At 40.3% G+C, this 487587-nt stretch overlaps 3 protein-coding genes across 12 annotated transcripts; 1 reads left to right on the top strand and 2 right to left on the bottom strand.

Moving 5' to 3' along the window:
- Nucleotides 1-4966: 4966 nt before the first annotated feature.
- Nucleotides 4967-155949, top strand: jak1 (Janus kinase 1). Of its 5 annotated transcripts, none has more exons than XM_073063190.1 (25): nucleotides 4967-5072; nucleotides 5525-5674; nucleotides 69953-70144; nucleotides 72220-72343; nucleotides 91701-91857; nucleotides 94945-95108; nucleotides 99015-99369; nucleotides 106566-106754; nucleotides 108052-108209; nucleotides 111051-111174; nucleotides 114083-114299; nucleotides 124866-124984; nucleotides 126198-126350; nucleotides 127461-127548; nucleotides 129727-129860; nucleotides 135641-135776; nucleotides 138116-138267; nucleotides 139500-139653; nucleotides 140262-140356; nucleotides 141760-141952; nucleotides 146162-146286; nucleotides 149512-149684; nucleotides 151851-151968; nucleotides 152066-152176; nucleotides 155005-155949. In XM_073063190.1, exons 3-25 carry the CDS (start codon nucleotides 69979-69981, stop codon nucleotides 155110-155112), a joined length of 3513 nt encoding a protein of 1170 aa, XP_072919291.1. In that variant the 5' UTR covers nucleotides 4967-5072; nucleotides 5525-5674; nucleotides 69953-69978; the 3' UTR covers nucleotides 155113-155949. The 5 variants fall into 5 exon arrangements, with proteins under 5 accessions (XP_072919291.1, XP_072919290.1, XP_072919292.1 ...); XM_073063189.1 differs by having other exon boundaries at nucleotides 4971-5381; XM_073063191.1 differs by lacking the exons at nucleotides 4967-5072; nucleotides 5525-5674 and adding an exon at nucleotides 27959-27973.
- Nucleotides 155950-169426: 13477 nt separating this feature from the next.
- On the bottom strand, nucleotides 169427-299588 carry raver2 (ribonucleoprotein, PTB-binding 2). Of its 6 annotated transcripts, XM_073063196.1 has the most exons (17): nucleotides 299397-299588; nucleotides 267528-267594; nucleotides 257496-257965; nucleotides 249406-249594; nucleotides 248551-248674; nucleotides 246729-246814; nucleotides 242166-242264; nucleotides 209136-209244; nucleotides 207797-208071; nucleotides 203660-203774; nucleotides 203052-203218; nucleotides 200746-200835; nucleotides 198060-198119; nucleotides 180461-180577; nucleotides 175666-175758; nucleotides 170992-171055; nucleotides 170734-170844 (listed from the first exon to the last, which is right to left on the bottom strand). In XM_073063196.1, the coding sequence occupies exons 1-16, from the start codon at nucleotides 299577-299579 to the stop codon at nucleotides 171011-171013; spliced, it is 2289 nt and encodes a 762-aa protein (XP_072919297.1). In that variant the 5' UTR covers nucleotides 299580-299588; the 3' UTR covers nucleotides 170734-170844; nucleotides 170992-171010. The 6 variants fall into 6 exon arrangements, with proteins under 6 accessions (XP_072919296.1, XP_072919295.1, XP_072919294.1 ...); XM_073063195.1 differs by lacking the exon at nucleotides 170992-171055 and having other exon boundaries at nucleotides 169427-170844; nucleotides 248551-248593; XM_073063194.1 differs by lacking the exon at nucleotides 170992-171055 and having other exon boundaries at nucleotides 169427-170844; nucleotides 248551-248626.
- An 8659-nt stretch (nucleotides 299589-308247) lies between these two features.
- cachd1 (cache domain containing 1) lies at nucleotides 308248-487198 on the bottom strand. Its single transcript, XM_073063198.1, has 28 exons — nucleotides 486957-487198; nucleotides 486088-486372; nucleotides 399229-399291; nucleotides 376455-376603; nucleotides 366505-366611; nucleotides 362941-363067; nucleotides 361111-361255; nucleotides 360043-360259; nucleotides 355354-355503; nucleotides 352051-352284; nucleotides 350951-351100; nucleotides 350469-350592; nucleotides 347066-347183; nucleotides 343718-343886; nucleotides 340436-340578; nucleotides 338744-338925; nucleotides 337261-337371; nucleotides 336870-336992; nucleotides 336428-336527; nucleotides 335143-335259; nucleotides 332178-332338; nucleotides 329594-329680; nucleotides 324669-324785; nucleotides 323312-323463; nucleotides 319722-319883; nucleotides 318531-318608; nucleotides 313534-313635; nucleotides 308248-311283 (listed from the first exon to the last, which is right to left on the bottom strand). The coding sequence occupies exons 2-28, from the start codon at nucleotides 486361-486363 to the stop codon at nucleotides 311042-311044; spliced, it is 3906 nt and encodes a 1301-aa protein (XP_072919299.1). The 5' UTR covers nucleotides 486364-486372; nucleotides 486957-487198; the 3' UTR covers nucleotides 308248-311041.
- Between the last annotated feature and the right edge of the window lie 389 nt (nucleotides 487199-487587).

Consider the following 487587-nt stretch of genomic DNA (forward strand, 5'->3'; position numbering starts at 1 on the left):
CAAGCTGCTCGAGCTGCTGATCTATCCCAGGTCACCAGATAAAGCTTCGAGCCAATGTTTTCATTCAGACCAGAGATTTCATTTAGATGACCAGCATGTAGCTTCTCCAACACCTTTGCTCTCAGCTGTGATGGTGCAACAACTCCCAATCCCTACATAAGGTAAGGGCAAGTTCACCTCAGCACTAGTAAAAATGGGCGGACAGGAATTTCTGCTGCACATTCCAGCCACTTTGGGTGACCATGCAGACCTGAGACAGTGTGGAGTCTTTTTCTCGTTTCCTTTAGAACAACTCTGCCACAACAGGGAGACTTTGGATTTGCATTCAGGAGAATACTTCAAGAGACGTGTCCTCTTTTGTAAATTTTTCATGTGTTTCCTTTTTCAAGAGTAAACGGGACAATCCATCAGCATTTCCATGATTAGTTGCCCTCTTGAATTCAATCTGGTAATTGTGTCCTCCAAGAGACAGAGCCATCTCTGCATTTGTGCTGCTGTTAAAGGAACACACTTCTATGGATTGAAAATGGACACTACATGCTTACACACTAAACCAAATTCAAGGCCTCTCTGTCAATGTGTGCACATTTTCTCTCCATAAGGGAACGTGATGCAAAGGCTACGTGGTATTCACTTCCATCACTCATAACGTGTACCATAAGGCAAGGAGTTACAGGCAAGCTTCACTGGACACTGTGGATCATAATAGTGACACCAGACACTGACCTCACACAATCTTCTAATCTCTCTCACACTGTTTTGAGATTATAGAGATGCTCTTTGTCACCCTCATCAGTGACAAAGATGTCATCCAGGTAAAACTGAGTATCTGGGCAGCTTTGCAGCACATAGTCCATAGCTTTCTGCCAGAGTACAGGTGCAAATGCTACTCCAAAAATAAGCCTAGTATAATGAGAAAGCCCTTCATGAGTGTTTATGGTGTGAAAGACTTTGGACTCTCCTTCCATCTCCATCTGTATATAGGCTTCTGCTAAGTGCATTTTGCTGAAATGTTTCCCTCCTAAAAGGTTTTCAAAGGTATTTTCTATAGCTGGTGTTGAAGTATATCAGCTCCTGTCTGAATGGTGACTTTGATCCACTTCAATTCACCTATTGAAGCAACAGGTCTACAGCAGATGCTCTCTCATTGGCTCTTCACACAACCCTGGAACATCTGGACAGCAAAGTTGCATACATCAGGATGCTCTTTATTGATTACAGCTTGGCAATTAATGCCATCATCCCCTCAAAACTAATCAGTGAACTCCAAGACCTAGACATCAATACCCCCTTGTGCAATTGGATCCTGGATTTCTTCACTTGTTGACCCCAGTAGTTTGGTTAGGCAAAAACATCTCCTCCACAAAACTCCATCAGCACAGGAGTACCACAGGAATGTGTACTTAGCCCCCTGCTCTACTCGTTTTACACCTATGACTGTGTGGCTAAGTACAGCTCCAACACCATATACAAGTTTGCTGATGACACCACTGTTGTGGGCTGTATCAAAGAGAGTGAAAAATCAGCATGCAGGAAAATGTTTGAAGACTTGGCTGAGAGGTGTCCTAACAACAACATGTCACTCGATGTCAATGAGACCAAGGAACTGATTGTAGTCTTCGGGAGAGACAAACAGGATGTCCATGAGCCAGTAATCATCAGAGGATCAGAGGTGGAGAGGTTCAGTAACTTTAAATTTCTGAGTGTCGCTATCTCAATTGGTGTCCTGGACCCACTATATAAATATTATTGTGAAGAAAGCACAACCGCGCCTGTAATTCCACAGGAGTCTGTGAAGGTTCAGCACTTCATCAAAAACAGCATCCATCATCAAAGATCCTCACCACCCAGGCCTTGCTCTTTCTCACTGCTGCCATGAGGTAGAAAGTACAAGTGCCTCAAGACTCGCACCACCAGGTTCAAGAACAGTTACTGCCCCTCAGTCACCAGGCTCTTGATAAAAAGGGGATAGCTACACTCATTTAAGGACTGTTATATTGTTTGTTTCATGTTTGTTATTTATTGATTTTTTTTATTATCTGCATTTGCAGAGTTTGTTTACAGTTAACAGTTCCTGATGTTTACATTTTACAGTTACTGGTCTATAGATTTGCTAAGTATGCCCACAGAAAAAGAATCTCAGGGTTGTATATGGTGACATGTATGTACGCTGATAATAAATTGTACTTTGACTTATCCTGGGGAGAGGGTGTTGATCTACTGGGTTGATGGTTACTTCTTGGCTACTGGGACCACTGATGTCGCCCATGATCTCCATTCAAAAATTCCTTCAGCCTCCATGCGATCTAGCTCACTGGTTACTTTATCATGGATTGTATAAGGAACCAGACTGGCTTTGTAAACCCGGCATTTTCATTTAATCCTTGATATGTTTCAGCTTTCCAATTCCATCATTGAACACTGCTGTGGCACCATCCAGTACCTTTCTTAATTTGCTTTCAGTTGACTCCATTGCAGGGGATGTGGCATGCAAATAGTGGATGGATCGCAAATGAAATTGTGATTGTCTCAGCCAGTTACGGCCCCACAATGCCTGCCTTCCTGTTTTTACAACATACACTATAAGCCAATGTGGCTTATTGGTTGTTGTATTTCACTGTTACGAGTGTCTATTTCTCCAGTATAAATACTTAGTTGGATATCTGCAGACTTCAGTCCAGTATCTTTGAAATGCCGTTCAAACTTATTTTGTGGAATGTCAGAACCAGCTGAGCCAGTGTCCAATTCTATTTTAATTAATTTGCCATTCACTTTTCGTGTAAGCCACATTGCTTGTCTTTTGTCAGTTTTCACATTGTAAATCTCAAAGCTACCTAGTCCTGTATCACTCTCATCAGTATATGCAGATCAGTGCTCTTTTTGAATCTGAAATTTGACATTTTATCTTTTTCTCTTCCCTGTACAGTCCATTTATTTTTGTCTGCCCGACATGCCCTTTGTATTTGACCCACATTATTACATTTTCTGCAAGTTTTTCCTTTAAGCCTGCGTTGGTCTGATGAATGTGAGCCCCTGCCGCAACAGTAACACAACTTGTTTGGCCAGGCGAGTTTCGGTTTAGACATAATAATTTTGTTCACGTTCACTTTCATTCCTGAATGCAACTCAATTGCATCACTGTCTGCTGTTTCTATTGATGCAGTCATTTCAACTGCCCTTTTAAATGCAAGTTGTATTTTAGTTAGGAGTCATTTTTGAATGCTTTCTTACAAGATTCCACAAACTAAACCATCTCTCAGTGCATCTTTAAGCCCAACATTGAACTGACAAATCTCTGACAATCTCTTCAGTTCAGCCACAAATGGATGCTCCTTTCTTTTGACTTCACTTATATAACCTAAAGCGTTCTGTAGTCAACAATAGTTTTGGTTTTAAATGTTCCTGCATTACATTCACAATATCAGCAAAGCTCATTTCAGCTGGTTTGGTTGGAATCATTAATCTTCTAAGCAAAACCCATGAATTTTGTCCATTTTTTGCCTTTTTAAAAACTCTAATATCTCTCTCCCATTGTAAAGAAATATGTGCTGCACTTTTTAAAACTTGAATGTCTCTCTCCCTTTTCCAAAGAAAAATATGCCGTACATTTTTTAGCTCGAACATCTCACTGCACTTCAACAAATTGGTAGTCATCTCAGGTTCATTTTTAAACCTACTCATCACCATTGTTATGTTTTGTAGTTTCAGAAATTAATTGAAAGAAAAACACTGGAGCCTGGGAAGACATGCCTACTTTGTTTTACTCCAGTGAAGCATTCACATGTCATGTGGTGGTGTAATAACATATGCCATTCACATACTTCTTACATATACCCTGTAATGAATAATGTAAATAATGCTTAGTCAAACAATATATTTAGAATATTACTCAGAAGTTACTGAAATATTAAATACACTACAAGTACTTTAATTTTTGAGGTCAAATATTACAGATACAAGACTAACTCATAATCGACATTCCAGCATCAGTGTAGATTTAGGAGAGTCTCATTTAATCAAATGTGTGTCTTATGTGCTACTTAAAGAACAGCAGTTTGGAAAGTTCTTAAATAACACAATTAGTATTCCATGTCTTTGGAATTAAGGATTAATACAGCAAGAGTGGGGGGGGGGGATAATTCTCCAAAGTATTTTGAAATTACTAGTTTTACATTACTCTGGTGTATTTACTCATAGCTTCAATCCTTATCTTCTTTTTGCCCATTCTTTTGAAACTCCAAAAGAGAATAGGATTATTCTCCAATGTAGAATTTTAAGACAATGACTACGCTGCAGTACCTTACTCAAATGGGAGCTCACCTAATCAGTCTAGGTATCAGTCAAGTTTGCTCTTACCGTCTGGTTAACATGTCACAATTTGAAGCAGATGACCCTATTATTGTGACATTAGCACACTCTGTTGGGTTTGATGCCATTCACACTGAATCGATTAAAAGACAATTTTTCAGAAAACAAAATTTAATCGTAATTTAATAGCTTCAAGTTCAATTCGTGTTATGAATTGAAAATCTAGCTTTTTATCAGTTGTCTTTCCATTCGAGGGAAGCCACGAACCACGATTAAGAGAAATACTTTAGTGGTTAAATAGAAAATCCGTGGTGGGCTTAGCTCCTAAAGGAGTACAGTCTGATTCAACCCTTGTCCTTTACCATGTAGCAAGGTATCAAATTGCACACATCATCGAGACTCTTCCCTTCCAGTGAGCAAATATATTGTTTGTGCAAAGTGAAAGCTGGCAGTTTGGGGTGCCAACTAACTGGACGCGAAAAAAAAACAAGTCACAAAACAAATTATTTATTCCAAACAGCAAAAGAAATCTTACAAGCAGACAAAATTTAAAAGATTGCATTCTACTTTATTTCGCACTCCGGGGAGCCGGAGTGGGACCCGGAAGTTTTTTATATATCACATGGCTATGCGATTTAATAAAAACACAAAAATGGCGGCAGTCACATTGCGAGAGTGTATTTGCTGCGTCATAAAATAATATGCATGTAAACAAAGAGAGGAGAACGAGGAGAAGGAGGGAAAACGGGGAGAGAGTGTGAGGGGTAACTGAGCAAGTAGCGTCAGCGATGCGGGGACGGTCGAGCTCCCTCCTGGGCACTAAGGACGAGGCGAGCTTGCTGGGGTCTCGGGGGCGCTCTGTGGCTCAGAAGTCTCCTACTGCAATTGTAGCTGCGTTGGCTGGATTTGTTTACATTTTTTAATATATTTAACAGATATGCCTGTGTAGAATTAAAATGCAGTATAGTACAGATTGTTATTGTTGATAGCCGGGGCTTAAAATTGACAAAAAAAACTCAAAATTTAAGCGTGTATTTTTTTTTAAACTGGTGGAATTGCAGTTAATTCTAAACGTGAGTTCCTTCCGAATTTCCTATGGCTTTTATTTGTAAGAGCGATTTGATTATATTCGGAAAACTGTACTGCTTTCTTCGGTTTCCGGTGGTTGGAGAGTTTTTAATTTATCTTTTTCAGATTTGTATGTTTATTTTTTAAGATTTCTGCTGGCTCGTAAGATTGGAAACAACGTCCAAATCTAACTTGTTTACATCGAGGGTCGTGCATGGAGAGGAAGGGCGGAGCAGCGAATTCCTAATTCCTAGATCTCTGGGAAAATCAGCTCCTCCTCTTCACCCTCTTAAACAAGGTAGGCAATGCGACTGACTGTAATTGAAGAGTAACCCCCTTTGAGGCACTTGTATCATCAGCACCAAAATTAAATGGAAGGACTTTTTGGTGTTTTGAATTTAATTTGTGAATGTTAGCTTTTATCTTACTTGTTCAGAATTGAGAAGGTGCTGACAAGACCTTTGTTTGCTAATCATTCAGAATTGGTATCAAGAATGTTGTGGGTTACCACAGCTTTGAGCCACTGCAGACCATGTGTTCAGTGTATAGAATTATAAAGCTTTCAAGGAATTACAAAGCATACAAGGAAACCATATGGCCAACCTTATCCATGCTCTTCAGAAGTGAACATTAAATTAATCCCATTTAATTCCAGTACTTGATAATAACTCTGCACGTTACAGCTCTTCACCAGCTCATTCAGATTTTGAGGGCACTGCTACCAATTGGTCCTTCTAATTTGTAATGACCAGTGTACTCAAAATTCTTGTGCTGTGCAATTTTTTTGCCCGGTGACAAAACAGGTGCACACTGAATTTTTAAATGGAAGTAAACCTGAAGCTGTTCTAAGGACAATAAGCCATTCTGCTTTAAATAAATACTCTGCTGGGCAGAAGTTTGATTCTGTTTTGAATAAAAAGTGACCATCCTAGTTCCTTGTCAGGCTGATGTCTAATGTGGTGGCATTCTTTGGATGATACCTGTCTCAGGTTTGGAAGGTGTTGCCGATTTAACAGATGGTGTGCCAGTGGTGCAGAAGAAGAATTTTTAAGTCTAATTTATGATGTTAGTCAAGTAGGCAGCTTAATTTTCAATAGTATTTTCCCTTTTCAGTGTTGGATTTGACCAGACAAGTGAAGTGCTCCACTGCAGTCCTGACCAATACACTCAGGATCTCAGCAGGCCAGGCAGTACCTGAGGGGGGAAATTCAACAGGCTGAGATGTTTAATCAGGATGCTGCCTGGCCTGCTTAGTTTCTCTAGCATTTTTGTGTCGGTCAAGATTTATAGCACCTTCAGAATCTCTTCTGACACTGCGGTCCTGATTTGATGGTGGAGAATCTTTGAAGAATCAAGAAGACATTCACTGCCGTGAAGCAACAAAGCCTCCTTTTGTTGCCACTGAACTTATTTTGCCTGTCTAGTTAAATATTTGGTTTGGTGATCGTTAATAATCCGATAACAAATGTTGGACATAGGTTTGTGCTCCAGTTTCCTCTCCCTTTTACACATGGCATTATCAAACACAAATTGACCCCAAACCACAGAAAGGATAGTGGGAAAGATACAGTTTTAAGAAACATGTTTACAGAGAAGAAGAGGAAAGTTTTAGAACTCTGAATGTCAATGTTAGTTCGCATGCTAGATGAAGGTTTCTGTAATAGTTAAACTGAGCCAGGGATGAGGTAAGTGGGTCTTGATGAATCAGAAAATATGATAGGACCAGTAAAAGGCCAATGTGGTACAGAGACTTGTTCAACTTTAATCAGTAATATTTGAACAAATTGTAACTGACCTCAACAATTCTTATTCAAAATACATATTCTTGTGATTTTTTTTCTAATTAGCAGCACAAGAAGTATTTATATGACAAAGATAGAACATTTAAATATTCTAAGAATCAGGTCATTGCCAAAAAACCTTCATATACTGTTTATTCATAATTGCCATCAAGAATGTGGTAGTGAATTACCATGTTAAATTGCCACAGTCATTATGTTGAAGGGGTGACAGTGTATTTCCAAGTAAGGAAATGTGTCTTGGAGGGAGCTTGGAAGTGTCAGTATTCCAGTGTTCCTGCTTGGTGGTGGTAGGTGTGGATTTGAGAGGTGATGCATAAGCAAGTAACTGCAGTCTGTGTTTTGCATCCAGGATGCCACAGTGATGGAGGTGGTGCTGTTTGAGAATGATAGGTTGTAGGAGGCTTTGAGTTGATGATGTTGAGGTACTTGAGTATTGTTGGCACTGCAGAAATCCAAGTGGAGACTCTTGCATCACATCACTGACTCATGCCTTGGATATGGCAGCAGGGCTTTAAGGTGTCGGGAGGTGATTCACTTGATGCAGCCTGCTTACAGTAGCTCCTGGCTTGTTCTTGTAGCCACAATACTCACGAGGCTGGTGTAGTTTAGTTTCTGGTCTGTGGTGTCTCTGAGGCTGTTGATGATGAAGGCCTCGCCACAGTAATGCCCTGCAATGTCAAGTTGGAGTATCAGATTACTTGCCATTTATTAGGCCATGCCTGAATATCGTCTAGGTGCCGCTGCATGCAGGTATGGTTTGCTTTATTTAGGGAAATAAAAAGTGTTTTCACCATTTACAATGCTTAAATTGGAAGGATGCTGCAATGTTTGCCACTTGCCTGAATGACACCACCTCCCGATTCACCTGTAGAGATAAGAGCAGCCAGCAAAAGGAACAAGGTGCCCTGATCCCTGAACCTGGAAGTGTGTCCTCATTCCCACTTTGTTGCTGGCTGTCAGTCATGTGGCCCTGATCCAGAAGCATCATGGGACTGAAATGATTCATGATATAATTGGTATTCAGTAACATTTATTGGCCTGTGAAAGAAGGATCTTTATTAGTTCCTGGTCCTCCATTCTTCATTTTAAATTCTCATCCACACGTTTTAGACCAATGTAGCCAAGGCCTCTGAGTAAATGGGAGTAGTGATTAATGGCTATCAGAAACAGAACTTCAAAGGAACTGATGCTTAAAATGACGGGGAAATGGGAGGCCAGGCACTGCGTTATTTAACAAAATTAAAAACCTTGATAACAGGTCAAGGGCTACAAGTTTAGCAAAGAAATAAGTAGTACAGTTTTAAATATCAGACCTGTTTGTGATGTTTTCTATGATTAAATGTCTACCAATACATTGGTTCTGTTTGCACATGACCACTTGGACAAGATACAAGAGACTAGTCAGCACTCATGGAAGTGGAAGTCATCTTGAGTCTGCATCTTTCAGACAGGAAGGGGGAGTAAGGAGTGGGTGCCGGACAATTTGTAGAATGGCTTTAATTTGTTGTGATATATCATTTCTTGTTACTTTCTTAACCATGGTTTATCTGTATCTTTGTTATGCTCTTCTATTTCATAAGCATTGTACTGCATCAATAAGTGTAGGGGCTTTCTCATATTGTTAAACTTAGATTCAATCTCTGCTTTTGCTTGGAAGCCCATGAATGAAAATGACCATTTTTGTAGCGAGGTGTTAACATAAGTTGTTGACAGTTTAATGCTAACTCCAGCAATAGTTTCAAGTAATAAAGTTTATATTTTCTCTTGCCCCCCCCCAATTTGTTTATGTTCAGTCTTTCAACAATGAGGCAGAAGATTTGTTGTAGAGATGCTGTCAAAATTTGCATCTTTATTTAGTGATACTGTGGTCTTGTCAAAATATGGAAGTGATAAAGTGAAATTATACTTTTATAGGCCTCTGAATCAAAGTTTAGCCTCACCTGAACTACAGCTTTCATATTTATCCACTTTCCATAACATCCTTTTCAACTTTGATAGTTTCCTGCACGTTCGCTTCTGCCCTTCTTCAATTCAGCTTAGAATTGGTGCTTGCACTTTTCAATTTCGTTATTGGCTTATTTTAGGATTATTTTTCACTTAATGACTTTAATAAAATTCAGTATTTTTAATTTCTAAAAAAAAGGCAAAACTTCAACATAGTTTTTATGATAAATTGCAAATGAATCATCAATAACAAAAAAAAGTCCACACTTTGAAAGCTGCTTGTAATTCTACTAATTTGAGATTTTCCCTCCTAGCCTACCCATTATATTGCTATGGAGTGTATTCTACTTCATTTGGTTGTTAGTCTGTGCACATTAACCTTTTGAAAGCCATGTTATAAAATTAAAATGGATTACTGAGATTATAACAGTTTTATCACTGTCAAGAAGTTGTTTTGTGGATTTTAACAGAACAGAAATGGAAAAACTAATTGAAATGAAGACTGAAAAGCACTTTCATATATAAACTGGTAAGTATTTGAACCTTTCACTGGTGCAAGTATCATGAATAGGTTGGAGAATTCAAATCTAGAGGGGGCATAGATGGATTCCGGTGGTTCCATTGGGAGATTTTTTATTAAGCATGGTTATGTAGAACTCACACTGCAAAAATGACTGGGCAAAATGGCTTAGATTCTTAAAACTAGACAAGTGCACACCAAAGGTGGGGGTGGGGGAAATAGATAACTGAAAGGCTACAATGTGGCAAGCAAATTGGAAGTAAAGATCAGCTTTAGTTTGTCCAGATGATCCTGCATTGCACACTTTATGTAATCTTTTGAAGTGGCTGTGTATCTGTTCACATTCTGAGCTTTCTGGTGCAGAGTTCTACAGCAGTAGCACTGTGGGTATTGGGTGCCTGGCAGTAAATTAAAGTGGCATAATAGTCCTGAGTCTGTATACCCTTAGTAACGTAGTGAGTGCTTTTTAGTATGGTGTCATCAGAGATTTAGGTGCAGGATTCCCTCAGCTCTAAATGTTAAACAGAAAGGGTTATTATTATCCAATTAATACAATAAATTTGATTTTAGCGGATCTCTATCTGTAAGCAATATTTGATGAAAAGACAAAAATACCATTGAGAATTTGCTCAAGAATTTTTTTTTGTCTGTTTTACCATGATTTCATGGTAAAACATTACTCACTACTGTGATCTCCCTGGGCTGAGTTGAGGTCAGAATTTGGGAGATTGAATGTTGTTGAGTGCAGGGTCTGGATCATGCAGGACTATTGACTGCACTCCTCCCACCCCCTCCTCTTTCCTTCTTCTTTACATAGAATTACCATAAGCTTTCTGACAAGGGTCCCAAGTGAGTACTTTTGACCTGTGGCTGAGAGCTTTGTCAGGTCTTCAGCTGCTGGAGCAAGGATCGTAGCCATGGCCAAATGCAGAAAGAATCCTGTCTGATCGTTTTTTTCCCTTCCCACCCCAGTTCTGGACCTGAAGTCATTGTTTAAATATCCAGTTATGTAAGACTGGTAAAAATGCCATTCTTCAGAAAGAAACACTTGCACTTACTTTGCATTTTTCTCCCAAGCAGGTTTATAATTGAATAACTTTCTGAAATGCAATCACTTGTAGGTAACACAGTAACAACTTCCGGGCTGCAAGCTTTCCCAAAAAAGCAGTGTGCTAATGACAGATGATATATTTTTATGATGTTTTGGGGGGGGATAATAATTGGGCAGAGGCAGGGAATGACACTGCTGCTCTTATTAGAGATAGTGAAATGAGATTTTTGCAAGAGATCAGAAGAATATTGGTTTAACATTACACCGTAAAAACAACAGCTTTGACAATGTGCTGTACCTCACCACTGCCAAGTTAAGTGAGCCAAGGATTTGTGCAAAAAGAAAAATAAATTGTGAAGATGTTTCCAGCAATCTGGCTGATCTGTATTCCAGATTTTTGTTCAAGTTTGTTTACAGCAGAGCCAAGTTTGCATTTGGTCTTTAAAGCAGTTGGTTCAAAGCATAGAGCTTGAGTAACAAATCTGTATAAATACCATAACTGAGTGCTATGATGTTACGCACATTCGTGCTTTAGCAATTTGTAGGTTCTATTTTCTATCTTATTTCCAATGTCAATGGAGATGCCAAATTTTAATGTTTTTAAATGCGAACAAAATTATATAACATTATTTAAACCGCTTTTTTGTTTTCTAGTTATGAATCTTACTGAGGACACCTTGTGGTTCTTTAGAATTATTGAAGTAACAAAATTATAGATAAAACACTTGATTAACTTTATCCAAAGGGTGATAGCAATGATTGATAGCAAGTTGTTGCTTATTAAAATGTTGCAATACAGCACTTTATAAACATTTTGCTCTTTTAGTTCCTGCTGATATATTCTTTCCAAGCGTCAACTGCTTTCAAAATCTGCTGAATATCATTTTTAAACAATGTATAAGACTACTGGATCCAGTTGCATCCAGACAATATTTTAATTCCCTTACCAATTTGGTTACATCAGCACATTCTGATATTGCTCCAATACAGGTGTCCCCCACTTTACAAATGTTCGCTTTACGCCACTTTGCTTTTACAAAAGACCTGCATTAGTAACCTGTTTTTGCATTACAAAGAGGATTTTCACTATTACGAACATTTTTCCCATATAAATTAATGGTTTTTCACTTTACGCCATTTCGGCTTAAGAAAGGTTTCATAGGAACGCTCTACCTTTGTAAAGGGGAGAAGGCACCTGTTTTTGACTCTTTTCGCATATGAATGAGTAATGATATGCATCCTCACTGAGGGTCACCATTCACTAGCCTGTACCACCCCGAGAAAGGTCATATTAAAAATATCTAATAATCTGACTTCCATCACCCTCGGGAAAAGAATTCCATAGAAGAGTGGAGACATTTTGTCCGCAGTTTGAAATGATGAGATCCATATTTTACAGCTGTGTGCCCTTCTTCGTGACTCCTAGTAGTGAAAATATCTCAGCATTTCCCCTGTCAAGTCTCCTTAGGATCCTGCATATTTGGCTAACTTTACTTCCCATTCTACTAAGCACCTGGGAGTACAGATCCAACCTGCGTGGCCTCTCTTGAGAAGACGACCCCCTCATCCAATGAATTTATCTGGTGGACCTCCTTTGTGCAGCCTGCAATGTTATTACATACATTAGACCGAACTCTGGATATTATTCCAGATGTGACCTCAGCAGTACTGTGTACAACTGTAACAAAAGCTCCTTATTCTTAAACCTTAACCTCCTTCACAATAAAGGAAAAAAATCTATTTTCTTTTTTAAACTACTTAAATGTTTCTATCTGCTAACATTTTGTGATTAATGTACTGCACCACCTAGATCCTTCTGAATTCCACCCATTTTCAGTCTCTCCCCAGTTAGATATTAATCCATCTTTAATAGTTCCTAATACCATGACCTCACCTTCGATTCTATTTGCCAGGTTTTCTCGTGATCACTTAACCTATTAATATTTTATTACAGGATCACCATGTCTTCCACACGACATTTGTAACATCAACAAACTTGGAAATAGTAATTTTTTCCCTCATCTGGGACATTAATATAAATAGTAAATAATTGAAGGCCAGGAACCCATACTTGGGATACTCCATTAATTACAAGCCTCCAACCTGAAAACTGGCAGCAGGAAACTTTTGCCCATCAGATTTGCACTGACCGTCAACCACCCACTTAAAGCAATCCTATGTTAATCAGATTCTTATTCTTCCCATGTTCTCATAAACATGTCTATTGAAAACTGGCTGTCATATAGAAAACAATCTATGATAAAACATTTTCTTCAATACCTTGGATTTTAGTTCATTCACCAGCCTCAGATGTGGCATCTTGTCAGACACCTTTTAGAAAACTAAATACACTCTATCTACCAACAAGAGAAAATCTGTAGATGCTGGAAATCTGAGCAACACACACAAAATGCTAGAGGAACTCAGCAGGCCAGGCAGCTTACCAATAACTATTGTGAAGAGTGAATTGTCATTTGCCATCTTGTAGTATTCGGTCTGAGTTTTCTTAACGTAGAATTTCTGTCGCATCTTCAGGTTTTTCTTCATTAGTGGCGTTGCATCCACTTCTGTTTTGTTCTGATATATTTTCCATGAATCTTAAAAGATTTAATACAGTGTTTCCTTCGATAATATCTACAGCTAACTACTATGTATTTTCCTCTAAATATTTTATATTCCCCAGCTCATCCTGCCTGCAAATTGGAGACTAACCTTTTGAGTATTGCCTTGAATTACAGAACAAAAGAACAGATGAATTGGAAGCAAGACTAATGCTAAAGATTCGTGCTGAGCCTCTTTTAAATCTGCATGCTTTAGTATCAGACCTGCCATGTATATCCCTAAATTAGAAAGTTATCTCTTCAAGCTGCAATTCAAAATATTAGAGCATGCAATCTAGATCTGCTCTCCACTGCAGTACTATAAAGTTCAAAGGAACATACATTTGACAGGGCAAGGCTTGGAAAGTATACACTTCATTTGTCATTTTATTTCACATTCTTTGTTGCTTCCAAGTTGCTAACTTTACTTGGAACTTAAACTGTATTAGATTAAACCTACTGCAAAGTTGAAGTCAACACTTGAGTAATTTGGTCAGCTCTGCTGGTCTCTAAGTGACAACAGGAATGTGATCAATTTCATCAGTAGAATCATACTCACATATGGCGGTGCATGCTTTGGCGTAATAGTAATTCCTAGGTTATATTTTTAAAATTAATTCTGAACCTCTATCTAAACTCCTGTTGTCTTTGCAAGACTTGAGTCTTTTTCTTATGTCACTGGTTTTGACATGAACTACAACTTGCAGCTGAGGCGTTATTTCACAATTATTTCTGAAGGGGCTCATAGCATAAATTTGCTAAACAATGCATATGAGTGGCTTCTTGGCTTGTAACTTCACTAATAAATATCCTACCTACATTCTTACACTACCAAATGCGGCTGTGGTTTTCTTTATTATTTCCAGTTCCTGGCTGTATCATTGTTGTCCAAAAAGTGCTACAAATCTAACAGCTTCGGGGTCTGTGGTAGTTCTGGTTCTCTTTCATCATGAAGTCTCCTCTCTTGTAAATACTGTGTGGTACATGATCAGTCGCTTGCTTTGCATGGTTTCATTATCGTTGGTCTTGCAATGGGACAAGAATCTGTTCCAGTGTCAATTTTCAGTTCTCTTTTTTTCTTCCTCAATGTTTGAACTTGTCTAGGCCATCTGGAAGTGCTGGTGATTTTATAGATGGAGCTTTCTAATCAAGAATGTTGATTTCTGCTTAGATGGCCAGCTGTTGTTGTTCAACCCCATATCTTTGCACTTGGGCATTTCTTTCCACTTCTAGCTTTGGGCTATGTTCCTAGAAATGGTAGGTGACCTCAATTCCCTTAGAGTGTGACCTTACAGTGCTGGTCACTGAGTGTGCCATCAGAGGAGGCATATTTTTGGCAAATTTTGCCTATGCTGACAATCACATGCGCATGCCCCAGCAAAGGTCACTGTGCTGGCCCTCAATCTTGCAAACAGTAAAGCCCAATCGTTAATTACCCTGAATATTCAGAGCTTTTCCAAGAGCTGCTTTCATTTGTAGGCTACTGAAGTAACTTCTGTTTTTCTAAATATAAACTAGATCCTTTCTAAAGGGAAGAATTGGTATGAAGTAATTCTGTTTGACAGCAGAAGGCATCCAGTGTAATCCATAGGAGAAAATATTTGCTATTTTTAGTATGTTTCTAAGTTTTAAATATTTTCTCCAGCTTGAGTGTCTGGCTTCCATTTGTGCTACAACAGTAACTCAACAAAGTTTGGTGGCTTTGATGTCTGCCTGAAGACTAAGCACAGCTATCAAAATATGATGAAATTCAGACATCTCAGGCAGTGGCTCAGAGCAGTTGATGCAGCACCTTCGAGAGGGAATGGAGAAACTTAAAAACTGCTTCAGTATTTTTAAATTGGGAAAATGTGATTTAAATTAAAAGCCAATCAAATTTCAAAACCGCCAAGACATTCACTGATTGTAGCACTTCATTTTGATCAGCTTCTTTATGTAGGTCACAGTGTCGTGTTTATAAACATCCAGATTCACACTATCCAATTTGCATACCACATGCTGTAGTCTGATGTGGTATAGTGTGCCTTTGTCGGTTGGTTGAGTAAGGTATGGTAATGACTTAACACGTATTTGTTGCTGAAAGTGAAACCGTCCAAACCAATAGGAAGTGTTTTTTTTGTATTGGCTGCAATAAAAATAATCCTGAAGTATTCTTTCTTTATTTTCAATAGCCCTGGTGTTAGGCAAGTGAATGCAGAATTCATTTCATTTCAAGTATAGTCCTGGGGTAATCAGAATAAATTTCTAGTAGATTATCTGCAGCTTCTCTTTTCCTTGGCTGTCATATGTATCTTATTTCAAGTTAATACAGGGACGATGTCTCTATAAATAATTGCCCTGCCCTGGTATATAGATGAGTAAGATGATTTGGGAGGACTGCCTTCAGAGTGTTAATGCTCATTCCATTTGGTATCTGATACAATTCCAGGATCAGGCTATTTACTTCACATCCATCTCAATTCTAGTGCTTCTTGTGAGTCTCCTCCCACCATTCTATATCTACCTCAGTAAAAATGTCATCCTGCTCCTTTTGTTTTGCTCTGTGTTTATCTAACTTCCTCTTAAATGCATGATTGCTCTTATTCACCTAAACCATTTTTATATGACACATGGCTGCATGTTCTGGTAATACTTTGGGTAAATAAATGTCTTCTAAATTTTCTGTGCATGACCGTGTACTTACCTTCTCTGCAAGTAGAAACTACATCTCCATTTATTCTCTATCAAGCTTTTCAGAATGTTGAAGATGTAATTGTTAAGTTGCCTCGCTCTGCTGTATCTGGAAATGTATATAACTTATCAGTTCTGATGATCTCCTGATTGTTTTTGCACCTTTCATAGACCATTGCTATCTACTCGTATATGAACCCTCTACAGTATTCCAGGTCTAACCAAGTTCAAATAAAGTAATTAACACAAATATCCATTTGGAGATGGGCAGAGTGCTTTGATTTATTAATCCACATTGGTATTTCCAGTGACGTACTTTTGGACTCCATATCCATCACCAAATTTACCCTTTTTAGTAATAGAACTAAGCACATTTATGGTGCAGTGTAAGACCATGCACCTGGCAGAAACAGAATTCAAAGGCTAGGTATTCTGTGGAGAATGACTTGCTTCCTATCTACTCAAAGCCCTTGCACCATCTGCAAGAGGTATGGCAGGCTTGTGCACATGTTTGGATGAGTTCAGCTCCAGTAGCCTTTAGTGATAAACTGGTCTGTCTGGTATCCCATCTACAATACTCAAACTCATAACCTACCACTAGGTCCAACAACATACATGAAGGTGTGCCACCACCTGCAGACCCCCCTCCAAATGGTACACTAAAATAGCTTTGAAATATATTGTTACCTCTTCATCATTGCTGAGACAAAATCTTGGAGCTCACCGCCCTCATCAAAGAGCTGCAGCAGTTCAAGGTAGTGGTCAGCATCATCTTCTGTAAGGCAATTAGAGATTTATGTTGATGGTTTGCTAATGACACTCACCAAACAATATATGTGGAGTAAAGAACTGATGCAAAGAGATGGGAACAGACTTGGTCTTCCAGATGTGTTCTCGAATGGGCAAAGCACTAAATGGATTGTGAGTTGGCCCTGCCACGTTTGGGCTCAGTTTTTCTTGATTATTATTGATTGATTCCTCCGTATAAGAAAAAGTATATGAATACTGCGAGCTCAAGAGTAGGTTTACTAGTTACATAGACTTCAGTCCATGAGCCTTGCTAAACAAATATGGAAAAGTTGGCCGAATACAAGGAGCTGGAACGGATTTTGGCAATGAACATCCTGAACTAAGTTTAATTCAACATGCAAAAGTGTTGAGTTGCCTGTTGGAGAAAGCAGTCGCTTGAACTGTAAAATGTATAAATCTTCCTAACTTAACTTCACACTATAATTAGATAAGGGTTTACTATGAAACACTTGAATATGGCAATGTATCTTTGGTTTTTCAGCTCAAAACCTTGACGACACCTGAATGCTGACGGGGTGACTCTCTGGCTGCCCTGGCTCAGTTATCACTGTGCTGATGCTGTCTGTTCTCAAGGTACAGTACTGTGATAACTGAAGGATGGCAGCCACCTGGACATCAGAGCCCTTGCAGAGATATGAGAAGGAACATGTATTGGATTTGTGAAATACCCACCCCACAACCTGCTGGTAGGTTACTTCCTTTTCAGTTCCATTTTGGAATTGAATAGAGGAAAAAAATCCTGGAAATTGATTTGCTGAATGCTTCGCAGTCACAGGTGGGACTGACAGAGTGACCTGGTTAAATTGTTCATTGTGGTAAAATATTCAAAAACTGATTTTGTGACAAATATGAACGTGATTAAAAATCAAAGTAAAGAGCAGATCTCTATCACTACACAATGTATGCAGCTCTATTACAGAAGTTCTTGTGTTTTGGGGAACTTTACAAAATATTTTGTCCTATTACAATTTGTATTATCCATTTATTTCACATAATTTTAGATGTGTGGTATTCTGCTAAAGGGAGCATTTTAACAGCTTGAAATTGTCTCGAATTTTACTGGTGTGTTTTTTTTTTAATTCAGTATTGACAAAAGGATAAATTTCCATAAAACATAGAAGCAGAATTAGGTTATTTGGCCCATCGAGCCTGCTGATGGCTGATATTTAAAATCCCTGTCAGCTCCATTCTCCTGCCTTTTCCCCGTAACATTTGCTGCTCAGTCTAATCAAGAACCTATTAACCACCTATACCCAATGACTTGGCCTCTACAGTTGTCTGTGGCAATGAATTCCACAGATTCACCACTCTCTGGCTAAATAAATTCCTTCTCATCTTTGTTCTAAAAGGGTATCCTTGTATTCTGAGGCTGTGCCCTAGACACCCTCCACCCTGGGGTCCACCAGAGGGTTCATGTCCACTTTATCTAGGCCTTTCAATTTGAAGTAGGTTTCAATGAGATGCTCCGTCATTCTTCTAAATCCAGCACTTCTTATGCATTAACCCTATTATTTTGCAGGCTGGTTTTTGTGACTCTCCACTGGACCTTCTCCAAAGCTAGCAAATCCTTTCCTATATAAGGGGCACAAAACTGCTCTTAATACTCCAGGTGTAGTTTGACCAGTGCCTTCTGAAGTCTAGTCATTACACCCTTGCTTTTATATTCTAGTGCTTTTGAAATGAATGCTAACATTACATTTACCATCCTTACCACTGACTCAATCTGCAAGTTAACCTTTAGGGAATTTTGCAAGAGGACTCTCAAGTTATCTGATATCTGAAGTTGCTCCCAGTTTATTCCTTCTACGAATGTACTTAACCATTCACTTCCCTGCACTGTATTCCATCTGCTGCCACTTTGTCCACTTTCCCAACCTGTCCAAGCACTTCGCAGACTCAACATTACCTACCCCTCCAACTATTTTAGTATCGTCCGCAAACTTGTCCACAAACCGATTAATTCCATTAGTTTCACTTTAAGTTTTTGTTCTGATTTCGTTCTTACATAAGAAGTGTCTGGTTGAAATTGTGCGTGGAAATTGACGTGCCCAACTTGGAAGTGTCAACATTGTGCAAGGCAGTAGCAGTGTTGCAACCGGTAGAGCAGCTGCCACAGATTTGTGACAGCCCAACTCAATCCAAGCTCAGTGAATAACCAGGATTGTTATGGACAGCTTTAAAAAGAGGACAAGAAACAACTAAAATAAAATAATTTCATTGACCTTTCAACAGTGCAGAGACATGCTATGGAGCTCACAGGTGCACTGTCAGTCAACGAAACTGACACAGAGCTGACTGCGGTGAAATCCCTGTAGCTCTGGATTGGTGAGTTGCAATGTGTTCAAGGAATTTTGGCATCAGAGGGAGGTTGGAGATGAATGGAGTTTGCAGATACAATGGGGTCTTTTAAGAGCCTCTTAGGTACATAGAGCTTAGAAAAATAGAGGGCTATGTGCTAGGGAAATTTAAGCAGGTTCTAGAATAGGTTACATGATCGGCACAACTTTATGTGTCGAAGGGCCTGTAATGTGCTGTAGATTTCTATGTTCTATGAATGGTAGCAAGAGTGAAGGTGAAGGGACAAGTATGGAGCTTACATGTTCTCACACTTGACTAAGTGAGTTTGCCTTTCGATACTCCGTTCCTTCCCACATCCCAAAAACATGCTGGTTGTTAGGTTAATTAGCTTTGTTGATGGATATATGAGAAGAGGTTACAGGAGAATAAGTGGGATAACAGTATTACTGGGATTGTTGTGCTCCGGCATAAGCTCAATGGGCTGAATGGTCATAAGAAAATGTGACATATTTAAATGTTTTGCATGGTTAGGCAGCAATTATAGAATAGTTTGTACAGTTCTGGTTGTCACCGTGCAGGAAAGGTGTAATAGTAATAGAGTTTGTGCAGAAAATAGGCACCAGGATATTTCTTGGAATGGAGGGCTCTAGTTAGGTGGAGTAATTGGATAGGCTGAGCTTATTCTCAGTGGAATATATGAGGCTGATAATGATCTTGAAGATTTATAAAATGGTAGGCTTAGATAGGTAGATAGTTAGAATTTTGTCCCAGCGAGAGGAATGTAGAAATACAGGGTACAAGTTTAAGATGGGAGGAATTAATGTTCATCTGTGAGGCAAGCTTTTCCCCACAGGTAGAGAGTAGTGAATATCAGGAACAGGCTTCAAGGTAATGGAGGCAAATACAATGTTTAAAAAGTAGTTGGACATGCACTTGCAAGGTAAAGATAGGATATGGATCTAATGCAGCCAGATGTGATTAGCATAGAGTCAAAGTGGATGAGGTGGACCTATTCCTGTGCTATACATTCCTGATAATATGGAAAAAGTAGTACATGGTTCCTTTGTTGCCCTTTATTCATACCCATGGAAAATAAAGTGCTTGCAGCTATTTTTAAACTTTGTTCCCCAGTGTGTTGATGAAAGTGGATGTGAGTACAATGTTTATGAGGAATTTAGACAACCACATGAAGAGGCAAGGAATTGTGGGATATGGATGATGAGCAGGCTGTTTAACTTGACATCATAGCTGCCACGGAGACTGTGCCACAAAGAGCCTGTTTCTGTGCCAGACTGTTCTCATCTCTAAACTATTTGCTCTTTTTTAAAAAAAATTCAGTTCTTTACACATTAAAATTACTAATGGGCACGCAGATGCAAAAATCTTCATGGTGTTTAAAAACAGGTAGACCTGCTTTTGTGGAAATCTTGGCAATAGGGAATTGGCACAAGAAAGATTTACATACAGTAGATCAACATTGATCACATTGAGTAGCTCAGCAATTTTGAACTATTTGCCGCTGCCTCCCAGTTTCCTGCACTCCTTTTGCTCCTGATGAAATGGAAAATAGCTGCAAGATATTTGATTCATATTCCGTGTTCATTATTGGAGAATGTGCATGACTTCTGTTCAGGCCCTTTTTGAAATTGAGCATATTTATGTTGATTTTTGTGGACATATCTGGCAGTAGTCCACTGCCCTTGTATTACTTGTTAAGCTCCTGTGGCATTGGAAAGAGGAGCTAATGTTGGTAATAGTTTTCAATCGGAGCATGTTTGAAGAAGGAAAATTCAGATATATTAACTTCCAATGCGCTGAAAGTTTTCTGTTATACATATCATTGAGCCAGTGAAGTAAAACAGTGAAACTATCATGCTGAAGATATTATTGCAAATTATCACACTTCTGAAGTTTTTAAAAAAATATTTTAGTGGAAGCAGAGGCTTCAACATCCCATTACAGGATTCATTATTTAAAAATAGTGATTTCTTGTTGAGTAATATGTATTGTGAATATTTCTTTCAAAACATTTTGGGAGTGAATAAATGAATTAATAACTGTATTTAACCTTTAAAACAGTTGAAAAAGCCTTTTCATTTTTGCCTGCAGTAGAATTTTTTTTGGAAGTAAAATGATCACTAAACCACATTAGTTTCAGATTCAGTTCAAAGGAATAATATAAAGGGAAAGATGAAAATGTATCCTATCATAATTTTTTCTAAGTGTGAAGGTGTGGCACAGCTGTACTCTCATAGACATCATGATGAGAAATAGCCAGTTACAAATTTTCTAATAAAATTTCCAACTATTTAAAGAGTACAGGTTTTTACAACAAGCACATCCTTTTGATTTAACATGGAAAGAAAGCAAAACTGACTCTGAAACACAAAATTAAGTTCCTCTCGATTTGGAACTTGTGATTTCTGAGGCTTCCCCAATTGTCTTCAGATCTGAGATGTTTGGGAGAAGTTCTATATTAGGCTGTCTGTCCTGGGAGATGTTGAGTAATGGGATTATATTGACCATTGACTGGTTTTGAGTGCTAGTATAGAAGAAGAGTTCAATATTTGAATGTAAGACCCTCCCACAGCTGCTCCATGTCTGATGAAACTTTGAACTTACTCTGCTAACTGACTTGTCAGAGTTGTCTGAGTAACCATAGTGCAAGATGAGAAATGTTGACGGTGTTTCTAAACAATTTTTAAGCTTTCTCTGGCATTTCTGCCAACACTACTTTAAGAAACTGGGGAACCTCTTCAGAAGTTTGTAAATGAAAATCAATGGAGCATATTGTTCATTTTGCTTCTGCTTTTAATGATAGAGTATGGTTTGGGTTAGTGATAGTCTATTGTTTATCTTTGCAAACAATATTTTATACTGATGCTTGGAAAAAGCTGTATCTTGACTTGCCTACTGCTGGAATTCAGGATCTCAAGAGGTCAGCTTCACCCTCCATTCATCACAGAATTTCTGCAGTAACAGATTTTCTCAAAGATATTCTTGCCTCCACATTTGATACGCTAATACCCATTTAAAAACCATTACTTTCTGTCAACCTAGCTGCTCCCTAGTTAAACCTTCCTGACTGGGAGACCTCAGTCAGTCCAGATCAGGAGCAGCATCTCCAACACCATCACACTGAGCATGGGGCCCCCCCAGGGCTGCTTGCTCAGTCCACTGCTGTTCACTCTACTGACCTATGACTATGCTGCAACACACAGCTCGAACCATATATCAAGTTCACAGATGACACGACTGTGGTGGGTCTCATCAGCAAGAACGACGAGTCAGCTTACAGAGAGGAGGTGCAGCGGCTAACGGACTGGTGCAGAGCCAACAACCTGTCTCTGAATGTGAACAAAAGAGATGGTTGTTGACTTTAGGAGGGCATGGTACGACCCTCCGCTGAACATCGATGGCTCCTCGGTAGAGATAGTTAGGAGCACCAGATTTCTTGGGGTTCACTTGGCGGAGAATCTCACCTGGTCCCTCAACACCAGCTCCATAGCAAAGAAAGCCCAGCAGCATCTCTACTTTCTGCGCAGGCTGAGGAAAGTCCATCTCCCACCCCCCCATCCTCATCACATTCTACAGGGGTTGTATTGAGAGCATCCTGAGCAGCTGCATCACTGCCTGGTTTGGAAATTGCACCATATCGGATAGCAAGACCCTGCAGCGGATAGTGAGGTCAGGTGAGAAGATCATCGGGGTCTCTCTTCCCGCCATTACAGACATTTACACTACACGCTGCATCCGCAAAGCAAACAGCATTATGAAGGACCCCATGTACCCCTCATACAATCTCTTCTCCCTCCTGCCATCTGGGAAAAGGCACCGAAGCATTCGGGCTCTCACAACCAGACTATAACAGTTTCTTCCCCCAAGCCATCAGACTCCTCAATACCCAGAGCCTGGACTGACACTAACTTACTGCCCTCTACTGTGCCTATTGTCTTGTTTATTATTTATTGTAATGCCCGCACTGATTTTGTGCACTTTATGCAGTCCTGAGTAGGTCTGTAGTCTAGTGTTTTTCTGTGTTGTTTTTACGAGGTTCAGTGTAGTTTTTGTACAGTTTCATGCAGCACCATGGTCCTGACAAATGTCGTCTCGTCATTTCATTTTTACTGTGTACTGTACCAGCAGTTATGGTTGAAATGACATAAAAAGTGACTTGACTTGACTTCGTTTGTATTCCTTCATGTTCGAAAGGCAGAGACTTAATGCAGGTAACAACTGATCAAGTAATACACTGAGGCCTCCCTGAATGACTTTTATTGGTCTTAGGTCCAGCTTTTGAGAGTATTTTTATTATTCCACACATAAAACTTAACTTTGTTAAAAAATTTACTCTATTTTCTCCATTGAAGTTTCATTAATTTGTTGATCAATGAGATTGAAATTCTTCCTCTGCTACTTCAATCAGGCAATCGTTTCAAACCATGAATATTCCTGACCACCCAGTACCCAAACTTTCATGTTGTATTTGTTCATCTTTATCTGCACAAATTTGCTCTCCATACTTGTCCACAGGATGTCCCCGCCACTAAATTCAAAAACAAAAACTTCACTGTCCCAAGTCATACCCAGCCATACCTGCTTTCTCAAATATGTTTTAATGGTACAATTTACAAGAAAAAAATGACCTGTTGCTTCTTGATTAAAAGCATTTATTTAAATATAAAAACAGAAAATGCTGGAAATATAGAAGCGGGACCCTGTGGAAAGAGAACAGTAATCTTTCCGGTACAGGATGCTGTTGAAATTGATTTTTTTTTTAAAAAATTGGCCAGGCCATCCGCAGTTACCTAACTCTTCTTACCCAAATACGAACACCCAACTTCATTGTTCATATTGTCCTATCACCTTCATACTTGCTAATATCACCCCTCCCAAAAACAGAATTACAAGAAAAATCACTCTGTTCTGGCTGAATTTACAAAGTTTGGGGATATTTCTGGTTTTTTTTGAAGGGCCAATGTAAAGTTGAGGGAATTGTTTTTTCTTTATTACTGTCTGACTTGTTTCATGGTTCACTTCACTTCTTGGTTGACTATTAACTGAGTTTATTGGGCTTTGAAACATAAGAACTCAACCCTAGACCTCACACTCTGATAATATTTACAGGGAAGTTTACCATACTATTCCATCTGCCACCACTCAGGCCACGGTGGCAAACCTTTGCCACTACCTTGTGGTAGACCTGCTTTAAATTTGGAGAGCATGGCAGAAAATTTAATGGATTAATAGTGTAGCCCAGGATCTTTTTATCTTGCTTTACATAATGTGATTGTACTGTATTTGAGATGCATATAAATCCTAGCAAGTTGTATTTCTAGATAAATATTAGGCTCTAATATTATACCATTGAATGCACATTATAGTAGTCCACTCTATGTCCAGTCCTGTCTGTCTTATCTAAATTTTGAATGCATTCGACTTTTGACATTTCTGTACAATTTGTAAATTCCAGTCACATTCCCACGTTCTGCAAATTTGGCTTGTCAGTATTTCCCAGATCCAGAGTTACAAATTCATATCGAAATCAAAAGTTTTGGTTGGCATTGACTTTCTCATGAACTGTTGTACTGACATTCCACTTGCTCTTGCAGGTGGATGTGGTGAGGGAGCCGGGTGTGGAGAGATCACATGACACAATCTTGATAAGGAGCTGGAGAATTTAGTTGGTGCATTTCCTAAGCTCATGAAAGGCACAAAGTAATACAAGTCTGTTATCTTATGTTTTTTTTAAAAAGAAATAATCGGAAAGCCTGAATGGGATTGGGCATGACTTGCAGGACACAAAAGTTCATTTATTTCTGAGTTCAATTGGAGGAACAGCCACAAGGATAATTTTATGTTATTTTTGGATATTATACCATGCACGTTATCCTCAGATACATTTCAATAATATGTTGGTTCAAATAACAAGATAATTTGATGGACACAGATTAAGTGGTTTGAGTTAATTTTTTTAAATTAATTTGGCAAAAGCATTTGAACATTCTGCGGTAAATATTGCAAACTTGTAAGATGTGCTTTACTCTGTGCAAGTTCTACCTGCAGTAATTTTTTTCCAACTCGTCATCAAAGGAAATTATACTCCAAGTGACAACAGAGCACAATGGAGACAGTTCTGGGTCTCAGCAAGCAAAGAAGAATCTGCCCTCCTTCCCCTCTTCACCCCAAGTCACTTGTGTATGTGAATTGTGTGGGAGGTAAAATTAAAAAAACTCACTTTTCTGATACTACTTTCTATCATTCAAGGACCCCTTCAGAGCTAACTGTTTAACTGACATTTTTAATTGATAACTGCCCATTGAGCAACAATGAATGTCCTCCATCACTGGCAGTGCTTAGGGATTCCATCATCATGCCATTAGCTTCCTATTTGTTTAATTGATAGCTAACTAAATGTACAATTTTAAAAGACACATTACATATTTCAATTAAATGGTTTCTGAAGTGATAATGATCATCTCCCAACTATTCCATCTAATTAGGTTGTTATAAATTCCTTTATTTGCAATTTGTTACATTTAATATTCAACTAAGTTAAATTGCAATGGCAATGCACCATTTTTTTAAAAATTGGATGTTTTAGCATTTTAATTTTAATGAAAAGTTCTTAAATATCTAATTAATATTTATTGATAGGTTCAAAATGTGCAAGCATAGGTGAGCAAGAGTACTTGATAAGCAAAAAGCTCTAGATTTTGGGAAATCCTGAAATAAAAACACCGGAAGTATTAAGTTGGATGGGCAGTGTCAGAGAAAAGAGAAACATTTAATCCTCTGTGTTCTGATGAGTCCCCAAATGGAAACGCTAAACCCTTCTTCTCCAGATGCTGCTCAGTTTTGACAATATTTTTTTTCTGTTTTAATTACTTCATTGACAGGTATGTCATTAACATTTTTGTTTAAATAAAAATTAAATGACACACTTGCCAAAATAAAATTGGATAAAAATTGAGGAACTTTTCACTTCACAGTACTTAACCAAAATATGCTTTTGCAATTTTGTGTTAGTAATGTTTCATGAAATCAGGGTTTTGCAATTTGATACCTGTCAATACTTGTGAAACTGAACTCTTAAAAGATTTTTTTCTTCTGAGTAGCAATTTTTCCAAGTGTCATTCATTTAACCTTCTCACTTATTAAGACTACAAATTTTCAGATTAAGTTTCTTTGAATTCAAGGTATTGTAGTTAGTGTGGTGTATTAGATTCCCAAGTGTTTGGGATTGAGGATGACATGTTATTTCAGTTCTACATACTCTAAGGGTTGGGGCAGGAGGTGCAGATAGTTTGAGGAGCATTGTGCTTCTGCCATTTACTTTGAGTTTTTAAGTACTCTCCTCAGATGGACATAAGGAGTGCAGTTGACCTCTTGGTTGGACCAAGCTCTGAAAAGATTATCTGTTGTTGGGCATTTGAAAATACATATATATAGAGATTGATTCCTAAAGTGGGTGGCTTGCCTATGAGGCAAATTTAGATACGATACGTGAGTTCATAAGAAAGGCAATTTGACAATTTAGAAACTTGAGAGATGGATGTGGAGAGAATATTTCCTCTTGTGGGAGAATCTAGAGATAGAGGGCACAGTTTAAAAATAAAGGATGGCCCATTTACTCTAAAGGTTAGGTGATTTTTTTTCCTGAACACAATAATCCTTCGAGACTCTCAATGTGTGGCAAAGTGAATTTTTAGACCATTTTGAAGATAAAGTTAGATAGTTATTTAATGAAGGGGTGAAATTTGCTGGTAAAATGATGGGAGAATGGGTGATATCAGCCGTGATTTTAAAAGGTTGACCAGAATGAGGGGGACGTGGGCCACTCCTAAGGCTTGAATTGGACCTAGTGTAAAGTACCTCGCACCTGGAAATTTTGGGTGGGTGGCTTACTGGTCAGTGAATGTGGGAGGATTTTGCGAGGACAGTTGGCGTCTCTACTGCTTTGAATTGGCTGCTGCAGGAGGCCACGTCGCTGAGAAAAGGCAGGGGTCACCGCTGGCTGGTGCATCTTACGGTTTGTGCTGAGTTTTGAAATCTTGATCATCGCTTACTTAATTATTCACACACGCCCTCTCGTTCATTTATGACCATTATTTAAATATTACCGAGACGGGCAGTTAACAGTCGAAACTATTCTTCACGGCTATCATACGAATCATTACGATAATATCGCACTTGTAATAACTACTGTCCACGTTGATGAATCGTTTCCGGCAGAATGGAAAATCTATTTTTTCAGTCGAACAAAAACTGCTGTTTTTATTTCTGTGTGTGTGTGGGGGGGGGGGGAGGGGGTCGTGAGTGTGGGCGGAGAATGGAGGGAGATCACAAGAACTTACACTCTTACGATTTTGCTTTGGGAATTGCGCTGTTTAAAACAATAAATGTACCTTTGTGTTCACTATTTGTTGTTACTATCCTGAACTCCGACTTCGTAATTTCAAGCAGTTCCCCTCTCAGAGGGGAGAGGGATTTCAGGGACCCGGTAGCGTACAGCCAACAGCGGAATGTCCCTCGCTGTTGATGAATTGTAGGTACAATCGTGTGATCAGACATTAATAACCAAGTTTGACCACGGAATCTACGCAGCAAACCTGAGTATGAGTGAATTAGCTTCTTTGAGTTAACCGCGAAGCGGTCAAATTCCTGGAATGTTTCTGCTGGTAGCAAAGTAGCAAGTACTGTTTCTGGGAATACATTTATTGAAGGCGTTAATCACGTAATACATGCATTCTTCTGGCAATGTCTGTACTCTCAAGAGCGTAGATCTTAGCATAGACAAAAATAAAAAGATCCAATCAAGTGGATGATTCTGCACATCGTGTTTTGCATCGTTGTCAGCAGGAAATGATATCTGCAATTTTAAGATTTGTGGATGTGCACGGTAAGTGAGCCGTGAACTTGCTTCATAAACACGCTTCGGCAGATGCTGGCCTGCCTCCTTGCACGTGGAATCATTGTTAATTGATCTGAAGTCCCGGCGTATGAAATCGATATTCCATGGTATGTAATGTAAATTACTAGGCCAGTTATAAATTAATCCAGTGACAGACGCTTCCAACTCTGCTTGTTGGTGAGCTGAGTAATACTTTTCGTAGTCGCTTTTAAAAGTAACATTTAAATTTCTCAAAGATACGGGGATCAATCACTTACTATAGGTGGAGTTAGGAAGAAGCGGTGGTCATATTTTCGCATCAGACCACAGTTTAAAATCTTAAGAATTTCACTATTTTACATAGTGGCAGGTATGGGAAATTAAGTGGGCAGTTTCGTATCGTTTCAGAGATCGTCTATAGCGTTCGCATACTGAAAGCTTATATAGAAAGTTGTATTTGGGCTTCTGAATCACGAGATTATATAATCATTCTTTCTAGGACAGTGCACTTGAGATTTTAAAATGTGAAAACTACGTAATACTACATTACAATGTAGGGACTTTAAGGAGTTAAATTTCTAGAATGAACTGTATTTTGATGCTGGGGCTTGAAAACCTCTGCAGTCGGTAAACCCTGACGGTAGAATTCGCTGTTCGTAGTGAGTATTGCAATGGCGAGAAATGACCGTCCTATTGTAATACGTGTAGCACTGTGTATGTGTGTGTATATATATATCTATAGATCATCTGATTTCCCGTAAAGTTAATCTGGTTAAACGCATCGCGCCTCCGCTCTCTCTGAGTCAGGGATATTAATTTAAAGTGAAAACACTTAAGGAAGGAATATATTTCAAGTCCATTCAAGTTTTTGCCTGGCGTGATGCTAATCTAGTTCTTTTAGAGTTAAAAATGTACTGATTTGATTATCAATTCTCCCCAGACGCCCATTCCTCCATGCGCACACAAAAACAAATGTTAATGGGAAATGTGCCAATCAGCATGGAGCTCAATCGGCGATTATCCTCAACCCACGTACGCTTTCTGGTTACTGCGTTTACGCAACCGTTTCTTTTCAATGCGGAAGTTCCACCGCTCGGCTCTGATAAATATATTTTTTTAATTTCTCCGCAGGAGCATATCCTCAGTCGCGCTTCCCCATATAGTAAACTCAGAATAGATGACCCAAATCGAGGAGCTCAATTGTAGGTAAACATAGAGCAGAAATAATGCAAATCACTTAAAAATAAAAACAATTACTTTATATTTAAACAATTCTGTTTCATCATATTTTATTAAACTTATCCTTGCAATTACAGTAATTACTTAGTATTACATATAAAAAGGGCTTCAGTTACCAGTTCTTTTGTATTAAACTTTAATACCGTTGCAGAGAAATGTTTAAACAAGGAAAATTAGTTCTGACACACAATCGTGCATGCCTCTGTAGAGAAATAAGAGCTGAAATCTTATCAGAGCTGAGGGGAGGAACTTTCACATTGAAAAGAAATGTTTCTGTAAGCGCAAATATCTGAAAGTGTATGTGGCAGAGAAAATTAAGGAAAATCCAAAGAAATTTTATAACGGGAAAAGAGTATGAAGTGGAAGAAAGGGGCCCCTCAGAGACCTCATGGGACATCTTTATGTGGGGGGGAGGGGCAAGGTCCTTATTGAAAATATCTTTCCTGCTGTTACCATGGAGAAATACATGAAGACTTCAAAACTAGGATGTAAGTATTCTGCATTGTAGTAGAGGAAGAGGCTGGGTGTCTTAAAAACTAGGACGGTAGATGTATCTCCAGGGTTTGACCAGGTGTATATGTATAAAATCACAGCGAGGGGTTAGAAGAGACCCTGCAGGAGACCTGGCTGAAGTCCATATAAACCTTGTGGACAAGCCTGCCCTGATCAATTTCCTTTGTCACTTCACCAAATAAAAAAATTCAGTTCATGAGAAATATTTTTTTTAATTTAATGTTTGTTTTAATAATACAAAATCAACCAGTGAGTGGCTTTCTAACATGCTGTATCACTGCATGGTACATAAACTGCACTGTGGTCAAACTGCCCAACACATCAGTGGCACCATTCTACCCACCATCAATGACAAATGTACAGAAAGGAGTCAGAAAAAAGACCAGAAATATCATGAAGGATCCCACCCACCCTGCCCCTGGACTACTTGTCCCATTCCCATTAGGGAGGAGGCTACATAGCATCCACGCCAGGACCACCAGACTCAAAAACAGTTACTTTCCCCAAGCAGTGAGGCTGATCAACACCTCCATCCACTGACCCACTGTCCACACCTGCCACCACCACTACTTTATTAGTTCCTGTAAGTCACCTTTTGTACATGCGCTCCTGTACCTAGCATCAGTTTATGTACATACAATCAATCTATGAATACAGTGATGCTAGTTTGTGAATCCTTTTGAATTTTCTCTATCTCTGCATAAATATGACCTGAAAGGTAATCAGACCTTCACATGTCAAACTAGATAATGAGAACCCAATTAAATAAATAACAAAAATAATTATTCATTATGCTTGTTCATTTATTTATTAAGAAAAATGATTCACTATTACATGCATTTTTGGGGAAAACTTCATCTAAACCTTTCTGGATCCTGCACATTGGCTTGGAGGAATTTTAGGCCATTCCTACTTACAAAACTGCTTCAACTCTGAGATGTTGGTGGGCTTCCTTGCACAAACTGCTTGCTTCAGGTCCTACCACAACATAGGATTAAGGTCAGGATTTTGACCTGGCCATTCCAAAAGGAAATGTTCTTCTTTTTAAACCTTTCTTTTGTTGATTTACTCGTGTCTTTTGGATCTTTGTCTTGTTGCATTATCCAACTTTCATTAAGCTTCAGGTGGCGGACTGCTACCCTGACCTTCTCCTATTAAATATCTTGATATTCATTCTATCCTTAATGATTGCAAATTGTTGAGACCCTGAGTCAGCAAAGCAGCCCCAAACCATTATGCTCCTTCCACCATGCTTCACAGTTGGGATGATGGTTTGCTGTTGGTGTGCAGTTCCCTTTTTCCTCCTTAAATAGCAATGTCCATTTCTGCCAAGAAGTTAAACTTCTGTCTCATCTTTCCAGAGAATATTGTCCCAGAAGCGTTGTAGAACATCCAACTGGCCTTTGCAAACTTGAGATGTGCAGCAATTTTTTTTTTTTGGAGAGCAGTGGTTTCCTCCATGGTGACCTTCCATGAGTATCATTCTAGTTCAGTGTTTTTCTTATAGTGGTCACATGAACAGAGACTTTAGCAAGTTCTAGATATTTCTGCAGGTCTTTAGCTGTTGTCCTTAGGTTCTTTTTCACCTCCTTCGTCGCTGCATATTGTGCTCTCCATGTGATCTTTTGCAGGATGCCTATTCCTAGGGAGAGTAGCAACAATACTCAGTTTCCTCCATTTGTAGACATTTTCTCTTGCTGTGGACTAATGAACACACAGGTCTTCAGAAATGCATTTTCCAGCTTCATGCATCTCTACAATTCTTCTTCTGAGGTCCTCTGAAAGTTGTTTTGATTGAGGCATGATGCGCATAAACAGATCTTTCTTGTGAAGAGCAGGCTCTGTCAGTTGCCTGACTTTGTGTGCCTTTTTTTATAGGGCAGGGCACCTCTACAACCCACACCTCCAATTCCATCTCGTTGATTGGAACACAATTCCAAATAGCTTTTGTAGATGGCATTACCCCAAAAGTTAACGTGCTTTTTCCAACAACTACATGTAACATTGAAACATTTTTCCAATAAATAAATAAATAGATAGATAAAAAGAACCCAATTAAATAAATAACACAAACATCATTATAACATGTATGCTGCTTATAATGTTTTTTGCGTTATTTATGTAATTGGGTTCTCTTCATCTAGTTTTAGGACGCATGAAAATCTGATCACATTTTAGGTCATATTTGTGCAGAAATAGAGAAAATTGTACAGGGTTCCCAAGCTTTCTGGCACCACTGTATAAGCTATCATGTTTCTTTTATTATTAGGTTCTTTTATCTTATTCTGGCTTTTTTGTGCTGCATTGGATCAGGAGTAACAATTATTTTGTACTCCTTTACACGTGTGTACTGGAAATGACATTTTACAATCTTGAATCTTGTGAAGGTTGTTTGTAGATGATCGGTCTCCAGAGAAGAATACAGAGAGATCATAAAAGGGGAGAGAGGTGTCGGAAATGGGCTCAATTAACTTCAAGGCAGAGTGGAAGTTTGAGACAAGCGTGATGAAATTGAGAAGCTCAGTCTAGGTGCAGGAACAGAACCAATACAGTTGTCAATGTAGCAGAGAAAGAATTGTAGAGTGTTCCCAGTGTGGGGGTCAGGGAAGATACAGTGGACAATAAAGAAGGTTATTAAAAATTACAGGGGCATCTTGATCATCTAAGTAAGGAGGCTGAGGAATGGTAAATGGAGTTTAAATTGGTTAAGTGCAAGGTGTTGCATTTTCGAAAGTCACAGCCAGGTATGACTTTCACGGAGAATGACAGAATCCTGAGGAGTGTTATAGAACATAGGGGACCTTGGAGCTCACTGTAAGTGGAGTCACAGGTAGACAGGGTGGGAAAGAAAGCTTTTGGCAAGCTGATCTTCATAAATCAGGGCATAGAGTATGAAAGTAGGGAGGTTGTGTTGAGGCCACACAGTTTTAATTCCCTGCTGTAAAAAGGATTTTATTAAACTGGAAAGAGTGTAGAAGAGATTTACAGGGATGCTGCCAGGATTCGAGGGAGAGAGTTACATGAGTTGTTGGACAGGCTAGACTTTATTCCTTAGAGTTTAGGAGACTGAGAGGTGATCTTATTGAGACATATAAGATCATGGGGGGCATGGATAAGTGAATGCACTCAGTCTTTCTCCCAGAGCTGGGGTAGCAAAAGCAAGAGGAAATAGATTTGAAGGTAACTTGAGAGGCAACATATTACACAATGAGCTTCCAGAGGAAGTGGTTGAGCTAGGAACAACTTTTAAAAGACAGTTGCATTGGCACATTGATTGGAAAGGTGTAGGTTATGGGCTAAACACTGGCATATGGGATTAGCTTGCATGGGGCATTTTGGTGGTGGAAGGGCCTGGTTCTGGGCTGTATAAGTCTATTGCAATCTTAAAAACTCTAATGATTACTCTATACTGAAATAAAAGTGACTTCCCTCAGGCAGATAATCTGATCAATCATTCTAGTTAGCTCCCACCCCATCTATTACCTCAGTCACTACAATGCACCGTAAACTTTTTAAAAAACAAGTCCTGGTGAAGGGTCTCAGCCTAAAATGTTGAATCAGAATCAGGTTTATTATCACCAGCATGTGTCATGAAATTTGTTAACTGAGCAGCAGCAGTTCAATGCAGTACATAATATAGAAGAGAAAAAATAAACAAGTGCATCAATTACAGTATACATACATTGAATAGATTAAAAACATGCAAAAATCAGAAATACTGTATATTTTAAAAGGTGAAGTAGTGTCCAAGGGTTCAATGTCCATTTAGGAATCGGATGGCAGAGGGGAAGAAGCTGTTCCTGAATCGCTGAGTGTGTGCCTTCAGGCTTCTGTACCTCCTACCTGATGGTAACAGTGGGAAAGGGCATGCCCATGTCCTTAATAATGGATGCTGCCTTTCTGAGACACCGCTCCCTGAAGATGTCCTGGGTACTTTGTAGGCTAGTACCCAAGGTGGAGCTGACGAGATTTACAGCCCTCTGCAGCTTTTTTCGGTCCTGAGCAGTAGCCCCTCCATACCAGACAGTGATGCAGCCTGTCAGAATGCTCTGCACAGTACAACTATAGAAGATTTTCATTGTATTTATTGACGTACCAAATCTCTTCAAACTCTTAATGAAGTAATAGTCGCTGTCTTGTCTTCTTTATAACTACATCAATATGTTGGGACCAGGTTAAGTCCTCAGAGATCTTGACACCCAGGAACTTGAAACTGCTCACTCTGCTTTTCCTGCTGAGTTCCTCCAGCATTTTGTGTGTGTTGTTTGCAAATATTTTTAACCACATTTTATAATGCTATTTACATTGTAAATGCATGCTGGTATTTTTGTACTTATACACATTTTATTCTAAATCTGTACTTTAACCTCATACTCTATAAACAAGTTAAATTCTTTATTCTTTATCATTGTTGAATGTTGCGTGTCGCATTAACACACCTCTGCAAATTCCCAATACATGTAAATTTGCACACAGTGGTCACTTTATGTACACACATGTACACTTGCTTGTTAATGCAAATATCTAACCAATCACATGGTAGTAACTCAATGCATGTTCTAGAGGTTTGGGTGTTGTTCAGACCAAACTTCAGAATGGGGAAGAAATGTGATCCAAGTAATTTTGATGGTGGAATGATTGTTATTGCTATGCTTTGAGTAACTTCTGATCACATGCAACAGTTTACAGAGAATGGTGCAACAAACAAAACAAAAACATCCCGGTGAGTGGCAGCTCTGCAGGCCAAAAAAAACCTCATTAATGAGAGAAGTCAGAGGAGAACAGCCAGGCTGGTTCAAATTGACAAGAAGGCGACAGTAACTCAAATAACTGTTACAACAGTGGTGTGCAGAAGATCCTGTCTGAACTCACAACATGAGTAACCTTGAAGTGGATGGGCTATAGCAGCAGAAGACCATGAACATTTACTCCATGGCTATGTTATTAGGTACAGGAGCCTCGGAGTGTATATGGCGAATGAAGTTGATTCTTGACGCACGAGACTGCAGATGCTGGAATCTGGAGGGATAAACAAACTTTGAATGAGGAACTTAGCAGGTGGAATAGTATTCTGGGGAGAAAGAAACTGTCAATGTTTCAGGTTGAAATCCTGAATCAGGACTGAAAGAGCAGAAGGGAAATAGCCAGTAAAGAAAGATGGGCAGGACAGAGGCTAGTAGGTGTTTGATGGAAGGGTGGGGGAACCAGTTGGGGAAGGGGGAAGAATAGAATTGGGAGACTTCATACATGGACCCAGGAGGTGCATGGAAAGGGTGAAGGTAGGGGCAGTTTTTGGAAAAGCAGGAACGTAAAGGCTATCAGTGCTGGAATCTGATAAGCAGGGAAGGTGATCATTAGGGGAGAATCCAGGATCTGATGTGAGGGGATGGGCAAGGGGAGAACCAGTGGGTGAAATATATGGGTAGTAGGTGGATGGAACCACCTGGGGGACAGAAATTGTATTGGGCAGGGGGCATGTGGAGGGTATGGAAAAGGCAAAAAATAGTAGGACCAGAGGAGAAGTGGAGGGAAAGAGAGTGGAACTGGAGGTGAGAGTTACTTGAAATTGGAAAATTAAATTTCCATACAATTAGACTAAAGTGGCCTCTTGAAATGACCTTTTTCCCCTTCCCATTTCCACACCAACCTATCCATTCTCAGCCTTCTCCATGGGCAGGGCGAAATCCAACACAAACCAGAGGAACAACACCTCATATTTCACCTGGGTAGTCTGCAACCAGCAGAATGAATACTGAGTTTTCAAACTTTGGGTAACTTTCTGGGCTGCATAGCTCTATAACCATCTTAAAGCTCTAAAGATGACTGCCATCTTAAACGTTTCTTCCCCCAATCAGTTAATCTAATCAATCATTCTAGTTAGCCCCCCTCACCCCTCTCTATCTATTACCTCAGTCATTGTAGTGGCTTGTAAGCACTTCAAATCATTTTTATAATACTGTTTACATTGCTGGGATTTATGCACATTTTATTCCATATCTGTACTTTAACCCTCCCACTACTCTCTCTCCCTCCAAACTTGCTCCCATTTTCCCCTTTTTCCACACACCCACACCTTCCCATTACCTATTTTTGACCACTTCACCCTCCCACTTCCATCCACTTATTAACTTCATATTTCACCCATTGGCTCTCTCACACTCCCTCATCTGGTCCTTACCCTACACCGTTCATGTCCGCACCCCCAGTAGTTCCCTTACAGATTCCAGCACCGGTGGCCTTGGTGTTTATCACCTTCCGGCAGCTGTCTCCACTTTCCCTGCCCCCTCTGGCTCCATCCGTCAACACCCCCAATCACTTCTGACCATTGCCTCACCTCTCCCCCTCTCCTCTTTGTACAGGCTGTTTCCTCTCTCCATTCTCATCCCTGATGCAGGGTGTTGATCCAAAATGGCAACAACTCCTTAGCCTCCGCAGATTTTGCTCAGCCCACTGAATTCCCGTCGTAAATTGAGAAATGGCTTGAAACAGAATAGGGTATATGAGTCACTCACCAATACATATGCTCCAGACTATTGCTGATTAATGCCAAGACAAGTTTCCATATAAAATCACTGGCCTTGAACATGTTATCAAATTATAGCAGATGGAACACATTTTTAAAAATTTAGTAAGTCTTAAATAGGTAATTTTCTTTGTATCATGTGCAGTTAAGTTTTCCTCTTCTGCAAAGTCTATTTCTCAATTTCTTGTTTTAATTACGGCTTGCTGGGAAAGTACAGAACAAGAGTTATTTGTAAAGAAACTGAAGCTAGTAATGACCTTGATGAAACCCGCCTGTTTTGTTGCAAGCTAGTACGCTAGTGTTTCATTTACCTTATTATTGTGCATCATATCAACACGCAATAGCTCTATTTGAGCACGTGTAAATGTTTTAGAAGATTAAGAAGAGGGCTCGGTGCTACTGATTTAGATGAGGATGAAGCAGTGACCTAAAAAAAAGTGTTGTGAGGTTTGGCGTCCAATTTATTTAGTCACTGCGGAGTTCCCCTGCTCTCCCCTAATTCCCTGTATTTCCTCGTGCGCCACCGAGTCACACTGAGCGAAAAAACGTGAACTTAATGTGTGTCGTTTCAGAAATACTGTACTACGAATTCATAAATAAGTATAACCGGCTATAGATACAGCTGGAGCAAACACAAACTGCAAACAGGGTCCCACCAATTCCAAAATGATTCTTGCTCTTTAGACGATCGTGTTCTCGGAGTTTCCGTTTATTTTTTCTTTGTCATCGTGTGGGTAGACTTTGAATTATAAACACTAAAAAAAATTACGCTCGCGCATTTCGTAATTAAGTTATTTAGAAGACTACAACACCCAGGAAGCTTGTTAAACCCGAGGCCTTTGATCGGAGGAGTTGCTCACCCATGTGACCGTCGGAGCTCCCGGGGATAGGCTCCGCCCACTGTCAATCAACGTGATTCCGGTTGCCTACCGAGTGCGGCGCGTTGTAAGTCTTTTTCGTGTCAGGAAGTTTAAACAGCTAAAATATTAAATATATACTGTATCGTAAACCAGAAATAACAACTGAACGGTTTGGAAGGCCTTCGTAGCATTCTTCTGTCCGAGGAACAAAAATTGGAGGTTTTATTTTATGTTTCCCGAGGAGAATTTTCAGATAAAGACGAAGAGGCTCTAACAAGGAAGTGGTGAGTAATACAGTACGAACGAATCGAATTCAGTGGCATTTGTAAAATAGGTTGATATCTGTTAATAAATGAGAACGTTCATATGATCGCTGTTTAGGGTGTTTCTTCAGAGACAAACGTACAATATCGAGTACTGTACTGTAAATTTCAAAATACGGTCGGCGGCGATTTTAATTATAAGTGCAGATTGTTACGATCCCTGTGATAAAAGAGCAATGTCAATTATTTGACATCAGTGGAATTTCCCCTTTCCCTGAACCAGAAGTTTGGCTCCGTCAATATGGATGGGGGAACCTTTATTGGAATTAACCATACCCAGCTTAGGCAAGTGACATATTTTAAACCAGTTACTCATATTTGAATGGGTCGGCTTTGGGCGGGGGGGGGGGGGGGTAAGGAGTTAGATATGGATTTGTCGTGCTTCCCAGAATATAGGGATCACAGTAGATACGTAAACACGAGAAGTTTTGCAGATGCTGGAAATCCAAAGCAACGCATTCAGAATGCTGGAGGAACTCAGTAGGTCAGGCAACATCTATGGAAATGAACAAAAGGTCGACGTTTAGGGCCGAGACTTTCATCAGGACGGAAAGGTGCCAGAATGGAAAGTGCCTCCCCCGGGGGGAGGCGAAGGGGGATTAGCTAGAAGACGATAGGTGAAGCGGGGTGGGTAGGAAGGGTAAAGAGCTGGAGAGGAGAGTGGACCAAAGCAGAAAGGGAAGGAGGAACGGGCCCAGGGGAAGGGGTAAGAAGCTACAGTGAGGAATGGGAGGGGGAGGGATTTTTTTTACCGGAAGGAGAAATCGATATTCATGCCATCAGGTTCGAGGCGACCCAGACGGAATAGAAGGGGTTGCCTCTCCACCTTGAGGGTAACCTCATCTTGGCACAAGAGGAAGCCATGGACCGACATGTCGGAATGGGAATCGGAATTAAAATGCTTTAAAGTTCCCATGTTGGTACGTGGAGCAGATGCCCCCCAGTTTCTGTCGGGTCGGCCTGCTTCGGGAGCACCGGACACTATAGACAACCGCAGCGCATTCGCGGAAGAAGCGTTGCCACACCTGGAAGAACGGTTCGGGGCCCTTAGGGGAGATGAGGGAGGATTGACTGGGCATGTGTAGTACTTTGGCCATTGGATTTCCAACACCTGCAGAACTTGTCGTGTTTACGATGTAGATAGAGGTGCGAAAGGTCGCGTAAATCTTGCTCAATGAGAGAGAAGTTATTAAGATTGAAATAAAGGAAACAACGGGGGGAATAGGGACATCCAGACTTTTGGGGGTGTATCTGAATGTTTTTGTATTTCAAAAAATAACCAATGTTAGAAACAAATCATGACCTAAGATCCTAATTATCCATTCCAGGAAAAATAAAAAGAAATTAACAATTTCACAGAAATTTGCAGAATTGCAACACCGCCAGAGAAGGAATATTTTTGGTAATTCCTCAATAGCAAGTTCTGACCCCTCCCCCCCACCCCCACCCCCACCCCCACCCCCATGAAGATAGAAAGATTTTCTCAGGTATAATTTTTTTCGATAAATTCTGGTCAAAATTGCATCCTTTCCGAGGAATGCAGGATGTGTATACGTCTGATTTCTCTTGATATCTTTGTTAACCAACGCAGATCTGGTGAGCGAATTCTTGTCCCCGTGGTAAGATGGTCTCTGTCAGACAGGCGTGATTGGCAGCCATACACAGACAGACATGCTATGTACCCTCCTGTTCTTCAGTATCCCCTTCCTCTTTCAGTGACCTCTTGTCAGACCCTACACTCAGACCTTTCTTCTTCATTTGCCAGCCTCTCTCTGTACCCTTCACTTTAGCCTGTGCTCTGATAAACTGGGGAGTAAATTTACAGCTGTTACTGATTTCCCTGATGCGCAGGCTCTCCTAGACTGTCCTGGCACTGCCATTAGACTTCCCATGTAGCAAAGAGTCAGCCCGTTAACCTGTTGCACGTCATCATAAGTGTTGCCTCTTGTTTTGTAGTATACCAATATGCTGTTCTGAGTTGCAATTAAACTCCATTACATAACCTCAGGAGAGTTCAATAAAGGAATTCTAGGGCTGCACCCAGATGAAAAAGTTAGCTCACAGGTAGGTGAGAGACGAAAATGAGTTTTGCGTACTGGGTCAGCCACAAATTTGGCAGCTGGTGATAACTGGCTGTTTGGAGCACCCATCTGCAACAGTTAAGTGGGGCTCAGTTTTTGCCACATCTGTGGTCTGACAAACACTACAAAAAAGATGCTCTAAAGATTGTCAAGTTGATATGAAGCCAGAAGTGGAGTGGCCCTCCGTATTCCTACAGCAGCCCTCCTGGTGAGATCGAGCACCATGAGCTGGGTGGCCATTCATCCCATCGCTTCGTTACTTACCATGTTATAACAGCATTGTGCCCACCTCATGATTTTAAATAAAACAGAACTACTGTTCATGATCTGTAAGAGACTACATTATTTTTAGTTTGAAACTTATTAGAGAATGGCGATCTTTTGGGTATTATTGACAGTTTAAATATTTTTGGATTGTTGATGGGAGAACTTGTATTATCAAATCATTTAAATAAGGTTTGAATTGTTTTAAAGTGTATCACCTGTGTTTATTGTAAATCCTTGATTTTTTTTGAAGAAGAAGATTGTTAAAACAACATTTTAAAATGTTAAAACAACATTTTAAGATGTGCAAAGAGATCTTTGGGGTCTTTCCACCTGAATGCAGTTATGATATTGTTGTCCTGCTTGTCAGTTTGTGGAAAAGGTGGTGTAGAGAATATGAATTATAAAAATAGGTCCTTTGGCACAATGGATCCATGTTGGATTTATGCTCCATTCAAATGCCTGGCTGTCTTTGCTCATTGTTAACCCCTCGTCCCTTCTCCCTCCAATGTTCAGCTTGTATGACCACAATTGAATCTATATTAATTTTAATTGTTTTCTATTCTCAATGCACTGTGGCTGAAAAAATTACTTTTGAATTCTTTATTCCATTTCTATCTTTTATTCTTACTACCTGTTTATAAATGGTCTCAAGACTTGATCTTTTCAACAGTTTTCATAATTGTAAAGTCATCTCTTTGGCCACTTTCTATCTGGTTTGAAAAGAGATGCAATGTGTTAACAGGTATATAAGCTCACATTGTAGGTAGAAGCCTTAATGTATTTTCTCCCTTTTCCTGATCATTTCTGTAATTTGGAAACCAAGGATTATTAGTGCATTGTTGTCTGAGGGGTTCAGGTCACTGAGTTCCATGTATTGAGTTTGGGTAAAAAATTGGATAATCAGCCCAGTCCCAACATCATAGAAAATGGGCAGAACAAGGAATATCTAGAAATAATTCTTCATTTCCCAAAATTTTCACTAGCCTAATTAGGAATAGTTTGGCCTGTCCCCAGAACCAGTAGATAATCTTTGTAAGGATAGTTCTAGATGCATGTCTATTTTCCAGAAATCTATGCTACATTAACAAGAGAAAGATGTGATTGGGCCAGAGTGAGTACAGAGGAGAATTATAAAGATGTTGCCTGGAAAATTAGAACATTTCAGAATTTTAGCTCTGAAGACAGATTGGACAGGCTTGGCTGGAATGGTAGTGTGGTTTCAAGATGAAAAGGCTGAGGAGAGTCTTATTGGATGTACATAAAATTATGCTGGTCTTGTATTTAGCTATTACTAAGGATCTGTTTCTGTTATAGAGGCATTGTGTTTTTGTCTTTTGCTGATTGTTGTCAACTCAGAAATCCGGGGTGTACATTTAAGTTATGGATAGATATGTTAGAGGAGAGATGAGGAAAATAATTTTCCTGTTCCTGTGCTATGTATTCTGTGTACCACCAACACCCAGAGGGGACAGGGTTCTGTAACTTACTGCGTGTAATGGTTGTAAAGTCAGAAGCCATTACCATATTTAAAAACACCTGAACATGCACTCAAAGAACCTGGACCTTTTTGACCTCGATCAAGTACTGGAAGCTGGCATTAGGCTGAGTAGCTAATTTTTAACCAGCACAGAGGGAAGTCTTACCGAAGGTAAATTTTTCGGTGAAGATAAATATTTAAATGAGACGAAGGACCTGCGGGACAAGTTTGTCATGCAGAATGTGTTGGGTTTGTGATCAAGCTTCCAGATGAAGTGGTAAAAGTGGGTGCAACTGCAGTATTTAAAAGACATTTGGACAAGTACATCGATAGAAAAGGCTTAGAGCAAGGGTTCCCAACCTTTATTATGCCATTAACTGATGGGTCCGTAGACCCCAAGTTGGGAGCCGCTGGTTAAGAAGGATATAGGTCAAGCACAGGCAAGTGGAACTAGCCTAGGTAGGCATCTTCATTGGCATGGATGATTTGGACCAAAGGGTGAGTCTCTGTCCAGTATAACTGTGTGACTGTATGAGTCAAATAAAGTTCAAAGTAAATTTATTATCAAGATGCGTATATGTCATCAAATATTACTGAGATTAATTTTCTTGCGGGCATTTACCGTAGATCCAAGGAAACACAATAGAATCGATGTAAGATTACACACAAAGATGGAGAAACATCCAGTGTGCAAAAGAAGGTGAACTGTGCAAATATAAAAAGAATGATGATAATAATACATAAATAATATAAAATTAAGAACAAGTTTTGAGCCAGCAGCCTGCAAACCATCACTGTATCAAGAGCACCATCTTGAATTTTCAAAATAGACTCCCATATTATAAATTTATAATTGTTCTTTTCGAGAGTTATCAGCATTTTCATCCTTGGCTTTATTGCAAAAGGCCATCTGACTCAGGCCATGATTTGTCATTTTTTTGTGCGATTTTATTGAAGTTCCGTTGTGACGTTGATCAGATGAAACTTGTGGGGAATTATGTAGCTTGAGTGTGTCATCCTAACATTAGTAATGTTTTAATGATTGAGTTCCTGGCCAATGCTCAATAAACACCTCTAAAATTAATTATGCAATTAACATGTTGGTTGCCTGCTGCAATGCCTTTTTACAACATTGACTGTTCTTCACTTTCAAATCACTTTGGGATGTTCTGAGATGGAGAGGAATTGTCATGTGCAAGGGTGTGGTGAAAAGCTTGTCTCGCATACTAATTGTATAGATCAATTGATTACACAGAGCATTAAGGTAAAACAAAGCAACGCAATAACAATGCGGAATAAATGTAACATCTGTAAGTGAAAGTGCAGTGAAAGAAAACAACAAGGTGCAAGATTGTACTGAGATCGGTTATGAGACGTAACCATGACATTCTTTTTGAAAGTGAGTTTATCACAAAGTCTGTCTTCCATCTTAGTTCAACTGTTACATGCTATTCAATTCAGTTGTTCCTCAACCATGTTATTGATAATTAACAGCTAGCTAATCAATTGGATCTAAATTATTGAATCTGTCACTTTTTCTCAAACAAAACAGACAATGAAACTTTTATTTCAAGATTTATTGAGTAGTCATGTTAATCTCTGTAACAGAAACAAATCCACAAGTTGGAACATTTGATTGAAAGGGTTTACTGGTAAATGTGCTTCACTAAACAGTGAAATAGATCAAATTGAACTGTTCAAGTTGGGAAGGCTTAAACTAATCAGAAATGAGAAAATCTGCAGATGCTGAAAATCCGAGCAACACACACAAAATGCTGGAGGAACTCAGCAGGCCAGGAGCAACTACGTGAAAAACTTCCAACTGGATCCCACCACGAAACACACATCTCCCCTCCCCCACATCCTGCTTTCCGCAGGGGTTGCTGTCCCTCCCCACTGATCTCCCTCCTGGCACTAACCCTTCCAGGCAGCACAAGTGCTACACCTGCCTCTACACCTCCTCCCTCACTACCATTCAGGGCCCCAAACAGTCCTTCCAGGTGAGGCAACACTTCCCCTGTGAGCCTTTTGGGGTCATTTACTGTGCTCGGTGCTCCTGGTGTGACCTTTTGTGTATCTGAAACTGGAGAGTTTAACATCGGTAGCTGAGCGAAGGGCGCTGAGTAGGCTACGGTCAAATATGGATAACTCTGAACATCCTCTACATAGCATCATCCAGAGACAGAGAAGCAGTTTCAGCGACAGGTTACTATCGATGCAATGCTCCTCAGACAGGATGAAGAGGTCAATACTCCCCAATGCCATTAGGCTTTACAATTCTACCGCCAGGACTTAAGAACTTTTTAAAGCTATTATTAATGCTTTTTGAGATGGTGATTTAGATGCATATCATATTTTTTTTTACTGAGTTAAGTATTGTATGTAATTAGTTTTGCTACAACAAGTGTATGGGACATTGGAAAAAAGTTGAATTTCCCCATGGGGATGAATAAAGTATCTATCTATCTATCAGTGAGATCTGTCGTCGATTGGGAGACCGCTTCGCCGAGCATCTACGCTCCATCTGCCAGAACAAGCAGGATTTCCCGGTGGCCACCCATTTTAATCCACTTCCCATTCCCATTCCGATATGTCCATCCATGGCCTCCTCCACTGTTGGGATAAGGCCGCACTTGGGTTGGAGGAACAACATCTTGTATTCCGTTTGGGTAGCCTCCAATCTAATCGATGGAATGAACATAGAATTCTCAAACTTCCAGTAATGCCCCCCCCCCCAGCCCCTTCACCATTTCCCATCCCCTTGTCCCTCTCTCATGCTATCTGCTTACCCACCCATTGCCTCCCTCTGGTGCTCCTCCCCCTCCCTTTTTTTCTTCCATGGCCTTCTGTCTTTTTCACCAATCAACTTCCTAGCTGTTTGCTTCATCCCTCCCCCTCCGAGTTTCACCTATCGCCTGGCATTTCTCTCTCCCCTCCCCCCACCTTTCAAATCTGCTCAGCTTTTTTTTTCCCTCCAGTCCCGCTGAAGGGTTTCAGCCCGAAACATAGACTGTACTTTTTTCCATAGATGCTGCTTCACCTGCTGAGTTCCTCCAGCATTTTGTGTGTTGCTATGTTTCAAACTAACTTAGCAGGGGGACAGGATCCAGAGTGATAGGTGCAGTGTGTAGTGAGTGTGAGGATGGGTAGGCAAATGAATGGGCAAAACTACAGTAGGTGGGATGAGGTGGTGTAACATGGGGAAAAATCGAAAAGGAATGAATATAGCACTAAAGGTGTTATTTACATAAATGCTGCTTACTGAATAACTACGCTACAAGATAATAAACCTTAAGATTGGCAGGAATGATGTGGGCATCACTGAGATGTGCCTGAAAGAAGATCACAGTTGGGAGCTCAATTCCCAAAGAATGTACCTTTGTATTGAAAGGACAGGCAGGTAGGCAGAGGGCCTGGGGAAGCTCTGTTGGTAGAAAATGAAATCAAATCCTCAGGCAGAGGTGACACAGGATTGGAAGAATCCTTGTGGGTAGAATTAAGAAACTGTAAGATAGAAGGATAAATGCAAGAAATTCTTCAGATGCTGGAAACCCAAAGCAACACAAACAAAATGCTAGAGGAACTCAGCGGGTCAGACAGCATCCTTGGAAATGAGTAAACAGTCAACATTATTCATTTCCGTAGAAGCTGCCTGACCTCTTGAGTTGCTCAGGAATTTTAAGGGTAAAAGAACCCTGATAGGAGTTATATATAGGGCCCCAAATAGTGGCCAGGATGTGTGTTATAAATTTCAATGTGAAATAGAAAAGGCACAATAAAGGCAATGTTATGACATTCATGGGGAATTTCAATATGCCTTTAGATTGGGAAAATCAGGTTGGTGCTGGATTCTAAGACAGATGGCATTTTAGTGCAGCTCGTGTTTGAATCCACTAGGGGAAAGGCAATTCTGCATTGTGTAATGAACCAGATTTTATTAAGGAGCTTAAGGTGAAGGAACTATTAGGATGAAGTCAGATGTATCAGTTTTACAATGGAGTAAAAAGAATTACAGAGTCATGAGAGAGCAAGTGGCCAAAGATGATTGGAACAGGACACTAGCAGGGATGACAGCAGAACAGCAATGGCTGGAGTTCTGTGGGCAATTTGGAAGGCACAGCTTAGATACATCCACATCCCAAAGTATTTTAAAAGGAGAATGAGACAACTGTGGCTGACAAGGGACGTCAAAGACAGCATAAAAGCTAAAGAGGGGGCATAAAATATTGCAAAAATTAAATAGAAGTTAGATGATTGAGAAGCTTTTAAAAACCGACAGAAGGCAAAGAAAATAAAGAGAAAAGTTCAAATATGACGGTAAGCTACCCAATTATATCAAATAGAATATATATTTTTGAGATATATAAAGAATAAAAGAGAGGCAGAGTAGATATTGGACTGCTAGAAAATAAACACTGGAGAGGTAGTAACTGGGGACAAAGAAATGGCAAATAAACTTAAGCATTTTGCATCAGTCTTCACTGTGGAAGACAATAACAGTAGACCAGAAATTTGAATGTGTCAGGGGGCAGAAGTGAATGCTGTTGCTATTAATGAGGAGAAGGTCCTTGAGAAGTTGAAAGGTGTGAAGGTAAGTAGATCAGTTGGACCAGATGGACTGCAACCCAGAGTTCTGAAAGAGGTAACTGAAGAGATTGTGGAGGTATTATAAATTATCTTTTGTGGATCACTAGGTTCTGGAATGGTTCTGGAAGACTGAAATATTGCAAATGTCACCCTGCTCCTTAAGAAGGGAGAGAGGCAGAAGAAAGAAGATTATAGCCCTGTTAGCCTGATTTCAGTGGTTGGGAAGATGTTGGAATCCATTACTAAGGATGATGTTTCGGGATACTTGAAGGCACATGATAAAGTAGGCCAAAGTCAACATGGTTTCCTTAATGGAAAATCTTGCCTGACAAATCTATTGGAATTCTTTGAGGAAACAGCAGGCAGGATAGTGTTGGATTTTGTTTACTTGGATTTTCAGAAGGCCATTGACAAAGTGCTACACATTAGATTGCTTAAAATGATAAAAGACCATGGTATAACAGGAAAGATACTAGCATTGATAGAAAATTGGTTAACTGACAGGAAGCAAAGAGTGGAAACAAATATGGCCTTTTCTGGTTGGCTGCCAGTGGCTAGTGGTGTTCTGCAGGGATTGCTGTTGGCAGCTTCTTTTCATGTTACATTTCAATGATTTGGACGACTGATTTGATGGCTTTTGTGGCCAGATTTACAGATGACACAAAGATAGATGGAGAGGCAGGTAGTACTGTGGAAGCAGGATATCTGAAGAAGGACTTGAACATATTGGGAAAGTAGTAGATGGAATATAGTGTAGGGAAGTATAGGGCCATGCACTTTGGTAGAAGGATAAAGGTGTAGACTATTGTCTAAGTGGGGAGACAATTCAGAAATCAGAGGTGCAAAAGGACTTGGGAGTCCTTGTGCAGGATTCCCTAAACGTGTTAAGGAAGGCAAGTGCAATGTTAGCATTCATTTTGAGAGGACTGTAATGTAAGAGCGAGGACTTGATGCTGAGCCTTTATGAGGCTGTGAAGTCTTATCAATCTTATTGGTCAGTCTGCAGCTGGAACATTGTAAGCAGTATTGGGCCCTTTATCTAAGAAAAGATGTACTAGTGTTGTAGAAGGTCCAGACAAGGTTCACAAGAATGTTTCTGGAAATTAAAGGGGTAATGTATGAGGAATGTTTGATAGCTTTGGGCCTCTGCTCACTGGAATTTAGAAGAATGAGGAGGATTTTCATTGAAACCTATCAAATACTGAAAGGCCTAGATAGAGTGGATGTGCAGAGGATGTTTCCTATAGTAGGGGAGTCTAGGACCAGAGGGTACAGCCTCAGAATAGAGGAGTGTCTTTTTAGAACAGAGATGAAGAGGAATTTATTTCGCCAGAGGGTAGTGAGTTTGTGGATAGCTGTGGAGGCCAAGTCAAGGAGTATATTTAAACCAGAGTTTGACAGATTCTTCGTTTGTTAGGGTGTCAAAGGTTATGGGGAAGGCAGCAAATGGGGTTGAGATAGACAATAAATCAGCCATGATAGAAAAGTGGAGCAGGCTCTTTTAGTGGCATTATGGTTTTGTGGTTTAGGTGACATCATGATAAGAGGGTTTAAAACTTGTAAGGTTGTATAGAGAAGAGACAAAGTGGAATAAGGAGTCACATAAAATTTGAGGACATCATAAAATCATTGCTGTGATAGTTGACTAAAGACTGAGGTAGTCAAATACTTCAGTGCATAGCTACAGGATAAATAGATACTTTAGTGATCCCAAAGGAACTTAGTATCACAGTAGCATTACAGGTGCACTGATATAAATATAAGAAGAGAAGTAGAAAGAATAAAAAAACTTAAGTTACCACAGTCTTAACAGCAGGGAGTCATCACTTCCCCATCTATAATTTGACTCATTATAGAGATTAATGGCTGAGGGTAGGAATGATCTCATATAGCACAGTTTGGAGTAGCATGGTTGTCTTATGATGATGTAATATTCCTCTATTTAACAGAATAATTTTCCAGATATTTATCATTTAATGTGTTGGTTCTAATCAGCTAACAGAAAAATGTTGTATTCCAAGAAGAGGTCAATTGCATCTTCCCGCTAGCGAGCTTTATTTAGTTATCTACTTCAGACAAACATACTGAATATAAATACTTGGGGATCCACAAAATATGATGATTAGTTTAATGTTAATAAGTTGAGAAATGTTCTGTTCTTGCAGACGTATATGAAACCATTTAAATACCACGTGGAGGCTACGTATATCTAAAATTGCAAAAGCCAAAGGAGCCTTCTGCAGGCATGCTATAAACATCAGGCACATAATAAAGATTAGTCCTGGAAAAATTATCAGGATAAAATACTTAGTCAAAATAATTGAATAGAATCAGAGCAACACACACACACTAAATCAGGGATGGCCAACCTATAGTGCATGCGCCAAAAGTGGCGCATTGGATGATTAGAAGTGGCGCACTGCACCCCAGTGATAATAATAAAAAAGTAAGCCTACTCATGCAAACAGTATTAACCAAAAACCGATTTGTAGAAAACAAAAACTATAACAGGAATTCAGGTAGCTTTGAGCTAAAAGTGGGTTTTACTGAGAATAAATCTAAAACTTGGCAATTATTTTTAGCGATTTTATTACATCGTGCACGTCTTTTGGCAAATGTTGTCTTCTTTCACATTAATCTGTTTTCAATTAAAAAAAATGTTCAATGAGTCAAACTAAGAAAGAAGGACTTTTGTTCTGAAGTCGTTCCATAACTGTTCAATACGCGTTTGATACTTGTTTGATCCTGAGGCGCCAGGCGTCTGCACCAGCAATGTGTCACAGGTTTTTGCCAGTCAGTTTACAATTGACACTCGTGTGCTATGGAGTTGTGTTTTGTTCGTCCTTTGTGAAGATTTGCAGTTTTGTACTTTTTTGAAAATTAAGCCTTGGTTTTGCATTCAGTTACCCATCACAGTGCAAAAGAAAAGCAGAAAGTGATAGTAAGTGTGAATTCAATGAACAGTGGGGAAATGAGTTCTGATTTATAGCGGATCCGTCAGGAAAACCATTGTGCATTATTTGTGAAAACACTTTTCTCACATAATAGAAAACATGATCTTAATAGACCCTATTAAACAACATCAGACTGAAATAGAAGGAAAATTGAAGCTAGTGCTTGGGTCTGAGTTAAGGAAAGAATATGTGATTAAGGAAAAGGAAGAAATCAAAAGAAGACAAAATATATTTGTTAAAAGTCTCATTAAGTAATGTTTATCTTGTTTTTATATTAAATCAATATATCTATATGCCTAAATATGCCTATATTAACATTTTTACAAGAAGTGAATGGAGGTACAAGAGTTGTATGGCACATCTGAACTCGTGCGTGAAAAATTGACGCATGGAATGTAAAAGGTTGGCCACCCCTGCACTAAATAATCAAATAGAATCAGAGCAACTCACACAAAATGCTGGAGAAACTCAGCAGGCCAGGCAGCATCTATGGAAACATGTACAGTCGATGTTTCAGGCCGAAATCGTTTGGCAGGACTGAAGAGAAAAAGCTGAGGAGTGGGAGGGGAGAGAGAAATGCCAGGCAATAGATGAAACTTGGAGGGGAAGGGATGAAGCAAAGAGCTAGGAAGTTGATTGGTGAAAGGGACAGAGGCCATGGAAGAAAAGAAAAAAGGAGGGGGAACACCAGAGGGAGGCGAATCAGAATAGAATCAGAATCAGGTTTAATATTAGTGACCTATGTCATGGCATTTGGTGTTTTGTGACAGCAGTACAGGGGGATATGTTTAAAAAAAAATAGTAAAACTACTTACACATGACTACACAGCCAAATACCTGAGTTGTCATATTGTCAAGTTCACCAATGACGCGACAGTAGTGGGGCTCGCCAACAATGATGAGGCAGTCTGCAGACTAGAGGTGGAAGAGCTCGAGCCTGGTGCCAGGCAAATAACCTCTTCCTTAATGACAACAAGACAAAAGAGCTGGTTATCGACTTCAGGAGAACCCACACCACTCACGCCCCTCTTTACATCAGTGGTACAGCAATGAAAACTGTGAGCAGTTTCAAACTCACATCTCGCACAACCTCTCCTGGTCCTAGAGTACGTTCTACACAATCGGGAAAGATCACCAGCGCCTCCATTCTGAAGAGAGCTGGGCTATGCACATCTATACTTGCATTATTCTACAGATGCGCAGTAGAGAGCACCTGAGCATGCTGCATCATTCACCATGGGGGACAGGAAGGCTGTACAACAGGTAGTCAAAACTGCTCAATGCATCACCAGCACCAGCCAATCCACTGTCAAGAGCACGTATGCGGAATGCCAGAAATTGACCATTAAAATCATGAAGGATCCCACCCATGCTGCTCATGGACAGTTTGTCCTACTCCCATCAGGGAGGAGACTAGTAGCATCCAACCAGGACCACCAGCCTCAAAAACAGTTACTTTCCCCAAGTAATAAGGCTGATCAACACCTTCATCCACCCCACTGCAACCTCTTTCCCCCCCCCCCCACCATGAAAAACTATGGCCATCATGATTGGAAAGAAGGTTTCTCAGGGTGACCTTAGTTTTGAGTACAAACAAAGGTTGATCTGGAATATAACAAACATATATGTAAGAAGGGCATCTAATTCAATTTTGATAAATTTTGGGATATGACATCAGGAAAATTTATGTTTATCATGACCAGTATGTGAAATGCAGAATAAGTAAACATTGGAATCTGTGTAGCTGGGGTTTTGTTGGGTTTTAGGATCCCTCTGTCTGGATGAATCAAGGTGGGTTAAATTGATTTTTTTTTGCCCATTATTATCTTGGATACCTTTGTCAATGTATTGCCTGTTTGGTTCTTTTCAGTTGTAGATGGAGTTGAAAGCATTGGAAATTAGATCAGTGGTAGATTGCTTGGGTTCTGGCCTAGCATTTGCAGTATATTTTTATGTTCATTTACAAAGGTATTTAGAGAATGTGGGTGTTGCTGGCAAAGCTAACAAGCATTACCCATCCTTAATTACCATTGAGGACATCAAGATGAGTCATTGGTCTGAACTGGTAGAATACTTCTACAGAAGGAAATTCTGTATCAGTGTTGATTGAAAGGAACTTCCAATTGATTATGTTCCCCATGTGTTTGTTGCTCTTGTTTTGTGATGAGAAGGATGCCTTTGGCATGGGCTAGGCTATAGCTAACTGTAGTGCAGAGCCTTCTGAAGGGTGGAACTCCATTGCCAAAAATAACTATCTCTTTTGCCTCAGGACTCCTTGTTGAATATTGAGTCCCATGACTTTCTGGGCTCTATCCTAGGATTGGATGCCTGTTCCATAAAGCAAACATTTGAATTTGTCTTTTAATGTTCAGTTCTTTTACACCATTTTTATATTTACTTTTATTTGATATCATTCTACAAATCTGATATTCACAGAACTCATCTTCATTGAAGATTTGGAAAAGTGAGTGTAGGTTCGTTGTGTGACATGGCATGTTTTATAGCTGAACAGTAGTTTGCTTTCACCCACCATATGCAAACAAAATGAGTTAAAGAGCGAAAACAATTGACATTTGAACCTTTAAACCTTTTCAGCTATTTGGTAAGATCTTGCTGATTTTCCACCTCAAGTGGTATTTTCCTGCCCCATCCCCATATCCTTCAAATAATCAGAAAAATATGCATTATTGTTTTGAATATTTCTGCCTCCATAGCCACCATGGTAGAACATTCCAAAGATTTGTTCTGCTCAAGTAGAGCAGAACATTTCTCCCCTGGATTCTTTAACTGGAGAATCAATGTCCATCCTCTCAAGCCCTGTAAGAATATTTTAAGTTTTCAAGTATTCAAGTATTTTAATTATTCAGTGAACTCTCCCCATGGCAACTATAGCCTCTTTTTTTTAAGGTAGGTCAAAATTATGCATTGTACTCCAGGTATAATCTCAACATAATTACAGCAAGAATTGTAACTAGAATTCATTTCATCTGCACCAAAGCTGAATGCTCAATTTAGAGGCTTACATCTAGTTGTTGGAATAGTCAAGCCTAAAGATAGTAAAATGTAGATGAGATATCAACGAGAGATGAGCTGAATTGGGAGCAGATGTATGGAGGTGGAAGTAAACAGGCTTAATGGTAGGGTGAATATGTGAGCATCTTGGTGTGAAATAAGACAGCAAATTCCAAACTATCTGGTTTTGGATAATTCCCAAGGGAAATTAGTGAGTAAGGAGTCAAGTTTGTTGAAATAACCAAAATGGAAGTTTTTTGTACTCACCAGTGTTTAGTGGAAGGTTTTGAACTCCCCAGGAGATTCCTGGACAAACAATATCGACAGTGGTGTGCAGGGGTCAAGAAGTAAGGCAGAGGTGAAATCTGGTACTTCTGTGTTTAGATAATGTTTATGTGGAGGAATTGTAACAAATCCTTGAGAGACACTGGATAAAATTCTACTTGGGTGAGCAGAGGAGCCATTGTGGTTGATTTCTGGGTAGGAATGTATAGATAAGAAAGGAGCCAGGCAAGCGTAGTGCCATTCAGCTGGATGATGATGGAGAGGTTTTGAAGTGAGGTTGCATAGTCACTATGCCAAAGCAATATGACAGGATATGAAGAACAGATTTCTTCTTCCATGGTCTTCTTGGTTGTCATTAGCTCTTTCTGCATGATGGCAGGGGTTCAGACAAATAGTTCTGTCTTGGACGGGCATAAAAGTGGGAGGCTGTTACAATTTCAAGGTCTTCTGACAGGAAAGGGAAACTGGAAAGAGAACAGTTTGTTCTGATAGATTTGAAATTTGATTTTTTTTCCACTGTAGGAGAAAGGTGATGACAGTATACTTAAATGATAGTATTTCAGCATAAACTCTCAGCACTCTTAGCTAATATGGAGATAAAAGTGAGCACTTGAGTGGTTATCTGTTTTATGGAAACGAGGTCACAAGAACAGGAAGAGAGTTTGGAGAGCTTATTCAGCTTGATAAGGCATGTAGGGACATAGGAAGGAAGCTGTTAAAATTGAAATGAGGAGCTTTCAGGGGTGAACAACGGAAGTTCACCCTAGCAGGCAAAGAGAAGGAAAAGACATGGCAGAGTTAGTTGATTAGATGGTCTCCAAGTTATTGAAAATAAGCTCACAGCATTTTGTATTCAAGATGTTTGGGGTTTATGCAGGTGGTTTGCAGTAGAGAAGGATATGGTTATATCAGCAGCATGGATGTGTCTGTAGTTATGAGTGGTTTTAGCTGGTGGTAAATTACTAAACCCATTACTTGGCATATCCGTTCATGTCTTGGCATAAGTGTACACTGACAGAGTAAACAAGTGTAATGGTTTTGTTTGGAATTGGGGAAAGTAGGTGAAGGCAAGAGTGTGGTTAAATTAAAGGTAAGTGCAAAATACAACGATAATGTCTGGTAAATTAAAATTCTGCAAGTGAACTGGTTGAGAATATTTCAGTTTACAGATACCAAGGAAAGGATGTCATTGATGGTGAGATAATGAGTTTGGAGAGCAAATGTTCAGATGTGACACTTCTCCGATTGAAGTATTGGACATAGTGAAATTATATGTTAAAGCTAAAGAGATGGCTGTAAAATTGGGTTGGGAAGTTTTATGTGATGGTTAAGATTGTGAGTATATTGAACTCTGAAGGCAATGATGAAATACAAACCATCTCAGTAGTCATGTAGAGCAGTTTTTGAAATTGCAGTAATTAGATGCTAGCATTAAGTAATCTAAATCTGCTGTGTTAATGTAATCAAGTATAATGCTTCTATGAATGAAGGTGTGTACTGGCAATAGTTCAAACAAAATGCTATTTTAATCTCAAAAGGCTAGGCCCTGCATGGTTGTAATGTTTATTGGGCATAAATCTTGACGTGTTGGGAACGGACAGATCGAGCTGCAAAAATGCTAAGAAAGCTTTGATAGTTGTCTAAGTGTGGCCCCTGGCATGGCCAAGTGATAGCATGGTCAAAGTATTGTAACTGTTTCTGATCATCAGAAATTTGTGAAAAATCTGAAGCTATTAAGAAATCCATTTTTAGAAACAAAAACCAAACACAATTAATTGAAACATTAAAATATTGAAATAACTCTCATAATTATTAAAAAATGTAAATTAAGCAAAACTTGGTCCATACTCTCTGTTCAAATAAAGGAGATATCATTTAGGTGCCAGGTCCAACCAGGTTTACTTTATCTGAGTGTGTTCCACATAGTACAGGCTGGAGATTTATTTGGAACATTGTACTTTGCTGCTGAACTTCATCAGGAATCCAGGAACAGTAAGGAAAGTTGTGGTAAGCCACTGTGGGCAAGTTCAGTACTTTTCTGTTTATGCATACTTGAACAGGAATTCCAAACCTGATGTATCTTTTGGTCAGTAGTAGTTCAGGTTGGTGATGTTTATTTAGTATTACAGATTGGGTACCCTTTATCCAAAATTCCAAACTCTGAAAACATGGGAAATCTGAATGTTTTTTGAATGCTGACATGACATCACAAATAGAAAATTCCACAACGTGTTGGAAAGGTTCCTAGGTGATGTGTAGGTTTCTGCATGTCACAGGCAGTTCTGAGAAGTATGTTTCGTACAGAAGTAAATGAAGAATAGAAAAACACTGCATAGAGTGAAAAATTAAGATCTTGATTGTGTATTGAAAGAGTGAGTTCTTCAGCATCTGAGTGAAGATATGCCCCTTAACGGCGTGACGATCATCAAACAAGTAAAGATCTATCATGACAAACTGAAGGTAATTGTGAATATTCAGGCTGATTGCAGAAATTTAAGAAAAGGCAGAGCATTACATTTTTAAAGATTTGTGGTGATAAAAGAGTCTACTGATCAAGAAGCAGTGGAGAAATTCATTAAGGAGCTTGTCAAGATTATCACTGATGACATATCTAAAATGTTCAACGGCTACATCAGTTCATATGTGTGATGGAACAAATATAAGACTAAGACTGCTTACCAGTAACACATAAACTGTCAGAAATAATGGCAATCCCAAACTATCTCATTAGATATTCCAAAATCCAAATCTGGAACACTTTTTGCCCTAAGCATTTCGGATAAGGGGTGTTCAACCTGTATAACCATCAGTAATGTAAATGTGTTTTTTATAAATCTGTTGTTGAGTTATGGTTTAAGGCAGAGGTTCTAAACCAGGGTTCTGCGAGAGATTGTGATTTTAAAAAATACTGTTTTTGAACTTTGTGCAATGGTGCAGTTTGCAGTGGTGGCAGTAGCTAAGCAACTCGTTAGCATTCTCGTTAGAGGTCGCTCAGCCCAGTGCTGCAGTGCTCAGGAGCCACTGATGATCGGTGAGCGTTACTTTCAAGAAAATGGTAGACCAGATTTTGCTGAGAGCTTTGAAGATGAAGAATGGCTGCAGAAACTCGCCTACTTAGACATTTTCCATCATATGAGCCAGTTGAACAAGTCTCTACAAGACCCTGGAGAAAACGTTTTGACTTCAAGTGACCAGATTCTTATATTTAAAAGGAAACTGAATCATTGAAAAAATCATGTTGGGAAATCTTGAAATGTTTCCATTGCTGCTTGGGCTTGAGAGTGAGGAAGGATATCAGAAATCTCAAGTCTTATTGAAAGCCACCTGGGAGAACTGCAGAACTAAATTGAACAGTATTTTTTCTCGCTTTCATTAACAAGCGTATGACTGGGTAAGGGACCCTTTGAATCTTCTGCTCAGCCTGAGAACTTGACTTTGAGAGAAGAGGAAGAACTTTGAGTTGCAGTCTGATTGTGCACTCAAGATGAAATTTACTAACCTGCCCTGGGCAACTTCTGGATTTCTGTGAAAGAAGAGTATCCTGCCATTCATAGGAAAGTAATGAACATTTCTTATTTAATAAGCATCAAGAACAAGGATAGAAATCATCTCATTTCAGTTGAAGCTGAAATCCATGTGTGTTTATCTCAAGTTCAACCCAGAATTGAGTATTTGTGCAGCAGGTTTCACATGCTAGGCCTACCTATATTTGAGCCTGATCATGTCACTTAGTAAAAAAAATGTTTTTCCAAAGCTTTATATAAAATTGTGTCTTAAGCTATATTCATCTTCCTTATGGTCTTCAGTAACTTTAGTATTCAACATTGTCAATAAATTTTCATGCTGTAAGTAGCATGAATTAACATCCATTTACAACTTTTATTTAAATTAAATCTACTGAGCCTACCTTTTTTTAAAAAAAAACTAAATTCCATTTTGGCTTAAGCCAGATATCTAACAGAAATTCATTATGTTTGCCTTGTGAGTTTTTAAATTTTATGAAAAGGTATGAAAGAGATTTATTTCAAGAAAGGTAAGTTAGGCTTAACTACTACCGTAGTTTTTTCCAAGAAAGGCTAGCTAAAAATTCATTCTCTACTCAGAAGAGCATTGACGACTATTTTTGGATTACTACATCTACAGTTTACCGATCATGCTAACATGCCCCTGAGCTGTAAATATAATAATTTTTATGCAGGGGTTCCCCGAGACCTGAAAATTATTTCAAGGGTTCCTCCAGGGCAAAAAGATTGAGAAAAGCTGGTTTAAGGGTTTAAAGGTTAATAAATGTATTTCGGACTTTTAAAAAAACAGCGGTAGATAAACAGATTAATATCATGGCCTCAGTCTCCTATACATATTAGCATTTCTCTTTTGATGAGTTGCCCAGGTCTGATGAAATTGTTCATCATAAATTAGATAATAAGGGCACAGACCCTTCAGAGACTCCCAGCTACTCATGAGTTTAGTGTGCTTTGAGTCTAGTAAACATTCAGACTTGCTATATCTAAAACTTTGTTACATGCAGATTTATGAAGGTTATTTTTTTAGAAATCCAAATCTACATAAAGTCTTCATAAAGCAAATAGTCTCAATTCTATAACCAAACAATTTTTTTTATAAACAAAATAGATATCAGGAACATATTCAATTGGGAAATAAAATTTATTTGCATTTTTGAGGAAATATGTAATAACAATTTGAGGCATAATTTTTTCCCCAAAATTTCTCTTCAAGAGCTTAATTGATGTGAATTCACATTAGGAAAAAAAGAGCAGCCCAGTGCCCAATGACTAATCTAGAGTTTTGGCACATCAGGAAATTGCTAGGAATTAAAGTATCAGAAATTAAATACTATTCCTGAGGCTTATTGGACTTTATTGAAACAGTGTAAGAGTACAAAACATAGGTACATTAGAGCAGTGGTAGGAGAGAGAATTGAAACTTCAAATCATTCTTGTAGATGGAATGGGTGAGATCTTCAAAGTGCTCACTTAACCTGCATTTGATTTGCCCATTTATTACACATGGTGACCCTGCTATGTAGTGCACTTAACTAGTAGTACAAAAGAGTATCTGTTCTGGCTGACAGAAACAATGTAAATTTAAATGGAAATTTTTGCAAAACAAGAATCTGACAGCCGGACAGATTGCATACCTAATATATACAGACTGCTATTTAATAGGTGGAGTTGCATAGCAAAACAGAAATAGATCAACAATGTATTTCAACTACTCAAATCAGTTCTGTAAATAAGAGTGGATTAAGAATTTACAAATCAGGTTTGTGTTACTTAATCAGAACCAAAGTGGCATTGATAGGGAGCAATAGTGATCCTAGAACATGGAACAGTACAGCATGGGAACAGGCCATTCGGCCAACAGTGTTGTGTCAAGCTAATTAAATTAGTAGTTAAATGTCTAACTAAACAAATCTCTTCTGCCTACACAATATTCTCCAAATCTTCACTTTCATTGTAACGTACAAGATGACTGTTGATTTTTGTAATTCCTAACCAGTTGAAATAGTGAAATCGCAACCAATCTTCATTAACAAAGGTCATATTAAGTTCAATTCTTCTTCGATATATGCCAATCACTGTTTAATTCAATTTAAAATTGTTCACCGTTATTAATGAAGGAGAGACCATCCAAAATATTTCCTAACATAGACAATTACTGCGATAGGTGTAAAACTGAAGTAGCCACTTTGTCACATATGTTCTGGTCATGTTCTTCATTAAAATCATTTTGGAAATCTTTATTTTCTACAATTTCTAAACCTAATACATTGACTTTTTTTTGGAATAGTTCCGCATCGTATTCAGGGTATTTCATCTTCAGACCAACATGTAATTGCATTTGTTACATCGTTGGCAAGAAGGGCTATTTTATTAAATGGAAAGATAACTCTATCCCTACATTAATTCAATGGTTTTCTCAAGTAATGTTATGTCTTAATTTAGAAAAAATTAGAAGTAGAACTTTCGATCCTCGATTTGATTTTTAGAAAAGATGGGGCTCTTTTGCCAAATATTATCATTTAATTTGAATTATTTTACATGGTTTCTTTCCAATTTTATTTTATATGAACATGAATTGGCAGTTGATAATTCTTCTATATATATATATATAAAATGGTAAGACATATTGCTCCGGGAGTTGATGCCTAATGAGTTTTTTTTCTTTTTTTTTTCTTTTTCCTTCTCTTGTAGTTAGTGGGGTTTCTTTTTTTTAGTTGGGGTTCTCTTTTTTTCCTTTATAAAAATATTTTTTTCATTATCATATATTTTTTGCTAGGTTTTTTTTCAGCTTTATTAATTGTATATATATCAACTTGTTGAAGTTTTGTATCATTTTATAGGTGTAGAAGATTATGTATTAATAAAAAGATTCCAAAAATGAAATGAAGTAGTGAAATCGTTCCATTTTCATTCCTGGTCATTTCTGGCATTTCCAAGCCTGAATGCTTGAAACTGCAGTGATCAAAACAGTTCTAAATAGTGTTGCTGTTGTTTCTCACCAACTATCAGTGACAAAATAAATCACTGCTTTTTGAACACAAACACACTATTATGCGTGATGAACAGACCTGATGGTCAGTGGGGTGCAGAGTTAACCATTCCCAACCCCCCTCCTGAGAACTATGAACTATTGCTGTTGCTATGCTGCTCATGAGAGAGAGAGAGATGAAACACAGGCAAGAACATCTGCTACAGATAAGAGGGGGAGAGAGACTGTTGATTTACTGTATTTTGACTCTTCCTGGATTATTTACCTTCTACTACAAGGACTTTACTTTGCTCGTTAACATTCCTCAGGAGACAGCAGGAGTGGCCTGATTTGATTGACACAGTCATTCAGAGTTGATGGATAGCTGAGACCCCGTTAGTAGGGATAAAAGACAGGTCTGGAGAGACACCCTTCAGACACACCAGTGGACACTGACTGAGTGTTGTGAACCTACAGAAAGGTGGGGGGCTTTGGAGACCGAACCAGGAGATCGGTCAATAAAGCTCACAGTGTTACAGCAGGGCCGGTGGGGACTTGTGTGTGTGTCCACTCATGCCAGAGTGACGAGTCCACCACAGAAGAACGGTCTAGCTGAAGAACAGAGGGGTCATAACTGAATGACCACAACGATACGATGGATTAAGAAAGCAACAGAAGGCTTGCCTGCTGTAGCTGTTACATCTCGCTCGCTCTCTCTCTCTCCCAAAGATTTCAACACAACAACCATAACTACTTCAGCATTTATGAACTGAACTCTACACTTTCCTATGACAATTCATTTACCCCTAGACATCGATAGAGCTTGTTTATTATTGCTTATTATTATTCCTACACTTTTAGGTTTATTACTGCTAACGTGTTGTATGTATATTTGCATTATTGGTATTGTTTTGCTTATTTTACTAATAAACACCTTTAGTTTTGGTACCACCAGACTCCAACGGATTCTTCTTTCTCTGCTGGTCTGACACCCAGTTACGGGGTACGTAACAACACGTACCAACGCTATTTTTAAAACTGTTTGCTTTAAGCACAGTGTAGTATCTAATTTGTATGCAATTGATGTTAGTTAGAAACTGTTCAGCAACAGACTCCTGTCCCAATTAAGTGGCATGGTGTCCCAAGTAAACTAAGGGAGTCCTGGTTATTTTCTTGTTTTAGTTTATATTCTTCAAAAGTTGTCCAAACGTAGTAGGTAAGTAACTGGAATCCACTGTGCTCTGCAAGTCGATTTGAGTTATTTCATTGGGAAAAGTTCAATCTGTTTTTCTTTCCACAGATCCACCCTGACCTCATGAGTATTTTCAGCAGTCTGTATTTATGTGAAATTAATATTTCCTAGCCAGATAGGGGATTTGACAATAATGATTGCACTGTGATATTTTAAAAACTCACACTGTTTTGAGCAAATCCACCCTAAATGTTTTAGCCATTCTCTGTGTGGAATTAGTGGTGTCTTTTTGGGTGTTTGTCTGTCTTTGCCTATGTATAGTTTCTCATAAATTCTATTGTATTTATTTTCCTGTAAATATCTGCAAGAAAATGAATCTTGAGATAGTATATGATAACATATCATGTATGTACTTCTGTTCTGCCAGTTACATCATGTACTTTGTTTTGTCAGGTTACCTCTGTGAGTTCTTGCTGGACTGTTAGTGAGGATGTTTTGAGAACCCTTTGTCTCCTGTTTGATAGGGACATCTGTAATTGTGCATTTACCAATGTAGTTGGTAGAGCCAAAGTCTCCAGAGCTTTTGGCTTCAATTTTGTTGTTAGCTAAAGATAATGATTTCCAGATATAAGCCTCTAGTGCTAGTAGCCAACAAGTTGAAAGATCTGCTTAGATAGTCACCAATACTATTTAAATAGCTTTCCATGTACTGTGCATCATCTATAGGATACCCTTACTGGGAATTTGTTAAATTTTTGTGGGTATTTCCCATTATGTAATTCAACATTACAACAGTTAATAGTTCTTTGAAAATAGAGTGAGGAAGGAAAGGGAGCATCTGGTGGTCAAGTCTCGTCCATTTTCTCTGCTGAGGGAGTTTTCTGCCGCCTTCCTGCTAGCTTTGTTTATTTCACCTCGGGCCAATATCAGGCAGGCATTGGAGGAGCTGAAGACCATGATCAGGAGTCACAAAACAGCACAACTTTCCCTATCATTTCGGGGGATTCAACCTGGCCAGTTTAAAGAAGCTATTAACCAGAGGAGCCAACAGACTTGACCACAGTTACACCCCATTAAAAATGCTTACTGTGTCCTCTCACGCCTGCACTGGAAAATTCCTGACATCCTGACGAAGGGTCTCGGCCCGAAACGTCGACAGTGCTTCTCCCTATAGATGCTGCCTGGCCTGCTGTGTTATACCAGCATTTTGTGTGTGTTGCTTGAATTTCCAGCATCTGCAGATTTCCTCGTTTGCCGTTGGAAAATTCGATCATCTAGTTGTATTCAACTTCTTGTGTACAAGCATAGACTGAGGACCATAGTACCAGTGATGAGGACCAGAACAGTATGGTCAAGGGAGGCAGAGGAGTGCTTACACGATTGCTTTGAATCAATGGATTAATCTTTGAAGCTGAATGCATACGCCACAGTTGTCACTGTGTGGATGGGTGCGTGCCTTCAAGAGGATATTGGAGATGAACAAACCAAAAGCCGTGGATGGGCCAGGAGATCTGAAATCCTTTTTGAGGACTAGATCTGCAGTATTCCAGACGGTGTGGAAGGCCCTATTCCACACTGAATCTCTAAATAGATAGAAAGATAAATAAATAAATAAATCGGTGGCATTCAAAACTGGTGATCCAGAACTATAAGAGAAATCCAGGTATGCCCTAGGGAAGGCTACTTTAAGAGCAAGAAAACAATGAGGATAGAGATGGAATCAGATGCACATCAGCTCTGACGGGGTTTGCGGGCCATTACTTCCTCAAGGCAAATCTAACATCATGAAAGACAGTGATGCTTCACTCCCAGATCAGCTCAACACATTTTATATATGCTTTGAAAGGGAGAATGTAACTACACTGGTGTGAATCCCTGCAGCATCTGGTGACCCTGTGATCGAAGCCAGCATCAGAGCATCTTTCAAGAGGGTGAACCTTTACAAAGCATTAGGTCCTGATGATGTACCTGGTAGGGCTTTGAAATGTGACAACCAGCTGGACAAGTTCAGCTTCAGTTTCTCACTGCTGCAGTTGGAGGTTCCCACCTGCTTCAAAAGTACTTCATCACAGTAGATATGAGTGCATCGACAAAATCTTCAAAAGGCTATATACATACTCCATGCTTTCTCTCTCTGACTCTATGAGAGTGGAGATGTTAAGTGCTTCCCAAACCTGCCAGACTCTCATCCTGACAGCGGTGGAATTTCATTTGGGAAGTGGCTACAGAATGGCCTTCCTGTTGCCAGTAAACATGACAGCATAGAGAGATGAGGTAATCAAAGTTCAAAGTAAGTATATTATCTATCAAAGTGTGTGTATGTCACCATAATCAACCCTGAGATAACTTTTCCTCTGGGCTTACTCAGAACCATAATTGAATTGAGTCAAAGACTGCACCAAACTGGGTGGAGAAATAGCCAATGTGCAAAAGATTGACTAACTGTGCAATTATAAAAGAACATAAATAAATAAGCAATAACATATCGAGAACATGAGATGAAGAGTCCTTGAAAGTGCAAACAGTTCAGTGATAGAGCAAGTGAAGTTGGGTGAATTTATCCCCACTCATTCAAGAGCCTGATGGTTGAGGGATTATAATTGTTCCTGAACCTGGTGGTGTGAGTCCTGTGGTTCCTGTACCACCTTCCCGATGGCAGCAGTGAGAAGAGAGCATGTCCTGGGTGGTGGGGTTCCCTGATGATGGATGCTGATCTCCTGCGGCAGCGCTCTGTGCAGATGTGCTCAATAGTGGGGAGGGCTTTAGCAGTGACGGACTGTGTCGTATCCACTACATTTATAGGATTTTCCATTCACAGGCATTGGTGTTTCTATACCAGGCTGTAATCCAGCCTGTCAATATTCTCTCCATCACACATCCATAGAAGTTTGTCTACGTTTTAGATCTCATGCCGAATCTTCTCAAACTTCTAAGGAGGTAGAGGTGCTGCTGTGCTTTCTTCATAATCTCACTTGCATACTGGCCTAGAACAGAACACATCTGCTGAAACAATAACACCACAGAGTGAAGGTTGCTGACCTCTCCACCCTTCATTCCCCCGATGAGGACTGGCTCATGGGCCTCTGGTCTCCTCCTCCTGAAGTCAATAATCAGCTCCTTAGTCATCTTGCTGACATTGAGTGAGTATTCTTGGGCATCACTCAGCCAGATTTTCAGTCTCCCTCCGATATGCTGATTTGTCACCGCCTTTAATTCAACCAACAGCAGTGATGTCATCAGCAAATTTTAAAATGGCATTGGAGCTGTACTTAGCCACAGTTGTAAGAATAAAGCGCAGTAGAGTGGGGGCTAAGCACTCAGTGCTGATGGAGATTGAGGAGGAGATCCTGCTGCCAATCTGACTGGGCTCTGGAAGTGAGAAATTCAGGATCCAATTGCAAAAGGAGGTATTGAGGCCAAGGTTTTGAAGCTTATTGATTCGTTTTGTGGGGATGTTAGTATTGAATGCTGAGCTGTAATCGACAAAGAACATCTTTGCAGTCCAGATGTTCCAGAGTTGAGTGAAGAGTCAATGAAATGGTATCAGCTGTGGACCCATTGTGCCAGTAGGCAAATTGGAGCAGATCTAAGTTGCTTCTCAGGCAGGAGTTTTATATTTCATCACCATCCCCTCAAAATATTACATCACAGTGGATGTAAGTGCTACTGGACAATAGTCATTGAGGCAGGTTACCACGTTCTCCTGAGACACTGGCATGATTAAAACCTGCTTTAAGCAGGTGGATACCTTAGATTGCCAAAGCAAGAGGTTAAAGATGTTGGTAAAAACTCCTGCCAGTTGATCAGCACAGGTCTTTAGTACTCAGCCAGGTATCCTGTCTGGGTTGGATGCTTTCCGTGGGTTCACCCTCCTGAAGGATGCTCTCACGTCAGCAATCACAGGGTCACTGGGGGCTGTGGGAGCTTGTGAAAGTTTTTTTTATGTTTTGATGGTCAAAGCATGCATAGAAGGCATTGAACTCATCTGGAAGTGAAGCCCTGCCACAGATGTCGAGCATCATTCATTGGTTCAAGTTTATTCTGGAATTGCCACTTTGCCTGTGAGATGACTTTCAGCAGAAAGTCTGGATCTCTTGTATATTACTTGGTCACCAGAGCTGAATGCCTCTGAACTGGCCCTCAGCAGATTGCAGATCTCATGGTTCATCCAGGGCTTTTGGTTGGGGAAGACTGAATGATTTTGTGGGGCCATGCTCATCTACAACTGGTTTTATAAAGGCTGTGATAACAGTATTCATTCAGATACATTGATTTGTCCTTGAACACAGACTGGTCTACTGACTTGAAGCAATCCCGTAGCCGCTCCTCTATCTGCTACAGCCACCTTTCTTGTCCTTTTCAGGATCCTTGCACTTCAGCCTCTGCCTGTATGCAGGTAGGAGCTCAGCCAGGTGATCAGATTTCCTAAAAATAGTCTGAGCATGGTATGGTAGCCATTCCTTATCATAGTATAGCAGTGGTCAAAAGTGTTATGACCTCTGTTGCTCCATGTTATATGCTGACAGAGATTTCTTCAAAAAAGCCTGACTGAAGTCCCCAACTATGATCTGAAATGTGTCAGGGTGGACTGTTTCTTGTTTGGTGACCTCAGCATACGGTATCTTAGGTGCCTGATTATAGTCGGCTGACGGTACATAAACTGTGGTCAGGATGACGGAGGAGAACTCTTGGTAAGAAGAACGGTCGGCACTTGATGGTTAGGTGTTCCAGGTCAGTGAGAGGGCTGGGGGTGGGAGGAATAGGTATGACAAGAGCACCACAGAGAGTTTATCATGAAACCTTTTGTCTTTTCCAAATCAGCAGTTCAGTTCATCGAGGTGCCTTCGGATCTGATTGCCAAACCTGGTGTATGCTGAGTAAACCTTGTCTCGGTAAAACACAGGACACGATTACTCATTCCCCTCTGATACAGCAACCTTGCCCTTGGGTCTTCAATTCCTCAATCTTGTTCTCTAGCGACTACATCATTTGCTAACAAGTTGGTGCATAGAGAGTGTCTCATTCCTCTGTGTTTCAGCCTGGCTTGGGTTCCCCCAGCCTCGCTTCTGGCCTTGACAATGAACCTTCGTATGCCTAAGGGTACCGTAACTGCATGCCTGAGAGTTAACTTTGAGTCCTTCAGAAGATTTTGAAATCTGTAATTAACATTGTCAGTTCAAAAGTACATTGTTTAAAGGGAAATAACACCTGCAGATTGCAGTGAGAGTACGGTAATTCACAAGAAGTATATTGACAATCCCGGTCGAGGAGGGAAATCCCTGGGCAAAGGAGGCCTGGGGTTTACTTGTGGTAACAGGTGGAACATTCCTGACTCTTGTGGATGTCATGGGCAGTGCAAGCTATCTCGACTTACTCTTTCACGTTTAACCCTGCAGTTACGATTGACATTCCTGCATTGTCACCACTCACCACCGACACTTGGATTGCAGTTATATTCTAACCTGCAGGGTTGAAGTAAGGTTTCACTGCATCACTATTCATGCCTTGCTTGCCTGTTAAAATGGTGGTTTCTTTGCCCACATAATGCATATTCCAGCGAAACAACAGAATTTACTAGTCACCTGCTCATAGCACTTGTGTCTGCTATTTCTGGTACTGTCACCCTCTGTAATTTGGGTTGCCTGCTGATTGGTGAAGCCCAGCACAGCACAAGGCCTTCTGATTGGAACTGACAGGTAATGCCCCCAGTAGAGCCAAGTACCTCCTCTGCCAGTCTTGCTGACATTACTTCCTACAAAGCGAAACCCAATAGCAGGAATGGCAGCGATGATTCACTACCAGATGAACTCAATGCTTTCCATGCCCGCTTTGAAAGGGAGAACATAACTACAGCTGTGAAGATACCGGATGACCCTGTGATCTCTGTCTCAGAGGCCGATGTTAGGCTGTCATTAAAGAGAGTGAACCCTCATGAAGTGGAAGGTCCCGATGGAGTACCTAGTAAGGCTCTGAAAACCTGTGCCAACCAACTGGCAGGGGTATTCAAGGACATTTTCAACCTCTCACTGCTATGGGCAGAAGTTCCCACTTGCTTCAAAAAGGCAACAATTATACCAGCGCCTAAGAAGAATAATGTGGGCTGCCTTAATGACTATTGCCTGGTAGCACTCACTTCTGCAGTGACGAAATGGTTTGAGAGGTTGGTCATGATTAGACTGAACTCCTGCTTCAGCAAGGATGTGGACCCATTGCAATTAGCCTGTTGCCACAATAGGCCAATGGCAGATGCAATCTCAATGGCTTTCACGTGACTTTAGACCACCCGGACAACACAAACACCTACATCAGGATGCTGTTCATCGACTATAGCTCAGCATTTAATACCATCATTCCCACAATCCTGATTGAGAAGTTGCAGAACCTGGGCTTCTGTACCTCTCTCTACAATTGGATCCTCGACTTTCTAACCAGAAGACCACAATCTGTGAAGATTGATGATAACATCTCCTCGCTGACGTTCAACACTGGTGCACCTCAGGGGTGTGTGCTTAGCCCACTGCTCTACTCCCTATATGCACATGACTGTGTGGCTAGGTGTAGCTCAAGTACCACCTATAAATTTGCTGATGATCCAACTATTGTTGGTAGGATCGCAGGTGGTGATGAGAGGGAGTACAGGAGTGAGATATGCCAACTGGTGGAGTGGTGTCACAGCAACAACCTGGCACTCAACATCAGTAAAACGAAAAAGCTGATTGTGGACTTCAGGAAGGGTAAGATGAAGGAACACATACCAATCCTCATAGAGGGATCAGAAGTGGAGAGAGTGAGCAGTTTCAAGTTCCTGGGTGTCAAGATCTCTGAGGGCCTAACCTGGTCCCAACATATTGATGCTGTTATAAAGAAGGCAAGACAACAACTATATTTAGGAGTTTGAAGAGATTTGGTATGTCAACAGATACACTCAAACCTCTATAGATGTACCGTGGAGAGCATTCTGACAGGCTGCATCACTCTCTGGTATGGGGGTGGGGTGGGGGAGGGGCTACTGCACAGGACTGAAAGAAGCTGCAGAGGGTTGTAAATTTAGTCAGCTCCATCTTTGGTACTAGCTACAAAGTACCCAGGAAATCTTCAGGGAGCAGTGTCTCAGAAAAGCAGCGTCCATTATTAAGGACCTCCAGCACCCAGAGCATGCCCTTTTCTCACTGTTACCATCAGGTAGGAGGTACAGAAGCCTGAAGGCACACACTCAGTGATTCAGGAACAGCTTCTTTCCCTCTGCCATCCGATTCCTAAATGGACATTGAACCCTTGGACACTACCTCACTTTTTAAAAATATATTATTTCTGGTTTTTGCATGATTTTTAATGTATCCAATATACATATACAGTAATTGATTTACTTATTATCATTTTATTCTTTCTTCTATATTTTGCATTGAACTGCTGCTGCTAAGTTAACAAATTTCATGACACATGCCGGTGATAATAAATCTGATCCTGATTTTACTAGCTGTCAATGCTGTTGTTGAGACTGAATGTCTGTGGCAAATTAAAGTTATTAAAATCTCTATGAATTCATAACATAAAAAGTGAATGCTGGGTGACATACGTACTTGACTCACCTGAGTTAAGACAAAACAAAATTGAATTTTGTGTTTCTGCATTCTTTCCTGAACTGTTTTCTTCCTACTAATATTAATGGCTCCACTAAACTTGCACGGAATCAGGCTTGCTGGCCCGATTTCCCAGTAGGAGTGCTTGGAAATGTGACAAGATTTGCTGGATTCCGTTCTGGCAAATAGGACTCTGGTCCTATTTGACTAATCTGGACCAGCTGCACACATTGGAAAGAAAGTAGCAAAATGAATCAGTTTACAATTCTGATCTTTGACCTTGCAGAGGCTGAAAGGAATGATAGTCCAGTAGGGAACATGTCCAGTCTTGAGAGTTTAGCGATATTGGATTAAAGGAAAAAGCTTATAACCTCACCAAAAAGAGCATAATCTGCAGATCAGCAGAGAAGGATAAAGTCACTGAGAAACTAAAGTAAGGTATAGTCCAATCAAAGCCAGCAAAAAGCATAGAAGTAGGTTGTAAAAGCTTCTGAAGTGTTAATAGGGAAGATTAACTAATGTTAATATAGGTCGTTTACAGAGTGAAGTGGTAAAAATTATATTGCCGAATAGGGAAATGGCAGCTAAATCGTATGTTCATTTGTTACGTGCTGTGCCGTGTTGTTTGATGTAGCTGAACGTGGTCTTTCTATAACCATGATGGCTCCTCGCAGGTTTTTCTACAGAAGTGGTTTGCCATTGCTGCCTTCTGGGCAGTGCCTTTGCAAGACAGGTGACCCCAGCCATTATCAATTCTCTTCAGAGATTGTCTGCCTGGTGTCAGTGATTGAATATCCAGGACTTGTGATATGCCCATATGACCATCCAGCACCTGCTCCTATGGCAGAAGAATCAAACGTTTCTTTTGTCTGCCTTTACGTAAGATGACATGCAAAATCTTCTGGAAATAGTGGAGAAGGGCAGGTCTAAAGTGAATGAGAAGCTGTTGCGAGTTATCATTAGTAAAAAATATGAATTGAATGTATTAACGGGATTGAAATATGATAAATTCCCATGATCTGGAAGCCTGTGTCTTTTTTTGTAAAAGGTGGCAATGGGATAAGTAGATATTCTTGATGTCATGTCTGAAAACTGTGTTGATTCCAGAGAATTCTGTTGGATCGAAACAGAGTAAATATAAACCCTCTATTCAAGAAAAGAGAGAGAGATTAAACAAGGCTAGAATCTTGTAAGAAAGTAGCACGAGAGTAGTTAGGACAAAGTAATTGGTCTGGGCAGAGTCAACGTGGATTGAAGAATAGAAGTTGCATAAACTATTGCACCACTGAAAGCACTAAAGTAACTCAGCAGAGATCCTACAGAGCTTTGTGTTGCTTCAGATTCCAGCATCTGCAGTTTCTTGTATCACTATTGTACAGACTGCAGGTGGATAGAGGACCGGTTGTGGGCTGTAAGTTATTAGTGTAGCCTCGCTTTCAGGTTTCTGGTGGTGGTGGGGGGAGGGGGCATGTTTGCAGTTACTCTTCAAATATTTTGGTCAAATAAACCGGTCTGTCTGGTGTTTTGCAATCCCTGATGTGACCTTCGCTCCATCTGTAAAAAGCAGTATTTCCTGGTGGCCAACCATTTTAATTCCAATCCCCATTCCCATTTCAATATGTTGTTCCATTGCCTCCTGTACTGCCATGATAAGCCAACTCTCCAGTTAGAGTAGCAAACCTTGTATTTCATCTGGTTAGCCTCCAACCTGATGGCATGAACACCGGTTTTTTCCAGCTTCAAATAATTTTTCCCCATCCCCCTTCTCTTCTCCAATTCCCCATTCTGTGCCCTCCCTGCCTTCTCTTGTCCTTACTTGACTATCACCTTCCCCAGGTGTCTGTTCTCCCTCCCTTTCTCCCATAATGCACTCTCCTCTCCTATCTGATTCTTTCTTCTCTGGCCCTTTACCTTTTCCACCTATCATCTCCCAGCTTCTCCACCCTTGTGGCTTCACCTATCACCTTCTAACTTGTACTCCTTCCCCTCCCCCCCCTCACTTTTTATTCTGGCTTCTTCCCCCTTTCCTTTTCAGTCCCAATGTAGGGTCTTGGCCCAAAATGTTGACTGTTTGCTCATTTCCTTAGATGCTGAGTTTCTCCAGGATTTTGTGTGTGCTGCTCTGGATTGCCAGCATCTGCATCTGTAGAATCCTTTGTGCTTATGATTCATAATACAACCAGCTAGCAATAATATTTTGGTATTTTGATTGCTGCAATTCAGTGGTCCTTTGTGTTTCGCGTTCTGGAGGTATGGCAATATTATCCAGGTGATATATTCATCTAGAGCTTTTGTCTTCTAAACCATCCAACATTAAGTAAACTAAAATGAGAATTAACTGCAAGAAATTAATCTGACTTGCTGGGTTGAAAGCCCACACTTGAGTGGATAGTCGGTTTTTACACTTTGCCTGATATGCTCTGCCCAGACTTTAGCAGACGATGAAATTGACCAGTGCCTTTGCAATAAATACAGAATTTCATCATTTAACATTGCTGCCTTAGATTGCAAAATTAATGCACTAAACCAAACACATCTTAGTTTCAGTTGCAATTTCGCTTTGTGTTTTTAAACAAAATAACATTTTTGTATTTGTTTTAAAGGATCTAAATGAAAATAGGCCTATGTGATGGACTTCTGCTTGAAAAAAAGCAAATCGTACATCTTGCAGATGCAGCCGGTAGTTCCCCATAAAGGCATGGAAGTGTTCAGATATGTAAATAATTCAACAATCAAAGTTCAAGAGGGCGAGCATACTGCTGAGGATTTGTGCATTGAAGCTGCCAAGAAATGCGGTAAGAAAAAAAAGACGCTTTCTTCCAAGAATACATGAACATAAGAAAGGAAGTGGTTTCTTGCTTCATTCCCTCAGTCATGTTGTTTTATGGATCATCAAATCCCAATCCAATGCTGATGTAATCTCCTAAGATAATTCTGAAGAGATAACATTGGAAATCAAACTAGTCCTGTCGATGTCTCTACCACTGATTTATCTAAATTTAGATACTTTTTTGCTCATTTGGAAAAGGAATAGCCACATCAGCAATTCTTGTTATTGGCTGCTTACCTTTAAATAGAAATAGACAATGTTAGCAGTGCTTTCTTCTTTTTGTTTGAACATTTATTGGTACTGTTTAGGTGATCGTGTGACATTAGTTGATTCCTCGATATTTCCAAGATGTTATTCTGTTTAATGTTGGCAGTCCCTTTCCTACTGATGCAGGTAACTTTGAAATTTGTTGCCTGCCCACTTTTCTATTGTTTCCACTTGTAGCTACATACACAAACTGTTTTTAATTTTGATATCTGAGTGCAAGCTAAACATGAACATAATAGGTGTAAGAGAAATCCAAATAAATCTGAAAATTCAAGCTCATTTAGATTGTGGGCATACTGGCAAATTGATGTCAGAGTGTGGTGAATCTGCAGAATTCTTTGCCAGAGACAGTTGTGGAGCCCAAATCTTTATGTATATTTAAGGCAGCGGTTAATAGATGTTTGTTTGGTCATGGCATGAAGGGATAGCGAGAGAAGGCAGGAGATTGGGGCCGAGAGGAAAAGTGCATCAGCCATGAAGAAATGGTGGAGCAGACTCTGGGCCAAACGTCCTAATTCTACTCCTCTATCTTATGATCTTCTGATATCAAACTGCCCTTAATAAGATGGTGATATGTGTTGCAGTAAACTCCAAGGTATTGAACCAATTACAGAAACAGAATGCAGAAATATGCCTACTCAAGATGGTGCACGCCTTGGAGTTAGTTGTGTTCTCACATATTTTCTGCCTTTGTCTTTCTTGGCCATGAAAATTGTGGGTGTGAGAAATGTTGCCAAAAGCCTAGATAAGGGGCAAAAAAAAAAATCGATCTTGTTTTGGGTGGTTGATGGAGTCGGGCATGGCAGACTGAAAGATCTTTATTAATATCTCTATTTTTCATTTGAAAATGTTATATTATTATTTGATTGTTGCAGTCAATATTGCATTGTTTGCTGTTCCGCAAATCTAAGATCGAAATAGAATAATCATAATGGGTGGATGCTGCAACTATTTGGTTTCGCTTGAACAAATGGACCCAAACTTGGCAGTTCCTTCAAAACCCACTTTATTGTTAATACAGAGAAGAAAATAGAGAGTTGCAAGAAATGCTTTATATTGTACACTACTTACACCACTAATAGGTAGGGCTAACTTAAGCAACCCCTAGTCATCTACACCGCCAAATATACTTAGCAACATCTGCGTGGTCCCTGAAGCAGGCGATCGACCGTGGACTGGCTAGGGTGTGTCCTCGGCACCGGTTCAGCTGCTCAGCCCGAAGGTGGGACCCAGGTGAGTGCTCTGCCCAAGAAGGGACTTGCCCATCTTTATAGCGCTATCACTACCTCCCAGTCCAGCTGGAAGGGGCCAGGCATCCAATTCGATGCTTACACGACCCCAATTTAGCTATTCCAAGTCCCATTCACGTATTAAGCCAACGCACAACCTCCACACCTGCAAGTCCCACAACTGGGTGACCTTCGACAGTCAGCCTCTGCCTCCCCAGGGACAATGCATCCTATTAAGCTTACAATTAAAAAAAAATTTTTAAAGACAAGGTAATTGATGTCTTTTACGCAGATCAATACTTTTTAGCTTGTTTTTGTGTATTGTCATCCGGTATACCAGGGTCATATATTGTCCTCCTTTTATTTAGTATCAAGGATCAATCTGCCCAACAACATAATAGGCCCACAAATGTCTAATTGTTAACCATTTCTTTACCATCTCCATTTTCACCCACTCACTCTACCCATACACTATACACTTACCTATACGTTTGCCAGATTTCATTTTGTGCTTTAGGTAACATTTTGAATGTTTCTTTTTCAGGTATTTCTCCATTATGCCAGAATCTCTTTGCGTTGTATGATCCAAGTAAAAGATTATGGTTTCCTCCAAATCACATGTTCAAAGTTGATGACCGCACAGCCCTATTGTTGCATTATCGGATGAGGTAGGAATTCATTATTTTTTTGGAAATGATGCTTTTACACATGCTAAATGCTTTAGAATACATATTTCATTAAATTTCCATGGGAGTGCTTTTTTTTCCTTCTCCTAACTGCTGCTGTTTTCTGAAACATTTTATTGGCTACTTCACGTGTGCGGGCTTTATTTATTTCTCATTATCGGGGCGTTGCCGTCAAGGCCAGCATTCATTCCACATTGCACTTGAGAAGTTGGTAGGATTTAGGTCAAGCGCCAACGAAGGAATGGTACTTTTTCAAACTGAGAAGGTGAAAGGCATGAGGGGGAATCTGAGCAGTAACTGCAGTGCATTTCGTAGCTGGTACGTACTGCAGCCACTGTGTGCTGAGGTAGAGAGAATGAAAGTTCAGGGTAGTCGATGGGCTACCAGTTGGGCGGGTTTCTTTGTCTTGGATAGTGTCAAGCTTCTTGAGTTGTGTTGTAGCTCTATTTGTCCAGGCAACTGAAATGTTTCCATCATAGACTTGATGGATGCTGGTTCACAGGGGGTGATTTATTTGCTGCAGAGTACCCAGCTTTTGACTTTTTCTTGTGGTCACAATTTCTTTATGGTTAATGTTGTTGAGTTTTCAGTCATTGGTGATGCCAGATCATAGGAGAACCAATAATTGTAATGCCTTTCAATGTCAATGGTAAATGGTGAGAACATAACATAAGAACATAAGAGATAGGAGCAGGAGTAGGCCAATCGGCCCCTCAAGCCTGCTCCGCCATTCAACAAGATCATGGCTGATCCAATCTTAACTCTAGTTTTCACCGAATCCCACAAGGCAACAGTGCCAACCAACAGGGCACCATGTCGCCCATTTTATTTTATTATTCATCCCGCCCAAACCCATGTGATCACCCGGGGGAAAAAAGACAGATTTGCCAATTGAGGAGAAAAAATCTGGAAAATTCCTCTCCGACCCATCCAGGCTATCGAAAACTGGTCCAGGAGATCACATGGCTGATCTAAACCTAGCCTCATGTCCACTTACCTGCTCGCTCACCGTATCCCCTAATGCCATTTTTATCCAGGAAAATGTCTATCTCCGTTTTGAATTTATTGAGTGTAGTAGCTTCCACAGCTCTCTGGGGCAGTAAATTCCACAACCCCACTACCCTCTGAGTGAAGAAATTTCTCCGCATCTCAGTCCTGGAACGGCATCCCCTTATTTTAAGATTATGCCCCCTAGTCCTAGTTTCACCCATCATTGGGAACATTCTCCCCGCATCCACCCGATCAAGCCCCTTCACATTCTTATATGTTTCAATAAGATTGCCTCTCATTCTTCGGAACTGCAATGAGTAGAGTCCTAATCTACTCAACCTCTCATCATACAACCCATCCCCGGAATTAACCTAGTGAACCTTCTCTGCACTGCCTCGAGAGCCAGTATGTCCTTTCTTAAATATGGACACCAGAACTGCACGCAGTACTCCAGGTGTGGTCTCACCAATACCCGGTACAACTGCAGTAAGACCTCCCTGTTCTTATACTTCATCCCCCTAGCAATAAAAGCCAGCATTCCATTGGCCTTCTTGACCACCTGCTGCACTTGCATACTAACTTTTTGTGTTTCCTGCACCAGGACCCCCAGATCCCTTTGCACAGAAGCACTTTCCAGTTTCTCTCCATTTAGATAATAACTTGCTCTATTATTTTTCCTGCCAAAGTGCAAGACCTCACACTTGTCAGTATTATATTTCATCTGCCAAATGTCTGCCCAATCACTCAGCCTATCTATGTCCCCCTGCAGGGTTTCAATGTCCTCCGCACTCATTACACTCCCTCCCATCTTTGTGTCATCAGCAAACTTCGATACGTTGCACTTAGTCCCTTTCTCCAAATCATTAGTATAGATTGTAAAGAGTTGCGGTCCCAACACCGACCCCTGCGGTACACCACTAGTCACCAACTGCCAGTTTGAGAATAAACCATTTATCCCAACTCTCTGTTTTCTGTTAGAAAGCCAATCCTCCACCCATGCCAGAATATTATCCCCAATCCCATGATTTTTTACTTTAAGTAATAATCTTTGGTGTGGCACCTTGTCAAATGCCTTTTGGAAGTCCAAATACACCACATCCACTGGTTCCCCTTTATCTACCCTATATGTTATGTCCTCAAAGAACTCCAACAAATTTGTCAAACATGACTTCCCTTTTGTAAAGCCATGCTGACTTTGTCCTATTAAGCTATGTTTATCCAAATGCCCTGTTACTGTTTCCTTAATTATCGATTCCAACATTTTGCCAACCACAGATGTTAGGCTAACTGGCCTATAAATCCCAGCCTTCTGTCTATTGCCCTTTTTAAATAAAGGAGTTACATTAGCATTTTTCCAATCTGCCGGGACCATTGCCGAGTCCAGCGAGTTTTGAAAAATTAAGACCCTAGGATGCAAGCCATCCGGTCCAGGGGATTTATCCACCTTCAGTCCCATTAATTTATCAAGTACCATTTCCTTGGTGATTTGAATCGTAATTAGCTTCTCTCCCCCTAGAGCCCCCTGTTTATCCAGTGTTGGGATATTTTGAGTGTCCTCTACTGTAAAAACTGATACAAAATATTTGTTCAGCGTTTCCGCCATCTCCATGTCCCCTACCATTAATTTCCCGGTCTCATCTTCTAGGGGACCAACATTTACTTTAGCCACCCTTTTTCTTTTTATGTAACTATAAAAACTCTTACTATCTGCTTTTATGTTTTTCGCCAATTTACTTTCATAATCTATCTTCCCCTTCTTAATCAATCTTTTTGTTATTTGCTGCTGATCTTTAAAAGCTTCTCGATCTTCAATCTTCCCACTAGATTTAGCTACCTTATATAACTTTCTTTTTGTGAGACTCTCTTTGTTGAGAGGGATAAAGCCTGGTATTTTTGTGGCATGAACAATACTTCCCACTTATCAGCTCTGTTGTCTCAGTCTTGCTCCATGTGGACCTGATCTACTTCATTTGCTGAGGAGTTGTAACTGGACTTTAAAATTGTGCAACCATTAGGGCACACTTCCAGTTCAGATCTTGTAATAAACAGAAGGTCATTGATCAAAGAACACAAGATGGTTGGGTCATGGACACTGCCCTGAGGAACTCCCACAGTTGAAATACTGGGCTGGGATACTTTCAATAATCTGCACCATCTTCACTTTTGTAAAACATAACTCTGATCACTGGAGTTGTAAAGTCAGTGGGCGTTCAGATGACAACACTCTTATTCAGGAGGAAATTATGGACTTTGTGTGTTAGGAACAAGGGCATGGGCCCTTTGGCACAACCAGTTGAAGCCTATAAGATGCCCATCTAAGCTAGTCCCATTTTCCTGCCTTTGACCCATATCCCTCCAACCTTTTTCTATCCATGTTAAGTGTTTAAGTGCCTTTTAAATGTTGTTGATGTACCTGGCACAATTACTTCCTCTGGCAGCTCATTTCACGCACAGAAGAAAGTCCCTATAATTTCCTCCCGAGTAAGAGTGTTGTCATCTGAATGCCCACTGAATTCAGCTATACCAGCAGGTTTTTGTGTCACACTCAGTAAGGTACTGCCTTGGACAGTGATGCTCGTGAGGTCAGACTGGTCCTTTATGTGGATAGGCATCGCATTCCAAGGAAAAATAGGCTGGAAATCAGAAGTGAGATGGCACTTTTCCTCTTTCTTTCACAATCCAAGAAGGAAAAGCTTGAATTCTGGCTAAACTGAATTTGACATGGAAACCTGGTGGTCAGAATGCAGAGTAATATATTTGGAGTCCAGGGTGACCAAAAGAGGAAACTCAGAAATCCAAGTCATATAAATAATAAGCAGCTGTAGAAATGATTAAGGAGAATTGAAAACAATAGCACACATGGCCATTAAAGTTGCACAAAGTTAATCCTGCCTTGTGCTCTCCATGCCAATTGAATGTCTATTTATCTCTTGTTCATGGAGAGATACCTGAACAGTAATGGAGCATTTTAGAGGAGATGCACCAATTTTTGCTAAGATGCCACGATTTCTTTTTGGTTAGCCTCTGTAGTTAGTCACAATTTGTCTCTCTCTCTCGTATATTAGATAACCTACTGTTATTTAATGGTCTGAACAGTGAGTGAATTAAATGAATTGTATAAAGAGCATAGGAAGAGTACTTGATTGCTTTAGGTTGCAATTAACATTGTAGTGACATTCAAAGTGTAGGTGAGCATGTTCTGATAGCGTTCAGCGATGTTTGCGATATTTGCTGGGAGAGTGTGGAAAGAAGAGAAACCAGTTATAAATATGTGGGCATTCAACCCCATAACACCTGCTTTCCCCCAAAAGTCAACAAATTTAAATTCCTGCAACTATCCCTGCTTAAATTACAGTTCCCTGGTGTAAGCTACACGCTTGTAGAACTGAGTTAGTTCTGGATATTTCCTCATCGTTTTGAATGTTTGAGGGATCAGTGTCTGAAGGAGTGCTTTGGGATAAAAGTTGGTATCAGGAATAACTCTTGAATATTTGGTGCAAAGGTGCCTGTGAATTGGATATTAACAAGCAGTAGCACAGCCAAAGTCACTTTGCGTCAGCAAATCTGAGCAATCCATTCCAACAACTGAGAGCACATTTTCACATTTTCACCAATCATTTTTGGTGCTTTTTCTCATCCCTGTAGACTAATCTATGCTTGGCAGAGCTCCAGTGGGATAGGCCTATCATGCACTTGGTGTTGCCAGCTTCACTGTTTACGTAGTCTGGAGAAGCAAGTCCAGGCCACTGCCTATGTCCTTTGTCCTCTGCCTCTTGATGTTAACCATTACAGACCCGTATTTCTGTTGTTTGCACTGTTCTTATGTAATACAGTGCAGCACAAGAACAGGCCCTTTGGCCCACAATGTCTGTGCTGTGTGTGTAAAACAAAAAAATCCCTATCTGTACATCTAATGTTTTTTATACTTCTAGCAGATTGCCTTTCAGCCTCCAAAACATGAGAGAGAATGCAAGTTTATTACTAATGGTAGAAACTACCATTTCAAGCATTTAATTTACTGGTTCATCTGTAATTTCAGCACACCAACTGAAACTTCAGTGTTTTCTGTGTGTCTGTGCCACATCCCGTCTGCTAGCTCAACAGAGCAAATGAAACTCTTTTGTTGGCAATCCAGACAAATCCTGGTGAACTACTTCTCCACCATCTCCAAAGCCTCCTCATCCTTCATGGTGGCAATCAGACTCCACACAACACTCCAAATGTGGCCCAATCAAAGTTTTATAGAGCTGCAACGTGACTGCCCTACTTTTCTGCTTAGTATCCTGACTGATAAAGACAAGTATGCCATTTGCTTTCTTTCCTACCCTGTCTACTTGTGTTGCCTACATGGAACCTGCTATTTATTGCATACTTTCCTCTTGCATTTAACCTCCCAAAGTGTAACACTCTCACTTGTTTGGATTAAGTTCCATGTGCTGTTTATCTACCCGTGTTTCCAAGTCATCTATGTCCTGTTGTATCCTCTGAAAGCATTTCACACTTCCCCCAACTTTGCCGACTTTCTTTTCATTTTCAAATTTACAAAGCTGCCCATCTCTATTTTCATTCATTGGTCATACGCCTCCAGTCACATTAGCATTCCTTCACCACTACTCTTATGTTCTGTAGACAAACCAATTTTGAATCTAATCTACCAAATCTCTGTGGATCCCATTTGTCTTAATCTTCTGGATCAGCCTACCAGGGGGTCTTGTTGAGTGTGTTACTATAGACAATATCCACTGTCCTACCATCATCAGTTATCAGTTTTTGCATGCAAATTCCCTGCTGTGTTTCTGCAGCTAAACTATTTCATGCATCTTGTGCAACGACCGGTGTTTGTTTTGTGAACAAAGTATAGCAATGTGTTCTCTGATCTTTTTTGTACTTTGCAGTTCCATTCTATTTGCTTTAACTAAACGTAGTTTAATCATAATTTAAAGTCATGCCTTTTCCCTTGATCCATCAAGAGTGCTGAAGGTCTGATAAGAGTTCCTGGGATAATCACCGACTTGCTTTAGGGTGCAAAGTGGTTCTTTAAATATAGTTGAAAAATTAAGATTACTTATGGTGGAAATTTCCATTTCAAACATTTCAATTTTAATTTCACTTATCTATAACAGCTCAGGATACCAACTAAAGCTTTAATGAGTTGTGTCCTTCTGTGCTATGTCCCACTGCTCGCTGTACAGCAGCATATTACATTTTTTTTTGTCGGCAACCATTGCTTTCACCTGAGCTCATTGATAAGTAGCAATCTTTGGGAACAAGCCTGTGACATACAAGGCCTGTTTTGTGGTCTAGCTGAACAATTGGTTTGAAAGATTCAGTGGTTTTCCATTGTCTGCTGCCTTTGCAAAGCAGCAGCTTGATTCATTTATGCACTTTCCAAAATGTAGCATCTGTTCCAACAATAAATGCATTGATAGTGAGTCGAACTTTCAGTAAGAAGTCAAACAAAGTGGCTAAATGCAGTGTTTATGCATTGTTAACCTGAGTTGCAGAAAAATTAGTCTGGAGTAATATAAACACCAGCATGGCCTTCTTTTCTACCTCATGCTATGGAAGTATTGTTTCAGATCTTTATCACTTTTTTAAGGATTCTCTCAGGAGGGTGGGAAAATCATGTAGCACTGTTTGAAAGAAGACTACTGACATTTTCCATGGTGCCTTGGCTATTATTAATCCCCACATTTACTTGGTTGTTTTCTTCCTCTTCTTCTTGGCTCTGTTTCCCAATCATCATCATCATGTCCACTGGGACTGTGGATGAAAGGAAACTAGACTGTGATTTGAGGTGCAGCTCTTCAACCACAGAGAGGAGTGTGCTGAGAAGAACCTTGGCGATAACTTGCACTCTGGCAGAGAGCAGGGAGATACCCCTACACTGGAACACTGTCGGAGTTGTGTCCTGTCTTGAGGACGCTGTTCCTCAGGTCTTCTGGAATAACCTCATATTTAATCAGGCTGTGAATTTGTGACTGAAGCTCTTCATTTCTAGTTGCTTTGGTGTTGCTACTGATAGAAAGTTGCTGCATTTGTTGTGTTTTTGTGAAATTGTTGTGTTTCCTTTACATAATAGTAACTGCTGCAAAAGTATTCCACTGACCATGCGGCTCTATGCCACCAAAGACTCTTGCAGAGTTTTCTGAAGGTATGGTAGGGAGCATTCTGACTGATTTTTATCATAGCCTGGTGTGGAGACTCGAATGCAAGAGGGTACAGAGGGTTTTAGACTCAACCATTTCCATCAAAGGCACAACTCAACCATCATCGAGGAATTTTGAAGAGACAGTGTCTCAAGGAGGCAGCATCCATCACTAATCACCCTTGCCGTCCAGGGCATGTCTTCTGTTACTATGATCAGGGAGGAGGTACAGGAGCCTGAAGACTCTCACTCAGTGAATCAGAAATGGTTTCTTCTCCTCCTCCATCAATTTTCTGAATGGCCCATGGACATCACCTCTTTTTTTCACTTTGTATTTTGTAATTTTATATCTTTGCACTGTATTGGTGTGACAGAGCAACAATTTTCAGATTGTATATGTCAATGATAATAAATCTAATTCTGGTTGCTTTCCTGATGTGAAGCCAGATGACTGCATTTTATATCCATGATGGCATGAACTAAATTCTCAAGGAAGACGTTTTGCACAAAATCCACAGATGACATAAATTTAAGTGTGATTAGTATTTCAGATTTCTGCCAGTTATTCTGCATTTGGCAATAAGAAGGAACTTGAAAGTGAAAAAAAGGGGAATTTTACACTCAGTAACTTCTGCTCTAGAAAACTTTGGCAAATTTAAGTTTTGCGCAAACGGCTTGGTTTTGGTCAGTGTTTGGTTGGTTTGTTGGTCTGCACCACGGCTGGGAAAAATAATTGGCATTTGTCAGAAAAGCTAACTGAGGGAGAATCAACATTAGTAGCTCTTAAGAATTTGTAACGTTACCACCTATAGTTTAGGACATTTGAAGACCCCTTAAAGCTCCCAAATGTACTTGGTTACAGTTGAACATGTTTGAGAGGTGGAGCACAAATGACATTACATTGGAGAAGGTGCACGCACCAAAGCAGGGGAAAAAGCAACTGTGTATGTATCTATTAGGTGATACAGCATGGAGTAGGCCCTTCTGGCTCTTCAAGCCGGGCTGCCCTAGCAACCCCTGCTTAACCCTAACCTAATCACGGGATAATTTACAATTAACCTGCGGTATTTGGACTGTGGGAGGAAACAGTAGCACCCGGGGAAAACCCATGCATTCCACCGGGAGGACGTACAGACTCCATACAGAATGGCACCAGAATTGAAATCTGAACTCCGGAACATCCCAAGCTAACTGCTGTGCTATCATGACGCCCTACTGTGGTATAGCAGAAAGATCCAAAGGAAAGCATTAAGAATGTGCCCCTAATAGTTCCATTTTGTGTTCCAGCCAGCTCTCTTTCTCTTAACATGTCATGACTGATTTGCATCTTTACTTCTCTTTCACAATGTAATGAAATCATTCATGTAGTACAGAATACACAAATACAGGAAGTTCTGCAGATGTTGGTAATCTAGTGCAAAACACACAAAATGCTGGAGGAACTTAGCACGACTGGAGAGGAATAAGTAGTCAATGTTTTGGGCAGAGACCCTTTATCAGGCCTGTGAAGGAAGGGGGAAGAAGCCAGAATAAGAGGGTGGCGGAGTGGAAGGAGTACAAACTGGCAGATTATAGATGAAACCTGGTGAGGTGGTAGGTGGGTGGGTGGAGAAAGTGGGAAGTAAGAAGCTGGGAGGAGATGGGTGAAGAGATAAGGGGCTGATAAAGGAGGAATCTTATTGGAGGGGACAGTGGACCATGAGAGAAAGGGAAGGGGCAGGGCACCAGATGGGGGTGATTGGCAGTTGAGGTGAAGGGCTAAGAGGGGAGCCTGAATGGGAAATGGGAAAAGAAAGAAAGGATTGGGGGAGAACTTACCAGGTGTTAGAGAAATCGATGTTTGTGCTGTCAGGTTCGAGGCCAGACAGAATTTGACTTGCCATTCCCATTCTAACATGTTGGTCCATGACCACCTCTATAGTCACGAAGAGGTCACTGGCAGGTTGGAGGCGCAACACCTCATGTTCCATCTGGGTAGCCCTGAACCTAATGTCATAAACAGTGATTTCTCTAACTTCCAGTAATTTCTCACCCCTCCCTCTTGTCCATTTTGCCATTCCCCTTTCTGGCTCCCTTCTTGCATCTTTTCTTCACCTGCCTATCACGTGCCTCTGGAGCCTCTTCTCCTTCCTTTTCTCCCATGGTTCACTAGTCTCACCTATCAGATTGCTTCTTCTTCAGCCTTTTACCTCTTCCACCTATCATCTTCCAACTTCTTACTCCACCCTTCCTCTCCCACCCAACACCCCCCCCTCACCTGGTTTCACCTATCACCAGCCAACTTGTATTCCTTCCCCTTCCTCCACCTTCTTATTCTCACTTTTGCCCCTTCCTTTAAAGGGTCTTGGTCCAAAACTTCGACAGATATTCCTCTCCACAGGTGCTGCCTGACTTTCTGTGTTTCTCCAGCACTCATGTCTGTTGCAGCAGAGTACACAAACCTCTCCCCAACTTTTTCTCCACAACATTGATGACTGTATTAACCCAGAGATTTCCCTGTGGCAACAAGCTCCTTTGAAGAAATTTCCAAGTTGGGGAGAGTTGTGCAGATAATAAGAGAGGGAAAACAGCAACATCTACACTTGCAGCAAGTGGTGACAACAGACTATTTCGTCTGGATGGTCAGTTAATGCATTGAATAGGTGCTGCCGGCCTTGGTCTCGCAGGCAGCTTCTCTTCACTGGGCTACGAGATTGTGAGATTACAGCCTGGTCCCTGGCACAGGAGTGGGACAGGGGTTTGCATGAAGATCCCAGTACAGCACCTCTGTGAGTAATGTTTCTTTGTGTGTTGCAGAATTCTTTACTGATCTCGTTCCTGAGAACCAGTGTGGTTCCAGATTAAATTCTCCTATAGATGCTATGACTGTACAACTAATCTGAGCTTTCAGTAGTTGTTTTCAGTTGCAGAGACCTCCATGCTGCCAGATTGTGGGCGACTTCTTCTGATAATAGAGCTCTTGGCTACAAATGAATTGTTGTACTGCCTATCCCCATGGGGGTATGGCACAAATTGAGTATGAAGGAGAATGCCTGGTATGTGATAAACTGCAGGGAGGAAAACCATGGCTGCCCAGTATGTTCAGAGAGGAGTTCTCATACTTGAGATTTTCAATGGATTTTTTTAGCATGAGATCTTAAACGGATTTTTTGTATCAGTATTAACTTGGGAACGGATACAGTCTATGGGAGTGAGGCAAAACAGCAGCAAGGCCACAAACTGTATACAGATTACAGAGGAGGAGGTGTTTGCTGTCTAAAGGCAAATTAGAATGGATAAATCCACAAGGCCAGGCAAAGTGCCCCCTCAGACCTTGTGGGAGGCTAATGCAGAAATTATAGAGGCCCTAGCAGAGGTATTGAAAATGTCCTTAGTCACAGACAGGTGCTGGAGGATAGATAATGTTGTTCTGTTGTACAAGAAAGGCTCTTAATAATAAACTGGAAAATTACAGGCAGATGAGTCTGTCAGTAGTGGGTCAATTATTGGTAGGTGTTCTAAGGGATAGGATATATAAGTACAGTAGATTCTGGTTGATTGGGATACATCAGGACCAGTACATTTTGATCCAGTTAGCCAAAATTTAATGGAAATAGTTAAAAAGATATGAAAAGGGGAAACCGCTGTTTAACGAAGAAACAATTTATTAGAACATTACCAATATTGCTATTGCACCATAAAACTATTATTTCGTAACAGTTAATGACATGTAGTGTATGCTATAATATTCTTTTTGACTGTAAACAAACAAAATCAGTGGAGACACCCCTGTGCAGACACTTTAGATGAATGTATCTTCCAAATCTTCATTTTCATTGTAACATTGAAGATGATCGTCAATCTCTTCAAATTTTTCAGTTCCTAACTTGTAAAGTGAAATTGTTTCATTCTCACTCGTGACTATTTTTGGCTTTTCCAAGCCTGAATGTTTGATGCTGCCCTGAGCCAAACAGTTCTGAATTCTTACTGCTTATTATTCGCCAACCTACAGTGACAAAATCACGGCTTTTTGAACACAAAGGGGGATAGTTTAGTTTCTGCTAGGTGAGTGCATGTGACTGACACTAGTGAGAAACCGTTCGGCAACTTTTAGTCTCCTATTCCAATTGAGTGGCATAGTGTCCCAAATATGCTAAGGTAATCCTGATTATTCTCTGAATTAGTTTTTGTTCTTCAAGAGTTACACCAAATAAGCAGCTGTCCTGATTAACTGATGATCCAGTTAACCAGAATCTACTAGAATTGACAGGGTGTGATTAGTGATAGTCAACACGGCTTTGAGGATGACAGGTCTTATCTAACCAATCTTTCAAGTTTTACAAGGAAGTTACCAGGAAAGTTGATGAAGGCAAGGCAGTGGATGTTGTCTACATGAACTTTAGCAATTCCCTTACAAAGTCTCACTGGGAGGCTGATCAGGAAAGTTCAGTTGCTTAGCTTTCAGAATGAGGTTGTAACTTGGATTCGACATTGGCATAGTGGATGAAGCCAAAGACTATATCATCTACATCAATGACTATGACAATATGGAAAACTAGATTAGCAAATTTGTGGATGACACCAAGATTCGGGGTGTAGTAGACAGCGAGGGGAAGGCTTTCAAAGCTCGCTTTGCGATCTGGATCAGCTGGAAAAATTGGGTAGAAAAATGGCAAATGGAATTTAATGCAGTCGAGTGAGGGATGTTGCACTTTGAGAGGGTTTACACTGTAGAGTACTGTGGAATGCAGTAGAACAGAAGGATTTAGGATTAATTTCTTGAAAGTAGCATTTCAAATAGGCTTGTAAAGAGAGCTTTTGGCAGATTGGCCTTCATAAATCAAAGTATTGTGTACTGGAATTGGGATGTTACGTTGAAGTTGTATAAGACATTGCTGAGGCCTAATTTGAGTATTGTGTGCAGTTCTGGTCTACTAGGTACAGGAAAAATGTATCAATAAGATTGAAAAGAGTCCAGAGAAATTTTACAGGGATGTTGCCAGGATGCGTAGACCTCAGTTATAGGAAAAGTTGAATAAGTTGGATCTTTATTCCCTAGAGTGTAAGAGAATGAGAGGAGATTTGTTAGATCGATACAAAATTATGAGGGGTATAGCTAGTGTAAGTGCAAGCAGGCTTCTTCCACTGAGGATGGGTGAGATGAGAACTGGAGGACTTAGATTAAGATCATAAGATGTAGGAGCAGAATAAGGCCATTTGGCCCATCGTGTGTGCCATTCTGATTTATTATTCCTTTTGACACCATTCTCCCGCCTTATCCCCGTAACCTTTGATGTCCTGACCAATCAAAAACCTGTCAATATCCACTTTAAATATATTCAATGCCTTGGCCTCCACAACCATCCCTGGAAATGAATTCTACAGATTCACTACCTTCTGTTGAAAGAAATTCCTCCTCATCTGTGTTCTAAATGGATGTTGCTCTATCCTGAGGCTGTACCCTCTGGTGCTAGACTCACTTGAGGAAACATTCTCCACATCCACTCTACCTAGGCTTTTCAATATTTGAAAGATTTCAATGACATCCACCCCTCCCCGCCATTCTTCTAAACTCCAGCGAGTACAGGCCAAGAGACACCAAACATGTTTCATATGTGAACTCTTTCTTTCCCAGACTCATTCTTGTGAACCTCCTCTGGACCCTCTCCAATGGCAGCTCACCGGGTGCCATGGTAGCGTAGCAGTTAGCACAATGCCATTACAGGTCAGGGCACTGGAATTCAGAGTTCAATCCCAGTGTCCTCTATGAGGAATCTTTTTTTGCCTTCCCTGTGGAATGCATGGGTTTTCTCTAGGTGCTCCGATTTCCTCCCACAGATCAAAGAATTACTGGGTAGGTTAATTGTTCATTGTTAATTGTTCCATGGTTCGATAAGGGTTAAATCAAAGTTGTCAGGGGTTGCTGGGTGGTGCCCCTTGAAGAGTCGGTTTCACACTTTATTTCTAAATAAAATAAACTCTCAATACTCTGTGTTTGACTAATGCTTATAAAGCTTCACATTACAGCCTTGTTCTTTAATCCTTGTCCTCTTGAAGTGAATGCAAACATTGTATTTACTCTCCTTATCACCGGCTAAACCTGCAAGTTAAACTTTAAGGAATCGAACACAATGACTCCCAAGTCCCTTGGCAGCTCCTATTTTTTTTTTAATTTTTGAATTTCTTCCCTATTTAGAAAATACTCCATGTCCTTATTCCTTCTACCAAAGTGAATTAACAGACACTTCCCTGCACTATATTGCATCTGCCATTTCTTTGCTTATTTTTCCAGTTCTTCATCTTTGGGATTTATCTGTGCTACACCTTCCAAATTGCCTGCACAAACTCCAGCCATTGTTGTTCTGCCATCATCCCTCTTAGTGTCCCCTTCCAATCAACTTTGGCCAGCTCCTCTCTCATGCCTCTGTAATTCCCTTTACTCCAGCATAGTACTGATTCATCTGACGTTATTCTCATCCCCTCAAACTGCAAAGTTAATTTTTATTATATTATGACTAGTGCTTCCTAAGGGTTCCTTTACCATAACCTCCCTAATCAAATCTGATTCATTACACAACAGCCAATCCAGAATAGCTGATCCCCTGGTGGGCTCAACCATGAGCTGCTACTCTTATTATTAAAAAAAAATTAAAAATTCTATCCCATAGGCATCCTACAAGTTCTATTTATTGGGATCCAGCACTAACCTGATTTTCCCAATCTACTTGCATATTAAAATTCCCCATGACTATCGGAACATTGCCATTTTTACGTCTTTTCTATCTCCTGTTGTAATTTGCGCCCTGCATACTAGCTTTTGTTCAGAGAGCTGTGCGTAACTCCCATCAGGGTCTTTTTACTCCTGCAGTTTCTTAACTCTACCTTCATTGATTCTACATCTTCTAATCCTGTATCACCTCTTCCTAAAGATTTGATTTCATTTTGTTTTTACCAACACAGCCACCCCATCCCCTCTAATTGCCTGTCTGTCCTTTCCATACAATGTGTATCCTTGGATGTTAAGCTCCCAACCATGATCTTTTAGCCAGAACTCAGTGATGCCCACAAAGTTATACTTGCTAATCTCTAACTGTGCTACAAGATCATCTATCTTAGTCTGTATACTCTGTGCATTCAAATACAGCACCTTCAGTTCTGTCGTCTTCACCTTTCTGAGTTTGGCTCCTTGTTACACTTTAACTCACCCCACTGACTGCAATTTTGCCCTATCATCTGTCTGTCCTCCTTCAGTCTCTCCACACACTGCATCTAATTGTGTACCGCCTGCCCCCTCCCCAGTCTCAGCCCCATCGCTCGCTCCCATTCCCCTGCCAGATTAGATTAAGGGTAGACGTTGTAAAGGGAACCAAAGGGGGATCTTCTTCACTCAGAGGGCGAAGAAAAAGCTGAGTGTAGAAAAAGCTGTCGGTGGAAGTGTTGCATATAAGTTTGATTTCAGCAGTTGAGAGAGGATTTGCTAAGTACCTGGATGGAAGGGGTGTGGAGAGCTATGGGAGTGGGCAGAATAACAGTTCAGCATGGGCTAGCTTGGCGGGGGGTGGGGGGCTGTTTTTATATTGTTTCACATTATGACAATGACAGTGAGGAACAATGTGAGAGATTTCTGCATTGCAAGATAGATACTCTTGTGGGTTTTTGATAGCCTCAACTATCAAGCCCAAACGGGGGAAGGAGTGTATTACCAGTAGATGTCCAATTGACCCAGCAATCTATTTCTTTGTGTTGGGCTGTTTCTAGATGGAGTTGGATATGTTCCCACTGTTGCATTAAGTAAGTCCCCAACGTTCTTTTGAGAAAAAGGTAATTGCATTTGCTTCTCCGTTGCCATTGTTGAGTAGGTGGAGCAAGCACATGGCTACTGACCCCAGGAAATTCTTCCTTTGCTGAACCCGCAACAAACCTGCAAGTAATTGACGATTCCTCAGAGTAGAGTAAGTGCTGGGCCACTGCCGGTTGTTCATATCTGGATTCCTATGCATGGCTACATGCTGGTTTTACTTGCAAATATATAGTCCGTTTCCACAAATATCAAATCTGGATTGCATGCTGATTAATAACAGCCCTGAGTCTGGGGAGAATGTGCATGATCTACACTGATCAGCATGTGCAAACTGCAGGAGAAACTCATCAAATCAGGTAGCATCAGTGGAGAGGAGTTTAGGGCCGAGAATCTTCATTCTTCTCCACTTGTGGCGCTTATCCTTGCAAGCGTGACAAGTGCTACACATGCCTCTACACCTCGTCCTTCACCACCATTCAGGGCTCCAAGCAGTTCTTCCAGGTGAGGCAACATTTCACCTACAGGTTTGTCAGGTCATCTTTTGAAGGTGCTCCCAATGTGGTCTGCTCGACATCAAAAAGACCCAGCAGAGTTTGGGGTCCATTTTGTTGAGTCCCTTTGCTTCATCTGCTGCAGAAGGTAGAATCTCTCACTGGTTACCCAGTTCAATTTGACTTCCCATTCCTGTTCTAATATGTCCATCATGGCCTCCTTTGTTGCCACTTTCAGACCATACTCATGTTGGAGGAGCAACATCTCATTTTCTATTTGTGGCCTCTAACCTGGTAGAGAAATCAATGTTTATACTAACTTCTGTTTCTTCTTTCTTTTTCCTTTCCCCATTCTAGTTCTCTTCTCACCCATTCTCTTCTCCTCAGCTGGCCATCTCCTTCCACTATTGCCTCACCCCCTTCCCTAAGAAGCGCGTCCCAGCTTCTTACTTCATCCCATCCTCCCCACTCACCCATCATGCCCTTCACCTGGTTACACCTATTACCTGCCAACTTGTAGTTTTTCCAGCCCACCCCTTCTTATACTGGTCTCTGCCCCCTCCCTTTCCAGACCTCGTGAAGGCTCTTGGCCTGAAACATCAACTGTTTACTGCTCTGCATAGACGCAGCTTGACTTGATGAGTTCTTCCAGCATTGAGCATGTTGCTCAAGATTTCCAGCATCTGCAGTATCTCTTTTGTTTATGATCTATGTTGAGCAAGCAGTTCCATCTTTTCTGTATGTGCAGGGCGAGTTATCATCTACAGATTAAATGCATATCAGTTGCTGATATTTATGCATTAAAAGAAAAATATATCACTTATTTCTAGATTTTGACATTTGGACCCATTAATTAATTTTTCAAACAACTTTAGAGCTAGAAATCTCTGAAAATATGGTAATGGTAAATCTCTTGCTTTAGCTTAAATTATAGTAATTAAATCTAGAGGTCTTTAACTGTGGTCTAGGTTCTGAGCTGCTTGGTGTTATATTGCTGTTCCTTTAGATTTATTGTGGCACTGTCATCAAGAATCTCTTGTTTACTCTCTAGTTTAAATGTTACGAAGATTGAATACTAGGTAAGTTAAAACTGCTGTTTACAGGCCATCTCAGAGTGTATTTTCATTATTTTTTAAAAAAAACTTTTGTTCACTGTTTTTGACAGCAGAACTTGAACATTTAATATGATAATAAAGAGTCAGCAGACCTTATGGGCCAAAGGACCTGTAATGTGCTGTACTGATCTGTGTTCTAAGGCATTAAAAGCCCATTTTGAAATCACCCAGACGCTGAACAAGGAACATTATTGCCTTCAGTGGATTTGAGTATGTGCCTTGAGTTTGATGTCAGCCTGCACTGCCTTTTGCAATTCAGCCACATGCTGAAATATTGGAAAATGTCTTAAATACCAAGGAACTCTAATATTCCATCTCAGAGCTCAGAAAAAATAAGAGGGGCGCTCTGTAGAAAGTTGCTTATATATTCAGTGGCTTCTTTATTCAGTGCACATTTACAGGCTGTTAATGCAAATATCTAGTCAACCAGTCATGTGTAGGCAACACAATGCATAAAAGCATGCAGGCATGGTCAAGCGGTTCAGTTGTTGTTCAAACCAAACAACAGAATGGGGAAGAAATGTGATCTAAGTGACTTTGACTGTGAAATGATTTTTGATGCCAGGCATGATGATTGGAGTATCTCACAGACTGCTGATCTCCTGGGATTTTTCACACAACGGTCTCAGAGAGTTCACAGAGAATCATGTGAAAAAACCAAAAAAAATCCAGCACTTTTTCTGTGGGTAAAAACACCTTGTTAATGAGAGAGATCAGAGTAGAATAGCCAGATTGATTCAAGCTGACAGTACCTCAAATAGCCATGTGTTACAACAGTGGTGTGCAGAAAAGCATCTGTAAATGCACAAAACATCAAACCTTGAAGTGGATAGGCTGCAGCAGCAGAAATCCACCCCTGTACCTAATGAAGTGGCCACTGCATATATATTGGTTTTGGTGTGTGTGAAAGAAATGCTATTAGAAAGTAGCTAAGTATGTGCTGTCGTGTAAATTCCTGAAAATGGGTAACTGCTTTCTGTGTTTCTGGCCAAAGATGCTGTGTTGTGGTTGTTGAAGCCTAATAAGACAAAAATGGCTATTCTGAACAAAGTTATAGTTGCCACTTGCCTCCCACAGCAGGTAACTTTAAAAAATAGAAGGATTCACCCCAGTGATGCATCAGCTGATGCTGCTCTTTGGCGGAATCTTCATTTAGCATTGTAAAGAAAAGTAAAATGGTTAACTGTTTGAATATGTTAAGCACAGGGCAAAGAAAAAGTTTTATAATTTATGAAATGCCATTGATTTAGAATAAACGGGTTGTGATATTCACCTGAAATTTATGAGTACCATGCACACATACTTTACATATTTTAAGCTTTACATATTGCTGTGTATCTAATTTAAAGCAGTGAATGTTTTCAACATTCTATTCCATATTTATCATATACTACTTATGCATGCAAGCAGCCTTCTCCTAGACCTTCACCAATTTTGTTTTAATGTAGTAGAGGGAAGAGACATGAGGTGAGCATATCAGAGGTTTTTGCCTTTTTCGTTGACTCAGAATCGTAGCTCAAGTGCGATGAAGCTGGTAGGAAAGGTGATGGGCTCGGGGCTACACAACCTGGTGGTGTTGTGGCTCATTTTCCAGGTATCAAAGTGATTCATGCACTGATGTACTTAACAGTTCATTGCTTTGATGGTCTGTTTACTCTAATAGGGTTGAAAGCTATTGCAACACAACAACAGGCTTATTTTACAGTGAAAAATGTAAATCTAAGATGTCTGAATCAATAGCTGCAAAGAGAAAATGCAAGTTATGCTATTTCAGAAAAACTTTTTTTTATCAACGTGGAAGGGTTTGTGTTTTAAAAAAAACTGCTTTAACTTTTTATAGATTTTGGCTTTAATATTTAACACTTGACATTTGTTTTATCCTTGTTTTGCTGCACCTTTCTGTTAATCTGGTTGATCTGCCATTTCTATATACAGGTATATGCAGTGTACAGTGGATTTTTAAATCCAGAATGTAAACAACAATTTGACACAGACCTTTGTGGCTATGTCTTCTTATCAGGAAAACCCAGGTTTTATATGGTCGTTGCTCTGTCAGCTTGGGCAAATTTCACATCAAGTGAAGCTGAATTTTCCCTCTGTGTTTGATTACATTTAATAGAGTTCATTAGATTTTTGAGATCCTTTTGGTAAGTGTGCTAACCGTTGGGGCAGTGTTCATTGAGATAAGGATAACAGTAAGTTAGATGCTCATTTTTAATTGAATTATTTGTTCCTGGTCTGGTTGGTTGTGCAAACTACTTTAGCTGTACATCTTTTCCAGCTTCCTAATTATTATCTGTATGCTGTAAAGTGCATGTAACCAGCTCTTGCATGTCTTATAATTAGAGCTTTCCAACATCCCATATGTCCTGATAACTTGTATAAGCTGAAAATCATTGGCTAACACACTTAACCACAATGATTCAGTTGTTCATGGTATTTTGAACAGTCATTGACTCAGTATTTCCTTACCAAGTCTTGTGTAAGCAATGTACTTTAGATTTCCTGATGCCTCAGTTAGAAAAGTTAGTATAAGCTGAAGATTGTTGATTTACACCTGTTGATACTTCAATGTGAAAAAAATAATGATGAAGGCAATGCTGGACTTCAGTTGAGGTTTTTCCATTGATGCAATAAACAAGGCAGATCACTGGTGGGAACTTGGAAAATACAATGGGTATAAAACAGGCCATGGTGCAATTTGCTGCACATCAAAATCTCTGTTATTCCTCTGTGTGTGTCCATAGCATCCATTCTGTGAGTTATTATTGTACGTTGATTGATTTCCAGAACCAAGCATGTCATATTTCTTCAGGTTCTTCTTTGGCAACTGGCATGGATCCAATGAAAATGAACAACCTGTCTGGAGACATACTCCTGCTCGAAAGCAGAAGAATAATAGTGACCCCCAAAATATGGAAAATGGAACTCCTCTCTTGGATGCAAATTCCTTGGAATATCTATTTGCTCAGGTATGAGTTTTGTTTAATGATCTTGAATTTGAGGATGACCAAAACCAGGAAGTTCCTAATCTATAAAGACCATATTTTAATTTGTTGTTGAATCAAATACTTCAACAATCCTTGTAAACATTAATAATTCCTCATACGGTTGAACATAGATCATTACACAATACCCTGAATTGTGCATGCGCATTTAAGTGGCTACCAGTCTGACTTATTCATCTGTGCACTGTGGGTACTTGCACTCAGTGGCCATTTTATTCAGTCCCTTCTGTACCTACTGAAGTGGCCACAGAGTGTATGTTCGTGGTCATCTGTTGCTGTAGCCCATCCATTTCGAGGTTCAACGCATTGTGCATTCAGAGATGCTCTTCTGCAAACCACTGTTGTACAGTTCTTTGAGTCACCTTCCTGTCAGGTTGAGACGGTCTGCCTGTTTTCCTTTGCCATTTCTCATTAACAAGGAGTTTTTGCTCACGGAACTGCCACTCACTGGATGTGTCCAGTTTTTTTTTGTAACATCCTCAGTATACTCTAGAAACTGTTGTGTGTTTATATATAAAAAAAAATCTCAGTAGATCAGCAGTTTCTGAGATACTCAAACCACCCTGCCTGAACAGCAGCAATCACGACATGGTAAAAGTCACTTAGATCATATGCATTCCAAATTCTAAGGTTTGGTCTGAACAATGACACAACCTCTTGACTACGCCTGCATGCTTTTATGCATTGAGTTGCTGCCACATGATTGGCTAATTAGATATTTATATTTACAAGGAGGTGTACAGGTGAACCTAACAAAGTGGCCACTAAGTGTATTTGCAGTTATCTTCATGATTCATTGAAAGAATCATTAATTGTCCAAGCCATTGATTATTCATGATCTTTTCCACTAGCTCAAACAAGATTCCAGTTCAAGACTGGTATTGCCCCTTATTCTCATTTTGCATTCCATAGATTCACTTTACAATTCCCTAGTCTGCTCTTCTACCTTTGACTCCTGCTCCATTATCTTACGGTATTTTCCCTTGCATTTGCATGAAGGAGGTGCAGAATCTGTCCTGTTATAATTTCTCTTACTAACATATAGGGACGCAAATGTCTCTAATTCCTCAGGCATTTCTCCGTCAATCCTTACCAATTTTTATCATGGAAAGCATTCTGTCTGAATGGATAATATCTGCACGTGACTGCAAGAAACTGCAAATATTTGTGGCCAGGGTTCAGCACATCACAGCAACCAGCCTCCCAATGCAAACTCCGTCTATTTTTCTTGTTGCCCTCAGTAATGCAGCCAGTATCATCTAAGAACCCATCTACCATGGACATCTCTCTTTCCCCATCTCCCAATGGGCAGAAGATAGAAAAACCTGAAAGCCCACACCACCAGGCACAAGGACAGCTTCTATTCGAATACTATCAGTTTCTTGAAAGGACCTCTTGTATGATTAGATGGACTCTTGGCCTCACAATCAACCTTGTTATGATCTTGCTCTTTAGCGTTTACCTGCACTGCACTCTTTTGGTAGCTTTTACATTTTATTCTGCATTGTTATTGTTTTACCGTATTCTAACTCAAAGCACCGTATAATTGTTTTATCTTTACAAAGAGTGTGCAAGATAAACTTTCCACTGCATCTTGGTATGTGAGAATAATACATCAATATCAATGCATTCTTCCAAGTGAAGCAACTTCTATTCTAGACTACTACATTTAGATCACAAGTCACAATCTTGTGACTTCCTCTAAAATGGGGAAAACAAATGCATATTGGGTGATCACTTTGCAGAGCACTTGCTCTCTGTCTGTAGGAATGAACCATTTATGACTGCCATCTTTTTCTCTTTTCCTTTCTCTGTACAGAATATTGTCTGGCCTGTCGAATGTGTCCGCCTTAGTTTCACCGCACAGCTGCCTAGACTATTTTATGCTGCGTTTTTCTCAGGTCTGACAAAGAGTCCCTCATCTGGATCACCAACTGATTCACTTTGCACAGATGCTCCCTGATCTGATTAGCTTTTCCAACACTTCTTTTCAACCTTACCCCCCCCCCCCCCCATGCATAAGTCTAGCCTGCTGGGTGAGTTCTCCCACCTGAGCAACTCATTACACAGACCTAAAAACTAGAAACTTGGTGAACCAAGAACTGTCCCTATTAAGTCATTTTGATTCATCTTAACACTGGCACTTCCTTTATTCTACATATTTCTGCCTCACCTTCCCTCATACAGAAAACTAGTTTGCATCCCTCACTTTCCCAGTTTCAGTAAAGGCAGCATATCTGAAGTATTGGATGAATCAAGATTAGATTTATGTTCACAGACAGTACTGTACACATGTATATAACCAGGGTGCCCAAGACTTTTACATAGTACTGTAGTGATTTTATGTAAAACACTTTACTGCTGCTACTAAAAAAAGTATAAATTTCATGACATAAGTGAATGATGATAAACCTAATTTTGCTCCGGGTCTCTATTGTGAACTGAGAATGGGAGGAGAGTTAGAAACACCAGAGAGACATTCTGTAATGATCAATAAACCAATTGTGTGGAGTCAAATGACCCTGCCTGATGTCTCAGGGCTGGCTGTGTCTACACTCGCACCACCCTCTCCCACCCTGGCACTCCTTCTCTGCCACCTGTCCCACACCCCTCCTGTGGCATTCCACCACATACTGTGCAAAGACATAAAAATCTATAAATTGTAAAAATAAGTGAAGTGCAAAAAGAAAGGAATAACAAGATGGCGTTCATGGGCATTCAGAAATCTGATTGCATACATGAAGGAGCTTTTCCTAAATCAATTAATAAGTCATTCAGCTCCTGTACTTCATCCTGATGGTGGTAACGAGAAGAGGGCATGCTCCAGATGGTGCGAGTCCAAAGGTGTCAGATTCCAGGGCATGTTTCTGATGGTGAGGTTCCTGAGTTTTTCTAGCATTTTCTGTCTTTGCTTCAGATATTCAGCTTCTGTAGTCATTTTCTAATTTGAGTTCTTTCAGAGAGTGATGGTCCTCTGGGCAAAAGGTAGTTATGAAAATCATGCCAAAGTGCAATATTTGTTTGAAGCTTATAACTGTTGTTTTGCTTTAGGGGCAGTATGATTTGATTAAAGGCTTGGCACCTGTTCGAGATCCCAACTGTGACACTGAATTTCATGAGATAGAGAATGAGTGTCTGGGAATGGCTGTACTGGCTATGACTCATCAGGCCCTTAACCGCAAAATCCCATTGCACGAGATCTCCAAGGAAATGAGGTGAGATTGTGATTACATAGAAGTAGAGCAAATGGCAATGCTATTTTGGAATGTAATTTCTTATGTAATATAGTCTCTTAGAGAATTATTCTCAGAATGAAGAAAGTAGGTAGATATTAAAAATGGGAAATGGTCATGAGATTCAGTAACTGTCTTCTTGCAGTTGACTGCAGTCACCTCAATCTATTTTTGCTGTAAATCCTTCAGTCTTTCTCCTGCTGGAAATGTACAGTATTTAATTGTTTTTGAATCCATTCTTATAATGATCTGATCTAACCCTTGTTCTTTCCTCAACTCTTTGAGCGATTTTATCTGACTGCCAATTTTGTTACTGGAATTCGTGCAATGCTTTTACACATTTCCTGTCCACAAAACCTTATTTTCCTGTTGACAGGTTGCCTCACACTATGTAGGTTTTCTCTGTTGAATACTGGTCAGCTGACTGATGGGGGAGAACTCCTAAAAACTGAACAGCATTGACTTCACAGTATGTTCATTGGCCACCACGGTTACAGAAGGTGTCCAACAAAGCAATTAATTGCAATGGTTTTGGTCTTTCTACATACCTCAAGGATCCAGGTCTCTGTTTTCTGATTGCAACCACAAAGGAAGACTAAAAGGCTTCGCAATATAGTGGCTGTGAGCAACTTACGAACTAACACGTTGATTTTTTAAAAAATTTCTACTTATGAAGGATGCAACATTTAAGTTTTTAGGGAGTTAACCCCTTATTTCTATATTATCATACATTGCATTGTACTACTGCTGCTATGTTAAATTCCATGACACATGCCGGTGATAATAAACCTGATTCTGATTCCAAAATTAACTTACTAACAAGTGAATTACTATTGTCATATCCACTTGTCTTAACTCGCATGAATGACCTTTGATTTTAAGGACAGATAGCTGTTTTTGCGCAGAGAGAAATTGAAGAATAGATTGGGAATATTTCATTTACTGATTGCTGCCTCCCTAATGTTCAGTTATTCACAACTGAAATGCTTCAGAGGTAAAAAAATTGTGTAGATCAGAGTTTTCAAATAAAGTTACTGTGTCACTTTCTATTAATTATATCTATTAAATAGATGATTTAGCTTAAATGACATTTCCTTAATCTCCAGTACCTCTGAGTTAATAACGCAGAAGCCCGCTAAGGGGAATGATTTACACAGTGAAGGCTCCCAGACTCAAAAACAAAACAACTCTGCAGATAGATTGATACGATGAAAGGTTGTGTGCTTTATTTAGGGCACATGAGAAACTGCCAACTGTAGTGGGGTACGCAATGGACAGTGCTTCTGTCCAGGGTTATTCATGCATGTCCAGCTTTTTACTGAACTGTGTTTGAACACATATCAGATGTACAATGGAGAAGAATAAAGTCTATATAATGGATAGCTAGTCTGCTGCGACAGTTTCCTGCCCGATGCAGGCTAAAGCTGATTTTTTTTTTTGTGGTAGATTTCATTTCAGTCTGCATCCCATTACCCCTGTATCACCTGCTATAGTCTGAATTGTTTCATCATCAGTTCAATTTTTAAAAATTTTAAGCCTATTGTGTTCACAAGTGAAGATGGGAAAATAGATCTGTCAGTCAGCACCATCCACAGTGTGGTTTTGGGTATAGCTGCTAAAGGGCACGGACAAAGAAGTGCTTTCCAAGTAGGCATCAGCTAGAGAAAACTTTCTTCAATCAGAGCTTTTATCATGGAGCTCTACGAAAAATCTCATCTTGAATCTCAGCCTGGATGATTTTGAAAGCTCTTCTACCATACAAATTCAGTACAATTATTAGTCAGATGTATTTTCATTTTCAATCTCTTTGTGTTACTTTTAAGATTGTCTTCGTATTTTTTTTCTTCTTCATTACGGTGAGGTAGTTCCTTTCGCTCACTTGAAGGAGGCATGTATGATACTGTCTTCACAACAAAATACCTAATCAACCTCCCAGATATGTTGGTGAACCAAGAGTGCAGTGAGTGGGAGGAACAGATGGAAAAGTATTAGAGTAGAAATAATACCTGGGAAATTAATAGAGCTATAAGCTGACAAATACCTAGAGCCTGATAATCTACATCCCAAGTAGTCAATGCACAGATGGTCATCCTTAAATTCTTTAGACTCTGAAGTGGTTCTGGAGGGTGACGTACAAAACCCCAGTCCTTAAAAGAAAAAGAAGGGGAACAAATCACTAATGACAGAGGTACTGAAATGCAGGAGTCATTATAGAGAAGTTAATAACAGAGCACTTTAATGGGATTAGAATGTGTCAACATGTTAGGATGACAGGAAAATCATATTAAACCAATTTATTGAAGTTTATTTTGAGAAGATAACAAGTAGAATGGATAAGCAAGTGGATATGGTGTATTTGGACTTCCAATAGACTTTTGATAAGGCCTCATAGAGGTTGGTGTGCAGAGTTAAAGTACCTGATATTGAAGGTAATATATTATCAAGGATTGAGAAATGATTAATATACAAGAAATAGATAGTAGGAATAATCATTGCTTTTTCTAGGTGGCAGGCAGTGACTGGGACCCTGCTATTCACAACATATGCCATTGATTTGGCTGAGGAAAATACATGTAACGTTTCCAAGTTTGGAAATGACATAAAATTGGGTTGAGTGGAATGTCAGTAGAGGTGAGCGGAAAGGGGTTCCATTGTGACTTTGACAAGTTGGGTGACTGGGAAAATGATAAATAAAACATGGATAAATATGAGATTAAACAGAAAGGCAGATGAGCTGAATGAAGATGGATTGGAAAAGGGGAAGATGAAATGTGTTCTTGTACACCAGTAACTGAAAGCAAGCATTCAGATGTAGCAAGGAATAGGGAGACCTATGACATGGTTCATTGCAAAGCATTTGCATACAGGAGCAAGGCCTTGCTCTTTGGTCACACTTCAACTGAGGATTTGTGTACTGGTGCATGAAGATAGATTAGGTTGGTAGGACCATGATTCATGAAGATAGGTTAGTAGGACCATGATGCATGAAGATAGATTAAGTTGGTTGGACTATGATGCATGAAGATAGATTAGGTTGGTAGGACAATGATGAATGAAGATTAGGTTGGTTGGACCATGATGCATGAAGATAGATTAGGTTGGTAGGACCATGATGGTTTCCCCTGGATGCTTTGGTTTCTCTCACATTCCAAAAATAAGTGGTTGGTAGGTGGCTTGGTAACAGTAAAATTGTCCCAAGTGCTTGTGAGTAGTAGAATCTAGGAGGAGTTGTTGGGAAAATAGAGAAAATAAATAGGATCAACTTCAAAGGGTCCCTGATTACAGTCTAGACCTGTTCTACCCTTTATGACTCTAGATGTGTTCCCTGATGCTTGAGTGGTCGAAGAATTTGGAGGGAAGGCATGAATAGAGTATGAAAGTGGATAATGAACCATGATCATCATGATCATGTTGAAAGTGGGCTTGAACTGAATGGCTTCTCCAGCCACCATTTGCTCCAAAACTGGGGAGCGTAGACTGCCAGTACAAATCTGATAATGGGTTTTTCTTTTTGCTGCAATATTCAACAAGTGTGCAGGAACAAAGCAGTACAGAGGGGAGTGAGCAATAGGTAGCATTCCCAGGTGGAGATGGTTGCTGAGGTTGACAGTATCATAGAGTTCTTCCAACACTACCACTATAAAAGCATTCCAATGCTTCTGGGATGGATTTCTATAGGGTTTGGGGCACTGTTATTATACCTCATGGGATGATGAATTAATTTGGACAAGAAGTACACTTTATAGGACAATTATCAGACGAGTTCCTTAAATCCAATTTAAAATAAAAGGAAGTTGCCAAGCTAATTGAATTTTTTCCTTTGCAGAAACATGATTCAAGTACAAGGTAGCATGCTATTGTGAAGTGACACTGTCTTGTTTCTTTCAGTTACCAGAATTACATTCCTGAGACACTGAATTTAAGTATCAAACAGCGAAACATCCTGACCAGGTGTCGAATCAATAATGTCTTCAAAAATTTCCTGAAAGAGTTCAACAATAAGACAGTATGTGATAGCAACGTATCTCCTCATGACCTCAAAGTCAAGTACCTAGCAACCCTGGAATCCCTGACTAAGAATTTTGGAGCAGAAATATTTAAGCCAACAAGTCTATTGATCTCAGCAGAAAATGAACGCTTGATGACCAGCTATGAGCCTATTGAGAAGGAACAGAAGGAGAAAGAACATGAAGTGATGATCACAGGAAGTATGGGAATTATGTGGAGACGCATACTGAAAGAGGTACTGTGAGTCATAATTTCTCATTTCCTCCCAGTACATTGTTTCCTGTATGAGAGCTGTTGTGGCAGCTTAGGAGCTTATGTACTGGTAAAATATTCAGTTTTAAAAGCCCAACTGTCTGATGCCCACACTAGTCAATATCTGCCGAGTGTTAGGAAGTAGTAATGAGAATGGGTTACTCCTTCACTCTTCTGTAGTTGTGAAGAATTTTATTTTAATTCAGCCACTCCAATTTTAATTGTTGTGACTAAATCTGAGACTTTAAAAAAAAATCTGTACTACCACTTCATTTCATGTGTTAGTTTATTTCTATTTGCGCTATAATTACAGCTAGAGGGCCATTGGGGCTTGTGAGTGATGTACATGAGACAATATTGAGTGCAGAACAATTTGAGTTTTAGTGTCCAGTTCCAAGACCATTTATCGGTTGATAATGTTTTTCTTCAGTCTTACTGCACAACACTGAACAGGCCACACCTATGTGACATTTTGCTCATTCCCCTACACTAGGCCCTTATTTTTCTGCACCTTGCTGTTTAGATGCCCACCCAAAAATCTCTGAAATTTAGTAATTGTGTTTATTTCACCGCCTCCACAGTATAATATCAACCATTTTTGTGGAAAACAGCCCCCACCCCACGAATCCCCTTCAAAATTCCTTTCCCTTACCTTGAATTTATGCCACCTTGTTCTTGATATTCTAAGCATTGGATAAATATCCTGACTCTTTGCTCTATCCTATACCTCTTGTGAGTTTTGTATACGTCTTTCAGGTCACACCTCAACATCCTTTGCTCCAGGGAAACCAAGACTAGCCTTTCTAAGGTCTCACCACAACTCTAGTCCTTCAATTCAGGCTGCATCTTAATGAATTGCCTCTCTATCAATTCTAGCACAATCACATCCCTCCTAAGATGTAGCAACTAGAACTGCTCGCTATGCTCCAAGAGGGGTCTAACCAGTATCATGTAAAATTTAAAATTTTATATTCTGTGTCCCACGCTATGAAGGTAAACATGCCAAATGGGCACCTTTGCCATCCTTCCATCTGTATTTCCACCCTCAGTGAACTATAGACTTGAGGTCCAAGGTCCACTAGAGTATTATGCTCAGTTCGGGTTGCCTCATTAGAGGAAGAATGTAGAAGCTTTAGAGAGGGTGCAGAGGAAATTTACCAGGATGCTGCCTGAATTAGAGAGCATGTCATATGGGCTGAGTGAGCTAGGGTTTTTCTTTTTAGAGTGATGGAGGATGAAAGTTGGCTTGAGTAATGCACGTAAGATAATAAGAGGCATTGCTAGAATTGGTGCCTTTTTCCAAGGAAGGAAATAGCTAATACAAGGAGGCAAAATTTTAGAGTGATTGGATTATGTCAGAAACGAGAGAAAATCTGCAGATGCTGAAAATCCAAATAACACACAAAACGCTGGAGGAACTCAGCAGGCAGAAATGCCCAAAATGTCAACTATATGTTTTTCCATAGATGGTGCCTGGCCTGCTATGGAAAAATATATACAGTTGATGTTTCGGGCATCTCAGCCTGCTGAGTTCCTCCAGCATTGTGTGTGGGACTATGTCAGAGGTAGTTTTATTTTAAACACAGAGTGGGGTGGGTGCATGCATTGTGCTACCAGGGATGGTGGTAGAGGCAGATACCTGAAGGACGCTTAAGAGATTCGTGAGCACGTGACTATGCAGGAGGGAAGGGTTAGATTGATTTTATTAAAAGGTCAGCACAGCACCGTAGGCCAAAGGGATTCAGTTCAGTGTTCGATGTCTCTCTGTTCATCAACATTCCTTGTTGTTGACTGCAAATGCCCTGCCTCAATTTGACTTCCTAAAATGCATCATTTCCCACTTGCCAGGTTTAAATTCCAACTGCAAGTGCTAGCTCCAACTGTTCTTAATAGATTTGCTTTTCCCATTTGTCCTCTACCAGATGTTTTGAGGTCTGCAAGATTTAAATTTAACAGTGTCATTATTTATCAATACTAGACAATCTGTTGCAGTATTAAGCATATGGGGGATAAAAACTTACTCATAAATAAAGGGCTCCTCTTACCCATTAAGAGTAAACAGATGAAGAAATAAAATGCACTCTTTATTTCAAAAGTAACTACATGCCTACATGAGCTTGCTGTAATTAAAGAAATGTAACAATCATACATGGGTCTCCTGGGTACTGTCACTTTAAGGACTTTGTTTCCCAGGGTCAGGTAGGGTTTGGGCTTTGAGAATAGAAGGATGAATAAATGAGCCATGTAATCTTCCTGGTGTGGAAGTTTGGATGAATATAGCCTGTAAATCTAATTCAAAGTTCAAAGTAAATTTATTATCAAAGTACATGTTTGTGACCATATGCAACACGGAGATTTATTTTCCGGTGGGCATTCACAGTAATTACAGAAAACACAATAGAATCAATGAAAGACAGTTCCCAACAGGATGGTCAAATGACCAATGTGCAAAGAGCAACAAACTGTGCAAAGACAAAAAGAAATAACACAAACTATCAAAAATACATAATAAAAGACCCAACAAATTCAAGATGCTAAGTGTAGAAAATGCCAAAGAAAAACCAGAAGCAATCCAACACCTTACAGGATCCTGTAGCAGCTTAACACATCTGATTACTTACACAGGCACAATGAAGTTGCAAACATTGTTCATCAAAATCTTACTTTAAAATACAAACTCATAAATGAAATCACACCTTGCTGTAAATATAAGCCTGATCCAGTTTTAGAATCAGAATACCACAAATTATGACTGATCAGTTACTACAGAGAATGAAATCCATAATAACTGTCTGGATATAATAATATGGGATAAACAAGAAAGAACAAGTTATTTAATAGATATAACCATTCCCAGCACACATAACATGCAGAAGTCAATAAATACACCATAAGAATGCTGAATTAAATGAGGAAATTGAAAGACCTTGGAACATGAACCAGGTGTACATTGTCCTGAGAGTATTACCCACATCTGGTATCATCTCAAAGGCACTACACATAGCATTAACCAATGAAGGCATTAAACGAGCAGTAATATATATGTGAATCTTCAGAAAGCCACAATACTACACACCATTAGAATAGTCCGAAAGTTCTTAGCAATTGAGAAATGAGCGTTTTTGGCTATGTCCTTACCTCAGGTTTACCAACTTGAGCTGAGATGATAATAATAATAATAAAGCTGGAGGTGGAGAGTCCTTGAAAGTGAGTCCATAGGTTGTGGGAACAGTTCAATGATGGGACAAGTGAAGTTGAATGAAATTATCCCCTTTGGTTCAAGAATCTGATGTTTGAGGGGTAATAACTGTTCCAGAACCTGGAGCTGAGGCTCCTGTACCACCTTCCTGCTGGCAGCAGGGGGAAGAGAACACGGCAGGATCGTGGGGGGCTTTGATAATCAATCATGCTTTCCTACCACTGTTTTCTGTGTCGATATGTTCAATGGTGGGAGGGCTTTAAGCATGATGGACTGGGCCATATCCACTACTTTTTGTTGGCTTCTTCTGTTCAAGGGCATTGGTGTTTCTACACCCAGCCATGGTGCTCCTCACCACTCATCTATAGAAGTTTGTCAGAGCTTTACATGCCATGCCGAATCTCCGCAGACTCCTGAGGATATAGGGACTCTGCCATGCTTTCTTCATAATTGCACTTACTTGCTGGGTCCAAGAATTTAAAGTTGCTAACCCTCTCCACCTCTGATTCCTGTGAGGACTGGGTTGTAGACCTCTGGTTTCCAGCTCCTGAAGTCTATAATCAGTTCCTTGGTCTTGCTGATGTTGAGTGAGATGTTGTGGTTACGACACCACTCAGCCAGAATTTCAATCTCCCTTCTATATGCTGAGTCGTCACCACCTTTGATTTGGCCAACGGCAATGGTGTTGTCAACAAACTTAAATATGGCGGTATAAATTGATCATGGAAGAGGAAAAAGTAATTAGAATGAAATTTGTTGGTCAAGTCATATTTTTATTTGGGTTTAAGTTGAGTTTGTCCAAAACATCGTCATCTCTGTGTTGCAGTTTTCATCCATTTCCACTGCTTTGGCTCAAATTTACTTCCAATTAAGCCATACTACATTTCTTACCCCAATTCCAAATGCCTTATGGTCATGCCTCTCCCTGTCTCAGTAATCTGCAGCCTTACCAAGTTTCTGCAGTGTTTTAGTTCTGTCCTCTTGTCTTTGAATCTTATTTCCTCGCCATTAGTAGATGCCAAGGCCTGGGTTCCAGTCTTTTTATCTGCCTCAAATTTATTTTGCCTTCTAAGATGCATTATAAAACCCAACTCTGTCATTTGCCTAGTAGCCATAATGTGGGTTTTTATGTTAGTTTTTGTTCAATAATATTCATGTAGGATGCCTTGGTATATTTTTGCTGGAGTGTAATTGGGAGAAAAATTCAAATTGGAGGAAGGTTTTGAGCTGTACTATTAAATGCAGTGTTCAGCACGAAACAGAAGATGACAAGTGGCTTTTGAAAGATATATTTGTTTTAATGTAGATATCAGACCCTAAAATGTCATTGAATTTTATTCTAAGAACATATATATCTGTCCGTTTTCCTGTCTGTTGCTGCACGAAATACTCTTTGAACTTCACATCACTCACTACCAGTTGCTGTTCAATCAAATAGTGTTAAGAGTTGTCATTGAAATCCCTATTCCTAACTCCTCTATCTCCAATCTACCAGGAAATAACACTTTTATTTCAGTTATTTGATGGTCTTTCTCTCTCTCAAGTTCGGGGAATTCAGATCAGAACCATTGATCTCCAGATTCTCAGACTATTTCCATTTATTTTGTTATCTTTAAATGTACCCATTTTTGAAGATATTTAAAATAATCCTTGATGAATGCTTTGCGATCTAGAAAGATGGGTGGCCGGCAGGATGTATGATAATGTAGTATTTTTCACTCAGGTTTTCAATGAAGTTTGAAAGGGTTTCAATGTAATTTCAATGCAAAGGAAAACAGTTTAGTTGGAAAGCTGACTAGTAATGCATACAGTAATTGCATACGTGTTACTGTTAAAGACTAGTTTTACCCTTACAGTCTTTTACACAAAAGTGTAAACTTCCAGTGCAACCACAGTGGGAGAATCTAGCTCACGGGAACTTTATTATTTGTATAAAGCTACTAGGTTTTTAGTGTTGTTTGCAAACTACTATTATGAGGAAGTAGCAGCCTTTTTTTTTGTTGAAACCACTTCCTCTCAACTCGGTGAAGTGTTTTGAATACGTGTTTTCTGTTTGTGTGTATGTGTGTGTGAGAGAAGGAGGAAGAAAGAAAAATGCCACGTAAATAAAAATATTTGAGTGCATATTTGTATGTCTCCTAGATTATAAGTTATAGTGGACAAATTTGGATGAACTGACCCTCCAAGGACATCAGATCTCTGGTTTTATCCTGATACATGATGTGTGTTAGTGTTTGGGTTGGGCAATAGACTTGTGTTCTTTTCGTCTTTAAGCCAATAGAGCATAAAAGTGGGCTGAGTGTATATTGAGTGTCTAGTCCACTAGACATGCTAGCTTGAGACCTGTGCTCCTGCATAAGTATCTGAGAAAGCTAACAGAATTTGACTGAAAGCCTCAAAGTATTCGAAACAATCCTCCACAGGTCACTCCTGACACAGCCCCACAGCGTGTAAGCAAGCAGTTACAGGTTTTGTAATCTGAAGTGTATCCCGCTCCAATATGAAGTAAATAAGAAAGCACAAAGCCCAAGGGGAAATAGATTCACTGTAATCAGTGGCACATGCTCCCCCTTGATACCTTTTTACCTTTACCATCAAGCATGACTCATTTTTTTGTGCTTTCAGCTTCTACAATTGACTTAAAATGTGAGTCATTGAATTTACAGAAGGCTGTCCAAAGGGCAGAACCATGGTTAATCCCTCCAATCTAGTTAGTTTATTCAGAAGGAAACTCCATCTCTCCATAAATACATTAGAGAGCCAGGTGCACTCCATCCTCTCATTTCATTTACAGTCATTACAACCACCAGTGGTGCTGGTATCTCCATTCACATGGAAGTTAACTTGGGCCCAGACCACTGGGATTGTCGGGATGGTGTTTGCATGTTCTTCTTGTGACTCTGTGGCTTCCTTGCTGTGTGCTCTCTTATTTTCTCTCATATCTGAGACAGGCCGGTCAGCAGGTTAATTGGTTACTGTTGATCACCACAAGTGTAGTAGACGGCATGAGAGTTAGCTGATAGGTAGATAAGAGAGACTTGGTCATAGGGAAATAAGTGCACGAATGGGATTGCTCTGTGAGCTGACATAAGCTTGATAGGCTTCTATATCATGAAAAAATATGAGAAATATAAATAGATTTCATCCTGCTTCTTTCTTCCTCCCATTCCTCCCCACAGCACTGGTTCTAGTTCCTACATATGCATAAAATTAAAAATATTTAAGAACACAAACTTAGATGTTACTGAATTAGTTAAAATGATAAAGATCCTGTTGCGTATTAGTTGAGGATGATTATCAAAGTTCAAAGTGGATTAACATGCCCAATGCAGAGACAGACAGCAAAACAATTTTAATTTTGAACATTATAGCTAAAATTGTATATAACAAATTAATCAAATAAGGCAATATACATTGTTCTACTCGCAGCCATACAATTTAATCAGAAATTCAAAGTAGTAGTAAAGAGCAAACAATATAAAGCCTACAAAGGAATAAAAGGTATCAGAAACTGTGAAGTGTTCACGTATGTTTATTCTGAAAGTGCAAGGCTTAAGGAAATTCTGTTTGAGCATGCAAGTTACTTAAAGGATTGGATATATCAATCCTGAAAATAATGTGTCAGATCCCACAGACTTTTAAATTGGGAGGCGGCTTCAAATATAAAAGTAAACTGGTCAGGGATTTGAAATTTAAGTATTTTATGCAGGGAATTATGAATGTATTGAATCGATTAACTGAGGGATCAGTGGATACAGATCATGTGAGAGAAAATGGAAAATTTGGAAACAGTTGAGAGGCCTAATTGAGGGATTTCCAGTTTTGAGACTGAACGAACTGCAGCATTCTTTAAGCTGTACAGTACAATTTGTCTTTACCACAGTGTGCCAATGTTGCATTTCTGGGAATCTTCTCCTTAATTATCAGCTGATAGTCAACATTTTGGGCCTTAACTTCCTCCATTTTTTCCTTTATTAAAGTCTGTAATGAATATGAAAGAGAAAAATAAATTGAAGAAGAACAAGAAAACAAACAAAAGCAGTAAGAGTATTGCAAGTAAAGGTGTTCAGGGCGAGAACTGGATTCAGTTTGCCGACTTCTACGAGATCACACACATCATCATAAAGGACTCCATAGTCATGGTCAACAAACAAGAGAACAAAAAGATGGTAAGTTATTTAATGATCCCAGTTTTTCACTTTGTCTCATTGACTTATTGGGTTCCAATTTGTTGATTTCAGAACCACATTCTAGTCTTTCTTTCAACAACATTCAGGCTTGTAAGTTTTCTTGAAAGATCACTGAATAGTGATCTAGAGCAAGCAAAATTCATATAGGCTATTAAGGTGCAAAGACAGTTGAATGATCTTGAAATACAAATACAAATCAGTAAGATCCAATAAGGTGGCAGAAGAAGCTGGCGTAACTCGCTGACCTACTTTGTTGCCACATTCTTGTGTTTTTGTCTATCAAGTTCTTTTACAATTACATTTTTCAAAGTGGCAGACTTTACATATGATCAGAGTATAGGCATCTCACTGTGTGCATTGCATTAATATTGAGGCCATTTCTTATGAGGATATGAATTTGGAACTCTGGGATATTTTAATGATAATAGAATGGTATTGGGTGTTAATAAGTAATCTGTGAAATGTTTTTAGGGCCAAGTGCTCTAAGTTTAAATTCAAGAGAGGATGAGTTGTAATAATTTCCTGTTCATTCGATGATGCTCTGCATTGGGCTTTGAAATATTTTCACTAATTTTATTGACTATTGACCAGTCCTGAACCAGTTACATCAAGGTCTTGCTAACTTCTCAGCGAGGTCTTTCTGACATTCTGAAACATGTCCATTGGCACCTGATTCCACAGATTTACTCATAACACTTCACCACAGGGTTCTTCCCCTCATTCTGTCGTCAATCGCATACATCGTACTGAATTCATAGCAAGGCACAGGTTCCTTCCTGCACAGGGAAGGGAGACAAATTTGACCACAGACATAATCTGAGCTGAGGATCAAAGACAATTCCTTTGATCTTTACAACCTTTTAAAAGATTGCCCACTACATCAAGTTAAGGTTGGCAGTCCAATCTGATGATGTAAAATTAATTTATTCCCAAGCGGAACTTTGTATATTGTCCATTGCAAGGGTCTTCTCCAACTGGCTGTGAAGTGTTATGTATATCATTTAATCCAGCTTCAGTGCATTGCCAAACACTTGCAAATGGTAGAAACTGAGTCTGATGCAAGGGACAGAAAAATAGATTAGTTTTTCCTCCCTGCCTGCACATATTGATAATGAGACACTATTTGTTTTAAATTTGGCTAGCCCATTAGGCAGTGTGGACACAGCATAGTCAAAAATTACTGCCAAAGGTGCTGCAATTAAATCCTTGAATTATCGGTAACATTAAGTTCTTTGAAAATTGTTTCCATCATGTCTTTAATATTTTTGTGTTTTAGGAGCTTGAGCTGTCTTGCTATGAAGAAGCACTGTGCATGGTTTCTTTGATTGACGGTTACTTCCGTTTGACGGTAGATGCCCATCACTATCTGTGCACAGACGTGGCTCCGCCCCAAGTCGTGCACAACATTAAACATGGCTGCCATGGGCCGATACGGTAAATTGAAAATGATGTATTCAATAAATAATTTTTTTTATGGAAGCGTAGAATGATTCTACCTAAAGCTCAGAATGTAAGTGCCAGAAGAAATATCATGCTGTTAAATCTGTGCTCACCAAGGTACTGAAATCAGCAACAATGTTCTCCAGTCTCTCCGCAGAGGCAGCTTCCTTCTCTTTCTAGCTTCACTGGATCAAAATAAAATTTACTGAACACTTACTGAGTCTTTAAAACAATTCAATGGTTTTTAAAACCAATATTGATAGTACCTACTCACTTCCAAAATCCCCATTCTTTCTAATTGTAATGGAGAACTAATCCATAGTACAGAATATTACATGAATTCCTCAGTTTTAGAATAGTTATCAGATCAGGAGCAGTTGGATTTCACCAGATGAAATTTGGTAGCGATGTTCAACCAAAAATGGGCTGGCCTCCAAGGCTTAAATAAATTGACTGTATTTAGAAGTCATGAATAATTTTCTCACTGCTACTTGTTACTTTTGCTCACCGTATATTTAAAATGTTACGTGTGGCAAGTGAATGAGAATAAATTGTGTCTACATAGCATTTTTCACTTTAAAAAAAGTCACTAGATTCCCACAGGTAGACATGTGGAACATCAGAAAGTGGGAAATGAAGGTTTCAGCATATTGAGAGGGATATAGTTTTAAAGTGTTGGTGAAGTTTGCATGTAGTTAAATGCGCAGTTAATAAAAGATCAGTTAAATTGCTGCAATTCACTCCATAAGACATAGGAGCAGAATTAGGCCATTTGGCTCATTGAGTCTGCTCCATCATTTCGTCATGGCTGATCCATTTCCCTCTCAGCCCCAATCTTCTGCCTTCGCCCCATAACCCCTCATGCCCTGACTAATCAAGAATCTATCAACCTCTGCCTTAAACATACCCAATGACTTGGCATCCACAGTCATCTTTTGTCAACCAATTCCACAGATTCACCACTGTGGCTAAAGAAATTCCTCCTCATCTCTATTCTGAAATGGGCACCCTTCTATTGTGAAGTTGTGTCCTCTGGTCCTATACCACACACCATTGGAAACACCCTCTCCACATCCACTATTGAGGCTTTTCAAAATTCTTTAGGTTTCAATGGGATACCCCCTCATTCTTCTTAATTCCAGTGAATTCTGGCCCAGAACTATCACACATGCTTCATATGACAAGCTATTCAATCCTGGAATCATTTTTGTGAACCTCCTTTGAACCTTCCCCAGTTTTAGCACATTCTTTCTAAGATAAGGGGCCTAAAACTGCTCACAATACTCCAAGTGAGGCCTCACCAGTGCTCTAGAAAGTCTCAAAATTACATCCTTGCTTTTATTTTCTAGTCCTCCTGAGATGAATGCTAACATTGCATTTGCCTTCCTTCACACTGACTCAATGTACAAATTAACCTTTAGAGAATCCTGCACAAGGACTCCCAAGTCACTCTGCACCTCAGCTTTTTTAATATCCTCTCCATTAAAAAATAGTCTAGACTTTTATTTCTTCTACCACAGTGCATAACCATACACTTCCCAACATTGTGTATTCCACTTTTTTGCCCATTCTCATAATCTGTCTAAGTCCTTATGCAGCCTCTCTGGTTCTTCAACACAACCTGCCCTTCCATCTATCTTCATATTGTCCACAAACTTGGCCACAAAGCCATCAATTCCATCATCCAAATCATTGACGTATAACATAAAAAGATTACAGACCCCTGCGGAACACCGGCAGCTAACCAGAAAAGGCTCCCTTTATTGCTAGTCTTTGCCTCCTGCCTGTCACCCAATCCTCTAGTCATGCTAGTACCTTGCCTCTAATGCCGTGAGCTCTTGTTAAACAGTTTCATGTTTGGCACCTTGTCAAAGGCCTTCTTAAAATCCAAGTACACAACATCCACCAATTCTCCTTTGTCTATCTTGATTGTTATTTCTTCAAAGAATTCCGGCAGATTTGTCAGACGAGATTTTCTCTTAAAGTAACCATGCTGACTTCAGCCTTTTTTTTAAAAATCATGTGCCTTCAAGTACCCCGAAACCACATCCTTAACAATCGACTCCAACATCTTCCCAACCACTGAGGTCAGACTAACTGGCCTATAATTTACCTTTCTTCTGCCTCTTTCCCTTCTTGAAGAGTGGAGTGACATTTGCAATTTTCCAGTCCTCCGGAACCATGGCAGAATCCAGTGATTCTTGAAAAGATCATTACTAATGCCTCCACAATTTCTTCAGCCACCTCTTTCAGAGCCCTTGGGTGTAGACCATTTGTTCCAGGTGACTTATCTACCTTCAGACCTTTCAGTTTCCCAAGCACCTTCTCCCTGATCATGCCAACTTCACTCACTTCTGCCCCTGACACTCTTGAACTTCTGGATATTATTTGGAGGTCTATATGTTACTCCCGCTGGGGTCTTTTTACCCTTGCAGTTTCTTGGCTCTACCCACAGTGATTCTACACCTTCCAATCCTGTGTCACCTCTTTCTAAGGATTTGATTTCACTTATTACCAACACAGCCATGCCATCCCCCTGCCTATCTGCCTGTCCTTTTTGTACAATGTATATCCTGGATTTTAAGTTCCCAGCTGTAATCTTCTTTCAGCCAAGATTCTGCCAATTTCTGATGTTTCCTTACTATTTAAAGGAAACACCATTTAAAAAGATCATGCTTTATTCCTAACCTTTGACATGAAACATTTGCTAGTCTTAAAACTTCATGGAGTTCAGTTTAAAGTCTTTTGCTTTCTGAAGAACTTTATTGACTTTTCTCATAACTGGAATAAACATGTTTCAAAATAGTGTCCTTTTGTCTGCTTCCTTCTTGTCAGTACTGAATATGCTATAAACAAGCTGAAGCAGGAAGGCAATGAGGATGGAATGTACGTGTTGCGATGGAGTTGCACAGATTTCAATCACATCCTTATGACGGTAGCATGCAGTGGACCCTTGGAGGTAACTATGGTGAATGCTTTTGAGCAATACATTTCTTTTGTTTCTTTAAACTTCATATTGCAAATGATATCCAAGGTGAACAATTTTTGTAGAAAACTTCAGCTGTCATCGTTGGAGGGAAAAGAAAACTTGATATGTTTTTTGAGGAAAAGAATTAAGTATTCAAAACCCACATAGACATGTTTTGTATTTTACTGGGATCAAGCACTGTTCTTAAAAGAAGGCAATCAGATCTTCAAGTCTCTGCAATCTCTTCTGCTCACTGTCCTATAAAACCAGCAGATTTTCAGAAGGATAAGCAGCTGACTAGTTTTATTTCAGATCAGCTATCATCTACTAGTTGAGGCCATAGATACTACTCATTCCTTGATTTAGAAGTTCACTTTCATTTAATTGTAAATGAGTGGTTCTGTTGCTGGGAAATCACTTCTTCAAATGAGTTTGTGCAGTGGTAATATTCCATGTGGAATATTTCAATTAATATTCCAAGTAATGTCCCAGTATTCTATAGAAAGCTATTTCACAGTGACACAAGACAGCAGCCAATTTCCATTTTTAGATGTTTATTTCTGAAGTTGTAAAATTTTGTCACTTAATTGACAGAGTTGGAATACTGCATACCCCTTTATGTTTGCCAGTAAGGTAAGTTTATCCACACATGGGTTGGTGGTTATATGGAACAAGTTGCTAGGGGAGATGATGGAAGCAAGTATAGTTACAAGATTGAAAAGGGTTGGTTGAGTATGAAGTTTGTAGAGGGATACAGACTTAATGCCAGCAGGTGGGATTAGTATTGGTAAGCCTTGGAGTTGGCATGGATCAGGTGGGCAGAAAAGCTCACTTCTGTGCTGCACGATTTATGATTCTGTGACCTATTGCACTGCAAACAGAAATACTGGGACTGGAAGCAGTTGGCCAGGCATGTAGGATGTTAAGCCAATTGATACTGTTTTACCATCAAAATCCAAGATGGTCTGAAACACTAAAGAAGTGTTGTCAACGAGAAAACAAAAAATACAAACTGAAACATTTCAAGCACTTACTGGGGGGGGGGGGGTACGTGCAGAAAAATACAAAAAAAGAAAGAAATTGCAGCAGTCTTGGTATTGTTTTTAAAAGTGGTTTTGAAATAGAAAATAACCACTGGGTTTAGTTTAGTTGAGGAAACATTTATTTTGAGGATTACTGTCTTTAAAATGTTGAATATCTGAACTGTGTTTGGGAACATTGTGCAATCTCAAAAATAGATTTGGTGCCAGTATAATTGCATTAATTATCCCAAAATCTTTGTGCATGAGATCAACCAGTACCGTCAATCCATTGTTGTTTTTGCCTAAATTGTAACTGCTTGGACTTCTTTTAGATGTACTTTGCAGAGTGTGGATTCTGCTCATTTGTCCGGGTAAAATAAATGAGAGCCCAGCACCTAAACCACAGGGCCTACGGTTTCAGCAGAAGTTTAACATCTAAGCTGTTGTGATCAATTTGTTCTGGAGTATATGAGTGTTACAGACAGTGACATTGCAGTGAAATTTGTTCCTGGAAATATAAAATCTTTGGAAATTGAGAATTTGAGTACTAGTGAAAGGGATATTTTTAGCCAAGACTAATTGCATCTAAACATTATTAAAATTAGCTGGCAAAAGCACAACTGTTTAGCCTGATTAAATTTTAAACTGGACTCAGTTATCTGTATTTCAAAGGTTGTGTCAGTTTTCCCACAGAGCTCCACAGGGAGGAAGGAGATAATGAAAGAAAAAAATAGGTCTGCTTATTATTTTAAATGATGAAAGTTTGCAGCATGCTATTGTGCAAAGGGACTTGGGAGTGCTTGTGCATGAATTGCAAAATGTTGGTTTGCAGCTGGAAAAGGTTACCAAGAAGTCAAATAGAATGTTGTACTTCATTGCTAGAGGGATTAAATTAAAGAGCGGGGAAGTTATGCTGTAACTATAAAGGGCATTGGTGAGGCTGGATCTGGGTTACTGTATGCAGTTCTGGTCTCCCTGAAGAAAGGCATACTGACTTTGGTTGTGGTTCAGAGGATGTTAGCGAGTTTGATTCCAGAGATGAGGTGGCTAACCTATGAGGAAAGATTGAGTTGCCTGGGATGAAACTTGTTGGAATCTAAAAAAATAGAGATAGTTATGCTGGAGGCAGGAAAATTATTTCCACTGTTAAGTGAGACCAAAACTAGGGAAATAACCTCACGATTCAGAAGAATAGATTTTTGATGGAGTCAAGGAGAAACTACTTTTCTCAGAGAGTAGTGAATCTGTGAAATTCTTTGTCTAGGGAAGCACTGGAGGCTAGCTCTTTAAATATGTTTAAGTCACAGTTTAGATAGATTTTTGCATAGTAGAAGAATTAAGGAATGTGGAGAAAAGGCAGGTAGATAAAACTGAATCCGTAGCCAGATCAGTCAGCCACGATCTTATTGAATTTAGAGCAAGCTCGATGGACAAGATGACCTACTTCCTGCTCCTATTTCTGACATTCCTTGTAAAGCTTTACTTGAATTGAGTGCATTTAAGAGTACTGATGGTACACATTTGTAATGCAGGGTCATAAAAAGCCTTTGCCCAGCTTCACCGTGGCAACGCCAAAACAGTTGTAGGCCTTGCGTTGGTAAGTGGAGTTGGAAATTGGGCACTGTTGGATTTGCGCCTCATCTTTCTACAGTCAGTAATACTATTACAGGATATATGCTGCTTCCTCTAAGATGTCTCACCTGATTGCTTTAAAGTCAATAGCCACTCCACTAGAGCTAAAATTAAGTTTAAGCACATTTGCATTGTAGATCTCATCTACTTATAAAGGAAACGATGGCCTCCACTTTTTGCAAGGACTTGAAAGCCAGTGGCAAACTTTGCCGTAAATTTCTGACATTGTCATTTGTTTTCCCCAGCGCATTGACTTTTGTGATCGAAGCAGTGGTTCGAGAGTGCTAAAGCAGTACAAGAATTTTCAGATTGAGGTGAACAAGTCATCTGGATACAAACTACATGGCTCTGACAGTTATTTCCCAAACCTCAGGGACCTCATGAATCATCTCAAAGGACAAATTCTTAAAACCGAGGATATCAGCTTCCAACTGAAAACCTGCTGCCCACCAAAACCTCGAGGTAAGGACAATGAGAGCAGCTGCATTTTTAAAGTGAAAGGCTTGGGGCCTGTGTGCAGAGACCCATCAAAGTTGCATTGAGTAGCAGAGAAATTGAAGGATCTCTGGTGAGTTTTCTGGTGACGAGATTTGCAAAGCCTTTATTATCTTGGAGTAACAAGAGACCAAGGACTAAGCCAAGTTCTGAACTGGAACATGTGAAGAATCTATTGGCTAGAAATTCATCCTCAATCAGAAATGCCATGTCAATCTACATTAGTAGCTACAGTTTGAAAGTGGGGCAGGAGAAGCAATTGTATTGTTTCCCTGGAGTATGTTATCAGAAGTGGCAGTGCTAATGATACAGGAGGTACTAATGAAACCACTGAATTCAATGCCCTCCTTTCATTCCACTTTCTGCCTATCCCACAATCCCTTCTGTTGTACAGGATGAAGATGGTATAAGCACTTGTTTGTTTTTAACCAACCCCATCCCACCTTTCCCTGATAATTTTATATATCCTTTCTCCTTCACTGTTGTTTGACAAGAGTAAAGGTCAGCAAGAGAGAATGGTGAAGGTATACTTGGTGCTGCTTGGTTTTGCACCTGATTAGACACAAGATATGCATGTGGAGAGATATTAAGTCCAAGTGGTCAATATCAATAGCAGAGGATGTGGGTAATTCGGGTGCCAACTTGCTAGAAGGGGGAGATCTTGGAGAGGTACAAATCTTGATAAGTTTGCTTTCAGAAGTAGGTTTACAGGGTAGATTTCTTGGAAGAGTTCAGTCTGTTGGAAGGCCTGCCTAGAAACATTAATGAGCATGGAGGAGTCTGACTCCTACTTAAAGGGTTCTCTTAAGAGCGTGGAGCTCACCCTTTCTGGCATTGAAGGAACAACCAGGTTCCTCCACAACCCTGTGGACCGAGTATGATGCATTGCTGACAGCTGCCATCTCTGCTTCTACAGCATCAGCCACACCCACCCCATGTCTGGATGCAGCAATGGAAGCTGAGATTGAAGCCAGGTAGTCAGCTCGCTGCTAAGCAGACTCACATCATTATAATGTGGATAGTGGATGGATCTGCAGGATATCACAGTGGCCCAAGTGTCTCCTCCAACAGATGACTTGGTTGTTCACTTTCTTTTCCCCTGTAGTGGCGAAGGTTCCATTGAGTACAGGCCTGCTTTCTCCCCCAAGATGAGGGCATTTGTACTTCAGTCTTTGTACGCCCAGCAGTGTCCATGCTATTGCCTGGGCCCCATCCCCACGTTCACACTGAGAGGATGTAACCTGGAGCTAGAGGTTCCAAGTCCAGGAGCTAGTCAACAGCCAGCTGCAGTCTTCCCATTGAAAGCGTGTTTGACCAACTATGCTGTAGTCAATGAGGGTACTGCATGGGAAGATCAGGACTCTCTAGCGCATGGCCCAAGCTGGCACTAGAATGCACACTGTGATTTTTTTTTTCATATCATTTGCCACAATTTCCCTCTTATTCCAATATTTATTTTGTGTTAGCTATTATATTTGTTTTATGATCAAATAGTTTATTTTACCAGTGATGGGGAAGGTTAAGAGTGTGAGACTACAACTGAATGGAGAAGTAGGACTAAGGTTGCTAACGCTGTGTTTGACTGCTTTGGCTGTGGGCTCCCTTTCCCTGATCTTCGTGTGAGATGGATGGTGATGCTGGCTGCCTGCTCATGATGCTGGGATTGTGTTGCAAGGCATGAGACTGGTTTTTCTGTTGTTTTAGCAGGTCACAGATGTGTGTTTTCATGTGCTGTGGAAACATAGTGCACACGTGAGTTCAAACTGGAGCCATGAGTCATGTTGATCCAGTGAATTCTCCCTGTTGCATAAAAAAGAAACTCCCTTTGGTTTGGCATTAGGAATACAGATAGCATAGTGAATTAACAAAGAATGAAGACAGCTAAACTGCTGCAAGAATACTGTGAATTGACCTATATAGTCATTAAGTGGTGCAACATGAAATGGGACCTCAGTATGAAATGGGGCCTGTGGTCCACTGGGTTTGCACTGATCGCCAAACACCCATTGACACTGAGCTCAGTTTTGTTTCCCTTGTATTCCCATCAACTGCCCCAGATTCTACCACACTAGGGGCAATTTACAGTTGCCAATAAACCTACTGAATCATGAATCTTTGGGATGTGGGAGGACTCAGAAGAAAAGCCAGGCAGTCACAAGGAGAATGTCTACATAGCCAGCACCTGAGGTCAATGTTAAACCCAAGTCACTAGAGCAGCTCTACCAGCTCTAGGGACTGGAATCCTTGCTAAGTTGAAAAGTAGCTTTTGAACTCAGTGGGTTTAGTTGGTGACACGTTGCTCATGGGGAAACCTGTTGACATTGCCAGCCCTTATCTTCATTCCAAATGAAATCAATTCACTCTGAATGACAAGCTATAGTGACTGATGGTTAACTACAGTATATGATTTTGCCAGTAGGTCCAGCTCAAAACTGGCAGCACCACGTATGTCAACTCCACAGCCATGGGATGTGGTCCTTGCCTTTGGTCTGAGTTTGGGACCAGAGAAATCATAAACTTTATTTGTAGCTTCTGTCAGTTAGAAATTCTTTCAGTGCAGCCTGTCTGAGGGTTATTGCTTCATGTAGAAACCTCTTGAGAGTTGGTGTTTGATGATTAGGCTGGTGAGAGAACATCATACTGCTTAATATGTGTCCTAGTGTGGGAGCTTCTGGAGTTGACAGCAGCGGAGGTTGAAATTGAACCCAGGTCACTAGAGTTGTGAGGCAGCAGCTCTCCCAGCTACACCACTGTGCCACCTCCAAGGAGTGCTAAGCTGAAATGTAGTAAACTTGGCATTTAGTTGGTAGCACACTGGGGAAGCCTGTCATGGAATTGTTGACCTGCTGAATGGAAGTGTGGTGAATGATATGATCTGCATATCTTTATTAGGGGTTAAATGAACTTGCTAATACCTGTACAGTACCAGGAAAGCAGAAGACATAGTTTCTGTCTTAAATGTACCTTGTGCATCATATATGTCATATTGAAACACAAAGGATGCATGCACTACCCAAAATAATTGGTATCTCGGTTCTCAAAAGGCTTATAGCTACAGCGATGGGTATGTTTGAAGTCATGTACTTGGATGTGCATAATGTGTGCAATAGAATACAACACAGATTTTACTTGTTTATAAAAACATAAAGTGAATCAGAAATGTTATTCATGAGTTGCACTTTACTTACGGAAAGCGTATAGCAGGCACCATGGAATTATCCACTTATCAAAGGCAATATATTATTCATTAAATGCAAGAAACTTTACATGACTTGTGAATAAAAATTGGCTTATGATGGTAATTGACCGGGTTAAATTCCCCTAATTAATTAACCTAATTAATTTAATATATGTTTTGCTCATTAGTCGATGCAGATCTGTTTTCTTTACATGTTTATTGCAGAAGGAAGTTTCTTATCAAAACATCTTGTTCTGACTGACCTTTAGATGTGGCGGGTGTGATTTTCTGCAGACCATATTACGCTTAACGTTGTTTGAGAATCCTTATTTATATGTTGGAAGTGTGTTCGGAGAGCTAGTTTAAAGAAATACTTTTTACACTTTATGCCAGAAACTACAGACGTTTTTGACATGGAACTTTACAAACATTTTATTGAAATCACTGTTGCTCCATCATCCCATTCTGCATTTTTATTTTAAAGATTTGAGACAAAATCCAGTGCAGGAAGGACAGAGTTAATGTGGTCTTACTTTGTTTATCAAGTTTCTGTTTCCTGACTGACTGAAGGGACCTGTTGACTGGCTGGAATTCACTTAAAGATATACATGTCTTTGCAATGTTTTTTAAGTGCTAAATTCCAAGCAGACTTGATGTTAAAACTGTGAATTTGTCTAGATTTCATTTACCTGTAAGTTTCTGTGCATTTAGACCTTTCCCATTTAGACATCCCTTAGCAGCCATTCTTTCTGCTAGCTTTCACAGAGTGGTCTGCCACATGAAAACTATCACTCAATGTAAAGTTGCTAAAATGATTTGTCAATAAATAATTTGTAGCACACATATAGACACTTTGGCTGATAGGCTACAAAGCCACCATCTATACACCTTTCCTCCTTTGAACCCACACTTACAAGCCTACGCACTGCTAAAACCTACTCGTACTATGCAGTCCCACATGTACACCCACGCAGTTCCCTTAACAAGCCCACACATCGTACATTTTGAACTTTACAGCTATTAACAAAATTAAAAAGAAATGTAAAACACAAGCAAGGGGAAGTTATTGACTCACTGACCAGAGATAGTGCTGCTATGGTCAGAAGAGCAATGCCTATTACAAAGTTGCTTTAAATTGAAATGGCTACAACTGATTTTTTTAAAGTTCAATTTATTTTTCATAAGCAAAGAATGCAATTCTCTTTGTGCTTTGTCTATTTAACACCTGGAACTTGCTCTGACATTTAGTGAGAATGTGATTGATTTATTCCTCAAGTTCAAAGTAAATTTATTAACGAAGTATATGTGTCATTTTCTGCAACCCAGAGATTCATTTTCTTGAGGGTGTACTCAATAAATCCATAATAGAATAATAAAATTAATATAATCAATGAAAGACTACACCAACTTAGGTGTTCAACTGGTATGAAAAAGACAACAAATTATGCAAATACAAAAAGAAAGAAATAATAAGTAAATAAGCAATAAATATTGAGAACGTGAGATGAAAAGTCCTTGAAAGTGAGTCCATTGGTTGAGGGAACATTTCAATGACGGGTCAAGTGAAGTTGAGTGAGGTTACCTCTTTGGTTCAAGAGCCTAATGGTTGAGGGGTAAGAACTGTTCCTGAACCTGGTCATGTGAGTCTTAAGAGTCTGGTACCTTCTTCTGACAGCAGAAACGAGAAGAGAGTGTATCCTGGGTGGTGGGGTCCCTGATGATGGATGCTGCTTTCCTGCGATAATGCTTCATGTAGATGTGCTCAGTGGTGGGAAAGCTTTATGGGTGATGTGCCAAATCCACTACTTTTTGTATAATTTTCCTTTCAAGGACATTGGTGTTTCCATACTATGACAGGATGTGATGCAGCCAATCTATATGCTCTCCACTCCACATCTATAGACGTTTGTCAAAGTTTTAGCTATCATGCTGAATCTTCGCAAACTCCTAAGGAAGTAGAGAGACTGCCATACTACCTTTGTAATTACACGTGTCCTGGGCCAGAACACGTCCTTCAAAATAATAACAACCAAGGAATTTAAAGTTGCTGATCCTCTCCACCTCTGGTCCTTCGATGAGGACTGGCTCATGGACTTCTAGTTCCCTCTTCATGAAGTCGGTAATCAGCTGTGATATTACTGAATAATGATTCAGACAAGAACCTGTTGAACTCAGACTTGAAAAGTTTTATAAACATAGAATTGACCTAGTGTCCAAATTTCCACCACTCTGTGCTTTTTAAAAAATATTTGCTGATTTAACTCCTGAATGGCTTAGTCCCAGTTGTAAGATTACTTTCCATGAATGCAGATTCCTTCACCAACAAAACGAGTTTCTAAGTATCAACCCAATCAACTTCTGTAAACACTGTAATAGTTGACTGGGTTAATATATATCCTATAGACTTCTAGTCTTGACAATTTTATGCAACCTGCTCTTACACTTAATGCTGTAAATGCCAGTATTTCTGGATGAATTTGCACTGCATCCTTCCAAGATCAGAATATCTTTGAGCGAAAGCCATGGCCAAATGGAGCTCCAACTCCATTTGGAATAGAACAATCTATATAATGGATTCACCACAAGTTTTCTTTAAGGCTTACTTGATAAAGGAACAACTACCACTTTGCCTTTTTCCAATTACTTACGGTGCCTCTGATTTAATATTTAAGACCATAAGATATAGGAGCAGAAGAAGGCCATTTGGCCCAGTGTGTCTGCTCTGCCATTCAATCATGGGCTGAGTAAAGTGTGTGACTAACCAAATAACCTTTTGTTTCTCTGAGGTTCCTGACAGAAAATATTCCATCTTCGTGGAATCCAAAAAGGAAAGCCATCCGCTGCTCCACAGCAAGCTGGCGGCTTTGTAGACTGTTTTTCCCCCCCCCCTTGTAACTTCCTGCTTCCTCCACAGAATGTATGGTGCCTCCAAACTCATTGCGATTTGCAAATGTATAACACGAGTCACTGACTTCAGCAGATTTGACCTACCTTCCACTTTGCAGTGATGTTTACAATTGTCTGCTCCAGATGATGAATGCTGTGTTCCTTCCCTTCTCTTATTTTTAGATTCTTGAGTACCTTTTGTATTTTTTTCCTCAAACAGTGAGACTGAAAATGCATAGTTTACAAGTTAACTATTTCCTTATTATTCATTGAATCGGGGGTTCCCAACTTTTTTTTATGCCATGGGCTAATATCATTGTAAGTGGGATCTCTTGCATTAAATCATCAATTGAATCTATCATTAGTCATCTAAATTCCCAGATTCTCATTTATTTCAGATCACCATTAACTCCGTGCTCTGTTTCTCATGTTTACAGCATTATTTTTCATGTTTTTCTCATCTCTATTTTCTCTATTTACTTCTTCTCTCAACAGGATATTTGCATTAACAAGCCTCTGTTACATACAACCGTCACTCCTCATATACACACAACTAACAGCAATCTGTTATCCATTTGCTCTTGGTCTTCGTCCTGTTGCAGGTATTCTCTTTACTCTCCTCGCCTCTCTACAACTGAAAATTATGCTGCAACATTAAATCTGTCTCTCTTTCTCTCTTTACAGGTGCTTTTCTGCACACTATTTATAACATTTTTAGTTTCTATTACTTTCATCATTTGTGGTAGTCCCAGAGAATATGTGAATTGAATTCTCAGTGTAACCATATTTTATTCCATGGTTCCCTGATCTCTGAATTCACTCACTCAAAGTTACATTCACTCACACGTGATGCACCTGATGAAATTTCACAATAGTTAAAGTAGTGGACAGGATCTGATCTATCTGCACATTTTATAAAATTCCTCACGAGACTGTTCACTAATCTTTACAATTCATGGAGTTGTAGATAAATATTGACCTATTTGCCTGTGCATCCAGAGACAAAGTTGAGAACTTGAGGAAGATATGATTAGTGAGGTCCATAATTGCTAGGGTTAGAAGGGCACACAATCCTGTTTGTTAGTGGCGTAATAATCAGCGGCATTCCAAGCCACTTGGACAAAAACTAAATACCGCTTTGGATCTATTGGGAGGAGGGGTGAGCTACCAGGGACATCCAGAAGTCATAGGTAGGCTAACAGGAGGTCCTGAAGAGAGAATATAGGGAGTCAGGTAGAAAGCTGAAAAGCAGGACCTCGAGGCTAGTATTCTTTGGATTGCTGCCTGTGCCACACACCAGTGAAGGTAAGAATTGGACGATTTGGTAGATGAATGCATGATTAAAGAATCAGTGCAGGGGCAGAGTTTCAGATTTCTAGGTCATTGGGATCTTTTCTGTGGAAGGAATGACCTGTACAAAAGGAGCATGTTACACCTAAACCCGAAAAGGACCAATATCCTTGAAGGCAGGTTTACTAGAACTGTTGGGGAGGATTTAAGTTAATTTGGCAAGGGGATGGGAACCAGAGTGATGAGGCAGTAGGTATCCAACTAAATGCAGTTTGTAATGAGACTGTGAGGAAGGGCAGGCAGATAATAGAGTAAGGTTGCAGTCAGTGGGAAGAGTTAAAAGGTAATGGGGACAAAATCAAATGTGGTGTTGAATACAGGACCAAAGGTGCTATATTTGAATGCACGCAGTAGACAGAATAAGGTAGGTGATCTTACAGAACAGTTAAGATATTGGCAGATATGATATTGTGGATATCACAGAGACATGGCTGAAAGGAGATCATGGTTGGGTGTTTTAACATCCAAGAATGCCCAATGAATCGAAAGGACAGCCAGGCAGGTAGGTAGAGGAGGTAGGGGAGCTCTGATGGTAAAAATTGAAATCAAATTCTTAGAAAGAGGTGACATGTAGAATCCTTGTGGGTAGAGTTAAGAGTGCAAAGGTAATAAGACTCTGATGGGAGTTGTATACAGACCTCCGAACAGTAGACAGGATGTGGACTGCAAATTATAAAAGGAGTAAGAAAAGGCTTGCCAAGAGGGCAGTGCTGCAATAGTTATAGGGATTTCAGTATACAGGTAGATTGGGATAATTAGGTTGGTGCTGGATCCCAAGAGGGAGAATTTGTAGAATGCCTATAGGATGGCTTTTTAGAGCAGCTTTTGGTTGAGCTCACTAGGGGAATGGTAATTCTCAATTGGGTGTTGGGTAATGAACCAGATTTGATTAAGGGGCTTAAGATAAAGAAACACTTAGGAGACAGTGATCATAATATGATAGAAGTCACCCTGCAGTTTGAGAGGGAGAAGCAAAAATCAGATGTATCGGTATTAAAAGAGTAAAGGGAATTGCAGACGAATGACAGAGGAGCTGGCCAAAGTTGATTGAAAGAGGGTACCAGCAAGAATGACAGCAGATAAAATCCAACAGAAGACAACTAAAAAAGCCATAAGGAAAGAAAAAATGAGACATGAAGGTACGCTAGTCAGTAATATAAAAAAGGATACAATATGTTGTACAAGAGAAATGAGAGTGGATGTCTGTCCACTGGAAAATGATGCTGGAGAGGGGAACAAAGAAATGGCAGACCGATTTGGATTTTGAGAAGGACTTTGATAAGCTCCCGCACATGAGGCTGCCTAACAAGGTAGAAGCCTATGATGTTACAGGAAAGATACTAACTAGCCTGGATAGAAAATTGGCTGACTGGCAGGAGACAAAGAGTGTGAATGAAAGGAGCTTTTTCTAGTTGGCTGCCAATGACTTGTGGTGTTCTGCAAGGGTTGGTGTTGGGACCAGTTCTTTTCATGATATATGTCAATGATTTGGATGATGGAATTGATGGCTTTGTGACCAGGTTTGCGGATGACACAAAGATGAGTGGAGGGGCAGGTAGTGTTGAGAAAGCAGGGTATCTGCAGAAGGACTTAAAGTTGGGGAATGGGCAAAGAAGTGGCAGGTGGAATACAGCGTAGGGAAGTGCATGATCATGCAATTGATCATGGTAGAAGGAATAAAGGTGTGGACTATTTACTAAATAGCTAGAACATTTCAAGAAGGTGCAAAAGGACTTGGGAGTCCTTGTACAGGATGTCCACAGGTTGATTTGCAGGTTGAGTCAGTGGTAAGAAAGGAAAATGCAGTGTTAGCATTCATTTTGATAGACGAGAATACAAAAGCAAGAATGTAATGCTGAGGATTTATAAGGCATTGGTAAAACTGTATCTGAAGTATTGTGAATAGCTTTGAGCCCTGTATCTGAAAAAAATGATGTGCTGGCATCAGGGAAGGTCCATGTTGCTGGAAGGTTTACAAAAATGATCCCAAGAATGAAAGGGTTAACATAGTGCTTGATGGCTTTGGGCCTGTATTCGCTTCAGTTTAGAAGAATGATCTCTCTGAAACCTATGGAATATTGAAAGGCCTACAATGGGGGAGTCTAGAACCTGAGTACACAGCATCAGAACAGGGACATTCATTTAGAACAGTGGTGAGGAAAATTTCTTTAGTCAGAGGGTGGTGAATCTATGGAATTCATTGCCACAGACAGCGGGCACGCCATCATCGGCTATATTTAAGGTGGAGGTTCATAGGTTCTTGATTATTCAGGGCGTCAAGGTTATGGGGAGAAGGCAGGAGAATGTGGTTGAGAGGGACAATAAATTGGCCATGATGGAATAGACTTGATGGGCCAAATGGCCTAATTCTGCTTCTTTGTCTTTTGGTCTTAAATTTAAATTTAGAGCAAATAAAACTGGTAGCTGGGATTTCAAAATGGGCAATTTTGATGTCCTCCATTGTAGTTGTAACAAGAAGATAGAGACTTTTAAGCATGTAAACCCTAATACCAATTAATAGACTGGATTTTTTTGAATATAGAAGAGAAGGGCAATACTTACTTACACATTCATTGTAATGTTATAGGTAGCTATAAAAATGATTCAAAAGGTTCGTGAGTTGCTGCCCTTTATCCCAAGTCTTGGATTGTAAGGGTAACAGTTATGACATGGCTTGCTGGCACCTGTTTAAACTACACCTGGAATACAGTGAGCAGAGCAGTTCCGGACTATTAATGTTTTTTTTCATTCCCTTGGCCTGTCCCCACTTCCACCACTGGAATAGAGTGCATAGACTTATAATTCACAATCCAGAATGAAAGTTTCATAATGATCATAAAATGGTATGAAACTGGGTAGAATCTGAAACACAGCAAAAGTATAGAATGTCTGTTGAAATGCACAGATTTACAAGAATACAGGAGTAAAGTGGACATTCAACTTCTATAAGTTAGGCATTGTTTAATGATCCAATGTATATAATTTTTTTAAAACACAAAGCAGCCGTTCAAGAAGAAGACTAACTTGCACAGAGTTCAGAATGAAAATTTTCCCAGTGAAGCTGGGCTGACGGCACAGAGACAGCTAGAAGTAAAATTTATTTCTTATTTATGCTACAGAAATCTCTAATCTGTTGGTGATGACAAAAAGCTGGTCCCAGATTTCACAGCTGACTGCAAACACCTACAACTTAAGTCAATTGAGCTTCCATCGAATTCGCAAGGAGGAGATCTGTGAGGTAGGTCTTTCAATACTGTTCCATTATTACAAACCTGTGCAGGAGTTTCAGTAAGCCTAAAACAAATCACCAATCTTTATTTGTGTGCCTTGTTTGTAAAGTAGGCAATTTTAATATTGAAGATCAGTAGAAGTGACGATTCTCAACAAGATTTTGTATGGAATTATCTTCTGGTGTTGGCGTACCAGTGGTATCAGAGGCAGTGCCAGGTGACTGCTTTTAACAACTTCCAAGGAAGTGCAAATCAATAGTGATGTGATTGTTGGAGTTTACAAATGCAGAGATAGAAAGGCATATAATTACATTTGTTAATGGAATAAAATGTCAATGTGATAGTAACATTTAATTACAAAGTGATATTAGTAGATTGAGCAAATGGATAATGATAGTGAATCAATTTCGATGAATGCAATTATGAAATTGGGTCTAAAATTAGATCAGTGCTCTCAAACTGTGAAAAGCTAGAACCAGTAGAGATCAAAAGAGACAAAGCTGGGTGGGGAGGGGAAGGAGGGAGGTTCCAATCCATGTATTCAGTATAACGTTGTGAACAAGTATATAAAAAATAATAATCAAAAGTAATTGGATTGCTGAACTTTATCAAGGAGTACAAAGAGAAAGAATTTAAGCAGCTGTACAGGCCCCTGGACTTCAGTGAATGTGTTTTTTCTAGGTTGCCTTTTCCCAGCATTGCAGCATAGTGCATCTACTCATAATGTTAGTGCTTTATACCATCTACTCAGGTAGTATAAAACACTAACTCAACCAAGATCAACCTATAGAGCAGCGGTTCCCAACCTTTCTTTTTATGCCATGGACCCCTACCTTTAACTGAGGGATCCATGGACCCCAGGTGTGTAAACCAGGCAGTGAAATTGGAACCAACGTGGTTTCACAGAGCTTTGACTTCCTGACCAACTAGGGAATTTGGTGTTGCAGTGTAGCACAAATTAGAAATTCAGCACAAGGGGAATTTAGTGAACCTCCGTTTGGTGTGTGGTGCCTCAGCACACCATTCTGCTCCTTTGTTTACCACCCCAACACAACTGCTGACCTCAATCAGTCGTTCTACTTCCTAATTTGTTTCCACTTCCTACTTTAATGTTGTTGTCTCACAGCAATAACAGTTTCTTTGTTGAGTTCCTTTTTGTGTGTGTTTGTGTGGTTTGACACCAGATCTGATGCAGGACCTTTAATTGATTTTACCCAATAGAATGAACACCTTGGAAGAGGAACCAGAACAAACATTTATGCTGGAACACTGAATTACAAAGATGATGATGATGAGATTGCAAGTCTCTATCATACAAAAGACATACGAGTAGTCCTCAAAATCCTTGATCCCAGTCACAGGGACATCTCACTGGTAAGCTGTAACTGTCCTGCACAGCAGTAACTTTGTTTGAAATCAATAATAATTTTTTGGAACTAGGTTTATTTGTTAGGTTTGGGCAAGGCTGAATACTGCCCATCCTGTTTTTTAATTCCAACATACAGTAGTTTTGACTTGATCCTATCTCTTGACTGACTAAAAAGACACTGGTATGCTTTCAAATGTAGTTTGTATTTTTTTAAAGAATGGAAATCAAGAGAAAATAAAATATTTTATTTATTGTTATACCAAAGACTGAGCCGCCTTTCAATCTGAACAGAGTTTCAAATCACATCCTTGCTTATTAGAAAAGCAGTCTATACTCACCTCTATGTTGCCCCTCTTCCTCTCCATGCCAAAATATCTGCACAGAATTCAGGATGTTATCTTTGGAGTCAAGTTTTGCAAAGCTGTGATTCACCTGGTTCCAACTCATCCAATCTCATGTCAGAGTGATATCCTGTGCCAAGCTTCATTTGTTTAAATCTTTTCCATGCTCTCTACATCATTGCCAATTTCCCATGCAACAACCAGACAGATGGGGCTTGTCACCATGGTTAGCATCTCATCCAGGAGAAGGACAACTCTGATCTCAAACCTTTGCTGCCTTGCGTCTATGCCTACTCCTGGGGAAGGCTTTGGGAGTAAACCTAGAGGAAAAATCCGGGGCTGTAAGCCCTAGGGTATTCCTATGTGGAGTTCAATGTTGACTGGCATTTCCTGCAATGCCACTGGTGCCAAAGTGTATCAGTCTCTACTGTTCCTTTGGATTCACCAGCTGCGTGGAGGGGGTGGAGGAAACCTGCTACATGGGTAACATCCATGGTCAACCCTAACTACTGGACCCCATAATGGCCCAAGGCTTCATGTCCGAATCCACAGCCTCATTTCTTTAGGCTTTTCACTTCCTTCAGCTCCAGAACATGTGAAGTTTCAGCTTGAAGCAGTACTTGAGATCCTTGCAGAAAATCAGTATTCCCTGAAGTACTGAAACTTTTAGGATACTTTGGTATTAATCCAAAAGTCTTGTATTTTATGGGTTAATGTATTAATTGATAGTCTTGTATTTTTCTATCAATAATGCAAATGTTATTCCCTTTGCAGGCTTTTTTTGAAACAGCTAGCATGATGAGGCAGGTTTCTCATAAGCACATTGTACTCTTACATGGAGTTTGTGTTCGAGATCTTGAGAGTAAGTAACATTTTATTTACTAACTTCCCAGGTGACATTGTATCCTATCAGCTTTGAAATAACATTTGAATTTACTCTGGACCAGTTGATGGTAGGGGTCCACGGCATAAAAAAGGTTTGGAATTCCTGTTCTAAACTGATAAAAGTGACCTGCATCTATCTGTCTATCTATTTATTGAATTGTTTTTAATCTTGTGGGATAACATGGCCCACTGACAGACTAACAACTGGTGAGTTGTGCCAACAATTTTGCATTCTAGAATTTGATGAATTCTTGGCAAGTAATTAACTGTCCTGTGTTAGTCTACTTTAAAAAAAACCCCTTGTATTTGTATACATAATGTAATGCACACAATTTAAAAAATAAATGCATATTTTAATTTGTTAATGGTCAACAAAATGTGGTACATTACATGTTTGGAACACACATTGAGCATCAGTTGGGCTGTGGAGTAAACAGATTCCGATGTTAAAGGTTTACAGCAGTTCTTGTTATCCTGCCCTCTCCTTGTTCATTCTGGTTACAATGACCAGTTTGTGAATTCTGTAAATGTCAAAAAGGATTGTGCAAAACAGCTGCAGTTCCTTTATCCCAAGGAATGAGGGGATAGGAAATGGAGTGCTGAATCAGAGTTTTAAGATTGACAGCTGCTGCAATAGTTAGTTATGCATCATTATTACATGTTATCAATGATCATCCATTTTTGTGATAAGTCCCATGTATAAAACTATCTATGGATCTTTGTCATGAAAAAGTTGAAAATTCTTTTATTTAGGGCTAACCCCGGGGCTTCACGGTGACTAATAGCGTACTTTATTTGGAGGTGAATACGCCTTTTAAAAATCAAAGCATCATTATAACATAGAAGAAAGGCAGTTAAGTGTGTGCCTACTTTTGCTGAAGTAATTCCATCAGCCCCATTCCCACAGACTCTTCCCATAGAGTAGCAGATTGGTCTCTCTCTTGAGTGTTTAAAGACATAGATTGATTCTGGATAGGGTGAATTCCAGATAGTAAGTGCTGAGCAGAGAAGTCTTTTTGCATTTCTCTTTTTCAACTTTTGCCCAAAGTTTGAAGTCTGTGCCCCTGAGGGAATAATGAATCTGAAATACAGAAGGAATTAAATCTTTCTTTTGGTGGTTAATTTTAAAACAATGCACAGCCAGTCAATGGAGTCATTGCTCCTGTATAGCAACAAACTTGTGAGTTGTCTTTTTCCTATTAAAACTGTCCAGCTATTTATGTTATTTAAAATTGACACAAAAGATTTATTGTTAGAGTCATTAAATTATGACATTAAGCAATACTTAAGTTGTCTATTACATCTTTACATAGATTAAGTTTTTAGTCTGCAACCAGTATTTTATATTCCAGTGACCAACTCTGTTAATGTACTCTAACATGAGTACAATTTTATTAAGAATGGACACAATGGAGGGGCACCTGTACATCTAAAGTTTGCCCATCTTCAATCACAGTCCAGTGGTCTCAGAATCTAACAAGTAGCTGTTCCATGTGATCAGTAGACTTGGCCACTGTAAGAAGAGAAACCTTAATTTCAGTATTTCATAATCACTGCTTCTCGGAACATGCTGCATCAAACTGATCTAATCAGAAATGATGATCTGCACAGACTGTTTTGTTTCTGTTGCTAGATTACTTGACTGTTTTTAGAATTTCTCCCATAGAGCATATGTGGGGTTTTTCAACAAGAAACCTTGATCATCTGTAATATCTCTTAAAGCTTCCACTAAACTAACTACAGAATGTGTTGCTGATCCTTAAGGAGAAGAAAGTTGGCATCTCTAGAAGGCCCATAAGTTAAAGCTGTATTGTTTAGTTCATGACGTTCAGAATAAGACCTTTACATCATCGTTGTCATCTCCCTTTGTAATTATAGAAACTGTGCCTGAATAACAATTGCCATTGCCTTTCATACTGTTATTGATGAAGAGCTTAATGGTGACATATTGTGCAGAATTTGTCTGCTCTGAAGCTTCTTCAAATTAGTGGTATAAGAAACAAATGAGGGATTAATATGTGCACATACACCTTTCTGTAAAACAATTCAAAGCAAGTTCAATTTCCTTTTAAAATTCTTATATTTCTGATCAAAAAGGAGACCAATTCTGATCAATAATGATGAAGGTTCAAAATGCCATCTATATTTTTTCTAGATATCATGGTTGAAGAATTGGTTGAATTTGGACCACTTGATTTGTTTATGCATAGAGAGCGTGAACAACTTTCAAATTTCACACCTTGGAAATTTCTGGTTGCTAAACAGTTGGCAAGTGCATTGAGCTATCTGGTAAGAATGCTATATTAAACATACTAAAATGTATATGCACGTGCATAATGTAACTTATAATAAAGAAAAAGTGCAGTCTAAATAAATCTGAGACTGGAGAATGATGCTAATAACATGATAAAAACAAATATCAGATTGACCTTAGTATTAGTGAATGTAAGTTCCTGCATTTTTAATTAAAATATTTTGGAGAAAGCTGAGTATTACAGAGGAAAGAGATATATGGGGTTTCATATTTTCAATGGTTCATTTGGTTTAAAAAAACATTGCAAAACTTGATGACAACAATTAGATAGTGAAGAAGATCATCAAAGGATACAGTTAATTATAGATCAATGCAGATACAGGCAGATGAGGTTTAGTCTGGGCAAGTATGAGGTATTGCCCTTTGGAAGCTGAGCTGGAAGGAGAAAGTATACAGTAAAAGGCAGGACTCTGAGGAACATTGATGCATAGAGGAATCCTGATGTCCAAGTCCTCAGCTCCCTGAAAGTGGATATCTGCAAGTAGATGTGGTGGTAAAGAATGCATGTGGCATGCTTATCTTTATTGATTAAGCATTGAGTATGAGTCTGGAAGTCATGTTTCAAAAGTATAAAACTTTGGTTAAGCTGTTTTTAGAGTATTGTGTGCAGTTCTAGTCATCGCATTACAGGAGGCTTTAGAGAGGGTGCAGAAGAGCTCCACCAGGATGTTTCCTGGATTGGGGAGGATTTGCTATAAGGAGAGGTTAGACAAACTTGCGTTGTTTTCTCTGGGACATCAGAAACTGAGAGGAGACTTGACAGTGATTTATAAAATTATGAGTGGCACAGACAAGATAGATGGTCTTTTTGCAAGGGTGGAAATGTGAATTGTAAAGGACATGGCTTTATGGTGAGAAGGAGAAAGCTGAAAGGAGATGAATGGGATAAAGGATTTTACAGAGTTGTAGGAACTCACTGCCAAGAGTGGTGGTGGAAGTGAGTACAATAGTGGCATTTAGAACATTTATTTGGACACTTGAATGTTCATGGAATGGAGAGAGATTACTCCATGCAGACAGATAAGTTTAGTTCAATTTGGTATTTCAGGCTAAAGGGCTTGTTCCTGTGTTGTACTACTCTATGGTCTGTGTTCTAGATTAATTGATTTCATGTCAGGAAGTTCAAAATATGCAAAGTGATTATGATTGATTTATCTATATAAAATCTTAGGAGGATTGCCATAGACACACACTATGCAGTTTTAGCCTACATATCAATAAATGCTGAGGCAATATTATTGTTAAGAATATATAAAATATTTAAGAGTTCAAGGTAGAAACAGTTGGTGGTGATTCATAACTCAATGGAATAATGTTTCTCTGTAACCGGTTCAAGAGAATAAGCAAGAAAAACCTTTCTACATGGCTGTGACAATAGCAGATAAGATTTCCATTTAAATAGTTGGCAGGGGTTGGCTGTTGATGACAGGGAATTTAGAAAGATAAAGAAAAAACAATTATTATGGAAGCAAGATTATTATAGTTCTTACATGTTTTGAGGGGACAGATGTGAAGTTAATGTTTTTCCTGGATGGTGTAACTAGAACCAAGGGTTACTCAATATAAGGAGTTAGACATTCAGAACAGAGAAGGAATTTCTTAACCCAAAAAGTGATGAACTGTAGGAATTTTCTACCAAGGAGGATTGTGCAGGCTTGTTGAGTGTCTTTGGTATAGATGTTGGCAGATTTATAGATAATATGGGAGTTTATAATACTGGAGGTAAAAAAAAAGGGCTGAAATAAAGCAACAACCATGATTGTATTGGATGTACTGAGCCTAAGTGCTACCAATATGTTGAGAAAGGACTGTTTTTAGAAGCACAAGGCTGAACCTCTATTTGGAATTGGAGTAAGCAAAAATTGAAGGTGCTTCATCTGAATGCATGCAGCTTTGGTCAAAGCTAAGTCAACTAAAGGCATGGAACAAAATAAGAAAGTACGATCTCAGTAACATGTTGCAAAATAGGAGTTGTATATAAACCTCTGGACTGGCCAGTGGTGTAGTGGCATCAGCTCTGGACTTTTGAGATGCATGGTCCTGAATTCAAATCCAACTGGGTCCCAATCTGGGCAGCAGCTGTACTTCTGCAGAAGAATGGCCTGGCAATCTACTTCCTTATCTTGCAATGAAAATCCTATGGACAACTACACTATCCATAGGGTCACCATGAATCAACGACTTGATGACAGTCAACAACAACAATAGAAATCTCCAAACTACAATGGTAAAGTGTGGCACCTTCTGAAAATCCAAATTCTTGTAGTTAAATCCAGGAAATTGGAGCTATAAGTAACAACAAATACACAATAGTGATAGGGGACCGTATAGACCGAACAAGCTAAATTGGAAAAGTTTGGAGTGCAACAGAGATGGTTTTAGAATAACAAATGTGACCCTAGTTTTTTTAAATTACAGAAAGAGGATAAATGGAGAACTGTAGACACGCTACCCTGTCATCAGCACTAGGGGAAATACTGAATTATTGAGAAAGTAGCAATTTAGAAAGTTAATATGATTGGGCAGTTGTGTAGAAGTATGTAAAGAGAATCATATTTTGAGGTTGTAAATTACAGAAATATAAAAGAGCAAACTACTAGATTTTGTGCATTTGGATATTTGGAAGGTCTTCAATAAAGTGCCACACAAGAGTAGTAAACAAAATAAGTGGAAATTTTTTCTGGCGTGAAGTCAAAACAGGTTTACAGAGAATTAGTTTTTTTTTTTGGATTAGTGACGAGCAGGGATCAATGGTACATTGAATTGACTTTATTACTTACATCCTCGATATACATGAGGAGTAAAAATATTTATATTACGTCTCCATTCAAATGTGCAATCATAGTAATTTAAATATTATATACAACAGGATAATCAATATAACATAGAAATACAGTTGAATCAGCATGAATTAAACAGTTTGGTGGCCTGGTAGAAGAAGCTGTCCCAGAGCCTTTTGGTCTTGGCTTATATGCTGCGGTACCATTTCCCGGATGGTAGCAGCTGGAACAGTTTATGGTTGGGGTGATTCGGCTCTTTAGTGATCCTTTGGGCCTTTTTTACACAACTGTATTTGTAAATGTCCTGAGTAGTGGGAAGTTCACATCTGCACCACACTCAGCAGAGTCCTGCGATTGAGGAAAGTACAGTTCCCATACCAGGCAGTGATACAGCCAGTCAGGATGCTCTCAATTGTGCCCCTTTAGAAGGTTCTTAGAATTTGGGGGAACCATACTAAACATTTTCAATCGTCTGAAGTGAAAGAGGTGCTGTTGTGCCTTTTTCACCACACAGCCGGTATGTACAGACCATGTGAGATCTTTGATGACGTTTATGCTGAAGAATTTAAAGCTGTTCACCCTCTCAACCTCAGATCCATTGATGTCTCCATTCCTCCTGTAGTCCACAACCAGCTCCTTTATTTTTGCGACGTTGAGGGAGCGGTTGTTTTCTCGGCGACTACAAGCTGTTCACTACGTACTTCAATGGTGTGAATCAGGAATCAATAGCTAGCTATGCAAGTTTGCTCGTGATGCAAAACTGGGTGACAGTGTTGCCTGTGAGGATAATGCAGAAAAGCTTCAGAGCAATATTTACTGGGAATATGAAAGGGCAAGGACAAGGGTGATGGAATATATAATATGGAAAAGTATAGGGTCATCCACTTTGCTAGTGAAAAATCATGTGGCATTTTAAAATTCAGTGGTGTTGAATAGCAAGCACAAAAATATAGAAGGCAAGCATTGCATTGGCTTTTTCTGCAAGGATTTGTGTACAAGAGTAGAAGTATCTTGCTTCGACTTGTTATGAAACCAGTAACTGGTTTCACTTACCAGCAAAGATAGATATGTCAGTTGAAGTCCAATGGTACTATTTTCAAAAGTTTAATTAATAAAGGGGCACAAAAATTAAGGTTAATACAAACATTCAGATAACATGCGTCAATACTCAATCTAAAATGCAGGTACATTAATAATCACTCAGAAATAAGCTCTTTCGTTGTCTAGGGTATAATACTGAGTCCAATTGGAAATATAAAGAGTCACTCTGAAGTCTGCAGGCTTTTCCCTTTTTGGTTTCACGTGTTGGAGAGAGAGAGAGATAAACGGAAAAACTTGCCCAAAACATCCATGGAATCAGGGGAGCGATCTTCCCCGTTGTTAGTTAAAAGCGATCTTCCGTTGGTTCTAGCCACAAACCCCGCATTCGGAATTTAACGCACGTGGCTTACTTCAAAATGGCTTCCCGTTCCCACGGGAAGCGGTATCGTGCTTCTTGGTGTCTCCTTGGTGCGTCTGAGGGTCGTCCTCTTTCAGACCCTTCTTTATACTGCCTCACGGGATCTCAGGTGTCAATCAGGTTGCAGGTGATGCAATCTCTCTCAACCAGCCCACTTTGCCCGAGGGCTTTACAATGTCCCTGCGAGTTGGCACGTCTGCAGTTCCCAGGTGTCTCCTGAGAACAATGCCACAGTCGCCAGCTTTTGTCCCAGTGGAATGCGGTATCCAGCACGTCGCTGTCTTTCCATTTCCTGTGTCCATTCAGCCTGTCTCTCTCTCTCTCTTGCTCTCTCTCTCGGGTCATTGACCCCCCCTTTCACTAGGGCTCTTGCAATTCTCACAAAGGAGGGGGCTGGTATCATAACAGACTACACAGGGTCATGATGCAACCTGAAATATTGTGTACAGGTCTCCAAAACTGAGCACAGTATACTGGTGATGGATTGTGGTGAAGATTCACCAGATTGGTTAGGGATGTCAGTTTGGTTGGATGAGGAAAAATCAAGCAGGTTGGGGTGCTCTCTTATCCAGATGAATGAAATGTGATGCCACTGAAACTTGGGGGTTGATGCAAAGTTGTTGCTTCTCATGTCTGGGGTGTCTAGAACTGGAGATATTAAAATAAGAGCTGGTCCTTTTAAGATGGAAATGCAGAGGAATTTATTTGCACAGAGAATAGAGAATCTTCAGAATACTCTTTCCAAGAGGGATGTTTAATAGTAGGGTGTATATAAGACAGAAATTGATAGATTTTTGGATATCAATGGATATGAGATAAGTACAGGAAACTAGTACCGAGGTAAAAGATCAGCCATGATCATACTGAGTGGCTGGCTTGTGTACAACTGGTGTTGTTTTGTAGTCATGTTCTAATGCATTTTGAAGTTAAAAGTTGAAACGCATACCATTTAACCTTATTAATATATAGTTTAATGACAAAAGGGAGTAAGTGGAAAAGTAGTTGGAACTTTGACTACTTAGTGTGAAGGAACCTTAACTACTGATTAATGAGATGATTTTGTATTGTAATTTCAATCTTGTGCTTGCTGATTATTACTTCTCACAATCTATTCTGTTGTGTTAAAATTGTTGATTGAAGATGTTTTCTGAGTAGTTATATACATGTTCACAACACTGAATTTAATTTGAATGATAGAATGAAATGTAACAGTGAGCTACATGTACTTGTGCTTGGTGGGGCAAAGTGCTTTGTATAATTGTGTATGCATATCTGTACTGGGGCCAGCAAGGTGAGTGGATGAATAACTTGCACCACTGCTGATGTTTTAAAGCAGATTTGGTGATTAATTGGATGAAGTGAAGTAATATGGCGTGATTTAGTCTTAAAGCGCTGGGCTACCTTTTTCTGCTTTCATGATCTTTTGCACGATTTCCATTGGATGGAGAAAAATTGACATGCATTTAATCATCTCTGAGATCAAGTATGGATCTAACATGAATAATTTCATTAATAGGAGGATAAGAATTTAGTGCATGGAAATGTATGCACAAAAAATATTTTGCTGGCAAGAAAAGGGATTGAAAATGATGGAGGTCCATTCATCAAACTGAGTGACCCAGGAGTTCCTCTGTCGGCACTGTCCAGAGAAGGTAACCATTACCAGTATTTTAGAGGCTCTGAATTTTAGGGGAAATGCTGTTTTGATGCAGAAGTATAGAGTTTATTTTTAGCCTAACTTATCAGAGGAAAACAAGCTCTTTGTCATCTTACAACAAATAATATAACTGTATTTACCTATGGGATAAAGATAGATATTTTATTGATCCCAAAGTAAATTACAGTGTCATAGTAGCATTACAAGTGCACAGATATACAAATATTAGAAGTAAGAAGGAATAAAAAATAAGTTGCCTCAAACAATCTAACAGGAGGCAGGGGTCATCACTTCCCTGGCTATAGGTTGATTTATTATAGAGCCTTATGGCTCAGGGTAAGAATCACCTCATATAGTGCTCTTTGGAGCAGTGCAGTTATCTTGGCTTATTACTAAAAGTCTCCCTCTGTTCAGCCAAGGTGGCATGCAGAGGGTGAGAAACAGTGCAGAATTGCCAAGATTTTCCAGAGGGCCCTTTGTTCTACCACCGCCTCCTGTGTGTCCAATTTGACTCCTATAACAGAGGCAGACTTTCTAATCAGTTTATTGAGCCTGTTGACATCAATGGTAATTGTTACTGGTAACAACAAAGTGGTAGAACATGTGAAGGAGAGGCCTGCCTGCATACTCCAAAGGACCTCAGTCTCCTCAGAACGTAGAGGAGACTCTGGCCCTTCTTGTACACAGCCTCTGTTTTGGTGCTCCACTCGTCTGTCATCCAAGTGCACCACCCCTCTCCCTCCAATACTTGTAGGTACTCAGCACATCCATGTCCTCACCATCAGTAGTAACAGGGAGCCGTGCAGGCTTAGTCTTCCTAAAGTCCATCAGTAACTGGGAGCTCCCCTCCAGCGATAAGGGCTGTGTGGTATTGAAGGCACTTGCGAAATCAAAAAACATGATCCTCACAATGTTGCCCTGCTTATCCAGATGGGAGTAGGCTCTATTCAGCAGGTAGATGACAGCATTGTTGACTCCAATGTGCTCCCGGTAGACAAACTTCAGGGGATTGAGGGCTGATCTGACCATGGGTCAGAGGTGAGCCAGGGCCAGCCTCTTTGGTGTCTTTGGTGTAAAGTCAGGGCCACTGGATGGTAATCATTCAAGACTTTTGGTTGGCCCTTCTTGGGTACTGGGACCACACACACGATGTTTTTCACACAGTCGGGACCCTTTCCACCCTGAGACTCAGGTTGAAAATGTGGAGAACTCCACACCAATGCTCAGGACACTCCTTCAGGACCTTGGGGTTCACACCAATGCTTTGCTGTGACTGAGTTTCCCCAGAGCCCTTCTCACCTGCTCAGTAGTGAAGGTGAGTTCATGATGATTGGGGAGCTGGGGGAGGTGAGGATCAGGATGATAACATTTGGTATGTGAGAATATGCTTTGAATTGAAATGAGGTGGGAGAAACAAAAGTTTAGGTGGAATCCAAGGTGTGGCAGAGTTCCAAGATGATAAACAGATGCTGATAGTAGCAGATTGGCAGGAAGACACTAATAGGTATGGAAATTGCTGGCATGGCATGAAGGCAGAATGGAAATGGCAGCTTTGGGCAGACTTTCAGGTTAATTGGTTTTAGTTAGATAGAAAGGATAAATCCCATAATTTTACAGGTAATGGAAAGCACTGATACTTTCCCAGACCTGGCCACGTAATCAAACATATGCATCATTACAGCAGACAAAACGATTACTCGTATCATATTTGCTATGAAATTTTTCATGATAATTTAGTTTAGAATAGCTTAGAACCACCCTTGCTGCTGCAGTGACACATCATCTAATACTATATGTTCTAAACTGGGACATGGATTAAATTCTCTGTCTTGTTGGGAAAAGCTCTATATACAGAGCCAGTTGTTACATATTAATAATTAACCTCTTGGCTTGTGTCAATGGCTGAACTCTTCCAAACAACAATGGGCTTATTGCACTGAACCTCAATGTCCCAACACTGAGGAACACAGAGATTCTGTTCATGATCATCAGCTGTTGCTATTGATTTACAGATTGTGGAAGAGAAAAGCAACTGGTGTGAAGACAAATTTCAATGCACCTGAATAGCCAGGCAGCACTTTTTGACTGGCCTTGCACATTCAAACGGCCACTTTCGGATCCTAAAGGAGACAGAGGAGTTATAGATGACCTAGAATCAGTGTGTCAGGGCAGCAAGAAATCCAAGTTTGTGTTGAATAGGTGGATTTAATTATTTATTTAGAATCCAATAAGTTTCACTGTAAATGTAAAGTCAAACATTTAAGTTTTAATCATGATCATAAAAGATTTCTGTGTAGCATACTCCACTTATTAACTTGTTTCTTACTATTGTAGAACGTATTGAACGCATTCCATGGATTGCACCGGAATGTGTAGAAAATGCCAAAAACTTGAGCATTGCAATAGATAAGTGGAGTTTTGGTACCACCCTGTGGGCCATCTGCTATAATGGAGAGGTGCCTCTGAAAGACCGCAGCTTGGCAGAGGTATTTTAATTGTGAACAACTTTCTTTGTTTTACTATTTCCAAAGTATGTCCATACCTTTTATCTTCCTTGTGTCATGGATTTTTACTGCTGTTTGAGTCAACATTTTCTATTATATATTTCTTTGAATGCTAGCAATTTAAAAAAAGAACACAATCGAACAGGAATGTAAATTTATCATCTTGCCTAAGGATGTCTGGCAGGGTCCAATTCTTTTAAAGTGATAATCACTAAATTCTTGGTTGGCAGCTGAAATTTCTCTGTCCAATATGAGGATTTAACTCAATTAAGAAACAGGATTTTTTGTATTGATCAATTTGTTTGTTTTTGTTCTGTTTAACGCTTTTGTTAAAGTTTCTACTTGTGAGGGAATATTGTTTGTATTAAAAAAAACTGAAGCAGAATTGGAATGATGTCCTTAATCTTTATTCCTGACAAAGAATTTTAATATGAACTATTTGGTAAAGCTTTCATAATTTAGTTTTCACCTTTTCCTCCCAAATAATTCTGGAGATATTTGAACAGAAACTTAAAAGATAACAAGTACACATCTATGGTTTTATTTTAGCCATGTTTTCATACTGGGAACTGAATTTGAATTGTATTGGCTATTTATGCTCTGGGCATTGTTTCCCAGGAGGTATTAATACCAGAGGGATCTTTTCCTAATGAATAACATTTGGTGCCCAATTGTAGGTATGGTATCATCAGAATGGTTATATTATTCATCTTGTAATCCTCAGGTTGAGCTAATTTACTAAACAGACATTTGTGTAAATTGCACCAGGCAGCTGAGGGGTTTACTGTACATCCAATTAATTATATCTGGGATTAAATATCCATTAGTAACAATGACAATGAAGCCTTCAGATTATGTAAAATCTAATTTCTTCTGGTAAATATTTTCACCAAATAAATCTACTGACCTTTCTTAGTCTGACTTATGTGACACAAGATTCACAGCAGATTGGCCTTGTAGTGTCATTATGCAGTGGCAAATTTTTACAGTATAGTCAACATTCTTTTTGTTTTATCTACAAGGTTGTCATCTGTTGTCCTTCCTCCAACATTAGACTATAGGCTCTAGTCTTCTAAATGTCAAGACTAAGATCACTGAACATTTTCATTTAATGTATATCCTTCCCTTAACAGCAGTTGCATCCAACACTTCAATAATTTATCTACAGTTTGTAATCTGCATATTATAAAATGCTTTGTTTTTTTGTGACACAGAAAGAAAGATTCTATGAAGCTCGGTGTAATCTAACAACTTCGTCCTCCTGTAAGGAACTGGTTGAACTAATGCAACAGTGCATGACCTACAACCCACCCGAGCGACCATTCTTTCGGGCCATTATGAGAGAGATCAATAAACTGCAAGAGCAAAGTAAGTTAACTAAGATGTCAGGAAGATTTTTTTTTAGTTACTTTGTCAGCATCTTATCAAAGTCAGTAGTTCACATTATACAGCCAGAGACTTTTGCAGGCCCGTTTTCCTTTATCTTAAGCCGATTATCATATTAATACCCAGTACTCTTGCACCTCCAATGGTGACCAATCATGTTTTCATAAAGTTGACAGAGTTGTAATTAGAGTAGTGCTTGCTGCTGTTTTAATATGACAATAAAGGAGAAAAAGATTTTATTACATTCTAGACCAAAATGCTCTTCAATGCAAGTGAAAAGGCGTTACGAAAACAACATTAAGAATAGTAGATTTGCATAGATTTTCCCTTGTCGCCATGATGTAGAGTTGCTCACCTGTGACTGAATTGGCATGGAGACATGAATAATTACTGAATCAATTAGGAAATGGAATTACTGACATACATGCACATCACATTATGGCAAGGTTGTATGTGTGATATGGCAAAGAACTGATTAATGATTATTTGCATTGTCTTTTTTTAAAAAATCAAGTAACCACTTAACAGACATGATAAAGGTTGTCTTTTTTACATTTGCTTCAAAAGTCTTTTTTAATGCTTTTTACCAGATCCAAATATAATTCCAGAAGATAAACCCAGGGCAGAAATTGACCCAACCCACTTTGAGAAAAGGTTCCTCCGAAGGATACGGGATCTTGGTGAAGTATGGAACTGGTTTTATTTGAATTTGATTTGCCACATTATAATTAGATATGTTAAGTTATTGAAAAACATGAATAAAGGTTGAAAGGTCCAGATGGAAATAAACAAGTTTGAATAAGGTAGAAACAATGTAACAACAGGAAGTTCTTGAAACACTGAGACTATGCAGTAAACTTTAAACAGCTCCAAATTTGAGGCATAAGACCCACTGTAATCATGAAGTATATCTTGATCAATTAAGATTTGCTCAGGTTTATTTAACAAATTATGGATGATGAGAATATAAAATGCCATACATGAAGAAAAATGCAAGGTTTAGAAACACAAACTGACACTTTAAATCAGCAGGCTTTATTTTTTCCCCAAAAATAGTACTCTACTGCCCAGCTATGCCAATGCTGTACTCCGCCCATAGCCTTGGGTGCCAGGACCACTAAAGGTTTCCAGTATTTTCTCTTTTAATGCCTTTTAAAAATTAATTTACCTCAACTAGAAGTCTTGATTTGCAGGCAGGGTTCAGTTTTGATCCTTAATTTGCAAATTGGAATCCAATGATTGTTTTAACAAGTTAAAAATTGATAAGATAGTTCACATTCATAAATCATTGGAAGATTCATGTTCCAGTCACTGTTTGGTGAACTGAAAAAAAAATTCTCATTTATGTTGTATTCTAGCCTCCTTTATAGGTGAAAGACCAAGAATATTATTTTAATTCACTTTAATAAATTAATACAACTGACAATGACAATGGGGCATCTGGGATGAAACATAACTAATAAAGTGTATAAACTTGTGATTAAGCTAGCAGTTAATTGAAAGGACTAAATGATCTGTTGTGCTTTTCATGTAATATTCTGTCAAGAACTGGAGCTTTGCTGACTGTAGTTATTAGGTCTGGGGTGGGTCTGATAACAAAAGTTGCAGGTCCTTGCTATCAGATCAGATTCAACCAGTTTTTCAAAAAAAAAAATCAAATTGTAGTCTTTTTGTCTTATTACAATGGTGTGTACAGCAGTCCCAGATGCATGTGCTGATGAGCTGGAAGAGAACATAACCGTAGACTGCCAAAGTCTTTGTCATCAGTTTGGCAGCACAGTCCATTGAAAGCTATTGAATTGTTGGAGTCCCTAACCTTAGTATGAAAAATCTTGGCTCTATGTTATGATTATTTTGATGTCTGATCCAAATGAAGCAGAAGTTCTCAAGCTGAGTTAATCTTTTGTCTGGGTAGATCATCATCAGGAACAGAGCCGAGCAGACTGGTACAGATTTGATCTCTGACTTAAGCAGCAATTTATCTTTTGATGAACCTCTATGATCAACTTAGAGTAAGCTATTCTGCAAAATAGTGACTGTGTCAATCCCATTTGAAATTAAGTAACTACAATTTTTTTAATTCATAAGGGCCACTTTGGGAAGGTTGAGCTCTGTCGTTATGATCCAGAGGCTGATAATACTGGAGAACTTGTTGCTGTCAAATCAATGAAACCAGAAAGCAGTGAAGAACACAAAGCAGATCTGAAACGAGAAGTTGAAATTCTAAAGACTCTCTATCATGAAAATATCGTTAAGTATAAAGGAATATGCACAGAAGAAGGTAATGCTGTATTAACTTTCTTACATGTTTCTGAATTGTGATATTTCTGTCAGCTTCAACTTCTGTTACCTTGAATGCTCATTTGGTAGATGTAGTGTAATGTTATGGTTATTAATACTATGTACCAGGGAGTTTTAGTCACAGGGAAATTTAGTCACAGATTTAGTCAATTATCCAATTAGGGCATTAGTAGTTCAAGTGCTTGGCTAAATACTTAAATGTTGTGAAAATAGCTATCTCCATCTTGATTTTGGGCAGTGTATTTCAGATTTCAACAATCTTCTAGATTAAAAAGATTTCCCCTCAGATCCCATCTAAATCTGCTAATCCTTACCCTAAACTTAGACACTCTAGTTTTAGACGTAGTTACTATAGGGAAAATTTTGTATTATCTATGCCCCTCATTTTTTATGAATGTCTCTATCAGGTGTCTCCTCAGGCTTCTTTGTTCTAAGGAAAACAACCCAGTCCATTCTTACAACTGAAGCACTCCATCCCAGGCAACCTTGTGTTGAATCTCCTGTGCACCCTCTCCACTGTAATGTCATCCATCCTTTTGTGTATTCAGTATTACATTAATGGCCAAATCAATGTTTTATCATAGCCTCTTACTCTTACATATAGTTCTTTGACTAATGAAGGTAAATATCCAATATATTCTTCACCAGCTCATCTATCTCTGCTGCTATTTTCCAGTATCCTTGTATCCATCTATAAATCATATCCCCTATATCCATTATCACTAATATAGGTACACTAAACAGAATGGACACTTGTGGTACAAAATTAGTCAGAGGCTTCCAATCACAAAATCTTCCACCGTCACTCTCTTCCTTCTATTACAAAACTAATTTTGGATCCAGTTTGTAAATTTGCCCTAGAGCAAATGGGCTGTTAAGTTAGGACCACTTTCCTCATGTGCAAACTTGAGCTTTAGTGAACTGATGTAGACTAGATCAATCGCATTGTCCTCATCAATACCTTTTGTTTCTACTTCAAAAATGTTCCATCAGCTTGGTTAAACAAAATTGCACGCTATCAAACCTATAGTGAATATTCTTGCTTAATCTCACTGATGCTGCTTTCTTTTGCCGTGGGACAGGGGTTTCCATTCTTTTTTATGCCATGGAGCCTCACCATTAACAGAGGGGTCTGTGAATTCTTGGTTAGGAACCCCTGCTTTAGAGGCAATATGTCAATGTGAGCTGTTAGCATTGGGGTCAAAACATCAGCTATAGTTTCTGGGTGACTCTCTGGAAATGTTTTGGTGAGTGAAGAATTGAGCTTAGTTGCAAAGGTGCTCATAGACATACAAATACTCTTGGTTCCGGTATGAGTGAAACTCCATTGAATATCTCAGTAACAGTCATATTTTATAGCTTTGATAGCTCATTTTACAATGACACAGAAGACCATTTGATCTATTGAATACATGCTTCCTGGACTGCAGTCGAATTCTCCCCTCATTTCCCTGAAAAATTGCAAACTAATCACCCAGGCATATGCCCATCAAATCTTTTGTTCTTTTTGTCTTGTATCAATGGATAAATTATAATTGCCTATAAGAGGAAATAGGAATATGTGGAAGAAACCCACTGGGTCACAGATAGAACATGCAAACTCCACACATAGAGGACCCAAGGATTAAAACTCAATGCCCAGCGCTCCAAGGCAGTAGTGTTAGCATGCTGGCAAGACAGCAGTTATCAGTTGCCTGGGCTCAGAATCAAAATTAGATTTATTATTGTTGACGTATGTTGTGAAACTTGTTTTTGTCGCAGCGGTACAGTGCAAGAAATAGTGGAAGCTGCAATAAAAAAATAAATAGTGCAAATGGGAATGGTAAGGGGTATTCATGGGCTGGTGGACTGTTCAGAAATATGACTGTGGAGGGGAAGAAGCTGTTTCTGAAACATTAAGTGTGTCTTTACACTTCTGTACTACCTCCCTAATGGTAGTAATGGGAAGACAGCATGTCTTGAATGGTGAAGGTCCTTAACAATAGATGCCACCTTCTTGAGGTGATGCCTTTTGAAGATGTCCCTCCTTAATACCCCAAATTTTGCTCCCACACAAGTACTACTTCATTAGGCCTGGTTTCACTTACATTGCAAAAGTTAATGTTTCTAATTTTAAAAAAACATCTTTTGAAGGAAAATTAATAATAGGAAGTAGAGGATCAAGGTAGAAGGTTGTTTTATGATCGGATTGCTCTGACCAGTGGTGTACAACAGTTATCAGTGCAAGAATTTTGTGTTACTTACATAAATAGTGTGGATACAAATGCAAGATTAGTAAGTTTGCAGACAACATGAAAATGAATGATGCTGATAGTCGTAAATAACAGGGTGGTGTTGATCATTTTGGTAAAATGAACAGAGCAATGGCAGATGGAAATTAATTCTTATGCGCAAGGTAAGGGTGGGGCATTGACAATGAATGGTAGGATCCCAAGGCATTGCAAAATGGCCAGAGCTCAGTGTACTAGTCCAAAGATCCCTGAAGGTGGCAGTACAGGTATATAAGGTAATGTAGGCATGGAACGCTACATATAACAGTTCTGAGAAACTGCATTACTATAGATAGATGTGTGGATGTGGTGGGCTGAAGGGCTTGTTTGGAATTGTATGACTAAGAATCTTTAAAGCAAAACAATTTTAATACTGTAAATTGACAACAATTAAATTACACCATTATTTTTAAACACTGCAAAACAGACATTGTGTCAATTGTCTGTTTGCTCTATTCCAAAAGAAAACAAGATTGGTGGGCCTAATAAAACAATGCAGACTGGTTGTGAAACATTGGTATCAGTAAAAGACTAATTTTAACTTTCAACTGTGGACAAGTTACTGCAATAAAATGGCTGCATTTTATGATTTGTTCACACTAATTTCATATTTTTACACCATTTTACAATGATTGTTTAAATACAACCATTTTAAATTGTCATGTACTATTCTTGTATACAAAAATCACTGATTCTGATATTTTTACACACTGCTGGTGTAGCAGTAATTCAGTTCAAAGGAGACATCAATGGCACCCAGTCATATTTTAACCAGGCCTGAATAAATATATTGCAATCCAGCTGCGATGTAAATCCACATTGTTAAAACTGTGTTCTAGAGTAACCAAACAGTATCCTCTTTCAGACCAAGAGGTCAAGATTGGATCTTGTGGTATAACAAAGAACATGAGTAACAGCAAGGATAGACATGCCTACTCTTGTCCACCATCAAATTATGGCTGATCCCTCTAAGTAACTTAAGTTACATTTTTTTAAAGATTTAAAATAAAGCCTTGCCTGGTCTAAATTTTCCCCTTCCAGAACAGGAACAAAGTAAATAATTAGCTCAGTTAACACAAATGCAGACCAAAACAAGATTTAAGGTTTCTGATTAATTGCTTCTTCCAATTCTGATGCCAGGCCATCAACCAGAAGCAAAGATTCTTTCTTCACAAATCCTGCATGACTGCTCACGGCAGCTTGTCCAGTTGTTGCTGACTCTTTGGTGCAGGCAGCTTATATCTGTCCCTTGCCCAACTGGCAGAATGCTATTACAACCCTGGCCTCATACTTGGATCTCTAAGTGACCAATTATCAACTGCTCAAACTCAATTGGCATTATAAATTGCCACATAATTATTCCCTAATGTAGCCATAATTTTTTATTGGATTTCTCTTTCTTATTGGCTGATAAATTCAAACCCGACTTGGAGGATGTAAATATAAATCTTGTTCTTGCAGACCAGGAAGATCTTTCATTTTATGACTTGTTCATGCCAATTTAGTTGGTATTAATTCTGTGAATGTATAATATGCAAGGTATTTAACACAGATGTATTGTCACAGTCAGCTTGATACTGTTAAAGTTCTCTTGAGCTAAATATTGGAAGTCAAGGAACTGTATGTTTTTAAAACTTTTAAAAATAAAAGAAATTTATTTCTAACACAAGATTTGTTAAATATCCGTTTCAGACGGAAATCTTGCATTGTGGCGGCGAAAAGTTATGCTTGAATAATATTGGTTGTAAAATCCTTTTTCCTTTGATCTGCTTTGATGGAATAAGGAAGAAAAATAATCAAATGGAGGCTGAATCACTGGAGGAGACTTCAGGAGAAACAGATTAAATAGGCTAAACTGGCTCACTTTTGCTTTCTTGCATGCATCTGCAATTTCAAACTAAATTGTTATTGGTTTTCAGGTGGAAAGGGGATGAAGCTGATCATGGAATATCTTCCTTCTGGAAGCCTTAAAGAATATCTTCCGCGACATAAATTGAAAGTGACCTTAAAAACTCAAATTAAATATGCATTGCAGATATGTAAAGTAAGTAAATATCATGAAGTGGGTGTCAGTAATTATTTTGGCTTTCTAGTTGGTCAGATAGTTGACTATTCCTGGCCCAAACAATAATTTCCCATTAGTATCTCTGGATTATTCCCAGTACCACATGCTTGTCATGGCAGGAATAGGATGATAGTACTAATGAATGAGTGGCTGAGGAACTGGTGCAGGGAACAGGGATTCAGATTTCTGGATCATTAGGACCTCTTCTGGGTAAGGTTTGACCTGTACACAAGGACAGGTTACACCTGAACCAGAGGAGAACCAAAATCTTTGTGGTCAAGTTTGTTAGAGCTGTTGGGGAAGGTTTAAACTAACTTGGCAGGAGGATAAGAACTAGTGATAGGCTGAAGATGGGGCTACTGGTAAACAAGCTCCCAAACAGCAGACAAGACGTAGGATATAAATTTCAATGAGAAACAGAAAAGTCATGTAATGAGGGTAATGTTACGACAGTCATGGGGGATTTCAATATACAGGTAGACTGGGAAAATCAGTTTGGTGCTGGATCCCAGCAGTAGGAATTTGTAGAATGCCTACAAGATGGCCTTTTAGGGCCACCAGTGAAAAGGCAATTCTGGATTGGGTGTTGTGTATTGAACTATATTTAATTAGGGAACTTAAGGTAAAGGAACCCTTAGGAGGCAGTGATCTTAATATGATAGAATTCACCCTGCAGTTTGCAAGGGAAAAGATGAAGTCAGATGTATCAGTATTACAGTGAAGGTAACTACTTAGCCATGAGAGAGGACACAAGCAAAATGACAGTATAACAGCAATGGCTGTAACTTCTGGGTGCAAACTGGAAGGTATAGGGTTAGATACATCCCAAAGATGAATAGTATTCTAAAAGGAGAATGAGACAACTGTGGCTGACAAGGGAAGTCACAGACCACATAAAAGCAAAAGCGGCCATACAATATTGCAGAATTAGAGGCAAATTAGAGGATTGAGAAGCTTTTAAAAACCAACGGAAGGCAACAAAAAAAAGAAAAAAGTTAAAACATGAAGGTAAGCTACCCCCAATAATATCAAAGATAATATATATTATTCAGATAGATAAACAGTAAGAGAGGCAAGAGTGGATATTGGACCACTGGAAAGAAACACTGGAGAGGTAGTATCTGGGAACAAAGAAATGGCAGATGAACTTAAGTATTTTGCATAAATCTTTATTGTGGACAAAATAGCAGTTTGCCAGAAATTCAAGAGCTTCAGGGGGCAGAAGTGAATGTAGTTGCTATTCCTAAGAAGAAGGTGCTTGGGAAGTTGAAAGGTGTGAAGGTAAATAAATCATTTGGGACCAGCTGGACTCCATCCCAGCAGTCTGAAAGAGGTAGCTGAAGAGATTGTGTAGGTATTAGTAATGATCTTTCAAGAATCATTAGATTCTGGAATGGTTCTGTTGGGCTGAAGAATTATAAATGTCACTGCTTTCTTCAAGAAGGGAGGAAAGCAGAAGAAAGGAAATTATAGGCCTATTAGCCTGACTTCAGTGGTTGGGAAGACATTGGAGTCCATTATTAAGGATGAGGGTTTTGGGGTACCTGCAGGCACTTGATAAAGTAGGCCAAAATTAGCATGGCTTCCTTGAGGGGAAATCTTGCCTGACAAATCTGTTGGAATTCTTTGAGGAAATAACAGGCAGGATAGACAAAGGAGAGTCAGTGAATGTTGCTTATTTGGATTTTAAGAAGGCCATTGTCAAGGTGCTGCACATGAGGCTGCTTAACAAGCTAAGAGCCCATGCTATTACAGGAAAGATACTAGTACAGGTAGAAGATTGGCTGACTGGCAGGAGGCAAAGAGTTGGAATAAAAGGAGCCTGTTCTGGTTGGTTGCTGGTAACTAGCGGTGTTCCACATTGGTTGGTATTGGGACCACTTCTTTTCACGTTATATATCAATGATTGGATGACAGAACGGATAGCTTTGCAGCCAAGTTTGTGGATGATACAAAGGTAGGGGTACGGGCACGTCATGCTGCTGAGAAGCAGAGAGTCTGCAGAAGGAGATGGACAGGTTGGGAGAAAGGGGAAAAATGGCAGTTGGAATATAGGTGTAGGGTCATGCACCTTGGTAGAAAGAATAAAGATGTGGACTATTTTCTAAATGGGGAGAAAATTTTAAAAACAGAGGTGCAAAGTGTCTTGGGATTCCTTGTGCAGGATTCCCTAAAAGTTAACTTGCAGGCTGAGATGAAAGTACGGAACAAAAATGTAATGTTAGCATTCATTTTGAGAGGACTTGAATATAAGAACAAGGACAGGATGCTGAGGCTTTATAAGTGATTGGACAAACTGCACTTAAGAGTATTCTAAGCAGCTTTGGGTCCCTTTTCTATGAAAAGTTATACTGACATTGGAGAGGGTCCAGAGGAAGTTCATGAGAATAATTCTGGAAACAAAAAGGGTTAACATATGAGGAGCGTTTGATGGCTCTGGGTCTGTACTGACTGGAGTTTTTGAAGAATGAGGTAGGATCTCATTGAAACCTATTGAATATTTTAAAGGCCTAGATAAAATGCACGTGGAGAGGATGTTTCCTATAGTGGGTGAGTCTGGGACCAGAGGGCACAGCATCAGAATAGAGGGATATTAATTTAGAATGGAGAAGAGGAGGAATTTCCTTAGCTAGAGGGTGGTAATTATGTGGAATTCAATGCCATGTATGGCTGTGGAGGTTTTTAGTTTCTTGATTAGTCAGGGCGTCAAAGATTATGGGAGAAGGTAGGTTGAGAGTGATAATAAATCAGCAGACTTGATGGGCCTAGTAGTCTAATTTTGCTCCTATGTCTTGTGGTTTAATCTTTGAGGGTATTAGTGACTACCTACCCATCACTGCTTGAGAAATTGAGGCACAAGGTAACTTTTTTAGAAACTGATTTATTTTGACTGTGGGGGAGAAAGTGCATCGGATGTCATGCATATCTAAATGCAGTCTGTGAATAGTGAGGATGGGACTCGTGTGGATTTGGTGGATGGTAGACTAAGAAAAAGATGAATCCAAAGGTTTTTTTCCCTTTATGGGAACAATTTGAAATACATTAGATTGCTCCCAGTATGTCATTACAGCCTGATGTGTCACTCAAGGTGAAAACACTGAAGACAAGGGGAAACATACAAACTTTATATTTTTTTAAAAAGTGGCTATATTTGCTCAAATGTCAACAAAACAATATTTAAAACTCACCAAAATGTGATTTCAGGGAATGGAATACTTGGGATCTCTGCAGTATGTTCATAGAGATTTGGCCGCAAGAAATGTTCTTGTGGAAAATGAAAACAGAGTAAAAATTGGAGACTTTGGACTAACAAAAGCCATCCAGACCAACAAGGAGTATTACAAAGTGCATGATGATTTGGATAGTCCCGTGTTTTGGTAAGATTCTGAAGTCTATATCTTTCACATCAGGATTGGATTTTGTTACAAAATCTTGATGTTTTGATAGGAAAGTATCAGAGACAGAATAAACAATATTAAACTTCATATAAAATATCCTTCTGTACCATAATGCTTGGTAATATAAGAAGATTTAAAAAAAGAGACTGGAGTAAGCCATTTTTCATTCCTTGACCTTGCTTTGCCATTCCATTATTTTTTTTTGTTAAAACTTCAGCACTACTTCAATGCAGTAATCTATATCCCTTGATAATCTAAAAATCTATCCATCTTGAATATACTTAACCACCAAATTTCCACAGCTTTCCTCATCAGAAAACTCCAAAGTTCTGCATGAAGATTTTTTTCATATTTGTCCAGAATAGCTGACCCCTTACTTTGGAACTTTGATACTTGGTTCTAGACAGCTTAGCTAGAGGAAACAGGAACTCCATAACTAGCTTTTAAGCTACAGAAGAATTTTTGTTTCAGTGAGATTGCCTCTTCCTCTTACAAACATAAGAGAACACACAACCAGTTTGTTTAATTTCTTTTTGTATAACAAACTCAGCATTTGCCAGGAATCAAACTAGAGAAATGCATCTTTAGATAGGGGAAAATCAGTATTCTGGATGCTGTTATCCCAGTTGAATCTCTGTTGTTTTACACAGTCCTCTTGTAGTGTGCACTTGCCTATCTTGTTTGCTGGAACAGTAATGGCCAGGGAATAATACCTAGGTCCTTCTAAACACCAACAGTTTTTAAATCTCTCACTTTTTTATTTCTCTTTCTTTCACTGAAGTGGATACTCTTGTTTTCTGTGCTATTTTAAATGCCTATTGACTTAAGCTGTCAAAAATCTACTGAAACCCCCTGTGCATTACCTTTATAACCCACACTGTCACCTAGCTTGGTTATCAGCAGAAAATTAGATATATTCCACTTGATCCCCTCAATCAAATCTCTGGAATAGACTTTGATCAACTAGTGCCCCTGTGAGGGCATCATTCCATTTTCCCACTGAAGGACATGCAGGTAACTCCACATCCTTTTTTTTTAAAAAATAGTACTTTTTTCATATTTTTAATTGCTTTGGTACTAAGTGATACTGCTGAATGTGAGAGGTGGCCATCTTTACTGCTGGATATTTCATATGTTTATGGCACAAGGCCTTACAGCCCCTGGCAAGTCCATGGTAGCTCCCAACAAAGCAATCTCACAAACCAATAACCGATGCAAATTATTTTCACACGTTTGCCCATCCCCTACACTAAGTGATGATGTGTTAAATTAGCCTACCTGAATTGGGAGGAAACCAGAGCAACTGGTCATGCCGACAACGTGCAAATCTGCTGCACCAGGTGAAGGCACATCATGTAAGGCCATTGGTGTATGAGTACTAACAATTAAATTACTGTTGAATCTATTGTTACTGAGACACCATTTATCACCCCTTCTCCAGTCATTTCTTAATAAAAAGCAAGTTATTTTCAACATTGTTCAGCTTTCCCATGGTTTACCATACATTTTGTGTGGTCTGCAGTAGTATGCATACAAGACAAAAAAAAATTCTTACCATATAACTCAAGGTTGTTGCAGCATGAAGCTTTAATTAAGGAAAACTGTGCAGCCACAATGTGTCAAATTGGGCACACATATGAAATAAATAGGAGTTTAGCACAGTTCTCTAATGCAAGAGATGCAGCTCAAGTAGGATTCTTCGCATCTTCATCAACTCTGCTGCTAGTCTAGTCTCATTATACATCATTGAAGATATCCTAAAAACAGAGAAGACTATAAGGAATTACTGTCTGGTGCCATTTGGCATATCAATAACTTTCATTTAGGAAGTAGAAATTTTTGCAAATGTTCAAATAAATTGTAGCATTTGGAAGAAAAGAGTGGATAGTTATATATTGGGATATTGGGGAAAAAGGAAGACAGCAGTGTCCTAACACAATTTCCCTCAAAATACTGAGTACTAAACAGGGTGGGTGGGAAAATATTCTGTTTAATGGTTATGTGTATCTCTACTTTGAGCAATAAAGAATTCCAATTTAAAATGGTCTCTCCAGTATTCAATTTAAAAATGAAAGCAAGTTTATGAAGAGTTTTAGTCTCACTTGTAACATTACTAATTCATCGCAAATGAATTTGTTTCTCCAGGTATGCACCAGAATGTCTGATACATTGCAAATTCTACATTGCTTCAGATGTGTGGTCTTTCGGTGTCACTTTGTATGAATTAATGACATTTTGTGAGTCTGAACACAGTCCAATGAATGTAAGTTGTTGTGTCTTTCCCAGCATTTCTAATTGGACCTGTATTAACCTTCGTTATTACAGTATCTAAAATTGCACAATTTTTGATCATTTCTCAGACATTCCTGAAATTGATTGGTCCTACTCAAGGTCAGATGACTGTCACAAGGCTTGTGCGTGTACTCGAAGAAGGCAAGCGCTTGCCCTGTCCAACACATTGCCCCGAGGAGGTATAATACACAATTATTGTATATATTATCACTAATCTGATCAACAGCACAATTCAACTTATGGTCATGAATTTAATCAAAAATAACTTTAAAACTATTCAGTTTGAATGTTCTTAGAATTGTCCTTAAAGGATTCACCAAAGCTTAACAAGCAGATACTTGGGAAGGCAAGTATGTAGTCTTTCATTGCAAAAGGAATTAAGTAAAAGACCAGAAGTGCCTTGGTCTAATTATAAGGCCACAGCAGATTATTAGCTTTTTCACCTCTGGATGTTAAAAGGGATCAAGGAAAGTAGCACTGAAACATAATAGCAGCTCTGATCTTTCTTAATGGCATTAGGGGGAGAATGGCCTCCTTTAAATACATGTCACGTTCAAAATTGAACATGAATAGCATTGCTACCCTTGGATTGGGCAGTGAAAAGGGGAAAGATTGGGATAGAGGTATATTTCCAGTGGTAGAAATAGAACATAAAACACTTCAAAATTGAATCTGCTCAACCATTTATCCAGATGTTGTCTGAACTACTTCAGTACTATTTTTCTGAACTGTAATCATAACCACCTTGTGCAGAAAACTACTGATCTATTTTAATTAACTGGACCTCCACAGTGGAGAACTCCAAAGAAATTCTTAGAATGAAGAAATTTATCTTGGTCTTAAATAGGTATGAGTCGTCTGGCTTATTATCGCTGACATATGTTATGGAATTTGTTTTGAGACAGCAGTACAATTCAAGACATAAAAACTACTTCAAGTTACATAATAAATATCATTCTATACACTAACGAATCTTTCATTTCCTGTAACAATTTTGTAGGTAATCTCTTTGAGATTATTCTGAGTTTTAAGTGCCTAGTCCACTCAATTGGGAAAACTTGTTATCCTTTGAATCAGCCTTGGGAATTTCCATTGTAATTGTATGGCAAATACCGTGGATTCCAGTTACACATCAGTACCTGTATATTTTGGCCCAATTAAATGGCTGCTCCAATTAGCCAAAGTTCATGGAAATAGTTAAGAAGATATAAAAAAGACAAACTACCATTTAACTGAGTAACAAATTGTTAAATGAAATACAGAACAAATTAGAGCACTATCAATAGTATAAAGCTGTATTTGTTCCTAATAATTATCGATGGAGACATAACTGCCTATTATTTTGTTTGACTGTAAATAAACAAAATCAGTGCAGACACCTAGTGTCATTAAAGGACTGCCTTCAAACAATGCTTTTGATGATTGCATCCTCCAAATCTTCATGTAACATTCAAGATTATTGTTGATGCATTCAAATTCTTTTTGGGTCTCTAACTTGTTAAATAAGTTAAATTGTTTCACTTACGGTCCCGGCTGTTTCTGGCATCTCCAAGCCTGAATACTTGAAACCTCAAGGATGAGAATAGTTCTGAATTGTCTTGCAGCTTATTTCTTGCCATCTATCAGTGACGAAAATTGCTGCTTTTTGAACACAAGCAAATACAACTGATGCTATTTAAAAACCAATTCACTGTAAGCATGGTGTAGTCTAATGGCTATGTAAGTACATGTATCAGACATTAGTTAGAAACTGTTCGGCAACAGTCTCCTGTCCCATTAAAGCAGCATAGTGTCCCAAATAAACGAAGGTAATCCTGGCTATTTTTTACTTAGCTTTTGTTGTTTAAGATTTGTCCCAGATAAGTAGTTGTCCTGATTAACCAATGGCCCAATTATCCAGAATCCACTTTATATCATATCTTTAGGAAAGGAGAGTAAATGTGTTCAGAATGTATTGAGACATCATGTTTTGGCCAATAAGAATTCATCCTTGCATTTTCTAGAATAGCAACTCTCCTCCCTTCCCCCAGTAACACTGGAGTTTTCAGTACTTGAAATGCAGTCTGTCCTGTTTAAGTATCTGTTAAAATCTTTAACCCTCATGTTCAAATCTTATTGCAATTAAAGATTGTAGAATATTTATTTCTAAATTCGTTCTACACCTTCATGTTAGCTTTCAGTGATGTGGAAGTCTCCTCTTCTAAAATGTAATCACTTAAGAAAAAAATACCAGTTTTGTATTTTGTGCAAGGTGTTCTAAGCTCACATTTTTCTAGATAATGTTTTTGTCCTATTATCATCCACTTAGTTGTTGATACCTCAAAGCCTCTTATCATATTTCTCACAATCCTACCTCTCTCAAAATTATATCAGAATTGAGAACAGGGTATGAAAACTCAATTGCTTGTCCAAGACTGAGTAGAAAAGGCAGTGTTCGTGCCAGTTTGGTATTTTGAGCAGTGACCAGTCAGCTTTTGGGATTGCTTGGCAAGAACAAATTAAAATAAGGCAGGGGCAAGTGAAGCAGCCATTCTTGGAGTGTTCAGAGAAGGCAAATAAGCTGTAGGTTGAATATTTTTTTGTTCCCCACAGTTTATCATTTTTCCTCCTTTATAATTTCTCAGTTAGAACAGTAGAGATGGCAGCCAGGATAGCGGAATGCTCCTCTTAGGGGATGTGGGAAGACAGGTCCTGCTAGTGTCCAATGATTACAAGAAGTTTGGTAAGGGTATGGAGGGCTGTGGTGCTAGTGCAGTTTAATGTTCAGCATGGGCTGAAGAGCCTATTTCTGTGCTCTACTTTTCTATGACTAAGTAATATCAAAATTCATTAAATGGGGACATTAAATGTGATATCAGATAAATACAATGACTGACTGCTTCATCTGTACTGCACAAAATGCAAGACATGATTATGCATTACTGCAGCATTGACTTTAAGAAAGGTCAAATTTCTCATAGCTCTGGGGAAAAAAAACTTAATTTATTGTTATTGTACTTATTTGTAGGTTTATTCTCATATGAAGAAGTGCTGGGAACACAGTCCAAGTAACAGAACCACATTTGAAAACCTTGTGAATGTATTTGAGTCTTTGCTTCAACGAATGTCAAATTAAGAGGACTGATTGTATTTTTTAACTGGGTAATGCAACTGTTATGTATGTTTAAACGATCTACGATAATCCAATGTAAATAATGCACTGCTATATTGTGTTTAAATGAGAACTTCAAAATTTTTAATGTCATTTACTATTAATTTGCTAAAACTTCAGGTTTTTCTTGAACCATGCAATTGAAATGTCTATATTTCCCTTGCAAAGATGACAGTTTGAATTTTGTAAATATTATTTGAGAGGATTGGGTAATTTTCTGAAAAAGAGGCCATTATCCTTTGTTTGCTGATGCACACAGCAGCACACACAAACTGCTGGAGGAACTCAAAGTTGGGCATTATCTATGGAAGGAAATAAACAAATGTTTTGAGCTGATGCCCTTCATCAGCAAGGGTGAACTGTTCATCCTGAACCAAAATGTCGACTGTTTATATTCCTCCATCGCTGCTGCCTGATTTGCTGAGTTCCTCCAGCATTTTGTGTGTTGCTCAAGATTTCCAGTATCTGCAGAATCTCTTGTGCCTACAATTTGTACACAATTTTAGTAGAGATGGTGGGAAAAGAACTCTAGTGAAGACCATCTTTCATTTAGAAAATAACAGCCCTTAATCATGTTTGGTGGATGTTTTGATGTGCCCTTTGTATTCAGTGTTGGCTCAGAATCAGATTTAATATCACAGGTATATGTCATGAAATTTGCTTCACAAAAAAATATCAATAACACATGGTTATTGTGAGCACTTGATGTATGCCCTTCAGTATAGCAATGGAAAACTCTTTTGCATTAATGTTTCTATGTTTTATATTTTGTAATATATCAATAAATATATTTCAACTTCACCCTGTTGCAGACTTAGAAACTTATGATAGAACAATTCATTTCAAACCAAGTGGAAAATATGAATGACAACATTACATCTTGTTCAGGTGATTACTTATTCACCTTTAGCCATAAGTCATTTGTATTCAAGAGTATCACAACTTCTTGAAAATGATGTGCTTATTTTCTTTTCAAAAAGGCAATTTAACAACAAAGGTCTTGTGCATTAAACTACTTTTAATTCGTTAAGTAAGCTGACATTCATCTTCAATATTATGATTGGGGTACAAAACACAATATGTAAATTTCTTTGTTTAAATAAAATCCAAAAACTGTTAAGTGCTAAACTATATATAAAGTTGATCCAAACATTTTTGGATATGACACATTGAAACTTAAGAACAAAATGATATTCCCTATTGTTTCTATCATCTCTTGCAAGTAGTTCTGTGCATACATCAAATATGAAAGCACACAGCAGAAGTGGTCACCAGATGTCTTTTCTGCGGGGAAGGAACACACTGAACAAACTGAGAATCTATCAATGCCACTCAATTTTTAAATACCTTAATTCCTGAACTTCACTGCATTTTAACACTATTGCTATAGCCACAGGTTTCATTGTGGTTTAACAGCTTTATGTTCTCTTTGATCCCTCCCAAGAATTACACTTTGCACTGGAGAGGAATTTACAAACAAAGCTAGATGTAAGGAAGGTGTATTTTAAATAGCAGCTGGTTTAAAAGCATTGCAGTCTTGCATTGAAACTAAGTTTATAAAATCTAAAGGAAATCCACAATCAATATGCAAGATTACTTCAATTACTAAAAGACAATCAGTAAAGGACCTGTATGCAAATAGTTAATAAAACAAATTAGAGCCTCTTCCTTGATTTGTTATTGCAGTAAATTAATCAAAACTTGAGTTCATAATCACATATGGGGGTCTAATTCAATTTAATTGCCATTTGTGCCAACAGTCTGCCCATCATTTCAGGAGCCAGGTAGAGCCAATACCAATTTTACTTCACTAACAGTAATTGTATTCAACAGATAATGTCATGAATTTATTAAGTGTCCAGATTAAGCACAAGGTTACAGCTACTGTGATCAATACCACTGAAAATGCATTGTATTTGTGTAAATGCAGCAGCAGAAGTGAAAATCCTGGGTCACAAGAATCAAGGTATCCAGGAACACAAACTGGAGAATACAAGTCTCATAGAAAACAAGTTTCAGTGCAGCAGATAAGACTACTGCATTTCAGTGTTTGTCGAGTGAGGCAGTTTTTAGATCAAACAGCAACTTCTAGAATAAGTTTTAATTAAAAGTAAAGTTCTAAAAGCTACAGTAAGTTACCTTGCAATTCTACAGAATGCATTAGAAGACCCATCTTGTAAAGGACTAGGCTATACAAATTCACTGATAACTTTAGTATGGAAATATAGTCTTTATCTCTGTTTAGAATTTGATTTCAACAGTATGGCTGATCCCTAACTGATCACTGATATAACTAAAGGAAGTTGTCAATAAAAACAGACTATCAACCACAGAAAATTTGGAAAATATAAAGGTATAGTACTCCAAATAACCTCGTAAAGTCCCCTCATTAGAACGAGAGAGCTGTTCTGCAAACCAGCCATTAAGACTTGTATTTTTTTTTCACACATTGTCAAGACCCCTCAATCAAGACCACCCAGTTCCACCAATGCCAAAAAGGTGGTGACAGACATTGAAGTCAAGTAATGTTGCCTCTGGGGTTTTGTACATTGGCTTTGGATTCATGTTTCATGGCATCACGTCAAACATGGGTAAATTAAGTTTGATTACGTCCTCTGATAAAGCAGTATTAGTGAAGATAATAACATAGAATATAGCTTGAGGAATGAAAAATTTGATAGCATGCAAGGCTTGGTCAAATATCAAAATAGACAGCAGCTTGCATGGACTCGGAATCATATAGGGAATGCCAATAGGAAGGGGTAAAATGCCTATTCAACATGAAAAAGGATCTTGTGCTTTCCTGGTGTATATAATGAATAACTCTTCCTGGGCTTCCAACAAGGGAAAAGGTATGGATGATGCCTGGGCATGACTAATCTGGTGGTATTTATATCCCCCATAGTCCGTCCCTCCTGATTGGATGAGGACTAACCAATCACATTTCCGCTCTCCCACCTCTTACAACTGAATTCCAGTTCTTAATTAGAGACCTTAATTGCTAAAATTCTTTAGCTCTAGTTTTATTTCAATGGCTTCCTTTACCAGACAATCCCAAAAGCCACTGGCGCGGCAGTTGTTTTGTGCAGAAGTCAATTCTATGGCCACTGTGAATGCAATGTTCTGCTACCGCCAATTTCTCCAGGTAATCCAAACAGATACACTTCCTGTGTTCCTTGATGACAGTTTCCACCATGCGTCATGTCTGGCCAATATACAAAACTACTATGCCACAACAATGGCTTCTGGGATTGCCTAGTGAAGGGAGCCATTGAAATAAAACTAGCAAAAAGTAATTTTAACAAAGACGAGGGTTTCGCTCTAAGAAAGAACTGGAATTCTATTGTAAACAAGGTGAAAGAGTGGAAATCTGATTGGATGAGGACTAATCATTCAGGAGGGATAGACCTCAAGGGTATAAATACCACTGGACTATCCCAGGTATTATCTCTGATGAGATAGCAGTTTGTCATTGAAATGTTGATTATAATCGATACTTGTACCCGGCTGGAAGCCTGAGAAGAGTTTATTCACCTATTCAACATCATCCACACTAAACTACTACACATTGTGTATGACCATGTTACTCAGATTGACCACCACACAGTCCCTATGGAGATAAGAATCCCAGCTTCCTGCCGAGGACACCCATCTAGTTCTTTGAAAGAAACAATATGGACATCAACATGGCACTAAAAGCTTTCACTCACTCTGCTAATTGCCAACAAATTAGGAAATTGACCCTTAAGTGCAGAAATAGGAGTGCAATCAATCATTTAAGGCTACATAGAAAACCTACAGCACAATACAGGCCCTTCAGCCCTCAAAGCTGTGCCAAACACATCCCTACCTTAGAACTACCTAGGGTTTACCCTTAACCCTCTATTTTTCTAAGCTCCATGTAGCCATCCAGGAGTCTCTTAAAAGACCCTATTGTATCCGCCTCCACCACTGCCGCCGGCAGCCCATTCCACACACTCACCACACTCTGCGTAAAAAAAACTTACCCTGGTCATCTCCTCTGTACCTACTTCCAAGCACCTTAAAACTGTGCCCTCTCATGCTAGCTATTTCAGCCCTAGGAAAAAACCTCTGACTATCCACACAATCAATGCCTCTCATTATCTTATACACCTCTATCAAGCCACCTCTCATCCTGTTGCTCCAAGGAGAAAAGGCAGAGTTCACTCAACTTATTCTCATAAAGCATACTCCCCAATCCAGGCAACATCCTTGTAAATCTCCTCTGCACCCTTTCTATGACTTACACATCCTTCCTATAGTGAGGCAACCAGAAATGAGCACAGTACTCCAAGTGGGGTCTGACCAGGGTCCTATATAGCTGCAACATTACCTCTTGGCTCCTAAACTCAATCCCATAATTGATGAAGGCCAATGCACCGAATGCCTTCTTAACCACAGAGTCAATCTGAGTAGCAGCTTTGAGTGTCCTATGGATTCGGACCCTAAGATCCCTCTGATCCTCCACACTGTCAAGAGTCTTACCATTAATGCTATATTCTGCCATTATTTTTGACCTACCAAAATGAACCACCTCACACTTACCTGGGTTGAACTCCATCAGCCACTTCTCAGCCTAGTTTTGCATCCTATCAATGTCTCGTTGTAACTTCTGACAGCCCTCCACACTATCCACAACACCCCCAACCTTTGTGCCATCAGCAAATTTACTAACCTACCCCTCCACATCCTCATCCAGGTCATTTATAAAAATCACAAAGAGTAAGGGTCCCAGAACAGATCCCTGAGGCACACCACTGGCCACCAACTTCCATTCAGAATATGACCCGTCTACAACCACTCTTTGCCTCATATGGGCAAGCCAGTTCTGAATCCACAAAGCAATGTCTCCTTGGATCTCATGCCTCCTTAGTTTCTCAATAAGTCTTACATGGGGTACCTTATCAAATGCCTTACTAAAATCCATATACACTACATCTACGGCTCTACCTTCATCAATGTGTTTAGTCACTACCTCTAAAAATTCAATCAGTCTCGTAAGCCACGACCTGCCTTTGACAAAGCCATGCTGACTATTCCTAATCATATTATGTCTCTCCAAATGTTCATAAATCCTGCCTCTCATGATCTACTCTATCAACTTACCAACCACTGAAGTAAGACTCCCTGGCCTATAATTTCCTGGGCTATTCCTACTCTCTTTCTTGAATAAGGGAACAACATCTGCAACCCTCCAATCCTCCAGAACCTCTCCCGTCCTCATTGATGATGCAAAGATCATTGCCAGAGGCTCAGTAATCTCCTCCCTCATTTCTCACAAGAGCCTGGGGTACATCCCATCCTGTCCCGGTGACTTATTCAACTTGATGCTTTCCAAAAGCTCCAGAATATCCTCTTTCTTAATATCTATCTATCTATCTATCTATCTACTGGGAGCAGCATGATTTTAATAAAGTTTTGCCAGCCTACAGAAAAGGATCAGAGCAAAACCCTTCACTTCCAGTTGTGATTGGCAGTGGACGTTTAGTCAGCTAACAGGAAGAGGAAGTTTAGTGAACATCTCCAGCCTTGATTATGGTGGAGCACTTAGCAAGCGATGGGTGAATGATCATTCTGGACTTCAGCTAATGTGCAAACATCAGAAAAGCAAGTTTTCAGTTAATTTAATTCCCTCCGCTTGATTACAAGGAATAACCATTGGAGACTGTGGATAGCCAAGGCCTGTAGCATTCTATATGTTGTGCTGAAGACTAGTACTCCAGAATCAATAGTACCTTTCGTCAAACTGATCCAATTAAGCTTCAAATCACTAGACACCCAACAAAGTAAAAAAACTCCAGTTCAGTGAAATACCATCTCTTTGATAGTTTTTCCAATCATAACAAAATATAAAATAAAATCTTGGACATGGTAACCAATGTTAACTGGCAGTGGAACAAAACATGTTGTAAATTCTAGGGAAATGGCATCAAAGTCAGCAGGCGAAAATGCCCATGTTTGTGAATACTGCGCACAGATTCTGCACATTAAGTTCTCTCAATAGTACACTGCCACGGAAGAAGGCTGCTTTTCCAGCCCTGCCACAGGTATTGTCATTTTAAAGGTGACTGCACTATTTCTTGAAGTGTTGCTCCATCTAACGTGGGAATTTAAGGCAGTTAAGGCACCAGATGCATTGTGTACTCTAAGGAATATGAAAATTTTGAAAGATGTTCCAAAATAAAAAAAGTACTCTCAACTCAACAAGATGTTCTGATCCTGACATTTGAATTTCTTGTTTAAAGGTATTTTGACAAGCTGTATAACCTTTAAAGTGTTATACCGCAAAAAGATTTCAAAAGGAACTAAAAGTTGGTCAAAAGTTGTATAGAAGTTTTCAAACAATTATCAAAAATTGGAAATGCCAAATGCTTAAACTCTAGCCTTTCGTAGCTTCATTCCATGTCAAATGCTTGTTGTAATGACATTTTCCCCCATAATCCATCACTGCACTATTTCCATGTTATTCTTCAATCCAAAAGCAAGCCCATAAATACAAATGAATTATTATATGTTGTACCAAGAGTTAGATGTTCAATTCAAAAAGCCCCCAGAGTTGCAGAAAGCAACAAGAAGCTATGTAAAGTACAAATTTAAGAAAAAGATGAGCAAAAGCATTCAACAGGAACTCAACTGCTGTGAGATTGAGTCTAATTAATGTTAAGTTTTCTAAATAGTATGTTATTTCACACATTTTATGAATAATGAAGTTAACTAATGCAGACATATACTGTTTATACATATACACAGGCAAAATAACAAACATCATTTAACCCTTTGAAAATAAATTAATAAGACTATAAGACATAGGAGCAAAATCAGGCAATCTGGCCCATCAAGTCTGCTCTGCCATTCAATCATGGCTGATTCTATAGTTTTTTCTCTTCCTCAACCCCAATTCCCAGCCTTCTCCCCGTAACCTTTGATGCCATGTCCAATCAGGAACCTATCAATCTCTGCCTTAAATACACCCAAAGACCTGGTCTCCACAGCTGCATGTGGCAACAAATTCTACAAATTCACCACCCTTTAGCTAAAGAAATTTCTCTGCAGCTGTTTTGAAAGGGTGCCCCTCTATCCTGAGGCTGGGCCCTCTTGTCCAAGTCTCTCCCACCATGGAAAACATCCTTTCCACATCTACTCTGTCTAGGCCTTTCAACATTCAAAAAGTTTCAATGAGATCCCCGCTCTTCCTTCTGAGTTCCAGCGAGTACAGACCCAGAGCCATCAAACGTCCCTGTACAATAAACCTTTCATTCTTGAAATCATCCTTGTGAACCTCCTCTGGACCCTCTCCAATGCCAGCACATCTTTTCTAAGATGAGGGGTCTAAAACTCTTCACAATACTCAAGGTGAGGCCTCACCAGTGCCTTATAAAGCCTCAGCATCACATCCTTGCTCTTGTATTCCAGACCTCTTGAAATGAACGCTAACATGGTATTTACCTTCCTCACCACCGACTCGACTTGCAAATTCACCTTCAGGGTGTTCTGCTCAAGGACTCCCAAGTCCCTTTGCATCTCAGATATTTGGATTTTCTCACCATTTAGAAAATAGTCTGCACAATTTTTTCTACTACTAAAGTGCACGACCATGCATTTTCCAACATTGTATTTCATTTGCCACTTTCTTGCCCATTCTCTTAATCTAAGTCCTTCTGCATCCTACCTGTTTACTCAACACTACCTGCCCCCTACCAATCTTCGTATCAACTGCAAACTTAGCATAAAGTAATCCCAACACCAACCCCTGTGGAACACCACTAGTCACTGGCAGCCAACTGGGAAAGGACCCTTTTATTCCCACTTACTGCCTCCTACCATACACCCAATGCTCTAACCATGTTAGTAACTTTCCTGTAATACCTTGGGCTCTTTACTTGATAAGCAGCCTCATGTGCAGCACTTTGTCAAAGGCCTTCTGAAAAGTCCAAACTTACAAGATCCACTGCATCCCCTATATCCATCCTACTTGTAATCTCCTCAAAGAATTCCCACAGGTTCATCAGGCAGGATTTTCTCTGAAGGAAACCATGCTGACCTTGTATTATCTTGTCCTGTGTCACCAAGTACTCCATCACCTCATCCTTGGTAATTGACTAACATCTTCCCAACCACGGAATTCACTTTAAAACTGAACATTTGCATAAGCTTAAGATGGAGATTGCAACTTATACTCAATTTGCACTAAAGACACAATCAAAATGTTGGGCCAATGAGAAACGCAATACAAGCCAGTCAACCTAATGCCATTAAGTTATGTGATCAAAAATCTCAGAACATATCCAGAGTTGGCATCCCTAGCCTTAAAATGGACATCGGCCAAATTCCAGGGCCTGGAGAGAAACATAGATATCAAGACAGCATTTCAATAGTTGTGGCATCAAGGAAGCCAAGTAAAACTCAAACCAGAGGAGAACCTCTTCCAAGGGTGTCCTATGAGGACACCAAATAATGGTAGGTTCAAACATATTCAGCTGTTGTAATTAAATGTCTCTCCACTGTAAAATCAGCAGTTGGGGCTTTAACTGATTACTTCTCTAGAGGTCTAGTCAATTTACAATTATTCAGTAGTTTGTTTCTGCTTTTAGGAAGTCATGGGTGACAGGTATATTATGTAGGACTAGATGTTAATATCCCTTATTTGCACTCCTGAGACATGCTGCATAGACTCTGCAGGGTAGCCAAGTGAGTGGTGGCATCTTCTGGGTATCAAGTGGGCACCTTCTTTCCTCAGTGTTTTGCTGATAGGCCCATGACACCTCCAGTGGGTTCAGCAGTGAATCCTGACGTCCTGGGCTCACCCCCTAGATGCCATTCACTCACTGGGGGACCCAGATGGAATTGTTTCTCTTCATCCAGAGCCACTGACTACCCTTTTCAGCAGCTCTGGAGAGGTCTTTGACTGCTTGTCGGTGTGTCTTCCCTCACACTCCCAACTCCCAGAGTAGCCTTGATGATGATGTGGCTACAAATCCTCTGCAGTCTACTTTGACCGGTTGCACCCTTGCTTTCCAGCCACGTTGCTGCACATCAGCTGCAAGCTCAGCATACCTCAGCTTCTTGCACTCATGGGCCTCTTCCACTGCATCCTCCCAGGGCAATGTAAGCTCGACGATGTAAACGAGATGGAGAGAGGCCAACCATAGCACAATGTCTGGTATGAGGTTGGTTTCCGCGATTTCAGTTGGGAAGCAGAGCCTCTGGCCTAAGTCTACCACCATCTTCCAATCATGTGCCCCGCCTAGCCACCCAGTGTCTGGTCTTGATGTGGCGAGTCTGGCTTGACCCTCACCTTCTGGACAAATGCTGTGGGATGAAGGGGCAGGGAGAGCGTTGATGCTCGTCCGCCGACTTTCCAGTACTGCTGCAAGACACCGTAGCACCAGGTTGTGCTGACAGGTGTATCGGCCTTGAGTGAGGCTGGTCTTGCAGCCCACCAGAATGTGCTTTAGTGTTGCTGAAGTCGGGCAGAGGGAGCACATGGGGTCCTCTCCATACCATTCGCAGAGATTCATGGGAGACGTCAAGACATCGTACGCAGCCCTGATGGTGAAGCTTGCTCTGTCTCCATCTCCCACAGCTCTCTCCAGGAGATCTTTCTTTTCTCCACTCCCTCCATCTCATCCATTGCCCTTGTCTTGTCTGAGCAATGGCTTTTGCGCATCTTGCCGCCTCCTCCTGCCGACGTATCTCCTGCGTCATGAGCCTGCATTTCTGAGATGAAGCAGCCTTGTTCCAGACTGGTGTACTGTCCCCAAGACCAAGACCACTTCTCCCTTGCTGCACTCGGCTCATAATGTCCCTCTACTTGAGTGCCGCCTTTGCTTGCTCGGTTGCTTCTGATGGAGTCCATTTCCTCCCAGTATCCAGGATGAGGGCAGTTTGTGCTGCAAATGGATCACTCGCCTCTGTTAACATCATCTCCAGTCTTACTTTGGTGCACTTGTACTCCTCTGAAAGAATGGAAATGGGTAGCTCTAGGACTCCTTCGCCATAGAGCCCTATGCTGCTGAGGCACCTGAGACCAAGCCACTTCCTTATGGATGAGCTGATCAGTTTCTCCAGCTTTTCATCTTAAAATGAATGCTAATGTTGCATTTTCCTTCCTCACCACAGACTCAACCTGCAAAATAACCTTTAGAGAACCCTGTACAAGGACTCCCATGTCTCCTTGTGCCTCAGTTTTTTTGTATTTTCTCTCCATTTAGAAAATAGTCACCCCGTTCATTTATTCTACCAAAGTGCATGACCAGACATTTCCCAACACTATTCCATCTACAACGTCCCTGCCCATTCTCCTAATCCGAGTCCTTCTGGAGCTTTCTCTACTTCCTCAAAGCAACCTGCCCCTACAACTATCTTCATATTGTCTGCAAACTTTGCAACAAAGTCATCAATTCCATCATCCAAATCACTGTCACATAACATTAAAAAAAATTGCTCCCAACACAGAACCCTGTAGAACACTGGCAGTCAACCAGAAAAGGCTCCTTTTATTCCCACTCTTTGTTTCCTGGCAATCAGCCACTACTTTATCCATGCTAGAATCTTTCCTGTAATACCATGGGCTTGTAGCTTGATAAGCAGCCTCATGTATGGTATCTTGTCAAAGACCTTCTGAAAATCCAAGTACACAACATCAACCGACTCTCCTTTATTTATCGTGCTTGTTACTTCTTCAAAGAATTCCAACAGATTTGTCAGGCAAGATTTTCCCTTGAGGAATTCATGCAGACTACAGCCTTTTTTAATCGTGTCTCCAAGTATCCCGAGACCTCATCCTTAATAACTGACTCCAACATCTTCCCAACCACTGAGGTCGGATTAACTGGCCTGCACTTTCCTTTCTTTTATCTCCTTCCTTTCCTGAAGAGTGGAGTAATATTTGCAATTTTCCAGTCTTCCAGAACCATTCCCGAATCTAATGACTCTGGAAAAATCAACACTAATGCCTCCACAATCTCTTTAGCCACCTCCTTCAGAATCCTGGGGTGTACACCAACTGGTCCAGATGACTTATCTATCTTCAGATCTTTTAGTTTCCCAAGAACCTTCTCTCTAGTAATGGTAACTTCACACACTTCATGACCCCTGACACCTGGAACTTCCACCATACTGCTGGCATCTTCCATATTGAAGTGATGTGAACTAATTATTCAGTTTATCCACCATTTCCTTGTGCCCCATTACTACCTCTTCAGCATAATTTTCCAGCAGTCCAATATCCACTCTCGCCTTTTACACTTTATGCATCAGAAGAAACTTTTGGTATCCTCTTTAATATTATTGGCTTGCTTACTTTTGTATTCTATTATTACCTTCTTAATGATTTTTTTTTTAAGTTGTCTTCTGTTAGTTTTTAAAAGCTTCCCAATCCTCTAACTTCCCACTATTTTTTGCTGTTATATGCTTTGGCATCTTGGGTGGCTTTGACTTCTGTTAACCACTGTTGCATCATCTTGCCTTTAGAATTCTCCTTCCTATTTGGGATCCCTTGCCTTCCTAGTTGCTTCCAAAAAATTCCAGCCATTGCTGCTCTGCCATCATTCTTGCCAGTGTTATTTTCTAATCAGTTCTGGCCAACTGCTTTCACATGTCTCTGTAACTCCCTTTATTCCACTGTAATATTGGGACATCTGACTTTATCAAGCTATTGTTTGGATGACTCTGTGCATTGGTTGTATATGCTTAGGTTGTAAATGCACCTGAATTTCCACCAACTTGACCTGGCAAAATCAAAGCCATTCTGCTGGTTCCCATAAATACAACCATTAACACAATGGCATTCTAACATTTACTCACTATGCCTGACATCATACCGTCAAGTCTAGATACATCTATGTCTACATCATCACTTGCCTCCATCCTTCCAAGACCCTAGAAGAGCCTAAACTATACTGAAATATGCCTTTTGATTTTGTGTTTTTCTTTTTCATTCTGTACGTTCAGTCTTTTTCTCTGTTACCTTTTACGTGGGGGAAGGGGGTTTGATGTTTTTTCTTTGGACGAGTTGGTTCCATGATTCTTCTTTGTTTTGTTACTGTCTTTGAGGAAAGCAAATTTCAGAGTTGTATACTGCATACATACTTTGATAATAAATGTACTTTGTACATTCAGTTCATTTTATACCAATTGCAAAGTAACATTGAAGAAAATGGCACCATGGTAGAACATCAGCCATAAAGTTAATGAGTGGCCAAGCTGGCACATAGGACCACTGCCAACTCTTACTCCTATTTCTTAGGTTCTTGTCTTAGCCCTCCAAGCTTGACATGAGCCTTCCATCACAATTCATCTTATCCAAAATCTGATCTTTAAGCTCATCCTTCAGGTAAACAGAGACTTTGATAAATCTGCCCTAACTTCATTTTTATATGTATTTCAATGTCATTCTCAGCAACCAGTTTTCCAATGTCACTGTTTCACCAAATTCCTCCATTCTTTTCTTCTGATTCACCCACCCTGACAAATTCTCCTTATACCTTCCATCTTGTAATTCAATTTTCCATCAGCAAAATCCACTACTTTTAAATTGCATCTGTACTTGTATCCTCTCCTGCTGCCTGCTTGATTTTGATGGGTTGCCTGTACTGATGTCCTGAAAATTAGTCATTGCCTCCAAGACAAGCTTATAATCAACAACTAAGAGATGGTAAGTGGCTTACAGGAAAAAGCAAAAAAAAGTAGCTAATTGGAATATTTCTTATCCATCTCATTTATGGCCATTTCTTTTGGTGCTAAGACCTGGTGAAAGCTGCACAAAGCTGACATACAGCTGGAAAAATTAGACTGAAAACATTTAGAAATCTACACAAATATTAATTTGGTAGTTGAACAGAAATCCAGTAAAAGCAATACCAGAAGGTGCAATGGTACAAGCTATTTATTTGCATATATGGAGATACGGACAAATTAAAGAGTAATCTACCATATGGTAAATATCAAAATATCAAATACTATATGGAAAGTATCAACCCGAATGTCACATTATTTACTATCTGCAAGATAAATAGAGATTTCCTCAAAAGATTTACTTTTTATGACACTGATTATTCTCACCATTATAGTTGGTTGTTTGTCATATCCAACAATGACAGGAGGCTTCTGTGGGAGAGTTTTAAAGGAGAAAAGCCATTGCACTTGGACAATTCCGCTCTCTTGAACTTGTTCATTATAAAGGTATTTAAACAGCAAATAGATAGTAAACTATTTAGATGGTACAGAATAACCTTCTGGAGTACTTCAGAAGCTATCACTTCTGGATTATCATTGCCTATTTGATTAACTCGTGGATCATATATTCACCATTGAACAAAGAGGATTTGCAGGACGGACTTGTAGGACTCCAAAACACAAGATAGAACTAGATAACATTAACTTCTGCTTCAATCATGACTAGGAACTTCTGATAGTTAAATTCAGCTTCAAAAAGGGTGGATAATGGGCAGGTTGAACTTATTATCTGAATCTCCTTTCTTTAGAACACTGCTGCATCACTTACACCTTGTTAGCCTTGTTGACACTGCACTTTCTGTTCCAAAATAGCTGCTTCTGCACAATCACCTTCATCAAGGGTAACCACATCAGAAACAACAAACATGGCATGGATTGTCAGTTTCCTGCTTCCAGCTAACAGTATTACAAATAAAGTCACCACATTCAAGATCTATATTAGTAACCAATCATTAAATTTCAAATGGTTTAAAAACAGAGGAACAACCATCTGCACTGAATCAAGCATTGCACATGTGCAAAGGTTTTAAACAATTTTTGAAGTATCAACTAGAGTCAAAGTTGATTCCATATAATCCAAGTTGACTTATAAAAAGGAGTGAATCGGTTTTCTCCAGGGTGTCCTTCACTATTACCCTTATGTGGGTCAAGTGTTATTCTAGCTTCACTGAATACCTTAAGTGCTTTGTAAAAGCATTATCACAAAATACAGAAACTACCACTAATTTATCTATATTACTATTCAAATCAACTTAAGTGGCTATTATTATTTTGGGCATCTATAGACAACTTATAGAATAAGTAAGTATTGAACCCACTGCTACTTGCTCCAATAATCTCTTTATCTCATTCTGTCCTCATACAGTTTAATATTTGTGAAGGGAATGCTTCCTGGGAACATTTGGTGACAGGACTTCATCCATGAAACTTATTAATAAATTAATTGGCATACAGTACTTGAATTTTCCAACTCTCCCAACTAACTATTCTGACACAACAGCAGTGAGCAAAACAAAAAGGCTTTCTGACCTGTATTAAACAGACAATTTTATTTCCAGAACAAATTGTATTTGACATAGCCACTTCAGGTTTTCCCCCAAATGCCCTTTTGGTAAAATTTGAGCTAGATCATGAAGGTTTCAGGTAGTACAAACAATATTACAGTATCACAATATTAAGATAATGCCTTGGAACAGCCAAGACGAATGTTTTTTTTAAAACTCTTAAATTCACCTAATAAAACAAAAAAGGACAAAGAAAAATGGGGGGGGGGGGTGGGAGGAGTGGTGGGAAATCAAGATTTGCTTTGCTCTTCAAAAACAGGCAAAAGATGTTTAAGGTTCAACTGCAGTGAAATTACTCCCATATTTTTCCTAGGCAAACACTGCAAACCCATAGTTCCCAAACAATTCCATTCCACTAACCAGTATGCAACACACTAATAAATTGAAAATTCTCAAAATAATTATTCAATCAAGAAAACATGGACCCAGCAGAAACATTCAAATCAACAGGGGGAAAAAACCCATCTCTTTGAGGGAATGAGGAAATTTTAAAAAAATAGCTGAAAATGCTTAAGTATTAAAATCTTACACAAAAATGAACATTTTTGCTTTGGTTTGTGGAGACAGTGTGTACTGCATAGTGTAAATCTAAAGACAAAACTATATCAAATAAACAAGACCATGCAGTCAGAGAGCAAGTGGGTCATTCATGGTTAAAACTTATTTCCATGTACATTTTAAATGTATGGCATAAACTTGTGATCTAATTATTTTTTTAAATAGTGTACTTCAATAACTAAATAAAAATGTACATGATGTGAAGTGATTGGAGGGTTAAAATAAATTGAAGTGGGAAAAGGATTTACATTTATCTTTTCATAGTCCATTTCACTTCCCCAAACACCATCATACAGTGAAACATTCAAATATTATGAACTGCTCCAAATTCAACTAAATATGCTAAAGTTGGTTCGACTCTGCAAAATCTTCCAATTTGAAACTAGATTGTACAGCTAGATTCAAACAATTATGCCTGAACAGCTTGCATCAAGCGTGAACCTAAATGCATGTTAATCTTGCTCAACCTGCTTCAGGGGTGCAGTGCAGAGAAGGTCAAAAGTATTTTTTTAAAAATTCAATTTCAACAAATAAAATTTAAAGAACTTTCATTAAAACTTAATTTAAAATCCATTTTTTCTAAACAAAAATGAACTGACATTGGACAGTTTCACATTTCAAACAATGTCCCAGTATTAAGTAAAAGAAAGAACAGCTAAGTAATTGCGTATCAAAATATTCTCTTTTTCTTGTGATAGGAATCAGCATAATGACCACCCAGGCCTTGCGAGTGTTGGCCAACGTAGCTGCCATCAGGGCTCACTTCTGGGGAAGGTAGGAGGTAGGTAGATGCACGTTTCTGGCCAGTCACTGGAGACTTAAAGAGAAACAAGAGCTCAATCTCAAATTCAGGCAAAAATATGCGTCAAAAGTATGTTTGATAGCCACACTATTTTTTTCATGGAAAATCAGAATATCAGATAAAGATACTCCAGCAAATGAACCATACGTAACAAAAACCTACCATATGTAACAAAAACCTATCAGCTTTGACCTTTGATCACTGTTATGACCAATGATGGTGTCAGCTGTGGAGAAAGATTAAAGGAAGAAAGAGTGTTTAAAGGTGAAGCTGAGCAAACAAACTGTTTCCATTTCTAATCATTATATAATAACCTCTAATGAAATGGACATATCAAAACTCATTGAAGTAGTCTGAAATCACATCACCTTATCAAGGGTCTAACTATATTTCAAAACTCAAAGCACCAGTGTTTGGTAGATATCCATTGTTCCTCAGGACTCCCTCAAATGTCTGCAGTGAGATGCTGATGATGTTCTATAGGTCAGTTGTTGAGAGCGCCCTCTTCTTTGTGGTGGCGTGTTGGGGAGGAAGCATTAAGAAGAAGGACGCCTCACGTCTTAATAAGCTGATAAGGAAGGCGGGCTCTGTCGTGGGCAAAGTACTGGAGAGTTTAACATCGGTAGCTGAGCGAAGGGCGCTGAGTAGGCTACGGTCAATTATGGAAAACCCTGAACATCCTCTACATAGCACCATCCAGAGACAGAGAAGCAGTTTCAGCGACAGGTTACTGTCGATGCAATGCTCCTCAGACAGGATGAAGAGGTCAATACTCCCCAATGCCATTAGGCTTTACAATTCAACTGCCAGGACTTAAGAACTTTTTTTTTAAAGCTATTATTAATGCTTTTTGAGTTAGTGATTTAGATGCATATCATATTATTACTGAGTTAAGTATTGTATGTAATGAGTTTTTGCTACAACAAGTGTATGGGACATTGGAAAAAATGTTGAATTTCCCCATGGGGATGAATAAAGTATCTATCTATCTATCTATCTATCTACAAAGACCTTCATTGGAAAACTGGCTCATTCTAAAGTAAAGGCTTCATTGCAGTCTTTCAATCAAAACAACGGCTCCAAGATTTCTGCAGTGTCTATTGAATTCTCGCAAATTTCCATACTCTTAAATTGGGAACTGTACTGTTGAAGCTGCATCAGTTCAATCTGGTGGAAGTGTAGGGAGCTGTCTAAAATGAGAGCAAATGAACTACTGGATGAAAAGGTAATACCTGAAATTGAATATTTTGAGTGTTTTAAATAACTACACAATGATGTGGAGGGGGAGGGGGTTGGGAGTTGCATGCAGTATATGAGATTTCTTTTAACTTCCACAAACACCAAAATTTGTAACAGTTTTAATTTCTATCTAGTCCAGAGCTCAGACAATAGCTGAACTCAGGGCTAAAGATGTGGACACAGACTTCATTGCCCAGTACTTTTTATATATGAACATGCAATGCTTAAGCTGAACCACTTTTACTTCATCGTAAACAGAACAAATTTGTATACAATAATAAAGATGTCTGGTCAAGAAAGCGTCAAGGTGCAAGGTCCATTGAGGTTATGGCTTATATGTGCTTGTTTTTTAAAAATTCATAGGGATATTCATTTTTAAAGCTACAGCATGGAAAAGGCCTTTCCAGCCCTTTGAACAGCACTGCCCAGCAACTCCCATCAATCCTGATTGAACTCAACCTAATTATGAGACAATTTACAATGATCAATTAACCTACCTGGTACATTTTCAGGACATTGTGGGGTGTTAGGGGGTCAAGTTAGGATTTAGGGACAGGGATGAGGGGGTGTTAGAGATTAGGGGTAGTAAATGGTGGTAGGAGTCCGGGTCGGAAGTTGAAGACAAACAACCTCCGGGGGTCAGGCAGCAGGCGCTGAGGATGAAGACCTGGTCAAGGACTGTAGCTGGCAGGCCCTGAGGATGAGGCTGCTAAACACCAGGTCAGTGAGTCCTGGAGTCAGAGGTCTGTGCAAGACTAGAAGTCCAAAGTCTCCTGCTCAGCAGATCTTGGGGTTGATACTGGAGGCCAACGTCAGCAAATTTGGAGATCAAAGCCTGAAGGATGAAGCCCCTGTCAGCATATCTGGAAGTCATAAGTCTTATGTCTGCAAGTCTGGGTCATGGACTGAAGGCTGGAGATCCAATTTTCTGCTAGTCTAAGCGTCCAAGGCCAAGGACTGCAGGTTGGAGGCAGCATCAGTACCTGAGATTTGTGGATGGTTAGGAAAGGAGCTTGTTGTGCTGATGCTTTGTTGTGTTATTCTGCTAAATATTTTGGGCATACTATATTGGTGTCAGAATGTGTGGCAACACTTACAGGCTGCCCTCAACACATCCCTCGGTTGTGTTGGCTATTAATGCAAATGACACATTTGCACTTCAGTTCATCCCAATGCAAACAACTGAGCCTCTGCTAGTTTCTCACAAACTGCCAGTTATTTTGCTCCTTGTCACACTAACATTTTCAACTATTAACATTTTTCCCTACCGGTCCCTCACAATCAATTAAACTCTATTCTTTATGTCCTGCTTGGAATGCTGTACTAATTCTGGTCAGGGAGTTGAATTGAATTGTATTGACTTTATTACTTACATGCTTCATGTACACGAAAAGTAAAAATCTTTACATATGTCTCCATTCAAATGTGCAATTATAGTAATTTATAATGAATATTATGTACAACAGGATAGTCAGTATAACATAGTAATACAGTTGCATCAGCATGAATTAAGCAGTCTGATGGCCAGGTGGAAGAAGCTGTTCCGGAGCCTGTTGGTCCTGGCTTTTATGCTGTGGTACCATTTCCTGGATAGTAGCAGCTGGAACAGTTTGTGATTGGGGTGACTCGGGTCTCCAATGGTCCTTTGGGCCCTTTTTACACATCTGTCTTTGTAAATGTACTGAATAGTGGGAAGTTCACATCTACAGATGCGCTGGGCTGTCCATACCACTCTCTCCAGAGTCCTGCGATAGAGGGAAGTACAGTTCCCATACCAGGCAGTGATGCAGCCAGTCAGGATGCTCTCAATCGTGCCCCTATAGAAAATTCTTAGAATTTGGGGGGCCGTACCAAACTTCTTCAACTGTCTGAGGTGAAAGAGACATTGTTGTGCCTTTTTCACCACACAATCAGTATGTACAGACCATGTGAGATCCTCAGTGATGTTTATGCCAAGGAACCTAAAGTTCACACTGTCAACCCCAGATCCACTGATATCTACATCAATGTCTCCATTCCTCCTGTAGTCCACAACCAGCTCCTTTGTTTTTGTGACATTGAGGGAGAAGTTGTTTTTCTTGACACCGTGTCGGGATGATGACTTCCTCATTGTAGGCTGCCTCATTATTATCTGAGATTAGGCCAATCAGTGTAGTGTCATCAGCAAACTTAATTAGCAAATTGGAGCTGTGGATGGTGGCACAGTCATGGGTATACAGAGAGTAAAGGAGGGGGCTTATTACACAGCCGTGAAGGGCACCTGTATTGAGGTTCAGAGGGGTAGAGGTGAGGGCGTCCACTCTTACCACCTGCTGGCAACCAGTGCTGCATTGTTGATTACATATTTGCTCTTTTAGAAGCTTTAATTTTAGGAGTCAGTGTGATGACAAAGCAGCAAATGTGCAATTATAGTAATTTATAATGAATATTATGTACAACAGGATAGTCAGTATAAGATAGAAATACAGTTGTGTCAGCATGAATTAAGCAGTCTGATGGCCTGGCAGAAGAAGCTGTCCCAGAGCCTCATAGCTCTGGGGATCCGTGTTTGATCCTGACCTCAGATGCTATTTGTGTGGAGTTTGCTCTTTCTCTCCAACTCTTCATGACTGTGTGGTTTCTGCCAAATGCTTGTTTCCTGTGACCTACCAAGTACTTCTAGGTCACTAATTTGCTGCGAGTAGTATAGTTAAGTAGGAAGATAAACCAAATCTTCTGGATTATCCACGACTGATTGAAAAACATGACAAAGATGACCTTCTTAAATTCTGAGACAGATAAGCAAGCACCTATCTGAGATCTTCACCACCTTATGTATATGCAATCTATGTGTAAAGTTACATTTTGCTGTCTACTTGCATCTAGTTATTATCTAGATACCATGTGTAAATAAGAATAGGCTTTGATTCTCCTGGTTTGATAGCTTGCCCAAGACAAAAATCACAGAAAAATACTATAAATCATCTTTAACACTGTAAAATATTACTGAACATTTTTCTAAATAATGATCAATAAATATAGTTAAGTACCTACAGAACATAATTCAATATACAAAAACCTTCAGAAGAAAATGGCAAAGGGAAAACAAAGAAAATATTCTTGGACATCAAAATAGCTAATTAGATTCTATCTTTAATATCACTTCTCTTCAAAAGGAAAACAGTCATATTTGTATTTATAAAATGATTTTGTTTAACAGAAAAACTTATTATAAATGTTGAAATATAGTTAGGCTACTATCATGCAGAAATCCAGGCAGCTAAATTGTACATTGCAAGTTCACACCACAGCATTGTGATAAAAACCACATCATCCGTTTTATTGATGTTGACGGAGTGATGACTTTAACAATTCTTTAACATACATTATTTTGACAAAATAAAATACAATACAGAAAGAGGGCAGATGTTTCATTTGAATGATCAAGTTATTGCTGGCATTGTGTTAGTTAAGCACTATTACTATACAAATCCACTGAATCCTGAACAGAAAGTATAACTTAATTCTCCCTATGGTATTTAATGCACTTAAACAAGCAATAAAATAATCTATATTTAAATTCTTAGACCAGTCAACTAAAATGGATTTGACTGTTACCTTGATATTATTCATTATGTTTCCCAAAGGCACTGGACCCAGGATTCCATCCCCTGGGGTAAGTGATTGCTGTGCTGAAGATGGAGGATCCTGCTAAGGAGGGAAAAATACTATCAGATGTTTCTATATAAAAGTCAGGGGACAAGGTTTAAAAAGGAGTCATCCAACTCTGTTTCTTATTCTATCTTCCACCTCCATCCTTTCCAGTCCTGGGGAAATGTCTCAGCCCAAAACATCAACTGTTTATTCTTCTCCATAGATGCTACCCGAGTTCCTTTAGCAATTTATTTTCCCCATACTTTTGCATCCAATTTTTATTGTAATAAAACAAGAACATTGTTAGCTTTCTTAATAACTTAATCTACCTGCATTAGTTTATTTTTGCAAAACATGCACTAATCCCAAAACCTCTCTGCAATCTCTCATTTAAAAATACCTTTCTATATTTCCCATCCCCCTCCACCTCCATCATATTTCATTTGATGGACCACCATCCACTCACTTAACCCATCTTTCTCTTTGTGACATCTTTATAATTTTGCTGTCCTTTGTCTTATCAAAGAATTTATCAACTGTATCACTGCACCTTGAGTTCCTTCAAATCATTTAAGAAAATAGAATAAGTTGAAGCCCCAGTATTGATCCCTGTGGCATATCATTCAATAAATTTTGCCAACCCAAAAAAAGACAAAACTCCAAACCCAGTCTCTTTTTCTATTAGTGATCCAATTTTCTATTCATGCCTATGTTACCTCACAAATCATATCATTTAATCTTCCAACAATCAAAGTTTGAAATAACACCTTACCAAAAACCTAAAAATACATGAAGCACAAAGGAGCTTCAATAACTTAGTCATACACAATTTCCTTTCAAAAAAAGCTTGCTGCATTTACCCAAGTAATGGCTTGACACAGTATCTTTGAATAATCACTTTGAACATCTTCCCTTCACCCACTCATCCAGCGAATTTTGGCAAGTTTAAAATAGTATCAACTTTTAATATCAACTTTAGAGATCTTTGGATGAATCTATCATAATCCAGGGAATTATTGGGCAAATGTTTTAAGAAATCAGAAGGTATCATTTCCCTATTTAATGTAATTTTTGTTTTCTACTTTTTCCACAATTTACTATTAGTTTCCTGATGTTACTTATAAATAATTGTGAAAAGGATCCAATCACTTATTTTATTGTTTCTTTTGTCTCCTTGATTTGTATCATTCCCCTGATGCATTTTCTAAAATTAACTTTTAAAAGTTATATAGAAGCACTTTTTAGATATTACTTGATAGCTGTGTCTTGTACAAACAAGAGAAAATCTGCAGATGCTGGAAATCAAGCAACACACACAAAATGCTGGAGGAACTCAGCAAGCCAGGCAGCATCCATGGAAAACAGTACAGTCAACATTTTGGGTCGAGACCTTTTGGCGGGACTGGAGAAAAAAGCTGAAGAGCAGATTTAAAAGGTGGGGGGAAAGGAGAGAGAAACACAAGATGACAGATGAAACCTGAAGCGGGAGGGGTGAAGTAAAGAGCTGGGAAGTTGATTGGTGAAAAAGATAGAGGGCTGGAGAAGTGGAGGTGGGGGAAATCTGACAGAAGAGGACAGAGGCCCTGCGGCCATGGAATAAAGAAAAGTGGGGGAGGAGCACAAGAGGGAGGCAATGGGCAAACAGGAGATAAGGAGATGGATGAGGAATGGCAAAGGGGAGGGGTCATTACCAGAAGTTTGTTCATGCCATCAGGTTGGAGGCTACCCAGACAGAATAAAAGGTGCTGTTTCTCCAGCCTTAGGGTGGCCTCATCACAACAGTAGAGGAGGACATAGATAGAAAGCACCTGTGCTTTCTAAAAGTGGGATCTCCCAGTGGCCACTTATTTTAATTCCACTTCCCATTCCGATATGTCTATCCATGACCTCCCTTTTCTCTCCAGTCCTGTCGAAGGGTCTCAGCCCGAAACGTCAACTGTACCCTTTTCCACAGATGCTGCCTGATCTGCTGAGTTCCTTCAGCATTTTGTGTGTGTAGCTTTGTCTTATACTCCAGTTTTTCCCCTTCATCTTTTTGTCACTCTTGTTTTTCCAAATATAATCTTCAGAATTCACTGCGCAATTATAGGGTTTTTCCTATGTTTGACACTACTGTTAACATTTCTCAGCTAACCACTTGGTGAGTTTCCCACTTAAAACTTTTCTCTTGTTGAAGTGTATAGTATTCCATCTATTCTGATGGATAGCCACCAATGCATTTCTATAAAAGATTATTTTAACTTAATTTGAAAGTTCTCTTTAGCAAGTAATGCTTGTAGGCACTTGTATAGAAGAATGAGCAAGTGCACTTTTTTTAATATTATACAATGCTGATCACTGCAGGCCTTTTGAGATGTATAACAATGGTTATTATCATGAAACAAAGATCTTAGTTGACTTTATACCTTCTAAGGCCAGAGACACCATGGTTTGCTGCCCAGCAAATATTAGTTACTTTACAGTCAGATGATCAAATCTAGTCTAACTGAATCAGTTCAGCAGAGGAAAGGTATTTGACTAAAGACCAAGATGAAAGCCAAAATGACCTTTCTTTAAAAAAGGTTCAACTCTGCAACAACAGGACTGACCAACATCTCTAAGGTTTTGTTCTTGCTCTTTAGAAGTAAAAGACTAATAGCATTGGAAGTATCAGTGGTGAAAACAAAAAAGCTTCCATAAATGAAACAAGATCAAGAAAACTTTTCTTTAACGGTGGGATAAATAAAATCCCCCACATTGATATTTGCAGATTTGAACCAGAATTCAACTTTGTGGAAAAAGAGAAATCCTACAATGTTAACATACTGTATGTCTACTATATGACAGTATGCATTGTTTACAAAGCACAACTCCACCCCCCTGCAAAAAAATGTGTAAAGGCAATCAAATTGACTATTTTACAAAAGTTATAAACAAATTAAATTTCCTAATTAATTCCAGACAAAAAATCTACTTTATGAAAGACCAGATAAAATTCAGTACCTCAGGTTCAATCTCCTCTTTCCAGTGGAAATGAGTAAAGCAGAAAGATATAACTGACAGTGAATCGATAAGCTACCAAGTGAACCTGTTTTTATACATAGACCAGTTCTTTGCAGTTTTGCAAGATCCAATGTGACCATAAAGGCCAATACAAGACCTGCAGACTCTGGCACAGCTACTGTGAGAATTAGTATGCACTTTGCACTATTTACACACTGAGGCTCTGTGTATTCCCTATGAATGCTACATCTCCACTCTGAGTGGTCAAGGAGCAGAAATGACATGCAGATTAAATCATATTCACCATCAACCACTGTGAGAAGCCAATTAAAGTAGCCTCTGAAAATGAATTAACTGGCAGATAGCAGAAAGGTTCCTCTGTTACCATCACAATTAGATTTAGCATTCTCAAATGTGACCAAAGTTATAGCTCTGGAGTTACTAGACACATTCTCCTCCTCCCAGATATAGGTGAAGTGGTGAACTCTAAATTAACCGACTCTGCCAAACTTTAGAACTTAGACACAGACACTTAGAACATAGACAGCTTGCTCAAGGTCTCTTATTTTACCATTGGACATAAGGACTCTGTCTTGGTGAGGTGATGCCGAGGATTAACCAAACAGTTCGCTGTAGGACGGAATCAAGAATGCTCATGTAAACATCACAGTTTGAGTCTTTCAAACTGTTGCTCACAGCAGGAAGTGACTATCTCTGCCTGTAATAGTTCATGATTAGGGTTAATAAAATAATTTTCAATAAATGAATTGAAAGTACTTTTAGATAAGAACACATTCACAATTTGCAAACAGAATTAGCCACAAAGCAAGGAGATGCAGGGATTTAATTTAAAATAACATCTGTATAATGCTCAAATCAAATCCTCTGAGTAATTTCCCATAATGCAAGACTCCAACTTATGCATTTAACATCCCAGCTCTTCTCTGTATCAAATCAGTTTTGTTTATTTACTGACTCACAAACAAAACATCATTTTTGCATTACATTCCCTGGTTTGTACTCGGCAATCAGAATTCATTTTGTGGATTGCTATTTTACTCTTACTGTGCACATTAGGAGACTACATTAATGAACATAGAGATATAACCTATATATATTATCTATATTAGTTCACATAATGTGAATCTTACTGGGATTTGTTTCCCCTATTTTCATTCTCATTTGCCCATGAAGTGCGATAGCTATAAGCAAACTTTTTGTAATACTGCAGCTCAAAGTTGCCAAGACACTGGTGCACTGTCATAAAAAATTTTGACCAAGTAACGATGAAGGTAGTGAAATATTTTCAAATGAAAATGGTGAATATTTTAATGAGGGACTTGTGCTGTTCCCCATGTGCTTTCCCACACCTACCTATCAGGTGTTCAAAATTGTGGGTTTGTGTGGTACTGGCAAAACAGTTCTGACGTGAGCAAGCATCGCATTTTCCTTTCGTAATAGTGTGGGTTTTTAAGTTGTCTCAAGAGTATAGGGAATTTGTTGCAATCTTTTGTGTATGCATTTTCAAAATCATTACTAATCTTTATTTGCTCCCTCTTCAGATTTTGTGCTTCTCATCTGCCAATCCTGATTAACATTGCCCAAATTTGATTAAAAGGAATTCAATTTCCAAATAAATAAACTTATACAGCTATGTGGAATTACTGTATTTTTTTTCTAATCAGGAAATGAACTTTTAAATGGGAAAATCTGAACACTTACAACATCAAAAGACATCTGAACCAATGTTAAATTCTGGTTTATTCCTTCATCTTACCATATAAATTTTGCTTGTACGTACACCTCTAGGAAAGTTGGACTGTCTCTCAGCGTAATATGAAGGCATCACTTGTACAGCCATGCCATAATCCACATCGGCATTTGTAGATAAATGCTGAAAGGAAAAGTAATTGTCAATTCTTGAGATGAGCCTCTTTTTTAAAAAAAGGCAAAGGCATCACTTACATTGTGAAAGAGCTTAAGCAAAACTTTCTACCTTCTCTCACTGTACTACAGGAAATTGCTATGAAAAAACCTTGCAACAGCTTTCATGAGTTGGATAATTACTTAGTACACTCAACTGCCACTTTATTAGTTACACCTGCTCATTAATGCAAATATCTAATCAGCCATGATTAAGAGGCTCAGTTGTTGTTCAGACAAAACATCCAGAATGGGGAAGAAATGTGATCTAAGTAACTTTAACCATGGAATGACTGTTGCTGCCATACGGGATGGTTTGATTATCTCAGAAACTGCTGATCTCTTGGGATTTTCACCAACAACAGTCTCTAAATTTACAGTGAATTGTGTGGGTGACAATGCCTTGCTCATGAGAAGTCTGAGGAGAATGGGCAGACTGGTTCAAGCTGACAGGAAGGTGATAGTGACACATATAGTCATGCTTTAAACAATGGTTGCAAAGTGCAACAAGTTGAACCTTGAAGTAGATGAGCTACAGCAACTGAAGACTGCACCAGATTCTACTCCTGTACCTAATAAAGTAGCCACTGAGTGTATATTAAGTCTGTCCAACAATCTCAGTTTCTTAGTACACTTAACACTGAAGCTCACTCTTACCAGGCTTTCTGAATAAAGTTTACGCTCTGTAAAAGACAGTTGCATTTCTACAATCTGCCGTCTGCTGAAAAAAAATCACTTCATTTCACATACACAGCAAACAGCAGTGACTAAAACAGAAATATGCCAGATGTACAAAGACGTATGTCAAAGGAGTGGGCTACTCAATTCCCCTACCAATTTACTAAATAGCTGATTTGAGTGCAACTTCATTTTTTTAATCATTGCCTTCTGCTGGTAACCATTCACTCATCTGTTTATCAGGAAACCAACTCTGTCTTAACATTCAAATACACTGCTTCTGCCAACCTTCAGAAAATGATTTTATGTACTCATGACCTTCAGAGATAAAGATACCCCAGAAAAAAAACATATTTGATGCACCATCAATAACTCTCCGAGACGTGAGGCGAGATATAGGCTTTTATTGGCTGGAAGAAAGAACAAGCAGCATTTGACCACCACACTACATCCTGGAGACTGAGGCCGGGCTCAGTCTCCAATCGCCTTTATACCAGGGTCCGTGGGAGGAGCCATAGGAGCAGATATATGTAGTTCACCACAATATTTTCCCCATTTGCTCTACCTGGACTAAACTTTTTAGATTTTAATGATGATTTTGAATTTCAGAGCTCTGCAATCCCTCACCATTTAGATTTTATACTGCCAGACCTTTCCTGCCAATTATTTTCCACATCTATTTCATTAGCCAGATATCTGCCCACTCATTTAACTCATTTACATACCTTAGCTTTCTCTTCCTCATTAACATTGAAGGTAGGGCTGTCCATCGTTACTCCTATGACCAATTATTTAATTTCCACAACTACATACAAATTGTGCATTAGGACTGAAATTTTGACCTGTTTATCATTAAGACCACTTAACTCTGTCTTATTGAAAGCAGCTTTCACTGGCTAGCATGCACTGTGTCTTGTACATGACCAATTTGGGACATTGTTTTACAATGTTTAAATGCAGCTCCTGAATAATGGCTACAGCAAAAGGCCAAAGCACTGGAGAATTTTGCTCCAGAATCGAGCTGCACCTTTAGATGCATTTTCTAGTACAAATAGAGTACTGGCATATATTCAATTTGTTCAGCTTTTTTTTTGTTTAGGATACAGAACAAATGGAATTTGGCCAGATATTGTTTTACAGGCTGCTCTCAAATCTTGAAAATAATGAAAATAATGAAAGGTGCCTTGAGTATTAACAAGCACGAATTAGCAATTGTCTGCTATAGAGGTACAACTCTAGCCCTCATTACTGATCTTCAGATCAAAGCTGGAAAACAAAAACAAATCCCTGAGGGGAGTGGTGATAATTACTGTGCCTGAAATAAAAGCAGCGATAAGGAGCTGCTTTTATTTGGTGTAAATTTGGTCACAGGAAGATTCAAAACATTTCCATTAGCTGTAGTTTAACCTATCAGAAAGGAGAATAGCCATATCCTCTAGCAACCAATCAGCTTAGCTCTAGAATATTGCCCTCTAAGCAAAAGGACATTATAGCTGGTGGATTCAATGGTGAAATTCTAGAACAAGTTACCACTAGAAAGGGGGATTTCTTAGATGGTTTAAAGGCAGATAACACCTTTGGAGGCTGATGCAATGTATCCCAGGCTTCAACAGGAGATGAATGAGGACAGTGCGACAGCTCTGACGGTTTTGAATTCTTCACTGGTCACAAGTGAGTTGTCAGAGAAGACAGGGACAGCAAATGTGAATTTTTATTCAAGAAAGCAGCTGGAAAAAATAATTAGAAGTATGTGCAGTTCTGGCTGCCACACCTTAGGAAGGATATAAATGTACTCTCTAGAGACAATGTGGAGTGATATTTACCAGGATGTTGACTGGAATGAGTGTTTCAATCATGGATGAAAGAAGCCATGCTTATTTCTTTTGGAATGGAAAAAAGGATACAGTTATCTGACTAAGGGATACAATTTCAAATATGAAATTACAAAAGAGAAAATATGACTGAGATACAAGCATGATTAGATATTGGATCATGCAAAGTGTCTGTCCACGGCAAAGGTACATAAAATCAGAGGAAACAGGTTTAAGGGATTGGAGACTGGAAGAGGATCTGAAGTAGTACTTTTTTCTATCCACAGTGTCACTGATTCTATAAAGCATTACGCAAGTGGTGCTGATGGAAACAGGTACTTCTACAAAATTTTAGCAATAAATTTACATGAATTGGTAAGGCGTAGAACACTACAGATCAAGTGCTAGAAAGTGGGTCTAGCAACAGGTGAGGTCCCAGAGGACTTAAGAGTTGTCAGTGCTGTTCCCTTGTTCAAGAAGGGAAGTATGGATAAGCAGGCATTTGATGAGGTCCTTCATGGATCAGACATAATTAAGTGAAAAGATGGGCAAGTGTTATATCGCAATTAACTCACCACATAATTCCACAAATACTTACACTACCTATGAAGCACAGAAATGTGACAGAATACTCTCCATTAGACAAGCTGAGTACCATTTCAACATTCAAATAGCTCAACTCCATTCTGCAAAAATCAGCCCAATTGTTTGGATTGCCACCAACATACTGGAAATTACAGTTGATCAGAAACTCAGCTGGACGAGCCACATAAACACTATGGCTTTGAGAACAGATCAAAATTCAGAATACTTTGGTAAGTAACCTGCCTCCCAAACCTTTCCACCATTTACGTGCATGTCAAGAACGTGAGGCAACATTCCCCAGCTTATTGGATGAATGCAGCTCAAATAACACTCAAGTTACTCAACACAATCTGAAACAACCAGCCCCTCTTGTTGGACCTTATTTACTCTAAGCAGTTACTCACTACATTACTCTGACAGGACCTCCCAAAGCCACAATTATAATAGAGGAGGACAAAACCAGTATGCACTTGGAAACAAAACCAATACTTACACATTCTCCTTCACATCATCCCAACTAAGACATGTACATCTAGATTTACAATATAAATATATAATTCCTCCACTGCAAGTCCATATCCTGTGAACATCAAATAAAGCGAACAGTGCCAGATCAGAAGTGATCAACCAACATTCAGTCGCTCACATCTGTTCAGGTACAGACATTCTGAACGCACACTGCTCCACACTGTAGACACCCTGCTCCAGGCCAAGTGGTTTTCAATACAGCACATGGACCAGAAAGCTGCATAAGGACAGCGTATGTGGCGCCTGCTTCACGATAAACTCATTGCAGTGTTCGTATATAGTGGTCTTGTCTTCCTCTTGTTCTCCCAACCTGGAACATCTAATGACTAAATGCCAACTCTTCTACTTACTGAGAGAGCTCTCCGCCATGATCCTGACTGCTGTTTACATACCGCCTAAGGCAGATGTCAAGCAAGCACCATGATTTACAAACAAGAAACTGCCTACCCTGACGCCTTTCTCAGCTTTGACAGGGACTTCAATAAGGCCAGCCTGAAGAAATCTCTGCCCAACTATCATCAGCGCAACACCTGCAGCACCAGAGGACCCAACACAAATGCCCACTGGTACACTGACATCAAGAATGCCTACCAAATTTCAACCATCATCCACATTTTGAACATTCTGACCATCTGGCCATCCTTCTATCCACATATAGGTTGAGACTCAAGAGCAATGCACCAGACACAAGTACAACAAAGAGGTGGTGTTCATGACTGACGATCCTGAAAAGTAGCAAAGATCCTGGTATGACTTTCAGAAAACCATCTCAGGTGCAAAGTGGTAAATCCAGACTAAACTTGAATCACAGAGGAGTGTGAAACAGCTATGGCAGAGCTTGAATGCCATCATCTCCTACAAAGCAAAACCAGGCACAATACAGTGGCTATAAAAAGTATTTAACCTCCTTAGAAGCTTTCATATTATATTGTTTTACAACATTGAATCACAGGGGATCTAACTTGGCTTTTGTTTTACCTTTAATGTTCTTAAGCCATTCTTGAGTAGCTTTGGCTTTATGCTTGGGGTCGTTGTCTTGCTGGGAAAACAAATCTCCCAAGTCACAGTTCTCTTACAAACTGCATCAGGTTTTCCTCCAGGATTTTCCTGTATTTTGCTGCATTCATTTTACCCTCTATCTTCACAAACCTACCATGGCCTGCTGCAGTGAAGCATCCCCACAGCATGATGCAATCACCACCACCATGCTTCAAGGTAGAGATGGTTGTTTTTGATGATGTGCGATGTTTGGCTTATCCCAAACATAGTGTTTAGTCTGGCCAAAAAGCTCAATTTTGCTTTCATCGGACCATTGAACCTTCTTCCAGCTGACTTCAGAGAGACTTTTGCCACATGTCTTCTGGTAAACTCCAGCCGAGATTTCATGTGAGTTCCCCCCCCCCCCCCCCACCCCCCAACAGTGGCTTTCTCTTTGCCACTCTCGCATAAAGCTGCAACTGGTGAAGCACCAGGGCAACAGTTGTTGTATGCACAGTCTCTCCCATCTCAGCCACTGGAGCTTGTAACTCCTCCAGAGCTGTTATAGTTCTCTTGATGGACTCCCCCACTCATCCCTTCTTGCACAGTCAATTTTTGAGCACATCTGTTCTAGGCAGATTTACAGCTGTGTCATATTCTTTCCATTTCTTAATGATTAACTTAAATGTAATCCATGAGATGTTCAGTGACTTGGAAATTTTCTTGTATCCATCTCCTGACTTGTGCTTTTCAATAACCTTTTCATAGAGTTGCTTGGAGTGTTCTTTTGTCTTCATGGTGCAGTTTTGATCAGGATACTGACTCACCAACAGTTGGACCTTCCAGATACAGGTATATTTTTACTACAGTCAATTGAAACATCTTGACTGCACACAGGTCTCCAAAAACAGACCTCAATTTAACTAATTATGTGACATCTAAAACCAATTAGCTGCACCAGTGATGATTTGGTGTGTCATATTAAAGGTGGTGAATACTGATACAATCAATTATTTTGTGTTTTATACAGGCAGTCCCCAGGTTACGAACAAGTTCCGTTCCTGAGTCCGTCTTTAAGTCGGATTTGTACGCAAGTCGGAACAAGTACAAACGTACATCCGGTATTATTTAGAGTCAGTTAGTCAAACGTTTGTCTTAGTATATAGTATATATTTTACCTTTCTATGCATATAAAACACTTCAAAAACAGATGTATTCCAATAATTAAACCATTGCATTGCTTAGTAATAATTGTAGCTTTCATTGGGGCAGGGCCTTTCACATGCTCCATTATTCTCACTTTATCCTTTATCCTTCAAAATTGTTCCAATTGTTGACCAACAGTAGCCTAGTGCTTTTCCAATGACGTTTCACCTCTTTCCAAACACTTTATTATTCCATCCTGATCACTTTCCGTCAATGGAACAGAAACACTGCGTGTGGCGGGTCCCGGGCTTTGCCAACTCCCGAGCCCTGCCAAGTTCTAAGGACCACTGCACTGAACTCCCCGGGTCTTAAAGTCCACCGCACTGAGACAGGTTAAATGAGACAAGTGGGGGCTGTGCTGGGTTTGGGCATTTCATCCTCCACAATATTCCACATGGGAATTTAAACTGGAGGTGGCAGCGTTTTTTTTACGAGGTTGAGTTGTGAGCTCGACATCAACCCAGCACGGATGGAGAGCGCGCTCGGAGGTGATCTGTCACTGGATCGAACTTGGTAACCTCCGTTCCTGAGCCCAGAGCTGATCTCACTGCGCCACCAGCCGACCGGAAAGGGGGGGGGGGGGGGGGGCGGGATCAGGGAGAATCTTGCTAAGAAAAACTTATGCCAAATACAAAGTTACATACTCAACACAGTGTCAATGGCAACAACTTAAAATGTTGGACAGCGTCGCGTTTCAACTTAAAATGGCGGACAGTGTCGTGATCCGACTTAAAATGGCAGATGGCATTCTCTTTCCTCAGTTCGTAAATATGAGTTGTTCGTAAGTCAGATGTTCGTAACTCGGGGACTACCTGTATTTGTAATTAATTTAGATCACTTTATAGAGATGTTTTCACTTTGACATAATTTTTTTTGTTGATCAGTGTCATAAAAAGCCAAATTAAATCCACTGTGATTCAATGCTGTAAAACAATAAAACATGAACATTTCCAAGGGGGCTAAATTCTTTTTATAGTCACTGTACAGGAGTATACGTAATAAAGGACATCACCAATTACAGGACAACATCACCTGACTGTGCAGGTGATCCCTCCCTCCCAGATGTACTGAATAACTTCTACGCCCGGTTTGAGGTGGAAAATGACGTGGCGGTGAGGAAATCCACCCCTCCTACAAATGATCAGGTGCTGTGTCTCACCGTGGCCAAATTGAGAAGAACCCTGTGCAGGGTCAACCCATGGAAGGCTGCTGGACCAGACAACATTCCTGATAGAGTGCTCAAAGGATGTGCAGACCAGCTAGCAGATGTTCTCACTGACATCTTCAACATCTCCCTGAGCAGCGCCACCATTCCAACGTGCTTCAAGGCCGCCACCATCGTCCCCATGCTGAAGAAGTCTTCAGTGTCCCGCCTAAATGACTACCGTCCCGTTGCACTTACATCCATCATCATGAAGTGTTTTGAGAGGCTCGTCATGAGGCATATCAAGACCCTGTTGACCCCCTCAGACCCCCTGCAGTTTGCATACCGTCCCAACCGCTCAACAGATGATGCCATTGCCACCACCCTCCACCTGGCCCTAACCCACCTGGACAAAAAAGACACATACATTCCGATGCTGTTCATAGACTTCAGTTCAGCATTCAACACAATCATCCCTCAGAAACTGATTGGAAAGCTGAGCCTACTGGGCCTGAACACCTTCCTCTGCAACTGGATCCTAGACTTCCTGACTGGGAGACCTCAGTCAGTCCTGATCATGAACAGCATCTCCAACACCATCACACTGAGCACAGGGGCTCCCCAGGGCTGCGTGTTCAGTCCACTGCTGTTCACTCTGCTGACCCACGACTGTGCTGCAACACACAGCTCGGACCACATCATCAAGTTTGCTGATGACACGATCGTGGTGGGTCTCATCAGCAAGAACGACGAGTCAGCTTACAGAGAGGAGGTGCAGTGGCTAATGGATTGCTTCAGAGCCAACAACCTGTCTCTTAATGTGAACAAAATCAAAGAGATGGTTGTTGACTTCAGGAGGGCACGGAGCGACCACTCCCCGCTGAACATCGACGGTTGCTCGATAAGAGATTGTTAAGAACACCAAATTTCTTGGTGTTCACCTGGCGGAGACTCTGACCTGGTCTCTCAACACTAGCTCCATAGCAAAGAAATCCCAGCAGCATCTCTACTTTCTGCGAAGGCTGAGGAAAGTCCATCTCCCACCCCCCACCCCCCCATCCTCATCACAGTCTATAGGGGTTGTATTGAGATCATCCTGAACAGCTGCATCACTGCCTGGTTCAGAAATTGCACCATCTCAGATCGCAAGACCCTGCAGCGGATAGTGAGGTCAGCTGAGAAGTTCATTGGGGTCTCTCTTCCCGCTATCATGGACATTTACACTACACGCTGCATCCGCAAAGGAAACAGCATTATGAAGGACCCCATGCACCCCTCATACAATCTCTTCTCCCTCCTACCGTCTGAGAAAAGGCTCCGAAGCATTTGGGCTCTCATGACCAGGTTATGTAACAGTTTCTTCCCCCAAGCTATCAGACTCCTCAATACCCGAAGCCTGGAGTGACACCTTGCCCTATTGTCCTGTTTATTATTTATTGTAATGCCTGCACTATTTTTGTGCACTTTACGCAGTCCTGTGTGGATCTGTAGACTAGTGTTGCTTTCTCCGTGTTGTTTTTTTACATAGTTCAGTCTAGTTTTTGTACTGTGTCATGTAACACCATGGTCCTGAAAAACATTGTCTCATTTTTACTATGTACTGTACCAGCAGTTATGGTCGAAATGACAATAAAAGTGACTTGACTTGAAAGGGGCCACAGGAATAGAACTTGGTAAAGTCTCCTGCTGCTGTAGCCCACCCACTTCAAAGTTTACTTTTGTTGTGCATTCAGAAATACTCTTTTGCACACCATTGTTGTAATGCGTGGTTAGCTGTCAGCTCGAACCAGTCTGCCTCTGACCTCTCTCATTAACAAAGCAATTTTGCCCACAGAATTGTGTCATGACCTCAGCCCCCTCCTTTGTGAGAATCGCAAGAGAGAGAGAGCCTTACGGGTTGGAATGTGGGCTGGCCGCTCAGCAAGACAAAAGCCTTGGACATAGCCATTGTCTTGGGAGACACCTTTGTGGAATAAGGAACTGGCCTACGTGCAGACCCTCAGGGCAATGTGAGATGGGTGATGGGGGAAGGATTGCCTCGCCCCCCACCCTGATGGACATCTACAACCCTGCCAGTCCAGATAAAAGGTGGGCTGCCGAGGCGGGGCCTCAGACACACCAAGGAGACACACGAAGAAGACACAATAGTGCTTCCCGTCGGGACGGGAAGCCATTCTGAAGGAAGCCACGTGCGTTAGATTCCGGATCGGGAGTCTGTGGCTGGACCCAAAAGGAAAAACAGCTTTAACTAACAGCAGGGATTTGCTTCGCAAGGACGACGGGCAAGTTTCCTTTTCTCTCTCTCCAACATGTGAAACACCAGCGGTTCCCGAAACGGGGAAGCCTGCAGACTTTGAGTGACTCTTATACCCAATTGGACTCAGTATCCCCTAGACAACGATAGAGCTCATTTTTGATTGATTATTACTACACCTGTGCTTTAGATTGAGTTTTGATGATGTATATGATCTGAATGTTTTGTATTAACCATACGTTTGTGCCCCTTTATAAATAAAAACGTTTGAAAATAGTAGCACCAGGCTTCAGCGGACCTCTCTATCTTTGCTGGTAAGTCACCCGGTTACTGGGGAACGTAACAATTGCCACTCACTGGATGTTTTCTGTTTTGCATACAATTCTCTGTAAACTCTAGAGTCTGTTGTGTGTAAAAATTCCCGGAGATCAGCAATTTCAGATGTCCTCAAACCACCCCATCTGGCAGCAACAATCATTCCATGATCAGTCACTTAGATTACATTTCTTCCCCATTCTGATGTTTGGTCTGGACAACTGAACCTCTTGAGTTGTTGCATGATTGGCTGATTAGATATTTGCATTAACGAGCAGGTGTATCTAATAAAGTGGCCACAGACTGTATGCACACTGATAATAAACGTTACTTTGATCTCAACTTTTTTTAGACTTTGACACCTTACTTTGAGAAATGTTCAGAAAAGATCATCCCTGAATCTACCCTGTCAAGCCCCATAATAATTTTGTGTTTCAATGAGCACATCTCTCATCTTAAATTGAGTCTGCTTGGTTTCTCATCATCAGGTAATCTATTTCTTACTCAGAATCAATTTAGTGAATGTCAATGGCAATTAGTCTACCATAAATCTATCTTATTTATTTATTTGCTTAAATTACATCCAATTATAGCAATACTCAAACAATGCAAACTCCTTAATGACCAATAAAATGGTATTGAGCTTAACATGAATCACTCAGCACTACAGATGGAGCTTTACATTCTGCCTGTCCTATTTCCGAAGAATTAGACACTGCAAACATCCCCTGGGTCATACAATGGTATCTTCAAGTCAAGTCAAGTCAACTTTTATTGTCATTTCGACCATAACTGCTGGTACAGTGCATAGTAAGAATGAGACAACATTTTTCAGGACCATGGTGTTACATGACACAGTACAAAAAACTAGGCTGAACTACATAATAATAAAAAACAGAGAAAGCTACACTAGACTACAGACCTACACTGGACTACATAAAGTGCACAAAAACAGTGCAGGCATTACAATAAATAATAAACAGGACAGTAGGGCAAGGTGTTAGTCCAGGCTTCGGGTATTGAGGAGTCTGACTGAGGAGCTTGGGGGAAGAAACTGTTACATAGTCTGGCTGTGAGAGCCCAAATGCTTCGGAGCCTTTTCCCAGATGGCAGGAAGGAGAAGAGATTGTATGAGGGGTGCATGGGGTCCTTCATAATGCTGTTTGCTTTGCGGATGCAGCGTGTAGTGTAAATGTCCGTGATGGCAGGAAGAGAGACCCCGATGATCTTCTCAGCTGACCTCACTATCCGCTGCAGGGTCTTGCGATCCGAGATGGTGCAATTTCCGAACCAGGCAGTGATGCAGCTGCTCAGGATGCTCTCAATATAACCCCTGTAGAATGTGATGAGGATGGGGGGGTGGGAATTGGACTTTCCTCAGCCTTCGCAAAAAGCAGAGACGCTGCTGGGCCTTCTTTGCTATGGAGCTGGTGTTGAGGGACCAGGTGAGATTCTCCTCAGGTGAACACCAAGAAATTTGGTGCTGTTTACGATCTCTACCAAGGAGCCATCGATGTTCAGCGAGGAGTGGTCGCTCCGTGCTCTCCTGAAGTCAACAACCATCTCTTGTTTTATGATGCACCATCAATAACTCACGCTGAGACTTAGGAAGTGAGATATCGGCTTTTATTGACTGAAGAACAACACTACATCCTGGGAAAATGAGGGAGAGCAGCAGACCACAGTCGCCTTTATACAGGGGTCTGTGGGAGGAGCCACAGGAGCAGTCAGCAGGGTCTGTGGGAGGAGCCACAGGAGCAGTCAGACAGGTATATCTAGTTCACCACATTCACCCCCCCTTTGTTTAAAAAAAAAATCCCCAAGTATATTTACAGGTTAAGTCTATCAGGTGGTCGAATCGTTCGCTGCGATCTACGTAGCTCCGGCTGCAATTGCACAGGAGCCGGAGGTGGTGATGCACAGGTGCCGGAGGTGGTGATGGCACAGGTGCCGGAGGTGGTGTTAGCACTGGAGGCGGAGAGTGGGTTGGTTCTGTCCCAACAGGAGGTGTCAGGGATCCCTCGCGTGTGAGCGAGGTCCCTGGAATAGACACGTACGAGATGCCCGGTACATGAGCGTCGTGAGGAGTCTGGGTGTGGCACGGTGCGTGCGGTGTCACCTCGGGTACAGGGTGCATAGTTACTGTGGAATGCTCGGGGTAGTGGTCTGCTGCTCCGGCGGGCGCCAGGTCGCGGACAGAGACCGTGTCCTCCCGCCCATCAGGCAAGACCACGTAGGCATACTGGGGACTAGCATGCAGGAGGTGAACCCTCTCGACCAGCGGTGAGTACTTATTACTCCTCGCATGTTTACGTAGCAGCACTGGCCCCGGGGACGTCAGCCAAACTGGTAGGGTGGTCCCAGTGACAGACTTCCTGGGAAAAGAGAATAGGCGTTCGTGAGGGGTGGCATTAGTGGACGTACACAACAGGGAGCGGATAGAGTGGAGTGCCTCAGGGAGGACCTCCTGCCATCGGGAGACCGGCAACCCTTTTGACTTAAGGGCTAAAAGTGTGGCCTTCCACACTGTGGCATTCTCCCTCTCCACCTGGCCATTCCCCCGGGGATTATAACTCGTGGTGCGACTAGTAGCAATGCCCCTAGCTAGCAGGAACCGGCGCAACTCGTCACTCATAAAGGAGGACCCTCTATCACTGTGGACATAGCAGGGATATCCGAACAGAGTGAAGAGCTGGTGCAGGGCTTTTATGACCGACGTGGTAGTAGTGTCGGGGCAGGGAACGGCAAAGGGGAATCGCGAGTACTCATCAATAATACTGAGAAAATAGACATTGCGGTCGGTGGAGGGAAGGGGGCCCTTAAAGTCAACACTCAGTCGCTCAAAAGGGCGGGTGGCCTTGACAAGCTGCGCAGTGTCAGGACGGTAGAAGTGCGGTTTGCACTCAGCGCAGATCTGGCAGTCCCTGGTCATCGTCCTGATGTCCTCCAGGGAATACGGCAGGTTCCGGGCTTTAATGAAATGGTAGAATCGGGTGACCCCCGGGTGGCAAAGTTGGGCATGAAGGGCATACAGCTGGTCGAGCTGGGCACTAGCACACGTTCCCCGGGATAGGGCATCAGAGGGTTCATTGAGCCTGCCAGGCCGGTACAGGATATCATAATTGTAGGTAGAGAGTTCTATTCTCCATCGCAAAATTTTATCATTTTTGATTTTGCCCCGCTGTTGGTTGCTGAACATGAACGCAACCGAGCGCTGGTCGGTCAGCAAGGTGAACCTTTTGCCGGCGAGATAGTGCCTCCAGTGCCTAATAGCTTCCACTATGGCCTGGGCTTCTTTCTCCACCGCGGAGTGCCGAAGTTCAGAGCCTTGAAGGGTACGAGAAAAAAACGCCACTGGTCTGCCTTCCTGATTGAGGGTAGCAGCCAGCGCGACGTCAGAGGCGTCACTCTCTACTTGGAAGGGAATGGTCTCGTCTACCGCATGCATCGTTGCTTTGGCAATGTCCCCTTTAATGCAGCTGAAGGCCGCGCGGGCCTCGGCAGAGAGGGGAAAAGTGGTAGACCGGACCGGGGGCGGGCCTTGTCTGCGTAATGGGGAACCCATTGGGCGTAATAGGAAAAAAAACCCAGGCACCGCCGGAGGGCCTTGAGAGTGGTGGGAAGAGGAAGTTCTAACAGGGGGCGCATATGGTCGGGGTCAGGGCCAATGACCCCGTTCTCCACGACATACCCAAGGATAGCGAGTCGTGTGGTTCTGAACAAACACTTGTCCTTGTTATAAGTGAGGTTCAAAGCATCGGCTACTTGGAAAAATCGTTGGAGGTTGGCGTCATGATCCGACCAGTCGCGACCACAAATGGTGATGTTATCTAGATAGGGAAATGTGGCCTTCAGTTTGTACTGGTCCACCATCCGGTCCATCTCCCTCTGGAAGACTGAGACTCCATTTGTGACACCAAATGGGACGCGCAGAAAGTGATAGAGCCTGCCACCCGCCTCGAAGGCGGTGTAGGGGCGGTCCTCTGGGCGGATGGGGAGCTGGTGATAAGCGGATTTCAGATCAATTGTCGAGTACACCTTGTACTGAGCTATCTGGTTGACCATATCCGCGATGCGGGGTAGGGGGTACGCGTCAAGCTGCGTGAATCTATTGATGGTCTGGCTGTAGTCCACAACCATCCTATTTTTCTGCCCAGCCCGAACAACGACCACCTGGGACCGCCATGGGCTTGTGCTCGGCTCAATGATCCCCTCCCCGAGCAGCCGCTGCACCTCTGAATGAATAAAGGCCCTGTCCCCCGCACTGTACCTCCTACTTTTAGTTGCCACCGGTTTACAGTCGGGGGTCAGGTTGGTGAACAGCGATGGGGGAGGGATCTTGAGGGTGGAGAGGCTGCAAGTAGTGTCAGCAGCACAAGGTGTGGGTCGGTGTGTATGTGCGTGTGGTAACGGAGTATATGGCGAAGTCCCACCAAACTGAGGATTCCTGACAGTGAGTGGTGGGAGGGGCCCGTCATATGCCATAGTCACACTTTTGAGATGGCTCTGGAAGTCCAGCCCCAACAGCACAGGTGCGCACAGTCGAGGCATGACCAGGAACGCAAAGTTCCGATATTCTGTGCCCTGCACCACCAATGTCGCTACACAACCCACCCGGATGTCTGTGGAATGCGACCCAGAAGCCAAGGTGATCCTGTGACGTACCGGCCGTGTCACGAGTCCACAGCGTTTCACTGTGGCCGGGTCAATAAAACTCTCAGTGCTGCCCGTGTCAAACAGGCAGCTAGTCCTGTGCCCCTCCACCAGGATATCCATCATCGACCTTGCGAGCTGGTGCGGAGCGCTTTGGTCGAGGGTCACGGAAGCCAGCGTTGAACGGGGCGAGTCGGGGGCGGGGCCTGGTGACGCTGGCAAAGATGGCCGCTCACATCCGGGCATGCAAGATGGTGAGTCGGGGGCGGGGGCCTGGTGACGCCAGCAAAGATGGCCGCTCACATCCGGGCATGCAAGATGGCGGCTCCCAGGTCGCACACGGGTAGGTAGGGGCGGGGCCTGGTGACGCCGGCAAAGATGGTTGTCCACATCCGGTCATGCAAAATGGCGGCCCCCAGGTCTCAGACGCAGCGCTGCTCGACCCCGGGCGTGGTTTAGATTTACAGACCTTGGCGAAATGGCCCTTCTTCCCGCAGCTGGAACAAGTTGCTTCGCGAGCCGGACAACTGTTTCTGGCATGTTTCTGAAGCCCACAAAAGTAACAGTGTTTTATACTCGGCGAATTCGAGGAGTTCGTGATACCGCGACTGGCAGCGGCGTTGGCGAATTCGCTCGGAACCGGGGAATCGCGCGGCTGGACCGCTTCGGCGTACAGCTGCGCAGCCTCTAACGTATCAGCCGTCTCTATCGTGGAGCGTAAGGTAAGATCAGCTTTTTCCAGCAGCCGCTGGCATAAATACACTGACCGGACTCCAGTCACAAAAGCGTCTCGGACCAAGAGTTCCGTATGCTGTTCCGCTGTGAGCGCTTGGCAGTCACAAGTCCGCACGAGTGCCTGTAGAGCTCGGAGAAATTCAGCAGTCGACTCCGTAGGCCACTGTTTTCGTGTTGCCAAGCGGTGCCGTGCATAAACAGCGTTTACCGGCCGCAGGTACTGTCTTTTGAGGGCGGCAAGCGCCCCCTCGTAGCTGGAGAGGTCCCTGATGAATGGATAAACTTTCGGGGCGACCCTCGAGAGGAGAAGTCTGTGCCGAACAGCCAAGTCGGTGGCACGAACCTCCTCCAAGTACGATTGGAAGCACACAAGCCAGTGTTCAAAGACAAGAGCTGCTTCAGGGTCTCGGGGGTCCAAATCTAGGCGTTCTGGGCGTAAAGCGGTTTCCATGTTGAAATTTCAGTCAATAAAATTGATGCACCATCAATAACTCACGCTGAGACTTAGGAAGTGAGATATCGGCTTTTATTGACTGAAGAACAACACTACATCCTGGGAAAATGAGGGAGAGCAGCAGACCACAGTCGCCTTTATACAGGGGTCTGTGGGAGGAGCCACAGGAGCAGTCAGCAGGGTCTGTGGGAGGAGCCACAGGAGCAGTCAGACAGGTATATCTAGTTCACCACATTTTATTCACATTAAGAGACAGGTTGTTGGCTCTGCACCAGTCTGTTAGCCGCTGCACCTCCTCAATGTAAGCTGACTCATCGTTCTTGCTGATGAGACCCACCACGGTCGCGTCATCGACGAACTTGATGATATGGTCCGAGCTGTGTGTTGCAGCACAGTCGTGGGTCAGCAGAGTGAACAGCAGTGGACTGAGCACGCAACCCTGGGGAGCCCCCGTGCTCAGTGTGATGGTGTTATAGAGATGCTGCTCCCGATCCAGACTGACTGAGGTCTCCCAGTCAGGAAGTCTAGGATCCAGTTGCAGAGGGAGGTGTTCAGGCCCAGTAGGCTCAGCTTTCCAATTTTACCAAGTAATTTACAACATTTCAATGGTCACAAATTATTATAACATTAAGTAATTCTGAACCATCATTCATTTGTATATGCAGTGCCAAGCACCCCATCTTTCAGAAATTAATTTGTTATAAACAGCTGCCAATCTAAAAGCAGCACAAGTGAACTGCACTACATACAAAATATAATAAAAGGCTTTTTAAATATATAGCAACTCACACCCAATCCTGGAGGAACTCAGCAGGCTAGGCAGCATCTATGGAAAAGAGTAAATTGTTCATGTTTCAGACTGAGACCCTTCATCAGGACTGGAAAGAAAGAAAAGTCAGAGTAAGAAGATGGGGGGGGGGGGGGGGGGAAGAAGTACAAGGTGGCCGGTGATAAGTGAAACTGGGAGCGGGGAGGGTGAATCAAAGAGCTGGGAAGTTGATTGGTGAAAGATTTAAAGGGCTTAAGGGGTAGGAGCACCAGAGGAGTTGATGGGCAGGTAAGGAGATAAGATGAGAGGGGGAAATAGGAATGGGGAATGGTGAAGGGGGCAAGGCATTACTGGAAGTTGAAGGAAACTATGTTCACGCCATCAGGTTGGAGGCTACCTGGATGCAGTATTATGTGTTGCTCCTCCAACCTGAATGTGGCCTCATTGTGGCAGTACAGGAGGCCATGGACTGACAGCTCAGAATGTCAGGAATAATGAATAATGAACAAAAAGGAATAATGTTTACTCATTTCCATAGATCCTGCCTGGCCTGCTGAGATCCTCCAGCATTTTGTGTGTGTTCCTCTAGACTTCCAGCATCTGCAGATTTTCTCTTGAAATATATACATTGATTTATATTCTGTGCACTTGCATGAGCATTCTAATTACAACCCAATTAAGCCAATCAGGAGTCGAACTGCTTCTGAGACTACAGTAACCACATACCTGATCAATAACAACAAAAATTCCCCAAACATTAAAATTTAGTGGAAATGCTGGTTTGCATAATAATCGGATAACACACTCAATATTCCCTAATCCTACAGATGAAAAAGACAGAGATACATCATTTGATTTTTAGATATTTAACAAAAGAGTATATAGTAGGCCTTCATTTTTAAAAACCATGAAAATTCACTTGGAAAATGCACAAAGATAAAAACTAAATATCTTCAGCTTTAAAAACACCTCTCTGGAGAATAAATAAAACATGGTTGAGCTAAGCTGACTTGGAGTTTCAAAATGTGATTAATATGCACAACGTAAAATACCCAGCTGAAAAGAGGAATTGATCAAGTGACAGGGACGTTGTACCAAGCTTGGGTAATGAAAATTGAAAAACAGGAATGGGAGCAATTATCTTTGTATTTAGAATCTGTTCATATTTTTGATTGCTTGAATTAGACATTAGGAAGTTATTCAAGGGAACTCTGAGTAATATTTCACTAATAACATATACCAAATTATATATGAAATATAAGCAATTGGTAAGCTTCTGACAAAAGTAGAAACAGAGCAATACACAGTGATAGATTATAGTTGCTGCATATTCAGTTTCTTACCTGGTTATGGAATGTTTCAAGAGGAGCAAATGATGTCTTAACAAAAGTTGGTGCTGGTATCTATACAGCAAAAATATAATATCTTAAAAAAATTAAGGCAAAACTTATCCAGTGAAGAAATAATAAGTTATGATAAGACAAAAATGAATGGGAGTCTCTTTTCAATGGGAAGAGGCTAAAGGATAAAAGGTGAAAATTTAAATCAAAATAAAAGCTCCTAACCCTTGAACTCAGTGCCTCGACTAATAAACAAAAACATGCCAAATGCCATCTTTACCCCCCCTATCAACTTGTGCAACCACTTTCAGGGAGCTATGGAATTGCACCATAGTTCCTCTTTTAAGGATAAAGTTACGTTCAATAGGTGAACATAAGCCACAAGCAGCACATTTCATTATCATGAAGGATTTATAACTAATTTTCTAATTAATATAGAGGTTATTGATCAAAGAAATTTTGGGGCAATACAAATTGGCTATGCACAACTTATGAAAATGCTAAAGTGCCAATGTGTGAAGATCAGAGAATATAATCTTTTGCTACAGTGGACCCTTCCATCCCAGTCAAACACATTACTGACAGGCTCCATTTCAGCTCACACATGAATAGATCACATCTTATGAACGATTGAGTTTTTCAAGGAAATGACAAAGGTGAATAATGAAGGTAGAGCAGTGGATGTTGTTTAGATGGACTTTTGTAAGGCAGGCTGATCCAGAAAATTAAGATGCTCAAGATCTATTGTGACTTGGCATTTGGATTCAAAATTGCCTTGCCCATAAAAGATAGTTGTTGATGAGTTGCATTCTGGCTGGAGATCCATGACTTAATGTGTTCCACTGGAATCCATACTGAGGTCCCTGTGATTAACATAACTTGAATAAACATGTGATTGAATGGATTGTGGATAACATAAAAATTGCCAAAGGATTCAAGCTGGAGATAAACTCAGTTGTAGAAGTGACAGACTGAGTTTAATCCAAGCAAGTGTGAAGTATTGTACTTTGGTAGATCAAATATAAAGGAAGAGTACACAATCAATGGCAATATCTTTAACAGAGGGATTCTGTGGTGCAGTTCCATAGCTCCCTGAAAGTGGTTGCACAAGTTGATAGGGTGGTAAAGATGGCATATTGCATGCTGGTCTTTATTAGTCAAGGCATTGAGTTCAAGGATCAGTAAGTTATGTTGCAGCATTATTAAACTCTAGCTCAGCTGCATCTGGAGTATTGCATTCAATGCTTGTCATCCTATTACAGGAAGGTCAAAAAGACTTCGGAGAAAGTGCAGAAAGTCTTACTAGAATGCTGCCTGGACTACAGGATAGGTGGTACAAGGAGAGGTTGGACAAACCAGGACTATGTTCTCTGGAGTAGTATAGGGCAAGGGAAGACCTGATAGTTTATAAGATTATAAGAGGCATAAAGAGACAGCTGGTATTTTATCCCCCTGGGTGGAAATGTCTAATACTAAATGGCATGCATTTAACATTAGAGGGACAAAGTTCAAGGGATATGTGTGGGAGATGCATGGGGTAAGTTTTTCTTTATTACAGTGGTGTTTGCAGTGCACTCCCAGTAGTTGTGGTGGAGGTAGATATGATAGAAGCGTTTATGAGGTTCTTATGAGTCACATGAATATGTAAAAAATTGAGGAGTAAGGATCTTACGCAGGCTGAAGAAATTAGATTAATTACGCATCATTACTACAATTATTCAGGACATTTATTTATTTATTGAGATACAGCACAGAATAGGCCCTCTAGCCACATCACCCACCCTGATTTAATCAGAGCCTAATCATGGGTCAATTTACAATGATCAATTAACCTACCAACTGGTACCTCTTTGGATGGTGGGAGGAAACCGGAGCACCCGGAGGAAACCCAAGCAGTCACAAGGATAACTTATAAACTCCTTACAGGCAGCAGTGGGAATTGAACCCAGGTCATCTGTACTGTAAAACATTGTGCTAACCATTACACTACCATGCTGCACACCTCACACATGTACGGTGGGCTGAAGAGCCCATTCCTATGCTGTACTGTGCTCTAATTTAGTACTCATAGATAAATTCGAGCGTCAGCCTACATTTTTGTGATTAAGTCCTCGAAGTGGGAATTGAACTGATCACCTTTTAGTACAAAGACAAGAGCCCAGCTGGGATAAAGAGAAATCACAATGATTTGATTACACCACTTTGAAAAGGTGATGATATTTGTTTTATGGAAGAGATTGAGTAAGAAACTATTTCACTTTTCTCAGTAGTAATTCCAAAGGATGATTCTTTCTAAATCATTAGTTACATTTTAGACATTGCACATTCCCAGAACCCTTCGGATAAATTGCCCCTAAGAGCACAAAATGTCAAAGCAACAATTCAGTTTCTATTATAAATCATGTAAGTTTTTTAATTAGGCAACTGATTCAGTGTTTGGATGGCTTCTATGTGAAATTATCATTGATTTTAAAGGCTTCCAGCATAGCACCTACCACTGCCACACCCTCTGCCAAGCAAAAGCACACAGACACCATGGCACAATTTAAGAGTGTTCTTAAATAATGACAAAGCACATTGGAGCAATGGAGCAACAGTGAAGAGTTGAATCTAAGCCAATTAATTTCTGACCTGAACTGAAACATCACAGCAAAATTGCTGAATGGAATCCAATTGAAATTATACTTGCCTCACATTGTTCTTTTCCACACTCTGGAATAAATGCCTCAGGAGAGTTGTGAGATGTTACAGAATTCTGGTGCCACTGTTGCATGGTCTCCTATAAACATATAAACAGGTTCACTATTTCCAGACTGAAAAGAAATAGTGGCATTGAATTCATCTTTCATAATGTAACAAAGTTCCATCATCAAAAGCAATTGTTCATAGACAACCAAGTGAAAGATGTAGTTAAAACACCAAAGTAGCAAAGCATTTGATAAGAAACCAGCCAGAATTCATTTAATTCATTCCAAAGGACACCGCAAAGTAGAATGTTCTGCATTGTGAATCAAAGAGTAAATTCAAGTATTGTGGAATTCAGAAGGATTGGGGAGGGTGGGCGGGGAGGGGAATCACTTTAAAACTTGCCAAATACTGAAAGGCCTGGTTACAGTAGACATGGAGAGGATGTTCCCATTAGTAAGAGGGACTAGGATCTGAGGGCATAACCTTAGAATAACAAGACAACCCTTTAAAACTGAGACAAGTAGGAATTTCATCAGCCAAAGAATGGTGTATCTGTGGAATTTGTTACCAGAGGGCTGAGGAAGCAGTCACTGAGTGCATTTAAGGCAGAGGTGGATAGGTTCTTGACTGGTAAAAGGATTAAGGATTACAGGGAGAAGGTGACTGCATGGGGTTGAGAGAAGAAAGAAAATAGCCATGATTGAATGGCAAAATTGATGGGCCAAACAGCCTTATTTGCTCCTATATCTTATGGTTTTGTTTGGATGATGATTTATACTTCAATAAAGCCTGCATCATATTGACCACCATTTAAATATATTTTGACAATGTGAAGGGCAGCAATGTGAACCATAAAAGATGAATGAACTGTTGAACATTAACAGAATTGATAGAGTTGAAAGTATAATTACTAGCAAATTTCTACAGATATACCGAGAGCACTCTGACTGCTTGCATTAGCGTCTGGTATGGAGGGGGCCACTGCACAGGATCAGAAAATGCTGCAGAGTGTTGTAACATAGCTAGCTCCATCAGAAGCACTAGCCTCCCCACCATCGAGGACATCTGCAATAGGTGATGCCTCAAGGTGACATTCATCATTAAGGACACTCACTATCCAGGACATACCCTCTTTTCATTGCTATCATCAGGAAGAACAGGAGCCTAAAAATGCACTCTTCCTCTTAGGAACAGCTTCTTCCCCTCTGCCATCAGACTTCTAAATGGACACTATCTCACTTTCTCGATTACTTTTTTTAATATTTCACAGTGTAACTTATAGTATTTTTGATGTATTGCACAGTACTACTGCCAAAAATCAACAAATTTGATGACATACTGTATATCAGTGACAATAAACCTGATTCTGATATATTTTTTCACAGAACTTCTAGATTTTTCAATGTTCACCATATTCAACAGTGGAACTATAATGGAAAATGGAACATATTGGAATGCAAGAAGAAAACAGTTTATATATAAAGCTTTTCTTTAATGAAACATGTCATTTGGACAACTTTCAGCTAATTTCTCTGTGGCACAAATATTCAGTGGCCACTTTATTAGGTATAGGAGTGGAACCTTGTATGGTCTTCATCTGCTGTTTCCCATCCACTTCAAGGTTCAACATGTTATTTATGGTTAGAGATGCTCTTCTGCATACCACAGTTGTAATGGGTAGTTATTTGAGTTTCTGTTGCCTTCCTGTCTGAACCAGTCTACCCATTCTTCTAAGTTCTCTCATTATCAAGACATTTTCGCCTACAAACTGCTGCTCGTTAGATTTTTTTTATTTTTCCAACACTATTCTCTCTGTAAGCATTAATGAAAGTTGTGTGTGTAAATCCCAGGAGAATAGCAGTTTCTGAGATATTCAAACCACTTAGATCACACTTCTTCCCCATTCTGATGTTTGGTCCAAGCATGTCTGCATGCTTTTATGCAGTCAGTTGCTGCCACATGACTGGCTGTTTGATATTTGCATTACCAAAGTGTACCCAATGAAGTGGCCATTTAGTGTATATAAACCTCTTACATGAAGAACTCAGGAGCTCACTATTTCAAGACAGCCACTATATGTGCTGCAATAATTTTGTATCTACAATTCCCAGATAAGATGGACATATTTCGACATGCTCTGTTCAGCACTTTTTAAAAGTTGTGTATCCAAATCACTTGTTTAAAATGTAGGAGAAAAAAAGCTGTTCAGACTAATGATTTCTGTCCTTGGAACAAAAGGAAAACTGCAGTTAAATTAAAAAACAACTTTGACAATCAACTAATACAGATGGGCATCTGTGACACTACCTGTGTATAATCCCCATAGTTGGGTGCATACGTAGCATAACAGTCAAATGTGCACTGTGAAGCAGATGTCTGGAACTTTTTGGCTGCTCTAGAAATGGTTGGATTCAATATGGTTTCCAGAACTGCATCATGCTGTTGTACAGGAGTGTGCTTATTAGCATTTCCAACTGAAAGGATTTAAAATAAAAATGGTTTCAAATTGGTACAAAAATTTAAACCAACAACAACAGCAAAATACTACAAATAAAACATGGGATTATACAGAAAATGTTGGAAATACTAAGGTCAGCATAACCTTAATAGTGAAATGTTTACTTATCTAAAGTTTTAAATTGCTTCTATCTTCACTGAAGCTACCTGATATGAATACGTCCATTGTTTTGTTTAATCAGACTGGCTGTTCGGGGGAAGAGAAGGCAGCAAGTTCTGATGGTTGTGAAGAAAATCCCCTTGTTGTCGTCACATAAATTCTAGCCTGTTTCCTCCTTCATCACAGCACCCCATACCTCCACACCAACACCTCCACATCTTTCCATAGACCCCACTCTACAAACACACATCCCAATTAATTCCCATTAACAGAATGTACACCTCCTCAGATTACTCACCATGAAAATTCGGACTTGGCAGCATATTGCAAAAGTTAAGATAGGGATTGTTTGGTATTTTTAGATCATTTGGTGGGACTCCTAGCAATAACGATTGGTTGCTCACTGCAGCATTCTGCACAGAAACAAGACTTTGAATTAACAAGTTTATTTTCTTCTACTAATCAGCCATTATGGAATGCTGAACTGTTTTAAAAAATCAACTATTTTCTTGATTCACATAGAATGATATTAGGTTGAACCGTGCAGGCTGCAGCCAGTGATTTTGAAAGATATTGCACATATGTACATCCTGGGTCTGAAGTACAGAGTTGGCTTATAAAGAGAATCCCTATTCACTTAAAAAACATCCATAAATGGAAGCCAAGTATTAAAAACAGATGACATTTAAAACAGGAAAACATTTTATTATTTTTAATTATTTGCATTTTAATATTTAAATTCTAAGTATGTTTAGCATTTCTTCAAATAAAATGTCAGAACCATTAAAAAACACATTGTTACGAGTCTTTAGGCTCAAAAGAAATGAGATTTTATTTCCCAGCTCCTATTAAAGTCATCAAATCTTTCTGATGTGAAGTCTCAGTCTGAAACTAGCCACGGCTCAGTTATCAATTAGGGCTTGCCAGGTCTCATCAATAACTTCATAGGGCTCATTTCATTGGATAACATGATTCACTGAGGCCCACATCTCTATCCAGGGCTGACATGGTGTAGAGGAGCTATTGAGTGAACTAAGCATAATTCAACTGAGCTGATTTAAAGATTAATAGAATACATTTAGAGTGATTGGAAGATAAAATTGAAATCTGATGATCAAAAACAAATATCAGGTTTCTTACAATTAAAGCCAAACTCCTCACTTCCTCTTCACATCTCATATCTGGGTACCAGCTTCAACTGGAGATAGTTTCTGCAATACCATAAATACCGTAAATTCCGGTGCGTAAGCCAAGAATTTGGCCCTAAATTTTGGTCCTAAAATTAGGGGGTCGGCTTATACACAGGGTGCCAACTTCAGAAAAACGAACACATGGGAGACAGGTCGTATTTATTGGCTGTTTTTGAGTCAAATTCGTTCCACTGTCGTCACATGAATTCTTTGAATGATTTGTTTAAACTCACATCTAGTGGCTGGAGCACGGAGATCAAGCCACCGGGAATGACTGCAATGTCTGTATTTTCAGCTTTCAGTGCTGCTTTTGTCTCACCTGACAAGAGCGCTTTGAACACGTCCCAGACAAGTAGTGATTTTTCTTTCCCGAAACCTTTGGGACGTTGACGCCACACCTCTTTAACCCACTTCAAGCAACTGGCTTCGTCCATCCAGCAGCGTTCTTGAACATAAACAACACCCCACGGGGATTTTCTGAGCAATCTTTGTTTTTTGTCTCAACATGATCATGTCTATTCATAAATCGGGTGCACCAACTTCACATTGCTTTGAAATTATCGCTGACCTCACAGTGTTTTTCGTCCCATTTCAACGCTTGAACTCGAATCATTTCTCTGGTAACAATGTATCCTGACGATCGCTGGTGATTCACCCACTCTAAAACTTCCAGTTCTGGCCACTGGCATGTTTTCCCACAGTTTGCACATTTTGTCTTTGGCATTTCCCTCAGTGTGTTCTCTGCCTTTCTCTACTCTCTCTCTCTCTCTCTCTCTCTCACTCTCTCGTTTACACTAAACTTCTTAACAGCTGCAGAATTATTCGTTCCTTTAACAAAATCAACAACCTTCAGCCTGAAGCCAGCATCATATCACATTTGTTTTAAACTTTTGTACATGGCAGTCGCAAGCTCAATACTGAGTAGATGTACTGATCCCGCCACCACATGTTATATTTTAACGAGATTACGATGGACACTAAATGGTTTCATGGGGGTTACAATTCTGAGGATTTTTTACCATTGGGAGACCTAATCCAAGATTTCCCTCCCTGATTTACTTATTAAAAATTTGCTTATAACGCTCTACAATGTGTAGGCCCGTTTTCTTAGCAGGTACTGGTTCACAAAATTTCCCGGTTCCGGATCTGGCAAAGCTGAGTACCGGCATGTGAAATCTTGTGATCTTTTCTGGTTAAATCAAAAACCTCTACAAAAAGGGTCGGCTTATACAAAGGTAACATGAAAAGGCACTTTTTTAACCTTGAAAATGGGGGTCGGCTTATACTCCGGAATATACGGTACTTACATTTTGATCAAATGACAATGCTTGTGACCTAAAAACATATCAAGCAGCTTCTATTATTAGCTCATAACTCTCTGCTATTCCAGCAAACATTAAGTGGTTTGTGTCCTAAACAGCTGCCATTAAGAAAATTATATTTTTTACAAAATAAGATGCATGGTTAGAAAAAATACATACGTTATTAAAGCTTTGATTCAATTAGGTTACAATGTTGGCCAAGCTGACATTTATCATCTCAACTTTTAGAGTTGGAAGTTCAAAATAAATTTATTGTCCAAGTACGTCAATGTCACCATATACAACCGAGATTTGTTTACTTGCGGGCATGCTCGGTAAATCCAAGAAACATAATACAATCAAAGAAAGACCGCATCCAACAGGTCCGATAAACAATCAATGTGCAAAGGACAACTGACTGCAAATACAAAAGAAAAAATAATAAAAAATTAATAAATATCGAGAACATGAGATGAAGAGTCCTTGAAAGTGGGTCCATAGGTTATAGGGACAGTTCAGTGATGGGGTGAGTGAAGCTGAATGAAGTTATCCCCACTTGTTCAAGGCCTGATGGTTGAGGGTTAATATCTGTTCCTGAACCTGCTGGTGAGGATCCTGAGAATCCTGTACCTCTTCTGGATGGCAACAGCAAAAAGAGCATGGTCTGAGTGACAGAGGTCCTCGATGATGGATGCTGCTTTCCTGTGACAATACTTCGAGTAGATGTGCTCAATAGTAGGGAGGGTTTTACCCATGATGCACTGGGCCATATCCACTACTTTTGTAGGATTCTCTATTCAAGGGCATCGGTGATTCCATACCAGGCCATGATGCAACCAGTTAAAGTTCCCTACACATCTATAGAAGTTTGTCAAAGTTTTAGATGTCATGCTGAATCTTCACAAACTTCTAAAGTAGAGGTGCTGCCATCCTGTCTTTGTGACTGCACTTATGTGTTGGGCCCAGGACAAATCCGCTGATATGATTACACTAAGGAATTTAAAGTTGCAGATCCCCTCCACCTCTGACCTCATGATGAGGACTGGCTCAAGGACCTCTAGTTTCCTTCTCCTGAAGTCAATAATCAGCTCCTTGGTCTTGCTGACATTGAGTGTTAGGCTGTTGTTGTGGCTCCACTCAGCCAGATTTTCAGTCTCCCTCCTATATGCTGATTCTTCACCACCTTTGATTTGCCAGCGACAGTGGTGTCATCAGCAAACTTAGGCATAGATCTGAAATTGCTAAAACCATTAAGAATAGTAGACTCCATTTCCTGAAAACTATTTATTGGACATTAATAGGTATAGAGTTTCATCATCTTGTTATCACAACAAACAAATGTTGCTGATGTTTTAATGTCTTAATACAATACTCATTGTACTGTATTTAGCAAGAGATTTTTAAAACCAGTACTATTAGGTTTCAGGTTTACCAAATGTCACGTTATCTACACTTGTTATATCCATGAACTATTGTCCAAAGTTTGAGCTTAGTTTTAAACAATCTCTCTCCACACTGATAACCGAGTCAAGATTATCAGTTATTGGACAGAAGAAATAAGTTTATATTTATTTGATTAATTATTGCTGAGTTACTTCAGATACAAGGTTATTTCCAAGGACATCAAATGACACAATAACAGATGATATCCTAATTGCAAATGACACAAATAAAAATATTCAATTGATTTTCAGTGTTTGAGACAGTACTTTTCTACATGGCATGCTTTCATTATACTTAAATTGCAGGTATTCAAATAAAACTAGTATTAATTTAAGATCCAGCTTTTGCACAATGGTACAGCAGATTTTTCATCGCACATTACAGAAACATTATCAGACAGCATTACTGCAAGAACTACAACTTTTAAGTCAAGTTTTCCATACTTCTAATTGCTAAGAGATGGGAAGTAGAAAGGATGAAAAAGCACAGCAAAATGCTTACCCAGAAGTTCCCATTCATTGGTGTACTTGGTTGAGTTTGCTCCTTTTGGTGGCTGGCCAAAAAGTCACCTGGAACAGAATTGGGAATGCCTTGAAGATGAGCCTGTCTAATAGGAGCAGAAAGTGGTGGTGGCCCCATGACCAGATTTGACTTGATTTTCTGCTCAGTCACATTTTGCCCCAAGGACCTCTCACTGGACCAAAATGGTGAAGTCCCCACTGCTGGCTGTGCAGCTGCTTTAGCAAGTTCAGCGCAAAATGCAGGAACTGGAATACCTGTGATGAAACAACATCTGTTGATTCCAGAATAATTGAATTACTGTCAAAATGTGTTCAAAGCAATCGTGAGCATTTTAAATTCAAACTTTGTTTTGAAATATGAATACATTTCTTTTAGTGTGAGAAACAATACAAATAAATCCAATATATTTCACCCTCTAGCTCCTTCACTTTATTATATATACATACTAATCAAAACCCAAGTAGATGGCGAATGTGAGGAATATCCCATTCATACACAAAGATGGTTAAAGTTGAGCCAAAAGATAGTCCTATGTAATGTAATGAGCTTTCTTTTTATTGTATCTTCTATTTACAAATATAGATTTATAATACTGACACAATCTGATTATTTGTTGGTTCCTTGATAACAGTCCAAGAAGAAATTCACCACAGCCTTCACCAGTCCAGTTTCTCAAAGCAGCTTTTCAATTCCAAGCACAGTCATGGTAAAAGTGTCATCTTGTAGATAGAGAAAAGGTCCAGTGGACATTCTTGAGCGTTAAGTAAATGTGATTCCCACAAGTCAAGATTCCTACTGACCTGTAGGAATCATGGCGAATGATCACTCAAAATGGACGAGGAGCAAGCAGGATGGCATTTGAGCTTACCCCATTCACTGGGAAAATACAGAAATCCAGTATGAATAATGGAAGGATGGCTCCATTTCCTCATCTACCCATTCCCTGCCCCAACTACAGCAGATTCTCCAAGTTCTACAATGGCCTTGTCAAATGATTTCAAGATGACAGTAGAGATCGGTGCTCAAGTCCAATGAGTTCAAAACCTGTATCAGTGATATGCATCAGAATAGCATGTAATAAATATCCATTATTATTGATGAGGAAACTAGAGGGCAGTAATAATTATGAAATTATAAGAACTTCAAAGGAATTTTGTTACTCCATTCTGAGGAACTCACAAGACACAATAGTTCCTCAATGTTTATAATACGTTAGTTCCAAATCTTTAATATTCATTTCATTCATGAATTGACTCAGAATTTGAATTAAATAATTGCATTATTTATAGGTAATGCAACTCAAAAGATTTCCATTTACCTTTTGATGATTCAGCCAAAACCCCTTTCCCAGGATTTGATGTAAATTTTGATCCAAGCTCCATAGCTCCCTGAAGTAACAAGGGAGGATCTCCAAGTAAACTGGACTTCTGGAAATAAAAAGTCAAGGAAAAAGCGATTAACGTTTTATTTAAAGAACATTTTCACTTAAAGAAGTACTTATACTTTATTGTCACCAAGCAATTGATACTAGAGCGTACAATCATCAAAGCAATATTTGATTCTGTGCTTCGCACTCCCTGAAGTAGAAATCGCTCTGAGCATGTTAGAAATCAACATGTTCCTGATGTACTTACTCACTGCCTTGGAGTAATTTTCTTGTGGCCATCCTTCATGCAGGATTTATGGGCTGGTCCACAATACAGTGTAAGATCAGAAGGAACAATTTTGTTTCCCAAAATCCACTTTTGAAACATGCAAAACTATCAGAAATACAAACTCTGATTATTTTGGGGTGTTTTCCTTAGATAAATCTGACGGATACCATGGGGATTAATGCTGAGATCTAATAAATCCCAAACCTATATTAACGATTTGGAAAAGCAGACCTTGTAGTATATCCATAATTATTGAAAGTTATAGAGCAGCAAGAACTGAGGGAGTATCTACAAGTTTTACTCTTTCTGAGACATTGCTTGTATTACACATGCAAGTGCCGTTAGGGGGTATTGACACACCAAATGGATAGTGAGGAGATAAAGATGGAAAATGATATGGAAAAATGTTACACCAGTATGGTACATGAAATACATTTTTTTAAAATGGCAAGAGTGAAAAGAGCTACTTTAAAAGGGTCCTGTGTGCTCACATATGATGCAATTAGGAAGGTAAGCTGCATGATGACCTTCATTGCCAGACAATTTGAACAGAAGAGTAAAACTACAATACAGGGTCTGAATTAGACTGCAACTTGAGCTCAAATCTCATCTCTCCATTTAAGGATATATTTGCAATAGAGGGAATAACACAAAGCTTCCTATGATGAGGTGTGGGAGGAGGATCGGGATAAATTGTCCAGTGAAGATAGATAACTTTACCATCTACTTTCTAGACTGAAGAACAAGAGGTGATATCAATAAATCATGCAAAATTCTCATTGGGTATTAGAGGTAGATGTAGGGATAAAGTTTTTCTTACATGGGGTGTCCAGAATGGAGAAATGCAATGAGAAAAAAAATTACCCAGTGAACAGTGAATGTTTAGATTTCGCAATGCAAAACAACTGTGGTGACTCATCCCAGTGCATATTAAAGGCAGATCAACTTTCTTGGATACTTAAGGATATGGAGTTTGTACATGAAAGTAGAGCAGATAGAAGATCATCCTTTTTTTTTAAAATCAAATGCTGAAGCAGCGATAAACATCTAATTTCTGCTCTTGGCTTATTTTAAATCATTGCATCAGCTCTACCACCAATTAGCTGGTGAGTAATCAAATGTGGATGAAAAATAAAATGCTTATTAGAGGAGTATTAAGAGAGCTAGCCAATTGCCCCCATCATGATTTTCACAAAATCAACCACTTTAGTTATCCAGAAGACAAACTGCCTCAAATGTCCTACAGACTCAAAAGTTCTAAAAAGTAACTGTTCACTTCGGCATGTCTAATTATTATGTTAAATTCATCTTTTTATATATTTTACATATTACCTTTGGAAGTACATATCAATCTTCAACTAAACCCACCTTTAGTCCTATACTAGGATTCAAAGGTATCAATCCTATACAATATCCAAAACAACGAACCAGGCAGAATGTGAGTCTTACTAACTAAACACATTTTTGAATTGATTATTTTCAAGGAGCAAAATTAAGAAACAAAAGCCCAGTTAATTTGGGATAATAGTCTTTAATGTAATCCAAACTATCACATCAGAAATATTGGTGTAGTAGAGCAATTTAAGTACACAAGATTTCTCATTAAAGTATCGCATGGATGGCTGAAAAGAGTTCAGAATCAAGTAGTTTGTGGGAATACAGAGCTTAACAACTTACCATCATCACCCTTTGCCCTTTTAACTTTCAGCTTCTGGAAATTTAAACTGATCCAACCAATTAACTTAAAATGTGAAAACTCCTCTACAGTGGTCTTACTATGATGGCCCAATGTTTCTGTTACTTCTCAAAATCCCTTAAAAAACTGGAAGTAAGTTCTCAGAATCTTCAGCCCGAACCTACTCTTCCACTGGTACTCTCCTTTCACAGGATTTTATATTGGATTCACCCAGCCCCTGAAGATATTCCTTCCCCTTCATTTTACAGGAATGTTTCTTAAGGTGGAATAGGAAAATTATTCCAGGTACAATGAAATAATACCCAATTCAAAACGCTTTCCAGATTAAATAGCATTCATATAGGATGAGGGAGTAGGAAAAGGTGAATCAGAGCAAGGAATGAGCAAAGCTGATGCAACATAGTTAAGAGAAAGTAGCATCAACTTGGGACCAAGGAGCTTCAACAAAAGGGCTAGCACGAAGACTGGTTTAGAGTCATAGAACCCTACAGCACAGGAACAGGCTATTTAGTCCATCTAGCCTGTTCTGAACCATTAATCTGCCAAGTCTTATTGACCTGCACCTAGACAATAGCCCTCCATGTACCTCCCATTCATGTACCTATCCAAATTAAAATCAAACCCAAAACTACTACTTGCACTGGAAGTTCATTCCATACTCTCACCATCTAGTGAAGACGTTCCCCCTCATGGTCCCCTTCAATATTCCACCTTTCACCTTTAACACATGGCCTCCAGTTATACTCACCCAATCTCAATGGAAAAAGCCTGCTTGCATTTACCCAATCTATACTCCTCAATTTTGTATACCTCTATCAAATCTCCCCACAATCTTCTATATTCTAAAGAATAAAGACCTAACTTATGCAACATTTCCCTATTACTCAGGTCCTCAAGCTCCAGCAACATTCTTATAAATCTTCTCTGCACTCTCAGTATTTCTTATATCTTTCCTGTGGGTAGGTAACCAAAACTGCACCCAATACTCCAAATTAGTCCTCTCAAACACCTTTTACATTTTCAACATAATATCCCAACTCAATACATTGATTTATGAAGGCCAACGTGCCAACAGTTTTCTTTAAGACCCTATCAACCTGTGACTTCACTTTCAAGGAATTTTGGATCTGTATTCCCAGATTGCTCTGTTCTATACTCCTCAGTACCTTACCGCTCACCAAGTAAGACCTATCCTGGTTGGTCCTCCCAAGTGCAACACCTCATAATGGTAAATTCCATCTATCATTTCTCAGCCCATTTTTCTAGAGGATCCAGATCCTGCTGCAAGCTTTAAATAGTCTTCCTCATTGTCTGCCACACCCCCAATCTTGATGCCATCTGCAAATATGCTGATCCAGTTTACATTATCATCCAGATCATTGATATAGATAACAAACAACAGCAATCCCTGCAGCACACCACTATTCATAGGCCTCCAGTCAGAGAAGCAACCACCCACTACCACTCCTTGACTTCTCCTGCAAAACCTATGTCTAATCTACTACCTCACCTTTAATGCCAAGTAACTAAACTTTTTTTACTAACTTCCCATGGGGGACCTTGTCAAAGGCCTTGCTAAAGTCCATGTAGACAACATCTACTGCCTTACCTTCATCAATTTATCTGGAAACCTCTTCAAAAAAGTCTAAGATTGATTAGGCATGACCTCCTAGGCACACAGCCATGTTGACTATCCTTAATCAGTCACTGTCTATCCAAATACTTATATATCCAGTTCATTAGAATACTTTCCTAATAACTTCCCCATTACTGATGTCTGGTCCACCAACCTATAATTTCCTGGCTTATTGGGGCACCATAGTAGCATAGCAGTTAGCACAAAGCTACTACACCTTGGGCTGTCAGGAGTTTAAAGTTCAATGCTGCCATCCTCCAAAAGGTTTGTGCTTTCTTCCCATGTGCGTGAGTTTCCTCTGGGTGCTCTAGTTTCTTCTCACAGCCCAAAGATGTACCAGTTAACAGGTTAACTGGTCATTGTGATTAGGCTAGCATTAAATAGGTGGGTTGCTGGACAACGCTGCCCACTGGGCCAAAAGGCCTGATCTGCACTGTAACTCTGAATAAAATAAATAAAAGTAAATTCTTAGGGCCTTGCTTAAACAACTGAACAACATTCCCACAGGGCTGAGGGTACACCTTGTTAGGTGGATTTTGCTCTGACAACTTATCCACCCTGATTTTCCTCAAGACAGGAAACAACTTCTTTTCTGGAACATCTGGACAGCAAAGACACATATGCCAGGATGCTCTTTATTACTACAGTTCAGCATACAAAACCATCAATCCCTGAAAACTAATCAATGAACTTCAAGATCCTAGCCTCAATACCCCCTTCTGTAAATGGATCCTGAATTTCCTGACTTGTAGACCCCAGTCAATTCAGAATGGTAACGACATCTCTTCCATGATCTCCATCAGCACAAGTGCACCACAAGGTTCTGTGCTTAGCGCCCTGCTCTACTCACTTTACACAAAATCTGGGTGAGTGGTTTCATAACAACTTCCCACTCAATGGCAGCAAGACCAAGAAACTGATTATAGATTACAGAGTGAAACCAGAGGTCCATGAGTCAGTCCTCATCAGAAGACCAGAGGTGGAGAGGCTCAGCAACTGTAAATTCCTCAGTGATATTATTTCAGAGGACCCATCCTGGGCACAGCACACAAGTGCAATTACGAAGAAAGCACAGCAGAGCCTCTACTTCCTTAGGAGTTTGCAGATATTTGGCATGACATCTAAAACTTTGACAAACTTCTATAGATGTGCAGTTGAGAGTATATTGACTGGCTGCATCACAGTCTGGTACAGAAACACCAATGCCTTTGAATGGAAAATTCTACAAAATTAGTGGATACGGCTCAGTCCATCACAGGAAAAGCACTCCCAACCATTGAGCAAATCATGGACCCCATAACCCAGGCATGCTCTCTTCTTGCTTCTGCCATCAGGAAGAAGGTACAAGAACCTCAGGACTCACACCACCAGGTTCAGGAACAATTGCTACCTTTCATCCTTCAGGCTCTTGAACAAAGAGGATGATTTCACTCAACTTCACTTGCCCTAACACTGAAATATTCCCACAACCAATGCACTCACTTTCAAGGAATCTTCATCTCATGTTTTTGATATTTAATGCTTATATATTTATATTATTGTTTCTTCATTTTGCATTTGCACAGTTTGTTATCTTCTGCACTCTGGTTGAACGCTCTGGTTGGACAGCCTTTCCCTGATACTGTTATAGTTACTATTCTATTGATTTGTTGAGTATGCCCATAAGAAAATGAATCTCAGGGTTGTATATGGTGACATACATGTACTTTGATGATAAAATTTACTTCAAACTTTGAACTCTAATTTGTATACGGTCCATGGCCTCATTTATTCCTATCTCCCGATACTTGCTATGCAACTTGTTTTTATTAACCAGGACCTCAATATTGCTCAAAACCAAGATTCCCAATACCTGTTACCCTTGCCTTTTATTCTGCCAGGAACATACAAACACTGTTATCTCAAAATATCACTTTAGAAGGATTCCCACTTACCAAGTACACCTTTGCCAGAAAACAGCCTGCCCCAATCTACACTTGCCATATCCTTTTTGATACCATCAAAATTGGCCTTTCTCCAACACAGAATCTCAACTAACAGACCAGATCAGACCTATCTTTTTGCATATTTACTTTGAAACTAATAGCATTGTGATCACTAGATGTAAAGTGCAAATGTCTCTCCTGCCCTATCTCATTCTCTAATAGGAGATCTAGTATTGCACTCTCTCTAGTTGGGATTTCTATGTACTGATTAAGGAAACTTTCCTGAACACATTTTACAAACTCTTCCCCATTTATCCCTTTTACAGTATGGGAGGGTCAGTGAATATGTGGAAAGTTAAAATCACCAATCACAACCTTATGTCTCTTGAAAACAGTCTCCAATCCCTCTAAATATTTGCTCCTCTAAATCCCACAGATTTATGAGTGGTCACTAATATAATCCAATTGACATCGTCATAGCTTTCTTATTCCCCATTTCTACTCATAAAACCTCATTAGACAAGTTCTCCACTGTCTTGACTGAGTACTACCATGACATTTTCCATGACTAGTAATGTCAATCTTCCCCCTTTAATCCCTCCTGCTCTATCAAGTCTAAAGCAATGAAACCCCGAAGCATTAAGCTGCCAGTCCTGCCCCCCCGCAAGTCTCACTAATGGCTATAATGTCACCATTGCATGTGTTAACCTGTGCCCAAAGCTTATTGGCCTTTCCTACAATTCTCCTTGCATTGAAATATGCCCTCCATGCTCAATCTTCCGATTCTTAACTTTGTATGTAGGCTTAACAACATCTTTCTCCACAATTGCCCCTCTATCCACTCTGGTGCTCTGATTCCCATTTGCCTGCAACTCTAGTTTAAACTCCACCACCCCATGTCCCCGTGTAGCACAAGCAAACATTCCTGGAAAGATATTAGCCCTCTCCAGTTCACTTGCAAACTGTCCCTTCTGTACAGTTCCACCTTCTCTGGAAGACGGTTCAATGTAATTGGTACTTAAGTGGATCATGAGTTCTGGCTGCTCACCCTCCAATTTAAGAATGCTGTGGACTCAATCCATGATGTCCTTGACCCTGGCATCCAGGAGGGAACATACCACCCGGGACTCTTGTTCTCGTCCACAGAACCTCCTTTCTATTCCCCTAACCAAAGAATCCCCGATCACTACAGCTCACCTCTTCTCCCGTCTTCCATTCTGAGCCAGAGTCAGACTCAGTGCCAGAAACCTGACCATTGTGGCTTTCCTTTGCCAGGTCATCCCCAGTACAGTATCCAAAGTGGTATACCGGTTGCTGAGGGGTACAGCCACAGGGGTATTCTGCACTGACTGCCTATCCACTTTACCCCTCTTGAAGGTCACCCAGTTACCTGTGTCCTGCACCTTGGGTGTAACTAGTTCCCTATATGTCCTGTCAATCAACAGCATCTCTAACCTGATCTATTAGAAGTTGCAGCTGGATGCATTTCTTGCAGGTATAGTTGTCAGGGACACTGAAGGTCTCCTTGCCTTTACACATACCACAAGAAGAGCATTCCATTCTCCTGTCCAGCACCCCCAAAGCTCTAACGGTTTAATAGGAAAGAAAGAATAAGTAACAAAAAAAAATCTATGACCTATGCCTCTCTTTGCTGAAGCCTCAATAATCCAAAGCCTCAACTCCCCATCCAGTATTGGCCCTTTCACACAATGGCTGCTCCACTTAAACCTAACTTTTTAATTGGATCTTGCCAAGTACCTAATTATGCACAATCCAATGTGTCTTTGGGAACTGTGGTACACAAAGTGACTACCTCCACAGGCTTGGTTAAACTCCCTCTCCCTCTTATGCAATCCAATGTCTCCTCAGGAACTGTGGCACACAAAATGTACCAACTGCCCCTGCTTAATTTTTTTTAGGATGGACCCAGAAGTTTTCTTCATGATGCACCCAGAACTTTTCTTAAATTTTTTGAACATGTCCATTGTGTTTCTTGATGTGCAGCACACCATTTACGACTCAGAGTGGATGAGAGGTGACCTGATAGAGGTGTATAAGATGATGAGAGGCATTGATCATGACAGAGGCTTTTTCCCAGGGCTGATATGGCTTGCATGAGAGGGCACAGTTTTAAGGTGCTTGGAAGTAGGTACAGAGGAAATGTCAGGGGTAAGTTTTATTTTTACACAGAGAGTGGTGAGTACGTGGAATGGGCTGCTGGCGACAGTGGTAGAGGCAGATATGATAGGGTCTTTTAAGAGACTCCTGGACAGGTACATGAAGCTCAGAAAAATAGAGGGCCATGGGTAACGCTAGGTAATTTCTAAAGTAAGGACATGTTCGACACAGTTTTGTGGGCCGAAGGGCCTGTATTGTGCTGTAGGTTTTCTATGTTTCTAGTTATGGCAAATTCTTGTAATAACTTCCCTGCAGCAGTCAGTACACTTCTGTGATTGTTTCTTCTTTTCATATTCATAGCATCAAATCTCTCTACATGTTTTCCTTATCAGACATGAAGGGAAGGTTGTCATGAACTTGCACCAAGAATAATTCTGGCGTGTCATTGCATATAGCAGGAATTTGGTTCATTCAAGAAGTTTTGTTTTTCTACTTGGGCTGGGTTCATACCGGCTTCATAACAGATCAAGTTCAAACATATTACTTTCATATGTGCACATTTAGAAGCCATACATACAAGATAGACCTTAACAGTTACATCTGGAAGCCTGAGGTCCTTCAGTTAGAACAATGTCCACAAAGCAACTACCCTCCATTCATTCATATCCATCTAGAGATTCTGTTTAATACTAATCACTTCCTATTTCCAGGAGCCACCTGCCAGTTAAAGTCTTTTGTTAGGTGGAGAAGAATGTGTTCAAGGACCAAGGCCTCAAACAACACCAATTTTAGTGGCTGCACATTAGTAGTGACCCCTGCTTTCTTTTATAATTGAAAAACACAAATGGACATGTTATGAAAATGTACACAAGACCTTGGAGTACCACAGTGCTCCTGCACTCCTCCAAATCTGTCTGCAGAATGAGTAAACCAATGTCAACACTCATGCTCAGCCTGCTTTGATGCGCAAACCACATCTGTAATCCAACATCAGATTTCAAAAGCAACCATTCTGTTCCAAATACTATCACAGCCATCAATTTTCAAGGTACAACAGAATGATGTTCACAAAACTTAGAACTAACAGCCTCATCAACTCTTGGATCATTTGCCCAATATTGCTCAAAGTAGTGAAGAAGCATCCAGTGTAGCGCAGAATACTTTGAGGTTCCCTTTTGTGAGGTCCCAGAACAAGCAAGAGAACTGCACAAGAACCCAATCAACCTATGCACTAGCCCACTTAGCTGCACCTTTCTGTTGAATGGTAAAGTCTGCAGGACCTACAGAGGATTCAATTACCTCAAAAGGCAGATAACTATCATAAAAATAAATTATGCTCAATCCTGAGGGACTATTTAGGAAGACCTAATATTTTTTATAGCTACATTTAAGTTACTAATAAATACTAGTTTCTTCATGACTGCTTCTGACAAAGGGTCTAAATTTCCAAGTGACAAATATTGGAGGTGCCCTATATCTCTTAATATCTTGTTTGTGCTGAGCATGAAGCCATTAAACTAATCCCTTCTGTCTGCACATGACCCATATCCCTCCATATTCATATGCTTATCTAAGAGTTTCTTTAATGCTACTAAGACAACTATTTCTGCTACTATCCAAGTACTAACACCTCTCCAGGGGAAAGAAAATTGCCCTATGTATCTCCTTTAAACTATGCCTCTCTCACCTAAAATCCATACCCTCCAGTATTCAACATTTCTATCCTGGGAAAGAGATTCTGTGATCCTATTTATGCTTCTCATAATTTTATAAACTCCAATCTGGTCTTCCCTTAGCCTCAGACTCTCCTGAGATAATAACCACCACCATTCAGGACCCCAGACCTGCCCTTACACTTCGTCCCTCACCACCATTCAGGGCCCCAGACAGTCCTTCCAGGTGAGGCAAGACTTCACCTGTGAGTCGGTTGGTGTAGTATACGCATCCGGTGCTCCTGGTGTGGCCTTTTATATATTGGTGAGACCCGACGGAGACTAGGAGACCGTTTCGCTGAACACCTACGCTCTGTCCGCCAGAGAAAGCAGGATCTCCCAGTGGCCACACATTTTAATTCCATGTCCCATTCACATTCTGTTATGTCTATCCATGGCCTCCTCTACTGTCAAGATGAAGCCACACTCAGGTTGGAGGAACAACACCTTATATACCGGCTGGGTAGCCTCCAACCTGATGGCATGAACATTGACTTCTCTAATTTCCATTAATGCCCCTCCCCTTCTTACCCCATCCGATATATTTAGTTTTTATTTCTCTCTCTCTGCCCATCACTCTGCCTGTTCTCCATCTCTCTCTGGCACTCCCCTCCCCCTTTCTTTCTCCATAGGCCTCCCGTCCCATGATCCTTTTCCTTCTCTAGCTCAGTATCCCTTTTGCCAATCACCTGTCTGGCTCTCAGCTTCACCCCACCCCCTCCGGTCTTCTCCTATCATTTCGCATTTTCCCCCTCCTCCTCCTACTTTCAAATCTCTTACTATCTTTTCTTTCAGTTAGTCCTGACGAAGGGTCTCGACCCGAAACGTCGACAGCACTTCTCCCTATAGATGCTGCCTGGCCTGCTGTGTTCCACCAGCATTTTGTGTGTGTTACCTGAGATAATAACGCAAGTTTGTCCAACCTCTATTACTAATAATAATAATGATAATGGTTGTCTGTCGGGGTCTGAGGAAGACTACAGTGTGCAGGAAGGCAGCGTTTTTTTTACGAGGCTGAGTTGCAAGCTTGGCATCAACCTGGCAAAGATGGAGAGCACGCTCACTGGATCGAACCTCGGGAACCTCCGTTCTCGAGCCCGGCACTGATCTCACTGTGCCACTAGCCGACCAGTTGCACAATGTAACCAGTGCATGAAAGATATTAAAGTGGAAAGCCTTGCACAGAGACGACCCCACTCTCTCGGCCTCAGAAGTCAGGATCCAGTGGCATGAAGAATCGTTACATCTGGCAACTTCCTTGGCTGCATTGGATGGCCACGTCTTTTTAAGTGCTCTGCCATGCCCTATGCACTCCACAATGCGCTGCTGCAACGCCTTCTCAGCTGTTGAACCCCCGGGGTTTCCGCCGCCTGATCCACCGAATCTTCGCATGCTGGGATGAGCAAATTCCTATCTCACCAAGGGTTTCAGACCCGTTGGCTACCCTCACCTGGTTTAGCCTCTCTGTCGAAGCTGTTGCCCGGGCTGTGGCCGCTGTCGCATGCAAACAGCTATGAGGAGCCATAGGTGAGAGCTGGGTGTTAGTGGGGACCAATAGATGATGAGCCACTCCAAGGAGTGCAACAAGCCCCCTATCTTGAGGTGCTACCCATCCCATGCACCCCAATAACTAATACCCTTGTAACAACCTGGGAAAGGTTTTGTGGCTAATGCTAATGTAATGGTTTCTCTGTAGCAGGAGTGTTTTGGTTATGACTAGAAACAATGGGGACTTCGGAATATGCGACGTCCAGTGAGGGGAGTGTTTTTCTTTCTTGTGTGTCCGAGAGCGAGGCAGTCGTGGGCTTTTGTTTGGCGGAAGAGGGAGAAAGAAGATGCCAGAATGGAGAGGTTGTAGACTGCAGGATTGAGTGGATGTGGAATGGAGGCGGGAGTTGACAACACCCAGGGGAAATTGATGGAGAATGAAGTGACAGGAAAATCGTGAGCTCCAATGTGAGCATTAGACTGTTTCATTAAAATGGGCCCTTTTCTTTTTGTTTTCTTTACTAACTCTCTAGTCAATTAAGAATTATATAGCTAAATAGTGTAATTGCATATGGTGTACTATTTGTTATTTCTCAGTACTGATTTGTAACAGGGGAAAATATCATGCAGCATCTGCAAAACAAGATTTCACAGTTTCAGCAGGCCGGAGAGTGTCTTCCCCTAGACTAACGCCACCGACTGAACCTGAGGGTTACATCCTTTAATCCAATTAGCATCCTGATCAAACTCTCTGAAACTTCCCCTAAAAACTCCACATCCTTCCAGTAATGTGGTGACCAGAATGCGTGCAATATTCCAAGTGTGGCCTAACCAACGTTAACTACAATTGCATCAAGAATTCCCGACTCTTACACTCTTTGCTCTGAGCAATGAAAGCATACATCTTCTTTACCACTATCTATTAACACTGTCACTTTCAGCAAGCTATGGACATGGGCACCAAAACCCTTTTGTATACCAATACCATTAACGGTCCTGCTATTGACTGATATACATCTCACCTCCCAAAGTGCAATGTTTCACACCTGTCTGGATTAAACGATCAAAAATTCTCCATCAATATCTGCAACTATTCTATACCCCACTGTATCCTTTGATGAGCATCTTCACTGTCCACAACTCCACCAATTTTTGTGTCATCTGCAAGGTTATTTACCAACCCATCAACATCTGCAGCCAAGTCAGTATCAGCCTTGATTCCTGCAGAGCATCACTGGTCACAAGCCTCCATCTAGAATAACACTTTTAACTACCCTATCCGCTGTGGATGTCAATTCCAAATCCAAACTACTAACTTACATGGATTCATGGATTCCATGTATCTTAACCTTTTCAATCAATCTACCCTGGGGGACCTAGCCAAAGTCCACATAGATAACATCCACTGCCTTACCCTCAATCACTGCATCTTTTGAGGAGGCAACCAAAGAATGCCAAGCTGACTGTCCCTAGTTAGCCCATGTTCTTTCCAATGTGGGTAAATCCTATCCCTAAGAATCCTCTGTCTTCAATACCTTTAATGTGAGGCTCACAGACCTACAATCTCCTAGATTATCCCCATTTCCCTCCTTAAACAAAAGAACAACATTTGCTATTCCATGGAACCTCAGGACCTCATCCAGCTAATGATCCCTTTATCTCCATTCTCTGCTTTCAAAGCTAGAAAGTATACAAAGATCTTCAAAGGCCCAGCAATCTCCTCTCTTGCCTCTCTCAATGATTTATCCACCTTAATGCTCTTGAAAAGACACAACACTATCTTCTTCTTGATCTCAAAATTCTCCAGCATATTAAAAAACTGAACACTAGTCTCACCATAATCCATGCCCTCCTTCTGAATGAATACCAATGCAAAACATCATCACTTCACTGATATCCTTCAACTCCAAGCATAAATTCCTTCCTTGGTCTCTGAAATGTCCTGCCCGCTCCCTGGTTATTCTCTAGCTTTTAAATCTACATTAAAAAATGCCTTGGGACTGTATTTACTATGACATGCTAAGGACAGTTTACATCCCCATTAGGCACTCCTAATTCCTTGTGTTATCTGTATTCCTCAAAGACACTCACCCTTACATTTACTTCCTTTCTCTTTCTGACTAAGTTTACAACTTCTCTCATCATCCAAGCTTCTCTTGCATTTCATATTTGGACAAGTTAAGCTCTTTTTGCCATTTCTTTGCCCATATCTACAAATGATCTATATTCCACTGTATCCTTTGGCAATATTTCACACTAACACTTGATTACATTTCAGCTAACCTACTTACCATTAGCATTCCTTCCTGGCTCCTGTGTAAGCTGGCATTGTAATTGGTACTTTCTCCTTAACTGTTCCAACCTCTCCAATAAAAGAAAAAGAGGCCACCAGCACCTGTCTGTCCTTGGCCATAACTTAAGGAGCCTCATTCGAATGCAACAATATTCAAACATCTTCAGGGATTTTGTCTCACTGTGACTAGATTCCAGGAAAAGTAAGAGAGGAATAACTAAACCAACAGAATCACAACTATTTTTTTGATTAGTTTTTGTTCTTCAAGCATTATCCCAAAGCCCTGGAAATCCAGAGACTGACAGACTCCAGTGACACAAGAGGCTTCTTTAGTACCACTATGGCAGTCTATGGTCCAAGTTACTTCGAATTAAACCCCTGCGCTCAAAGGATGGGAAGAACTTGCTTAAGGATTGAAAGGATATCAATGATCGATGTAAAGAGTACTTTCAAGAACTTAACTGCGACAGTACTGCTGAACCAAAGTTTAATAACTGAATCCTCCAGAGACTAGTGAGAGGACATGGGGGGATCCTCCCAGGATCAAAGAGGTCCATGATACCATCAGGAGGCTGAAAAACAACACCACAAATCCTGTCGGAATCCCAGCAGACATGTATCTTGGACATAGAAACATAGAAAACCTGCAGCACAATATAGGCCCTTTGGCCCACAATGCTGTGCCAAACACGTACTTACTTTAGAAATTACCTAAGGTTACCCATAGCCCACAATTTTTCTAAGCTCCATGTACCTATCTGGGAGTCTCTTAAAAGACCCTATTGTATCTGCCTCCATTACCGGCAACCCATTCCACACATTCACCAAGCTCTGCGTAAAAAACTTACCAGACACCTCCTCTGTACCTATTTCCAAGCATTAAAACTGTGCCCTCTCATGTTAGCCATTTCAGCCCTGGGAAAAAGCATCTGACTATCTACAAGATCAATGCCACTCATCATCGTATACACTTCTATCAGGTAACCTCTCATCCTCCACCACTCCAAGGAGAAAAGGCCGAGTTCATTCAACCTATTCTCATCAGGCATGCTCCCCAATCCAGGCAGCATCCTTGTAAATCTCCTCTGCACCCTTTCTATGGTTTCCACATCCTCCCTGTAGTGAGAGGACCAGAACTGAGCACAGTACTCTAAGTAGGGTCTGACCATGGTCCTATATAGCTGCAACATTACCTCTCGGTTCTTAAATGCAATTCCACGAGTGATGAAGGCCAATACACCATACGCCTTCTTAACCACAGAGTCAACCTGCACAGCAGATTTAATGGACTCGGACCCCAAGATCCCTCTGACCTTCCACACTACCATTAATACTATATTCTGCCATCATATTTGACCTATCAAAATGAACCTCTTCACACTTATCTGGGTTGAAATCCATCTGCCACTTCTTAGCCCAGTTTTGCATCCTATCGATGTCCCATTGTAACTGCTGTAACAATCATAAATCCTGCCTCTCAGGATTTTTTCCATCAATTCACCAACCACTGAAGTAAGTCTCACTTGTCTATAATTTCCTGGGCTATTTCTACTTTCTTTCTTGAATAAGGGAGCAACATCTACAACCCTCCAATATTCTGGAACCTCTCCCATCCCCATTGATGATGCAAAGATCATTGCCAGAGGCTCAGCAATCTCCTCCCTCGCCTCCCACTGTAGCCTGGGGTACATCTCGTCCAGTCCTGAAGACTTATCCAACTTTATGCTTTCCAAAAGCTCCAGTGCATTCCCTTTCTTAATGTCTATATGCTCAAGCTTTTCAATCCGCTGTAAATCATCCATACAGTCGCCAAGATCTTTTTCCATAGTGAACACTGAAGAAAGTATTCATTAAGTACCTCTGCTATCTCCTCTGATTCCATACACATTTTTTCACTGTCACACTTGATTGGTCCTATTTTCTCATGTCATATCCTCATGCTCTTCACATACTTGTTGAATGCTTTGGGGTTTTCTTTAATCTTGCCTGCTAAGGCATTCTCATGGCCCCTTCTGGCTCTCCTAATTGCATTCTTAAGCTCCTTCCTGCTAGTCTTATAATTTCCCAATACCAGATCAAGTACAGCCTCTCCTCTTGTAGGCTTATCTGTATTGTGTCAGGAAACCTTCCTTAACACACCTAACAAACTCCACCCCATCTGAACCCTTCGCTCTAGGGAGATGCCAATCAATATTTGAGAAATTAAAATCTCCCACCACAACAACCCTGTTATTATTACTCCTTTCCAGAATCTGTCTCCCTATTTGCTCCTTGATGTCCCTGTTACTATTGGGTGGTCTATAAAAAACACAGTCAAGTTATTGACCCCTTCCTGTTTCTAACTTTCACCCACAGAGACTCAGTAGACAATCCCTCCATGACTTCTTCCTTTTCTGCAGCCATGACACCATCTCTGATCAGCAGTGCCATGCTCCCACCTCTTTTGCCTCCCTCTCTGTCCTTTCTGAAACATCTAAAGCCTGGCACTCTAAATAACCATTACAGTCGGCCCTCCTTATCCGCAAATTCCGCATGCACGAATTCAACCAACCGTGAATCACGAAAACCTGGAAGTGCTCTTCCCGCACTTGTTGTTCGAGCATGTACAGACTTCTTTTCTTGTCATTATTCCCTAAACAATACAGTAGAACAACTACTTTACATAGCATTTACATTGTATTAGGTATTATAAGTAATCTAGAGATGATTTAAAGTATACGGGAGGATGTGCGTAGGTTATTTATTTATTGTGGATTGGGATCGAAAAAAAATTGAAAGTTTTCTTACTAAGTAAGTCGGAACAGGTACATCAAGTATTATTTAACTTGATAAATATATTTTACCTCTCCATGCATATAAAACACTTAAGAAACGTATGTTTCAGCGCCAGGCTCAGGAACGAAAGTTCCCGAGTTCGATCTAGTGTCAGATCACTCCCAAGTGCACTCTCCACCGTGCCGAGTTGATGTGGAAGATCGAAAACCCAAAACCCCAAAACCCAATAATTAAACCACTGTGTTGCTTAGTAATAATTGTAGCTTTCGTCGGGGCACAGCCTTTCTCACTTTATCATTTAAAATTGTTCCGATCGTTGACCAACGTAGCCTAATGCTTTTCCAATGACTGATGGCGGTTCACCTCTTTCCCATCGCTTTATTATTTCCACTTTATTTTCAATTGTTATCGTGATTATTTTCAGGAACAGAAACACTGCGGATTCAGATCTCTGCCGCCGGGTCCTAATGTCCACCGCATTGAGACAGGTTGAATAAGGGACTTGAGCATCCGCGAATTTTGGTATCCGCAAGGGGTCCCAGAACCAATCCCTCGTGGATATGGAGGGCTGACTGTACTGCCCCTGAGCCATCCAAGTCTCTGTATTGGCCACAACATCATAGCTCCAAGTACTGATCCATGCTCAAAGCTCATCCGCTTTGTTCAAGATGCTTCTTGCATTAAAAAAAGACACATCTCAAACCATTGGTCTGAGCATAACCCTTCTTTATCATCTGCCTATCTTCCCTCTCACACATTCTCCAAGCTTTCTCTGTTGTGAGCCAACTGTCCCTTCCTTCATCTCTTCAGTTCGGTTCCCACCCCCCCACAATTCTAGTTTAAACTCTCCCCAACAGCCTTAGCAAACCTCCCTGCCAGGATATTGGTCCCCCTGTGATTCAAGTGCAACCCATCCTTTTTGTACAGGTCACGCCTGCCCCAAAAGAGTCCCAATGATCCAGATATCTGAATCGCTGCCCTCTGCTCCAATCCCTCAGCCATACATTTATCCTCTACCTCACTCTATTCCTATACTCACTGTCATATGGCACAGGCAGTAATCGCAGGATTACTACCTTTGAGGTCCTGCTTCTCAACTTCCTTCCTCACTCCCTATCGTCTGTTTTCAGGACCTCCTCCCTTTTCATATGCGTGTCAATGGTACCAATATGATCCAAGACCTCTGGCAGTTCACCTTGACAACCAACTCCTTCCTCTATCTGAAGAAGTACTCCCAGAATCGCAGTGTGCTTTCCACCCACTAGAGGTACAACAACAATAATCTTCATAACACCTCAATTATAGGAAAACATCATGTTCAAAGGCAATCCTTGTACCTGGCTTTCATAGACTTGACAAAGGTATCTGATACAGTAGACTGCCAAATTCTCTGGCTTATACTATCAAGACACAACTGTTCTGACAAGTACTTATGAATATCGAGGCAACTGCATGGTGGCATATCAGCCACTGTACTCAGCAATAGTGGTGCTGAATTAGAACCCTTCACTGTCAAGGCAGGAGTCAAACAGGGCTGGATCATTGTGCCCACTCTATTATCCGTCTTTATTGCTGGCGTAATTCAACTCATTGGCCAAGACCTGCCACAGGGAATCCCAATCATATATAGAATGGATAATAGCAATTTTAATCTTGACTGGTTCAAGGCCAAGAATAAGTTTAGCACCACCAGAATCATGGAACTTTAGTATGCAGGTGACAATATTATTGCAGCACACTCTGAAGAAGTATCCTGAATGCCTTTGCCAATGCAGATATAGCCCTGAGTCTTGTTTTGAATATTAAAAAACCACAGGTCCTATGGCTGATCTTTTATTTTCTCCTCCTTAACCCCAGTTCCAGGCCTTCTCCCTGTAACCTTTCATGTCATGTCCAATCAAGAACCTATCAATCTCTGTCTTAAATACACACAACGACCTTGACTCCACAGCTGCACATGGCAACAAATTCCACAAATTCACCACCCTTTGGCAAAGGAAATTTCTCTGCATCTGTTTTGAAAGGGCGCCCCTCTATCCTGAGGCTGTGCCCTCTTATCCTAGATTCTCCCACCATGGGAAACATCCTTCCCACATCTACTCTGTCTAGGCCTTTCAACATTCAAAAGGTTTCAATGAGATTCCCCCTCATCCTTCTGAATTCCAGTGAGTACAGACCCAGAGCCATCAAATGTTTCTCATATGATAACCCTTTCATTTCTAGAATCATGCTTGTGAACTTCCTCTGGACCCTCTCCAATGCCAGCACATCTTTTCTAAGATGATGGGCCCAAAACTGTTCACAATACTCAAGGTGAGGCCTCACTGGTGCCTTACAAAACCTCAGTATCCCATCCTTGCTCTGGTAATCTAGACCTCTTGAAATGAATGCTAACATGGCATTTGCCTTACTCACCATTGACTCAACCTGCAAGTTAATCTTTAGGGTATTCTGCACAAGGACTCCCAAGTCCCTTTGCATCACAGATTTTTGGATTTTCTCCCCGTTTAGAAAATAGTCCACACATTTATTTCTACTACCAAAGTGCATGACCATGCATTTTCCAACATTGTATTTCATTTGCCACTTTCTTGCCATTCTCCTAATCTAAGTCCTTCTGCATCCTGTTTCCTCAACACTACCTGCCCCTGCACCAATCTTCATTATCATCTGCAAACTTGGCAACAAACCCATCTATTCCATCATCTAAAACATTTATATACAGCATAAAAAGAAGTGGTGCCAACACCGACCCCTGCGGAACACCACTAGTCACCGGCAGCCAACCAGAAAAGGAGCCTTTTATTCCCACTCACTGCCTCCTACCCATCAGCCAATGCTCTAACCATGTTAATAAATTTCTTGTAATACCATGGGCTCTTAACTTGGTAAATAGCCTCATTTGTGGCACCTTGTCAGAAGTCTTCTGAAAATCTAAATATACAACATCCACTTTTTTTTTTAAGGTATCCGTTAGTCTCATGAGACCATGGATTTGCGTCTTGGAAGGTTTCCAGGGCGCAGGCCTGGGCAGGGTTGTATGGGAAACCGGCAGTTGCCCAAGCTGCAAGCCTTCCTCTCTCCACGCCACCGATGTTGTCCAAGGAAAGGGCACTAGGACCCAAGCAGCTTGGCACCGGTGTCATCGCAGAGCAATGTGTTGTTAAGTGCCTTGCTCAAGGACACAACGTGCTGCCTCAGCTGAGGCTCGAAACAGTAACCTTCAGATCACTGGACCTGATGCCTTATCCACTAGGCCACTGCATCCTCTTTATCTATTCTACTTGTAATCTCCTCAAAGAATTCCAACAGGTTCGTCAGGCAGGATGCTCCCTGAAGGAAACAATGCTGATTTTGTACTATCTTGTCCTGTGTCACTAAGTACTCCATCACCTCATCCTTAACAACTGACATTAACATCTTCCCAACCACCATGGTCAGGCTAACTGGTCTATAACTTCCTTTCTGCTGCCTTCCTCCCTTCTTAAAGAGTGGAGTGACATTTGCAATTTTCCTGTCCTCTGGCACCATGCCAGAGTCCAATAATTTTTGAAAGATCATTTCTAATGCCACCAAAATCTCTAACACTACCTCTTTCAGAACCCTAGGGTGCAGTTCATCTGGTCCAGGTGTCTTATGTACCTTTAGGTCTTTCAGCTTTTTGAGCACTTTCTCTCTTATAATAATAACTGCACCCACTTCTCTTCTTTCACACACTAAACATCAGGTATACTGCTAGTGTCTTCTATCGTGAAGACTGGTGCAAAATACTCATTTAGTTCATCAGCCATCTCCTTGTCCCCCATTATTTCTCCTGCCTCATTTTCTAGCAGTCCTATATCCACTCTCATTTCTCTTTTATTTTTAAACATATTGGAAAAAAACTTAATATTCACTTTGATACTATTTGCTAGCTTACTTTCATATTTCATCTTCTTCCTTCTAGTGATCTTTTAGTTGCTCTCTGTAAGTTTTTAAGAACTTCCCAATCCTCTATCTTCCCACTAATTTTTGTTTTGTTGTTTGCCCTTTCTTTTGTTTTTACAATAGCTTTGACTTCCCTTGTCAGCCATGGTTGTAATATTTTATCATTTGAGTACTTCATGTTTGGAACACCCATGTCCTGCACCTTGCTAATTTTTCCAAGAAACGGAAGCCATTGCTGTTGTGCTGACATGCCTGGCAGGAGTTCGTTCCAATTTACTTTGGCCAACTCCTCTCTCATACCACTGTAATTTCCCTTACTCCACTGAAATACTGCTACATCAGACTTTACTTTCTCCTTATCAAATTTCAAGTTGAACTCAATCATATTGTGATCACTGGTCCCTAAGGGTTCTTCTACCTTAAGCTCCCTAATCACCTCCAGTTCATTACATAACACCTAATCCAGTATAGCTGATCCCCAAGTAGGCTCAACGACAAATTGCTCTAAAAAGCCATCTCTTAGGCATTCAATAAACTCACTCTCGAGATCCATTACCAACCTGATCTTCCCTAATTAATCTGTATGTTCAAATCTCCAATGACTACCATAACATTGCCTTTTTGACTTACATTTTCTATTTTCTGTTATAAAGATTGAATGGCAGAGCAGACTCGATGGGCCAGATGGCCTAATTCTGCTCCTATGTCAGAATTATCAGTCCTATGACCGTGCGGCCAAGTACAACTTCAACACCATATACATACAGGTTCACTGATGACACCACTGTTGTGGGCTGTATCAAAGGTGGTGATGAATCAGCATCCAGGAGGGAGAATGAAAATTTGGCTGAGTGGTATAATAACAACAATGTCAGCAAGATCAAGGAACTGATTGTAATCTTCAGGAGAGGGAAACAAGAGGTCCATGAGCTAGCACTCAGAGGATCAGAGGTGAAGAGGGTCAATAGCTTTAAATTCCTTGGTGTCACAATCTCAGAGGATCCGTCCTGGACACATCATATAAATGGAATTGCAAAGAAAGCATGACAGTGCTTCTATTTCCTTAGGAGTATGCAGAGATTCAGCATGTCATCAAAAACCTTCACAAATGTCTATGGATGTGCGATGGAAAGTGTATTGACTGGCTGCATTAGAGGTTGGTATGGTAACACTAATGCCTTTGAGCAGAAAATACTACAAAATGTAGTGAATTCACCCCAGTATATCACAGGTAAAGCCCTCCCAATCATTGAGCACATTCATGAAACGTTGCCATAAAAAAGCAGCATCCATCAAAGATCTTTACCACCCAGACCATGCTCTTTTCTTGCTGCTGCCATCAGGCAGAAGATACAAGGTACTCACACCACCAGGTTCAAGAACTGTTACTAGCCTTCAACCATCAGGCTCTCGAACAAAAGAAGATAACTATAGTCATTCTAATTCTGGTGTTCCCACATTCAACAGTCTCACTTTAAGGACTTTTTACCTTGTTGTTTTATGCTCTCATTATTTATTGCTATTTATCTTTATTTGCATAGTTTGTTGTTTATTGATCCTATTTACAGTTACTGTTCTACAGATTTGCTCAGAATGCCCGCAGGAAAAAGAATCTCAGGGTCATATGTGGTGATATGTATGTATTCTGATCATAAATTTTACTTTTAATTTTGATCAGTCATCGCCCAACCAGCCACTTATGTGGCCTTCCATAATAGTTGATGATATTGCCCTTGAAAACGTAGACCATTTTCCTTACATTGGCAGCATTCTCACCTCAAAAGCAAACATTGACTCAGAAATTAACCACTGCCTGAGTAGTGCTAGTAGAGCCTATGCAAAATTAAGGAAAAGAGTCTTTGAAGACCGCAACCTCTGGGTCCTTCCTACATTACAGTATGGAGCTGAAATATGGACATCTCCGGAAGAATCCTGAAAGCCCTGAAACAATTTTGAGTGAGTTTGTATGAGACATCAGATGCATGTCAACTCTGGCAAGGTTTGCAGGCCATTACTTCCTACAAAGCAAAACCCAACATCATGAATGACAGTGATGCTTCACTGCCAGTCAAACTAAACAGCTTTTATGCTCACTTTCAAAGGGAGAATAAACCTACAGCTATGAGGATACCTGCAGCACCTGGTGAACCTATGCTCTCTGTCTCTGATACCAACGTCAGACTGTCTTTCAAGAGGATGAATTCTCGCAAGGCAACAGACCTTGATGAAGTACCTGGTAGGTAAACCTGAAAACCTGTGCCAACCAAATGTTCAAAGACATTTTCAATCTCTCATTGCTGCAGTCAGAAGTTCCCACCTGCTTCAAAAGGGCAACAATTATACCAGTGCCCAAGAAGAGCAAGGTGAGCTGCCTTAGCAACTATCGTCCAGTAACAATCACATCTACCATGATGAAGTGCTTTGAGAGGTTGGTTATGGCTAGAATCAACTCCTGCCTCAACAAGGACCTAGACCCACAGAAATTTAGCTATGGCCACAATAGATCTACAGTGATCACAATCTCATTGTCTCTCAACACGGCCTTGGATCACCTGGACAACACAAATACCCATGTCAGAATGCTGCTATTAACTACTGCTGAGCACTTCAAACTATCATTTTTACAATCCTGATTGAATAGCTCCAGAACTTGTGCCTCTGTACCTCCTTCTGCAACTGGAACCTCAATTTCCTAACTGGAAGACCATAATCAAAACCAATAATCTGCTGCCAGACGATGACGCCACACTGCCTGATGTCCTAAACCAGTTCTCTGCCTGCTTTGATATTCAGAGGGAGGAGGCTGCTCCACTCAACAACCCACCTGACGATGGGTCCACACTGGTCCTTAAGCAACATCAGGTGAGATCCACCCTGGGAAAGTGAATGTGAGTAAGGCAGCTGGCCCAGATGGAGTGCCTGGCCAGGTACTGAAAGCATGTGCCGACCAGCTTGCTGAGGCGATTATAAGTATATTTAACCTCTCACTGCAACAAGCTGCTGTTCCAACATGCCTTAAAACCTCCACCATCATCCCAGTGCCCAAAAAATCAGCTGTGAGGTGCCTGAATGACTATCGCCCTGTAGCGCTGACACCCATAGCCACGAAGTGCTTTGAGAGACTTGTGCTCTCACACATTAAGGCTATAAACCCACCTGATCTGGACAAACACCAGTTTGCCTACCAGGCAAACCGCTCCACAGAGGATGCAATCACAACAGCCCTCCATGTTGCTCTGATTCATTTAGAGGAACCGAACACTTAGTTGAGGATGTTATTTGTGGACTTCAGTTCTGTATTTAACACAGTCATCCCCCATAAACTGGTCAGCAAACTGAACACTCTTGGCCTTGGTTCCTCCTTGTGCTCATGAGTCATGGACTTATTCAAAGACTGACCACAGCAAGTCAGAGTTGGTAAGCACACCTCTACCACCCTCATCTTAAAAACAGGCACCCCGCAGGGCTGTTGCTGAGCCCTATGCTCTACACACTCTTCACACATGACTGCACCCCCATCTACACCTCCAACTCCATAATTAAATTTGCGGATGATACCACAGTGGTTGGCCTGATCTCAGACAAGGATGAAACAGCCTACAGGCTCGAAGTGGATCATCTGACTGAGTGGTGTAAGGACAACGGTCTGGTCCTTAACACTTCTAAAACAAAAGAGATGATCATTGACTTCAAGAGATTAAAGGACAGAGTACACACCCACCTCCATATACATGGAGAGGTAGTGGAAAATGTGGAAAACCTATAGTTCCTTAGAGTTATGTTGTCAAAACAGCTGACATGGACCACCAACACCTCGCTGCTTGTAAAAAAGGCACAACAAAGATTCTTCTTCCTCAGAAAGCTGAAACAGGCCAAACTCCCACAAAAGCTGTTGCTTAACTTCCACAGAAGCACAACTGAAACCATCCTGACCAACAGCGCCACAGTGTGGTATGCCAGCTGCACAGCCGCTGAGTGACAAGACCTGCATCGCGTGGTGAAGGCGGCCCAGCGAATTGTCAGGATGGAGCTCCCAGGACCGAAAACCATCTATTCCAGCAGACTCAGGAGGGAAGCAATCAGCACAACCAGAGACACCACACACACCAGCCACTCCCTGTTTGACCCGCTGCCGTCCAGCAAACAGTTCAGGACAATAAAAGCCAGAACAAACAGACTGAGGAACAGCTTCTACCCCAGAGCTGTGGCCTCCATCACTCCACTCCCACAGAACAATGACTGAAACTGTGAGCACACACATGCATAACACAAGGACTCAAATACTTGTATTAAGGGCACTTTGTGCATTACTGTGATATTCTGGTGCTGCTGCAACTTATCTATATAATACTGTTTTTCTATTACTGTCTTGTTTTATCTACCGCTTCATTTAATTGCTTGAGAGGAAGCCAAATGGAGTTTCATTGTACCTATGTATAATGACAATAAAGATCATTCAATTCAATAATCGGTGCAGATTGGAAACATCTCCACCTCACTGACAATTAACACCGACGCACTTTTCAGGGATATATGCTTAGCCCACTGCTGTACTCTGTCCATACCCATGAGTGTACGGCAAGGCACAGCTCATATGCCATCTAAAAATTTGCTAATTTGTACTGTTGGTAGAATCTCAGATGGAGATGAGAGGGCGCACAGAAGTGAGATATACCAGCTAGTTGAGAGGTGGCACAGTAACAACCTTACATTCAACATCAGTAAGACCAAAGAACTGGTTGAGGACTTCAGGAAGGGCAAGATGAGGCAACACAAACCAGTCCTCATAGAAGGATCAGAAGTAGAGAACGTGAGCAATTTCAAGTTCCTGGGTGTCAATATCCTTGAGAACCTCACCTGGACCTAACATATCGATGCAGTTATAAAGAAGGCAAGATAGCAGTTATATTTAGTTAGGAATTTGAAGAGAGTTGGTATGTCACCAAATCACTCACATATTTCTATGGATGTAACATGGAGAATATTCCAACTGGCTGCATCACCATCTAATATGGGGGATGGTGGGGGGGAAGAACTGCACAGGATTGAAGTAAGCTGCAGAGAGCTGTAAGATTAGCCAGATCCATCATGGGCACTAGCCACCATAGCGGCCAGATCATCGTCAAAGAGCAGTGCTCCTGAATGGCAATGTCCATCATTAAGGACCTCCACCACCCAAGATATGCCCTCTTCTCATTGCTACCATCAGGAAGGAGTTGCAGAACCCTGAAGGCACACATTCAATGATTCAGGAACAGCTTCTTCCCCTTTGCCATCCAATTTCTGATTGGATGTTAAACCCTTAAACACTACCTCACTACGTTTCTTTAAATTTCCTATTTTTTGCACTACATACAATGCCTATAAAAAGTATCCCCCCCCCCCCCCCCCCCCCCACCATCACCCCGGAAGTTTTCTTGTTTTACTGTTTTACAACATTGAATCACAGTGGATTTAATTTGGCTTTTTTGACACTTATCAACAGAAAAAGTATCTTTCCTGACAAAGTGAAAACAGCTCTTTCAAAGTAAAAACAGATCTTACAAAGTGATCTAAATTAATTACAAATATACAACACAGAATAATTGAATGCATAACTATTCACCCCCTTTAATATGCAGTCAATTGGTTTTAGAAGTCACATAACTGGTTAAATGGAGAGCAGCAGGCCAGGCAGCATCTATAGGGAGAAGCACTGTCGACGTTTCGGGCCGGAACCCTTCATCAGGACTCTTCGTGAGTCCTGACGAAGGGTCCCGGCCCAAAACGTCAACAGTGCTTCTCCCCATAGATGCTGCCTGACCTGCTGTGTTCTGCCAGCATTTTGTGTGTGTTGCTTGAATTTCTAGCATCTGCAGATTTCCTCGTGATTGCTAGTTAAATGGAGATCTGTTTTTGGAAACCTGCGTGCAGCCAAGGTGTTTCAAAAGACTATACAGCAGTAAAAATACACCTGTATCTGGAAGGTCTAACTACTGATGAGTAAATATCCTGGCAAAAGCTACACCCTGAAGACAAAAGAACACTTCAAGCAGCTCCACGAACAGATTATTGAAAATTACTGATTATTTTTGATTGATAAATTGATTGATTATTGAAAAGCACCAGTCAGAAGATGGATACAAGAAAATTTCCAGTGAGTGGTAGGGCATTGAGTAGTATGGTGGAACAGAGGGATCTGGGAATACAGATTCATAACTCTTCAAAGTGGCATTATAGATAGATAGGGTCATAAAGAAAGCTTTTGACAAACTGGCATTCATAAATCAAGGTACTGAGTACAGGAGTTGGGATGTTATGTTGAAGTTGTACAAGTCGTTGGTAGGCCTCATTTGGAGTATTGTGTGCAGCTTTGGTTGCCTACCTACAGGAAAGATGTAAATAAGGTTGAAAGAGTGCAGAGAAAATTTACAAGGATATTGCCAGGACCTGAGTTTATAGGGAAGGGTTGAATAGGTTAAGACTGTATTACCTAGAGTGCATGAGAATGAGTGGAGAATTGATAGAGATATACAAAATTAAGAGGGATACAGATAGAGTAAATGCAAGCAGGTTCTTTCCACTGAGGTTGACAGAATCTAGATCATGGATTAAGGGTGAAAGTGAAAGGTGAAATGTTTAAGGGGAAAATAGGGGGAACTTCCTCAAAGGGTAGTGAAAATGCAGAATGGGCTGCCAGCGGAAGTGGTGGATATGGGTTCAATTTCAACATTTTAGAGAAATGTGGATAGGTACATGGATGAGGGGTGTATAGTGGGTTATTGTCCAAGTGCAGGTTAATGATATTAGGCAGATTAATAGTTCAGCATGGACTAGATGGACCAAAGGCCTGTTTCTGTGCTGTGGCATTCTATAACTCTATGACACTAATGATGCAACCAGAATTGAATACAATACTCCAAATGCAGGGTAACCAGAGTTTTATAAAGCTGCCAACACGACCTTTCTAATTCCTGAACTGAAATCCTTGACTAATAAAAGGTAGGTGTATTATATGACTTATTTACTACCCTCTCAAATTGTGCAGTCATTTTCAAGGAGCTATGGACAGCATATACAACCACAATTATAAAATAGAAGCTGTGGAGAAAAGATCTCATCAGAAGTTCAGGTCAGTGACAGTCCAGGAGACTGCGATCTAGTCTTTCAGTGGGTTTGATAAAACTAGCAGGTTTAGTCTTCACTGACTGGAGTGTTTGTTGGAAAGCAGGTAGGTTAAAGTAACTAAGGGAAGTTGAGATATTGAAGCAGTCAATATTGATTAGCTCATTTTCCCTCTCTCCACAGGCAAGATCTGTCTCTCTCTTTCAATAATATATAATATAAGACCATATAACAATCACAGCACGGAAACAGGCCATTCCGGCCCTCCTAGTCCGTGCCGAACTCTTAATCTCACCTAGTCCCACCTACCCGCACTCAGCCCATAACCCTCCACTCCTTTCCTATCCATATACCTATCCAATTTTACCTTAAATGACACAACTGATCTGGCCTCTACTACTTCTACAGGAAGCTCATTCCACACAGCTATCACTCTCTGAGTAAAGAAATACCCCCTCGTGTTTCCCTTAAACTTTTGCCCCCTAACTCTCAAATCATGTCCTCTCGTTTGAATCTCCCCTACTCTCAATGGAAACAGCCTATTCACATCAACTCTATCTATCCCTCTCAACATTTTAAATACCTCGATCAAATCCCCCCTCAACCTTCTACGCTCCAATGAATAGAGACCTAACTTGTTCAACCTTTCTCTGTAACTTAAGTGCTGAAACCCTGGTAACATCCTAGTAAATCGTCTCTGCACTCTCTCTAATTTATTGATATCTTTCCTATAATTCGGTGACCAGAACTGTACACAATATTCCAAATTTGGCCTTACCAATGCCTTGTACAATTTTAACATTACATCCCAACTTCTGTACTCAATGCTCTGATTTATAAAGGCCAGCGTTCCAAAAGCCTTCTTCACCACCCTATCTACATGAGACTCCACCTTCAGGGAACTATGCACTGTTATTCCTAGATCTCTCTGTTCCACTGCATTCCTCAATGCCCTACCATTTACCCTGTATGTTCTATTTGGATTATTCCTGCCAAAATGTAGAACCTCACACTTCTCAGCATTAAACTCCATCTGCCAACGTTCAGCCCATTCTTCTAACCGGCATAAATCTCCCTGCAAGCTTTGAAAACCCACCTCATTATCCACAACACCTCCTACCTTAGTATCATCAGCATACTTACTAATCCAATTTACCACCCCATCATCCAGATCATTTATGTATATTACAAACAACATTGGGCCCAAAACAGATCCCTGAGGCACCCCGCTAGTCACCGGCCTCCATCCCGATAAACAATTATCCACCACTACTCTCTGGCATCTCCCATCTAGCCACTGTTGAATCCATTTTATTACTCCAGCACTAATACCTAACGACTGAACCTTCTTAACTAACCTTCCATGTGGAACTTTGTCAAAGGCCTTGCTGAAGTCCATATAGACTACATCCACTGCCTTACCCTCGTCAACATTCCTCGTAACTACTTCAAAAAATTCAATAAGGTTTGTCAAACATGACCTTCCACGCACAAATCCATGCTGGCTACTCCTAATCAGATCCTGTCTATCCAGATAATTATAAATACTATCTCTAAGAATACTTTCCATTAATTTACCCACCACTGATGTCAAACTGACAGGTCTATAATTGCCAGGCTTACTTCTAGAACCCTTTTTAAACAATGGAACCACATGAGCAATACGCCAATCCTCCGGCACAATCCCTGTTTCTAATGACATCTGAAAGATCTCCGTCAGAGCTCCTGCTATCTCTACACAAACTTCCCTCAAGGTCCTGGGGAATATCCGGTCAGGACCCGGAGATTTATCCACTTTTAAATTTCTTAAAAGCGCCAGTACTTCCACCTCTTTAATTGTCATAGGTTCCATAACTTCCTTACTTGTTTCCCACACCTTACACCATTCGATATCCTTCTCCTTAGTGAATACCGAAGAGAAGAAATTGTTCAAAATCTCTCCCATCTCCCTCGGCTCCACACATAGCTGACCACCCTGATTCTCTAAGGGACCAATTTTATCCCTCACTATCCTCTTGCTTTTAATATAACTGTAGAAGCCTTTCGGATTTACTTCCACCTTATTTGCCAAACCAAACTCGTAACTTCTTTTAGCTTTTCTAATCTCTTTCTTAAGTTTCCTTTTACATTCTTTATATTCCTCGAGCAATTCCTTTACTCCATGCTGCCTATATCTATTGTAGACATCCCTCTTTTTTCGAACCAAGTTTCTAATATCCCTTGAAAACCATGGCGCTTTCAAACCTTTAATCTTTCCTTTCAACCGAACAGGAACATAAAGATTCTGTACCCTCATAATTTCACCCTTAAATGACCTCCATTTCTCTATTACATCCTTCCCATAAAACAACTTGACCCATTCCACTCTCTCTAAATCCCTGCGCATCTCCTCAAAGTTAGCCTTTCTCCAATCAAAAATCTCAACTCTAGGTCCAGTCCTGTCCTTCTCCATAATTATATTGAAGCTAATGCTATTGTGATCACTGGACCCGAAGTGCTCCCCAACACATACATCTGTCAGCTGACCTATCGCATTCCCTAACAGGAGATCCAACACTGCCCCATCTCTAGTCGGTACTTCTATGTATTGTTGCAAAAAGCTATCCTGCACACATTTCACAAACTCTAAACCATCCAGCCCTTTTACAGAATGAGCTTCCCAATCTATGTGTGGAAAATTAAAATCTCCCACAATCACCACCTTGTGTTTACTACAAATATCTGCTATCTCCTTACACATTTGCTCTTCCAACTCACGCTCCCCATTAGGTGGCCTATAATACACTCCTATCAGTGTTACTACACCTTTCCCATTCCTCAATTCCACCCAAATAGCCTCCCTAGAGGAGCTCTGTAATCTATCCTTCCAAAGCACCGCCATAAGATTTTCTCGGACAAGCAATGCAACACCTCCTCCTCTGGCCCCTCCTACTCTATCACACCTGAAGCAACTAAATCCAGGAATATTTAGTTGCCAATCACACCCTTCCTGCAACCATGTTTCACTAATAGCTACAACATCATAATTCCAGGTATCAATCCACACTTTAAGCTCATCCACCTTTCTTACAATGCTCCTAGCATTAAAATAGATACATTTAAGATACTCTCCACCTCCTCCTCTCTTTTCATCCCTAGCAATGCATTCAAATCTATTATCCTTTTCTTTCTTCTCCCCTACAACTTCGGGCTGAGCGCATCCCTCCTCCATCACCTGCCTGTCCTCCCTCACACACGGTCTACTTACTTGCTCTACTGGTGAACTAACCTCCTCTCCCATAGTTTCCTCAAATTGATTTCCGCCCCCCCATCTTACTAGTTTAAAGTCTGCCCCGTAGCCCTAGCAAACCTCCCCGCTAGGATATTGGTCCCCCCAGGATTCAAGTGTAACCCGTCCTTCTTGAACAGGTCACGCCTGCCCCAGAAGAGGTCCCAATGATCCAGAAACTTGAATCCCTGCCCCCTGCTCCAATCCCTCAACCACGCATTCATCCTCCACCTAATTCCATTCCTACTCTCACTGTCGCGTGGTACAGGCAGTAATCCCGAGATTACTACCTTTGCGGTCCTTCTTCTTAACTGCCTTCCTAACTCCCTATACTCTCGTTTCAGGACCTCTTCCCCTTTCCTACCTATGTCATTGGTACCTACATGTACCACGACCTCTGGCTCCTCACCCTCCCACTTCAGGATATCTTGGACGCGATCAGAAACGTCCCGGACCCTGGCACCAATCTTTTTATTAATCTTAATAACATGAACAAAATGCAATTGATATATTAATAAAGGGATTACAAACATACAAATTCCCATTGCACATGAAAGAATACATAAGCAATGATTACAGTATAAATGAGTTTTCCCAAAACATGAACCATACAGTATATGTATGAACAAGGTAAATCTAGGTATTTCAAAATATATGATATAAAAAAAAGAAAAAAGAGAAAAAAAAGTTTGCAAAATTAGCTTAACTACTAATCTAATAGCTAATAAAGAAGAAAAAAGAAGCAAAAAAAGAAAAAAAAGAAAAACTAGAAAAAGAAAAAAAAGGGCTGTTTATAATATCTCACAAGAATACATAATCATCAGTGTCGTCAACTCCGATCCTCTCAACATAAATAAGATTAAAGCTGGAAAATCAAATAAGCTTGGAACAGGGTCATATTACATCATATGAAAATATTGAATAAATGGTCTCCATATCTTTTCAAATTTAATAGAAGTATCGAATACACCACTTCTAATTTTTTCTAAATTTAAACATAACATAGTTTGAGACAACCAATGAAATACAGTGGGAGGATTAATTTCCTTCCAATTCAACAAAATAGATCTTCTAGCCATCAGAGTGAGAAATGCAATCATTCGACAGGCGGAAGAAGATAAATGAAATGAGTCCATCATTGGTAAACCAAAAATTGCGGTAATAGGATGGGGTTGTAAATCGATGTTCAATACCGCAGAGATAATATCAAAAATATCTTTCCAATATTTTTTCAAAAGCGGACATGACCAAAACATATGAGTTAAAGACACGGTTTCAAACTGACATCTATCACAAATAGGATTTATACAAGAATAAAACTGAGCTAATTTATCCTTGGACATATGTACGACCTTAAATTGTATTAATGAATGTTTGGCACATATAGATGATGTATTAACTAATTGAAGAATTCTATCCCAATTTTCAATAGGAATAAGATTAAGCCCTCTTTCCCAATCATTTTTTGTCTTATAAAGGGGCTCTGAACAAATCTTCATAATTATATTATAAAGTTTTGATATAAGCCCTTTTTGAAAAGGGTTTAATTCAAACAAACTCTCCAAAATATCTGAAGACACAAAATTTGGAAACGTAGGAAGTACCGTACTTAAAAAATGCCTAATCTGTAAATATCTAAAAAAATGAAATCTAGGCAAATTATATTTATTAGATAATTGCTCAAAAGACATAAAACAATTGTCCAAAAATAAATCAGAAAATCTTAGTAATCCCTTAGTTTTCCAAGCCAAAAAAGCTTGGTCTATAATTGAAGGGTGGAAAAAGCAATTAGATACAATAGGCATATTTAAAACGAATTGAGTCAACCCGAAACATTTCCGAAATTGAAACCATATATGTAAAGTATGTTTAACTATCGGGTTGTCAATTCGTTTCGGCAATTTAGAAAGAGCAAAAGGGAGAGAAGTCCCTAAAATAGAACCCAGAGCATAACCTGGTACCGATTTAATTTCCAAACTCACCCAATGAGGGCCAAAAGATCCATCTCAGTCTTTCAACCAACATAACAAATATCTAATATTAACTGCCCAATAATAAAATCTGAAATTAGGTAATGCCAACCCACCTTCCTTCTTAGTCTTCTGTAAGTATATTTTACCTAACCTGGGATTTTTATTCTGCCATATATATGAGGAAATTTTTGAATCAACATTAGTAAAAGAAGATTTCGGAATAAAAGTTGGTACCGCTTGAAAAATATATAAAAACTTAGGTAAAATAACCATCTTAATAGCATTAATCCTACCTATCAGAGATAAAGATAATGGCGACCACTTAGTAAACAAGCATTTAATCTGATCAATTAAGGGTAAAAAATTAAACCTAAATAATTCTTTATGGTTTTTTGTGATTTTAATCCCTAAGTAAATAAAAGAGTCATTAACTAATTTAAAAGGTCAGTTTCCATAAATTGGGACCAGGCAAGGTCTGATCCACTGAATATTTCCAGCACTTCCTTTTGGTTTCAGTAACAGTTCCAGTTTGCACAGTTTTAAATGTTCTTTTGTTTTCAGTCTCATTAACTGCTCTAATTACAGTAAGTCTATTAATAAGGCAGCTCTAAACCTACCTCTGGTCATTCCTTCCAGAATGTCTCTGCAAATTATATTTGACTCTTTCCACTGACAATGCTTGATCTGCCAGCATGTAACTGTTTAATGCAAGATCATCATTTAAAAGAAAAAGAAGACAACACAAATCTAGATAAGAATGAGGCAGTTACAAACTCACATTGTTGATTGCTGGATTTTCTTTGTTCATGAGCAGTTGTTGCTGTGTCATGTGCATTTGGAGTAGATTCTGAAACAATCCATTCCCCAAAGCAGCATTCTAGGTAGGAAATTAATTTGTTATAATGTAGGTTGTACAAGCAAGTTGATCAATTACTGACACAAAAATTATCTTCCCAAGTTAATTTTTTTTTAAAAAAATCTGTGTTGCAAAGAATTAAAAGAATATTTTATTTTTTGCCAGATATCAAGAAGAGTAGAAAAAATTACTTTCACAGATAACCAGAGTTGTAGGTTTGGACAGCACTAGTCGAAAGCCAAAACTGTTCAATCAATAGATCTCTCAAAACAACACTGCTCTTTTTACTTATTTAGTTTTTTATTTAATGATACAGTTTGGAGTAGGTTTTTCCAGCCCTTTGAACCACACTGCCCAGTGACCCCAACAAACTGATTAGCCATAACCTAAACACGGGACAATTCATAATGAATGACCAATTAACCTACCCAGTGAGTCTTTGGACTTTGGGAGGAAACTGAAGGACTCGGACAGAACTCAAGCTTGCCACTGGAAGGACGTACAGAGACGCTTCACAGAATGGTGCCGGAATTGAACTCCGAACTCCAGAACTCTCTGAACTGTAATAGCTTCATACTAACCACTATGCTACTGTGGTGCCCACTTTCTGTCAGTGAAGCTTATGGAACAGTCTAAAGCAAGAGCCAACATTGCAAAATTCCATTCAGGGAAGAAATTTTAGTTTTGAAGAGAGAACATTGCATAATCAAGTATCTTTAGAATTGGGAAGAGAATAGGCTATTGGATTCCTTTGATAAACAAAACAATTCTTTGACTTTCATAAATGTTTAATACAAATTTCACTTGTCCTTCAGTAAAGCAAAACCAACTAATGGAGAAATGAGAGGGCAGTGTAAGTATAGAGAGAACAGGGCCCCTCAGACAACAAAACGGAAAGCTGTATGGAGCTATGGCAGGTAAGTGAGGTCCTCAATGAATACTTCTCTGCTTTTACTGTGGAGCAGGAGATCAAGACTTTAGAACTTAAGGAGGCTAATGGGATGTCTTAGGATAGTCTGTATTGCAGTGGAGGTGGTCCTGGAAGGTCTTAACATATATGTGAGCTCCAGAGGCTGATTAGGTATATCCAAGAAACTAGAGAAGAAACTATGGGAGCCCTGGCTGAGATACATACATTACCATTAATGTTGGGTGAAGTGCCAGAAGGCTGGAAGGTGACTAATGTGCATTTATTTGAGAAAGGTTGAAAATAATCTGGGACTGATACACCAAATAAACTGACATCTGTGGTATATAGGTTACTAAGAGGGTTTCTGTGGAATAAGATACACATGCATTTGTGAAGATGGTGGTTGATTAGGGATAGAGAGCACAGCTTTGTGTATGGGAAATTAGTCCCACAATTTTGAGTTTTTGTTTGAAGAAGTAACCAAGAAAGTTGATGGTGGTAGATTGTAAAGGTAGTATATACAGTGCCTTGTAAAGGTATTCATTTCCCAACCCTTTGTTCACATAAATGAGTATTACAATAAGGGATTTTAATCAATTTAACTGAAAATTTTTATTTGTGACTCTCATGCTCCTTTTTACAGCGTATAGCCCCCAAAAAATGGAAAATTGTAAAACATGAAAAACTAATAATTCAAAACCTGAAATGTCAGCAATTCAAAAATATTCATTTCCCCTTTGCTCAATATTCAGATAAATCACCTCTCACAGTGATTACAGCCAGCAGCCTTTTTGAATAAGTCTCCGTAAGTCTTGCACAATGTGATGGAGCAAGATTTGCCCATTCCTCCTTGCAAAATTGCTCAAGCTGTGCCAGATTAGTTGGGGAATGGCGGTGGACAGAAATCTTGAAGTCTTGCCGGAAATGTTCAATCAGGTTAAGGTCAAGACTCTGACTGGGCCACTTAAGGACATCAATCTTCTTCATTTGAAACTATTCTGTGAGTGCTCTGGCAGTGTACTTTGGGTCATTGTCCTGCTGAAAGACAAACTTCCTCCCCCAGTTTAAGCTTTCTGCCAGAGGTGAGCAGGTTTTAATTCAGAATCTCTCTGTATTTAACAACATTCATCTTCATATCAATCCTGACCCAACTGGCCTCCTGACCTCCTGCTGAAAAACAGCCCCACAGCATGATGCTACCTCCACCATACTTTACAGTAGAGATGATGTTACCTGGCTGATGCACATTATTAGATTTACACCACACGTACCATTTAATGTTGAGGCCAAAAAGTTTCACTTTAGTCTCATCTGACCACAAGCCATTCTTCCACATCTTTACAATATCTTTTAAGTGACACTTTGCAAAGTCTTTCTAGGCAAATATATGTCATTTTTAAAGCCAGAGCTTCTTCCTTGCCACTCTTCCATAAATACCCTTTTTGTGCAAGGTCTTGGAAGTTGTGGAGACACGAACTTCATCTCCAGTTGCAGCCACTGATTTCTACAACTCACTCAGGGTGACTGTTGGTATCACAGTAGCCTCTCTTATCAGTACCATTTTTTGCAGGCAACTAAGATTAGAGGGACAGTCTGACCTACACAGTGTGGCTATAGTTTCATATTGTTGCCAATTTTTCAAAATGGACTATACTGAACTCCAAGATATATTCAGTGCTTTCAAGATGGTCTTGTATTCTTCCCCAGATTTGTGCTTCTCTATTATCATTTTCCTGACTTGTCTTGAATGCAATTTTGTCTTCAAGTTTGGTTTGGTCTGTGAAATATCTACCATACTGGTAGACATTACAGAGGGAGGGGGTATATATTCTTGCAAATTCATTGAAAACAGATGATCCTCCGATTTTTTACAGTACATCAAACTGGGTGAGTCTGTAAAGTAATACAGTACATTGCACCTGTGAAAAGTTAGCATAGTAATTACAAAGGAGTTGAAGACACTTTCAGCCTCATAATTGTGGTTTTTATTGTTTAGTAAATTATTCAGAGGTTTTGAAGTTACTTTGATTTGATATCATGCACAATGATCAAAAATCCTACTTTAAATTTATATTTAAATCTATTTTTAGAAAAAGAGACAGTAAACTGCCAAAGTATTTGTGGGGGCTAAATACTTTTTCAAGGCACTACAGACTTCATTAAGGTCATTGATAGGGTTCTACATGGCAGAGGCTGCTGTGGAATCTAGGAAAAGGCAGTTAGCTAAAAACACAAGTGGCTTGATGGTAAGAAGCAGAGGATAATGAGGTTGTTTTTCCAGATTAGGGACCCATGACTAGTGGTGTTCTCTAAGTGTTGGTGATAAGTCCATTACTATTTGTCATTTATATCAATTATATAAGACAGCAGCTATACTTCATTAGGAGTTTGAAAAGATTTGGCATGTCAACAAATACACTCAAAAACTTCTATAGATGTACTGTGATGAACATTGTTACAGGCTGCATCACTATCTGGTATGGCGGGGGGGGGGGGGGGGCTACTGCATAGGACCAAACGAAGCTGCAGAGGGTTGTAAATTTAGTCGTCTCTATCTTGGGTACTAGCCTACAAAGTACCCAGGACATCTTTAGGGAGTGGTGTCTCATAAAGGCAGTGCCCATTATTAAGGACCTCCAGTACCCAGGGCATGCCCTTTTCTCACTATTGCCATCAGGTATGAGATACAGAAGCCTGAAGGCATACACTCAGCCACTCAGGGACAGCTTCTTCCCCTCTGCCATCTGATTCCTAAATGGACATTAAACTCTTGGACACTACCTCATTTTTTAATATATAGTATTTCTGTTTTTTTGTACAATTTTTAATCTATTCAATTTACATATCCTGTTAATGATTTAGTTATTTTATTATTATATTTTGGTTTTTTTTCTTCTATATCATGTATTGCATTGTACTGCTGCTGCTAGGTTAACACATTTCACGTCTCATGCCAGTAATAATAAACCTGATTCTGATTTGGATGAGAACAAACAAGGTAAAGTCAGCAAGTTTGCAAGTAACACTAAAACAGGTGGTGTTATCATCAGTGAAGATGGTTACAACAAAACAGAGGGATATTGTTCAGTTCAGCAAGTGGGCCAAGGAATGGAAACTGAATTCAGATAAGTGTGAGCTGTTACACTTTGGGATCATAAATGAGGGTAGGACTTTCATAATTAACTGTAGTGCCATTATGTGTGTTTTATAAGAGGTACCAAGGAATTGGCATTGCAAATAGACAGGGTGGTGAAGATGTTTTTTGGCATGCTGGCCTTCAGTCAGGACAACGAGTACAGAGTTGGGATGATGTACAAGATGTTTGTCCAACTACATTTGGGATACTATGTTGTGTTTAGTTTTTGTTATCCTACTGTAGGAAAGATGACATTAAGCTAGAAAGTCTGCAGAGGAGAGGATAGTACAAAGAGTTATATAGCGAGCTTTAGCAGGGTGGAACTTTTTCCTCAGAGTGCAGAAATGAAGGGTGATCTTATAGTGGTATATGAAGCATAGATAGCTTTTTACTTATTTATTGGAATGTGCTTGAGAAAGAATGATTTCAAAACAGCTACCTGTTGTGCTTGATTTATTTGAAGCAGGGCTGCAGTCAGTATAGGATTTGGCAAAACTGGTAGGTCACGGGTAGTCCCCAGCATACCTTAAGGGAACAAACCAGATTTGAGAGCGTGAAGAAATATTTTGCTTCCACAAATGTTCATTTTAATTTTCTAAAATTCAGGTAATAACAAGGAAAATTACTCAAAATTAGTCACACAAACATTGGAACTGCTCCATATACCTTTTTTGCATGTGACATATTTTGCTCATGCTTACTGTCACAAGTCTAATTCACTATTTATCCGATGCCGAGAAGTGTCCAAGAGCAAAATCAGGGATTCATTAAACATAAAACACCTCACTTCATTTTATTTGCAAAAACCTACAGGCCTAACTGTTAACATTGTCTTTAGATTAGAAGGCTGCACAGCACTAATTAACTAACCTGAGCATATGATTCAATTTTACACAAATTTTAAATGCTGAGTAATATTAATGTTTATTACACCAACACTCAATCTGCCTCTGAGTATACACAAAAGACTCTATAGCAATAAATGAAAATAATCAAGAGAATACTGAAGCTCAGGATGCCCTAAGCTTCTGGCTTGAAACTTCAGCATCAGCCAAACATGGATTATAGTTCAAACAAAGATCTGCCAAAAGTTATTGTGCTACCTGTTGAACTTGAACTTGCCTTGCAGGTAGGAAGACTGTTTAGAACTCTTACCCACCCACTGTCCCTCAGCCCCTCCTCATGCACTAACCGGTAAAAGCAATCCAAACATTACAGAAATTGCAACAGAATTCATGACTTCACTGATATTCAACAATTCAAGCTTAACTATCTAAACATAGTCCAAATGTATACAGTTGTAAAAACTTCCATGTGTTGCAATTCTTTTTCCTCAGTTTTGCACTAGCAAAACATCTAATAGATAATAAATGCTCATTCCATTCACCTGAAGATCTAACAATTTCTCCAGCACAGATGCTGGTTAACCTAAAAAAGTATTTCTGGCATTTTCTATTTTAATACAAAAGTAGTTACAAGATTTGCACACATCTTGGCACTAATATTGGACTGGTAATCTTAAGAAAAGGTTTAGATAATGCTAAGGAAGGTGGTTTGAATTCCATCCAATACCTCTCACACTGTTAGTTTAAAGCCTTCAAGCCACCTAACTCATCTAGACATTCATCCTGGTTCAATTTAAGTGGAATCCATCCCAAAAAGATTGCTCCTGCCAGCATATCATGAGACTGAAATTGGAAATGAAATTCCTTCCTTCTGTGTTACTCTGAACCATACAATTAACACTGATCTTCTCAACCCTGTATCAGTTTACAAATGGCTCCAGTAAGGATTGTAATTCTCTGAAGAATCTCAATCTTTTGGGTATCAATTGGATTATTTTCTCCCTGAACTACTGTATAAAAATTGTATCCTCTTCGTTTTGTCATTATAAGCTCTTGATCACTTCCTAGGGAAAGTCCTCAATCTCAGCTTCTACAAAAGCAACACAGGCTTTACCATTAAGTTAGACCTAAAGAGAAATACATCAATCATTATACTTTCTCTTAACATTACTATGTTTCTTTTTTACTCTTCTCATTGGAATGGTCTGTTGTACCATGTTGTGATAGTTAGATTGCCCACTCTTCCAACAATTTTTGTTCACATCTATACAAGCAGAAAATCCCTGGAACAAATACAATAAGGAAACATCTGAAGACTCCTGAACCATTACCTGCTAGGTACCCATATATGCTTGATAAAAACAAATCTTAAAATGTTACATATATTTCTTTGGAAAGAGCTGCAAAGTAACTCACTTTTTTTGCCAGCACGCCCATTGAAGTAAGGTCTCAGGAGCAACTGCAAAACAGGATTACCCAGGGCGTTTATGAACTGCAAAGGGTTGGGTGCAGGAAGGAGGCCTTTACTGTTGTTTAACAACTTAAAAGGAAATTTAATTTAGTTAGACATCCAACTACTGCAAAACCATATATGTAGGAATTTATATAACAGCAAATGTGTTATAAAGGAAAATCATTTACAGAAATAATTTAAAAACCATGAAAAAACAATGAAAATTTAATGAGAATGATAATATTTGCAGTGAAGTGAAACATTCATAATTTGATTCAAAATATTTTTTATTCGTGGAATTATTGAGACACTTACATTCAGTTGAGACTGCCACCTGCATTTTTCCCAGATCCAAATGTACTTTTTACGGCTCTATGAATCCAGTTTCATAGGAGACTTTTCTGCATGGTTGTTCATTGAGTAATCCATGAGAACTGAATACACTTCAAGGACTGAACCCAAGACCTACCCTCAGAAATTGCCTGCTGGCTTTTCACACTTAAAGGATTTTGATCATAAAAGAAGTGGTGGTGTGGGAAATCTAGCAGGCTGTTAAAGAATTCAAGTTTTGATTATACAATTCCTTTGTTGTCCTTTAAAATTTGAAACATAATGCTATTGCTCCCAAATAGAGCCATGTATATCAAAGAAAACTGGGCTTGCAACTCTAAATGTCTTTATATAATGCAGAAAACCAACCCAAGTCTCAAGCCTCATTATCAGTAATATTGCTCATCATTGAACTAAAAATAAAGTGAGGGCCACAATCTATTAAGTACAATTCTTCTTTTCCAAGAGGTTTAAAGATTCTTACTCACCGGCCTTTGAGCAGCAATAAGTGCTGCTAGCATACTGCGCCCTGGAAGCCCTGGAGCACAAAATGAAACATTGACATGGCTACCCCGAATAAGCATTCCATTAGTGGATCGTTGAACTAATTCAGTTTGATCAGCAGTCTGGTACTCCACCACTGCAAAGGACGGTTGGCTACCTGAGCCCTGGGCAAGCTGACAAATAAATGGAAGAAAAACAAGCATATTAAAAAAAACACTTGAACACCTCTAGCTAGCCACTCAAGGAAATATGTGGTGGATAGTTGAAGGAATTTCACTGGGAGTATGCTTTCTCAACCTTTTTAAACTGAATTTGGTCAAGTTAGAATAAAGGGCTGGAGAAGAAATGGCTTTTTGAAGGAACAAGAAATAATACAATAAAAGGTGCAATTTTTTAATAAGTACAGTGGATTCTGGTTAATAGGGCCATGAGTTAATCAGGACAGCTGTTTATTTGGGACAAAAACATAGAAACATAGAAAACCTACAGGCCCTTTGGCCCACAAAGCTGTGCTAAACATGTACTTTAGAAATTACCTCAGGTTACACATAGCCCTCTATTTTTCAAAGCTCCATGTACCTATCCAGGAGTTTCTTAAAAGACCCTATTGTATCCGCCTCCACACCATTGCCAGCAGCCCATTCCATGCACTCACCTCTCTCAGTATAAAAAAAAACTTACCCCTGACAGCTCCTCTGTACCTATTTCCAAGCACCTTAAAACTGTGCACTCTCGAGTTAGCCATTTCAGCCCTGCGAAAAAGCCTCTGACTATCCACATCATCAATGCCACTCATCATCATATATACCTCTACCAGGTCACCTCTCATCCTCCTTTGCTCCAAGGAGAAAAGGCCGAGTTCATTCAACCTATTCTCAAAAGGCATGCTCCCCAATCCAGGCAACATCCTTGTAAATCACCTCTGCACCTTTTCTATAGTCTCCACATCCTTCCTGTGGTGAGGTGACCAGAACTGAGCACAGTACTCCAAGTGGGGTCTGACCAGGGTCCTATATAGCTGTAACATTACCTCTCGGCTCTTGAATTCAATCCCATGGTTGATGAAAGCCAATGCACCATATGCCTTCTTAACCACACAGTCAACCTGCACAGCAGCTTTGAGTGGCCTATGGACTCGGACCCCAAGATCTCTCTGATCCTTCACACTGTCAAGAGTCTTACCATTAATACTACATTCTGCCATCATATTTGACCTACCAAAATGAACCACTTCATACTTATCTGGATTGAACTCCATCTGCCACTTCTCAGCCCAGATTTGCATCCTAACGATGTCCCGCTGTAACCTCTGACAGCCCTCCACACTATCCACAAACCCCCTGACTTTTGTGTCATCAGCAAATTTACGAACCCATCCCTCCACTTCCTCATCCAGGTCATTTATAAAAATCACTAAGGGGTCCCAGAACAGATCCCTGAGGCATATTACTGGTCACCGACCTCCATGCAGAATATGACCTGTCTACACCCTTTGCCTTCTGTGGGCAAGCCAGTTTTGGATCCACAAGGCAAGGTCCCCTTGGATCCCATGCCTCCTTACTTTCTCAATAAGTCTTGCATGGGGTACCTTCATCATCGTGTTTAGACACATCCTCAAAAACTTCAATCAATCTCTTAAGGCATGACCTGCCTTTTACAAAGCCATGCTACCAACCACTGAAGTAAGATTCACTGGTTTATAATTTCCTGGGCTATCTCTACTCCCTTTCTTGAATAAAGGAAGAACATCTGCAACCCTCCAATCCTCCATAACCTCTCCCATCCCCGTTGATGATACAAAGATTATTGCCAGAGGCTCAGCAATCTCTTCCCTCGCTTCCCACAGTAGCCTGGGGTATATCTTGTCTGGTCCCAGTGACTCATTCAACTTGATGCTTTCTAAAAGCTCCAACACATCCTCTTTCTTAATGTTTATATGCTCAAGCTTTTCAGTCCACTGTAAGTCATCCCTACAGTTGCCAAGGTCCTTTTCCATAGTGAATACTGTAGCAAAGTATTCATTAAGTACCTCTGCTACCTCCTCCGGTTCCAGACACACTTTTCCACTGTCACACTTGATTGGTCCTATTCTCCCATGTCTTATCCTCTTGCTCTTCATATACTTGTAGAATGCCTTGGAGTTTTCCTTAATCCTGCTCACCAAGGCCTTCTCATGCAACCTTCTAGCCCTCCTAATTTCATTCTTAAGCTCCTTCCTGCTAGCCTTATAATTTTCTAGATCTCTATCATTACCTAGTTTTTTGAACCTTTTGTAAGCTTTTCTTTTCTTCTCAACTAGATTTTCAATTGCCTTTGTACACCACGGTTCTTGTACCCTACCATCCTTTCCCTACCTCACTGGAATGTACCCATGCAGAACACCACGCAAATTTCCCCTAAACATTTGCCACATTTCTGCTGTACCTTTCTGAGACCATCTGTTCCCAATTTATGCTTACAAATTCCTGTCTGATAGCCTCATATTTCCCCTTACTCCAATTAAACACTTTCCTAACTTGTCTGTTCCTATCCCTCTCCAATGCTAAGGTAAAGGAGATAGAATTGTGATCACTATCTCCAAAATGCTCTCCCACTGAGAAACCTGACACCTGACCAGGTTCATTTCCCAATACCAGATCAAGTGCAGCCTCTCTTCTTGTAGACTTATCTACATACTGTGTCAGGAAACCTTCCTGAACACACCTAACAAACTCCACCCCATCTAAACCCCTTGCTCTAGGGAAATGCCAATCAATATTGGGGAAATTAAAATCTCCCATCACGACAACCACTATTGCACCGTTCCAGAATCTATAAGGCTGTCTCCTTTTTAAATTCTTCCCGCCAGTCTAACGCACTGACGTCCACTGCCTGCGTAGTCGTGCCTCATCAACTCTTAAAGAACAAAAACTAATCGAGAAATTAGCTGGGATTCCCTTCGGCTATTCAGGACACTATACTGCTCAAGTGGAATAGGAGACCATTGCCAAACTGCTTCAGTCATGTGCACTTGCATGGCCATTAGACACCATGGAGAAAACAGTTTTTAAATAGCATCAGATGCAACTAATTGTGTTCAAAAGGCAGTGATTTTTGTCACTGATAGTTGCTGAGAAATAAGCAGCAAGACAATCCAGAACTGTTTTGCTCACTGAAGTTTCAAGAATTCCAGATTGGAATGGTTGCGAATGTAAATGAAATGATTTCTCTACTTCAGGTTAGGAACTATGAAGAATTTGAAGGGATCAACAGTCATCTTGAATATTACAATGAAAATAAAGATTTGGAAGATGTAAACATTGAAAGCATTGTATGAAGACAGTCCATTATTTACACTAGGAGTCTGTGCTGATTTTGTTCATTCACAGTCAATCAAAAGAACATGGCAGTATACACTGGATTAATTCCTCTGCTGATAACTATTACAAACTAATACATAATTTTATAGTACTGTAGTAGTATTGATAGAGTTCTAATTTGTTCTGTACTTCATTTAAATACATAATTTGTTACTCAATTAAATAGCAATTTGTCTTTTTTAAAAATATACCATTTTTACCATTTCCATGAAACTTTGGCTAATTGGGGCTAAAATGCACTGGTCCCAGAATGTCTCAATTAAATGGAATCCACTTATTGAAAACCCAATGAAATGGCCATTGACAACTTTGAACTGTTTTACTCAATATACAGTGTAACACTGAAGCAATAAAAACAAAAACTCAGTTTGTGAGATATCTAAAACCAGCAGATTTTCCAAAGTAAATTACCAGGAATATGAAACAGAGGTGTTTTCTAAAGATTTGGCAAAATATTTAAAAGATAGCTTCATAAAAATACTACAATTTTAATATTATACATCACGCAGAGACAAGAGATGCAGATGTAGTTAATTTTGAGCAACACACTCAAAATGCTAGAGGAATTCAACAGGTCAGGCAGCAACTGTGGAGGGAAATGAACAATCTATGCTTTGAGCCAAGATCCTTGATCAGACTGGAAAAGAAAAGGCAAAAGATAGAATAAAAAGTGGGAGAAGCACAAGCTTGCAGGGAATAGGAGAGTCCATGTGAGAGGAGAAAGGGAAGGAGGAACAGTCCTTCCAGGTGAAATGGCACTTCACCAGCAAGCCTGTCAGTGTAACTTATTTAATCTAGTGCTACCTGTATGGCCTCCTCTACATTGCTGAGACCTGATGCAGATTAGGAGATAGCTTTGTCAAACCAATTGCTCCATCTACCTCAAGAGCCAGGATCTCCTAAAGCTCAGCTACTTCAATTTCACCTCCCATTCCCACAATGACATATCTGTCCACAGCCTCCTTACTGCCATGATGAAGCCAGAAGCAGGTTATTAGAACATAGAACATTATAAGATTACAGCATGTCACACACACATCCTTCAGCCCAAGATGTGCTGACTTTTTAAACCTACTCGTAGATCAACCTAACTACATAGCTCTTCACTTTTTCTATCATCCATATTTATCTGAGAGTTCTTAAATATTCCTAATGTATCTGCCTCTACTACCACCCTGGCAGCACATTCCTTGCACTCACCACTCTGTATAAAATAACTTACCTCTGATAGCCACCCCCCCCCCACTATATTTTCCTCCAGTCTCTTTAAAATTATGCCCCTCTTCCTTTGCTCTAAATAGAAAAGCACTACCCTTTTAAGACATACTCTCTATTCCAGATAGCATCCTGGTATATCTCCTCTGCACCCTCTTCAAAGCTCCCACGTCTTTCCTATAATGAGGTGACCAGAACTGATCACAATATTCCAAGTGTCATCTACCCAGGATTTTATAAGAGCAGCAACATTACCTCACAGCTCCTGAACTCAATCCCCCGACTACTGCTGGAAAAAATATGCCTTCTTAACCATCCTATCAATTTGCCCAGAACTACTGAGGGATCTATGGACATAATCCCCAAGATCCCTCTGTTCCTCCACACTGCTAAGACGTATGCCATTAACCCAAAGTTCTGCCTTCAAATTTGACCTTCTAAAGTGAATCACTTCACACTTTTCTGGATTGAACTCCATCTGCCACTTCTTAGCCCAACTCTGCATCCTCTCAATGCCCCATTGTAACTCGTGGCAACCTTTTATACCATTCACAACTCCAACCCTCATGTCATCATCAAACTTAATAACCCAGCCTTCCACTTCCTCTTCGAAGCAATCCCAGAACAGATCCCTGCAGAACACCAGTGGTCACCAACCTCCAGGCAGAATACACTCCATCTATGACCACCCTTTGCTTTCTAAGGGCAAGCCAATTCTAAATCTACACAGTCAAGTTTTCCTAGATTTTATACCTCCTGACTTTCTGTGTGAGCCTACCATGAGGAACTCTATCAAATGCCTAGCTAAATTTTGCCCCATCAACTGCCTCTCATTTCTCACAGTCTGTCTACACCTTGCATCTGTAGTATTGAGCAAAAGTCTTCGGCACCTATGTACAACTAAAGTTCTTAAGACTTTTGCACAGTACTGTACTTGTTCATGTGGAGCGGAGAGCAAGTTTGTGAATCTGGCTGGAGCAAGTTTGTGAATCTGGCTGGAGCAAGTTTGTGAATCTGGCTGGAGCAAGTTTGTGAATCTGGCTGGAGCAAGTTTGTCAATCTGGCTGGAGCAAGTTTGTCAATCTGGCTGGAGCAAGTTTGTCAATCTGGCTGGAGCAAGTTTGTCAATCTGGCTGGAGCAAGTTTGTCAATCTGGCTGGAGCAAGTTTGTCAATCTGGCTGGAGCAAGTTTGTGAATCTGGCTGGAGCAAGTTTGTGAATCTGGCTGGAGCAAGTTTGTGAATCTGGCTGGAGCAAGTTTGTGAATCTGGCTGGAGCAAGTTTGTGAATCTGGCTGGAGCAAGTTTGTGAATCTGGCTGGAGCAAGTTTGTCAATCTGGCTGGAGCAAGTTTGTCAATCTGGCTGGAGCAAGTTTGTCAATCTGGCTGGAGCAAGTTTGTGAATCTGGCTGGAGCAAGTTTGTGAATCTGGCTGGAGCAAGTTTGTGAATGACAAAGGTGAAGCATTGAGGGGTGTGGGACAGGTGCCAGGGGCAGAGGGGTTGTGTGTGCATACAACCCAGCCTTGAAACACCAAGCAAGGTCATTTGATTCAAAACAATTGGTTTACTGATCATTATAGAATGTCTCTCTGGTGCTTCCCTCTCCCTTCCTCTATTCCCAACAATGATTCCCCTCACCTTGCCCTCTTCTCACTCGGTCCATACTAGAGACTAAATATCAGAATCAGGTTCATCATTACTTACATGTCATAAATCTTTTTTTATGCCAGCAGTCAGTGTAATACATAAAATGACTACATTACTGTGCAAAAGTCTTGGGCACCCTAGTTATATATATAACTAGGGTGCCTAAGACTTTGCACAGTACTGTACCTGTAAACCAACTGTCTCATTTACAGCACTATCACTCTGGTTCCCAAACCCCTGCCAATTCAGTTTAAATCCTCCCTAACAGCTCTAGCAAATCTGCCCGCAAGGATATTGGTCTCCCTCATGTTCAAATGCAAAACATCCTTTTTGTACAGGTCATACCTTCACCAAAAGAGATCCAAATAATACAAATCTGAAATCCTGTCCCCTGTACCAATTCCTCAATCACACATTCATCTGCCAAATCACCTTATTCTTCTCCCACTAGTGCATGGCAGAGAGAGCAATCAAGGAGTTACTACCCTTGAGGTTCTGCTTTTCAGGTTCCCATCTAGCTTCCTATATAATCTCTTCAGGATCTCATCCCTTTTCCTACTTATGTTGTTGGTACCAATATGTACCATGACTTCTGACAGCTCACCCTCCCTTTAGAACTCCTCCTCTGCCCAGACACCCAGCTACCTGCCTTCTGCAACTTAGGAATGCCTAACCCCCACTCTCCCCCCTCCACATAGTTCTTAACTGTCACCTTTTCATTCTCTCTATGAGCCGTAGGTCATCCAGCAACAGCTACAGCTATTACCTCCAAGCATCTTACATCATCCCCTTTCATCCCTCCTCCCCCACCCACCATTCCTCTCCCATCTGGACTCACCTATAGTATTACTTGCAAGCTTGTCCTCCTTCCCTTCCCCCTATCTTTGTTTGTAGCTTCTACCTTCTCCTTTCCAGTCCTGATCAAGTATCCCTGCCTAAAATGTTGCCTTTTCATTTCCCTCCTCAGACGCTGCCTAACCTGCTGAGTTCCTACAGCATTTTGTCTCTTGATCATGCATCACACAAGCAGCCAAGAGGGCTCAGTTACTTCAGATAACATAAATAATCCATTTAAAAATACTAAGCTGTCCAGACGAGAAAGATGGCTGTTTCAATTCCAAATTCTAAATAAGACAAAAATCATGTTCAAGTCAATATTTAGTGTTCCATGCTGGAATTAGGTGGGGTTGCACTATGTTTTAACAAAATCTAAATAGCTTTATTGTGAATCACAATACTATCAGGTACAATGAAAAGCTACTGCCACTTAAAAAATCTTCAGCATAAGTGTATCAGTAACGAAAGATAGATTTTTTTAAAAATCATTTATCCTAACTACATTAATCTAAGTTACTCTTTATTTAAATATTCTTCATACTCTCCAATTTTAGCAATAAGTTGTGGAAATGAGTGAAGTGGCAGGAGGTAGTCAAAAAAGTATGGAGAGCATATTTTGAGTGAATACAAATGAAAGATCTGCAAACACTTATTTCAGATACCTTTCTGGGAGAACTTCAAAGGCTTGATCCAAATCTTCACAAGAATAGAAAGCACTGCATTTAGAGTGGAATTCAATATAATCGTAATGGTCAAGAAAGAAGGAAAACTCAGGAAGCATTTGGAAACACTGGGAACAACATTGACGACACAACACTAAAAAAGCAATGGGTAATATTTAACAAAATCCGTAACTTATAGTACTTAAAGGCAAAAAAAACCTTACAGTAAAAATGATTCAGGCAAAAAGAGCAGGAAACATTAGGATTAAGCAAATTTCAGAGTGCAGCAAATGAGAACCAAGAAACTGCTATTTGTGTCATAAAAAAAGCTGCAAAAGCATATTCCACATACCTGACAGAAAACTGGTTTAAACATCTGAGAGAAGAGTTGTGTTAGTTCCTCTGCATCTTTGTACACATGGGGAATTTTACCAATGCAAAGGCACTTTGAATGAAGGAAATCAGGTGACAGATGATCAACATCTGTCCAGTGCACATACAGGATGCAAGATCCCAGCTGTTTACCCATAAGTTCAGATTTAGCTCGAGCAGCAGAGTCCTTCTTCATGTATTCCACAAAACCATAGCCTTTAGAATGCCCAGTAGTCTCACTATAAACAAGGAAGCATCGCTCCATATTTCCATAGCGGTGGACCAACTCCTCAAACTGTTGCTCTGTATAAGAATGCGGTAGCTGAGTAATGCAAAGCAAGCTATCTGTTGGTTGTAGCTGAACAGATATCTCCCTTCCCTGGAAATTGGACTTATGAAATTTGTGAATGGCATCTTGTGCTTGCTCTCCATTCAGCAAAGTAACAAAAGCTGAAAAAGAGAATCCCAGTAAATTAGGAAATAAAGAAATGAATGTTTTTTTTTTAAATGTGTGTTTTTTCATCAACGGTACAAACCATCCCTGGGATACAAAAGTCCAAATTATGGACAACTCTGCATACGAACAAGCGCTGTATTATCAAAATTCAAAAAGCCAATATCCGTGCATAATTTTGTTCTTATAGAAGGCAGAGTTCCTTTCCTCTTTCTCTACTCTTAGTAATTGTTTTTTTCTCCCCCACACCCATCTTATGTCCTCTTGATGGCATTTATTACAATACTGTGCAGCTGTGGTTTTCAAAACAAGAATTGTGGAGTGTTTTGATTTATGAACAAACTCAACAATGAATGTCTGCAAACATAACCAGTTGTTTAGCCAGTATCAGGTTCTATTAACTTTTCTTTACTCAGATCAAGAAAATAATTTGTTCTCCAACAGTTATTCCTAACTACTTAATTATTTACTTACATGCCAACTTTAGATAAATCTGTTGTCTTTGATGAACAAGATTTAGTTTAATAAAACAGTAACTCCCAAGTAGTGAGTCATAAAATGACTAGCATCTATTATAATCAGCAAAAGTGAAAGTTGAATGAAAGATACTTCTCACAATTTCTGCAATGGAAACTACATATTAGCATCTATTGGTTATTTTGTTAGCTTCACACAGTTAAAACTGGCTGCTATGTCCCACCAGTCTAACAAGTTTAAAGATAATATAAAGACACAAGAGACTGCTGATGTTGAAATGTGGAGCAACAAACAACGTGCAATAGGAACTCAGTGGGTTACACAGCATCTACAGCTGAATCAAAGAATCAAAGATGGTGAAGAATCAGCATACAGGAGGGAGAATGAAAATCTAGTTGAATGGTGTCACATTCTCACTCAACATCAAAGAGCTAATTACTAATTCAAACAACTGACTATTTACTACAGGAGGAGAAACAAGTGATCCATGAGTCAAGATCAGAGGTGGAAAGAGTCAGTAACTTTAAATTCCATGGTGATATAATTTCAGAGGATCTGTCCTGGACGCAGCACGAAACTGCCATTACAAAGAAAGCATGGCAGAGCCTCTACTTTCCTATAAATTTGTCCTATAAATCAGCATGTAATTTAAAATGCTGACAAACTTTTATAGATGCACAGTGGAGAGTATCCTGATGGGCTGCATCATGGCCTGGTATGGAAACACCAGTGCCCAAGAATGGAAAAGTCTACAAAAAAACTACCAGGTAAACAATAGTTGTTGTTGACTGCAGATCATGGCATCTCTTTGGGTGCCTTACTTTTACTTGATGGGTGGTGGGCACTGATGCTTTGTGCTGAAATGGGCAGAAGGGGGAGGGGGAAGTTGATGCTTTCTGCTGCTTGTGCAGGGGAGGGGGAGAGGGGGCTTTAGGATTCTAATGTTTTTCTGTCATTCATTCTTTTGGGGTTCTTCTGTTTCTTGTGGATGTCTGCAAAGACAAGTATTTCAAGTTCTATACTGTATACTGTATCCTAAGGTTGTCAAGCAGAGGAGTGGTAGTGGGGACAAGCTCCCACTACCTAAATGTGCTCCTCACGGCATGCGCCTCAAATAGTCAAGTCCAACTCCTGGCCTTTTTGTGTTGCTTAGCCTCTAAGCTCAGCAGAACTGTTTCTACTGACAGGAGAAGGGGCGAAGGTGGATCCTGGCACCTTAAAACCAGTGCTTCGGGTAGATGGAGCTCATCAGCCTGGGAAGGCAGTCCATTGAAGAGAGGGAAAACTCTGATTTCAAACCTTCACTGCCTTGTGGCCATAACCACTCATGGGAAAGGCTTCAGGAGTAAGCCCTGAGGACAAATTGGGAGCTGGAGTCCCTAAGGCAGTCCGACGTTGCCTTCAACCTTATTCTGGCAACTCCTGCAACGACACCGGTGCCAATTTGTATTGGCCCTTGCCCTTCCCTCAGACAACATTGGTGGCGTGGAGAGGGGAGACTTGTATGGGCAACTGCCGGTCTTCCATAAAACCTTGCCCAGGCCTATGCCCTGGAAACCTTTCAGGCACAGATCCATGGTCTCATGAAACTAACGGATGCCACCATTGTATACATTTTTTGATAATAAACAGAACCATTGAAACTATGGAACTCAATAGCTAATACTATAAGAGGTGCAGACTCATTTGATACTTAAATGCCAGCTCAAAACCTATTTATTTAACTTTGCTTTTAACTAACATCTGTCTTTATTTTTCATGTTTGCATGTTATCCCATGTAACGCAGTTTGATCTACATCATTTATACGAAAAGTGCTCTACGAATAAATTATTATTATCGACAAGGAGCATTGCCACAAGAAAGCAGCATCCACCATGCTCTTTTTTCGCTGCTGCCATCATGAAGGAGGTACAGAGACTTAGATCTTACATCACCAGGATCAGGAACCGTTAATACCTTTCAACCATCAGGCTTTACTCACCTCAATCATGAACTGATTTCACAACGTATGGACTCACTTTCAAGGACTTTACAACTCATGTTCTCAGTATTATTTATGTATTATTATTGGTTTTTTTCATATTTGCAGTTTGTTTTCTTTTGCACATTGGTTGTTAGTATGTTTGTGTGTAATTTTTCATTGATTCTATTGTATTTCTTTGTTCTACTGTGAATGCCTGCAAGAAAATTAATTTCAGGGTAGTATGTGGTGACATATACATACTCTGATAATGAATTTACTTTGAACTGGTTAATTACTAATCATCACATGAAATTCAACATGCCCTAGATTAATAATTACAAGTGTCCCATTAAAAAAGTGCATATAAAACTTTAAAGAGCAATTACAAGTTTCACAATTTAAATAGATTTGTTCAAATTACATAAAATCTAAATGGATATCTGAAAGTATGTTGAAAATAAAGTGATTTTTTTTTTAAATCCTGAAAATTTAAGCCATTGTACTTGTTATCAAGGTTACAGGAGCCCCAACATTCTAGACCATTTATTGGTTGACCTCACCTTTTATGCTTTGCAATGCTGCACCATTTGGGGCTTTTAGCTTACACAGCACTGCCTAGTGTAAACAGAAACCACAAAAGATCAGCACGCATGCACTCTGATAAAGATATTCAGAAATAAGTCAGTATTGTCCAAAAGAAATTGCTGACCAGTCAAGTTCAAAACAACACTTCAGTCACATGCACTAGTTTTATATAGAAAACACAAGCATAATGGGAAATGTAACTGGTGGTGGGGATGGGTGTGTGTGGGGCAGGTAAAAGTTCTTTCATGAGGAATGCATTTTAAAGTATACTAACAGTATTACTGCATTGTTGTATGATGTTTCATTGCAAATGAAGAAACTACTTCTCTACTAATAGGTGGGGAGAATGTTCAAAATATTGAGATCCTGACTTGAAAATGAAATTCTGCACTTCCTCCAATTATAAGATCACGCAAATATATATAGCATGAGTACACTATTTGGACTTTCACGTCTGCTCTGCTATTCAATAAGATTATTGTGATGCAACCTCAGTTTTATATTATTATTAAACCCCAGTAACCTTTCACCACTTTCTAATCAAAAACTTACTCAAAAATTATTCAAAAACTTTGCTTCCAACACACTTCGAAAAATAAAGCTCCAAAGCTTCAACACTCAAAACTCTCAACTCTTCTGTCATAAATTGGCAATCTCTTTAGTAATCTCTTTGGCAATTTTATTACCAAAGAGAAACACGCTTTGCAAACTTCGTGATCATATTATACTTCCATCTTAAGAGAAGTCAATAGCCAAGAAAATGGATCGTGCAATATATCACTTTGTACTGTACAACACAATCTCAATAAAAAACATACAAAAAAAAGTGGACTCCAAGGAAGTTTCATCAAGCATGTAATTTTTCTTTTAGATTCTTTAATCATTTGACTTGCTAACCCACAAAGGAAAGTTAAATGCTGAAGGGTCTCACCCTGAAATGTCAACTGTACTCTTTTCTGTAGATACTGCCTGGCCTGCTGAGTTCCTCCAGCATTTTGTGTATTGTTATGAATGTGCAGCAACTCTAAGGGACCGAAGGGTACAAAGTCGCCCCCTCCTTTTTGAGAATTGCAAGATCGCTATTAATTTGGGTCTGGGACCCAGGAAATGAGAGAGAGACACGCAGAATCCACAAGGTTTGGAATGTGTCCTGGCCTCAGCGAAAACGGAACCATTGATAACGGCTATTGTCTCTTGGAGACGGAATTGTGTATTGAGTACTGTACTATTCATTGAAGCCCCTCAGGGGACGACCAGAGTGGGCTAGTTGAGGGATTGCATCATCCCAACCTGATTGACATCTGAGACCCCGTGAGTAAGGATAAAAGAGGGTCTGGGGAACAACCCCTTTAGACGCACCAGGAGAAATGCTAGAAATCCCGTGACAGCGTTTAATAGCGACAGCCGGTGGGGGGCTCGTGTGCGTCCTCCCTTGCCTGGGTTGGTGGGCTCACCACGGAAGAACGGCTTAGCTAAAGGAGAGGCCACAAGTGAACGGCCACATCAACGGGACTCCTGACGGATCGAAATCATAAAAGGAAAGCCGGCAAGTTTTTCTCCCAAAAATCTCTCTCTCTCTCCAACCATTGCAACCCAGCGGTCCCCAAAAGCTGCAGCCTGCATGAACTGAGTGAACTTTATATTTCCATCGGACAATACATTATCCCCTAGACAACGATAGAGCTTATTTCTTATTGATTATTATTATACCCGCACTTTTAGATTTAGTATTGACGACGTATATTATCTGTATATATGCATTGATATTATTTTTGTGTATTTTTACTAATAAATATTGTTAAAAATAGTATCATCAGACTTCAACGGACCTCTCTATCTTTGCTGGTAAGTGACCCGGTTACGGGGTTCGTAACAGTATGTTACTAGGATTTCCAGCATCTACAGATTTTCTCTTGTTTGTGATTAAATAAATGTACCCCTAGATATCTTTTCCAAATCATGCCATCTGCGGAGGTGTTTGTGAAGTTAACTTTGTTATTTGAAAGACACGATCAAGCAGTTTCAGGCTGTGGAGTCTACACCCTCCATCATGACAAAGACCAAGTCCTTTACTTAAGTGCCATGATGACTTATTCTGAAGCTCCTTCACAACCCACAATTCCACTTAAGTTCCCCTTACTCCCTTATTAATCTGCCAAATAACCTCCATCTCAGCCAGTTCTAACAATTACCACTGCCTTTCAAACATCACCCACTTCCCATAACCTTCCCAACCACACAGCAGTTGTCATCCAAACCCATTATAGTCACAGAAGTACAGCAGAAACAGGCCCTTCAGCCCATCTAGTCCATGCCAAAACCATTGAAACTGCCTACTCCCATCAACCTGCACCAGGACCACTGCCCTCCATATTGCTACTATCCATGTACTTATCCAAACTCTTCTTAAATGTCAAACTCATGTGCACCACTGGTGCTGACAGCTCATTCCACACTCTCACAACCCTCTGAGTGAAGTGGTTTCCCTTTATGTTTATCAAACTTCTTACCCTTCATCCTTAACTTATGACCTCTAGTTGCAGTCCCACACAACCTCAGTGGCAAAAGTCTGCTTGCATTTATCTATCTATACCCTTCATAATTTTGAATACTTCTATCAAATGTCCTCTCAGTTTTTTAAGTTCTAAACAAATACAGTCCTACCCTCTTCAATCTTTCCTTACAATTCAGGTCCTCCAGACCCAGCCATATCCTTGTAAATTTTCACTACACCCTTTCAAGCTTGTTTACATCATTCCTGTAGGTTGGTGAGCAAAAGTGTACACAATAAGCCTCACCAATGTCTTATACAACTTCCATATAACATCCCATCTTCTGTACTTATTGATTCATTGATTTATGAAGGCCAATGTGCCAAAAGCTTTCTTTATGATCCTAACTACCCATTACGGTCAAAGAATTATGTACCTATATTCCCAGATCACTCTATTCTACTACTCACTGTGCAAGACCTACCTTGGTTGGTCCTACCTAAGTGCAACACCTTGTACTTGTCTGCATTAAATTCTACCTGCCATTTTTCAGTCCATTTTTCTAGCTGATGCAGATCCCTCTGCAAGCCATGATAGCCCTCCTCCCTGTCCACTACACCCCCAATCTTGCTGTCATCCACAAATCTGCAGATCCAGTTAACCACATTATCATCCAGATCATTGATATAGATGACAAACTACAAAGGGCCCGGCACCCAATCCCTGTGGCACACCACTAGTCACAGGCCTCCAGTCAGAGAGAAAACCTTCTACAGCCACTCTGGCTTTTCCCACAACGCCAATGTCCAATCCAGTTTAATATCTCATCCTGAATGCCTAGCGACTGAACCTTCTTGACCAGCCTCCCATGTGGGACCTTGTCAAATGCTTTCCTAAAGTCAACATAGACAACATTCACTGCCTTGTCTTTATTCACTCCCCAGGTAACTTCCTCAAAAAAAAACTCTACAAGATTGGTTAGACATAACCTACCATGCACAAAGCCATGCTGACTATCTTTAATTAGTCCATGTCTATCCAAACATATATATCCGGTCCCTTAGAATACCTTCCAATAACTTTCCCATCTTTACTCAGTTTGCTGCACCAAAACCCCATTTCTGACAAGGACCTCCCACATAGTTATTTTTACCTTCCCCACCCTGCAGTTCCCTCACACTAACATGCAAGTCCAAACTCCACTGCAAAACTCATTCTCATTTCTGAAAGCAGAATTTCCCACTTCTGTCTTCCTTCCACTCCCCAAATGATGATGACTTTGACCCCACTAAGTGACCTGCCAGCTCTATCCCCTTTCCAAATGTCCTGCACCAACCACCTTGCCTATCCTAAGAATGTGCCATCTATTAATTCTGGGCTGATCACGACTGCCCAGTGATCCTTTCTAAACCTGGTTAATCCCATTCTAACTCCGCCACACTTCCAAGTTATCCAATTTCTTTCAGCATCATACAGTATCTTTTTAGGTAACATTAAATTTAAAATTCAGTTTTTAATTTGCATAGTTCAAAGCAGCATTACACTGAAGCAAAACTTAATCTGCCATTTTATTTTCCTCCAATGTAAACAGAACTTCATGGTATCTGAATTAGCTTGAGATTATGGTCAAATTAAACAATATTAAGTAGGGAGTACAAATACAGAACTAGATTAATAACCTGCACTTCTAACTTTTCTTCTCCACTTCCACACACTGATAAATTGTCACTTTTGAACTGACTGGGGAAGTTGATGCAGCAATTGTGAGTAATAGAAGTGCCTTCCACAGATGAGAACAGAAGCTTGAAATGAGTGGAAGAATGTAAACTACCCACTTTATAAGATGAAGTGCTCCTCCATATATTCTGGGCTTCTACATGCTCCATTGATGTATTGCTCCCTCTTGAATGATCTTCCATTATTTTGAACATATCCTTGAATACCTTCCTGCAACAGAAGTCAGAATAGAGTGCCGCCCTCAAAACTGGAGATAGGTGTCTAAATAAGGAGATCCAACATCACAAACTAAGCACAGACTTTAGGCTACATATTGTACCACTGAGAGAGCAGACCTCCAACTAGAGGTTGTGACTCAGACGGCATGGGATAACCCTGAGAACTATCATCATTAGCCTTTAGGTACATATGCTTTATGGCATAAGATCAGACATGGGCAATCAAATCTTTTCCTGATTGCCAGTCATTGCCCTCGCATAGTTGAGGAATCACTACTTATTCATGTTGAGCAACACAGCACTGAAATCAACAACAGCACATAGGTTTTTGGGTGGGAGACTGCAACATCTTTGACCAGAAACCAAAGTGATCAAGTTCTGAAGGATAGGGAATGAATGAACCAACTCAAGGGATATACTATTTGATCTCATCCTTACAATGCTCAATTCCATTTACAACCCTACAGCAACTGAAGCATGCATGCAGCAAGATCTAAATAACATTCAGACATAGAATAATTTGCTGCCACTAAAATTTGCAGTCAGATATCAACTGTTTCTAGTAAGTTTGATCACTTACGTATTCTCCTGATCCCAATTTTTTGTTTTTTTTAAATATAATTACAAGAGCAATGCAAAATTCTTTGTGATATTAACCCAGGATTCATGATTATAAACTACAGTTCTCAGTAATGCTATCTAGCTACAATTATTCAAACACGGTTCCAGCAAAATCAAGTCAATGTCTTCATCACCTGATATTCCACAAATTTAACAATAACCATATGAGGAAACGACAAGTTTCAAGGTCAAGTTGACATAGGCCTTGGAAGAGAACTTAGAACTGATAGTGTTCCTACATATCAGCTTGTAGGAATATTACTTGTTTTGCTTTGGAAGGTTTTTATTATGAAGTCTTCTCAACTTACTGGCAGTGTACCTTGTAAGGTTCAAAGAAGCCACAATGTGGGCCTGCATAGATAAAGAAAAGTGTGCATTAAGCGAACTACTCTCTGGATGGTATTCATTTTTTAAAAACACTGTTGGAGCAGTATTTAGAAAGGGAGGAGGAACATTTCACTCTAATAACTGCAAAACAGGTTTGCCCACTATGGATGCTGAAGCAGTTTTGAGGCGTCAAGGACCACTCACCACTGAATAACCAGCTTCATTGTTCTAGTGCACATGTTACTGGTGCAGCCAGTTCATAGAATTTTTTATGTCAATAACAAAAATTAGTGCATTACTGGCTGGGGATCAGCAATGAAAATAATATTAAATGTCAAAGTGAAGTGGCTAGTATATAAAAGGTGGCCATTCATTGCATGTCATTTGTATAGCTAGGGACATTAGTTTTCATGCATCACCTCAATTCTTGCCAGCTTGGGTCTCACTGGATTTGCGAAAAGACTGCTTCATTGGCAGCAAATGGAGTTAAATGAAACAATGAAACAGGTGTAGAGCAAAGACTTAAACTTGCTCTGTCATTCAACAAGATTCTCCTTAAAAGTGCCTCATTCACATTCTTAGCCAATCCCAAAGCAGAATAACATCATCATTACAGTATATATACTCCATACAGCAAACCATGTCCGCTCTAAAGCTCAGCTTTCCCCAGAGGTCATCAAATAATTCTCAAGTATCTACCTATCCAATACACGTCTGAAAACAACGTGGCAAATTCCAGGACTGACTTGGGAGCAAAGAAGGTTTTTCCTCTGCCTCCCAAAGTATCAATCACAAAATATGAAAGGTGAACAATGTGATAAGCATTGAGAAACCCACCTACTTGTAGAAAGTGAAACTACATCTCTTGAAATGCACAGCAAGATACCTACGTACATCAGTTTTTCACCAAGTATTTTGATTTTCCTCCATAATACATTTACCACTTTGCCTTTTTCTATTTTGTTTAGCTAGACACTAAAATTGCAGTTGTACGTATGGGAACAGTAATTGGTCTGTGGCATATTATTAAAAGTCATGTACTTTCTAGTTTACTCTTTAGATCAAGGGGAAAGCAAATGATTGCACAATATTTTTTCATAAATGTGTTTCTTAAACACTACACAATTTCTGCTTACCTGTTCCTTTGTTCTTATCTACATAGCAGTATTTCAATTCATAATCTTTCAACAATTCATATACATCCTGAAAGATAAGAAATTAAAATTACCTACATATGTCAAAGTTAAGGACTAAATGCATAAAGCAACTTGTGTTTCATTTTTAGATAACTTTGATTAGTCAATTAAAGCTTAAATTTCAAAGGTAGTCACAAAGTTTAAGGCAATAATGAACATTACCTCAACGACTTCTGTATAATTTTACAAAATTAGAATTAACAGCTTTGATAATAGTAATCAACAATTTTACCAGCGATTTAGTATCTAGCAAAAACATATTATGTGCACATCATTTAAAAATGCAAACACAATACATCATTAGTTAGGTAAATTTTAGGTATACAGCAGATGCTGTTGCAGCTATCCTACTTAATCACCAAGTTAACAAGACTATCAGCCATATTTGCAGAATTCAACACAATCTTACTCTCAGTTATATCTAACAAGCTCCAAACCCTGTGTCTCTGTACCTCACTCTGCAAATGGATCCTTGACTTACTCACCGAGAGTCAATGTGGATCAGAAATACTCTCTCCTCCTCACTGACAATCAACACTGGCACACCTCAAGGATGCATGTTTAGCCTACTGCTCGACTCTCTACATCCATGACTGTATGGCTAGACACAGCTCAAATATAATCTATAAATTTGCTTATGACACAACTATTGGCAGATTTTCAGATGGTACAGGAGTGACATAGATCAAAACACAAAATGCTGGTAGAACTCAGCAGGCCAGACAGCATCTAAGGGAGGAGGTAGTGATAACGTTTCGGGCCGAAAACCTTCATCAGGAGTGACATAGATCAGTTAGTTGAGTGGTGTCACAACAACAACCTTGCACCCAAGGTAAGACCAAGGAATTGATTGTGGACATCATGAAGGGAAAGTCGAGTGAACACAAATGAATCCTTATCAAGAGATTGGCAGTGAAAAGGGTGAGCAACTTCAAGCTCCTGAGTGTCAATATCTCTGCAGATCTATCCTGGGTCCAACATATGATGCAATTACAAAGAAGACACAACAATAACTGTGTTTCATCAGGAGTTTAAGGAGACTTGGTATGTTACCAAAGATTCTCACAAATTTCTACAGGTGTATCATGGAGAACATCCTAACTGTTTGCACCACTGTCTGGTATGGAGGGAGCACTGCGCATTTTTAACATTATGCACTGTATGTATTCATGCCGCAAAACAACAAATTTCATGACATATGCCAGTGATATTAACCCCAATTCTGATTGTAAAGTTATTTCAACAAAATAAATTACATCCAAGCAGATAATAAGTAACTGTTACAGCCCCCATTTGGTTGACAGTAGATGAAAGACTGACAGCTTGCTATAACGCAGTCTGTCAAGAGATTATTAAAAATATAATTTCTTTAGAAATTTTGGCCTCAGGAAATTTCATTAAGGAGACCTCTAGTTCTTGGACATCAGTACACATATGCTATCTATGGTCAGATTAAGCTCTTATGGATATTTTTCTTGGTGAAAGGTATTTGATACAAGGATGTGATACAAAATAAGGATTCATAAGTAATGAACATATTAGCAGGTATGGTGAATTAAAGGAACAAAAAAAAAGTAAAGAATACACTGCCTACTGTCACAACAGATCAACAGCAGATGCCACTTCATTGGCTCCTCACTCAACCCCAGAACATGCAAACAGTGAAACTGCATACATCAGGATGCTCTTTGTCAACTATCGTTCAGCATTCAACACTATCTTCCCCTCAAAACTAATCAATAAGCTCCAAGACCTAGGCCTCAATATGTCCTTGTGCAACTGGATCCTTGATTTCTTCACTTTCAGACCTAGTCAGTTCGGACTTGCAACAGCATCTCCTCCATAGTTATTAGCATAGGTGCACCACAAGGCTACGCGCTTAGGATAAAGTGGGGAACTATTGCTTGGATGCAGAAAATGTAAGCGAGGTATTTAATGAGTACTTTGTTTCATTACTTACCAGGAAATTGATATGGAGGGCCAGGAGATTGGCACTGAGTGTATAAATATGTAGTGCATTTCAGGGTCAAGGAGGAGGAAGTATTTGGCCTCCTAAGCAGTATTAAGATGGATGTCCCCAGGGCCTGATGGGATTTACCGCAGGCAAGAGACAAGATTTCTGGGCCCTTGAACGGTATTTTGTGTCCTCGCTAGCCACATGCGAGGTCCCTGGGGACTGGTGAATGGCTGACATTGTACCTCTATTTAAGAAGGGAACAAGGAAAAATCTTAGCAACTATAGATCAGTGAGTCTCACATCAGTTATAGGGAAATTACTGGAGAAAATTCTTAGGGATAGGATACATGAGCATTTGGAAACCCATAGCCTCATTAGGGACAGCCAGCTTGGCTTTGTGCATGGCAAGTTGTCTGTGGCTACCAGAGTAGGCTAGGAATCCTGTTGCATGTAACTCACCTCCTGACTCCCCAAAGCCTGACCACTATCTACAAGGCTCAGATCAGGAGTGTAATGGAATACTCATCACTCACGTGGATGAGTGCAGCTCCATCAACACTCAAGAAGCTTGACACCATACAGTACAAAGCAGCCGACTTGATTGGTACTCCTTCCACAAGTATCCAATCTCTCCACCATTGATGAACAGTTGCAGCAGTGTGTACTATCTACAAGATGCACTGCAATAATACAAACCGAAGTTCCACAGGCAGCACCTTCCAGACCCACAACCACTACCATCTAGAAGGGCAAGAACAGCAGATACTTGAGAACACCACCCCCTCCAAGTCACTCACCATCCAGACTTAGAAACATAACACTGTTCCTTCATTGTTGGGGGGTCAAAATCATGGAATTCCCTCCCTAACAGCACTGTGGGTGTACCTACCCCTCAGGGACTGCAGCGGTTCAAGAAGGCAGCTCATCACCACCTTTTCAAGGGCAACGAGGGTGGGCAATGAATGCTGGGTTAGCTGGCCACATCCCAGAAATGAATAAATTTTTTAGAAGTTGTGCCGTACCAACTTGATTTGAGTTTTTTTGATAACATGACAAGAGAAACTGATCAGGGTAGGGCAGTGAATATTGTCACCATGGATTTTAGTGAGGCGTTTGGCAAAGTCCCTCATAGGAGGCTAATCAGAAGATTAAGATGCGTGGGATCCATGGCAAAATGACTGCTTGGGTTCAAAACTGGCTTGCACGTAGAAGACAGAGGGTGGTGATTGAAGAGGCTTATTTGTGCTGGAGGTCTGTAATTAGTGGAGTTCCGTAGGGATCTGTGTTGGGTCCTCCGCTATTAGTAACGTATATAAGTGACCTGGATGAAAAATGTAGATTGGGGGGGTGGGGTGGTAAATTGCGGATGATATCAAGATTGGTGGAGTTGTGGAGAGTGTAAAAGAATGGCAAAGATTACAGCATGATATAGACCTGTTGCAGATATCAGCTGAGAAATGGCAGATGGAGTTTAACCCAGATAAATGTGAGGCGTTGCATCTCAGTATGGCAAATGTAAGGAGACAGTACACTGTTGAGGGTAAGATCTTTAACAGTGTTGCTGAACAGAGAGATCTTGGGATTCAAGCTTGTAGCTCTTTGAAAGTGGCTATGGTGGTTAAGGCGACTTATGGAATGCTTGCTTTCATTAGATGAAACAGTGAGTTCAAAACTCAGGAGGTTATGATGCAACTTTTTAAAACTCTGGTTAGGCCACATCTGGAGTATTGCATACAATCCTGGTCACCCCACTATAGGAAGGATGTTGAGGCTTTGGAGAGGGTGCAGAAGTTGTTTACCAGATGCTGCCTGGTTTAGAGAGCATGTGCTATTTCAAGAGGCTGGACAGACTTCCTTGATTGGGATGTTTTTAAGATTATAAGAGGCATAGATAGAGTGAACAGACAGCATCTGTTTCCCTGGGTTGAAATATCTAATACCAGAGGATATGCATTGAAGATGAGAGTGGATGGGTTCAAGGGGGATATGAGGGGTAAGCTTTTTTACTCAGAGTTGTGGATGCCTGGAATGCACTGTCTGGTGCAGTGGTAGAGCCAAATAAATCAGAGACTTTTAAGAGACATTTTTGATAGACATATGGATACAATGAGGATGGAGGGATATGGACATGGTGTAGGTAGCAGGGATTAGTGTTTGGGTGTTTTTCATTTGCTTTTTAGCTGGTTTGACATAACATTGTGGGCCAAACAGCCTGTTCCTGTGATGTACTTCAGATTTCTGGATAATTGGACCTCTTCTGGGGCAGGTGAGACTTGTACAAAAGGGACGGGTTGTACTTGAATCCAAGGGGGACTAGTACTCTTGTGGGCAGGTTTACCAGAGCTGTTAGAAGTAATTTAAACTAGTATGGCAAGGGGGTGGGAACCAGCATGAAAGAGGATGCCAGCATGTTTATGATGGGAGTAATAAAAATGTAAGAAAGGACAAGCCAATAATTGGGCACAAATACAGACAGAGAAAAGAGTTAAATTGTGCCAAAGATGCAAAAGTCAAAAGGGCGAAGAACGTAGGACTGAAGGTGCTGTATTTAAGTACATGTAACATTCAGAATAAGGTGGACAAACTCATGGCACATTTAGACGTTGTGGGCATCACTGAGTTGTGGCTGAACATCAAAGGATATACATTGTATCTAAAGGACTGGCAGGAAGGCATAGGTGGTGGTGTGGCTCTGTTGGTAAGAGATGGAATTACATCTTTAGTAAGAGTCAGTGAATGTTGAATCTTTGTGGCTGCAGTTATGAAAAAGCAAGAGTAAAAAAAAGACATGGGTATCATACATAGGCCTCCAAATAAAAGCCAAGATGTGGGATTGAGATTACAAAGGAAGCCTAGAAAAAGGCATGTAATAAGAAGGACGCCTCATGTCTTAATAAGCTGATAAGGAAGGCGGGCTCTGTCGTGGGCAAAGTACTGGAGAGTTTAACATCGGTAGCTGAGCGAAGGGCGCTGAGTAGGCTACGGTCAATTATGGAAAACCCTGAACATCCTCTACATAGCACCATCCAGAGACAGAGAAGCAGTTTCAGCGACAGGTTACTGTCGATGCAATGCTCCTCAGACAGGATGAAGAGGTCAATACTCCCCAATGCCATTAGGCTTTACAATTCAACTGCCAGGACTTAAGAACTTTTTTTTTTAAAGCTATTATTAATGCTTTTTGAGTTAGTGATTTAGATGCATATCATATTATTACTGAGTTAAGTATTGTATGTAATGAGTTTTTGCTACAACAAGTGTATGGGACATTGGAAAAAATGTTGAATTTCCCCATGGGGATGAATAAAGTATCTATCTATCTATCTATCTAATGTCACAATTGTAATGGGGGACTTCAATGTGTAAGGGGAATGGGAAAATCAGGGTTGGCATTGGACTACAAAGGAGGGAATTTGTTGAATACCTACAAGATGGCTTTTTTGAGCTGCTTGTGCTTGAGCCTACTTGGGGAAAGGCTATTGTAGATTGGGTGTTGGGTAATAATCCAAACCTTATTAGGGAACTTAATGTAAAGGAACCCTTTGGAGACAATAATCATAATATGATCAATTCATATTGCAATTTGAGAGGATGAAGCACGAGTCACATACATCAGTATCGCAATAGAATAAATGGAATTACAGAGGCATGAGAGAAGAGCTTGCCCAGGTGTATTGAAGGATACTGGTGGGGATGACGGCAGAGCAGAGATGGCTGAAGATTTTGGGAATACTTCACAAGACACAGAAGTAGTTGTTCTCAAATGGCAGGGATAGGCAACTGTGGCTGACACGGGAAGTTAAGGACTACGTAAAAGCCATGGAAAAGGTATCCAAGGTAGCAAAAGTGAATAGGAAATTGGATGATTGGGAAGCTTTTAAAATTCAACAAAAGGCAACTAAAAAAGCTACAAGAAGGGAAAAGATTAAATATGAGAGCAAACTAGCCAATAATATAAAGCAGGATACCATTTTTTCAGTTATATAAAGAGTAAAAGGGAGCTGAGAGTTGATATTGGACCACTGGAAAATGATGCTGGTGAAGTAGTAATGGGGGACAAAGAAATGGCAGATAAACTTAATGGGTACTTTGCATCAGTCTTCACTGTGGAAGACATTAGCAGTGTGCCAGAGGTCTGTGAGTGTCAAGGAGCAGGATTAAGTGCCATTGCTGATACAAAGAAAAAAGTGCAAGGCTGGCTCAAAAGTCTTAAGGGGGATAAATCACTTGGACTAGATGCAGTACATCCCAAAGACCTGAGAGGGGTTGCTGAAGAGATAACAGATGCATTGGTCATGATCTTTCAAGAATCACTTGACTCTGGCATGGGCACAGAGGACTGGAAGATTACTTTAAGAAGGGAGGAAGGCAAAAGAAAAGAAAAAGAAAAGAAATGATAAGCCAGTTAGCCTAACCTCAGTGGTTGGGAAAATGTTGGAGTCTATGATTAAGGATGAGGATTTCAGGTACTTGGAGACTAAAGATAAAATAAATCAAAGTCAGCACCATTTCTGTAAAGGGAAATCTTGCCTGACAAACTTGTTAGACCTCTTTGAGGGAGTAACAAGCAGGGTGGACAAAGGAGAGGCTCCTGAACCAGCATGGATAACCTCACTCACATCAACACTGAACTGACTCCACAACCTATGGATTCACTTTCAAGGACTTTGCAACTTATGTTCTCAGTATTATCTATTTACATATTAAATAATTATTAGTTTTTTTGTATTTGCACAGTTTGTCTTCTTTTCCACAATGGTTATTTGACTTGTCAGTCTCTCTTGTCATTATTCTATTGTATTTCTTTGTTTACTATGAATGCCTGTAAAAAATGATTTCAGAGTAGTATACAGTGACATACTGATACTTCAATAAATTTTGTTACTACTAGAGTGCTATAGGTATTAGAAATAGTCCCTCGGTTAATTAATTTAATTTTAATAACTTGTAGGAACAAACTGAAACATATCTATGCTGATAGCATCAAGTAAGAAAACGAGCTACAGGCATTCTACAAAATGGCTGTAAACACATCAGGAAAATGGGCAAGATGGAAGACAACATAAAATATGGCAAACTGTGGGGTTAATCCCTTCAATAGAACACACCATTTTTGAAAGAAAGTGAAAAGCTGGTAAGTTGTTAAACACAAACCATGTCAGAAGATTGGTAGATTAGATTAAAGATTGGCTTTTGAGAAGAACCTGCTAAACAAGAGCCCATGGTATTACAGGAAAGAAATTAGCATTGACAGACAATTGGCTGACTGGCAGCAGACAAACAGTAGGCATAAAGGGGGCCTCTTCCATTTGGCTGAGGCTGACTAGTGGTGCTGCGTAGTGGTCAGTGTTGGGACCGTTTATTTTCATTTTACCTGTCAATGGTTGAATGGTAGAATTGATAGCTTAGACGCCAAGATTGCAGACCATAGAAAAGATAGCTAGAGAGGCAGGCAGTGTTGAGGAAGGAGGATGTCTTCAGAAGGACTTAAAACAGATTAGAAAAATGGGCAGAGAAATGGCAGATGGAATACAGTGCAGCGAAGTGTATGGTTATGCAATTTAGTAGAAGGAATGGGGAGTGAATTCCAAAATCAGAGGTGCAAACTGACTTGGGAGACCTAGTGCAAGATTCTCTAAAGGTTAACTTACAGGTTGAGTTGGTAGTAAGAAAGGCATTGTTAGCATTTATTTCTAAAGGACTTGAATATAAAAGCAAGAATTTAATACTGCGATTTTAAAACATTGCTCAGACCACACTTGGAGTACTGTGAGCAGTTTTGTGCTTCTCATCTAAGAGAGGATGGCTGGCATTGGAGGGGGTCCAGCAGAGGTTCATGAGAATGATCCCAGGAATGAAAGGGTTAATACAACAGAAGCTTTTGATGGCTCTGGGCATGTACTCACTGCAGTTTAAGAATATATATAGGATTTGGGTAGAAAGACTGAGCTGCTTCAAGCTCCTAGGTGTCAACATCTCAAAGGACCTATCCTGGGCCAACATATAGATGCAATCACAATGATGATGTGCAAGCATTTCTGATTTCTTTGAAGTGTAAGCAAATTTAGCATGTTGAAGACTGACAAACTTCTACAGATGCAGTAGAAAGTTTTGTAACTGGCTGCATCAGAGCCTGATCTACAACGTCCAGTCTACAGGAATGCAAGAGACTACAGTGTGTGGTGGACTCAGCCAGTTCCATTATGGGTATAGCTCTCCTCAAATATTTCATGAAGGCAGCATTCATCATCAGGGACCACTGCAATTTGAGCCAAGCCCTCTTCCTGATGTTGCCATCAGACAGGGGTACAAGAGTTGAAGATCTACACCTCACAGTTCAACTACAGCTTCTTCCCCACTGCCTTGTGGTTCCTGCATAAAAATAATTGAAAACCTTACATTTTTCTCTCTCCCTCTATCTTGCACTACTGTCGTTATGTTTATTTCATCGCATATTTTTGCATGTATATGTATAATACATAAATTCATGTTAACTTATGTTTGGTCCTCATCTTGGATGTATATTCTTCTGCTATTGAATAGTATTGTATACTATTCTTTTGTTGCAATAAAATTCATTGCATTCTTTCTCTGGGTACGTATGTCCATGACAACAATAACTTGAACCTGATATACAAGTGCAAATAGAGAATTTTAAAATAACCAAGTAATCAAAAGGCTAGTCACACTGTTAGATTTAACCAGCATGTTAAACATATCCCATCTGTGCTTGGAATTCCCAATATGAAAAGCTTACATCAGGAACAGAAAACAATTTCTTTAAAATAGTACAATATTATTATTGGCACCACGTGGTGATGGTTGAGCTAATAAAAATGAACTTGGGTGATGTAGAGGGAATGGTTTGCTGAAGATAATGAAGTTTAATGGTGGCAACATGCTGAATTCAGCAATAACAGGCATGATCATGGTGAACAGTGCAAGGAAGAATAAGGAAAGGTAATTAATAAGGAAACATAATTGAATTTGGCTATGATCTTAGATATCTAGAAGTCAGAAAAAAATAGAAGAACAGCATGTTCAAACAACTTACCAATGATTCTAAACAGCAGTCCCCCCCCCCCCCTCCCTTATTTACTCCTTGTTCTGGTACTAAATTCTTCATTTACAATCTTTTTCATTGTCAATAACTGTTAGCACATGACTTCATCAGGTGTAACAGAGGAGCTGTCGGTCAGCCAGGTGCATTTTCCCCAAAGGAATACTGAATGTCAACCAGCAGTGGTTTAGCTAATACTTCCCATCAACCAAACATACCACATAATTGCTCTGTGTTAGTATACAATGGAGGTGTTCCATGTTCAACTCCTAAGAATTTCCAGTTTTCCCATTTAAGCAGGAAACATTGCTATTAGATTAGATTAGTGCTTTTGTACAAAAAAGAATAAGATCATCAGTTTATTTTTTTGTGGGGAATGAACAGGAATTCTGTTTGCCAAGACCTTCAATACTCATCTTTATACTGTACTACGGGATATCTTGCAGAAAGACAGGGCCTTGACTTAACTTACACGCAGAAGTTAGCTTGTCTGACAGCATTTCTCTCCACATTTGAAACTCCTGTGAATTACTGAAGTTTCAAGCCCTAGCTTGAAACCTTCGTAATGCATAGGAATTTCAAGCCAGGGTTAGCACCTTTTATAAATGGATAGTAGTGATTCTGGCTCTTAAAAAACTTACTGAATTCGTTTTTAAAACAATCACTTGGTTTTGTGGGTAAAATCTCACATTTCAAACAAAGTGCACACAATTATATGAGTTTATTTAAACTTAGAATAATTAACAAACGGTCATGATAAATGTTAAACTAACTTATTTCAGCACTTTTCAGCAAAAATCAAATGGGAATTCAAGTTCAAGTTTATTGTCATTCAATTATATACATATATACCACCAAATGAAACAACGTTCCTACAGACCAAGGTGTACAAAACAGTACCTACAACTCACGTGCAACACAAATAAAGTAACAAGTAATAAAATGCATTGAAGACACAAATCAAAAAGTAAATAGCATGACACTACTGGCACTTCATACGTGATGAGTCCTGGGTGACGGAAGGGAGTTCGGCAGTTTTACATCCTGGGGGAAGAAGCTGTTTCCCATCCTAACAGCTCTTGTCCTAATGCTACGGTACTTCCTGCTTGATGGAAAGGGGTCAAAGAAATTGTTGTATAGGTGGGAGGTATCACTGGCAATACCAAGGGCCCTGCATATACAGCACTCCTGATAAATATCTCAGATGGGTGGAAGAGAGACCGTGATGATCCTCTCAGTAGTCCTTGCAATCCTTTGTAGGATCTTGAAGTCAGATGTCTTGCAATTCTTGTACCAAACAGTGTTAAAACTGGTCAAGGCACTCTCAATGGTGCTCCTGTAATAATTAGTTAAAATGGGGGTGGGGCAGAGGAGGCGAGTCTCACTCACCTCAATCTCCTTAGAAAGTGGAGATGTTGCTGTGCTTTCTTGGCTAAAGAGCTGGTGCTGAGGGACCAGGTTATTATTGTTACTTATACCAGGTTAGAGTGAAAAATTTTGATTTGCATGCCATCCATACATAGCATTTCATCACAACACTATCAAGGTAGTAATAACAGAACGTGGTGTTACAATTACAGAGCACAGCAAAGGCAGACAATGAGGTCCAAAGTCAGGACAAGGTAAATGGAGAGGTCAAGAGTCCATCTGATTGAACACAATGCCCATTCAATAACAACTGGACAGAAGCTGTCCTTCAATCTGGTGGCACATCCTTTCAGGCTTTTATATCTTCTGCCCGCTGGAAAGCGGGAGAAGAGAGAAGGCAGCAAGAAGAATAAATAGTCCATGGAAGCGAAGCTAGTTTTTGTGACATGTTAAGCTGTGTACACAACTTACTGGCAGCAAACAAAACTACTAGCTACTTTATTATCACATTTTTCTTTTAGAAAACAATCACTACAATCAATAGCCTGTAACTTGCCTTTCAGAATTGAGCTTTGAACTGCCTTATGACCTGGAATTTTTGTGATGTGGAACTGAAGTCCCAAAGGTGCAGGGAGGTTGCAGCATAGCATTGGACCCAAGTCCCACAGCCTCTATTTGATCCAAAGGCAAGGAATGAGCCAATGTATGGCCATTGCTGGAGCGGACTTGGAGCCAATTTGAAGCAGCGGATATGAGGCGAGGCAGAGTCAAGGCAGCATGAGAGTGAGGAATGAACCAATGTTTGACTGATTTAAGTGCCAGGCCAGATTGGAAAGGTCAAGTATAGGTGGAATCGAGGTGTGGGGTCCAGGCCCGAAAGCATATCGAAACTTTTGCACCTGGGTGAAAAAGTGATGAAAAAGCCTAGGTTTAGGGAACTTCAGCGGCAGGCTAGATTGAAAAGGTCAGGGTGTTGGGGTTGGACGCAAGGGATGGGCCAGTGTTCAGTTCACTGCGCTGTGAAGTTTACTCATCTCTGAACTGAGGCTGTGAATCCTGGATCAGCTGTGACAGGCTTCATGGCTATGAATTCACATCCATGACCTTTAGTTCTGAATGTTATTTCTTTACTTTTTATTGTTTGCATGACTTGTTCTTTTTTTTTTGCACACTGGGAGTTTGAGTCTTCTTTCTAAGGGGTTCTTTGTTTTGTGGCTGCCTGTAAGCTGATGAATCTCAAGGTTATATACAGTATACATACTTTGACAATAAATATACTTCGAACTTCTGAACTTTAAACACCTGCAGATGGAGTGAGAGCAGAATCTGGCCACACAGTCACAAGTGTATAGAGTAGAGTAGGGGGCTAAGGACATAGCCTTGGGGAACACTAGTGTTGAGAATTGTGGTGTAAATGTTGATGCCTGTTTTTACTGACTGTGATCTGTTGTTCAAGTAGTCCATGATCCCCCTGCAAAGGGTGATGCTGAGTCCCAGGTCTAGGGGTTCAGAAATGAGTTTGCTTGGAATGAAAGTATTGAAGTGGAGCTGTAGTCAATAAACAATGGTTTAGTGTAGGTATCTTTTACAGTGTAGATGCTCCAGAGATGAGTATAGGGCCAGGGAAATGGTGTCTGTCATAGACTTGTTTTGGCAGTAGGCGAATTACAGTGGGTCCAGGTTGTCTAAGAGGTTGGAGTTAATCCATGCCATGACCAACCTCTCAAAGCACTTCATGAGGCCACTGGGCAGTAATTGTTAAGGCATGTTACCTTATTTTTCTTAGGTACTGGGATGACCATGATCTTTTTAAAGCAGCTGGTAACCTCAGTTTGAAAAAGGGAGGAGATACAAACATGTCTGCAAATACCCCCTTAAGACATAGGAGCAGAATTAGGCTATTTGGCCCATAGAGTCTGCTCCATCATTCCATCACAGCTGATTTTTTAAAATCTATTTTAACACCACTCTATCTTCTCCCCATAACCTTCAGAATTGCCCTGACAAACTAGAGCTATTGTTATTCTACCATCATCCCTGCTAATGTCCCCTTCCAATCAACTTTGTCCAACCTCCTCACTCATGCCTCAGTTTTGGGCTCCTCATCTAAGAAAAATAGATTCCTTCTTTAATTCCCTTTACTCGACAGTAATACTGATACATCGGACTTCAACTTCTCCCTCTCAAATTACAAGGCGAATTCTATCATGTTATAATGATCACTGTCTCCTAAGGGTTCCTTCACCTTAATCTCCCTAATCAAATCTGGGTCATTATACTCACATACAATCTAGAATTATCTTTCCCTTCATGGTCTCAACCACAAGATGCTCTTAAAAGCCATCTCATAGGCATTATACAAATTCCCTCTCTTAGGATCCAGCAACAATCTGATTTTCCCAATCTAGTGTACCTGCATTTTGAAATTCTCCATGACTATTGTAACATTGCCCTTTTTATATGCCTCTTCTATCTCCCATTGTATCCAACGTCCTGGCTACTGTTCAAAAGCTTGTATACAACTCCTACCAGGCATTTTTTTTTTTTTAAAACTCTTGCAGTTTCTTAACTCTATCCACGAGGATTCAACATCTTCCGATCCTGTCACCTCTAAGGATTTGTTTTCATTTTTTAACCAACAGAACTACCCCATCCCCTCTGCCTACCTGCCTGTCCTTTAGATATAATGTGTATTCTTGGATGTTAAGCTCCCAACTAAGGTCTTCTTTCAACAATGACACAGCGACGCCTATGCCATACCTGCCAATCTCTAACTGTGCTACAAGATCATTTACCTTATCCTGAATACTGTATGCATTCAAATACAACACCTTCAATTTTGTATTTATCACCGTGTTGGATTTTACCACCATGTTACACTTCAATTCATCACACTGACTGTAATTTTGCCCTACCATCTGTCTGTCCTTCCTCACAGTCTCGCATCTAGTTGTATACCAACTGCCTGATCTTCAGTCCTACCACTCTGGTTCCCATACCCTTGCTGAAGTAGTTTAAACCCTCCCCAACAGCTCTAGCAAACCTACTCAAGAATATTGATCTCCCTTAAGTTCAGGTGTAACCCATCCTTTTTGCACAGGTCAAACCTTCAACAAAAGCGATCTCAATAATCCAGAAATCTGAAACACTGCCTACTGCACCACTTTCTCAGCCACTCAGTCATCCATTTTATCATCCTATTCCTTCCTTGATTAGCACATGGTACAGGGAGTAATCCAGAGTTTATTACCTTAAATGTCCTGCTCTTCAGCCTCTTCCCTAACTCTCTACTCACTGCATCCTCCTTTTTACCCATGTCATGTGCACCAGGACAGCAAAATTGCAAATGTCACTCCACTCTTTAAGAAGGGAAGGAGGCCAAAGAAGGGGCAGTTATAGGCCAGTTAGCTTCACTTTAGTGGTTGGGAGGACGTTGGAGTCCATTAGTAAGGATAATGTTTCCAGGTACTTGGAGGCGCATGATAAAGTAGATCAAAGTCAGCATGGTTTCCTTAAGGGGGAATCTTGCCTGACAAATTTGTTGTAATATTTTGAGGAAATAAAGGGAAGGAGAGTCGGTCGATGTTGTTTACTTGGATTTTCAGAAGGCCTTTTGATAAGGTGCTGCACATAAGGGCTCATAAGAGCCCATGCTATTACCAGAAAGATACTAGCATGGACAAAAGACTGGCTGATTGGCAGGAGACCAAACAAAATAAAGAGGCCTATTCTGGTTTGCTGCCGGTGGCAAGTGGTGTTCTGCAGGGGTCAGTATTGGGACCACTACTTTTCATGCTATATGTCAACTATTTGGATGATGGAATGGATGGCTTTGTGGCCAAGTTTGTAGAAGATACAGATAGCTGGAGGGGCAGGCAGTTTTGAGGAAGTAGTGGGTCTGTAGAAGGATTTGGAAAGGTTGAAAGAATGGGCAAAGAGGGTCAGATGGAATATAGTGTAGGAAAGTGTATGGTAGTAGGAATGAAGGCATAAATGGAGAGAAAATTCAAAAATCAAAGTTGCAAAGGGTCATTCAAATCCTTGTGTAAGATACCCTGAAGGTTAATTTGGCTGTGGAGTCAGTGGGAAGAAAGGCAAATACAATGTTTACATTTGTTTTAAGAGGACTAGAATATAAGAGCAAGGATGTTATGCTAAGGCTTTATAAGACACTGGTAAGACCACACTTGCAACATGATGAGCAGTTTTGGGCCCCTTATCTAAGAAAAGATGTGCCGGCATTGGAGAGGGCCCAGAGGAGGTTCATAAGTATGATTCTGGTAAAGAAAGGATTAATATATGAAGAGTATTTGATGGGTCTGAGCCTATACGCACTGGAGTTTAGAAGAATGAGGGTGGATCTCATTGAACCCTATTAAATATTGAAAGGCCTAAATGGAATGGATGTGGAGGGGACATTTCCTATAGTGGATGTTTAGAACCATAGGGCACAGCTTCAAAAAAGAAGAACATCCGTTTAGAACAGAGCTGAGAAGGAATTTCTTTAGTCAGATGGTGATGAATCTGCATAATACATTGCCATGGATGGCTGTGGAGGCCAAGTCATTGAGTATAATTAAAGCAGATGTTGATAAATTCTTGATTAATCAGAGTGACAGAGGTTATGGGGAGAAGGCAGGAGAATGGAGTTGAGAGGGATAATAACTCTGCCATGATGGAATCGCACAGCAGACTCCATGGGACGAGTGGCTTAATACTCCTCCTATGTCATATAGTCCCTCTAGCTGTTCATCCTTCCTCTTGATAATCTTCTGCAACCACTCAGAGATAACCTGGACCATAGCACCTGAGAGGCAACACACCATCCTGGCATCTCTTTCACAGCCACAGAATCTCCTGTACTCCCCCCACCCAAGCTAGCAAGACGCCTATCACCTGTCTTTACACTTCATCGATGAGCCTCAAAGCCACAGTTCCTCCACCACCCCCAGCAGTATCCAAAGGGCATACTTGTTGCTGAGAGGAATGACCGTTACTTCTCCTGGTGGTCGCACATCTACTATCTGAAGCCTACTCTGAGTGTGACCACATAAGTAAAAGTTTCATTTATGATGCTGATGATCCTGAGTACATCCAGCTCCAGCTCCTTGAATTTGTCAGTCAGGAGATGAAGTTGGCTGCACTCCCTGCAGATATGGGATTCAAGGTACCCAAATTTCCCTAATGACATCTCACAGGTGGAGCATTCCACTGCATTACTACCATCCTGCCTACACTTGCTATAATTCTAATTTGTCATGCTTAAATTCTAGCCAGCACCTGTTCATGACTAAGCCTACTGAGCCAAAGTCTGGCCACTCTAATACTTCTCACTCCAACCACAGCCACACCAGCTTTTCACTGTCTGGAAGACCAACCTTACATCCACAAGTGTACTGGAGGCTGTCAGAGTGGGTGGTGACATTCCAATTCAATCTGTTCAAAATATGTAGAGAATGCTCAATAGAAAGGGATGTGCTGTTAGAAGCAAAGCTGCCCAACTTCATTTTGTAGCCATTATGGTATGTAAGCCCTACCACAACTGATAGCTGGTCTGGGACTCAATTTTGGTCTGTTAAAATGCTCTTGGCATCCCTGATAGTTTTACTGAGGTTATAGCTCAATTTTTTTGTAAAGGTCAGGATCACATGAACACTGCAGTCCCTCATTTCCCCCCCCTATTCATCTAATATTTCTTAGTAGCATCAAGTACACTTGTTGACATCCTACAAACCTTAGAGTATCTTTTAAAGTTACAATCTTGCTCTTACATCATTGCCAAGCCTTCTTTATATTTCTTCAAAGCTGTTAATAATACTTTTGCAGTGAATTTCTCCAGGTTCTGGGTTTCAACTTCTTGCTCTTTCCTCTCCCTATCTAACAGCTGTGTTCAGTTCCATAATGCCTTCCTTGTTTAGTTCTTCAGCATGACATTCAAGCAAGTTGGTGATATCCTCATTAATATCAAATTGAAGTTGGTTACCAAAGACTACCACATACTCCTTCATATATTCTATTGTCTCAGAGGAAAAAAAATCTCAAAAATCATGGACATTAGGGTAAAGCTTCTTCCATACACCATAATTCTTTGTTTTACCTCAGTCCAAGGATCGACAATAGTCTTCACAGCATCATGACTTCCAAAATTCTCTTAAAGCAGGGGTCCCCAACTTTTTTTTGCCATGGATTCCTACCATTAGTCGAGGGGTCCGTGGACGCCAAGTTGGGAGCCCCTGCCTTAAAGTCTTGCCTTCTGCTGCATTAGTTACTTTAACAAGCTTGAGAAAAAAGATCTGCAGGCATAGTATGCTTTAATCACATTATCGTTTACTGGCTGGAGAATGGCTGTTGAATTCAGTAAGAAGATGATAATCCAAAAATTCCAGAGCCGAGAGGCATGATTGAGAATCAATAAAGTCTTAAATTACATGATTCAGAAGCATTCTCTCTACTTCACAAACAAAATGGTTCATAAACCAATTATCAAAAAGGAACAACTGTACCCAAGCCATTGTGTTGGACTTCTAAATGATCTGAAGAGATGCCTTCCAAATTCCTTCAAGTACACAAAAGAGTTTGTAATCCTGTAATTTTTTACTAAGAGGGTCAGTCCTTTTGCTCATTTGTGTCCTGGAGCATTCTTTTCCTCCTTTGTAATAAGTACATTCCAATATAATCCTGTCACATCCACACTGGACTTATTTGACATAATAACTCCCTTCCCTAATCATCTGTCCCCAAACATCAGGAAATGCATCAGTGCATTATGGTGAACACTTGGTGCTTCCCTGTTATTTTAATATTATGCAATTTTTTCTTTGTTTTAAATCTGTTAAATCACCCTCTACTTGCAAATGTCTCCACTTTCATCAGCATGCTTTTTCTTCAAATATTTGAACAGGCTCTTTAATATTCCCTGAATAATCAGGCTAATGGGTATTCAGTGTTGATGTTTATCTTCAAGAAAATCACCCATAGGTTTTTCATCTCAATTACCAAACCATTTCACTACTTCCTATGATACTAATTTGCATTGGAGCTAATCCTTTAATTTGATCAAGGATGCATGTTTTGTCCTTTCAAAGTTCAAAGTTTGTCAAAGTATACATCATACAACTTGAGTTTCATCTAACAGGCAGCCATGAAACAAAGAAACCCAAAAGAACCCATATTAAAAAAAATGAACACCCAATATAGAGAAAGAAAAAAACCACAAGCAAATAGCATTCTGAACTGAAATCTGCAAGAGTCTCACAGTTCAGAGCAGAGCTCAGTAACTCTCATGGCGCAACAATCTGAACTGCCCTCCCCTAGGGCCTCGACACAGTGATATTTTTAACCTGGCCCTGTACCTAAATCAACGACCAAACATCCGGTTCAATTGCCTCGATAGGCTTTGGGGCCTGCATCTTACCGCCTCGATTCAGCACAGCGCTCAAGTCTCTGTGTAATCATAGAGTTCAGTTGCCTCAATCCACTCTGGTGCTCGAGCCTCGCCAACTTAATACAGCCTTCAGCCCAGCACTTAAATCGAACTTCAGGTCCTCCTCGATCTCGGTGACGAGCCTGCCACCTTGCCTTGGTTCTGCCACATCAAATTGCCTTGAATTCCAAATGGAAGTTACAGACTATTTTTGTTTTGTGATGATCATTTGTCAGAAAAAGTGTGATAAACAAAGTATTTAGTTGTTTTCCTTGTTTTGTTAGCCACCAGGCAGAAGTCGCTGAAATCACCAGCACCATCTTATCCTTTAGGATGATACCAACTGTTGAACATAGAGCAGTACAGAACAGGAACAGGCTTTTCAGTCTGTGCCAAACCTATTAAATTGGTGATTAGTAAACACAAAGTACACTGCAGATGCTGTGGTCAAATCAACATGTACAAACAAGCTGGATGAACTCAGCAGGTTGGGGAGCATCCGTTGAAATGAGCAGTCAACGTTTTAGGCCGTGATCCTTCGTACAAACAAGCTGGATGAACTCAGCAGGTCAGGCAGCATACAAACAAGCTGGATGAACATCGAATTCTCCAACTTCCGGTAATTCCCTCCCTTTCCCTTCCACCATCCCACTTTCACTCTGCCTCCTCTTCTAGCTGCCTATCACCTCTCATGATTCTGCCTTCTTCTACTACCCATAGTGCTTTCCCCTTACACTCCTTCTTCACCTCTCCGGCCTATCCCCTCCCTGCTTCCCCTCCCCCACCCTTCGATCTTTCCTCTGATTGGTTCTTCACCTGGCACCTTCCACCCTCCCTTCACCTTCTTTATAGGGCCCCTGACAAACGGTCTCTGCCCGAAGCGTTGACTACTCATTTCAACGGATGCTGCCCGGCCTGCTGAGTTCATCCAGCTTGTTTGTACATGTAAATTGGTGATTAAGTGGCCAACTAAATTAATCTCTTCTGCCTGTGCAATATGCCCATACCCTTCCATTTTCCTCACACTCATATGCTTATCTAAACATCTTTGTTTAGATAAGCATTTGATTAGACATTGGCTAGAGAAGCCAGAGAGTGGAGGCCTGTGACTAGAGGTGTGCCACAGGGATCAGTGCTGGGTCCATCGTTATTTGTCATCTATATCAATGATCTGGATGATAATGTGGGTAAATTGGATCAGCAAATTTGCTGATGATACAAAGATTGGAGGTGTAGTGGACAGCGAGGAAGGTTTTCAAAGCTTGCAGAGGGATTTGGATCAGCTGGAAAAATGGGCTGAAAAATGGCAGATGGAGTTTGATGCAGACAAGTGTGAGGTATTGCACTTTGGAAGGACAAACCAAGGTAGAACATACAAGGTAAATGGTAGGACACTGAGGAGTGCAATAGAACAGAGGGATCTGGGAATACAGATACAAAATCCCTAAAAGTGGCATCACAAGTAGATAGGATAATAAAGAAAGCTTTTGGTACATTGGCCTTTATAAATCAAAGTACTAAGTATAAGAATTGGAATGTTATGGTGAGATTGTATAAAACACTGGTGAGGCCGAATTTGGAGTATTGTGTGCAGTTTTGGTCATCTAATTACAGGAAGGATATTAATAAGGCTGAAAGATTGCAGAGAAGGTTTACAAGGATGGTGCTGGGACTTGAGAAACTGAGTTACAGAGAATAGGTTAGGACTTTATTCCCTGGAGCGTAGAAGAATGAGGGGAGATTTGATAGAGGTATATAACATTATGATGGGTATAGATAGAGTGAATGCAAGCAGGCTTTTTCCACTGAGGCTAGGGGAGAGAAAAAACCAGAGGACATGGGTTAAGGGTGAAGGGGGAAATGTTTAAAGGGAATATTAGGGGAGGCTTCTTCACACAGAGAGTGGTGGGAGTGTGGAATGAGCTGCCAGATGAAGTGGTAAATCCAGGCTCACTTTTAACATTTAAGAAAAACTTGGGCGGGTACATGGATGAGAGGGGTATGGAGGGATACAGTCCAAGTGCAGGTATGTGGGACTAGGTTGAAAAATGGTTCGGCACAGCCAAGAAGGGTTGAAGGGCCTGTTTCTGTGCTATAATGTTCTATGATTCTATCTCTTAAAAATCTGTACCAGTCTGTGTAAAAAAAAACTTGCCCCTCGCATCTCCTTTGAAATTACACTCTCACCTTAAATGTGTGGCCTCTGATACTAGACATTTCAACCCTGGGAAAAGAAGATGCTGTTTGTCTACTCCATTTTATCTTATAATCCTTTATCATGTCTCCCCTCAACCTTCACTGCTTCAGAGAAAACAACCCAAGTCAAGTCACTTTTTCAACCATAACTGCTGGTACAATACACAGTAAAAACGAGACATTTTTCAGGACCATGGTGCTACATGAAACAGTATAAAAACTACACTGAACTACATAAAAACAACACAAACAAAAAAAACTACACTAGACTACAGACCTACCTAGGACTGCATAAAGTGCACAAAACAGTGCAGGCATTACAATAAATAATAAACAGGGCAATAGGGCAGTAAGGTGTCAGTCCAGGCTCTGGGTATTGAGGAGTCTGATGGCTTGGGGAAAGAAACTGTTACATATTCTGGTCATAAGAGTCCGAATGCTTCGGTGTCTTTTCCCAGATGGCAGAAGGGAGAAAAGTTTGTATGAGGGGTGTGTGGGGTCCTTCATAATGCTGTTTGCTTTGCGGATGCAGCGTGTAGTGCAAATGTCTGTAATGGCAGGAAGAGAGACCCCAATGATCTTCTCAGCTAACCTCACTATCCACTGCAGGGTCTTGGGATCCGAGATGGTGCAATTTTCGAACCAGGCAGTGATGCAGCTGCTCAGGATGCCCTTAATACAACCTCTGTAGAATGTGATGAGGATGGGGGCTGGGAGATGGACTTTCCTCAGCCTTCACAGAAAGTAGAGACGCTGCTGGACTTTCTTTGCTATGGAGCTGGTGTTAAGGGACCAGGTGAGATTCTCCGCTAAGTGAACATCAAGAAATTTGGTGTTCTTAACGATCTCTACTGAGGAGCCATCGATGTTCAGCGTAGAGTGGTCGCTCTGTGCTCTCCTGAAGTCAACAACCATCTCTTTTGTTTTGTTCACATTCGGGCTCCTCACAGTGCACCTCCTCTCTGTATGCTGACTTGTCGTTTTTGCTGATGAGACCCGCCACGGTCGTGTCATCGGCAAACTTAATGATGTGATTCAAGCTGTGTTTTGCAGCACAATCGTGGGTCAACAGAGTGAACAGCAGTGAACAGAGCACACAGCCCTGGGAGTCCCCCATGCTCAGCGTGATGGTGTTGGAGATGCTGCTTCCGATCCGGACTGACTGAGGTCTCCCAGTCAGGAAGTCTAGTATCCAGTTGCAGAGGGAGGTGTTCTTCTCAACCTCTCATTACAGCTCAGGGCCTCTGATCCAGGAAACATCTGGTTGAATGATCAAAAACCAACACTTTGGCAACTTTCAGTGGCATCCCTCCCTTTTACATCAATTTTAATTTCTATTGTAATAGTTTTCATTTTTATAGATTCACTAGCACCACACACTTTTGTTTGCTTTTGGAGGCGTAGTAATGACAAAATACTGTTTCTGAAGAATCACAGATCAATTTAGTGCTCTAAAGATGATTTTCTTCATGTGGTAGGCTCCAGTTGCTTTGGCATCAAACAATTTCAAATGCCCAGAGTGCAAAGGAAACCAGTTCTGTCATTTATAACAAGAAATTATACACATTGAATTTTTGTTTATGGAAATTCAATCAAATTTATGGGACAATGGGGATGGCCTGTGCACTCTTTTAGTTTGTCTCCTAATCATCAAGACATTCTGGGTGGGTTTCTATTTCCTTATCTTCTTTCCTTGTAGAAATGAATCTATCTTGCAGCTGATTCAACTCCATTATTTATTTATCAATACAACGTGGAGTAAGCCCTTCCAACCCTTCAAGCCACGCCGACTCAACAACCAACAACTCCGTTTAACCTTAACCCTAGTAACAGGACAATTTACAAGGACCAATTAACCTACCTAGTGTGTCTTTGGATTGTGGGAGGAAACCTGAGTGCCAAGGGAAAACCCGTGCATTCATCAGGAAGAATGCACAGACTCCTCACAGGTGACGGCGGAATTGAACTCTGAACTCCAACACATCAAGCTGTAATAGCGTCTCCCTAATCACTCTACTACTGTGGCACCATTTTTGTTCAGTTTTGACTGCCAAGCTTCAATTCCATTTTACCCCTACCAGATTTGTTCTGATTAAAAATGTCCTTTCTCCAAGTTAATAATGATAAATAGAGATTGATAACTTTTCCATAGACATTCTCTTATGATTCCATTTCCTCGACTTTCCCCACGGATACTTGCTCAGAACTGAATACAGTGGTGCCATTCTGGTAAGATGGTGGCACATTCAGACACAGTGGCCTCTCGGAGACCAACCAAAGGCAGTTTTTTTCTTTGTTAAATGCCTTTTTTACTGTCACAAAGCAGTGCTGGGCCAAGAGCATCAGGTGCTGTGTCTGTTCCACCTGCTTGTCGATCAAAGTAGCTGAACTAGGTGTTGGAGGAACTGGCCTGGGTACAGACCATGTGGCTGCCTGCTGCAGGGGGCATCGGGGGGCTTTGGGGTCAGAGTGCGAGACCGACATGCAATGTGTAGTTATTTTGGATGTTTCTCTTGTTGCAAGATCCTGTTGGACATTGATAACGTAAGATGCCACAGGCCTGCTTTCCTTGTTTGGTGGACCAACAGGCAGCAAGGTGACAAAGCATCTGCGTGGCCTCAGTTGTAGCCACAGATTTGACTGCTGCTGCAGTGCAGGCAAGGAGACACTATAGTTGGCCTCTCCCATCAGTGCACCCATTCAGTGTTCGACTGGTGGACTGACAGACTGGATTATGTGTGTCTGCACTGTACCATCAATTTGCGAGACATGTCGTTTAGGGATTTGGGCTATGTACATTTTTTTTCCCCATAACTGTGTTTATTTTTGCTCTCTACTTTGAATGTGCTTTGTATGTTTTGCATCTTGGCCCCAGAGGAACACAGTTTCATTCGGTGGTATTGATGTATGACTGAATGATAATTAAATTTGAATTTGATTTGATTTCCTCATTGTGCCAAAATTTAGAGAGATCCCAAGCTTCCACACTCAACATCCATTTGCATTTCATTTGTCAACTTCACTCCATTGTCAGGATTGGTAAATAATTTAACCTGTATAACCATCTTGAACATTTATTATAGGGAAAAATAGCACACTTTGATTTTGATTGAGGGAGTGGGAGATCAAAGACTTAGAAAATGGCGGAAAATAAAAAGAGGGAAATACAGTACTTGCATGTTTTTCCACAACATAGTTTCAGCAATGCAGCAGAGTCTATAATAAAATCAATCGGACAACAACGGAAGTCTACAACACTACTTTCTATAAGAGGACTTGTCTACTAATAATTACAAATCTTATTCTTTTTTTAAAAAAACAGAAATATACAAATTAGCATATTTTCCATTTAATTTAGAATTATTTGCATGTTCCTTCATGCCTAGTCAATGAAGAATTCCAGTATCCTGCAACACACCACTATGCAAGTTTCAACATGGCCAGCATCGCAAAGTTAAAAACAACAAAAATGTTGAAAATTGCTTTAAAATGTTTTTACATCATCCATTACAGATTATTTGACATTATAGTGTAAAAAAATAGCCAGAGGTTAGAAACCACATCATAAATTTTGCTTTGTACAAGACATCTTTTCAGATTTAGCTTCACTGGAAAAAGTTATTTTCAGCCTTCCTCCTACAAAAATGGAATTTTCCCCCTTTCCTAGCATCCATTCCATAGCTTGAGTAACTAATGATGAAAAGTCTATTTGAATTATGTATACTTCCCCAAACTTTCATTGCGAGATTGACCAGCAAAGTTGCAACACCAGATAACAGTCCAAGAGCAAAGTTTTATTGTGAACCATTACATTAATTTTATCAACCTCTTTACATGATAGCTTTCTTAAACAGCATGTTACTGAACCTACAAGGGAACATGCTATCTTGGATCTGGTCCTGTGCAATGAGACAGGTAAAATTAACAATCTTGTAATTCAGGTTGCTCTTGGAAAGAGTGATCAGAGTATGACTGACTTTCTCACGCAATGGAGGATACAATAGTTCAATCTAAAACCAGTGTAATGTGCCTAAACAAGGAAGTCTACAACAGGATGAGGGAGGAGTTGTATAGGGTAAACTGGGAACACAGGCTATACAGTGGGACTGTTGAGGAACAGTGAAAGACTTTCAAAGAGATTTTCCACAGAGCTCAACAAAAGTATATCCCAGTTAAAAGTAGGACAGCAAGGGTGGAGGGAGCCAGCTATGGATTACAAATGAAATAAAGGCAGGCATCAATCTAACATTTCATGCATATAAAGTTGGCAAGAGTAATGGGAAACTGGAAGACTGGGAAAACTTTAAAAAGCAACAAAGAACCACTAAGTGAGCAATAGAGGGAATATAAATTATGAAAATAAACTAGCACAAAATATAAAAACAGATAGTAAAAGTTTAAATAATTATATAAAGCAGAAAAGTCTGGCTGAAGCGAATGTAGGTCCCTTGGATGATGAGTGGGAGGAATTGATATGGGGTAATGAGGAAATGGTCGAGGCTTTGAATGACTACTTTGTGTCAATCTTCACGGTGGAGAACACATCTAACATGCCAAAGAAAGATGATATGGATGCGATCTGAGGTGAGGACCTCAATACAATAGCTATCACTAAAGAGGTAGTGCTGAGCAAACTTGTGAGCTTAAAGATAGACAAGTTCCCTATTCCTGATGGGAATTTATCCCAGGGTACTGAAAGATATGGCAGAGGTTATAGTAAAGGCTTTGGTTATAATCTACCTAAATTCTCTGGGCTCTGGGCAGGTCCTGGCAAATGTCACATTACCGTTCAAAAAAAAGGATGTAGGCAAATGTCAGATAACTACAAGCCAGTTTGTTTAACATCTGTATTTGAGAAAATGCTTGAAGCTATCATTGAAGAAGATATGGCCAGGCATCTGGAAAGAAATGGATCCATCAGGCAGATGCAGCATGAATTCAGCAAAGGCAGGTCCTGTTTGATGAACTTACTGAAGTTCTTTGTGGATATAACGAGCGCGGTGGATAAAGGGGAACAGATGGATGTTATTTACTTGGATTTCCAGAAGGCGTTCCAATAAGGTGCCAAATAAAAGACATCCATTAGATAAGGATGCATAGAGTTGGGGGTGATGTACTAGCATGGATAGAGGTTGGTTAACCAATAGAAGCAGAGAGTTGGGATACATGGGTGTTTCTCTGGGTGGCGATCAGTGGTGAGTAGTGTGCTACAGGTGTTGGGCCCAAAACTGTTCGCAATATACGTTAACGATCTGGAAGAGGGGATCAAGCATAGTGTATCTAAGCTTGCTGATGACACTAAATTGAGTGGAAAAGCAAATTGTGCAGAGGATACGGAGAGTCTGCAGACAGATATAGATAGATTAAGTGGGCGGGGTAGGGTCTGGCAGATGGAATATAATGTTGGTAAATGTGAGGTCCTCCACTTTGGAAGGAAAAATGGAAGAGCAGATTATTATTTAATGGTAAAAGACTGCAGCATGCTGCTGTGCAGAGGGACTGAGGAGTGTTTGTACATATATCACAAAAGGTTGGTTTGCACATGCAGCAGGCTATCAAGAAGACAAATAGAATGTTGGCCTTTATTGCTAGAGGGATTAAATTTAAGAGCAGGGAGGTTAAGCTGTAACTGTACAGGGTACTGGTGAGGCCGCATCTGGAGTACTACATGCAGTTCTGGTTTCCTTGAGGAAGGATATACTGGCTTTGGAGGCAGTACAGACGAGTTATCAGGTTGATTTCAGAGATGGGGGGTTAAGACTATGAGGAGAGATTGAGGCCCCTGGGACTGTACTCTCTGGAAAATCAGAACAATGAGAGACCTTATAGAAACATAAAATTATGAAAGGAGAATTATTTCCACTGGTAGGTGAGATGAGAAGTAGGGGACATAGCCTTAAGATTTGGGGGAGTAAATTTAGGGCGGAAATGAGAAGAAACTGCTTTTCCCAAAGAATGGTGAATTGGTTGAATTATCTGCCAAATGAAGCAGAATGCTCAACATGTACTAGCTTTAGAAATTACCTAGGGTTACCCATTGCCCTCTATTTTTCTAAGCTCCATGTACCTATCCAGGAGTCTGTTAAAAGACCCTATCATATCCGCCTCCACCATCTTCACCTGCAGCCCATTCCACGCACATGTTCTGATAGGCTAATTCCTACAGGTCCGCATTTCAAACTTCTACATTCCAGACATCCCACCTCTCCCGGAAGTTCCAGGAGTCTCCCGCATATTGATAACAGCTCCCTGATGCCAGCAAATTATATACAATATCCCAAAAATCGATTTTTTTTTGAGAGAGCGTGAGAGAGAGCGAGTGACAGACGTAGCTAGAGAGTGACAGAGAGAGCATCCTGATTGGTCTCTCTTTGTGCTAAGTAGACCTATCAGTTTTCTCTGTGGGTGGGCTTTACAGTCGACCTCTCTCTCTCTTTCATTGTCAATCAGGTCAGTTTAGTGTCCTGCAGCACCATGGCAGAGTGCTCCAAAATAAGAAAATATAAAATGTACTTCACCCCAGACTACACTGAAGTGTACCCCTGTCTAATAGGGGTCAAAAATAATGACAGTGTTGCTTGCTGCACTATTTGCAACAGTGACTTTTCTATTGCCTATGTGGGTTAAATGACTATAAAAGACATGTTGAGGTGAGTTTAACAGGTGTCATTTGTTTATTAGCATAGCCAACGTTATTTAAACTAGCTGGCTAGCTGTTAAGTTACTCTACTGATGTCCTTCGTGATGAGGCCAAATTCCCTGTAGACTTGTTTAAAGTTGTAATAGAATAAAAAAAACGACTCTTATGATAGCTGTCTCACAAAACACTTGTGAATCTGATGTCTTGCAAAATTAACAAATTCATTGACACAGACTGCTATGAGGTTGAGACTTCCGGCAAAATGCTCAAATCTGCCAGGCAAGCCACATCACAGTACAAGGAAAGTTCGAAGAAGAAACAGAATAGCTATTTGCATTAGCATTTAGCTATTAGCATTGAGGCTGCCAACAAAATACTCAACAAGGAATATATATATGTAAATAGTTTCAATATGTGATCAAATAAATTGTTGTGTTCTTTCATAATCAAATGTCCTGTATACATACACCCTTGGAGGTCCGGAGGTCAACTGGAGGGGGGGGGATATGGGGTTGCAGGGGGCAGGGGTGGTGGTGCTACCTCCCTGAAATGAGTTTTTGCAGGGTGGGATGTCTGACATTCCTTTCTGGGTCCTCATCAACCTCCCTCATTAACCCATCAAACTTATCTGAAGTTTAATATCATTCCAATCCATGACCTCACCCTATTTCCTTCGTCTTATCCATCGTTCCCTGCAACTAAAACTACAGGTGACTCCACCGTAATGTAGAGTTTATGTTCCTAGGAAAATGGTTTCCATGTTATATCTGGAGATGTATTACTACAGGACATCTCTCTTAATGGTAATGAAAGCACCATAGCTGCTGGTTCAGGGCAGGAACCACTAAAGATTTTTTTGTCAGTTTCCAAAGCAGCTCTTAAGTTGCTAGCAGCTGAGTTTGGAGCCAAGTAATTTGGACTATAAAACAAACTGGAGGCTGGAAGGTAATGGCAACTGGTGTAGGTGGGTACGGAATTCACAAATCACCGATTCTTTTTTATCACCTTCCTTTCTTATCAGATTCTAGCAACTGCAGCCTTTTTTGTCTTCACTTTCAGCTTACTTACAAGTTGCTCTTAAACTTACTGGCACTGTTTCAGACATTAAGGATAAATAATATTAAAAATGCTAGACAGTAATACGATCAACCTGCACTAGTTTATACATGCACCATGAAAAAAAAATTGGAAAAATACAAGTACACAAAATTGTTTTTTTCCACATTTGTTTATTTTATCCTCACTCACATAAATTTCACAGGAGTCAATTTGATTCTGTATTTGATCTTGTATTTTTGTGATGTGAATTCCATAAAAGGGAATTTCCATAACCCAATCGCCAAAACCTATTTGCTTGAAGAAGACCAGGGAGATTTAAAGATAGGAGCACAGGAGCGTGATCTGAGACAGCAATCTCTTTATATTCACAGGATCGAACTGATGGAATCATTTGGCTATCAATAAAAAAAAAATCAATCCTGGAATATGTATGATGGACATGAGAGAAAAACAAATATTCCTTGTCCACTGGATGAAAAAAAACACCAAGCATCAACAATACCACATTTCATTAAAAAGATTTAATAAACACAGCTGATTTATTTGGTATCATTGGCTTAGAAGATGAATGATCTAAAACTGGATCTAAGCAACAATTAAAGTCTCCACCCAACACCAATGAGTACAGACTTAGATCTGGCAAAAATGAAAAAAAAACAAAGAAACCTGGGTCATCTATATTCAGAGCATACACATTGGCAAATATCATTAGTTTGTTATTTAGTTTCCCTGATACTATAACAAAACACCCATTAGTATCAGAAATTACTTTATGTTGAACAAAGGGAACTTTATTATCTATAAGGATCGAAACCCCTCTGGCTTTGGCTTGAAACAAAGAATGAAAATCAGATCCTCTCTATTGATTAAAAAGGCGTGGATTGTCACGCGTACATGGGTTTCTTGAAGAAAAACAATTGGTACCTTAAGTTTTTTTAACATAGAGAAAAATCTTATTTCTTTTCGGGGGTGATTTAGCCCTTTCATGTTAAAACTAAGTAAATTAATACTTTGATCCATTTTAAAACTATTTATAAGAAAGGTTAAAAGTAGCAATCAGAGAAATGTATATTAACCCCAAATAATAAACTTTGAGATATATTAGCCAAGCAACAAAATTGACTAGATTCCAAAATCAGTTTCAAGAAAAACGAACTCCCCATCCCACTCCTCCCAAAGAGAGAAAATCGGTCAAAGAACAACCGCTATCTACCCCCACTGAAAACATCCCCTTAGAAAGCCTGTTGGAACCGCTCCAAAGAATTCAAGATTATTTACTGTTCCTACCAAGACTAAATAATAAACAGTGAAAAACAAGCTTAGACAGGTTTATCCAATGGAAAGACCAATTATTCATACTGAAAAATATTAAAGTCATTTTTTAATATATAGTATTTCTGTTTTTGCAAGATTTTTAATCTATTCAATATATGTATAGTCATTTTTTTGAGTTTAAAAATTCTTGTGCCTGTTCCTTCGTATAAAACCATTTAAATGATCCATCTTCCATTGTGATTCTCAGTTGAGCCGGAGAATGAAGAGAAGCTGAAAATTTTGGCTGTATAGCTCTGCCATAACTTTTTTTTAAAAACTTAACACGTTCTGCCATAACTTCCAATGAAAAATCTTCAACAATACGAATCTTAATCCTATCTTTTGTAAATAAGGGCACCAAATTTTCAAAAATGTTTCATATTTATCTCTTAAATTATAAGTAATTTTTTCAAGTGGAATACAGCCATAAATTTCTTTCTTCCAACGATCTATACTTAAATATGTATCCGATTTCCAAGTAACTGCAATAGCTTTTTTGGCTACTGCCAATGCAATTTTTATAAATATATTTATATATATATAAATAGGATTAAATATATAGGTGCTCCGAAGATGAAATAATTGGTTACTTGGGGAAAGAAATAAATATATATATTAAAGTTGTTACGAACTCCATGGAGCATGTGGGGAACTTCCAATATCCAGGCATTCCTTTTTTTTTCTTTTTCTTTCTTTCTTCTTTTTTTCTATAGGGATGTTAGGGGGGAGGGGTTAAGGGGAGGGGGATGGGTAACACATATTTTGTTTTTCACACACTTTTATTCTGTAACTATTTGAAAACACAATAAAAAAAGTTTTTAAAAAAACAATACAAATCTTCTGATCTTGGTAGTCAATCATACCTTTTCCACAGGCAACACGAATCAGACGATCCTTTATTTGAAATTCATGGAATCATATAATGACTGATCTTGGTTTTGATTTTGAAGTCGACCCATAGATAGGCGACCTGTGAGCACGATCAATCAAAGGCAGAGACTTTATAAGGGAATAATTCCATCAAAAGGTTTGCAAAGAATTCTTTAGGATTTAGGATTATCTCCTTCCATTTGCTTTTGAAGTCCCAAGATTTGTAAGTTGTTTCTCCTACTTCTGTTTTCCAAATCAATAACCTTCTGTCTCAGTACTTCGTTGGACTTGGATTGTTTTTCATACAGCTTTTGCAAATCATCCATTTTCTCGTCCAGTATAGCAATAACCCCTTCATGTTTTTTTAATCTTCTTATCATGCTCGGTTAGAATTGCTTGAATATCTTCTAATTTCGTACCTATTTGTTTAATTCCAGCGCTGATTTGTTGCAAATCAGCTGACACTTCTTTTCTGAACTGTTGAAACTCCTCAATAAGCTTTTGAATTGAGCCAGTAATAGCTTCCAAAGCTGCTTTGGTAGTCATAGTAATATAATAACCTGACTAACAGTAGTATTTCAAAAGGTTGGAGACAAAAGTGAGTGAGTTCGGAGAACCAGCAGAGATCTGTTACTCCATCAGTGGCCACCAGGCAAATCCTGATACAGTATTTGTTAAGATTGATTCTTAGCTTCCAGCCCATCTGATTGCAAAGCTCACAGCATTCAGTGACATTCAGAGTACAAATCTCATGGTTCTCTCCAAAACATGTACATAAGATCACATTTGAGTTCATTGAGTGAGGAGTGCTGATAAGAGCAACTCTGCATAGGAGGGAAAAAAACCCAAATGTGCAGGATGTATTTTTAAATTGCCCAGTTGCTTTAAGTTCAATTATGATGTAGCAACACTATGAAGTACACCAGCCATTAACTAAAGTTTTACTCAATACGTACACAAACTACGGTATTAATAACTCTGAAGTTTCGTTTCATAGCACATTATGAATATAGAGATAAAGCAGCTGCAGAAACTATTTGTATGACTTTCCATGATTAAATGTTAATTATTTGTTTTTCAAGGGACAAAGCAAATACATTGATATGAAACGGCCATTGTACTAACACCTGGTATATTTTAAAAAAGCCACAAAGGGCTGCTCATTTGTGGAACTTTTTTATGTTGGTGCAGGTGGTGAAACCAAAAATCTTGAATACTAATCTCACTTTAGGAGTAAATATATCGCTGCAATATGTTGAAATGGTGAGGCTTCGAAAAGGCACGGTTTCAAAATTGGTGCCAAATTGGTACTTTTAATTACTAAATAATCAATAACTTGAAGGAGAAACAACTGGCCAAACTTTGTTCTACAAAGTACATTCAAAATAATACAATATTTTAAAAAACAGAAATCAAGCAGAATGTCACGTTAAGAAATATTACATAAATTATTTACGTCAAAAACAAAATTGGGGTTGGCCAGTTGTGTCAACGTGGATCAGCTCAATGGGCACTATCATGCCCATTCTACCCTTTCACAAAAACCAATGACTAGACTCCACCAGTCATTAAGCAGTCTAAACACTATTCGCATTGCTCTCTCACTCACGACAGCCAAACTACTGAGTGCGTAAATTAAAGACATCCATAATAAGATCACACGTTGGAAATACACAGCGAACGGGGGAAGAGAAGGTCAATGTTTCAGGTGGACTCCTCATCGCCATGTTGACCACCACTGCGCTCCGGACACATCAACTGGCAGCAGGGGGTCCTGTTCCCTCCCCGTCAGCGGCAAATGGTCAGGATCCGAGTCCGGCTGCAGGTGGGTGGGGCTGCACCTGGACCACCCCCCACCCACCCCGACACCCACCGGCCGCTCCACCCGCCTCGCCCACCTGCCCCGGGCACCGCACCGGTACCTGGCTGCCGCTGTCCGGGGGCAGGTGCTTCACCAGGATCTTTCTCCTGTTACTCAGTGCCCTGCGGGTTCTCTGCAGCCGCCGCTTAATTTCCTGAGGCGAAAGTACCGGTAGCACGCCTGTCATCGCCGCCGGATCCCGCCGCAGCAGTGCGGACCGATAGTCCGACGGTGCCGCCGCCATTTTCCAGAGGCAAACGTTGCAAATTGGAACGGCCGCGAGCCCGAAGCTGCTTAAAATAGGGCGCGGGTAGCGCCGCCTGCCGCCCGCGTCCGGTACCGCAGGGCGCGGGTAGCGCCGCCCGTCGACCGAACCCGGTACCGCACTTACCGTTGATAAAGATAGGATGAGCTGCCGCTTAAGATCCGCGGTGACAGTCAGGCGAAGATACTCCTGCAGCGTTGTTGGTTCAGGAATGCCGAAGCTCATATCCAGCGACGGTGGAGTAATAAATTTTTCAAGCAGAAAACATTCAGCTCCTCAATAACCACAAGAGATTCTTCAGATGCAGAAAGCCTTCAGCAACACACACAAAATGCTGGAAGAACTCGACAAGTCAGGGAGCTGCTGAGGAGAATGCACAATAGATGTTTCCGACCAAGGCCCTTCATCAGGGCTGGAGGACGTAGGAGCAGAATTAGGCTGTTCAACCCATCTCAAATCTATTCTCCTGCCATCTCCCTGTAGCCTTTACTTCTGGATGGCTATGAAATTAGGTGATCTACATTTGATGGAGATTGATGCAAGTTCCCTTCAAAATAGCTAGAAAACAATTAGAGGGCCATCTTTTCCAGCAAACTAGAAATGGACCCAATATAAAGTAAGGCAGGGTTTATGTCCAGATCACTCTTCTTCCATTTCCATTATAAAATTATACTTATTGTAGATCTCAGCCTTATTTTTTTAATCCCCTTTTTTTGCCATGCACTCAAAAAAAAGCAGAGAAAAATCAGGTCAATGTAGTGTTGAACAATTGTTTGATTAGAGGACATGGTAAAAAATTAAAAACCATTCCTAGCATCAACTGCTAGGTTCATACTTTCCTACAGAGGGCCTTGGATAGTAACTAGATAATGATATATTAATGGTACAGTATTTTATTTCCTTGTGTTAATGGTTCCAAATCATATCACCTCAAGACTGTGTGGTTTGTTACCACATTGCTTATTATTCAATTTACCGATTTGCAGAATATTAATATAATATTTTAAAACTTTCATTACAAAACAGTAAAATAACAAGTAAATTTTAAAAAACTTGCATTCAGATCAAGTTACTTAAAGCTTTGCAGGGTATACAAATTTAAGTGATTATCTAGAAATGCAAAATTTCCTGACAAATTAGTTGGTCTATTGACATCCAAGGTATCCCGTGATACATTTACCCTTAATATCATTCACTTCCTCTAACTCTACAACCTTAAGATGGTTGTTCCCTCTGGCTTATGAATGTCCAATTACAAACATTCCAACAGGTGAGAGTGATTTCAGGTGCAGAGGCTCTAGGATATGAAATTCTCTCCCTGAACTTCACATTTCTCTGTCCTCCTTCTCATCCTTATATGTAACCTTATTATTACATTCAATAACTCTGAAATTATAATGCTGGTCTTGGTAACAATGACTATCACTACCCAATGTGCATCTCCTGACCCACCAATGTGGTTGACTATTAACTTAGGTTAGTTAACTTTTTCTTGCCTAGATATTTTTTTAAAAAACACCATTTCATCCAGGATCTTAAACTATTTTCTAACACCAGATGTGAATTTGGAATTTTACATAAATTACTTCCACACAAAAATGTACTTTTCCCCCTACATATTTCCTATCATTAACACCCAACACTTATGCCCCATGTATTTTCCTTGTACAGCAAAACGTGCAGGCCAAACCAAAGGAACAAAGCATCTGTGTTGTACTGGTCTGCACTGAGTTGGGATTCATTGTGGACCTGGGGATTACGATTGTGGTTTACATGGCAACGTGAAGCGAAATAACATAGTATACAGAATAGTGCAGCACATCTTTCAGTCTACAATATCTTTGGTGACCGTAATATTGATTTAAAATGCAAAATAAACTGCACTATGCAACTATGCCATATTACCACCCTATTTACTTGTGTTGACACATCCAGAGAACTATGGACTTCCACACCAAAATCCTTCTTTATAGCAGAGATGGAGATAAATTTTGATAGCAGCCAAAGTCTGCAGACGACTCTCCAGAGTATGAGCAATCGATGAATGAGGTCAGAAAAGACCACATGTAGTAGTTGCTGCTGCTCTTTGAATTTCTGCATGTTTTCTTACAGTGAAGGTCTTGTCAACTGCTTGTTAATGGACAGAATTTGCATTAGAATTCAGAACCCAGAAATAACCATCTCTCTGCCAGACAGCTAGAGACTTCTCTGTTGTTACCATAGCTGGATTTATTATCTTTCTTGGTAATTAGCTGATGGCTGCACAACACCACCCTCTGACAAGAGAAAACTGAGGAAACAGTTCACGATTTCTCACATCTTGGGAGACACATTTCAGTGAAGGCTTAAGTTCACCACCTCTCCTATCACAGGCAAAGCTTCAGGGCATCAGAAGTCACTTTGATCTCAAACTTGGCACAAAACTAGGGGCTGACAAAGCAGTAGTGATCCCTTGCTTCTGTGACATAGCCTACCTGCAGCAGGAACCTTTGAGCACTGGGGAGACATCACCAAAATGGTCTCTGCAAAATCCTTTGAGTTCTCTACTGGACAAACGACCTACCTTCAGCATTCTCACCCAGGCCAATATCCCAGAAATGAAGTCCTTATTAAAAAGTTCAAAGTAAATTTTATTTTCAATGTGCACGTTACTATGTACAACCCTGAGATTCATTTTCCTGTGGGCATTCTCAGCAGTTCTACAGAACAGTCACTATAACAGGATCAATGAGAGATCAACCAGAGTGCAAAAGCCAACAAACTGTGCAAATGCAAATATAAATAACGTAATAAATAACGAGAACATGAGGTGATGAGATAAGGACTCCTTAAAGTGAGTTCGTTGGTTATGGGAATGCATGATCAACTCCAATTCCGCAAGTCTCACCATTCACACGCCCAAAACCTCTTAAAATGGAAACAGTTTGCAACTTTGCCGCAGGAAGATACAACTAGGTGGACAGTGGAGATGTTTCCAGGATTTCTTTGAACATCTGCATCAATCCAGGAATCCCCGCGTCCACTCAGTGCAGAGCAAGTATTGGATTGAGCTGAGAACCTTGAGACCCTAACTCAGAATGAGAAACAACATTGCAATTGGGAAAAAAGAGCATGCCAACTCACACCACTGCCCACCATCTTGCCCATCACCTCCTGCCACACTGGCCTTAAAACCCACATAACTGAAGTGAAAGTTGACCCTGAGGGACTGTGCAAGGAGTTCAACGTGTAACAATGAAACACAGTTGTGCTTAAAAACTTCTCCCTGCCTTCTGCTGCAATGTTCAACTAATATTGACCCTGGACCCATGAACGCTACCTCACTTTTATTTCTGTTCTTGCACTTTTTTATTTAACTATTTAATATGCATATATTTACTGTAATTTACATGTACTTACTTTTCTCCTATATTATCATGTATTACATTGAACTGCTGCCGCTAAGTTAACAAATTCCACAACAAATGCCAGTGATATTAAACCTGATTCTGATACTAATATTTGGAGAGCCGTGGGCCACACTGCTCTGATATCTTGTGTTATCTTACCACACCCTAAGGATAGCTTTGACCTCCTTTTTAAGTCAAAGTAGTTGCAGTGTTCTATATGAGCTGAGGAAATAAACAAGCACATGCTATGGAAAACTGAGAATCAGGTCAAGCATGAACTATCTTGGAAAAATATACCTGGGATGAAATGATGTATTTTGAATGTAAATACCTTGCATGGAAAGTGTGGGTGTCACAATGAAAATTTAATGTTCAGGGCAAGAGACCAGATTGTTTAACCATTGTATACTGTGAATAATCTGGATTTTGTGGTCTTAATCCAGCACTCGCCACTGACCACAAAGATCGCACATTTTGTGTGAATTTCATCTTTATGTCTGGAATCAGCTTGATGAAATCTCTGGCATCTAGGAACAGTGGTATTATAAAGCAGAATGAATAGCCAACCACAGTCAAGGACTTTCACAGATCCAGCAAATCTTGTAAACACTTAAAAAAAACTGACTTTGTACACATTTTAAAGCACAGAAATAATTGATACACAATGTAAAAATATCAAGCATTTAAAAATGACTTTACATACATTTGAAATACTCATCTGCAGATATTCCAGAAATACAGGATTAGTTTTCATGGCACAGAATGGCTGTTAATGCTAATTTACTACGTGTGTGTCATTAAAATCTCATTAACATCTCATGAAATAAAGGAGAATACTTTCAGATTACTCCCAGATCTGCCAAGGGAGAGAATTCCTGGAGTTCTCATGTTTACTGGTTTCAGAAGGTTGAGTGGGGAATCAATGTCATGAGTTTCAGTTCATATTCAACAACTCTGCAAATTGAGTCTTTCTTCTAATGGCATCAATATCCTACTGTTGTTTTTAACTGTAATTTTTGGGTTATTGACTTCAATATTTTAACAAAGTACAAAATGATAAACTTCATTTTATTCTCTTGAAAGACTGAAAACCCTCCAATACACTACCATCACATTACTCAAATTCAATAACTCAGCTATCTAGAACCAATAAAACACAATAAATTATTCAAATTCTTTTAAATTTTACAATCAGTTACCTTTACTAAGTGTATTTAAAAAACAGTAGACATTCAAAAAAGCCTATTGACAAAAATAATAAATTTCATTTTTATAGCAAAACAACTCATTAAGAAAATATTAATGAATTCTCTGACATCTGAGATGTGACATGATCCAAGAGTTATCTGGAGAATGGCAGAGCAACAAGGTTCAGTGAGATAATTCAAGGGCTCAGAGATTAAATCTTTGCCAGCTGAATAAATGAAGACACAAGAGACTGCAGAAGCAAAAATCGGGAACAACATTCTGCTAGAAGAACTCAGCCTAATGAAGGCTTTCGACCCAAAACAACGACAATTCCTCTTCCCCCATCAAATACTGCTTGGGCCAGTTGTTGCTGAAAAATGAAGACATGGTTGAGCATTTAAAATTGCAGTGAAAAAAAAATCAAGAACTGCATGCAGAAAAATGCATAAGAACAAAAAATAAACTGAACTATGAGTATTCTATTTGGATTGTAGGTGAAAGAAATCTTTGGAACAACCATAGTACTGTTGGAAAAACCCCAGATGAGATGAGAGAAGTTCATGCCAACTAAAGGCGAGCCTGCAATTCTGCTTTATACATCTCAGTTCATTACCAGACAGTACATACATAGGCATTACATACACAGGCAGGACATTACCAGGCAGTACAGTACCAGATGTTACATACGCAGCAGGCATTACATTACCAGACAGTACATACATAGGCATTACATACACAGGCATTACATTACCAGACAGTACATACATAGGCAGTACATACACAGGCAGGACATACACCATTGAATATCAGAACCCATGGTTGACAATGGCAAAGTCCTTCAGAAATTTAAAGCACAATTTAATGTCTGTTGTAATTATTATTTCCAGCTTGTTTTGGATCATCTAAACTTTCATTGTGTGGTATAAGTCTATTCCAAAGGTAAACCAAGATTAACCTGATGTTTATCTTTATCATCTGTAAGCACTAAATTATGGTTATTTGACATCTGATGTGACAAAAATCAATCCACATACAGGTCCTGAAGAGCTGCAAAATATCACAAAGTAGAAACTCGACAGCTAGCATCATTGCACCTATGGTTTTTAGAATTCTGTTTCTTTATAAGCAGTCTTTTTTAACAGTGCACCTTTGTCTTTCTCCACTAGACAAATATTTCCTTCCACTAGATGATGACTGAAGGTTGGCCATGGGCACAGACTTGATATTCTCCAGGCATTCAGACTGATGCACGGGCAATTAAGGAACAATCAGAAGCATGAGCCTTGGCTATCTGCATCTGCCTCTAATACCAAGGGAGATTTGGCAGATTGTGGTTCCCTCACTATGGTGATCGATAAGTCAAATCTACCAGTGGACCAGAGGGCCAAATCGTTAATACAGGAAACTGAATGATTATCACACAAACTTAGATACTCTATTTGCTGAAGAGCTTGATGTTTCAATTGCCAATTCAGTCAGAGAAAATTTGTTTGGAAATAAATAAACTTAACATTTTTCAAATGCCAAAGTGGAACAACCAAAATCTGATTTTGGTATAAAATGCAAAATTTATTTATAAGGCTTAAGGTACAAAACAGAAATAATCAAGACTCCATCTACAAATTTTATTTCACTATTTTGCTCTTTTCCCAAAATTTTCCCCATCTTCCCTGCCAAATCTTGCTGGTATGTACCTTGTGAACATTGGCAGGCTAGGGCTTGGTCCTCATCCAAGTACATGCAGAAGCCTGGACAGTTACCATTTCAGACCTAATATAACAATGGAGTTATTTCTGTGTTTATCCAATGTTATAATTCAACAGCAATTAATGGGAAGTCTGACAAATACCCTTCCCCCTGGCCTACCTGTGTAGCACCCAGGTGATGGACCTCATAACTCAACATGTTAGCTTTTAAAATTATAACCTGGCTTCTGCAAAAGAAACATGCTTTGCATTTTTAAAAAAAAGCAGAGGTTGGAAACCTGGCTATTTAAAAAACCAGAAAATGCTAGAAATACCCAGCAGCCCAGGCAACATCTGTGGAGAGGGAAACTATTGTCAATTCAGTGAATGATTTTTCACTGATCTGTGTTTATAAACTCAGGTGACACTGATGCTTCCCAGTTTTAAACAAAGACTTAATTTATAGATTCTTCTGCCTTAAGGGAGAATGGCAGTAAATAATTCATATGATTCTGAATCTTAGTTACTGAAATGTTGAGACCACACTAGGAAAGTTTGAAGATGATTAGCATTATTTGATACATGTAATGTTTCCAAATATTGAAACATGAATGCATTACTTGTGTCAAATCAAATCAGCGAGGATTGTGCAGGGCAGCCTGATTGGGCTGGGTAACCATAATTCTGGTACCAAGATGGCATGTAATACTTTGGCAAAGTTGTCTACATTTGAAAATTCTAATGTTGGAAAGCTAAAAATGCGACTCCACTGTTTGAAAATGAGGAGGAGAATTCAGGCAATCACACCCTTAAAAGTTTAATATCAATGATGAGAAAACTACTAGATTCTAAAATAACGTATTGACTGAATGCTCAGATAATCAAATATCAAGATCAACATAAATTTATTATCATCTGATTATTGAATCCTTAAACATCAACAGTAAGATAGGTTGTTGAAATCTCTCTTAATAGTATCCAAGTAAGGTAGATTTTGAAATGTCTCTTAATAATAGCTATCAAAACTTCCAGATGACATTCAATAATAATTCACAGAGATTTTAAAAAAGCATTTGGAAAATGGGCAGTGTTCAACCACAATACATCAAAGCAAATTAGGCTATTTTTACCCATTGGGTCTTCTCTACCATTCGATCATGACTGGTATTGTTCCCCCTCTCGACTCCATTCTCCTGTCTTTTCCCCATAACCTTTGACACCCTTACTAATCAAGAACCTATCAACCTTTGCTTTAAATTTCTTTAATGACTTGGCCTCCATAGCCATCTGTAGCAATGAATTCCATGGAATCATGATCATCTAGCTAAAAGAATTCCTCATCTCTATTCCAAAAGGATATCCTTCTATTCTGAGGCTATACCCTGTGGTCCTAAGAAGAATAATAGCCCTTAACTCGGAGGTGGAGTAATCAGGGCACCATCATGACAGTGTTTCCGTACAAAGCTATTCTTGTTTTTACGAGGCTGAGTTGCTAGCTCGATGCTCAACTCGACTTGGATTTGAACTCGGGAACCTTTGCTCCGGAGTCCGGCGCTGATATTATTGCACCACCATGTGGTCCTAAACTCTCCCACTATTGGAAACATTCTCTCTTCCAACATTCAATAATCCCCCCCCCCCCCAGTGCTTCTAAACTCCAGCGAGTACAGGCCCAGAACCATCAAATATTCTTCATATGTTAATTCTTACATTCCTGAGATCATTTTTTAAGCCTCCTCTGGATCTTTTCCAATGCCAGCACATCCTTTTTTAGATATGGGGCCCAAAACTGCTCACAATACTCCAAATGCACTTCGATCAATGCCTTTTGAAGTCTCAGCATTACATCCCTGCTTTTATATTCCAATCCTCTGGAAATTAATGCTTACATTTGCAATTTTTTATTATCAACTCAACCTGCAAATTAATCCTGCACAAGGATCAAAGTCTCTTTGCACCTCTGATTTCTGAATTTGCTCCTCGCCTTTATTCCTTCTACAAGCGTGCATGCTTCGCTGTGCTGTATTCCATCTGCCACTTCTTTGTCCATTCTTCTGATCTGTCCAAGTCCTTCTGCTGACTCGGCTTCCTCAGTAATATCTGCCCTCCAGCTACCTTTGTATCATCCACAAAGCCATCTGTCATTCATAACATAGAACATGAAAGGTAGCGTACCCAACACCAACCCTGTGGAACACCACTAGTCACTGGCAATCAACGAGAAAAGCCCCCTTGTCCTTCCCCATCTTTTTGCCTTCTGCTGGTGTACTAGTATGTTTCCTGTAATACCATGGGTTCTTAGTTTGTTTAGCAGCCTCATGTGCGGCATCTTGTCAAAGGCCTTCTGAAAATGCCAGCAAACAACACCTACTGATTCTCCTGTGTTCATAAGGGACTAATAGTTGACAGATGCCAATTTTTGTGGCACCCAATTAAAGGTTTGGAGATTACCTCAAGCCACTACAAGGTTGCATGGAGGATACCAACAAGTCACAAAGAATTGTAGGCAGAGCAAATGAGTGAGCAAGACTAAGGAACATAGAATGCAATGTAATGAGTGCAAGAGTTTTCTTTTGACCTGAAATATATTCAATTGTTTAATAACAAATAAATTTACAGTTTAATCATGCAGCAATACAATCATTGTCTTAATTTGGGATAGCTTCATTAAAAGACAGTAAAGATAAGAACTTCTTGTACATAGCAGTGATATATGTAAATATGGGTATATAATCCGGCATTAAAGCTTTTAATGCCAATGCAGGGTCTAAACCCATTGTTTTAGCAACCCAAGATATTGTAGCAGTTTTGAGAATAACAGTCCCATGGTTATGTGACATCTATGCTTTAGGAGAGAGGGGAAGTGTAATTAGTAAGAAAATAGTGAGGCATTAAGGGAATGTGTACCCTTACTTCAACTCTGCCACTTTAAGTCCAGGAATGTTATGCATTAGGGTGTTATACACAGGAGAGTATCTTTTTTGTTTGAAAATAATCTTCGTTCAATTCATTGGGCAGGGAAGATTATTCTATCCAGAAATTTTGTAGATTTCCCTTAAACTCTATAATATTCAGAGTGATTTTATTACCATATATCATTCAGGAGACTGAAAATGAAAGTGAAAAGATGTTTCCAATGTCTAGGATGGCTAGAACTTCAGAATCACATTCTTCAAATAGATTATTCATTTAGGACAGTGATGAGAAGGAATTCTTACATTCAAGAGTTGTGAATTTTTGAAATTCTCTGTCCCACAGAACTGTGATGCCACAGATTTAGAATATTTAAGACCACATACTTATAGATACTTTGAGATATGTAATGTGGGAAGGTGGGCTTGTGGCTTCTGCTTCTATTGTCAACAAAGAGAAAACAATAAAGTGTCATCAATGATTTTCACTTGACAATGTACTTGTCTGTTACTCACAACGGAGTCATGCCACAACATTCTCCCCCTGAAGAGATGTTTAGGAAGGGAAACAAAATGGAACTGGCTAGATTAGGTTGCAGTCTCTCTTTGTAATAAAATGGATGTTGAGTAAAAACAGTCATATTTTAATGTCTGTATGTGCACTGAGTGATGACTGTTTTGGTGAAAAATATTTGGAAAAGCTTTTCCTACAGAAATTAGATTCATTTTACAACTTTTTCACATGCGGTTCACTTCATAGTGTAACACAGCCTTATAAACAAAAACATGCAAAATACCTCTTTGAAGTTACACTCCTTTAATTTTACAATTATATATCCTTCACACGTAAAATCTATTTTAAGATTTTGTTTAATAAAAAGACTTTACAGTTTAAAAACATAGGAATACAAATAATTAAAATTTTAATCAACTGTAACCATAAAAATAAAAAAACAACTTTACAATTTCATTAAACAATTTTCTTCGGGAGATCTGGCTGGAGAGTATGTGAACTGTACATGAATCATGTAATTACTAGTATTCTCCCCTCCCCTAAACTTCATGTAATTATCAGCAGCAATTTCAGAGGATTTTTAAAATATTACATGTAGGATCATAACTGACTGAAAGAGCAACGATCACTAGAGATTAATCTACAGAGGACATAGTTATTAAAAAAAAAGACTTTGCAGCATCAGTTGCTCTTCAGGTTATGCTATTTGACACCTAACTTTAGTTCAGAGCAGTGAAGTAAATTGAAAACTCTGATATTTCAAACATTTCCACTGCACCACAAGTATTTAACACTAACATTCCAATATAAAATCTCACTCCAGACTCGTCTCATAACACTGCCACTTTAAGACAGCAGCAGTAAGAATGATATAATAATTACTGCCTGCCTTATAGTAGTGCTCATAAAATTGCCAGATGGCCATTTGAGCTAAGACTTTGTCCTTACCTGTGAGCCCTGGTACCTTTAGTATGTCACACTCAGCCTGCCTAAATGTAGACTGTAACTCATGCTGAGAATTCCTATAACTTTGCTACAACAAAAGGTGATTTTGGAATTTTATTAAGAGGCAGGAATATCCCAGATTTTATAACAAGTGAAAGCTGCTTGCTATAATAGAAACACTGAGCCAAGTGAATTACTTTATTTCCTGTGGTTTTACGTACCTGTCCTCCGATTAGCTTACTGAGTAGCATGATCAAAATTAGGTGCTCACTATATGGGATAATCCCATTTGCACAACAGCATTTCATCAACTCTTGCTGTATTCTTGAGTGATCCTCAAGACGTTGGCTGAGACTGTAGCTCGCAACAAAAAGTTAATAGTAACACTATTCTGAAGAGGTTTGTGGAGCTCATGCAATTGACATAAACTAAACACAAAGTGTTTACAAACTTTTGACTCAGATATAATTAGTTCTTAATCATTATCAATGTAACTTTGTTCATTCTTAATCCATGATGCCATCCATCGTCAGGAAGAGAATAGTTAGTTTTTTTTTTAAAAGAAACTGCTTCCCATGGTCCACTTCTGTTAAAAGGTTCAATAAATAGTAGAAAAATAATCCTTTATTAAAAAAAATCTGTGATGTATTGTTAACACTTTAAATTCCCAAACGAGTTATTCTGATGGTTTTCAGGACCCCTTAAAAATCTGAGTTTTCCCCATTTGACTCAAAGACTGATGATTAAAACAACAGTTGTTGCAATTCCTTCTGATAGTAGCTTCCATTGAATGGGGAGGAGACACGGTTCAGCACTCTGCATCCACTGTGTGCACTGTAACTGCTGCCTGTAGATGGTGGCTGTGATGGAGAGAAGGATGGTGATGAAGACGATAATGGTGGAATTTGTGACTTAACAAAGCAGCAGTCTGAGGTGGCGTGTCCAACTCTAAATCTTCCTCATGATTGCCGACATCCACTCCAGCAGATAATGGATCATTATTACATGGTGGGTTTTCACTGTCCTCTTGAGGGCTCATTGTACTATATCCTGTAGATGATTGCAAGTTCACAAAATTAATTTCTAAATACATAATTTTCAGAAACTACAATGCAAAATTTTCAATTATGTCCTAGCTTCATTATTTATAAAACTGAAAATGATTATCAGTGGTTTGAAAGAAACAGTTTCATGTTTAGCTTGTGAATTGCCTGTACTATAAACACCTCAAACATTTTGTCCATTAATCATCAGCAGAAAACCTAATATAAACCGCAGAGCATTTTAACAAAAATAAGTAAATATAGAGCAGGGAATCTATGCGGCTAAAAACTATGTCGGGCATGACATTCACTCTCCATGTTGAATATATATCAATTCAGCTACACCTTAAGATCTTTGGTAAACCATACCTTCAAGGCAACAAATTTAATATTTTAGTGACAGTACTCTCGGTAGAACAGGTTCTATTTGGACTGAATCTGTTCTCTCCACTCCTTCAATAAATTTAATTTTCCATTTTCCAGATGGGGACAGAAACAACAAGAGTTCTAATTCTCTGTATAAGTTAATTTAATCTATTTTAAAGTTGCATGAATTGCAAAATAACTGGGTAGATGTATCCCAAATCACCAGCTGTGAAAACATGTGGAAGCATTTCAAATGTTTTATTACGTCATAGGTTTGTCTGTTTAACACAGACACTAGTTTTCAGCTGAGCAATTTTGTCAGATCAGTTGTACTGCTAATTCCACATAGAACCTCATTCATTCAAATACAGTGATAGTTAACATTAGCAGACTTGTTAAAAAATTGTAGATTCTTAGGTTTCTGGACAGTACTTTGTTTTTTAGTCATCACAGACATATTACACCAGACCTGATGTGAAGCAGAGAAAAACAGCATTGACTCAATTTGACCAATTTCATGGTACATAGAACCCGTTCTATCTAGAGTACCACCACTAAAATGTTATTTGATTTGTTGACTTGAATAAGGTGTTTATATCATTTATTAAGTGTGCAACATTGCAGGACCGATTATCTTATATTCGATGTACACTATTGCATTGCTGTCAAGCTGCAGGTAGAATGCCAGTGAACCACAGAATAGCAGGTTCTGTTTCCAATGATTTTACTAAATTGAATTCTTGGGCTGAATTAAAATCCACATCATTTGAAAGCATATATGAAGCTCTTTGGAAAACTATGCTATTGTTAACCATTAGATAACTGCTGGTTATGTACACAATTTTAAAAAAGAGTAAGGGGTAGTTTCCCTTGATAGCTTGGTAATACATCTGCATATTTTACACAGTTATCAGGAAAATAGAGTACATTGAGGATGAAGATTTATAATTAAAGGTTAAAATAGCAGCAAGATAACAGAGGTTCCAATTCATTAAAATTATTGCAACGTCCTTGTTTAAACAATGCTAAAATAATGCACTGATACCACATACGCCAATACAAGAATTATAAAGTTTATATTTTCTTCTAACTCAAGCAACATCTTGAAGTATTTGTTCATTTTGAGTACAGGTTTCTTACGTACTCAGAAACCTAGCTTAAGAAAACTAAACACTGTCACTCACATTGCTAGAATAGAACCAGTTCAAGGGTGCTCTGGACAGTGATTCAATATTATACAAACAAAATGCCCACAGAATATTTTTGGAAATATTATACTAAAATCTTGAGGTGTTAAAATAATGACCAGCTGGTCAAAAGATGTTTATCTCCCAAGAATTTTTCTGGACATTCTTTCACCCAATAAAAGATAAATTTGTAGTTGTGAACTTCCCATGATTCAGGACATTTACAAGGACAGGTGTGTAAAAGGGGCCCGCAGAAATCATTGGGAACCCAAGTCACCCCAACCACAATCTATTCCAGCTGCTACCATCGGGGAAATCGAGTCTAACAGGCTCTGGGACAGCTTCTTCCACCAGGCCAACAGACTGATGAACTCACGTAGATTTGAGTGTACTCTATATTACACTGACTGTTCTATTTATTATAAATTACTATGATTGTACATTGCAGAGTTAGACGGTGATGTAAAGTAAAGATTTTTACTCCTCATGTACGTGAAGGATGTAAGAAATAAAGTTAATTCAATTCAATAATTAATTTCTAGTTTTGACTAAAGTTCCACATCAATTACAGCCCACATAGATAGGACAAGTTCCTTTGAGACAGAAATGAAATCACTTTCTAGTTTCTGAAATGTTACATGCTATTCTGAGTTAAATGAGACTTTTCTTCTCCATTGAGTGGCGTGCAAGACCATTGAACTTACCGTGATCACTTTCTGTTCCTGATCTTCCCCAGTATCGTCGTCTGCGTTCTGGACTGTGTGCATGTCTTTCAATTACAGCCGCAATAAATCTCGTGTTACTGACTATTCAAAAGAACAATTAAGAAGATTCAGTAATCAACATTTCTGAATGTACGTCTCTAATAGTGAATTTAAAAATTCAAGTTCATGCAGTGCATGAGGTGGGGTAAGGGCAAGGGAATATGAAGCTGAGGAGGTAGGGGGAGAAAGAGCAATTTATGAACTGAGCAGGTACTTGTACTGGCATTCCACTACCACCTCACCCATCAAGTTCAATTCGAGGTAAAGGAGATTCTTAGTTCTCTTCCTGGGTACAGTCCCAGTCAGCCACCCCCAAGCCCAGAGCAGAGAGGGAGGAAGGCCTCGCAGGAACTGAGGTTAAGAAAAATCTACAACTATGATTATGGTAAGAGGGAGTGGAAATGACATAGCACATTCATTCTCAACTTTCATTTTTAAACTTAGCTACTTTGAACGTTTTTAAAAACTCACACCATTTTACCATCTGCCATCTCTCTCCTTGCTTTTGTTTTCCTGATAGATACAATTACTTCATAATGCACTTTGACAGCACAACTTCAGATCATGTTTCTCGGAGTCCTGCCATGTGCAGAAGTTCGCTGATGACACGGCCATAGTGGGGTGTGTCAGGAATGGACAGGAGGAGGAGTTTGTGATACAGGACTTTGTGATATGGTGCAACTCAAACTACCTGCGTCTCAATATCACCAAGACCAAGGAGATGGTGGTGGACTTTAGGAGATCTAGGCCTCATATGGAGCCAGTGATCATTAATGGAGAATGTGTGGAGCAGGTTAAGACCTACAAGTATCTGGGAGTACAGTTAGACGAGAAGCTAGACTGGACTGCCAACACAGATGCCTTGTGCAGGAAGGCACAGAGTCGACTGTACTTCCTTAGAAGGTTGGCGTCATTCAATGTCTGTAGTGAGATGCTGAAGATGTTCTATGGGTCAGTTGTGGAGAGCGCCCTCTTCTTTGTGGTGGCGTGTTGGGGAGGAAGCATTAAGAAGAGGGACGCCTCACGTCTTAATAAGCTGGTAAGGAAGGCGGGCTCTGTCGTGGGCAAAGTACTGGAGAGTTTAACATCGGTAGCTGAGCGAAGGGCGCTGAGTAGGCTACGGTCAATTATGGAAAACTCTGAACATCCTCTACATAGCACCATCCAGAGACAGAGAAGCAGTTTCAGCGACAGGTTACTATCGATGCAATGCTCCTCAGACAGGATGAAGAGGTCAATACTCCCCAATGCCATTAGGCTTTACAATTCAACCGCCAGGACTTAAGAACTTTTTAAAGGCTATTACCGTAGATGTCGGATTATAAGCCGCTACTTTTTTCCCATGCTTTGAACAGCATTGAACATAGCGGCTTATAAGGTGCGGCTAATAGAAAGTTTTTTCCCATGCCGCCAAAACATTTTGCCTCGTAACAGTAGACCAATAAAATTGATGAGTAGTTCACAGAGGTCCAATGAAATTGTACGATAAATCAAGCGCACTTCACAAATTATTGTAAATCAGCCATTTGTACTCACCCTCATCAACATGGAAAACACTCGAAGAAAAGCATATGATGCAGCTTTTAAGTTAAAGGCAATCAATCTGGCGGTTGAACAAGGAAATCGAGCTGCTGCGCGTAATCTTGGCATACATGAATCGATGGTGAGACGGTGGAGATTTAATTTGGGACTGCCGCTTCAGGTCAGGAATGGCTCACGTGATATTAGACAGCAGTACAAGGGAGGGAGGGAGCGAAACTGAGGATTCCGCTGCACCGAAACTGCTAGCGATTCAGTAAACAAAAAAACAGTAAAACTCGTGTGTGAATGGTATCGGGCCAATAAGGACACAAGTGTCCGATGTTACCGAATACCGGTAGGTATAACAAAGTTTAGCCTTACCAAATATGTGTAGCGAGGGTTTGGTTTGGGGGAAAAAGGAGTATAAATAAGAGCAGAATGTAAGGGGAAGGCAAAACGCGTTCTGCAATAAAGCCACGCTGCACTGTAATCCGGTGTTGGTTGTCTCTCTTCCAAAATGAACACAGGGCAGAATTTGAAGCCCAACACGTGTAATATCTTTCTGTGTAAATATCTCATATTACAAGCGGCCGAAAATCCGGTGCGCCGAAAATCCGGTCCGCCGGAAATCCAGTGCGCCGAAAATCCGTTCCGCCGGAAATTCGGTGCGGCCTAAAATCCGATGCGGCCTGTATAATTAAAAAATTGATTTTATTTCTAAAATTAGAGCCAGCGGCTTTTAATCAGGTGCGCTCTGTAGTCCGGAATCTACGGTATTAATGCTTTTTGAGATAGTGATTTAGATGCATATCATATTTTTTACTGAGTTAAGTATTGTATGTAATTAGTTTTGCTACAACAAGTGTATGGGACATTGGAAAAAAAAGTTGAATTTCCCCATGGGGATGAATAAAGTATCTATCTATCTATCTATCTATCTACCGTAGATTCCGGACTACAGAGCGCACCTGATTAAAAGCCGCTGGCTCTAATTTTAGAAATAAAATCAATTTTTTACTTGTAAAGGCCGCACCGGATTTTCGGCCACAGGTGTCCCACGTTGTAATATGAGATATTTACACAGAAAGATATTACACGTGAGGATTTTTTAACTTTTAATTAAATCCATATGGTAACAAAAACAAATACATATTGCAAATGCTTTTTTTCGAACCGTGCCCGTAACGCGGCTACTTTTAAATATACGTTGCGTATACTTCTTTACTGAACAACATTCCAATATCTCCTAACGACTGGTAAAAAATATATATACTGCAGCCTACCAGGAAAAGTTATTGATCGCCTTTAACTTAAAAGCAGCGTTTTGGCTCCGCCGCTCCACCGCTCCCCCCCGCCGTCCCGTTTATCGCAAACCGGTATCCCACAAGACGCGGCGAAACCGGGTGTGACGTCATAGCATCCCGCGATGTAGTACAGAAAACAAATATAGTTAAAACTCTTCTAACTTTAACTAGAAAATGAATTACTAAGCGAAAATATTATAAACTAAATAACTGCCATAAAGGCAGCACAATGCTTTTCTTCGAGTGTTTTCCATGTTGATGAGGGTGAGTACAAATGACTGATTTACAATAATTTAATTGTGAAAGTGCGCTTGATTTATCGTACAATTTCATTGGACCTCTGTGAACTACTCATCAATTTTATTGGTCTACTGTTACGAGGCAAAATGTTTTCGGTGGCATGAAAAAAAATAATACATTAGCCGCTCCGTTTTAAAGGCCGCAGAGTTCAAAGCTGTTCAAAATGTGGGAAAAAAGTAGTGGCTTAAAATCCGGAATCTACGGTAATCAAAAAAGAGGACATCATACCAGCAGATAATATCGTACATGTTAGAAGACCCAAGATATTTGTTTTCTATCATTTATGTAAGAATATGTTCCACTTAGATTAGAATACAAGTATCATCATGACCTTAAACGCTCAAGTGTAGCTGGTAATTATTACAATACAATACTTCTGTTTCTAAGCAAACTTCAGAAGGCAGAAATCTGGAAATGTATTTGAGTTGGAAGTGGAAAAATTGCCCCAGATGTAACATAATGTAATTATTACCAAACAACCCTTGGTTGCTGTAACAATGTTCACATTTCAAAAGTTTAAACTATGATTGCAAGACCCCAAAACAGAAGTTACTGTGGCATAATACATGATCAAAACAACAGTTAACCCCTTCCCTCCTGTAAGCAGCAGCTCACAACTGAGAACATATTCAAATCCTCAGGCAAACATTACGATCAGAAATTGAAATTCTTAATATTAAGTCTTGTCAAATCATTTTGTAGGGTTCTGTCAATAATCTAACTAGGGAAAAGCCAACTTAGAAACAGTATTGCAAAAATTCAAGGTGAGTTTGACAATGAAACTCGGGTGTTAGATTTTACGAAGTCAAAGAAACAAGCCGATGTTAGCTGAAGTGATAGGAAATTAAATTAAAAGATAGCACTTTTGATAAACTGTGGCAAACACTTTTTAAAAAGTCTTTGCTATTCTCTGTGAACATAAATTTCTGTGTGGGATGAACCCTTCACAGGATTCACCAGAGAGCCAGAGCAGTTATGGAAATTATAATGCTGATGTGCGAAAGGGTTTTTAAAAATCAGTCAAGTTTGAACAGGATGTTGATAAAGGAGGATAAAAATGTTAAAAATTGCTTGTAAAAGCGATTAAGAAAACTAAATTCCAATCTGTTGGAGGTAGAGACAAAAGAAATATCGGTTAAAAATCTTCTGTATCTTTCTTCTTTGATGAGAAATCAAAGTGGTTGATGAGTTTGAGAATCTTATGTTTAAGGCTTATGGAGATGTCCTCTGCTACAATTCCTGAAATTGGAAGATAGCAAATACACTTCCTACTGTTTAAGAAGGGAAAGGAAAGCCTGCTTTCCTGCTGTAAGATTATGCCATGATTGTTAGGATCTTTCAAGTTTTCCCCTTTGCTAACTCATGCGAAAAAACTCACACATGAATATCTGTTGATGTTCTGAACCTTGCATAGTTACTGTGCCTCTACCTGAGCCATTGCATCATGAAGAACCTATTCTGTCCATACCCAACTCCAATATATACGAACTTCAAGATCAACAAGAGTGAGATGCTAGCTGATTTACTTCCTCATTCTTTGCCAGGGACAAGACCCCTCTTACCATCTCAGGTGAAACTACACTGATCAGGAAGCTTCTTGTTTTAGGTCATTCAACATCACATGGAGTGGTGCACCTGTCAGAGTCACTGGCCAGCATTTTCTCATCTTCTGTTCATTCTCAGAACAATAGTTGCTAAAAGTAAGCTTTACCCCATGACCTTCCAAGATGGTAAATTTAGAATCACAACGTGAGTGGAGCAATTAATTTCACAAATATCTTTCTTTTTATCTTCACTGTAGGTAGTACTTACTGATTCCTCTGTCCTCATGACTATCTTCATCCCTCTCGTCGCGGTCATTTTCTAGGTTGGACATTCGGACAGACATCTCTGTTTGTATATATACAAAAAAGAGTTTCAGTTGCAACCTTTTGTTTAAAAAAGCTTATGTATAGATATATATTTTTTTCATCAGGTTATATCATTCTTATTCTTTAACATGGGAGGGAAAAGTATCTTCACAACATTAATTAAATTCTGGAAGCAGTGTCAAAATAAACTTCAAATTGGGGTTCTCTAATCTTCATGACTGAGAAAAGTTTACCAAGTAGTGCCTTAACCACAGGGGAACAAATAAAGGGCAACTTCTGGTCAAGATGGTGCCAAGTTGCAGTCTCTGGTGACATCGTATCTCAGACTTAGTTGATTTTTAGGCTGAAAGAGATAGTTTTGGGGATGGAGAGTGGAGTTGGAGATCACAGGGTTTAGGGACAGTGATCTGGGGGATTTAGAGCTCAGGGCAGAGATCTGCATTCAAAGGCCGCAACTTGGACAGGTGACGAAGGACAACCACAGACTCTGCCTCCACTTCACACTCCAGGCCAGGGACGTGGACATGAGATGAAGGACATTCACAAATGTTGAAAACTCCCAGGTTGGTGGGTCCTGGGAGGCACAAGGGCCGGGGATTCGGTACACTCGGTGTCCAAATCTCGATTGACTACTGCAGGGGTCGATATCGAAGACTGAAGCCTAAAGGTTGATCGGAAGTCCAAAATTTGAAGCCCGATGGTTGTAGCTTGGAGACTGGAAGCCTGTTCAGCAGTTGGAGGGTGAGTGGGAGAGAGGAAAGCGATTTGTTTTGTAGTTGTTGTTTAGAAGCTTGTTGAGTTCTGAGTTGTTCTGCCTAGCACCGTGGCCATGTCACGTTGCTGCTGGAACGTGCGGTAACACTTGCGGGCTGACCCAGCACATCCTTGGGTGTGTTAGTTGTTTACGCAAGCTATGCATTTCAAATTATGCTTTAGTGTACATTTGGTAAATAAATCTGAATTCTAGAAGATATCAAGTATGGTGAATGGAACATTGTCCTCCTTGACTAACATGCCAAGTAATCCTTCCCATCCCTTCCTACATCAACGTCAATGTCATATATCCCCATTAATACATGTCAAACCATACGTTTCCTGGACAGCAAACCAGGGGATGGCTAAAAGTTCTCACCTTGTGCTGCAAGTGGAGACATGTGCTGGTGACTTCTCCTGTGGATCTGGTGTCGGTAAGCGTACACTGCCAGCACAAGAACCATGATGCACCCCATGATCCCACCAGCCACGGGGCCAACTGGGGCACTTTTGATCATGTTCAACGCTACAACCTCATCGCCTATAATTTGGCAAAAAAAAAAGAAAATTACCAGAAGGCTACTTGGTTCATTGCCTGTCCTAAGCTTCCAATATACAACTAAACAACTAAATGGAGCTGAAGCACAAACTACAGATAGCCATCAAGTCCTAGTAAAGGAACTTTAGGACAACAGACATTACCTTTTGTCACTAATGGTGGGTAAGGAGAAGCAAGCCCTCAGGAAGATTAGAGGAGAAGCAGTCAGCGAGGGATATGACAGTCCACAGACTGAAAAGAACAATGGCTGTAAGTGCGATGGAGCTGTGGAACAATGCTGACAGCACATCCATTGAAAGACCAGGTGTGACTTAATGGGAATTTGCTTGTCGTTAACTTTTTAGAATTGTGTAAAAATGAGAGGTAAAATGTAAAGATCCATCATTTGTTCAAGATGGTGTGGTCGCCATGCACTTGGCAAACCAGCACAGGGCACAGCAAGATCGCACGGGAGCAATATAAAATACATTCCAGAATGCCCTACAGGTTAATCCTGGGAAGGGACAGTAACAGTTTGCCGCTGGAGCTGTTGTCAAAGCAATATTTAATGAATTCCAGATGAACTATAATGTTCCCCTCTAATTGAACATACTCAACAAGCACTATGTCGCCTATGTCGATGTCATTAATTGGTTGAATAAATGCTATAAAAATGGTTATTTTACCGAAATTTTTATATATATTTCAAGCAGTTCCTTCTTTTGTTCCAAAAATATTTTTTGATAAAATAGATTCCATGATCTTGTCTTACATTTGGAATAATAAAAGCTCCAGAGTGAATAAATTTTTATCGCAAAAATCAAAAAAAGATGGAGGACTGGTACTACCAAACTTTAGATTTTATTATTGGGCGATTAATATTCGTTATATCACCTTCTGGATTCATGGTATAGATAACCAGGACTGCCCTTCAAGGTTACATTTGGAGGAGAATTCGATAAGGGGGTTTTCTTTAGCTTCTTTACTAGGAGCTCCTCTTCCTTTTTTGTTCTCCAGGATAGGTATACAAGGTCTTAGTCCTATTGTTAAACATACTTTAAAAAGTTGGTTTCAGTTTCGTAGATTTTTTGAATTAAGTCACTTTGTACTCTCTCGTAAAATCCATTCTAACTTTTTCTTTAAACCATCAACTCTGGATAAGGCTTTTTTATATGGAAAACTAAGGGAATAAAAACTTTTTCAGATTTGTTTTCAGTGGATTGTTTAATGTCTTTTTCGCAGTTAGTGGATAAATATGATATATCTAGTACACATTTTTTTAGATATTTACAAGTTAGTAATTTTTACGTGATTTTTTTTACCGAATTATCCCTTGGCTTATTCACCAAATTTGATTTATGCTATTTTTCAGCTTAAACCACTTCAAAAACGATTAACAGCTATTATATATAAACAGTTAATGAATGCACGTATGATGCCTAATGATAAGGTTAAACGCGTATTTTTTTCTAATATAAGCCCCACCTGTGACAGATGCAACGCTGAGGTGACTACTCTAACTCATATGTTTTGGTCCTGTGTAAAGTTAAGTAATTTTTGGAGGGATGAGTTTAGAATATTATCAAAAGCTATAGGTGTGGATTTACAACCCAATTCATTTACGGCAATCTTTGGGATTATTCCAGAGGAAACAGGAAGAGTTCCTGCTTCTGCTCAACGTGTGATAGCCTTTTCAATTTTACTGGCTAGGAGAACTATCTTGTTATACTTCTTAACAAAATTTCCAATGTTTTTTCTCTCTATGATTTGCCTAGAGGAGTTGTGGTTTCTTCTTTATATACAATAGCTTAATATTATATTTATTTGACTTTGACAGTAAATATATTCTTTTGTTGTTTCTACATTTTTTGTATTATGTGTTTGCTAAAACTTCTCCTCTGATTTGTATCTTTATTTCCTGTTGAAAAATCAATAAAAAAGATTGAAAATGAAAAAAAGAACTACAATGTAATCAATGTACTGCCAACAAATTGGTATGAGAATTCTTCCCCCCCCCCCCCCCCCCCACCCCCAACCTGGTTATACTCAAAACACATATCTGATCATCTTGGACTGAGCTCCATGCTGTAATATTCATAGTGAACATTTGACAAAGTTTTCTTGTCACTAACAAATAGAAATTACAAATGAGCATAGTCCAGGATTAGTTCATTTTGATGCACAACAATCACAAGTTCTGGGACATGATAAACGCCATGCTGGGCTTCTTATTTTGAAATTATACTGCTTTTCTCTGACAGGTCAACTGATCTAATTGTGCTGGTAAGAGTTAAAAAAAAAACTCACTAATGTTGGATTCAAGTAGGTGGAGGGCAGTCTAATATGCACGTAGGCTTGCAGATTGAAATAAGTGCACTACTCTGTGTTTAATTAAACCTCTCATCAAAAATAAGAATTTAATGTTTCCATAACTATGAAAATATGCTAAAGAGGAACTAGTTTGAGTAGTGAAGTTTCTAACGACAGGTGCCTCAGCGAGTCTGCTCACCGACCCAGTGCAGCAGCTGGTGGGCAATGCTGTTGAAAGGGAAACAGATTATGGATTGTATATCTCCATGTTCAATAGTCTTTAAACACCGTTAACAAGCATAGACTTCAAACTTTCACTTGACAATGCACTCAAAGATATGCTTCAAATGCCGATACTTGTGACGTGAGGAAAACATAGGACCTTAAAAGGAAAAATTGAGCTTCAATGATTTGCCTTCAGAAGATGATTTTGAACGCTGAGAATAGCAGAACAGCGTTTGCACTGAGCAAGGTTAATGAGTAAGCACAAGGCCTTGGGCAAAGAAGCATATACTGAAAATACTGGAACATTGATGTTTAATTGAGGATGTATCTCAGAATCAAGTAGCCTGTGTGGGCCACCTTCAGATTAGACAACAAATGAGAGACTGAAATAAGCAGAAAATAATGCTAATCTCTGTAAAGGAAACAGTAAAGAAGATGGCAGTCATTTTAATTTGTTGACATAAAGAAAAAGGTGTTAGAGGGAATAAAATTCACATCTAGAAACTTAAGTAGTAAGTATTTCAACTATTTACATTCTTGGAAACAAGAGTGCAGACCAGAAAATTTAAAAATATTTTATATATGTCACAACTCTGGTCACCTTAGCTGTCAGTGGTGCACATAATCGAACTTCATGTGAAAACCAATTATTACAGGCAAATTTATATTAATATGGAATGAGAATTGGGTAACGTCTTATTCTTAGAAAATGGCAAGGCCTGCAAATAAAATATGACATCGTTTTAGCTGCCAACTTAACACCTAACAAATTTCCATAAGGGTGGCTTGACATTCGTTATTAGTTTATAACTTGGCATTCAGCATTTCAAGAATAGTAAAGGATGTACTATGTACAGAGCCTGTCACTATGCTTCCATTCACTGTAGCATCCTTACCCAAGGCAGGCATGTCATCGATATAGGGACTCTTAGCTCCAACAATTCCTCCAAAGCATTCTTTCTGGGATGTGCAGTATGGCTCATCCAGATGTGTTTTTCCATCACTATCCACCACACACCATTCACAGTCTAAAACGCCAAAACAATCCCTGAAATAGAAAGAAAGAGCCAGTCAAAAGCCACTGGCAGCCATTCTGCTTCTATTCTTCTACAGATGTGCAGTGGAGAGTACAGTGACTGGCAGCAGCACAGCCAGGTATGGAAACACCAATGCACTTGAAAGGAAAACTCTACAAACAATAGTGGATACAGACCAGTCCATCATGGGTAAAGTCATCCCAACCATCGAGCACATATGCACAAAACTTTATTACAGGAAAGCAGCATCTACATTCAGAAACCTTCCCCACCCAGGACATGCTCTCTTTTCACTGCTACCGTCAGGAAGGTGGTACAGCCTCAGGACTCGCATCACCCAGCTCAGGAACAGTTACTATGAGGCTCTTTGACCAAAGGGGATAACTTCACTTGCCCACTTGAAGCGTTCCTCCAACCAAAGGACTCACTTTCAAGAACTCTTCATCTCATATTCCTAATATTTATTGCTTGTTTGTTTGTTTATTTATTTATTTATTATTTTATTATTTCTTATTTTGTATTTGCATAGTTTGTTGTCTTCAGCACTCTGGTTGAATGCCCTAGTTGGGCGGTTTTACATTGACTTCGTTATAGTTATTATTCTGTACATTTATTAAGTATGCCCACAAGAAAATAACTCTCAGGGTTATATATGGTGACATATAGTTGAACCTTTGAACCTTGAACTCTTTTGTGGATGATAGCTTTGAAGGCACCAATTCCCTCGATACTCTTCGACAACTAATAATCTTATGTGAACTTCATTTTACCCAGCTTGGTAGTGGGAATCCTGATCTTTATCCACTTTCAAGGAAAGTTGACAGGTTAGCAACCTGATTTTGCTGCTTTCAGCTTTAATAAAACAGGGGCAGAGGTTTACCTCATCTACTCTCCTGCCTAAGAACAGTTACAGCTGAATACGTGAGCACAAAGCTTCAGTTATGTTTCTATTCCACCAGCAGCTGTCCTTATATCAAAAGCCAGTAACTTATACTAAGGAATTGGTTAGTATATTACCAGAATAAGAAATATGCAAATGACTAGGTCAGAAATTAATGAAGCAAGATAAAGAATAGAGTTGTATGAAATCAAGATTAATCTATTCTTGCCTTAGTAAAAGAATAAATCTATGCTTGTGACATCAACTTCAAACGGAGAAAAAAACTGCCTGGCACACTTCCAGGCTGCAGATTTATGTGCTATAAGCTGGCATTACCCGCTCAATGTCCTTTGGCTGCATCTGGTGTTGATGCACTGTGGGAGGGTTTCTTGTAGACTGGGATCAAAGGCAGCAAGAGTCAGTGGCTCCTGGTGGACTTCACAACTTGGATTCCTGTTTTATTAAAATACAAAATCAATTATACACAATGCAAGCCCTTGTTGTCACACTATCTGAAGTATTATCCACTCTCACCCCCACTCATTGCACCCTATCTGTGCTAGTGGTGTGATTTCTTGTCAGTGTATTGTTCTAGGTTTATCAGCAGTACAATACGTTGACAACACGTCCTTCTTCATGATTAAGCTTATGCAATGTGTTTTGACAAGCCTATGCAAAGAGGACAGAAGAAATGAATCGAATCTTGTCCTTAACACATAAGCGGACATTAAAGGCCGTCAGGAGCAAAGCTCCACTTGACCCTCGTTTCTCTCCAACACGAGGGTCCTGAACTCACAGTAACAGCCTACAAACTCCTACCACAAACATCATCACTGAAATTGAATTCAATTAATGAGGAAGAAGACGATGATGCCTTTATTTACTTATCGTAACTTTGGCTCCGCGAAGACCAATCATTCATCCATAACCACAACTGAGAAGCTGGTAGTAATCTGTCTGACTGAAATGCTGGAGATCTTCTAATTAAAATAGACCTAGTTATAGAACAAAACAGCATAGATACAGGTCCTCCAGCCCAGCAAGTCCACACTGACCACCCAGCTAGCCCGAATTCCCTACGTTCAACCATTCCTTATGTCCACCTCTCCAAGTGCTTCTTAAATGATGCTATTGTACTTGCCTCAACTACTTCCTCACATTCCATATATTCATCACCATCTGCGTAAAAAACTTGACCTCAGGTTCCTTTCAAGTCTTTTCCCTCTCATCTATGATTTTAAACATTTCTATAAGGTTGCCCTTCACTCTCCCCTGCTCCAAGGAATAGAGACCCAACTTGGCCAACCCCTCACTCTCAGTCAGACCCTCTAGTCCTGTAAATGTCCTTGTGGATCTCTTCTACACTCTTTCCAGTTTAACCACTACACTCCTTTAAGGTCACCAGAACAGTGCATCTTTCCCAAAGTGTGACTTCACCAACAACATAGCCACTGCAACATAATATCCCAATTCCTGTACTTAGTGCCTTGACTGTAGAGGGCTAACATGCTAAATGTCTTTTTCACCATACTATCTCCCCGTGACACCACTTTCAATGAACTATACACTTGTACTCTCAAGTCCCATTGTCCTACTACACTGCTGAATGCAAGTCCTATTCTGGTTTGACTTTCCAAAATGCATCACCTCTCATCCACAAATTTACTGATCAAGCCTTGTGCATTCGTATCCCAAGCATTTATTTTTAAAAATGAATTAACAGAATCCTAACATCAAACCCTGCAACACGTCACTGGTCACCAGCTTCTATTACAAAAGCCTACAGAAAGAACTACAATCAGTGAACAGGAATGGGGGCAGCCATTTTGTGAGACTGCCCTTGCAGCTGCCACTTTGCGAACTGTTTGACGAACTGACTCTTGCTTTGGGATAACTTATTCAGAGAAAATAAATGTGGAGACAATGAGTTTCTGATGATCTGTTAAACCTGCGATCATTCCCAAATAAGTACAGTCAGCCCTCCTTATCCATGGATTCCGCATGCGCAGATTCAACCAACCGCGGATCAGGAAAACCCGGAAGTTCTCTCTCTAGCACTCGTTGTTTGAGCATGTACAGACTATTTTTTCTTGTCATTATTTCCTAAACAATACAGCATAACAACTATTTACATAGCATTTACATTGTATTAGGTATCATAAGTAATCTAGAAATGACTTTAAAGTACAAGCAGTCCCCAGGTTATGAATGAGTTACGTTCCTGAGTCCATCTTTAAATCAGATTTGAAGTCGGAACAGGTACATCCAGTATTATTTAGCGTCAGTTAGTCAAACATTCTTCTTAGTATATAGTACATATTTTACCTTTCTATGCATATAAAACACTTAAGAAACATACGTATTTCAATAATTAAACCACTGCACTGCTTAGTAATAATTGTAACTTTCATCGGGGCAGGGCCTTTCACATGTTTCATTAAAATTGTTCAGATCGTTAACCGACTGTAGTCTAACGCTTTTCCAATGATCGATGGCGTTTCACCTCTTTCTGATCGCTTTATTACTTGCACCTTATTTTCAATTGCGATCGTGATTATTTTCGTGAACAGAATCACTGCGGATTCAGAGCTGCACTGCCAGATCCTAATGTCCACTGCACTGAGACATGTTAAATAAAGCCCGGGGTTCTGCTGGCTCCTAAAGCCACCGCACTGAGACAGGTTACATAAGGGACTTGAGCATCCACGTTTTTTGGTATCCACGGGGGGGGGGGGGGGGGGGGGGGTCTTGGAACCAATCCCTTGTGGATAAGGAGGGCTGACTGTAGCTGTTTATTGTGTAAGATGGTAGGTTTGCAGAAGTAATATCATCCAGGCCCAGTGTCCGGGTGACACAGTTTGATTGGTTTGAACCAGTCAAGTTGAATTGAATAAGAGAAATCTCCTAAGGCATGAAGTTGAAGGCAAAGGCCATGGAACAATATGCTTGTAGCCCTGGGTTATATTCAACTGGAAGATGACACAGGTCAGACAGATGGCCTCGAGCCAATGAAACTAAACCATCAGAGATTAATATAATAAGGGAAAGAATAAGAATGAAGGATATTGGGAGCACAAGCAATGACAACTCTCTGGAGGCCGCTTTCATCCATTGCAGATGGGGATGACCCCACGTCGGGCATGTGGAGATCACATCGGGACCACGAGGAATATCTGGCCAAGCGTAGACTCTTTTTCCCAGGAATTATCTTTTCTTTTCTTTCACTATTCATGAGGGTTCAGCGAAATTTAGTAAGTGTGCAGTTATTCAGTTGTGTAAATGTGCATGCTTGTGAACCGAGCCAAACAGGTACTTGTCAGTAAATATAAATTCTCTCTGTGCCTAACTGATCATTATTACTAAGGGGTAATCCTTGCAACACAACCTACTACCATCTCTGCTTCCTAACTTGAAGCCAATTTTGAATCCACTGAACTACAGTACCTCCCTCTGAATTCCATTATGCCTAACATTCCAGGCCTACCTCCCATGTGGGACCTTGTCAAACATCTTGCCCATGTCAGAATAGACAACATCTACTGTCCTACCCTCACCTACCTTTTTGGTTACCTCGTCAAAAACGCTGAAAGGTCAGTCAAATACGACTTCCCATGAACAAAGCCTGCTGACTTTTCCTAATTTGACTATCAAATGCTGGTAGATCCTGTCTCTCTGAACCTCAAGTAACGTCCCCACTACTGATATCAGGCTGACCATCCTAGGATTCCCTGCCTTGACCTTACTACTATTTTTTTTTAAACAATAGAAAAACATTAGCCATCTCCCAGTCTTCAGGAACATTGCCACTGACTAACAATAAAGCAACTACTACCATCCTGGTAATATGCCTTCCAAAACATCTTCACTTGTTTCTTTTACCTCTTGAACAACGACTTTTGCCTCAGTAAACACCAATAAGTGTTTAGGTTAAAATCCCACCATCTCCTGCAGGTGGGCCCTGCTAATCTCGAAAAGGACCTACACTTCAGGAACCTCTTGGGATTTTCCTCACCCTTACATGCCAGATCCATCTCATACCCTCTTTGTTATTTTGATTTCCCACTGACAAGTATTTCTAATCTCTTTAAGGTCATCAAGTGATTCACTCAATTGTGACCTCCTAAACAAAATGTATGATTCCTTATTTCTGTTGGCCAGAGCCTCAGTAACTCCCAACAGCCAAGATTCTGGGTAGAGAGGATTAGAGTTTAAAAACCCAAGTCAGCACTGGAGGCAGTCTGAGGGGAATGTGCAAATGGAGGTATTCTCATGCACTGGCCCTTCTTATTGGTAGAGTCTGTAAGTTTGGGAGCCACTGTCAGAATAACCTAGGCAAGTAACTCCAATGCATACGGTAGATGGTACACACTACAGCCAGTGGACTGGTGACAGAGAGAATGAATGTTGAGGGTGCTGAATGAGGTATGAATTATGTTACTATTTTCTGGATTGTGTTAAGCTTCACAAGTTGCTGAAACTTCCCTAATCCAGGCAAGTGGAGAGTATTCCATGACTCACTTAACTTGAGCCTTGCACAAAGTGGGAAAGTTTGTGGAGGTAAGTCACTCTTTGTAGGATACCCAGCCTCTGACCTACTTTTGTAGCCAATGCTATCTGTGGCCATTCCAAATGAGTTTCTGGTCAGTGATCTGCACGATGGTGCTGGTCTGAGCTTTGAAATGGAGATGCTCCTGAACGGGTAAGATAGGTGATGAAGCTCTCGTGTTGGTGCCACTTTTGTAGCACAATTGCTTGCTGCTTGGATCAGTTTGCATCCAAATATGCTGAATGCAGGCACAAGCTGATTTACTTGATAAGGAGTTTTAAATAAAATCAAATCCTGTCCAACTGTCAGTGAACATCTCTAGTTCTGACATTAATAAGGAAGGAAAATCATTCACAAAATAGTTCACGATGCTGTCCTACTGCTGTAAGGATTGACCGCAGCAACCTCAACATCTTTCATCATTCAGGTATACTCCAGTACCTGAAGTACTTTCCTCTTGTTGCCTATTGGCTAATTCTACCACGTCTTTCTGACATCACGCTTAATCAAATGCTACATTGATGTCAAAGATGAAACAGCCCATCAAATGTATCTCTGAATCCACAGAACACAGAAAATACCGACAAAAATAAGCCAGCTAAATTGGAGACTTTGTTTAAATGCCATTAAAAACCAATGAGAAAATTAGGCAATCACTCAAATCGGTTTACTAAGACTATTCCAAGTTAAAAACATAATTTAGGAGAAATCTTGCCTGCTTTCAGCATTGGTCAGGTTGCCAGTACATTCATTCACCTCCAGGGGGCACTCACAGGGGCACTCACATTCATTCTGTTCCATTCTAAATAAAAACAAGGTACACATTACATGAGAACATAATTGTTAGCCTCTCACCAACTTTTCAAATAGATACACTTCTTTCTTGTGCTCAATGAAATAATAAAACACTTCCTTTTAATTATGTTAACACTCTCCCCATCCCCAAAATCCTGGCCAAACTCCTTCAAAACAAGCTTATAGAATCTAACATCAATTATTGTTTCAAAGAGGATAACTACTTGCTGAATAAAAGCCTTATGTGCAACATCACTGTTGTCCTATTGTCATAAAGAGCCATAAAACACTGAGTTATCATTTGGAGTATAAAAACACAGGATCTGTGCTGTAGAAAAGAATATTTCCCCTATGAGAATTATAAATTTAAATTGCAATTTGAAGCAGTGCATGGCAAATCAGGAAAACATAACAGCTCCAGGTTCTGCAGGTCAGAGAGGATTGAAAGGTGCAGCATCCCACAACTTATTGTACAACTCAAATCCTACAAGCTTCCTTACAATCTGTCAAGCTGAAGGTGAAAACTGTAATCAGTGCCTCTAAACATTCCTTTAGTACTCAGCATTTATCTTGAGTTAGAGATAGACATTTTCCAGAGAATTCAATTACTTTATCATCCACCTAAAGGAGTCTATGTTCATTATATGCAGTTGGGATATTAATATTTCATAATGACATTAAAGGCAACTGTTCAATCAACTGAATCTCTGCTACCTCACAGAACAATCTCAACCCCCACTGAATTTCCCTGTAACCAATTCATCTCACATTTCCAAAAATTCTATTAACCCACCTACATGAGGATTAATATACAGTGGCCAATCAACCCTCCAAGTGGCATGTCTTTGGGATACGGGAGAAAATCCATGCAGTCACAACGAGTTCTTATAGAAAAAGAAGTGAGTTTGGACTAAACCCAGGGCACTGGGCTGTGAGGTAGAAGTTCTACTAAGTGTACCAAATTGCCTTATTCTCCATCTTTCTACCCCTCTACCACCCCGTTTCACCTCCATCTGCAAATTTGACCACAGACTTTAGAAATGGCATGAATAATTGAAGGACCAAAACACTTCATGAAGAACCATTACTTATTAAATAAAATTAACTCCAATCTTCACTTCCACAAGTGATATGACATCTCTGTAAAGCCAGGTTATTCATCCTAAGAAGATAAATAGCCTCATCACTACACATTGGGATGAACGCAGTGGAAAGTCACCTAGTAGGGATCATCTTTACAAGAGTACCCCCAATGGGGCAAAACAATGTAGAACATAACATTAGATAGGAAACAGCTCAGTACACAAAATTTTTGCCTTTTGCTTAATTTCATTGACAGGCTTTAACAAGCCTTCCTCCTGCTAATTGCCAATCTTTACTGAGCAAACCTTGGAAATGAGCTTCTAAACATATAAAGTAAGCTACAAACACATAAGAAACTGAAATGTAGTGTCCTTAGAAAATGTCATGGCACAAAACATTAAAGTAGACGTACAGAATTCCAATCAATTTACTAATATTTCCAACTACTTGTGTTCACTATTTATTCTGAAATTTAAAGTTCAGCAACACATCCATAATCTTTTAACAATATTAACTTGGATGTTCCATGATTTAAAAAAAATCTCAACAAATGGGTTAAAAAAGATAATGGGCTAACAAAATTTTTTGAACAGACAAGTGTATTAAGTTTGCCTGGGAGGAAAAGTAGGGGGTGGAGAATAGGCATTATGAGCAGAACAGGAGATAGAGGAGGAGGATGTACGGGGAAGGTAAACAGTAATGAGAATCCTGCCTCTGGGATGGGTTGGCTGTTGGTGGGAACGATATCCCATCAGATTCATTGCAAGAGAAATGGGCAATCTGTTGGACTTGAAAAATACATAAATGTGGTGTTAAACATTAATGTTAGATACTTATCAGTTATCAATATAGAGCATTTTGCAGCTAAAAATTCTTAATGCAATAACATTATTTACTGGAAATGCAGTGCAAGTATCTATTCATCAAGCTTTCTTCCCCAAGATGACAGACTAAACATTTTAATTATTGTTATGATACAAATGTGAAATTGATAAAATCCAAAAGTCCATAAATATGATGCATCAATAAACTTATTGGAGGCTCTATAAATTACAGAACTTGCATCCTAAAATTATTAGCAGTAACAATATTTACATGAAATTAGCAGCACAAATCTGTTCAGTAAGGTGATATTTTACAAAAATGGCTGGAAATGGTTCTAAATAGTTTGCATTTAAAATACAGATAATATAAAATTGGTAAATTATTTCAGAAGATCTCATTTAATTCTTATTTCTCTTGCATACACAGATTAACTTTGTATTAGGTAACAATTTCAGATAATGCTCATTCCCATTTTGTGCCAACATAAATGCCAAGCTATCTTCAATTATGAATGGCACTGAAAATCTACTAACTTATTAACCTCCTTATGATGTTAATGTACAATTCTAATTAAAGTTGAGTGACACAACACTGACCTGTGACAGTTCAGGCAAAGTCTGTCTACCATGCTGCAGGCACAGAAAGCAAGTGCATCACATGTTTCATTGACAATTCCAAGAAATGCATTGGTGCCAGGAATCCTGGTCAATCGGTACTTCGAGCAATGGCTACCATGAACAAGATTTGTCAGATCACCCTATCAAAACAAAATGTACAGTAATATCATGGAAAGAAAGTAGTTTCGATTAAACCGGGTTAAAGATCATATTACTGCATTCATGTGATCTTCTCGGGGAGCTAAAATTAACCTCGTTATCTCTGATTGAAAAGGAAGCTAAGCATGGGATTCTAACGTTGGCTGGCGTAAATCACACCAAATGGTTTGTGACAAATTCTAGACATTTTCCAGACTCAATTCATTCGTATTGCTTCAGGTAGACGTTTAAATGGCTGCATTTTGCAAGACTGCAGGCAAATCCAGCACAAGATGCAAGGGATACTTGGAGGAACATTGACACACAACTAATGGAAAGGAATGAAAAAGAGAAAACTTGCACACTAATAACATGACAATGCAGCATTGAAACCCTGGTGGAGAAAACTTGCTGTTTATGACGATTGTGTGCCACACCAGCTCCAGAAGGCAGTACTGAAGCATGGTGTAAGACAGTGAAGCAGAACTTCACAAATGAGGTGTATGAGCTGCTAGCAAACCCAGTGGTGATCATTCCCTTCACTCACTATTACATATTTAATGCAGGGCTGTTAACATAATGGCACTCAAAAACTACCTTTGATGCTTCTTTTGTGCAGAGGAGCCTGTGTCTACAGAAATCACCTGCCAAAATGAGGTACATTTCTCTTTGTTACAGCTATAAAACAAACAGTCATAAGGCACAGATCATCTCTTCAATGTTAAAGCTGAGCTCATTGTTGTATGCACAGGTGCAATGAGAAACTTGCAGCAGCCTCACAAGCACACTGTATTGGAGACAGTGCATTCACACAGAAAACATATTAAAACAGTTCAGGGCGGCCCTGTAGAGAGTGGAACTTCGCTGGCAGTTAGCAGCAACATGCTCTGATCGTACCTGCTCTGTTTGCAGCCTTAGTTAATTTTCCTCCACTAAGAAGGTTCTCATTATTGATGAGCAATGTGACAAAAAGCTACAAACTAACCAAAGTCATCTTTCCAGAACATTAATCTTAACCTTGGCTCTGTATCAGGATTTTTCCACCTGAAGCGAGAATGCTGTGGTTTCAGGTCACACTTACTGGATTTAAACACCAAAGTTCAACCTGATTAATCCAGACCAGTTTTGAATAGTTAGTGCATCCTCAATACTTGCAGGTGGAAAGCAAAGGCCTCACCTGCCTTCTCAGGTGGAGGGAAAATTTCAAATGGCAGTATCTGTAGGGCATTCTCTCCAATGCCCTGGGCACTATTTGCTACTAAACTGACCCTGTCTAAAGTTACGTTACAGAGAAGTTCTTCCAGCGTTAAATCCCTCTGTTGTGTGTCAGGAGAAATAAGAATGTTACAATACACAATAAATTAGACTTCTGTGCCCACAAAGTTGAGCTGCTGTTTGCATTGGCTTGCCAGCAGAGAAAGCTCATTCCTCAAATGTGGCAAGATCCCAGAGCTTCTTCCAGCAACCCGGGGCAAAGATTTCTGAATTAAGGATAGAAAAAAAATATTTAGGACATGATTCTATTTAGTTACACACACAAAATGCTGGTGGAACGCATTTTGTGTGCGTTGCCATCTGCAGGTTCTATTTAGTTGCTGGTGCTGTGAAACAAGGGCACTTTACTATGGATGGCAAAAAGCTAAGTTGTCTTTTCAATAATATTTAAAAATCGTGTTGAATTCGTATAAGACATTGTTGAGGCCCAACTTGGAGTATTGTGGGCAGTTTTGGATACCTACAGGAAAGATGTAAACAAGGCTGAAAGAGTACAGAGAAAATTCACAAGGATGTTGCTGGGACTGGAGGATCTGAGGAAAAAATGAATAGGTTACCACTTTATTCCTTGGAACATAGAAGATTGAAGTATGCAGAATTATGAGGGGTATGGTTAGGGTAAATACAAGCAGGCTTTTTCCATTGAGATTGGGTGAGACTGCATCTAGAGGTTGTGGGATAAGGGTGAAAGTGAGAAGTTTAAGGAGAACATGAAAGGAAACGTCTTCACTCGGAGGGTTGTGAGAGTGCAGAATAAGCTGCCAGCACAAGTGATGCATGCAAGCTCGATTTCAACGTTCAAGGGAAGTTTGGATAGGGTATGGAGGGCAACAGTGCAGCTGCAGGTCGATGGGAGTGGGCAGTTTAAATGGTTCAGCACAGGCAGATGAGCCAAAGGGCTTGTGTCTCTGCTGTATTTTTCTATGACTCTATGAACTCTCAGATTCAAAAAACATCATTAGGCTCACCCCAGTTTGGAAGATTTGAAGGCAATTTTAAATTAAGAGTTATAATTCTACACATGAACAGTATTCAATTTTCTGAAAATTGCAGATGGATTTAGTTCAACCATCTACATATTTAGAATTTCCAGACATGTGTGCCTATCAAACAGCACATTTTGATTTGTCTGATTACAGTACTTTATTAAGACCACGATCTTTAAGTGAGATGACACATATTGCACATGCACCGTGCATTTCTAGAAATAGCCTCCTCCTCCATACATGGAGGCTACTGAAGCTGCAGTAACATCAATTATCAACACGATCTTTCACCATGAATTTGGTTTAAAAGGGCTAAGCAGAGCATGTACGTGTGGAGATTAAAAGGCTGCTCCTACTTATTGCAACAACCGAGGCACTACAAAATCACCCAGAATAGGTCATTTATCCCTTGGAATCTGTTCCTGGTTTCTCCTAAAGTGACAGTAAGGCTCAGAAGCTTCTGTTCTGACTTGCAATGCCTCTGGACAAAGTACTTTGGAGTTTTGGAATAATTTCTAAACCGCGATGTTTAAAGACAGACTTACTACAATGCTGGTGTTAAATTTGTAGAACCGCTGCACTGTTCTGTCACTGAAACTGTTGCAAAGATTCTTCTTCACAAAATTAGGATGATTTAGAATGTCATTTGCCACCAGAGGTTCCTGATTAAAAAAAAAGAGAAAACATTTAGTTTCAATTCTACTAAAATGTTACAATTAATTGCATAGATCTTCAACTCTCTGAGAGCACAGCAAGAAAAGACGTACATTTCATGACTGCATCCACACGTTGAAGAACTATCATTATTTACTATTTTAATTCTTACTACTCAGAAGTCCGTTCTAATGGCCGGTATCTGAATCAAATTGCTGGCTTGTGCATATGCCTCCATTTGTCTGATATGGGCATATGGTCTCCTTTTGGAGCACGTTCCATTCTCTTACATTATGATGGGGTTAATTAGCTCTCATTATTCACAGGGGCCTGCAGGAGCTTAGCTATTTAAATCACAAAGGTCATCAGCACAGGGCACTCATCCACCTAGGATCACTTAAAAATGTAACAGTGTTATCCAGTAACAGACACAGCTATGGAGTCACTGTTTTAGCATTAATTTCAGTGGAATTCCTAGCAAATAGCACAGATAATACATTCACTTAACACTTATCATAACCTAAGAAGAAGTGGGCACCACAATCAATAAAAACAAATGCATACTGAGCCAGCAGGCTTACTACTTTATCACAAATTATAAAAATGCTGAAGTGCATATGGACGTGGTCTACAAGTACCAGCATTGCAGATGTGCTCCAAGGTTACATTTATTAGTCAGAAAAGCAATCGACCCCACCTAGATTTCCTATCTGGCTGATAGCTAAGTCACTGAGTTACAGTGAATTATAAAATTGGATTATCCAAAGTCACTGAGAACATGCAAGTCCTTTTGAGGATCCATCAGTTTGGGCAGTCATTCATTAACAATGCTCCCAAACACAGCCATCTGATTCTGGTATCCAGCTATTTTGTCTACCTCAACGAATCAGATTCAATCCAGTATTTTATCTCCAGCAAGAAAACACATTAAGAAGCCCAATTACGTCTTTGTAGAAGAAGTCTTACAAATTCAAGTAAGTTATTTCCCTGGTGTTTTTTTTTAAACAAAACCTCCATATACCAAGTCACCTAAGAATTAATGGGACAAATCAACCATCCAGTACTTTGACCAAGTAGTGAGCAGTTGCAATGCAGTTTGCAGTGAAGGTATACTCTATATTTTTAAAAAAAGAATCTCTGCAAAGCTACACATTCACGTGATTTTCCCCCCATTACTTTGTGGGTGATATGTTGCTGCTCCACAGGTGCATGGCCTTTGGGGTCAATTAGAGTTGGGTGTGCCAAGAGATAACCTTTGTCCTCCATGATAAAGCACCTAATGGAAGAAAGTCAAATTAGCTCAAGGTAATTCTCAGCAAAATTAGCAGCTAATGCTTTAATGTCGCAAGTAAAAAATATAAATTCTAATCAGAAAGCAACATCAGGCAACTTAAAACATGTACGATATATTATAATAAAACTTGTATCATAAATGTACCAATCTGAAGAAATGATGACCTTCCACCAAGAATTGAAAGACCACCTAAATATGCATCCCGCCCATAGATGTAGAAATAGCCTTTTCTTAAAAAAAAGAGGTCAAATGCAAAATGACTGATTTTCTTCTTTAATAGATCCTGAGTCTTTACAAAGTTGGCCATCCCTTGGTTGGAATTACCTGATTTTGTTGCCTCCATCTTGATTGCAAATGGGTAGCAAATCCAAAAGAACCTTGTAAAAGTATCGCAGGGTGAAGTCCACTCCCATTACAGCCACAGCATGTCCTGGTGCCAAAAGAGACCTTGGGGAGAAATTTTAAAAAACAGTACTTTGACATATTTCTTACCAATGTCTAACCTGAAGTTCCTCTAGCTAACTTCAATGTGCAAGAGTCCTAAACTCCAGAAGTAAATGCTAATGAAGGTTATGAAGCACAATTTCTCTTGTCAAAATATCACTGCATCTTTTCTGCTGCAACAATCAGCAACTTGTACATTCTGATATATTTACAGATGAACATCATTTATCAAGTTGAATGAAATAAACACGGTGATGAATCCGCACATTACCTGGATGAATGAATAGTGTGGCTGAGTGTAACAACGTAACCAGCTCCTCCAACATCAAGATATGGGCCAGTGAAGGTAATTAGAGCAGGGTTTGCCATTGCATGCAGATACCTAGCAACAATAGTCCAATTTTTACAGAATTAGAGAACTCTCCAAGGGCATGATTAAAAGGTTTGAAGATAGTCTTGAATACAATGTAAAAGATTATTTTCCCTGAATTATGTTGTCCCACACCATGCTGCTCCAGGTTTTTACCAATATCATAAACATTTCTCCATGTTTCTTCCTGGCAGATTCTGAATAGCTTCAGTGTTACTCCACAATAAACAGTGACACCAACACCACATGCAGTCACGAACCCTGGTGCACTAATCATATACTCCGAACGCTCATATTGCTTTGACCATTGGCACATTCACAAGAGCAATAAAGGGGCCTTAATACTGCCCTCAGTGTATGGGCTAGAGAAGGGAGAGCCCCTCGATAAGCAAACAAGATAGCTTGGTGGCATTGCAGCACAGTTAAGAGACTCGCTCCCTCACAGAATGAATAGCAATACGAGGTGAGAGAGATGAAGAACAGGTTCCGCCCCGCTATCCGAAGGTAGAGCGTTCCAATGAAACTGCTTGTAATCCGAAATGTCGTAAATCGAAGAAGCAATTACCATTAATTTATATAGAAAAAAATTTTGAGTGTTCACAGACCCAAAAAAAACCTACCAAATTAAAGCAAATAACACATAAAACCTAAAATAACACTAACATATAGTAAAAGCAGGAATGATATGATAAATATACACCCTATATAAAGTAGAAATATTGTAGGTACGGTGTAGTTTCAGGTATCAAACTCGGGAAGACAGCGAGCCAAAATAGATGTGGAGAGAAAAAAAGAAAATCGGCATATACACGCGTACGTACGCAGATGCGTATGCACGTACATGCATGCGCAAACAACTGCCCGCACAAGGCTTCACGGTCATTGTAGTCTTTCTCGGGGTAAACATACGTATAAAGCGGGCGTCCTTTCTCGTAAAAGCGAAAACAGGTACTAAGGTAGGTCTTTTGTAACAATGAGCTGTTGTAAAGCGAACGTTCGAAAAGCGGGGGCCACCTGAAATTGGGAGTGGGAAATATCACCTTTAAGGCACTTTGTTGAATACGACAGTTTTAAAGGAGTGTGTGTTACTGTTGGGTTACACAGGATGTCCTCAATCACAGAGAAAATACATTCAGTACACTCAAGCAGAAAAACAACCAAGCAATCACTAAATTCAAAACAATACAAACGAACTAACAGACAACTTCAGATGCGACATCATCAAAATGCAGTGTTAATTATACAAACACAAATAACAACATTAATCACTTCAGTGCTCAGACAAACTCTGCTCACTGTGGTGAGAAGCAAATATTTTTTCTCTAAGAGGCTTTGCTTTAGAGGCTATTTGTAACACTCTTCCTGTGGATCCTATAAAACTCACCACTGTCTCCTGGTGGGATCAAATGCTTTATCCATGAGAGAGCCAGGGTAAATCCGAAGCACCCCATTGGGCGTTGCTATGTAACGACGGACAATGTAACTGTTTAGGATGCTGATTTCCATTTGTGACATCCATTCATCTGTTACGTGACTGGTAGCCATGACTTCGTTTCTGACAGAGGACTACACACAGGCAGAGAGAAAAAGAACAGGACTTCTTAAAGATATGCCCAGAACTTTTCAAAGCTGTGAATCAATCCTGTTAATATGCTTTTTTTAAAAATCAGACTGTATAAAATTGCATGGACAGCTTCCCTCATATATATAAAATAAAGATTATGTGCGGATTTTAGAGTTTCAATTTATCCAGACAAGGGAAAGATAATGAGCTTAATTTCACATGTGAATACCTGAAAGGATTCCCTTTAAGAACTGACTTTAAAAATTGAAAAACCTAATGAAGGATCAGAGGTCACATTGCTGGATGCCAGAGGAGGGAGGTAACAAAGAGCAGTTCTAGGATCTCTGAGCCTGAGATTATCATTGAATATAGCAAGAATGCAGGAAGGATCAAACATGTGTAGGTGATTTATTTTCACTTAGGAAAAACAAAAAAAAATTCGTTATCTGTCAACGTATACACTTCACAAGATTTAGGTGTGTAAAGATATTCTTGACAACCAGGTTTTCATTCAGCCCTGCTCTCAAACCCCCTGCTGCCACTGGGTTTCCACACTATTCAATGGCTGAGACATCACCCCGCACTCACTTCACTCTGCACTTCAACTACTGGCTGGATCTTTTTTATTTCTAGAGCGCACTTTGAACTGAAAGGTACTAGCAAAAAGTAACGGCTGAATTGAAGCACAGAACAAGAACTGCAACCACAACACACTGAACTGTATTTATTTCAAATTTTGCTCGCCTCTCTGGCTACTAATGCAACACGTGAAGGGTTAATAACTACTCCACAAGTCCAGGGAACGTATGAGGCAAGATGCAAAATGGCCATTAATGCTACAACTAAAGAGGAAAAAAAATCCCAAGAATACATTTATGAAGGAGTATCTGGCACCAATTTGAAATAAATTTGATCGGAAATGCCACTTCAGGACAGACAGATCCATTTTCTACAGTGGAACTATAATTATTTGAAAATCTGTCACATGCTTCACAGACTTTGTTGTTCTGTAAAAACACAATGTGTACAACTGCGATCTGTCTGGTCACTTATTTATCTCCCATCTGAGAATAATAAAGCAATATTATTAACCACCCACACTTCAGAATAAAGGATCCGATTTTACATTATTGCTTAGCGAACTAAGCATAATACTGTCTACAGAATATTATCTCTTCACCTTTGGCTCTTGAAAGAATTGCTGCACCACTTGCCTCTGAGTTCCAGAGCAGGACTTATGCAGCTGTGAAATTTCTGTCCCAGTCAGCAAGAGAATGTTATGAGTAGGTGGTTATCTCTGCTTCTTTGAATCACAACAAAATATGTGAAGGGTTCCGTTCCCGTGATGCCCTCAGAGATTAAACCAAACTGTTTGCAATCTTGACATCTTGTTTGATTGCAAATATGGTTTTCAAACCCCCACGGCAACATTTCACCCTCAACAAGTTGCAAAATAAAGTTAAACAGATTGATTAAAGTGACAGCACAAAATTTATAGAAATCAAATCTCACTTTGAGTCCTGGATTGGCGATGAGGCGTGTGTTGTCACTCAGATAAGCTGTATAATGCTCCACCATACGTTTGGTCTCTGCTTGACTGAGGTGCTCAAATGGAGATGAAAAGCTGCCTGCAGATAGCATGACAGTGGGGCTTTCTGCAAGAGACACAAGGAGTGCACAAGAATTGAATAAATTCCTCTTAATCATGCTCAGTATTTAATGGCAACTGTTGTTGGCGACGATGACATATTTGAAACTCAGGCCCAATGGATATCTATCTATCTATATTGAAGAAAAATGTCACACTAAGGATGGAAATGATGAATGTGAAACCTGTTGTAAAGAATTTTGCCCCCAAGTTTTCTCCTTTTCCCTTTGCAAATTCTAACTCATGTTGGGATACAGACTCATGGGCAATACTTGGATACCTCACATTGTTGCACAGCTAGATTCGAAACCCACTGGTATTAGGAGTTAGACACCTACGATCCTCCTGTGAGAGTTGGCAACGCACACTTCAAGATGACAAGGAAGTTGACAACAGGAACTTGGGTTCGAGCTGAAAAGGTTACAGCGGAAGCCTTTACTGAATATGCCTGAACCTGATTCTAATTCTGTAGAATGTGGCCAAAGTATTGAAAGGCAGGATTTTTAAAAAAAGAGTTGGTTTATTCTTAAAAATCTAACTGTGTGCTATTAACACTTCAGTTTTAATTCGTAATTGCAATTACTTGACTAATATCAAGTAGTCGCATGGCCTAGTGGATAAGGCATCGGTCTAGCCTCAGCTGAGGCAGCGTGTTGTGTCCTTGAGCAAAACATTTAACAGCACATTGCTCTGCGACGACACTGGTGCCAAGCTGCATGGGTCCTAGTGCCCTTCCCTTGGACAACATCGGTGACGTAGAGAGGGGAAGGCTTGCAGCATGGGCAACTGCCAGACTCCCATACAACCCTGTCCAGGCCTGCACCCTGGAAACCTTCCAAGGTGCAAATCCATGGTCTCACGAGACTAACGGATGCCTATACCTATATATACACCTATATATTAAGTAGTCAACTACCTCCCCAATATCTAAAGAAATACCAAGGAAACTAAGGCGCCCGTCTACAGAGCTGTTAAACTGCACAAAACCCAATAGAAGTCTTCTAGTTCCTGTTCTATGTGACTCTGTTCCAGACCATTCTCCTCTGGGAGCTGGGAGCACAACTGGAAAGCACTAAAAACAAATGCTGTGGTTTAGGAAATGAGACAAATCCAAAAGTTAAATACTACTGTGCTGGGAATGTGAAACGAATGATGGAAAATCTCAACCTGTCAGGGAGTATCTGTGGAGAGAGAAACAGAGTCACTGAGCAGGTCTCTGACCAACTACTCCAGCACAGTGTTTTGTTTGGGAAGTTGGCTGGACTGGTCAGGCATTGTACTTTCAAACAAGTACCATTAAAAAAGACATGTATGTTTTATATTTAACAATCCAGTAAAACAATTAAAATTGTTTAAAAGAAAAACAGCTGGCGAGAACTCTACAATTTCCAGCTCTGCTTACCCAACATGCTAAACCAAAGACTCATATAAATTGACCTAAAACAGAACTCCTTTATTGATGCTTGAAAATTATCAAATATGTGTGAGAGGCACAAAATGAGTGAAATGTTTCTTGTGGCTTCAGCTTTTTGCTCATACTTAAAATATGCATTCCAGTTCATTTTAAGTACCTTTAATTGTGAAAATAAACACCTACTTAATGTAAAATTAAAATTTAAAGTTATATTTGTATAGATCAACCATTACACCCCTTAATCAAAGGCTGCTGTATGAGTTCACTCCTACACTCAGATTCCTCCACTGACCCATTCACAAAGAGACGCTAATCTCTTCAGATCCAGTGCAAGAGGCACCGTGGGGCAACTTATTCCCCATCTTAAACTCTCCTGCCTTTCTAAGCAATACAAGTTAGCACTCTTCAACCAAAGCGATTCAGAAAAAGTAATACACTGTCAACTCCCTTCCCACTAATTTCAGTGAATGGCCTTACAGCAGCAGCACACCGGTGCTGTACTACAATAGTACACAACACTCTGGTGGTCGTTGCACCAGACCTTTGCCATGTAACCAATATAGCAGTAACATTAAGGAAAGGGGAAATCTATGATCTTCAATAAATAAAACACAATAAGTGAAATAAAAGATTTCTTTACCAAAAATTGAACAACATTCATCAATATATCAAATCTTGTAAAAAAAAAAGCAGTATTGAATAACTCCTCACCTCGATTAACAACAAACTTGCTAAGCAGCATTTCTCGTGACTACAGTTTACCATAGAACATTACAGCACAGAAACAGGCCCTTTGGCCCTTCTTGGCTGTGCCGAACCATTTTTCTGCCTAGTCCCACTGACCTGCACCTGGACCATATCCCTCCATACACCTCTCATCCATGTACCTGTACAAGTTTTTCTTAAATGTTAAAAGTGAGCCCGCATTTACCACTTCATCTGGCAGCTCATTCCACACTCCCACCACTCTCTGTGTACAGAAGCTCCCCTTAATATTCCCTTTAAACTTCTCACCCTTAATCCATGTCCATTGCAACTCTTTCTCTGAATGTTCATTTCCACTTATTGGCTACTCCTTTGTCCCTCCATTGGAAAGATAGTTATGGATTCTTTCTTGCATTCAGTATCATCACTGGCAGGCAAATGTCATTGTGCTACAATAACTTGCAGAAGCATGCAAAAGATTGCTAAAGCACAATTGAGAAATGGATACTTCACACCTATGTACAGACTTGTTAAGAGTTAGAGAAATAGAAGATATAAAAGCCAAGTTAATGCTTTATCATAAGATTGCAGTTGTGTATCTTTATTTCTTAATGGTTCATAAAGTGGCATCAATTTGCCAATCAGTATTTGATAAAACCTCCTTGTTCAGTTGAGTATTAGTACAGAGCTTGATGAGAGTGGGATAGTCTAATCCTTTGTTCCTTTTCTTGCTTATAGTGCAAGTTGGAGTATATTGGAAAGATCATCTCTGAAAGTTAATTATTCCTTACATAAATAGAAAGAGAATTGACAAAAGGAGTTCAGTTTATCAAGATTGTTCACTGCATGGCTTGTAGTCACTTCAAAATAAGACTGATGGAGATCTCTGGTATCTAATGTAGTTGGCTTCTTGGTGACTGGGTGCACGCGTGGATGTGGAATGCAAAGGAAGTTGCAAATGGAAGAGCAATATGGAATATTAGAGGCTGCAAACCCTCAACATATTTCTTCATAGTTAGCTTCTTACCTAGTGTTGCCAACTGCTTGAAATGCAGACAGGAGGTGGGTTGACCCAGCAGATCCAGCCGATGGTAGAGAAGCTTACTACTTGGGGCAGTGTTCAAATGTTTCAGGTGTCTGACTGGCACTTCAGGTTGGACCATCACAATGCACAGAATAAATGACGTGTCTTGCACCTGCACAGACCAAGGAGTATCCGAACTTTTATAATCAACTTTAAGTATCAGTTCAAATTTCCAGTGACTTTCTACAAAACCAATAGAAAGATTTCACTGGACTATCAAATTCAAGTTTATTGTCGTCTGACTGTACCCATGTACAACAAAACGAACCAAAGTTCCTTTGGACCACGATACACCCACAAAACATATCACACACAGCACAAAAACCAAAAAATTACCATAAATAAGTTAATAAAATCTAATTCAAAATACATATAGTGCACAGCACAGATTAACAGTAAATTGCTCATTGTTCTAGTGAGAAGACCTCAATGGTGGCAGAGTATTCATTAGCCTCACTGCTCAAGATTAATGGTTCCCATCTCTGCAATGACCACTATGACTGAACATAGTATTGTTTAAAGTAATACAGTTAAAAGGGCAGCATTGAGGAGTACAAAATTAAGTCAGTGGACAGCAGAATTAAATCAAAATGGGGCCAAAGTTTTGAGGTGACTTCAGTTACACATGTGGAAGCTAAGAAGCAAGAGCTCTAGTTTTAAAACACCATCGAAGAGTAATGCACACAAAATGTTGGAGGAACTTGGCACCTTAGGCAGCATCTATGGAAATGAATGAACAGTGAAGATGTCAGGCTGAGGCCCTCCTTCAGGACTGAAAGGAAAGGGGGAAGATGTCAGAATATATGGGTGGGTGGAGGGAAAGGTGGACTAGCTAGAAGGTGATAGGTGATGCCTAGTGGCTGGAGAAGAAGAAATCTGATGAGAGAGGAGAGTGGACCATGAGAGAAAGGAAAGGAGGAAGAGCACCAGGGGGAGGTGACAGGCAGGTGAGTAGAAAAGAAAAGAGGTTAGAGTGGGGAATTGAAGAATGAAGAGGAAGGGAGAAAAATTACCGCAAGTTGGAGAAATCTGTTTTCATGTTATCAGGTTGGAAGCTACCTAGACAGAATATGAGGTGTTGCTCCTGCACCCCGAGAGTGGCCTCATCGTGGCAAAAGTAGCAACCATAGATTGACATGTCGGAATGGGATGGGGATAGGAATTAAAATGGTTGGTCAACGGAAATTCCATTTTTGGCTGATGGAGTGGAGGTGCTCAACAAAATGATCCCCTAATTCATGTTGGGTCTCACCAGTGTAGAGGAAGTCACAACAGGAGCACGGGATACAAAAGACAAATCCAATAGATTCCCAGGTGAAGTGTTGCCTCATGTGGAAGAAATCTTTGGGGCCCTGAATGGAGGTGAGGGAGGAGGTGAATGGGCAGGTGTAGCACTTCTGTCACATGCAGGGGTATGTGCCAGGATGGAGTTTAGTTGGGAGGGATGAATGGACAAGGGAATTATAGAGGGAGTGATCTCTGTGGAAAGCGGAGGGGGAAAGGAGAGGTAAAGATGCATTAGATGTGGAGACTCATGGGGTGGTAGGTGAGGATAAGCGGAACTCTATCCCTGTTAAGGTGGGTGGGGGAGGGGGGAAGAGAAGATGGGATAAGTGTGGACGTCCAGGAAATGGAAGAAAAGTGGGTGAGGGCAGCATCAATGGTGGAGGAAAGGGAACACTATTCTTTGAAGGAAGAGGACATCTCTGATGTCCTGGAAAAGAAATCCTCAGCCTGGGAACAGATGCGGCAGAGACAAAGGAACTGAGAAAAGGGAACAGCATTTTTACAGCAGACAGGGTGGAAGAGATATAGTCAAGATAGCCATGGGAATCAGTAGGTTTATAAAAGATATTGGTAGACAGCTTGTCTCCAGAAACAGAGACAAAGAGATCAAGAAAGGGGAGAGAAGTGTCGGAAGTTAACCAAGTGAAATTAAGGGCAGGGTTAAAATTGGAGGCAAAGTTCATTAAATTGATGAGCTTATCATAGGTGCATGAAGCAGCACCAATGTAGTCATCAAAGTAGTGCAGGAAGAGTTAGGGAGGCTTGGAACATGGACTGTTCCACATAGCTGGGGCCCATGCAGGTGCGCATGGCTACCCTTGAGTTTGGAGAAAGTAGGAATAGCCGAAGGAGAAATCGTTTAGGGTGATTCCTGCCAGACAGAGAAGGGTGGTGGTGGAGGGGAACTGGTTAGGTCTTTTGCTGAGAAACAGCAGAGAGCTTAAAGGCCTTTTTGGTGGGGGTTGAAGAATACAGGTACTGGACATCCATGGTGAAAATGAGAACTGAAAGTTGTTGATGAGATCAAGAGCATGTGAAGTGTCGTGGATATAGGTGGGAAGGGACATAACTAAGGAAGATAGGAGCATCCAAGAATGCCCGTGAGTGAGGATAAAACAGAATCGGAGAATAGTTCACACCACCCACCCCTTTTCCCCAGAGGAGTCTGTGTTAGTAGAAGCACAAAGCACCTTGTTCCTGCGCTTTGAAAGAACCACATGATCTTGAAAGTAAGTGAGCATTAATAAATGGACCTGCTCACATTGACACTCAAGAGGCACATCTTAAAATGTCCTGGCTTTTGCAGTACTCTCAAGTTCCCTGCATTTGGAGCTTTCATTTGACTACAATATCCTACAAGTAAGCACAAGCAAATCTGTTTCTGCAAAATGGACTGCAGAAGGGTTCTACAGTGGAATGACAGAAATATGTGCAACACTGGATCACACAGGCAGGCAAGATGTCACCCTGCCGATGGACTGGAATGGCGATGAATGGTGCCCCTGAAACTTGTGCTTCTGCTGCCCTTGAGAATCTGATGCCATTAGCTGAAAATGTGCAGGTATTTCATCAACTAGGTCTGGTGCATCAGGAAGCAGCTGTTTACCTTTCACAATAAGACCCCTGGAGACAACAGTCGTATGATAAGTAAAATCAGAAGACTAGAAGGACTGCTACTGTCTGAACTTCTACATTGCAAATGCTTCAGATAAGGAACCCTGCTTCAAGGATTTTTAAATTCAAAACAACAATAGCATCCTAAAAATAGCTCACCAAATGCAATCATCAGCATTCCCAATTTTAAAAGTGTTTAACTCCGATTAAATCTAATTGAAATATTCAAAAACTCAGTGCTAAGCCATTACTGAGGTAAATAAATTGAGCAGTTGTGAAAAGGATCCTTGATTAAACACATTCTTCTGGTTTTTAAAACACAATCCTATACATCTTAACTGATCAAAGGGAAGGAAAATTCAATGGCATACTTGGAATAACATAACCTACCAACTTCCAGGCATAGCTGACATTGTAGGCGTCCTTACTGGTTTCTCGCAATCGATTTATATGCCAAGATAAAGAGGAGTTTACAGGTACAGTAATAACTTGACTGCCCAAGGGGAGACTGCACAGAGATGAAGGAAGAAAAACGTTATTTGCACGTCTATAATTTACACTGCCACAAATTCCAACTTTCAAAACATGTCTGGCGAAGTTTACAATGATGAAATGTACACTGGGCAATTTAAAGACTATGAACAATTCTACTGGGACCACTTATTTTTGCTCACAATACTTAATCGAAGAACTGCTGAAAGGTCACTAACCTGAAGTGTTAAACACTTCTTTCCATAGATTTGAGCAATTTCAGCATTTTCTTTTTTAAATTCAGATTTCCAGAATCTGCTGGAATTGCTCAATTTTTTGCTTTTATTCAAGGTTGTTGCTTGAAGGTAAAAAAATAATTCTTGTTGAATAGAAATCCAATGCTGCTTTCAAGCGATTAAATCGTCAGGCAAAAAGGACCCAACAACTTCTGCTGATTCATTACTATAAGGATGAAGATCATGTTCAAGTTTAATTTTCATTCAACCATACATGAATATATTGAAATGAAACAGTGTTCCTCCAGGACCAAGGTGCAAACTACACACAGCACATAAGGTTATGACAGCAGAAAGTATACAGTCACAAAAAAAATACATAGCCCAAGCCTCTGAATAGCATGGCCTGCAGAAGAGACAATTTCGAACGAGATTGGAGATGATATCGGATGCAAGGCAACTCTGGCAGGGTTTGCAAGACATTACTTCCTACAAAGTGAAACCCAATAGCATGAATGGTAGCAATGCTTCACTTCCAGATGAACTCAACGTCTTCTATGCCTGCTTTGAAAGGGAGAACACAACTACAACTGTGAAGACCCCTGCTGCACCTAATGACCCAGTGATTTCTGTCTCAGAGGCTGTCCTTAAAGAGAGTGAACCCTCATGAAGTGGAAGGTCCCGATGGATTACCTGATAAGGCTCTGAAAACCTGTGCCAACCAACTAGCGGGAGTATTCAAGGACATTTTCAACCTCTCACTGCTATGGGCAGAAGCTCCCATGTGCTTCAAAAAGGCAACAATTAGACCAGTGCCAAGAAGAATAATGTGAGTTGCCTTAATGACTATTGCCCGGTAGCACTCACTTCTACAGAGATGAAATGCTTTGAGAGGTTGGTCATGACTAGACTGAACTCCTGACTCAGCAAGGACCTGGACCCATTGCAATTTGCCTATCACCACAATAGGCCAATGGCAGACGCAAACTCAATGGCTCTCCACACGGCTTTAGACCACCCGGACAACACAAACACCTACATCAGGATGCTGTTCATCGACTATAGCTCAGCATTTAATACCATCATTCCCACAATCCTGATTGAGAAGTGGCAGAACCTGGGCCTCTGCACAAAGAGCACAATCTTTGCAGATTGGTGATAACATATCCTCCTCGCTGACGATCAACACTGGCACACCTCAGGGGTGTGTGCTTAGCCCACTGCTCTACTCTCTATATACACATGACTGTGTGGTTAGGCATAGCTCAAATACCATCTACAAATCTGCTGATGATACAACCATTGTTGGTAGAATCTCTGATGGTGACGAGAAGGTGTACAGGAGTGAGATATGCCAACTAGTGGAATGGTGCCGCAGCAACAACTTGGCACTCAACATCAGTAAGACAAAAGAGCTGATTGTGGTCTTCAGGAAGGGTAAGATGAAGGATCACATACCAATCCTCATAGAGGGATCAGAAGTGGAGAGAGTGAACAGTTTCAAGTTCCTGGGTGTCAAGATCTCTGAGAATCTAACCTGGTCCCAACATATCAATGTCGATATAAAGGAGGCAAGACAGCAGCTATACTTTATTAGGAGCTTGAAGAGATTTGGCATGTCAACAAATACACTCAAAAACTTATATAGTTGTACCGTGGAGAGCATTCTGACAGGTTGCATCACTGTCTGGTATAGAGGGGCTACTGCACAGGACCGAAAGAAACTGCAGAGGGTTGTAAATTTAGTCGGCTCTATCTTGAGTACCAGTCTACAAAGTACCCAGGACATCTTCAGGGAGCGGTGTCTCAGAAAGGCAGTGTCCATTTTTAAGGACCTCCAGCACCCAAGGCATGCCCTTTTCTCACTGATACCATCAGGTCGGAGGTACAGATGCCTGAAGGCACGCACTCAGTGATTCAGGAACAGCTTCTTCCCCTCTGCCACCCGATTCCTAAACGGACATTGAACCCTTGGACACTACCTCACTTTTTTTAATATACAGTATTTCTGGTTTTTGAACATTTTTAGATCTATTCAATACATGTATACTGTAATTGACTTATTATTACTTTTATTTCTTTTCTCTTCTGTATTATGTATTACATTGAACTGCTGCTGCTAGTTAACAAATTTCACCTCACATGCCGGTGATAATAAACCTGATTCTGATTCTGATGATGCACAGGATGTCATCCTGGTCTAGCTTGCTCTCCCTCTCAGCGAACATCAGAGGGCAGCACCAAGCAAACACAGGAGAGCCGCACTGGCGGGAAGGGACGGCCCCCAACCCAGCATGGGCTCCGGCGCATTCATAGAGGCCTCTGCTCCCTCCCACACCACCTCTCTTGTGCGGCTGCAACAGGCAACTCCATAGTCCGAGGGCCTCCGTCCTAACCACAACTGAGGCAACACAGCTCATCTGCCATTGGTCTCACCAAAGAGCCAGTGAACCAGATTTAGAATGTTCCACAGTGCCAATGTGCCAAAAGAGTTTTGCGGTCACAGGAAAATCTTCCAAGACAATCACTCGCACCTTTTTTGGGACTACACACACCTTGGCACAACAATACACAACAAGGCAACAACACAAATACAGTACATAATAAGTCCAGCTCCATCACTACTCAGCAAGTTGCTGAAGGGGTACATCTGCAGTACTTGATATTGCTGGTAACTAGCAGCATCTTGTCATCATAAGAAAAGATACAGAGGGCAAACAGCTGCCACCTCTGCATGGACTCAGAATGTCCACTGTGTCCAAACACACTCCCATCTAACACACCACCAGACCAACATATATGGTGGAAGGAAACATCATCAGAAAGATATCGCCGACAATGTATGTATCATGACCTATGAGCCAGTATGAAGCTCCTATGCTAAATAACTTTGAGATACATACGATAACTTTCCACTTTAATGAGCCCTGGGAATATAGGATTAAAATGCTTACTGCAACACCGTGAGATCAGCTAACATAGAGCAGGAGATCAATTTAAGTGATTTCCTAGCACGAGCTGTTCGCACTGGATAATTAAGAGCAATTTACTCTATTTAATAGTTGACTCATAGCTTTTGTTTTTACCTTAGAATGTTCTGCCTGACAAGCTGAAATCTTGGAATGTTTTCATAGTGAATTATATCCGTGTGGAGCGGTGGCTCTGTGAGAAGATATGGCCGAGTCAAGGAGGGATGCATAAGGGTGTAACCTGAAATGGAAACAAGTAGTATCTAAAGTCGTCGTATTCAAAATCCTGTACAATGTTCAGGCCTATTTCCAGTATTCCAATAGGGAGACAATCAATTAACAAACAACAGATGAAATTAGAACATTAATTACAAAACAATCAAATTCACCCTGGTTCTATAGTGCTGTTTAAGTCTGGAACAACCATTTCAAAATGACCTCTCGTACCCTTTTGCAGTTTGGGTAGGTCTGAACTCTTACATTTTGGAATTTAGTCAGTTTGCTGTGTGACGGGTAAAACATGGAAATTTCTGCTTCACAGATAATGCTGGCCTGAAGCTCTAACGCTGTTACTGGTTAAAAAAAAATCACTTTCTCACCTTTATTATCTATTAAGAACGTGTAGGAAGCAGATGAATCGCGGTAGTAAGTTACGTCCTCCAGAATATAAGCCAAATTCACATCCACTCCCACAATTCCCAATAGCATGTTTCCAAAATAGCACGGTTTACTAACAGTCATGATCAATCCTGTGAAAGTAAATTTTCAAAAAGGTTAAAAAAAATTGGAGGATTGCATAATATTATTTTGGTCTCATGAGGCATGAAGGTTCCAGCAGTATAGATACATCTTGGGAATGGGGTCCTGGATAACCAGTACTTCTCAGCAACTTGCATGAGTGCTGTCCACTTGCTCATGGAATTCCTCACATTCAAACTCAACATTGCCTTATCTAATGACCAAGCACATGTCCATTTCACTCTTTGTTCAGTGGTAACGTCCTTAGAGTCAAGGTGTTCATGAATTACTCCAAAAACATCAGCGCACAATGCAAGCTAACGTTTAAAGGCAGCACTGAGAAGCTGCTACACTGTTGTTGGCGGTGCCGTCTTTCAGATGAATTATCAACACAAGACCCCAATACACTGAAAGGGGAATATATTTTTAAAAATCTAGCAGCATTCACAATTGTTCTGGGCCACATTTATCTACCAGCTAATATTGCAAGAGCTTACCCAGTTACGTATCACTGTGTTGATTCCAGGGAAAACTTAACCCGTCTATTTCCCGATGCAACAGTACCCATAAAAATTGCCATGAACTACTTTGGGACATATTAAAAAATTTTGAAGAAAGGTTTTTTTTTTAAATGCTGGATTTCCCCCCCTTTCTCATGGAATCTGAGCCTTGATTGACTTTACCTCTTCACATAGTTGAACACTTCTATTAAGTTCAGTAAAATACAGATGAGTTTCAATATAGATACTTTCCTACCTCATAATCAGTGCTAGTTCATTTGGCATACAGTAGCTGTGAATTTTTAAACAGACCTTGTAGAAGATGCATACATTGCTGCATTGATAATGCAACAGCCACTTGCCAAGGAAATGAAAGAGGTACACCATTTTTGATAGGGATGCTAATAAGGACCAAGGGACTATTGGGAAGAGAAAACTTCAAAAGGAAAGACCAAACTTACCATCACCCATTTCATCCGTGTATGGTAGACTAAACACAGCTTCATCTATCATTCGGTTTGGCAGGTTTGTATAAAACCGTCCTACAGTGGTCTCCAAGTTACTCAACTGGTTCAATACCATCATTGTTCCTTTTACAACAGGGAGCGACGTGCGATCAGGAACTCCGTATTTTGCTGAATTCTGTTCTGCTAAATCTCGAAGAAAGGCAAGCTCCTTCAAACCAGTTACACCCTCTAAAATAAAACCAAAAATATTAAAGTTGGAAATAGTTGTGTTACTGACAAAGCAAATGAGATTCTGTTCTATTTGATATATATTTGACAGGAAAGCAAAATGGAAAAGTATTTCGAAAACCCTTTACTATACTACCATAGCTTCCCCCCCACTGCTAAAGTCTGTGTGTTTTGCATTCTCTTGCAAGACGTTCAAAGGATCCTCAAATACAGGCCAACGCACTAGAGATGTACCCATTCTTTTTTTTTAAATCACCACCTTATCATCTTATGCATGTCATCTCTGGTAGTAGAGTGAAACAATGCTTAAGTTGCCAACCAAGCAGACTTGCTAACACAAGAAAATCTGCAGATGCTGAAAATCTAATATACCACACAAAATGCTGGAGGAACTCAGCAGGCCAGGCAGCATCCCTGGAAAAGAGTAAACAGTCGACATTTCAGGCTGAAACTCTTCTTCAGCAAGCAGATATGCCGTTAATTTTCAAAAGTTCATTCACTCAAGTTGATAATGATAGCCAAGAAATTGATATGGCAACTGATCCTTTCATAATTTTAAACACTCCACATATCCACAACTCTACCTCCGAATACTTTGATCAATCATGTGTGTCATTGCTTTGAACATTTCCAAATCATTTGACATGATCAGGCAATATTCTTCAAACAAGTTACCAGCGGAAGCACTCTATCATGCTGTTATGAAACCTGTCCAATCTGCTTTCAAATTGCTCTGTGGTATAGATGGTAGTACAAACTTTGACATTTTCTTCAACAGTAGGATCTCCCTGCCAATTCAATAATCATTGTTCAAAGACCATAAGTTACAGGAGCAGAATTAGCCCATTTGGCCCATTGAGTCTGCTCCACCATTTCATCATGGCTGATCCAATTTTCCTCTCAGCCCCAATCCCTTCAAGCCCTCACCAATCAAGAATCTAAATACTTTATCCATTCTTCTGATAGATGTTCAATTCAAACATAGTACACACGGAGGTGGCCATTCAGCCCCTGATGCCATGCTGACCTTGATGCCAACTTACACTAAGTGTCCTCCTCCAGTGTGTATCATCCATATTCTCTATTACCTATGTCTATCTACAAGCTTTTTAAACGGCCTGCTTCCCCTGGTAACTCATTCCAGGCATCTACTGCTCTTTACGTGACAAAGCACGCCCTCCGTGTTGCTTTTAAACTCCCCACTCCAACCTTACAAGCATGAAAAAGCATCTGACCGTCCATGCCTCTATCAGAGCTCCCCTCATTCTCTAATGCTTTAGGCAGAACCATTCAAATTTGTCTAATCTTTCCTTATAGCTCTAATCCAGGCAGCATCTTGTTAATCCTCGTTTGTGCCCTTTCCAGTCTCCATATCATTCCTAAAATGGGACAACCAGAACTGCACACACTACCCTCCAAGTGCCCTCTGAATAAAGTTGCACATAGCTCCAGCGTTAACTTCCTTACTCATACACAACCCTATCAATGAAGGCAAGCGTGCCTTACACCTTCTTTACCACCTTATCTACTTGTAAAGCCACTTCTAGTGAACTACGGCCCTAGACCCTAAGATACCCTGTACCTCGATATTATTGAGAGGTCTCCCATTAACATTCCACTTCACTAAGTGCAACACCTCACACTTGTGCTGATTAAACCCCTGTGCCTGTTTCTGTAACTGATCCATATCCTACTGTGTTGATAGCCCTTTACTCTGTCCACAATATACTAATCTTGGTGTCATCCACAAACTTGTTAATCCACTCAACTACGTTTATCATCCAAATAATTGAAAAATGGCATTGCTCCATATACCTTAGGTCAACCACTTGATGAGCTCTTTCAGACTTCACATAGTGGCAATCAGCCTTCAGACCCCACATTACACTGGTAACTGTTGGTACCAAAGCTTTGCCACATCATTATTAAGCTACTTTAACCTACTGTAGTTTTTGATTCTTGAACGACACATGGTAGATGTTCATTGCCACTTGGGCTCTGAGCATATCCGATGATTTTAGTGGTGGGAGTAAAGCGTGTCATTTCTTCTCACTGCTTCATCTGTACCCCACCTGCAAATTTCTTCCATTGTCCACTAAGTCTGAAATCAGGCCATCTAAATGGCAGCATGAATTTCCTTCAGGCTTTTGTACAGGTTTTAGCTAGGGTACTGATCTGTGACATGTCACTTTAACAGAATAAGACTTCTTTCCAATTGCTCCAGAACCCAAGAGTTGACTCTTTCAGCTCTTGGATGGGCTTCTGGTCAGAGAATTTGAATATCTGCTGACCTCAGGAGACATGGGCAGCCTAACTTAGCCCATTGGTTAAGGTCTACTCCTTGGGGAAAGTGGGAATTAAGTTCTTTTTGCACTTCTACCACTGGGACACAGCCATCACAATTTTGACCTAGTTATGTTAGTTGAGATTTGGCAAAAAATCAGTGATGAAGGAAAGCAGAAACTAAGGATAAGAATGACTCATCTCATAATTCAGCCTGGAGAGCTGTGGAAGCTCAGCCACATAGTTTGTGATTCAAGGTAAGGGACATTTCAGGTTTCTGAAAACAAGGATAGTGCAATGAGAGAAGATCGCTCACAATAATCAGTGATGGAGCAAAGAATCAAATGATACACTCCTACTCCTACTTCTCAGCTCCTTAGTTCTTCAATCAAGAGGACTCCAATGGCTGCATGACCAAAAGCAGAAGATATTCTAGTCAACTAACCAGAAGCTCGGGCAAGGGCCGAGAGTAAAGAGAGAAATTTTCACTCGTAAAGAAATTGGAAAGTAATTTTAGCCAGTTGGAGTGCCACCTCCAAGAGTGATACCCAGCATGAACCTCAAAGAGCCTCAAAGAAAGCACTGTGTCATTGCAGTGAACCCCAAGAAAAACAAAGATCACTTTGGTCAATGTCAATAGCTGATTTCAGTTTGGCCACATGAAACATGATTACCTTCCAAACCATTATATTAGAGCTTTGATGGCAAGAATAACTCATTCAAATTTACTCAACTTTATATTTGTGCTCAAAATGCACTGCCAGAATAAGAAAATCAGTATCTTACCATTCATGAGAGCATACGTAAGGATCATCACGGAGTTATTGAGATGTCTGTTTTCCTCACTAATAACACTCAGGGTTGCCTTCTTCTCTTCTTCAGAGGAATCCTTCGAGGTGATGCCAGATGACAAGTAGATGATCACCATGTCAGTGGCTATGATTTTAAAACGATATCTTTAGTAGTGATTCCATTCTGCATTTCAGTTTGCCACTACTCTTCTAACCACGTTATCATATGGCTGAAGACACAGTGTTACGTGCAAATCACATAGTACAACCCACAGAAAAAAGAGAATCAAATGATGACACACTTGAACTCTAATCTGTACTAAACTAGTTAATCCCAGTTAGGGCTTCATAATAAAAACTGTCCTCAGATCTATTACATCACTGCAGCAAATCATCTTTGACTCTCACCGGAAATTCTGCTTTTGCATCCTGTTACCTTTTCTGAATACCTCCATGTTATCACTCATCATATATCACCTTCCTTCAATTGTTATCAGTCAGGAGTCTGAAGTCCCACACCAGCAGGTTCAAGAACAGCTACTTTTCGTCAGCAACTCAGTTCTTAAGCCACCCCACACAGCCCCAAGGACTACCTGTACAGCAACACTGAGAGCTCTTCTACCTTTTTTTTTAAACTTACGGCACAGTACAGGCCATTCGGCCCACAATGTCGTGCCGACCCTTAAATCCTGCCCCCCCCATATAATCCACCTTAAATTCTTCCATATACTTGGCTAGCAGTCTCTTAAATTTCACTAGTGTTATCTTCTTTTTCTAAATCTTCCTCTAATATCCCCCTTGAACTTCTCTCCCCTTACCTTAAAGCCATGTCCTCTTGTATTGAGCAGTGGTGCCCTGGGGAAGAGGCACTGGCTGTCCACTATCTATTCTTCTTAATATCTTGTATACATCTATCATGTCTCCTCTCATCCTCCTTCTCTCCAAAGAGTAAAGCCCTAGCTCCCTTAATCTCTGATCATAATGCATACTCTCTAAACCAGGCAGCATTCTGGTAAATCTCCTCGTACCCTTTCCAATGCTTCCACATCCTTCCTATAGTGAGGTGACCAGAACTGGACACAGTACTCCAAGTGTGGCCTAACTAGAGTTTCATAGAGCTGCATCATTACCCCGCAATTTTGCACCACAACATTCATTTTGTTCTAATTGGGTTCTTTCTTGTAGAAATTGTATATAAATCATACTTATGCTTATCATATGAATTCTGCCCATCTCATGCTGCTTCTTCAGCAATTTTTTTAATGGAATTCTGCACACACATACCAGCATAAATGACAATAAACTCTGACTTTGCAGAGAAACAACTTGTCCATGCGTCCCGGAACTTGTGCCACTTGCCTGGATTTGACTTAATCCCTCTGAACTTCTCCTCTCCATCAGCCCCTCTAAACGTCCTTTAAGTTTTGTAACTGTTTCATCCACCTCCTCTGGCAATTCATTCCATATACTCACAACTTTCCAGGTGAAAAAACTTTCTCAAGGTCCCCTTTAAATCTTTTCTCTCTTACCTTAAACCTTTGCCATTTAGTTCAGGACTCCACTATCCTGAAAAAGGTCTGCGACTATCTACTCTTAGCTATGTCCCTCAGGAATTTGTAAGCCCTCACTCCTCAGCCTCTTTTGCTCCAGGGCAAACAGTCTCTGACTATCCTGCTCTTCAGTGCTGGCAACATGCTAATAATTCTTTTTCACAACTTTTCCAGCTAAATTACATTGTTCCTTTAGTGTGGTGACCAGGATGCACAAACTCTTCCAGGTGCTAGCTCAACACTTCGTATGGCTGTATTATGACAACCCAACTCCTGTACTTAATGCCCCAAACAATATAGATGAGCATGCCATACACCTTCTTCACCACCCCTTCTGCCTGTGTTGGTGTTACAGGGAACTATGTAGGTCCTTCTGTTCAAAAAGACTACATAGAACTTTGCCATTCATGGTATAGGTCCTAGCCGAAAATAATTACCCAATTTGCTCTTACCACTTTATCTGGCATGCCCTTCCTTTATCTCATGTGAGGGTTTCAAACATACCAGATGAAGTTAAATTCCTTCTGCCATTCATTTGCTCACTTTACCAACTGTTCTAGATCCTGCTGTAACCTTAAACATAAACAGCCTTCTGCACTGTCCATGCCCGATGACAAGTACTTGATCACCATGTCAGTGGCTATGATTTTCAAAGGAAGTCTTCTGCTCACTTAACAATTACTCTATTCTGCATTTCAGTCCACAAAGTTACTAACCATGCTACCTACACTCTCATGCAAATCATTCATGACAAACAACAGGGGACCCAGCACTAATCCCAGTGACACTCCACATGTCATAGACTTCCAAGCTGGAGAGAGAAACTCCACTGCCACCCTTTGCATGCTACCACGATTCCAATCTTGTATCCAACCAGCCAGCTCACCTGGATCCCATGAGATTAACTTCATGGACCAGCCTACCATGACGGACCAAGTCAAAGACCTTGCCAAAAATTCTACTTTCTACAATCATCCAACTTATGGTCAAGGTAAATTAGCCTCAAAGGAGCTTTAGACCAAAACTTCAGAAATGCATATATTTTCTTCCTAGATCAAAGTTCCATTCCAACTTCTGTTTCCCACAGTGGTAACCTCACACCAAAATACAAGCAATTTTGAACTCTATACTCATTTGGTCAAAAGTGGTTATTAACAATTAATCTTTTTACCATGGCAACCGTCATTCCACAGGCATATTTGAAACCCTCATATGAGATAAAGAGCATGCTAGATAAAAAAAAATTATAAACTGAAGAACACATTCCAAAAGATATTTTGCAGGAGAAAAAACACGGAAGAAGTATTCACAAATTGCTACCGTAGATTCCGGATTTTAAGCCGCTACTTTTTTCCCACATTTTGAACAGCTTTGAACTCTGCGGCCTTTAAAACGGAGCAGCTAATGTATTATTTTTTTTCATGCCGCCAAAAACATTTTGCCTCGTAACAGTAGACCAATAAAATTGATGAGTAGTTCACAGAGGTCCAATGAAATTGTACGATAAATCAAGCGCACTTTCACAATTAAATTATTGTAAATCAGTCATTTGTACTCACCCTCATCAACATGGAAAACACTTGAAGAAAAGCATTGTGCTGCCTTTATGGCAGTTATTTAGTTTATAATATTTTCGCTTAGTAATTCATTTTCTAGTTAAAGTTAGAAGAGTTTTAACTATATTTTTTTTCTGTACTACATCGCGGGATGCTATGACGTCACACCCGGTTTCGCCGCGTCTTGTGGGATACCAGTTTGCGATAAACGGGACGGCGGGGGGGAGCGGCGGAGCAAAAACGCTGCTTTTAAGTTAAAGGCGATCAATAACTTTTCCTGGTAGGCTGCAGTATATATATTTTTTACCAGTCGTTAGGAGATATTGGAATGTTGTTCAGTAAAGAAGTATATGCAACGTATATTTAAAAGTAGCCGCGTTACAGGCACGGTTCGAAAAAAAGCATTTGCAATATGTATTTGTTTATGTTACCATATGGATTTAATTAAAAGTTAAAAAATCCTCACGTGTAATATCTTTCTGTGTAAATATCTCATATTACAATGTGGGACACCTGCGGCCGAAAATCCGGTGCGGCCTAAAATCCGGTGCGGCCTATACAAGTAAAAAATTGATTTTATTTCTAAAATTAGAGCCAGCGGCTTTTAATCAGGAGCGCTCTGTAGTCCGGAATCTACGGTAATCTGCATTTGGGTGTAAATATATATTCTTCCAAATCTTCCTGTTCTGGTTACATAGTGCACTTATTCATAGCCAATCTAACATCAGCTTTAAAACTGTAAAGAAAACTCTTAGAGATAGCTTTATAATTCTCTGCCCTTCACTAACCTCCTTACTCCTTATTTACCTTGTTGCATCAAAACGTCAGGCAGGCAGGCAAATGTTCCTGCACTCTGACCTGCATTGCACACGGTTTGCTGGTTCATTGGCCACACTTGTCAACAGGACTTAACAATAAAGGTGCAGGTTTCCCCCTGAAGTTTACTCATATCCAACTTTTAATTGATTTGTTTATTAAACACAAATGCCAATTATTTGAGATTGAATTCTAATCTTGTCCAAATAATCCATGCATAGATAAGATGAATTGGTCACAGGTTTTTTCCCCAGGGTAGAAAAGGTACAGATTTAAGGTGGGGGGTGTAATTTAAGGGGGAAATTAAGGAGCAAATTTTACACACAGAGGGTGATGGGAATGTGGAATGATCTGCCAGAGAAAGTGACAGGAGACAGGTGAAATTACAGTTTTTAAAATTTAGTTAGGCAGGTACATGGACAGGAATATGTGAGAGGGATATGGGAGAAATGCAGGCAAATGGGACTAGCTCAGATCAGTAACCTGGTCAGCAGAGACAAAAAGGACCAAAGAACCTGCTTCCATGCTATGTAACTCTGTGACTCCATGACTCAATGCTCAATAAAACAGTCTGCCAACAATAGCAATCCAAGGTCATGCACAAGGAAGCTTTAAGAGGGTCAGTCATTCTCTGAAAGCCAATGCTGTCTAGTGAACAATTTTATAATCAATTTGTGGGATATCACTGATAATTGTTGAAGCTCAATTTCCAGCCGTAGAGAAGTTAAATATTCAACTGTATCGACTCTTCTGTGCACTCACGTGAATGGATCCTCGTGCTGTTGTTGGTATTCTGCAGTAACTGGAATGCTTTACGAAAGCCCAGTGCATGCTGGGTGGCACCATCCACTGACTTTATACTGCCAAGGAATGTGGTCATTTTCCTTTTAGTCTCACTGGTGGCCGGAGACAAGTATGTCTTGTAGCATTGGTCCAGTGAGCATGTTCGGACTGTATCTGCCACAGCCAGCACAGAAATCTGTGAACAAAACAAAATATTATCATTGAAATTCTTCACTGTCTGTATAGCTCTCCCGTTAAAGTCAGCCTATTCTGTTTCCATTGACCAAATTACAATTCCTCAATATTTAAAGATTACTAAGTTTGATCCCAGATATTTTTCCCTTTCAGTTTCCTCCCATCTCTGAAGTACTACTTAATTAGCCTGGTCCACCAATCCCATCACTGATGGATCACAAGCCAACACTCTATTCTCATATTCCAGATAATCTATCACCTTATGTCTAATTAAGTTGGCTCTGCTTGTTTTGAAGGGTTATTTTAGATCACTACTAAGAATCTGGAGTTTCTATTTGGATATACACGTATTGAAAAGGTAAATGTCTAAGTATGTGAGTGAGCATGTGCACATACCTCGGTCCTTGTTAGACCCAAGAAGTATAAAATTGAGAACAGATTAAGTTTGAAATATTAAAATACTGAAAATCTGGAGCAAAAACAGGAAATGTTAGAAAAACTCAACAGGTCAGGCAGCATCTATGGAAAAAATAAGCAGTGAACATTTTGGGTGTGTGACCTTTTGTCAGAACTCAGTAAGCTCTGCTTCCTTCTCAGAAGCACCAACAGAATGGGGACATCTCCCACTTAACATCCTTTGAGGAGGTTTTGCATTTCCACAGCTTTTGAATGATTATGAGAGCAGAAACAAACCATCCCACAAAAGTAATTCATTTGCACTCACATTATCTGCCCTCGGTGCTTTGAAGGCGTAGATCATATTTCTAGACCAGTTATGTGTCATTTGGTAGGATGATTTGATGTAGGATAGATTGCACATTTACCATACAGATGAGGCTGAGGAGAGCTTACCTTGTCATGCTCATCGATAGAGGTTAAGATTACTTGTGCAGCATCTTTGGCTATTTGAAGCTGTGTGTCTGTGGCTGAAGCCCCATGATCCACCACCACCACAATATGCTTTGATTGTGGCCTCACCGTGGAAACGTAAACAGGCCTGCACCAACAGAATTTCAAAAAACTTGTAAGGGAAGAATGGTAGACAATAAGGAACCAATAATTCTTCCACATTTTCCCAATATATAATCAATGTTCCCTCACACCTGATTCATATCTGTGAAGGTACAAACTGCCTGTGTACATATAAATGCCACTGCTTCCAGGTATCTGTGATTAATTAGTTTGATCAACTAGTACAGTCGGCCCTCCTTATCTGCAGGGGATTGGCTCCGGGACCCCCCACAGATACTCAAGTCGGTGGACTTTAGGACCCAGTGGAGCTCCGGACCCACTGCTCACAGTGTTTCTGTTCCGGAAAACGATCACGATTGAAAATAAAGTGGAAATAATAAAGCGATCAGAAAGAGGTGATATGCCATCAGTCATTGGAAAAGCATTAGGTTACAGTCAGTCAACGATTGGAACAATTTTAAAGGATAAAGTGAGAATAATGGAGCATGTGAAGGCCCTGCCCTGATGAAAGCTACAATTACTACTAAGCAACGCAGTGGTTTAATTATTGAAATACCTACTTTTCTTAAGTGTTTATATGCAAAGAAAGGTAAAATATATACTATATACTAAGACAAACGTTTGACTAACTGACGCTAAATAATACTGGATGTACCTGTTCCGACTTAGAGAACTACCATTTTTTTTTCGATTCCCGATCCGCAGTAACCTATGCACATCCTCCCGTATACTTTAAATCATCTCTAGATTACTTACAATACCTGATACAATGTAAATGCTATGTAAATAGTTGTTATACTGTCTTGTTTAGGAAATAATGACAAGAAAAAAAGTCTGTACATGCTCAAACAACAAGTGCTGGAGAGAGAACTTCCGGGTTTTCCGATCCGCAGTTGGTTGAATCCACGCTTGCGGAAGCCGTGGATAAGGAGGGCCGACTGTACTTACAAATCAGAAAGATCTATTTTGAGTAAGAAATCTCATAAGAGAATATGACTGGGACCTTGCACTCAGATCCTGTGGGGAGGGGAAGAAGAACAGGAACGGTAGATAGACTCAGCTGGTCTGGCCACATCTGTGGCAAAAGAAAAGGAGTTCATTTTTCAGATCAATAATCTTCCATCACACCAGTGCTGACGACAAGTTACTAACCCAAAAGGTTAAATTTATTTCGTTCCCCACGATCGCTGTGTAATGGAATATTCTGTGTGTATTGTCATTTTTAATTTCAGTGCCCCAGAATTCCCCTTACTTTTCTATTTTTTTAAAATCTGACATTATTCAGATTTAAGGAAAATAATACTGGGTGATCAGAAATTTAACTACCCTCAGAATTACATGCCTCTCATTATCTTGGCCCATGGCACATCCCAGGAATTAATTAAAGGGAAATTATACTAAATGTTAAAAATAATAAATTGAAGATCAAATATCGTCATCAGTTTCTTATTCAGTAATATTCTGACTACAATGCATTTATTATGCAGCAGTTTCATCTTCAGCTGGAGTTCCTAAACAGCAACAAAATGGTTTCTAAAGATATTTCTTAACAATTCATCTATGCATTAATCTAGTAAATCTACTTAGTATCTTTTTATTGACATGTCCAGTTTTATCAGTGTTAAAACTAATAAGGTGAGAACTATCAGATAATTAATCATTAAAAAGAAAATGCAAAGCCCTAAAGAGGACAAAACTAGAAATTCCCACCTGCTCCGATGTTCATAGCCACCTTTGCAGCGAAATTTATGTGCTGGGAAAATGGTGAAGATCCCTTCTTCTGAACTGAAATATTGCCACTTAATGCCAGGATTTGACTTAAAGTTGTCAGCAAGAACTGTTGGGTTAAAGAAGTAAGACTGTTTAAAAAATAGATGGAAAAAATTACTGGAGAATCTCATACAATTTTTATGGCAGGCTCCGTGTAATCCTGCCCATAGAAATTCTAAGATGATAGATGACAAAATCATAAGAAATAGATCACCTACTTGGATCATCTAGTCAGCTCCACCATTAGATCATAGCTGAAATATTTTCCTTATCAACCCCACTCTTCTGCCTTCTCCTCATAACATCTGATGTCCTTACTAATCAAGAACCTATCACCTGCCACTTTAAATACACTCATTGAATTAGCCTCCACAGCAGTCTGTGGCAATGAATTCCACAGATTCACCACATTCTGGCTAAAGAAATTTCTCCTCATCTCTTTTTTTAAAAGAGATATATTCTTCTATTCTAAGGCTCTGCCCTTGGGACCTACTCTTCCACTATTTGAAAGATCCTCTCCACGTCCATTCTTTCTGGGCCTTTCAATATTTGTTAGCTTTCAATGAGATTACTAAAACTCATTTAACTAAAACTCCCATGAGTACAGGCCCAGAGCCATTGAACACTTCTCATATGTTAACCTTTTCATATCCAGGACACCATTCTCAAAACCTCCTCTTACCAGCATATCCTTTCTTATATATGGTGCCCAAACCTGCTCACAATACTGCAAATGTGATTCTAGTCCTCAGTTTTAAAAGTTTTGCCCCCCCCCCACTCTGCAAGTTGACAAAATTTTCAATGCTACTGATCACCTCATGAAATTCTGATGCAATGATTGGATTCAGAGAGAAAAATGAACTTTCACCTTTGCGATAGAAGATAAATGGGGATAAGCAGGATGTTCAAGCTGGGGTTAACAGATGGACCCACACTTATGCTTTCAGCTCTATTTAATTAGTAGCCATGGCCTCTACACTACAAGAAAAATAACTAATTTCAAAATATCAGAGCTGTATTGCTGAGATTCCACCTGATATTTTCAAATGTAAATTAAAATTCAGTCTAAACAGACCAATTGTGTTGCCAGTTCAAAGCCAAAATGCATGAGGCCAAATCTGTTGAAAGATGGAATTGAAAGTGCTGAACTCTCATTTTCAAAAGCTGAAGATCAACGGCAGCTGGAAGTTGTAAAGTCAACCCCACACAGCCTGTATCAAGTGACAGAACCTTGGTATTTAATAAATTAAAATCCATTTGCCTTCATGAAGTGAGATGCGAAAAATGATCTCTCTCCAACAATCAAAATAGAGGGAATAACAAACTGTACAACTGAACTGTTGTTTTTTTTGTTTTGGTCACTATTGATCAGTTAACTATTTTCCTATTATACATTCCCATTTTAACCCATTTTAATAGATTTTGGTTATAAATACATGCTACACAACTTTGCAAAGCTATGGCCACCTGCTGACTGTACCCAGTATGTGATCACATTCATAAACCTCTGACCATCACTATGCATAATTCCACTTCACTCAGACGTTCTTCTGTCAAAAAAATCGGGTTTTAAATTTTCACTTTCACTCTCAAATAAACTTTTTGAAAGTTGGTTACTTTTCAGCACAATCTGCTACCACCAAGAATGGCAAAACATTATTTTAAAATGCATTTTAGCTCATGTAGCCCATAACACAGTAATAGGCTACCTGGCCCTCCAAGTCTACCCCACCATTCAATATGATCATGGTTGCTCTATGCTGACTACATTTCCTTGACCTTGCAAATATTTATCTGTCTCCATCTTAAGTATAACTAGGGCAATGTATTCCAGAGATCCACTGCCCTCTGTAAGAAGAAACTTCTCTGCAGTTATTTTTCCATCAGCACTGCGCCATCCCCACCTATCAATCCCCACTGTCCTCTGAAGCAGATCCTAGAAACCGCAGAACTCTGTGTATGAATGAAACACAAAAAAAAACAATAAACGTACACTTCATACAGACCAGATATCAGCATCATTTTCAGTTGAAAACAAGGCCAAAATACCACCAACTCCCAATGTTGACAATCTGTTGCTTAACTTTTGACTAGATTTCTCTAGCACAGAATGGAGCAGAGAGAAATGGCCCATCCCCTTTGCTTTAATGATATTGACTGATTAACAATCACCCAAATGTACATCCCACAGAGAGAAGTGATAGAGCTACTACAGAACCACTGATGTATCCCAGGAAAATAACAGAAATGGTGAAAGTTAGACATGTTTCTTACCACTTTCCCACAGGAATACAACTTATTTGGATATTATATTCTTTTTGACACAAACTACAACACAAGTTTAGACTATCTAACCTAACAGGTTAAAAGGAATGTTTATATTCCATACAAATTTCCCATCACCCCACTCCTCATCACCTCTATTCCTTTATCAGTAATGCATCTGTTAAACTTCTCTTTAAACATGTAATTATACAGAGTGCATGATTCGTGAAATGCAGGCTTTCGTGAATAAGCAACTTCAGTTATATTGATCAGTGACGGTAAAAAGAACTTCACACTGGAGATGACAGTTTCTAACAGAGCAGTTTGAAAACTGCAGCAAGAAAAATTCTACAGTGTTACATCACAGGTAAGGCAGGTAAAATGAGTACTATTGCCTGCGGGCTATTTGAAGTTAGCATATAGTATGCAGCTAAATTTTAACAACTAAATGTAATTAATTTAATAAAGTGATAAATTTCATTAACTTATACACACAAAATGAAGGCAGGACAAAGATGTGTGGCTGCTTCAATATGTGGGGGTATGTGGGCAATTTTACCCAAGGCAATTACATCTGCACAAAATATCTGCAACTCAGTGGTCCTGGGCTCCATGTTGAGAAGCAGGAACACATGAATGAGAGAGGAAGTTCTTGTGACCATTTGCTCCATAAGGTAGTAACACCCCATGGATTAGTGACTGTGAACTCAATCTATAATCAGAGACAGGTGCAAACGGGGAGGCACACCACGATGTTGCATTTGTCCAAGCCCAGAGTCCCCTTATTTAATGGAACTTTCAGATATTACCACACTCAACATTGCTCACAGAGATGAAACTGTTGAGTTAGTGCTGGATTAGAGATTACAAAACACTGGGTTGATTTGGTTTGAGGATCGCCTAGATATTATACGGCACATTTTTACCCTATCAGCATTGCCTGAACTTGATTCCAGCATTCAGAGAAGAATGGATGGAGCCATGCCTACCCAATTCTGCATAGAGCTTCAAGAATTATTGAATATCAGGAGATAGTGACTAAAGTTTCATCGTAAGATTTGAAAAGGAGTGGGATATTGAAGTATGAGTATATTGAAAAGGGGGCTTTCAGAAATAGGAGAGAACATTTTACAACTGTTGAAGAAGAAGGACAAGTAAAATTAATACTTTTGCCCCATCTAAATCTTAGAGTCAAAAACAAAGCAAATGAATTAAATGCAGCACAACCCAAGAACTAACCTGTGTTTAAGTCACGTCCAGGATTAAATGCTCGGCTATTGACAGTTGTAGAAAGTCTGTCACAGCTAATCGTTTTTGAAACATTGGTGTTAAAATTCCCATCGAACCTGTTAAGTACAAAATTAAGATGTATTGAACTTTTCACAGTAACATAACCAGGAAATGAATTCTGACTCAATTTCAGAATAAGCAGCATGAACAATGTCCTTCATTTCTAACAAAATCAATTTAACTCAGATTTGCATGTTTAATATACTCAGAAGGAAGAAACCAGAAGTTCATTATTTCAGATGAGGGAAAAATCAAATAATAGTTCACAATGGTTCTGGAACAGTTCTAAATCCCATTGTAGCAAATCTGGATGAAGAAATGCCAAAATGTGTGATGGAGAGCTACAATTTACATGAAATCAATAATTTATTTTCACTACCACCTAACCAATTCACCTGAAAATATATTTTCATAAATGGGCATTCACCTTACCTTATGGGCAATTATTCATGCATGCATCAGATAACATCATAGACTCTGATACTCATATAACCATGGCTTCCAGTGAGTATCTGAGAAATTAAGCTTCTGTTTTCTTAAGTTCCTGATTTTAAAGCAATATACAAAGAGAGTGCCACTTGACGAAGCATGGGTCATATTCATCACGTGAACGAATGAAGTGTGGAAAATACACAGCACCCCAGTCTTCAGCAGGCTACTGGGAAAATTATTTTGTTTTATTGGATTCTGAAGCCAAGCAAACTAACAGACATATTTTGGTGTTTAATTCTGCAACATCGAAGCAGCATAGCTGAAGTGCCAATGCAAGACTAGTTTCTGGTGCTGAAATCAGATTTTAATGTCACAGAAATACAGTTATACACATCAAAATTGAGTAATAACACAAAACATCTGTATATGCATTTCCAGCATCATCAGTGTTTCAAGCATTGCCTCTGCTGCGGAACTGCCAGTCGCACTGCTTCCTTAAAGGCACAGGTTTAAACGCACAGAGATAGCCTTCACTTATTAATACGAAAGCAACATTAAAGCCTTCAAAGCCACACTGGCATTCCAGCCCCATTTCTTAAAATCACTTTGTGCTCTCTACAATTATTCTGTCTACTTGTGAAACCTCTATGCTGTCGATTGTGGCTTTAATCACAATACCATCCAAATGTAAATTGTTATTGTTACTACACTTGATTGAAAATACAATCTGCAAGGCAAAAAGAAAGCACTGCGTATTTTACTATTCTGTTTCACCTGCAAAAATGAAGATCCTACTTCACAACAAACCTTTGAGTCAAGTCTTCCAATATATACTTCAAAACACAAGTGCTTGTCATCCAAGCTCGATCATCTACATGCATACAGCAAGGCCAAATCCAGTTGTGCTTGTTAACGGACCTAACTATAAACGCCATGGGAATCATGTTAAAAATAAAAGGTACAGAAAGAGTTAAATGTATTTCTATGAAAGTTGCATGCCATTATTTCTTTAATTGCACACAAAACTACACTAGTTCGTTTCAACTTGCCCATTGTACCAAGACTACAGCTGTGATGAGATTCTGCCTGCTCTTGTTGCATGATCAAAAGGCAGAATGAAATTCTGCTTCCAAAAGCAGTCACATTGCTGCAATTTCGCCTCTCCCCCCCCCTCCCCACTTCTTCCTGGATGGAATTTAATGAACAACTGATCGAAACACTGTCTCCAGAGAGAGACTGCAAGGCCTCAGTCATCCTCTTTGATCTCATTCCCTTTGGGAATGCCAGTTCAGTCTTCAACTTGCAAGGCACTTATTTGATTGATATATGCTCTGATGTGCTTCAGCACTTTGAACTTCACATAGTAAAATCCCATTGGATCAACCGGCTTCTATTCAACTGAACAGGATTTGTCAGGGAACTGGGGTTAATGCAGAACATAAAAACTACATACTTTGGCAGTTCTTTGAATTTTATTTCAAAACCCAGACTTCGAGCAACGTCTAAATCAACTCAAATCAGATTGGCCTTATCGCGCGAAACACATTTCTACAAGATGTTTCCTCATATGGAAACTGGAAAGAAAATATATACTCAGACATACCTTCTAATGTCTGCCAGAACAGCTCTTCCCCATTAGTTAACTGATTCTTTTCTCTCCTCGAGCAATATATGCTGCATTTCGAAATGTTTGACCTCACCTACTCGCTCATTTTCTCTTCTCCTGGAGCATCAACTATATTGCAGTACAGTTGCACAGTGCATTTAAGCTTCAGGCCATATATCACGCCTGCATCAATTGTAAGCTGGCAATTATTATTCTTCCATGTGGGATCTTAGAAGAAAACTAATCTTAGCTACACCTCATCATGAAACATTCAACCTCAGGCAGCAACCCAGTTCTTTTTCCCCAGATGTCAACTATAGGATTCCCATTGCTGATCCATCTATGAGTTTTACATCAGTGCAGCCCAAGCTGCAAGCCTGAAATCTTTCTAATTTGGTTTGTTCAATATCACTCAATCAGTTGTGTGTCTATCAACTGAGCCAATGTTTCCCTTTTGTGTGAAGTTACCCAAGGCACAAAATACTGACTTGAACTGAGAGGTGCTATGGACATGTCCATCCATCCATCCATCCAATACCGTGATATGCATTTTCCAGCTAACGTGGAAACACTGCTTTTTCTCCCCCTCCCCTATGCTCTTAGACAGACTCCAATTGTAACACTTCCAATGCAACCCAAGACAGCATAGCCCTTGGGCAACATATCAGATGGCTGTTTGTTTCCCTTTTGGTGAGAGCAACCCTTAGGAGGCAATGATCATAATATGATTGAATTCATACTGCAATTTGAGAGGGAGAAACACAACTCGTATGTATCAGTATTGCCATGGAATAAAAGGAATTACAGAGCTATGAGAGAGGAGCTTGCCCAAGTGGATTGGAGGAGGATACTGGTGGGGATGATGGCAGAGCAGAGATGGCTGAAGTTTCTGGGAATAGTTCACAAGGCGCAGGTTAGATACAGTGGCATGCAAAAACTTGGGCACCCCTGGACAAAATTTCTGTAACTGTGAATAGTTAAGTGAGTAGAAGATGAACTCATCTCCAAAAGTCAAAGTTAAAGATGAAACATTCTTTTCAACATTTTAAGCAAGATTGGTGTATTATTTTTGTTTCGTATAATTTTAGAGTGGAAAAAAAAAGGAAAGGAGCACCATGCAAAAGTTTGGGCACCCCAAGAGATTTGAGCTCTCAGATAAACTTACCAATGACTCAGGCCTTATTAGCTTGTTAGGGCTACGGCTTGTTCACAATCATCATTAGGAAAGGCCAGGTTATGCAAATTTCAAAGCTTTATAAATACCCTGACTCCTCAAACCTTGTCCCAACAATCAGCAGCCATGGGCTCCTCTAAGCAGCTGCCTAGTACTCTGAAAATTAAAATAAATGATGCCCACAAAGCAGGAGAAGGCTATAAGAAGACAGCAAAGCGTTTATAGGTAGCCGTTTCCTCAGTTCGTAGTGTAATTAAGAAATGGCAGTTAAAAGGAACGGTGGAGGTCAAGTTGAGGTCTGGAAGACCAAGAAAACTTTCCGACAGAACTGCTCGTAGGATTGCTAGAAAGGCAAATCAAAACCCCCATTTGAATGCAAAAGACCTTCAGGAAGATTTAGCAGACTCTGGAGTGGTGGTGCACTGTTCTACTGTGCAGTGACACCTGCACAAATATGACCTTCATGGAAGAGTCATCAGAAGAAAACCTTTTTTGCATCCTCACCACAAAATTCAGCATCAGAAGTTTGCAAAGTGACATCTAAACAAGCCTGATAGAACTTTTTGGCCGCAATGAGCAAAGGAGAAAAAAGGGTGCAGAATTTCATGAAAAGAATACCTCTCCAACTGTTAAGCATGGGGGGTAGATCGATCATGCTTTGGGCTTGTGTTGCAGCCAGTGGCACGGGGAACATTTCACTGGTAGAGGGAAGAATGAATTCAATTAGATAGCAGTAAATTCTGGAAGCAAACATCACACCGTCTGTAAAAAAAAGATGAAGACGAAAAGAGGATGGCTTCTACAACAGGATAATGATCCTAATACACCTCAAAATCCACAATGGACTACCTCAAGAGGTGCAAGCTGAAGGTTTTGCCATGGCCCTCACAGTCCCCCAACCTAAACATCATCGAAAATCTGTGGATAGACTTCAAAAGAGCAGTGCATGCAAGACGGCCCAAGAATCTCATAGAACTAGAAGTTTTTTGCAAGGGAGAATGGGTGAAAGTCCCCCAAACAAGAATTGAAAGACTCTTAGTTGGCTGCAGAAAGCGTTTACAAGCTGTGATACTTGACAAAGGGGGTGTTACTGAGTACTGACCATGCAGGGTGCCTAAACTTTTGCTTCAGGCCCTTTTTCTTTTTCGTTATTTTGAAACAGTAAAAGACGGAAATTAAAAAGTAATCTTGCTTAAAAATATTAAAGAAATGTGTCATCTTTAACCTTATGCCTTTTGGAAATCAGGTCATCTTTTACTCACTTAGCTATTCACAGTAACAGAAATTTTGACCAGGGGTGCCCAAACTTTTGCATGCCACTGTATGTCCCACAGAAGTAGTTGTTCTCAAATGACAGGGGTAAGCAACTGTGGCTGACAAGGGAAGGGAAGGACTGCATAAAAGCCAAGGAAAGGGCATATAAAGTAGCAAAAATTAGTGGGAAGTTGGATGATTGGGAAGCTTATAAAATCCAACAGAAGGCAACGAGAAAAGCTATAAGAATGGAAGAGATGAAATATGAGGGCAGACTAGCCAATAATATAAAGCAGGATACCAAAAGTGTTTTCAGTTATATAAAGAGTAAAAGGGAGGTGAGATATGATATTGGATCACTGTAAAATGGTGCTGGTTGGAGAGGTAGTAATGGGGTCAATGAAATGGCAGATTAACTTAATGGGTACTTTGCACCTGTCTTCACTGTGGAAGACACTAGCAGTGTGCCAGAGGTCCATGTGCGTCAAGGAACAGGAGTGGGAGCCACTGGTATTAAAGGAAAAAGTTCTAGGCAAACTCAAGGTGGATTAAGTCCCCTGGAGCAGATGGACTACATCCCAGAATCCTGAGAGAGGTCGCTGAAGAGTTAACAGATGCATTGGTCACTCTCTTTCAAGATTCACTTGATTCTGGCATGATCCCAGAGGACTGGAAGACTGCAAATGTCACTCCAGTCTTTAAGAAGGGCGGGGGGGGGGGGGGGGGGGAGGGTAGGCAAAAGAAAGGAAATTGGAGTTCAGTTAGCCTAACCTCAGTGATTGGGAGTGTTGAAATCTATCATTAAGGATGAGGTTTCGGGGTACTTGGAGACTAATGATAAAATAAAGTCAGTCAGCATGGTATCTGTAAAGAGAAATCTTGCTTGACAAATCTGTTAGAAATCTTTGAGGAAGTAACAAGCAGGGTGGACAAAGGAGAGCCAGTGGATGTCATTTACTTGGATTTTCAGAAGGCATTTGATAAGGTGCCACACATGAGGCTGAACAACAAGATAAAATTCTACGGCAGTATCAGAAAGATACTGGCATGGATAGCAGAATGGCTGACAGGTAGGAGGCAGCGAGTGGGAAGAAAGGGGGCCTTTTCTGGTTGGCTGTCGGTGACGAGTGGTGTTCCTCAGGGATCAGAGTTGGGCCCGTTACTTTTCCACATTGTTTGTCAATGATTTAGATAATGGAATTGATGGCTTTGTGGCAAAGTTTGCAGATGGTACGAAGATAGGCGGAGGGCTAGGTTGTGCTGAGGAAGCAATGTGATTGCATTAGACAAATTAGAAAAATGGGCCAAAAAAGTGGTCGATGGAATATACTATTGGGAAATGTATGATGCATTTTGGTAAAAGTAACAATAGTGCAGACTGTTATCTAAATGGGGAGAAGGTTCAAACATCAGAGGTGCAAAGGGACTTGGGAGTCCTCGCGCAAGATTCCCAGAAGATTAATTTACAGGTCGAGTCTGTGGTCAAGAAGCAAATGCAATGTTGGCATTTATTTCAAGGGGAATAGAATATAAAAGCAAGGAGATAATGCTGAGGTTTTTTAAGACACTATTCAGGCCACACTTGGGGTACTGTCAACAGTTTTGGGCCCCATATCACAAAAAGGATGTGTTGTCATTGGAGAGAGTCCAGAGGAAGTTCACAATGATGATTCTGGGAATGAAAGGTTTAACATATGAGGAACATTTGGGAGCTTTGAGCCTGTACTCACTGGAATTTAGAAGAATGCCAGGTGATCTCAGTGAAACTTACTGAATGTTAAAAGGACTAGATAGGGTGCATGTGGATAAGATGTTTCCTGTGGTGTAGGTATTCAAAACTAGAAGGCACAGCCTCAAAATTGAGGGACAACCCTTTTGAACAGAGGTAAGGAAGAATTTTTTTAGCCAGAGAATAGTAAATCTGTGGAATGCTCTGGTACAGACTGCAGTGGAGGCCAAGGCCATGAGTATATTGAAGGTGGAAGTTGATAGTTTTCTGATCGGACAGGGCATCAAAGGATATGGTGAGAAGGCAGGTGTATGGGGTTGAATGGGATCCAGGATCAGCCATGATAGAATGGTGGAGCAGACTTAATGGGCTGAATGGCCTAATTCTGCTTCTATGTCTTATGGTCTAAATATCTTAAGTGTACACTACTAGCTGAAGATTAATGAAAAGTTAAGAAAATAAATTTCCCCAAAGGTATAGTGAAGTTGGATAACAAGTGCAATAAAATCTTTGTGGAACTGCATGCGTTGCTCCGGATTTCCAGCATCTGCAGAGTCTGTTGTTTACAACTTGGAACTTGCAGTAGATGTTTTTAAATTACACCTCTAGCAAATTGTCTTAGACTTACTGCTGCATTTAATGATTAACTTTGTGTTCACGTTGATATACTTCCATTGTTTTAGACTTACTGCTGCATTTAATGATTAACTTTGTCTTCACGTTGATACACTTCCAGTGATGACGAAACGACTTTGCTTTTCATCAGTTGATGTGGGCACAGTAGCTCTTTGAAAGGAAACTGCGGCAACACCATAAAATGTGACTTTGACTCATTATCCATCGGGAGGTGAAAATAACCTCGCACCCCGTTTCATGCAACAACTGCAGTTCACCAAAGGTACCCATATTTAATCTGCGACCTGTTAAAGCCATCCGTGCAGCAGTTACATCTAAACAACTACACTAGCTAGATATATGCCTACATATGAACACTTGACAAGTGCCATCAATTGGAACCTTTAACGCCGTACAATAAACTCCGAACCAAGATTTCATTGCAATGCAGAATGCCTTCTTGGCAGCTCCTGATTACCTGAGACAGGGAGTGATTAAAAACAAATCACTGACAAGACTTCTGGTGCCTAGAGCAGCCACAAAGCCAAACAGCTACACCAGCTCTGACTGACAATTTAGTAAATAACAAAATTGAATTTTTTTTAAAAAACATAAGGCTCTAATTTAAACAGAAATTTGAGACAGCATATCGAAATTCCACCAAAGATGGGAGAAATTAAAGTGAGGATGAAAGAAACATGAAGCAATTATCCGTCAGCCAAAATAGGGGCAATGGTACTTAATTAGCCTATATGCCAGGGATATTTCTAACATGACTGTCCCTTTCGAGATTTTTCCAGTTTCCTCCTGAGAGTTCAAAGTGCATTTCAGTATTCCCCAGAGGCTGAACCAAAATAACATTACTGGTCTCCATCAAAGACATTTTCATTCACCTGATTGCCTGGTGTACCTACGCCACTTTAATGGTACATCGGTGCAGAGATTACTTATCCATGGCAAAGAATTGCCAAGCTACTCTGTGGTTCTCAAAGAGTCAGAGACATTTGTGCAGAGATTACCAATCCAGATCAAAGAATGACCGAGCTTGGATTCCCAATGGTCACTAGAAAGGGAAACCAAGAATCTCCTGTGGTGCATGACTATTTCTGAGTAAATATAATTCTGTTACCAGTGCTGGGGTGTTATCAGCAGATTATTAAGCATATATAGATTCTTATTTATTTATTTAGAGATCCCACACAAAATAGGCTATTTGAGCCGTGCTGTCAGCAACTGATTTAACCCCAGCCTAATCAAGGGACAATTTACAATGACCAATGAGCCTGCTAACTGGTATGTCTTTGGACTGTAGGAAAAAACCGGACTACTCAGAGGAAACCCACGCATTTATCATAGGGAGGACGTACAAACTCCTTACAGGTGACGTTGGAATTGAACGCTGAACTCCAACACCCCAAACTGTAATGGCACTATGCTACTGTAGCATCTTAATCATCAATACGATTATTAATCCTGGAATACTACTCTGAGATCTGGATCTGCTGTACCTTTAGCTTCTAAGTTTAGCACTCCCCCTCTGGCGGTTTGTGGATATATTCTGCTTCGATACTCCTTAGAGAGCAGGTCTTCTTTATGATTTATTTATTCCTTTCCCTTAATTTATCTGCATTGTTTTTTTTTCTTATGCAGTAATCTAAATACTACATTCCACGCATTTACGAAGACAATAGTTTTACCAATTGATGTAACACACACAAATACACTCAATGAAGGTGCATAGCTACTTGTATTAATATAGCTTTACATGACTTAATTTAACAAAGTGCTTCTCGGAAATGTAATCTGAGAAGGAGATTGCTTGACACATTTGCTTAGAAGACAATGCCTTCCAGGAAACTCCAGAGTAAGCAACTTAGATGACTGAAAGTACATGGGAACAAAACAAACTTGTGGCATGAGATTCAAGTAGTACAAGAAGCCATTGTTGGAGAGACATGGAGAAGAGTGAAAGAAATTACTGGGAAAGGTAATTACAGAAAGATATTACTGAGGTCAAACCTTACTTAGAGTGGGCAAAGGTACAGATTGTAGAGCTGTGGACAGATTTGAGAAAGAAGTGCAGGAGAGAACTAGCACCCGCGAGACACAAAAGCATGGTATTTCACTATTAAATAGGGTGAGATAGATCCTTCTACACTGGTGGAACAAAATGTGGCACTTGTGGTGGAATGCAGACCAGGCCCAACACTCAAGTTATGAACTCTTCAGGTTAAAGTCTCAGATTATGAAGAGTTCACGTCAGTCCAAGACAATTTTTTGGGAGATAATAATATTACTACAGAAGATACAGAAATTATGACCTCATCTCCCTACAATCATCCACTTCTCACAAGATAGTCAGCATCTGACCATAAAATCATTGCGAAGTCCACTTTGGAGGACGGTATAGATACAGTTGTTAGTAAATACAAAGATACAAGGCGAAAATGCCCACATCTATGATGTGGGCTAAATTCAGGTCACAAGAGACTACTCAAGCAAGTTTCAGACACTAAAAGAGGACCTTTCTAAATAAAGAAATCATTATATCAAATAAAGATGAAAAATATCCCCAACATCAAAGAGGGAAACAAGAGTACAAGAAATTAGGATGAAAAGCGTAGTGAGGATGGAGTTACGAATTTGAGAAACTAAGTAATGAAGAGAGGAAAGATAAAAGATGTGATGACTGGTTCACAAAGTGGAAAGGAGATGAGGATTGGAGCGACGGGTTCTAGCTGCCCATGCTGACATGGGCAATACCAAATTTGAAGCCCACTCTGTGCTGAGTTAGCAGATGGAAACTGTCATGGGAGTAACAGTACAATTGTACCAATGTGAGCGTGAAAGATAGACAAGAGCAATATTTAATGTGTTGACCTACAGAAAAAACTACCCATTACACAACAGTGGGCTTTAACAATGGCACTAAGGCAATGGACTGGTACTCTTGCAGGAATCAATGTATAAGAGAAAGTTGATTTGGTTATCACATTAGAATGGTTCTCCTTCTACCGATAAATTTTCAACATTGTACTGCCACATATAATCATTGCTAGAATCAGTAAATTGGTGTAAAAGATACCTACTCCATCATCGAGGGCGGAATAGTGCAGCAGTCTTGGATAGCCGTCAACGGTGACGTTAAGTGTGCTGTGTACGACGCTTCCACTACTTGCTTGTTCCGGTTCACTACATCAAGATAGCGATTAAACTTCTCTCTTATCTTTTTAGCCAGCTGTCAGAGGAACACAAAGGCACAACAAAAGATGAGATTGTGGATGAGCACTGCTAAGAGTTTACAATCACTTGCATCTTAAAATTCTTTTAAACCCATCCTGAAGTACATCATCAGCAGATGGATATCTACCCAGCATCAATCAAATCAACAGCAGTGTATCTTCCAATATATGCTGGGCCAATAATCTCCATAAAATATTCATAGGAATTAGTTATGTCAAAGTCGTACCCTCCCTCCATCTAAAATATAGCACAAGCAGTCCTAAGTGGTTTTGGGTAAACTGTTCAGTTTAGCACCAGTCTCCGACTATAAATTAGCCTCAAATTAATTTTTGGAGGATGTTCCCAAGCAGCAATGAGAAGACAGATCAAGGGCAGATTTGCAGTTCACTGCATAGTTGAGAACTTGAACCTATATCTCGAGATAAAACCTCTGCTACAAACAAAACTGATGAACAAAAATAGCCAGATTGACGCTGCACAACCAACCATTATGAAAAAGAATCTACCAGTTAACCCAATGATACATAATACGGATTTAGTTACGCAAACTGAAAATTCAGTCTACACGAGGAGTATCACAAATGACCCACTGCTCGTTATAGCGATTAGATGGCAACTTTTCAATTAAACAAGTTTGCAATCAAATCATCACAGCAACACATTAAAAAAATATTTGCCTAGTGCAAGAATGTAAACATTTACATCTCATTATTTCAAAAATGGGCAGCATTTTATTTTTCAAGACATAACAACATACAAACCCTGTGCCCTTGCAGAGTGAATAAAGGCAGCTGAGTGGGGAAGGAAGGAGGCAAGAGAAAAGTGAAGAAAATCAGCCAAGGTTGCTGCTTCTGATTATAGAGTAGAAAATTCTTCTGCTCAAGACGTAGGTGGATACACATGGATCAGGCCCAGCTGCAGGCTTTCAAGTACTCCACTGACACACCACAGCATGAAGAATTACATTTTACACTATATGTAAGATAAACGCAGCACAGAAATGCATGACAGGACACAGCACCTTCAAGCGAAGAGTCGATATATGTATTGAAAATACACTTTTTAAAAGCTAAAATGGCGACAGTCTGAAAAGAACAAAATTCTGTGCACAGAATATTCAGAATGTAACATCAAAGCACAAAATGTTTAGCTTTCTGTGCCCATATTTGCATTACTAATACAAATACTTCAAATATGAATATTTAATGAACTGCATACAAGTTTTACTAAGTCTGTCTCATCTGCAATTGTTAACAGTGATTAAAGCATGAAATAACATGCTTTGAATAGAGCAACCTAAAAATTAATCTGTGGGTCCTCTTCGATCAAGAAAAAGACTACAAATTTTCACAATGTCTAATTTTGTTTTTCATCTGTTTGCAAACAATGAAGGAATCCTAACTAAACTTTGGATCCTTCAAAGTGTTAGCAGATTTAGCATATTGTTATCACTACACCAGAGGGGGAAACATACTTAAGAAAGTCTGCTTTAATATTAGCCAATAAATTATTTACAAGATAACTTGTAAATTATTCTGCTTAAATTTTACAACTCTCTGCCATTCACCTCAACTAAAGTTAGAGCTCAAAATGATGTGTTCTAACACCAGAAAGTTAGAAGGGCAGAAACTCTAATTGATCGCTAGATGTTTTGCTCATTAGTGCATATTAAACACAAGACTTTATTAAAATGCTAATCACACACATCCAATTTGGCAAAATCATCATCTTTCATTGGCAACTGCTGACCCCTGACCTGAATGCAATCTCTACCCACAACAATGGCCTGTCACAATTGAAAGCTCCTCAAACACTTCCTGTACTTCCATTTTACGTGCTAAACAGTCCAGTTTCCGCTCATCAATATTAGTCTTTTTGCACATTAATCAGAAAAATGTTTGCTCCAAGAGAATTGCTTTGTAAGCAAAATCAATTACCGAGTATGTAGTAACCAAGTAAGAACTAACTGTGTTTGTGGTTTGATAAATGTTCTTCGACCATGCAGCTATTTGTCAAGTGAGAATCTGACATTTGATGCAATTCACACAAACAACCTTACACGGGCACACCCAGAATTAAGCAATGTACAGCAGTTTTCAATGCACTGAGAATATAAATAAGTAAAGGCAAAGGTTTCATCTGTTTGACTATCAGCATTGACACAATGGAGCCCCACAAGTCAACATGCTCTCACTTGCCTTTTCATTGTCAATGCTCTCCACAAAGAGATAAGATGATAAATTGTTGACTGCAGAATAATTTTCTGGTCCAGTGCAATGGATGGATTCCCAATCTGAAACAATGTACCCCTGATGATTCATCTGCCAAGATTGCCTCAGATGCAAATAAAATATCTTCACCTTCATTTGCTTTCAGTACAGACATTTTGTTTTGTTAACACTCGAAGCAACTCCCTTGCCATTTTGTAAAGTACATATACAAGACCATAAGATATAGGAGCAGAATTAGGTCATTTAGCCCATCGTGCCTGCTCTGCCATTTCATCATGGCCAATTCAATTTTCCTCTCAGCCCTAATCTCCTCCTTTCTCCCATATCCCTTCATGCCCTGACCAGTCAAGAATCTATCAACCTTTGCCTTAAATATACATAAAGACTTGGCCCCAACAGCTGCCTGTGGGAAAGAATTCCACAGATTCACCACTCTCTGGCTAAAGAAATTCCTCCTCATCTCCGTTTGAAAAAGGACTTCCCTCTATTCTGAAGCTATGTCCTCTGGTCTTAGACTCTCCCACCAAAGGAAACATCCTCTCCACATCCACTCTCACAAGGCCTTTCACCATTCAATAGGTTTCAATGAAGTCACCCCTCATTCTTCCGAATTCTAGTGAATGCAGGCCCACAGCCATCAAATGCTCTTCATATGCCAAGCCATTCAATCCTGGAATAACCTTTGTTCATCTCCTTTGAACTCTCTCCAGTTTCTGCACATCCTTTAAATGTCATAATATGTCCTCATATTAATTTTTGCAGGCATACTCAATAAATCCATAATAATAACCCTAACAGAATCAATGAAAGACCTCACCAATTTGGGTGTCCAACATAGCCCGCAAGATGTTGCCTTGGCTCACTGGCGCCACCTTGCTTTAAATTCGGACAAAACAGTAACACCCAACTCGGCACACATCTCCTCGCTTTGTCTGGATGACCTGCACCCTGGAAGTAGCCAAGTTCCTGATTTCATTGTTTTCCATTCCAACACCAGATCTATTAATACACTATCAAACCTCTTGTCCACGCTTCTTGAGAATTCACAGACAAAGCAGAATGCCTGCCCATTTTCCTTGCAGGGTCACTACACAAGAATGATTTTAGATAATACTGGAGTAAAATCAAAATATTCAAACAAATACACCTTGTAATTGGTAAGTGTGGTGCAGAACAAGCATGCTGAGAGACACCCCATCAGCAGGCAGGTGCTACATAAATCAAACTGGGTCTCCAGTGAAACACAGTGGGGTTACTCTCCTCACCACCACCAAGAAGTTGTGGAGAGCTACACCTATGTGCAACAACAACATTGCCAACACGCTGACACATTGTGTGGAAAAACACATGGTCAGCCGAAGACTCTAGGTTACCAGGTACTGGCATTCTACTATCCCAATGCCGCACAATTACTTATAAACAACAACCGATTGACTCAACTAGAGAAGGTCTTCAAAATGCAGTGTTTAGCTTTGACCAGAACCTGCTGAGAAATACTCAATTCGGAGTAGAACGATTTCTCAGCACAGTTCCCTAAGTCTAACATATGAACTTGCTGACCAAAATTCACCAGTGATTCCCCAAATGTACTACTATGTCGCACCTCACAAAGTTCAGCCAGCAGTTAAGCGGAGGAGCCTTGCACAGAATAGAGTGCATTATTTGACTTGAGAGGAACAAATGAAATATAATTTACACTTCAGAATTTGCTTTAATAATTTCTGTTATCTAAAACTATTTAAGTGACGTAACAACTTAGGTTTGGTAAATGAATTTTTCGATATCAAGAACCCTCAGAAACATTCAATGTTTGTGGATGTAGCTTCATCAGCTGTAAACAATTTTTCACCTGTTTTAAAGGCAGGGTTTGTTCTACATGCCATTGTGATGATTTTCGATTAGGATTGCATCTGACACCAAAATATTGCTACTGTTCGATCAGGAATAGGTAAGTCCATTACGATACACACTCAGAGGCCACTTTATTAGGTACATCTGCTCGTTAATGCAAATATCTAATCAGCCAATGGTGTGGTGTCAACTCAATGCTTAAAGCATACAGACATGGTCAAGAGGTTCAGTTGTTGTTCTGTCCAAATATCAGAATAAGGAAAATTTGTGGTCTAAGTGACTTGACCGTGGAATGCTTGCTGGTGCCAGACAGGGTGGTTCAGAAACTGCTGATCTCCTGGAATTTTCATACACAATCGTCTGCAGAGGTTACGGAGAATGGTGCAAAAAACAAAAAACATCCAGTAAGCAGCAGTTCTGTTGGCAAAAACATCTTGTTAATGAGACAGATCAGAGGAGAATGGGCAGACTAACTCAGGCTGACAGGAAAGTGACAGTAATTCAAATGACATGCTTCAAGAGTGTTGTGCAGAAGAGCATCTCTGAACGCACAGGACGTTGAGCCTTGAAGTAGATGGGATACAGCAGCAGAAAACTGTGAACATAGACTCAGTGGCCACCTTGTTAAGTACAGTAACAAAGTGACCAATGAGTGTATTTGCTAGCAGTAAGAGTCAGCAGCTCATTATCGATGGAAAATTATGACCCATCCACTCCCATTGAATGTCCAGTACTGACAAAACAATACACATGAAGAAGTTAGCCCATGATCAAGGCAACTGAATAATCCATTAGATTTAACTACTAAAGTGAAATGGGGAAATGCATAAACTCTGCATCTTCATCTTAAGTAATGGTGAAATGTATCAGTTTCAGTAACACATCTTCAAATGCAGGGCAAACCAGTCATGAAGTAAATCTGGTGCTGAGGGACACAGAATTGCAGATGCAGAACGTGCATCTCTGTTGGTTCAAAAGTTATAGTTGCTACACCTCCAACATGTTGCATCTTTAGACACTGAAGTTTGCCTTAAATATTTCTAATTAATTTTTTATAAAAATGTGCGGGTCCTCCCCAGGTTAAGAACACCCATCTTACGCACAGCCAAAACAAATGAGTAACACTTGGCAGAAAGGATTTGCCGGCTGCTGCTGGCCAGGGACTTGGCCCCCAGCTTCAATTCTGACTTGCAAACTGTCCAATTTATGAACCATTCAGAGGAACAGAAACATGGATTGTGCGATGAGGGGGAGACTCCTGCAATTTAATTCATTTTCCCTTGTCCTTTGCATTCCATTCATTCAGATAATACAATAAGAAAAAAATCCTTTATCTTTAAAATTTGTACCAATTTCATTTATTGCTCAGCTTATTTATTCCATTCCTTGATTCTCAGTTTAACAGTTTCTCAGCAATACAGTTCAATGTGGGTCAATAATTTAAACAACTCTTGTTTGTAGCAACCAGTTTTCCATAATGCATTAATACTTAAAGAGCTCACTTAGGATCCATCAATTCCAGGAGGTGTTTGCAGTTTTTTTTCAGCTTCGATTGTGATCACAGCCAAATAACTTACTGTTTGTACATTCGAAGCAGTATCATCAAGCACTGGGTCACAGAATATCAGGCACAGTGTATTTACTGAAATGCTATCAGCAACGAACGGAGTAGCTTCACCCAAACCTTCCTAACAGGTGATGGGAAAAACTGCTACCAAAGAAGGATTCTTGCTCACCCCCAAAAGTAACCCCATTCCCTCAGAAGCTTAACGACAGATTAATATGATTTGTGTGGTGGCAGCCTAAAGCAATCTCTCACAAGGCAACTTTCAAACGGGCAAAGAAAATCTCATTAATTTGCCACATCAGCAGAATGTATTTCAGTCTTAAAAGCTTCTTCAATATTCTTCACAGCATTACTGCAGTTGCAAATTTAGCAAAGAATTTTAACCCAACGTACAAGGATGATTTTCTTTCAAAAAGGAACAGTAATTTTTTTTTAAATCTCAAAGCCAACCAATTCTCCCATATCCTTTAATCTATATGGATCACGCCTTAGGTTCCAAGTCAGCTTCCCAGCCGTTCATGGGACTGCATAAGAAATGAAATTGAAGGTGGATTTACAGTATATATGATCCACCTTCGACTCTGACCAGCTGCGCTTGCTGCACTCCGAAGCTTGGCTTGGGATTGAACTTGAAAGTAACTTGCTGGCATTGCAAGAAGCCAGGATGAACAGAAATAACTATTAAGCCACTAGCCCTATTTCATCAAATCACCCCAGTGACTGGAAAACAAATAAAAGTACAGATGCTGGAATCTGAAATAAAAATAGAAATGCTGGAAGAACTCAGTCAGGCAAGCAGCATCTGTGGAATGAGAAACCAAGTTTTTGATCCAGTGATATTTCTTCAAAACGCAGAGAAGAGTACAGAGGGTTTGTCCAATTCTACTGAGGGTGGACCGCCATTTTGAATGCACAACATCAATAATCACAGCTGTGTATATTCCTCCCCAGGCTTACACTGACCTGGCTCTCAAGGAACTGTACGAGACCATCAGCACTCTGAAGCTGCACACCCGGAGGCCGATTTCATCGTCGCCGGAGACTTTAATAGAGCGTCACTGTCTAAAGTCTCTCCAAAGTTTTGTCAACACATCCAGCTGAGCACATGAGGAGATAGCATACTTGACCACTGCTTCTCTCCCTTCCGCAAAGCTTACAAAATGCCCCTTCACCACCACCCCCATTTGCAAAATCAGATCACTCCTCCATTTTGCTGCTGCCAATGTACAGGCAGAAGCTGAAACAAGAGGTTAAACTTAGTTAAAACGTCCACTGTTGGTCTGACCAGTCAGTCTCCATGCTACAGGACTGCCTGAATGACGTCAACTGGAATGTCTTTTGTGATGAGTGTCAAGTCAAGTCAACTCCTATTGTAACTTCGACCATAACTGCTGGTACAGTGCATAGTAAAAATGAGACGACGTTTTTCAGGACCATGGTTTACATGACACAGTACAAAAACTAGACTGAACTATGTAATAAAAAAAAAACAGAGAAAGCTACACTAGACTACAGACCTACACTGGACTGCATAAAGTGCACAAAAACAGTACTGGCATTACAATAAATAATAAACAGGACAGTAGGGCAAGGTGTCAGTCCAGGCTTTGGGTATTGAGCAGTCTGATAGCTTGGGGGAAGAAACTGTTATATAGTCTGGTCATAAGAGCCCAAATGCTTCGGAGCCTTTTCCCAGACGGCAGGAGGAAGAAGAGATTGTATGAGGGGTGCATGGGGTCCTTCATAATGCTGTTTCCTTTGCGGATGCAGCGTGTAGTGTAAATGTCTGTGATGGCGGGAAGAGAGACCCCAATGATCTTCTCAGCTGACCTCACTATCCGCTGCAGGGTCTTGCGATCTGAGATGGTGCAATTTCCAAACCAGGCAGTGATGCAGCTGCTCAGGATGCTCTCAATACAACCCCTGTAGAATGTGATGAGGATGGGTGGGGGGGGGGGGAAGATGGACTTTCCTCAGCCTTCGCAAAAAGTAGAGCCGCTGCTGGGCTTTCTTTGCTATGGAGCTGGTGTTGAGGGACCAGGTGAGATTCTCTGTCAGGAGAACACCAAGAAATTTGGTGCTCTTTACGATCTCTACCAAGGAGCCGTTGATGTTCAGTGGGGAGTGGTCGCTCCGTGCCCTCTTGAAGTCAACAACCATCTCTTTTGTTTTGTTCATATTAAGAGACAGGTTGTTGGCTCTGCACCAGTCTCTGAGGGTGTGTCTGAGTTCACGGATGGAGTCACAAGTTTCATCCGGAAGTGTATCGAGGATGTTGTCCCCCTGAAACTGGTCAGGGTCTACCCAAACAAGAAATCCTGGATCAACAGTTCTGTGCGAGCAGCACTTACCACACAAGGCAGAGCTGACATTGTCAGTAACCAACAAGAACTTAAGAAATGCAGCTACGATCTGCACAAAGTCATCAAGGCAGCAAAACAATACGGGGACCAGATCCAGACACAATACTCCACCAACAACACACACAGCTTAGGGCAAGGTCTGTACACCTTCGCAGACTTCAAAGCTAAATGCAATGGTGCTGCCAATATCTCCCAGATAAGCTAAATCTTTTTTATGCTCGGTTCAATGTTGCAAACACTAGGTCCCGAGGAGAGCCGCCGAAGCAACCTGCACCTTGGTCATCTCTGAGGCTGAAGTATGCAGGTGTTTCCAACAAGTGGACAGTCACAAGGCTGCGGGACCGGACAGCATCCCAGGGCGGGTGCTCGGGATGTGCACAGCACAATTGGCAGGTGTGTTTTTTGAGACATTTTTAATTTCTCCTTTTCCTAATAATAGAGTGCCCTCCTGCTTCAAAACATCCACCATTGTTCCTGTACCTAAAAAGACCAAGGTAACATGTCTGAATGACTGGCTTCCTGTCACACTCACCTCAATAATAAGCAAATGCTTTGAGAGGCTGGTCAAGGATTACATCTACAGCATGCTGCCACCCACACTGGACCCCGTACAACTCACCTGACACAACTGATCGACAGGTGATGCAATAGCCACAGCTCTACACACCGTCCTTACACATCTGGAGAAGGAGGATACTTATGTGAGAATGCTGTTCTTGGACTACAGTTCAGCATTCAACACCATAATTCCCTTCAGGCTTGACAAGAAGCTCAGAGACCCTGCCTTGTACAGCTGGATCCAAGGCTTTCAGTCAGATCGCCAGCAGGTGGTAAGAGTGGGCTCCCTCACCTCTGCCCCTCTGACCCTCTGACCCTCAACACAGGTGCCCCTCAGAGCTATGTCCTAAGCCCCCTCCTTTACTCTCTGTATACCCATGACTATGTCGCCAACCACAGCTCCAATCTGCTAATTAAATATGCTGACAACACTACACTGATAGGCCTAATCTCAAATAATAACGAGGCAGCCTACAGAGAAGTCATCACCCTGACACTGTGGTGTGAAGAAAACAACCTCTCCCTCAGCATTGCAAAAACAAAGGAGCAGGTTGTGGACTACGGGAGGAATGGAGACAGGCTAACCCCTATAGACATCAATGGATCTAGGGCTGAGTGGGTGAACAGCTTTACGTTCCTCAGCATACACATCACCGAGGATCTCATGTGGTCTGTACATACTGGCTTTTGCCTCAGACAGTAGAAGAAATTTGGCACGAGTCCCCAAATCCTAAGGACTTTCTACAGGGGCACAATTGAGAGCATCCTGACTGGCTACATCTCTGCCTGGTATGGGAACTGTACCTCCCTCTATCGCAGGACTCTGCAGAGAGTGGTGCTCAGCCCAGAGCATCTGTAGATGTGAACTTCCCATTATTCAGGACATTTACAGAGACAGGTGTGTAAAAAGGGTCTGAAAGATCATTGGGGACCCGAGTCACCCCAACCACAAACTGTTCCAGCTGCTACCATCCGGGAAACGGTACCGCAGCATAAAAGCCAGGACCAACAGGCTCTGGGACAGCTTCTTCCACCAGAACAACCGACTGATTGATTCATGCTGATACAACTGTATTTCTGTCCTGTTGTACGTGCACATGTACAACATGTGTGAATGTGAATTGCACATGTATGGGATGTAAGAAATAAAGTTAATTCAATTCAATTCATGAGCATATACAATGCAACAAACACATTCCTTCCATAGTATTGGGTTGTTACATTAAATCATTCAAATCACTGTCAGGTAAAAGGTTCTTCATGTTGTATGTATTTTCACATGACCAGAAGCTTATACAATTTAGTGTTAAAGCAGGAAGATCACCTAATGAAGGAACTATTATTTTGGCTGGTACTGCAGCACATTCTTGGAGCTCAATCACCTGTTCCTCACTTGCTTTCAAGTATTCTGAACCTGCAGTCATGTCACTGGACTCAGAGCTCATATTCCCAGTTCATATTCTCTATTAATAGCAATGCTGTCGCTCAGTTTGCAAACACAAAAATCCCAAATATATTTTTCTCAGATGAGCTGTATCACTCATTAACCTTCATTTATTGAGGCTTATTAAGCGGGAAGTGCAGAAGTGTCTTGACTATCAGAACCTCTCCAAATCTGAGGAAATTACCGCAATGTTCATGCATCCTTCATTTCCCATCATTCAACTTTAGTCTGAAGCCTTCCTTCTAATTAAGCCACTACCTGTGAGCCTGACACATTAAAGTGTCGCATAAATTAAGTATTTGATCTGAGTCAGTTCCTTTAACTTTTAATCCCATACATTATCCCTTTCTTCTTAAAAAAAAGTCTCTTTCTTCTTAAAAAAAGAACCTAGAGTTCCCTCATCACTTACTTCTAGAGAGGCTGTATTTGCTTTAGCTTACTGCTTTATAGTGAGATGAGGGATAACTAGAAAGAGTAGTCATTGCTTGCAATACTGAGCTTCTCAGTATACTATTGATTTTGAGTCTCCTACTTCTTGCCTAACAATAATTAGCTCCACCTACACAGCTCAAATTATAAGATTATGCATCAGTTAAAAAAAACTATTTCTCCAAAAAACATCGCTTCTCCCTATAGATGCTGCCTAGCCTGCTGTATTCTACCAGCATTTCGTGTGTGTTGCTTCTCCAAAAACATCTTCATCTATAATGGTAAAAACATACTTAAACTAAAGTATAATCAAAATTAAGGCCATGCTTCAAAAAATATTCCAGTATAATTTGTTTCCTATGCTACAAATGACTTAGCTTTCTGAATTTTGTTTAACCATTGCCCTTTGTACCTTTCTAACAATAGAAGTTAAATTGATTGGTTTGTAATTATCTGTCTCTTCATTTCCATCTTGAATGAGGAAGTCTCACTGGCTGTTTTCAATCAACTTCTACCGTCCCAGAATGCAACAAGTTCAACAAAATCTTCAACTGATATGTCACTAAGTCCACAACCACTACCTTGAAAACTCTTGGCTGCAGGCCATCAGGTCTCGGTGACTTGACCGCACTTTGCCCCATAGGTTTCTTTCTAAGACCTAGTCTCTGTGACTGAGGATTTTAACTACGGTAGTTTTTCCATGCAACAATTAGATATCTGCAGTATCTTCCACAGTGAATAATGATTCAAGACAAAATGCTTTAACATAACTTCTGTTTCCTTGTTGATTGTTATTAATGCACTAGCTTCTTTACCCAAAGGTCTTACTTTACCTTAGCTATACTCTTTCTTTTCATATATTCAAATGTAACACTTACCCAACAGGCTGGTATATGTCTAGGGGAAAAGGAGATCCAGCCACTCACCAACCCCACCTCCCGTACACGCAGGTGCTGTGAGAATCAAGTTTATGTCACGCGTACACACACAATATCAAACTCACACCAAATACAGTTATGGAATACACTTTAAAGATTTTACTAAAACTAAAAGAGTACTATGCAATACAGTATATATGAAGGGAAAGAAAATAAAGTAAAAGGCGCCAGCTTATCAAAGTTCAGTCAGTTTAGTGCACATCGTTGGAGCTCAACCATCGAACCATTCGACCCCTCGTCACTTTCCTCCGACCTCCACGCCCTCGCACCTGGGACCTCCCCCGGTGGTCGACCGAGCAGCGCAGCGCACGTCCACCTTCCTCGGCGTCTCCTTCCCGCCTCCCCTCAAAAGACCACAAAACCCCCAAGCTCCCAGCCTCACAAGACAAAATAACATTCCCCATTGGTTAAAAAATGAATACAATCCCCATATCAGCAAGTCTAAAGCTAAACAACTGCGAGAGAAAACACTTATCAAACATAAAAGCATTCCTACTCTAGCAAACCAAAGAAGCCATTTTGATTAACATACACAGTACATTGTACATTCTCCCCCCACCAGCAAATGTCATGCCCTCATGACATTACCAGAGTTCCCCAAGGCTTCTTGCAAAACACAAAACCCAACCCAGGTGCAGAAAGCAGTGACATAACTACCCAGAGCAGTAGAAATCACACTCGGTTCTCCTGGCACCACATACGTCAACCGCTCTGGGGGGCGCCTACTCCTCTGAGATCTCCGTACCCCTTCTCCCGACCCTTCCACCTCACTGGGCTCCCTCTTCACCTGCGAACCCTCTGCCTCGGACACCCCAGCTCTACCTGTCAGATCCTCACTCCCTCCCTCACGGGGTTCCCCCCTCACCTGAGAACCCTCTGGCTCATGTTTGGGTTCCATCCTCTCTCCCCCCAACGCTGGCTGTCTCTCCATCTGACCATCAACACCTTCCCTCCTCTCGCCCAACTCAGTAGGGGAAGGGCCAGAAGCCTCCTCTTCTGGTACTGAAACGCCAGCGAATGGGAGCAGGGGCCACTCATCTGAGTTGTCATCTACTGAATCGGTATCCATTCCCGGGTTAAGGACCCGTCTCGTCTCTTCAGCAGTGGGTTCTTCCCTCGCTCCGCACCCTCGCAGAGTCCTTGTAATAGGCACAACCTTCCACTCTGGCTCCTTGTCCACCCACACTGCTTGACCCAGGGGCAGCAGGTGATTCCGATGGAGTACCTTGATAGGCCCATTCCCATCCTCAGGTTTCACCCGGTAAACCGGTAGATTCAGCATCTGGCTCTCTATTACATAGGGGCTGGCCGCCCATCGATCTGCCAACTTGTGCTTACCAGGGAGTCCCAGATTCCATAAAAGGACCCGGTCACCTGGCAATATTTGGGCAAACTTCACCTTTTGATCACATCTCATCTTATTCCTCTGATTTTGTTTGGTAGCCGCCGCCTCGGCCAACTCATACTCAGCCAACTGCAACTCCCTCCTCATATCAGACACATACTTTAGATAGGGCTTCCCGGGTAATTCACCCACTTCAGCTCCAAAACACAAGTCAATGGGCAACCTCGCTTCCCGCCCGAACATCAGATAATAGGGCGAGTACCCTGTAGCATCATTGCGAGTACAATTGTAACAGTGAACCAATTGTCCAATATAACGACTCCATCTACTTTTCTGCCCAATCTCCAGCATCCCGAGCATATCCAACAGGGTCCTGTTGAACCTCTCAGGCTGAGGATCACCCTGTGGGTGATAAGGGGTAGTCCTGGATTTCTCAACCCCAAGCATAGTCAGTAATTCATGGATAAGGCGGCTCTCAAAGTCCCGCCCCTGATCACTATGGATTCGCCTAGGAAGGCCGTAATGAACAAAATACTTCTCCCATAACACCTTCGCCACTGTCGTCGCCTTCTAATCCTTAGTGGGAAATGCCTGAGCATAGCGAGTGTAATGATCGGTGATGACTAAGACATTTGCGGTGTTGCTGGTGTCAGGCTCAATCGACAGGAAATCCATACACACCAGGTCCAGAGGACCCGCACTCTGCAAGTGCGACAGTGGAGCCGCCGACGCTGGCAGGGTCTTCCTCCGGATACAATGACTGCGGCCCCTACAGTATTCTTCAACCTCCCCCCTCATCCGGGGCCAGTAGAACCAGTCTTTGAGTAATCCATAGGTCTTTTCCACCTCCAAGTGTCCAGAATCATCATGTAAGGCCTGGAGTACAGTGGGCCGATACTTCTCCGGCAGGACCAGTTGCCAATGGCGGGGTTGGTCCTGAGGTGCCGTGACCCGGTACAAGATTTGGTTCTTTAACTTTAACCGAGGCCACTCCTTCAATAACAGAGGCACAGACGGGTGTTTCGCCTTCTCAGCCAACGCCACATCCTCCTTCTCGACTGCTCTCCACACAGTGCCAAGACCCGGGTCATTTTACTGAGCAGCTGCCACTTCCCCCGGACTCAGTTCTGGCAACTGTTTAGTCCGCAGTGCGGTCAGGTCACAGTAAGCCAGGGGTATGGCGTCGTCAAAAACCCCCAAATGGTCCACGGCTCGCTCCAGCCTTCCTCTTCCCTCGGCCTTCACCGTGATAGGAAACTGACACATAGCCTTCACTCCAGGGGCAGGGACACTCTCCCACTCCTTGTCCTTCTCCTGTTCCCACGGCTCCCGACGTGACACAGCATCTGCATCGACATTCTTGCTTCCTGGGCGGTACCTCAGGCTGAAATCATATACCGACAAGGCCGCCAGCCACTGACGTCCTGTGGCATCCAGCTTAGCCGAAGTCCATATATATGTGAGAGGATTGTTATCCGTTCTCACCTCAAACTTGGCTCCGTACAGGTAATCGCTCAACTTGTCCACCACCGCCCATTTCAGCGCCAGGAACTCCAACTTGTGAGTGGGATAGTTTCTCTCAGAGGGCGACAAGCTTTGCCATGCCCCTGGTACAGAACAGCCCCTAGACCCTCTCGGCTGGCATCCGTGTGCAGCACATATGGCTTCTGGGGATTGGCAAAAGCCAACACCGGGGCTTGGGTCAGCGCCCTTTTCAAAGATCAGAACGCCTCTTCACATTGATCATCCCATCTCGAGCCAAAAGGTTCCGCTGGGTTCCAGTATCCTCCAGTGTCTTGCCTCCGGACCCCCTTCCTTTTCTTTCCCACCGGGGGATAGCCACACAACAGCTGAGTCAACGGGTGACACATTCTGGCATATCCTTTCACAAATCGGCGGTAATATCCACAGAACCCCAAAAATGAGCGCAGAGCGCTCACGTTCTGAGGTCTCGGCCAGGTGGTCACGGCCTCTATCTTGGTTGGATCAGTAGCCACTCCCTCTCGCAAAATGATATGGCCAACGTAGCTGACCGACGACTTGCAGAACTGGCATTTGTCCAGGGAAAACTTCAGCCCTTCCTCCTTAAGCCGGCTTAATACCTTTAACAGCTGTTCTTCATGTTCCTCCAAAGTCGATCCAAACACTATCAAATCGTCCAGGTACACCAGCACCTCCAACAGATTCATATCCCCCACAGTCCTCTCCATCAGCGATACAGGAAGTGGTGGCTGGGTGGAGGACTGAAAACCCCCCAGGGGAGTAGGGACCCCCCCCCCTCTGGAGGGGAAGAACAGGGAAGGTACTCACTCCCGGGGGCGGCCCGTGCAGTGGGTTGGGAGCAGGGGCCGTCCTGGGAGAGGAGGGGCGGCGGGCAGCGCACGTCCACCTTCCTCGGTGTCTCCTTCCCACCTCTCCTGAAAAGACCGCGAAACCCCCAAGCTCTCAGCCTCACAAGACAAAATAACATTCCCCATTGGTTAAAAAATGAATACAATCCCCATATCAGCAAGTCCAAAGATAAACAACTACAAGAGAAAACACTTATCAAACTTAAAAGCATTCCTACTCTAGCAAACCAAAGAAGCCATTTTGATTAACATACACAGTACATTGTACACAGAGAAAACCTTATTTTGATGTGAGATTTAGGTAATTTCCCCCAAAACCAGTTCTATACTTTCTTATAAGCTGTTCCTGAAAAATTCCCATTCTTCTAGTCTACCATTAGCCCTTGATACTTTCAAATTTAACTTCATCCTTGAGCTGCTTTAAGAGAATTGTTTCCTCTTTTCAAATGGAATTCCCTTTTTTTTAAGCTATTATACCATAAGACCTTAAGATATAGGAGAATGAGGCCATTTGGCCCATCGTGTCTGCTCTGCCATTTCATCATGACTGATTCAATTTTCCTCTCAAAGCCAATCTCCTGCCTTCTCCCTATATCCCTTCATGTCCTGGCCAATCAAGAATCTATCAACTGTTGTCTTAAATATACACCAAGAGTTGGCCTCCACAGCCACCTGTGGCAAAGAATTGCATAGATTCACCACTCTCTGGCTAAAGAAATTCCTCATCATCTTCCTTCCAAAAGGATGCCTCTCTATTCTGAGGCTGCGTCTTCTGGCACCATAGGCAAGATCCACCCCACATCAACTCTATTGAGGCCTTTCACTACTCGATAGGTTTCAATGAGGTCACCCTTCATTCTTCAGAATTCCAGTGAATACAGGCCCAAAGCTATCAAACGCTCTTCATATGAGAAGCCATTCAATCCTGGAATCATTTTCATGAGCATCTTTTGAATCCGCTCCAGTTTCAGCACATCTTTTCCAGGGGGCCCAAAACTACTCACAATACTCCAAGTGAAGCCATACCAGTGCTCTTTAAGGTTGATACATTTCTGAGGAGCTTTACCAACTAGCTCTTTGAGTCCCAGCGCTCAATTATAACAAATTACACTACAGTGGCATGAAGTAATAGAGAAAAATACAATTCAAAACAGAAATATTAAATCGATCAGAAAACACTTAATAATCATCTCAACAGCAAAGCAATTTTCTCAAAAGACCCAAACTTTTCAGCAAACTTCTATTAGCAATCAAATTTTAAGCATCTGAACCAGGAAATTCCTGCGAAATCCAGAAATTAATTGGCCTTACATCGAGTGGATCATATTTACTGGTGAATCTTAGCCTTCTTGAGTTACAACATGCAATTCTATCCTCACTTATACATGAAAAAAGATACCCTGATTGGGCTCGGAAAAGTTCGGAAAAGATTTGGCAGCCTTCCACTAACCCTTGGAGCCTGTCCAAATATTGGCATTAGCTCACAGCTCTCTTAATCGAATGAACTGCTTCAATAGCTGAAAAAGGAAAATATTTTAGTGGATGGGGTAAGACCAAATATACATAAATCAGTTTGTGCACCAAATTCTTAAAAAATTACATAAAATTTACTGCATGTGTACACGTCCTACATCCCAACTAATTAAGTTAACATTAACAGAGAGTCTGCAGAGACTTAGTTTAGGGGAATGGGCAAAGAATTGGTAAATGAAATACAATGTTGGAAAGTGTATGATCATGCACTTTGGTGGAAGAAATAAATGGACAGATGGTGAGAGAATTCAAGATGCAGAGATGCAAAGGAACTTGAGAGTCCTTGTGTAAGATACCCTGAAGGTTTACTTCCAGGTTGAGTCAGTGGTGAAGAAGGCGAATACAATGTTGGCATTAATTCCTACAGGTATAGAATATAAGAGCAGGGTTGTGATGTTGAGGCTCTACAAGGCACTCATGAGACCACACTTGGAGTACTGGGTGCAGTTTTGGGCTCCTTATTTTAGAAAGGATATACTGACATTGGAGAGGATTCAAAGAAGATTCACAAGAATGATTCCAGGAATAAAACTGGAGGAACGTCTGTTAGCTCTTGGGCTGTATTCCCTGGAGTTCAGGAGAATGAGGTGGGGGGGGGGAATCTCATAGAAATGTTCTGAATATTACAAAGCCTGAACAGATTAGATATGGCCAAGTTATTTCCCATGCTAGGGGAGTCTAGGACAAGAGGGCATGACTTCAGGATTGAAGGATTTCCATTTAGAACTGAGATGCGGAGAAATTACTTTAGTCAGAGGGTGGTAAATCTGTAGAATTTGTTCCCACGAAGAGCTGTGGAGACCAAGTCAATGGGTGTATTTAAGGCAGATATAGATAGGTTCGATTAGCCAGGGCATCAAAGGGTATGGGGTGAAGGCAGGGGAGTGGGGATGACTGGAAGAATTGGCTCTGCCCGTGATTGAATGGCAGAGCAGACTCGATGGGCCGAATGGCCTACTTCTGCTCCTTTATCTTATGGTTTTATGGTCTAAAACTCCACACCATCCTCCCTCTTCTTTATATCTAACTCCATCCGTCATTATTCTAGTCCTTTCCTTTCCTTGTAATCACCTAAAACCATTTCAGCAGTGGTTCAGTTAGCAGAATTCTCAGATCAAGTGGTTTGAGCTGAAGTTGCAAATGGGCACAGTACAAGATCTGCCAGGTTTCACAGACTCCTTTAATGGTGATTAAATTACAAGGCGAGGAGCAAAGATTAAACACAGAGCACAATGAGAACAAATCACTCTCTACTGTGCTTACATTAACACAAGGGTGCACCTACATACATTCTATGATGTCTGTGACAATTGAGGCTAATAGTAATTGCCCATCTCTAAGTGAACTTATATGGTAGCGATGAACTTCTTTCTTGAAATACATCTGCCTACAGGAGCACAGCACACCCCAGTGCTGCAAGGGAAAAAAAGGATTCTAATGCAAAAACAGTGATGGAATGGTTGAATATGATGGTATTGTCATTCACCTCTTCCCTGTCCCTTTTATCAGAGCTACTGTGAAATTCTGTTGTGCTGACTCTCACAGATGTGGTGGACCTGGAATGAGCGAATAATACAAATGGTGGACGAGGTGCCAATCAACTGAACTGCTTCTAAATTGGTCCTGACCTTCTTAAATGGTGTTGTAGGCATTCTCATTCAAGCTAATAAGTTCACTATATTCTTGTCTTGTGCCTCAGAAGCAATGGGACTCTTTAAAGGAAGTCCAAAGACGATTCATATCTCAGGATGCACGACCTCTGACCTGCATTTGAAGACACAGTACATTTGGGTAATTTTCCATTAAATATCTGGTTAATGGTCAGCCACAAAAATGTCCTGGGAGGACAATTAGATCCTCTTGATTTAGATTGGACTTTCCGGCACTTTTATCAATGTTTCTTGCAACTTATAAGCCCATGCCTAACTGTTGACCCAAGTCCCATTTCCTGAAGTCTCAAACTACTCCATTATCCAAGAAGCAGCAAACAGAGTTGTACAATCAATACATTTCCCTTTTGCTGCTTAATAATGATGAAATTAAGTTCATTCATGGAACAAAGAAAATGGGCCTTCCTAAGATGCCATCAAAACAACCTTCTGCAGCAGAGATGGCTACATTAGGTTTTCATTACATGATTGATGGAAGGCAGAGCAAACAAGGATTCTAGGCTGAGTTGGTAGAAAGACAGCACATAATCAAGAAACACACACAAAATGCTGGTGGTATGCAGCAGGCCAGGCAGCATCTATAAGGAGAAGCACTGTCGACGTTTCAGGCCGAGACCCTTCATCAGGACTAACTGAAAGGAGAGATACTAAGAGATTTGAAAGTAGTGGGGGGAGGGGGAAATGCAAAATGATAGGAGAAGACCGGAGGGGGTGGGATGAAGCTAAGAGCTGGAAAGGTGATTGGCGAAAGTGATACAGAGCTGGAGAAGGGAAAGGATCATGGGACGGGAGGCCTCAGGAGAAAGAAGGGGGGGGGAAGCACCAGAGGGAGATGGAGAACAGGCAGAGTGATGGGCAGAGAGAGAGAGAAAAAAACTAAATATGTCAGGGATGGGGTAAGAAGGGGAGGAGGGGCATTAACGGAAATCAGAGAAGTCAATGTTCATACCATCAGGTTGGAGGCTACCCAGCCGGTATATAAGGTGTTGTTCCTCCAACCTGAGTTTGGATTCATTTTGACAGTAGAGGAGGCCATGGATAGACATATCAGAATGGGAATGGGACGTGGAATTAAAATGTGTGGCCACTAGGAGATCCTGCTTTCTCTGGCGGACCGAGCATAGGTGTTCAGCGAAACGGTCTCCCAGTCTACGTCGGGTCTCACCAATATATAAAAGGCCACACCAGGAGCACCGGACGCAGTACACCACACCAGCCGACTCACAGGTGAAGTGTCGCCTCACCTGGAAGGACTGTCTGGGGCCCTGAATGGTGGTGAGGGAGGAAGTGTAAGGGCAGGTGTAGCACTTGTTCCGTTTACAAGGATAAGTGCCAGGAGGGAGATCGGTGGGAAGGGATGGGGGTACAAGTGGACAAGGGAGTCGCATAGGGAGCGATCCTTGCGGAAAGCAGAAAGAGTGGGGGAGGGAAAGATGTGCTGGGTAGTGGGATCCCGTTAGAGGTGGCGGAAGTTACAGAGAATTATACTCATAATCAAGAATCAGAATCAGAATCAGAATCAAGAATATCCTTAAGCAACAAAAATATTCTTTTATTTTAGAGATGGCTCTGGGTCTGTACTCTTTGGAATTCAGAAGGATGAGGGGGGAAACGTTGAAAGGCCTACACAGAGTAGATGTGAAAAGGATGTTTCCCATGGTGGGAGAGTCTAAGGCAAGAGGGCACAGCATCAGGATAGAGGAGAGTCCTTTCAAAACAGATGCAGAGAAATTTCTTTCACAAATGGGTGGAGAATTTGTTGCCACATGCAGCTGTGGAGGCCAAGTTTTTGGGTGTATTTAAGGCAGATTGATAGGTTCTTGATTGGACATGGCATCAAAGGTTATGTGGAGAAGGCCGAGGAGTGGGGTTGAGGAGGAGAGAAAAAAAATGGATCAGTCATGATTGAATGGTGGAGCAGATACAATGGGCCAGATAGCCTAATTCTGCTCCTATGTCTTATGGTCTTATTCCAGATGAAGAGCCTTGACTGGAAATCTATTTTCCAGTCATTGCCTGACCCTCTGTTCTTCCCGCAGTTAGCTCAGCATCTGCAACCTCGCTTTGCCATAGCAAAAAAAACATGGATTTGACTAACAAATGTTCAGCATGGAAAAGCCGCTTATGTAAAAAGTCACAAGTTTTATCTCAACTTCAATCACAGAATCACAAGCATTGCTAAAGCTAACAAGCAAAACAATACTGTTCAACAATGTAAATATCTTAACCCCTCCTTTTCTCTCTTTCTTAAAGAAGGTGGCAATGCTTGACTAGATTCCAGTAATCCAATGGTTATTCTTCAACAAATGGTCTGGAGGGACATTGTGACCAAGGACTGTGCAATTGTGACAAAATATCCTTGCATATGTAAACTAGATGGTGATGATATACTTAACTGATCTTTACACTGGCTGCTTAAATTGACAATATTGAAACCAATTCAAAACTCTTCCACATGGGTGAGATTAGATAGCCCAGTAAAGACTCCTACATTAAAATCCTTATCTATATGGTTCAAATTTTATCCAGAGTACAGAGAATAGCACAAAGGTGCAGCTTGGCAGCACAGCAGTGCAATGGTAGAGTTGTTACTTCACAGCTCCAGTGGGGTCTGTTTGGAGTTTGCATTTTCTCCCAATATCTGTGTTCAATTCCTTCCACATTCCAATTATGTGGGAGATTCGAGGTTAATTGGTCACTGCAGGTAGCCCACAGTACTTTGTAGGTGGAAAAATATGGGAAGAATTGATGGGAATGTGGAGAAGGAATAAAATGGCTTGAGTGTAAGATTGTCAGCCTGGATTCAGTGAGCTGAAGCGTGGGCTTGCATGCTGTATGTCTTAAATGTCTTAAGACTCCATGTCTTAAACTAAACATGAAACACTGCTGCCGGAAAACATAATCAAAACTCTGAACTACCTTTACCTAATAACACTGGCTTGAAAAAGAGAAACAAAACTATGAAACATGACTTTGGCTCCAACCACAGCAAGTCCACAAAAACAAACTGCTCTCCTTCACAAACTCCACAGGTGCCTAAACAAATGGTTAGCCCCTGCCCAGAATCACAAGGAAAAGCACACCTCCTGACCACTGTGGTCAGATAGGTCACTTTCAGAACCCAACATGGCATCTACCCTACTTGACTCTCAGTTTTACCATTCTACAGCATCAAACAGACAGCAACTCAAAGAGAGACCTGTGATCAGTTCATCTTTAATTGTAGGCAATCTCTCTAGGTGCTCAAATGTCACAAAATTTTAAAAGTATTAATGCAAATATTTATGACAGTTCATCATTTCTCTTGTCATAATGCCTTACTGGTTTAATTGCTTCTTACAAAATTTCCCCCTTCTAAAATGTACTTGTGGCATTCTAGGCTCTTTAGTCATTGCTTATTTGTAAATATACTCACCAAGTGTCAGTCAGCTAGAGATTATGGAGACTGCAAGAAGTGAACAATGCTGCCAAAACCAATTCTACTCTTGCTCGACATCCACATAATTGTAACTAGGAGCAATAATCTTCATTTATATTTCTCATTCCTAAACTGGGACTGCTTTATTTACACAAAATGTTGGTGGAACACAGCAGGCCAAGCAGCATCCATAGGAAGAAGCACTGTCGACGTTTGAAAATCTCTTAGTATCGGCCCAAAAAGTCGACAGTGCTTCTTCCTATAGATGCTGCCTGGCCTGCTGTGTTCCACCAGCATTTTGTGTGTGTTGCTTGAATTTCCAGCATCTGCAAATTTCCTCTTTGGACAGTACGTCTAGTGTGTGTGAGTGTGTGTGTGTGTGTGTGTGAGTGTGAGTGTGAGTGTGAGTGTGAGTGTGAGTGTGAGTGTGAGTGTGTGTGAGTGTGAGTGTGTGAGTGTGAGTGTGAGTGTGAGTGTGAGTGTGAGTGTGAGTGTGTGTGTGTGTGTGTGTGTGTGTGTGTGTGTGTGTGTGCGCGCGCATGTGTTGGTGTGGACACCTTCAAAAAGTTTACCTCCTTCAATCAAGATAAGAAAAAGCAACAAAGTGGTGAAACCACAATTAAAATTCCACAATCACATCAAGATGTATGCAGGGACAAATTTATCACAAACAAGGAATCATACATTCAGGGTTTCCAACCTGATGGTAACAAGCTGCACAAGCTGAATATTACTTTGGTCCAAAGAATCTGGCAGGCAGCTGTGAATCTCATGAATCTAGGGGGCCCCTAACAGATTTGGGTAGGGTGAGTGCAAATAGAACTGCCAAAACAATTCAAACTGTATAGGCTGCAGTATCCTGCAAACAAATACCTGACAAAAGACAGTGGCTATGAAGAGAGAAGCAGAAAGTTTTACCTACCTGCTGCACTTCTGTTTCCCCATTGGAGATTTTCTCAACGTAAACAAATGAATTATAGATTGCCTGAAAATTAAAAAGAAGAGGTTAGATAAAATATATGGCTACGCGACAAAAAAAAATGGCGAGTGCCATTACCATTATAATGACATTCTCTAAAATACAGCCCTAGAAGCTCAGGTAACTGCAACCCTTTCCAAGTTCTGTGGGTTGAAATTTTACAAGAATCACAGCCTAGCTGATGTTCAAGCGAGTAGCATTATAGCTAGAATGTCAGCTCTCTGTAGATCACAACGATCTGACTTTACAGTCACCAGAGACTCCATAGTACAAACTCTCCACACTTTTCTATTTACACTTGGTAATGTAAGTATATTTAAAACTCTTGGCAGATTTATTTTTCAAAACATTGACCCAAACTCTTCCCAGCTTTGTCACAAGTTTTTTTTAAATTAAGACTCAAAATAATTAAGCCACGGCTTGTAAATGATGTACCTTTGCCTCAAGCATACACAAGATACCACATTTACTCGTCACCACATCCCAAATCCCAAAATCTCCACCCACCTCAAGCCTTACATTTGAGACTCCCACATTCTACAAACATATGGAGACCCCAGATTTCCTGAAAGGTGCTCAAATGGTGCTTTAACCAATCAAAGCTTACCACTGGACTCTTTGTGAAGCCTAGAAGCACAGCACACGTGCCATGCATTTCCCTAGCATCTATGTTGGGGAAGCTACTTTCTGAATTGTGTGTAATTGAGAATGGCTGCAAAGGGCCTTGGTAACTAATAGGTAGCTCATGAAGTTCAAAGTAAATTTATTATCTAAGTACATATGTCACCATGTACAACCCTGAGATTTTTTTTCTTGCCGGCATACTCTGTAAATCCAAGAACCACAACCGAAAGACCTCACCCAACAGGGCAGACGAACAACCAAAGAGCAAAGTACAGCAAACTGTTCAAATACAAAAGAGAGAGAAAAAAGCAATAAATATCGAGAACATGAGAAGAAGAGCTCTTGAAAGTTGAGTCCAGAGATTATGGGAACAGCAAGTGAAGGTGAATGAAGTTATCCCCACTGTTCAAGAGCCTGAGTGAGAGTCCTAGTGTTCCCGTACCTTCTTCCTGATGGCAGCAGTGAGAATAGAGCATGACCTGGGTGATGGGGATTCCCCAATGATGCATGCTGCTTTCCTACGACACCACTCCATGTAGATGTTCTCAATAGTGGAAAGAGATTTACCCATAATGGACTGGGCTATATCTGCTACCTTTTGTTGGATTTTCCATTCAACAGCATTAGTGTTTCCATACCAGGCTGCAATATATTCTTCACCACGCATCAATAGAAGTTTGTCAAAGTATTCGATGTCATGCCAAATCTTTGCAAACTTATAGTTCTAGTTATTGTGAACATGTTAAGTATTTTTTTAATTTAAAAATTGAGCAGTGAGGTCATGCTGCAACTATACAGGGTACTGGTGAGGCCACACCTGGAGTACTGTGTGCAGTCCTGGTCTCCATACTTGAGGAAGGATATACTGGCTTTGGAGGCAGTGCAGAGGAGGTTCACCAGGTTGATTCCAGGGACGAAGGGGTTAACCTATGAGGAGAGATTGAGTCGCCTGGTACTATACTCTCTGGAATTCAGAAGAATGAGGAGATCTTATAGAAACATACAAAATTTTGAAAGGGATAGATAAGATAGAAGTAGGAAAGTTGTTTCCATTGGTAGGTGAGACTAGAACTAGGGGACATTGCCTCAAGATTCAGGGGAGAAGATTTAGGACGGAGATGAAGAAAATCTGTTTTTCGCAGAGAGTGGTGAATCTGTGGAATTCTCTGCCCAGGGAAGCAGTTGAGGCTTCTTCACTAAATATAGTTAAGATACAGTTAGGTAGATTTTTACATAGTAAGGGAATTAAGGGTTATGGGGAAAAGGCAGGTAGATGGAGCTGAGTTTACGGACAGATCAGCCATGATCTTATTGAATGGCGGGGCAAGCTCAACGGGCTGGATGGCCTACTCCTACTTCTTATGTAAAAGTCTAATTTTTATTAATGTTTGATGAGTGAATATTTCTGAACAGAGTTATTTAATAGCATGGTGTCAGATTCTTCTCTCCGCTCCCACACACTCCAGCAATCATGGGTAAAGTTTGTTCCTGCCTCCACAATGGGATCACATTTAGCCCCAAAACAGCATCCAACATGAAGGATTCAGTACAGTTTCTCTAATAATGCCACTGCCTGGAGCGGTGCCTCGTGTAAACGTGGACTTAGAAAGTTAAGTGAACTGTTTGCTGATGCTAGCAAAATGTGGACCTCCCGTATCACAACCCTTGCTCTGGCTTCAATGCACATTTAGCTCCAAAATCACCTTCCAATTGGATAAATGTTGATAAAATGTTCCTTAATTCAATTCACCTTTTCACATAGTTTTAAATAAACTAAATAAACAAATAAATTTAAATAAATGTTGCTATTTCTTCCAATTAGTTTTCCAAATTCGTAAAAATTAATGAGCTGCAGTTAAAATGTTGCGTCTGGTTTTATTATCAGGTTGAGACTTATCATGAGGAAACTAGAATTCCTCGAGCTCCTAACAATAGAGCAGGAAAACCTAGAAGCAAATTTAAGAGGGGCTCAAAATCATGAGATACTGAAAGCCCTGTCAGAAGTACTGTGCCTTTAATGCAACTGCGCAGCAACAATAAAGAAATTCACATCATGGATGAAGCTACATGTGACCCTCTGAAGATGCTGTGGTTATAGAAGTTCACTGCTCCACTGTGGTAGGATTGGACATTGCTACAGCATTGCGAGGAAGGAGGAACAGTAGAGGCCCGAATTCTCACCTCTAGTTCTTTAATGTTCCCCTGCACAAAGGTACACAATGGTCCTCCAAATAGACAACTATGTTGCATTACAGCACTCACAGGAGATGGTGTATGCTTTGGAAGAAACCATTAGAGCAAAAGAAAGGCTGAGCAAGTGCCACAATGAATGAATAGGGGAAGTTCAAGTGGTTAGTTTCCAAACACTTATTCAAAGCAACACACACAAAATGCTGCAGGAACTCAGCAGCCCAGGAAGCATCTATGGAAAAGAGTACTGGTGACCTTTCTGGCATTCATCAGGACTGGAAAAATGAGGAGTCAGGGTAAGAAAGTTGGGGAGGGGGGGTGGAGGAAGAGCCACAAGGTGATAGGTGAAACCCCCTCTCCAAGCTGGCATCTCTTTCACCAATCAACTTCCCAGCTCTCCTTCCCCACTCCCAGTTTCACCGGTCACCTTGTGGTTCTTTCTCCCCTCCCTACACTTTCATACCCTGACCCGTCTTTTTCTCCAAACCTGCTGATGGGTCTCGGCCTGAAACGTTGACTGTTAGAAATGACTGACAATGCACTTGGAGTTGCTGCTCTGGAAGGGGAGAGCTGGTGAAGGGAATGGATATGAATAGAGTGCTAGTGACTAATAACTGTTTAAAAAGACACAAAGGCATCTCACCATTTTTTTAGGAATTTAAAAATTACCAACAACGTTCCATTTTGTTTCATGTTTGTAACAAGCCCTATGATCCACTGTTATTTTCAGCTTCCAAGAATCACTGAACCACCTGGAGCCACTTGATAAGAAATTTGGCATCGTCTTCAAAGCAAGCAAAATCGTACAGGAACATGAAACAACAGAAAATGCTGGAGGAACTCAGCAGGTCAGGCAGCATCCATGGAAACGAATAAGCAGACACGTCAGGCCAGACCCTTCTTGAGGACTGAAAAGGGGGAAGACACCAGAATAAAAAGGTGGGGGGAGGCATGGGGGATAGCTGGAAGGTGACAGGTGAAGTCAAGTGGGTGCAAAAGGTAAAGGAAAGAAAGGAATCTGATAGGAGGAGAGAATAGACCATAAGAGAAAGGGAAGGAGGGGACGCAGTGGGAAATGATAAGTGGGTGTGAAGAGGTAAAAGGCCAGAGTAGGGAATGGAAGAGGAGGAGGAGGGTGAGTCGGAGGGAATTTTTTTTAAGTGTAAGAAATCAATATTCATGCTATCAGGTTGGAGGCTACCCAGACAGAAAATAAGGTATTACTTCCCCACCCTGAGGGTGGCCTCATCTTGGCACACGAGAAGGCCATGGACTGACATGTTGGAACAGGAATGGGAATGGGAATTAAAATGACCACCAGGTAGTTACGTTTTTGGCAGATGGAGTGGAGGTGCTTGACAAAGTGCTCCCCCAATTTACGACAGGTCTCACCAGTGTAGAGGAGGTGGCATCAGGAGCAGCAGACGACTCCAGCAGACTCGCAGGTGATTTGTTGCCTCATCTGGAGGAACTGTTTGGGGCCCTGAATGGAGGTGAGGGAGGAGGTAGGTGGGCAGGTGTAACACTTAGACTGCTTCCAAGATACGTGCCAGGAGGGAGATTAATGGAGAGGAAGAATCATGGAAAGAGCGATCCCTGTGGAAATTGCAGGGAGAGGGGGAGGTAAAGATATGTTTGTTATCAGATCCCTTTGGAGATGGCGGAAGTTGCGGAGGATAATGTGTTCAATGTGGAACCTCATGGGGCAGTAGGTAAGGACAAGAGGAACTCTATCACGGTTAAAGTGGCAGGAAGGTGGGCTGAGTGCAGATGTTGAGGAAATGGAGGAGATGCAGGTGAGGACAGCATCAATGGTGGAATAGAAAATCCCGTTCTTTGAAGAAGGAAGACAGCTCTGATGTCCTGGAAAGGAAGACCACATCCTGAGAACAGATGTGGCAGGGATGAAGGAACTGAAAAATGGTAATACCATTTTTACAGTTTTTCCCAGAAGCTTGGTCTCACCATACACAGAAATATTAGATGTTGAAGAATGAAGTAATGAGAAATGTTTTCTACATATAGTTTTGGATAGGCTCATATTCTTTCATGTCCCATTTATAATTCACTGCTGTCAACGGCAGAGATGCAATAAACTACAATGAACTGGGACCCTGATCACAAAACAGGTTTCCCGAAGCAAAAAGAACTTGCCTAAGGTTGCAAGAGACACGTGACAACTCTTCACTGACAAGCTCACAACTTGCTGTTGTAAGCATTTGTCCAAGAATAACTTCCAGCATTATCCCCCACCCCCACACACACTACCCATTTCACCTGGAAGTCTAAACTGCTTTCCTTCCAAGTTGCCCATCTGGACAAAGGGCCTTCAACCTGAACCTTAGACTTTGTTTCTCTTCCCTGAGAAGCAGCTTCATCTGCTGCATCCACCAGGCAAGTAGAGGAGCAGCTAATCACATGATGGGACATAAACGAGACAAACTGCAGTTGTAACTGGAGCAACAAGGGAGGCAAATGACACTGTAGGCTTAACATGGAGCAAGAAAAGAGGTCAAAGTACCCATCAGTATTAGAGTTCGTGCCTGAAAGGTAACATCCTGTCCCTAGTAACAAGGGTCTTACAAATGCACACTTTCCAAACATTATTCTTCAGTTAAAGGCCAATGATCATGAATAACCTCAGAAATCCAAGTAAAGAGAAACATTATAGTAACGAGGGACTACCTGCAGGCCTTTTCCATAGAATCTGCATACGGATAGCTACATCTCACCTCTCTGTGGGATGCAAATAACACATTTTAAGGTTAATATATTATAGGTTAAGATCCCCTTATCTGGAGATCCAAAATCTGAAAAATTCCATTATCTGCAATTTTTCTGAGCACTGACATGGTGTCACAAATGGAAAATTTCACAAGGTGCTAGGAAGGTTCCCAGGTGATGTGTGCAGGTCTCTGCAGACCACAGGCAGTTCTGAGAGGTGACCTCACATACGTAAAGAACAGAAGTTGATGAAAAATAGAAAAACACTGCATAAAGCAAAAAACAGAAGATCCTGATTGTGTACTGAAAGAGTGGATTCGTCAGCAGAGTGAACATTTGCCACTTAACGACATGTTGATCATAAAACAAGCAAAGGCCAATTACAACAAACTAAAAATTTAAAGTACATTCATTGTCAAAGAATGTATAAATCATACAACCTTGAGACTTGTTTGCTCACAGGCAGTCAAGGTAATCGTGGAGGCTAGTTGCAGAAATTTAAGAAAAGGCATGTCATTAAATTTAAGTATCTGCTGATCGTGATGCAGCAGAGAAATCCATTGAGGAGTTTGCTGATGAAAATCTAACACAAAACCTAAAACAAAGATAAAATACAAATACAGTACACTGTAACCTTTAAATGAAAACACAGCATCGTAGGTGGAGGCTGAAAGCCTGCCGTTGTTTGTTGTTGTTCAACAGCCGATTCGGGTATTCTCCCAATGCTGCTGTGCTGTTTTTGTTATGATGTGTAATAATTTTTACTGTTAAACAAATGTGTGATGAACAAGTGTAAAACACCAGTAGCACATAAACTCAGAGTTGGAAATTATACCGATCCCAAGCTATCTTATTATGTATTCCAAAAACATCCAAAATCCAAAACACTTCTGGCCCCAAGCAGTTTGGATTTGGAGAACTCGACATGTACTAGGTTACCTCAAGAAACCATCAAACGTAGCCCTTAAGGTGAATTCACTTAGAGGCTTGTGTATAATTAAGCAAAGCTGTACACACAAGATTGTCAAAGTTCTTTTGCATGCAACTGATATATTGCATCAAATTTTATTAATTGCATCTTGAGAATAGTCCTGGAGAGGATATAGAGAGATTTACCAGAACTCTCTAGGATGAGGGACTTCAGCCACAAGGTGTTTTGACATATCTTTGTAAGATCATTAAAGGTTTAGATAGAGTACAGAATCTTCATCCAGGAGCAGATCGTTTAAATACCAGATGACAGAAATCTAAATCGAAGGGTAAAAAATCCACAGGATATGAGGAAAAGTTTTTTTAAATATATAAACTGGAGAGTGGTGATGATCTGGGTCTCAATGCTTGCAAAAGCAAAGGAAACATATTAGAAAGATAATTATGGCTTTCAAAAGGTAACCAGACAGGCACTTGGGGGGGGGGGGGGGGGGGGAGTTAAGGGACTGTGGGAAAAGGGCAAAGACAAGGAAATGAACATCTTGCTCTACACAAAACTGGCATGGACTCAGAGATGAACTTTCACCAAATAGTGAACAGGGATCTCCTGAGGATGAGGAGCACAGCAAAGAAAGTATTGGCCAGAAAATAGAATAAATACAGTACCTATATAGTTGATCATGAAAGTTGATAAATCTCATGATATCCAACAATTTACAACTCAGACTTAAGGTGGCTGTTTTCACAGGTAATGTGAACTCTGGTTATCATTGGAACTGTTTCAGTGGATTAAAGAGAAGCAAACTACATCACACTATTTTAAAAAGGAGGGAGAGAGAAAACCAAACTCCCAAACTGTTGGCCAGATATCAATGGTAGGGAAAATGCTGAGATCTCTAATGGAGGATGTAATAATGGAACACTTTGAATGAAATAATGGGTTCAAGCAGAACATGGATTTATGAATGGAAAATCATGTTTAATTCATCGGTTGTGACAAAATAGAATTGGTCAGGAGGTATCAGTGATATGCTCCATCTAGATTTCCAGAAGGTATTAAATAAGGTCACACACATAGGTTGATCAATAAGTTTGGAGCACATGGAATTGGAGGCATCATGCAGGCTAGATTGAGAGTTGTTTATAGGACAGAAAGCAACCCGTAGTATAAACAAATCATTCTGAGAGTGATGTACTTATTCCCGTATTTACATAATCCTGTGCCTCGGCCCCAGATTTTCACCATCTAGATCAACAATATGACCAAGAGAGCCACATATCACATTTCCAAGTTTTCTAACGACACTAAACTACATTTGTGGCCACTCCTGCAACTAATAAAGTAGCCAATGAGTGTATGTTCATGGTCTCCTGCTGCTGTAGCCCATCCACTGCACTGTCTTGTGCAGTCAGAGATGCTTTTCTGCACACCACTGTTTGCAATGTGTGGTTATCCTGTCAGCTTGAAATAGTCTGGCCATTCTCCTCTGACCTCTCTTGTTAACAAGGTGTTTTTTTCCCCCCAACAATACTGTTTTTTTAATTTTTTTTTGCACCATTCTCTGTAAACTCTAGAGACTGTTGTGTGTGAAAATCCCAGGAGATCAGCAGTTTCTGAGATACTCAAACCACCCCGACTGGCATCAACAATCATTCCACGGTCTGTTACGATATGGCAACAATGAATATATAATTGAGACAGGTTTTTCGTAACAAATAAAACATATATTAAACACTGCTTTAAAAAAAACACAAAAGTAAACAAACGACTAACTTAACCGGAAGTCGGCTGCGATACAGCAGCTCAAACAGTTCTTAAAGCGAGAAATGCGAACTCAGTTCTTTAAAGTAGTATTGCAAAAAGTCCAAAATGATTTACAGCCAGTTAGGACAGACTTTCCTTGAAGTAATAAATTCTCCTTCGTGACGTTACTGCTGATCCCAGCCGAAGTATGCCTTGCCTGAAGGATTTACGATGAAGGAAATAAAACGGCTTAAAGGCACTGACCTTTTCCTTGGCGAAACCCTGCATCCAGCTTTTTCTGCTCTTTTAGCAGGAGCTATCTTGGATTGCAGGTTACTAATTCCTTCCGAAAGAGGATCAAATAAGGTCGAACCTGTTTTACTGCCGACAACGCCAACTTTTCTTGATCTTTCGGGTTTTCTGAACTTCGATAATTCTTCACTCTCCGACTGGACTTTAACTGGCAGTGATTTTCAGAACTGCCGGCACAACAATTCTTACAGTAAAAATTAAAACTGCACTTTTAAAACGAAATTGCGTCATAAAATCAAATACGCAGCAGAACGGAGCCACTGACGAGTTAAACCACGAACTGACCTGCGTCACAGGGAGGGGATCTCCTTTTATACCCTGTTGAAACAGGCCATCACATGACCTCTCACTGGCGGGAAAATTACATCACTCCACTATCACAAGACCATTACATCATGCCCAGCACAGCCTCAATTACATCATGGTCATGTGACAGTCACAAGATACCCATGGGTATGTAACAGGTCAAAGTCACTTAGATCACATTTCTTCCCCATTCTGATGTTTGGTCTGAACCCCTGAACCTCTTGAACATATCTGCACACTTCTATGCATTGAGTTGCCACCACAGGATTGGCTGAACAGATATTTGCAATTACAAACAGATGTACAGGTGTACCTAATAAAACGGCCACTGAGTGTAGGTGTAACTACGAGCACAGAAAATTGTGAGTGCTTGTATACAAGCCCCTAAAGACAAATACACACTGTAGATACAGTATGTGATTGAGAGCAAACACAATGTTATCCTTCATTATGAGGATATTTGAATGAAGAAGGAAATGCTTCCTGCAATTGTACTGGAACATTGTCTACTATTTGTAACTTTAGTCTCCACACACTAGAAAGGATATATTAACCACAGATTGTTATAGCTGGGGATGGTAATGGGAACAAGCTCCCACTACCTATTAAATGCTCCCAATGATGTGCGCCTCAAATAGCCTCTGACAACCAAATCCAGCTCCCGGCCTTCACGTCTGGCTTAGCTACTAAGCATGACAGAACTGTTTCTACTGACAGGAGAAGGGGCAAAGGTGGGTTACTGGTGCCTTAAAGCCAGTCACTACAGGCAGATGGGGCTCACTAGTCATGGTTGACAGCTCATCTAGGAGAAGCAAAACTCTGATTTCAAACATCCACTGCCTTGAGGCTACACCCCCTCATGGGGAAGGCGCGGGAATAAACCCTGAGGGAAAAATTCAGAGCTGGAATCCCTAAGGCAGTCCTACACAGAGTTCAATGTTGACTGGCAACTCCTGCGACGTTGCTGGTACCAAACTGTATCGGTCTCCGCTGTTCCTTTGGGATTGTGAGCTGCATGGAGAGGGGGAACTCGCTACAGCTTCTCCGAATCGAAGTAAATATAATAAAAATTTAAATTATAAATCATAATTAGAAAATAGAAAAGGGAAAGTAAGGTAGTGCAAGTGAGGTCCAGATATTTGGAAGGTACGGCCCAGATCTGGGTCAGGATCCGTTCAGCAGTCTTATCACAGCTGGAAAGAAGCTGTTCCCAAATCTGGCTATATGAATCTTCAAGCTCCTGAACCTTCTCCCGGAGGGAAGAGGGACAAAAAGTGTGTTGGCTGGGTGGGTCGTATCCTTGGTTATCCTGGCAGCACTGCTCCAACAGCGTACGGTGTAAAGTGAGTCCAAGGATGGAAGATTGGTTTGTGTGATGTGCTGGGCTATGTTCACGATCTTCTGCAGCTTCCTCCGGTCTTGGACAGGACAACTTCCATACCAGGTTGTGATGCATCCTAAAAGAATGCTTTCTATGGTGCATCTATAAAAATTAGTGAGGGTTTTAGGGAACAGGCCAAATTTCTTCAGCTTTCTCAGGAAGTAAAGGCGCTGGTGGGCCTTCTTGGCAGTGGACTCTGCTTGGTTAGACCAAGTCAGGTCATTTGTGATATTCACCCCGAGGAACTTAAAGCTTTTGACCTGTTCCACCTGTGCACCACCGATGTAGATGGGGTCGTGCGGTCCGCTACTCTTTCTGAAGTCAACAACCAATTCCTTCGTCTTGCTGACGTTGAGGGATAGGTTATTGTCTTCGCACCATGCCACCAGGTTCTTAATTTCCTCTCTGTACTCAGACTCATCATTACCCAAGATACGGCCTACAATTATGGTGTCATTAGCTAACTTATATATTGAGTTTGATGGAAACTTGGCTACACAATCATGGGTGTACAGTGAGTACAGCAGGGGGCTGAGTACACATCCTTGTGGGGCACCGGTACTCAGAGTGATTGTAGATTAGTGTCGGTCATGTGCACTTATGTGGCCATTTGATTATACACTGTGCTTTGAGTGAACTGTTTTTAAAATAGAGTGAATTATTGTGTTTGTGTTCAAAAAGCAGTGATTTTTGTCACTGATAGTTGGCAAGAAATAATCAGCAAGACAATTCAGAACTGGTTTACTCATTGTGGTTTCAAGCATTCCAGCTTGGAGATGTCAGAAACAGCTTTTATATGTTGTGGAGTGAACAGTTTTTAAATAGCATCAGCTGCATGTGTTTGTGCTCTGTTAGCCATTTGGGCTGGTGGATGACAACTCAAAAAGCAGTGATTTTTTGATCTTTTTTTTAAGTTTGACTTTATGCAGGAAGGCAATCAGGCACTCATTGATGCTATCTGAAGTGACTTTGTTCATTTACAATCAAAAGATTGCAGGGCTGAATTATTACCCTCAATAACTATTAGGAACTAACAGTTTTATTATATTGCAGTAGTATTGGTAGTGTTCCATTCTTTCTGCATTTCTTTTAAATAGTTTTTTTTAAACACATTTTTATACCTTTTAACTATTTCCATGAAATTTCAACTCATTGGGCCAGCCACTTAATTGGGCCAAAATGTACTGGTCCTGATGTGTCCCAATTAACCAGAATACACTATATTCCTAGGAGCTTAGATCGGTTCCAGGAAATGTGCTACAATAATCATCACATGAACAACCAAAGATTTCACCCTGCCCTGCCCCAACTCCATCCCTCATCAGAAAAACAGTTCTCAAGGTCATGATATTGTTGTATCATCAGATGTAACAACCGATTGTTGACCAAATAATGCTGTGGGTCGCTTTGATGAAATTACTTTTTTGGTTCAAAAAAAATAACTAAACCACACAAAACTTGCTTTTGTGGCCAAATGCTTCACAGCAAAAGAGATGTTTGCAAATTCAGCACAGGAAGTCTGCTGTTCTATATCCTTAAATAAATAAAACATACTTCCTAGTGACAAAACCATTTCAATAGATGTTTATTATAAATTCCCATCCCCACATTTATAACATAAACTTAATTTGTTGTTGTGTTCACAGCTTCTTATCAGTAAAGGGACGGTAACTCCCAAAGGCTTGCATCTTCTACTTCCTCTGCTGGCACTCTTGTCCAAATGGCTCCAATCTCTAATACCACCTTGTCTCCGTTTCCAGCATCCAGTGCTGCAGGAACTTACAAACTGGTTATTTACAACATTCTGAGCTTTGCTGTTCCTCCTTCTACCAGTGACTGAAAAGATACAAATAAACTGGCAGCAGTAGGGTCCTTACGGCTTGTGACACAGGAAGCCCCTCAGCAAGTCCATAGTCAATGTGCTAAGGCCATGAGGAGAAGCTAATCTTCTGGAATGGGCACAATTTGAGGCAACCCCAGAGGACAGCAAATGCCTGACCACGCACACATCCACATATTTAACTAAATTCAACATCAAAGTTGAACCTAAAAATTCAACTTTTATATTGCAGAGCAATCACAATTTCCACCCAAATCAACCTCCACCATCATCATGCACAGACACTAGGAGCATAGCTGAATAAACCAGCATACAAACGGTCTCTATGCCCCATATTACTTTTCACCAAAAACTCAAAAATCACCACCTTCCTCCTGTCCATCCCCACTAGCTAAAGATCATATAAATATCTCCTTCCCGACATTCTGAAAATATATTTGGCCAATATTCCCTGCAGAACTTCCTAACTGAGCTACTTGAAGAATTAATGTATTCCAAGTTCGACATCTGAGTATTATAAAGTGTTAAATATACACACACACACACAAACCATAAATGCGTAGGTAGACAGTGTTAAAATAAATACAGGTGAATTAGACATGATATATAGTTTGTTAAATAAATAGTGCATATGTAATATATACTGTATGAAATGTATTACATATATTTAAAACCATATATATACACATAACCTTAGCATACACAAATGAATATATATATAGCATGAACATTGATTTCTCTAACTTCCATTAATGCTCCTCCTCCCCTCTGTTTTTCCTCTCTCTGTCCCTCTCACTATCACTCCTGCCTGCTCTCCATCTCCCTCTGGTGCTCCCCTCCCACTTTCCTTCTCCCTAGGCCTCCCGTCCCATGATCCTTTCCCTTCTCCAACTGTGTATCCCTTTTGCAGCTCTTAGCTTCATCCCCTCCTGTCTTCTCCTATCATTTCAGATCTCCCCCTCCCACTTTCAAATCTCTTACTATCTCTTCTTTCAGTTAGTCCTGACGAAGGATGTCGGCCTGAAACATCAACAGTGCTTCTCCCTATGGATGCTGCCTGGCCTGCTGTGTTCCACCAGCATTTTGTGTGTATACTGTGGAGACATGGGGTTGGATGAAGTAGGGGAAAAAATCATGGATTGCTAGCTGGCGTGGAGAAAACTATGAGAAAAATTTATTTCTTATGCAAGAATTCTGTAATGTAAAAACAGTTATATCACGGTAGGTTTGCAAAAAAGAATAAAGGGTTTTAACGAAGTGAGTCTTTGAAACTGTAGACATTTATGAACTCCTAAAATATATGACAAGTCTGTGAAGGAACCAGGAAGAGTTGATAATCGTCGGACACACTGAAGACAGCAAAATCAGTTCCAGATGTCAAACTAAATGAGAAGCATTTCATTCTTGGCAGGAGAAAGCAAATGAAATCAAGAAGGCCTTAGTAACGAAACCAAACTTTGTTCACTCTCCAAAGTTATAATCCATGGGGCGAGATGGTTATGTAAGACTATAAGACCGTAAGTCATTTGAGCAGAATTAGGCTGTTTGGCCCATCGAGTTTGCACAGCCATTGGATAATAGCTGATATATTTTTCCTCTCATTCCAATTCTCCTGTCTTCTTCCCATAACTTTTGACCCCCAGACTGATCAAGAACCGGCAAGGGGGGGGGGGGGGGGGGAAGACGGCGTGGTGGTGTAGCAGTTAGTGCAATAGCTTTACAGCCAGTGAGTACTGATCAGGGTTCGATTCCTGCCATTGTCTGTAAAGAGCTTATACGTCTTCTCCATAACCATGTGGGTTCCCTCCCATGTTCTAAACACGTAGTTAATCTTAAAACTGATCTTTACTCTTTGTCTAAAAAAATAAAATTCCTCTGCACCTTCATTCCAAAGGGAGATCCTTCTCCTCTGAGACTGTGCCCTCTGGTCCCAGACTCTCCCACTATTGGAAACATCCTCTCCATGTCCACTCTATATTTGGTAGGTTTCAATGAGATCCCCTATGCCCACTCTCCCTTCCATTCTCCTAAACTTCAGTGAGTGTAAGCTCAGAGCCATCAAAAATGCTCCTCATACATTAACCCTTTCATTCCCTGAATCATTTCATAAACTTCCTTTGGACCCCCTCAACATCCGTTCTTAGATATTGGGCCCAAATCAGCTCACAATACTCCAAATGTGCTCTTACCAAATGCCTTATAAAGTCTCTGCATTACATCCTTGCTTTTATATTCCAGTCCTCTGGAAATGAATGCTAACGTTTAATTTTCTTCCTTACTACTGATTCAACCTTTAAGGAATCCTGCACTAGTACTCTCAATGCCCTTTTAAAGTCTGATTCCTGAAATCACTCCAACTATCACCACACACATCACCCAAGCGAGCATCAGTGCAAGTCTCACCAACGCACACTAATAATCTGCTGCTGCAGCTCTCCCTCATAATCCTGAGTTTAGTATCTCTTTTAATTTGGTTACTATATGGTGGTTCTGTGCTCTTTTCTTTAATATCTACATTCATAGTCAAAGGGGGAGGGCATCCTTTTTCAGTCAGGTTAGCATTATAAAGCTCTGCATTTGACTTCAGAAGCCATGCAGCATGGAGTGAAATGAAATAAAAGATGACTCATCTTGGTCTAAGTGGTGACTTCGATTGGAAATCCACATGTGACAGACGACTGGAAAAGGGTAGGTTATTATAACCAGGGAATGTGGCCAGGAAGGAGGCCAGCGAGACTGCCGGGGAAGGGAAGAAAGGACAGATATAAAAGAAATCTGCAGAGCAGTAAGGGAAGCCAGGGTAGAAAAAAAAGTGATAATGTGAATGGAAACAAAACTGAAAATGCAGGTAACAACCAACAGAACAAGCAGTGTCCTTGGAAAAAATGACCCCTCAGAGGTGGGAAAGGGGGGGAAAGCAAATTATTAGGCCTTTAAGAGGGTAGGCGAGGGCTGGATAGCACAATAGGAATCATTTCAATAGCATGAGATCATGGAGTAACACTGAGGTAATCTGGTTAATAGATTCATAAGGGCAGTTAGAGATAGAAAATGAAAATCCATCAAACCGGTGAGTTGTGGGCAATTAGAAAGACAAAACAGAAACAAAGAAATGTAAATTATGTGAAATGCAGAGCTGTAGGGGATGTGGAACAGGTCAGAGCATGCAAAAAGAGAAAAAAATCTGAATCACCTTCACAGATAGATGCCTGTAACACAACCACTCACGTGGAGAAAATTGTGTTATCGGAAGCTCATTTAAAGCACTTATTTGGGGTAAGAGGGAATAAGTTAAAGGAGATGTGTGGGGCAAGCTTTCTGTTAAGAAATGGAGAGAGCAGTGGGTGTCTGGAATGCACTGCCAAGGTGTTAGTGGCAGCAAATATGATAGAGGCACCGAAGAGGAATATGAGGATGCAGAGAACAGTGTGATATGGACAGTATGCAGGCAGAGGGAATTAGTTTAGTTAACCATTTAATTACCAGTTTAATTAGCTTGGAACATATATAGTATCAATGAAAGACTGCACCCAACGAGTTGGACAAACAACCAATGTGCCAAAGACAACAAACTATGCAAACAGAAATGAAAAAAAAAATAATTATCAAGAATATAAGATGAAGAGTCCGTGGAAGCGAGTCCATAGGTTGTGGGAAGAGTTTAGTGATGGGGCGAGTGAAGTAATCCCCTCTGGTTCATGGGCCTGATAGTTAAAGAGTAATTACTGTTCCTAAATCTGGTGGTGAGAGTCCTGAGGTTTCTGTGCCTTCTCCCTGATGGCAGCAGTGAGACGAGAGCATGGCCTGGATGGTGCGAGTCCACGATGATGGATGCTGCTTTTCTGTGAAAGTGCTCCAACGTAGGTGTGCTCATTGGTGGAGAAGGCTTTACATGTGATGGAATGGGCCATATCCAATACTTTTTGTAGGATTTTCCATTCAAGAGTATTGGTGTCTCCACACCAGGCTGTGATGCAACCTGTCCATATATTCTCAACTACACATCTATAGAAGGTTGTCAAAGTTTTAGATTTGATGCTGAATCTTCGTATATTTCTAAGGAAGTAGAGGCGCTAATGTGCTTTCTTCGTAATTTTACTTGCGTGCTTGGTCCGGGCCAGGTCCCTTGAAAGAATAACACTGAGGAACTTTAAGTTGCGGACCCTCTCCGCCTCTAACCCTCCGATGAGGACTGGCACATGGACCTTTGGTTTCCTCCTCCTGAGGTCAATCAGCTCCTTGGTCTTGCTGACATTGAGTGAGAGGTTGGTGTCATGGCGCCATTCAGCCAGATTTTCAATCTCCTTCCTATATGCTGATTTATCACCACCTTTGATTTGGCCAAAGACAGCGTTGTTGTCGCCAAACTCAAATATGGCATTGGATCTTTGCTTAGCCTCACAGTTATAAGTGTAAAGCGAGTAGAGCAGGGGGCTAAGCACACAGACGTGCTGATGGGAGATTGTGGAGAAGATGTTGCCAATCTGAACTGACTGGGGTCTGCAACTGAGGAAACAGAGGATCCAGTTGAACAAGCTGGTATTGAGGCCAAGCTCATGAAGCTATTAAACTGTGTATTAGTTCCTTATATTTATCAACAGAGGAATTCACCCAGTGTATATTGCCATTTTTTTTGATTGACTGTAAATGAACAAAATCAGAGCAGATAATAGACAGCCTTCAAACAATGCTTTTAATGATTGCATCCTCCAAGGCTTCATTTTCATTGTAACATTCAAAATGATTTTAGATACCTTCAAATTCTTCATTTTTACTAATTTGCTGAGGTAGTGAAAATGGTTTCATTTTCACTCCTGGCCATTTCTGGCATCTCCAAGCCCAAATGCTTGAAACTGCAGTGAGCAAAACAGTTCTAAATTGTCTTATTGCTCATTTCTCACCAACTATCAGTGACAAAATGAACTACTTTTTGAACACAAATAAATGCAGCTGAAGCCATTTAAAAACTTTTTGCTCTAAACACCATAGTGCTCGCGACTGACACAAGACAGAAACTGTTGCTAATTAAGTGGCATCGTGTCCCAAATAAGTGAAGGAATTCAGTTATTTTCCTGATTAGTTTTAGTCCTTTAAGAGTTGTTCCAAACTGCCCTGTTTAACTAATTAACTGGAATCCATTGTATATTCAAAACCTCACTTCACTTTTCTGTTCAGTTCTGGGATATACCACACACATTTGCTCTGAGGAATTGACAAACTGAGCTATTAAACCCGAGGTTCCTAATCTAATTCATCTGTGATGATATCAAATTAAAGAGACCCAGAACAGATTCAAGCTTGACTCACTGGCAACACTCATCCAGGCTCATAATAACCACTATTTCACCATTCTCTTAAAACAAATTAAGACTCCGTCGTAAAATAGTCAATTCCTGCTCCCTTTGTTTTTCCTAAGTAAAGCAGATCATTCTGGGAATATTCAGCAGGTCAAAAAGCATCTGAGACAGCTCATATTTCAGATTGATGACCCTTTACCAAATGAGCTCAACTGAAGAGGTAACACTGCTTTTCTCTCTCACCAGACCATTTCTATAACTTTGGCCACAATGTCATTGGTTAGTAGTCTCTGAAATGATTTTAATATTAAATAATTTGCCTGTTGTTCAGTATTCTCCAGACACCTTTCCCAACTTCTGAAGGACATGTCAGAAATCCCGTAATTTCCTCACTTATTTCTTAAAGAATCCCTGGTTTGATCTTATCTGCAGCCCAAGGTTTATCACTTTTAAATTCATCGTGCTGGTAGGAAAACAAGTTTTGTCTGCAGCAGCCTCTGTTTCCACTTACAGATTAAATAAGCCATGTGACCCCTTGACTAAAACCAAATGCTCAGATGAACTTCAGCAATCTTTTCCATAATCTTGAAATATCTCCAAATTTATTTCCATGTGGTCATAACTGAGTAAAATGAATTAAAATAATTAGCTTTTTCTGATTCCATTACCTAAAAGTGGCCAACGTAATTCTGCCATGAGATTTGCTGTAGATTACACTAAAAAAATAAAAGCCTAAACATCACACCACAAGCTCATCGGTGCTATCTAAGTCAATTTAGCTGATTAACTACATAATGTTCAGTCAATTCATTGCTAGGTTGCTTTTCTTGCCCACAGACATACAGACAACATAAAGACAAGAGGCCTCAGGCCTTAGCCTGAAACCTCCAAGGTAAGGCCAATTGAACTCCATTAAAATGGTTTTATTTAACCCCCAGGTTGTAAATGAACAGGCAATTCATTTTCTCTCTAAAGATGTTTAAATAAGACAGCATGCTAAGCATCCTGAAGAAATTTAACAATACTCATTCTAGATTAAATATGTTTGTTGCATGTACATCAAAACGTACAGTGAAATGCGTCGCAAAAATCAGTGAGTGTTGGGCTGGGCAGCCTGCAAGTGTGGTCACGCTTCTTCCACCAAGCATAGCATGTCTTCAACTCAAAAGCATGCCATACATTAGGAAACCCACGCAGTCATGGGGAGAACATACAAACTCCTTACAGAGAGCAATGGGAACTGAATCCTGACCTGTGGCCGCCGTAAAGCAATGCTCTAACCACTGAGCTACTAGCAGAATAACTCTCAGTTCAAGAAGGTCACTGAAATCTAAGCTTAATTTGCCGTACTCATCAAGACATACAAGAACACCATTCAAAACCTTCATCCACTGTTAACTTAAGCAATATAATTAATGTAAAAATACAGTAAATCAGGGTCAGAGGACAGAATGCTCAGAGTTTAAAGTACACTGCATTCATTATCGAAGTACCTATCCTGCATACAACCTTGAGATTCATCACCTTGCAGGCAGCCACAAAACACGATGGAACGCATTAAAATAACTCACAAAACATGGACGGTCAAACACCCAACAAGTGGAGAAAAAGAGCAAATCATACAAACAGTAAAATGTAAGCAAATTACACACAGAATATGAACTGCAGACTCCCTGAAAGTGAATCTACAGCTGCAGAGTCAGTTCAGCCCCGAGGTGAGTGCCAATGGTTACAGGCCATTGCTGCAGAGTCGTTTCAGCACTGAAGTGAGGAAACTTTGGAGTAGTGAGCTGAACTCCGGTTCAAATCGCGCAAATAGTAGAAACAAAAATTAAACAAAAGCACATGGAAGATGAACTGCAGAGTTCCCGAAAGCAAGCCCACAGAAAGTGAGCCCGTTCAGCGCTGAGGCGACTGAAGCCTGTCCAGGAGCGTGATAGCTGCAAGGCAGCAACTGCGCCCGAACTTGGGAGCGTGGGATCCAAGGTTCCGCAACTTCTGCCCAACAGTAGCAGCAAGACGTGAGGGAGATAGGTCAAACGCAGGCAGAGAGTGCCGAATACCTGCTCGTTCTCTGCCTCGAAGATTTTCATCAGCACGGAGTAATGGAGCTGACCACAGGTTCTTCTTCCACCATCAGGCCTCAACGCAGTGAACACACCCAGCAATGGCCACCCTGACAGTACCCGCACACTCGAAAATCTAGTACGCCAAATCCCCTAAGAACTGCAAAAGTGCCAAATTGTTTTGTTGTTTCAAAAGTCCTTCCTTAAAAGGGCAATCACAGGCTGCAGACTGCAGCATGTGGTTAAATCCTTGTATTACAATTTCCCTTTGAGAGCCAAGACCATAAGAAACAAGAACAAAATTAGGCCACTCAGCCCATCGAGTCTGCTCCACCATTCCATCATGGCTGATTAAAATCCCTCTCAACCCCATTCTCCTGCCTTCGCCCTGTAACCTTTGTCACCATGACTAACCAAGAATCTATCAACTTTAAATATACCCAATGACTTGACCTCCAAAGCCATCCGTGGCGATAAGTTCCATAGATTCACCACCGTCTGACTCAAGAAATTCCTTCTCATCTCTGTTCTAAACGGATATCCCTCAATTCTGAGGCTGTGGTCTTTGGCCCTAGGCTCATTCACTACAGGAAACATCCTCTCCACATCCACAGAGCCTTGGGTTAATGGTAGGAATGCATGGCATAAAAATGATTGCGAATCCCTGGTCTAGGCCTTTCAATATTTGATAGGTTTCAATGAGATTCCCCAGCCCTCCCCCCATTATTACAGCGAGTACAGGCCCAGAATGATCAAGTGCTCATATGTTAACCCATACATTCCCAGAATCATTCACATGAACCTCCTCTGGACCCTCTCCAATGTCAGTGCATCTTTTCTCGGGTAAGGGGCCCAAAGCTGCTTACAATACTTTAAGTGCGGTCTGACCAGCCTTACAAAGCTTCAGCACTACAGCTTTGCTCTTGTATTCTAGTCTTCTCGAAATTAATACCAATTGGAACCAAATGATGGCGAGAACACCACAGCTCAGCTGAAGTATTATCTACAGTGGAAGAATATGATGCAGCTGCAGTTTCCCCTTCATTTTCTCAAACAGCTAAACCAAGCAGCCTGCCAACACACACTCCGCAGCTCTATATACTGTAGAATATCAATTAGTATGTTTGGAACAGCATGATTTGGTGAATTCAGGAGAAAAATGCAGAGGGTACTCAGGAAAAAAAATCATAAACAAAGGGACAACAAAGTACATGCTGATAGCAGTATCATTTTCAGTTGAAAGCAAAAAAATATATATAGTTCACTAGTTTTAGTCCATGAAGCTTTGAGTGGAGTTATCATGACAAAACAGGCTGCCATTTTTCCCCACTGAATGCATTCTTCCTGGTAAACAGGATTATCAACTCAGTATTATCAAAAGGCTTAGCTGGCATTATAATGTCACAGCAGGAAAAATAGACAGATGACTTTCCTAAGATTTTCTGCGATGATTTTCCCTTAAGTTTGTTACCTCAAGTGGTTTCCGCGGCCAGCTCGGTGCTTCAGTGACGCTTTCTACAAACCACATGGATCGGGATTATAGCGTTGCCGTTCTAGCTATGCAGTTTGCTAAAACTCTGAACACAAAGATGAGTTGCAAACACCTAAATGTGCTGTAGTCTGAAAGAGAGATCAAAACTAAGCATCTCTCTTGTCTTTTACTGCAACAAACCGACATAAAAATAGGATTTCTTTAAACAATGTTCATGTTTCACCTCTAATCTGATGATTACAATCAGTTGCACCAAAATTGTTAAATCTAGTTGAACAAAGTATCACAAATGGTCAAACTGGCCTAGACAATGGGAGAAGGCAAGGACTCCACTGTGTACAGATTTACCAGGATGCCACTAGGAATAGGAAACTGTTGTTCTGAAAGGAGCCGAAACACATTTAGATTGTATCTGCTGGAGCAATGGCTCCTGAGCAGTAGATTAAATAGTTGTGAATAGGGAATGATTTCCATTGGTTGGAGGACAGTGTGGTGAGGTTATCATCAATCTAAAACTGTTACTGAAAGAATTCAAGGAGAGACAAGATGATTTAATCAAAACTATCTCAGCCACCTCCACAAACATAAAGCCATTTACAAACTTGCAGCATGAAATGAAGCCATGCAGCTCATTGTATCTGTGCTGGTTCTTTGCCAAAACATTTCAAAATGAACTCAACCTCCACCTTCTCTTTACATGCTGTTTTTACAAATATTTATCTACGTTTTCCTTTGATTATATATTACCTACCTGGATTTTCCCCCAATGCATTAGCACCCAATGTACCAACAACCTTCTCTACATATGATTTTTTTTTCATGGTTTCTCCAAAGGGAAAGGTATTGTCCGATTCCTCACTAAACATTCAAATTGTGCTTTTAAATTTTCTCCTTGCTTCTCTGTTTTGATGATAATGTCTTCTAACTACCAGGCTGGTGTAGTTACATGGGCTTCCTCGTGTGTTTTGAAATGCAGTGCTCTGAACCATTGTTTAATCAATCTTTCGCACCAACTGATCCTGCATTTTCTGCTTGTTTACAGTACGTAAAATGCTTTCTTTGCAGGTTTCACTGACTCATGCCTTTGTGAACAGCAAGCTACTCTGCTCACCCACTCGCCCACACCCTTCCGTAACATGCCATTGAATGCATAACCCTTTGTCTCGTTTATCCTCCAAAATTATTACCCAACACCAATGCAAATCTGTCAGCTTCGTGCTTTACCAGCCTGTCTTTCTGAAGCCTATCACCAGTTCTCTTCAATAGTTTTAGATTTCCTCCATCTGCCTCAGTGAGTTTTGAGTTCACGCTCACGATATCCAAATGAAATCATCTTTGTACAAGGAACAAAGGTGCACTGAACACTGGGCATGGCACCCCCAATGTGATCAATATGTATTCATTCAGTTCCTCATTTCCCATCCATCAATTTGATCATCATATTGCAAAACTATCTCCTCTGCTTTACATATGAAGACTCACAAGCTTCTTTTGAAATACCTTATCAAAAGTCTGAGTGAATTTACATAAACATCTGTTCTGCTCTTCGTTATAATTCATTCAATCATCAGCGCTTCAACAACATTCAAAATCATCAAAAACAATTAACCCTTTAACAAGTCTGACTGACCTTGATATTCGCCAATGGTACCAATTTTTACAACCATTTCAAGCTATTTTTGGAATGTTTACCAAATGGCTGAACAGGCGGACACAGTAGTGGACATGCTTCTAAACCATGCTAACCAATTTGCTTTAGCTTCTTGACTAACACCATTAAAATGATTTTACCCAGAACCATCAGCCACAAAAAGGCTTTTGACAGTGTAAACAGGGATCACTGTCCCACGTATCTTATGATGAACACTGAGCCAGGGCACACACATCCAAAGGCTTGAACCGCTGCAATAGTTACTGCGTTCATAACAATGAGCACCCATTTTGAGAACCATCTTGAAAATAAGAAAGCTTCAGGAAAAATAAACAAAAGCACAAACCATTTAGGAAGTTAAGAAGCACACAACACTTTTTTAAAAATCCTCTCTAAACAAACCTATTGAAAACTGAACTGGATTTATTCCCCAGAATACCCCATTTGCTTGAACACACACGCAGTAGTAGAAACCTACTATATATTGCATACAAAAGGGAAGCTGGGTCAATTTTAAGTTCAGACTTCCACTCAAGTTTACCTTGCATCCATATAACCATATAATTACAGCACAGAAACAGGCCATCTTGGCCCTTCTAGTCCGTGCCGACGCTTACTCTCACCTAGTCCCACCGACCTGCACTAGGCACATAACCCTCCATTCCTCTCCTGTCCATATATCTATCCAATTTTACTTTAAATGTCAATACCGAACCTGCCTCTACCACTTCTACTGGAAGCTCGTTCCACACAGCTACCACTCTCTGAGTAAAGAAATTCCCCCTTGTGCTACCCCTAAACTTTTGCCCCTAACTCTCAACTCATGTCCTCTTGTTTGAATCTCCCCTACTCTCAATGGAAAAAGCCTATCAACGTCAACTCTATCTATCCCCCTCATAATTTTAAATATCTCTATCAAGTCCCCCCCAACCTTCTACGTTCCAAAGAATAAAGACTTATCTTGTTCCAACCTTTCTCTGTAACTTAGGTGCTGAAACCTAGGTAACATTCTCGTAAATCTCCTCTGTACTCTCTCTATTTTGTTGACATCTTTCCTATAATTCGGTGACCAGAACTGTACACAATACTCCAAATTTGACCTTACCAATGCCTTGTACAATTTTAACATTACATCCCAACTCCTATACTCAATGCTCTGATTTATAAAGGCCAGCATACCAAAAGCTTTCTTCACCATCCTATCCACATTATTGTAAATTTCTTTCGATCTACTCAATGCAAAGACACCATGTACTACAGTGAAAGTAACTTAAACTCTTTATTAGCAAGTTACTCGAGAGAACCCTCCTTAAGCACTCTCTCTCGGAGGCTGTTTCGAGGGTCTCTCCCTCCTGAAGCAAATACAGTTCTTTTTATATCATGCAGTCACATACACAGATACATGTGGGTTCAACCCCCCCCCCCCTTAGTTTCTCTACAGATGAATGTTGTTAACTTTATCAGTCATAAATTGTTCGTATAACAGTTTTACTTGCTACTATCCAAAGCCTCCTGCCCTTGGAAATAGCTACTCTTTCTTTATACTTATCCTGCAAGCGTCATAAGGAATACAAGGCACAATAGGTTTCTCACAGCAATTAACCAGGTAATGATACAAGTTACCCTAAGCAAAACCGAAGTTAAGCGCAGATTGCATACCAAGGATGATGTCACCCACTCAGCTTATCTTATGGGAAAGCATTTGTGCATCTATACTCTTTTTCTCAAGCTCATAGCTGCTATGACCCTTACAAAAAATAGCCAGGGTCACAAGTGACCTACGAGATGCTAACTTCTTAATATTACAACATGAGATTCCACCTTCAGGGAAATATGCATCATTATTCCTAGATCACTCTGTTCTACTGCATTCTTCAATGCCCTATCATTCACCATGTATGTCATATTTTGATTATTCATACCAAAATGTAGCACCTCACACTTATCAGTATTAAACTCCATCTGCCATCTTTCAGCCCACTCTTCTAACTGGCCTAAATCTCTCTGCAAGCTTTGAAAATCTACTTCATTATCCACAACGCCACCTATCTTAGTATCATCTGCATACTTACTAATCCAATTTACCACCCCTTTCTCCTTTAAATAACCTCCATTTCTCTATTACATCCTTTCCATAAAACAAATTGTCCCAATCCACTCCTTCTAAATCCTTTTGCATCTCTTCAAAGATAGCCTTTCTCCAATCAAAAATCTCAACCCTGGGTCCAGTCCTATCCTTCTCTATAATTCTATTGAAACTAATGGCATTGTGATCACTGGACCCAAAGTGCTCCCCAACACATACCTCCGTCACCTGACCTATCTCATTCCCTAACAGGAGATCCAACACTGCCCCTTCTCTATTATCAGACTTTTGAGGAATTGAATGGTACTGCTCTACAATAAGATGTACTCTTGGCCTCATAATCTACCTTGTTATGATCTTTATCATTTAACTGCACTGAACCTTTTAGGTAACTTTTACTCTATATTCTTCATTGTTATTGTTTTACCTTCTCCTGACTCAATGCACTGTGTCAGGGTTTGATCAGCGACAAGACCAGCTTTTCACTGCATTTGGTACAAGTGAAGATAATGAACCAAAGCAAAATTTCACAAGAGGTTAGAAATCAATGTTCCGCCATCTATTTCAATCTCTCAAACTTGCAGCCATCATAAATCTCTGCTAAAAGGTTGCAAGCAGGAATTTGAGAAGAGACTCAGGCAATCCAAGCACATATTCATCTGGAATTACGCCCCCAATACAAAATGTCATTATTTAATAAAAGCCAATAATTTCACAACCTTGCTCCAACAGCCAAAACAATAGCTAGTGATGTGGAATGTATCTGGGATTATTTTCTGAAATTCTAAATTGTGGCATAATCTTGAAGCAAAGTTTTTTTTCCCCAAAGATTTATGTATATACTACATATATTATATTCTTTAAAACAATTTAGGCTTCACAGGCTGAGTTGGCATTTCTTTGCCCAGGTTATTGCTGCCCAGGATATAATGAGATATTTGATAATGGTTAGGCACCCAAACTGGAAAACATTCACTTTCAAAACAGCCCTTTACTTTTTGGAACTGAGAAAACATATGAAATGAAAGACTGTTACAGTTCATATTTTTTCTGGAATAAAATGCATTTTTGTTTTGTACAATACATGGCTCCATTGAGGATGTATGATTCAATTTTACTTCAATTGAAGGACAACAGGTATTTCCATCTTTAGGCCTGGAATTTACTACTACCAATGTTGCCAAAACCAATATTCCAATGCCAGGTATCAGATTTATAGTGAGAGTTTCAAAGCTTGGTATTTACATATATGTTCCTTCCCCTCACCCCACCATCCACTCTTCACCTGAAAGATGCACCTTTTCCACTGGCATCAAATATTAATACCTCAAATCAGGTGAACTTAAGAAATGAACACAAAGTTCTGAAAGAGCTCCATGTCCCTGATGGACCGAATTAATGTTGTCAAAATGAACATCCTTCCTAAATTCTTACACCTGTTTCAATCCAATTTTCATTGCTAAAGTCTTCTTTGACTCGTTAGATTCAGTCATATCGTCCTACCTATGGAAGGGCAAGCGTCCCCCACTGAATAAAGTCCATCTTCAAAAATCTAAAAGTGTTGGGGGCATGGCTCTACCCAATTTCTGCTTATATTACTGGGCAGCTAACATATGCTATCTCATCTTTTGGTCTCATTTCCACAACTAATCTGAGCGCCCAATAAGGGCGGCAATGGAGCTGAACTCTATTAAGAATTTTTCTACTTCCACACTTCTTGGATCTGCACTCCCTTTTCTTAAGCCTAAACCAATTGCTAATCCTGTTATTAGGCACACCCTGAGAGTATGGGTTCAGTTCAGAAAGCATAGTGGTCTCCATGGCTTCTCGCTTTCAAGTCTATTCTACATTATCACCTCTTCCAGCCTTCTATACATGATCCAACATTTCAAGACTGCTATACAAAGGGCATCAGGTGCTTTAAAGATCTTTTTATAGACAACTGCTTTGCATCATTTGAACAACTGTCTGCAAAGTTTAACTTACCCAACACTCACTTCTTCAGATACTTGCAAATTAGACATTTTATCAGCCGTTTGTTATCAAACTTCCCTGAGGCACCCGACACAAACGTTGCTGATATGTTTCTCTGCATGAATCCATTGCGCAAAGGTCTAATATCTACTATTTGTGACAAGCTAGCAGTTCTGAGGCGAGCCCCTCTTGACAAAATTAAAACTGCCTGGGAGCAAGATTTAAATTTTTCACTGTTAAGCAATGTATGGGCTTCAGTTCTCAAGTTAGTTAACTCAACCTCTTTATGTGTCAGCCACTGCCTGCCTGTTACAGTTCAAGGTCATACACAGAGCCCATCGATCTAAAATTAAATTATCTCTCATTTACCCAGATGTTAATCCCTGCTGCGACAAATGCAAAAGGGGTGACGGTTCCCTTATTCACGTGTACTGGACATGCCCTAGCAGTCTTGCTCAGGTGGAGGGATGCTGCCCCACCCACCCACGCTCAGTGGCTTAGGGACATCATGTCCAGTCTATACGTTGAGAAGATCCATTATTCAACTCTCAATTCGGACAAAGTTCCAAAAGGTGTGGGGACCCTTTCTTGAATATTTTCAGAATTCCCAGCCAAACTAAAGGTTCATCCCTTCTTCCTTTCCTTTGCACATAACTCCCTGACTTTCAGCATTCTCCGGTAAAATTCTACGAACTCAGACATGTAAACATACAGTAGTTTATGTGTTAAGAAAATACACCTTCTCTGTACCAATGCAGCTCTGTGGGGATAAAGGTTCTGGTTAACCCTTTCTGCTAATGCAATGATGGCTTGGAGATGGGTATTGAGAGGGGTAGGTCGGGGCAAGGAGACAACGAAAGCATGATTGTACTATGGGTGCATCTCTTTCATAGATCTGAATTTATTACATTTGTTATGTACTGCACAAACCTCCTTTGTACTATGCTTTCTTGATTTTAAAAAAATTGCTGAGAAAAAAAAGTTCTGAAAGAGCTAAGTTGAATCTATTTCAGTCTTCTCTTGATAGCCATTTATTTACATTCTTATTTGGTCTAAGATATTTTAATTTCAAATTAAGCTGACCGAAATTTCACAAATATCTGCAACTTGAGGATGTTACATTCACAAGTAATGATAGTTTATTGAAGATTGAACTATTTAAAAAAATATAGGATACAGATAGTATAATTAACTCCTCATAGAATCATTTTGCAATACATGATTGACACCAAGAATTATCACCAAGCTGTGTTTCAGAAAGGCAGCATCCATTATTGAGGATCTCCAGCACCCAGGGCATGCCTTTTTCTCACTGTTACCAGCAGGAAGGAGGTACAGAAGCCTGAAGGCACACACTCAGCAAATCAGGAACAGCTTCTTCCCCTCCGCCATTCGATTCTTATATGGACATTGGACCTGTGAACAGTACCTCATTTTTTTTAAAAAATGCAGTTTGTTTTTGCACGATTTTAAATCTATTCAATATACGTATACTGTAATAGATTTATTATTTCTTTCTTCTATATTATGTATTGCACTGAACTGCTGCTGCTAAGTTAACAAATTTCACAACACATGCTGGTGATAATAAACCTGATTCTGGTTCACCTTTCCTAACTCGGATGGGATAGGCACATCACTGAGTGAGGTTACTGAACAGCATTGGACCACTGTCACTCGGCCCTATTCCCCTCATCTACAGTGGATGCCAGTTAAGCAACCTCCCATTTTGAACCTGAATCTTCCGTCTTTAAATTGCTCCATTGTTACTCCCTCCCATCGCTAATCTCTTGCAGCTATTGGTGCTCTTTCAATTCTGGCCTCTTGCTGATAGTAGAGTTTAATTACTCCACTGTTGTTGACTTTCTTCTGTTAGCCTTTCTGCCTCCTTGCCTCAATTTGTTTTTGTTATTAGCCCCCATTTTCTTTCTTCCATGCCCTTCTGTCTCTTTCACCAATCAGCTTCCCAGCTCTTTACTTCATGCCTCCCACTCCAGGTTTCACCTATCACCTGGTGTTTCTCTCTCCCCTCCCCCCCCCCCCACCTTTCAAATCTACGCCTCAGCTTTTTTTCTTCAGTCCTACCAAAGGGTTTAGCCCGAAATGTCGACTGTACTTAGTTCCATAGATGCTGACTGGCCTGCTGAGTTCCTCCAGCAATTTGTGTGTGTTGCATCAAAAATGTTGTACATTACATCTTGTTAAAATTTTAATGATTTGGTGTCCAAAAAGGTAAACTCAAACTCCCGATTACTACCCATTTCAACATGCAATCTAAAAATTAATTACCTAGCGTCACACAAATTTATTTCGCGTAGTACTGGGAGCAGCTAGCAAATAGATCTGTTTCCCTGTACTGTAATGCATGTGCCTCCAGGTGAGAAGCAAAAGAGAGTGCCCAGTCTCTTCAAATTTTCCGATTTTCTGCCTTTTCCTTGATATCTGCATAATGTGTTATATTTGCATGTACAGTACATTAGTAACTACTTTACAACAGTACTAGCTTAAGTTTTCCACTGGCCACTAAAATAATGATCACAGGCTCAACCAAGGGCTATTAAATTCCAACCACAATGGGCAGATCACAACAAACAAAAGCAGCCCAAGGGCTCTGTTTTCTGTAAGGTAAACAGAAGTTTTTAAAAACATGCAAAATACATCTTGCAACTAAAGTATTTATAATTTAAATCTATATATATTCACCAAACTACAGTTTCTTAATTTAAGATTCAATTGAACCAGCTCCCTTCCTATACCTCAAACTACAGTGCACAGCAAACAAGAGAAAATCTGCAAATGCTGGAAATCAGCAATCATTATACAGTATCCAACAAGCAGTTTTCTTTGCAGATAATCATGCTCACAATGCAAAGAGCACCAAAGACAAATGTGTAAAGGTACAGAAAACTCCCCACTCAAAAGGCCAATTTTGATATCAATCCTTGCTTGTAGTGCTTTTGGCTTTGACATACATGTTAAACCACATAATTGTGGCTAAAGAAGAAAAAAATCAGGCCACAAAATTGCTTCTGGAAGACACACTGCAGACAAGCCACAATACAACTAACAAACACAGAATCATCAATAAGAAGATAGATACTTGAGGTCCTCTTTATTACAATTTAAAAACTCAGGATACAAAAATTGCAGATGCTGAGAATAAGTACAACTAGAAAATGCTATAAATACTCACAAGTCTTGTCAGCACCTTGGGAGTAGAAACACATTGGATCAATATTGCAGCTGAGGTTAAACTGGTTGCATTGATTTTGCTTGGTATTCCATTGGGCTCAGTGACCTAATGAGGTGTTTAAGATGTTTATGGGTTGATTGAAATCTATTCCCTTTAGATTGAGAACAAGATGCAGCGCTGGAAAATTGGAAGAGTTATTCAGGCAAGTTATCCAAAACCACATTTTCAAAAATTGGGGGAATTGAAATCTATAATTCTCTCCCATCAAAAATCTATCAATAAAAGGTAGTTTTTAAAATGAGGTTTCTAAATGTCTTTGATATACAATCAGCTTAAAATTGCAGGAACAGCTACTTGTGGAGTGTAGTGTCAGGTTTATAAAGTGTGTGGACCAGTGGGGATTTCCCAGAGCTTGAAATCATTTGGATGGTAAGGCTATTGGCTCTTGCCAGTAAAAAGGTAGGTGAAGTGGGGCCATTGTTGGAGTGGGGCAGAGTTAGAGTGGGATCTGAGGCTTTGGCTTAAGCAGCCTCAGCAAGGCCAGGCAAAGGTTTTTATTTTCCCGTCAAGTTTCTCTTTCGTTCTTTTTTAGTGCCCAACTAGAGTAGTGAGAATGGATCTCAGGTCATTGGTGTGCTCCTCGTAAGATGCGGGAGAGCTGGTAGACCCTTCTTCCTGATTGCTACTTCTGCATGAAATGCAGCTTCATACAGATCACGTTAGGGAACTGGAGCTTGATGTCCTATGGCTCATTCCAAAGAATGAAGAAGTGATAGATAAAAAACCAAAGGGAGGAAGTCACCCCTAAGTTGCCAGAGGCAGGTACCTGGGTGACTGTCAGGAGAAGGAAAGGGAATGGGCAGCCAGTGCGAAGATCTTCCGTGGCCGTTCTCCTCATGTGGCCATGTCGTTTTGGACAAAATTGGGGGTACAACCTACCGGGGATAAAACCTACCAGGGGGAAGCCACAGTGAACGCACACTGAATCTGGCTCTGTGACTCAGAACAGAAGAGTAGAGCCGTGGTAACAGAAATTCAGTAGTTATGGGAAAAGGTGGGAGATTTTGTGGATGTGAAAGAGACTCCCTGATGGTAGGTTGCCTCCCAGGGTAAGCAGCCAGAAGTCATGGTACATATTGGTACCAACAACATAGGTAGGAAAAGGGATGAAGTCCTGAAGAGAGAATATAGGTAGCTAGGAAAAAGCCAAAAAGCAGGACCTCACAGGTAATAATCTCTGGAATGCTGCCTGTGCCATGCAACAGTTAGCTTAGGAATAAGATGGTATGGGAGATAAATGTGTGGCTGAAGAATAGGTGCAGGGGGAAGGGTTTCAGACTTGTGGATCATTGAGATCTCTTCTGGGGAATACATGACCTGAATAAAAAGGATGGGTTAAACAAGACGGAACATGCGTTAGGTTTGCTAAAGCTATTGGGGAGGGTTTAAACTAGTTTGGCAGGGGTATGGGAATCAGACCGGCTGGTGGCGTGGTGGTATCAGCGCTGGACTTCGGGGCGAAAGGTCCAACTTCGAATCTGGCCGGCTCCCTTGCACGCTCTCCATCCGTGCTGGGTTAAGAGCTGGTGATCTCTTAAAAAAAACTCACCTAGCAGAAGGCAAAGGCAAATCACTGCTGTGACTTGCCACGTACATGATTTCCCAATACACCAGAGCGATGTGGAGGGAAATCGTCCACCAACTGGAAATTCCAGGTGCGACCTACCGTCAGTGGGAATCAGAGTGATAGATCAGAGAATGGAGCACTAGTGTAAAGGTAGTTGCAGCATGAGGAGCAGGGGTTCCCAACCTGGGGTCCATGGACCCCTTGCTTAACGGTATTGTCCATGGCATAACAAAGGATGGGAACCCCTATAGAGAAACTATGAGGAAGACAGGCAGCCGATAGGGCCTAATTGCAGTCAGTTGGATGGGTTGAAATGTGTCTCTTTTAATGTAAGGACCCCCATCATCCAGGATATGGCATCTTCTCATTGCTACTATCAACAAGGAGGTACAGGAGCCTGAAGACACACACTCGACATTCCAGGACCAGCTTCTTCTCCACCACCAGATTTCCTAACGGGCTATGAACCCATGAGCACCACCTCAGATTTCCCCATCTCTTTTTGCACTACTTAGTTAATATTCTTTCTTTGTATGTACTTATTGTAATTTATAGTTTTTATTATTATGTTTTGGGTGGTGGGGTGGAGATACATCTCTACTAAAGGAGACATAAGGCTCTCCTTCCCTCCACTAGGCTGCAGGTCACCCTTGGGCAAGGTGTAGCACCTTCAGAGGCCCCCAGATTCATGTGAAGCCATGGCAGCAGGTGGTGGTTGGTTGGTGCATATCACAATTACTGGTTATGCAACTACTGAGCCCAGGGAGACAATCTCTGAAAATGGCAGGGTTCACCTGTCTTGTAAAGACACTGCCCAGAAGGCGGCAATGGTAAGCCATTTCTGTAGACATTTGCCAAGAATAGTCATGGCCAAAGAACAAGACTGCCCACGTCAAACAATACAGCACATAATGACGATGATTATTTTTATTATGTATTGCAAAGTACTACTGCTGCAAAACAACAAATTTCACAACATATGCCAGTGGTATTAAACCTGATTCTGAATGAAGCAACTTTTGGCTAATGATGGCATTCATTAGAGACAATGTTTACGACCTTCAAATTACTGAAAGAGAGTTAAGATCAAAACCTGACACTGGGCAGAAAACTGAGGATTTACTAGGTAGCAGCGAGCTGTTGAACCCTGTTGGAAATCGATAACGTGAGATGCCGTAGGTCTATTTTCCTCGTTTGGTGGAGTGTCAGGCAACGAGGCAGCAGTATGGCCTCGGTTATAGTGATGGTTAGGTCTCAAGCGGGTTTGCCTGCTGCTGCAGTCCGGGTGAAACGACACTACAGGGGGTGTAGTATGGCAGCTGTGTTTTGTTCGGAGCTGGCCTCTCCCATAAGTCCTGCCCTCCAGTGTTTGACGGGCGGAAGATCAGGCTGGTTTGCCAGGAGCTGTACCAGTAATGTGCATGTTGCTCAGGGACTTGAACTATGCATGTTTTTTTTTGTATAATGATGTGTGTGTTTTTTTCCTCTCTTTTGCTATTTTGAATGTATATATACACCTGGGCCTCAGAGGAAAGCTGTCTCATTTAACTGTGTCCATGTACAGTCTGAATGATAATTAAACTCGATTTGTCTTCCACTATACTTCTGAGAACAGGATTACCTACAGTGGATAACTCGAACTACTACAAGAGCACTACCCATGTGGCCTCGATGAAATTCTTCAATCCCTTGAAAGGATAACCAATGTCAGTGTATTCTCCCAAGCCAACATCCACAGGATTGTGACCCCAATTACACTGAACTGGCTCTACAGAGCAAGCCACATCTCTCCAGACAACCCATGACCACTAAAGGTGCTCAAGAGACATTCAGCAGAAGAGAACTTCAAATTGTAAGAAAAACATTGCCAGTGACCCCCATGGTTTGTTAACAGTTACCAGACAATTTCATTAACAGGGCCAGATGACATAACAAGAAGCAAGATCAAAGCTTGAATACTTTGTAGCAATTATCAAGCCCTAACTCAGACCACTATCTGGTAATCACTCAGCAGCGGACACTCGGTTCAGGGGCAGGCATTGAGTGCTGGTCATTGCTTGGCCCGCTGTTGTTTCTGAACTGTATCATTGGCTTCAATGCCAAAATCAAATCCAAGCATGTCAAATTTCCAAAGCAGCACACTAACAAAGATGTTGTGTAACAGATGTGCATTGGTCTGCGAAACTCAGCAGATTAAAAAAAAGGTTGTTACGTCTACAATGAAAGGAAGTGAACTGGCGTAAGGAGAGCAGGCTCCAGCATTACACAAAGTACTGTACTTAATTGCTTGGAAAGTGCTTTGGGACATCTGGAGGTTATGAAAGGTACAGCGTAAATGGAAGCACTTTCCTCAAACACATCATTTACAAAGTCTAGACAAAGCAGCAAAGGGTATTTCTAATCAATTTGATTGCTGGGATTCATCAGCAGCAACAGATTACAAATGTACTGAGAAATGCTAGAAGTTGACAATGTACTGGCTAAAGCAGAGGTGGAATCGTACAATATTTAACTCCAATAATCACACAACGATGAATAAAATTGTGAAATAAGCCAGAAGCAATGCTAAAATTAAAAGTTATGAAGTCTTGAAGTTAAAGAGAAATTTAGCAACTGCGTTAAAATAAGAGGTGGTTCACAAAGATAAATGACAAACTGCAAAAAATATATTAAACATAACAAATAAACCAGATAATTCCAATGGAATTCAGGAAAGTAGGAACAGATGCCATAAACTTTGATATGTGAAAAGTAAATTTGAAACAGCTAGCACAAAAAAAATGTTTTGCTCAGTGGAACTGATTGTTTTAATCAAATAAGTTTTGCACTTCTTACACGATTACCATAATTGAGTCCTGATGGAGGAATGACGACAACTTTGCCCCAAAGATACAACCCTCAGTGTCCATCAGATAGGTATGGTTATTTTAAAGTGCCTCAATAGTAAATATCTGGAATAATTTTATCACACAATTTGGTCAAAACGAAACACTTCAGTCATGAAAAATTGAATTAGATGTTAGACTGGCAGACTAAGCTACTGGAAGTAACAGCTTCAGTGCTTACTATCTTTCCTTTCGGTTAGTCCTGACGAAGGGTCTCGGCCCGAAACTTCGACAGCGCTTCTCCCTATAGATGCTGCCTGGCCTGCTATGTTCCACCAGCATTTTGTGTGTGTTGTTGTTTGAATTTCCAGCATCTGCAGATTTCCTCGTGTCTGCTCAGTGGAATAAATGATCATTTTTTCCTCAGTGAGTTGTTTTAACTCATTTTAATATTAATATCTTCTTTCAAATGAGTGAATTCATTTGCTTTTTTTTAAAAAAACTTCTATTATCATCTGAACCATTCAAGTTTTTCAACACATTTCTGGCAAAATACTGTGTACCAATGTTGAAGATTCAATCTCTGCTTTGTGCTGTATTTACTAATCACAGGACTGGAAACAGTAAGGCCACCACAATAATCATTATGTAGGAGAGTCATTTGTGGCAAATGGAGCAGGCAATTCAAGTAAACATGAAATAAAAGATGGATGGGGAACATATGAAAGTAGGAAGGCTTAAGTTATTTTACTTTATTACAAGAAGCCTTGCAGGTAAGATTGGAGGGGGGCATGGATTAACACGTGAGATTATAATATTATGACAATCAAGGAATTGTGGCTGAGGGAAGAGAGGAAAGTTTCTGGTCTGAGTATTTTCAAGTGCAACATAGAGGTAGTTCCAAAAGAGGAGGGAGTGTTGCACTGCTGATCAGTGACAGCTTACACAGTAGGATTTAGGGGGGATACCCAAGAAAAACTAGCAATCAAAGTTATAAGACCTAAACATAAAAATAAAAGAGGGCCAATGATTTTGAATGAATTATGATGTAGCCCTCCAAATAGTCACCTGGATTTGGAAGAACAAATATGCAAACAAAGAGCAGAACAATATGAAAGCAATAGAGTTGCCATAGTGGGTGGATTTTACTTTCCCTATCTTGGCAAGGACTGCCTTAGCTTAAGGGGCCTGAATGGGGTGAAATTTGTTAAATCCGTCTAGGAAGGGTTTTTAAACTTAGTCCTACTATAGGGAGGGAGTTGTACTTGATCTTACTTTAGAGAACGAGGATAGGCAAGTGGTGTAATTGTCTGTGGAAAAATCCTTTGTGAACAATGAATCAGTGAGCTTTAAGAGAGTCATGGGAAAGGATAAGACTGGACCTAGCACTGAGGTCTTAAATTCAAGGAAGGCTGACTTCAACAGTACAAGACAGGAGCAGGCAATAGCAGCAGCTCCCACTTGATAAATAAGAGGAGTTTGAGTTCAGTCAGCAGGTCAGTGTTACCAGTAAGGTTAAAGAAGCAAAGGACGTCAGATTGGGGAACCTTAGTTAACAAGAGTTTGATCAGTAAAAAGGAAGCTGAAGTATAAAAAGTTGTTATCTTCAATGCTTATAGACGATATAGGAGAGATCTTAGGAAAAAAAAGTTGGGGGGTGGGGAAGGGGGACATAAAATGGTCCTGGTCAACAGAAATAAAGAAAATTCAAAAGTCTTTTAGAAAATAATAGAAGCAAAAGGGTTGTTTGGGAAACAGTAGGTCCCCTCAGGGATCAAAAGGGAAGTCTTTGTGTGGAACTAGGACATACATGTGGTGTTCTGAATAAATACTTCATGCCAGAATTCACCACGGAGCAGCACGGGGAGGATGGAGAATCAGAGATGGTGTAGACTGATAGTCTAGGGCACCTGTATATGAGGAAAGAGCATGATTTACAGATATTGATGAAAATTAAGGTGAACAGTTCCCCTGGGCCTAATAAAATCTATACCAGCATGTTACTGGAAGGAAGGGAGGAGACTGGAGGGGCACTACCAGATTTTTGCATCACCTTTAGACATGGATGAGACTGGAAGGAGGTTAATGTTGTTTCATATTCAACAGCAGTAGAGATAAGCCAGGAAAGCACAGCCAGGTGAGCGTAGGGCTAACTATTAGATTTTGTTTAGGAATGGGAATTATCACTTGGAAAGGTAGGGATTGATTACATGGAGTCAGCTTGGTTTTGTAAATGGAAATCTTGCTTCACAAACTGATAGATCATTTTTATTACATTACTAAGAAAGTTTATGAAGATGGACATTAGCAAGGCTTTTTGACAAGGGCCTGTATGGTTGACTGGATCAAAAAGTTAGGGCGCAAGCTCCAAAGTGTTTTGGAAAACAAGCCTGAAGGAAGGTGGCAGAGGGTAGTGCTGGAAGGTTGCTTTTCTGATCGGACGTCTGTAACGGGTGGTGTACCACAGCGTAAGTGGTGAAGCTTCTTTTGCCATATATTATACATGTGGCTCAGTGCTCTGATAAGTATGTTTGCTGATGATACAAAGATTAGTGCAGTTGTAGAACAAGGGAATGGTTGCTCAAGGATAAAGAAGGATGTAAATCAGCTGGGAAAATGGGTGGAGTGGTGGCAAGTGGAGAGGTAATGCATCCTGGGTCCTCTAATATTGGCATACATGCATACATAATAAATAGAAGGGACCTTAAGAAGCTATGACAGAGATTCAGATACGGATGAATTTATTTATCACATTTACATCAAAACATAGTGAAATGTGATGTTTACATTATCAAACACAACCCAAGGATGTGCTAGGGCAGCCCAACAGTGTTGCCACACATTCCAGCACCAAAAAATCTTGCCCACAGGGACCTTCGGGTGCAAGTTCATAACTCCATGAAAATGGCAACACGGATAGGTAGGTTACTGAAGAAGTCGTTTAGCTTGCTTGTCTTCACAGATATCGAGTGTAGGAATTGGCACAACATGTTGCATCTCGCAGCTGTACAAGACATTGTTTGGGCCAGAGCTGGAATACCGTGTGCAGTTCTGGTCACCACTCCAGAGAAAGGAAGTGGTAACACCAAAGAGTGCAGAAGGGATTCAGGAAGATGCCTGGACAGGAGGGATTTAGCAAGAAGAGATTGAATGGTCTTAAGACTGTTCTCCCTGGAGCACAGGAGGCTACGTGGTTACTTAATAAAATTATGAGGTGGAGAGTCAGTCTTTTTCCCAAGAGTAGTGGACTCTAAAACGGGAGTAAATAGGCTCAAGGTGAAAAGAAAAATATTTAAAGGAGATCCAAAGGCATGCTTTTTGCACACAGAAGGTGGTGGGTCTATGGACCAAACTCCCAGAGGATACAGTAGAGGCAGGTGCAATCAGAGCATTTAACAAACATTTGGACAGGTGCACAATAAGAAAAGAATGCAGGGCTAAGGGCCAAATAGAGAAAAATTGGATTAGCATAGATTGGCATCTCATCAGCATGGACAAGTCAGGTTATAAGGCTATTTCCATGCTGTATGACCAACTAGCTATCTGCGGCTGCAGCAAGATAAGGGATGAAGTTAGAATTAGACTTGTATATTGTATGCTTCTCAATCAAATATACTTCTAGCATTTTTGCAAGTCACTTAGTTTGCAAAGTACTTTTAAGATATGGAAGCAAATTCCAAGTAAGTCATTCTTTTAGAACTTTGGAGAGTTAATGACTAAAATAATACCCTGTGGTGGCCCACACACGCGGGACTTGAACCGCCATCGGGAGCCACGGGCAGACATGCGGTAGCATGTTTGGAACTACCCGCTCGGAGCGGACCTTCTGGGGACAGTCTGACGTCACGTCCGACCTGCGGGATGCAGGGGCCCATGGGAAGGGAGATTTAAGCGCACAATTTTGAATCAGTAAAGGCATTCTGAGTTCAGCTCTCTCTGCCTCCGTGTGTTTCTTTAGTAGCACGTTGCGCGCATCTACAATACAATAAATTCTGAAAGAGGGCAGATTTTTAAAATGATTAAGTATCAGGAGATATCCTAATAAAAATCTAAATTGCTCAGTAGTAAGAACATATAGGAATTGTCTGGCTGTTTTCACAAGACTCAGTACTGTGCAAAATATTCATATTTCCTTTTTCAAAAATAGAATCCTTCAGTATAGAATTTATTATAGGCTGATCCCAGAAGATCGGATAAAACAACTGTGCTCAGAGTATAAAGAAAGCTTTTGGCACATTGGCCTTCATAAGTCAATGAATCAATAAGTACAGAAGATGGGATGTTATATGGAAGTTGTATAAGACATTGGTGAGGCTTATTGTGTACACTTTTGCTCACCAACCTACAGGAATGATGTAAACAAGCTTGAAAGGGTGTAGTGAAAATTTACAAGGATATGGCTGGGTCTGGAGGACCTGAATTGTAAGGAAAGATTGAAGAGGGTAGGACTGTATTTGTTTAGAACTTAAAAAACTGAGAGGACATTTGATAGAAGTATTCAAAATTATGAAGGGTATAGATAGATAAATGCAAGCAGACTTTTGCCACTGAGGTTGTGTGGGACTGCAACTAGAGGTCATAAGTTAAGGATGAAGGGTAAGAAGTTTGATAAACAAAGGGAAACCACTTCACTCAGAGGGTTGTGAGAGTGTGGAATGAGCTGCCAGCACCAGTGGTGCATGTGAGTTTGATGCTTAAGAGGAGTTCCGATAAGTACATGGATAGTAGCAATATGGAGGGCAATGATCCTGGTGCAGGTTGATGGGAGTAGGCAGTTTCAATGGTTTTGACATGGACTAGATGGGCTGAAGGGCCTGTTTCTGTGGTGTACTTCTAAGGACTTTGACTATAAATCTGCATCCACATTTAGAAGTGATGTTTGTATTCTTATTTTTCCTTCTATTGGCCAATTCTTATTGGACTGAATTCCCTCACCATTATCAAAACATGCACAGCCTTCATAGTTTAAAGCATTTTGTTGTTGGGGTACAGAAAAAGCACAACATAGAGCTTCAATCGAACCCACGGGGATTAAATGTTTACGGTAAATTTACCTCATGAATATATGTGATGATTTAGCCAAGGTTACTTTAAGCAGTAATCATGCAAAAAAACAACCAACACAAAACCTTTGCACTTGTTGAAGGGCGTGTGTCAGAGGAAGATTAGTCAGGGCTTCAGAATGTAATAATTTTCAAAGAATTAGATACTATTACACTTTATATGGAATATCCCATGTTGAAATCAAATTCTATAAAATTAGTTTCTACGGCTTCAATTATTCATCTCCAAGACCACACCCCCCCCCCCCCCCCCCACTAACCTTCAATATGATGTAACGTAACTACTAATACTTATTATACTTCATCATCTATTATTTGAGTAATTTTCAGACTTGGCTACCAAAATACCGTCTGGGTTGTAATTTGAGCCAGTGTAAGTGGAGTGTATTAGGATGAAAGAGATTACTTTGGACCTGTGGTTACCTAAGATGGGAGGTTGGCCTTGTCTAGAATCTGAGTTTTCCAGAGATTAATTATAGGTCCCCATGATTGGTCAGGAAGTTCACCATTACATTACACAGGCTATCTGAGGCAAGCTGTGGTGATAGGGGATTCATTAGTTAGGGGAATGGACAGGTGGTTCTAGAACAAGATTCCCAGATTGAGTCCTCTGCATTCTTAAGTGGGGGGTGAACAGCCAGAAGTCGTGGTCCATGTAGGTACCAATGACATGGGTAGGACGAGTGACGAGGTTTTGCAGAGGGTGTTCAGCGAGTTAGGTGCTAAGTTAGGGCACGACCTCCATGGTTGCGATCTCAGGATTGCTACCCATGTCACTTGCTAGTGAGGCCAGAAATAGGAATATTACACAGTTTAATATGCGGCTAAGAAGTTGGTGTAGGAGGGAAGGCATAAGATTTTTGTATCATTGGGCTCTCTTCCAGGGAAGGTGGGACTTGTACTAAAGGGATGGTTTGCACCTGAACTGGAGGGGGACTAATATCCTAGCAGGAAGGTTTTGTTAATGCTGCACAGTGGGGTTTAAACTAGAGTTGGAGGGGGATGGGAACCAGAGTGCCAGAACAGTAAGTGGAGAGGTTGTGGAGGCAGATTTTAGTCAGATTTCAGACAAAGGCAGGAATCAAAAGGTTGAGCATGGTGCAAATAGCATCCTGAGCTGACTATATATCAATGCAGCAATGGTTGGAATTTCTGCAAATAAATTCAAAAGGCACAGTATATATATAAATCCCAAAGATGGTGAAATATCCAAAAGGTGTGATACAACCGTGGCTAAAAAGAGAAATCAGAGCCAACATCAAAGCCAAAGAAAGGGCATATAATAGAGCAAAACTTAGTGGGAAGTTAGAGGATTGGAAAACTTTTAAAAACTAACAGAAGGCAACTAAAGATGGAATACAAAAGTAAGCAAGCCAATAATATTAAAGAGGATACCAAAAGCTTCTTCAGATAACTAAAGTGTAAAAGAAAGGCAAAAGTGGACTACTGGAAAATGATGCTGGACAGGTAGTAATGGCGGACAAAGAAATAGCGGACAAACTACGTATTTTAGGTCAGTCTTCACAGTGGAAGACACTAACAGTATGATGAAAGTTCTAGGTGTCGGGGGCATTAAGTGTGTAAAGTTACCATAACTAAACAGAATGTACTTATGAAACTGAAACTTAGGTCGGCACAACATTGTGGGCCGAAGGGCCTGTAATGTGCTGTAGTTTTCTATGTTCTGTGAAAGATCTGAAGCTGGATAAGTCAGCTGGACCAGATGGTGTGACACCTCAGGATTCTGAAGGAGGTGGCTAAAGAGATCGTGGGGACATTAATAATGATACTTCAAGAATCACTAGATTCTGGAATAGTTCCAGAAGACTGGAAAATTGCAAATGTCATTCCACTCTTCAAGAAGAGACAGAGGTCAAAGAAAGGAAATGTTTGACCAGTTAGTCTGACCTCAGAGTTTGGGAAGATGCTGGAGAGATTATTATGGATGAGGTCTCAGGGTACTTGCAGGCACATGATAAAATAGGCCAAAGTCAGCATGGCTTCCTCAAAGGAAAATCTTGCCTGACAAATCTGTTGGGATTCTTTTAAGAAATAACGAGCAGGATAGACAAAGGAGAATTGGTTGATGTTGTGGACTTGGATTTTCAGAAGGCCTTTGACAAGGTGCCATACTTGAGGCTGCTTAACAAGCTACACGCCCACGGTATTACAGGAAAGATACTAGCTTGGATAAAGCAATAGCTGATTGGCAGGAGGCAAAGAGTGGGAATAAAGGGAGCCTTTTCTGGTTGGCTGCTGTTTGGTGACTACTGGTGTCCCACAAAGGTCTGTGTTGGGACCAAATCTTTTCATGTTATATGTCAATGATTTGGATGATGGAATTGATGGCTTTGTTGCAAGGTTTGCAGACAATACGAAGATAGGTGGAAGGGCAGGTAGTTTTGAAGAAGTAGGATAGGCTAGAGAAGATGTATGAGAATGGGCAAAGAAATAGCAGATGAATTATTGCGTCAGGAAGTGTATGGTCATGCATGGAGTGATGGGAGGGGATTGGAGCCAAGAAGAAAAGTAAATCAGTGATAATGAAGTGGTAGAGCAGACTTGATGGGCCAAAAGGCCTAATCGTGCTCCTATATCAAATGGTCTTATCTTAAGAATGAAAAACAATTCCAGTTGAGGGAAGAGATAGAATCGGACAAATGTCAACTCTGGCAGGGTTTGCAATTATTTTCTATAAAGCAAAACATCGTGAATAACAGTGATGCTTCACTACTAGATGAGCACAACACCTTTTATGCACGCTTTGAAAAGGAGATTAAAACGACACATGAATCCCTGCAGCATCTGGTGACCCCATGATTTTTGTCTTGGAGACCACTGTCAGAACATCTTTCAAGTGGGTGAACCCTTACAAGGCTCTGATGGCATACCTGGGAGGCCTCTGAAAACCTGTGCCAACCAATTGGTGGCAGGTATTCATGGACATCTTCAATCTCTCACTGCGGCAGTCGGAAGCTCCCACCTGCTTCAAAAGGGCAACAATTATACCAGTGCCCAAGAAGAGCAGGGTGAGCAGCCTCAATGACTATTGCCCAGATGCCTTCACATCTACTGTGATGAAGTGCTTTGAGAGGTTAGTCAGGCCAGAATCAATTCCTGCCCAAGGAAGGACGCAGACCCACTGCAGTTTGCCTATTGCCACAATAGGTCCACAGTGGATGCAATCTCACTGGCTCTCCACTCGTCCTTGGATCACCTGGACAACAGCAATACCTACGTCAGGCTGCTGTTTATTGATCTTAGCTCAGCATTCAACACAATCATTCCTTCAGTTCTACTCGACAAGACCCAAAATGTGACCCTCTGTACCTCTCTCTGAAACTGGATCTTTGACATCCTACCAGGAGACCAAAGTCTGAGCGGATCAGAAAGAACATCTCATCGCTGACAATCAATTCTGGCACTTTAGTGCTTAGCCCACTGCTCTACTCTCTCTACACCCACAACTGAGTGGCTTGGCACTGCTAAAACATCATCAATAAATTTGCTGCCGACACAACTTATTGTTGGCAGAATTTCAGATGGTGACAAAGAGACATACAAGAGTGAGACAGATCAGCTGGTTGAGTGGTGTCACAACAACCTTGCACTCAACATCAGTAAGACCAAGAACTGATTGTTGACTTCAGTAAGGGGAAGGCGAGGGAACACACACCAGTCCTCGTCAAGGGATCAGAAGTGGAAAGGGAGAGCCGTTTCAAGTTCCTAGGTGTCAATATCTCTGAGGATCTATCCTGGGCCCAACATATTAATGTAGAATCAGGTTTAATATCACCAGCATATGTTGTGAAATTTTTAACAGTGGCAACAGTACAATACAATGCATGATAAATATAGGAAAGTAATAAATAAATGAATTACACTAAGTGTGTATATATATATATATATATACACACTTATTGAGTAGTTAAATTAAAAATAGTGCAAAAACATAAATAATATAAGTGATGTAGTGCTCATGGGTTTGATGCCCATTTAGAAATCTGATGGCAGAGGGGAAGAAGCTGTTCCTGAATCGCTGAGTTTGTGCCTTCGGGCTTCTGTACCTCCTACCTGATAGTAATAATGAGAAGAGGGCATGTCCTGGGTGCTGGGTGTCCTTAATGATGGACGTTGCCTTTCTGAGACACCACTCCTTGAAGATGTCTTGGTCCCAAAATGAAGCTGACTAATTTTTCAACTTCCTGTAGCTTCTTTTGATCCTGTGTAGTAGCCCCTCCCCATACCAGATGGTGATGCAGCGAATCAGAATGCTTTCCACAGTACAATTATAAAGATGGCAAAACAGCAGCTATATTTCATTAGGAGTTTAAGGAGACTTGGTATGTCACCAAATTCACTCGTAAATTTCTGGAGATGTGCCATGGAGAGTATTCTGACTAGTTGTACAGCCACTGCACAGGATTGGAAAAAGCTGCAGTACGTTGTAAACTCAGCCAGCTCCACCATAGGCGCTAGTCTCTGTAGCATCCAGGTCACCTTCAAAAAGGTAATGCCTCAAAAAGGCAAAATCCATCAGGAAGGACTCCCAGCAGCCAGGACATGCCCTCTCCTCATTGCTACCATCAAGGTGGTGATACAGGAGCCTGAAGACACACACTCAATGTTTCAGAAACAGCTTCTTCCCCTCCGGCATCAGGTTTCTGAATGGACAATGAACTCCTGAAAACTAACTCAGTATTTTTCCCCTCTTTCTTGCACTACTTTTTAAAAAAATACACTTTTTGTAATTTATAGTTTTATAGTTTTTATTATTATGTATTGCAAAGTACTGCTGCCACAAAATAACAAATTTCACAACATACGCTGGTGATTCCGATTTGATACTGAACTGACAGAAATTACAGCACCAAAGTGAACCATTTGGCCCATCATGTCTGTGCAGGCTAACATATTCATAGTTTTGAGCACAGCTAATTTATTCAGAAAAATAGTAGATCCTAGTTTCTTGGCCTGAAGTTGAGTGCTCAAATATGGACTTTTCAAAAGCTGATGATTTCCTGTTTCCATGATGAAACTAACATATTAATTGTTTAATGTATTTCATCCCCTCATCAAAATACTGCTTGATAGATTGAGAGAAGACATGGCTTCAGTTCAGTGTCTCATTTGAAAGACGACCGATCCAACAGTACAGAACCTTAACTTACAGAATGGGTGACACACACAAGCTGGTGGTAGAACTCAGCAGGTCAGGCAGCGTCTCAGGGAAAGTGTAAACAGTCGGCGTTTCAGTCTGAGACCCTTCATCAGAATAGGTGGTACAGTGGTGGAGAGAACATAGGGAATATCCTGTTTCTCTTTGTGTCCACACTGTCTGACCTGCTGCCTACTTCTAATTTACTTCAGATTCTAGCATTTATTGGATTTTCATTTGGTGTTTGTGGAACTTAACTGTGTGCAAACTGACCAACACATTCCTCCCAACAGCAATAATATTATTAATGCTATTCCTCGCTCCCTGCAAGTGGCTACCTCAGGCAGATGAACAGGATAGTGGACACACTAACTTGGTCTTTATTAATTTAGTGGTGTTCTTCTACTGATGATAAACCAACAGCATCTATTGAGAAGACTGGGAAACATGCAAAACTAATCTGAGATATAACAAAATTACTAAACATAGATTTCATCAAAGTGAACAGCATGAATATTCACCAGAAGAATCCCCCACAGAAAGAAACTAAGAGAAAAGTAAAATGATAAATTAATTACTAGGATTTTTGTTTATTAGATTTCTTATGCATTTGAGCAAGATTCATAGCCAGATGGAGTGAGACATTTGCAAGCACAGTTACAGTGCACTAGGGAAAATCTCAGACTCGTAAACCAGAAATAGTGAAGTCCCTTGTTCTCAGGCCTGGTCAAGTTTGAACTATTCTTGATACAGGACATGAAACACCAGAGAATCAGAAATCAAGGGAAAGTCACAATCAAATTATAAAAGAACTAAGTTACATTCAAATCTTATTTTAATTACAACATTCTCTTCCCCTCTCCCTTAGAAGCTGCCAACTTGTGCTGTCATCAATTTTAAAGGTGCCGACTGCTCTTGTTATCGAGCACACACCATTCTTCATTAGCCTATGAGTGTTGGCAGAATAATTGACTGTGAACACATCAAAGAGAAATCTAATCCTGTGCTTAACCAATTTACATAGGAGAGCAAATTTCCAGCAGAGGTCAGTGGCCAGTAGTTAATGAAAAACTCGGACAATCTTGCTTTTATCTCTGTAGAATTATCAAATGATACCACAGAGAGTAAAGCTTAGCAAACCAAATCTGATAGATCGGTGAACTGATGCCAATTGCCTGCAAATCCTTACTCCTCCCAATTCTCTTGTTACATTATTATTTAATGTGTTTCTACCACACCTTCCACATAATAAAAATTAGTCTCTCACGTTACTTCAGGCTGTTCCACAGGTCCTCCCTGGAACCATTCCAACTGACCTATTCTGCATCACCTGAAAAAATGTGTGCAAAATAAAACCGGGACAGTCACTCCCAGAATTAGAATGGTCAGAAAACCGTGAGGGAAGGTCTTCAGATTTATACCATGGCAGAAGTTAGAGCAACACAATCATTTTGATTACTGAGCATTTGGTGGTAGTAGACTTTCTAAACAACTGGATACCATTCCTATCAATACACCAACATTCTTTTAATCAAAGCACTGGGAAAGATGGGGTCCAGAAAGTTTAAGACCATATTGGAAACAATACAGTGATTTCCAAATAAAATCACACAGTGGATTAGTGGTGGTTGACCGTAATCGGATTTCTAGAATGTGCCATATTTTGGTTTGGAAGTAAATGAGACCGTGACAAAAGCACCACAATAGCGTAACTCTTTAGCAGTGTGAGCAGTGGGGGCTCAATTCCTGCTGCTGTATGTTAGGAGCTTGTACATTCTCTCTGTGACCGTGTGTGTTTCCTCCGGGTGCTCAGGTTTCCTACCACATTCTAAAGGTTAGTAAGTTGTGGATATATTACACGGGTGTCTGAAGGATGGTGGCATTTGCAGGCTACCCCCCTGCACATACACAGACTGTGTTGATCACTGACACAAACGATGCATTTCCCTGTACGCACTGATGTCTCGATAAACAGGTGACAAATAAAGCCAATCTTCAAGATACTGCATTTAAGAGGAACAATGGCTGTATCAGAAACCAGAATTCGTGCCTTCCTGGATCATCGGCAAACTCAAATCTGGGACTAACGCGAGTACATGCAGCCTTTATTTTGTTTCATTGAGGGGTAGACACAAAGAGAAGCATACTCTAGTGCTAATATGACATCAAGTTTACGGTAATCAGTGAACTTCATGTCAATGTACTCATTACAGAATCAGTTCTGGTCCTTTGTTATTTATTAAAAAAACACTACTTGGGAATACAACACAGCTGGCAATAATTATAAACATAGAAGGGCACCAGTCTAATAGGAAGGAAATTTGCCATTCTTTCAGTTTTGTCTACACACGAGTGCAGAGCCACATTACTGAGAGCCTTTTCTGATTTTGAAATGGACAAGCAACCCCCAACTTCCCCACAACCAAATGGAAGATTAACTAGAGACAGGCTGTACACCAAAGTTCACATTTTGCTGAGCCAGTGTCTAACTGCAGTCTCAACACTACGATCAGGTAACACACATTTCCAGGAACAATCCAAGGCCTTTCACAGTTTGCATGCGTCAGTTCTACATTTGTTTAGCATTTACTCGCCACATCACATTGCAGTTCACTGCTTTCCATCTCAATGTTTGCTGAAATACATTTCCACCTGCACTGACGAATGTACACTAAATTTAACATCATATTGAAACAGGAGATCATGGCATCAAACTTGAAGTTTACTGCTGCTAATGGGAAAAAAAACCTCAACAGAAAAAGGCTGAACTTATTGTTACTGAGTCAGATCAACAGAGTTTGGTCTCTTCGTCCCTGTACTGGTCTAGTTTCAATATAGAGTGCTTATCTTGCTGGCCTTGATGCACCATCAATAACTCTCGGAGACATGAGGCAAGATATAGGCTTTTATTGTCTGGAAGAAAGAACAAGCAGCAAGTGACCACCACACAACATCCTGGAGACTGAGGAAGGGGCTGTGCCTCCAATCGCCTTTATACCGGGGTCTGTGGAAGGAGCCACAGGAGCAGTCAGTGGGGGGGGGCGTGTCCAGACAGGTATATGTAGTTCACCACAGGCCTCAAGGATCCAGAGCTTCACCTCAGATCTGCACTAGTTCTTTGATAATGTCAGACTCCTCATGCCTGTGCAAAAGTGTTGACACTAAAACCTATAAGACTTTGAGGTATTCAAAATATCAAAACTGAAGCAAATAATTTAACATTGATCTACTTTTAAATGGTTGAAAACATAAATATTAAACTTAAGATATTCTCCAACAGAAAAAAAAAGGTAACCTGCCTTTTCCTCTCCGAGGTCACACAGTGGAGCTACTCCCTCGCTACTCTATCAGCCCGGGTCCAATCCTCACCATCAGTGCTCGCTGTACAGAATTTGCACGCGCTCCCTGTTTCCACCAAGTGCCCCAGTTTCATCCTACATCCCTAGGACATTCTGGTTGTTGAGTTCAATTGGCTTTTTTAAGTGGGTGAAAGGAGAATTGACAAGAAAGGGTTACAGCAAAGTCAGCGGGGAAGGGGATTGTTCCGATGGCTCTGACCGCCATGCTCAAAGGGCGAAATGGCCTCCTCTGTTTTAATGCCTTTAATGTTTTGGACGTTAAAGGTGCCTACAGTAAAATCAATGGACTCTCAGGTCCTGCACCAAGTATCACATGTCACAAGATGTTAGAAATGACTCCCCAGAATGAGTGAATCCGAGGGATACTTGCCATAGGATAAAGGAAGTGCTGATGTCCCTGGGTGTCAATGCCATGGAGGATCTGTTCTGGGCCCAAAACACTGGTGCAAATCCAAAGGCAGCATGGCAGTGGCTCGATCTCCTTTGAGGAGATCTGGCATGTCACCAAAGATTTCAGCAGATCTCTATAGATGGATGGTAAAGAGCACTTGGACTGATTGGATCCAGCCTGCATACGGCGACTCCATTGCAAAACATCGTAACAGGCTGCAGAGGGGTAGTAGGCTCTGGCACAACACTGCCCACCACTGAGTGCACCTCAAGAAGGACCCTCACCATTGAGACATGCGTCGTCTTAGTACTACCAACCTGGGAGGCAGTACAATAGCCTGAAGACACACACTCAATAACTCAGAAACAGCTTCTCCTCTGCCACCATCAGATTTCTGAATGGTCCATGAACACTATCTCATTATTCTTTATTTTAAACTATTTATTTATTTTGTAATTTATAGAAAATTTCCATCTTTACACTGCTGCCTCAAAACAACAAATTTCCCTTTATGTAAGACAGTGATAAACTTGACTCTGATTCTGAAGAACCGGGGAGAGCTGCCAGGTCTGATATTCGAAGCCAGTCAATGATTTATGGCTTCTAAGTTTGACAATGCATACATAGAAGTCCCAGTACTACTTATATTTAAACATTCATAACTGCTGACGTTTACCAGCAAGATCCAAACCTTTAACTTCTGACTTGAAGTTCAAGCTCTAATGCCTAATATACAAGGAGAGAAATTTTCACAGCATACTCAAGAATCATACGTTGCCTTCCTAGGCACAAATAGTCTTTCTGAGTTTTATATACAAACAGCTACCACTGCATTTTCCTTTTCAATAATTTAAAATGTTATGAACTCTCCACAAACAGTCTTCTCTCGTGTATTTTCTCAGTTAGCCCCATAACTTTCACCACTTCCCTGACCACTCATTTTTTTTCTCTTTAGCCAAGTGTTCCACAATTAAACATATACAAGTCTGATCATTTGAAAACATTGAAACCATCGATTATATGGCTCTAGTCAGTCTCTGGTTTATCATTTTGAGGAGATCAATTTTCATTCAAATTGACCTAAAATAATTCATGATAAGAAGAGCACTTTTATGGGACATTTTTCACTTTCTGTTTGCTCAGCCCCATCTTACTTGCAGTAACACTAATGAGATTTTAATAGGTGCTGTGTAACATCTATTCTTAATATCTTATCTATTTTCAACTGAAATACAGTTGGTAGGTTTCATTTTTGTTATCAGCTGGTGCAGTTCAGACAGGAAATGACCTTGGTTGCAGTTGCCATGACATCCTTTGGGTTACATTTGTTTTTTTGAAGATGAAAAGAACTGGCAACCTTTTGAAATTAAGCCACTAATTGGAGATGGCTGTGGGAAGGCAGAGATTTAAGCATGATGAAACCCAGGAGGATCTGCAGCAGCTGTGATTTCTACCATTGCCAAAATCAGTCTGAGGCTCTCCTTAGCTACAGCAATTCAATAAACAGATTTACAAGATGTTTTTAGGCCTGGTGCTACAGGCAAGGAAATTGGAATTGAGGGTCACTGTTTTTGATTTTAGTCTTATTCCACAAATTTTATTTAACAAAGTGCAAGTCACTATAGACCTCATATTACTGATTTTAAGTACTGTACTTAAAGACTTAGCTCGTTATGTGGAACTAACTTAATTCCAATAAATTATGATTGGTAAGGAAAATAGATTTACAAGCATATTAATATAGTTAGAGGCATTCTTCTCTTGGTGGAAGAATGCAGGCAGCTTTGTTGCATGACTCATTAAAACCCTACCTGGGTGTACTCGAAGTTGACATTGAAAGCCAAAAATGGAACACGTTCTATAGCTAGCAGTAACATTCCCCACCCTGATTACAAGGAATGCATTAACTATAATTATACGTCTTGTATATTTAGATTATAATCGGTCAGAAGACAAAGGAAACATTTTTATTTACCTTCACTTTAATTTTTTCCTTTTCTTGATGATAATTGTGTGTAATTAATTTAGAGTGCTAAAGCCGCTGGATACGTCACAAAAGTAAGTTAATTTCAGAGAATGAAAGCCGATAAGAGCCAGCAACCCATTTGAGCATGAAAATGGAGCTTCACAGCTAAACCCAGTCAGGTACTCAACTAGTTTAAAAGAGCCCATTATTAGGTCAACAGGGTTTTAAACCTTATCAGTTCTATTGATTAGATATAGCTGCTGTACCTTTTAAAAAAGTGCCTAACTCTACAGACGAGTCCAATAAAATATACTGAGGCAGATCAACTAAAAGTTATTGGAAGAGACAAGAATGTAAACCAAACCATATTTTGAAAAGCAAAACTAAGGATAATAAGCACCAGCGGATACTGATTTAATGTAATGGCCAAATGAATCAAAACAGACACGAGGAGTAAGTGTAAACAGTGAGATTTTGTGAACTGGAATACTCTAAACAGCATGATAGAAGGAGATTCAACTCTGACATTCAAAAGGAAATTGGACAAATACCAGAAAGGTTTGGGGGAGGGGGCAAAACAAAAACAAGAGCTTATGAGGAAAGGACAGAAGAACGAAGAATCTGAATACCTTTACAGACAAAATGGGTCATTCTACACTTCTCTGAATTACCAATACTTCTCCAAATACATTGCAATATTAGCTACAATTCAAAAGCATTTTACTGGAATGGCCCAATGTTCTGAAACAGGCTATATATGTATGTATGTATATATATATATCTATATATGTACATATGTATATATATATATATATATAAAACACAACTTGGACTAACTGCCACCCACAACTAGTGACAAGACAGTGTGCAAATGCTCTCCATGCACATGTTCATTCAACATTTAAGTGTTAACTTTTTGGATGCAGTCATATTAGAAGACCATAAGACTACAAGGTATCTGAGAATTAGGCCATTTGGCCCATCGAGTCTGCTCCACCACTTCATCATGGCTGATCCACTTTTCCTTTCAGCCCCAATTTCCTGCCTTCTCCCCGTATCCCTTCATACCCTGACCAATCAAGAATCTATCAACGTCTGCCACTCTCTGGCTAAAGAAATTCCTCCTCATCTCCGTTCTAAAAGAACTCCACTCTATTCTAAGGCTGTGTCCTCTGGTCTTAGACTCTCCCACCAGAGGAAACACCTTCTCTACTTCCACTCTATCAAGACCTTTTACCATTTGGTAAGTTTCACTCAGGTCATCCCTCATCCTTCTGAATTCTAGTGAGTACTGGCCCAGAGCCATGAAACACTCATCATATGACAAGCCATTCAATCCTGGAATCATTTTTGTGAACCTCCTTTAAACCCTCTCCAGTTCCAGCATATCCTTTCAAAGATAAGGGACCTAAACCTGCTCTCAATACTCCAAGTGAGGCCTCACCAGTTCTTTATAAAGTCTCAACATTACATCCTTGCTTTTTATATTCTAGTCCTCATAAAATGAATGTTAACATTGCGTTTACTTTCCTCATCACAGACTCAAACTACGAATCAAGCTTTAGGGAATCCTACACAAGGACTCCCAAATCCCTTTGTACCTCAGGTTTTTTGCATTTTCTCTCCATTTAGAAAATAGCCAATCCTTTCATTTCTTCTAGGTGCATGACCATACACTTCCCAACACTGTATTCCATCTGCTGTTTCTTTGCCCATTCTCCTAATCTGTCTAAGGCTTTCTCTAGCCTCTCTACTTCCTCAAAATGGCTTATCCCTCCACCTATCTTCATATCGTTTGCAAACTTTGCAACAAAGCCTTCAATTCATTGACATACAACATAAAGAGAATCAGTCCCAACACACTCTTGTGGAACACCCCTGGTCGCCAACGGTAGCCAACCCAGAAAAGGCTCCCTTTATTCCCACTCTCTGCCTTGTGCCAATCAGCCACTGCTTTATCCATGCTACAGTCTTTCTTGCAATACCATGGGCTCGTAGCTTATTAAACAGCCTCAGGTGTGCACCTTATTAAAGGCCTTCTGAAAATCCAAGTACACAAACAACATCAACCAATGAATGCTCTTTTGTCTATCTAGCTTGTTACTTCTTTAAAACATTCCAACAGATTTTTCAGGTAAGACAACCCTTGAAGAAACCATGCTGACTAAGGCCTCTTTATCATGTACCTCCAAGTACCTCAAAACTACATCCTTAACAATCAACTCCAACATCTACCCAACCACTGACATCAGACAAAGCGGCCTATTATTTCCTTTCTTCTGCCTCTATCCCTTCTTGAAAAGTGGAGTGACATTTGCAATTTTCCAGTCTTCTGAAACCATTCAAAAATACAGTGATTCTTGAAAGATGATTACTAATGCCTCCACAATCTCTTCAGCCACCTCCTTCAGAACCCTGGGGTGGATCCCATCTGGTCCAGGCGACTTACCCATCTTCAGATCTTTCAGTTTCTGAAGAACTTTTTCCCTAGTAAAGGCAGCTTTACACACTTCTGACAGTCTGGAACTTCTACCATACTGCTGCATCTTCCACAGTGAAGACTTATACAAAATACTTAGTCAGTGTGTCCGCCATTTCTCTCTTCTCTCCTGCCTCAGCAACTTCCTTTACTCCACTGTAATACTGCTGCATCTGACTTTAGCTTCTCCTCAAATTTCAGGGTGAATTCGATCATATTATGATCACTTGCCCTGATGGTTTCTTTTACCTTAAACTTTTTAAATCAAGTCCACTTCATTGTACAACACCCAATCCAGAATAGCTGCTCTCCTAGTGTACTCAACCACAAGCAGCTCTAAAAAGCCACCTCAGAGGCATTCTAGAACCCGCCCCCCCCCCAGAATCCCACACCAACCAGCCTTGCCTAAGGGTTTCAGCCCAAAACACTGTCTGTACTTTTTTCCCCCCATAGATGCTAACTGAGTTTTCCAGCATTTTGTGCATTCAGCACTATCACTCCAGTTCCCAACCTCCTGCCAAGTTAGTTTAAAGCCACCTAAACAATTCTAGTCAACCTGCCCGCAAGGATATTGGACCCCCTCAGGTTCAGGTGTAACCTGTCCCTTTGGTACGGGTAGGTGCAACCCATCCCTTATGTGCAGTAGTTAGTCAACAGCAATCATTTAGCTTGTCTGGTATAAATGAGTTTTCAATAATGTTTCAAATATGTATTAGCAAGGTCTGCTGCTACTTTTTACCTTGAGTTACTGTCCAATCTACAAGACCCCTATAGGTTACAAACATCTCCTACATCTTTTCACTCTACCCCTTTATGGCTCCACTCTCTCGGGATTACATAAAAGACCTCTTGCTGTGGTAAATTATTCTGTTTAATGGAGAAGGATTCAGCTGGAAGGCAAAAACTAATGAAGCACAGCTTTTAAAATGCTCACTGCGACACGTGACCATTTCAGGAATGATCAAAGTCAGACTTTGCATGCAACATCCTTTCTGCCTTTTCCAGGCCACAAACTGCAGGCTTTTACTTTTGGACTCGGTGTCCTTTGTTCAACAAAAGAATGAGCTTCCTACGAGTTTCAAACAAGTTGGGTAAAGACAAAGTGAAGTTTCGAAAAAAAATGAATTTAAACCTCTGTGCCAATGGGATGAAAATTTCTCCAACTTACAGGTCACAAGACAAATTCTCGGTCATCTCACTTACAATATTGAGAGGAGAGGTGGATAAACAATGAAAAAAAAAGTATTTTCAGTTCAGTAAGTCTGATGTGAAAACAGGAGAAAAATAACTGATGTGAAAATTGAAAACGTAATTGGTGAGCTATTGACATACTATTGCCAACAAAAACAGCTAAGTTTCAAATGTCTATTTTCTGTTCAGTTTAAGACTCCTTTTCCAATCTTTAAATCTTACCATTTGCCATCATCCAAGGCCATAAACAAGATGATAGCTATGGGCTGGAGGAGTAAAGGAAAACCAACATAGGCTTTTATACTGACCACCGTTTGAGAATCTGATAAAAATCCATCTTCTCTGCAATGATCAACCTTGGTTTACATGTGATGCCTCTCAGTCTGCTAACATTTACTGCTCAAGTTCACAAATGCTGAACATCGACCTAACTGAGATCCTGAAAAGAATCCAAGTCAGAAAGGGTCACTGCAGGTATTAGAAAAAATGAAACTGGGTGGCAGGTGAAAAATCTCCTTTGTTTGAACTGGACCTGTGTTTTCCTGAAGAGACCTTATTAAACCATACACAATTCTCACAGGGTTTCAAAGCAGAATGCACGTAGGATGCAGGATGAATTCTCCCCCTAGCTAAGGAGTCTAGAACAAGAGAAGTATTTAGGACTGAGATGAGGAGAAATTTCTTTATTCGGAGCGTGGTTGTCCTTTGGAACTCTCTACCCCAAAGGTTGTTGAGGCTCTGCATTGAGTTCAATAGCTGAATTCAAAGATTCAAAATCCAAAGTATATTTATTTTCAAATTATTTATGCAGGAGATTCACCCTCCCACAGCCACTAAACAAAAAACCACAGATTCTGTTGAAGGAGTGAAAAAGCACTGAATATTAAACACAAAAACTTAAGATGTCCAGGCATACACGAGGAAATCTGCAGATGCTGGAAATTCAACCAACACACACAAAACACTGGTGGGACGCAGCAGGCCAGGCAGCATCTATAAGGAGAAGCACTGTTGACGTTTCGGGCCGAGACCCTTCGTTAGGACTAACTGAAAGGAAAGATACTAAGAGATTTGAAAGTAGTGGGGGGAGGGGGAAATGCGAAATGATAGAAGACCGGAGGGGATGGGATGAAGCTAAGAGCTGGAAAGGTGATTGGCGAAAGTGATACAGAGCTGCAGAAGGGAAAGGATCATGGGACGGGAGGCCTTGTGAGAAAGATATCCCTGACATATTTAGTTGTTTCTTTTTTTCCTCTCTCTCTCTCTGCCCATCACTCTGCCTGTTCTCCATCTCCCTCTGGTGCTCTCCCCCTTTCTTTCTCCCGAGGCCTCCCATCCCATGATCCTTTCCCTTCTCCAGCTCTGTATCACTTTCACTAATCACCTTTCTAGCTCTTAGCTTCATCCCACCCCCTCCAGTCTTCTCCTATCATTTCACATTTTCCCCTCCCCCCACTACTTTCAAATCTCTTACTATCTTTCCTTTCAGTTAGTCCTGACGAAGGGTCTCGGCCCGAAACGTCGACAGTGCTTCGCCTTATAGATGCTGCCTGGCCTGCTGTGTTCCACCAGCATTTTGTGTGTGTTGAGAGTCCAGGCATATTCAGTTCAATCTAGCGTTGTGCCATTTGATATCTGCAGACTGCCCTGATCAAAAACACCCAAAACAGCGTGACCAGAAACCAGAAACACATCATAACATGAACTACAAGTCCAATCCACAAACTGCGCCGATTAAACCCAGGACTCCAGCACAATCCAGAGACACCGAGAGATACACAGACACCTTCGTCTAGCAGCAGCAAGCATGGGGTTAGTAGACAGCAATGAATACCCACTCACCTTGATGCTTCAATCGGTGAGATCGGCGAGAAATGGAGTTCATCGTGGATTTGCACTCCATCTCCAGGATTCTTGGCTTCAAAGCCGCAAGCTTTGCTCGAAAACTCACCAAACACCCTCAGAGCCAGCAAAGCACCAGATCGCTCAATCAGCCCAAAAACACACCGCCAAAATGTAGATCACAGGCTCCAACAGTAACAGAAGCACATTAAAGAAGAGAAAGTAGTAACTAAAAAACAACTAAAAGAAAACCTATGTTGATAGCACCCAAAGAGAAATTTCATTAGTCATAAAAATGAACTCTGGTGCCAAAGATGAAATTCAATGTTTAATTCAATGTACTTCTCTGCTCTAAAAATAGCAGAGTGGATAGCCAAGACTCTGTAAGCAATGGCCAATCTTTTTTGAAAAAGTACAAATAGAACTTAAATACCTCAAAACAAGTATAGAAACCAATTCTTTACAGAGAGCATGTTATGTGTTAAAGGGGAGAGGCTGCATTAAATGCAAATTTAATCTGGCACCTGAACACAACAAATTTCCCGATGGTGGGGGAGCTGTGTTGTCTTGGTTGTTCCATGGACAAGGCCCTCATGCCTTGAGTTGTCTGTTGCGGTTGCTGGCAACAAAGATGCTGGAGTTAGCCGTGAGCCATTGGATTTTGTACTGGGTTGAAGGCTGGACATTCCTGCCAGTGCTGCCCTCTGGTGTCTGGTCAGTGGAAGACCAAGCTGGACTTCTAGGACAACTCAGGAACTTGGGCTATATTTTTTTTTCTTCATATAGTGTATTTTTTTCAGATATCATAACCGTATCTGTTATTTGTACTATGTGCTGTGTAGTGTTGGTAATTAGTTTTGCACCTTTGCCCCAGAGGCATGCTGCTTTGTTTGGCTATATTCATGCATGGCTGAATGATAATTAAACTTGAAACTTCCAACTACAAACAAGGAACAAGTAGAATTAGCTTTTTATTCTTGCACACAAATTTCAATGCACTCTGGAAATAGTATCCCACCCCAAAGAAGGCTCATGCCAAATAAAAATCATACAGAGAGACCATAACCACTAACATTTTACCTCAAAATAATCCTGGGGAAACTGCAGAAAGGCAGAAAATTCATGGGGGAGAGGGTAGCAAGAGATTCTACATGGCAGTTTTAGAGCAAATACATTTTACAATGTGCAAATAACACAGCTCAATTTGCCTCACTTCTCAGCTCCAATGAAAAGTCCTGTTCCCCAGACGAGTTCGGAATGGCTTGCACAACTGTTTTGTTAAGTGTGAACAGCAGCAATAACTGCTTGAAGTGTGTGTTGCAAAGCAAACAGTGCCGCTTCAGCAAGTGGATGCTGATTTTCCCCCTCCCCACCTCTCCCCATCAAAAATCCAGGCAACCAAACAGTGCCTATCTCTCTAAATTTAGTTAATTTTCTAACTTCAGAACATTCAAAGGAATTCTCCTTACTTTTTCTAGTTTGTGTGCCTTGATCTTGGGAAGATCCATTCAGTTCACCTGAGGATTCTCTTACTAATCCTTCTATTGCTCCCTTTGCAATCTGATCTCTCCTCTTGGTTTCCTCATCCACAACATTATCTCATGCATCCTCTGTTTTCCTATCTCCACTGACTCCTTTCATTTTCTACAGGCTTCAGTTTAGTATCTTTGAAATGCCGTTCAAACTAATTTCGTTGAATGAATGAAACAGCTGAACCCAGTGTTGAATTAAATTTTAATTAATTTGCTGTTCACTTTTGGCATAAGCCATATTGCTTGTTTATTGTTAATTTTCACCTTGAAAATCTCAAGGCTACCCAGTCCTGTGTCACTCTCATCATTATCAAATTTTTCATCAACAACATGCAGATTAGTGCTCTTTTTGAAACTGCGACTGGACTTTTCAGCTTTTTCTCTTCTCGGAGCAGTCCATTTATTTTTGTCTGCTCAACGTGCTCTTTGTATGTATCCTACTTTGTTGCATTTTCTGCAAGTTTCATCTTTAAATCTGCATTTGTTTGGTGAATGAGCCCCTGCCACAACGGCAACACAAGTTGTTTGGCCAGGCCGGTTTCTGTTTAGACACTGCAATTTTGTTCATGCTCACGTTAATTCCTGACTGCAACTCAATCATATCTCTGTCTGCAGTTTCCACTGATTAAGCAATTCAGATAGATGGATACTTTATTGATCCCAAAGGAGATTAGTGTCACAGTATCATTACAAGTTCACAGATATACAATAATAGAGAAATAAGAAGCATAAATTAAAAAAATAAGTTACCTCAAACAATCTAACAGGAGGTGTTCACCACTTCCCTGGCTATAGGTTGACTCATTATAGAGCCTTATGGCTAAGGGCAAGAATGACCTCATAACGGACTTTGGAGCAGCACAGTTGTCGTAGTCTATTACTAAAGTACTCCTCTGTTCAGCCAAGGTGCCATGCAGAGGGCGAGAAACGTCCAGAATTGCCAAGATTTTCCGTAGGGACCTTTGTTCTACCACAGCCTCCAGTGTGTCCAGTTTGACTCCTGTAACAGAGCCAGCCTTTTTGTCAGTTTATTGAGCCTGTTGGCATCACCTGTGTTGATGCCATTGACCCAGCACACCACTGCATAGAAGATTGTACTGGAGACAACAGGCTGGTAGATTACACTTATAAACCTAAAGCATTCTGTAGTCAACAACGGCTTCGGTTCTAAATGCTCCTGCATTACTTTCACAATACCAGTGAAGGTCATTTCTGGGAATTTGATTGGGGCAATTAAACACCTTTAAACCCAATCCACACAGCAAAATTGGTACTTGTTTCCCATTGGCTATTTCAGTTGCTTCAAAATACTGTTTATTTAGCTCAGTATGTAGGGGCCAGTTACCCACTGAGCAATCAAACGTGTTAATCTTTCTGATATAGCCAGCCATTTCTGTTCTTTTTTAAAGGATTATTATCACCCTGTACTCGCTCTTTATGAAACCATGAATTTTTACATTTTCTGCCTTTATTTTAACTCGACAGTCTCTGTGGGTGCTGGGCTGCAATCTTTTACTCACCATTCCTCGCTGCGTTTTAATGTCTCACTGAGCTTCAACAGAACGATAGCCATTCTGGGTTCATTTTTAAAATACCACGTCAGCACTGTTATGTTTTGTAACTTCAAAACATTAAGCTAATTCAAAAGGAAGGCACAGGAATCCAGGTCTAACTTTGTGTTTAAGCAAGGCACGCACTTTCACGTGGTAGTGTGATGACATATGTCGTTCACGTATTTCTTGCATACAACTTGTAATTAATTATTTAAACAAGAATGCTTAATCAAACATTATATATGTATACATAAACACATACATACACATGTGTGCACAAGATTACTCAAATATTACTGAAACATTAAATATACAACAGGTCCAATCTGGTTTTTTCTTCACTGTCCAGATATTAATTACATTTCATAGAATAGGCCAGTATTTAGAAGACAATTATAGTGCAATCGTAAATAACCAGCTGTAATCAGCAGAGATATTTGGAACTCATGTGAATCATGAGAAGATGCAATTATTTTATAGGTTTTTTTTAAAACATAATTTCCACAATAATCCAAAGGAACCAAAACTCATATAGCTTCAGCTCAACTCACCTGACCCATACAAACTTTTTGCAGAATCCAGCACTGACAGAATGTGCTTCTTACTGGTCCTAGCAAGACCGAGATTGGTATAAAGCCAAAAAGTACAGAAGCAATTTGAACCATATAGTATTTCTAGAAATGCTGGACATGTTCTACAAATGCCCTACAAATTCTGGCATGTTCCCTTGCTTCCTCTGGTTCCATCATTTTACATCATAGTTCTTCAAAAGGCATATTTGTCTTCCAAATTTCAGAATAATACTGATCTCAATAGGACCCGCCCCCCCACAATTTACTTCAGGCCACTGGAACTTTATCGACAATTGTGCTCATCAGGTTTAAAATTGCTAGCACCGATTTACTGCTCATAGCAAATGCATTAAGGTGTTCAGTGATAGAAGTTATGCAGCAGTTATTTTGACACAAAAACTATATCAAGCTCTGTAACTACAGTGCTATCTGCCACTGTAATAGAAATGGGATGTAGCAAATGAAGGCTAATTAAAATATGGGTTTTTGTTTTAATCAACAGAATTTATTCAACTGAACTGCAAGTTATGGGTCAAATACAACTGATCAATAATGCCATTTATAATACCAATAACTGTGTGAAACAGCATACCCACGTCTGAGCAACGGATGCAGTGCTCACTCTGCTGGTCGAGATGGATTCTCTAAGTCGGATGAATATTGATAGGTTGATTAGTAAAAGTGCCATAGGTAACAGGAAGAAGACAGGAAAATGGGACTGAGAGGGAAAATAAATCAACCATGATTGAATGGTGGAGCAGACTCGATGGTCTAATCTATAGTCTAATCTGATTCCACTGTGTGCTGCAACATCATGATCAGCTCTTCAGACAGATTCCGGCAGCCATGATCCCAAGTCCCAAGTCACCAACATGCCCAAACCTTGCCTTTACCATCACAATGCGCTTATGGCCACGACTGCATCACAAGAAACTCAAAAATCATTTTACAAATTAAAATAGTGACACATTAATTAAAAAAGTCATCTTCCTGTACATTCCGTTAGTGATAACCTGTCTGTATGGTTTTCCCCTTTTAGTTCTGCACACTGTTAGTCCTACTGGCTGCTAAAAGTGCACTTTATCTGCCTGTGACCTCAACTACCTCAACAGTCACAAAGGAGTGACCAACTCTGTACTGTATCATTTTGCTTCAGGTGGCAGCAGTTTAGGCTGGCTAGGTACAAGACGATAGCTAGGATACTGGCTGCATTATGGCAGAAACATTTGCATAAATGTCACCTCATGGAGTTAAGAGCTATAGGCTTGTGCCCCACAAAACCACTGCCACTTGCCAGAAATGATGTTTCAACAATACCAGTAATCCACTAGCAGAATTTCTGGGGGTCTTTACAAGCCACTTTGTGTTGTAAACAACAGCCCTAATGGCAACCATTTTTTTTTTACAGCAGACAAGTTGCTACTGAGTAGAGGCAGTCCCCGGGCTACAAATCAATTCCATTCCTGAGTCTGTCTTTAAGTCAGATTTGTACGTAAGTCGGAACAAGTACATCTGGTCAAACATTTGTCTTTAGTATATATTTTAACTTTCTATGCATATAAACACTTAAGAAACGTATGTATTCCAATAATTAAACCACTGCGTTGCTTAGTAATGATTGTAGCTTTCATCAGGGCAGCGCCTTTCACATGCTCCATTATTCTCACTTAATCCATTATCCTTTAAAATTGTTCTGATTGTTGACTGACTGTAGCCTAATGCTTTTTTAATGACCGATGCGTTTCACCTCTTTCCGATCGCTTTATTATTTCCACTTTATTTTCAATCGCGATTGCTTCCCATCAACGGAACAGAAACACTGCAAGCGGCGGGTCCTGAGCTGCAACCGGCTCCCAAGGTCCGCTGGGTCCTAAGGACCACCTCACTGAATTCCCCGATCCAAAACTCCATCGCACTGAGACAGGTTAAATGGGACAAGTGGGGGCTGTGTTGGGTTTGGGTATTTGATCCTCCACAATATTCCGCGTGGGAATTTAAACTGGAGGTGGCAGTGGGTTTTTTTTATACAAGGTCGAGTTGCGAGCTCAACATCAACCCGGCACGGATGATATGGGAGTCACTGGATCTACATCAACCTGGTACGGGAGCCGTCTGTCACTGGATCGAACTTGGGAACCTCAGGAACCTCTGTTCTCCAGCCCGGCGCTGATCTCACTGTGCCACCAGCCAACTGGAACGGGGGGGGGGGGGAAGGTCAGGGTGAATCTTGCTAAGAAAAATTTAAGCCACATACAAAGTTACAAAATCAACACAGTGTCAACGGCAACGACTTAAAATAGCAGACGGCATCGCAATCCGACTTAAAATGGCGGATGGCGTTCTCCTCCCTTGGTTCGTAAGTACGAGTTGTCTGTAAGTCGGACGTTCGTAACTTGGGGACTACCTGTACTACAATCATCGTACTGGGGAAGAAAAACAAAGCTGATTTGTCGCCTGAAGTCCACTGCTTTGGAGATCCGCTGGTTAGGAAATGCTTGTACTCTGGGTCATAGAGCCATTCAAATCCTTGGGAGATTGGGTCCACATTTCAACTTAATTGGGATTAACTGCCATGCTGCAGATCAGAGTTCAAATGTAGATTCTGAAATTTAGTTTGCCAAGATTAATGCAGCAGAATCCAAAGTCAAAATGTTTCCTGGAGGACTAAAACCCAAACATCAAAAACTTTCACAATCTGGCACAAAATAAATTATCCTTCTTAGGAATCTCGTAGAGAAGCCTGGAAAGAGGAATAAAAATATCTCTATTTATAAATAAAAATAGGTATCACACAAAATGAATCAGAATCAAAATCAGGTTTATTATCACTGACATTGAGCATGAAATCTGTTGTTTTACAAGACATAAAACTTACTACAAACTACAAAAATAAATAAACAAATGGAGAAAATAGTGGGTAAGACAAATATTGAGGTAGTGTTCATGAACTTTTCATAAATCTGATGCGGAAGGGCAAGGTCTTGGGGCTCTTCTACCTCCTCATGATGGTGGTAATGAGAAGAAGGCATGTCCTGGATGGTGAGGGTCTTTAATTATGGATGCTGCCTTCCTGAGGCACTGCCTCTTGAAAATGTTCTTGATGGCAGGAGGGTTGTGTCCGGGTTGTAGAGCCCCTCGCGGTTCTGTGCATTAGAATCTCCACACCAGGTAGAGATCTGACTAGTCAGAATGCCTTCAATGCTACATCTATAAAAATTTGCAAGAACCTTGTGACATTTCAAATCGCCTCAAGCTTCTAATGAAGTTGAGCCTGTGGCACACCTTCACAATTGTTTCAATGGGTTGGGCACAGGGTAGATTCTCCAAGATGCTTAAGCCCAGGAACTTAAACCTACTCACCCTTTCTACCACTGACCCGTCAATGAGGACTAACATGTGTTCTTCGAATTTCCCCTTTCTTAAGGTAAAATCAATCGCTTAGTCTTCTTGATGTTGGTCTACAAGTTTGTTACGACACCACTTAGCCAGCCAATGTATCACACTCCTGTATGCCTTGTCACCAATTTAGTGCATGATTTTGAAAGTTTTTTTTCCATTGCCTGGACCTTTCCCCTCCAGGAAATCCTTTCAAATTGGATTCTGTTGCTTCAATCTTGAAAAATAAATTTCAGATCTTGTGTTTGAATTCTGATCTACATGTTAGTTGATCCCAATTAAACAGAAAAGTCTCCCAGGGATTATACGGGCCTAGATAATGAACAAAGAGATGGCCTCGTCACTATCTGAGATTCTGCCAACAACATATCATCATTGGTAAATTGATAGATAGTATTTGAGCCATACATTCATGAGTGCAGGGAAATTGAGCAATGGGCTAAGCGTGCAGCCTTGAGGCACGCCTGTGTTTACGGTCAACAAGGAGGAAATAATGTACCTGGCAGGATACTGAAAATCTGGCTGGAGTGCCAGGTACACCAGTGGGGAGAAGTGCGATAACATACAAGTAAGTGTCACCAGATTTGGGTATCAATCTGTTGACTTGGGACAATAAGAGGTAAGGGACCATTTGATCCCTTGAGCTTACTTCACCTTTCAGTAAGATCAAGACTAATTTTGATCAGGACTTAACCTGATGGACCAAATATTTATAAGGTGCCCTGCAGATTCAATGCCTTAAATGGAAAACCCCATATTTTCAGACTAGCCATCCAGCTCTAGACTCTCCAATGAGGGGAAATAACCTCATGAATTTTATACTGGCAAGTCCCCTTAGAAACAACACCATCAGCTCTCATCATTCCAAAAGTTCAATGAAAATAGATCCAAACTCAAAGGTTCAAAGATTCAACCAATCTTTCTTCATAAAGCAACCCCTTTCATATCCATAACCAATCTTGTGAACATTCCGTCACTACCTACAAAATATATCCCTCCTTAAATGAGGGGACTAAAATGAAAGATGTAGTTTTTCCCAAAATGCTGTGGAGTAATAGCAAGATTTCCCACTTTTATCCTCTACTCGCCTTACAATCAGGGAATTTAAGATGTGGCTTCCTTTGACCTGCTGCGTGATAACAATGGATGACTGAAACAGTAAAGTGGACTTTTTGAACTCAAAACCTCTTGTGGTGTGGACAAATATTACAGATCTCATTTGCTGAGAATTTAAAAGTGAGGTGAAAGAAAAGAATCAGTAGCAATAAAGGTTACCCTAGTTATGGCTGCTCAGTACCTGGTGTTGACAGGTACTTCTGTGTAGGATAACATTTTATACCTTATAACTGTTTTTTTTATTTGGTCAAGCCACGAAATAGAATTTAAAAGATTTTCCTCCAATTTGCCCCAAAATTTACCTCAGTGCCCATTCTCTCAGAGTACATCTTGTGGCTGCAAGCCTTCCTCCAGCGTTATGTTATCAAAGTTCAGATGGCAAATATAACTAACTGAACTTATCAAAATGAACTTTCAATTCCAACTGACAGTCAAGTAGAATTCTGTCCTCATTTTCAGCAAAGCCAGTGGTTGATAATGAGGAATCCTAGTTCAAACACTGACCACAATCTTGGCTCCCTCCAACCACCCTGGCTAAAACAGCATAAAATGGAAAGCTAGATGTTATTTCAACAGGAAAATAACACAGTTCATGCAAGAAGATGACTTAATACAATACTAGTTTATTTCATTAAAAAAATGTCATAACATAGCCCAAGTTTTAAAAGTTGGAATTATCTTGGTCTGGTTGTGAACTCTGTTGTGTATGAACAGAAGCTCTACTATCAGTGTTCAGTCTGCTTTCCCATTTGTGTTATATGGTACAAATAAATGTTCACCTTACACATGTTAGCTCACTCAAACCAAATCATACAATTAAAGGGCAATACGTCTACTGTCACTTTTGACCCAAAGGTGTGTATCACAATCTTCTTCAACTCATCTTTTACGAGGTGACACCACAGTAGTGTCAAGAAAACAACCTCTCCCTCAATATCGCAAGAACAAGGGAGCTGGTTGTGGACGACAGGAGGAATGGTGACGGGCTAACCCCTATTGATATCAATGGATCTGGGGTTGAGAGGGTAAACAGCTTTAAGTTCCTCAGCATTCACATCACCGAGGACCTCACGTGGTCTGTACACACCAGCTGTGTGGTGAAAAGGGCACAACAGCGCCTCTTTCACCTCAGACGGTTGAGGAAGTTTGGTATGGGCCCCCAAATTTCTACAGGGGGACAACTGAGAGCATCCTGACTGGCTGAATCACTGTCTGGTATGGGAACTGTACTTCCCTCAATCACAGGACTCTACAGAGAGTGGTACGGTCAGCCCAGCGTATCTGTAGATGTGAACTTCCCATGATTCAGGACATTTACAAGGACAGGTGTGGAAAAAAATGGGCCCGAAGGATCATTGGGGACCTGAGTCACCCCAACCACAATCTAATCCAGCTGCTATTATCCAGGAAACGGTACCGCAGTATAAAAGCCAGGACCAACAGGCTCCAGGACAGCTTCTTCCACCGGGCCATCAGACTGATTAACTCACACTGATTTGAGTGTATTCTATGTTGTATTGATTGTTCCATTTATTATAAATTATTATAAATTACTATCATTGCACATTGCATATTTAGATGGAGACATAATGTAAAAATGTTTACTCCTCATGTAAGGATGTAAGAAATAAAGTCAATTCAATTCAATTCTATCTTTCCCATTTTCCCCCTCATCAGTTACTGGTTTATAAAGTTTCAACAATATTGGCTTCTCTCCAGTACATTGGTCAATTGGCCAGGCAGTAAATGCCTTATGCCAGTGTGGCAGCAGTGCCAATTAACATGCTACTGTTACTTTGGAAAGACAATCTACAGGGACTTATTTTTTAAAAATGCCATCCATTAATGAGTGGTTAAAATATGAAACTTCCACATGAAATTTCAGAGTAATCAGGAGCGTGTAGAAAATAAATTTGCAGTGTTCCCCTTCTCCAACATGAAAAATCCAATAATCTGGCACCTTGTGCATTTTACGAACTCCAGGCTATAGATTTTACAAGTGCCAGACAAGTAGATTTTCCAGATTATTGGACATTTCTCTAATTATTACCCACACTTTTATCCAACTATATTGTTTTCTTGTTACATAATTTTGTAATGAATTTTGCTGTCACCAAGTATGGTCACTTAAATAGAGGTGTTCCTATGAGGTTGAAGTTAAGGACTGAAAAGGCCATGGTTTGATCCTGTCCACCAAGGGAGAACCTACTGCGACTCACCAGAGGAAGGTCTCTGGAGAAATACTGTAGAGTAATAAAAGGCAGCACAACTCTGAGACAAGGGAGTACCACAAACAGCCTCGGATACATCAACAATTGCTGAAATTATAAAATGACCAGTTTACTTTACTGCAAACAAGCTAAAAGTGATTTTTGAAATTCTAAACACAGTAATAAAAAACAGTACTTGCAATTCTTAATTAAACTAACTGTATATCTATATACACATACACATACATATATACACACACGCACATACATGTATACATGGTCACTTGTTGATCATCCAAATTCAGTTCTTGCATTTTTAATTTGAACCTTGCTGTTATTTAAAAGTCACTTGTACCTCTATTTGATTACAAAGAACTTTGTTTCATAAAATGTTAGGCCATTTGTATCTGAGCTGATGGCTGTGTACACCCAAGTTAAATATTCCAGTCTTCCCTTGTACTCCCTTCCTTCAGAGATGGGCATCACAGTGCAAACTTCATAAGGAAATACGTGCAGTACTTCCAATTCTGGGGTACAAATCTACAGCATGTATGAATAAAAATAGTAATAATAGATACATCAAAACATTTTTTTTTTAAAAAACAGTGCATCTATTAATCTACTGAATGACTTGGTAAATTTTCTGTTCTTCAGCGTTCGACACACGTTCACCACACTATTCACAGGGATATTCAGTTCTTACAGTGACATCTGGTCCTGTCCTTTACTGATTCACAGACTTGAATTAATGCAAAAGTTAGTTGAGGATGGTCAAGAACCAGAACTCCAGTTGATTCCTTCCTCACAGACACACAGGAAAGCAAGGCTTGCAGTGAATGCTTAACGGTTTATTTCAGATTCAGGTTCATTATCACTGACATGTGTCAAGGAATCGGTTGTTTTATGACAGCAGTCGCGATCAATACGTACATCATCGAGGCTGTTGGGGATTACCTGGAGAGAGAAGAGCAAGTGAGACAGCCAAAGTCTGCTGAGCAACTGTACTACCGTAGATTCCGGATTATAAGCCGCTACTTTTTTCCCACATTTTGAACAGCTTTGAACTCTGCGGCCTATAATCCAGAGCGGCTAATACATGGTTTTTTTTCATGCCGCCTTGTAAACATTTTGCCTCGTAACAGTAGACCAATAAAATTGATGAGTAGTTCACAGAGGTCCAATGAAATTGTACGATAAATCAAGCGCACTTTCACAATTAAATTATTGTAAATCAGTCATTTGTACTCACCCTCATCAACATGGAAAATACTCGAAGCAAGACCCGAGCGCGTCAGACCCGATTAGACCCGATCGCAATGCGCAAGCGTCAGACCCGATTAGACCCGAGCGCATTGCGCAAGCGTCAGACCCGATTAGACCCGATCGCATTGCGCAAGCGTCAGACCCGATTAGACCCGATCGCATTGCGCAAGCGTGTCAGACCCGATTAGACCCGATCGCATTGCGCAAGCGTCAGATCCGATTAGACCCGATCGCATTGCGCAAGCGTGTCAGACCCGATTAGACCCGATCGCAATGCGCAAGCGTCAGACCCGATTAGACCCGATCGCAATGCGCAAGCGTCAGACCCGATTAGACCCGATCGCAATGCGCAAGCGTCAGACCCGATTAGACCCGATCGCAATGCGCAAGCGTCAGACCCGATTAGACCCGAGCGCATTGCGCAAGCGTCAGACCCGATTAGACCCGATCGCATTGCGCAAGCGTGTCAGACCCGATTAGACCCGATCGCAATGCGCAAGCGTCAGACCCGATCGCATTGCGCAAGCGTGTCAGACCCGATTAGACCCGATCGCAATGCGCAAGCGTCAGACCCGATTAGACCCGATCGCATTGCGCAAGCGTCAGACCCGATTAGACCCGATCGCATTGCGCAAGCGTGTCAGACCCGATTAGACCCGATTGCAATGCGCAAGCGTCAGACCCGATTAGACCCGATCGCATTGCGCAAGCGTCAGACCCGATTAGACCCGAGCGAAAACGCTGCTTTTAAGTTAAAGTCGATCAATAACTTTTCCTGGTAGGCTGCAATATATATATTTTTACCAGTCGCTAGGAGATATTGGAATGTTGTTCGTGCTGTTCAGTAAAAAAGTATATGCAACGTAATTTGTGTTACCGATACGTATGTATATTTAAAAGTAGCGGTGCGGCCTAAAATCCGGTGCGGCCTTTACAATTAAAAAATTGATTTTATTTCTAAAATTAGAGCCTGCGGCTAATAATCAGGTGCGCTCTGTAGTCCGGAATCTACGGTAAGTTCTCCAAGATGACCCTACTAGCTGATTTTTGTACAAAACTGCATGATAGTGTTCCTAAGAGAACTGATACAATTTTGAAGGCATACTGTGGTCACATCAAATACTGACTTAATTTAGTGTTTCTTTAAACTGTTTAATGCTCTTACTAGTCAATGCTCCCTCTAAGGTGTTTGCCACACACGCATCTTTTGCTACAAGCACACAAAGGAATTGCACAAAGAACGTGCGTGGTGAAGATGGACCTTAGGACCCAGGGAGCTCAGGAACTGTTCCCTGCGGCTGCAGCTGAAGCCACAGTACTTCTGTTCCATTGACAGATGCCGTTAACACATTAGAATTAATGGTTTGATAATTCTCAAATCATGTTTATTTCATTTAACACAAATTTATGTAGACACTGACTTACTCCTGACTCAGGATTCAACAGCAGCCACGAGTGGTGGTTCCTGAGATATCCCAGCACCCCCAGATCCTAAAGTCTGTAACAAAGCAAATTCTTTGTGCAATTCCTTTGTACGCTAGTAGCAAAAGATGCGTGCGCACACACGCCTTAGAGGGAACATTATTTTATATTAATTTTTTGATATTTAGAAACTCTCCATTTCATTATTTTTGTATATAGTGTGTAAAAAGAGAGCAGAAGTGTGAGACAGTGTTCATGACCCATTCGGAAATCTGATGGTGGAATTAGAAGATCGCCTGAAGCATTGAGTGTGTCTTCAGGCTGATGGAAGTAGTGAGAAGGCACTCCACCACAGTGCTGGAGGCTCCAGTACACGCTGGAGTCACTGCTGCCCCCAGTGTTCATTTGGCAGGAGACAAGCTGTATTGTGTTCAACTGCAGACTGCTACAACAGTCATGGAATTAGGGACATGAACTTTTTTTTTGTGTGACCGTATTTTGCTGCTATATGTTCTTGCTACTTTATATGCGCTCTACGTGTCTTGTGCTCTGTATGACTGCTGGTACTCTGTTTTACACCTTGGTCCTACAGTAATACTGTTACGCTTGGCTGTATTCATGGGTATTTATATATGGGTGGAATGACAATTAAACAACCTTGAAGAGGACATGGGTGGTGGAGGTTCTCAATGATGGCTGCCACCTTTTTGAGGCATAACCATTTGAAGATGCTCTTGATGGTGGAGAGATCAGTGCCCATGATAGAGCTGGCTAAATTTACAACCCTCTGCAACTTTTTCTGATCCTATCCAGTAACCCGTCCACACCAGACAGTGATGCAATCAGTCAGAATGCTCTGCACAGTGGAGCTCTGGAAACGTGCTTGAGTTTTTCAGAACGTACCACATCTCCTCGAATGAAATAGAGCCGCTGATGTGTCTTCTTTGTAACTGCACCGAAATGCTGGGCCCGTGAAAGATCTTCAGAGATGTTGACACCCAGGAACTTGAAACTGCTCACCCTTTCCACTGCTGATCCCTCAATGAGGACTGGTGTCATTACAAATTCCCACTGTCATTACATCCCACTGATATTTTTGCAATGTCACTCTGTACAAATAACCCAGATTAATTTTGTCACAAGAGTAGCAAGTGTCATTTGTGCCTATCCCCAGAGGTGTTAGCATCCAGAATTTGAAACTGGTCACCTCTTCCAGGTGCCATTGGCCTGTACTCCTGGATGTGGTCTCTATGCACGTTAATGTTGTGCTGCAAATATAGACTGCCTGCCTGACAAGACAGGAATAATTACCAGTGTTACACACTACCAATTAGAACAAACAGCACTTTTATCTAAATCTTAGATTATGTGCACAGACTAAATTAAATAAAATCATGTTAATTAGCATAAAAGTAGCTCCTCTGTAATTTGCCTTGAGATCCTTTGAGTTCCGAAGGAAAAATAGACTATCCAGCTTTTTGCCTGCTCACCAATGAACTCCATTACAACATGCACACACGAGTTCAGCTCCGTTACCAACCACAATAAAGCAAGCACGCCAAAGACAACCTTAACTTTACAATTAAAGAATGGCCATTCAATACCAAATGAAAGTGAAAAAACAAATGAGGCCAACTCAAAATTACAGTAGGTGGTTTCGTTTCCATAGAATTGAAGATTTAAGCTCCATTACAACTTAAACCACTAAAAGCAATGACAGCTAGCTACCTGAGGTTGTGAGAATCAGTACCCACTGGGAGCTATAGGAATTGTAAAGTCTATTGTCATGAGTAAAAAAAAACTAATCTCCTTTACCTAAATTCCTCATTCTGAATGCCAAAGCCACTGCTGGGAGTAGCAAGTGAATTAAATGCACAAACAAATGCCACGATGCATGCGTGTCAATTGCACTGATTGCCTTGCATTCCAAAGCTTATTCGCACCAACCCCCTCTGTGCCCCCCTGCCCCCTCCCAATTTTCAACAATCCCCATTGTTCTCCACTCAAGCTTGCTGTGATAACGATTTTTTTCCCCCTTCTCTTGTCGCAGCGATTTGGGAAGCTCACACCAAGACTAGAAAGCTCCTGAGCCAAATGTAAAGAAAACCTCCAACAAAAAAAATACAATCTTTCTTTCATCTCAGCTAGTGGATCTATTTAATAAGGATTGTAAACATGTATTATGGAAAATAAAGAACTCAAGATGGAGCCTCGCGCACTCTCCTGAATTAGCCCTATAATATCACTTTACAGGCAAAACAATGCTCCAACACTCAACAGCTCTACAGAAACCACAATCCCACAAATGTTTGTTTAGTCAAATAACCCTCAACTTTGAGCCGAATATTAACACTTCAGCATTCCAAACCTAAAATCACAACACAAAAATGTTTTCAGAAATAAGACTTCTTCCCAATTGTAATTGGTTTATGGCCTCCTTGAAAATAATCAAGGTATTATTTTATTTTGTGCTAAGTGAAACCAACATTTACATTCACAACATCACCTGTGTTTAACCACAGAATCATTATTTGAAATGTTAAGAAACTTATACAACTTAGTTTATTTAACTTCAAGCAATATGGAGACAAAAACTGAAAAGGGTAGTGAACACAGGACTGAAGGTGATACTGTAGTGCAGTAGTGTATTGGCATGTATGATGATGTGGGCATCACTGCCATGGTTGAAAGATCACAGCTGAGAGCTTAATCAAGGATACACATAGCATTGAATGGACAGGCAAGTGGACAGAGGAGGAGAGGTGGTTTTATGGGTAAAAAAATAAAATGAAATAGAAGTGACATAGGGTCAGAAGATGTATATCCATGTGAAAAACTGTAACAATAGGAAGAACTTGATAGGAATTATATATGGGCCTCCAAACAGTAGCCAGGATATGGGTTACAAATTATAACAGCGTATAAATTTAAAAAGGTATGTATAAAGGGTAATATTATGGTGATCATGAGGGCTTTCAATATGCAGGTAGATTGGGAAAAGCAGGTTGGTGCTGGATTCCCAGAGAAGGAATTTGAGGAATGCCTACAGGATGCGTTTAGAGCAGCATGTGGTCGAGTCCATGAGGGAAAAGCCAATTCTGGATTGAGTGTTGTGTAATGAACAGATTTGATCTATGGAGCTTTAAGGTAAATAATAATAATAATTAATAACTAAGCAATAAATATCAAGAACATGAGATGAAGATTCCTTAAAAGTGAATCCACGGGTTGTGGGAACAGTTCAGTGATGGGGCAAGTGAAGTTGAGTGAAGTTATCCTCCCTGGTTTAAGAATGTGACAGTTGAGGGGCAATAACCATTCCTGAACCTAATGGTGTTCCTGCACCTTCTTACTGATGGTAGGAGCGAGAAGAAAGCATGAGCTGATTAGTGAGGTTGATGACGGATGCAGCCTTCCTGTGACAACACTACGTGTAGATGTGCTGAATTGACTGGGAGGGCTTTACCCGTGATCTTAGTCTTTAGACTTGGACAAATGAGGAGAATGGGTAAAAAGAGTGGCAGATGGAATATAGTGCAGAGATGTCTATGGCCATGCAATCTGGCAGCAAGAATAAAGGCATACCGGTACATTATTTTCTAAATGGGAAGTAAATTTAGAAATCGAAGATGCAAGAGGTCTGGGGAGTCCTAGTGCAGATTCCCTAAAGATTAACTTGCAGGTTGAGTCAGTAGTGAGGAAAGCAAATGCAGTGTTAGCACGCAAGTATATAATGCTGATGTTTTATAATGCAATGGTCAGACCACATTTGGAGTATTCTGAGTAGTTTTGGGCCCCTTATCTAAGAGAGGGCGAGCTAGCATTGGAGAGGGCCCAATGTAGGTTTACAAGAACGATCCCTGGAAGGAAATTTTTAATATACGAGGAGTATTTGATGGCTCTGGGCCTGGACTCACTGGAGTTCAGAAGAATGAAGGAGGTTCTCATTGAAACCTACCAAATATTGAAAGGCCTCAATAGAGTGGTTATGGAGAGGATGTTTCAGAGCCTAGGACCAGAGAGCTTTCAGAACAGCGATGAGATGGGATATTTTTAGCTGGTAAATCTGCGGAATTCATTGGCACAGATGGCTGTGAAAGCCAAGTCATTGGGTATATTTAAAGAGGAGGTTGATAGGTTCTTGGTTTGTAAGGGCAAAGGTCAAAGGGAGAAGGCAGGAGATCGGTACTGAGAGGGAAAATAAGTCAACCATAATCAAAAGTTGGAGCAGACTATCAGCCAAGTGCTGATCTTTAACTTAATATTGCCTATATTCTAAATTAATCCAAAGAACAGGTTTGGTGTTTATTTATGCACCTTGTCTTTAAATCACAGACATATTACAACTTACAGAAACCCTTACATTTAAATATTTGATAGTTTTCATTAAGGGTGCAAGTTTATCAGCTTGCTAGGTAAAATTAAAGATACTAAAATGTAGTAAAAGTTCAAAACCCTATGAATTTCAGCCACATTAATTTCTGTTCACCACTTTGCTAAAACTGAGGAAATCCTGATTGTTATAAAAAGTCAATCTTTTACATTCCTCCACAAAATGGTTATAAGCTTAAGGCTGATATTGAAGTACAAGTTACATAATACAATTATGTTCTAGTGGCTTTTAGGTATTTATAGCAATGTGGCCGTCACTGAAAAAAAAGTTAAGTGCCGTTTTTTAAAGGAAGAAAACATAAAATGGCTAATTCAGTCATTTGAAAATGTGCATTTTCAAGGAGTTATTACATGAATAGTGTACAATACAAGAATAATGGGGTATCTTTTGTTACTGAATTAAACTGGTACCAAGTGGAATCTTCCCATCGGGGGCTCGTATACTCATTATCTAACTCTGCTATCAGCCACGAGACTCAGTGTTGAGAAGGCCACCTCTCATAAGCAATATACGTCTAGAGTTAGTATGATTTGGGATTCAAACAAACAGGGGTGTTGTGATGTTCTGATTAAAGGAAGCTCGATTTGAGTGAAAAATGATAATAAAAAGGGCCCATTTCTGTTAAACCAGTCCAATATGCACATGACCGTTGAGCTAATACTGGAGTATTCCGGGTGTATCTTGTTTACTCATGCACTGGACTCACAGTCTGCATGAAAAGCACCTGCCACATTCCAGACTCCTCTCGAAGACCAAGCTGGCTCTCTCTCAGGAGAGCTGGGCCTTCCTCCTTGGAGCCATTCATCTGCACACAGCACTTCTTGGAGCGGAGACTCTCCTTCCAATGGCATCCTGTGGCATCTTCCCTCGTGCCCCGCCCCACCGAAAGACCACAAACCCAACCGTCCTTCAGAAAACTCTTCCCCACAGTTCTCTGGAACCTTCTTTCACATCCCACAATCCTGACTGGCTGACACACATTCCTAAATCGGACAACATGCCTCCTTATCTTTGCTGAAGCCAAACCTCTCTTTCCAGCACACAGAACATTGCTAATACAAATTACCTCACAGCATAGCAGTAGAAATCTTAACCAGGGTATTACTCAAGGCAGTCAGAAACTCCTCTCAGTGAAGAGCAGGAAGTTTGAAGAACAGATCCATGCATTAAGGAGACATCCATAAACTGCAGCACTTCAACAAGATACGTGACCACCAATTTCAAAAGTTGTATTTGACAATAATACTGACCTAGCCAATAATAAGCATATACAATGCATAAATAAACAAAAAAATTATGGTCCTTTTGATATATTTTACAAAATTTAAAACCATTCACAAAAATAGAAACTGTATAATTGAAATACACTCCTTCAAAATGAAATACAATTGTTTTAAAGATTCTATACAAATTTAAACATTTCTGAAAAAAGAACAGAGTACTACAGAAATTATGACGCAATATCAAGATCTCTACCTGAAATTGAGTAACTTACTGGTCTAAAAAAGTACGAAATTTTATTCTACGCCCCCTTATCATTTTGCCATGATTTAGTAATTGCCCTCAATGGCAATGCAATCAGTAGCTCTTTAAAATTGGTAAGAGATGTATCAGTAACAAATCCTCACACAAGGCAAACTTCAGATTAACCTAGAATGATGCATCCCATGAAAGCTCATCAGGACCTTACTGCTCTTTCAACAACTCTCACACTTATGACCATGAAAGAAAATGTTGCCAGGCTAAAAACTTCTCACCTCTCATCCACTTTTAATCCCCCTCCCCAGCTCATTTTTAGCAAAAATGCATCAATGCTCTCTATTCAGAAAAAAATCAAAGATATACCTGTTATATTAAAATCCATTAAATCATTTCCATACTCACATTCAGTCAATTGTCCTAAAATAGTAGGATCATCACATTCTTCATTCATTGCCTTCTAATTCTCAGACTGATTCTATAGTACTGACCTTTTCATTTACTTGATTTTTCCTCCTTTCTAAATATTTCAGTATGATTTTTAGATCCCCGCTATCTCTTATGGTTAAAAAGCTCCAAAATAAAACAGTCAACACAACTTCTAACTGCCATTTACTGGAATGAAGTCATCCAAATCTCCATCAGTCAAACCAGGTTTTCTTTCGAAGTGTGCATACAGAAAAGAGCGAGAGCAAAGTGGGATCATGTCATGATGGATTATAATAAAGATAAATATCCACTCCAAATAGCATAGCCTACGATTAACTTCATTCTTTGGAAAAATAAAAGTAAATTTTGCATTTGAGGACACCTGAGAATTTGGACAAGCACTGGGCTTTAATAAACAAAGGCAATTCACACTCATTTTAACTAATCTTTAAAACTTTATCTCATGTTAGTGGAGCTGAATGGAGAACCACCAAATGAAAACTTCCACATCCCTCCTCACAAATCAATTCACTGTTTCACTTCTGTCTAACTCAAATATTAACACCATAATTCTTACAGCCAAGTCTCTGCCCAGGGGCTTTGGGGATTAAGATGGCTGATCCATATCATGTGTTACTTTATCAGTCTGTCAGGAAAAATAGTTTTTTTGCCATTTTTTCCTCCCACCATCATTTTCACTCTGCAGTTACCTTAGTTCATGCAATGATCTCCCTCACAATATAATTTAGAAATGCAGTCAAATCCACAGGCATTTTTGCATATAGACAACTAGATACACTTCAGTGGTGAATCAAAAATCACAATCCAATCTATTATCACTGGCCTAAAAGACATGAATTTTTGGTTTTGTAGAGAGTACAGTGCAAAGACACGAGATTACTAAAAGAAAGTGCAACAAAAAGGAATAATGAGGTAGTGTAATGGGTTTGTGTACTGTTTGCAAATCTGATAGCGGAGGGGAAACAGCTTTTGCCAGCTCATTCAGTATGGGTGGTCAGGCTCCTCTACCTCCTCCCTGATGGTAGTACAGTCGGCCCTCCTCATCCACGGCGGATCGGTTCCAGGACCCCCGCGGATACCAAAATTCGCAGATGCTCAAGTCCCTTATTTAACATGTATCAGTGCAGTGGTCTTTAGGACCTAGTGGAACCCCAGACCTTATTTAACACGTCCCCATGGGGTGGACATTAGGACCTGGCGGCGCAGCTCTGAATCCAAAGTGTTTCTGTTCACAAAAATAATCACGATCGCGATTGAAAATAAGGTGGAAGTAATAAAGCAATCGGAAAGAGGTGAAACACCATCGGTCATTGGAAAATCGTTAGGCTACAGTCGGTCAACAATCGGAACAATTTTAATGAAGAATGTGAAAGGCCCTGCCCCGATGAAAGCTACAATTATTACTAAGCAATGCAGTGGTTAAATTATTGAAATACGTATGTTTCTTAAGTGTTTTATATGCATAGAAAGGTAAAATATGTACTGTATACTAAGATAAACGTTTGACTGACGCTAAGTAATACCGGATGTACCTGTTCCGACCTCAAATCCGACTTAAAGACGGATTCAGGAACGGAACTCATTCATAACGTGGGGACTGCCTGCACTTTTAATTCCTTTCTAGATTACTTATAATACCTAATACAATATAAATACTATTAAATAGTTGTTATATTGTATTGTTTAGGGAATAAAGACAAGAAAAAATAGTCTGTACATGTCAAGCAACGAGTGCTGGAGAGAAAAATTCTGGGTTTTCCCGATCCACAGTTGGTTGAATCAGGACATATGGAATCCGCGGCTGAGGAGGGCCGACTGTAATGATAAGAGGGCATGTTCTGGATGGTAAGGGTCCTTAAAAATGGACGCCAACTTCTTGAGCACCGCCTCTTGAAGATGTCCGTGATGGTGGGGAGGTTTAGGCCCGTGATACAGCTGGCTGAGTCTACAACACTGGAACTTCTATAACAGATGGCAATGCAGCCAATCAGAATTCTCTCTATCGTACATCTACAAAAATGTGTAAGAGTCTTTGGTGACCGATCCCCTCAAACCTCTAACGTAGTAGAGCCACTGGCATGCATTCTTTCCCAAGTGTTGGGCCCAGGGCATATCCTTGGAGACATTGATACCCAGGAACTTGAAGCCATTATTTAGAGCATAAAACCACAAGACATAGGAGCAAAATTAGGCCATTCGGCCCATCAAGTCCACTTTGCCATTCCATCATGGCCAATCCCAAATCCCAGTCACCCCATACACCTGCCTTCTCACCATATCCTTTGATGCCCCGAACAATCAGGAAACAATCCATTTCCACCTTAAATATACACACGGACTTGGCCTCCACCACAGTCTGTGGCAGAGCATTTCACAGATTTACCATTCCCTAGCAAAAAAAATTCTTCCTTACCTCTGTTCTACAATTTTGAGGCTGTACCCTTGTTCTGGATACACTGACCACAGGAAACAGCTTCTCCACATCCACCCTACTTAGTCCTTTCAACATTAGGAAGGTTTCAATGAGAGACCCCCTTCCCCATATTCTCCTAAATTCCAGCGAATACAGGCCCAAAGCTGCCAAACATTCCTCGCATGTTAACTCCTTCATTCCTGGAACCATCCACATGAACCTCCTCTGGACTCTCTCCAATGACAACACAACCTCTCTAAGATCTGGAGCCCAAAACTGTTGGCAATACTCCAAGTGCGGCCTGACTAGTGTCTTATAAAGGCTCAGCATTATCTCCTTGTTTTTGTATTCTATTCCCCTTGAAATAAATGCCAACATTGCATTTGCCTTCTTTACCACAGACACAACCTGTAAATTAACTTTCTGAGCATCTTGCACAATTGTAGACTCCCTCTGACCTCTAATGTTTGAACCTTCCCCCCATTTAGATATAGTCCTTCTATCAAAATCCATTATCATACATTTCACAACAGTGTATTCCATCCAAGTGTAATTTATCCAAGTCCTGCTGCAATCGCATTGCTTCCTCAGCACAACCTACCCCTTCACCTATCTTTGCATCATCTGCAACCTTTGCCACAAAGCCATCAATTATCTAAATCTTTGGTAAAGAATGTGAAAAGTCCCATTACTGACCCTTGAGGACCACCACTAGTCACTGGCAGCCAACCAGAAAAGGCCTCTTTTAATCCCACTCGCTGCCTCCTGCCTGTCAACCATTCTGCTATCCAAACCAGTATCCTTCCTGTAATGCCATAAGATTTTATCTTGCTAAGCAGCCTCATGTGTGGCAGCTTATCTCGTCCTTTCCACACTGATCCCTCAACAAGAACAGATACATGTCCTCCTGACTTCTCCTTCCTGTTCTTCCAAGTGAAGCAATGACTCATTTGCACTTTTTCCCAATGCAGTGCATTATCTTTGATGGTCACATGGGCTGGGTGAACATTTTGTTGGAGCACCTCTGCCCAGTCTGCAGGTACAAATCCAAATTTCTAGCTCGTATCATTTTAATCCTTCACCCCATTTCAACCTACCTGTCTGTGTCCATCTGTTCTGTTCCAATGAAGCACAAGGTATTTAGTTCATCGTCTATTTGGGAATATTGCAGTTTTGCTTTCTCTATTTGGATCGGAAACCAATCAGCTCTGCTGTTATGGTATCCGTCTGTAATATTGCAAGTTCCTCCCCCCCCACCCCCACAGCCACAGCCTGATTCGCTATGAATTCTCAGTTCAATGACTCTGGTCTCACCCCATCACAGATATTCAGTCTTCCCTAACCATCCCTTCTCCACACTCTCTGCAACTTTAATTTGCTTTCTCATTTTTCCAGTTTTGATGAAGACCCTTCAATTTGAAGCATTAACTTTGCCTCTCTCTCCATAGTTTCTGCATGACCCACTGAGTGTTTCCAGCACTTTTTTTTGTTATCAATGTAATACAATATACAAGCCATGAGTACACTTGCATCAAGAACACAAAGTTTCTCTCTCAGCCCTTGAACAACAGGCTCTCTTCCAGTATCTACTGTTGGGGAAAGTACAAGAGCAAGAAGACCCACACTCAATGATGCAGGAACAGCCTCCTCCTCTGACATTAGTTTTCTGAATGGTCCATAAACACTCTCTATTCCTTTTCTTGCACTAATTATTTTAAAAGTTTTAGTGAATTTTATGCCTTTGCATGATTTTGCTGCCTCAAAAAAAACTAGATGAGACAATAATAATAAAAAACCTGGTTCTGATGCTTTTGTAATATATGGTTGTAACCATTGAAAGAGAAGTCCTGCTCTCTCTTTGCTGCTCGACAGACACCTAAACCATACACGTCATCACTTCATGGTTCTGTGTGAATCTACCACTGATTTCCTATTCTCCTTCATAATGAATTTAAAATTATAGTCCTTGACTTCTTCTAGCCTCATGCCACAACCACCCTTCATTCCATCTCTGCTGCCCTATATATACACATCTCCTTTCTGTGGGCAACTTACAACCATCTTACTATGATCCTTTTAAACATCATATCTTTTCAATTGCCCCCAAATCTCTACTTTACCCTTACCAATTTATCAATTCCCAACCCTACTTTCCACTTGCAATGTTAGGGAATTCCAAAGCTGCGTGATCTAAAAAAAGTGCTACTGAAATACAAACTGCCACTTCACCACATGATGGATAATACATCAATAGATCAGTGTGATTAGAATGTGGGGCTGTACACCATAAACACACTGAAGAATAACATTCCTGTTGAGAGGAAAACCAAAAATTAATGTCAACAAATGGCCCTCCTGATAATTTCTCATGGTCATTGAATTACAACATGCTGAAAAAGTGTCTTGGACCCAATTGTATCTATGCCAACTGAGAAGTGTATTCAAGATAATCCCATTTCCCAGCACTTTGCCAATATCACTGTAAACCAGGGACTTCCAACCTTTTTAATGTCATGGCCCCCTACCATTAACCGAGGCATCTGTGGATGCTAGGTTAGGAACCCCTGTTCCTAAGAAAGCAAAAGAACGTGGTTGAGGGATAGTAAATCATAAGCAGACTCAATGGACTGAATGGCTTAATTCTGTTCCTATTGCTCATCTCATGTACCTGCTTCAACCACCTTTTCTAGCATCTGCTTCCATATAGCTTCTTCCCATTGTGTGAAAAAAATTTGCCCTACAGCTTTTTATTAAATCTTTTATCTCTAAGCTTAAAGTGATTACCTCTAGTGTTTGATTCCCTAATAACCCTGGGAAGAAAAACCGTGTGCCCTATCTGTGCCCCTCATGATTTTATACATCTTTATGAGGTCACCCAAGTCTCCTACGCTCCATGGAGTAAAGGCCCACCTGATCTAACCTCTCCCTCCAAATTAGTCCCTTAAGTCCTGGCAATGTCCTTGTATATCATTTTGAACTCTTTACAATTTAATCACATCCTCTCTATAACAGGGTGGCCAAAACTGAACATGATACTCCAAGTGCAACATAAGCAACATCTTGTACAATTGCAACATAACCTCCCGACTTCTAAATTCCTTGCCCTAATTGATGAAGTCCGGCATGCCAAAAGCCCTTGTCCCTGTCCTGTCTTCCTGGGACTTATACATCTGTAATCCAAGTTCCCTCTGATCACAGTAGAATCCAGAGCTTTTCCCTTCAATGTAAAAGTCCTTTGAAAATGTTACACTTCCAAAATTTAACACTAAACTAAATTCCATTTGCCATTTCTCAGCCCACCTACCTGCTGATCAAAATCCCACTTCGATTCTTGAATCTCCTCTTCACTGCAAGTTTGTACAAATTTACTAACTATGCCTTCAGTTCTTTAATATAGATGACAAATAACAATGGGCCCAGTACTAACCCTGGGGCACACCACTAGTCACAGTTCTCCAGTCTGAGAGACATCCTTCCACCATTACCGTCTGTTTCCTATCATTCAGCCAATTTTGTATCCAGTTTGTGAGCTCTCCTTGCAGTCAATCCAACAGGGTGTTAAAAACTGCAGTTTGAGGGGGAATGTCTTTAAGTAGACATTCATTTACCTTTCCAAACCTGAATTAAGCACAATTTTCTTTCTTTCTCTGAGCTATTAAGGTTGCTCATTAACTCAATTTGGCAAAATTGAAGCCAGTCACAGATGGCACAGAATAATAGCCTAAAACAAAACTGCTCCAAATATCTTAATGAACTGATAATATGATTAATGAGAGGTCAATAACTGAAATTTTTTTAATGGCACCCCTGCAGCAGAGCAAATACAAATAAAATATACTAGACACATTTCAATTTGAAGTTTCCTTTACATTGAACACTTTTATTCTGTATGATCTGAAATTAAAATATTATAAAATAAATAGAATTATCAATAGTCAACATAATCCACTCCAATGCTAAACTTTCAACCACTGAAAATATCTACTGCTACCTTAATTTGCATTTGATTATTTTGTTGGTTCATGAGTTGGAATGCCAATCAATTCAAAGCCAGCTCACCTATTCAGAACTTAACTTACAACTTGACTTTAATAGTCAGCATGTTCCAATCCTTGGCACTGGCATATCTAATCATAATCAGACTGTATTACCCCACTTCAAGATCTTTTGTGGTCTTGGGGTGGCATTACTGACTCTCCTATTACAATCTTTGCAGAAGGAATGTTCTCAAATTTTGCTGCATGGGCACTGCAGATAGCTCAGCTCCACAGTCAGCCTCCTTGGTTACAGAGTGTAGACTTTCTACAAGCACAAGTCCAGTACCGTCACACAAGGAGGAAATAAACACACAGGACTAATTGTTCTGTTGAATTCCGAACTCCAAGCTGCAGTTAATTTGCATAATGGAAGGCTTCGGACACAGGCAACCTGATATAGTGATCTACTTGAGGAGCAAATATTAGTCAAGTCACCAAGAAGATTTCTAGTGCTCCTCTTCGACAAGTGCCATGGGGTGATTATGTTTTCTTAAGGCAGAGGAGTCCTTGGTTTCAAGTTTCAGCTGAAAGTACCATCAGCCTCAGTATTGGACTGAGAGAAATGAAAACAAAAGGCAGGCAATATTCAGCAGGTCAAGCAGCATCTGTGGAGAGCAGCATAAAGCTAATGTTTCCAGTTAGTAACATTTCACTGAACTGGGAAAAAATGCAAATGAAAGTTTTGTCAAAGAGAAGCATTGGGGAAAGCAGAGCAAACACAGACAAACATTAATAATAGAGTGTGGACCAGGAAAGCCTGAAAGACTAGTGACAGTGGTGGCACTGGCTAAGAAAGGACGTCCACAATACAAAAAGACAAGTGGTCCAATCACTTGCAAGTCCGATAGAGAAAGAGTGTTAACACTGCAGTCGAATAACCCATCGTCCAAACTTGCAAGGTCTGATGCAAATTTATTGACCTGAACCATTAACAAGCTCTCTCTCCACACGTTCTGTCTGAGCTACCAAGTAGTTCCAGCACTTCTGTTTTATTTGATTTCCAATATCAGAAATTCTGATTTTCCATTATGCTGGTAAAAGTATATGGGGGGGGGGGATATAAACAGGGGACAAGAAATAAAATCTCCAACATTGAATGAGGATTTTTATTTTCAGTTTCAGCATCTGGAACAATAAATCTACTTAGCAGTTCAGGTCAATACCACTTCTGAAGTAGCATCATCACTTTGAAACATTAAGTTTCTATCATTTTCTTTTCAGAGCAGAACTCAAAATGTTTTCTTGACATAAACCAAGACAGAAATTCATTTTACTGAATATTTTAACGCAATTCAAGCAAAAGATTTCACTTTCACATTTTATATAAGTTCACATGACAACTCTGTCATATTCTGAGAAGAACGAACCATTCCCAATATCCTTGGGGACAAAACAAGATTCTTGAGATTTGAATAAGACCATCTCATCCCTGCAGTTTCACAGTCAATTTAAAACAAGCAAATGTCATTTTCAAATAATTTCACTGCAATTTTGCTGAAACATTTCCACCCAAAATTCACCACAAAACGCAACTGCTTTCAGACTGGTGTCTGCTAATAGGAATCCTAATTATCAGCCTGTCCACCTTGCCCAGCATATACATTTTTTAATATCTGCCTCAGACAGCTGTGCTCTTGGTGTTTGAAGTGAAATGTCAGTCCTTGCTAATATGACACTGCTTACATCATTAGTGATTTCTGAGCACTTTGATGTTGCAGTTCAAAGCTCGATTAAAAATTCTGATTTATTCTCACAAACCCCAGGATTCTAACAATGGTTCCTCCAGGACTTGCTGAATGTACTTTGTTTTACACATTTCATGGAACAATGTCATGGTAAAATAAGATGAAAAAAATCCGGTCTTCGGCAATGGCGACATTTTTCAAAATAACCTTTCAGAATGACATTACAATTGGAACCAAATCAACTAGCAATCATGTACAATGGAAGATTTCTCCCTGTTCCCTTGTGCACAATGTGCCTTATTTCAAAGGGCAGCACCTTTTAATGAAACTAAATTCCAAATTAAATTGTTAAGCTTCATAACACCAGAGAAACAACGATTTTGTCCATTGAGTTGTCATGTTCCATCAGACAAGCACCATTAACGTATATTGACAATGTTTGAAGGAGACGTAATACCCTGGGAGGTTGTATGCAAGTGGGGCCATTCTGCATTATCACACGTGATCTACTCTAGTAACTACCAAAGATGGCCACTAGTCTATGAACAATCAAGCTGCTACTCTGCTTCCATTTTTTGCATCCTAAAACCCGAGCAGAATCCTTTGCACACAATTCATCAGCCTGCATTGCGACACATCCACATTTTCCATTGTATTATGATTATAACGATTAAAAATAAATGCAAATTATTTTTTAAATTGCATTTTCTTGGGTACTTAATAGTTGCTCTCTTTGACCAACAGCGCAGGCTGGTTAATTCACCATAAATGAGAACTGCAGTCAGACCATTTATTCACCACAGGGCTAAACAAGCCCTTTGAGCATTTCAATATACTGAGGAAAAGTTTAGAATCTAGATTTATTCCAGCTTTTACAGAGTTCTTCAGATGATATGCTATTAGACTATCACATAGCTTGAGAACAAAACCAAAGTCAAATAAAACAAACACCGGCAAATCCACAAGAAATGACTCTCTCTCTGATATTTAGCTCAGATTAAGTTACGGAATTCCAATGATCAGCTTGATCCCAATTGTTCAGACTCCAATTTTTGTCAGGAGAAGTTACACACGTTCTTCTAAGGCATTGACTCTTGCTACTGGACATCTTCACCAGAGTGTATGACACTTCAAGTATGAGCAATATTTTTTTTTATTATTCTAGAATCCTCATGCATGAAATGAAATCTATTTGTCAAGCTTCTTAGCTGTGCAACATAACACTGAATGAGTTCTCAGATATTGAGAATCCGCTCACAATGCAAAGAACTGTTGGTTTTTCTAAAAGCGTGTACAATCTGTTAAATATGAACTGCATTCCAGTTTCAATTTTGATTTATACTGATTTAGCTAACTCTCATCATACCGCTACACCAGTTAATGTAAAATCATCCATGGTTGCTGCTGCCAATTGATATCCCCACAAATCTATTGCTGATTGAAACAGTGAATAGTGAGATTGGCTCAAATGCCACACCACGGTAAAATAGTTCAGTAGTACGCAGCACCCATGCCTGCACACAAAGACTGCCACTTTCTGCAGATTATCAGAAGCGGCCTTGGGGGGGGGGGGGCATACTTGTGAATCTATCACTGGAGAAATCAGCATTTCCAGAAGGAGGGCAGAAAGTAATCCAGTGTAATATTAGTTTCCATAAATAAATTACATTATACCTATTAGCACCTGCAGGAAACTACGATTTTAGGATCCAAGTTATACACATTATCAAAATTAAAATACCATTCTTAAATAGCAAGTTAAATAAATCTGAAAGCTGTATTTGATTCCTCGTGAGGCAAGTGCTTAAAAGGAAGACAAATTATTGTGAGAATTACTCACGTTTAAATACTGTGCCTGAACCTTGTGCTTTTATCAACACCTGCCCACTTGGGTAGAGTTAGAGAGAAGAAAATACATAGAACTCCTCTCTCAAAGGTGGTTATGTTTGATCTGGTATCTTGCTTTTCAAGCCAGTCAAAAGACTATCAGTTCAGTCATCACCATCAAGAATATACCACCCACATACTTTAAAGCAGTGGTCAATGGTTATCAGATGCTCAGACTCAGCTAATACTCCCCTTCCTATCCTGGAAATACAACATATCAACACCCCCACCACCCCCCATCCTCAGCTGCTGCATTGGCTGTGATCAACGAACTGTGTACAGATCAGGATTCAAATCTTGGATTTCCTAATCTTAGTTTAATACCTTTTCACACTACACCAAGCACCTAAATCAACGGGGTTCTTCAAGCCTGTCTTTTGTATTATACAAATAATAAAATGCCAATCAATGTTTACTGACGCCTGACTTACAAAAACAGAGGGTGAACTGGGGGACTGTAGGGGGACAGACCTTCATCCACCTATGCAAATCGTCCCACATGTTAAAGTGGCACACACAGAGACAGCAAGTTTAACACCTCTTTGATTGCCAAGCCCATTTGCTTTCACCTTTTGTTAGCCCCATACAGACTTAGGATGCCATCCATCCTTCTGTTCGTCACTGACATCTGTAGGTGAGGAATAAACCAAAACAGTGCATACATTTTAAATGGAGGATCACCCTTGCATTGCGAGTGAAAGAATGCTGATGCATATTTATATACATTTTAAAACCAGCAGTATTAAATACATTTGTGATGAGAGTACAAAGTGACATAGTATTTGGAAGAACGTTCAAAAACTACAAAATGATGAGAAACGGATCACTGAAACATTCTAAATGCATCCGACTACAAACAGCAGCAGCTCTAACACATCACCGAAGAAAAGCCTGTAATGCTTGGGATAACAGAATAGAGAAGTCACAGGTCAGATGCACCCAACAATCCCAAAATCCTTTAATCCTCAATCGTGCAACATTATGCCTTCCAAACATGATGGGTCTAAAAGAAAGAAAGTATAAAACATAAATTTTACAAGGAATTACGTTCAAGAAGATAAAAGAGATGTTGTATCTTGATATCAAGCTTAGATACAAGATTTCAAGACATGGGTAACCAATAATTGAGAAAAGTCGATAAATAAATGGAAGAGAACAATGACTGGAAATGGGTTAACGCGTTACAACCTATACAAAGGCAAATGGGGCAACGGGATGAAAGATAAATGACTGTTTCTATAAAATGGGAATAGACTGCATCCAATATTGGGAACAAACAAGAGCTTTGCTGGGATCAGTGAGCGAAAAGCAAACTGAGACTTCACAGGCGAAAAGAAGGATATTCAATGGCAGACAGTATATTAGAATGGGTTACCTTTGGAATGAGTGAAGATTAATTTCATATGATCTGTATGACAGCAGGAGCCAATATGCTGCGCTCCAATTACCAGTAGGACACCAGTTCATATATTAACTAAACGAGATAAAACGCTTGCACCCATACTATTTGCCAATAACAATGGGTGCGATTTCTCAAGCAACTTGTGCACCCAAGATCTTAGACAATAATAAACGGCAGAATTATGGAGCAGGTTCCCAAACAGAATATTCTAGTATTAAGATGCATTCCCCATTTTCTTCCGCAGACGGACAGCATCCACCGAAGAAACCCCACGTCCTTACCTGCATGTTGAAGACTCCAAGTTCGCTGGTGGCCAGGATTCGCATCTGATTCGCGAGAACTTGTGCTTCCTCCAGGATGGCGAAGTCTCCGGACTCTGGCGGGGCGGCGGATCCGGGCGAGATGAGCCGGAGCAACAGCAGGAACACGGGGGCGACAAGGAAAACGCTCGGGGGGCTATAGGCGCGGGCACGGCGGCGCCGGGGAGTTGCTGCTGCCGGTGCCCAGGCCGAGAGTCCAGCTCCCATCTCAACGCATCCGCGGCTCCCTCTCGCCATGATGTAAAACTGTGGATGCGACAAGAAACTTCTCAAACTCTGCGGCAAACTTTTCCCCCAATGCTAAAAAACTGTGGCCCACATTCCTAATGCCAACCAAATGCACAAATCTTTCCAAATGGAAGTCGTCCTTCTTTATTTCCCCCACTAAGTGTAAACAAAATACACAAAAATGTTTATTCCACGGAGATTCTCTGAGCTAGTACTTAGCTGCTGTGCGGATCCCGCGACACGCTGCCGCTCACTCTTTGGCAGAAAAGCACTTGGATTCCAGCAGCAAAGATCGCAGCAAAATCCGCGCTGGATCTCCGCATCGGGCAAGCAAATAACCATGGCAACCTCCCTGACGAAATGCAATCAATTCCAAACATGGTTGCGGAGGAAATGCACTTTGTCATTTTTGACACATGTTTAATAATCATTCCCGTTAAATATTAACGCAATGAAATACAAAACATTAACACTGCCTCCACATTTTTTATGGGCAGTGTATTTGTTGAAACTCCTCCAGGGCTTTTACACAAGATGCAAGAAAAATGTGTCTCCTTTGGAATGATTCGCATTCAAAACCTCTCTGTTCCGACACAACCTACCTTATCTTCTATTTTTGCAATGGCTTTATATTTAGTTCTCCTCCAAACGTTCCCATTTTGTTTTCTTTTAAACTACCAATGCACCATCCTCCATGTTCTTCTTCCTCTTTCTTTTCTCACTGCATTGAATTCAAAACTAATCTCATTGTTATCCACTTTTATTCATCCTTTTCTACAGATCTGCAACTTTTTTTTACTCCTTAAAGTCTTCGTTCTTCCTAAAACCTGCTAGGTTTAGAAACACAAACATGCCATTACCTAACCTCTATGTCGCTCTATCACCCTCTCCTTGGTGAGGTACTCCAGTACTTTATTTCAGGTAATAAGATATTTGCAAATCCATTCCACTCAAAGAATATAATCCACTCCACTTCTTTTGGGAATGGTTTATTTCCAAATTGGTGAAGGGAGATGCCGAATCACATTTAAAATCTACTGAGAACTTAAGAAATTGTTAAAATGTTGAGCAAAATGTTAAATAGAAGGAGTACTTCTGCGCCGAGTTCTTGTGTGATAAATTGCAGATTGCAACAAATTCTTCAAAATGTTGAAAATGTTTGTTTGCTGCAAACCGGGTATCCCCTCTTATCCTATGGAGCTTACCTGCCTGGGCAGACTTGGAAACCTGCTG

This window comes from Hemitrygon akajei, chromosome 12 (assembly GCF_048418815.1).
Source record: "Hemitrygon akajei chromosome 12, sHemAka1.3, whole genome shotgun sequence".
In the NCBI taxonomy this organism is placed as follows: domain Eukaryota; kingdom Metazoa; phylum Chordata; class Chondrichthyes; order Myliobatiformes; family Dasyatidae; genus Hemitrygon; species Hemitrygon akajei.

Bases quoted from the DNA above. Each gene is read 5' to 3' on its own strand.
- jak1 (XM_073063190.1), top strand. From the start codon at position 69,979: ATGGACTTCTGCTTGAAAAAAAGCAAATCGTACATCTTGCAGATGCAG. The intron at 135,777-138,115 runs GTAACCATTACC...TTACTATTGTAG, and splicing joins GTCGGCACTGTCCAGAGAAG to AACGTATTGAACGCATTCCA. The intron at 140,357-141,759 runs GTATGGAACTGG...TTAATTCATAAG, and splicing joins GGATACGGGATCTTGGTGAA to GGCCACTTTGGGAAGGTTGA.
- raver2 (XM_073063192.1), bottom strand. From the start codon at position 299,579: ATGGCGGCGGCACCGTCGGACTATCGGTCCGCACTGCTGCGGCGGGAT. The intron at 267,595-299,396 runs GTACCGGTGCGG...CTTATCTTTCAG, and splicing joins CCCCGGACAGCGGCAGCCAG to GATGTATATGAATTGTTGAA. The intron at 257,966-267,527 runs GTAAGCAGAAAT...TCTCTTTTTCAG, and splicing joins AGATAAGAACAAAGGAACAG to CTTTTGTTACTTTGCTGAAT.
- cachd1 (XM_073063198.1), bottom strand. From the start codon at position 486,363: ATGGCGAGAGGGAGCCGCGGATGCGTTGAGATGGGAGCTGGACTCTCG. The intron at 347,184-350,468 runs GTAAAAACAAAA...ATCTCTGTGCAG, and splicing joins GTCAGGCAGAACATTCTAAG to TCTCCCCTTGGGCAGTCAAG. The intron at 343,887-347,065 runs GTAGGTTATGTT...TGGTCTGTGCAG, and splicing joins TCAGCTATGCCTGGAAGTTG to GTGCAAGACACGTCATTTAT.